At 36.5% G+C, this 484,189-nt stretch overlaps 8 protein-coding genes across 19 annotated transcripts in view; 3 read left to right on the forward strand and 5 right to left on the reverse strand.

Annotated features, from left to right (window-relative positions):
• LOC138706262 (putative fatty acyl-CoA reductase CG5065) overlaps window positions 1-18,526 on the forward strand; it is a 94,224-nt gene extending 75,698 nt beyond the window's left edge. The window contains exons 8-9 of the mRNA XM_069835342.1: window positions 5,604-5,861; window positions 11,771-18,526. Coding sequence (XP_069691443.1) covers window positions 5,604-5,861; window positions 11,771-11,864 — 352 coding nt within the window. The 3' untranslated portion in view covers window positions 11,865-18,526. The remainder of the gene's footprint in view (window positions 1-5,603; window positions 5,862-11,770) is intronic.
• LOC138706260 (fatty acyl-CoA reductase wat-like) overlaps window positions 1-71,915 on the reverse strand; it is a 235,414-nt gene extending 163,499 nt beyond the window's left edge. The window contains exon 1 of the mRNA XM_069835334.1: window positions 65,576-71,915. Within this exon, the coding sequence (XP_069691435.1) occupies window positions 65,576-65,605 (30 nt within the window). The 5' untranslated portion in view covers window positions 65,606-71,915. The remainder of the gene's footprint in view (window positions 1-65,575) is intronic.
• Window positions 34,168-46,049, forward strand: LOC138705682 (putative fatty acyl-CoA reductase CG5065). Its single transcript, XM_069834262.1, has 2 exons — window positions 34,168-35,914; window positions 44,928-46,049. Exons 1-2 carry the CDS (start codon window positions 35,684-35,686, stop codon window positions 45,210-45,212), a joined length of 516 nt encoding a protein of 171 aa, XP_069690363.1. The 5' UTR covers window positions 34,168-35,683; the 3' UTR covers window positions 45,213-46,049.
• A 197-nt stretch (window positions 71,916-72,112) lies between the features above and the next one.
• LOC138706261 (fatty acyl-CoA reductase wat-like) lies at window positions 72,113-174,195 on the reverse strand. Of its 3 annotated transcripts, none has more exons than XM_069835340.1 (8): window positions 173,945-174,195; window positions 115,584-115,821; window positions 107,335-107,480; window positions 94,416-94,525; window positions 90,200-90,395; window positions 83,870-84,115; window positions 78,190-78,447; window positions 72,113-75,327 (listed from the first exon to the last, which is right to left on the reverse strand). In XM_069835340.1, the coding sequence occupies exons 1-8, from the start codon at window positions 173,974-173,976 to the stop codon at window positions 75,237-75,239; spliced, it is 1,317 nt and encodes a 438-aa protein (XP_069691441.1). In that variant the 5' UTR covers window positions 173,977-174,195; the 3' UTR covers window positions 72,113-75,236. The 3 variants fall into 3 exon arrangements, with proteins under 3 accessions (XP_069691441.1, XP_069691439.1, XP_069691440.1); XM_069835338.1 differs by lacking the exon at window positions 173,945-174,195 and adding an exon at window positions 149,211-149,443 and having other exon boundaries at window positions 115,584-115,832; XM_069835339.1 differs by lacking the exon at window positions 173,945-174,195 and adding an exon at window positions 141,091-144,114 and having other exon boundaries at window positions 115,584-115,832.
• Window positions 174,196-179,788: 5,593 nt separating this feature from the next.
• Window positions 179,789-267,459, reverse strand: LOC138706265 (fatty acyl-CoA reductase wat-like). 2 transcript variants are annotated; one of them, XM_069835349.1, is made up of 9 exons: window positions 258,856-267,334; window positions 235,271-235,519; window positions 230,053-230,198; window positions 228,322-228,431; window positions 211,324-211,519; window positions 209,336-209,581; window positions 200,448-200,705; window positions 191,179-191,298; window positions 179,789-183,363 (listed from the first exon to the last, which is right to left on the reverse strand). In XM_069835349.1, exons 1-8 carry the CDS (start codon window positions 259,063-259,065, stop codon window positions 191,208-191,210), a joined length of 1,506 nt encoding a protein of 501 aa, XP_069691450.1. In that variant the 5' UTR covers window positions 259,066-267,334; the 3' UTR covers window positions 179,789-183,363; window positions 191,179-191,207. The 2 variants fall into 2 exon arrangements, 1 of the variants encoding a protein (XP_069691450.1); XR_011333937.1 differs by lacking the exons at window positions 179,789-183,363; window positions 191,179-191,298 and adding an exon at window positions 203,940-204,053 and having other exon boundaries at window positions 200,569-200,705; window positions 258,856-267,459.
• A 9,910-nt stretch (window positions 267,460-277,369) lies between these two features.
• Window positions 277,370-307,597, reverse strand: LOC138706264 (fatty acyl-CoA reductase wat-like). 3 transcript variants are annotated; one of them, XM_069835347.1, is made up of 9 exons: window positions 304,406-307,588; window positions 301,340-301,588; window positions 300,955-301,100; window positions 299,624-299,733; window positions 295,620-295,815; window positions 294,990-295,235; window positions 291,665-291,922; window positions 281,878-281,993; window positions 277,370-279,981 (listed from the first exon to the last, which is right to left on the reverse strand). In XM_069835347.1, exons 1-8 carry the CDS (start codon window positions 304,613-304,615, stop codon window positions 281,918-281,920), a joined length of 1,491 nt encoding a protein of 496 aa, XP_069691448.1. In that variant the 5' UTR covers window positions 304,616-307,588; the 3' UTR covers window positions 277,370-279,981; window positions 281,878-281,917. The 3 variants fall into 3 exon arrangements, with proteins under 3 accessions (XP_069691448.1, XP_069691446.1, XP_069691449.1); XM_069835345.1 differs by lacking the exon at window positions 281,878-281,993 and having other exon boundaries at window positions 304,406-307,579; XM_069835348.1 differs by lacking the exons at window positions 281,878-281,993; window positions 291,665-291,922 and having other exon boundaries at window positions 304,406-307,597.
• Window positions 283,566-433,345, forward strand: LOC138706266 (uncharacterized). 6 transcript variants are annotated; one of them, XR_011333940.1, is made up of 4 exons: window positions 283,566-284,687; window positions 284,765-284,860; window positions 408,047-408,256; window positions 433,142-433,345. XR_011333940.1 is itself a non-coding variant. In XM_069835350.1 (3 exons), the coding sequence occupies exons 1-2, from the start codon at window positions 375,628-375,630 to the stop codon at window positions 408,062-408,064; spliced, it is 1,332 nt and encodes a 443-aa protein (XP_069691451.1). In that variant the 5' UTR covers window positions 375,568-375,627; the 3' UTR covers window positions 408,065-408,256; window positions 433,142-433,345. The 6 variants fall into 6 exon arrangements, 1 of the variants encoding a protein (XP_069691451.1); XR_011333938.1 differs by having other exon boundaries at window positions 283,566-284,860; XR_011333942.1 differs by lacking the exons at window positions 408,047-408,256; window positions 433,142-433,345 and adding an exon at window positions 337,491-341,638.
• LOC138706263 (fatty acyl-CoA reductase wat-like) lies at window positions 389,385-439,469 on the reverse strand. 2 transcript variants are annotated; one of them, XM_069835343.1, is made up of 10 exons: window positions 439,314-439,469; window positions 425,793-425,976; window positions 422,084-422,295; window positions 420,434-420,682; window positions 413,787-413,932; window positions 410,476-410,585; window positions 405,377-405,572; window positions 399,272-399,517; window positions 397,177-397,434; window positions 389,385-389,880 (listed from the first exon to the last, which is right to left on the reverse strand). In XM_069835343.1, the coding sequence occupies exons 2-10, from the start codon at window positions 425,881-425,883 to the stop codon at window positions 389,739-389,741; spliced, it is 1,650 nt and encodes a 549-aa protein (XP_069691444.1). In that variant the 5' UTR covers window positions 425,884-425,976; window positions 439,314-439,469; the 3' UTR covers window positions 389,385-389,738. The 2 variants fall into 2 exon arrangements, with proteins under 2 accessions (XP_069691444.1, XP_069691445.1); XM_069835344.1 differs by having other exon boundaries at window positions 425,793-425,885; window positions 439,314-439,438.
• Between the last annotated feature and the right edge of the window lie 44,720 nt (window positions 439,470-484,189).

The raw sequence follows: 484,189 nt of genomic DNA on the forward strand, positions 1-484,189 counted from the left end.
AGTGTTAGTTTTTTCTTCATATATTATTACATTATGCTATCCTGTAACACAATGAAATGAAAAAGAGTGACGAGGATTTTAACCTGAGACGTAGACATCTAAATTCCGACGTTCTTCCGACTGAGTTATTGGGGCACAAGTAAAGAAGCAATGCCGAAAAATTGATCAAAACCTCCTCCAAGACGTCCTGATAATTTGTGCAAGGTCGTCCAGGATGCCTGGAATGCCTTGGCTGAGAACTGAAAAGACTAGCCGATTCCATGCCCACTCGACTGCAATATGTGATCGAGATGGAAGGAAGATGGGTTAAATATTGAATCTTGGCTTTTTTTAAGTTTTGTTTCTTTTTTGTAAGGCAGATACCAGTAAGTTTGTTTTGTATGCCACGAAAGATATTTTTGTCGAGAATATAATTTTTCTTCCTTTCCATTTGCAGGCATATTAATAATAATGATAAAGTCATGGCATAATACATTCATGAACCTGATGTAATTACTAAAACAATCATAAAAGGGACAGGAGCAATTATAATTATTTCTCTCTCTCTCTTAAAAACAAAAAAGCACTAGGCTGTGTTTGAACGCACGATCTCACGAATACCGGACGGAAACGCTACCATTACGCTGCAAAAATAACACCCAGAACACTTTAATTATAGCTGTAGATATCAGACAACGTGGTCCAACAACATGTAATGTCGCGTCTCCAAGATACCCGAAGGGAATTTAGTTTCGAGAGAGCAACCACTTTTTCTTTGACAGCTGAGCATCGAGTGGGACTGTCGCAGTCCTTGCAAGAGAATGGATCCGAGCCCTTGCACTGTGCAAGTAACACTCGCCCCAAGCACCGAAGCGAATGTTCCTATTTCGAAGGCTTTAATTTGAAAAAATGTAGAAGCTTGTGTGAGGAGGAAGATGTCGGTTAGTGGCTCATTTTTCAGGGCTCGGATTGTTTTCGAGTTTTGGTAATTGTAAGGAGAATATTAAGTAATCACATGAATTCTCGGCCTCATCTGGCCAAATACCATCTTCCCATCGCCAAAACCTTAGACGCTAAATAACCTAGCAGTTGATTCGTATAGACTAAAAAGAAACAAAATACTTGTTTTATTTCTTGATGTGTAACCAGTTATTTTTCGTTGCGATGGAATTTTTTTGTTTTATATTTATCATGTTGTGCTTGAGCAGAGTTGGATGGTCTCACTAAACGTGATGATTCATGAAGTATGACCATGGCTTTAAGAATCAGTTCTGTAGAACATTTTGAGCTAAGAATATCATATGAGCATAGGTCCGCTGATAAATATTTAAGGAGCTTCATCTATTCGAATCGTAAGAGAGTAGAAGTTATTGTGAACAGAATTAAAGGATCGATTAAAATATTCAAAAGGATTACAAAAACACTGTGTTCAGAAAATAATCATATTTCAGTTTCAAAGGAAGTTCAAATATTCCTCCTTTCTCTTCAACACACTTTGCCGTAAGGATGTGAAGTGTACGCGTAGCATTTCGTAGCTCGATACGGCTGACGAGCGCAGTAACTTTCGAAATGCGGGCTAGTAATTTGGTTTCTTCTTTCCACTTTCGTAAGAGAGGAGGAATTAAAACTGTGGGTCTCTTGTAGATCTACGGACAGTAAAAAAACCCTGCTCCTGACGGAAGACTTCGAGCAAACTTTGTCGACCACAATCACAATTTCAAAATTAAATATCAATAACATCAGAATGGCAATCGCACTGATCTATGTCCCAAGAATGCAATGCTCAGAAAGATTAATGGAAACCTTCTATGAAGGACTGGATGACATAATGAATACACACAGATCGAGGATTAATTTTATTATCGGAGACTTTAACAGCAAAATATGACGCAATATCGGCGCTAGAGAATCATAGGTTGGACCATATGGCATAGAAGATAGAAACGAGAGAGGAACACGACTTATTCAATTCGTCCAAGGCCAGAATCTCAAAGTAACAAATCGCTTCTTTAAGATAATCCCAAGGGATAAATGAACCTGTAGAGGACCGAACGGCGAAGTAAAAATTAAGTAGACTTCATTCTAAGCGATAGCATGAACTTAATTAAAAACGTCGAGGAAGTGAAACGTTTACGATTCGACACGGATCACAGGATGGTCCGGGCGACAGTAAGTCTGAAAGAAAAAGAAATTAGGAGCAAGTTACACCATAGTCGCATACCAAAAGATGAAGTTATTAACCCTACTAAGTTCAAAACAGAATTAAGAGAAAGTCTAATGAAACCACTCCAATTCAACTCGAAAAACACCAAAGAAACCTACTCGTCGGTCGAACAAAGTAAAAAGAAAGCTGCCACCAACGCAGCAGAGAAGGACAAAGCAATGAAAAGATTCTCAAAACTTAATGAGGACACACTACAACGAATACAACAAAGAGCGGAGGCCTACAAAACAAGAGATGATAACACAACCTTCCAAACTAACTGTACAGAACCAAATAAAATCACAAAGAGCGTTATCAGAAACGACTTGCGCAAATACAAATCAGACGTCATGGTGCAAGTAATGGGGAAGACAAAATCACACAGAAAAATTTCAAAACAGCTAAACCAAGGAAGGAGGTTGATAAAACAACTACAAACAGATACAGAAAAAAAATGTGTCTGACAAAAAATGCATAACAGAAACAGTTACAACTTTCTATGAAAATCTGTACCACAGCACACTACCCACCGCTAACACTGGACTAGTCCAGTTCACCGAAAAACAAATAGAAGACATTCAGGTAGTTCCTCCGATATTTAAAAGTGAGGTTGGGACAGCTCTTAAAGAAGTGAAGAAGTCACCAGAAGCAGATAAAATCACCAATGATTATCTAAAACTAGAGGAGGAAGAACTAGTGAGCACACTGATAGATTTATTTAACGAAGTATTACAGACGAAAAACATACCCAGCCAATGGAAATCTAACAACATGATTCTAATAAAAAGATCAAAAGAAAACAAATAATTACAGACTTACTACCTTGATGTCAAATGTATTTAAATGTTCTTTGAAATCTTCACAAAGCGCATAAACCGCAACATGGAAGAAAACCAAGCCGAGGAACAAGCTGCTTTACGAGCAGGATACTCCACTGCCGACTACCTACAAGTGATAACGCAGTTCGTAGAAAAAACGCAAGAGTTCAATCAAGTCATATATTTAGATTCATGATTTCACAAAGGCTTTCGACACTGTAAAACATGTCCCACTAATAGCAGCATTATAGAACCAAAAAACAGAAGACAAATACGTCAGGATCTTAGCAAAATTATACTCAAAGGCCACAGTGAGAATACAACTAGTCAAACAGGGGAGGGAATTCAAGAAAGAAAGCTCTATGTCTATTAGAAGATATATTTCGGGAGATGACAGGAGACTACGGAATATGCTTAGACGGCACAAAATTATCTCACTTTATGTTTGCAGACGACATAGTAGGCTACTAGGCTAATTGTCACAACATCAGACACACATTACGGAGCTAAAAAGCTTGAGCTCAAAAATAGGCCTAAAAATGAACCTAACAAAAGTAAGTAAATATTAATTTTTGGTCTTACAGAATATATCTGTATGGTAACAATAGTTATTAGAGTAGAAAAATTCGCTCCGGCGCCGGGGATCGAACCCGGGTTCTTGGTTCTACGTACAAAATGTTCTAACCACTGAACTACGCCGAAGTTCAATCCACAACACCGGATTGAATCCCCCTCCCCTACGGTTTTTCCCTTTGTGGACCGACTCCAAGTTCGACATATACGTTGACATAAATTAAGTCAACTGCCATTATACAAGGAGCGCACTCAATTGAGTGACTTGGTGGCCGCGATTCCACAGTATTATGCACTGTTGGGTGAAGAATCTACGTATAGATTAATTTTGGTCTTACAGAATATATCTGTATGGTAACAATAGTTATTATAGTAGAAAAATTCGCTCCGGCACCGGGGATCGAACGCGGGTTCTTGGTTCTACTTACCAAGTGTTCTAACCACTGAGCTACGCCGAAGTTCAATCCACAACACCGGATCGAATCCCCCTCCTCTATTGTTTTTCCCTTTGTGGCCCGACTCCAAGTTTGACATATATGTTGACATATATTAAGTCAACTGTCATTATACAAGGAGCGCACTCAATTCAGTGACTTGGTGGCCGCGAATCCACAGTATTATGCACTGTTAGGTGAAGAATCTACGCAAAGATTAATTTTTGGTCCTACAGAATATATCTGTTATGGTAACATTAAGTAGAGGAGTTAATAACCATTGCTACCAACAAAACAAGGTTGATGACAAATAGCAGAGAAGTAGACATAACATTACCAAATAACGAACCTCTGAAATATGTCCAAGAAATTGCATACTTGGGTCAAATAATTTCCTTTAAGAACACAATGGACAAAGTAATAACACGAGCCATCTCAACAGCTTGGTCCAAATTCTGTTCTCTAGGTTCATACTCTTGGACAAATCCTACAATATAAAAATTTGAAGAGTCAACTAATGAAAATGTTCATTCTACTGGCCCTATTATATGGCTCTCAAAGGTTGAGTTTAACGAAGAAGCACAGGCAAGCAATAAGAACATATCCAAAAAAATGGAAAGAAAACTTTTCGGGATAACATTGAAAGACAGAAAGCAGAACCACGAAATAGGGAAGAGAACAGGTTTAAAGACGTCGCGACTACACGAACCTTCTTAAAATGGAGGTGGCAGGACACATCATGAGACAACACCCCAGCAGGAGCACACAGAGTGACTGTTTGGGACTCCAGAACAAGACGGTGGAACGCCGGCAGGCAGAGAACCCACTGGACAGAAGAAGTCAGGACCTTCGCAGCAAGTGGACCACGATAGCGAAAGAGAGAAGAAACTTTAACCAGCAAATGCATACATCTATCAGAACAACAAATTAGGCTGATCTTTCCCGGACTGGCTAACCGGGACTGCAGATATTGGCTTCCTTTCAAGAAAATCCCCTTGCCCAATAGGGATGTACATGGGTTAATTGTAATTGTAACTTGTCCAATTTGAATTCCGACGCTGAAAAACAAACAGTAATAAATTAATGTAGTTAAATAAAACACATCTCACCTAAAATAATTTGCTACAATATTTATGTAAGTTTCATCCTATTTCTAATGAAATTTATACAGAGATTTTATTTCACTCAGACTCAAACTGCTCACTGTGTACATTTTATTTTTTATTTTTTTATTTTTTTTGGCGTTATTTTACGACGCTGTATCAACATTTAGGATATTTAGCGTCTGGATGAAATGAAGATGATAATACCGGTGAAATGAGTCCGGGGTCCAGCACCGAAAGTTACCCAGCATTTCCTCGTATTGGGTTGAGGGAAAACCCCAGTAAAAAACTTAACCACGTAACTTGCCCCGACCTGGATTCGAACCCGGGCCACCTGGTTTCGCGGCCAGACGCGCTGACCGTTACTCCACAGGTGTGGACTACATTTTATTTCTGTACTAAATTTATACAGATTTATGTACGGTAATTAATGCCTTCACCTATTTATTCGCATGTGCATTTAACTGCAGCATGTATTTATCTGTATTCTTAGGATGACCAAAACCTACAAGAAGCTAAGTCACTCATCCGCCCTCCTTTCTTGGTTCACTACGAGAGACTGGATATTCACCAACGACAACGTTCAAGGATTGTGGAGTAAGATGGACGGAAATGACAGAAGACTGTTTGACTTCAACATAGCTGGATTGGACTGGGAGGAGTATCTTCACAATTATGTCAGGGGCATCAGGCTATACATCATCAAGGACGATCTCTCTACTATTCCCGAGGGATTAAAGAGATACAAAAGGTATCGCAATAGATAAACATTTTATGCGACAGTCACTGCTGTGCAGTTATTGAATATTAGTAATTTTATCACTGAATCTGAAGAACACATAAAATTAATAATAGGAACTCGATAACTAAGAAAGGAATGACGACGACGGAGGAGATGACTACGGAAAGAATGAGGATGACGACAGAGGCGATGACTATAGCAGAAATGCCAAAGACAATGACGACGGAGGCAATGACTACGGAAGGAATGACGACGACGTAGATGACGACTACGGAAGCAATGACGACGACGACGCCGAAGGTGATGACTACGGACGGAATGATGATGACACTGAAGGCGATGACTACGAAAGGAATGACGACGATGCCGATGGTGATGACTACAGAAGGAACGACGACGACTCTGAAGGCGATAACTACGGAAGGAATGATGACGATGACGGAGGCGGTGACTACGGAAGGAATGACGACAGTCCGAAGGCGATGACTATGGATGGAATGACGACGAGACCGCAGGTGATGACTACGGAGGAAATGACGACCATGCCGAAGGCGATAACTACGAAAGGAATGACGACAATGACGGGGGCGATGACTATGGAAGGAATTACGACGACGCCGAAGGCGAGGACTACGGAAGGAGTGACGACGACACCGAAGGCAATGACTACGGCAGAAATTACGACGATGACGGAGGCGATGACTATGGAAGGAATGACGACGACGGCGGAGGCAATGACTACTGAAGGAATGACGACGACGCCGAAGACGATAACTACGGAGGAAATGACGACGATGACGGAGGCGATGACTACGGAAGGAATGACGACGACGGCGGAGGCAATGACTACTGAAGGAATGACGACGACGCCGAAGACGATAACTACGGAGGGAATGACGACGATGACGGAGGCGATGACTACGGAAGGAATGACGACGACGGCGGAGGCAATGACTACTGAAGGAATGACGACGACGCCGAAGACGATTACTACGGAGGGAATGACGACGATGACGGAGGCGATGACTACGGAAGGAATGACGACGACGCCGAAGGCGATAACTACGGAAGGAATGACGACGATGACTGAGGCCATGACTACGGAAGGAACAACGACGACAGTATAATAATTACGAGGAAGAAGAGGACTATTTGCACAGTATCAACGGCAAAAACAAGGATTATGTGAACAAAAACGACGGAAAAAACGAGTACTGCGTGATCAATAACGGCGGCAAAAGACAGGAGTACATGAACCATTACAACTGTGACGATGACTATATGAACAATAACGACGGCAAAAACGAGGATTACGTGAACAAAAACGACGGCAAAAACAAGGACAACGTGAACAAAAACGGCGGCGAAAATGAGAACTACGTAACAAAAACGACAACGAAGACAAGGACTATGTTAAATGTAACAGCGAAAACAAGGACTATATGAACAATAACGAGGACTAAGACGAAGACTACGTGAACAATAACGACGGGAAATGCGAGTACGTGAACAATAACGATGAAGAAGAGGACTAAGTGAACAATAACGATGACGAAAGCGAGGAGTATGTGAACAAAAACGACGACGAAGACGAGGACTGCGTGGACAATAATGACAACGAAAACGAAGACTACGAAAACGATAACAACGAAGACGAGGACTACAGGAACAAGAAAGACGAAGGCGAGGACTATAGAAACAATAACAACCAAGACGAGAATTACATAAATGTAACTATGTCGAAAAAGACGGATTACTGAAGCAATAGCGACAACGAACACTAGGACAAGAGAAACAATAGTGACAACGAAGACTAGGACAAGGGAAGCAATAATGATTGCGAAGACTAAGACAAGGCAAGCTATAGTGACGGCGAAGACTAGGACAAAGGAAGCAATAGTGACGGCGAAGATTAGGAGAAGGAAAGCAAAAGTGACGGCGAAGACTAGGACAAGGGAAGCAATAGTGACGGCGAAGATTAGGAGAAGGAAAGCAAAAGTGACGGCGAAGACTAGGACAAGGGAAGCAATAGTGACGGCGAAGATTAGGAGAAGGAAAGCAAAAGTAACGGCGAAGACTAGGACAAGGGAAGCAATAGTGACGGCGAAGATTAGGACAAGGGAAGCAATAGTGACAACGACGATTAGAACAAGGGAAGCAATAGAGACAACGAAGACTAGAGCAAGGGAAGCAATAGTGACAACGAAGATTAGAACAAGGAAGCAATAGTTACGGCCGAAGACTAGGACAAGGGAAGCAATAGTTACGGCCGAAGACTAGGACAAGGGAAGCAATAGTGACAACGAAGACTAGGACAAGGGAAGCAATAGTTACAACGAAGATTAGAACAAGGAAGCAATAGTTACGGCCGAAGACTAGGACAAGGGAAGCAATAGTTACGGCCGAAGACTAGGACAAGGGAAGCAATAGTGACAACGAAGACTAGGACAAGGGAAGCAATAGTTACAACGAAGATTAGAACAAGGAAGCAATAGTTACGGCCGAAGACTAGGACAAGGGAAGCAATAGTTACGGCCGAAGACTAGGACAAGGGAAGCAATAGTGACAACGAAGACTAGAGCAAGGGAAGCAATAGTTACAACGAAGATTAGAACAAGGAAGCAATAGTTACGGCCGAAGACTAGGACAAGGGAAGCAATAGTTACGGCCGAAGACTAGGACAAGGGAAGCAATAGTGACAACGAAGACTAGGACAAGGGAAGCAATAGTTACAACGAAGATTAGAACAAGGAAGCAATAGTTACGGCCGAAGACTAGGACAAGGGAAGCAATAGTTACGGCCGAAGACTAGGACAAGGGAAGCAATAGTGACAACGAAGACTAGGAAAAAGGAAGCAATAGTTACAACGAAAATTAGAATAAGGGAAGCAATAGTGACAACGGAGACTAGGACAAAGGGAGCAATAGTGACAACGAAGACTAGGACAAGGAAAGCAATAGTGACGGCGAAGTCTATGATTCTCTGTACAACATGGAATTTGTCCTCCAAATAAAAATAACGAATGTCACTGATTTCGAAGTTTTCGACACAAAACTGACAAAATTCTATCTATTGGTTCTTTTTTCGATGGAGATTAGTCCGCGAACATATATGATTTGGAAACGTATTTCAATATCAACATATTGCATCATGATAAATTAGTCCGTGATTCACACCCCTCTCAGAATTTAGCCATCATTTCCAGATATAGTGCACTTCAATAATGTCATCGGAGCCTCATGGTCTCTGATGTCAGTTTATTTCATCATTAGAATCCTATAGTGTGAAGTCCCGTAGGGTAAGCAAATCACTTGTGTAACTACCTACACATTTATATAATTTTTGAACTTAGGCACTAGATATGCAGTATTATCTATGCAATGGAGTCTAAATATAGAAATAGTAATGCCTCGTTAAAATACAACTTCAATGGGGAGTTCAAATCAAGTAACCTTCCCCTTGAGTACGCCTCTGGTTACACTACACTCACTGGGAGTTCGTGTGGCGAATTGTGTCAAGCCGTTCACTTGTATAGTTCATTGAATGATACAATTCGAATTAAACTCTTTTATTTTTTTTATATTCCGCAATATAAAAATAATTGCCCTAGCATCGCTTTTCAATTATCTGCCAGCAACACTACGTTTACACCTTACACCTTAATTGACATTTAATTACAAATCAGAAAGAACTAAATGTATAACGGAAGATAATATATTTTCAGAATTTATCTTTGGAAAGGAGTTAGAAGGAGATTTTAAACAAATTCAAGAAAATTATCATTACAAAGAATGTTAAGATCTACACGCCCAATGGAAATAGGCAATTGAAACTACTAAACAGATACGTAGGTGGATAAGGGGTAGACTAATAGGAAATGAAAACTCAGCTCAAACCTGCAATTTCTAAACACTCAGACTCACAAAGTACAGTCGGTAATTTTTAAAACGTACTTGATGCGAGGCGATCTGTGTCAGAGAGGGGCTTTAGAATACAACTGACCCCCACCACCACGTCCTGCGCAGTACCAATAAGTGATCTGTGGCGCAGGTTCTTTTCAATCTGTCATACCTACCTTATAAGCAAAGTCGTGACAAACATGCCAGTGCGGTTTTTGCTTCGGTCCGTGCTCATCATTTAGTTCTATTCCCGAGACACACTGTGCACTGTTACCTAGGCCTTTCAGTGTTTACAGACGGAGTAAACAATCCATCGTTATTAGTACAAGCACGATAAAATTCTTCAATACAGGATGATTCAGTTACAGAGTATTTCAATATGCCGAAACAAACAGGCAGTCTCTCCACCAAAGTGGTTAATGATATATCAAGATATTGTAAGCATCTGGAATTTATTACTCAGAATACTGTTATGTGTAAACTTTGCAAAACTCCAATTTCATGCAAACGAATATATAGTTGTACACAACACGTAAACATAGAGAAACATAAAAGCGCTCTTGAAAGAGTGCAACAAGATGAAGAGTCAGAGACCGAACATCACACTAATATTATTATGATGTGCTGAAGTACATATGATAATTCCTTGCAGTAATTCTGCATTATCATAATGATGAAGCATGGATAGAACAGAGAAAAATTCTCTCTGACATCGGGACTCGAACCGGGTTTCCAGCTCTACTTGTTGACGATTTATCCACTAAGTCACACCGGATTCCAATTCTGACGCCCGATCAAATTCCCTGAGTTTTATAATAGTAATAATAATAATAATAATAATAATAATAATAATAATAATAATAATAATAATAATAATAATATGATATGGCTATTTAATGCACCTCTGTACATTGTGTGTTGGACATAATGCCATTGTCACATAATCTGTGACACGTAGGTCACCAAAGGGAAAAGTGAGAGGTAGAACTTAAACTGAGGGGATTCAATCCGGCATCGGAACTGGAATCCGGTGTGGCTTAGTGGATAAAGCGTCAGGACGTAGAGCTGAAAACCCTCGTTCGGGTCCCGGTGCCGGAGAGAATTTTTCTCTGTTCTATCCATCTTTCATCACACTAATACTTTTATTCAGATATGTGTGAGGCATTTGCATCTGTGATATAAATTTTGTGACAGTGACTACAAGACTAACGACGAAGACAATAACTACAAGAGTAACGATGAAGACAATGATTATAAGACTAACGACGAAGACAGAAACTACAAGGCTAATGACGAAGACAATGACTAAAAAGAGTAACGACGAAACCAGCGACTACAAACCTGATGACAAAGGCAATGATTGCTAGCACGACGACGAAGACAGTGAATACAAGGCTAACAACAAAGACAATTACCACAAGGCTAACGACGAAGAAAATGACAAGACTAACGACGAAGACAATGACCACAAGGTTGACGACGAAGGTAATGACCACAAGGCTGACGACGAAGATAATGACCACAAGGCTGACGACGAGGACAGTCACAACAAGACTGGCGACGAAGAATATGACTGTAATGCTGACGATGAAGACAATGACAAGAATGATGACGAAGATAATGACTAAAAAATTGACGACGAAGACAGTGATTACAAGGCTGACGACGAATTCAGTGACTACAAAGCTGACGACGAAAACAATGACTACAAGAATGGCGGCGAAGACAGGACTACAAGCCTGAAAACGACGAAAACAGTGACTGTGAGGCTGACGATGAAGACAATGTTTAAAAGACTGACAACGATGATGTCTACAATAATGACGACGAAGTCTACGACTACTAAGTAGAAGTTTGAAAACATTTACAACGATGACAACTGCAACCATTACGACAGTTATCATTGCTTTACGACAGTTGTTATGATTATTCAAAACATGAAGAGTATAATTTGTGTAATCATGTAAATAATATTGTTAAGGAATGAGAAACCTGTTAATGGGTTTAACTTTTTTCAGATTTTACTGGATGCATCAAGGTCTGAAGATTTTGATAATGCTGTTCATTCTGAAGTTAATCTGGGCGATATTCACCTTCATGTTTCAAAAATAGAGGACTAGGCTATATAGGCTATATTTCTGTCATATTGACATGTTCCCACAACCTTCTCCATACGGTATTCACAGCACGCAGTTCTTTGACAACTTTCTAGATCACTTCTCAGGTTATAGGGTATTTTAACTGGTAGTTTATTTATTCCCGAAACGAGAAGAATGCCTACTGAATGATGCACTGAAAGGAATGGTGAACGGGAGAAACGTTCGGGGCAAGGAAGATATCAGATGCCCTTGGGCAGAAAACTATGAATGAATGAACGAATGCCATGCTAAAATTTAAGGGATAAATGTCAGCATAGGCCTATCAGACTTTGTTTAGTCATATTTAGAACTAGGATAAATCTATATATTTCTTTGTATGCCAACTTTTAGACATTTCTATGCTTTGCGAAACTTACCACTTAATAAAATTTCGTGTCTTTCTTATGTTTCTTTAACTCTATATGGCTTTTGTGGTTTCTATTTTCCTATTTTACATAAAAAATAGTTGTGCATATCGAAAGGAAGACTTGAGTAAAAAAACTGATCTGTAAATTTTGCCTATAATGATGTCTCTAAGGCACAAACTTCTTGAAATTCGGTGTGTCTCAGGCACATACCTAAGTATTATTTCCCTTCCAGAGAAATCTGTGATGATAGTTTTATCGTTAATTTTCCACCGGATTTGAACGCATTGTTAAGTACGAGTAATTTATGCACACTAAATAAATATTTTTAATAATACTATTCTTCGGTACATAGATCTTAACAAGTTTATCGTGTAGTATTTTATATAAATGAATGTACTCAAACTTAGAGAACTGCTACATTCTTTTAAAAGGATTTAACTTTGCATCATGCCTTAACTTGAAATGGAAATAACTGCGGTGTCCCAATTTCGCAGATTTATGGCATATTAATCCTACAAACAGAATGAGAGAGTTCCAGGAAGGAAATTTATGCAAATTTATAAATACGTATATACTCGCTTCTTAGACACCCACGCATACAATACTACCTCTACTTTAAGAGCAAAACGAGTCGATCAGCCCCCTCCAAATTGACCTTGACGTGCGGATCCGTGAACTATAGTACACCCTTCTGATGTGAATACCTACGTCTTTAAAATCAGACCGATACGGGGTACCAGGCAGGAAACGGCCGTGTAACGTTTGCAGGGTGATCCATTCCGATAACACAAATTCGTGTCTAAGAACATGATTGAAATAAATGTGATCTCGTTCCAGCGAATACACGACTACGATGCGAGTATGACCTTCACTTGAAACCGCGCAAGCGCGAGGAGCGTGTGGGTGCCTGCCGCAACTGGGCGCCATTTTGTTCGTGGACGAAAATTTCCGGGTAGTATATCTCGCTACTTCGATGTGTTAGCACGCTGATCTTGATGCCAAACGAAAGATCTCCTCTAGATTCGTCGATTTAAGCTGGACGTATTCCCGTAACATCCATGGCTGTGAGCCAGACACAGACACACCCCGATATTTAGGCGCCGCAGGAAATGTTCAGAATGTTATGTGTATGACAAATACAGTAATCTGCCAATAAAAATACCGTGGCTGTATTTGGAATTTTAAAACTAATTTCTATATTTAGGCCTACTGTTATCAAACTTTAGAAACCATTTCCTTACTATTTTTGTTACATATGCGTAGGCATGTATAGGACATATTTTTTGTATTAAAATAAAGGGAAAAGGGTGTCTAGTACGAGTAAATACGGTAATCGTTTGTAGCATCGTAATGAATTTCCTGACTATATCTTTACAATCTTTAAAACTAAGAAAAGATATTTAGTTAAAAATGAAATAATATTAGACTATGAAATTGTAGGAAAAATTGGCCTCATGGTAATGAGGTACCATGGCTAATCGAAGCAGTCTTGTCTACATTAAGTCACAGTTTTAAATAACTATTACTTTCCATTATTTTTACCACATTTTATTAGTAGTAAGACGAATGTCAGTCCAAAAATTACCACCATTGTTGTATTACCGACTATTCAGCACTTGAATGAAGCTAACTTACTTGTTCGTAGGTCCATAACCAACCGTCTTTTCAAGTCATGTACCAATGAGTAACTGAAAAAAAGAATGTGATAAATCCACAAAACTGCTTAATGACCCCGTGTGCATACTGTACTGAGCACCATTTGTTCACATAGATCTGTAATGTATTACAGCAATAAGCCTGTGGGATAATTCCGAGAAATTGTTTCGCCGGCAAAAAAATTTTTACGAGTTAATAAGAATTGCAGTTAGGATTTATATGGTGTCTCTAAAGCGCCTGTAGCCTTACAAAACAACTTTATACACATTGCATTTATAAAAAGTTACACAATTATGAAAGACTATAGGAATGCATTGTCCATAATTTTACATCAGGAATGGAGATCAACTTGAGTCAGCCAAAGATAAAAGTGAAACCTTTGGAAGAGTGGAAGAATCTAAGGTTTTCGGGTTCCAGTAGGCCTATCCATTTCATTGTAAATATACAGTGCGTTCGTAGCTCCGCCGGACCACTAAGACATTCAAATTTGAAAATTGTACTTTCAATAATTGTTCCTTTTAAAAATTTTCAAGTTTATTTTTTATTTCATTATCCTTATTAAAAGTTTTCTTGTTTATTTCATCATCCCTAATTAAAACTTTTCTAACAGTTGTTTATATTATTTAGGTTATGTTATAACGGTCCGGCCGAGCTACGAACGCACTGTATTAGGCTACATATACAAGTTATAAATTTTCTATGACGCAAGGAAAATATGTGCAGATGTATAGAATGCACAACCGACTTACAGTCATGATACAGTTGTATTTCGTCGTTGTTGCTCTATTAAATAACTGAAATAATTATACAACAAATAACAAAATCTCCTACGTGAAATGATACAGATTTCCGTCTAAAATGTAAGAATCACAATCTCCTATGTGCCACTGTCATACAGTACAATGAATCATCAAGACTATCTATATGTAACATAGAAGATTTTGTTTTCTTCTATTTGTGAAATTATTGTGATCAATTTCGAGGTTCTCTTGCTATTAATCTCTTGATAGTAAACGATGGTATTGTTGATACTATAGATGAAGTTATTGACACATATGAGAAAATTAAAAATGGCATTATGCTCGGGTGTAAGAAAAGGAGAATCCAGTGTCTGCGTTGGTTTCAGAATATGAAGTGAATTTGATACAGAAGCTTATGATCTAGATATTATACAAAGTATGGATAGAAATGTTGGAGAATATAATTTACAGAACTGCACAGGGCTATTAGGAAGATGAAGAGAAGAAGAAGGAAGAGGTGTGGGAAACTGAGAAAGAGGGAGAGAGAAAGGGCAAGAGGAGGAACATGAGGATCAAGAGGAGAAGGAAATGAATTTTTCAGATTTTGCGGAACAAGGTTCAAAAAGGGAAATAGGCCTAAATAAACATAAAAGACTGGTGCGGCAAAAGTATGTTGAATTTCAAAAGGTTGGAAATGAAATGCTTCAAATTATGTCAGAGAATCTAGGAAATGTTACCAAAGATACAAATACACAAAGGCCACAAAAATAACTGAACGAAGTCTTCAATGTGCTGAACTTACAAGAGAGGCAAGAAATAAAGTATGTAATATATTACGGAACTTAAAGTCATGAAGTGAAATAAAACATTTCTACGTGCCTGGTAACTAAGATAAATATTTTAAGGAGGATGAATCAACAAAAGAACATATAAAGAAAAGCAGTGCCATGACATATTTTTAAATAAGCCAGTAAGTGAAAAAGTGAGATTGTGCCGAACTCTATTCATTTCCTATTTAGAAATTGATGAAGACATGCTCAAGCGATGGACAAGGGACGATGACAGTTTCTCTCAATTTGATGAAATGGGGCAAACTGTAGATCTTGTGTATGATAGTGTAAATGAACATGTTAGAAAGAAACAACGTGTTCATGGAGACAGTAATGTGAAAAGTTTGTTCGATTCGATACTGAAATTCCAAGCCGTTACTGCAGAAATATACGTGGAATCATCTTTTCGTTCGGTCCTCCACATGTACGAAATGGATGTGACATGGTGCAGAGATAATGAAGAACAACATTTGGGAGAAAGGTAGTTCACTGAAATTATGAATTAAGAAAATATAGCCATATATTGAAGGTGGTTATATTTGGATTCAGTACTTGGTAACACAATTTGCCAATCTCATTACAACTGGGTAGAAGAAATAGTGTTTCTTTATGTCTATGTACTATTACCAGAGCTAGGAAGTTCGTACCAAAGTAGTAGATTTCAGATAAGTACAGCGAGGAATCTATAGATATCACCCGCGCCTCGCCCTACTCCCGCTCGCTACAGACGATACACAGTATGTTCACATAAACAACGCATAGTGGCATTCTGTGGAGCTGTGTAGATTCGTGAATAGTTTGAAGAATATTGTTAATTTATATTAATATTTTAGGTTCTGAATAAAGTGAACTATTATGTTATTATTGGTATTATTTACGTAATGTGAATACTATGCATGAAAACAAACTCATCTGTTATTAAATAATTATGCAAACAGGGGTGTGTAAAACGATTATTTTCTCCAGGATTATTCTTCGTTAAATGTTGACGTCTCGTCCTGGTATGCATTCGGTTGCGTTACAGTCCAAGTTCAACAGCGGAATTACGATACGAACTTCCTAGCTGCCATAAAATACAAACGAAAAATGTTCTCCAAAACAATTACTGGTTTAATATTATGTCTCACATAAGAGATACACTAATAGATTCACAAATTAGTTGTTCACCTGACGACAGTAAGATATACGGTGTCATATTTCAGATTTATTCCAGTAACGACTTGTGACGTAGAATCAATATTTCAGAGTACAAATATTTCATTTCCTGAACTTAAAAAGAATATTTATTTTGACTATTACACTCTTACTACGTCATACTACTTTTGACCAATAAAACGGTACGAAAGGACGTATTTCAACCAATCATGGCTGCTTATGGCACAATTTTATCGCGTCCCTAGCATTTGTTTAATTTTATCGCGTCCCTAGCATTTGCTTCTTTGTTTTCCAACATTTGAAACTGCGCTGGTCTGGACGTCAAAAAAAATATAAGGGCCTATATATAATTACAAACCACTCCAGTCGATGCACAGCAGTTTCAAATATGACTCGCATGGGCATTCAAGAACAAGAATTAATCAAAATCACTGATCATACCTATGCATCTTCTGAAATCCGATTTACAAATAAATGAAGAGCACCATTCGGAAATCCTGAATAAGTTGAATACACCATGTAGGCCTAAATCAACGAGTTCCACTTCTATTACGCACACGTCCAATATAATATCAACTGAACCACCAACCACATTCAAATTTTAAAATTGTACATTCAATAATTATTCCTTTTAAAATTATTCATTCGGAAATCCTGAATCAGTTGAATACACCATGTAGGCCTAAATCAACGAGTTCCACTTCTATTATGCACACGTCCATTATAACATCAATTGAACCACCAACCACATTCAAATTTGAAAATTGTACATTCAATAATTATTCCTTTTAAAATTATTCATGTTTATTTTTTTATGTCATCGTCGTTAAATAAAACTTTTCTAACACTTGTGTATATTAGTTAGGTTATGTTATAGCTTCTGCTATATGATATTATGGATAGTCACGTATCAGAGATTGTTTAATATTAAGATTTATTGAAAATCATCTATCAAGTGACGTTGATTACTGGGATTCGGATAATTGAAGTGGAATGCAACTGTCTTAATGAAAATGAAACTGAACCAACAAAGCCTTCTTGACTAGTAACAGGCAACAGAGTTCAATGATGATTCCATAGTTGGCACAACTGATACCGGTAACAAGAAAACATCATCATAAAACACTACTGCCATCTAGCGTAATGTTGAGATGGTACAATAATACATTTGAAGACAGTTGTATTTTCGTAAGCCAATTAATATTTTATTGTACAATTTGTTACTTCTAATCTTTATATAGCCTACTTTCTTCTAATCGTGTAATAGTCAATTAAATCCCACTCGAGTTTTGATTTTCTCTAGATAAATCTGATCGCGTTCCACTCGCAGATTTATCGATAAAATCAAAACCTCTAGTGAGATTACTGTTGATAAAATGAAAATGTTCCTTGCTATTTGTTACAATGAGGATAAATCATAATTATATACTTTGTATGTTATTTTTATATATATGGATGAATTAATTTAGATTAGGAATTACTAACTTTATAATTACAAATGATTGTTTTTTATATTATGTTCTTGTTCTAAAGTTGTGGACGATTGGAGCACATGTTTGGTTACCACCCGAATGTACATATATGTGGTTCTACTTCACTGACACTGAGAGACGCTCTATACTTTGCACTCGGTAGAAATATAGTCCAAGCTCACATAACTTAACAGTTTTGTTACCAACTTCCTATCTCCAGTTATTACCGTTTGTTTTGTGGCCTATGTAATGAATTTCCTCCCATGTGACGTAGAGGAGCAAGTAATTAATATAAGCGTATGTTTTTGTAATTGTGACACACTGGCTACGCAGGTGTAGATTATTATTATAAATTATATAATCTGAATTCATGTTATATTCTCTAAATGTGTAGAATAAATAAACAAAATCCAAATGTGTTCTTTCTTCCTACCGAAAAATGTTATATTTTGCACATAGGAGTTAGTGCAGGAACAACGACTATTTACAAATCAAAGTTTACTTGCAACATATCCAGGAACGTCGCTTTCTCTCATATTTGACTTCAGTAGGTTGAAGTCCACCGTTATGGCTGAGGAGTTAGCGAGTCTAACTCCGAACCCAGCGGTCCAGGATTCGATTTTCGGTCAGGACGAGTTGCCTTAGTGAGGTTTTTTTATGGGTTTTTCTCTCACTTCTATGGATGAATATGAGGTAACTTTATCAGACGATTAGAACCCCACTCATCTTCGCCACTTCCTTTCCTCCCCCATCATCCTTTCCTCATCATCCCGTTTCTGGTTTTCTAGATCATTCTACAGGCGGCCTCCCGAAGCTGCTGACTCTCTCGACCGGCCTCCGTGGAACGTAGATAAGCGAGGTTGGATGCAAGGCACCCAAGGCGGACCTATTCGGGGGAGGAGTTTCGCTTCGGATCAACATTTGCTACCGAAAGTATTAGGACCTATGCCATCAGAAAATTATACAGCATTAAGTTTGGAAGCAATAGGCAATAATTCTGCTGAATCATTTAGCATTATAGGTCGAAGACAAGTACAAGGCTTATTTTTCTAGTAAATAAGGAATAGCTAAAAGGTATGTGAGATATATTGTTGTATTTATGTCACTTCAAATAGAGACGTACTGTATATTTAAATTATTTTCCGAATGAGCTATCCGTGTCAAAATTAATTACATCGTTCGTTCTAAATTATAGTGGTTACAGTATTAAAGCTTTTGTCCAAACTAGCCTATTCAATTTAAATTAATTCTAAACCACATTTCATTACAATTTTAAAATGATCTCAATTAATTGGTTACATTAATAGTCGTTATTAAAGTTTGGAATTTCAGGGAAGATAGCCTATTCCTTTAACACTATGTCTATATATACGTTCCTATTCTAACAACACTAAATTCAATTTTTTTATAAACACTGTCTCTAAAAATAGACAATATTTTAATTATCCTTTCTCTAATGTATTTCAATATACATAGAATTAACCTGAGTTGCCTATAATTTCAACTCCTCCTACAACATTTCTTTTTTATGGGTATCTCTGTATTTTTTTTTGGGCTCATATCGTACAGGGCGCGATGATTTGAAACAAAGTTAATTAAAGTTCATAATTAATTTGTAAGAAATTGCTAAATCACGATTCTTGATTCTTTTACAGCCATATTTGTGATATCGTCATTCGTTTGTTTTCTAAATGAACGACGATCATTGTCACTTTGAAGCCAAGTCAATTCAGAGCGATGAACGTCAGTGCAGATCGCTGCAGCCTGCGCAGAACATTGCAAAGAAACCAGCTCCATTTATTTACTTGTAGAGCTAATCGAGTGGCGTTGATGGCTCGGCGTTGATCGCCATAGCGCAGCCGTGGCGAAAACGTGATCTTGCGCCCATCCACTGTGTAACCTGCAACGTGCATAGCACCTATGGATGAAGGCGGACAACCGAAGGGGAAGTGAAGCAACTGTCTTTAGCGGATTTTCATTTTCCTTACGTCAAGCACTGAAATATTTTATACAGTATAAGGTTACAAACTAATATTTAGTACATGTAACGAAGAAAGAAATGAATAAGAAAACATAGGATAAATGATCACAACCTAAAATTAACTGTCTTCAGAATGTCTCTGCGACAGAGTTTCCAGGAATTAAATTACTTACTGCTAGTCGTAGTTGATCACGATGATTTTGTCTGTCAGTCGTGATCTAAATTTGGTTTTTACTATTTTCTTTGTTGAAAATAATTTTTCACAAACTTAAGTTGTAGCGAACATGGCTTCAACAGAGCAAGCGAAAGAACGAAGATTTTTCTGTTAAGGGAATTTGTACATAAAAAACATAAAAGAAAATTATTATAAATTTAGTAGCCTAATACTTGAATCTGTTGATGAATAAGAAGTTTGTGCAATAATTTCATTCAATTTTAGAGCAATATATTGAAGCATTTAGAAATATTTCAAGATGTGAGACAACTTTTAAGTTCATATTTTGTATTTACTCAGCTCTCTGCACTTTATGAAAAAACATTCTTAAACCTTTACACAATGCACATATTTCAAAGACATACTTTAAAAGTGAACTATTATTAGCCTATAATATTGATATAAAGAGAGAGACAGACTGACTGACTGACAAGATGCAAATAGTTAGTTCCAGTGATTTTTTTCTGGCATAAAGCACCGAAACGGCGTTCCGACACCTTTTTATTGTCTTTTTCATCATGGAACCGAGAATGTATAAATAATTACAGTAAGTTTTCAACATAATTTTTCTTTGAACTACGTTTAGACCTTGAAATTCTTAAATTAAACGAAAAGTAGGTTAAAATGACAAAATTCCCCTGCATTGGACAGTAAGAATCTCCCCGTTCGACATAATATATTCTACAGAGATTTCCACACCTATTTCTCCAGAAAAAAACACTGATTATTTCTATAGGTTTATGACAACTAGGGCTAAGACGTGTATGTCGTTACATTGCGCTTCATGTGTCTCTGACTTCAGGTACGTATTTGCGTTGGGGTGGGGGATTTCAGTGTGTTTTGTTCAGCAGTGAACTTTAGTTGATCGGTTACATTACGACCGAATACTGCTATTTCTACCAGGCAACACTCAATGTCCTGTGAAGAAGAATAATAGCAAGATGCCGAGGACGAAATTTGTGACTTAATTTCAAATGAGGAAATTTGTAATAATGATAAGATTTTGAGATAAATAAAGCTTATGTAAAATATTTCAAACATCCCCCATTGTTTCTGCAGAAGAGGAACGAAGTTTCTCTAGATATGAGGCTGTGTTTTCTAGCAACAGGCAATCATTCTCCTTTAAGAAATTGAAAATGTGGTTTGTTATTCACTGCAACATTATATGAAATGAAAAATTATGTAAAACAAAAAGCGTAGTACGCTATCATATTAACATAGTGAAATAATAAGACTGATACGTTTTGTCAATGTTATAGGCCTATTAGGTGTATTTTCTACAGACAGAAAATAACATGTAGTCAAAGATATTGTGACGAAACTGAATAGTTGGAACACGAAATATGAAGAAAATGTAGCAAACAAGATGAAAACAAATAATGGATAAACATTATATATATTTAGTTCTACGTAAGATTTGTTACAAATTCAAATGAGGAAATTTATTAATAATGATACAGATATTGAGATCGATAATGTTTTTGTAAAATATTTCAAATTATGTTCTCATTGTTTCTGCTGAAGTGGAACCAAATTTTTTTAGATGTAAGGCTGTTTTTTCTAGCAACGTGTAGTCATTCTTCTTTGAAAATTTGAAAATATGGTTTGTTATTCACTGCAACAATACATGAAATGAAAAATTATGTAAAAAAAAAGTAATACACCATCATATTAACACAGTGAAATAAAAAGGCTGATACGTTTTGTCAATGTTATATTAGGTGTATTTTCTACAGACAGAAAACAAAATGCCTTTAAAATAGTGCAATTTTTGTTTAACACAGCAAATAATGTCTTTAAACTCTTCTTTAGCAGATAGTTGTGTTTCGAAGTCGAAGGAGTGGCATTCAACGACCCGAATGCTGAGGACTAATTTAATATGATGATAAGCACGAGTTCAAACGAATGAAAGGCACTGCGTTAACTCACCCCAACTCTGAGACGTACTCAAAGTCAGAGGAGCACGAAGCGCACTGATAGTATAACTACATATATTTCCCAAACCTGATTATAACTTATGTCTGATGTGATGAGTGAAGAGCGGTAATAATTAGTGATGTAAAATATCATTCTTGCCAAAAGGACACTTTAACCACGTAGGTATATATAGGACGTACTCTGTACCTATTCTCATCTTGCGTGAAACGGTCTTACTTACTTACTGGCTTTTAAGGAACCCGGAGGTTCATTGCCGCCCTCACGTAAGCCTGCCATTGGTCCATATCCTGAGCAAGATTAATCCAGTTTCTACCATCATATCCCACCCCCCTCAAATCCATTTTAATATTATCTTCCCACCTACGTCTCGGCCTTCCCAAAGGTCTTTTTCCCTCCGGCCTCCCAACTAACACTCTATATGCATTTCTGGATTCGCCCATACGTGCTACATGTCCTACCCATCTCAAACGTCTGGATTTTATGTTCCTAATTATGTCAGGTGAAGAATACAATGCGTGCAGCTCTGCGTTGTGTAACTTTCTCCATTCTCCTGTAACTTCATCCCTCTTAGCCCCAAATATTTTCCTAAGAACCTTATTCTCAAACACCCTTAATCTCTGTTCCGTTCCTCTCTCAAATTGAGAGTCCAAGTGTCACAACCATACTTAACAACCGGTAATATAACTGTTTTATAAATTCTAACTTTCAGATTTTTTGACAGAACACTAGATGACAAAAGCTTCTCAAACGAATAATAACATGCATTTCCCATATTTATTTTTGCGTTGAATTTCCTCCAGAGTGTCATTTATATTTGTTACTGTTGCTCCCAGATATTTGAATTTTTCCATCTCTTCGAAAGATAAATCTCCAATTGTTATAGTTCCGTTTCGTACAATATTCTGGTCACGAGACATAATCATATACTTAGTCTTTTCGGGATTTACTTCCAACCCTATCGCTTTACTTGCTTCAACTAGAATTTCCGCGTTTTCCCTAATCGTTTATGAATTTTCTCCTAGCATATTCACGTCATCCGCATAGACAAGAAGCTGATGTAGCCCATTCAACTCCAAACCCTGTCTATTATCCTGAACTTTCCTAATGGTATATTCTAGAGCGAAGTTAAAAAGTAAAGGTGATAGTGCATCTCCCTGCTTTAGCCCGCAGTGAATTGGAAAAGCAACAGATAGAAACTGGCCTATGCGGACTCTGCTGTAAGTTTCACTAAGACACTTTTTAATTAATCGAACTAGTTTCTTGGGAATACCAAATTCAATAAGAATATTATATAAAACTTCTCTCTTAACCGAGTCATACGCCTTTTTGAAATCTATGAATAACTGATGTACTGTACCCTTATACTCCCATTTTTTCTCCAATATATGTCAAATACAAAAAAATCTGATCAATAGTCGATCTATTACGCCTAAAACCACACTGATGATCCCCAATAATTTCATCTGCATATGGAGTTAATCTTCTCAAAAGGATATTCGAAAAAATATTGTACGACGTCAACAAAAGTTATATTCCTCGAAAGTTACTACAGTTAGTCTTGTCCCCCTTCTTAAAAATAGGTACGATTATGGACTCCTTCCATTGTTCTGGTACAATTTCCATTTCCCAAATTGCAAGTACAAGTTTATAAATTTCGCTAGATAATGCGCTTCCACCCTCTTGTATTAATTCTGCTGGAATTTGATCAATACCTGGAGACTTGTACTTTTTCAGATTTTCTATCGCAATTTCGACTTCAGAAAGTGTGGGTTCCGATATAAATGACTCACCAGTTTGTATTTGCATTTCGTCCCGATCATTTCTATTTGGCCTATGTACATTTAGTAGTTGCCCAAAATAGTTTTTCCATCTGTTCAGGATTGAACGAGAGTCTGCAAGCAAGTCACCATTCTCATCCTTGATTACGTTTACCCTTGCCTGATATCCGTTTTTAAATTCCTTTATACCCTTATATAAATCTCGAATGTTTTTAATCTTACTATTTGTTTCTATCTCTTTCAGTTTTTCCTTCAAGTAATCTCTCTTTTTATTCCTAAGTGTACGACTTTCTTCCCGTCTTTCATTGAAATAATTATCTCTATTCTCCACGATTGGATCCTGTAAGAATTTCAATTTTGCCTGTTTCCTTCTATCTACTACAATGGAACAATCTTCATCAAACCACGGTTTATTTTTCTTAGTTTCATGATACCTATGCTCTGCTCAGCTGCAATTTTGATATTATCTCGGATATTGTCCCACACGCTATTAACATCTAACTCTTCCTCAGCTTCTTCAGCAGTTGCTAAAGCAGCAAACCTATTTGAAATTTCAACCTGATAACGTTGCTTAGTTTCCTCGTCCTTTAATTTCAGAATATTGAATCTATTAATATTAGCTTGTTGCTCTACTCGCTTAGCTACTGATAGTCTTTCTCTTAATTCCCCAATTACCAAATAATGATCAGAATTACAGTCTGCCCCCCTGAAAGTTCCAATGTCTACAATACTAGTGTGCCTTCTTTTATCTATCAAGATGTGGTTTATCTTGTTATGTGTCATTCCGTCTGGAGAAGTCCACGTATATTTATGTATATCCTTATGGGGGAATGTTGTACTCTTGACAATCAAATTTTTTGATGTGGCAAAGTTGACTAACCTTACTCCATTGTCATTACTACTTATGTCTAGGCTCTCTTTTCCTATTGTTGGTTTAAAAATATCCTCCCGTCCTACTTTAGCATTGAAATCTCCCAATAAAACTTTCATATGATATCTAGGTAACTGACCAAAAGTGTTTTCCAATTCCTCATAGAAGCTATCCTTTATATGGTCGTCTTTCTCTTCTGTAGGAGCGTGAGCATTTATTACTACAATATTGCACCATCTACCCTTAAGTACTAAATACGATAGCCTGTCACTGATAAATTCGACCTTTTTTACTGCTGATTTTATTCTTTTGTATGTACAAAGAATCCTGTTCCTAATTGGTGATTATCATTTCCTTCCCCATAATACAATAAGTAATCTCCTATTTATGATATGCCATTCCCATCTAACCTAACCTCTTGTACTCCCACGAAGTATATTCTATATCTAGCGAGTTCTTTTGCTACTAATGTTACCCCTCCTGTTCTATAAAGACTAGTTACGTTCCATGTACCAAATCTTGTAACCTTTTTCCTTTGCTGTGGTCGTGCCGGAGAATCAGTCCCATTCCGAGGCTTACTGTTAGGTTTCGTAACAAGCTGTTTTTTTTTACGGTGATGGGTTGTTAGCCTTTCGCCCATCCCCCAAGCTGGAGGACCACCCCTTATCGGCTGTCCACGACTGCTTATTCCATATATTCGCAGCTACCCTCCATATCTGGAGGCCGTCTCCTCTATCCGCAACCTGAGGACGCGCCATGCCGTGGTGATAGGGACCCACAATACATGGTGCGTGAAACTGTCTACTGTAATGAACTAATGATACATTCATTTAGTTTCGTAATAAGTAGTTTATAAAAAAAAGGCAGGAATTGTAGTTATTAAATGCATGTTAGGTAATTATTTTTACTGTCATTGCTCAATAATATGAGAGTGGTTGAGCTCGCTTCATGAATAAGCCTACTGCTTTTATCTTTTGACGCGAAACGTTTACACCCGAATTATACGAAATATAAACTGAAATTTTTCTTCTATATAGACTCTGACGTCATTTACTAATGCATTCCTACAGCTGACTACAGTGATGGCAATATAGATTTCGTTATTCCATCAGCCGATAGCTGGCAGTGTTCAAATGAAATAGGCTATGTACAACGGGAATGATATCATGTAATAATAAGGTAACAGTCGTACAACCCAAGCGTGAGTTTAATTTCCTCCCTTGTGTCATTTATGTGTGTTACTGTTGCTCCAAGATATTTTAATTTTACCACTCCTTCGAAGGATAGATTTCCAATTTTTATATTTCCATTTCGTACAATATTCTGGTCAAGAGACATACTCAAATCATATACTTTGTATTTTCGGGACTAACAAAGAACTACCGTGAGAAAATGGACATAGCCGTTTTTAAGAATTGGTTCATAAATCAACTTCTTCCAAACATTCCACAAAATAGTAATGTAGTTACCGTCCAACTGAATTAAATGAAAGTCGACTATGATCATGGAAAAAACTTGAAATACAAATTCGTTTAAGAAAGAATAACATTGAATTTGATTATTGAGCACTAAATTGGAATATTCTTCCACATTTGTCTCCTGATTTAAAATTTATACAAATCAAATTTAAATATTCAAAAGCGGTTTCCAAGATCCCTACATTTTAAAGAGCATTAACTATCAGCTTTACGATATAAATTTTCATACAAAATATCTGAAGATTAAAAATCAGAGAAATTATTTTTGGACAACAGTTGCTTCAAAAATTTATCTGCAATTTAGTGGACAACACTGATTTTTTATGCCAAATTACATTTAATGGAAAAAATCTAATTTAAGATCTTTAACTGTTACATTTTATGACTCCAAACGCATTATGTTATCGAAATTCACCTCCGCTGAGATTATGTTTAGTATATATATCCATAGCCCGGACCTTGATGACTAAAAATATTTTTAAAATTACCTATAAGTTGACAGGAAAAAACCAATGAAATGAGCTGAAAATAAGAAAAATACCCAAAAATCTTTAATACATTTACTTATGTTAATAGTAAAAAATGTACGTTGTTCACGTAATCCCTAATATACAGAGACATCGTTCTATTCTTACTGACATTTTTAATATTAACCTGGCTATACTTTTGGGTTAACGGTTCAAAACCGGAAACATAGTTTGCTATTCTCTTCCACTACCGGAGTTCGATGATACTGGCGTAAAATACAAACAAATCACTTTACTAGGTATACGAGGGAAGAAAAGTAGGTATTTCATCCATTTAGGTAAACTAGGAAATATCGCGATTTTCAGTTTGATAATTTTTATTAGGTTTTTGTTTAATCAAAATACAGTACTGTATTAACAGTAAGTATTTTTACTCACGAACTGAGTTATCCATTCGGACGTATTTATTATGCAGTGTATATTATACTGTCTATAACACATTAGCGTACAATTTAGAAACTGAAGTTAAACTGAAAAATAATCATAATATAGATATATTTAGACACATTTTTGAAAATGGAGGCCGTTCATTTTGATACAGGCTTCAGTTCTTTTGTGCATATTATCGCACTATAGACTATTGTACCTAATTCCAATTACCAGTTTCGTCCTTCGTACTAGTAACTCATGTTGGAATAATTCTGTACCTACTCTATAAAAGAATACCTTACGTACTGTACTGTAAATTTAATCTTTACTTCTGCCGTATCCGAAAAGATAAAATTACTCAGACATGCTATCTACTGTCCGTTCAAGTAGTTTTGTCGCACGGTCGTAGAAAGAGGAGAAATGACATGACAGTTAATTACTTAACAAAGCCCTTTCATTTAAGTTATTTTAAACAGTTGTATTATGTTACGGAGACGTCCAATTCCTACCAGAAATTAATGATTTCAGAAAAAAGCTACGACAGCCCAGCCACTAAACTTTACAGAAGGGTGAGCAAAAGCGGGTGGGGTAAACCGAGATGCGACGTAGAAAAACTGACGACAGTACCTGTGCGAAAATATTATTCAATATTGAAAGCTCTTTCGTCACTGGAAAACGCGAACATATTTCTGGAATGTAGTATACTCACTAACTCAGTACTGTTTACTATAACCGTAAGGCAACTTTGACTGCATACGCGGCCTTGGTTCTGTGTGGAGGACGATTGAAAGTTTACTAATAGAGGGGTACAATAAAAATTGAAGTCCCTGTATAGTGATGTGAAAGAATATACATTTGCAATTCATACAAAATAACTGAATATCTGCATGCGATCATTATTAGATTATACAATCCTTACGAGTAAGTTGAAAATATCTGAAAAGAAAAATAAGAATTTAATTATATGGCTTTTTTTTCAGTGTAGACTTGTCCCGAATAAAATGGCCGGTATGCCTTCCAGAAACTGTCTTAATTTAAACCTGCTTTCTAAGGATGTGACTTTACATCTCTTGGATGCGTTTAGTGAGAGTAATAGTTGGGAAGTTGGTTTCCCCCCCCCCCCACTGGTATTCTGGATACCATCTAAATGTTTCTTGCGGCCGAAATATTGTTGAACGGTAATTTTTTTCCTCTGCCACTTTCACTTCTCATAGGTTATTTTTCAGAAAAGAATATCCTCGCCGAATTCAGAAACAATTTGTCTCAAATGAGTACCTTTCTTTGGAATTCTAAGCTCATTCGAAATGAGAGCTAATATTCGAACAGAAGCACCTACAACCAAACTAGAATATGAATTACAATTGTACCATTGTAGCCTACTCTAGTAGGTTCCCCTTGCAACCATGATAAATCTGTTCAGTGACAGTAGCTAGCTACCCCTTCCACACCAAGAAACCCTATCAAATTGAAGAAGTGGATTACAAAATATCGTAAGTCCTTCTCCTAAGATTTCATTTATCCTTTTCAAACATATATAACTGTTCAACTTTATTTAACAGACTCTCCTAAGTCTTGACTTAGTGTCTGCATATGTTTTTTCAAAGGAATCTAAGAGCTCAAATATATATTTTATCAGTTTCGTCATTTTTGTCATAACTTGTCATTTAAACTCAGGCCAGTGTGGAATCCATCTCTTCAATTAGTTATTATAGGAAGGCAGATTTTCCAAGAATACAGGTCAGATATATGGTGTTAGTTTTATTTCTCGATTCGATAATCGAGTGAAATTTCTGATGTTTGAGTATTTATGCTTAGTCATAGTTCCAATAATACTCAAATATTTTAATAAACTCGATGTAAATGCATGAAAGTGACTAAATAATGTGAACTTAAGGTAAAAAACCTAAAAATTAAAAATAGTATAAAATGACAAAAAACGACCTACTAAACAGACATTTTTGTAATCAAAGGGGTATGAATTATGTACAAGAGAGCAGTGTCTAAGTTGCATCAAAATCCAGGCACTGATAATGACATAGGTATGTAAAATTTGAGATTTAAATTCTGCTTTTCCATTACGCACTGTAAGATGATGATATTGAAAGCTTCTAATATGACAGATTTCAAATTATTAACTTAATTCCTTTTGTACATAACTTCGATATGTTGTAATTAAATTTGGAATTTTATTTATATTTTTTTTTTGTTACATATTACATTTCTAGTGGTTCTTCTCTGACTCTTCTTCACCCTCTCTTTCCATCACTCTTCTCCCATTTCTTTATCCTTTTTTTCCTTTCCCTATTTCTTACTATTTTCAAATTTATTTTGTGTATCATATGCTACATTTAAGCACTGTAATTGGAGCTTCTACTCCGTTGTAGCACAGATTTCTAATAAATGAATAATAATGACGACAATAACAGTGATGACAATGGCGATGAAAGTGAGGACAGTGTCAAGAATGACAACAGTAACAGTTACAGTGACAAGAATGACTATAATGACAGTGACAAGAACGACAACGGTGACAATGACTACAGTGACAAGAATGACAACAGTGACAGTGACTAGAATGACTACAGTGACCAGTGACAATAATGACAACAGTGACGATGACTACAGTGACAAGAATGACTACAGTGACAGTGACAAAAATTACAACAAAGTGATAGTGACAACAATGAGAACAGAGTGATAGTGACAGGAATGGCACCAGAGTGACAGTGACAGGAATGGCAACAGAGTGATAGTGACAGGAATGGCAACAGAGTGACAGTGACAGGAATGCCAACAGAGTGACAGTGACAGGAATGGCAACATAGCGACAGTGACAGGAATGGCAACAGAGTGGCAGTGACAGGAATGGCAACAGATTGGCAGTGACAGGAATGGCAACAGATTGACAGTGACAGGAATGGTAACAGATTGACAGTGACAGGAATAGCAAAAGTGATAGTGACAGGAATGGCAACAGTGACAGTGACAGGAATGGCAACAGAGTGACAGTGACAGGAATGGCAACAGAGTGACAGTGACAGGAATGGCAACAGAGTGACAGTGACAGGAATGGCAACAGATTGACAGTGACAGGAATGGCAACAGAGTGACAGTGACAGGAATGGCAACAGAGGGACAGTGACAGGAATGGCAACAGAGTGACAGTGACAGGAATGGCAACAGAGTGATAGTGACAGGAATGGCAACAGAGTGATAGTGACAGGAATGGTAACAGAGTGAATGACAGGAATGGCAACAAAGTGACAGTGACAGGAATGGCAACAGAGTGGCAGTGACAGGAATGGCAACAGAGTGACAGTGACAGGAATGGCAACAGAGTAACAGTGACAGGAATGGCAACAGAGTGGCAGTGACAGGAATGGCAACAGAGTGATAGCGACAGGAATGGCAACAAAGTGATAGCGACAGGAATGACAACAGAGTGATAGTGACAGGAATGGTAACAGAGTGATAGTGACAGGAATGGCAACAGAGTGATAGTGACAGGAATGGCAACAGAGTGATAGTGACAGGAATGGCAACAGAGTGATAGTGACAGGAATGGCAACAGAGTGGCAGTGACAGGAATGGCAACAAAGTGATAGCGACAGGAATGGCAACAGAGTGACAGTGACAGGAATGGTAACAGAGTGATAGTGACAGGAATGGCAACAAAGTGACAGTGACAGGAATGGCAACAGAGTGACAGTGACAGGAATGGCAACAGAGTGACAGTGACAGGAATGGCAACAGAGTGACAGTGACAGGAATAGCAACAGAGTGGCAGTGACAGGAATGGCAACAGATTGACAGTGACAGGAATGGCAAAAGAGTGATAGTGACAGGAATGGCAACAGAGTGACAGTGACAGGAATGGCAACAGAGTGACAGTGACAGGAATGGCAACAGAGTGGCAGTGACAGGAATGGCAACAGATTTACAGTGACAGGAATGGCAACAGAGTGACAGTGACAGGAATGGCAACAGAGTGATAGTGACAGGAATGGCAACATAGTGGCAGTGACAGGAATGGCAACAAAGTGATAGCGACAGGAATGGCAACAGAGTGACAGTGACAGGAATGGTAACAGAGTGATAGTGACAGGAATGGCAACAAAGTGACAGTGACAGGAATGGCAACAAAGTGACAGTGACAGGAATAGCAACAGAGTGACAGTGACAGGAATGGCAACAGTGTGGCAGTGACAGGAATGGCAACAGATTGACAGTGACAGGAATGGCAAAAGAGTGATAGTGACAGGAATGGCAACAGAGTGACAGTGACAGGAATGGCAACAGAGTGACAGTGACAGGAATGGCAACAGAGTGGCAGTGACAGGAATGGCAACAGATTGACAGTGACGGGAATGGCAACAGAGTGACAGTGACAGGAATGGCAACAGAGTGATAGTGACAGGAATGGCAACAGAGTGACAGTGACAGGAATGGCAACAGAGTGATAGTGACAAGAATGGCAACAGAATGACAGTGACAGGAATGGTAACAGAGTGATAGTGACAGGAATGGCAACAAAGTGACAGTGACAGGAATGGCAACAGAGTGACAGTGACAGGAATGGCAAGAGACTGGCAGTGACAGGAATGGCAACAGAGTGACAGTGACAGGAATGGCAACAGACTGGCAGTGACAGGAATGGCAACAGAGTGACAGTGACAGGAATGGCAACAGAGTGACAGTGACAGGAATGGCAACAGAGTGACAGTGACAGGAATGGCAACAGAGTGACAGTGACAGGAATGGTAACAGTGACAGTGATGGGAATGGCAACAGAGTGAGTGACAGGAATGGTAACAGTGATAGTGATAGGAACGGCAACAGAGTGGTAGTAACAGGAATGGCAACAGAGTGACAGTGACAGGAATGGCAACAGAGTAATAGTGACAGGAATAGCAACAAAGTGATAGTATAAGAATGACAACGACAGTGACAAGAATGACCACAACGGAAGTAAAAAGACTGAGACATTGAAAATCATAAATATGACAGTGACAGTGTTACAATAACATGACAATGGTAATGAGAATATCAACCATAATAACAATAGTAATTCCAACAGCAATAGTAGACTAATAGCAGTAGGCGTAGTTGTAATAATAATAATAATAATAATAATAATAATAATAATAATAATAATAATTATTATTATTATTATTATTATTATTATTATTATTATTATTATTATTATTATTATTATTATTATTATTAAAGTCTGAGTTGGACGAAAAGGAACTTAAAAAGGCAAAATTTCCGTGCAGTGAACAGTAATCAGTCCCAGTTCGCTATGAAATATTCTACACAGAGTTCCACTACCTTTTCTTAAGAAGAAAAGCACTGGTTATTATTATTATTATTATTATTATTATTATTATTATTATTATTATTAAAAACAAATAGTTGTGTTCCGATATAGTGGGCGTTCAGTAAAGTGTGCCGTCAGTCAAGTAAGGTTGGGAACCACTGAACCCGGGCCGCCTGTATTAAACACACTTGAGCCACGAACGCAGCTTCCTATACATATCAGTAATATCACTATATTACTGTACTGATTAAAGTAGTGCAGTAGTCTGCCCTATATAATAAATAGACAAGTGCAATGCAATTGGCCGCTAAACTGGAGAAATTGCTACGGTAGCTTTGAACCGTCCCGTAACAGTTACGACCAAATTGAACTAAATACACAATGTCGCCAACATAAGGACCTGACGTTGGTCTGCGGCGTCCTTGGAGGGAGAATATATATCTCCAGAGTGCTCTGTGCTGACGACCGCTGCTGTAGATCATGGTCCTTATGATAATTTTTATTCGTAATATTGATAAACGATAATATGATGAAAGCTATGAATAATTTCATGGCAGCTAAAAGTTTTCTTCATAAAAGACGAGGTATTTTCTCCAGACCACAAATAAAACGGTAACGCAGTCATAATTACGTACTTAACGCTTAGGTGAACATTAACCGGAAATTTACTTTCCTTCATTTGAATTATATTCCCTGAAACACACCTTTCCCCACCCCCTTTATTTTTACTTTAAGATCTTACTACATCTGCATTTTCTTTTAGTTCATTCAAAACACCGCCGTTGTACTGCATAAACCTTGCACTTGACTAATAGAGTGAATTATATAAGAATATACTCGCGAATTTTACTACCACCATTTCGATTTTTTTTACACTGCTCAGTACGGCTAGTCAGTGAATAGAAGTCAGCGAGCAACGTCGACTACCGACGTTGGTCTACCGTGGGTAAATCTAGTTGTCCCCAATTGGCATAGGTACCGTTATTTCAAATGAATAAAATTTACTCTCTTACGAAATCATGTAACCTTGTGTACAAACGCTCTAAATTGGATGAATATACTAACCGTTAATACATAAAATCTATCTACTTTTTTTTCAAACACTTCGATACAAAAATGGGATCAAATGTAACATGTACAATGACAGCTAAAAAACAGCAATAAATTAGAGGAAGAAAATTTGACATTATATGCGCCATCTCATTCCATCGCACTGGCTCTCTGGACTAATATTTAGAGACATTCAATGTCGTTTATCACATTTCTCACTACAGGATGTCTTTCTACTGCAGATATGTTGACAATTTCCATAAGCTAATCGAAAAGTAATAATTCACGAAGAACAGTTTTTACATTACCAGAGGCTTGTCCATTAGCAAAGATAGTGTGACAGCGACGTGAGATTCGAACTCACGACCAGCGTCCCGCAAGAGAGCAGATCGCGCGGGCTCCACGGAGCACTGAGGGACGGCGCGCGGCGGAGAGAAGAGAGGGGAATGGGCCTACGCGGCGAGGGAGATTGCGCGCGCAGCTGCTTGGGGAGTGAAGGGGGGACGGACCTTCCCGAATCTTCTAGAGGAGTCCGTCGAAGCAGCAGCGTGCGAGATGATTCGAGAATGGACACACGCGTGGAACTTTCCAGGCTACGTCGCTGTGGTTATAAAAGCAGAAACGCGAGTGAAATCAGACAGAGTGTGATTCATGATTGGTTCAGTGAGTAAGCCAGTGAACAGAGCAAGCCAGTCTTGTGTACCGGAGTTCGACTCGAGTGTGCGTCCGCAACTGTGTCAGCATCCGAAGGCCTGAGTTCGAGTGCAGTGTACCGCAGTTGGAGGGACCTGAGTTCGAGTGCAGTGGACAGCAGTTGGAAGGACCTGAGTTCGAGTACAGTGGACTGTCTCTGAAGGTCTGTGGTTCGAGATACTGTGAACTCGAGTGACTGAGCTAGAAGAACTGTGAACTGAGAACCGACAGTTCTGATTTGTAAATAGTGCTTTGTAAATATTAGTTCAGATTAACAGTTCATTGTTGTTCGTAATAGTCCAAGTAAATTATCATTGTCGTTTGTGGAGTGCAATAACGAACGCTGTGTTGCTGTGCGGAGAGCAAATCCCATTGTTGACGGGAGTGAAGTTAAATTGTAGAGAGTGAAGAGATATTGTTATGAATAAAACTACATTGTTGTCTAATTTAAAAACGTTACAATAGGTTACATCGTCTCCTGTATTTACCATTTCTTAACCCCTATGAGCCGAATTCTTCGTCAGAAACCAAATCACGACTCTTGTGTACCGTACTTCCATCGTCCATTATGAACAAACTCTTGAATATACTCGTAGTAAAGCTGGATTATAAGAGAAGAACAAGTAGCTACAGTATGTACCCAATTGCTTCTGTAACACATATCGAAAATTGTGTTTCAACCTTAGAAAAAGCAACAGGCACTGTATGTAATCTATTAATTCTAGCCACATTGATGCTTAAATATCTTCCCGAAATACTTATTTTTGGCGTTGCGAGCAATGACTTTGAGAGAGGTCTTCACAAGGTAGTTATGTGTTCTAAAGAGAGACAGACAGAGAGAGAGAGAGAGAGTGACGCTGGACATTCAATGTACCGTATGTCGCTGGTAACATCATCTCCTATCTTATTATGTGTACGAAGTCTGAGACTATTAATTCATGATTATTGTAGGCCAACTATAATATTTTTTTAGTTGGTTATTTAACGACGCTGTATCAACTACGAGGTTATGTAGCGTCGATGAGATTGGTGATAGCGAAATGGTATTTGCCGAGATGAGGCCGAGAATTCGCCATAGATTACCTGGTATTCACCTTACGGTTAGGGAAAACTTCGGAAAAAACTCAACCAGGTAATCAGCCCAAGCGGGGATCGAACCCGCGCCCGAGTGCAACTTCAGACCGGCAGGCAAGCGCCTTAACCGACTGAGCCACGCCGGTGGCTTACTGTAGGCCTAATATTAAAAATCTACACAAAAAGAAATAGGTAAGCTACATGTATATTCGACGACAATTTCGTATATCGCTGAACATTTACAACAGATAATAGCATGCGTTATATAATTTTTCTTGAATGTATGTTGACAGGTCTGACATGGAAGTATTAGAGGAAAGAGGTTCCGTAATCCAGGAGTTCTATAGAGGTGCCAACATATTCATAACCGGGGGCACCGGCTTCATGGGCAAGTTGCTGATAGAGAAGCTACTCCGGTCATGTCCGTATATCAATAACATATACATTCTAATGCGCAGCAAGAAGGGCAAGAACGTCCATACTCGGCTGGAAGAGATATTCAGCGACCCGGTACGTTGCCTCCCAGTAAAATCATCAATGAATCCACCTGACATTTTGACCGACTTTAAATAGTGTCATCATCCAAATCTTTGATGAATTCTCGTAACAGAAAGTTTACATAGAAATCAATGGTGTAGTGATAATGTCTAATAAGTTGTATTCAGTTCTGGGAACAAAATGAATTCAATGTCTGCTCCTATAATAACATCAGAATAAAAATAATAATCACATGTGTTCACAAGTGTACACGCGGGTGTCATGATTTCATTAGCGAAGAAATTCTTCGTGCAACTACGTACAACTGCGGTGGCGGAGTAATCCGACCTTCAGCCTATTACGCAGCCGGTCCGGGTTCTAGTCCCAGTCAAGCCGGTGATTTTTGATTGAAAAATCCTTAGTGACACTTGTGCGGACAAGATCTTTGCAGTTACGCTTCTCTCGAGGTTCTCTCGTTCCCTCACTTTTTTTTTTGGTTATTTTTCGACACTGTATAAACATCTCATATTATTTAGCGTCTGAATGTTCTGAAGAAGATAATTCCGTAGAAATGAGTCCGGGGTCCAGCGCCGAAACTTACCCAGCATTTGCTCGTATTGGGTTGAGGGAAACTCCCGGAAAATCTTTAACCAGATAACTTGCCCCGACCGGAATTCGAATCCAGGCCACCTGGTTTCGTGGTCAGACGCGCTATCCTTTATTCCACATGTGTGGACTCCTCATATTAGCAACTAATATTAGAGGAGAAAAATTCGTGTCGGGGATCGAACCGGGTCCTTGGTTCTACGTACCAAGCGCTCTCACCACTGAGCTACGCCGAAGTTCAATCCACAGCATAGGATCGAACCCCTCTCCTCCAGTGTTTTTCCCTTTGTGGCCTGACTGCAAGTTGGGCATGTACAGCTGTCAAAAAAAAAAGTGGCCGCACTCGTGAACAGCGAATATTTTCAAAGTCCACTACGGGTCGCGGCGATGTTACACGATGCATGTGCTTGTACAAGCAGTTCCAGAACTATGAAAGTGTTCCATATCTGCTCCTCGCAGACCAGCGGTAGAGTGCTTGTTTAATGATTCAAAGGTTCTGGGTTCGCGCCTTCTTCAAGTTTTCATTCTATTTTTTTATCGTTCTTTAGCGATGTAAATGATATTCAAATTATCATTTATATCCAGTTATCGTTCTTGATGGATATCACGTTATTTATATTTTGTTATCGTTCTTTAGAGATATGAATAAAATTCAAGCCATCATTTGTATTCTGTTATCGTTTTATAACGATATGAATAATAATTATTACTATTGTACCTACAGTATCTCCAATGGGGGTTAGCCCTATTTTACATATGTATGTTAGGGCTATAGTTTTATACACGAAAAACATAAGCATAAAGAGAAATGGAAAAGAAAATTAAATTAGCTTACGCGATGTAAACAAAACATAAACAATCCGTAAATTAGGCATTGCGATTGCAAAACAAATATCAGTTATCAATTTGAAACATACAAAAACATTAACAACACACATACGTAACACTTCTATAACACAAATATGCAGCTTTCCGTACCATACAACATAAATTAATACACAATAGTCACACAAACACAATCAAAATATAATTACGACATTGCGACGACATCAAGCATCCCATAACTGACTCACATATATATCAAATCAAGCATCCGTTGCAACACATACACTTCAACATAGTAACCACACTTTTTATTTTAGTAGGTTATTTTACGACGCTTTATCAACAGCTTAGGTTATTTAGCGTCTGAATGAGATGAAGATGATAATGCCGGTGAAATGATTCCGGGGTCCAACACCTAAAGTTACCCAGCATTTGCTCATATTGGGATGAGGGAAAACCCTGGAAAAAACCTCAACCAGGTAACTTGCCCCGACCGAGAATCGAACCCGGGCCACCTGGTTTCGCGGCTAGACGTGCTAGCCGTTACTTCACAGGTGTGGACACCACACTTTTAAAAGTTACAAATATGGCTCCAAGAAGAATAAATAGGGCACTGTTACTAAATACTATTCTTCTACAATTTCTTAAATACATCTGTAATAAATCTGTGAAATTCCGATATGAATAATATTCACGTTTTTTATATTGTTATCGTTCTTTAGCGATATAAATAATATTCAAGTTATCATTTATATTGTTTTCCTTCATTAGCATTATAAAATAATACTCAAGTTATTTATATTGTTATTGTTCTTTCGCAATATAAATAATTTGTATTTTATGAAGGTAATTATTATAACACAAATAAACATCTTTCTTTGTAAAATAGGTTATTTTATTTAGATAATTAAATACGTATTATATAATATCTTATATTAATTAAACAAACCGATATTTATCATTTATATTGTGTTATCGTTCTTTAGTGATACTGTATAAATAATATTCAAGTTATTTATATTGTAATCGTTCTTTAGCGATATAAATAACATAAATTTAATATTAGGTTTGGAAAAATCCAGTTGCATAATACTGGTATTAGTTTTTTAGTTTTTCTTTTTGTATTATTACATTATACTATCTTGAACCACAATAAAATGAAAAGGAGTAACGAGGAATTGAACCTGAGACGTTGACATCTAAGTTCCAACGTTCGTCCGCTGAGCTACGAGGGCAAAAGTGTGGAAAAATTTTCTGAAAAATTGGCCCAATCACACTCTAAGATTTTCTGATGATTCGTAGAAGCTAGTCCAGGATGCGGGGGGCAAAGGCTAATTGAGATTTCCCGATCTCTGATAGGGTCAAACATCCTGATAGAATTAATATTTAACCCTTGCCATGACTTTCGGTGAAGTCCGGAGGACCCAATTAGTCAAATCCACTCTCCTCATCTCCACGCTTGGGCCCTCTGGAATTTAATAAGATGCGAAAGAGATAGTGGTGTGCGGAAAGCAACGGGATGTTACCGCATTTAGGCCTATTCTTCCCAAGAAAAACTGCAAACATGAACAAAGGAAGCTTTAAATAGAAGAAGAAGGATCTTCTGCGGACCTCCGGAAAAAGAACTAAGGAAGAGACTAGTGAAGTGCTTTGTGTGGAGTGTGGCATTGTATGGGGAAGGAACATGGACATTACGACGAAATGAAGAGAAACGAATTGAAGCATTTGAAATGTGGATGTGGAGAAAAACGGTGCGTGTGAAGTGGACAGATAGAATAAGAAATAAAATTATGTTTGAAAAAGTGAGTGAAGAAAGAATGATGCTGAAACTGATTAGAAAGATAAAAAGTAACTGGTTGGGTCTCTGGTTGAAAAGAATAATAGACGACATTAGGATATGTGGATCATATGCGGAGACTAAGAGGAAGGCAGAAAATAGGAAAGATTGGAGATTGCTGGGTTTGCAATGAAAGACCTGCCCATGGACAGAACACTTATGTATGTATGTTCAGAATGCCTGTAATATCGTGTCTAAAAACAGTCGCTATTTGCAAAGACTAGTCAATTCCATTCCCACTCGACTGCAAGATGATCGAGATAAGAGGAAGATAGACTAAATATTGAATTGTGGCTTTTTGTTTTTTTTTTTTTTTTTTTTTTTTGAACGCTTAATTGTTTGAATGTTTTAAGGCCGACGCCAGTAAATTTGTTTTGTTTATGCCACGAAAGATATTTTTATTGAGAATAAAATCTTTTTTCTTCCCATTTGCAACCACAATATCATAATGATAAAGCCATGGCATAATATATTAATGAACCTGATGTTAATTACTAAAATAATCGTAAAAGAGAAAGGAGCCATTATGTATAGTTTGTCTCTCTCAAAAACAGAACAAAAAAGAACATAGAAAGCACATAAAAAGCACGTGGTTGTAGTCGAACGCAGGACCTCATGAATAAGAGGCCTGAACGCTACCATTATGCTATCGATAACACACAGAATACTTCAATTATAACTGTAGATATCAGGCAACGTGGTCCAACAACATGTAACATCGCCTGTCTCCGAATTGTAGCGAAGATACCCGAAGGGAACTTTGTTTCAGGAGAGCGGCCACTTTTTCTTTTGACAGCTGTACGTTGACATTTTATATAGAGTCAACTGCCATTGTACAAGGAGTGCACTCAGTTGAGTGACTTGGTGGCCGGGATTTCACAGTAATATGGAAAGTAATCTGTATAGTAATCTATGCACTGTTGCTCGAAGAATCTACGTAAATATTTTTTTTCTTGGTCCTACAGAATACATCTGTTATGGTAACAATTAATATTAGAGGAGAAAATTTTTTCACCTCTAATATTAATTGCTACCATAACAAATTTATTCAGTAGGACAAAAAATTACAATCTTTACGTAGATCCTCATATTAGGCTTCTACATCATTCTGTCAACATTTCTCCATTCCGTCGTCATTCCGTAGCATTCCGAACGCCGGCTGGAGGAGGCTGGCCTAGGGACGAGCGGGTTGCCTGCTCGAAATCTCGGTACGCAGTGAACCTTAGTGTAGTCAGTCGGTGTGGGTTTGGGAACGGATCTAGCTTGAGGATTAGCGCAACAGATCGCGAAAGCTCGCAGTGCTAAGTTATAGGGTCATAGTGCCCCCTCCAATAAATTGAAGTCAATTCTGTTCAAGACTGTAATATATGAAGTACAGTATAATGTTACTCAGGCAAAAGAGCCTTCCTGGCCTCATGATAGACCTAATAATATGTTGGGTTTGAAATAAAGTATCATATGTACTATATTTGTAGTTGAAATCAACGCATCTGCCAAACAAATTGAGCAATTAAGATTAACTAGGTGGCTATGTAAGGTCCTAAGAATAGATTTAGTTTGTGCACGACTGAGAGAAAAGTGGGTCACATCTTTAATCGGGCACTGTGACCCCACTCCAGTCCGCGGATCATAAAACATAGAAGAGGATGGTCTCCTTAAATGGAAACCTGGAGATTTCTTGTGGTTACACTGAACAACCTAATCATCAAGGCCACATTAATTAAACAGTAACAAAATAGATCTCAAATACCCGTAGCAACAATATTATATAGCCTAGAAAAATAGTTACTTCCTTCTCCCCAATACCCAGGAGACGGATAACAATAAGTCCTAAAAAACAACATACTAAAAATACTTCTGTCCTCCTGAGGGCGGTAGGAACATTAATAACAACATAGAAACTATAGCCTACTGTCCAAGCAAATTATTGTCTTAAACCTAACATTCACATTAAAATCGATGTCACCAAACCCGGTAATAACAATCTTACACACATCAATATGGCGTGGAATTACAAAACTTGTTCACCGCTGTGGAGATTAATTGTTAGCGTGCCTGATCGTGAAACGAGCGGGTCTGGGTTCAAATCCTGCTTGGGATGAGTTACCTGGTTGACGTTTTCTCCAGGGTTTTCCCTCAAACCTCTTAATTAAGATCAAATGCTGGGTAGCTTTCGGCGCTGGACCCTGGACTCATTTCGCTGGCTTTATCACCTTCATCTCATACAGAACCTAGGTAACTGTAGCATTTGATAAAGCGTCGTAAAATAAGCAACTAAAAAATTACAAAACTTAAATCCCTACTGGATGAATTCACAGTTAGGCCTATCGCGACCAAGGAGGTTAACCGAACATAAGATGGATCACGAAAATGGCTTGGCGCGAAATGGCTACTCTCTAGGGAGGGGAAAAAATACAACTCACGATAAATTTAATAACCATAAACACGAAACAAAACATTATAAAACAAAAACATAGACATGATAAACAAAATAAATGGGAGAAAAGGCGGGAAGAAAGAAAAACAGAAAAGGGGTAAAAGGGAACACAAGGTTGCTTGCAGGCTCTAACGCCTTAGTCCTATTCTGTATAGCCACTATCAATCTATCAATCAATCAATTAATCATGTTTATGTGTCAGAATTGCAATTACATAATTATAGACAATAATCAATAGAAACAATCAGATTAAAATTCCAAGTTCAGATGGCTGTCAAAAAATTCATTAATGTGATAAAAAGTATTATCTAAAAGCAATTTTTAAGACAACTTTAAATCTAAATAAGCCAAATGAGCGGGCATTCTTAGGCAATCTGTTAAACATATCTAAATAAATAACATTGAACCATTTCTTGGTCTTTGTCAACCTAACAGTAGGTGTAACAATACTTTATAATGATTATTCCCAGTAAAATATTTGTGAAGCTGGGATTGAGAAGCGAGACTATTTAAGTTAATCTTAGTATGGATTAAACAGTCGTAAATATATTGATTAATATCACAGTAAGAATATTAGCATTACGAAATGAAGTTCGACAATGAGCATTAAAAGATGAATTAGTAATAATATGTAATGCTTTTCCCTGCAAGATCAGAACACTATTAACATTAGCACCGTTACCCCACAAATGAATACCATAATGAAATACGCTATGGAAAAGTGCATAATAGGCTTGTTTCAAATATCTACTATCTATATATAGGAGATTTTAATTTACACAACAGATAAAGTACACGGGATAAGCCAAGAAGTTTAACTTCTGAAATAATTTCATCAGAAACATGATTTAATGAAAATAGTATCTGCTGAATTTTAGATCTATAAAGTTTCAACCATTAGCTTCAAACCTACCAGCAGCATCACATAAATCGGAACCTATTAATAAAGACAGATGATGTATATCATACGCAGTAGACAAAAGAAAGTGTCATCAGCAAGAAGGACTGTATCACAATTTATATTAAAAGATAGACCATTTATCATAATAAGGAACAGTAGAGGTCCCACAACAGATCCTTGAGGAGCTCCAATATTAACATTAACAGCGTTAGAAAACTCCCCATTAATACATGTAATTTGAGTACGAATGGTTTCCTGAGATACACAGTCAAAAGCTTGGATAGGTCACGAAGTGTAGACATGGTACTATCATGCTTTTCAAAACCAGTAACAACAGACTCCACTAAGTAATTAAGTGCATCAAGGGTAGATAATCCTGATAGAAAACCATATTGTGAATTAGAGAATAGACTATTAAATTCAAAATATCAAGTCAACGCCTTTTTATGATAATTTCAATTATCTTAGAAAAACAGGAACTATTGATATAGGTCTAATTTTTAATCACATTTTTTGTCGTATTTAAATATACCAAGAATCTTTCCCGAATACCGAACTAGTTGTCCAACTTCAGTGAAGAAATGAATGCATGTCAAGCATTTGTTTCTAACATTTTATTTATTTTATCCTGCATAGTTCAACATTTTAAAGAAGTGATGTGAATTCATTTTTGAAACATGGTCAACAATGTCTTTGAAATAAGCGTATACTATTTTGTAAATCATAAGATAGGAATATGGTATACCAGAAGCGTCCTTGTCGCGGTATGCGACCCAAGTACGTTGTCATTTCGCCTGTCCAGGAGGTATTACCAGATCCTCTTGTAAGTTTGCCGCTTCAAATTAGGATAGAGCCCGATCGCAAACTCGTGGCACCTGCGCGAAAGACGCGCCTGTCCAAGCCCAGGTTTTTTCACTGCAAATCCAGCATTCTCTAATCTTCCCTATTTTCCGCCTTCCTCTTACGATTCATACATGTTAAATGTTGTCTATTTGATATCTTCTTCTGCCTCGAACTTTCCTGCCATTCACAATTCCTTCCAGTGCATCCTTCTGTAGGCAGTTTCTTCTTAGCCAGTGACTCAGACTTTTCTCTTCCTGGTAAGTTTCAGCATTATTTTTCCTTTACGTACTCTTCCTAGCACAGCTTTATTTCTTATCTATCTGTCCCTTTTTCACGCTTCATTTTTCTTCACGTCCACATTTCGTTTCTCTACACTTCGTCTTAATGTCCACGTTTCTGCCTATAAAATGTCGCATTTCACACAAAGCATCTCATTAGTTTCTTTCTTAGTTATTTTTCTAGAGGTTCACAGAAGATGCTCCGTTTTCTATTACAAACCTCCTGTGTCATTGCTATCCTTTTCTCGTTTTTACTTCCTGGCAGCAGCTCATGTTACTGCTTATATTAAACCTCAAGTATATGAAGCTGTCCACTTGTTCTACTGTCTCATTTCGAATTCGCACATTTACCTTCTTTATTTTTTCTGATAACCATGATCTCCGTCTTATTTGTATTTATCTTCACCCCATATTGCTCACTTTTGTCATTTAGCCGTAGTAGTGTAACCTTTAATGATCTCTTCTTCTGCTAACGGCGCCATATCGTCAGTAAATATTATGCATAGTATTTTTTTTTCTCCTACTATCATCCCTCCGTATGTTCTGTAACAGTTCTTCACTAAACCCTCCAAGTAGACGGCAATAATAAAAAAGGTAAAGGTAAAAGTATCCTCGTAACATGCCATGAAGGAACTTGGGGGGGGGGGGCATAGAGGTAGAGCCCCATGCTTTCCATGACTAGAATGAGGTGGTGTGGTCGGCACCACGCTCTGACCGCCTTTTATCCCCAGTAAGACCCAGTACTCAATTTTATAGGAGGCTGAGTGAACCTTGGGGCAGTTCTGAAAGTTTGGCAACGAGAAAAAATCCTGTCACCACCTGGGATCGAACCCCGGACCTTCCAGTCCGTAGCCAGCTGCTGTACCAACTGAGCTACCCGGCCGCCAGACGATGATAATAATAATAATAATAATAATAATAATAATAATAATAATAATAATAATAATAATAATAATAATAATAATAATAATAAATACAATAATAATATGGTTTATTTAACGACGCTCGCCGAGGTTATATAAGCGTCACCGTTTGCCGGAATTTTGTCCCGCAGGAGTTCTTTTACGTGCCAGTAAATCTACTGACATGAGCCTGTCGCATTTAAGCACATTTAAATGCCATCGATCTAGGCCGGGATCGAACCCGCAACCTCGAGCACAGAAGGCCAGCGCTTAGACCTAATAATAATAATAATAATAATAATAATAATAATAATAATAATAATAATAATAATTATTATTATTATTATTATTATTATTATTATTATTATTATTATTATTATTATTATTCGAAAAAAATGTGTTTCTTCTCTTATTTAGTTGTTCGAGAAGCTGAAAGAAGAGATGCCCAAATTCTGTCAGAAGGTGACTGCCTTGAGCGGAGACTGCATTGAGTCTGGACTGGGGCTCAGTCCCTCGGATCGCCAGCTGCTCGCCGAGGAAGTGGATGTGGTGTTCCACTGCGCCGCCACGGTGCGCTTCGACGAGAAGCTCCGGTTTGCTGTCGGCATCAACGTGCGTGGTACGCAGTCCATGCTCGAACTGGCCCGCGAAATGCGTCGTCTCAAGGTATACCGGCACGAGGCGGTATTGATAAGGTCTTAGCCCAGGCATGCCAGAAATGAGACACTGAAAGTGCAGTGTATGAACAGATTGCGTCATTCACGCGTTGCTCTTACCAGTTCTTAGTTGGAGGGTGTACAAGAATCTATTCTGCGCTTCTAGTGTTGTATTAAATTGACATTTATAATTCAAAAAGCAGTTGTTTCTAAGGCATCATATATTAACATGATTTGTATACAGTATTTCAAGAAAATATGCAGTGAATACTGCAGTAACGAACGAACATAGTGTTACATTTTACGTAGTAGGTATTAATTATTTCTGAGTAATAGGCCTACTCTTTTTGATCGTTCGTCAAGTATTATTGAGACCGTTGGTACACAAATGTTAAAGAAAATATTATACGTACTTCCAAATTACATAGAGTAGAATATTGTGAGGTTTTTTACATTGAAATCAGTTGGACACTCCTCAATCCTGAAAGCTGGACACCTCTTATACTTCTACCTTGAACGATTCTCTTGTTCTATTACGAATTTCTGCTACCTATTTAGAGTTGAGTTTCATTGAACTCTTGTGCTTTACAAGGACCATTACACAATGGACTGAGAGGGGGGTTTTTCTTGTACAATACAGCAAATGTGAACTTCTTTCTACTTTCCTGGAATTATCCACTTCGTCCTTTTTGTGACTGTACTGTGGCTACATTTGAATCTGGAGTAAAGGGGCATTATTTTTCACAACAGTCAACTTCATGGTGCGAAATTATTTCAGTAGGTCCGTAGTGTAGAAAGCAGTCTCTGTTGAGGTTTTTACCCCTGAGAGTCAGTGTGTGCAAATTTATAGTGGCTCAATATGAGTAAGGGTAAGTTCGTGGAATTAACCATAGAAAGAAAGAAAGAAAGAAAGAAAGAAAGAAAGAAAGAAAGAAAGAAAGAAAGAAAGAAAGAAAGAAAGAAAGAAAGAAAAGTTACTGATCGTTTGCGTTATGGTGTTAGTTATAGAAAAATAATTACAAAAGAGTTTGGAATTTTTAAATCAACAGTTTGAAACATGAGCAACAGTACGACCTCAATATTAAATGAATGGGAACAAAATTGCAGTGAGGAAAGAAAGGAGTTTGTAAACCTTTTAATAACGAACTAAATGACAAAGTATTTGGATAATGTAGTTTCTTAACACAATGTACAGTAATTTCCTTTCCGTTGCATGCTAAAAAAATGTCTACTTCCCTCTACCTTGGACACCGCATTAGGTGGGACAATCTTTTTATTGAACCATACGTGTCCAGGTTAGAGAGGTTTCACTGTATGTAACACACACACACACATCATATATATATATATATATATATATATATATATATATATATATATATAACAGGAACACTTACATTCAACGTAGTGGGGCCTATGTTGAAAAATGATGAAGTGTTTGTAGTTTTATTGTACACATTCAATTAGTAAAACAATTATTAAGGTTACTTTTTAACTCTCCTTCGTATGTAGTCTGAATCCACAAATCATAATGATTATAATAATTATTATTATATAATAGATGCTTATAACCATAGGTAGGAAGTTCGTACCAAAAGAGTAGATTTCAATTGAGTACAACGAGTACACATAGATGTTACTCGCAACTCGCTCTGCTCTCGCTCGCTACAGACAATACGCAGTTCACATAAACAACGCATAGTATCATTCTGTGGAGTTGTGCACAGTGGTGAATAGTTTGAAGAATATTGTCACTTTATAGTAATATTATAGGATCTGAACAAAGGCAGTTATTGTGTTATTATTGTATTATTTACGTAATGTTGATAATATGCATGATACCAAAAAAGTAAATTGTCTCGTGCGTTACAGTCCAAGTTCAACATCGGAATTACGATACGAACTTCCTAGCCGTCATTACAATAGAAATGAACAATTTTCTTGAAAAACATGGGCTTAATATTATGTGCCACATAAGAGATATACTATTAAATTCACGAAGTAGTTGTTCACCTGGTGATAGTAAGAAATATTGTATTATATATCATATTTGCTCCAGTAACGTCTTGGGACGCAGAACGAACATTTTCAGAGTAGAAATATTGTTTTTTCTTTTTTCTGAACAAAAAAGGAATATTTTTGTATGAAATGAAAATATTTAGGCCTATTGCTATTTGTTATAATGAGACTAGAATCATAATTTTATACTTAGTATGTTATTTTTATATTTATGGGCAAATTATTTTAGATTGGGAGTTACGAAGTTTATACAGTTATTACAAATTATTGTTTTCTTATATTCATCATCATCATCATCATCATCATCATCATCATCATCATCAGTTAGCGCTACAACCCGGGGTAGGTTTTGGCCTCCTTAACAGCCTTCCATCATACTCTGTCCTTTACCATGTTAGTCCAGCCTCTCACTCTCATAATTGTTTTCTTATATTATTCGTTTATTATTTTCTTGTTCTAATGATGTGGACGATTGGAGCACATGTTTGATTACCAGGGAAAGGATTTATATGTAAATACATATTTACTTATAAAGCTAATATAATTTATATTTTGCATTATCTTTATGTTTCACAATGTGTAGGGTTGAAAAATCCTACTTTTATTTTCCATATTTTTCCATATTTTAGAGTTTAGTACATATTTTCGTTAATTTCCATATATTTTCCATATTTCATATAAAACAGTCCATATTATATTAGGTTTAACAATAAAACAAAACAAAATTCCATTAACTTTTAAAAATACATTTCAACAATAGAGATTTAAACACATGTTCAGTAATCCCTTTAACATCAGAGTTATTTGAAAATTAGCAGTCCTATCAACAATGGGAAAGTAAGTTACAAAACTGTATTAATTTAATTTAAAATTTTTAACAGACTTCAGTTGTGCAGCTCAACAGTTAAATGCCAGTCAGAGTACACATAGGTTCAGTTTTGTAAATCATACTATAAAGACGGTAAATATGCCAAAAGTACGTCATTCAGTCAATTTAAAATCAAAACTAACAAGTTACATTTCAGAATTTAAAGAAGATGGTTTATCAACTGACAATAAAATATTATTTTGTAATTTGTGTCAGTGTGCAGTATCATCTACACAAAAGTTCCTGGTGCAACAACACATTACAACTAGTAAACATCAGGCCAACAAACAACTAAATTCCAAGCAGAGACAATTGTTTTTAACACAACCAACAACATCGAATGTAAGATCTGAGTTTAACATCGACCTGTGCCGTTCTCTCATCTCTGCTGATATTCCTCTCTACAAACTAAAGAATAAGGTCTTCAGGGAATTCCTTGAAAAATATACTCAACATACAATCCCGGATGAGTCAACACTTAGGAAGACGTATGCTCCATCCATCTACGATGAGACAATACAGAAGATAAGAGATGAAATTAAAGATAGTTCAATTTGGGTTTCCATTGATGAGACTCCCGACAAAGAAGGTAGACTTGTTGGTAATGTAGTTATCGGTTTGTTAAGTGAACAATATTCTGAACGAATTCTTTTACATTGTGATGTTCTAGAAAAGTGCAATAACAAAACTATAGTTAAACTGTTCAACGAAGCTATGGGTATCCTGTGGCCAAAGGGTATTATGTACGATAATGTGTTATTCTTTATTAGCGATGCTGCCCCTTATATGGTCAAAGCTGGACAAGCATTATCTGTTGTATATCCTAAATTGACTCATTTTACTTGTGTGGCGCATGCATTTCATCGTGTGGCAGAAGTGGTCAGAGACAATTTCCCTAAAGTAGATTTGTTGATTTCATCAGTGAAAAAAGTATTTCTCAAAGCTCCCAGTAGAGTTAACGTGTTGAAAGAAATGTACCCTGAAATTCCATTGCCACCAAAGCCAATTTTAACTAGATGGGGTACATGGCTAGAAGCAGTTGAATATTATGCCGAACATATAGACTCTATTAACAATGTTCTCCTTGCATTGGACTCTGAAGATGCAGTCTCAATTGATACTGCGAGAACAGTTACCTGTGACATAAGTGTGAAGAATGACTTAGCTCACATTCAGCATACATTTTCATGCATCATAAAAACGCTCAAAAGTCTCCAAAATAGGCACCTTTCACTATCTGAAAGTTTTGAAATTATAAATAGTACTGTGGAACAACTGAATCGTGGTAGAGGTAAAGTTGCAGATGCAGTAAGAGCTAAGGTGGACACTGTACTTTCAAAAAACCCTGGATATGAAGAACTACAAAAGGTTGTTGCTGTGATGAGTGGTGAATCAACAGTGAAGATTAACTTGGACTTATCCCCAGCAGACATTGTGAAATTGAATTATGTACCAGTTACTTCTTGTGACGTCGAACGCTCTTTTAGTCAGTATAAATCTATCCTCAGAGACAATAGAAGAAGATTCACTTTTCAGCACTTGAAAGAAATGTTTGTAACCTATTGTTATGGTAACAGACAATAAAAATTGTGTTTTGTTGAAACTACATTGGAAGATAAGGTACGTCCATTATATTTTTTGTTTAGTTTGATTAAAATGTACCAATATTTAACGTACATAGTCATTTTTTTATAATTTTAAGTCCATATTTAATTCCATATTTTGGTAAAAATCCATATTTAATTCCATATTTTGGTAAAAATAACTACATATATATTTACATATTTCATATATTTTTAGTCCATATAAATCCGTTCCCTGTTGATTACCATCAGGTTGTACATGTTTGTCTTTCTGTTTCACCGACATTGAGAGATGCGCTACTTTCATTAGGTAGAGATATAGTCCAAGCTGACACAACTTAACAGCTTTGATACCAACTTCCTAGCTTTGCTGATAACTATCACATCCGATATAAAAGTGAAGAAACTTTCATCCAGAGAACTGGACTGTGAAAAGGTTCCCAGTAATCATAATATCCATCATGATTGTGGAATTACCTCTGATGTTATGTAGAAATAGCCTAATTTTGATTTTTACACCCGTTGATGCATTCACCATGCAAAATAGTGTTCCATATATTATAGTCTCGGATACTTTTCCCTATCTGATATATATATATATATATATATATATATATATATATATATATATATATATATATATATATATATATATATACGGGACTAATGCTACGTTTACACGGCGACAGTTTAGAGAAGAGAGCTAGAGATTATAGCTGAGTATCACCGTGTAAACGGTTGTGAGAGCAGGTATCTCGTTGACTCTAATATCTAAATAGAGAGTCTAAATAGAGCGGCCTTGAAAACTGCTCTCGCCGTGTAAACACCCTGAACAGAGAACTCGCATATAATGTCAGCTCTCATTATAGCTACTCTAAATTAGTCAGCTAAGTTTAACTTTTTCATTAACTCTCGCGACTGTTGCGTACGAGATTATACAAGCTTGCGCATAACTCTTGAAATACAGGTCTAAAGTAATAATCATGCTACGTTTGCACGGCGACAGTTCAGAGCGAAGTTCTGGAGAATCATGAGAGCTCCCTAACGGAGTGTTTACACGGTGACAGAATATAGCTTCTCTAAACCCATTAGTGAGCTCTCATGAGTAACTCTAAGTTACTCTCCGGACCGTTTACATGGTGCAGATAGTTTAGAGTGAGAGAAAGTGTTGAGAGAGAGCATTTAGAGAAGAATAGGCTGGTCAGTGCGTTTTTATGACAGCATCACCCATCTAACTTCTGAGCAGTGTGTCAGCAGCTGTGTAACCTGACCGCGCATAGCACTAATATTGTTGGGCGAGTCATTTATTCGTATAGAATACTATAATTGGACGAAGGACGGAGTTGATAGTATTGATAAAAAATGTGCAAATTATAGCTCAAGTCGGCACACATGTAATTTACATTCTATGAATCAGAGATGCATGAAAATAGTATCAATGGTAAGAGAAACTCAAAAAGTTTAGTTGTGTTAACATTGTTTCCCTACTTGATAACACGTCTCATAATAGTGCATATAAACAAATTTGTTCATTGTTGAGGCGAAATGGCTGCTATAGACGACAGAAGAGCTTAATTTTCATGTGAACCAGTCGGTTATTAATGTGCAAAAGCATTACCGAACAAAGTTTGGTGCAGATCCACCCAGTGGGCCAAAATCCGTTAATGTTACACAGATTTAAAAGCACGATTCTTCGCAAGCGGTTGCGACTCCATCCATACCTACTACAGTTGCTGCAAGCCCTAATACCAGAGGACAAAGTGCTACGAAGAAATTTTTGCACAAGTATGTAGACTTTAATTGAAAAGATGATGAATTTATTCGTTCCGTGGTGTTTTCTGACGACGTCACTTTTCAACTTTCTGGTCAGACATAACCTCAGAATCTGAAGATCGGAAAATCCGCGTACCTACTTGGAACTTGACTATAGGCTTGATGTGTACCGTGTTACTAAGGGGAGGGGGGACACATTGAACATCTTTAATTCAAGAAACTAAACGTTTGGAGTTTGTCTTTCCATTGGAACTATTTTCATGCACCTCAGATTCACAGTGGTGGCAGCACTGGTTGCGTACTTCAGCAGCAAAAGTAAGCTCCGTACTTGTTAAAGAAATCAGAGGTAAACCAGTAATTTAATTGGAAAATATTAGTATAAACTAAATATTTAACTTTCTTCCTACAGTTACATATATAAATTTCATAAATACGTCAAAACTAAAATAGTTATAATTGAATATTAGTTCCTAGACTCCCAATCAGCTGATCCGGCCGCCATATTGAAATTGAATAGTATCTGGCCAGTGCAAAAACCACTCTGCTCCGACTCATTGTCACAATAGTAATTAATTGTATTTTTGCTGTACATATTTATATTTTATAATCTTGAACTGTTGTGAAACTACTTGTAAAGAACAAAATATATTAGGTAAAAGGTGAAGTTAAATGTAAGAATAATTTCGTGTGTTATTATAGTATAGGCCTAATTTAGTTTAGTATAGTAAAGCTTAGAAGTGTTTGTGCTAGTGTCGTGTGCCGTGTGAATAATACAAGTGAAGTGAAGTGAAGTGATATATTAAGAGGTAAATTTAAATATAAGAATAATACAACTTCGTGTCTTGTTATAGTTTAGGCCTAATTTAGTTTAGTATAGTAAAGTCAAAAAGTGTAGGTGCTAGTGTGAGTAACAGAACATTAGTGAAGTGAAATGAGTGAAGTGAAAATGTGCATTATGTCTGATAAGTGTGGTGCATGTCGAAGGAAAGTGTGTCAAGTTGTAAATTGTATACAATGTAATATATGGTTTCATTGGGACTGTGCAAATACTAATGCTGAAAATGTAAACAGTCAATGGAAATGTAAATATTGTAAACAATTAGATATTGTAAAGGAACAGGCGGAAACCATCACCCATTTACGCAGACAATTAGAGCTTGCTAATGAGGAAATTGCAGCCTTGAAATCAATAAAGCCTAAAGTTAAAATTAAATCACCAGAGTTTAAGGTGGTCCCTAATCAGAAGCGAAAAAGGGAAGAGTTCCAGTGTCCCTAGTGCTGCCACTGCTACCTCTAGTACTGAAGTGGAACTGAGCAACAGATTCTCTGTTCTGGATTCTCTAGAACCTGAATCTGATGCTCCTTCCAACTCAGTATCGGAGCCCAAGCGTAGGAAGAAGATACTTTTGTTAGGTAGCAGCCATGGCAGAGGAATAGGTCAACGGCTCCAGGCTTCATTGGGTGAGAAATATGCTGTTACCAGCTTTTTCAAACCCAACGCTTCTCTGTCCAATGTTATAGGGGATCTATCGGCGCTTGCTAAGGATCTTGATAAGGAAGATCATGTAATTATAGTGAGGGGTGCAGGAAACAGCCTAGACAGGAACCTTAATTATTCAATTGATGGAGATATATACAACATTGCACAGAAGAGTGGCCATACGAATGTGGGTTTTGTGAATTTTTTTCGGAGGCATGACAAGCCGTGGATGAATAGGAAGGTTGAGAGTGTAAATCTGCGGATTGACTTGGCTCAGTTGGAGAGGAACATGGCCCACATTAATATTACAGACACATCCTCCATTTTAAGAGAAGAATACACTAATCATGGACTGCATTTGAATTCTCGAGGCAAGGACTCGCTAACGCGTCTCATTTCTGACAGTCTTCAATGTGACCATGGCAAGTGTGACAATAAAGTTCCTGTTGTAATCCGTCATAGGGCCTGTCCTTTTTTAGGGTAAATAAAAAAATCAAAACAACAACAATAATAATAAACAGAATCAACAAATCATATTACAATCAACATTCAGTGTATTCCATCAGAATATAAGAAGTATAAGAAATAAGACTGATGAACTCCTTGCATCCTTAGATTCCGAACATTTAAATCCGAATGTACTATGTATTACCGAACACCATATGAAACAACAGGAAATATTGTCTCTCTCACCGGAAGGATGTAAATTAGGTGCTAGTTACTGCAGACAGATTCTTGAGGATGGAGCCGTGAGTGTATTTCTCAAATCTGACCTTAATTTCAAAAATATTGATCTTTCACATTTTTGCAAAGACAGGGATTTATAAATTTGTGCTGTTGAATTAGAAAATGAAACATATAATTTCATTATAATATGTCTATATAGAGCACCATCTGGAGACTACGAAAATTTTATTCATTGATTGGAAAAGACACTAGAATACTTACAGAAACTGAAACGTGAATGCATTATTTGCGGAGACATCAATGTCGATTATCTAACAGAATGCAATAGGAAAGATCAACTAAATTCATTGCTAGCATCTTTCAATTTAATTTATACAGTAAACTTTCCGACCAGAATACAAGGGGATTCAGCTACTGCAATAGACAACATATTCATCGGAAAAGAAAAAATTGGTATATCTCAAACAACCCCAATAATTAATGGACTTTCGGATCACGATGCTCAACTTCTAAGTATAAATATTAACATATCATCATCATCATCATCATCATCATCATCATCATCATCATCATCATCTAAAGTGAGATTCAGAAATATAAACAGGGAATCATTAAATAATTTTGAAATAAATCTTAAAAATGAAACATGGCAATCAGTATACATTCAAAATGATATGAACAGTAAATTCAACGAGTTTCATAAAACATTTCTAAATATTTTTGAATACAGTTTTCTTGTAAAGTATAAAAATTAAACAATATGTAACAATAGATGGATTACAGAAGGTATTAAAGTCTCATGCAAAACCAAGAGATCATTATACATACAGAGCAGTAATAGTAATGATACAAACTTAAAACAACAAATATAAAAATTATTCAAAAATATTACACAAAGTAATTAAAAAAGCTAAAGAATTACAGTATAATACAACAATACAAAACTCTGATAATAAAATCAAAACAACTTGGAACATAATTAAAAAGGAAAGTGGACGATCGAAAAGTAAAGTAACAAACTATACCCTTATATCTAACAATACAAAAACGTCAGACCCAAATGAAATTGCAAACATATTTAACAAATATTTTCTTACAATAACTGATAACCTCAACATCCCCCAAGATAATGTTACTAACAGTTTAGATTTTTTAACACAATATTTTCCGACAAAATTCCCAAATATTCAAATATTTCCAACAAACAAACAAGAAATAATAGCAATTATTAAAAATTTAAAATCAAAAAACTCCTCAGGGTATGATGAAATAACAAGCAAAATATTAAAAGCGAGTTCACATATTATAGCTGGGCCATTAAGTTATTTATGTAACTATTCAATGTTTAATGGTATATTTCCCGAGAGATTAAAATATTCAGTGGTTATTCCTATCTTCAAAATGGGAGAAACAACGTCTCCAGAAAATTATAGACCCATATCACTTCTACTAGTCTTCTCCAAAATCTTTGAAAAAGTAATGTATAAAAGATTATATCATCATCTAGAAAGATACAACATTTTAGTCCCAGAACAATTTGGATTTAAAAAAAATAAAGGCACAGAAAATGCAACATTTAGTTTAACTGACAAAATTCTGGAGGCAGTTAATAAAAAATTACAAGTTGGAGGGATTTTCTGTGACTTATCCAAAGCATTTGACTGAATAAATCATAAAATGCTGCTAGATAAATTAGATTATTATGGAATTAAAGGTGTTGCACACCAATGGTTTCACTCATCTCTCATAGATAGGAAACAGAAAGTTGAAATCAATACAACTATGAAATCTGCATCGACATGGGGAACTATTAATAATGGAATTCCTCAAGGATCAATATTATGTCCCCTACTTTTTCTAGTGTTTATAAATGATCTTGCCCCCCTAATAAAAGATGTAGGTCATCCCATATTATTTGCAGATGACACAAGTATAGTAATTACAGCCAATAACTCCAACACAGTCCAATCCTCAACAGAGGAAATTCTCTTCAAAATATGTGACTGGTTCTCAGTCAATAAATTAGTATTAAATTGTAACAAAACTAAAATAATTCAATTTAAATCCTGTCCAAATTCAACGTCGCAAATTTCTAGCACAATAATTAATAATAGATCCCTATTAGAAACAACAACAACCAAATTTCTTGGCTTAAAAATCGATAATGTGTTAAAGTGGAAAAATCATATTAAACTAAATTCAGCTTGTTTTACTATTAGATCTATGCAAAAGATAGTAAATATCAATATCTTAAAAACAATATACTTTGCATACTTCCACTCGGTAATGAGTTTTGGAATAATATTCTGGGGAAATTCCACAGTTAGTAACAATATATTTCTATTACAAAAAAGAGTAATTAGAATAATAGTAAGTGCCAAATCTAGGGAATCTGTAGGGCTATTTTCAAAAAAATACAAATAATGCCCATGGCTTGTCAGTATATATTTTCATTAATAATCTTCCTCGTATGTAATCGTGAAAACTTTGTAACTAATTCAACATTTCATAGCATAAATACACGTCAAAAAATGACTTTCATATTCCATCGGCAAGTCTATCGTGCTATCAAAAAGGAGTGCGTTATATGGCAGTAAAAATTTTTAATAGCCTCCCTATCGATATAAAGAATGAAACTCAAAACATAAAATTATTTAGGGCCAAATTAAAGAAGTACCTAATTTCTCACGCCTTCTATTCTGTAGGTAAATTGATGACATTCAATAACACTTCATGAAATTGATACTAAAACTTTGTGTTGTACTAGTAGACTATATTGTAAATCTCGTCTATATATATTTCATCTAGACTGTGACTATAAATTAAGATTTTATAATAGTATTAAGTTTTTTGACTTATTCCATATTCTAGCTGTAAGCATGTATGAATACCATGGAATGTTAATAAATACAATACAATACAATACAATACAATACAATACAATACAATACATAGCACGTAAATTACATGTGTTCGAAACCGGAAAGGTCTTTTGTAGGAACCCTGTATAGAGACAATTTTCAGGCTTCCTGATGAAAGAAAGGCAACGGATGCAGCTGAAGAAGTGGTTGCTGGAATAAGTTGTCGATGAAGACGGAGAAGGAGTGGACCGGAATGAAGGAGGATGATAAAATTTTGTGACTGGAAGTACAGGTGGAGATAATTGTAATTGCCGAAAGTTCTGTCAGTTTATTCAGTTTCCCATAAAATAATAAGTACGAAAATAATATCTGGGCTATTGTTTGTGATTTCGAGACAGCTGTTGTAATTGCAATCCAAAACCGTACCCAATTATTTCCCAATCCTCTCCCTTGGCAGATAATAAGGACTGTGTTGTCTATCAATTTCTCTTGTTTCCTTTGTAATGTTAGGCGGTGGAGGTGGTGGGTTTTGGAACAATTTGTGACTTTTTAGATACTCTACTTTCCTGAAAATAATAAACAAAATCTCTTTATTTCTGAAGCCTTCAAAGGAAGCCGAGTGCCAAGTTGTAGCAGCAGGTTTTGAAGATAAATGGAATTTCAGTAACTGTACAGCGGCTATAGACCACTGCCACCGAGTATTCACCCATTTGCAATGTGAATAAACACATAGCCTACATACATAGGCTAGACGGCAAGCATGTTGCTATTAAAAAGCCATGTGGGAGAGGATCGCTGTTTTTCAATTACAAACATTTTTTTAATTAGTGTTACTTTGTTTGCGGTGGTGAACGGAAATTATAAATTTATGTATGTTCATGTTGCAACCAATGGATGTGTTTCAGATGCCACCGTCTTTCAAAATACAAAGTTTATATGATAAACTGACAAATAACGAATTGAAATTACCATATCCTTCTCTATTACCAGGTGCGAATACAGTAGAGCGTCTCGTTTAAGCACAGTGAAACATAAACAAAGTGCAGGTAACGTCGGGGGGGGGGGGAGGACGAGTCGTACGATAAACACGAGGGATGCACAAGATTTTAGTTACTACCTGTTCCACTTCACGTTACCTCTCGGAGTGATGTCGCTACCGTCTCTACATCAGAACTACGGTGACTGTAGGCAGCAAGCGGAGTTGCGGGGGTAGGAAACATGGTACAGTACGTGTTGCAATGTTATAGACAGTATGTAGGTTCTCGCATACCATGCAACAGTAGAATGGAAGCGATCATAGTATAACAGGATTCCTTGACGTCTGTAGTACCTGTCAAAGTCATCTAGCTCTACTACATTTATGCGTCTTGGGTTTTTACTGGGAGTTAATATTTGAATTCCTAGTTTTTCTGCTCTTTCACACTCTTTCCCAATTGTTTTTATTCCTTTTTCGCTTACTCCAACGGCTTTTGCTGCTCTTTCTACTGCTTTTGTTAAAGGTAGAATGAGACCCGCCCTTTTTTCCTCTCTACAAAATTTCAATACGTTATAAATTATCTTCCTGCTTTGAGAATTGTACACTTTCGGGAATGGTTTCTTCTTTGGAGGAATTTTCATATTTTGTCACAATTTCAATCCTTCCCTGAAAATTCCACACAGTACATTAGGCTATCTTATGGATTCGGTTATATAAAACCTAAACTGGACTTGATTGAATTCACAGTGTATTCAATGATATTACAACTAAGTAAAACACTAATGCAGTATTAGAATGCGTCAACGGCATATAAACACGAAACGTTTCATTCAATACACAGCATATTAAAAGATATTGCAACAAAATGAATCACTAATGCAGTATTAAAATGCTTCAGTGGAGTATAAATACGTACCGTTCGATTCAATGCACAGTACATTCAATGATAATACAACTAAATAATTCACTAATGCAGTATTAAAATGCTTCAACGGATTGCAGACAAGTCCCTCACGCTGCTCTAGTCTAGACTGATAGACTAATTTTCTCTCGCGACTGTACAGTGTATGACGTAACGGATGGTTCACGAAGACGCGGTAACGTGAGCTGAAACGGGTTGTACAACATTTATAGCAGAGCATTAATTGACATTATATTTTCCGAAAACACACATGCATAATGTTATCATATACACATTTTAGCATACAAGCAATTGTAACGTTGAAATAATTCAATATAACAAATCAAATTTTGCTAGTTATATGACGTTGCTTTCAAGCAGAATTTTTTACAGTGATGAATTTCATTAACTTTAAAAAGGGATAATTATGTTTAGGAAATAGTGTTGTCACTTCAGACCAATAAGTTATAGGCCTACCACAGTTTAGTATATACAGTTGCGAAGCTCAATACTTACTAAATATGCAAACATAGACAGTTGAAATATGCATCCATAGATAGTTGCTAGCCACCAGGATCGCTACTATCGCCTCATCACAGACCTTTCCCTAGCAGACGATAAAATGTATTGTACTTTTGATATCGTGTTCTTTTGAAAAATTAACACCTTCCTTCCACTATTGAAATACGAAATATATAAGGTTTACATATTATTTTCATAAAGTATATATTATATTTTATAAACTCACCTTCCTGGATCTTTCGGAAGGATAACTCTGACCTCTTTTTCTTAGAATTTATAGTGCAACAAACGTCTCCTTGTCCCATATTATTACTCAAATTATTGTATTTTAGCCATTTACATTTATTACAACCGATAACAAACATTTCACAGTTTACACAACTTTTCACAACAATGCGAAATATGGCATAGTCAATGCCTTTTCGACGTAGACCAGGCCGTAATATATGTTCAGGTTTTCTATTTCAGTGTATGGAGCTCAGTGAATTATTATATTATAACTTTATTGCGTATCATAGCTAAGTTTTATTTAGTGTAATGTGTCCATAAGTTGCAGAAATAATTACAAAACTGTGTTATTTTAATGTGAAGAGAATTTTACATGTTAACATAATCTTTTCGCATCAACATTTTAAGTTTAGAATGGAAGCTAGTTTGAGGTTTAATAAAAAAGAATTTATATTGTGATTTTAATATAGCACATCTACCTTCCTTGATAAAGACAGAAAATTTATCATACCACTCTTATGAAATTAGTGTACGTACGATTGTCACTTCGTCTCTTAGGTACCGGTAGTAGATAAATACAATAATTCAATACTCAATTGTAGTATTAAAATACAGACAAATTGAATGTGCGGAGTGTCATACATGATATTATGCTTAATTATAATATATAATTGCGAATTTAGGAATATAAGTTAAATATAGTAAACATAACCTATAATATTTCCATATGAATGGCAGGGCATTGGAGACCACTAAAATTAGACAGAAAGGGGCAACTGGTACAGTAAACATAACCTATAATTTCAACATATCTAAATATTCGTGCGGTGCAACTGAAAATTATTGAATCGTACATAAATGAATGTACAAGAATTTCGCAATATTTAATCGAAAAAAGGCAGGTAGGTCTATTACACATACGAACAACGTAATTTTCACACCAAAAATAATATTAGGCCTATACCTTAACTCGCAAGGAATTAAGTCTGAAGTGTCTCCTAATCATTGTTTTAAATTTTATTAATGCAATTACACTACATTTTAAAGAAATATATGTTACATTTTATGCATTCCAATTAATTTATATGGTTGAAACGCCGCCTTCCTGATCGGGTTAAGCGAGTTACATGGTCTGCCTTGCGGCCTGTATTAGATCACGATGGCTGTGACACAGTCTATTGTTCCTAGTACACACAGCGCTCCAAGCGGCTAGCAACTATCGTGAGAAATGCAAAAAATCACCCCAAGCTTCGCGACTGTATTATACTAGACTGTGGGCCTACTGTATTTTTGTTAATTGCATTATTAAACTACTTTTTTTTTTAATTTACAATATTAGGTGTTTGGCAACGTTGCTGGTTGGGGAGGAGGGAGTTTACAAATACACATTACAGTTCAAGCGGATACAGGCATACCGGTACAATATACAGTAGGCATACCAGTACAAAACAGATGCTCTGTTCTAATATAGGGGCGGACCGTTGTTTACATAAAACGAACAGGAAATACAAACTGTCAATCTCATTAATAGAACTTTATGGTAAATTTCCATTTTATTTTACAATATTGGCAATATTAGTAAATTTTTATTGTACGTCTAAAAAATAAACAATAATGGTTTACAGCACAAAATCACAGGAACTTTTTTTAAATGCAACATTTTAATCTCTCCCGCTTCCATAAAGCAGTAACATTTTTTTTACGAAATTTCTGTTTGTGTGATTTTCGAAACGAGGTAAAAGACTCTTAGTTTCTAAAAAATCGTTGAGAAACCGCCACAAAAGTTCGCCGACTAGGTAACTTTCATTGCGGAAAACAATGATGGTACATACTTCTTGCCTCACTGAATTACGACGACTTTCTCCATAAATTAATAACATATGACATTCCTAAACTGTGGATGAAATTTTAAGTTGTTTATCGAATACCTGGTACCGAACTGTCATCCGTTCTGCAGTATGAACAGGGAGCTTGAACTCAGCTGACATGTACAGTTACCCTGCAAAAGAATGAGACGATTCTTGGTCGTCGGAAGTTAAAGTTCTACAGCGCGGTTCACTCGATATCGACGTAGGGATACATAACATGACAGATAGTACAAGAATTGTTACAAGGACCACAACAAGGACAAGGACCAGAATAAGGATCACGAAGAAGACTGTCATTTAAGGCCAGGATTTCACAACATAGCTCGAGTCCCAAAATATCATTGCTTCACTGTACCGAATGGCAAATGCCTGCTAAGGGATCTACATTCTGGACTGCTGCTATCACTGTCTTGTCTCGGTAGCTCATATAGTAGCGTGCCGGTTCCAATGTATAACCGAAACGTCTCGTGTTCGATCCCAGGTAAAACTTTTTTTTTATTGAGGTGTAATTAATTTGTTCAGAGTTCCTCGACTGTCTAATTTGTCGAAAAATATGGAATAATTTATGCCCAATTTCTGGGTCTTACAAGTGGGCTGAACCTCGTCAAAAAAAATAAATCTTACTTGGAAGTTAAAAGTATTCTTCCTCAAACAAAAATCATAAGAAACAAAAAGAGACCTGTTAACTTAAAATCTTGTCCACATGCCATCAGCTTCTATGACAGCTCTAAGTCGATCCGGCATGGATGTCACGAGATTGTGGAATAAGTTCTGAACCCCGGCGAGATCTTCCCAGGTGTCAACAACTTGATCCCACAATTCGTCTCGATTTCGAGGGCGTCGGTGGGCATAGGGACTATCCTTCTCTTTTTCAATTCCACCCATAAATTTTCGATGACATTCAAATCAGGTGACTTCGGAGGCCAATTAATGATTTCGATCTCGGGTCTCCTTTGAAACCATCTTTGAATGCTTGCAGCATAGTGCACGGGATGGTTATCCTGCTGGAACAGCAATGTTCCTTCGGGAAAACGTTCTCGGGCGGAGAGAAGGAATATATTTTCCAGAATGTGCTCGTAAGTTTCCGCATTAAACCGGCCATCGATGCGTTCTATAACGCCAGGTCCATCGTAAGACATCCACCCCCAACACGATATGCTAAAGCGCCCCGATCTTTCACGTCGGTGCACATAGCGCTGATCATGTCGGAGACCATCCTCACGATAGACACGGACAGGACCTTCGTAATCACTCGAGATGGTTGTTTCGTCGGAGAAAATTACATTTCTCCAATCGAAATCCACTCGACAGCTTGTGCTTCCCCCAATATTTCCATTTGCGCAGCCCTCCGGCTCCTAATACCGCGGTTCCTCAACCTGCTGATCACAGTCCGTGAAGAGCCGGGAAAGTTAGATGCTGCTCTTATTTCGTTAGCAGTCAGAAAGGGGTCCTGTCGAACTGTCTCGGATAAAAGAGCATCCTCTTCCAATGAAGAAATCCGCGGACGCCCAGGAATAGGGCGATTTTCGACCTCCCCAAAATTTTGGTAACGATGAACCCATCTCGCGGCTGTACTTCCAGGAACACCGACCAAACGGCCAGCAGATCTAGCCCCATATCCAGCCTCAACTAGAGCTATAACTCGCTGTCTCATGTCACGTCGGTTCGCCATTACGATGAGAAATGAGAGATGACGATAATACTTCAGTGTAGACAATGACTATTTAACATGATATAGAATTATTGAAATAAGAGGCATCTTGCATAGTAAGAGTTAATAAATCAACCCTAAATTAAATATCTAAATAACAGGATATAACAGGAAGTCCAATTGTTGCGAAACTAATCAAATTAAATCTAATTACATTAAATAAACAAACCCCAAGTTATGACACCACATTGCTACAGCTAAATTGTATGTTATTAACATAAGCATTGAATAGGTCCGTGGTTGTGCGTTGGACGACAAAACCAAACATCGAAAGTTCGAATCTTGCCGAGGAATGTAACTTCTTGCTTTTTATAATGTAAATCAGACTTATAACTACAATCATTCATATTTCTTACATTATTTATTAATATTTATAGCCAACATTGAATTTGTAAAGAAAAGACTTTAGAAATCTCATATGGAATTTGTGATCTGTAGTGACATAAACATAGATTATCTCTCGGAACTTTTCCGTAAAAGTAAATTAAATTCACTCCTTGAAACTGGAAACCTTATTCGTAGGGTCATTTTCCCATAGCATACAAGCTGAAGTAACACAGCCATTGATAAACGTTTTGTACACAGAATTAGACTGAATTCCTATTCGACAGAACCTATAATCAATGGCTTGTCTGACCATGATAAACAAATCCTATGTGTTTCCAATGTCACTGAACAATTTCAAAATATTAATTTAAAAACTAAGAAAGGATCGTAATTGCTGTATCTAGTGATTATTTACATTTATGTCTACAAAATGAATCTTGGAAAAACATATATGATACTGGTACTACTGATATTAAGAGTAAATATATTGAATTTTTCACTTAATTTCATAATCACTTCAGTGGATGTTCTCCACTCAATGTTGTGAAAAAATTCAAAAGTTAAAACATGTAGATAACGCAGGGACTTCAAAATCTCATGTATTAAAAAGAAGAATCTATATTTAATGAGTTGCAATGTAATGATCTTCATGTTCTTAAATACTGCAAGAAGTACAGTGTAATTTATCAAAAATTATGAAAGAGGGAAATAGAATATATTTGAGTAGAAAAGTACAAAATTCAGATAATGCAATTAAACCTATTCGTAATATTATTAAATTTAAACTTGTAGATATCCTAAGAAAGAAAATATTTTTTCATTAAAACCAATGATTATAAAGTAGAGGATCTCAAATCTATTGCAAATTCTTTTAACGTATTACAGTATATAGTACAGAAATATTATTGATAACTTAAACATTCAAGATTTTGCAAAAGATACTGCAATTGGTTACTTAACAGATGTATTTAATAATTATTATTAATATATGTAATTAGTCAATAACTGCAATAGTGCTTATACATTCAATCATAACATGAATAAAATTGAATGTAAACACGTAGATAAAATAGTTAAAATTAACTGCGGGGTGAGAATGAAATAATCCAAAGCCATACTTTTAACAAAAATTGTTTTTTGCGAGTGCATTTCTTACACATATGGGAAAGCTATTAATAAATTATTGTAATAATTACTCAACAAATGACATAGCCTAAGGACTCTAAACCTTTGTAAAAGTTTGTCTATTATTATATATTTTTTTAATTTCATTTTAATTGTTAGTTTTTAATATATATGCATTTACATTGTATATATGTGTGTGTATAAATGCATTCATTAGATTAACGTTTATAATATTATAACTTGTAATTTTGTATTGTTTGCGATCATTAACACTTAATCTCAGGAATTTGTAAAACTATATTTCAACGTGACTTAGCTATTTCAACGTTATTTAGACAAAAAAAATTGTTGTGTAGACTAAGAATCGAACTCGCACTCTTCTACACAACACGCAGAAGTCTTACCGTCTGAGCTATGGAAACGACATGAAAGCTTTCCTTTCTGTGCGGAGTGTCGATCTAGTCATGAAGGTCCATTGTCGATTTAACTACACGATTTATGTATATATTTATCTTTTATTTACGTAATATTATCATATTTTTTTGCAGTTTTTTAATTGAATTTCGGAACGATGCTAGTAACAAACCAAATAGCCTGAATTTAAGTAACTCAATATTCGTTATCTTGTATATCGGTGCTCTGGTCTCCGATCATGCGCAGTGTCTTACATCTGAGACTTAGGAATATTCAATCGTCTCATCCTTTTCCAGGGAAACTGTACGTACGTCTGTGCAGAGTACTGCCTGCTGAACACGTTACCACGTCTCTCACGCCAGAATATTAAATTTAAACATGCAATTTTATTTAATTTCACGAAAACGTAATAGAAAACACAAATATGTTTTTAAACTAATAGGCTATGAACTCTTTCCTAGATATACCTACGGATGTAATTGTTTTAGTAATTTTACTAACGATATAAGCAGTATAACGCGAATAAAATAAGAGAAGATTTTTTTTTTTCTGGGAAAACTATCAAGTTTTGACCCTATGTTGTAGGAACATTTTTTGGTCCTGTAGACCGTCCCCGACGACTGTGAAAAGGATGGCACTTATACCACTTACATCCTGTATATTTAAGGCATACCAAATGCCTCAACAAAACCAAACATAACCTATCATCGATTCTCGGCCTTATGAGAACTTGCTCGCCACATACCAAAAAAAAAAAAAAAAACCGTATATTTTCGTATTGTATTCTCCAATAGACAGAAATTTTCTCAGCACTAAGACTATTTTCAACAAATCTAATGTCCTCATTTTAACAGATCTAGGAAAATAATAGTTTTTCTTCGTATAATTATTAAATTCTCAAATAACCACTTATTTCTAATAGGCCTACATATTTGTTTTATAATAAAATTCTCACCAAAAAATTGTAATCTTGTGAAAATTGTTTACTTGTTCCACATCTTAAATCTTCAAGGCTAATGTAAGATCTATGAAATGCAATAAATTAAATATAAAAAAATTAACTTACCACAATGTGAATTAATCTTGAAAACATCATGTTCACCAACAAATTCACCAAATAATCCACTTCACAATTACTGTAATTCTCATAAGAATGCCGATAACTAACGCACACCCCAAACAAAAGTTTAACATGTTTACTCCACTATACAACAGTTGGTTTGTTTCACTTATTTAGAGACGTCCTATTCATCCAACACGATCCGAATTTTAATGTCTATATTGAGATATTAAAACACTATCAGTACGTAATATATACAGTAAGTGTCAATATAACGAATAATCTTAGAAGTACAACGTTACTGACATGTAAAAAATAACCACCACAAATCAAGCAAGCGCAGTCTCGTCCACCGATCACGTCCGCGTCCTGCGCAACAGTAAATGAACGGTCGCCCGGCCGAAGCTCACATCCCTTCCTTCACAGTAGGGTACGTTCATATAATTTGTTTCATACTATCACAGTCTAGTATATACAGTCGCGAAGCTCAATACGTAGTAAATATGCAAACATTAGATAGTTGCTCACCACTAGGATCGCTAATATCGCCTCATTACAGGCAATGCAAAATAGAACCGTCACAGTCTATTGTTTCTAGCACCCTCAAAACTCAAGCTTCGTGACTGTATATAGTAGACTGTGATACTATATCGAAGCATTATAACAACATTTATCTCGGGCGTGCTTCCGTACAGGGGCAGTGACATTTCTCTAAGGTTAGAGCCCAGTTTAGTTGTGTGTGTATTAATCGAAAAAAAAATGTCATATAAACAAGCGTCCTATTTTCAATATTTTCTAGCCCCTAATTTTCGATTAATATACACATACACACACCTAAATTGGGCTCTAACCTTAGAGGAAATGCCACTGCCCCTGTACGGAAGCGCGCCCTATTTAAATACTTATATATTATAAATGTGTGTGGACCTCAGAGCACAAATGGTGTGACTCCATCTAGGATACTTCTATGAAAAATAAATATTTGTAAAATGTGAAATAAAAAATTAATAATAGTTGTAAAGAGTATTTATTCACGTACTATGATTTAATACGTACTTCATTTTATTTTTAAAAAAATAATTGTTATGTATTATACAAATATGGCTTTCAGGTAGTAGCTCCCTGTAAAGCAGGTTTGAATAATTTCAAGGAAAAAATTGTTCCGGAGCCGGGTATCGATCCCGGGAAAAATTGTGAACTACCTGAAAGCCAGATTTGTATAATACATTCGTTACTGGAGGTACGTTAACAGAAAGCCACAAATTAAGTCACACAGTATTGTGTGCACTCATAGTTGAGTTCTGGCGTCTTGTCAGCTGATTTGAGTTGTGTGGAAATAAAAGGCAAAATTGTGACGGTGTCGTGTATAGTTCCTGGGGGTAGCTCAGTCGGTAGAGCGTTCGCGCGCTAAGCGAAGGGTCCCCGGATCGATACCCGGCTCCGGAACAATTTTTCCTTGAAATTATTCAATTGTAATGTATATTTGTGTACTGTATATTATCAACAAAAAATTAATTCAATATTAAAAATGAACTTGCTGGGTTTATACTGTGAAAGCTCAGTCCAGTAAGAAGGTAATGTCTTAGTTTTATACAATTTAGTTATTTTCACTGTACGAAAATTTGGAATTTCTTGACAGAAGTGTTGAAGAACAGATTGGTAAATTCTGACAGTATGCAAGTTTCTTGTTTATATTCGTTAATTAGTTAGAATATAATTAATTATGATACTTAACCACTCATCTAAAGTTTGTGTGATGCAACCTGTGCATATTTTTATGCCGCTTTACTTTGTTTATAGTGTGATTTTTATTTTATTTCTATTACTGTATTTGTATTTATGGTGGTGTGGGAGAGAAGGTCTGATGGCATAACTGCACCAGAAAAATAATAAATAAATAAATAAATAAATAAATAAATAAATAAATAAATAAATAAATATGTATATCTTCAGTTTTGTTCTCAGGTAAAAAGTCTGTCCGGTCTCAGTAGGCAAATTGAAACAAACTGCGGGTAAATTTAAAGAATCGATGGAAAAGTATGACGTTATTGATGACTTAAGTTTCATGAACTTTATGGAACTCATGATCCCAATTGAAACTCTCTTATACGGTACTTCAAAGGTAAGAGATACTGGCCGACACATCTCATCTTCAATCGACATGCATTGTGTTCATTATTAGCAGTTTATTTTTATGACCTTTTCTTCCAATTGTTTAATAAACAAATATTCAGCTATCTTCAATTCTTGTACTATGAAAAAGGTTTCATGCTTGCATTTTTCGTCATGTCTATCCAAGTATCTCACGTGTATACAAATTCTTTCTTGTGGCCGACTGCCTCTGTCAGACAAAATTCAGCATCAAAAACTTTATTTCAAGTTATATGATTATAATAGCGGTTCAAGTTCAGAGAAAAATATATCGTATTTAACCACTCGATCAAGGACTTACGTATGTTGTGCTCTGAATATGTCTAGGGAACCTTCAGCACACAAATAAAGTGCTGATATTTGTGAACACTGCGATAATTTTAATATTATTTCCTTGTAACATAGAAAAGTATGGATATTCTTGCTACAAGATATATCAATACCTCCATTTCCGTGGAAAGTGGAGTTACACCATTCGGTCTCCGAGCCCCTCAATTCCAGAAGAATAGACAGGTGCTGTATATTTAAGAATAGAACATTACATTCAGACAGCAGTGTTAAATACCGCTTACAAAGTAGTATACCAGAAATACAATCTTATAGACCAAATAAAATAGCAGAAATATTACAAGAAGAATAAAGTGGCTTCATAAAAGGACGCTGAATTACAGACTGCTTTTTACAATGAGGAACAATATAAATTTTATCCACGTACATCGCTTTTGTAGATAACAGAAAAGCATTCAACACTGTAAATAGAAACAAATTATGGGTAATTTTTGAAGAGAGAGGCCTCCCTAAGCGCCAATTTTAGAATTGAAACCAATTTTAGAATTGATTGTGGGAAAAGAATTAGTATAATACAATTTTAACAAATCTGAGAGTCAGGCAAGGATGTTCCCTATCCCAATACTTATAACTAGGCTTAGAGACTTCGGACCCGATAGAGCAGTTCAGTAGGAAATCTGCATAACGGCGTACTGAGTATAGTGGTAAAGCGTACAGTGGGTGGGGGTACTGTAGAATGAATGACAACAAATATGCAAAGGAAAACGCTCTGGATTTGAAGGTTCTGACGAATAATTTGGTTTTCATACAAACCTATTTTCAAACTGTGTCTGAAACTATTACACCGTTATAAAAGTCAGAGCCCTCAAATTAGTTGAGGAAATGACACAGAGAATTAATGAGACACCAAGTACACCGGTTACTGAACGTGTGAAACAGAAGTGGAAATCAATTTTAAGTAAAAATAACGGATATGGAACATTGTGTAATGTAAACATCAAATTAGTGGACATAGAGTCACCCAAGAATAAAAGACTGTCTCTTAGAGACTGCAATGATGTTAGGTTTTTTCGCTTTGCTCCTATAAAAGTCATGCGACGTAGAGCGCATCTTTTCACAGTACAAATTGTGTTTGGTAAACAATTGAAAAAGATTTACTTTGAGACACTGAATATGTATCTTGCAGTACATTGCAATTCGGTACTGTAACTGCACTTCCTATAGACGACCAATAGGATAAATGAAGAAATTAAAATTGCTACATTCTCATTTCCACCATTAACACTGTGTATAATTAAACACAAATGCTTATAAAAGACAGGAGAATAAATGTTTTTCACATTCTTTTGATATTGTCATTGTGTAATGTATATTTACTTTCAGAATATCCATATGTGTGCGTTTCCCCATACTACCGTACTCTGTTCTAAATAGCAACGTTGTTACCTCAACACATCTTTACCTTTCACTACCTGCAGCGAATCAACAACCTATAGTACAAGCACAGTAAACTTATTGTATCGGGTCCACAGTCTCGAAGCCTGCTTATAACATATACCTTGACTATAACTTAATTAAATGGCAGGTACAAATTAATTTCTGTGGAATTTTAATTTCACCACTATTATTATCAGATGATCTAGTCATGGTGACTGCATATCAGAGGATTCTCTATCAGAATTTTTATCCATAAGGTGTCCTCATTATACAAGGTGTATATATATATATATATATATATATATATATATATATATATATATATATATATATATGTCCATAAATGTGGGTGCGTATTCCTGACACAAAACCATAACAAAAGTTCATATGAACATGGGTCCGCAAACCCTTCGTTAGGGAGTTATGAAAGGAATAAAAGTAGGCTTAAATGGCTCCGTACGCAACTTACTACTGCCAAAGCAACAAGCGAAACTTCTGGGTTCACGACTACAGCAGTGGCATTTCTTGGAAAAGGAAATAAAAGTTACCATTTTCTCCAAACAGACATTACCACTGGTCTAAAATAAGTTTTAATGGCTGTATTATTTCACAATGGCAGTAAACGGCCATCTGTTTCTGTGACTAATTCACTTGATGTGAAAGAAACATACGAAAGTATGTCTCAGATTCTAGATGTAATTATATAGAATGAACAAAACTGGCACATTTCTGGCGATTTAAAAATTATTGCATTCCTTCTAGGTTTGCAGAGTGGATTTACAAAATGTTGTTTCCTGCGCGTTTGGGACAGTATTGTTACACAATAACATTTCACAGTTGAAGAGAGAAGACTTAGAACCAGGGAAGCAAAGTATAAAACACGCGCCATTGATAAATTTTCAAATGCATATCTCCTTTCTTTACATACAAAACTGGGGCTGGTGAACAACTTTATGAAGAAAATGGGCAAAACAGGTGAATACTTCAAATGGCTGAAATAAATAGGCTATATAGACCTACCATTTTCAAAGAAGGAATTTTCATGATCCAAAGATAAGACAATTTTTTTGAATTCCATTTTTCACACTATGCTAAATATCGCTGTACTTGAAGCGTGGTTATCATTTAAAGAAAATAGTAGTGAAAGTGTTCTTAAGGAAGAAAACATTAGAAAATTGTGATTCATTAATAAAATCATCTTACAAAGAACTGCCGAAACTTGGGACCTAGGATGTCTTTAAAAATGTTTTTTCTTCATTCTTACTTAAAAATTTTTCCCCCGAGGAAAGCGTAATACAGAAGTCAATTATTTTTTTTAGAACTACTAAAACTTGGAATGTCGGATGTCACTTATAAAAATGCATTTCCTTCATTCGCACTTTGACTTCTTTCCTAGAACTTGGAGGCAGTCAGTGACGAACAAGGTGAAAGTTTCCATCAGAATACATTACAGATGGATCTTATATATGAAGATAGATGGAACCTAGATATCAAGATAGATGGAACCCCTCCGTGCTGAGTGAGTATTGTTGATTTCTTCAGTAAGAGGATCCTACTGTGCATACAAGAAAATCACATAAACAGCTACAAAACTGCTTCAGGAAAGGTAATGGTAATATACTAATAATTGTATAATAGAATAACAGAAATTTGAAGTTCGTCAGGGGCGTCCAACCTAACGTTCCAAGTATTTAAAATTCATTTTGTAGGTTAGAGTGCCAATACATAAAAACTGAGAGTGATGGGAGAAAAAACGAATAACTGATTCAAAATCAGCATATATTGCGAATTTGAGAAGATGAAGTAAATACTTTGGTGTCTTTGAAGTTTTTTTGTTTGTTTTGATTAAATTATTAATAGTCCTATTAAGTCAGCCCTCTTCCTTTCACATTATAATTTCGTAACTGGACTGATTGTCTTTCTTGTCTCTATAATTTCATGATTCGCTAAACATTCACACTGATACAAAAATATCTATTAACTTTTCAACGAGAGAAAGCCTGAGTCATCGGTTATGTTCAGTTCGAATTCTTTCTAATCCTCTTCGTTAGTAATAAAATTTCGCTCTGAATAGGCATTGAAATTACTCAATTTTCGGATCACTAATTTAAAACGGAGACTTAGTAGCACAGTTGGCAAAGCAACGAACAGCCGTCTGCAAGATTCGAAGTTCAGCCAAGGATTGTGGCGGGTTTCTTCTAGTCATCACATCCAGAACGGATCCGGGGTGCAATAAATCTCCTATCAACATAAGTTCCATTCTTCCCGGAGGTGAAAAGGCAGCTGCAATGTGAAGCTGACAATATCACCAACTCCTCGTCCGAAGTAGAAAAAAATAAGTTACTTTTATTTCTATGCCCCCCATACAACGAATGGCGTTCCAGAATTCCTTCACCTTCTAGCTTAAGAGATCTAACTTCCAGGCATGAAATAAGATGCAAGCGCCTCCTCTACCTCTACTACTCTCTCTCTCTCTTACACATTCACACTCTATCTCTTTCTCTCACTCACGTACATGAAGTCATTATGATTATGTCCTTTCTACAAATGCCAAAAATTTCTGCACAAGCGTTGCATCATGTTTAAAAGTGACATTGCCTTTCAACTTGCTCTTTGATTCTGATAAGTGCTAAGTAGAATCGCGCTAATTATGCTGAAGACAAGGAAGCCATTTATGCAACTTTATTATGCCTGTTATATCTACATGATATACAAATAATTCCCTTGAGTCATGCGATGTTATAAAACTGCAATAACTCATAAAAATTGACACTTAAAAACAAATATTAGTCTATATATATTGTGTCTACAAATCACTATACAGTTCACAGAAACTTTAACTGTGGCTCATTTCTGTTGTAGATTCAGTGAAGATAGGTCCAAATGTTAACCATTGCTGAACAAATCACACTGGTGTAAAGCCGTTAAGTGGCAAAACCTATGCCGAGCTCCACATGCAAGCAGTTGGTGAACAAATTCAGGTATACAGGGTCCGTAGTCGATTAGCATCGTCGTAGATGGCCTCCGGTCAGCCCACAATGCGTACAGAGGCTAAGGGATAGCATCACCATTAGTCCAAAGGCGTCCACTCACTGGCTGAGTCGTGAACTGAACATTCTCGAGTGCACAGCATGGAAAGTCTACGCTATGCTCTTAAGAAGAAGGCTTACCATATTCAGGTGCTTCAAAGACTGGAAGATGAGAACTACGCTGCACAACAAGTCATGGGTTATTATCCGTATCGTGCACCACAGGTAATAATGGTTCATGTTCTGTTTAGCGACGAAGTGACATTTCATTGTGCATCGTCGTCAACCGACACAATTGTAGGCTCTGGGGAGATGAATAACACAATGAATTCACTGAGTGGCAACGGGACTACTCTAAGGTGAATGTCTGTCTGACTTGGCCTCAGGAAGGACAGGATTCATGTACCTTTCATGTTTGCCGAAGGGACTATTACTGGGGGAATCTACCTGGATATGCTGTAGCTGCTCCTGAAGATACAGTTGCAGCGGGATGATATCCTTCACTCCGTTACCTTCCAACAAGATGGGGCGCCACTCTCCTATGAACACTTGTGTGAGACTACCTGGTCAGTGGATCGAAAGGTATTGGAATCATAAGTGGGCTCCCCAGTCTCCCGACCTAGCTTCACATAGGGCATTATCAAGAGCACCGTTTATAAAACTACGGTGCCAAATTTGAGAGGCATGTCTGTTGATTGCTACTTCTATGTTACGACGTGTATTTCATGAAACCACAAGACGATGGGAGCAGTGCGCTGATACATGTACAATCGCACTAGCTTGAATTCTTGTAAGGTTCTACTCTATCCAAATATATTGTTTATTGTCTTGCTGTAAGTCAATATCATGAAAATGTCTAGTTATTTTATGTACACTGTGTAGAAAGGCGATTGATAATTTCCTCAGGGATTTACAAGCACAGCAGCGCAAACACAAAGATAGTCACAGCAGAAGCGTTTCTATGAGTAGACAGAGAATCTCTCCAAGTTTTCATTCGTTGTAGATGGCGTGGTTTACTACCAGGGATCACTGTCAGGGAACAGTCGTAACGAAACATGACGTGCATAGTGAAAAAGAAAACTTTTTGGAATTTGCGAAACATGCGTCAATTGTGGCATTAAATAAGACGTATAAAACAGGACCTACGCGGGAAGGAAAACATTTGGTGAATGTTACAACAAATTCCGACATAGTGGCTCCCTGAATGCTGTGAAACGAACAGACAAGTCGAAACCTACAGCAGAAACTTCCGAACGTGTGCAAAAAACATTTTCCGCGTGCCCTCGGAAGTCAATATATCACACGAATCGGAAATTAGAGATAACACAGTCAAATTTCTGATGCGTTACACGCAAAAATTTTTGTTACATGCGCTAAATACTAAGGATCACAAACTTCGTGCCCAGTTGTATTCCAACAGCGGCTACAGTAGCACATCTTTGCTGAGAAGCTAATTCTCAATTTTATTTTATTGGGTTATTTTACGACGCTGTATCAACATCTAGGTTATTTAGCGTCTGAATGATATGAAGGTGATAATGCCGGTGAAATGAGTCCGGGGTCCAGCACCGAAAGTTACCCAGCATTTGCTCGTATTGGGTCGTGGGAAAACCTCGGAAAAAACATCAACCAGGTAACTTGCCCCGACCGGGATTCGAATCCGGGCCACCTGGTTTCACAGACAGACGCGCTGGTGTCCACAGGTGTGGACGCTAATTCTCAATGAATTCTCAGTGATGAGGAGTGATATAAGACGCATGCATTTAAAGGTAAAGCCACTTCATTACAGGTCTCATCTGCATAAGTTGACGGCGGAAGGTTAAGTTACCCACCTTTACAGAAAATCGGCATTAACGACAGTAGGAATGTCCGCAGCCTTCGTCTCCAAAAGCATTAATGTCCTTGCTAATCAATTTCGTTGGAATCTCAGTAAATCCCAGTGCAACAAGAAGGATTATAACAATGCAGAAAATCCATTACTCCATCGAGAATTGAACCCAAGATCTTGCGGCTTTGCATTGCTACCTCTTAACCGCGACGCTACCGCAAACCCCAGTGTGTGTGTGTTTGGGGCAAGAAAAATCCTCGTGTAGTGATGGAACACATTCGTGAATCCATTGAGGAGAATATGTTTTGTGCCGTTTCTTCTTGCAATGTCTCCTCCAGACTAATTTTACGAAGCCAACAGTTAACGGTATTAACTACCTACACATGCTACAACTGCGGTTAATGCCACATTTAGTCTATAGGAAGATGGCAAGTACTTAATTTTCCAACAGGACGGAGCCCCTCTGTGATCATCTGAATACTAATCTTCTCGGTTCATGGATTAGAATAGCTTCCGACGATCACTCCCTTCTTCTTCCCTGGCCACTATGGTCACCCAACATTACTTCCTGTGATTTCTTTTCTTATAGGATTGCGTCAAGACTCGTATGACTGTACGCGCCCTCTATACCAGGTAATTTACCAGAGCTGTGGCAAAGGATCGTGCAAACTGACGCTGCTATCCACTATGAGGTGTTGGAACATGTGTGGCAGGAATTTCAATAGATGATTGACGTCTGTTGCGGTAGCAGAGGAGGACATAACGAGAATCTCTGACGTAGGACAGAAACTTCGAGACTTAGAGAGTTTCTTATCTGTAAGTTATAGATGCGTCACTCTTTCGTGACTATATCGTAAAATGTGAAAATCAAGGAGGGATTAATGCATTTCTCTGTATATTTAGCATATGATCATCCCATAAAAACTGAATACTCTCAAAGAAACAGAGGTGAGACGGCAAACCAGACCAACCACAGAATAAAAGCGAAGATCGAAAACGTTGTGACCTTGTGAATCCTCTCCATCCTGCGAAAACATAAAAACAGATGCAATGACAAAATAAAGTGACCAGAGACAATAGGAAGTAGAATGTGTACATGGATGAAAAAGGAACGAAGAAAAGTAAAAACAAAGAAGTACAATAAGTAAGATACGAGTCAATAAAAACAAAAAGAAACTGAAGACATGAAAAGGAAACGTAATAGATGGGAAGAACCAAAACCAATGCGAGAATGAATAAGAGGAGGAAACGGAAATAAAGCTAAAAAAAAACTCGAGGACAGTGGAGAGTAGAGAAGAAAGTAGGAACGAGGGAAGAGAGAGCAGGAACGATAGAGAGTGAAAGCTGGAACTAAGTAATGATAAAGCTAGATAAAAAAAAAAGAGAGAAGCCAGAGCAAGAAGATGTCAAATAACAAATTCTGAATCCGTTAAAACGCCACAAAACGCTAAATTTTAACTTTATAAATGCTACCATCTCTATTCATAATCTGCCTCGAGTTCGAGCTTTTTTTTCCCGCTAACTGAAAACAAAGTTGTTTCAAGTCTGATGAACTTAATTCAAAATACCTATTCTTCATGACTTCACGACATTCTACCAATTTCTCTTCCAGTTCACTGTCTAAAATAATTTTCTTCCAAATGTTGTATTTGTAAGAATGTGAATAATTGTTGCTTTGTTCTTTACATAACCTTCAAGGCTTTATTTCGGAACATTGTAGTCCGAAGGTTCGTGAGTTCGAATCCCGCCGTGGATGGATGTCCCTTGTTAATGTTATGTTCTGTTCTGTTTGACTCACAAGCAAACATTCTCATGAGGACAGATAAAAAAAAGTTAATTTGTTTCTTTCACCAAGTTAATAATATTAAAACAAGTGCTTATACAAATTTTGACCCTCGAGCGCAATTACGAGGGCTGTCCAGAAAGCAAGTTTTCCTCGGGCCGTTTACAGAAAGAAAAGACAATTTCATTGAAAGATTTATTGGAACAGATATAGCAATTGTTGAGTTTTTTCAACATATTCCACACTAGAATTGAGACATTTGTTATACCATGGGATCAAAAGAGAGGTGAAGACGGCTGTCACACACTGGTTCCGATCCCGGGCGGCAGACTTCTAAGATAGAGGGATCAAAAGTTGATCCCATGGTATGTCAAATGTCTCAATTTCGGTGAGGAATATGTTGAAAAATACTTCAACAATATCTGTATCTATTCCAATAAATCTTCTATGAAATTGTGTTCTCTTTTTGTAAACGACCCGAGGAAACTTACTTTCCCCACGACCTTCGTAATTGCGCTCGAGTGGCCAAAATTTGATTCTCATGACTTAGTAAGTTATCTTCACAGTGCAGTGGTTTTGGTTTTGGTTTTGGTTTTGGTTTTGCGGTGCTATCATAGTAATAATTGGAGTGAGAATGATATAGTAGTCCTATTCCACACAAATAAGATTTTACATGAGAGCGTGTTAAAGGTATAGACTGTAATGCTATTAGGTAAGATATCATAATTTCTTCGGCGTATACTTATAATTTCTATAATATTTTACTAGCAGCTTTTTCATTTGTGTAAGAAATGAACTCTCACAAAAAATATTTATGTTAAAAGTGTGGCTTTGGACTATCTCATTCTCACCCCTTCAATTACTATTATTATTATTATTATTATTATTATTATTATTATTATTATTATTATTATTATTATTATTATTCAGGTAATTTCTTATTATTTTGTCTAAGGCGTATGTATTCCTTGTTGAAAATAATTCGACAATTTATAATATTTGCGGCATAAATTCAAAACATAATTGCTGAAATGGTTTGCAAAACGTAAGTATATACACAGTGGAAGTGAAATAATCCTTTAGATTAAAAGAGACGGTAGGGTACACTTAAATGAATAGAAAATCTGTATTACGTTTTGTGAATAAATGCACGGTTAATTAGAAAACTGAGTTGGAACTTTCAGAAGTCTGACAACATCGTCGATAACGAACTTCTCTTTCTTCTTGTTTTTTTTAAGTAGGTTATTTTACGACACTGTATCAACATCTTAGGTTATTTTGCGTCTGAATGAGATGAGGGTAATAATGCCGGTGAAATAAGTCCGGGGTCCAGCACTGAATGTTACCCAGCATTTGCTCAAATTGGGTTGAGGTAAAACTACGGAAAAAACCTCAACCAGGTAAATTATCCCGACTGAGATTCGAACCCGGGCCAGCTAGTTTAGCGGCCAGACGCGCTAACCGTTACTCCACAGGTGTGGACTCTTTCTTCTCGTAATATTGATGTAAGAGGTCAACGAACTCAGGTTTGTCTGCCTTAATGAACTATCTCCCATATCCCTTTCTGGCGACAATGTTGCAAGCTGGTCGCATAGGTCAGTGGCTTAAAATTAGTGGTTTTAAAATTAAATTTGCAAGAAAACCGTCCACGCCATTGAAATACGCCAGAGGGATATATTACTCTTTATTAGATATTCTATCGATGTGAACAAAAATTACGACTCTACTCGCAATAATTACCGAATAAGAGAATGTTAAATATTTTGGAAAAAACATTTTTGTCTGAGAAAACTATAGGCTTTCCTCGAATATGTTATTACATTTTTTTTGTTACATAGGCTACAACATTAGCTACTCGCTCTGAAAATCTGCAGGGTTATTTCACTTCCGCCCTGTATATTTCTGTAACAAATAATAAACCATTAATAATCTTCTATACATCGTCGGAAACTGAAGAACCGGATTGTTTCAAGTATTATGACGCGCAATTTTTATGCATAATTACCACATTTTCTCTCATTATTTTAGATTTAATCACTTTTATTATTGTTAATGTCTAATAGGTCTAAATATTTAACATGTTTTGATAATGTCATATACTTACCTCTTTGCGCGTTTCATTGCTTTCGGCAGGTTCTTTGGGTCTTGTTTAAGAAGAAATTGGCGGTAACCTTCCACACTTCTGCAGCAATATTCACGCCAATTCACATCTCTAATATCGAAGTGAAATATTTTCTTATCTTCGTCACTGATATTCGTCCACAATTTTCTCATGTTATCATTCTCAAACTTCCATTCTTTTGTACTAAATTTTCCTAGTATTTTATTGTGGTAATCTATTTTATCATATATCTTCATCATTCTGAAAAAAAATTATATTACTGTTTCTTTTTTGTTTGTCCGAAGACAGGTCTGAACCTCACAAGTGATATCATTAAGACACCACTTATGAGGCAACTAGCCAGGAGATAATGGGGTAGTGTGGCCAGTTCCTTTCCCCCTCCAATTCATACAACGCCGAATAATTACATATTACACTAATCAGACTTCAGATGCATACAAATAATAATTGTTGTTCCTCTGACATATATCGTGAAGTGAGATGTACTGCCTGACAATACATAGGGTAGATATACTACATATCAGCCAGAACCTCAATCAGAGGATCATTGTTTCTTGATATGCTATAATTAATTGTTTGAAATAAAGCTTTTAGCCTATTATGAAGGATTAGTGGAGCGGAGAAAAATTCTCTCCCGCACCGGGATTCGGACCCGGGTTTTCAGCTCTCCATTCTGACGCTCTATCCACTAAGCCACACCGGATTTTAATTCCGACGCCGGATTGAATCCTCTCAGTTTATGTTCCACCTCTTAGTTTCCCTTTAGTGGCCAATTCTCATGCACTGTGTCACAGATGTATGACAGTGGCACAATGTCCAACACACTAATGTGCAGAAGTGCACACATTACGAGTGACTAAGTGGCCGGAATCTAATGGAATGAGCGCCGTCTTACATCACTAAGTGATTATATAGCATATCATATTATAGCGATGTACCGAAGTATATATATGATATGATCATTCTTACATCCCTTATCCCAAGTGTAGCCAACATGACTTTAAATTTAGCCCATGGAGACAAGAAGCATTAGAGTCGTGGCAAGGGAGAGTTGGAGAATATAAACACGCCGTAGCGTATTCCCTACAGATGCAAAACTCTAGAAATCACAATGCTGTCATGTTGCAAATGAATAGATGTATATGATTAAGATTGTGTTTGATTAGACTATGCTTTATTTGAAATGATGGCGATTATTACTTTCTCACATGCAGGGTCGGGAGTTGCGGGGCCTAATTTGAAAAAAAAAATCTGCAGTATCTATACCTGTAAGTATAGTTTATTATAGGCTTGTATCTCTATTAAACAACGGAAATCATCAAGATATGAATTTAGGAAGTGCATATGAGTTAATGCTAAGAAAGCGTACAAGTGAACGAACAAAAATGTCTTGATTATCTTTAGATAGTCTAAATAAAATCACCTGTTCTATTCACTGCGAAATGATTAATTGAAAATATTATAAGGAATTTTAATCAAAATATAAGAACTGCATTATTAGGAAGTAATTTGTACCTTTTGTTTGTAATAATTCTAAATATGACAATATGAATACAAATAAAAAGACATATTGATATTATTGCTTGTAATGGGAAAAAATATAGCCTAGCGTTTCTATTCTTCGCAAAACTACAATGTGGTGTTAGATGTACAGTTACCCTTAAAAAGAATGAGACGATTCTTGGTCGTCGGAAGTTAAAGTTCTACAGCGCGGTTCACTCGATATCGACGTAACGATACATAACATGACAAATAGTACAAGAATTGTTACAAGGACCACAACAAAGACAAGGACCAGAATAAGGATCACGAAGAAGACTGCCATTTAAGGCCAGGATTTCACAACATAGCTCGAGTCACAAAATATCATTGCTTCACTGTACCGAATGGCAAATGCCTGCTAAGGGATCTACATTCTGGACTGCTGCTGTCACTGTCTTGTCTCGGTAGCTCATATAGTAGCGTGTCGGTTCCAATGTAGAACCGAAACGTCTCGTGTTCGATCCCGGGTAAAACTTTTTTTTTATTGAGGTGTAATTAATTTGTTCAGAGATCCTCGACTGTCTAATTTGTCGAAAAATATGGAATAATTTATGCCCAATTTCTGGGTCTTATAAGTGGGCTGAACCTCGTCAAAAAAATAAATCTTACTTGGATGTTAAAAGTATTCTTCCTCAAACAAAAATCATAAGAAACAAAAAGAGACCTGTTAACTTAAAATCTTGTCCACATGCCATCAGCTTCTATTACAGCTCTAAGTCGATCCGGCATGGATGTCACGAGATTGTGGAATAAGTTCTGATCCCCGGCGAGATCTTCCCAAGTGTCAACAACTTGATCCCACAATTCGTCTCGATTTCGAGGGCGTCGGTGGGCATAGGTGGCCATTCTTCTCTTTTTCAATTCCGCCCATAAATTTTCGATGACATTCAAATCAGGTGACTTCGGAGGCCAATTAATGATTTCGGTCTCGGGTGTCCTTTGAAACCATCTTTGAATGCTTGCAGCATAGTGCACGAGATGGTTATCCTGCTGGAAGAGCAATGTTCCTTCGGGAAAACGTCCTCGGGCGGAGGGAAGGAATATATTTTCCAGAATGTGCTCGTAAGTTCCCGCATTAAACCGGCCATTGATTCGTTCTATAACGCCAGGTCCATCGTAAGACATCCACCCCCAACACGATATGCTAAAGCGCCCCGATCTTTCACGTCGGTGCACATAGCGCTGGTCATGTCGGAGACCATCCTCACGATAGACACGGACAGGACCTTCGTAATCACTCGAGATGGTTGTTTCGTCGGAGAAAATTACATTTCTCCAATCGAAATCCACTCGATTGGTAGCGAAGGCAAGACGGTCGACAGCTTGTGCTTCCCCCAATATTTCCATTTGCGCGGCCCTCCGGCTCCTAATACCGCGGTTCCTCAACCTGCTGATCACAGTCTGTGAAGAGCCGGGAATGTTAGATGCTGCGCTTATTTCGTTAGCAGTCAGAAAGGGGTCTTGTCGAACTGTCTCGAATAAGAGAGCATCCTCTTCCAATGAAGAAATCCGCGGACGCCCAGGAATAGGGCGATTTTTGACCTCCCTTAAATTTTGGTAACGATGAACCCACCTCGCGGCTGTACTTCCAGGAACACCGACCAAACGGCCAGCAGATCTAGCCCTATATCCAGCCTCAACTAGAGCTATCTCGCTGTCTCATGTCACGTCGGTTCGCCATTACGATGAGAAATGAGGGATGACGACAATACTTTAGTGTAGACAATGACTATTTAGCGTGATATAGAATTATTGAAATAAGAGGCATCTTGCATATTAAGAGTTAATAAATCAACCCTAAATTAAATATCTAAATAACAGGATATAACAGGAAGTCCAATTGTTGCGAAACTAATCAAATTAAATCTAATTACATTAAGTAAACAAACCCCAAGTTATGACACCATATTGCTACAGCTAAATTGTAGGTTATTAACATAAGCATTGAATCGGTCCGTAGTTGTGCGTTGGATGACAAAACCAAACATCGAAATTTCGAATATTGCCGAGGAATGTAACTTCTTGCTTTTTATAATGTAAATCAGACTTGTAACTATAATCATTCGTATTTCTTACATTATTTATTAATATTTATAGCCAAAACTGAATTTGTAAAGAAAAGACTTTAGAACTCTCATATGGAATTTGTGATCTGTAGTGACATAAACATAGATTATCTCTCGGAACTTTTCCGTAAAACTAAATTAAATTCACTCCTTGAAACTGGAAACCTTAGTCGTAGAGTCATTTTCCCACAGCATACAAACTGAAGTAGCACAGCCATTGATAAATGTTTTGTACACAGAATTAGACTGAATTCCTATTCGACAGAACCTATAATCAATGGCTTGTCTGAACATGATAAACAAATCCTAAGTGTTTCCAATGTCACTGAACAATTTCAAAATATTAATTTAAAAACTAAGAAAGGATCGTAAATGCTGTATCTAGTGATTATTTACATTTATGTCTACAAAATGAATCTTGGAAGAACATATATGTTACTGGTACTACTGATATTAAGAGTAAATGTATTGAATTATTCACTTAATTTCATAATTACTTCAGTGGATTTTCTCCACTTAATGTTGTGAAAAAATTCAAAAGTAAAAACATGTAGATAACGCAGGGACTTCAAAATCTCATATATTAAAAAGAAGAATCTATATGTAATGAGTTGCAATGTAATGATCCTCATGTTCTTAAATACTGCAAGAAGTACAGTGTAATTTATCAAAAATCGTGAAAGAGGGAAATAGAATATATTTGAATAGAAAAGTACAGAATTCAGATAATTCAATTAAACCTATTCGGAATATTATTAAATTGAAACTTGTAGATATCCTAAGAAAGAAAATATTTTTTCATTAAGAACAATGATTATAAAGTAGAGGATCATAAATCTATTGCAAATTCTTTTAACGTATTATAGTATATAGTACAGAAATATTATTGACAACTTAAACATTCAAGATTTTGCAAAAGATACTGCAATTGGTTACTTAACAGATGTATTTTATAATTAGTATTAATATATGTAATTAGTCAATAACTGCAACAGTGCTTTTTCATTCAATCATAACATGAATAAAATTGAATGCAAACACGTAGATAAAATAGGTAAAATTAACTGCAGGGGTGAGAATGAAATAATCCAAAGCCATACTTTTAACAAAAATTGTTTTGTGCGAGTGCATTTCTTACACATATGGGAAAGCTATTAATAAATTATTGTAATAATTACTCAACAAATGACATAGCCTAAGGACTCTAAACCTTTGTAAAAGTTTGTCTATTATTATATAAATTTTTTAATTTCATTTTAATTGTTAGTTTTTAATATATATGCATTCACATTATATCTGTGTGCGTGCGTGCGTGTGTGTATATAAATGCATTCATTAGATTAACGTTAATAATATTATAACTTGTAATTTTGTATTGTTTGCAATCATTAACACTTAATCTCGGGACTTTGTAAAACTCTATTTCAACGTTACTTAGCTATTTCAATGTTATTTAGACAAAAAAAAATCGTTGTGTAGACTAAGAATCGAACTCGCACTCTTTTACACAACACGTATTAGTCTTACCGTCTGAGCTATTGAAACGACATGAAAGCTTTCCTTTCTGTGCGGAGTGTCGATCTAGTCATGAAGGTCCATTGTCGATTTAACTGCATGATTTATGTATATATTTATCTTTTATTTACGTAATATTATCATATTTTTTGCAGTTTCTGAAGTGAATTTCGGAACGATGCTAGTAACAAACCAAATAGCCTGAATTTAAGTAACTCAATATTCGTTATCTTGTGTATCAGTGCTCTGGTCTCCGATCATGCGCAGTGTTTTACATCTGAGACTTAAGAACATTCAATCGTCTCATCCTTTTTCAGGGAAACTGTACGTTGCAATATGTTTTGTGTTCTTGACATGAGTAAAGTGGATTAACCTAGTGCGCAGTTTAAATCGGTCCAATTCGCTTAAAGCCGACCCTGCTCACATGCATAATGATAAATTATCATTATCCGCTTAATGCTACTTCATTTTTATATCTAACATTTTCCCTGTATTTTAAAAATGAGACAGCAGCACTTTACTCATATCAAGGAACTTACGTGGGCTTCTGTCCTTTGCAGAACAATAAGCTGTCCATTAGAAGCGCTGGTATAGTGTGCAGAAAGAACCAGAAGAATTTGTAAAATGAAGGTCTTTTACATTGCACGTTGAACGGCATCCACATGATGTCATCGAACGGACACTTCGAGATGTCCTCGTCGAAATAGCCTATAATCTTGCTCCAGGTGATGGGATTCTCACAACTAGACACATTGTTGTACACAGGAATGTCTTCGCTTCCAGGCCTGAAATCATAATCGGAGACTAAAGTTTTTGTAAACATTGATATGAAAACGACTGTCTTAGAAGCCTTTCCACGATGGTTGAAGCATGACTGTGGATGCGCTGTGGACGAAAATGCGTCTACTCCGTAAGATTTTCACATGCTGCAGCCAACGTAACTTGCGTGAGATAACTAGGCTGAGTGATGCTCAGCGAAACGACTACAACAGGAGGAGGAATCGAAGGTTACGAGTAAAGCTCTCTACCGGTGATATCCGGTACTATCGTTGGTGGTAAAGGGAATATACTGTACCAACGAGCTAGAAGTACTTCTAGCTCGTTGGGATATACGGAGGGATGCGGAGGTTCGGAGAGAAACGACAATCGGAGAACGAAGATCTCAAAGACGACCGACCTACCGACTATACTGTTTTCGCTGTAAGAAAAATCCTAATGTAAACACAAGCACGTGGCTGTCATACCCGTGATTGGCTCCCAGTCGAAACACTCACACGACGCAGGAAAATGTAGTTCGTATTTGGAAACTATCATCTGGTATTATTTGAAAATAAAAAATTGAATTCTAGTTGTTAAATACAATGAAACATATAACTTCACTCATATGTAAAACGATATGTAAAAGAAAAGCTACTTTTACTTTTGTTATGTACTATGAACGCGGATGAATACCAACAATAATACCGAGGTAGTCTGTTCTTGTAACAAGCTGGCGTCACTTGAGCTCGTAGTTATTTCCGCAAGCACGTGGTACTGAAGTATGGCTTCTGCATCCTCAGTGTGTGAGGTTATTAAACACAAGAGTGGAAACCCTCTCAAAAGCGGAGACAAACAAATAGTCTTAAATGTATAAAATAAGTTATGTTAGTTTTAATTAGAGTAATTATAAAGTAAATGTTTCCTAAGCAAACGAATGCATGGTAGTGAGGTTAGGCCTACTTGACGAGTAACGGGAAATGTTTAACATGAAGAAGAATGTACAACAGTAGGCGGGAACATGTACTGAGAATCTATGGCGCCAAACATTGGCCAATGAAGCCTCACATCAGTCACGTGCTATTGTTTATATTAGGATTTTTCTTACAGTAAAAAGATTATAGATTGGTGATAGTTGTGAGTGGGAATAAAATTACACTGAAGCGGGTATCCGACACAAGGAAATTCTTTAATTTAGCTGGAACTATTAACAAAGACGCACGCTAGAAACTTTTCGGTAGGTATAATGTGTGCTCTGCACATCCTAGATGGCGAAGATTTAATTTTTTGACGGCAGCAAGCATATTTGAGGCATTGTCTGTGACAAAGACAGAACTTTATTGTTCAGTCTCCATAAACTAATCATGACTTAATGCAACCAGTAATGTTGTCGGCTGTGTGGCTTGCCTTGAAAACAGACAAGTCAAAGCAAGCAAATGTTAATTGCTCACAAGTAAAGACTATTTTCTTAGTCCCACAACAATATACAATACGGCACGCTCCCTTCAGTACAGACTCAGCTCACAATCACAACAAATAACGCGCATAACAGGATCATCCTACAACAAGTACAGTACTTCAGTTTAGCAGTGCTTATGATATTGTGCACTACTAATTGAAAGTGCCAAAAAAAAGTACGGAAGTGGGTAAAGGAATTCGGAAGATAATATACCTTTGTAAGTGGCGACTAAATTGTGTGCAATTTATGTAAGACTGACATAATCTGTTATAAAAGATGGTATTTACAGCAGCACTGTAATTAAAAAAAGCATATAACTATATGAAATTGATTGAAAGAAGTAAGTCTGACGATCTACCTACCTTTAACTAGTAATTCAGTACCTGCGGACGAATTTAGCAGAGATCTGTGTGAACTGATGGTGCGTGCCAACGTTCCATTTTGCAAATCTGAGGACAAGCACTTTAAAATTTTTGTTGGAAAGTATACTTGCACACAAGGGCAGTACATATGTTACAGTAGTACCGGTATTTTAAGTCAAATTTTAAGATAAAGATTATTGTAACATAGGCTTAAACATTTCATTCAGAGCAATAGGCTCTACCTGTGTTACAGTTGTACCAGTTATAAGATAAAATTTTACAATAATTATCGTAATATAGGCTTAAACATGTATTAATAGCGGTATCTATGAAACAGTAACATTTTAGTTAAAATTTTTTCCTACAAGATTCTTGTAATCTAGCCTTGAACATGTCTGTGATTGTGAAACAGTGACATTTTAATTTAAAAGTTTACAGCAAAGACTATGTTCATTCTTTTGTAATACATAACACTGCCTTACTCTTTAAATCATTCTTATATGTGTGTGTTTGTTGTCCTTGATGCAGAAATCGTCTATTTTCATCGTACAACACCACACACCACTACTCTTCGTCAAGTCATTTGGCTCATTGCACAAATTTCGTGTTCACTTAACTTCGAAGAATAGGGACTATCCTGTCTCTAGTCAAAAGTCACGTACTGACCTATGACTGTTAGGCATCCATCTGAGGATCAACAGTCTGTTGTGAAAAAAAAATAGTTTTTACATACTTTAATTCAGTTCGAAATTTATTCTGAATACTGTCGTATAAGTTAAATACTTATTCACGTAAAAATGAAATAGAAAATTGCAAAAAGCAACCAAGAACCCTGGTTAGAAAAATTATAATTATTAACTGTGAGTCAATAAGTTCTGCACACTATCACAATATTTTTAACCCGCAGAAACAATGTTACGTGTCATAACACTGCGAATATTTCGGGTTTAAACCCTTGACGAACTATTATTTAAATCCAGCCTCTTCTACCACATTAAGCGGTTGCATGTCTTTTGATATACATTTAATAAAAGTGTATCCAATTTGACACTATTCGGTGGACATGCTGAATACTCGGGCTAAAGTCAAACATTATCGCCTATCTTGAAGCTCGCGAGGGTACGACCACTTCAAATAGTCTAAAAAATTCGAAGTGCCTCCACCTTTAGAATAAACTCGCCCACAACAACGGGGCGTTCTCTCTTAAAGTGTCGTTTATCCTTATACAGCAGCCATGGCGAAAATGTGACTCACGAGCACATTGTGGCTCGCAATGATAGCTGTACATTTCTCTTGCTTCCTACCTCCCCCAACCCCCACCCTTTCTCTCATTGAAATCAAACTCCGTTCCATTTGTCTCTGACCTGCGAATGGCGTATCGTCGCAATGTCTCTTCCGAAACCATGTACTTCTATAAAATCGAAAGTTTCAAGTAGGATGGGAGGACGCAATTTTTTGCCGCCAATATGATGAGAATATTAAATGTATGATTTGTTCTCAAGTATTACGAGGAAAACGGTTGTATAACATAACACCGCATTATACTACATGTCACTCATGAAACATTAAAAGGTTAAGTATTATTATTATCATTATCATTATCATCATCATCATCATTATCATCATCATCTCTGTACGTCGATCCTTTTTCAGCAGATGTACGAATAATGCTGTTAGATCTTCAATTTAGACTCACAGATTTACAATGTGATGTTAAATAAAAGCTAGACGTAAGAACTTGACAAATATTGAACTTTCAAATCTTTGCCAAAAAATAAATATCCGAAGCTTCGTTCTTTCGCTTGCTCTGTTGAAGCCATGTTCTCTACAACTTACATTGTGAAAATAGTAAAAACCAAATTTAGATCACGACTGACAGACAAATACCTTCGTGATCACCTACGACTGGCAGTAAGTGATATAATTCCTGATTTTGAAACTCTGTCGCAGAGACATTCTGAAGACAGTTAATAGGTTGTGATAAGGTGTCCTATGTTTTCTTATTCGTTTCTTTCTTCGTTACACGTATTAAACATTAGTTTGTAACCTTATACTGTATACAATTATATTCAAGTGCTTGACGCAAGGAAAATGAAAATCCGTTAATAAGTCAGACAGTTGTTTCACTTCCCCTTCGGGTGTCCGCCTCCCTCCATAGGTGCTATGCACGTTGCAGGTTACACAATGGCTCGGCGCACGATCACATTTTCGCCACGGCTGTTATACAGTATTTTCTGAATTGAAATCCTATCGATTTTATTATTCTTAATGTTTCTTTACAAGCTGAAAATCAATTTTTTTAGGGGATTGTAATAATTTATGTGAAGTACGCATTTCTGTGTGAAGAGAATGATAGCATTGAATCATTTCGTGCACTTATTCATGTCTTCTGAATCTATTTAATCTGTTGCTCTCCTATTACCTGAAGTACTCATTTTCTGCATATACATGTCCTTATCCGTTTTATGTAGTTCTGTATACTATCTTTTTATTTACTTTAAGCATAGCCCCTGCACGGTTTCTACACACTCGCGGTATATCTTGAGTAATAGTGACCGTTGTATGTACTGCGCATGCATTACAGATTACACGGATTTCTATCCTTCAGCTACAACACATCGGTTGTATCAGAAGTTTCTAGTTTGCCGTATACTCGCGCCAGTTAGGCTAATACTTTAGTTCTAACGTCCACTGATATCACCCAATTATCGAGATACACCACGAGATGTATAGCTCTGATTAAAGGAATAACTATTGCACCTTTCTCTTTTCCTTATCACAATACTTCATTACATTACAAACAAAGCGTCTAGCAAGACTATGTAAATAAATCATTTAGTCAGTGTTCCGCAACCGGTGTGCCGCGGCAAATTGGTGTGCCTCCACATGGTGAAAGGTGTGACACAAACTTTTACCTATTATTTTAAGAAATTAATAAAATCAATTACAATTGATTAAAATTAAAATAATTTTCTTTCATAAATATATTTTTTTCATATAGGCCATTCGGTATCTCGTGAAACCTACCTGCGCGTGAGGAGAAGAAAAAAGTGAACTGAGAAGTTTCCCTACCTCGCTACGCTTTGACTTGCAAGTTACGTAGCTTGCTTACTCCCACCATAAGGTTCTTACTATGAATTACGCACGCGAATGCATTTGGTTTCACGAGATAATAAATGACCTTCTGTAATTGGAATTTTAAAAACGCTGGAAAGTAATAGTCGATTTTGAGTAAGATGGTACTTTATAAAGTAGCTGAACTTATCGTAAAGGCCAAAAAAACGCATATAACGTTGTTAATGCCTAGGCTACCTGTAAAGAAATGGTGAAAATAATTCTGGGTCACAAGCTGCTTGTGAAATATAAAAAAATCCTCTCTCTGCTGACACAATCAGCCTCCAAGTTAGTGACATTTCCATTGACATCGAAGACATAATGAAGGATAAAATAAATAGTAGTCAGAAGTTCTCACTTCAGATCGACGAGTCCACCGATATTAGCGGTCATGCACAACTTCTTTCCTACATTCGGTACATTGTTGGATATGTAATTCCAAATAATTTCTTTTTTTGCTAAGAACTGCCCGAACGAGCAAACAGATAGATGGATTTATTCAGCAATATTATACATACAGATGCACCACACTATCAGATTTTGCTCTTAAATCCAATCCACGGGTCTTTTGGCCGTACGTGCTTTACAAAACAAGTCCTACTTTGTAGTTTTCACTCCTCTCATCTATGATTAAATCCAAACACACTCCAAAAAAAAACCACACACACAGATTAATATGAAAATGGTACAAACAAAACACATTACAAAAGATACTGTGTTTATCCATTTTTACTCGTGTTGTGCGTGATGCCTAAACGATTGAAGACTTTGATAACCCACATATACAAATTGCATACATTTTAATTTTTACTGCAAACATAACAGGATTACCATATTTTTTCAAGTAGCATAATCCAATCATTTGTTAACATATTTGCATAATTATTTAACCAAATCAGAGATAATATGGCTTATAGGCTGCATAACAACCAGAAAACTGTCAATCTCAACTTTGAGGGTTATCACTATCCTCAAGGTCTTCAATTTCTGAACGGTTTGAGTCAGACACCCTATAAAATATGCGCTTTGATAAATGCTATATAGTACATTAACATGTTTCAGAAAAAATTCAAGATGACTTTGAAGGAGATTGTAAGATTTACTTGTAAATTAATTTGTTGTAACAGAAAGTAAATTTTTCTAATAATTTGACAATACGTAAAATTACTGACACTTACTTTCCTCTCTGATATACATCCCAGGCCGATGCTATGACGCCATTGATTGACATATCGCAAGGAACGATGGATATTATAACCTTGCCGTCGTTCATAGATACACGCTGAAGTCCCATACCAATACGAACTAATGGTCCTATGGGACCGAATGGTCTATCTATCCATCCGGGTACTGGCTCCTGCGCTGTGGAAATAACTGTGAAAACAAACGATTAATAGGCAGCAAGTGAAAGGCGACCTCAATGTTCAGTTAAAAATATTTACAACGAACACGTTTTCAATTAATTCCTTAAACCTCTGCCGTGTAGCAACATAGCCTTACAATTATTTTCTTCTAAACTCATAACGATCACTATTTTTGCCCAGTCGGTACGTTGGAGTGCAATTCGCATGCGCAGTACTTGTCATGCATATTCCGTCAAAATAAGCTGCGAATGAAGAGAAAATTCAGGCAGAATGGTTCTCTTATATAAACCTTCTTCATGAATCAGTCAAGAAGTACGATTTACTTAATTTCGGAAAACTAAAGAAAATCGCTCTACTCTGAGACCAGATTTATGCCCACGTGCATCAACGTCGGTTAGCGTAACTACCGGTTAAAATTGCCACCTAATTCCTGGTTAAGTATTTTTACGGTTCATCGACTCGGTTAGGACTTAAATAGCAGGTTAACCACGGTAATCTCTTACCGGCATATTTGAGTAGTTAAAACAGATAACCAGTGATTAGTAGGCCAAGTAAAACAAAATGACGGCGAGATCAACATGTGATTATTTCGAAGACGATTATAATTGTACAGTGCTTGAATTACTTGGATAGAGACGATGGTTGGCCAATGGCGGCTGATTGAATGAGGCAAGTGAGGCTCAGTCACTTGGCTTAACTGAAATCAAATTTTGTTTTTTTTTTATATAATGTATTAGTTCTTTGAATGAAGCATATATCGCTGTAGAAGCATTTGAAAACTCTGCGATGTATATAGACCTGTTTTGCAGTAAAATTTGTTCCTGAGGCCAGGGTCGCTCGTGCCGGGTCTGGCTTCTGCATGTCGTATGTTTTCGCAGTCTTTGAGGTTGCGCTTGAAACGTTGTAGCTGTAAAATTCGTCTGGCCTTGTGGCCTGGTCAGCTTTCACTCCTCCCACCCATGGACCGGTCTCAAGAGTAGAGTGGGGTGGGAATAGGCCATAAATAACATAAATTTCAGCTCTTTGACAGGCAGAGACCCCACACTATTCTCTCCCCTTATGTCTTAGTTCATGACTTAAGTGAGGGTGTTATACTATTGTACTTCGTAGTACAGTAGTGAATCTGGGCCAATGTTGTTATGTATTTCGGGAAAAAATAAACAGAAACAAATAAGAGAAATAATGCTAGTGTAGTTAATTCATCGATAGAGTGTCCTTTTTCGAGAAGAAATAATATTTAAAGAAAGGAAGTTTTAAATAAAGAAAGAGTGTACCGAGATAACTACCACATTGCTGACAATTTTTCTGACAGATAATCTTAAAATGCGAGTTTGTATTGCATCCTGGTATGGGCAACATAAATGGTTAAGTGGTAATGTGGTGCAAAATAAACTTTTATGTTGGCCTTGTTTTTTTTTTTTTTGCTGTCAAAGGATAAAAATGAAAAGAAAGAAAGGGGAATTTCAACACATAATATGGGTTGCTTCATCACACTGAAACATTCACTGAAACTCACAGCATAACAGCTTATTTGGTGAGTGAAATTATTAACTTATTTTTCATTGATAATAATAATAATAATAATATAACAATAATAATTAATATCATGAATAAACATTTCCTATCGGAGGCACTTAAACTAGTTGCATCTGGCCTCTCCGAGAATTGCGATCACCGGCCGCTAAGTACTGTGGTGAGCGTGAAGTTTCTTCAGTGGAAAGAGAGAATTCTTACGAGGAATTAGATGACAGAAAATTTCAGGACGGATTTAGTTTATCAATATCTATAGTGTCATTTCTGCTGCAATAAATGGGTCACTTAAAATAACACAAAAAACGATCATATTTCTCCTCTGGATCGGCTGCTTTTATTACGATTCTGTGCAACTGATATTTTCTGTAAGAGGGAACACTCGATTGCCTTTTTCTCTACGTCATTGGCTGAACGAAGGAAGATTATGGTTGGATTTTAGGATAATGCACAGTTCCATGGTATAAATAGGGTCCTGGATCGTACACACATTCGTAGTAATCTTCTTCAGCCTCTTCCTTTACAGGTATTCTACCTTTTTTCATACATAGCCTAAAATATTTATATATAGTAATTAAGTCTATCAATACTTCAAACACACTTGGGATATAATCATTTTTGCATTTAATTTTCCATTTTGTATGATTTTTACCTAAGAGCACTGAAAAACAAAGAAATGCAACTCACAAACATAACAGCGCCCAAAGGCAAACAAATGAAACGCGAAAATATAGAATACGTTCCTTTCGTTGTAGAACGGAGTAAGCGCAGTCGTTTTAGGCGTTGAGTATTATCTTTGTAGAGGAATGGATGCTTTCCTTTATTCATTTTGTAGAAACAGTGTACCATCATAGACTTTACTCTAGTTAAATAAAGTGCCAGTTGACCATGTTTAACTAATCAGTGATTATGAATGGTGCACAGAAATTACATTTAACCACGGCTACTGTTTAACCGTCGTTTCGTTACCCATGATTACTGAGTTTTTAAACGAGGTTGATACACTCCGCAATTATAAATATATGAAAAAATGGATGAAGGTTCGCTGTTATGTCATCTACCCTACGATTTAGTAGTTTTGGTTTTGTGGCAATATTGTGACAGCCGCGTCGGGAGTCGAACGCACGTCCGGCAGAAGGGAGGGCGCGTGCGAGAGACAGGCGGCGCGCGGGGAGAGAGGAAAGCTGTGAAACGCTGGGCGCTGTGCGGGGTGCGGAGGAAAAGGAGGAAACTACGAGTGCAAGGGATGGCGCGGTGTGGCGCGAAGCAAAGGGGGAAAGCTGGAAGTTTCGAAAAGTTCGCACCGAATGTTGTAGAAATAGATTTTTCTCGAAAAGAAGAGAACGTGTAATGTAGTAATAAATAGAAGGGCAAGTGAGCCGCACTGCCAGTTTCAGTTTAGAACAGCGAGTCAGTCTTGTGAAACAGCAGAGCACAAACAAGGAAGCCAGCCTTCGAGACCTGCGTTCGACTTGAGTGAGTTTGTGAAGCAGCAGTGAGAGTCCAGGCGGAAGCAACGCGGCCGGAAGTCTTTGGTTCGGCGTGCAGTGCACTTTATCTGAAAGTCTTAAGTTCGAAGTTCAGTGGACTGTCTCCGGAAGTCTTGGGTTCGATATACTGTGAACTTGAGTGAATGAGCTAGAAGAACTAGCCGAGACAAACGAACTGTGAACTGAGAACTAACAGTTTTGTTTTGTAAATAGTGCTTTGTGAACATTAGTTGAGATTAGGAGTACATTGATGTTCTCAATAATCCAAGTGAATTGTCATTGTCATCTGTGGAGTGCAATAACGAATACTGTGTTGCTGTGTGCAGTGAAATACCCATCGTTGACGGGAGTGTTTAAATTCAGTTACAGAAAGTCATTCTGGTTGTAAAAAAAGGTAACATTATTGTTTTGAAATAAAAACCAAAATATATTAAAAAATATATATATATGTTAAATTTAATTCACTTAATTTTTCTTGACTTGAGGACAACAGTTGGCCATTTCTTGACTTGGACCGGAAGAGTTTTAATGTTTGCCTATAATTTATTATTATTAAAGTTTATGTTTTTTTATTTATATATTCACAACTTTCGACTGCTCAGAAGCCAGAGGAACGGTGGAACTATAAAACAATACACTGATGAAGGTAATGTCAGTTTCGAAAATGAACGTCACCATGCAAAAAACATTGTTTTATGTCGGTATCAAGACTAGCAAGTAGATGTGCATGCAAAAGGGTAGCATTTATAACAAGATTCTTAAGTAAGTGTCAATGTAATATCCTATGTTTGCTCCACTTGCCAGTCCACGAGATCGGGGCTCTCGGGAGTTTAGATCGGCATACAGCCCTCACAGAAATTGTTAGAAGAGGATATCAAGCAAATAATCGCGCTTCCCTTAAATTTTTTTCTTTCTGATTATTTACACGGATTCTATATTCAAATATTTCATCACTCTATTGTAACACGATGTGAATAATTTTTCATAAAACTATGAGTGTGACAGCTTACCCACAGATGGTCTGAATAACCCCACAGGGCATTCGAGGTTACTATTCTGCACTGCATGTTCTGCAATTGATTTCGTGAACGTGTACGTATTGCACCACTGACCCAGAAGTCTGTTGAAGAAAAGAAAACAATAAATAGGTAATTAATATTAAGTCTGGCTCTTCTGCTGCTGTTTACTGAAATATTGTTATGAAGAATAAAACAGGCCTAAATGTGACAAGAGGATTCACAGAAACCCGATGAATGTATGAATAAGTTTAAATGTTTGTTATTTACTTTATTGCATTATGTTTGGTAGTCTTAATATAATATTTATACTTAATATTGTTGTGTCAGAGTGTCTGGGGAAATCTCAGGAAGGAAATATCAATCATAGCATGTAAGGTTTTTGGTTTCCCCTAACAATCTCATTAGGAAAAAATCACCTTCATATTAACAATTTAATTAAACTATAAAAAGCAAACAAAAGTAGAGAGTATTACTAAACGAGATTATAAATATTACAATCAGATAACAAATAGTAAAAAAAAAGTGTGCATTGGAAATAGCCAGGAAAATAACAAGAATCTAATGCTGATGGCACAGAAATACGCAGGCTGGTGGCAGAGAATGATATTCAGAGTACCCAGACTGTAATAATAATTAAATATTTTTCTGAAGGAGAAGACATATCATTTAACATAGGATGAATATAATAATGATAACGGTATCCCTTCCGGGAAGGTGAAAGTCATGTAGATTTAACGGAATACATCCACACTGCACAAGCGCTGGTCCGAATGAGAGTAATTAAATACAGAACTCCAACCTTGAAACGACGCAGATCACAATCTGCGTGGAAACGTTGACATAGGTCGTACAACTATTACAACACACCAAATTTTCTGAGTGAAGAATCTTCTTTCTTGTCTAACGATGGTAATGATCAAAGCTCGGAACTTGGGGACTTGTGTCTTTGCACGTGACTAAGCGACCGGACTTCAATGTCAACAAACTCCCGCTTCCAGCACGGAGGTACTGTCAGGTCTGCTACAAAAGTGGTTTCTGGCTGCAACAACATATTGATAATATTATGGTAGGTTGAAACACGTAATTTCATAGTATATATATATATATATATATATAATAAAAATAAACATGAGAGATATATCAAATTTACTGTTCTGCTGTGTACATATTATTACAGTGTATGACTATCTACATTCGAAGATTTTTTGGTAGCAGACTTAAAATACTGAATGTTTTCACTGTTACTGTCTTCTGTTCGATTTTCAGCAGTTGCAAGCTGATCTCGTATCTGAGAAAGATAAGTACATCCTAAATTTTTCTCGAAAATAATTTTCAATTAGTGTGTCACTACTAGGGCAAGCCCCTCTACGTTTCGATCCATGGCTATGGACAGGCTTTTATACAATTTGAGGGACAGCAATGTCTTTCAATGAATTTCGTTTCCAGCCTCTAGTTAGTGTGTGGTACAACTTACAAACTATAAACTCTCCATTCGAAAAAAATAATGTATCTCCTCCGAATTCTCCACGAAATTCTGTACCTTAAATTTAAAACAAAATGTATTTTCAAACTTCTATAATACCCATTCGAAATAACACGTATTTTCTATTTTCTCAAAAAAGACCGTTTACCTTTAATTCTCTGAATGTCATTGGCTTCGACATAACAGTTTCTTCGTCCGTCTTCCTGTCATTAGTTGTGGCCGCTTTCTTAGTACACACGACTGTCCCTGAGCACTTGCAGCGTGAGCATTGTGTACGTTGTACCTGTAACCTTACTCATGCACACGACACAAGTCCCGAAGTTCCGAGCTTTGGTAATGATGCTCCGGAACTCAGGATACAACAAATAATAGAGAACTGGCAAGTGCTCTACTTGCGATCGTATACGTCGTAGCTGGGTCGTGACATCAGAGCAAGCGTCCCGTCCTTTTTTCACGGGACTTACCATAATGGAGACATCTTGGGTACTTTGTTTTGAATTGTTCGACTCCAAAGAACTGTTTAACTGTCCGTGTAACAAAATAGAATTAGTTTTTTCCTGCATCCGAGTACGACTGTTATCCTCACTGCTACTACTACTCCCATGTAGTCAAATACGAATACATTCCTGTACAGCTAGCCGGGCAAACCCGGGCTCGGCAATATACAGACTACAAGCTGCCGACGAGTTCAATGCTGAAAGCTGCCACTACAACTTCATCTGGCTGTCTCCATACGACGACTGGTCTCGGACCCAAGAGGCAGGTCGTTCGCTTCGAGCCGAGCGACATGCACCAACGATAGTCCCAAACTCCAATTGGAGACCAGAACAAAGAAAATATCCCCGCAGCATGTAAATATAGCACAATATGTACAGTATGACCTTTGTTTTGTTTCATACTTCATTACTACCTTCATCTTTGGAGTATGATTTTTATTGTTTAATGTTCATTTTCATCCCGTTACATGCAGATAATGTTAATTGCTTATTAGAAAATCCACGACGGTTCATTCACTTGCAACTAGATTACTAAACACTCAACAGACGGCAGAGCACGTACATTTCGGCATGTGGAGCATCTAGAGGACGCTTCTTGAACTTCGTTTTACGTTAAAATGTTACATTTCCTCGTTAATTGTATCCCGAACAATGGCGTATTGACGTAAAAGCAAATTAGGATTTCTCCTTTATTGTCTGTCCTCGGTAAACGGACAAAGACAGCGGGAAATTATTCCTAATTCGCAATTTTAACAGAAAATTCATGGGATAATATTAGGTTTCTGCAGGTTAATAACCATTTAAGATTCGGAGTAAGTCATCACTTTAAAAACTCTGAACGTTTGTCTCTCAGGCTCTATGCAATCGCTTCTAAAATACTTAAAAGCAAAGTATACACAAGAGATATATCATGCCCCACGCATTAAACTGTTGAAATCGCCATAGCAAATGGCAAGAATGCGTCGTGTTTTACTTCAATGAGAATGATCTTTTTCAAAAATATGTGTAAGTTAATTGTCTCTGAGTATAAGATTAAATATTTAAAAGATCATGCGCGTATTTGTGTGTAGCACCCCTCTGCATATGCCATTCTACAAAAAAAAAAAAAAACATGCGCCCTATAAATGAATCGGTGATTGGAATCCAAAAAAAATGAGAAGATAGCAAAATTGTTCATATATCATTGTCCTACCTATCGAGCAGAAAAAGAGTAATATTCCTATCATCCTAATGCCAATGGCATGACCCATGTTTTGCAGTTGAGTAGAAGAACGGTAACATTCCAGGAAGTAACATTCCAGGAATGTTACTTTTATTCCACTCAATAGTGGAGCATTATTGTGTTAGTTTCATATAGTATGCTTCGAGCGCTGACAAGCACTGTAATAATCGTTTAGTTTCTTAACTGTTTTAGTGCTTTGTTATTACAGGTGTTCCAGATTATGTTTGATCATTCTTTTTTTAGTAGGTTATTTTAGGACGATTTATCAACATCTAGGTTATTTAGCGTCTGAATGAGATGTAGGTGGTAATGCCGGTGAAATGAGTCCGGGATCCAACACCGAAAGTTACCCAGCATTTGCTCATATTGGGTTGAGGGAAAACTCCGGAAAAAACCTCAACCAGGTAACTCGTCACAACCGGGAATGGAACCCGGGCCACCTGGTTTTCCGGCCAGACGCGCTAGCCGTTACTCCACAGGTGTGGACTGTTTGATCATTGGTATTCTGTCTGCAAGATTTGGAAAATAGTTTTTGAAGTTAGTGTCTTTGAGTAAAAAACAACAATGTTAGAAGAGGAAGTTAATGAGCCAAGAAGAAAGAAAGGAAAGGTGAACAAGAATACACATACAAAAGAATTGGAGAAAATATCTAGGAGTAGGGGAGAAAAGTTTGTAACCTACAAAAGTATATTTGTCGAGACCAAAAAAACAACATTGTAACACCGATTTTATGATTGTTTCTTTTTCCACATTTGAAGAAAAGTATTTGTACACTTTTTTTCGATAGTTACGCTATAAAGAAAACTTACTAATTTTTTCAAAATATTTCTGTTCATTTTAACCAATATTCCATTTGACTCGAAAAAGAGTAACATTCCCAAATTTAAACAATCAAATCTAAAAAAAAAAAAAACAAATTATATATTATCAAACAAATATAAAGGTTGAGATACTTGTAACTAGTAGTAAATGTGACCAATTATAAGTTTTTTGATTAAATTAAAAATAAAGTCAGAAAACAGTTTTTTTATTATCTCTAAAGCATGATTTTGGAATGTTACCCCTTTTCCACTCACCGATTCAATTTTTTTTTTTTTTTTGCAGTAACAGCACACTACACGCTAATTCTTTTCATATATTCATATATACCACTGGCAGGTAACTTGTCTGTTTGTCATTCACCTATATAAAGCAAGTTGCGTAGACCAATTTACTGACAGAGTCGTTATCCAGAGTGTGCCATAAAAGGCTGGTCTACTCTACACCCGCGATGAAATGAAATGATTATGGAGATTTGTTGGGATATCGTAGGGCAGTGATGTCAAAGCAAGCGCATTTTTCTGACCTTGCCGTCGTGCGCGGTCATCAAGCACTAGGTATGGAAGGAGCAAGGATTATGTATATGAATAAGGAGCCTGTTGGATTAAGAAAATAGTGGTGTACAAACTTCAAACTTATTTTATATGCCTACTTGTAGTTTGATATTGTCTATATTGTCTGTAAAACAAAGTACTAATACTAGTTTCTTAATACTGCAGTTAATAACATAATAAGAATGAATATTCACATAAATTTCATAGTAGTACAACTATATTATACTAAGTGAATGAAACATCATCACTCATAAAGAAAGTGGTATCCCAAAGATAAAGATTAAGTATGACTTTGTAAGTTGGAATTGATATTGATGGTATCTTTCGCCTTATAAATGTAATCAATAAACTAATCAAAACAATATTAGAGTACAAAGCAAAGTTACCTAGGTACGGCATATGTTTCAACTGTAACTAATATTACATAAGAAAACCCTTATCGCATTATGCTTTTAAGGTGATATTGGTGCGCAACTTCCTATCATCAGAATATTTTTTTTTTCTCGAAATCTGCTCAAGCTATACAGCTGACGTTTTTACAACACATGGCACATATCTTTTGTTTATGATGTAATAGTAATTCCTTTGTTAATTCATTTTCTTACAAACATTTTCCATGCGAATATTTTCAAAATTTGCAATACGTATCTTCAGTGATACACATGTACGATATATTAGATTTATGAAAACATTGTTTCAGTACCTGTAAGGCTACTAAATAAACAAATCTGAAAATTTCGCCTTTCTGTAAAAAGTTGAGAAAATACTGCTTTTGAATAAAAAGGAAACTCATGAAAAATGAGCATTAAAATTGAACTTATATTCTTATAATGCACTTATACTTCTCAGACAAATCTAAAAATTAACATGGATATAATTTTAATAAGTTCTCTTCCCTTTATCTATTGAATCAGTGCTGGCCATCCCTGTATATAGCTCGACCAAGCGGCATATACTACCTCTTTCGTCTGTCTCTTTCCTTTCCACTGTAAAGTGCTCAGGCTCTCCTGAGCTCTAAAGCGCGTGCTTACCCATATGGGCATCAGTTGACAAGAGTGTCGTAGGGGAACCGGAGCTTACGGAGAAAACTTCTGACCACGGGCTTGTCAAATACAAGTTATAAAACGGGAGTACGCCGGGGATCGAACCCGAGTACACAGGATTGCAATACTAGAAGGTTATGGCTAGCACGTTTCCCAAATCTCACCATGAGAGGCAATTATCTGTAGATAAACCTAAAAAAAAATAAAGGAAACAGGAATAACCGGTTCCTGCGATAAGCACAAATTTATTCTTCGGCCGCAGGGCGGCACGGTGCTTGAGCGACCGCCGACAACCGGGCCCTTAAACTCAAGGCGCTTCACCGAATTAAAATTTATGGCTGGTCTAAATAAACCGGGGACGAGAACCAGAACTGTAACGGAAAGCGAAGAACGAGAACGGAAACGGTTATGCATAACGATAAGTCAATAACGATATGTATTACGCATTCTGATGTTATTTGTATATACTTGGCCAATGACATTTTCTCATGAGTAGGCCTACAAGCCAGCCAACATAAACACAAGTTAGCCAACTTCGAAATTTAATTCTCAACTCTTCGTTTCCGTTGCCGGGCTTCGGAAAGCTTCTCGTTAATTGTGAATGGCCATATTTAAATACTTACATACTTACAAATGGCTTTTAAGGAATCCGCAGGTTCATTGTCGCCCTCACATAAGCCCACTATCGATCCCTATCCTGTGCAAGATTAATCCAGTCTCTATCATCATATCCCACATCCCTCAAATACATTTCAATATTATCCTACCATCCATCTACGTCTCGGCCGCCCTAAAGGTCTTTTCCCCTCCGGTCTCCCAACTAACACTCTATATGCATTTCTGGATTCGCCCACATGTGCTACATGCCCATCCTTCTCAAAAGTCTGGATTTAATGTTTCTAATTATGTCAGGTGAAGAATACAATGCATGCAATTCTACGGTACGTTGTGTAACTTTCTCCATTCTCCTGTAACTTCATCCCTCTTAGCCCCAAATATTTTCCTAAGAACTTTATTCTCAAACACCCTTAATCTCTGTTCCTTTCTCAAAATGAGAGTCCAAGTTCCACAACCATACAAGACAACCGGTAATATAACTGTTTTATAAATTCTATCTTTCACATTTCTTGACAGCAGACTAGATGACAAAAGCTTCTCAACCGAATAATAACAGGTATTTCCCAAATTATTCTGCGTTTAATTTCCTCCCGAGTGCCATTTAAATTTGTTACTGTTGCTTCAAGATATTTGAATTTCTCCACCTTTTCGTAGGATAAATCTCTAATTTTTAAATACATCTTTTAAAATTTTCGTTCTTGTTCTCATTATCATTTCCGTTCCCGGTTTATTGTGAACCAGTCTTGACATGCATAGGCCTACTTACTAACCATAATATGTTATATTTAACATTATACGTTACATTCATTACAAAATTTTGCACTCACACTCATGACCAGGCTTCGAGACTTCGGACCCAATAGAGCAGTTCAGTGGGAAATCCGCATAACGGTGAATTGAATATAGTGGTAAAGCGTACAGTGGGTGGGGTTACTGTAGAATGAAAGCCAACAAATACTCAAAGGAAAACGCTCTGGATTTGAAGGTTTTGACGAATAATTTGGTTTTCATATACAAACTGTGTCTGAAAGTATTACACGGTTAGAAAAGTCAGAGTAAGAGATGCCGGAAGCCCTCAAATTAAGTGAGGAAATGACACAGAGAATTAATGAGACATCAGGCACACCGGTTACTGAACGTGTAAAACAGAAGTGGAAATCAATTTTATCTAAAACAAATAACGGATATGGAACATTGTGTAACATAAACAGCAAATTACTGGACATAGAGTCACCCGAGAATAAAGGACTGTCTCTTGAGACTGCAGTGATGTCAGGTTTTTTCGTTTTGCTCCTATCACATCATGCGATGTAGAGCGCAGCTTTCTACAGTACAAACTTTGGCAGATAACCGAAAAAGATTTACGTTTGAGACACTGAGAATGTATTTTGTAGCAGGTACATTGCAGTTCGGTTCTGTAACTGCACTTCCTAAAGACGACCAATAGGATAAATGAAAAAATTAAAATTGCTACATGCTTATTTCCACCATTAACACTGTGTATAATTAAACACAAATGCTTATAAAAGACAGGAGAATAAATGCTTTTCACATTCTTTTGACATTATCATTGTGTAATGTATATTTACTTTCAAAATGTACATATGTGTGATCCCCATACTACCGTACTCTACTCTAAATAGCAACGTTGTTACCTCAACACATTTCTATCTACCTGCAGCGAGTCAACAATCTATAGTGCATGCACAGTAAACTTATTGTATCGGGTCCAAAGTCTCCAAGCCTGCTCATGACAGTAGCGGCAGCTACTAGATTCTCTCTCTCTCTCCTCCCTCCCTCACCCCTCCCCCCCTCTCCCACTTTCTAATCTTTTAAAGTAATCGTAGGCTACACAAAATGTTTTCGTAAAATACCAAAGGTGTTTTATTAGAGAAGCTCCTAGACCAATCGGGAATTGTTTCACAATAATTTCAAAACTGGGAGATTCACAATTTTTGAAATAAACATTGCTTTCCTGCGTATAGTGAAAAATTGTGACTTGTGATCTTGCCCTTGTACCCATCATCATCATCATCATCATCATCATCATCATCATCATCATCATCGTCGTCGTCGTCGCCGTCACCATCATTTTATTGTTATAATCTGTGTCACTGTCGTTGTTTAAGTTAATTTTTTATTGTAATATTTCTTGACATTTTATTTTGCTCGCAACTTCCTCCTCTTGCAGTAGATGTTCTCTGTATGTTTGACGTAAGTAATCCAGTTTTTACTAGTCACGTTAATAAGTTCTTCATTAACTACTTTTTGCATTTCTTGAAGGTTGTATTTCACCTGGGCACAAAAAAGTTACCAATGTCAGTATTATATAACAAGCTATAACACGGGAGTCTTGTAACTGCGCGATCAATTTCTTGGTCATTTGATAAAGTTCGTATATTTTCTCACTACTTTCGGAAGGCAGTAGCTTTTGCGGAACTTCAGATTTTGTTTCCGAGGGAGAGAAATTAACGCTTTTACTTTTCAATCATTCCATTATATCGCGATTTCTGTTGGCTGTACAGGGTTTATCACTACGACGCAATCACCTGCCCACATCTCCCACCAGAGACAGGCAAACTGTCGATCAGGCTTGCCCATGACTGGTTACGTCCGTGAGCGGGCTTGCGCTTCGTATCGTTCGCCTGCCTGCAACCTTCCCTCACAAGCAGGCAGGCAGTGTGGTTGCACGTGACTCCCAAACAGTCCTAAGAGTGACCCGAAAGGACTGTTGGGTTTCGCCGACTTGCGCCAGACTGCTGCTTTCAGATGCATGATAAATATGAACCAAGTCATTCAAACCTGACAAGAAGCCTATAAATATAGACAAACTACTGAAAACTTAATTTGTTGTCTTCTGAAACGTACCGTTAATAAAGATAAAGAAAACTATTTCTCGTCAACATAATATCCATTAAATGCCAAGAGTTATTATAAATTACTTGGACTTTCCTTTTCATCGTAGTAATATAAATTTAATGCAAACAATTCAAACTTTCAGCTTCATAAATAAAAAGAAATCTGTCCCTCAGAATTTAAATAGCAAATCAATATTCTGAAGAACGAAAAACTTTTATACACTTTACAGGTATTCATGAGGCTTTTAATTGTTGATAAGGAGAAAGTTAAAATGAAATATTTTTCTATAATAGCTGTTGATATTCATAATAAGTGTTACCAATATCTTTTCAACATATTTCCTCCTCTCTCCTCTCTCCTCTCTCCTCTCTCCTCATTCCTCGTTCCTCCCTCCTCTCCTCTCCTCTCCTCTCCTCTCCTCTCCTCTCCTCTCCTCTCCTCTCTTCTCTTCTCTTCTCTTCTCTTCTCTTCTAGTCACAAGTTACGAAATGTTACTATTTTGTTGAGTCAGATGCACTTTGCAGGAATATGAAATGTATAATTTTGTCTTATTACTTTATGAATTCTGTAGCGCAATAAATCGTAAAACTGTGTTTCTTTAATCAAGAAATATCTGCCGTGTTGGACCATAAGATAAAGATCTTTTGAAGTGACTAAATAGCCAACGAACTTATGTTTCAAACTAGTACTGTTTCATCTTAACCAGCGCAGACTGGCTTCCGTGAACGCAAGTCACTCTACCTTATAATACGAGCAAACAGGCAGGCTTTCTTGGGTCCCGCCTGGACTGAACCTATAAAACCCGGGCTCAGTGGGTTCAGGCTAAAAGTTAACTTGCTTTGTAGCGTCACCGGAACCCAAGCCTGACGGCAACCGGGTACGGGCGTGAGTCTTGTGTGATTTGCCGGTCTCTATCTCCCACGACACATCTACCGCATACGCCTAGCATAGTTGCCGCGTCACGGCCCGGCTTGTCTCCCCTGAGTTGTGCGTAAACTAAGCAGTAATGTGACTAGATAAAACTTACCTTTATTTACAGAAGGTGCTCAAAATGACGTCCCTCTGCTGTTAGAGAAGCCTGGCACCTTTTGAACACGTTATTTAACACTTGACGAATTTCGACTGCCGAAATTGTTGAAATAATAATCGAGGCAACGATTTTCTCGGGAACTTTTTCTAAGGCCGCTTCTATCTCGTCTAATTTTTCCTCGGTTAGAACGCTTGGTTTTCTAGTTTCCTTTTGCACATGACGGATCCAGTCTATCTAATTTTTGTCTAGTAATCTGCATCTCGACTATGACATACCACACACGACTCTGTTTTTGCATAGTTTAACACAATAAACACTAGTTGCTTCCCAGTATATAACACGCTCCTGCTGCTGTTGCTGTTGGTTTTGCGAAATAGTTACTTTGAACAAAGAATCTACCTTTGTAATAAGGAAATACAATACGTATACATCTGGTAACATCGGTGACAGATATTTTATTTTTATTTTAGTAGGTTATTTTACATCAACATTTCAGATTAGCCTATTTAGCGTCTGAATGATATGAAGGTGATAAATCCGGTGAAATGAGTCCGAGTCCAGCACCGAAAGTTACCCAGCATTTGTTCATATTAGGTTGAGGGAAACCCCCGGAAAAAACCTCAACCAGGTAACTTTCCCCGACCGGGAATCGAACCCGGGCCACCTGGTTTCGCGGCCAGACGAGCTACCGTTACTCCACAGGTGTGGATACGGTGACGGATATCAGTTTCGTATTTTTATATTAAAACTTACTACTTATCCCTTCTTAGTTACAAATATAGCAGGCAAATTTATTCTTTCCGGTCTATTTGGTGACGACAAATGGATTGAATTCGTGTTAAAATGATTGGTTTGTATGTTATTATAATATGGCTTGAATACAGAATTATTTCTCTGCTTACAGAACAGAAGAAAACAGGCTTGCCGAATTTGCTTATCAGGTACTAACCTTATTACGATTATGATATTAACTATATTATCGTAACATTAAACATCGCCTCTTTTTTAATTTGAGTTTCGAAGTCTATAAATAGAAGCAAGTACGTATTTTATAGTAATTAAAAGGTGCATATATGCTGAATATTTTCTCGCCGAAATATACACAAAAATTCCAATGAAATTGTTAACCAAGACATTGCCGTAAATAATATGACTTCTTTTATACCGTAAATTTTACACCCAAAGCAGAACTATAAATGGGAATAATTCAAGATATTCTATACTCTTTTACTTTTGATATTAAGGGAGAAAATTCGCTCCGGCACCGGGGATCGAACCCGGCTCCTTGGTTCTACGTACCAAGCGCTCTAACCATTGAGCTACGCCGAAGTTCAATCCACAGCACCGGGTCGAACTCCTCTCCTCCAGCGTTTTTACCTTTGTGGCCTGACTCCAAGTTCGACATGTATGTTGACATTTTTGTATTAAGTCAACTGCCATTATACAAGGAGCGCACTCAGTTGAGTGACTTGGTGGCCGGGATTCTACAGTAATATGCACTGTTGCATGAAGAACCTACGTAAACATTAATTTTTTTTCTCCTCTAATAGTAATTGTTACCATAACAGACGTATTATGTAGGACCAAAAACAAAATTAATGGTTACTTTTGTTCATAAATTTCATCCACTTTTTCATGTAGGCGTAGGTAATAAAAAATTTAAGAAGTTGGCTTATGACACCCATGGCGATTTTGATCTGGTGTTTATTTCTTGTAGGTCTAAGTTAAGTATGCTGTTAGTGGAAATCCCTCCTCTACCTTTCTCTAAATTAGCTGATCAATCTAACGTCCACTTCACTCGTAAAATCTATGAGCATTGTTATTTCTATTTCGTTAGTCATTTCAGTAAATTCTTATTTCTCGGTATTGACATAATATTATAATATAGTAGGGTTGGTTTTCTTTCGTAAAAACAAAAAAAAAAAAAAAGACGCACAAAACATAACTAATAATATGCACAAGACAATGAATACTGATTTCAGTATATATATATATATATATATATATATATATATATATATATATATATATATATATGCATACATACACACACACACACACACACAGTAGAACCTCTATTATTCGTGGTAATGAAAGGGGTGGGCTGAACGGTTAATCGAAAATCGGATAATCCGTATCATAAAACATTTTCGTAAATTTAGTGAATAATGTTTACACTAACATAATTTTCGCTATGGCCTTGTAGTCAACACGCTAGGTAGTGTACCAGAAGTTCACTGATTTATGTCTGGTTGTTAACAACGGTTTTTAAGGGGCAAGAAAACTCTTTGTTATGACTGTCTGTGGAAAGATAGGAATAATGGAGGTCTCAAGATGTAGATTTACATACTTTATATATTTTATCCTTGATTTTTATTAAATTGCACACAGTTGTGGCGCCAGACCCGTATTCTGGGATGAGCCACAGTTTCTCGTTCCCTAAACCACTCAGTTATTTGTACTTTTCTGTATACTTAGCACAACACGATCTCTTTTGATACCCGTGGAAGACATTTAATATAGAGGCTACACAGTACGACAACTCGAACAGTAGACCATACTCTGTAAGGGTTAAAGTGTTGTAATAACCCTCTCTGTAAAAAAAAAAACGTGATAATATACTGTAATGTACACTACTTCATATATTTCTGTAGCAAAAAATCCGAGAGTAAGACAGTCTGATAATCCGCCAATCGGTTAATAGGGTGCCGGATAATCGGGGTTCTACTGTGTGTGTATGTATGTATGTAATTCAACACGTAAGTGGTAGGAATCCCCATCTCACCCGGAAGTGATGTTGGTGAGCGTGTCATCATTCAGGCACTCCAGTAGCTTCAAGGCGTCCTTTGCTGTCATTGGAGGGTCGTAGAGTACTTCCTCGATGTGTCTCCGGTAATGGTGGCAGTATGCGGTCGACAAGTGTATAAACACCTTGAAAAAACACACAGAAGTTCAGTGCTGTTGAACTATCTATACAGCTGTCAAAAAAAAAGTGGCCGCACTCGTGAACAGCGAATATTTTTTGAGTCCACTTCGGGTCACGGCGATGTTACACGATGCATGTGGTTTTAGAAGCAGTTCTGGAACTATGGAATCATTCCATATCTGCGCCTCGTAGACCAATGGTAGAGAGCTCGCTTAATGATTTGAAGGTTGTGAGTTCGGGCCTTGTTCAAGTTTTCATTTTATTTTTTAATCGTTCTTTAGCGATATAAATACTGCATTATTCAAATTATCTGTAGTAATGTCACGAGAGGTCTGAGATCTGCCGATAAATCCACGAGCGAAGCGAGTGGATTTATCTGGGAAATCTCAGACCTCGAGTGACATTTATTAGGACTATTTCGTGAATAAAATAAAAATTTAAATAATATCTCCCTAAAATTCGATCACAAAATGTTAATAATTGTATATTAACGAATACTTAACCTATTCAGACATTGTGAAGTTGTAATACTCGCAGATGAATATCGATTATTGAAATAAAGAAATTCGATGTTATTATTCAGTGATGCCAATTGTGAAAAGCGAAATACAGGTTTAACAATGTTAATTACATGTACTGCACTTTTCTCTTATTATTATAACAAATACATTTTCATTATCTGCTGAAATCATAATTTAATTTAACAGTAACAGTGGGGACAGCTATATGCCAATGCTTATGTATTCACATCGAGACATGTTGCTACACAGTGAAGCCATCTCTGTATAGATAGGCCTAATTAAAACACGAATTTTATTACTCCATACGAAAGGCAATTTGATCAAAGACATTACTATGCAAGGTCTTTGAGTTTGATATGCGATGATGTTACATAAATTTTAACGTCTATTAATTGTTTAATTTCAATACAAATGTTATAGGCTACAATTTTATAGGTGTTACGTTACCTGTGGAAGCAGGACCAATGTCAGCTGTGTCTTATTTCGTCCGTTATTTACAATCAGTGCTACAAGAAAGCATTTTTATAGCTCGACAAACGCATTCTCGCTGTAGTGTGTAACGGAACTAAAGCTGCATCTACACAGTTCAATATTCCAATCGCGTATGCGAGCAATCTGGGAAGAATATTGAAAGATTCAAGTTTAAAAGGTACAGTTTCCCTGGAAAAGGATGAGACGATTGAATATTCCTAAGTCTCAGATGTAAGACACTGCGCATGATCGGAGACCAGAGCACTGATACACAAGATAACGAATATTGAGTTACTTAAATTCAGGCTATTTGGTTTGTTACTAGCATCGATCCGAAATTCACTTCAAAAACTGCAAAAAAATGTGATAATATTACGTAAATAAAACATAAATACATACATAAATCGTGTAGTTAAATCGACAATGGACCTTCATGACTAGATCGACACTCCGCACAGAAAGGAAAACTTCCAAGTCGTTTCAATAGCGTTAATCTAATGAATGCATTTATACACGCATATACAATGTAAATGTATATATATATATATATATATATATATATATATTAAAAACTAACAATTAAAATGAAATTTAAAATAAATATATATATATATATATATATATATATATATATATATATAAATAATAATAATAATAATAATAATAATAATAATAATAATAATAGACAAACTTGTACAACGGTTAAGAGTCTTAGGCTATGTCATTTGTTGAGTAATTATTACAATATTTTATTAATAGCTTTCCCATATGTGTAAGAAATGCACTCGCACGAAACAATTTTTGTTAAAAGTATGGCTTTGGATTATTTAATTCTCACCCCTTCAGTTAATTTTAACTATTTTATCTACGTGTTTGCAATAGTGTTTAATTTAATGTGCATTCAATTTTATTCATGTTATGATTGAATGAAAAAGCACTGTTGCAGTTATTGACTAATTACATATATCAATACTAATTATTAAATGCATCTGTTAAGTCACCAATTGCAGTATCTTTTGCAAAATCTTGAACGTTTAAGCTGTCAATAATATTTCTGTACTATATACTATAATCCGTTAAAAGAATTTACAATAGATTTGGGATCCTCTACTTTATAATCATTGGTTTTAATGAAAAATATTTTCTTTCTTAGGATATCTACAAGTTTAAATTTAATAATATTCCGAATAGGTTTAATTGCATTATCTGAATTTTATACCTTTCTATTCAAATATATTCTATTTCCCTCTTTCATAATTTTTGATAAATTACACTGTACTTCTTGCAATATTTAAGAACATGAGGATCATTACATTGCAACTCATTACATATAGATTCTTCTTTTTAATATATGAGATTTTGAAGTCAATGTGTTATCTACATGTTTTTACTTTTGAATTTTTTCACAACATTGAGTGGAGAACATCCACTGAAGTGATTATGAAACTAAGTGAAAAATTCAATAAATTTACTCTTAATATCAGTAGTACCAGTATTAGAAGATTTTCCAAGATTCATTTTGTAGACATAAATGTAAATAATCACTAGATACAGCATTTACGAACCTTTTTTAGTTTTTAAATTAATATTTTGAAATTGTTCAGTGACATTGGAAACACTTAGGATTTGTTTATCATGTTCAGACAAGCCATTGATTATAGGTTCTGTCGAATTGGAATTCAGTCTAATTCTGTGTACAAAACATTTATCAATGGCTGTGCTACTTCAGCTTGTATGCTTTGGGAAAATGACTCTGCGAATAAGGTTTCCAGATTCAAGGAGTGAATTTAATTTACTTTTACGGAAAAGTTCCGAGAGATAATCTATGTTTATGTCACTACAGATCACAAATTCCATATGAGATTTGTAAAGTTTTTTCTTTACAAATTCAATATTTGCTATAAATATTAATAAATAAAGTAAGAAATATGAATGATTGTAGTTAGAAGTCTGATTTACATTATCAAAAGCAAGAAGTTACATTCCTCCGCAAGATTCGAACTTTCGATGATGATTTTGTCGTCCAACGCACAACCACGGACCTATTCAATGTTTATGTTAATAACCTTCAATTTAGCTGTAGCAATGTGGTGTCATAACTTGGGGTTTGTTTACTTAATGTAATTAGATTTAATTTGATTAGTTTCGCAACAATTGGACTTCCTGTTATATTTTGTTATTTAGATATTTAATTTAGGGTTGATTGATTAACTCTTACTATGCAAGATGCCTGTTATTTCAATAATTCTACACACTAAAGTATTATCGTCATCCCTCATTTCTCATCGTAATGGCGAACCGACGTGACATGAGACAGCGAGTTATAGCTCTAGTTGAGGCTGGATATGGGGCTAGATCGGCTGGCCGTTTGGTCGGTGTTCCTGGAAGTACAGCCGCGAGGTGGGTTCATCATTACCAAAATTTAGGGGAGGTCGAAAATCGCCCTATTCCTGGGCGTCCGCGGATTTCTTCATTGGAAGAGGATGCTCTCTTATTTGAGACAGTTCGACAGGACCCCTTTCTGACTGCTAACGAAATAAGAGCAGCATCTAACTTTCCCGGCTCTTCACAGACTGTGATCAGCAGGTTGAGGAACCGCGGTATTAGCAGCCGGAGGGCTGCGCAAATGGAAATATTGGGGGAAGCACAAGCTGTCGACCGTCTCGCCTTCGCTACCAATCGAGTGGATTTCGATTGGAGAAATGTAATTTTCTCCGACGAAACAACCATCTCGAGTGATTACGAAGGTCCTGTCCGTGTCTATCGTGAGAATGGTCTCCGACATGACCAGCGCTATGTGCACCGACGTGAAAGATCGGGGCGCTTTGGCATATCATGTTGGAGGTGGATCTCTTACGATGGACCTGGCGTTATAGAACGCATCGATGGCCGGTTTAATGCGGGAACTTACGAGCACATTCTGGAAAATATATTCCTTCCTCCCGCCCGAGAACGTTTTCGCAAAGGAACATTGCTGTTCCAGCAGGATAACCATCCCGTGCACTATGCTGCAAGCATTCAAAGATGGTTTCAAAGGACACCCGAGATCGAAATCATTAATTGGCCTCCGAAGTCACCTGATTTGAATGTCATCGAAAATTTATGGGCGGAATTGAAAAAGAGAAGGATAGTCCCTATGCCCACCGACGCCCTCGAAATCGAGACGAATTGTGGGATCAAGTTGTTGACACTTGGGAAGATCTCGCTGGGGATCAGAACTTATTCCACAATCTCGTGACATCTATGCCGGATCGACTTGGAGCTGTAATAGAAGCTGATGGCATGTGGACAAGGTTTTAAGTTAACAGGTCTCTTTTTGTTTCTTATGATTTTTGTTTGAGGAAGAATACTTTTAACTTCCAAGTAAGATTTATTTTTTTTTATGAGGTTCAGCCCACTTGTAAGACACAGAAATTGGGCATAAATTATTCCATATTTTTCGACAAATTAGACAGTCGAGGAACTCTGAACAAATTAATTACACCTCAATAAAAATAGTTTTACCCAGGATCGAACACGAGACGTTTCGGTTATACAGTGGAACCGACACGCTACTATATGAGCTACCGAGACAAGACAGTGACAGCAGCCGTCCAGAATGTAGATTCCTTAGCAGGCATTTGCCATTCGGTACAGTGAAGCACTGATATTTTGTAACTCGAGCTATGTTGTAAAATCCTGGCCTTAAATGGCAGTCTTCTTCGTGATCCTTATTCTGGTCGTTGTCCTTGTTGTGGTCCTTGTAACAATTATTGTACTATTTGTCACGTTATGTATCGTTACGTCGATATCGAGTGAACCGCGCTGTAGAACTTTAACTTCCGACGACCAAGAATCGTCTCATTCTTTTTCAGGGTAACTGTACGTTCAATTAAGATTCATAAAGATTTTGTGTCTACATGGTGCGCCGTTTTGAACATGGTCTTCACTGCGTAAATATATTAATTAATATCAAATATTAATCTTGCATTCATTGCTTTAAAATTGAAAGAAAAGTTTAACCGTGTAGTTGCATCTTAATGTATTAATGATCATCAATTTACGGGGAAACAGTTGGCGACAACGACTAAACAAAAGAACGACCATGCGATAAATTGATAGCGATAAGTCGCAAAGTCTGACTGTGATTGGTTGGAATTCAAAATTTCATTACACTTCATTGGTCGAAAATGGAATGACGTCATATAAAGGAAATAATCATTTATATTCTGTTATCGTTCTTTATCGATATGAATAATATTCAAGTTATTTATATTTTATCGTTCCTGTAGCGATATATGTTATAATTTGTTATATTCTGTTATCTTTCGTTAGCGACGTGAATAATATTCAAAATATCATTTGTATTCTGTTATCGTTCATTAGCGATATAAATAATATTCAAATTATCATTTGTAATCTGTTATCGTTCATTAGCGATATAAATAATATTCAAATTATCATTTGTATTCTATTATCGTTCTTTATCGATATGAATAATATTCAAGTTATTTATATTTTATCGTTAGCGACGTGAATAATATCCATATTTCATTTGTATTCTGTTATCTTTCATTAGCGATATCAATAATATTCAAATTATTATTTATATTCTGTTATCGTTCTTTATCGATATGAATGATATTCAAGTTGTTTATATTCTATCGTTCCTTTAGCGATATATATGATATTCAAGTTATTATTTGTTATATTCTGTTATCGTTCTTTAGCGACGTGAATAATATTCAAATTATCATTTGTATTCTGTTATCGTTCATTAGCGATATAAATAATATTCATATTATCATTTGTATTCCGTTATCGTTCTTTAGCGATATAAATAATATTCAAATTATCATTTGTATTCTGTTATCGTTCGTTAGCGATATAAGTAATATATATTTAATGTTAGGTTTAGAACAATACAGCTGCCTAATACGAGTGTTAGTTTTTTCTTCTTATACTGTTATATTATTAGATTATACTATCCTGTAACATAATAAATTGGAAAGGTGTCACGAAGATTTGAGCCTAATATGTTGACATTTCAATTCCGAATTTCGCGACGTCCGACGTTGCTACGTTCTTCCGACTGAGCTATGTCATTTACCTGGTATTAACGTAATTCAGCGCATTGTCAGAAACACTAAAACTGAACATTCATTTCAATTATATTCTGAATATTTAATAATGGTATAAAAAGGTTACGTTTATGAAAATAATATTTTTAGTTTTAATACCAACTGCAACAGCAGTAGTGTTAACAGCAGCAATGATTAAGGACGTATTGCGTGGATACAGTTCAATACAAATTTTATAACAAAAAAATTAACACTGAGGTCGAGATTATAAAATAATTATATTGTTCTTAACTCTGTGGACTTTATGTGTGAAAATGATATAGTTATTAATAAGACTCTAACAACTATTTATATTATTATTTCCTAATTGAAGAATATATATTTTTAGTATAATGAATGTTTTGCTGTTATTTTAAGACCTAGGTAGAGGCTAATTCTCTGAGGAAACCACGACGCCATTTCTGCCTGCGACTTTGACTGACATGGCTCCGCAAAGAGGTGCAGGAACGAATGAAAGTATAATACGGGCTGTGGTTCATCTTGATTTATCGGCATCGGAGGCAGGTAGGAGTTTCAACTTTTCAGAAAGGACAGCCCGGAGATGGGTGCAAAATTATCAACGCTCGGTAATTTTTGGCCGAAAAGCTGGGAGTGGTAGAAGGAAAATTTCAACACCACAACAGGACACCAGATTAGTGGCAGAGGTTGAAAGGAATCCCTTTCATACCGCTGCTACTTTGAAGGCAGTTGTTAATTTCCCTGGCCACGACCAGACCGTGAGAAATCGTTTAAGGGCCGCCAATTTGAGATCTCGACGTGCCATTTCTAGGGAAGTTCATGAGGAAGAGCATATAGAGGAGCGTTTAGTCTTTGCAGTGGGAAATGGTGATCGGGATTGGAAAAGAGTAATCTTTTCTGATGAAGTCATCTTTTCTACTACAAAGGAAGGACCCACTCTTGTATATCGACCTCCTGGTACCCGATTAGACCACAGATACGCTGCCATGCGTGCCCGCATTGGTAGAGTATCTGTGTCGTGTTGGAATTCTTCAATTTCAGCAGGATAATCATCCAGTCCACACATCTCAATTGATTCGGGACTGATTTGCGAGGAGACAGGATATTGAATTGATAGACTGGCCTCGTCGCTCTCCGGACTTGAACCCTCCGGCCACAAGTAAAGAAGCATATGCGGAAAAATTGGCCCAATCCCCCTCCTAGACGCCCTGATGATTTGTGGAAGCTCGTCCATGGTCCCTGGGATGCCGTGACTGAGAACAGTCGGTATTTGAAAACACTAGTCGATTCCATACCCACTCGACTGCAAGATGTAATCGAGATGGGAGGAAGACGGACTAAATATTGAATCGTGGCTTTTCGTTTTTTTTTTTTTTAACTTTTAATTGTTATAATTTTGTAAGGCAGACGCCTGTAAGTTTGTTTTGTTTATGCCACGAAAGATATTTTTGTTGAGAATATAATCTTTCTTTCTATTTGCAGCCATAATGTCATAATAAATAATGACACAGTCATAGCATAATACATTCATGAACCTGATGTTAATTACTAAAACAGTCATAAAAGAAACAGAAACGATTACATTTTCTCTCTCTCCTAAAAAAAAATAAAACGTGAAAAGCATTAGGTTGTGTTCGAACGCACGACCTTACGAACACTTGCCCGAAACGCTACCATCACGCTACAGATTAACACGCAAAAACTTTCATTCTGACTGTAGATATCAGGCCATGTGGTCCAACAACATGTAACATCACCTGTCTCCGAATTGTAGCGGAGATACCCGAAGGGAACTTTGTGTCTAGAGAGCGGCCACTTTTTCTTTTGACAACTGTACAGTGCAGCTGAGCTTTGATTGCTCCACATCGAGAGTGGTGATTGATTTTGTCCAGGCGTTTCGAGATTAATATTTGTTCAACCGATTGCTAGGTATTGTCCAGTTATTATTGAAATATCCTATTTCTTTTCAGATAACTTGAAGGAAGGCCACTGGTTTGCTTTAGCTATCTTGAGATTTGCACCATGTTTGAAGCCGTACCTTGAGGTGGACGCACTCCTTGCACAACTGTATCAGGTACAAGGTACCTCGCACGTTGATGTTCACTGCCGTCCTCAGATGTTCGTCGAAGCGCACGGTGGCCGCCAGGTTGAACACCACGTCCACCGTGTCCACAAGCCGCTGTCTATCCTGGGGGCTCAGTCCCAGATCCTTCTCTGCGCAGTCTCCGGCCACAGCGACCAGCTTGTCCCTGAATCCTGGCTGCTCCTTTCTCAATCTATCAAATACCTGCAATAATGCCCAAGATTTATGGTCAATACAATTATTAATGGATACATTTTCGTATTGGTTAGTTCGCGATGTACTACTTCGACTTCAATGTAACTACAAATACTTAGACCTCTGGTTGAACGTACCAGCGCTCTCTCAACTGAGCTACCCGGGAACTCCACCCGACACCGTCTCAACTCTTCCCTTTATATCCACACAACTCGCGTGGGCTGAAAAAACGCCAGGGACCCACATCGAGTGCACACAAACTCTGTGTGACTTGGAATTGTGGTTTTCTGTTAACGTACCCGATACCCGGCCACGGAACAATTTTTCCCTTGAAATTATTCAAATCTGCTTTACAGGGAGCTTCACCTGAAAGACTAGATTTGCATAATATATACGTCACTGTGTACGTTAACAGAAAACCACAATTCCAAGTCACACAGAGTTTGTGTGCACTCGATGTGGGTCTCTGGCGTTTCGTCAGCCCACGCGAGTTGTGTGGATATAAAGGGAAGAGTTGAGACGGTGTCGGGTGGAGTTCCGGGGTAACTCAGTTGGGAGAGCGCTGGTACGTTCAACCAGAGGTCCCGGGATCTTTACCCGGCCCCGGAACAATTTTTCCCTTGAAATTATTCAAATCTGCTTTACAGGGAGCTTCACCTGAAAGACTAGATTTGTACAAATACTTAGTTCAAAAAAGATAAATTAATAATAATTTTAAAAATGGTAGATAGTAGGCCTATTTCGAACTCACAGTACGTGCGAAATTTCACCAAATCTGTGAAAATAAGTAATTTTATTTTTAAAAGCATGTTAAGTACATTAGTGTGGTTTAATCCGTAATAAAAAGCGAAATTGAATACAAAATGCTAACTCTAAGTTATGTGCTTTTGCGAAATAGGAGCGAAATTACATATTATGAGACTTTTCTGACATTTTGTAAAATACATCAGGATCTATCTAAAGGTCCCCTCACATACAAATTCTTACATCCCTCATGTTACTTTTTCCAGTATGAATAGCACAGGAATATGATCCTCCTGACATCCTCTTTGTCAATATTATCCTTATTTTTAATTCAAACAAAAAGAACTATATTACTTTTAATGAAAGTGAATAATAAATTTCAGTTTATTTGCAGGCCCTACCATTATGTCGAGTTTTCAACTAATCTGTTTGGTGCTGGTGGTAGAATACTGCCTGCCTATGTGGTCTCTCTAGACACAGTGTTCACTTAAAAAGAGTATGTGGTAGTGGGTGATGTGGTTGAGTAATAAGGTGGGTCGGAAAAAATCACACCACATCTTTCGGCATAGCTATTTTTTAATGTTCACAATTTCACTGTAATTTTAGCATGTTCCTTTACTTATTTATTATCATCAAGAATTTGAACTTGACCATCTAGAAAATACATCTGTTAACACATTGACAAAATTCAATTTCTACCACCAAACTTTCCATAAAAGAGTTTCATATAAAAACGCTACAAAACGCTAATTCTAACATTAAAACTGCTATAAAATGCTAAATCTGATTTCTAAAGTGCTATTTTTTTAGTTGTTAAAATATATCATCTCTAACAATAATTCTTCTAACTTTGTATTATTGACCTATTTACATTTGACTTTATTTCTATTTATTTTATTGGCTTCTTTTACGACGCTGTATCAACATCTAGGTTATTTAGCGTCTGAAAGATATGAAGGTTATAATGCCGGTGAAATGAGTCCGGGGTCCAGCACTGAAAGTTACCCAGCATTTGCTCGTATTGGGTTGAGGGAAAACCCCGGAAAAAACCTCAACCAGGTAACTTGCCCCGACCGGGATTCGAACCCGGGCCACCTGGTTTCGCGACCAGACGCACTGACCGTTACTCCACATTTGACTAATGAAGACATACATATACGCATTTTGTGTTCCTATGAACACCTGTTCTGTATTTTTATAATCCATAAATGTGACGAACTCTTGCGGTCACAATAACTCAAACAGTAGCCTATTGAATTAATATCCCTAGTACAGGATACAAGATTGTTATTGATTTTCTTTATATGATTAGTCAGTGACTGGATTTTGTGGTCAAGACATTTCAAATAATAATTAATTAACCGAAATTCTTCTAATAATCCAATATTGATATGTCTTTGTTAACTGTATGCACGTAACATTTTTACATGAAAAGAGTGTCCTGTTTACTGATGAATCTAAGTTTTGGCCCGAAAACTTCAATACAGCGAACACAAATTCTTCTTTTATAACTAAAGCGAAAATCTTCGTTAACAAGGGCGGCATATGGGAATTTATTACTCTGGATACACTCGTTTCTCTCACTACCCTTCACAGAGCAATGAAACAGACGCTTCAATATCCGAGTGCAAAACAACACAAAGAAGTAAAGAAGTATCATTACCACCTCATCATTCTAGCATCCCATGTACAAGTCCGCATTTCACGAGAAGATCCGAGCAAGGAATGCAAGTTTTTCCCCCACTCTTGTAACCTAATCCCGACACGGAAACGGCCGACCATTGACCGAGCCTTGTTTGTACCAGCCGGCCAATGACACCACGCCCATCCACCTGTTCCTTCAAGAACGCGGAGTTACTGGGTTACTCTCTCCTCTTAACCCGCAAGGACCATACTCCCCTCGAAGGGTTTGTATCGTGAAATTTCGACACTAGGTTTAATGGTAAAAACGTAATACGGCGAACGCTAAGCTCCGCCCACAACCCCTTTCCACTTTTCCCCTCCTAGCTCATCAGACACTCTACGTGATAGGCTAGTGTTGTGTCGAATGCACATTTCATGTGGGTGGGGATAACTTCCCCTACTGGCGTTCGCCGTATTACGTTTTCGCCGGTTTAATAGGTGATGGTCTGTTGCGGTCTCTTACCAGCGTTCTAGGGGTCTCACTAAACATTCTTTCCTGCTGCTTGGTAACTCAGAATCTTTAGAGACAGACATGATCTGTGAGTACGGACAAATTGTTATTTTATTGCTTTATTTTATGACTATCGCAGTTGATAAACTGCAATAGTTATCTAACGTTTGAGTGAAACGAAAATGATGTCAGTGAAATGAGTCCGTAGTCCAGCGCCGAAAGTTACGCAGCATTTGCTCTTAATGGGTTTAGGGAAACTCCAGGGAAAATCTCCAAACAGATAACCTGATCCAACTAGGGTTTTAAACCGTGCCCGACACGCTAACTGCTACTCTGCAGCGGTGGAATATTTGTTATTGAGTCTGTATTTATCGTCGTAATAATTAGTTTATTTTCATTACGATATATACTAAATTGGTGTTAATAGTAATTATCTTGTCGAAATGGTGTATGTGTTTATTCTTCTAAACTGGAGTATTAGCTAGGATAGCTTCCAACCGTGCCGTTACGGTTACGACCAAATAGAATTAAATACACAATGTCGCCCATCCATCCATCCATCCATCCATCCATCCATCCATCCATCCATCCATCCATCCATCCATCCATCCATCCATCCATCCATCCATCCATCCATCCATCCATCCATCCATCCATCCATCCATCCATCCATCCATCCATCCATCCATCCATCCATCCATCCATCCATCCATCCATCCATCCATCCATCCATCCATCCATCCATCTATCTATCTATCTATCTATCTATCTATCTATCTATCTATCTATCTATCTATCTATCTATCTATCTATCTATCTATCTATCTATCTCCTTCGTTCTGAACATTACTGAGAGATAGCACCACTGTTTGCGACAAGATTACAGATATTAGTCCAAATTATACACAGGGATAGTAATAAGGCTTATTAATATTTTGAAATATACTCTCGTTAGGATTTTGTTGTTCTTTAAAAGTATTTTGAAATATATTCTCACTAGAATTATGTTATACTTTATCAATATTTTCAAATATACTGACATTAGCATTAGATAGTGTTATTTTTCTTATTAACAAAAAACCTTAGCATGGGCTCGCGACAGAAATAGTTTGGGTGTGGCGCATGCGCGGACCTCTTTTGTAGTGCCAGCGCTTACCTGGATTTATTTTTGTGTCAACATTCCAGAAGAAATTAAGAAGTTCCTTTCGTGCTCCGATTACACAGCTTGCATATACGAAGGTTAAGTTTGGTTAGTTTAGGTTTTTATTAATCAAGTCCGCGCATGCTCAGTTATCTCACAGCCAAACTGTTCCTGTCGCGAGCCGAATTAAACAGCAACGTAGTCATAATTACGTAGTGAACGCTTTGACGAGCATTAACAGCAAATTTACTTTCGTACATTTTGATGATATTTCCTGAACCAAATCTTTTCTTCCTCCTTTATTTCTTTGTGATAGCCCAGTATGAAATCTTACTACACTTGCATTTTCTTTCAGTGTATTAAAAAAACCCCGTTATACTGCGTAAAACTTGAACTTAACTAGTGAAGTCAATTATGTAAGAATATAGTCGCGAATTTTACTACCACCATTTCGACTTTCTTGCTACATACGGCTCGGTACGGTCCGGTGACAGTGGCCAGCGTAGTCGGCGTTGCTCTACCGTGCGTATTATCCAGTTGTTACGATCATTCTTGTAAGATTTTTTTTACTTTGCAGGATTGCAATATTTTATTAATGATCCACACTATTTATTCGTACCAAATTCTCCTCACAGCCAATATAGTCTGCAAAACTATACCCAAATTCTTAACGTAGATATTTAAATATAGGACTTCGATTGTTCCTAGCTCTTCTGAGAGTCTCACATTGTCGTGGTAGAAGGACTCAAAACTCATGAACCAGATAATCAATCAGAAAAGTTCAATTTTTTATAGTCCCGCAGCTCTTATTTCCGGCAGCCAATCACGTTGCAGATCAGCTACATTTAAACGTGTGCTCTTCCCATTCGCTGCTGATGACGTTATGCACTTCCTAAGGCTGGATAAATACGTAATATAATCGCCCGTCATTTTTGTCCTTTCATTGGCGTTCGCAGAAAGCACACGAGGACATTATTTGGCGCTTATTTGCCCAAGCATAGTGATTTATTATCACAGGAGCTACGACATGAAAATGTTTAACGGTGCGGCAAATAGATTCCTCCTTTGGTAGCTCGGCAACGAAAGAACAAAGATGGCGAACGATACTACCTACCTAGACTTTGTAGAACCTTCACTTCCTAAGGCGTAACCAAAGAGGAGAAGTCACACCGGAAATAACAGCGACGTGACTATAACTTAGTGATCGGTGAAAGGTAGGAGAAGTTAAGATACATACACGGCCCCGGAACAATTTTTTCCCTTGAAATTATTCAAATCTGCTTTACAGGGAGCTTCACCTGAAAGATTAGATTTGCATACATACACAAGGATGGAGAACCTGCAAGAACCCGTACGAAGAAAACTTCGTAAAGGAAAGAACAATCCAAAAGAGCAGCTTTTTGTTCTCCAGGTAGAGAAGTCTCGCTCGAGGCTAGTAACATCTATGTACTATTTAAAAAAATCTTTGTCATATTTTTAATTATAAATCCAAAAACGTATGGACATATCATATGATAAAAACAAGCGTACAAAAGGTATTTGAAGAGTTTCAAAATACAAGATTAGCTTAAAATGGAACTTGGGGTTCGCAGTCTTGTAAGTGAATAATTTGAATTACTTACTTACAAATGGCGTTTAAGGAACCCGGAGCTTCATTTCCGCCCTCACATAAGCCCGCCATCGATCCCTATCTTGAGCAAGATTGATCCAGTCTCTACCATCATATCCCACACCCATCAAATCCATTTTAATATTATCCTCCCACCTACGTCTCAGCCTTCCCAAAGATATTTTTCCTTCCGGCCTCCCAAATAACACTCTATATCAGGGGTCGTCAGCATAGAGCACCCTGGGGCTAGAGCAGGGATGAGACGATATTAGCTCCCAATCATGGTAGAAGAGCTCGACCTTGATCACGGGCGCATAGCGCATACACTGTAACGTAGACAACAGGGATGTACATGCACATGCAGCGAATAAAGGCGTTACTAAATTTTGGCTATGTAATAGGGCTAATTACTAAACTATTTAATATACATGTACATATATAAACAAATCGCAAAGGGAAGGGTGTTTTAAAAACAAAAAGAGAAATAGGAAAAGTTAATTGTATGTAAACCATTTTCTTGTTAAAAGCAATTATTTATTATGTAAATACTTCACTTCATTGGTTAGGAGAAACTAATAGGGTCTACCTGCTCGACGTGTGTGATCTCTAAGTCCTTTTGAGTATTTGTTGAAAAAATAATAACGACAATATTGATTGAAATAGAGTATATTGATTGTATGATTGTGAAAAATGTAGTCCTTACTCTCTAGTCGTGATTATGTAATGAGTTTTCTTAGAGTGATTTGTGAGATGCACGTAACAAAAAAAAAAGCAATTGATTAAATTAAGATACTGAGAGCCATCGTAATTTTTGGGGTCAATCATTTAAGGGGATATGTATGACTTTTAAAACTTCCACAATTTTCAGCCAAAAATTTGTGAAATTTAAACTATACAGTGTGTTTAAAAAATACGGGGCATAATTTCAGGTATGTATTTCCCACATGTAGACAATCAAAATAGTTCATTACAACATGTGTCCGGAAATGCTTTATTTCCGAGTTATGGCCTTCACAACATTGAAATTCACCGGAACGTTTTTCTTTCCGCAGGTCGTTGCCGTCAAAGGAGACATTAAGAGGGCACTCTGACAGTTCATTCCGAGGCGAAGATTACATTCAGTGTTGTGTAGGCGTTAGACTGTGCGACATGTATTCAAATCAAGAGCTGGCAGAGATACACTTCATGTACGGTAAGGCGGACGGCAATGCTGCGCTGGCTCGTCGTTTGTACCAGGAGAGGTACCCACAGCGACAATGTCCAGATCGGAAGACATTCGTACGTCTCCATTACCGTCTGTGCGAGTATGGAAAATTTAACTCTCCTGGTTTGGGAAGGGGACGACCAAGATCTACAACTCCAGAAGTACAGGAGGAGATTCTGGAGCCTGTGAACATGACTTCTTCTATCAGCACACGAAGGGTAGCGTTGCAAGTCAATGTTCCTCATACGACTGTCTGGAGCCTGTTGAAAGAGTATCAATTGTATCCTTATCATTTGCAACGTGTACAGGTCCTGTCACCAGCAGATTACCCTGCACGAGTTAGGTTCTGTCAGTGGTTCTTGCAGCAGTGTGATATTAAATCCGAACTTTCCTGCCTTAGTATTATTTACAGATGAAGCACAGTTCACACGAGATGGCATAACAAATTTCCACAATCAGCATGTATGGGCGTATGAAAACCCACGTGCAACTGTTCCATCTCATCACCAGGTGCGGTTCTCCCGCAACATGTGGGCCGATATCATTGGTGATCGATTAGTTGGACCCCATGTACTTGTACACAGACTTACAGGGCAGGCGTACACAAACTTCCTGGAAAACACCATACCTCATGTTTTAGAAGACACTCCACTGATCAATCGTCAACACATTCACTTCTTGCATGATGGCGCTCCTGCACACTTCAGTCGTACGGCTCGCTGGTACTTGGATCGAAGGTTTCCTGATCGATGGATAGGTAGAGGTGGCCCAATTGCTTGGCCTCCACGCTCATCTGATCTGAACCCTCTCGATTTCTACTTGTGGGGCCATTTAAAATCATTGGTTTATTCGTCTCCGGTGCCTGATTTGGAATACCTTCGGAATCGAATTGTGGCATGTTCTGAGGACATACGCAATACTCCTGGAGTTTAGGATCGTGTTCGCAGGTCAATGAGACATCGATGTGAGGTCTGTATTCAAGCAGGAGGTGGACATTTTGAACATCTTCTGTAATGACAACGACCTGCGGAAAGAAAAACGTTCCGGTGAATTTCAATGTTGTGAAGGCCATAACTCGGAAATGAAGCCTTTCCGGACACATGTTGTAATGAACTATTTTGATTATCTACATGTGGGAAATACATATCTGAAATTATGGCCCGTATTTTTAAACACCCTGTATAAACAGATCTATAATAATATCTGTACAAAATTTGGTGCAATTAGGTCTAATAGTTTTGAAATTATATTTTTAAGTATATTTTATATTGACGTTACTAAAAAAAAAGCTCCTTGCATCAAAGTTTTCAAAATATTTAGTTCATATTTGCTCAAAATCTTGAAAATAGTTATTGGAATAAAAGTGAATTGGCTTTTTGAGCTTAGTAATAGTATAAGTTAAAGTGCAATCAAAGATAAAATATTATTTCTAAATTAAAGAAACATGTAGTCTAATAAAAGTAAATATCCAGAAACAAGCAACAAATAAAACATCAACAATACATTTAAAATAAAGAAATAAAAGGAATCTAGATACAATCTACTGACCAAATGTAAATTAATTTACCTTCGATGTCAATTCCTAAATGAATTTATTTCTCTCTTCTCCTGAATAATGCCTATTTTTTTTTCATGTTGCGTCTTATAATGCCGTTTTATGTTGCTTTTTTTTGCAAATGATATTTTTTTACACAACAAACACTGGACTTCACCACCATGTTCGAAGCATAAATATTGTATCTTCCACTCTTCCTTGAAAGCTTTAAGCGCTTCCGTTCCGTCATGATGCGCTGTGTTCTAAGATCTGTACATCCTTTAGCAATGTTTACAGGCAAAAGAGCTCCGCGCGCGAGCTGCGGGCATAAAAATAGCTCTCGCCCTTGAAAGTACTACTAACCATCACAAGACTGGGCTAGAGTCTCTTACTCGCTGAGAACACAGTGCACCATGGTGCACTCGTAGCTGCTAGCGGGTATGCTGTCTACGTCTTCCTGCTGCACGACAGGGCACACGGGATAGCTCCGTTTACCCGTTGTACATTTCAGCGAGTGTTGACGACCACTGCTCTATATGTATTTCTGGATTCGCCCATACGTGCTACGTACCCTGCCCATCTCAAACGTCTGGATTTAATATTCCTAATTATGTCAGGTTAAGAATATAAAGCGTGCAGTTCTGTGTTGTGTAACTTTCTCCATTCTTCTGTAATTTCATCGCTCTTACCTCCAAATATTTTCCTAAGCACCTTATTCTCGAAAACGCTTAGTCTCTGTTCCTCTCTCAAAGTGAGAGTCCAAGTTTCACAACCATACAGAACAACCGGTAATATAACTGTTTTATAAATTCTAACATTTAGCTTTTTGACAGCAGACTGGATGACAGAAACTTCTCAACCGAATAATAACAGGCATTTCCCATATTTATTACGCGTTTAATTTTTTCCCGAGTGTCATTTATATTTGTTACTGTTCTCCAAGATATTTAAACATTTCCACCTATTCTCAAGGATAAATTTCCAGTTTTTATTGAATTAATAAATGAAATTTAAAAATAAAATAAAATATACTGGATGCTATGGAAACAAAAATTGAAATAATACAAGAATTTCTGATGAGATGACGATGTCGATGACGATGACGATGATGATGATGTGCAGTGGAGTTCCTCAATATGAAATAGTAAGAGTAGTTGTAGCAATGTTTGTGGATAGAAAATGGGGGTCCAAGTTGGATGGACAGATTATTAAAGTACCTACGGTTTTAATATTAGAGGATAAACAGATATGACGACAGTAGCCTTGTACACTCCAGGAGAAAGAAAGGAAGAAGGGAAGAGAACGTTTGTAATACTGTATATCACATTAAGAAATATGACATTACAAACAAATGATATGGTAAACCTAGTATTAAACAATTCTAAAGCCACAATGGGGAACCAACCAGTAAACAAATATAAATAGCACACGCCTAAATCGAGAACATGTTTTAAACTTATTAATACGGAATTAAACAATTTGCAGTTTTCAATTATGTTTATATTACGAAACATAATTGGGCTTTAAAGTAACTGACGAAGAAATAAATTAATATTTGGATACTATAAAAATTTGCGTTGAGAGAACTGTTTTTAATCCATTAGCAACAAGATTTTTTTAGGAAAGAAGAAATCAAAGAACTTAAGCCTACCATGCATACTTGCATTTAAATATACAGTATAGGCCTACTTGATATTTAAGAATGGAATATAAACGAAAACTTTAATCGATAAAAGGGAAGCAAGAGTGCACGCAACAAACTAATGACCATGACCATTAAAATAATAAAGATACGTACTTGGTAGAAGGCTAGCCTTGCATTCGGGACGTCCGGGTTCGATCCCAGGGGCCAGCAATCCTTACTGAGGCTTTTCATGGTTTCCTCAGTTATTTCCAGGTAAGTGCGTGGATTGTACCTCTTAAAGTCCGGCCATGAACGGCGATCCTTCCCTTAATCTTTTCATATGTGTGAATGAATAGTGTGTAATATCTTAAATGTGTGTGTTGTATCGGAGGTGGCTCTGACATTGAGCTGATCCCTCATCCAGGGAGGCCCTCCATGACCTTGTATGGTCAAAAAGTATGTATGTGATCCAATAAACTAATTAATCTCCCGACAGGTCGAGGCCCTGTATGACCCGCGTGGCGTGGTTCGTATGAAGGAGCCTAAAAGGAGGAGGTTAAAGAAAGAAAGAAAGAAAGAAAGAAAGAAAGAAAGAAAGAAAGAAAGAAAGAAAGAAAAGAAAGAAAGAAAGAAAGAAAGAAAGAAAGAAAGAAAGAAAGAAAAGAAAGAAAGAAATAAAGAAAGAAAGAAAGAAAGAAAGAAAGAAAGAAAGAAAGAAAGAAAGAAAGAAAGAAAGATAGATTCGTACGTGAGATAGTCAATACAAAATACTCATGGACAACAAAAAGTGACAAAGTAATAAAATATTTAAATCAATAAAGAATAGACAAATACCTTACTATAATAATACCGGACAGCTGTATACTAGCAGCATTGACGTGAGTGCGAAATATCGCGGACCTGATATCTAGCGGAGCTGTGTGGAATTAAGTCCACAAATACAAATATTAACATAGCGGGAATCTGACTATTGTTTAAAACGTGAGGTACTGATGTGGAATAATATACGAGACACTAAAGAAATGTTGAATAGTATTTAATGTAACATTATTTTATATCAAAGCTGTATGTTATGAGGAATACTGCATGCTTCATATTATTTTCCGTAATTATTTTTATTGTTGCGTATTTTTTCTTTGCTTTAGTGAGCCAAAATTAATTCTGACATTAAGAATGAATTTACAATAACGCTTCTTGTACCCATTGCTGACAACTGCAAAGATAAAATTGGTAGTAATCTGATGCTTGTAATAATTAGTAAAGCCATGTGGATAACAATAAAACTTAATTTGGTAAAACTTTAAAATTTCAAATATATTTTAACTTCTATTAGTTTATTAGGCCTAAATAGAAAAGCTAATTTTTATTGTTCTATCAACACAGAAACAAAGGCATTACGCCTACTATAGAATTTTGTTGACTCACGTTTTATCATCCCACAGAAATCAAAAGTACAATTTGAAGCAGTTTGTAATGTTGTATTTGTAGCAGTTATAAACAGCACATAGACACCCTGACATTTTAACACAGTACTAATTAATAAAACTGTTTACTAGCCCAGCAACAATCTACATTGCAATGGATTACAGTTTGTTTCGCCGGTTTCACCACACCGGTCGCCTAGGTAGCAGCACTAGCGTTGTTCGCGCTCAGAACTGCTAGTTGTCAAATATTATTATAGTAAGGTATTTGGAATAGATACGTAACAAATAAACGTTACTGAAAAAACACATTACAAATAGCTTTGAAACAAACAACACAACATAATAAAAAAATAGCCTACAAACCTATATTATGCGGAGAGAAAAGTAGGCATGATACAGTAGCGTACAAATTAATCCGAACACGACATATTTTTACATTTTCTGTCATTGTTGGCGTCACAGCTGCTCATACCGCTTTAATTGACATCTGTAGTACGTGTAATTCCATTGTTGAAGGTCTGTCATTATTTTTTTTATAATATGTGGCATTTTGCCTGTCGTTTTGTACTTATAAGCATTTCAGTTGTGTTGAAGACTTAATACTGCAATCCTGTGTACATTCTGTCATCTTCACAAATGGATACAACGCCACGAAAACGGTCTAAATTATAACATTAGCAGAGCATTCTTCTATGACACAGAGGCAAATTGCTCCAGAATGTCACATCGGTTTGGCTACTGTTAATTCGATCATAAAACGATACAGGGAGACTGGATCCATCACACCCCAGAAAAAAGGAAACTGTGGCCGGAAAAGGAAGACTTCACCTGCAGATGATCGTTTAATTGTCAGGAAAAGTAAATTAAATCCTAAACTAACTGCTGTCGACTTAACCCGCGAGTTAATGGCTACCACTGGGGCGAATATTCACGTCACAACAGTGCGGCGTAGGCTTTTGGAAGCTGGACGAAGGGCTCGTAAGCCTATTAAGAAGCAACTGCTAACCCCTGTTATGTGCAAAAAACGCTTAATGTGGGCAAAATTACATCAACACTGGACAGTGAATGACTGGAAGAATGTACTTTTTTTCCGACGAGTCTCATTTCGAGGTCCACGGCCACTGTGTTTCTTACGTACGGAAAGGATCCGAAAAAGTAACAGCAGCTCATCTCCAACAAGCACCCAAATACCCCCCTAAAGTAATGTTTTGGGATTGTTTTACACATGAAGGGCCTGGGGCATTAATACCTATCAAGGGAATGATGAATTCTGACAAATATATTCACTTATTGGAAATCAGAATCGTACCCCAGCTGCAAAAATCATTTCCGGATGGCAGAGGTGTGTTCCAACAAGACCTGGCACCATGCCATACGTCTCGAAAAACTACAGAATTCTTCAACAAGAAGAATATTCAGGTATTCCCCTGACCAGGCAACTCACCCGACATCAACCCCATTGAGAACTTGTGGTTAATTTGCAAAAGAAGAATGCAAAAAATTGATTGTTCTACAAAGGAGAAAATGATTTCTGCCCTCATTCGTGTATGGTTTCGCGATGAAGAAATGAAGAATATTTGTGGGAAATTAGTGGAATCCATGCCAAATCGTCTCAGAGCTGTTATTAGGAACAAGGGAGGCCACATAGATTACTGAGGTATGTCTTAGATCTTTTTTTATCCCGTTTGAGTGTTTTTGCATAAGTAATTATGTTGTTCAGATTAATTTGCACGCTACTGTATCTCCAAAAAGGTTTAAAAAAGTTCAGGAAAAACTAAAAACAGAAACAAGCTAGTATTTCGAAATATAAAGTGTATATATGCTTTCACTTGTTAATTAACTAGGTTACCTTGTTGACCAGTTTCGGCCTGGGGGCATCTTCAGAACTAGTCAACAAGGTAACCTAGTTAATTAACACTTGAAAGCATACTTTACATTCCGAAGTACTCGTAATGTAATGTTAAAAGTTATGTAATCAAGTTGTATAAGCTAGTATTGATGAAATTAAAAATGAACTAATATAATAGACGAAAATATCTTTTTAATTTAAGACTATTATATGGTCTTTTTATGTCTGGAATATGTGAGCAAGGTAAAGTGGTATATTGTTGTGTTCCTAATTAAAATATTAAGAAATATATATCCTTTCATAAATTTTCACGTTATAGGGCACCGAGGAAAAAGTGAATGAACATTTTTCAATCAAAGAAACAATATTACGTTCATTCTGTTGATCATGTTAATTAATGTAATATTTGAAGAATATCCCACACCAAACAACATTCTTGAAGGTCTCTAAGCAACATTAATTACGTTGCCTCCGTAAGTTCAATTAGTTACGCAGGTTGTAATATTTGTTTCTAGAAGAATGTGACAGGTCATGGCAAATACATAGACCTAACAATAGTCTACTTAATTTCATTGCGTGACCGTCACGCAACCAGAACAACTAGCAATTACCAAGGAGACTATTTTTACGAAACCTAAATTTGAACAAATTTACATGTAACATAAAATAGCGGATATTGTAAGAACTAGAGCAAGGTGAAGTTTATAAGCCTGTTTAATATGTAGGCTAGAAACATTTAATGTCGGGAGGTTTAAAAAATGAAGGTCGAAAGAGAAGAAAAAATATATCTGGCAAATTGACAACCTCTCTTCGCTCTACTAAAGGACGTACAGTAAAGGTAAGCGTTCACTACGTCGTAAGGCACTCATCGGACGAATCGCACGGATCGGAAAAAGACAATCTTCGCTGTAATTTTTATGTAACCGCCTTCACTACAACATATCGCACGCATCAGCTCTCAGTAAATCCGTCCACGTTTCTCGGATGAGCAACTTTTCCGATGCGTGTGAGCATGGCCTTCTTTAATAAATCAATTTCAATTGCTCAACTGTTACTACAGTATTATGTTGTGCCATGTTCAGTGTCGCGCCAAAATGGCAGACAGAAAACTTATTTCGCTTATAGAAAACTGCGAAGAAATATAATTTCAGGCATTCCCATTACAGTAATCAAGTCGTTTCTTTTATATTATATACATACATACAGGGTGTTTCCGAGGTGGTGTTACAAACTTTCAAGAATGATGGCGAATGGCACATGTATCAATTTGAGATAAGGAACCATGGTCCGGAAATGACTCAGTCGAAAGTTATAAGCAAAAATAGTTGTGTGGAAATGGAATTGTAATTTGGCAACACGTGCCCTCCTTCTCGTAGCCTTTGAAACAATCGTGGAAAAATGGTATGGGCCGGATGTCTTGTGCCGATACAATTTCTGAGCTTGTCTACTGTTCCCATTGGCTCATCTGTATTCGAAAATCAGGTCTGCTTATTCTGCTCTCGTGTACTCCTTCATTTCACTAGGACTGATCGACTGGACACTGCAACTTGACAACATACAGAACTGTCTACAGACGTGCATATCAGGACCGACCATGTCCGTTACACATTACGCTATCTGCATTGCTTTAGTGTAGTTTCCTGTCCCCACCCCTCAGACAGCGCACTGAATGGAATACTGTAAGTAGACAACGTAAACAACGTCAGATGAATACAGTATGTGTAAGATGTACAGGTAAATACACATAAATAAGGTGTACAGAGGAATAAAATTATTTCATTTCCACACAACTATTTTTGCTTGTAACTTTTGACTTGGTCGTTTCCAGACCAGGGTTCCTTATCTCAAATTGATACATGTGCCCTTCGCCATTATCCCTGAAAGTTTGTAACACAACTTCGGAAACACCATATATGAGGCACTCAGAAGCAAAGTAATATAAGTGGCATTTTTTTTTTAAAGTGAGATAAGTATATATTCTAAATCTTTAACGTCACTTCTGTTCAGAGAAAAAGTAATATAACTGCAGTTCCAGTCAGTGCTGCTCCATGTTGGTCTTACACTTGTATTACAATGCATACAGAGTTTTGACTGAGAAGCAAACTAATACAAGTGCGTTGTTTACATATTGTTGCGTTTCTTCTGTGTATAATAATTCATTTGCCATAATGGAGAGAGGTAATAGATTACATATTCGAAACACCTTCGTGGAAGGCCTGCACACATTGAGCTGGACCAACTATACAGTGATCCAATAAGGATAACTTTTGCTAAGTGGAGCAACTTGCAATAGCTAATGAAATTCATCACACTCTTTCCTTGATGACCTGAAGCATTAGGATGGGCCTATAATAAGGACTGTAGGACGTGGAAAAGTGCGTGGAAGAGGAAGTTGAAGGAATATTCGCGGTAGAAACACTACTTCATGACAGAAACATAGATGTTTCAGCAGAGAGAGATGTAACTTCATTAGATGAGGCTAGTGATGTAATGAACAGCGGCTAAGGCTGAATTTCATTTAAAATTGGAAATCTTCTTAGCCCTCTTCTTTCGGAGTACCAAAAACCACATAAACTGTTGCCCTAGAAATTGAATATAATATTCAACCAATCAGACACTATGTATTAAAAAAGGATCTAAAAATACATTTAAAATTGCAAGCCTCATCCAGAACTCAGATGTTCTTCAAACTGTCAGATAATATCCTATGTAATTTCTACAAAATAAACAAAGAAGAAATACCAATCTATATAACAGACACACTCATTGTTAAAACTCCAGTTGTAAATGAAATTCCTCCATGAAAATGGATAATTCCAGAACATAGCTACAAATTACACGAAATCATTTCAAAAATGATCCTCCATACATTCTTAAGTTGGATGCCATGGAACTACTCTGCAGCACATATAAGGATTACCTTCAAATTTATACAAATGAATATCTAAACCCTGATGATGGAACATCAGGAGCAAGGTATTATATTCCAAAATATCAAGAAAATTACTTCATACCATGTTCAGCCTCCTCCAGTCTTGACACTGAATTGCTAGCTATTGATGCTGCTCTTTAGTGTGTTACTCAAATTGAAAGCCTCATCCAGATCTCAGATGTTCTTCAAACTGTCAGATAATATCCTATGTAATTTCTACAAAATAAACAAAGAAGAAATACCAGTCTATATAACAGACACACTCGTTGTTAAAACTCCAGTTGTAAATGAAATTCCTCCATGAAAATGGATAATTCCAGAACATAGACTACAAATTACACGAAATCATTTCAAAAATGATCCTCCATACATTCTTAAGTTGGATGCCATGGAACTACTCTGCAGCACATATAAGGATTACTTTCAAATTTATACAAATGAATCTTTAAACCCTGATGATGGAACATCAGGAGCAAAGTATTATATTCCAAAATATCAAGAAAATTACTTCATACCATGTTCAGCCTCCTCCAGTCTTGACACTGAATTGCTAGCTATTGATGCTGCTCTTTAGTGTGTTACTCAAATTTCTGAAAAATCTATTTGAATGCTTACTGACTCCAAGGGGGCTATATTTAATATAATCAAATATGTACCACACATATACGCATAAAGAATTATTCCAATTCAGAAACAACTACATGAACTAAAAAACTCCAAAAGAAAATAAAATTTCAATGGAGACCTAGTCATTGTGGTCTACCTAGAAACGAGAAATTCGATAACGTTGCGAAACAGGCAACATATTTGCAACCAAGACCTCTTCAAGTGATATCTCTATCCAATGCCTTTGCTTCAGTAAAGTTTCATTTTATAAACTTATGTATCAACAATTGGCTCTCTTCTGACAAAGGAAAAATTTTACAGTCCGTTAAAAAGAAACCGAATGACCTGGAAATTTACAAAAACTTGCCCAGACATATTCAAACATTTTTAACAAGAGCCAGAACAGATCACATTGTCACATAATTGTACCTACACCGATTTCACCGCTCTGATAATCCTACTTATATGTGGTGTAATAATCATGGTGAAGATCTGGAACACATTCTTCTATACTGTCCATCCATAAACCACAAAAGAAGTAAATTAAAATCATCAGTACCAGTTGCAGAAGACACATCTCTGCAGTATATATTGACTACATCCCAACTCTGGCTACTAGCAACAGGCGTCTATAATGAACACCGATCAAAATACCCCTAATTTACTATGAAAAAGAAGAACTGAACATACTACAGTGGACTATAGTTGACTTTATGTTTTCTCCAAACAACTGCATACATTAAGAAGGTTGATTGATTGATTGATTGATTGATTGATTGATTGATTGATTGATTGATTGATTGATTGATTGATTCTTTCGGTTATAGACACATTTTTTGTTATAATATGATAATAAGAAAGCTGAAGTGCAGTTAAGACAGAAATGTTTCAATGTTGTAAGCAATGTCCTTGTTCTTGTTTTAAATAATATAAAAATACTGAAAACCCTTGCACTTATATTACTTTTCCACAAACATTTTTTCGTGACAAAATAATACAAGTGACTTTAGAGCCCTATTTTACCTAAACTGTTTTAGAATAGATAATTTCTATTTAGAAGTTAAAAAATATAGGTGCCAACATATACAGTACAACTGTAAATTTACAGCAACATAGTCCTGTAACAGATTTTTTTAATTTCCGTTTCAACTTCAAAGTAACTTATCTCAAAACTTACTAAATGTCACTTGTATCACTTTGCTTCTGAGTGCCTCATATATAATGTAACCAATATATCGTTCGTTTATTCCTCTTCAATTAAGAACCATGAAACAATTACAAATTCTTATTCGCCAACAATCACGATTATTAGACCCAACCTCAAAACTCCTCTGTTTTCAGTAATGTCAATATCGTACGTCATAATTGTTTTAAACAACTGAAAGGGAATTCGATGAGACGATGAACGCACTCCACTTAAAATATCCGTAGCGTGCGATTCGTCCGAGGAGTGCGATACGATGTAGTGAACGCTTACCTTTAAGGCTGGTTCACAATAAACCGGGAACGATATTGTTAAAATAAATGTATTTAAATCTGAGCATTCACAATAGTTAATTGTGAACGGTTACATTTAAATACATTTTAACAATATTTCCGTTCTCGTTCTCGTTGCCGTTTCCGTTCCCGGTTTATTGTGAACCAACCTTTAGTCTCCCTACGGTATCTTGGATCAGCCATGGCCACAAGAGGGGAAGCATAGAGGGCTAATGAAGTTCCTCCACCCTCCTCACGAGCCGTGGTGTGTCCCTCACCGAAACGCTATAATGGATTCAGTCTCGCAGTGGCGGAAGAGCTAATCTATTACCTATTTATTAGGCAAATTATGTATTGTAAAGTATTATGCATTAGAGCACCAGGAAGATAAACATGAATATACTCGTATTAGGAATTTTTTTCTGAATTTTCCATGATTGAATGGGCAACAATTTTGGTAATTCTAGGTTGAATATTAGTAAAGTTTACTTAAACAAACTTATTTCCATATGAATGTCATTCAGGATATTGTGAGGAGTTTATATGTTTGTAAAGTTATTCTCCTCTGAGAGATGAACACAGATCATACAGTTGAGAATCACACCTGAGTTCCATTTGAAAGTCTGGGTCAGCAAGTTTAACATTCAAGTTAAATGGATTTCGAAACGTTGTGAAATATGTATTCAATTTTCTTATATCTTTAAGCCGTTCTGAAAATCCACTTGTAAATTTTCAATAACATTCGTATATTTCTGTAATCTTCCTGTTATTTTCTCCAGATCTGAAAGTGAGTAGAAGTGAAATAGTTCATTGTTAGTTGCTGTTTCCACAACCAAAGTTTCAATTCAAGTGCTTGTACTGCATTTCACATGTCAGTTATGAGTAATTCTTTATCTTGTAGCTTGTAGTTTTGCGGTCTAAGTTTTCTATCATATCATTAAAAAGAAAGCTAGATCTTGTATCTAACATTTGTCATTTAATTGCTTCACAGCGATACCTTCTGTTTCCATTAAATTTGCAACTTGTATCCTCAATTTAAAAAACCGCTAAGCCATCGGATGTCAAAGAAATAGGGAATTTCTGAAAAATATGATCCAGTGTTTTGAAGAAAAAGACGAAATTTTCTGTGAAGTACAGCATTTCTTCTCATTTTCTTAACAGTACTAATAGCAATTTTCATTACGTTCTCCATGGAAATCAGAGTCGTGCAGATTTGTCCAAATCCACGGGCTTCCCCTTCGCTGACCGCAACGGGCTGAGCAGTGTCGCACGAAACTAGCCCGTGCCGTCACCCTGCACCACCGCACGGGTCGCGGTGGACTGCTTGTGGAGCGGTTTAGTGCGGTGGACTTGTTTGTATCAAAGCATGAGCCCAAGCTTCCGCTATCAGTTACTTATGAATTGAGTTGGCGCGGGTTTGTGCTTATATGTACGGTTCGATCAACGATCAGCTACTGTTTCAAACATTTGATTCCTGTTTTTCAAGATGAGTTCAAATAATGGTGCATCGCAAAGAAAATACAGTCTCTGTGAGGTTGCTATTACACTATCAAAATTCTTTGACAAAGAATATTATGCTAAAATATTACATCAAAGATCTTTGATAAAAGATAGGATTTGGGGTATATTACACTACATGAAATCTTTTCAGAAGATTTTATCAAACATGACCTAAAATTAGGAACAAATCTCTCCTAACACGTCTTGTTCCACAACAATGAACACGCGTTCCCTGGATTTGTTGATACTAATATTTACGCGTTAAGTTTACGATTTGTTTACACTGTTATTTACGCGTTAAGTTTATAACACCATGAATAAATATCTGGTCAGGGCTTAAACCATGGATTGTAAGACGTGATAAGAGAGGTATACATCTAAACTTATTGAAAGAGCTACAATGAGAGGACTTGAAAAGTTATACAAATTATTATAAAATATTATTTACTTACAAATGACTTTTAACGAACCCGCAGGTTCATTGCCGTCATACATAACCCCTCCATCGGTCCCTATCCTGTGCAAGATTAATCCAGTATCTATCATCATATCCCACTTTCCTCACATCCATTTTAATATTATCCTCCCATCTACGTCTCGGCCTCGCCAAAGATCTTTTTCCCTCCGGCCTCCCAACTAACACTCTATATGCATTTCCGGATTCGTCCTAATAATATTAATATTATATTATAAAAATTATTTATTTTCATTTCATTTGCTTCATACTCCGATATCAGAATTTTTTTGGTAGCAACAATCTAGTGATATTTGTGTTCCGCCATATTTGTTTCAAGGTATAGAAATCTTTTATCAAAGATAACAAGTTGCACTTACATTTAATAAAAGATCTTTTATCAAAGGAACTTTTACAAAAGAAAACTCATTACACTGTCATATATTGTATAATACAGTGGGTGATCAAATTATTAGGGACACTTGGTAAAAGTAGGAATTTCATCTTCACATTCATATAAAACACAAGTAATTCGGATTTTCTCAACTGGAAAAGCTTTATTACTCTAAATAGTGTTTTATAAACAATGTTATTACATATTTAATTGTGTAATAATGAATATGGAATGAAATAAACAAGAAAACTAATATTTTGTCACACATCCCTTTGCAGCAATTACAGCATTAACTCTATTTGGCATACTAGAAATGCATTGGATACAATTGTTTTTAATTCCTTGGCTGTGATGCCACACATTGATCAGTTTTTCTATTGAAGATTGTTTATTTGTAATAATTTCTGAATTAATTTGCCTCTTCATTAGCTCCCAAATATTTTCAATCGGATTAAGGTCCGGAGAGTTACCAGGCCAATCCAGAACCTTAATTTTGTTGTCAGACAGGAATTTGGTCACCTTATTTGCCTTGTGACAGGGCGTAGAATCGTGCGTGAACACAAAATCACCATCTGGAAACCACTCACGGACTTGTGAAAGAAGCCGTTCCTTCAGAACCTCTATGTATTGATATTGTCTCATCATTCCTTGAACAAAATACAGGCGACCATGACCACTAATCACAGACCACACCATGAGGCTTAGAGTATGTTTAAGTCTTCATAATACTGTACAGTTATTATTGTACTTTTCACATTTACGCCTTCTAACGAACACAGATTTGTCAGCAAGTATCAGTATGGTAGATTCATCTGAAAAACACACCTGAAAAAAAGAAATAAACAGCAGGCCTACATAAAACACATTTGACAAAGTAAAATTGTGACTAACAAAGAAATCATGTGAATGACAAACAACTCACTTCTTTCCAATCTTACACAATCCAAGATTGATGCTGCTTTGCCCAAGAGAGACGCTTCTTCACCATGTATGGTTTCAGGAATGGTTTCTTGGTTGGAGTGCGACATGTAAACCCTAACTCTTTGATCCTCCGACGGGTTGTCATAGAAGATATGCTGATTCCAGAATCTCTCATTGGTGCCTTTCTATGTAGAAGACTGTTAAACATCGTCTAAGCATCATGGTGTGGTCTGTGATTAGTGGTCATAGAAATGGTCGCCTGTATTTTCTTCAAGGAATGATGAGACAATATCATTACATAAAGGTTCTAAAGGAACGGCTTCTTTCACAAGTCCGTGAATGGTTTCCAGATGGTGATTTTGTGTTCATGCACGACTCTGCGCCCTGTCACAAGGCAAATAAGGTGACCAAATTCCTGTCTAATAAAAAAATTAGGGTTCTGGATTGGCCTGGTAACTCTCCGGACCTTAATCCGATTGAAAATATTTGGGAGCTAATGAAGAGGCAAATTAATTCAGAAATTATTACAAATAAACAATCTTCAATAGAAAAACTGATCAATATGTGGCATCACAGCCAAGAAATAAAAACAATTGTCCTCAATGCATTTCTAGTATGACAAAGAGAGTTAAAACTGTAATTGCTGCAAAGAGATGTGTGACAAAATATTAGTTTTCTTGTTTATTTCATTCCATATTCATAATTACACAATTAAATATGTAATAATATTGTTTATAAAACACTATTTACATTAATAAAGCTTTTCCAGTTGAGAATATCCAAATTACTTGTTTTTATGTGAATTTGAAGATGAAATTCGTACTTTTACCAAGTGTCCCTAATAATTTGATCACCCACTGTATATATTTTATAAAAAGATCTTTGCAAAAAAACTTTGATAGTGTAATAGCAGCCCGGAAAAACTTCATCACAGACACCGTCCGTGAAAGCATACTTTCTAAAATACAATCTCTCTAGATAAAAAGCAGTGAAGGAGAAAATCGCTGCTAGAAAGTTTAAAAATACAAAGCCGGATGAAAATTTCTAAAAGGACGATAGGGACAGTTTTTAAATCTGTGTTCGACAGCAGTGGAAAATATTTTAATTTTGTACTGTGTCCTGTATGCTTGTGCCACACGCCAAGCGCAAGCAGGAAAGAGTAGAATGCAATCAACTAGTGGGTTGACGTCACCGCACTGCTCAGTGCGGTGGACTAAGCTGGGCTGCGTAACCCAGCGTGATGGGCTACGAAGCGGCCGCGCCAAGCAGTGTTGGTCTTGGGTGGGCTGGGCTGCTTAAGCATTAGGACTGACAGTGCTGCGCTGAGGGCCAGTCTGCAGGACTCTGATGGAAATATACTTGGCACATAAGATCTCTTGATATATAATGCAGTGGAGCATCAATATGTCATTTAACTCTTGAGGGCCATATTCATAGACATTCTTAGCGCGGGCTTCCGATGGATGATCAGCGAACTAACATTTTTCGTTTTCATAAACCACTGTTAGCGATATGATATGATATGATATGATATGATATGATATGATATGATATGATATGATATGATATGATATGATATGATATGATATGATATGATATGATATGATATGATATGATATGAATCCTGCATAAGTAACCAGTCGATAGCCGGGGCTAGTTTAGCACGCTCGTAGCGGAGGCTAGCGAAATGTCTATCAATAGCACCCTTAGACTTTAAGAAAGTTTTAATCGCCCACGTAATCATTTATGTTCGCCGATCATTGATTTTGCACCATCATTTGCCACGGACACTAGATTTTCCCATGGCAGTTCCCATTTATTAATACATTCCACTAAAGCGTTAAAAATATCGCAGTCGTTAGCAGTATTGTAAAGTGGCACTGAATCTAACAATTCTTCTGTAATTATTCAATTTTCTGTCACAACCTTTATAAATATTGCTAATTGGGACCATATCAGTATAGTCATTATTTTCGTTGACCTTAATAGAATAAATCATAAAACTCTACACAGGTCTTTCAATTATTTTTCAATATCACAGGCAAGATCCCTACTCTCCTAGTGACACTGGCCTTGACAGGTAAATGCGTTCAAACTTTTCAACTTTTTCAGAAAACACAATATCTGATGCTTTAATTAAGCATAGTTTAACAAATTCACCATCAGAAAAACATTTGGAAGAATGTGTTATCTCATATGAAAGGTCATAGCTTGCTTCTAATGCAAGATTGAAATTTGATTTTTCTTCCATTTCCATATTACGTCTAAAATCTTTCATCAGATCCATATATTTTGTTTTCCTGTCGTCATGTGAAATATAACATAAGTCTGGGATCTATATTCGAGTTAGGTTTAAGCATAACATAACACAGTAAACAGAGATTGAGTGAGATGCCTATAAAATATAAATATCTTTCAAAAACAATAATTCTGCGTTTTACTCTTTTATACTTTGTAACAGTCTTTTACAGTACACAATGCATTTTATCATCTTTAAATATCATTAATGAAATAAGCATTTTCCAATTCCTTTCGAAACATTCAAGCCTTATTTTACCAGAAACGTCCATTTCGAACCCGTACAGTCGTACCACTGACTGTAATACAGATGTTCAGAAGTAGTAAACAAACTGCATTCTGCGCTCCGTAACCAAGGAGTGGGGGATATCTGTCATGCTCCTCTTGGAGTACCACGAATGCCCTTGGCTGTCTTGGATCATGCAAATAAGCTGCATTATGAATTGGCTGAACACAGATTTCGCAACGATTTTTGTAGAGGTGTGTTGAGAATATCCTATTGCTTTTGGAAATGAGAAAATTGTTCCACAAAAATTTACGTTTTTTCATTTTTCATGCAATTGGGATGTTTTGTATATATTCCAAATCTTTGACTTCCCAAGAGGCATTTTGTTTTCCCGTGATTCATAAAAATACTAATAACTCGAATTGAAATCCCCATGTAGGCTAATAAAATAAATTAAAATAATATCATACAATAAATTCTGTAACTAACGAAATTTATATGTATATGAAAGAAGAGCCACCGGCGTAGCTCGGTCGGTTAAGACGCTTGCCTGCCGATCTGGAGTTGCGCTCGGGCGAGGTTTCGATTCCCGCTAGGGCTGATTACCTGGTTGGGCTTTTTCCGAGGTTTTCCCCAACCGTGAGGCAAATGTCAGGTAATCTATGACGAATCCTCAGCCTCATCTCGCCAAATATAATATCTATATCCCCAACTCCATCGACGCTAAATAACCTCGTAGTTGATACAGCGTCGTTAAATAATCAAGTAAAAAAATCTGAAAGAAACTATATCAAAACTCAAAGTTACAACAATACTGTATTCATGCCTAATATAATTTAATGTTTGCCAATCACAATATAAATTCAAATGAATTCACCGACTCCAAAGAAGAACTGGATATTAATTAATTATTAATGGTTTACAATTGAATGGGCCACCTCAACAACGTTGAACAGCCATGCAGTAAGTTAGAATGTTCAGAATGTTTGAAAAAGTATTTTATTGAAACGTCCATAATCTAGAAGGGGGAGGGGGTGGAGGTGTCTCTCTCTCTCTCTCTCTTTTTCTGTCGTACTTTCTTGAAAAACCATATGCAGAAATAAAATTTCTCACGTTTAATGTCAGAAATCTTCTCACGGCATAGCCATAAGACATTATGCCCATGTGCTTTAATTTAAGAGTGCTAATATCACTTACCAAGATCCTTCTCAACGTCAAAAAGACAAATGAACTGTTTCTTCCATTCCTCACTGTACGTTTGTGTTTTAGCTCGTACAGACTGCCTTGAAATTGCATTGGTATCCAACTAACTTATTTCTTTCTTCTTATGTTTTATCTTCCCTGTTAATCTGCTTACACATTGTGCTTCTTCCTAACCGACGAATCGATACGATGTACATCACAACACAATCGCAATTTAAGAGAAAATCCCATCCAAGGCACCGTTTAACCACGGACTGTTGTGTTGACCACAGAGCAATAGCAGCTGATGGCAAGCACTGACACATCAGAGTTACCAACTCTTCTGAAACGTTGTCTCTAAATCACAGCAAGAAAATCACCGGAAATTCACTAGACTAAAATAATCGTACATTTGATATCTATAATAATGTTCATGATGATACATTAAATTTACTTGCCGTACTTAGCGATAAAATTGAAATAGACTGAAAATTGCTGCATTCTATAGTCTATACAAAATTCCCCCTCCCCGCGATAAGTTGTGAATAAAGTTTCAACAATTTAATTAATAAGTGACGCCGTCATCGTCGTCGTTTTGGACCAATAATAGTAATCCTATGCGGTCTCAAAAACAGTTCGATATTAGACTAAAATTATGTTGAACATTATGTTGATGCATCCTTTATAATTGTTTGTGTTAGCAATTCTCCTCATCGTCGACGTCGTGTCATCCTCAATGACCTCCTCCTATGATGTACTGTACATGCGATGGCCGATCGTCTTTATCCACTCATCCCGAAATTCCTGGTTATATTGAATTTTACCCATTTTTTAAATTACTAACGCAATACATTACACAGATTTAAACAGCACAAACTCTAGTTACTCTACTAGTAGGTACCACGTAACTTCAGAAATTCTTGAAGTAGGAGTAAACAATAATAGTCATTCAGGAAGAAGTATACGGGCACGAGTATTTTCCCCCAACTCCCACTCTTGTTGCAATCTACTCCAAAGTACACCAGTGCTAAATATTATTGTCAGTTGTTTATTTCTTTACGTGCATGTACTTTTATCTTTCATGAAAGTATGGAAGGATCGTGTGACACAAAAGTAACTTGCCAAAGGGAGGAAAACCATAATTTTTTGAAATGACAAAATGAAGGCCCTTGACAAAGCCAGCAAGGACCACAGATACGGATCACGACAAGGACAAAGACAAGGGCCGCGATAAGAATCACGACAAGGTCCTTTCGTGATCCTTATCGTGGTTTATGTTGTGGTCCACATCGTGATCTTTGTCGTGGTTATTCTCTTGTGATCAACATAGTGATCATTGTTGCCTTTGTCGTAGTTCTTATCATGGTGCTTTTCAATGATCTTGTGGTCCTTAAGGTGATCCTTGTTGTCTTAGTCGTCTTTACCGTGGTTCTTGTTGTCTTTGTCATAGTTCTTATCATAGTGCTTGTCAATGACCTTGTGGTCCTAAACGTGCTCCTTGTCGTCTTTGTCGTCGACCTTATTGTCTTTGTCATGATCTTTACCGTGGTTCTTGTTGTCTTTGTCATAGTTGTTATCATAGTGCTTGTCAATGACCTTGTGGTCCTAAACGTGCTCCTTGTCGTCTTAGTCGTCGATCGACCTTATTGTCTTTGTCATGATCCTTACCGTGGTTCTTGTTGTCTTTGTCATAGTTCTTATCACAGTGCTTGTCAATGACCTTGTGGTCCTAAACGTGCTCCTTGTCGTCTTAGTCGTCAACCTTATTGTCTCTGTCATGATCCTTACCGTGGTTCTTGTTGTCTTTGTCATAGTTCTTATCATAGTGCTTGTCAATGACCTTGTGGTCCTAAACGTGCTCCTTGTCGTCTTAGTCGTCGACCTTATTGTCTTTGTCATGATCCTTACCGTGGTTCTTGTTGTCTTTGTCATAGTTCTAATTATGGTGCTTTTCATTAACCTTTTGCCCCTTAATGTGGTCCTTGTCTCTGTCAGAGTTCTTATGATGATCTTTATCATTGACCTTGTGGTCCTTAACGTGTTCCTCGTTAACTCTGTCGTAGTCCTTGTTGCCCTTGTCACTGCCCTTATCTTAGTTATCGTGGTCGTAATCCTTACCGTGGTCCAAGTCATGGTCCTTATAGTGATCCTTATCGTGATGCTTCTCGTGGTCCGTGTCTTTATCCTTATCGTGGTCCTTGTCGTAGTCTGTACCGTGGATGTTGTTGTCTTTGTCGTGATCCTTATTACTTTTGTCATGCTCCTATATTTGTCATTTATCCACTTGGCAAGTGGCTTTTATGACTTTTGTATCACACGGTAATAAATCTAGTCTTCATCGAGAAGGACAAGTCAAGCCTTGATTTTTTCTTAACCGACGCATGCGTCTTGCGAGGCCGACCATATATTTCGTTGTTGGTAACTCTATAGCAACTATTAGTGCTTTACGGTTGTACTAACACCTGGAGTAACTTGTTAACAATGTGACACTGAAACGTGTGTTCAGGTTACTGCCCAGCAACAGCCCTGATATGTTGTATTGTATACAGGGACATCATTTTATTTTTACTTCAATTTTTATTGTACCTGAGTTTTTTAATGTACTTTACTCCCATCCATTCTACTAATGAAGTTCCAACTGTCTTCTACACACAGATCTAAGACCGCATATAGTAAACAGCACTGAGTTAGTGAGTATAGTACGTTCCAGAAATGTGTTCGCGTTTTCCAGTGACGAAAGAGCTTTCAATATTGAATCATATTTTCGCACAGGTACTGTCCGTTTGTCTACGTCGCATTCCTATTTCCCCCACCTGTTTCTGTTCGCTCCTCTGTAAAAGCAGGGCTGTCTTAGCTCTTTTCTGAAAACATTAATTTCTGTTAGGAACTGGACGTTTACGTAATATTATACAAGTGTTTAAAATAACTTAAATAGAAAAGCCTCGTTAAGTAATTAACTGTCACGTGATTTCCCCCCCCCCTTTCTACGATCCTGCGGCATAACCACTTGGACGTACAGTAGATATCATTGTCTGGGTAATTTTATGTTTTCGAATGGGGCAGAAGTGAAGATTGGATTTACAGTACGTAAGGTACTCTTTTATAGACTAGGTACAGAATTATTTCAACATGAGTTACTAGTACGAAGGACGAAACTGGTAATTGGAATTAGGTATAATAGTCTATGTGCGATAATATGCAAAAAAGAACTGAAACCTGTATCGAAATGAACGGTCACCATTTTCAAATATGTGTTTAAATATCCATATTATGATTGTTTTTCAATTTAACTTCTTTCTCTATAATGTACGCTAATGTGCTGTAGACAGTATAATATACACTGCATAATTAATACGTCCGAACGGACAGCTCATTTCGCGAGTAAAAACACTTATTGTTAATACTGTAGTATATTTTGATTAAAGAAAAACCTAATGAAAATTATCAAACTCAAAATCGCGATATTTCCTACTTTACGTAAATGGATGAACTACTTTCCTTCCCTCCTGTATCTAGTAGAGTGATTTGCTTGTGTTCTACGCCAGTATCATCGAACTATAGTCGTGGAAGGGGGTAGCAATCCGTGTTTCCGGTTCTCTAAAGGTATAGCCAGGTTAATATTAAAAATGTTAGTAAAAATAAAATGATGTCCCTGTATTTTTGATGACTGGATAATTAATATTAACCCAGCACACTCACATTCATACAAATTTCCAGAAGCCAGCATGCTAACCAACAGACCACGGAGGCAGTCTTTCACTCTATATGTACTGAATTTTTGGTCCAGTAAAAATACTCATCTTTACGACAAAACTCTTAAAAATACTATTATGTTTTGTGGACAAAAAGAAACTGAAATGCATAAAATTAGAGTATTTTATGTGGACGAAATAAAGTTTAAGTACCGTAATCAAGTTATACAATATTCCGACATAATATCAAGTTTTCTGTGCGTAAAGATCTAGTTTAATCTTACCTCAGTTCTCATATGCAGCATTACATCCACCTAGAGAAACTACAAATTTCAAATAGTGAAGGAATTATTCAAATCGGTTAATTAGCTTCTGAGATTACTTCATACAAACACATAAACATTATCTGTATAAGTTATTAATATTCATAAACATTTATATTATATTCCCATCATAGAATTGAAATCCGTACAAAAATAGTATCAAATGAATAATATTCTCCGTTTGTTGTGTGCAAGGCCGCCTTAAATAGACGGAGTTATTTGTTTTCATTTCATTATGGCCTATTGATCTGAGGAGGGCAGTGATAAACGTATTGTTATTTTAAAACTCTTTTATCTAGTTAAATATCGGTCCTATCAAATAATTTTGCAAAGACTGAAACTTATCGGAAATCATTTTTAAAGAAACTTTTGTTATGTAACATTTTGCATGATAATCGATAATAAGCGAGATATTTCGATTTATTTAATTCAGGCCACCTTATAATCTCCCTTTTAAATAACGCATTTTGAATGCCATATGGCCTAAAATCTAAGTTAGAACGAACTTAATTTATATTCCAAATTTCATAGAAATTCGTTCAGCCATTATCGCGTGAAAAGGTAACAAACATCCAGACAGACAGATATACAAACAAAAATTTCAAAAATGGGATTTTCGGTCTCAGGATGACTAATTATACATGTTAACACCAATTATTTTTGGAAAAGCGAAAATTACCAGAAAAATTTCGGTTAGTCTATAGATTTATTATTAAGTTAGTATATAGATTGTAAGTCTGTATGCCCAGATATGTCTCATAGTACAGACACACGTAGTGTAATTTTGTAGTCAAGAGAAATGGTTTTTATATTTTAAATATACTACAATCTCTGAATTGAACTTACTTTATGATTTTGTTTATTTTGGTACATGCTAGGGATGCATTCTTCAGGCATAATACTAATATACCTATTGAATAAATATTTAGAGCAATTCTTGTACATACACTTAAACTGACAATAAAATTGTTATTTGAGAAGGATTTATTTGAAAATATAAATAAAAACCGCTCCACTGAGTAAAACATGACTTGTGCTTGAATCCGCCACTGCACTCATCCTCTTGGACAGGCCTGTCCTATATAATAGAGTGAATTCTATTTCACCCGAAGATGTATCGAAGATGTGTGTGTGTATGTGTGTGCGTGTATATATATATATATATATATATATATATATATATATATATATATATATATATATATATACAGGGTGTTTCCGAGGTCGTGTTACAAACTTTCAAGGGTGATGGCGAAGGGCAAATGTATCAATTTGAGATAAGGAACCCTGGTCCGGAAATGACTGAGTCGAAAGTTATAAGCAAAAATAGTTGTGTAGAAATGGAATTGTAATTTGGCACCACGTGCCCTCCTTCCCTTAACCTTTGGAACAGTCGTGGAAAAATGGTATGGGCCGGATGTCTTCTACGTGGGTACTTGTACCGATACAATCTCTGAGCTTGTCTACTGTTCCCATTAGCTCATCCGTATTCAAAAATCAGGTCTGCTTATTCCGCTCTCGTGTACTCCTCCATTTCACTAGGACTGATCGACTGGACACTGCAACTTGACCACATACATTACTGCCTACAGACGTGCATATCAGGACCGACCATGTCCGTTACACATTACGCTATCTGAATTGCTTTAGTGTAGTTTCCTGTCCCCATCTCTCAGACATCGCACTGAATGGATTACTGTAAGTAGACAACGTAAACAACGTCAGATGAATACAGTATGTGTAAGATGTACAGATAAATACACATAAATAAGGTGTACAGAGGAATAAAATTATTTCATTCCTACACAAATAATTTTGCTTGTAACTTTCGACTCGGTCATTTCCGGACCAGGGTTCCTTATCTCAAATTGATACATGTGCTCTTCGCCATCATCCCTGAAAGTTTGTAACACTACCTCGGAAACACTCTGTATATAGTTATCTTTCGTCAGATGAAATGAAGGTGATAATGCCAGCGAAATGAGTCCAAGGTCCATCACCGAAAGTTACACAGCATTTGCTCTTATTGGGTTGAAGAAAAAGAAAAAAACCACAACTAGATAACTTGTCCCTACCAGCATTCGAGTCCGGGTCCTCACAGTTCAACATGCAGACTACTACATCATGCGGTGAAACCCGAAGGTACAGTAGTGGCAAAAAAAACCGGACATACCCTTGTAGCTGATTTGAGAGCCTTGTTCATTCCAGAGCACGATATAGACTGGTAACTAAGACTTTCGTGGTTCGAATCCTGCCTGGGAAGAAAACTTTTTTTGTTCCTTATTCAAATTTATTCCCAATACTTTTCGATTTCTGGTAATATTCATGTTCTGGAAATAATAAGTTAATGAAGTGGTAAAATATCGCTGCAATCGAAAAGTATTGGGAATAAATTTGAATAAGGAACAAAACAAGTTTCCTTCCCAGGCAGGATTCGAACCATGAAAGTCTTAGTTACCAGTCTATCGTGCTCTGGAGTGAACAAGGCTCTGAAATCAGCTACAAGGGACAGTCCGGTTTTTTTGGCACTATTGTACATTAGGGTTGTAAATAAAATAATGGGACTTTTCATTTCTATGCTATTACTAATGAACTAAATTAAATCTATGTGAGTATACTAATTTAAGGAAAAAACACATAATCATAACTAAACCTATTACTGAAGATCACTGAATACGTACACTGAAGTGCTACATAGGTCTATAGCCAATTATTCCACTGAAGTTCTATATACTGCACACTGATATGATCAGAGCTAGGAACTTCGTACCGATCTCGTTATTCAGGGTGCGAGCAGCCAGGAAATGGACCTGCGCAACCAACGGCCGCCTTGGAGTTCATCATATTTATGTTAAGAACCCTTATTGCATGCAACAGGGTCACAGCGGCAGTATGGAAGACGGTTGAGGAACAATATATTGTTCTACTGCAAATGTGAACGAGATTCATTCCCTGTATAAACGCAGAAAGTTTGCTAGCACTGTATGTATGTATTTATTTATTTTTTATTTTAGTTGGTTATCAACTACTAGGTTATTTAGCGTCGATGAAATTGGTGATAGCGATGATATTTGGCGAAGAGGCCGAGGATTTGCCATAGATTACCTTGCATTCACATTACGGTTGGGGAAAACCTCGGAAAAAACCCAACCAGGTAATCAGTACAAGCGGGGATCGAACCCGCGCCCGAACGCAACTTCAGACCAGCAGGAAAGCGCCTTAACCGACTGAGCCACGCCGGTGGATGTATGTATGTATGTATGTATGTATGTATGTATGTATGTATGTATGTATGTATGTATGTACGTTTCTCTCGTTGGTTTTTACTTAGTAAAAGTTTCAATATATTTACGAAATGTGTTATTTTATTATTAACCTATTGTTTTACATCATTTCTGTAAATGTTACAACCTGTGTTATATTTTACAGGTGTAAATTGTGTAAATATATATAAAGAGCAATTGTATGTAACAATTTGTATAATTTTACATGAACATAATTATGTAACTAGCTTTTCTTTTCCGGAAACAGGAAGATAACGGGAAACGAGTTTGTTTTCCTTTCCACTGTATGTTCCTATTTCTATGAGTAGCTGTAGCTGTGTTTTGATGACGTCGCACCTGGCTGGATTTATTCTGTATAGGCGATAGCGATCGGTAAGAAGTTCCTAGCTCTGGAAATGATTTTATATTTTCATTTAGGCAAATTCCGCATCCTTTCTACTAACCTATTCTAACCTTGTCTAACCTACTCAGTTATCTCCTCACTTAACATAAGCTAACTTTAACTCGCAATATTTACTGCGTTGGAGGGAAAACACAATGCAAGACAATACTACCAGACGGTACGACAAATATGTGCCGAATACGGTAAACCCAAGATGCCGTTAAATGAAAATACTAAAAGAGTACGGTACACAGTTTTACATAATCTTACGTAGGTCTACGTCACAACACAGAGAGGAAAGTTGTGTTCAGTACACACGTCGTTACATTTACAAACCAATTACGGAAATTAAGTAATTATTAATATTAATTCTGTATATTTATTCCCGTCTGTCAGTGCTCCTCAAGTTAATATTGGAGATTTATTATCGAATACGAAAGTGAAGTTTACATACCGGTTCCTCCAAAAGCTCTTTGAACCTCGTCTCCACGTCCTTGCCCTTCTTGCTTCTGATTAGCACATAAATACTGTTGAGATTTGGACACGACCGAAGCAGCTTCTCCGTCAAAACCTTGCCCATAAATCCGGTGCCCCCTGTTATGAAAATATTTGTACCCCTGTAGAACTCTTGTATCACGGAACCTCTGTTCGCCTCCGTCGCCATCGTTAAAATGCCGACTAAAGTCATTCTCTCGATCAAGTTCAATTAATAGTCGTCTACAGAATAAATTATGCAAAAAGATCTTATAAACTAAGAACAACTTATAGCAGAAAGCTGCGGTTCAAGGTTTTTACTCTTCAAATTAAGTGTGAGTTATAACCAGAGCTGGCGGTTTCGAAACCCAAACAAAAAAACAAGTTATGCGCACAAAGGGTTGTGACTACTGGTCTACGTCATGCAGCGTATTCCGAATCTCACCAGACCGGTGGACAACAATGACGTCACTCTGCAGCGAAATAGGAGCAAAACTGCTGGAAGGTTGATGGCTATCATGGCGGCTGTACAAGTTGTTGTCTGTGCTACGCTAGCAAGATTTTGCGAAATTTCCGTACTATCATCTCCTTCAAAGAAACAGAGCATAAACAATTTATTTCTTGAACCAGTGGTAGTAACTGGTCTGTTGACATGATCGCTCATAAGCCATTAACATATTTTTTTTTACTTTGTGCTCATTACAAACAATACAGCAGAACACACCGTCATGACACAACAGTGCACGATGTCATTCGTCTGCTAATTCCCGCCCTATACAAGAACCAATCAGATCACTGATTGCGGCTGATGAAGATTGCCACCACCTCTGCAAGCTGATGGAACCGGTGCGACAAAGGTGGAGCATCAGTGACGTCATTGTTGAAATTCGGAACACCGTGGCGCCATCAGATTGCTGAGCGCCGAGATTCGGAGTACGCCCACAAGCAAACATTCTGAAGGGAGCAGATAGAAATGTTAATTCTTTCCTTTCACCATGTTAATAATATCAAAAGAAGTGATTATACAAATTTTGGCCACTCGACCGCAAATACGAGGGCCGTAAGAAAATAAGTTCGCCAGGGGGCAGTTAACAGAAAGAAAACACAATCTCATTGGAAAAAATTATTGGGAGAGAGACAGCAATTGTTGAGCTATTTTTTCAACATAGTCCTACCGGTATTGAGACATTTGTCATATCATGAGATCGACAGAGAGGTGCAGACGGCTGTCAAACGTTGGTTCCGTTCACAGGCGGCTGACTTCTACGTCACAAAGATACAAAAATTGATCCCATGGCATGACAAATGTCTCAATTCCAGTGGGAGATATGTTGACAAATAGCGCAACTGATGTATCTGTTTCAATAAATCCTTTCATGCAATTGTGCTCTTTTTCTGTAAACATCCGTAGGGGAAATTACTTTCTGGACGGCCTCATAATTGCGGTCGACATTATTGAATAAGCAATTCTTTTGACATTATTAAATGGTTGAAGTTTTTATCTGCCCCATCAGAATGTTTGCATCTCAGCATAAGACAACCACAAATTACAGTGATCTTAAGGAGGCGGAGTTACATGAAGGTACCAGGAGTTCAGTCGTTCAGTGCATACAGCGGAAATAAGCTTAATATGCTCTAACGAATAAATTAATATTAAGTATAATACGTATTGTGAAGGAAATGGAAAGTAAGCAATTCAGTGCAAAGTTTGTTGTTTAGTTACAAGAGGACGAAAACGCAAATATATAGGCCCATTGTAATACTAATATTATTAATATATATGAGAAAAATAGTGTATTAATGTATACTAAGGATGCTGCAAACATGCATTGCACGTCACAAAGAAAACCGGACGGCAAGGTTGACTTTTCCGGAGAGGTGTGTAAAATTCAAGAAAATCGAAAGTAAGTAAATAAATAAATAAATAAATAAAATCCTACTGTAAGGCTTTTTCACATGTTCAACGTTTGAAATTCTATAAGTACACAAATAAGGCCTATTAGGAGCAATTATTATTTTCGATATAATTTTTACATTTTTTTTTCCAAATTATAATATTAGTTTCTTTTCAAATAACTTTGATTATAAGCATTCTATAACCGATTAAAATATAATTATACCGGCCAGTTTCTCTCGGATGTTTTTTCAATATATTGGTATTCGGCCGGGTTGGCGACTGTCAGACGTCGTGAAACGAGTCGGGCAACCAAGGCTCGGGTGAGTGGTCGACCTTCAACGACATCGCGAAATGCACTTGGCAACATTCCACCACAGTCTAGTATATACAGTCGCGAAGCTTGGGGTGATTTTTTGCATTTCTCGCGATAGTTGCTAGCCGCTTGGAGCGTTGTGTGTACTAGGAACAATAGACTGTGTCACTGCCAACGTGATCTAATACAGGCCGTAAGGCAGACCATGTGACTCGCTTAACGCGATCACGAAGGGCGACGTTTTAACCATATAAATTAATTGGAATGCATAAAAAGTAACATATATTTCTCTAAAATGTAGTGTAATTGCATTAACAAAATGTAAAACAATGGTTAGGAGACACTTCAGACATAATTCCTTGCGAGTTAAGGTGTAATATTATTTTTGGTGTGAAAATTACGTTGTTCATATATGTAATAGACCTACCTGCCTTTATTTCGATTAAATATTGCGAAATTATTGTACATTCATTTATGCACGATTCAATCATTTTCAGTTGCACCGCACGAATATTTAGATATATTGAAATTATAGGTTATTTTCACTGTCCCAGTTGCCCCTTTGTGTCAATTTTAGTGGTCTCCAATGCCCTGCCATTCATATGGAAATATTATAGATTATGTTTACTATATCTTATATTCCTAAATTCGCAATTATACATTATAATTAAGCATAATATCATGTATGATACTCCGCGCATTCAATTTGTCTGTATTTTAATACTACAATTGAGTATTGAATTATTGTATTTATCTACTACCTAAGAGACGAAGTAACAATCGTACGTATACATTAATTTCATAAGAGTGGTATGGTAAATTTTCTGTCTTTATCAAGGAAGGTAGATGTGCTATATTAAAATCACAATATAAATTCTTTTTTATTAAATTTCAAAATAGCTTCCATTCTAAACTTAAAATGTTGATGCGAAAAGATTATGTTAACATGTAAAATTCTCTTCACATTAAAATAACACAGTTTTGTAATAATTTCTGCAACATATTATGCAACAAGAAGTAAAGGGAACTTATGGACACATTACACTAAATAAAACGTAGCTACAGTATGATACGCAATAAAGTTATAATATAATGATTCACAGAGCTCCATACACTGAAATACTGTAGAAAACCCGAACATATATTACGGCCTGGTCTAGATCGAAAAAAGCATTGACTGTGCCGTATGTCGCTTTGTTGTGAAAAGTTGTGTAAACTGTGAAATGTTCGTTATCGGTTGTAATAACTGTAAATGGTTAAAATACAATAATTTGGGTAATAATATGGAACAAGGAGACGTTTGTTGGACTATAAATTCTAAGAAAAAGAGGTCAGAGTTATCCTTCCGAAAGATCCAGGAAGGTGAGTTTATAAAATATAATATATACTTTATGAAAATCGTATATAAACTTTATATATTTCGTATTTCAATAGTGGAAGGAAGGTGTTAATTTTTCAAAATAACACGATATCAAAAGTACAATACATTTTATCGTCTGCTAGGGAAAGAGTCTGTGATGAGGCGATAGTAGCGATCCTGGTGGCTAGCAACTATCTATGGATGCATATTTCAACTGTCTATGTTTGCATATTTAATAAGTATTGAGCTTCGCAACTGTATATACTAAACTGTGATTCCACCGTTCACTAGACGATTCAGTTTCTTCGACTGCATAGTGCAGTTTAGAGTCCTGCAAAACCGGTTATAAAATAAAAAACCTACCTACATAGTTTTACTGAACGCCTGGCGTTATAGGCAGTATGCGAAGTATATCTGTTTGCGTATCTGCCTCAGTATTCGGTTTAACGAGTATTCGAGTTGATTCGATCTCTCTGTGGGTGGACAGCTCTGGCGTATAAACTGAAGATCACAGTGTACCATCCAGATATTATAGTTGCGGATCATCAAGGGGAACAAACAGCATGCAGCGTGAAACTACAGACGTTGTAAAGCGTAAATTGCAGAAAAAAACTTTCGGTATCCGCAAATTACCAAGGTTGTAATTTTTGCCTACACTTGAAAACTGAATTATAATATTACAATAATGACACACTTAAAAAAAAACAGTAAACTCAACCAATAGTAAAACTAAAACAAAAAAAAAACTTTATATCTTCTGAAACATACTACAACCAATGCGTTTAGTTTGTTTACTATGACAAGTGTCTAGCAACTAATTTTCGAGCAATCGAACTCTCAGTGAGTTGTCAATCATCTGGCCACTGTAGAAAAGTCGAACCACAGCTATGACAAATACTACCTATAGCCCACTATGACATGCTTGACCTAGGGAGACAGACCTGAGTTCGTTGAAGTCTTACATCTGTATTACAAGAAGAAAAAGCAGTGTGCAACTAGCGGCGATGTTGCCAGACTGCCGAAACTTCCAACTCAATTTTCTAATAACTGTGCATTTAATCACAAAACGTAATATAGGCTTTCTATTCATTTAAGTGAACCTTATCGTCCCGTTCAATCTACAGGGTTATTTCACTTCTACCCTGTATATGAATAGCTACTGTTTTGAAGGAATGCATTTAGAGTTATAATGAAATGTATATAATTATTTAATTTTATGTTTTGTGATTAATTGTAATTCTATTTTGGATTTATTTATTTATTATATCTCATATTATGCATTATGCTTATTTCATTTTATACGTACTAAATTGGTGGAAAGATCACCAAACAACTCTAGCCTCTCTAGCAACACGTCTCCGCTAACTAGCTTCCTCGGAGCTGACGATCTAACTAAACAGACACACACTCGCTCCTTTTATTTATTAAATCACACGTTCTCGAACCTTCGATCCTCATGGCTTACAAAATCTTCGGTAACAGTCTGTTTTCAGACGTCTACTTTACGTCCGTCCCCTCTACTCTGCGCCGGGCCCGTAGCTTCCCTTGCCGCGCCGTGCTTCAGCATCCGCCGAAGCCCGAACCCCCCGCGTCTCAGTGCCTACCGAAGCTCGCCTTCCTGCGTTCTCCCTTCTGCTGAACGCGCGCTCGACTCCCGGGGTAACGAGAATCTTCCAGCACGGTTGCCACAAAATTTTTGAATTGTTTACATTATGATATTTCACATTATACATTACGTCTATTTCCTTCGATGTCACTGTGTCCATTGTTCATTTATTTGTTACTAGTCAAATTACTGCAAGTTCAAAATACAAAAATAAATATTAAAGTGTCAAGTTATTTGTATTCCTATTTGAAGCAAACATATTTTTGTAATTAAACAAAATAAATATCCTTCAATATCTTTTGTATAGCCTACTGAGAATATGTTAAAGAGTTATTGTATGATGAAATGCACCAGGTGTTATTTGGAGATCGTATTTTCTTCCTCTTTCCCATTTCTTTCTGTGTGAGATTTGTGTTATAAAGAATTCGCGATCTTACATGAACTTATGTAATATCGATTATTGGGTTATATAAATCGAACAAGATTCAGTCAATATGTGACGAGAAAGAGTTACGACGTAATCAAATGATGAAGTTATGACGTATACTGTTTAACACTGGTATAAAAAACGCCAGCTATATAGCGTTGATTGGTAAGAAAAATTTACATGGCTTGTGCACATCTTGTTCTGTGTAAAACTATATCATTGTTTAACATATCTATAAGCAGCTTTTATTAGTAAAACTCTAAAAGGTTTAAAATATAAACGATACTTATAAAGTTACTGCAAGTTCAGAATAATAAATAAAATATATTTGTTATAGTGTCGAATCAACTGTAAGAGTACTTGCAAACACTTTTTTTTCAACAAGACAACGAAAATTTCCTTCAATTGTTACTCCGGTTGTGTACTCGAAAAACGTCAGTTTCATGTAAGTGCGCCTGGTGTTCTGTCTACTTTGCAATACATCAGGCGTAACCGCTCGACAACCGAGTATCCGGTCCGATGTTCATTCTAGCCGGTTGTAGCTCCTACCGGACGAATCTAAACCGGTTGTAAGCGCTGTATTGCAGACCTCTAGTGCAGTTACTAATATGGCTCGTCCGATTCGTGAAGGTACTATCCCAGTTGCTGGCTACTGGGCCACGAACAATTACGACGATGCGGTTAACTTTATCCTACAATATTTGGAAGTGCAAAAATCAATTAAATCAGTAATTCATACCTCCGCTATATTCATTAAGGCGGATGAGGAAATCGAAATTTATATTCCTGTAATGGTGAACACTGTACTGGACATCGATGACCTCCAGGTGCAAGATTTTTCGGCGAGATATTTTGTAAATTAAAAGATCCAGATGAGTTTCTTGCTGTCGCCGGATCGGGTCTCGCATTCATCCGCATACGTCGTTGGTGGTTTACCTTGGCACCGTGTCAACCCAACAACACTCCCCAGCCGTCTGGTCACAATTAGAGATGGGAAAAGTTGTTATTTTCTCGTAACAGTTCCAACTGTTCCAGTTCCATGAAAATACTAGGTTCCAAATACCAGTTCCAAAATAACAGTACCACCATATATTATATAGCCTACGCCGAAGTTCGCTCCACAGTACCGGATCGAATCCCTCCTCCAGTGTTTTTCCCTTTGTGGCCTGACTCCATGTTGTTACCATAGGATCATTCTGTAGGATCAGAAATTAATTTTTATATTATATATTTAATATGGAAACTGTACCAAAATAAAACACACCAGGAATGAACGAAACTCCTCCAGAGTCAAGTCCCTAAATTCAGTTCTGTCATTCTGTGAAGCGTATGACAGAATTTGTTTTTGTTAAAACCCTTTAGTCAAAGTAGTTTATGCAAACATTTGGGTAAAAAAAGGCAAAAGTATAAGTCGAGGGCCATGAGAAAGTCCAGTATTGACACCACGAAACCAGTTACGTTATATTTATGCACGACGCCAGTTCAGGATTAAAAGTTGGTATTGATTTTGTCCCTGAAAATTGTTAAAAGTAGCCAGATCTAGTGACAAAGTCGCTAAATTGATAACACTGCAGCAACGGTTGTCATAATGTAGTTCCATACACGGCCGACTTGATACTAGCTTCGCTTCATCTTTGAAAGCGAAGGGATCAAGTCGGCCGTGTTCCATAACATCGAGTATATTGTAACGTGTAACAGCAAGTATTTATAACAGGTACAGTACTTTATCCATGCTACTAGTATGCACTGTAACAGTGATGGTATGGAACAGACGGTTACGTTATTTTATAGTCATGACTCATAATGTAGTTCCATAACATCGAGTATTTTTTGTAACAGCAAGTTATTTTTTGTAACAGCAAGTATTTTTTGTAACAGGAGTATTTAATGTAACAGTGGAAGAGCCACGTGCTACTAGCACGTAATGTAACAGTGGTATTTAGGAACATGTACGGACGCTAAATGATCACATACTTCCCTGTATGCCATGTGATGCAGTACAATGTCATAATGAGTCGAGATGTGAATTCGTGGAAATGAAATTTTTTCTAATGCTAAATTGAATTCGTAGATCAATTTTAAATTATTTGTAAATTGGTCACGAAATCGAAATGGATCCCAGTGGTAAATAAAATCTAACCTATTCTTCCTCTTCTGCTTAGCTGAAGGTCACAGTAGTGTTCAATTTCTAAAAAAAAAAAAAAAAAAAAAAAAAAAGCGTAAATAAAAGCTATAATCATTTCGGCCGTGCTAAAATTCATATTAATAATGTACCGTCATGAAGAATAATAATCTCATAGTAATGAAATATGAAAATTTACGTTGTACTTTTTTTAACAAAAGAACTTCAATAATAGTCATGTTTCAACAGATTTTAGTTTAATTTAGAGAATTGGTGATGAAACTAAAACTGTAAAATATTTGGAAATAAAACATAACCTATATATTTTCATCTCCCTTGATAAAATTCACAATGTAGTTACTATAATACAGGCATTATGTTATTTGATAGAATCCTATACTTAATTAACATCAGTTCCAAGATAATGTGTACATTATTTAAAGACTATCTTCGTATCTTTACTATTTATCTTTTACTTTAGTTTCCAACATTTTTTTTTTCAGTACGACGAAAGGATTCCCAATTCTGCTTTCAAACAGTGGCGCCAACTTATACGGGCTCGTGGAATCCGAGCCCACCCAATAATTTATCGTGTTGTGAGATTTATTTAACTTAAGGCTCGTCAAATGTTTGAGCCCATCCACTGTTTTTCAAAAGTTGGCGTCACTGCTTTCAATAGTACCAAACATGTTCCGTTCTGTGGAACAGGCGTTGTCATAATGTAGTTCCAAAGTGAAACGAGTAGTTTATTTGTAACCGCAAGTATTTCGTACTAGCTCAGAGCAACACTGTTATTTTGGAACATAGTGTTCCAAGGTGCTGTTACTTTTTGGAACAGTTCCAAACAAGGAACGGTTCCAAAATAACTGTTACGTTATTTTTACCCACCTCTAGTCGCAATATTATATCTACGGACCACGATATAACTACTGCACACACCGACGACGTGGATGGCGCTCATCGGGATGTCGTCGTGACCACGACGTCCGACACCCTCATCGGTTGCATCGCTCTCGGGCGGTCCGGACGTGGTTGAGGAATAGCGCGACAGCGCGGCGATGGAACGCGAGGGGACGCGGGTGCACATATCTGAGCTGGCGGCGTGGCATTCAGCAGCTGCACGATTTAACATCAGGGTATTCAATGAGAGAGGTAATGTTCTATACCAACACCGCATATGTCCTAAAATGTCAGAGTACATAAATTTATTTTATGCTCGACCATGCCGAAATGTAGTAATTATACACCTGGTAGCAGTCCTTTAATGCATGTCATTAAAGTACACCTACTCATTAAAGTACAGGTGTTTTCAGCCAATGACAACTCAGCTTACAGGTGTTCAGCCAATGACAAGTCAGCTTTGTACCGTTATAAAACCGCAAGTATCGATTATTCTCGGATATGCAATCGAAAGAGAATAAGCGAAAAGTCACGGAGGCTGGAAATCCAATACTGTCGCAGAAGGTTATGTTCTGTTACTATAATAATTAGCGTTAATTGTAAATAATATTCAAATAAATTCAATTTGTCTTCTCCTTTTTCAATGTCGAATTCAATAATCAAGGTTATACCAAGTTTAACGGGACTACATCAAGGTCAATGACATTATTGTTCCTCGGAAAAAATCAATATTTTCGCGTCTGCGCACATCTCACAATTCACGACCTAGAACAAGGTCACTTCCGATCTTGTCAGATACAAATAAAATGTATACATCTGAATAATTTCACGTTACAAATATGGTCGAGCATAAAAAGTCGTATGAAACTCGCCTATAATGGTAATTAAGAAGCTCGTATGAAAATTATGAAACTCGCTTGCGCTCGTTTCATAAACTTCCATACTCGCTTCTTAATTACTATCATTATAGGCTCGTTGCATAATGTACAATTACACTTCTACGAGAGAATGTAAAATAATAATTAAGTTGGATGCCTTTTTGAACGACAGATCACGCACCATACGTCACTTCTGTGATACATGTCTTAAATACCACACCCCCCGCAAAATGTGACGTCGAAGTGAATACTCTTGCACCTGACGCGGATAATACTGTACGAGCGAAGGACAAACCGAATTGTAGACATGGACTCGTATGTTACGCGGACTTGGAGGCGTATATCCACAGAACCGAACTACACATTCCCTCCGGTTATTGTTGGGTAGCTATTTTTAAAGACAAAGTAACAAAAAGTGGGAACGTGCGTACAGAACAACCACAGTTTAGTATATACAGTTGCGAAGCTCAATACTTACTAAATATGCAAACATAGACAGTTGAAATGTACATCCAAAGATAGTTACTAGCCACCAGGATCGCTACTATCGCCTTATCACAGACTCTTTCCCTAGCAGACGATAAAATGTATTGTACTTTTGATATCGTGTTCTTTTGAAAAATTAACACCTTCCTTCCACTATTGCAATACTAAATACATAAGGTTTATGTATTCATAAAGTATATATTGTAAATTTTTATACTGAACAACAATCTAAATTTTATTATCTCAATAATAATTATCACTCTCTACAATTTAATTTCACTCCTGTCAACAATGGGATTTGCTCTGCGCACAGCAACACAGCGTTCGTTATTGCACTCCACAAACGACAATGACAATTTACTTGGGCTATTACGAACAACAATGAACTGTTAATCTTAACTAATATTCACAAAGCACTATTTACAACACAGAACTGTCAGTTCTCAGTTCACAGCGCGTTTGTCTTGGTTAGTTCTTCTAGCTCAGTCACTCGCGTTCACAGAATCTCGAACCCCAGACCTTCAGAGACGATTCGCTGAACTTCGAACTCAGGTCCCCCAACTGCGGTCACTGCACTCGAACTCCGGGCTTCAGGCTCCACAGTTACGGACACAACTCAAGTCGCTCTCTGGTCTCGAAGCTGGCTTCACTGCTACACAAGACTAACTCGCTTACTGTCCAAATCTGCCTGTAACAACACTGGCTTACTGACTAACTGACTTTCACTTGCGTCTCTTCTTTTATAACCCAAACCATAGTTTCTGGAGAGTTCGCGATCTCGCGAAGAATCCACAGACGCCCAGACTTCACTGGATTTCTCCGCTCAGTCACCAGCTGCTACTTCCCCTCTCTCCCGCGGCCCAGAATGCCGCCGTTTCTCCTCTCCTCTCCATGCCGCGCGCCGCCCCCCCCCAGTGCTCCGTGGAGCCCGTGTCGACTCCCGCGCGACTCTTGCGGGACGCGTGTTCGAGTCTCGAGGTGGCTGTCACAATATTATATGTTATAAACTCACCTTCTGGGTTTTCTATTTCAGTGTACGGAGCTCAGTGAATTATTATATTATAACTTTATTGCGTATCATAGCTAAGTTTTATTTTAGTATAATGTGTCCAAAAGTTCCCTTTACTTCTTGTAGCATAATAGCCTATGTTGCAGAAATAATTACAAAACTGTGTTATTTTAATGTGAAGAGAATTTTACGTGTTAACATAATCTTTTCGCATCAACATTTTAAGTTTAGAGTGGAAACTATTTTGAGGTTTAATAAAAAAGAATTTATATTGTGATTTTAATATAGCACATCTACCTTCCTTGATAAAGACAGAAAATTTATCATACCACTCTTATGAAATTAACGTACCGTACGTACGATTGTTACTTCGTCTCTTAGGTAGTAGATAAATACAATAATTCAATACTCAATTGTAGTATTAAAATACAGACAAATTGAATGCGCGGAGTATCATACATGGCATTATACTTAATTATAATGTATAATTGCGAATTTAGGAATATGAGATATAGTAAACATAACCTATAATATTTCCATATGAATGGCAGGGCATTGGAGACCATTAAAATTAGACAGAAAAGGGCAACTGGGACAGTAAACATAACCTATAATTTCAACATATCTAAATATCTGTGCGGTGCAACTGAAAATGATTGAATCGTGCATAAATGAATGTACAAGAATTTCGCAATATTTAATCGAAATAAAGGCAGGTATTACACATACGAACAACGTAATTTTCACGCCAAAAATAATATTTCATCTTAACTCGCAAGTGATTTATGTCTGAAGTGTCTCATAATCATTGTTTTCAATTTTATTAATGCAATTACACTACATTTTAGAGAAATATATGTTACTCTTTATGCATTCCAACTACTTTATATGGTTGAAACGCCGCACTTCGTGATGAGGTTAAGCGAGTTACATGGTCTGCTTTACGGCCTGCATTAGATCTATTGTTCCTAGTACTCACAGCGCCCCAAGCGGCTAGCAACTATCGCGAGAAATGCAAAAAATCACCCCAAGCTTCGCAACAGTATATACTAAACTGTGGTACAACGATGTGGCGGAACAATTTGTACAAGAGATAGTAACCTACATCTACGATTGGTCCAGTGCGTTCGATGTTCGAACTCCGGATTGTCGTATATGTGGGGAACACATATCTCCTCACGAGGAGCGTGTTGACGGTCGTAGAAATTATATCCACTGATCACCGGTCTCCTACCACTTATGGTGTTGGATGACTCAGGAAAATACGTGTCCGATACATTTCCAAAATTTTAGGGGTTATGACAGTCATCTAATCTTACGGAGTATAATTAAAAAGATTCGGAACTAACGTAAAAATCACAGCAAAAAATTTCGAATATTTCGACGTAGTAAATATTAAGGACCTGCGGTACCGGGTTCCATTCCTGGACACGTATAACTATTTGTCGGCACCGTTGGCTAAACTGACGTCACCTGTGACCCGTTTTCAATACGCGCGTGCCGACACGACCGTAAGGCTCCCTTCCCGTATGAGGGGTTCGATTGTGTCGACAAATTGAATGCGCCACTTCCACAGGAAGACGAAGCGTGGCGGTCTCGTCTACAAGGATGCGTGCAGAATAAGGAAGTGGCTTTTCGGGTATGGAATGAACGCGAGTTTACTAAATTCGAAGACTATCAAAATTACTATCTCAGGTTGGACGTCCTACTGCTAGCGGACATGTTCGAACAATTCCGTCGCAACGCCTTCTGGGCGTATCGTATGGATCTCGTATATTTTCAGGGCGCATCGTTTTATACATGGCATAACGCCATATTGCGTAGCAGGGGACTGTTAAAAATTGTACGGGATGAATATTTATATAGACTGATACAAAAACAGATTCGTGGCGGCGTTTCGCAATGCTGTAGAAGTGCAGACGACACGGGCTGGTTACCGATCCGCAGCAAACGGAGCATATCTTGTATTTGGACGTCAACGGTCTGTATAGTAAGGTTATGACCAGGCTTCGGTCCTGGGCACAGAAACACATGAAGTTCAGAACGTACGGACGATAGTGTTGTGTTGGTCGAGTGGAGTGGGAGATAAAGAGCGCCGTTACTTCGTGTCTCAATATGTAAACAGTCTGTCACAGTACGGCACAAAATATATTTCACCCTACATACAATACATTCCTAGTGTAGACAATAAATGTCTACCATTAAAGTATTAACGTGAGTTGTAACCTTCAATCAGGTGTCCCTACGCCGAAGCCTGTTACACGTACCGCAACCAAGCAGCAATACACACAACGGTAATGCACATTACGGACCCAACTGTGCTGTTGCAGTCGGGTGACTGCACACGCGTCATGACGTCATTTATACTCCGTGTACTCTAAACTTAATACTGGTTACTCTGTGTCCCTAGGCCGAAACCTGGTTATGACTTATAAACTGCCGGTGGAATTATTTACTGAGCTGCAGTTTCTGCCCGAGAACTGGATTTCATGGTCGCAAGACGGCGAGCGCGCATTTCTTCGTAGACCTGACCTATCCCACGAGATTTTATAAGTGGAACAAGAATTTTCCCCTTGCCCCTCACCACTACGAAACAAGATGTGTGCAACGTTGCTACCAAAGGAAGAATTCCTCCTACATAATCTGGCGTTGAGATATTACATGGAGCTGGGATTGCAAATAGAAACGGTGCACAGAGTGTGGGTATTCCGACACGGCTGGCGTTTTACGGGAATACGTACAGAGCAATATCAACAATCGGAAAGTGCATAGTGACAGCAAACCACTGTCAGAAACTTACAAATTAATGTCGAACAGCCTATTCGGAAAAATCGTTGGGAATCCGTTTCGATATCGTAAGATCACCGTACGCAAGGCGTGCGATATGGGCCCGTTCGGTCGTAGAAACGCATTCTTGACGGAGGTAAAAAATTTCCTGGAAGTGGACGAAACCTCGCACAACAGAGTACACCTAAATAAACCGATCCAGATAGGATTTTCTATGCTAGAACTGGCCAAACTGGAGGTGTATCGTTTTTACTGAGCACTACAAACCAAATTTGGTAAGATTATGCAGCTTCTTTACTACGATACGGATTCCCTCGTACTGTTCTTCGTACGGTCGCCAACTCATCCGTTGCGGGTGATGGTAGAAGACCCTGCGATTCTACCCCTTCTGGACTTTGAAAAGACACCCGAAAATTATGTCATTAAGATGTATGGTACTCACAAAAAACCTGGTTTATGGGCGGACGAGGTCAACTACAGACGTATCGTGGAACTTGTGGGTCAAAGAGCAAAGACGTACGCCGTACGTTTCGGAGAGGGAGACTCTCAAATTAAGAACAAGGGCGTTACGGCCGCTTCTCTCGTAGAGGATACGGAACGACGCATATCCTTTGAAGACTATAAAAAGTGTCTATTTGAAAATGAACCGTTGTATGTACAACAGTATCTCATCCACTCCACAAAACACTCTTTATAGTACCAGGTAAAGGGAATTGGCACTGATTTCAGAGGACATGAAGAGGAAGGTGTGGCGGATAGGACAAGAACATTACCTCACGGTTATCATGAAGAAGAACAAGAACAGTGATATGTACAGTAAATTCTATTTTATTCATGTATACAATAAAAAATATATATATATATATATATATATATATATATATATATTGCAACTTTTATACAACAATGTGACTTTTATTTCTAACTCTAACCACACACCCGTCAACAATGGGTATTCCACTCAACACAACAACACAATAGTCGTTATTGCACTCCACACGACAATGACAATACTAGAGTATAATAATTGAGAACAATAATGTAGGCCTACTCCTAATTTCAACCAATGTTCACTAAGTACTAAGTGCAGAACAAAACTGTCAGTTCTCAGTTCACAGTTCGTTCGCCTTGGCTAGTTCTTCTAGCTCACTCACTCAAGTTCACTGTACGTCGAACCCAAGACCACCCAGATACAGTTCTCTACATATCGAACCCAAGCCTCTGGATACGTCGCACTTGCCTGGATACTGCCACAGTTACAGACTCACTTAAGTTCACTGCACAGCGAACCCGGTCTTCCGGTTACGGTCCACGGCACGTCGAACCCCGGTCTCGAAGGCTGGTTTCCTTGCTCACTCAAAGACTCACGTGTAGACTGACTTCGGAAGACTTACTCAAGATCACTGCACATCGAACTCAAAATATGAAAGCTGGCTGAAGGATAGCTCACTCTCTCGCTACTCACTGACTTCCGTCGGCACTCAAGGTGTTTCTCGTATTTATTTACCACGATCGTCTAGAATGTTCTGCGTCGCAAAGCATCTGGACCTCCACAACAATCTGTCTCCAGACGTTTCCCCTGCTCTCTCCGCCGCGCTGTCCCGTAGCCTTATTTCCCCTCGCTTTGCGCCGCGCCCCAGCGCCCACCGAAGCTCGAGCATCTCCTCCCCGAGCCTTCCCTTCCGCTGGACACTCGCGTACACTCCCGAGGCAACCAGACACGACTAGAATGTTCCAGATGGGTGCTACAATATATATAAAATAAATTACATGATTATGTGAGAAATTGTAGTTTTGACTCTGCATCACTATAACTCTTTACCCCTCCTCTTAACGCAACTATTCCACGCAAATGTGCCATGTTCAGGAGAGCCATAGCAGAAATTTCCTCGTCTCGAAAAATGAACGAGACCTGAAAAGTCTGTTCGACCATGCACGACGCACGTTGTTTCATGAAGGACTCATTCGATTTGTGTATGGGAACCATGGTGGAAAAATGATGCTGCAATGGATTGTATTGCGTCTGTAGCCACTGGGCGCCGAGTGCAGCATTCTTTCGTTACATTTTAGGATTACAAGAAGTGGACCACGGGGTGAAGCCTACCTTCCGCAGTGTTAATTGGATCTCTTTTTCTACAACTTTCACAGTAAAGTAGGGGAAGGGGGTGGGAATCAGTGTATCTATCGAGTCGGGATAAAATACGTCGCCCTCCACATTCGTTTCGACGTCGTGTTCTACTACATCCGACGCCCCCACGATCTCAATCTTATCTAAATTCTTATATTTCGAGATAGCCCGCGATTTTCCACTGTCCACGTATGTCATCCCTTCCTTGTCACCCGTCTCAACCACGTACGCGTAGGTTAGTTCTGTCCCACGCTCTCTCCTCGTCGGTGGAGGCGGCATTGAACAATTCATATTTTTGAGATTCGAGATCGTTTAATATATAGCCCTGATACATTTTGTTCCTATTCATAAGATTGCAGTGAATATTGGAACTTACACCGTAATTACTGACTGTCTCGAAATCCTCGGTGTTCATTATTTGCACCATTTGCTTCTTCTTGTTCATCCCTACCAATTCGCTATATTTTATCCCCTTTATATCACTTTTATTTGAAAAATTATATCCCGTGGTTACAAAGTTCTTTCGCACATAATGAATAGCTTTGCTTTGTTGCACAAAGGACGACATTTCAGTGGGAGTAGTGCCCCTTATCTGTAGTTCAACGGTCAATATTATAAAATTACTGATTTTCACGTGGGCTTATGTATGCGATAACCTAGACAATACGGCATGATTTGCTAGTCACATTCAGCATCTTGTCCAAGACTGGCAAGAGAGTGATCGTTATAGGTAGGGTACTGAGCGAAGAGTCGATTTCCTCCCACGAAAGATGCACAAAATTAAATGTCACATATAATGAAGGATGAGTGGAATGGAGAAAAATTCTCTCCGGCACCGGGATTTGAACCCGGATTTTCAGCTCTACCCAAGAGGCGGAACTTAAACTGAGAGGATTCAATCCGACATCGGGAAGGGAATTCGGTGTGGCTGAGTGGATAGAGCATCAGCACTTAGAGCTGAAAACCCGGGTTCAAATCCCGGTGCCGGAGAGAATTTTTCTCTGTTCCACTCATCCTTCATCATATGATGACGCAGAATTTCTGCACGGAAATATCATATCTACTTTGGTACACCGTAATAATGAATGTCACATGTTCGTATGGCAAGGGTCGTGGCACCGGTGATATACTTTGCCCTGGAGGGATACCATGTTGACCCGAATTGCCGGTCCCTCCACTGCTGTCCGCCCCTCGTGGCAACGTACAGCCTCCTCTCCTGCTACTGTCGGTGACTCAGGAGAAGACGAGAGCGGACTGAGGAGGAAGGTATGTGAACAGATAACGTACGACAACACGTCATTATTTGTATTGCAGTAAGCGGAAACATTAGATCCCCTGTTCAACTTAGCTTTAATTTCCATACGCATTGTTACTCACATTTCCTGTACGAGTAATAACCTGGCTACTGGGATGCTTATCTGAGCGATTTTTATAATAATCAACAGAGATAGTCAAGAAGGTCACATTCTTTCCGCTCGTCTTCTCCCGAGTAACGAACAGTACGTCGGTTTCATCTTGCGTCTCCATGTACGTGGCCGGAGGTGTCTCGTATGGGTTGCTTAGAGTACGAGACCTCTTACGAGAGAATGTACCTCCCGTGCGCAACATTATAGATCCCTGTAGATAAATAAGATCCAATCAGCAACCTGTGCAGATGTAATATACGTACCACATGTAAAGGGTTCTGTAAACTCGTATACTATTAACCTATTACGCAATGCACATTCGTCGACAGGACTTATGTAGATATCCTTTACCTAGTCTCTCGTGATTGCCAGTCATAAGTATTGGGGTACGACAGAGATCCTGTCGGGACATGAACTTTTTGCCTAACTGTACCAAAGCGCCTGCCAAAATATTTTTCATATCATCGCAGGTGCCCTCTGTAAGAAACGGTTCTTCTAATAAAATCAAAGATTTGTTTACAAAATTTTCGTATGTGAATTCTGATTGGCTATTCACACATGTCGCATAACCTGTTATAAAGTGGTGGGCAATGCTCTGGGCTGTAAAACTCTTTCCAGAATTGGAAGGTCCAAGGAGGAACAGACAGTTGATCTTCTTTTCCTCGCAATTATGTACTTTCTCAAGGTCGCGGACATAAGCATTAGGAACAATATGATTTCGAATAAACAATTGACTAATTGCGTCTCTGCTGTGGCTGGTTCCATCTTTGGCACAATCCAATAGGTATCCAAACCTACCCTCTCTTTCTATTGATAATCGTTTCTTTACATAGATAGATATACAGGTATTAATTTGATTACACAACAAATAGTTACTAGGAAATTTATTTACTAACACTTCGCCGTGTACGACGTTGCCCGATATTTAGTTATGAACTGATTTGAAAGCTCGCAACCTCTTATTTGGTGGAGTCCCGAGCCGAAATCCACATTGCTGCTGCTCGTCCTCGATGAAGAAAGTGCTGCTGGCGCTTCCTCCAGGTTGCTGACTCTTGCTGGGCGAGGTGGTGTACACGTTCCCTCTGGCAACAAGCTGAAGGACTCTGGCCGCCTCCTTCTCTGATAGGTGGAGGCTGACCGGTACAATCCGCAGCAGCTCCCTTTATTCGCCAAATCTTTCGGCGAGATTCTCCAACTTGATGGAATACGGTAACTTTAGTACCTTTGAGTTTCCCTCGCGGCGTTCGAATGTCGTGTTGCCAGCTATGAAAATTCCTTTGGGCAGTATGTGTAGATCGTCGACCGGAAGTTCCGAAGAGTCGACTGACTGTATTAGGGTACGTACACGTTGGAGCAACGATAAACGATAAAAGAAATGACCTAGCAACGCTTTGGTATTATGAAAGAATCAAGTGTTCATATCGGAGCAACGAGAACGTGGGGAGCGAAATTTTGATCTATCAGTAGAAGATATTCTATACATCCACTTAATGAAAGAAGATAAATAGGAAACTTCAGCTGCTAGGTTCAAGGTTAATATAACTTAAATTCGTACAAAATTGAACCCGTTTCTCATCCCAAAGCTAGTATAGATTCATTGTGTTCTGATTGGTTCTTGTGATCACGAATAAATACATAACAGATGAATTTGTCAATATCCATGATAATTAATTTAATATGCCGAAATAATAATAAGGCGATTAATATTCGGATATATTGATAATATTACAGATTAATATTATCTTAATCAGAGATCATATGAACGACAGGAGCGAAAGAAATGGAATTTTCTTTTCGTCGCTTTTGTCGTTTATCTTCGCTTTTATCGTTACTCCAATATACACACCTCAATGACAATACATGCTTCAATTCTCTCTGATATAGCATCGCTGCCTCTTTTATCGTTTATCGTCGCTCTATCGTGTACGCACCCTTAGCCAGGCGGATGGTGTTGATAGAGCCGACATCGGCACAAGTGTGACACTCACTACTAGAGGTGGGGAAAAATAACGTAACGGTTATTTTGGAACGGTTCCTCGTTTGGAACCGTTTCAAAAAGTAACAGCGCCTTGGAATACTACGTTCCAAAATAACACTGTTGTTCTGAGCTAGTATGAAATACTTGCGGTTACAAAATAGTCGTTTCATTTTGGAACTATATTATGACAACGCCTGTTCCACAGAACGGAACATGTTAGGTACTATTGAAATCAATGACGCCAACTTCTGGAAAACAGTGGGTGGGCTCAAACATTTGAGGTATAAGTTAAATAAATCTCATAACACGACAAATTATTGGATGGGCTCGGATCCCACGAGCCCATATAAGTTGGCGCCACTGTTTGAAAGCAGAATTGGAAATCCTTTCGTCGTACTGAAATAAATGTTGAAAACTAAAGTAAAAGATAAATAGTAAAGATACGAAGATCATCTTTCAAAAATGTACACATTATCTTGGAACTGATGTTACTGAGTATAGGATTCTATCAGATAACATAATGTCTGTATTATAGTAACTACATTGTGAATTTTATCAAGGGAGATGAAAATATATAGGTTATGTTTTATTTCCAAATATTTTACAATTTTAGTTTCAGTACCAATTCTTGAAATTAAACTAAAATCTGTTGAAGCATGACTATTGTTAAAGTTCTTTTATTTAAAAAAAAAAGTATAACGGTAAATTTTCATATTTCACTACAATGAGATTATTACTCTTCATTACGGTATTAGTATGAATTTTAGCACGGCCGAAATGAAGCCGAAGCCTTTATTTACTAATTTTTGAAGAAATTGACCTTCAGCTAAGGAGAAGAGGAAGAATAGGTTAGGTTTTATTTACCATTGCGATCCACTTCGATTTCGTGACGAATTTACAAATAATTTAAAATTACATTACATTTCCTACTTCGAACAAATCTGATCTACGAATGCAATTTAGCATTAGAAAAGATTTCATTTCCACGAATTCACATCTCGACTCATTATGACATCATACTGCATCACATGGCATACAGGGAGTAAATGATCATTTAGCATCCTAAATACCACTGTTATATTACATACTAGTCGTACGTACGTACATGTTCCTAAATACCACTGTTACATTACATACTACCAGTTATACAAAATACTTGCAGTTCCAAAATACTTGCTGTTACAAAATACTCGATGTTATGGAACTACATTATGAGTTATGACTATAAAATAACGTAACGGCCTGTTCCAAAACACCACTGTTACATTACATTCTAGTAGTATTGTACAGTTCCAAAATACTTGCTGTTACAAAATACTGTACTCGTTCACAAATTGGATTGGACTGTTCAATGCTACTCTACACCTCGCTTGTACGACCTCTTTTAACTTATGCAGCGCCAGTGTGGGGGACTGCAAATAAGACACACATGCATCGCCTACAAGTTCTCCAGAACAAGTTCCTGCGTACTGCAACAAATGCCCCCTGGTTTGTAAGAAATCAACAACTGCATCAAGAATTGGGAATTCTTCCACTAGAACAGTACATCCATTCAATGTCAAAATCTTTCTTCAACAAACTTCCTGATGTTCCTGGAGCTGTGACATATAACATTGGAGCAAGATCTTGTCAGCCATCTCGACTTAAAAGGAAACTCCCTCAAGACATCCTTCTTAGTGATACTGACAACTCTTCATAAATTTAACACAGAAAATCATCATATTTTTATTCACATAATTCATTAATTAGAGGAGCCTTTAGAGCCAACCTCAGCATGATAATCTGCATGTGATATTCCATAATTTAACAGTGGTCTGTATAGCAAGTTTGCTGGTCGACCAATATTAAACATTATAAAAAAAAAATACCGTACTCGATGTTATGGAACTACATTATGACAACCGTTGCTTACGAGACTCGTAACACCTGTTTCACAGAACGGAATATCTTTGGCACTGCAGTATTGTCAATTTAGCGACTTTGCCACTAGAACTGGCTACTTTTAACAATTTTCAGGGACAAAATCAATACCAACTTTTAATCCTGAACTGGCGTCGTGCATAAATATAACGTAACTGGTATCGTGGACTCGTGGTGCCAATACTGTCAGTATGACTTCTGGATTTTCTTATGGCCTTCGACCTATATACTTTTGCCTTTTTTACCCAAATGTTTGCATAAACTACTTTGACTAAGGAGTTTTAACATAAATAAATAAATAAATAAATGGTGTCATACGCTTCGCAGAATGACAGAACTGAATTTAGGGACTTGACTCTGGAGATGTTTCGTGCATTCCTGGTGTGTTTTATTTTGGTGCAGTTTCCAAATTAAATTAAATTATATATATATATATATATATATATATATATAATGTAAAGATTAATTTCTGATCCTACAGAATTTATCTGTTATGGTAACAACATGGAGTCAGGCCACAAAGGGAAAAACACTGGAGGAGAGGGATTCGATCCGGTCGTACTGTTATTTGGAACCTAGTATTTTCATGGAACTGTTACGAGAAAATAAAAACTTTTCCCATCTCTACTCGGTACAGTTGCATCAGCTTTTATACTGCAACGGTGACGTCAAACTGCATGTACGAACATGTATAAACATGTAGAACATGTTGAAACCTGTTTATACAAGGTCAACAAGAAAGTGCATGTTTCCGCGAAACTTGTTTGCAAGGCCAGTTTCACGACGTCTCACAGTCGCCAACCCGGCCGAATACCAATATATTAGGGCTAAAGCAAGGAGATGCAGTATAGCCTTTACTTTTTAATTTTGCTCTATAATATGCCATTAGGAAAGTCCAGGATAACAAAGAGGGTTTGGAATTGAATGGGTTACATCAGCTGCTCCTCTATGCGGATGACGTGAATATGTTAGGAGAAAATTCACTAATTATTAGGGAAAACACGGGAATTTTACTTGAAATAAATAAAGAGAGAGGTTTGCAAGTAAATCCCGAAAAGACAAAGTATATTATTATGTCTCGTGACCAGAATATTGTACGAAATGAAAATTTAAAAATTGGAAATTTACCCTTTGAAGAGTTGGAAAAATTCAAATATCTTGGTGCAACAGTAACAAATATAAATTGCACTCGGGAGGAAATTAAACTCAGAAAAAAATATGGGAAATGCGTGTTATTATTCGGTTGAGAAGCTATTGTCATCCAGTCTGCTCTCAAAATACCTGAAAGCTAGGATTTATAAAACAGTTATGTTACCGGTTGTTCTGTATGGTTGTGAAATCTGGACTCTCACTTTGAGAGAGGAACAGAGGTTAAGGGTGTTTGAGAATAAGGTGCTTCGGAAAATATTTGGAGCTAAGAGGGATGAAGTTACAGGAGAATGGAGAAAGTTATACAACACACAACTGCACGCATTGTACCTGACATGATGAGGAACATTAAATTCAGACGTTTGAGATTGGCAGGGCATGTATAGGCGAATCCAAAAATGCATATAGTGTGTTAGAAGGAAGACCGGAGAGAAAAATACCTTTGGGGAGGCCGAGACGTAGATGGGAGGATAATATTAAAATGGATTTGAGGGAGGTGGGATATGATGGTACAGACTGGATTAATGTTTCTCACGATAGAGACCGATGGCGGGCTTATGTGAGTGCGGCAATCAACCTCCGGATTTCTTAAAAGCCATGAGTAGACTTCGTTGAATTGCCACATGCAGCATGCAAACAAGTTGCCGATGTACAGTAGTATAGAGGAGGTGAGCGTCCGCTCAGTCTCGTAGTATAAGCAGTTCATGTTAAGAGTTGTGACCGGTCCAAACAGATAGCGCAGCTACAGCTAATGTATACCTATGTAAGCACTTGTTTTTGCATTACTGTGGTTGAAATAGTTAAAGCTTAACATTTGTTCAGTGCAGACAATAATTCAATCAAACATACTACAATGAGAGTGTTGCTGTTCCAAATAATTGCCCCTAGAATACCTTTACCTCCGCAGCCAGTCTTGACCCGTTGAGGAACGTGGTTGGATGCTGTTAATTATTACGCAGAACATTACGGCAAAATAATGGAGTTAATTGATGCATTGGATAACACAGATAGTTCGCTGTTGCAGCTGTAAAATCATTGCCTTCTGAGCAGCTATTGGAAGATATTCTGTTCATTGATTCTAATTTCAAAATCGTGTCCAAAAGCATCATCCTGTTAGAATCGTCTAAACTACAACTCTCAGAAGCCCTTAATATAATGGATAAAGTGTCACAAACAGTTGTCCAAAATAACAATTCACTAATCTCAGAAAAATTGAAATGTAAGTTGAGAAACATTATTGCTAAAATTCTGCCTATTCACAACTTCGTATTATAAATGATGTACTATCAGGTCACGACAAGACATCTGAAGTTGGTGTACTAAAAAGTAGTGACTTTCTGTTCTTCAAATATGTACGTATTACTTCGTGTGATGTTTAACGTACATTTTCCCAAAATAAAAACTGTTTAAGTAACCATCGGAGGAGGTTACTTTGCAGTCGCTCAAAATATACGTAACTCTTCACTGCAATGCACATATTCAAGGATGATGTATCTTACATTAAATTTTAAGAGTTAATATATCTCACTATAAAATAATTGTGTATTTACATATTTCGACATTTCCTATTTCAATGATCATTCATTATATTTCTTCAGTGCAGGATACAGGTTTTATTGTAACCGCAGTATACTGCTCAGTGTTTACATTAGAGGCATACACTATGCTTTGCACTTCCCCTTCTCATACAGTCTATACCGCGTGCGCAGTAAACTTTGCGATTCTCGTGGCAATTCCACGAAGTCTAGCTATGAGTAATAAATAATTTGTCTCAGTTTACAATTATACATACCGTTCATTCAAAAATATATCACGATTTAAAAAAATGGATCTCATAATAGGTGCTTTTATCTTAACGTATATGAACATGACTAAATGATGCTTCAAATCAAATAACCTTATAAGCAAGCGAAATATAGTGCAATATACCTACTGAAACTGAAACTGAAACTGAAACTATGAGATAAGTACATTTTGAGTATGTTTCCTACAGCTATCGCAGCAAAGTTGTTTCAACTTATGTCTCTAGTGAAATTCGTGGAGATAGTGTTAGAGCTCTGCGTTGAAACTATAAAACTATTTCCAACTAAAGTCTGAAGTAAACGTAAACAAAACCTAAATGTATTACTCCGCAATCGCAAGCTAGTTACCAAAGCAGCCACCACTCCAGGGCGCATTATTTTCAGCAAGTGAACACTCAGGGCAGCCATCATCTGATATATTTCAGACAACATTTCAACACATTCATTAAACTAACCCGTAAAGTACTCACAGAACGTTAATAACAAGACTTGCATGATTTTAACAAAGTTAAAATGTTATTAATATAATAATTAGATTCTACTTACGTCAGTGTGTGAACTCGTATACCATTAACCATTTCTTGATAGCGGCTCTATCCCCTCCATATCCGACACAACCACAACACTATAACACATGCTTCGTATACTGACTGCTTTAACAATAGGCTAATACAATAAAAAACAAAAATCACTGTCGTCTGCCACGAACAAACTGTTGCGACTGAGACATTGACTTCGACTGCAGATGGTGCGAGAAAGACGAAGTCGGGGATTCACAAAGGCATCTGTCACGTGATCAAGGCATGCATCTCTCATGTAATCGTTCTCGGAACGAACACGCGCTAGAGGCAGAGGGGAGACGCATTTTGTGCTGACAGACACGATGATTCAATAACACAGGGATATCGAAGAATCTTCATTAGATATATGCGCGTTGATATGGAAGAGTTCATTATTTCTCTACTGGAAATAGTTGATTTTCTTTTTCTGTAGATTCATTATTAAATGTTATTCTTTGAAGAGCGTAAAATTTATTATTTAATTCTATAGACATTTATTTGAGGTTGGCAACACTGAATCTCGCACTGTGTTATCAGCTGTGCTGATGTCCTTTGTGAAGCTGCAGGCAACGAGTTAGAAAGAGAGAGAGTCGTCTCTTTCTAACTCGTTGGCTGCAGGCCTAGATCATATATGTAACATATGTTACATATATGATCTAGGCTGCAGGTCACCTTGGGAGGAACTTAATGCCTATTACGCATGCGCGTTGCCATAATATATACGTTACAATTATTTATCATGCAATATCTGAAACTACTCATATAAACATATTGTTTAAATCGTAAGAAAGTGTTCTTATAAGCATATTTAATTTACCCATATTCCATGTATATTGTACATTTTATTATTTTAGAAGGAACTATTTTAATGTGAGGAAGAAGATGACAAGCATGAGCTTGGAGGCGTTGTGCGTTCAATAGCCAATCAGGAACCATTAAGCCACGTGTATTTATTTACATTTACTTCAATCTTTAGCTGAAGCATTCCCCACTTCGCCCCCTGAGGCAGAGAGTGGGCTTGAAACTGACAAGAGCAATAGAAACTGTTTACATTACAATGACAATTGAACGGGTAGAAGAGAGTTCAAAAAGAGACGTTAGAAGTCCGTTCTTTACTTGCAACAGCTTCAATTCTGTAAAATCTTTTCTTGTCATTTATGGATTCATACAGAAGTTGTATTCGCAATAATGGTTTCGCAGTCTATCAGCCAAGTTAAGTCGTTGAAATTTTCCAAGCTTTCGACTACTAACTCTGCAGTCATCTTAGAGTTATTGATGGCTTCAGAGTTAGTAGCTGAAAGCTTGGAAAACTTCAACGACTTAACTCATCTGACAGCCCGCGAAACCATTACTGCGAACCAGCCTCAAATCACACGAAAACTGTATTGTTAATGTTTGTTAACCAGAATCTAGACGGATGGACTGTGACTCTTATTTATTAGTTAATTAATAAGATGTCCCTATTTGATTATTTACGATATCCGCCGTGACTATGTGATTCGATTAGACAGTGAGCACAATCCAACCAAGATGTTCGAGATTCAATTTTCCTGCGTGAACAGTAGAATAAATTTATGTTCCGTCTGCAGGACTGGATCTGTTTGTCCATTGTCTTGTGATTGTCCTGTGATTTGTCAATGGTAGCCCTGCAGCCCATGACTAACTAGAACCGCATATATGACGTCATATCTAGTGTACGATCAAACGTACCTCCCTCCCCTATCCGCAGTGATGTGTCAGTAGGACAAAATGGGAGGTTAAGCGGAAAAAGAAATTTACAATGATGATCGCTGGTGTCGATCACTAACTTCGGCAAACATAGCTGTTGATTTATTCCAAGAAGGCTAAGAAGATGGCCGTGTTTAAACAGTTCGAAATTAACAGTATCTTGTGAATTACAACTGAAAACAGCAAACAAAACCTACTTTGTACTTTTTTAAAAGCGGAAAGGAAAGTTGTTTGAATATGTATCGAAACAGAGTGTTGTATGTTCCGACCACTATGAGAAAAAGCTTTCAGAAATTGTTCAAACTTTTTTATGCAAGACAAATATGAGTAGCCAAAAGTGACGTTTAATATATGGATTTGCTATATAAATTATAAAACGATACTTTGTTTATATGCTCGAAATAGAGACATATTTATCTGAATTCTGTAAAAAAGCTATTAATTGAAATATGGGACTGTGTTTTACAACAACAAATTAACATGATAAAGTTTCTTTTCTTCAGCAGTTTGTTTTGAAAATGCTCCAAAATTACAGTATCTCATTTAATAAGCACCAAAAAAGAAGATAGACTTTTAGCTTCTAATTTGCACAGACAAGGTATTCTTCATAATTCTAAGAATGTGAATATTTTTGGCTTCATATTTTAATCGTAGTAGTTTGTGTGATTGATAGCATTCATACAGATATTTTTTTTGACAATTGCTTATGTGTAAACTCGCCCTTACAGAGGGTATAAAATCAGTGACCAGCGAAGTCAGTCTATGTAGTTGTAGTTAAACTATTAGATTAAATTCGCAAAAGAAAGTAGATACCTATTCTTATTAAAATTAAACTTCTTTAGGCAGAGTACGAGTCCATTGCTGTGAAACAAAATTCTCCGTCGGACGTTATAAGAGTGCTTTGAGTGTTGCTGTTTATTTTGTCATGTTTATCGCATAAATAAGGTTGTTGATTTTTGCGATGTTCTACAAATTTATAAAAATTAATGCATAGGGCTGCTGTCGGGCAGCACGTCTTCCTGTGTCTTACTGTGCGTTTTACAGTCCAAACCAGTTTGTGAAATTACATTGTCGAGAAACATTTTGCTACAAAATATACCGAAATCAGAACTGAATCAACGACAGCGTGGTGCGAAAGAATGCGTGCAAGTGAACAGCCGAAAATTGAGCTAAAAACGGAACAGGGTACACTAGGACGAGTGCGATAATGGGCAAGAAAATGGCAAATTTAACCTACTTTCAGCAGCTGAGTTACAAAGTGTCAACGATTAAAGGAATGATCGTACACCAACAATGAACCCAACGAACAATCAACAGCCTGTCGAATAGTTCGTATTATCCTAGCTAGCAGTAAGAACATGGCCACTTCTAGAGAAATCTGGAGAACAATAATGAACTACTATTCTTTGCTAAAAAAAAATAGAAATCATTGCTGAGTAATTGGTCAAAGAATATAATACAGTCAGATCTCTGCTGAGGAAGACCAATGTAGGTACTGATTTTTATGCTGGTCCATTTAGTAAGTGGTAAAAGGTTTACTACCTCCATCTCAAATTGAAGCAATTAAATAGACTAGGAATACAAGAAGCTGATAAAAATGTCTTGGTCTGAATGTTTGATTTTGTGATAAATTTACTAAATTCATGAAAGAGCGGTTCTTTGCAACATTTATTATGAACCTGTCTTACATAGTCGGACCTCTCTGCAACGGTCTTCGATACAAAAAATGGACATAATTAACTCACGGAATTGTAAGTCTAGATAGATAAGTTGATGCATGTAATAGGTACCTTGATATATGACAGAATATATATTGTTTCATGAATTACTAATAATCTCACAATATTGACTGCATTCCAATTGTAATGCATGTCGGTCTATGCTTAACGGTGAAAATGATATATTAAGTGCATACCGTGGTCTGCAGGGTAAGCAGAAAGTTGATGTATTGACCAAAAAGGAAAGTTAATCCAACAACAGTCGTCCCCAGTCGCCTAGAGGTAGGCTAAAGCTAGGCTGACCAGACGTCGCCGATTTCCGGGGACAGTCCTCGGTTTTGAGTTGCTGTCCCCGTGGAGCAAATGTCTCCGTTTTTGTCTCCGGAAATTAATTTTGTCCCCAGAAGCTTTCATTTTGTTTCAGTAATATTTCACTGGAACTATTGCGATCCAAGCACATTTCTGAACGATTCTCAGTATCAGACAGAAGAACCAACGAGCACAGTGAGATATTCTGCACTCTTTGAGAAGAACATAGCATCTTTGTCTTTGGTCATCTTTGCATTTGCATTGTTCGGAAGCGTTAGAACCAACGAGTTAGAAAGTAATCTCTCTTCTAATTGGTTAGAACTGCCGCAACGTCCATTGTTAAATAGTTCAAAAATGAGGAATTTTGTGACAAACCAACATGTGAAAAGTGGTATGTTGGTTTTCAACGTTGAAAAAAAAATCCATTTAATTTGAAATTGTTCTCAAAGTAGTGTCATTAATAATGCGTCTTCCAGGCAGTAATTCATCAGTTGAAACAATGAATTCAATCTGGACTGATAAAAGGTCAAGAACGAAAATTTAAACAGTTAAAGCTTTGTTACAAGTGAAAACAAACTTTCATTTCTCATGTGAAGAACTAGTGTGAAGCTGTATGGGAACGAATAGATCCTTAAAAAGATACATTCTTCAGACAAGTACTCGTAAAATGTGTGTGTTAAGAGTTCAGTATGTACAATATTATGTGAAAGATTTACGTGCATGCGTCAGTACTGAAATCGAATTCTTAGTGGCTATAACTTATGTACAGGCCTTACGTCTGTTTATGTATTTAATTCAGAAAGTTAAGATACTCTACGAATTTAGTGTGCAAAGTTCTATCATTGTACAGTATCTGCTGTTACATGTATTTCCTGCAACTAGAGTGACTAGATAAGCGTTTGTGGTTTTTCTTGAAACTGCCGATTTCCCTTGCTGGACTATGAAAAATCTGGTCAGCCTAGGTAAAGCGCTCTCCTCTAGACGTAAGGGTTGCGGGTTCAATCCCGGCAGGGCTCAATGAATTTTTCAGGATGCAAGAATCCGGAGTTAAAGTCCTCCGGGACAGACTTCCAAGCCTAAATTAGAGCTTCTGGACTAAATGTCTCCTCTCTCGCGTTCTAGTAATACCTTGGTTGCATAGTAGGTGGCATTTGAGCTGATGAGCTTACCACTTGTATCTCTGCCCCTGCCAGCAAATAGATGTAACAAAATCTTTTACGTACTTAAACCTCCCACAGAGGAAATGTTCCAACTCAGAAACTACAGGTTCGATGAGTGATGAATCCAGCAACATCAAAATAAATAACCTATCTTATAAGTCAAGAAAATTCTTAAACAAAATTTAAAAAAAAAAAACATAGCTATACAATTCACTAAACAATAATGTGAAAATAAAAAAAATTGATAGTGGAGCCCAACATAATACTAACAGTCTTCATGGACATTATGTATGCCTTTTTATCAGAATTAATATTTTTTACTTAATGTGTTTTGCTTGTAAATCAATGAAATAATTAAAGTCATATCCATGTTGGTTTACAAAATACATTACACAAAATTTAATAAGTATACAGTATTTATGGGGGAAAAATGAAATCTTCCCCATATTACGAAAAAAAATACGAGTATAAAGAATTAAGAAGGGCAATCAAAACTATTATTGATAATGCTTGAGTTGCAAATCTAGCTTTCAGATAAAGCTCCCTATGATGCAGACTTGAATGATTTCAAGGTAAAAATTGTTCCGGGGCCGGATATCGATTCCGGGACCTTTGGCTGAACGCACCAACGCTCTTACCAACTGAGCTACTCAGGAATTTCACCCGACTGTCTCAATTTTTCCATTTATGTTCACATAACTCGAGTGAGCTGACAAAACGCCAGAAACTCACATCGAGTGCAAACTAACTCTGTGTGACTTGAAATTGTGGCTTTCTGATAAGAGCGTTGGTGCGTTCAGCCAAAGATCCCGGGATCGATACCTGGCCCCCGAACAATTTTTCCCTTGAAATTATTCAATGCCTAAGTTTATTTAAATTATGTAGAAAACTGTGAAAGAAATATTACTAACACCCTTCAGGAGTGTACATATTTGGAATTTTATTAAAAGCAAACATATAAAATAAAACAATTTCCGTACATCTCATGTTATAATATTATAAAGCAATTCATTAACCAATGATAAATAGAGTCCATTGTTATTGATTCTCGACATATTTTAATTCTATATACACTAACAATGTACCAATTTGCAATGCAGTACCTGATCGCTATTATTATTATTATTATTATTATTATTATTATTATTATTATTATTATTATTATTATTATTATTATTATTATTATTATTGGATATTTCACATTTATTATTCATAAATTAATAATATTGGTTATACAGATATTAAAATAGCTGTCTAAAAGTTAAATACAAAAGCATGTAGTTCTCCTTATGTAATATCACCCGTCATTTTAAAAGGTTCTTACGAATTGTCATCCCATTGTCTGTATTTAATGAACAATATTAGTTTTTTAAATAGGTTATTTTACGACGCTTTATCAATATCTTAGGTTATTTAGCGTCTGAATGATATAAAGATGACAATGCCGGTGAAATGAGTCCGGAGTCCAGCGCGAAAGTTACCCAGCATTTGCTCATATTGGGTTGAGGGAAAACCCCGGAAAAACCTCAACCAGGTAACTTTCCTCGATCGGGAATCGAACCCGGGCCACCTGGTTTTGCGGCCAGACGCGCTAACCGTTACTCCTCAGGTGTGGACAATATTAGTTTCAAAGCTTGAAAATTTCCTAACAAATGGAAAATAACCAGAGTATATCCAGTTTATAAATCAGGCAACAACTCCAAATTGAAAATTACAGACCAATTTTAATAAATTCTGCACCTGCTAAAGTGTTTGAATGAATATTAAACATCAAGAATCTTACATTCTAACAAAGTCAAAAAAGCTACACCAATTATAACAAAAATGACCAATAAAATAAAACCAATAAATAAACTAAAGATCTCCTTAAACATAAATACTATTCATAGAAAATCTATATATGTATATATAAAAATTCTAAGTCAAATCCACTTTTTTAATCATGTCAGATGTTATTTATCTGAATGTCAATAATATGGTTTCATTATAGGTAGATCTACTGTAAAAAAATAACCAATTTTGTACAGTATGTATCACATAGTTAAAATTGTAAACTTCAAGTTGACACTATTTATGTAGATGTGTCTAAAGTATTCGTAATATTAATCACAGTGTACTTTTGCCCAAATTAAGTAATTATGGATTTTCAAGACAAAATATTAATGAGTTAATATTTAAATAAATAGATAGTAATATATTAAATATCATCAGTGTAAGTAATATATTTACATTGCTAATTCCGGAGTACATCAAGGTTCAAATCTTGGCCCACTATATCTTTTATTTTTTTATTTGCGAGTGTATTAACGATTGCCTAAAGTGATTAAATATTCGAAAGTTGCCTTTATACTGATAATTTAAAGATTTTTATATTGATAGAAAACTTTTTAGTTCAGAATTTCTGCAAATTCATGTTAACAATGTTTATCGATAAATATTAAATAATGGATTAAATGTTAATATTAAAATTACAGGTATTACATCTTATTTAAGAGCTAATTATAAAATAAATGATTAACCATTAGAACGAATATATTGCGTGAAAGATCTAGGTGTAACTATTAATCATAATTTCACTTTTCATAATCACATATTTAACATAATAAATAAGCCATAAAAAATCTGGGATTTGTTATTAGGAACTCAAAAAATTTACAAAATATTTCGACTTTGACCCATCTTTTTAATTGTCATGCACGCGAAAATTGGAATATGTCTCAGTAATTTGGTCTGCCACTTGTAAATCACTTAGTAAAAATTGAGACAAAACAAAAAAGATTTTGAAGCTACTTTTATTTTCAAAAATATAATTATTCGACCTTTCATAACAAAATTTCGTAGTCTACCGCAGTCTACTTACTGAAATTAATTTAATGTATATTACTAGTTGTAGATTACTTCCTGAGCAAGTTTTATTGTGTAAAATATTCAACGATCTAATAGATAATAGCAAAACATTGTCCAACTTAACATTCGAACATCGAATTTAAGAAATCGTAAATTAATACAAAAACTCGTCACCTAAAAATTCGCCACTGTTAAGAATGTGTTCTAAATTCAATGAATTATATGAAATGTGGTATCTACATTGCAGCATTTCTTGCATTAAATATGAACTCTTCCTTATTAAATGTTGAGGGTAGTGGATTTAAAATAATATTGCTACCTCATTTGTTACTTTTGAATCATCATTTATTGATTCTACATCCTGCATTTGTATTATTTTATCTATTTATAAATGTATATTTATATCTGTATTTCGTATTTGTATCTGTATTTATATTTTTAATTTTGTTTATTTGTATTGCTTAAGTAGGGAAATATAATATTGTTGTATTGTCTGTTTTAATTGGGGCTTTCTACCTGTTACAAACAAATAAATAAACATCAAAAGATGAATCATACAGTCCAGAAGGAGACCAAAACTACATCTCTTTACATAAGCAGAATTAAATGACTCACATTCAGTGACATATCTGTGAAAGCAACACGCGGAATTTCTGAATTCAAGACTCCAACACCGGAATTATTTGGAAAGGGCACAAAAGTTACCTTCTTTCGAAGGAATGAAGACCTATTACTATATTTTACAAAGGATGATTCGCCTTGTGCTTTTAATGATACCATGATTTAATATCAAAGTTAAATATTGTATACAATGTCCAAGACTGGCTTTCATTATAGACTCGTCTAAAATTAGTTTAAATGCTGTATTATTTCACAATGGTAATGAACAAAACTCTATCCTTGCGACAGTGCAGTTAGTATGAAAGAAACATACTAAATTATGTCTTAGTTTCTAGAATTCGTTAAATATAAGGAACACAACTTGTACATATGTGGTGATTTAAAAGTTAATCCATTTCTTTTAGATTTATTTACATAGTAGATTCTCAAAATTATGTTGTTTGCTGTGCTTATGAAACAGTCGTGCTACATGACGACATTATGTGTTTAAAGAATGGGCCAAGAGAGAAGAATTCGAAACAGGGAAACAGAATATTAAACACACGCAGTTGGTAAACTCTCAAAACAAAACTGAGGTTGATGGAAAAATTTATGAAAGAACTAGACAAAACAGATGAAGACTTCAAGTACCTACTTGGAAGACGTGTTTCTTCACTTTGAAAGGAGGAAATTTCGTTGGACCAAAGATAAGAAAATTGCTTAAAAAAAGTCCCCGTCTTGTCACCAAGGTAACTTCTGATGAACTTGTGACGTGGTTAAAGAAGTGGTGAAAGATTTCTTAGAGAATAAAAAGCTTAGAAAATTATCTTCTGAAGAACTACCAAAACTTGGAATGTAAGCCGTCATTAAAATTAATTTTCTTCATTCACATTTTCATTTCTTTCTTCAACAACTTGAGGGCAGTTAGTGACGAACAAGGTGAACGTTTCCATCAGAATATATTACAGATGGAACTTAGATAACAACGTGGTAGAACTTCTCAGTGATTAGTGGATTATGTTGGTTTCTTCAGCAAAGATATCCTGTTGGGCATAAAAGAAAATCACATAGAAAAAGGTCATAATCCAGAAACTAAATATAATGTACTAATTTATTTTTTTTTTTTTCATATCATTTACAATTTTGTATAATGAGTCAACATAAATTTGAAATTCCGAAACCCAATGCTTGACGTATTAAAATTAATTTAATAGGAAGTAAGCTATTTACCAGAACGCAGATCAGAAACTGGTGGTGATTGGGAAAAAAAACAGATGAATACAGTACGAAATCAGTACACCCAAATTACTATAAATTAGTGAAATTCATATCATTTCCTTAGGTATTAAATTTGTTGGTTATGTGTTATGTGACTAACAATAATTGTGAATTTCAGATCACATAAATACTTTTGCTTGTTTTGAAGTTATTTTTAGTTTAAAATATTAATTATTAGTCCCAAGAAGCCAAACATTCTTCTTTCACATTATAATCTCGTAACCGGAATGATCCTCTTTCACCTCTCTATAATTTCACCATCCGCTAAACAATCAAACCAAGACGTTAATCCCTTCAGGCCTGATGTACATTATAGTGTACATTGTTTTTTTTTTTTCTTTTTTGGAATGTCTTGGATAATTTTAAAAATTTTGAAAAATTCAATGTGATATAAATGAAGAATATTATTTTTTAAATATTTCTATACCTGCATTAAAAACAAAATTTAAAATTTTGGGGCCTCAGGGGTCAAAATTGCGCCCAAATTTTGATTTTCTGTGAAGACTTGATTTGGGAATTTTGGATCCCCAGAATGATTATGTGACCATTTTTTTTCAATTTTTTTATATAAATTCAGGTCTGAAGGGGTTAAAATGCTTATAACTCTCAAACAATAGGAAACCTGAGTGATCGGCTATCTTAGGTTCGAACCCTTTCTGCTTGCCTCTGTCAGCAGTAGAGGTGCACTCTGAATAAAAATTTCAATTACTTAACTTTTAGATCACTAATGTAAGATACAGCGGCTCCGTTTGTAAAACAGCGAACAGCGAATTTGAAGATTTGGGGTTCGCACCCGGGTGCTGGCCGGTTTCTTCTCGTCATCATAACTTCCAGAGCTAATGCGGGATGCAAACAGCCTCCTACTAAATTTATTATCGGTTCTTTCCAAAAGTAAAAAGGTAGCCGGATTGCGGTTCGACTAGTCGTGCATTTCAAGCGCCATGTCCGGTTCAAGTTTGTCGAGCGTGACTAGAACCAAAGCCTGCATTGAAGAAGCGGATCTATCTAGCCCGCTAGAACCTGCTCCTTCAAGCTCGCTGGTCTCACCTACCCTCCTCCTCCTCCAAACCTTCATGCTTTTAACTGTGTAAGGATTTTACAACAAATCTTGTGAACTTTTATTTAGATGTCATTCATTTAGTGTTCTGCCCAAGGGTAGATCTTTCACTGCAAACCCAGCTTTCTCCAATCTTTCCTATTTTCTGTCTTCCTCTTTGTCTCCTCATATGATCCATATATCTTAACATGGTCTATCATCTGATATCTTCTTCTGCCCCGAACTCTTCTCCCGTTCACCATTCCTTCCAGTGCATCCTTCAGTAGGCAGTTTCTTCTCAACCAGTGATCCAGCCAATGCCTTTTCCTCTTCCTGATCGAGCGGGCTAGATAGATCCGCTTCTTCAAAGCAGGCTTCGCTGTTTCTTCTCTTTTCCTCTTACTGATCAGTTTCAGCATCATTCTTTCTTCATCCACTCTTTCCAACACAGCTTCATTTCTTATTCTGTCTGTCCAACTCACACGTTCCATTCTTCTCCAAATCCACATTTCAAATACTTCTATTCGCTTCTCTTCACTTCATCGTAATGTCCACGTTCCTGCCCCAAACAATGCCACACTCCATACAAAGCACTTCGCTAATCTCTTCCTTGGTTCTTTTTCTAGAGGTCCGCAGAAGAAGCTCCTTTAGATGTAAGGGCAGCTAATTTTTATTACAAAAATATCATGAAACATCCATAGAAATATATATATACATATAGGTAAATCATATTTTGTTTTAAATATACACGACAGTTCTTACTATTCCAATTACCGACAGAAAATAGCTATAATTACATCTTTCACATAATACAAAATAAATGACAGTTGCTCGGTAATAATAGATGTGTGGCTATACTGATTATTAAAGTATTATAACATGAATACTCAATACGAAATAAATTATATAAGTCCATAAAAGATAAATGATTTTATTTTCATGCTGCACATCATTATAACTTATAATATTCAACCTGTTAATAAATAAAATATTTGATATCATTTTCATACTACACATAAATTCGTTGTAGCTTGCAATATGCAACCTGAGAATAAATACGATTATTTCATTTTCATATTACACATAATAAACTTACAGTACCCTATCTGTTAATAGACACAAAAAAACTCATTTTCATACTATACGTAATTACAACTTATACTATCCACTATGTTAATAAATGAAATAAACAATATCCAACCTGTTAAATAAATGTTTTCATTTTCATAATATTATACATAATTACAGTATACAGTAATGTAGCTAACCTGTTAAATAAAATAATTTCATTTTCATACTACACATTATCGTTGTGCATGACAGACACTATGTTCGGTTCATTTTGTCGCGTATGGTGAAGTTCGATATTCGCCGGTGTTCGCTTAGCAGAAGGAGGCCTGTCGTGTTTGTTCGCCAATATTATGAAAATATTTGCTGTCCTCTCCCATCCCTTCATGCTTTAAATTAGCGTTGTGCATTACAGGAGCCATTTTCTGTTCAAGTTTGTCGAGTATGGTGAAGTTCGATATTCTCCGATATTCGCCCTGTCGTTTTATAAAAAAAAATTAGCTGTCCTCTACTCCCACCCCTTCATGTTTTAACCGTTGAAGGATTTGAGCAAATATCTTGCGATTAATTTTAACATGAAATAAGAGGACGTTTGTAATGTCTTAGTTTCCTCTTCCATGTTTGAACATAGCACAATACTAGTCGGTATTATGAATTTTTAATACATTTATATTTTGTTTGATTTATTTATACGCCTATGTTTGTGAATGTTTGCCATAATAATAATAATAATAATAATAATAATAATAATAATAATAATAATAATAATAACAATAATAATGATAATAAATATTACCTATACTCATTACTGTGCGTAACTTCGCAAGAGAGCCACCGGCGTAACTCAGTCAGCTAAGGCGCTTGCTTGCCGATCCGGAGTTGCGCTCGGGCACGGGTTCGATCCCCGCTTGGGCTTATTACCTGGTTGGGGTTTTCCGAGGTTTTCCTCAACCGTAAGGCGAATGTTAGGTAATCTATGCGAATTCTCGGCCTCATCTCGCCAAAAACGATATCGTTATCGCCAACACCATCGTTGATACAGCGTCGTTAAATAGTAACCAAGTAAAAAAAACTTCTCAAAATATGTACCTCACATCGTTATGTAGCTAAAGCATAAAGCGCAGAGAGAAGAGGAATAGGGAGAAGTTTGTAGTATCTTGATATCCTCTCTCATGATCGAACATTGCACGACACTAGTTCTGACATACAACCACCTCCTGACGCGAGGTCATGAAACCATGTTAGCTCTACCTTCATTCTCCCATACGCTATATGGCGTTCCAGAATTCATCTACTTTATTATTTTATTAGTTTAAAAGATCTAACTTCCAGACATGAAATAATAAGCTTACTCTGTATGCGTGCATGAAAAAGGAGATCTACCAGGGGCGTATACTGGTTAAAGGGTTTGGGCTACCGCTGACCCTATTATTACACAAAATATATCTAACAATTACTTTAATTTTAATTACTATGGTAAAACTAATAATACAAAATTATTACATTATGTTATATTATAAACTTTTTCTTTTGTAATTTCCTTGGGCTACCGCCAGTAGCCCGCAAAATACGCCCCTGAGATCTACCTATGTACAAAATTGTATGGTATGTTGATTACATATATAGGTTAGGTTAGGTTAGGTTAGGTTATTAATACTCGATCACAACGCGATAACACGCTAGAAATTCCACTTCATACATCATCTCTGTATTCCTCATCTTTCACTGTTACTACCTCTCGTCACTGGAACTCTCTGCTGCCTGAAGTCGAGGGCTGCCGAACATTGAATTCTTTCAAATCCAAGTTAGAAAATTATCTTATGACGAGTTGCCAAACTAACTTACTATTATGACAAGTGTTGTATTGGATGTTTCCACATATTCACATTTTTTTAATGTTCTAGTCATATTTAACTTATTTTATATTTTTGTTTTCATATTTTCCGATAATGGTATATCTATAATGTGATAAGTTGAGCTATACATAATCATAATTTTCCTTACTGTGTGTACCTAAAAATATTTTATTCATTGTATGCTTTGTACTGCACTATTTTACTACTACTACTACTACTACTACTACTACTACTACTACTACTACTACTACTACTACTACTACTACTACTACTACTACTACTACTACTACTACTACTACTATTATTATTATTACTATTCTTATTTTTTATCATTATTATTATTATTATTATCAATAATTGTCTTATTTTTTTATACTTTGTATGTCTCATTTATTTTGACCTGCTATTCACATTTTATTATGCTTTTTCATTTCTTTCTGCATGTCATATATTATGTCTGATTTCTACTTACTTGTTGTTTACATTTTATTATTATTATCTTATTCAGTTTTGTGTGTAAAATTGTAGTGTACTTTGTAAATTTGTAGTGTTTTTTGTAACGCAGTTTTACTCCTAGTTGAGTGTTAGAGAAGGCCGTATGGCCTTAACTCTGCCAGGTTAAATAAATTATTATTATTACTATTATTATTATTAAGTGAATGACCGGGGATTAATGCTGCCATTCAACTTTTTAACGCACAACAACCAAATAAATAAATAAATAAATACATAAAACATACAGACAGTTATGTACATGATATCATTATAGTTCCGTCCTTTCTAGATTCCAAATAGTTCTGCACAAGCATTGCATCAACTACCAAAAATCGCATCTTAAGTTGCTACTTCATTCTGGTAACTAAGTAGGAAGTAGTAAGTACATTTATGCCAAATGTGCTGAAGACAAAGAAGTCACCGATGCAACTTTATTACTTTTATTATATTAAAACTAATCTCTGAGTCATGCGATGCTATAATAGTTGCTTCGGTACTTCATACAGAATTGATACCTAAAAATAAAAAATAAGCCTACATATATGCCTATATAATATACGGAGTAGCTATTTGAAAATATTAAACATTTTGAGGGGTTGCAGTATTCATCAAAACAAGACAAAACCGTCTAAAGAACATGATTCCTAAATTAATATTTCCCGAGATTTGAGTACTTGTTCATTAACGTCATAGGAGATGCTCATTAAAAGAAAAGAGCATTCATTACTTTCAGAGATGATATTCTTCAAAACAAGACAAAAGATCTAATATAACATTGGTCCTAAGATTAATATCTTTGAAGAACAGTAGGCTATTGTTCATCAACATCGTAAGAGATGCTCAATGTGATTTTCATTTAAAAAAAAGAGTATTCAATATTCTGAGAGATGATATTCTTCAAAACAAGACAAAAAATCTAATAAAACATTGGTCCCAAAATTAATATCTTCCGAGAACAGTAGGCTATTGTTCATCAACATCGTAAGAGATGCTAAATGTGATTTTCATTTATAAAAAAGAGCATTCAATATTCTGAGAGATGGTATTCTTCAAAACAAGACAACAAAGCTAATAAAACATTGGTCCCAAAATTAATATCTTCCGAGAACAGTAGGCTACTTGCTCATCTTCATCATAAGAGATGCTCAATGTGACTTGCATTTTAAAAAAAGAGCATTCAATATTCTGAGAGATGATATTCTTCAAAACAAGACAACAAATCTAACAAAACATTGGTCCCAAAATTAATATATTCCGAGAACAGTAGGCTACTTGCTCATCTACATCACAAGAGATGCTCAATGTGATTTTCGTTAAAAAAAAAAAAAGAGCATTCAATATTCTGAGAGATGATATTCTTCAAAACAAGACAAAAAATCTAACAAACCATGGGTCCCAAAATTAATATCTTCCGAGAATAGTAGTCCATTTGTTCATCAACATCATAAGAGATGCTCAATGTGATTTCCACTTATTATGAAGCATCCTTCTGCCCTATATCTTAGGGAATCGCAACTTGTTACTATTTTGTTTACTGAATTTTCGATATGTTACAGTATACCCAATAAGAAACGAGCAAAAAGTTCAGATTAGAAGATATACTGTTCTTAGAACACCAATTTCAAAGTTCTTGTTTGTACTATTTTGTTTACTGAATTTTCGATATGTTATAGTATACCCAATAAAAAACGAGCAAAAAGTTCAGATTAGAAGATATACTGTTCTTAGAATACCAATTTCAAAGTCCTTGTTTAGCACAAAATTCAATTTTAGGGTCCATGTTTAATATACCTTTTTCTTGTTTTGATGAATATTATCACCTCTCCGAACATTGATTATTTTTCCAATGAAAGTCATATTGAGTATCTCGTATGATATTTATGAATAAGTACTCATATGTCGGAAAATATTAATGTTAGAACTCGTGTTTATTAGATTTTTGTCTTGTTTTGATGACTACTACCATCTCTCAGAATATTGAATGCTCTTTTTAAATGTAAATCACGTTCTAAAAACAAGTATGAGAAATCAGCTTGTAAAGTTTGCATGGAATTCTAAATCAAATGAGCCAGTTAAATACTGTACTGTATTGTGTAATTTTTATCCTTCCAAGAGCAGCAGAGCACTGAAACTTGCTCAACATATTTCACAACAAGAAAATACTTTTTTTGACTGAAAATGACCAAAATTTCACCCGACTCTCTTCTTAATTTATTCCAATAACAGATTTAGAAAAGTAAACATGTTGTTTTCAAGAAAAGTGTAACGTTATTTTCTACAAATGTGCAAAAATTTGACTCAGTTTCTCAATTTACTTGTAAAATGTTTGCTATGAGAAATCTGTAAACATTGTTTAATATTGTTATCAACTTATGTTCTTTTATGATGTATTATTTAATATATTAAGGTCCTCCATTAATAGGATTATTCACTTTACTGGCACAGAACGTCACTGACGCACCGAAGCTAAAGCGAGAGCTCTGAGCTGCAGGAAGAGCTCACAAAGGTTAAGCCTGCCAGTCACTAATCTAAACGGAATGTTTAATGTGCTATTTCTTCTGGCATTATCTACGGAGCATTTTTTTGAGGTTAGGAGCTGTCAAATGTATTTTAACCACCGGGACATGCAGTAACTGTAGCTATTGTCACAATTACAGGGAGATAGCGAGGACTTCATTTTTCAACAATTCGAAGTCCCACCGCGTTTTCTTGGAAACGTCCGTTACCATACGAATGCCAATCTTCCCGGTCGATGAATTGGACGGGCTTCTCATGATAAATCCCTTCTTTCCTGGCCACCTGATGTAACCTCACGTAATTTTTTCTTACGGGATTAGTCAAGGATCGTGTGTAAGTGCCCTCAAAGTCGAATAATTTACCAGAGTTGTGACAAAAAATCTTGCAGACAGACGTTGCTATTCACATTGAGATTGTGAACATGTGTAGAAGGAACTTTATTATAGTTTGACATTTGTCGTGTCAGCAGGTGTGGACATATTGAGAATCTGTAAGGTAGAACACCGAATTGGGCAGTTTCTCTATCAGTCGAGATAATCAAATTCGTCGTGACCTTCCGAGCCATTGTATCACAATGTGTGAAGATTCCGGAGGAATTTGTGAGTTACCTTGTATTGATTGCATATCCTGGATATACTCAAAGAAACTGACGCAAGAAGACGGACCAAATCAACCACAGAATAAAAGCGATGATCGAGAACGTGGTGACCATGTGAATCCTCTTCATCCTGCGAAAACACAAAAAACAGATTGTAATGAGAAAATTAAGTGACTAGAGACGAAGAAAGGTAGAATGTGAACACGGATGAAGAAGTATATGAAGGAATTGAGAAAAGAAGAGAAATAGAAATGAAGCAAATGCGATACTGTATTATGATACGAGTCAATGAAAGCATAGTAGAAAAACGAGAGAACACGGAATGCTAATGGAGAAGAAAGAGGGAACCAGAGATTAATGTGGGCAAACACGAGAAAGAGAAGGAAGAGAAAGCGAGAACTAAAACTGGAAAAAGCGAGAATAACTTATCTTTATTGCGTTTAAATACATTGCCTTGGACGTCTGAATCGAAGACTTAAGGGGCATCTTCGATCAAACGCTTAAATCAGTTGTAAAAATTCGGGAGACAAAATAAACACACACATTTAACAGTTTTGCAACAACATAGCAATCTATACTAATAACAAATAGTAGTAGTAGTAGGGTTTAAGAAGGGCGCGTCAGCTACTATGGCTATTTGCGCCCTTATCTAAAATTCTTAATGTAATAAATACATAAATAATATAATAATCAGAGTGCTAAAAGAACTAAAAAGCGTTGTCACGATAAAACGAGGCACACAAATGCAGTATACATAAGGTGATTTCTACAGAATCATAAAAGTGAGCAATTCTACCACACTAGGTGGTATTCAAGACGAACAAATAAAACAATAAAACTAAGGCCACCGAGGATAACTTGTCAATCATATTTTAAAACCATAAAATTTTATAAAATATTCGGATGTATAAAGTCCGAAGTGTCAACAATGTAAAATCAAATATAAAACATCAAATGTAACCTCCGGATGTAAAGGGTCCGGAGGATGAGTAAAAACGGATCAATAAAAAACTAAATCACCTTATCCAAACCTGTATTTGATAAAAATCTCAGATCTGCATTTGCACAATTAAAATCATTTCCAAGAGCGTCACGTAATGTCGGCCGAATTCCATATTGCCTCCGTGCATGGTCAAATTTCCTGCAACGCAATAAAAAGTGTTCCACCGTAAGTGGAACATGGCACATATCGCACTCCGGCTGAGGTTCGCCACGTAGGAGATGGCCGTGTGTCAGATGACAATGGCCAATCCTCAACCGGGTGAGTAAAACTTCCTCGTGTCGCGACGCTCTTGTAGACGAATCCCAAACTCTAACAGTATTCTTTATATTTCGTAATCTGTTTCCCTCTTGTGCAGACCATTCTCCTTCCCATTGCCACCAAATTTTAGATTTCAAGTAGTTTCGAATGTCCTGCCACCTCTCGCGCCAATATACCAGAGAGCCATCCAGTGCGCCAGCCCTGGCTGCAGCATCCGCGGCCTCATTTCCTGCAATCATTACATGGCCAGGAATCCACACTACTCCAATCTCATAATCAGAGCAAAGGAGAGTATGGAACAGCTGTTGAGTTCTTAAAACAAGCGGATCATCACAATTAAAAGACTGCAAGGACTGGATGGCACTTAAAGAGTCGGAACAGATAAGGAATCTGCCCCGAGGTTGCCTAATTAAAAACAATAAAACTCTGTAAAAAGCATAGAGTTCAGCAGTAAAAACACTAGTATATTGGCTTAGTCTCTATTTAAATATCTCTCCATTTGTAACGAAGGAACAACCAACACAATCATTTATCCGGGATCCGTCAGTAAAAATTAATGAATAATTTGGATATCGGGATAAAAGTTCACTAAAACGAAGTCTATAAACAAAAGCTGGTGTAAAATTCTTAAAACAGCGGCTCAGACTTATATCAAACATGGGACGTCGCATAATCCACGGTGGAGTGGTGGTATACTCCAGTGTGCGGACTGATGGTAGATGTATATCCAGCTCAGAGAGCAGTTCACGAAAGCGCACACCTGCTGGACGAGGTCTCCGTGGATTTTCACTGTATCGGCCGTAAAGAGACGAATGATGGAAAGAGTCGTAAGAGTTGTGCTCAGGCTGCGAGCGGAGCTTAACAGCATATGAGCACAACAAAATATGACGTCGCCGATACAGTGATGGTTCTCCTGCTTCACAATACAGGCTCGCTATCCGACTGGTTCGGAAGGCCCCTGTAGTGAGTCGTATCCCATGGTGATGTACAGTATCTAAAAGACGTAATTTAGAGTTATTTGGTGAGCCATAAATAAAACACCCATAATCCAGCTTTGATCGAATAAGAGCTCGGTAAAGGCGTAAAAGCACTGTACGGTCTGCACCCCATCGGGCCCCTGACAAAAGGCGTAAGATGTTTAAGGATTTCTCGCAACGCCTTCTCAAATCACGTATATGCGCCTCCCACGTTAACTTATAATCAAAGATAAGGCCCAAGAATCTCGCAGTGTCTGTATATTGCAATTCCACTCCATTCAGACGCAATTCGGGATGTGGATGTAGTCCACGTTGGTTGTAAAAGTGGACACACTGCGTCTTCTGAGTGGAGAATTTAAAGCCATTGCGAACAGCCCATTCTGATAGTACGTTGATGACCAGCTGCAAATGTCGACCGATGGACGGAAGATATCGGAGGCTGTAATATATACTGAAGTCATCAACGTACAACAGAGAAGATCCTCGGTTACCCACACAGTGGGCAATTCCATTGATCGCAATGCAGAAAAGAAGAACGCTTAATACAGAACCCTGCGGAACGCCGTTTTCTTGGAGGTGTTCGTTAGAAAGTGTGGTGCCTACTCGAACTCGGAAATACCGCTCTGCCATGAACTTCGCAATAAACGTTGGTAGACTACCACGAAGTCCCCAGTCATGCAGAGTTTGCAGAATGCCATACCGCCATGTGGTATCGTAAGCCTTTTCTAGATCAAAGAAGACCGCCACAAGATGTTCCTTCTTGAGGAAAGCATCTCTAATGGCGGTCTCTAGCCGAACAAGATGGTCTACGGCGGATCTGTGCTTACGAAAACCACATTGGATGTTAGATAATCGGTTTTCCGATTCGAGTACCCACATCAGGCGTTTGCTTATCATTCTTTCCATAACCTTGCATAGGCAGCTGGTGAGAGAAATTGGTCTGTAGCTTCCAGACAAAGAAGGATCCTTTCCTGGTTTCTGGACGGGGATTACAATGGCGGAACGCCAAGCAGATGGGAACACTCTCTCAGTCCAGATTCTGTTATACATTGCCAGAAGAAAGGATTTTCCAGCAGGCGGAATATGGCGAAGCATTTGGTTATGGATGTTATCAGGACCAGGGGAGGTGTCAGGGGATGTGCCTAGTGCCGCCTCCAGCTCCTCGGATGTGAACGGTGTATTGTAGTACTCTGTATTATCTGATATAAAATTGAGGTTTCGTTTTTCCGCAGCATCTTTGATTTTCAGAAATTCCGGGTCATAATTATTTGAGCTGCTAATCTGTGCGAACGAGGTAGCGAATATTTCTGCAATTTCTATTGGACTGGTGGTCGTTAATCCATTGCTTATTATTCCCGGAATTACAGAACTACGTTTCCCCATTATTCGACGGACTTTGTCCCATACGATGTTAGATGGGACATTCCTTTTCATTGAATTGACGTAGTTTGTCCAGGACGTCTTCTTAGCATCGCATACAGTGCGACGAGCTTTTGCTCGAAGACGTTTAAACTGGACAAAATTTTCTTGGGTCGGATGGCGCTCAAATTGGCGTAAGGCACATCGGCGGTCTCGGATTGCATCTCTGCAGGCATCCGACCACCAGGGGACAGAGAAGCGTTTTGGCCTGCAGGACGACCGGGGGATAGATAATTCCGCTCACTTGATAACCATATTTGAGAAATGGTCTACTACGGAGTCCACACTTTCATGTCCGTTATCTTCGAATGATATGGACTCCGAAAATCCGACCCAGTCCGCCTTTTAAATAACCCAGTTTGGAGATCGAGATTCCGCAGGACGTAAAGCTGACATACGCATTCGGATGGGGTAGTGGTCACTACCATGTAGGTCGTGAATCACAGACCATTCGAAATGCGTGGACAAAACTGGGCTACAAATGGAGATATCTATCATGGAGTATGTACCATAAGCCAAGGAAAGGTGTGTTGCTTCCCCTGAATTCAGGGTAACAAGATTTAGACGGGTACATACCTCTGCTATTTTATTTCCTCTGTCGTCATCAGAATTTGAGCCCCAAGAGTGGTGGGATGCATTGAAATCCCCCACCAAGAGATATGGTGCAGGTACCTGTGAAAGAATATGTTGAATTTCAAGTACTGTAAAGGGTGTATCTGGGGGCATATAAACGGAGACTATTGAAAACTGTATGGTAGGTAAGGTTACTCTGGCAGCTATGCATTGATGAGGACTGTTAATATTTAGAACAGAGGAAAAGATATTCTGGCGGAGAAGGAGGGCACAACCTCCGTTAGCACGAATACCGGCAAGATGGTCATACCGGTAAACATTGTATCCCGAGATTTTCAAGGAATGTTCAGGTCGCAGGTGTGTCTCCTGTAGACATAAAATAGCAGGGTTCTCACGATAGATCAATTGCTGTAGTTCTGCATATCTGCTGCGTACACCGTTCACATTCCATTGTATGATATCAGTCATTATGTGGATCTAAATTATCATGGTGGCTTGACGGGTGATTTTCTCTTCTTATCTTTTCTAGGATTTCGTGCCGTTGACTGAGACTGCTTGGTCTTCGACCGTGGGGATTCGCTCGCAGATCGCCGCACGCCCGATCGTGATCTTGATCGAGACCGTGATCTCGACCCGTCACCAGAACAGGGAGCGCGACGTCGCGGCGATCTACCAGGCGTAGAGTCTTTCTCTGTCGCCACGGTAATAATCTTTTTTGGAATATAAGGCCTTATGTCAAGGCCACACGAGTCGTCTGACTCAGCAGTCTGAGTGGCAACGTCTATATACGTCTGGGTTGCGCTTTCAATACGCTTCCCAGGTATACTAACAAGAGGTGGCGTTTGCGTAAATACATCTATTGCTTGTGTTGCCTTTTGCAAAACTGCTGCATAGGACTTTTCCGTCGCCTTTTTCTGTTGATCTAAAATACGCTTACGCGCCTCGAAAAACGTAATATTTTCTCGGACTCTCAGTTCTTGGATATCCTTCTCTACCATATACTTCGGGCAATTTTTAGAATTGGAGGCGTGGTCCCCAGCACAATTCACACAGTGCTCGGCGCTGACACACGGGGATTCCCCATGGTCAGAACCGCCGCACCTTGCACATACGATGTTGTTTGTGCAACGTTTTTGCGTATGTCCGAACCGTTGGCACCTAAAGCACCGCATTGGGTTCGGCACATACGCACGAACTGGGACACGCTCGTACCCGACAAGGATGTATTCTGGTAGGACAGGCTTTTCGAAGGTCAAAAAGACAGTGCTCAGCGGAATAGTCTGTCCGTCCCGCTTACGTAATAAACGGTAAGCCTTGGACACAGATTGTTCCGCCAGTTCTAGTTGGATCTCTTCATCAGACATACCGTCCAGAGAATCCGTATGCACTACTCCCCGCGTGGTGTTCAGCGAGGAGTGCCGTTCGACTTTAATAGGGTAAGACCCTAGCAACTTCGCTTTCAACAGCGTCTCACTCTGTTTTGGAGATACCGTCTCGACGAGGAGACTACCGCTGCGTAGGCGAGTTGCATTTTTGACCTTCCCAACGAGTCCGTCGAGTGCGCGTCTCACGTAAAATGGACTAATGTTTTTCATGGTCTTTTCTGTTCCGTCCAAGGTGATACTGATAAACTTCGGAGGCGGCACTTTGACAGTTACTTTCTCAGGGTCCAAGTCCATAGCAATTTTCGTCAAAATTTGACCACCAGTCGTATCAATTCCTGTCTTCTGTTTTTTATTATTTTTTCTGAGGGAGGAGAAGAGGAGCGCGAAGAGGCCATTTTGAACTGGCCCCCCCTACGGAACTGTCGGCGTCAGCCTGCCACCGGGGGGGCGAAAGAAAAAGACACCTAAAAATTCTTCGCGGTCTGTGCCGGCCGTGGGGACCCCCCCACAGCCCGATCCCAAGCAACCCACTTCACGCAAGTTACCCTTCAAACTGGTCATTACACACCTAATGGCAAGTCTTACACCAGAGGCGTGTCGCAGTTTTATGCCCCTACCACGGGAATAACCGCCCGTGGCTCCCCACTCTACACCGAATACAAGTGCCAGACTACTGCGGCTAACTCCGACCGACCCTCCCAAAGCCGGAGCAATCCGAGACCGCACGCAGCTTCAGAGGACTTGTGGTTGATTACACTGCGACACCCATACGTCAGCGGTAACACGTCGGAGCGATATATCCGCCCCGGCGAGCAGAGTCGGTCACCGGGACGTTTAAGTCGCTCCGGACCCCCATTGGGGTTCTACGTGAGTGTACATGACTACTGGTCCGGGCTCCGCACCTAGACTTGCATATAGGGGCAGTATGAAGGGTCCACTATTGCTTCGTTGCTGGGCGCCCTGTCGGGCCACACAAGTTGGAAGTAGCGCTCGAAACCGTGGGACAGGACCACGGAGATAGGAAAGATCCCCGCTGGTGAGACGGGAGTTATAAACCTAAGAAACTTAACCTAATAATAGATATAAGAATTAGAAGGGGAAGAAGAATAAAGCCTCATCAGGCATTGTTAACAAATCCCGTCATGGTGGGACGTGGCAAGAACAAAAACAGCGGGGATGGAGAGGTGAAAATGGCTGTGATGATGTGGTGGGCGTTCCGCATGCAATGGCGGCCGGCGGAGAGAAATAGTGATGAAAAAGAAGAGAGAACGAAGAGTGGTTGGTGATAGGACGAAAAATGGCCGAAAAGAAGAGCACGAGAGCCACCATTGCACCCCCCGGTCACCACTTGGAGTAACCCACCTCGACCGGAATAATAAATCTGTAGCCAAAATTTTTCTGGTAATTTTCGATTTTCCAAAAATAATTGGTCCTAACATATATAATTAACCACCCTGAAACCGAAAATTGCATTTTTGAAATATTTGTTTGTATGTCTGTCTGGATGTTTGTTACCTTTTCACGCGATAATGGCTGAACCGATTTATATGAAAATTGGAATATAAATTAAGTTCGTTGTAACTTAGATTTTAGGCTATATGGCATTCAAAATACTTTATTTTAAAGGGGGGTTATAAGGAGGCCCGAATTAAATAAATCGAAATATCTCGCTTATTATTGATTTTTGTAAAAAATGTTACATAACAAAAGTTCCTTTAAAAATGATTTCCGATAAGTTTTATTCTTCACAAAAGTTTGATAGGACTGATATTTAATGAGATAAATGAGTTTTAAAATTAAAATAACGCCATCTAAGACGGTGCAATGAAATAACAAATGACTTCGTCTATAAGGGGCCTTGGACAACAACAATCGAAAAAGGGGCTTTGGACAGCAACAATCGAAAGCTATTAAACATAGCCTACAGAGAATGTTTCTGTGTTTGTATGAAGTAATATCGGAAGCTAAATTAACCGATTTGTATAATTAATTATTATTTCACCATTGGAAAGTGTAGTTTCTCTAAATGGACATAATCCTATAATATTATTACAGTAACTTCTGAGTAAATCGAGGACAGGTAAGATTAAAATAGCTTCTTATGCACAGAAAATTTTATAGGCTATTTTGTACATTCCTTTTCTGTATTTCTTAAAATAATATTTATGTACACACTCATTTTAATCTCAGGGAATTAACGAACAACGAGAGTGTATTGATTTAGTATGCAGTAATAGTACGTTAGATTAGCAATCCATTATTTATAATTCAAATTTTAACTATGCTCAATTTAATCGTGTTAAAATACATAAAATAGGCTATATATACAATAAATGCAATGCAAAAAAAATGGGTAGTGAGCCAAGCAGATTATGTTGCGCTGTTGTAAAAGTTGTTGCTTCTGAGATTCAAGAGCCCCCACAACAAATTAAAAACTTCCTTATCGGAGTACATCCATTATCAACGCACTTTTTATATAATGTAATATAATATAATATAAATATAATATATACTAATAATAAATATGTAACCGAAAATTTTCTGGTAATTTTCGCTTTTCCAAAAATAATTGGTGTTAACATGTATAATTATTCATCCTGAGACCGAAAATCGCTTTTTTGAAATTTCTGTCTGTCTGTCTCTCTGTCTGTCTGTATGTTTGTTACCTTTTCACGCGATAATGGCTGAACGGATTTCGATGAAAATTGAAATATAAATTCAGTTCGTTGTAATTTAGATTTTAGGGTATATGGCATTCAAAATACTCATTTAACGGGGCCTGAATTAAATCGAAATATCTCGCTTATTATTGCTTTTTTGTGAAAAATGTTACATAACAAAAGTTTCTTTAATATGATTTCCGATGAGTTTTATTCTATCCAAAATTTTCATAGGACTGATAGACTTTTAAAATAACAATACAATACATTTTCACCGCCGCCTCAGATTGTAGCGTTGTTGTTCCTGCAGTAATTCCTATGTGCAAAATATAAAATTTTTGAGTAGGAAGAAAAAACACATTTATTCATTCCATGGCAATGGTACATAGGAGATCGTGAATTCTTACATTTTCGAAAGAAAGAAATATAATTACATATCACTGTTTATGCTGTATCACTATTTAAGTTATTTGAAGGGTTCAGAACCATAGTGGGCCAAGCTCCATTTACTGAAGACGTAGAAAACAATGGTTAAAATTAAGTTATTACCATTATAGCAAGTAATATAAAGTTTACAGATTAAAACTAAATGATATGTCAATCTTCATTAAACTATGGTTGCATGTAATAACAAATAAGAAACATGTTAAAGGAATTGTCATTGCACCAAATGAATGCTCTCTGGACCAAAATGATCGCATTTTAATTATTGAAATACAATTTCAATTAAGTAACATATTAAACGATTTATCCTTCTAACAAACACGAATGTTCCCTGGATCAAACGTCCTATTTTAATTATGTAATTACTTTATATTTATTTCTAACAAGTGCAGGGGAGCGCACGGGTACGGCTAGTCTAATAATAATTCTGTATATGTCAGAATATGAAGAACAAGAATATTTCAAGTGATGTGAAGCGCACTTTTTATGTCTTCTCTTATTCCTGCTAATTTAAATTAAATGCCGATACTTAACATGTTTTTATATTGTCATATACTTGCCTTTTTGCGTGTTCCATTGCTTTCGGCAGATTCTTTGGGTCCTGTTTAAGAAGGAATTGGCGGTAACCTTCAACACTTCTGCAGAAGTATTCATGCCAGTTCAGATCTCCTATATCGAAGTGAAATATGTTCCTGTCTTCGTCACTGATATTAGTCCACATTTTTCTAACATTATCGTTATCAAACTCCCATTCATATTTACTGAAGTTCCCTATTATTTCATTCTGGCAATCCAATTTTTTATACATTTTCATCATCCTGAAACATAAAATAAATTTATATTATTATGTCATGATGCGCTATAATTATTTTCTTGAAATAAATCTTTTTAGCCTTTTTTCCCCTCGTTACCTTTGCATTCCTCTTGTTCTCCTTGCATTTCCTTTCTTTACCTTGAATTCCCTTGTTCTCTTTGCATTCCCCTTATCCTCCTTATATTTCCCTTGTTCTTCTTCCACACTCTTTTGTTCTTCTTGCAATCCCCTTGTCATTCTTGCATTTCCCTTATTTCATTTGTGTTCCCCTTGTCCTCCTTGAATTTTCCTTGTTCTCCTTGTATTTCTCTTTGTCTTCATTGTATTCCCCTTGTCCTCCTTGTATTCTCGTTTTCCTCACCTCGTTCTCTTTGTATTCACATCGTTTCCATTTTACTCCCCTTGTTCATCATCTATTCCCTTTGATCTCCTTGTATATTTTCTCTTCCACGTCAATGAGCTAGATATGACTTGGATTGCACGTAGAAGGATGGAAGGCAGAAAAAGTCGACGTGCACTTAAGGTGCACTTATGACCCCTGATCTTGGTCCATTGTACTTAATTATAATTTGGCAAGAGATGTTCCACCAATTTTTCTGTAGCCATCTCATTCAGAAAGAGATTTATTTTCTTTTTATAAGTGTCGAAAATCTACGACAAGGGACTCTCAGCTTCGCTTTCCTACACAAGAAAGCACCATCGGCCTGGTTTGAATCAGGCAACGTCGGAATTATGCCTAACATGATAACCATTAGAATACCGAAGTTTACCAGCAAGAAGGAATCAACGATAATAATTTATTAGACACTCCATTTAGCTGCAGAAGCAAATCTTTCAATAATAACTCATTAAAAAATGCCGCAGTTTTGTCTCCGATCATATTTTCATATTTCCCTCTCGACTTCAAAGAGACGAAACTGTGGACTAGCAACAAAGTTCCATTCACAACTCTCAAGTATATAGAACTCGTTTCATACTGTTCTGGACGCGGTGTTTAATATGGCATCGTCACCAGAGTTAAGTTGATGGACGTTTTCTATGAAATGAAAACTAAATTTTCCCCCTTTCCTTAAATTTTATCCAATTGCATGAATTTCAAGCTTTTAACTATCCATTTTGGTTCACGTGTTGACAGATAAGACGTCTTTCTTGTGACTGATCTAGAGCTTAGAGTTAGTTTATTAATTTTAGTTCCTAATATTATGAAATGATTAGTTTCTCCTCTATTCTGGCTATGATTAAGCACAGTCAGGTACTTCCATCAGCAATCACTCACAATGTAGAACACAAAGAGCGATGTATAATTAAAACTGAAAGTGATTACCTCCGCGCTCAGAAAGTGCACAGTATGTACAAACATGAACATAAATACATGCGTGGGAGTAAAGATGCATTGAAAAATACAAAATACAAGGTAGAAACTTGGAAAATAAATCAGTAAGTTGAGTCTTACAGCTTCTCTATGCTATAAATAAACATGAAAAGAAACTACTCGTATATTGAAAGAAATTGCTTTAATGCACATTATAATTACACCTCGAATTTTTAGGTTCTAAAATCTTACTTTGGGTTACTACAATAGGCTCTATTCTGATGTAAAAGTAGGTTCTAAAATGACAAATTAAGTTTTTGAAAATTCTAATAATTACATTTATAAATTATCAGCAACTAAAATAAAATAGACCTAATATACAGGGAGATACAAAATCTCTGCGACAAACTCTGAGGGGTGATAAATCTAACAATAAGGAACCCTTTTTGTTAAACAACCTATGTCTTTTGACTCGTCGTTTCGAAGTTACCGTTGGAAATGTTTTTGCGAAGGGATACGCCAATGTATGCGAATGTGTGCACCCCTGTTTGTTTATTTGTTTGTTTGTTTGTTTGTTTGTTTGTTTGTTTGTTTGTTTGTTTGTTTGTTGAGAGGTTTGTAAGAGACGAGAATGTTATTGTTGTTTGTTTACGTTTAATGTTCAATACTTTTTCCTTTCAGTTCAGTCTAATCATCAATTGAGAATGGATATCTACACTTTTCCCGAGTTAGCCGACATGGTAATGTGTTATGAGGAGGCTCATGGAAACGGAAGAAGAGCTCTCCACATGTACCAGCAACAGTTTCTAAACAGATATCATCCTCTTTTGCAGTGTAGGCTTTCACGGCCGGAGTTTACAGGATTCCGTGTTCGTGCGGGAAGGTCTACATTGGTACTACACAGCGGAGCGTCAGGACGAGACTGACAGAACATAATAGGAATTGCCGCCTAGGACAGATCGACAAATCGGCAGTGGCAGCACATGCCTATCAAGAGGGCGATCACAACATTAGATTCAAGGACACGGACATCTTGAGCACGACGACGCACTTCTTCCCCCGTCTACATAGAGAAGCGATCGAAATACATAAACACAACAACAACTTTAATCGCAAGGAAGAAGGCGTAAAGCTAAACAAGTGTTGGTACCCGGTCCTAAACAGAACAGATAAGAAGCCACTACAACAAAAGGACGGAACCCAGAACGGGAGTAGCGAACAAAGCGGCGCGGACCGCAGCGACAACAGGCCTCGGCCCGCGAGCCGCACTATAAATACGCTCGCACAACCAGACACCCTAGTTCAGATAATATTAATAGTCTATTAAACATACGAGGTCACTCAATAAGTCGCAAATTGAAAGGACAGGGACCTCTCAAATTGCAGCTTAGATTTCACGGCGCTTCTTCCGACGGCCTTCACCTGCCTTGTCATCGAACAACAGATGACAGCGTCTTGCCATCCTAACGGCAAACACCAGCCAACTCCTCCTCGCCCCGTTCCGTGATCAATTGATCAATCTCAGCCCCCCTCGCGTATGTGGTACCTAAGAGGTTACGTCCAATTTCGGCTTCCCCTTCAAAATTTTCTAGAGCTCCTTCAGGGGAGCAGCGTAAACCGGAGTGAGACTAGTGGCCAACAGGCTTGGAGCTCACATATTTAGTTTTGTACAGCCCCCAACCCCTTGCAAGGACGCGTTTTGCGTACCTTTTAAATTTTCCTCCCAATTCTCCTTCGATTTTTCGATTTTTCGAGACACAGGATCAGTTGCCTCAGGTACGCCGAGAAGAGTCTTGCGACCTCGGATACCACTCCACTGAAGATGTCTGCCGCAGTTGCAGACGAAACGTCTGGTATAAAACCAACTAATAGACCACGGCCTCTCAGCCCGGAAAATGAATCTACATCTATAGATATCATCCTCACCACACAATGTTTGCTCGACTTCATCAGCGCCTTCGAGACGATGGGTCTCTTCGTTCCCGGCGCATTGGTGGAAGACCGCGTAGACATCCATTCTCAATTGATGATTACACTGAACTGAAAGGAAAAGGTATTGAACTTTAAACGTAAACAAACAACAACAACCCTTCTCTTCTCTTACAAACATCTCAACAAACAGGGGTGCACACATTCGCAAACATTGACGTACGCCCGCGCAAAAACATTTTCAAAGGTAACTTCGCAACGACGCTTCAAAAGACATAGGTTGTTTAATAAAAAGGGTTCATTATTGTTAAATCTATCACCCCTCAGAGTTTGTCGCAGAGATTTGAATCACTCTGTATATTATATTATACAGAGTGAAAGTGAAATAACTCTGCAGCTTTTCAGAACGAATAGCTCATGTTGTATGTAACAAAAACGTGCAATATCATATTGGTAGAAAGTTAATAGTTTTCTCACAAAAAAAAAGTTTTTTTCCCAAATATTTAACACTCCCTTATTCGGTAACTACTGCCAATAGGATCATGATTTTTGTACATATCGATAGAAAATCTAATAAAGAATAATTTATTCGTCTGGTATATTTCTATAGCGTGGATGGTTTGCGTGTAAATTTAATTTAAAACCTAATTTTAAACCACTGAACGTTGAGAAACTGATTGCAACACTGCAGTCATAGAGACAGAGCGCAGTCTTGTCAAGGTCAGTAGTACGAGAGGGCTGTGGCTTGCGTGGCAATATTGTAGTAGCTGTCTCCTATAAAAATAATCTACTACGAACTATAACCACAGTCTAGTATATACAGTCACGAAGCTTAATACTTACTAAATATGCAAACATAGACAGTTGAAATATGCATCCATAGATAGTTGCTCACCACCAGGATCGCTACTATCGCCTCATCACAGACTCTTTCCCTAGCAGACTATAAAATGTATTGTACTTTCGATATAGTGTTCTTTTAAAAAAATTAACACCTTCCTTCCACTATTGAAATATGAAACACATAAGGTTTATATATTATTTTCATAAAATATATATTATATTCTATAAACTCAACTTCCTGGATCTTTCGGAAGAAGGATAACTCTAACCTATTTTTCTTACAGTTTATAGTACTACAAACGTCTCCTTGTCCCATATTATTATTCAAATTATTGTATTTTAGCCATTTACATTTATTACACCGATAACGAACATTTCACACTTTACATAGCTTTTCACAAAAATGCGAAATACGGCACAGTCAATGCTTTTTCGATCTAGACCAGGCCGTAATGTTTGTTCGGGTTTTCTATTTCAGTGTACGGAGCTCAGTGAAATATTATATTACAACTTTATTGCTTATCATTGCTAAGCTTTAATTAGTGTAATGTGTCCATAAGTTCCGTTTACTTCTTGTTGCATAATATGTTGCAGAAATAATTGCAAAACTGTGTTATTTTAATCTGAAGAGAATTTTACATGTTAACATAATCTGTTTGCGTCAACATTTCAAGTTTAGAATGGAAGATATTTTGAGGTTTAATAAAAAAGAATTTATATTGTGATTTCAATTTAGCACATCTACCTTCCTTCATTATAGACAAAACATTTACCATACCACTCCTATAAAATTAGTGTACGTACAATTGTGTTACTTCGTCTCTTAAGTAGTAGATAAATACAATAATTCAATACTCAATTGTAGTATTAAAATACAGACTAATTGAATGTCCGGGTATCATACATGACATTATGCTTAATTACAATGTATGATTGCGAATTTAGGAATATATGTTAAATATAGTAAACATAACCTATAATTTCCATATGAATAGCAAGGCATTGGAGATCACTAAATTTAGACAGAAAGGGACAACTGGTACAGTAAACATAACCTATAATTTCAACATATCTAAATATCCGTGCGGTGCAATTGAAAGTTATTGAATCTAGCATAAATTAATGTACAGTTGTCAAAAAAAAAAGTGGCCGCACTCGTGAACAGCGAATATTTTCAAAGTCCACTTCGGGTCGCGGCGATGTTACACGATGCATGTGCTTGTACAAGCAGTTCCGGAACTATGGAAGTGTTCCATATCTGCGCCTCGTAGACCAGCGGTAGAGTGCTTGTTTAATGATTCAAAGGTCGTGGGTTCGGGCCTTCTTCAAGTTTTCATTTTATTTTTTAATCCTTCTTTAGCGATGTAAATGATATTCAAATTACCATTTATATCCAGTTATCGTTCTTTATGGATATCACGTTATTTATATTTTATTATCGTTCTTTAGAGATATGAATAAAATTCAAGTCATCATTTGTATTCTGTTATCGTTTTATAACGATATGAATAATAATTATTATTGTATCTCCAATGGGGGTTAGCCCTATTTTACATATGTATGTTAGAGCTATAGTTTTATACACAAAAAACATAAGCATAAAGAGAAATGGAAAAGAAAATTAAATTAGCTTACGCGATGTAAACAAAACATAAACAAACCGTAAATTAGGCATTGCGATTGCAAAACAAACATCAGGTATCAATTTGAAACATACAAAAACATTAACAACACACATACGTAACACTTCTATAACACAAATATGCAGCTTTCCGCACCATACATCATAAATTAATACACAATAGTCACACAAACACAATCAAACTATAATTACGACATTGCGACGACATCAAGCATCCCATAACTGACTCACATTACATTACATATCAAGCATCCGTTACAACACATACACTTCAACATAGTAACCACACTTTTAAAAGTTACAAATTTGGCTCCAAGAAGAATAAATAGGACACTGTTACTAATTACTATTCTTCTACAATTTCTTAAATACATCTGTAATAAATCTGTGAAATTCCGATATGAATAATATTCACGTTTTTTTATATTGTTATCGTTCTTTAGCGATTTAAATAATATTCAAGTTATCATTTATATTCTGTTTTCCTTCATTAGCATTATAAAACAATATTCAAGTTATTTATATTGTTATTGTTCTTTCGCAATATAATAATCTGTATTTTATGTAAGTAATTATTATAACACAAATAATCATCTTTCTTTGTAAAATAGGTTATTTTATTTAGATAATTAAATACATATTATATAATATCTTATATTAATTAAACAAACCGATATTTATCATTTATATTCTGTTATCGTTCTTTAGTGAGACTGTATAAATAATATTCAAGATATTTATATTGTAATCGTTCTTTAGCGATATAAATAACATAAATTTAATATTAGGTTTGGAAAAATCCAGTTGCATAATACTGCTATTAGTTTTTCTTTTTGTATTATTACATTATACTATCTTGAACTACAATAAAATGAAAAGGAGTAACGAGGAATTGAACCTGAGACGTTGACATCTAAATTCCAACGTTCGTCCGATGAGCTACGAGGGCAAAAGTGTGGAAACATTTTCGGAAAAATTGGCCCAATTACACTCTAAGATTTTCTGATTATTCGTAGAAGCTAGTCCAGGATGCGGGGGGCAAAGGCTAATTGAGATTTCCCGGTCTCTGATCGGGTCAAACATCCTGATAGAATTAATATTTAACCCTTGCCATGACTTTCGGTGAAGTCCGGTGGGCCCAATTAGTCAAATCCACTTTCCTCATCTCCACGCTAGGGCCCCCTGGAATTTAATAAGATGCAAAAGAGATAGTGGTGTACGGAAAGCAACGGGATGTTACCGCATTTAGGCCTATCCTTCCCAAGAAAAACTGCAAACATGAACAAAGGAAGCTTTTAATAGAAGAAGAAGGATCTTCTGCGGACCTCTGGAAAAAGAACTAAGGAAGAGACTAGTGAAGTGGTTTGTGTGGAGTGTGGCATTGTATGGGGAAAGAACATGGACATTACGACGAAATGAAGAGAAGCGAATTGAAGCATTTGAAATGTGGATGTGGAGAAGAACGGTGCGTGTGAAGTGGACAGACAGAATAAGAAATGAAATTGTGTTTGAAAAAGTGAGTGAAGAAAGAATGATGCTGAAAATGATTAGAAAGAGAAAAAGGAATTGGTTGGGTCTCTGGTTGAAAAGAATAATAGACGACATTAGGATATGTGGATCGTATGCGGAGACTAAGAGGAAGGCAGAAAATAGGAAAGATTGGAGATTGCTGGGTTTGCAATGAAAGACCTGACCATGGACAGAACACTTATGTATGTATGTTCAGAATGCCTGGAATATCGTGTCTAAGAACAGTCGCTATTTGCAAAGACTAGTCATTTCCATGCCCACTCGACTGCAAGATGATCGAGATAAGAGGAAGATAGACTAAATATTGAATTGTGACTTTTTGTTTTGTTTTTTGAACGCTTAATTGTTTGAATGTTTTAAGGCCGACGCCAGTAAATTTGTTTTGTTTATGCCACGAAAGATATTTTTATTGAGAATAAAATCTTTTTTCTTTCCATTTGCAGCCACAATATCATAATGATAAAGTCATGGCATAATATATTAATGAACCTGATGTTAATTACTAAAATAATCGTAAAAGAGAAAGGAGCCATTATGTATAGTTTGTCTCTCTCACAAACAGAACAAAAAAGAACATAAAAAGCACGAGGTTGTAGTCGAACGCAGGACCTCATGAATAAGAGGCCTGAACGTTACCATTATGCTATCGAATAACACACAGTATAGTTCAATTATAACTGTAGATATCAGGCAACGTGGTCCAATAACATGTAACATCGCCTGTCTCCGAATTGTAGCGAAGATACCCGAAGGGAACTTTGTTTCAGGAGAGCGGCCACTTTTTCTTTTGACAGCTGCACAAGAATTTCGCAATATTTAATCGAAATAAAGACAGGTATTACACATACGAACAACGTAATTTTCACGCCAGAAATCATATTACACCTTAACTCGAAAGTGAATTATGTCTGAAGTGTCTCATAATCATTGCTTTAAATTTTATTAATGGAATTACACTACATTTCAGAGAAACATATGTTACTGTTTATGCATTCCAACTAATTTATATGGTTGAAACGCCGCCCTTCGTGATCGGGTTAAGCGAGTTACATGGTCTGCCTTACGGCCTGTATTAGATCACGATGGCTGTGGCACAGTCTATTGTTCCTAGTACTCATAGCGCTCCAAGCGGCTAGCAACTATCACGAGATTTGCAAAAAAAGAATCCCAAGCTTCGTGACTGTATATAGTAGACTGTGCTATAAACTTGGGATATTTACAAGTGTTACAACGTTCTTACGTTAAATGTTAAATTTAATTATTTCGTCATATGTATATTGATCAATTTTTACCCTGTTAATGACACTTTTATATTATATTATTATCCCTGTATTTTAAATAGAGTAAAGCAGCACTTTATTAATATCACGTAACTTACTTGGTTTCCTGTCCTTTGCAGAACAATAAGATATCCATTAGAAGAGCTGGCAGAGTGTGCAGAAAGAATGCAAAGAACTTGTAATAAGAAAGCTTTAAACATTCCACATTGAAAGGCATCCACATGACATCATCGAACGGACACTTCGAGAAGTGCTTGAGGACGTAGCTGCTAGCCTGTTTCCAGATTACTGGATTATCGCAAGTAGACACAGAGTTGTACACAGAAATTTCTTCTCTTCCAGGCCTGAAATCACAATCAGAGGCAAAAATTTTCTGTGAACCCTGATATGAAAACAATAAGTCTTAACGTCGTCGTCCTCCTCCTCCTCCTCATCACCATCACCATCATTATTTATTGCATTAAGCTATCGGATCTGTTTCGACAGAAGCCATCTTCCCATCGAGGTCGAGGCCTTCCAATGTCTCCTATTCCTAAACTTCGACCCATAATGTCTGACAGGAGAAGTAAATACTGTCGGCAGAAGAGGAGAGAAGTATAATTACTTTTCAACTAATGCCAGAGGTCTAAATTCACGTTCGACTTTATAGAAGTTGGGCGGTCTGACGCATTCTACTCCAGCCAAACTTCAAGACAAGCATTGAATGAGACAATATTACTTCTCCCAGCTCTCTTAACTCTCAGATGCATTCTTTGTGCTTCAAGGACCCTTACTTGCTGTGTTCCAGTGTATAACGGCCAGTTTTCATAATGAATAATGTAAATATACTAACTCCTAAATTGATTACTTAACATATTTTCAATTGCAATTATTATAATTCTGTAAGTGTCAAATGACCTTAATATTCTATTCAAATATATTCCTTTCTCTATTTCGATAACAATTACAGTTGGGTTAACTTTGCAAACCAATTCGTATAGATATTCTAAATTTAGGTTAAATAAATTATAAATTAAACTTTAAATTACAAAAATATTAATTAATTTCTCCGAAACTAAGGCATATACGTAATGACACACTGCATACACCGTTTGATTTATCACTAGACAGTGGATGCTGGATGACTTATCGTTGAATGTAAGTGCACATTTACTATATGTTACATTTTTTTCATTCAGACCATTGGCTCAACAGGTTTTAAACGTAAACAGACGACGTCAACATGCTACTGTATCTCCGTACAGTCAGAAGGAAAAGAAAAATAACATACTGTAGTACATATCTTGCAAAGTTCAGTCCTCGTCATCATTGATGCAATTACCAGCGTTGCAGTAAACGACGATATATTCTCGTAAGTTGTCGAAGTTGAATCCGTTTTCGCCTATCGCTTAAACAGTTTTGTATCGAGAGAATTTCTGAAGAAAACCTCTAAAATGGGGATCACTCAATTTCTTTAGAGGAATATTTGTACTGAGCATCATATTGCACGTGTCGTTAGACCCTCACAACTAAATGATGATGATGATGATGATGATGATGATATAGATAGTTCCTCAGATTTCATTTCAACGCATTTCCTGTGCGATGCACTGTTGCAATGTTTCTCTATAGCCTGAGTTGTTCTGGTTTTTATTTCAATTTTACATACATTACACACGATATTGTCTTCGTTAATACATAAAATGTCACTCTCATACTTCTTAATTGCATTTCTTACCTCTGAGCGAATTTAACGTTTTGCTATTATGAATGGATCAGCACAACATATTCAACGCGTACTAAATACTTTAGCAGGATAACACAACTGCACACATTGCGTTGCAATGTTACTATGAACTTCGTTTTGTACGCTGCTGTACTCGCCAGGTACACAAAAGACGGACGGCGCTGCACTTGCCATATACTCTGATACAAAACAACTTCACTTTTCCGTAAGTCATCCCGCATCCACTGTCTATTTATCATTGTCCGTTACGTATAAGGTGGAATTTAAAAAAAAAAAAATCTAAAAAGTTACTTAGAAAAAATCGCCAGTTTTGTAGAATTTTGCTAGGGTTTGTCAGAACATAACATTATTGCCACTTACTTTCCTCTCTGACATACATCCCAGGCCGATGCTATGATTGCGTTAACTGACATATCGCAAGGAACAAAGGATGCTTTAGCAGTGCTGTCGTTTATGGATACACGTTGAAATCCCATACCAATGCGAACAAATGCTATTGTGGGACCAGATGGTTTATCTATCCATCCGGGTAATGGCTCCTGCGCTGTACAATGGACTGTAAAAAGAAGATTAATAGTTAGCAAGTAAAAGACGATCTCAGTGTTCAGTTGAAAATATTTTCCCGTTGACAATTAATTTCTTACAGCTATACCACGTAGCATTGTAGACCTACTACTGTACTCCAACCAGAAGAAAGTCTCTGCGGAATGAGACAAAGCGGGGTAATGCTGTGAATGAATGTTGATGTCATAAGATGTCATAAGGTCACACATGTGGGTACTCGTATCTCTATTGGCTAGCTCTCACAGCACAAACAATAACATTGCTACACACATATTTATACTACCCTAGTTACAAAATTAGATCACTGTTAATCTCTTAAGGTGCTATTCATAGACATTTCGCTAGCCCACGCTACGAGCGTGCTAAACTAGCCCCGGCTATCGACTGGTTACTTGTACAGGATTCATATCATATCGCTAACACTGGTTTATGAATACGAAAAACGTTAGTTCGCTGAGCATCCACCGGAAGTCCTCACAAAGAATGTCTATGAATACGGCCCCTGGTCTTTTAATCCCTCCATACAGGAAATAACATATGCAGGAGAGCGCATGGTTTTTAAACTGACGTTATAACGATAATATTATCTATCTACTTCGCTCCAATAGATGACGCAATAGTAAGCACATTCCTTTCACGGTTGATCTCCTGGTTGGAGAACAGTATGCAGAATGGAACGGAACCTATTACATTAATTGACAGAGATAATAGATGAAGTCAATGCAATCAAGTTTTGTCAAATAAGTTTTTTGATACGTCCAGTAGTTTTGAGAACATAACGTCTCATCAGATACGTTTCGTTCAAATTAATGTACATACATAACACTTAACACATTACCCAACATTTGCTGTAAACTTGATGTTAAATAAGTTTCATGGTATTAAATTTAAAGTTAACGAAGTTATAGCGTAAAAATCGAAAAATTTGCATAATTAATTCTTTGAATACCGGTACTTTATGTTTTGATTTACAGTAATTTGATTAAAATGTATCTGAGGAGACGTTTTTGTTCACTTTCTCTTCTCGCAAGTCTTGCGGAGTGGATGATTGGAGTTATACTCACCCCCACTGCGGAGCAATGACCTCAAGGAGCACTGCTACTCTTTGCAGCGTTGCAACACGTTACATTTCGTATTCTCAAAACTATTGGACGTATCAAAAAACTTATTCGACTAAACTTGTTCGTATTGGCTTTATCTATTAACTCTGTGCATTAATGTAAATACGTTCCTTTCAGTCTGTATATCCTTACAATGATAGGTCTAACCTTTTCAAACTCACAACCGTTGCCAATAATGTAAGAGTGCAATTCGCATGCGCAATGCTCGCCAGGCGCATTATACACAGAAATCCAAGTTCCCCATTTCGTCACAATGAACTGTGGATGAAAAGGATATTCAGGAGGGGTGGTTCTCCTGTAAAAAAACATTCTTCACACTAAAATTGTATTAAACTTGTCTGTTTCAGAGGGGGGAAAATATTCTTCTTCTCTTCTATAATTGTTTGTAACGAGTCATTTAAATACACTAGTGTCCAACAGTTAAGTATAATTAAATATTTTGTTCCCAACTCATCAGAATGGCACCAAACTTGTACAAATGAATCACACAGGATCTGGTATGCAACAGAGTAACACATATCAGCAAATTTTGTTTTAATGTGGCATAGGAACACATTTTACACAATTATGGTACAAAATCTATCACTTCCACAACAATGATGGTGCAGAGCATTAATATTGGGTGTGGTTACCCCTCATGGCTAACAGGCGTCGCAGCGCCGTGGCATGCCCTCTATCAGGTGGTTCAAGAGCTCTGCAGGCAGCTGTTCCCATTCCTGACGAAGAGCATTGCGGATGGTTGAAAGTGTCCTCCATGGAGGCTGGTGGGGTGCAACTCGTCTTCCTAATGCATTCCAGGCATGCACTATAGAGTTCAGATCCGGGGACATCGCTGGCCAGTCCATGCGCTGGATATCTTCCCCCTCAAGATACTCGTCCACCAGGTTGGCTCTATGCGGACATGCATTGTCGTCCATAAAGATGAAGTGTGGACCAACTGCATCTCTGAAAAGTCGCACATGTCGTTCCAATACCTCGTCTCTGTACCTCTGAGCATTTACAGTATCAGCTGCGAAGATGTGCAGATCTGTACGTCCATTGAACATTATACCTGCCCGCACGAGTACGCCACCACCACAAAATGGGCGTTTTTCCACGATTTTTGTGGGACGAAACCTGGTTTCACGTTCACTCCAGATTATTGTGCGACGGGAATCTTTGGCCAAACTGAATCTGGACTCGTCGGTAAACAGCACGTTTCTCCATTCATCCAAGGTCGAATGTTGATGTTGCCGACTCCAGTGTAAACGGTTCCTTATGTGTACTCGAGTGAGCTGGACACACACAGCTGGTCGTCTGGCACAGAGACCGCCTGCCCTGAGCCTCCGGTATACAGTTTGCCTGGAAATCGAACGCCTGAGGTAGCTGCAAGCTCAGAAGACAGTTGTCTTGCAGGCATCGTCCTATTACGTCGTGCTGTTAAGGTCAAATATCGGTCCTCTTGCGGCGTTGCGACCCATGGGTGACCTTGTACAGGCATACGACGAACATCTCCTGTGTCTTCGAACCGTCGCCAAAGCCTGGAAATGACACTTTGTGACACATTCAGGGCTCGAGAGACTTCGGTCTGTCTGACCTGCTTCCAGACGTCCGATTATACTACCCTTCAAAACAGGGTCCAGTTGGCGTCTCTGTGGCATGTTGGTGCTGTCCTGTTTACACTGTGATAAGAAACTACCCTCTGTTCACAATGAGAGAACAAGAACGAATGAGTCGCACTGGGTTTGTTTGCTTACCTTCTAAACACGTGTTTATTCGGAGGGGAGGCGGAGGTTGAGGTACCCCCTCCCTATGCACAGAGCACAAGTACGATGCGACACACACTGTGATAGTTTTTTATAGCGATTGCTCACCGTTTTCCCTTTCATTTCTCTGTTTTACGAATTATGCTTAACTTTTGGACACTAGTGTACATTAAGGCCCTATACTATAAATATCGCTCATTAGATATTATCATCTTTGATCTAAGATCGGAGAATGAACCGACACACTTTCTGTTATTTCATACTAACTTCGTTCAAGTGATCTATGTTCAGAGCTGATCTAAGTTCACAAGAAATGCGTTTAACAACACTACCAATTACCTGAGATTACAGTTTCTTGATCACGGCGGTATTTATTTCATTATAAAGGAATTAATCAAAACAAATATAAAAGAAGCGTACCTCGAATTTTTCAAAACTGGAAAAGGATGCACTTATTGAAATAGGTTTGGGGAAATATAAAAAAAGTAATCGAAAGCAAGAAAACAAATAAGGAGACGTCTTTAAACATAAACGATGCTTGCAAAGATGTCGCCGTTTATTTCAATTCAGGATACATAAGCACTAATCTCGAAGAAGAAAAAAATGCGAAATTGTGTTATGAGAACCTAAAGAAAAGAATAATAAAAGCATTTCTTTAATTTATTTGTTTAAATAGAAATGTAAGCCTGCTTCGATAAACGGTTATACAATAAGAATTTCGAAGTTGAGTTTCAACGGAGACCAATTCACTCCTGATTTAAGATCAAATGGTTTAGACATTCGGGCCAGTGAATCACATTATAGAACGTCATTTCTGAAGCTCCAGTCGCCTTCAAATATGGTGCTGTAACACGAAAACTAGAACACCACCGACATCGTCAAGTCAAAGAATACTTATCTCATATGTACACTGGCATTCAAAGATATCTGACCTACGATTTTATGATCGTGTAAGCGGGCTTTCCAACCACAAGATAAGTCGGAACCAAAGATATAAAAAAATTGACAAACTTTGAAAGAGTTCCGCTAGTTGTCAATAAGTGGTACCATTATTGGGGTGGTTAAAAGTGTGTCAGGGAAAATTATGATGTAGATTAAGCACAAATTATTCTCATAATAGAAAATATCAGCGGTTTCCAGCTACACCCAGTGTTGTTTTACAATCTGTAGAGTGGCATTAAAAATTGAATTCTATAATGCGGGTATATTTATGTACAATTGGCAACACTGACTATTATCTTCGCGTCCACACCTGTGGAGTAACGGTCAGCGCATCTGGCTGCGAAACCAGGTGGCCCGGGTTCGAATCCTGGTCGGGGCAAGTTACCTGGTTGAGGTTTTTCCGGGGTTTTCCCTCAACCCAGTACGAGCAAATGCTGGGTAACTTTCGGTGCTGGACCCCGGACTCATTTCACCGGCATTATCACCTTCATATCATTCAGACGCTAAATAACCTAGATGTTGATACAGCGTCGTAAAATAGCCCAATACAAAAAAATATTATCTTCGCACATCTATTCGTAGAAGTAATGACTAAATAAGTCACAATTACACCAACAAATTATCGATTACTATCGATTATTGGTATCCTACAATCAAAACTCAGCTCAGACTCCTCGCGCCGCGCATGCTATACCCCTCTTACCCCCCTGCAGTAGGCGGGTTCTTTAATAAGCGGCTACTGGTATAGCTATAACGGCTACGGTTGCGGACATGTACACTCAAAGAGCAGCTGTAACAATAACCAATTAAGTGAATATAACATTACAAGATGTCTCTTTCTAAGTCACAATCGGTATCTATCGTCACTGGAACTGCCCTCATATTTAAATTTTAAATATTTAAATTAAATTAAATTAATGTTTAATATAAAACGCTATGTGACTCCCTGACTCTGTAGCAATAACACGTGTTCAGTTCAGCACAAGAAGATAATAGGCCTACGTGCGCATGCGCATAGTGTCGGTGGTGTGATTGAAGACGGGGAGCATGCTAGGAAAGGGAGCATACGTCATCTGCTCGAGACAGTCACGCCCGCTGGTTTCCTGCGCGCTGAGTTTTGTTTGTTGGATGCCTATAGTAGGGTCAGATATCTTTGAAAGTCAGTGTACTATTCGACACAATGAACATCCGTAACAGTGACAATTGGAACGTTATCCAACTACCCCATAGATTCTGGGGCAGTCTATGTTGAATCATTGTAAAGGCACTCCAATGTTGTATCTAACAATCCTAAAGCACTGCAGACCGCTTTGTTAGCAATTGTTACCGCTGAATATTCTATAAATGTCTGCTAGCAAACGACCTGCTAGACGCACATTCGATAAGAGTGATAACGTAAAGTATTGTGATAAAGAATTTTCGAAACCTCTTGGTCCGCTAAACGGTTAACGCTACGTTGACATAAATGATGAAAGAGCCAGTCAGTGTCATTCATATCAAGTTATTTCTATAGTGGACGTGAATTAAGTTTACCGTAGGCCTAATTCTGTGTTAAAATAGCATCTCGTTTGAGTTTACCACTGCGGATGATATACATACACTTAGAACAGCTCAAGATGGGTAAAGGTTGAAGTACAAGAAGGTTCAGGAAAGAATTTTTCGTTGAGATTCTAACAGATGAAAGTTGAGTCGTGAGTACTCCGCGAAGCGAAAACGCTCCTTTGTTTAACTCTCCGTACCTCGGAAAACAGTAAAGATATTGAATAGCGACCATTTTAAAAGTGAGTTAAAGATTTTCATTTAGAATTTTTTTCTATCCTTTCCTTAGACACTGAGCTATAAATTTAAAAAATTACAGCGCGATTGATTGACTATCATAGGAGCTACGACATGATAAATGTTTAACAGAGCGGGAAATATGGTATAACAGAGCCTTACATTAAAGAAATACGTGTACCGATGCCTTACGATTCTTTCCGAAGTTTTACGAACTTGAACATATGTCACCAAATACGTCACTACAGACTATGTAGCGTTAACCGTTTAACGGCGTAAGAGGATGCGAAAACTCTGTATAGAAAAAGGGAAAGATATTATTTCTGTTTAATGCAAACCGTGTAGAGGCCATGCTTCAAGTAAATAAAGACACAGGTTGTAGAATACGAAAATAAGGACAATTATGTGCAGGGAATTATTTCTCTAAAGTCACAAAATACTGTAGGAAAGCAACAAGTAAAATATTTTTAAATGGAATGGATAAGTGCAAGAATCGGCAAATTTTTCAGATCTATTATTTTCTCCACACAGAAATGCGTAATTTACAAAAACTACTGCAATCCCGTAAATAGAATCTTGGTTTACAAATTGTAAGGAAACAGGAAAAACAAGAAAATCAATGTCAATTCGAACAAAATAAGGATGAAGGACACTACTTGAGACAACGTGCCAATATCGTTGTTAGCTGGCAGTTATCTCCTTTTCATGAGCAGAAATAAAAGTGAAGAACAAAAACCGGGGGTTACTTAGATGAAACAGGTTTCATATACGTTGCATCATTCACAAGAGCTGGTAAAGCGTAAACATATTGGAGGTTTACACAAGTAGAAATATAGGTCAGAGACTGTTAATGAGCCATGCAGGTGGAGAAATGGGTTTCATAATAAATGCATGTTGTATGCATGATGGCGCCAAATCAATTAAGTGGATAACTACACAAGTAATTCCATTATTCTCCTCTGGCCTTCACAATCGTGTTTGGAAACTATTCTTACCACAAAAAAGACGAAAATAAAAGTTCCGAAAAACTTATTTTTAAAAGCGACATTCAAGATTTGTTCAGAATAAACAACATTACATAATCTGTTTACGTTATGATGAAACTGAAACTGTTCGAGCTCGTGAAACAAAACAAGCCACCTGCGGAATTCTCTACAAACCATGTATTGCGTCACAAAGGTTTCATTTCTATAAGACTGCATTCTGCATTCTCTTATTCTCTTATTTCAAATTCTGCGCACCGCTACCCCAAGTTACTTGCCTTCTCGTTTTCAAGATTTATCCGCATATCATCAGCTAAGTACCAGGTCTCATCATAACAATTTACTCATTATACCTTACCACAAGACATTTCTATATTCTTCATCCTATACAGTTTCAATTGCTATAAACTGGAACTCGCTTCCGAGTGATGTGAGAGGTTGTTGGACAATAACTTCATTTAGGTCTGCTTAACAGATTAATTGCTGATTAATATTTTGTTACTTATAATGAAATTAACATCTGCCCATTCCTATCATTACCGTTAATTTCTCTAAATAGAGTACAAAACCTCTAATCCCAAAGTCTCACTGCAGTAATATTATTTTGTGCGAGATCGTGCGTATTTGCTTGGTTTCCGCACAAAACCAATCCGCGGTAAGTCTAAAATTCCACATTCAGTATTCCCAACCTAACACACATAACAATTTCCCTCTTCTTACCGCTTAAGTGACATATTGATTTTACTGCTTTAGGCTTTTAAAATTTTATTTTTAGAGACGTTCAATATAGTAATAATTATAAATTGGAAACTTACCACTGCAATTTCACCTAAATTGCACTGTTAATTATTGTTTTTAAATATTTGCAAAAATTAAGTAAACTCTACAACTCCACTAAAGTTACTGCATTCGTGATGCAAGTAACAATTAAGGAAGCCGTTTGTTTTAAGTTCGCATTTATAGACTGGGGGGGGGGGGGAAAGACAGACGTATATCACGGCCTGCTGGAGTATAGTAAACACAGAAAACATTTTAAAGCAACAATGTTGAAGATAGATATTTTTGTTTTGCAAATTTGCCGTCATTGAACAGAAATCAAGATGGAAATTCCATTGCAACTAATTAGAAATTCCTCTTTCAGGTATGTAATAAACGATCTCCGCACAAAATAATGTACGATACACGAGCGGTATGTTTTCTTTCAATTCTCGGAAATTAAAAAAGCTCCACTACGTTTCGCTTTTTCCAACTTTTCCTCGAACATGAAAACTTCAACATACCGCTCTTGTAACGCATATTACTATTCATTATATCAATATATTTTAGTTTTATATTTTGCTCCCTATAAAATAGTTCTAGTAAACTTCTATTAAATTAATTCTCATCATTTAACCAACTAGCATCTCAACTTAATTATAATTCTTTACATATTGCATATAGACTGAATTCAATTACTTTAGCTCAAAAATTAAGTTATTACTTTTTGGTATAGGTTGTATCTTGAATTAAATAAACATGTACTAGTTATTAAAACTTAACTGAAGAGTATTACTGGAGAATCTTTAGTGTATTGTAAATATTCATAATTTAAATATGTATGTTACTAACTGGGTAGTCGTATCGACTTCCGTGGCTACACTTGATGGTCATATTGGCTCCCTGGTCTGAAACGTTCTTACTTGAACGGTCGGTATCGGCTCCAGGGTGTGGAGCGGTATTCTTCCCTGAATGGCTCTTGTGTAGTCTGTTGTGAATCTGACTTCCCTCCTGAAATGTGGGATAATTTTTGGTAATGCAGGAGACCGGACTACAAACTGCTGCGAATCGTTTCATGCAAAATTCAACCAGGAATTTAATGCAGCCCATCCTAATATATGTAATCATTTCATGATAGTATTGAAGGAAATTCAAGAAGACATACATAAAGCTTCAAAGCAATAACGACAGAAGGAAATCAAAGAAACGGAACACAGTTGACACAATTATTGAGGCAGCTGTAAATATCTTCCAACAAGAGATCACTAGGCTGGAGTACATGAAAAAAAAGAGCTACAAATTTTCCAAGTCAATATTTATAACATGGACGAAACGTAGGCTACTTTTTGTTAACATTATATTTATAACTTAGACCAGTAGTGTCAGAGTTGTAAGCTCCAAAACCGGTTGTGGAGCTAGAGAGTGCAGTCGGAGCGTGAACTTGCTTATGTCTGTGGAAACACCGGAGCACGCAACGAGTCTAGTGGAGCGCTCCGCTCCGTTTAATCTCTGTCTGACAACGCTGACTTAGACGAAACATTCTTGCGTTAACAAAATTTTTAACCATGCCAATACTTTAGGCCTAAGCCTGTTGAATGCGAAGTAGGAGCCGATACGACAGACTTCCGTAACGCAGCGGAAGTCGAAACGACCGACCTTAGAGATTACTGCGGGAGCCTAAACGACCAGCCCCAATCAGCAACCAAAAGTCAAAACAGGTTATTGGGAGTCGAAACGATCTCACCCGTTACTAAGGTTGGTTGAGTGGAAGAGAAGGCTTTATGGCCTTAACTCTGCCAGAGAAAATAAAACATTCTAAAAACATTCTATACAATCCAGATTTCAACCCGATTATGTATTTGGAAATAGTGTAAGGATACATTTTAAAAAATATGGGCACGTTATCTGTAATTATTTTAAAAGGAATGTCACACGAAACATTAAAAAAAACAACAGTACAAGATGGGAAACAAAACTATTGTTTAAAATTGCAGACAAATATTCGATAAAAGATTGTTTAATAGAAGACTGGCGAGGGCTAATTATTCTGTTGCCAATGACAGTAACAATGATTTAGTCATCCCCAGTTCACAATCAGATTCGGCACTATGATCATGACTGAGGAAGTTTAATTAGAAGAAATGTGGCCAATATCAAATAATAATAATAATAATAATAATAATAATAATAATAATAATAATAATAATAATAATAATAATAATAATAATAATAATAATCATAATAATAATAACAATAATAATAATAATAATAATAAGTTAATAATTATAAGTTAATAATTATAATAAGTTAATAATAATACTAATTATTATTATTATTATTATTATTATTATTAGAAATGGAGAGATAGAGTAAGAGAAATAAGTAGAGAGATTGACAAAGAGAGAGAAATACTAATTATTACCTATTATTATTATTATGATTATTATTATTATTATGATTATTATTATGATTATTATTATTATTATTATTATTATTACTCTCTTTCTCTATCTCTCCATTTCTTTTTATTTCTCTTTCTCTCTCTTCATCTCTCTCTATAGCTCTCTATTTACTTATTCATTTATTCACTTATTCACTTATTCATTCATTCATTCATTCATTCATTCGTTCATTCATTCATTCATTCATTCATTCATTCATTTATTTACCTATTTAAATGAAAAGTAGGATGATGTTCTGTGTTTAGAAATGGAAAGTGTGATTTGGTGTTGTGAGCGAGAATCTACTTCGTGATATGAGGACAAATGTTGAAAAGAGAAGCTAAGTAGCTAGGGTTATAGTTCTGAAGAATAATGAAGAGTAACGTGAGAGAGTGAATAGTTCTTTGAGACGGATCCAGGGTAGCATATTTAGTGAATGCGAGATACGGTCAGATCTACGGACGTTGCAAATAAATCGAACATTTGCATTATGAACACGCTGTAGTCTGTCTATCAGTCTCATGTTAAGATCAGTGTAGAGAGTGTCACAGTAAACAAAATGAGGCATCAAGAGCGACTGTACTAAATTCTTCTTGAGAACCAACGTAAGGAAATTTCGGATTCTTATTAATGTGTGAATTTTCATAAAAAAATATTTTTCATGTGTCTGCGTGCGTGCGTGCGTGCGTGCGTGCGTGTGTGTGTGATTTGAGTATTCTAACTTAAGTTTTTGTCCATATAAATTCCTAGATTTTTCACTATCACTGTAAGGGATAATAGTTTCATTTATTTTAACAGGAGATAAGTCACCTGTATTTAATTTACTTTACAGTATTTGATGTCTCATTATAATTGCCTGTGATTTCTCCGAGTTCAATTTTAGTCCAAATTTTTTCGTCCATGAAATATTTGATTTTAGGTCATTGTTAATTTCATTCATTGCGTAATTTAGTGCAGGTGTAGGTGCAGAGATATAAATTTGCAGCAAATAGGATATGTCTACAGTTTTTAATAGATCTTAATATGTCATTTATGTAGATTGTAAACAGTAGAGGTCCAAGAATTGAACCCTTACAGTGAATGTAAAATAAATAAATATATTAAATAAGTTACATTGATACAATATAACAAAGAACATATTGTGATTGGTTTCGTAGGCAACTAACTTACAGTAAACTGCTTTTCAAAGTGTCGCTTTGGCCGATCTTGTAACATGGAGCAGGCTATTGATGCGATCTGTGCCACTATTCCGTTCAATTTTCTAAAGAGAGTCCTTCCCATTTCAATTTCTCGTACTTTTAGTACCTCACATGTAGTCTATGTTATTATTTTAATACATCCATGATCATGAAGATACTGTAAGTCTGTAAGTAGATGCGTCTTATAAAATTCATGCTGCAGTCCACTCCACTGTGGTAATATAGTATTATGCCGCGTCTGTAGTTGTATTATTTAAATCTCTAAAAGAGCATTTGTTTAAAATAGATTCTCTAAAATGCTTTGGATTGAAACCACGTTAATTTTTCTAATCACTATACAAGAAAGCAAATGCGCTACTACATACTAGAACTAAGACTAAGCAAAGACACTCTTTGCCCACGCTACGAGATAGGCTACAGAAAAGTACGTCATATAGCGTTGCTAAACAACGAATGTGCAATATATTCTGCTATAGGTATCCTATAAGGAAAACTCAGCTCGGCGCGCACGCTATATCCCTCTTACCCCCCTGCAGTAGATGTGAGAGCATGCTGGGAAAGGCAGCATACGTCATCTGCGGGAGACAGTCACGCCCGCTGGTTTCTGCGCACTGAGTTTTCCTTGTCGGATGCCTATAGCGCGCTGGTCGTTCATCTAGGCGGCCCGGACTGAATCCCTCAATGGTATTTGTGGTGAACAAGGACGACGCTGAGGAAGATTTTTTTCGGGATACTCCCGTTTTCCTCCTCCCTGCCACCAATACTCTCCATTTTCACCTGATTTCATCCATCATCTCTAGTACTGTAGTTAAAATTAGGCTGTTACGAAGTTTTGAGATAGTACCGGTTTAAGACGCCGATATAGGAAGGATTTGGCGCTTCGGGTCCTGGAGCTTACCAAATATTCTACCAGAACTGAGACAAGATAGCCCATTTGTCAGTATAGGATTCACGAATTTCAGACAGACCACCTATCGGAGTTGGACAATCATATAACAATTATAGGGTGCACAATGTGCCAAAGTGGAGGGATCGGTTCTAGGGCCGGTTCTCAAAAAGATGTATCATAATATGTGGGGGGAGGAGCGGATGTTGATGACCTAAAAATCTACTTCAAATGATCATTAAAATGCCCTTAAACTAATGGAAAAATTACGTGAAATTAAAAGGAAATGACATTTAAATATTATTCACCGTACTCGCCCACAACTTCTTAAAAATTAGTCATCTTGTTTCGATGATTGCCCTGCAAATCTCGGAGAGAGGAGGCAACTTCCTGGAATTTGACTAAGATAAAGGAAAAGAACATGCAACAAAATGAAGGTTTTAAGGGAAAACTATAGATTTAATGAGAGTTTACAATGTGTTTCAATCAGGGGTGGACCGTGTTAGTGCCTCCAGTCTGTCTCCTCCTCCTTCCGCACTTCACTTTTGTTACCAGATCTTCCAGATGAGGCAGTGTGTATGACAAAACAAATTGTGGGCGCAGCGTGCATTCTTGCAATCTTTGTGTTAAAATACTGTCTATTACAGTAGACAACCCTTCCAAACCATGTTGAGGACACAACGTCCTGTACAGGACATGTGAAAATTTTCCCCCTTCCAAACATAAATTCTAAAGACACTCTCGTATCGGGGTCATTCCATATCAAATCAACAAGGCGCTCAACCCGACCGACTCAGATTTCTTTCAAATTTTGAGGGTTTGTTTTACCTGCCGCTCTAACTAAAACTGCCGAGTTTCATATGTCCTGTGCTTTTCGTTTTCTGTCAGTGGCGTTTCAAACATGAAGAAAAATCACATTTTTGTAAGCACGCCGCTTCAATTAAAATTATATATCTCAACAACGTCTCCAGATCAATTTACAAAAATTGGTTGATACATTCTTAATATGTGATAGTTTTTATTGCTTATATTGTTTTCTGCATGTATTCAATTACACTAAAAAAAACATGGTGAAACAATTTTCATATATTCATATTTAAAAATTCGGGGGTTCTATTTTAAGGAAAAAAATATATAGTACGGCTCAATTAGTGATATAATGAATTGATAAGTTTCAACTTGGAATCTTCATAGGTTACAAAGATAAAAATTATTATGTCACTGCAAGCGTAAGCTAACCGTATAAGTCGCGATAATTATGTCCACACATTCGTTGTATTTAATTATATTTGATCATATTCTTGAATGTCGCTATGTAATTTAACATGTATTACATAATTCGAATTTTTTAAAATTATTACCTCAAATAAATTATTGTCACATGAATTTTGTTAAACTTGAAGCTCTGTAAGAAATGCTTACATTTCATTGCTGAGATGAAATAGCCTGATCATCTTTCCATACAGGATGCTGCGTTGTTTCAGCTGCATTTTGAAACTGCTTAGCAAGTATAATACCCATTCTAAACAGCAGGACTGTATGAAACTTGTGTTCCAGGCGCTGCGGTGGATTTTGCAAATCGAAGAGCAAGCATTTTTTCCTCTTGAGTATAGCTTTTTTTCAGTCACATAAACGGTATTAATGTTTGGGAGATGATCCGTTGTCCAGTCGTACAATTCCCTAGGTGTAGTTATTTGTTTATCGGATGGTCTCTACAAACTAGCACAAACCGCAAATCTTTTAAGTATCCCACCTACAACGTCGCATGCTCTTTTGCCGTGCGATATGCAAAAATAATGCAATTCTGTTGGAAATCCAAAATCTTCTTCATGCAATGTGAGGTTCAGGAAATTTTTTCCTATTTTTATACTGAGCAGAGAATCCTTCGGAGAAATACATAATTTTTGTGGTGAATTACAGATGTTAGTTTTAATGACTCCATTAGATATTGTTTTAAACAGATATACAGCTGTAGTGTCATATTTCGGGCAGTGTGAAATTATTGCCAGATTTTTAATAGAGACCGTATCAGATGCCGATTCGTTATAATATATTACGAAACTATGAATGGTTGTCTGCATGTCCTGTGATATGACTGAATTTCATCTTCGATTACGAAATAGTTTTCAGCGAAGTCGCATAACACAACAAGCTGGCATGGCTCACGTAGAAACTTACTTTGTTCAAATGATATAAATGAGTGAGTCAGTAAATCACCAAGTTTCTCCAAGAGACAGTCGAAAAATTTGTCTGTGGGTTTCATTATGGTCTCAAACGTTGATCGGTCAGTCGTCGTCCACTGCTTGTAGGTCACTGATTCACTGAAGTTTTATACGAAAAACATTTCTCTAAACCCTCTCTTATTTTGAATGGTTCAGGACATCCTGTACATTTCCTGAACAAGCAATTTATATGAGGAGGATTGAGTAGCCAAGAAATGTTAAGTTGGAAGGTATAAAGAAAAATTTTCTTGAAATCCACGTAGACCTGAAACTTTAATAAACTGCTTCCCGCATAAGTTTTACATTCTGATAAGGACACAAACACAGACAGTATAGTTCCACTAACTCCAGCTAGAATACAATTTCTTGGTCAGGGTTAGAATTTTTAAACACTGCATATAATTAATTTCTGCTCATGTGATTTACTCCCGGATTCTTTAATCACAACAAATATTTCTTACCAGGAATCATTCTGCTTATTTCGTCAGAACAACAGAATTCTTTAATTTACCGGCAACAGCCGAGAGCAAGGGTTTTCCAGGTTTCGGATTTGGTGAACACAAAATTCCCTTTCCCTTTGCCAGGACTTGGCTTTCCGAATTATGTATTCGAAAGCTGAAAGAAACTCTTTTTTATATTATTTACGCTCCAGCTTTTAGGTAGTAATGTTAAAATGGTGATTTTCTCACTTTTACCTGAATTTTGAAAATTTTCCTGCAACTGAGACAAAATTTCAGAATCAGAAAGGTCCTGGTTCCTCGGCGTTTTTAATATCGAAGACTTTATCTTTTACAATATTTTCAAATTTCTATCTCTTATATTTCTCTTGTTGTAGACTTTCTTGTTTAATAAGGAACATACCTTTGTCAAAAAGTCTTGTATTTAATGAACTTAAGGGAGAGTCGGGTAGTATCGGACATCGGGTAATATCGGACAGTGAGTTTCTTTCATCTACCACACGATGATAGTATCTGATTGACATGGTTACGTTTCTGTGATGTCGCATAGAGAAACGTAACCATGTCATTCAGGTACTACCATACGGTGGTAGATGAAAGAAACGCACTGTCCGATACTACCCGATGTCCGATACTACCCGACTCTCCCCTACATTTGCTGTAGAGTTGACGTATTCTTCATTACTACAGTCATTATGAGGATTCTGCTTAATAGCATCATATTACATTTTTATTTCTTTGCGACACATAGCGCACACCTTTTGTTCCTGTTTTAAATCAGGAAATACATTAAGCATCCACGATATAACACTTCTTAAATTTTTCCTGTAATTACAATGCCCTGATTTCTCGAAGGGATTGCAGCAAACATAGGCCTATAACTTAAAACGCGACTCCATTACATCGCACAAAACTACCACATACTACAAAAACTAACTACACTGCACTTGAAACAGATCGCACGTTTTGTATAAATTGAAGACTGTATAAACTGCCACTCATGACGGCCTGACAGATCGATGACGCAGCTTATCAGACAAGTACGAACTCGTGCACATGCAGTGTTGGTGTAAGATGGGTTTAAGTGCTACAAGCCAATACATTGATATATTTTTTTACTGATATTCCTGAAACGTTTCCAAAATGAAACTTACACCAAGGGGAGAATACTCTTACCTCTATAACATACATTTTTCGCGAAATAATTTATGTCCCGCATTTATAGATATTCAATGTTAAAATGTGTTTCACGTGACTATTCAATAAAGAATTCATTACTTTCATGCAAACCTATTTTTATTGAAACGTATGATCCATTAGCTTTAAAATAAGCCCAAGTTTAAGATTCTACCTCAATTAGAAGAGAAGTTATTAATTATTTTTGTTGACGTAGTATGCGACATTTTTACATTTTTTCTCGTATTGACAGAATTTCTGTATGGATATCGTGCATTATTGAGAGCTAAAATTTTACATAATTAATTAACTTAAGGTTCTTTACCATCCCACTAAATTTAATGAAAATCTGAGGTGGTCGGGTTGAAAAGTCCACTTTTTTGTGTTGATTTGACATGGAATGGCCCATAGACAAAAGACCAGTAGCGGTCAGAGTTCTCACTCAAATTATGCTGCTGTAAAACATTTTATATTACTTCCGTTGTGTGAAGTGAAGCCTTCAGTGGAATGAGGGATGGACTTTAGAATCTGTTCCAAACTATAAAACTCAAATTCCACTGTTATTCACTTATTTAATAGGTAATTACTACTGACCTATTTGGTTAGAAAATTATTAGACTTATCAGTAAAGAAGAAAGTAAAATGCATTCCAAATGATCTAACAGTTCTTCAAAGTATTAAAAATGACCAAAAAAAGCCGAAAAAATAAAAATACCTATTAGTTTAATAACGTCAAAAAATGCAATATAATAAATTATTTTTACGTTGATATTAACATAGAAAGGATTTCTATTTTAATAGATATCGTACTAATGTGAAAAATAAGATGACTTTTCATCAACATCCGCCCCCTAATCATATGTTTACTTTAACACCAGCACATGCCATCAGTGCAAGTGATATCGGGCGTGTGGATGACGTACCGTCCTCATGGGAAATGTTGACAGCGGGTCAACAAGGAAATAATCGTGTTTCTCTTATGTACATTTTTGCCTTCTGGTTACTCACACGATTGCTATATCCAAACACTTCATCAATATGATACTATGTTAATACTGATTTCATAAAACTATGAGTCAGAAAACTTACCTATAGATGGTCTGAATAACCCCACAGGACAACTGAGGTTATTATTCCGCACTGCATGTTCTGAAATTGCTTTCGTGAATGTGTATGTATTGCACCACTGACCCAGAAGTCTGTTGGAAAAGAAAACACAACAAATACATATTAGGTCTCATTCTTCATCTTTTATTTCCGCTCAAACATTGGCTATTTGATATTTCAAGCCGGAAGAAACGTACCATAAAAAGACGATATTTCCCGACGAGGGCTTGTCTTTTCCGGCTATTCTACTACTTTTTACTCAAATTTCAGCCACATTGTTTCCCATCTCAAACCAAGCTGCGATTTTTCATTTTGCCTATTCTTGTTATTTGTGAAGGTTCTAAATAACGTATTCAGTATTCACCGTAGATATTAGAGAAATAGTGAATAATTTCAAGGTAAAAATTGTTCCGGGGCCGGGTATCGATCCCGGGACCTCTGGTTGAACGTACCAGCGCTCTTTCCAACTGAACTACCCAGGAACTCCACCCGACACCGTCTCAACTTTTCCCTTTATATCCACACAACTCGCGTGGGCTGACGAAACGCCAGAGACCCACATCGAGTGCACACAAACTCTGTGTGACTTGGAATTGTGGATACCCGGCCCCGGAACAATTTTTCCCTTGAAATTATTCAAATCTGCGTTACAGCGAGCTTTACCTGAAATACTAGATTTGCATAATATATATACGTCACTGTGTACTGTACGTTAACAGAAAACCACAATTCCAAGTCACACAGAGATTGTGTGCACTCGATGTGGGTCTCTGGCGTTTCGTCAGCCCACGCGAGTTGTGTGGATATAAAGGGAAAAGTTGAGACGGTGTCGGGTGGAGTTCCCGGGTAGCTCAGTTGGAAAGAGCGCTGGTACATTCAACCAGAGGTCCCGGAATTGATACCCGGCCCCGGAACAATTTTTCCCTTGAAATTATTCAAATCTGCTTTACAGGGAGCCTTACCTGAAAGACTAGATTTGCATAGAGAAATCGTATTCACATTTCATTGTTATTGGATATCTCACCTGTATATTTATCGGTGTGACAAAATCACCGATAAAAGTCAAACATGTTTATATGTCACAGTCAGAATTGTCACAGATGCCTGAAAATATCGTTTAAGCTCATCTCTACGCTCAGCAACTGATCCATGCGAACTCACAACCTGATAAACCATTTCCTCGCAGCGTCATTGCGCATCACCGGCCTCGCACCTCGCATGCACCAAAGCCTTTACTTCTAACCCGCATCGGATCTTTCTGTCCGTTTGGCGAATAGTACATAGTATATTCCAAAATTTGATTATATTTGGTTAATATACCAAATTTTGAAGTTACTTTAATAACACAGTAATACCCTAGATCATATATACCCAAATAGCTCGGCCTTATAGGCTTTGACAGTAACAACTTTTGTCAGGTTTACTATGTTGCCATAGTTGTTACATAAGGAGTCACGTCATAATTCCCATTTGAATTGCATTAGCGACTGTACTGCCATCTCGTGTTCGTTTACGGCGGACAGATGGCGACCCTATCGGTTGTTCTGTTCAAAGTGCTACCGATTTTAACATAGGGATGAGCTATCTGTTACATATATGGTAATACTTAATTGTAAGATGTAAAATACTCCCACCTTGTACACGTTCTTTCATGCAACTTCGGGCAGGAAATGCTGCAACTAAATATGTAAGTGGCAGGAATGCGCATCTCACCCGGGAGTGACGTTGGTGAGAGTATCATCATTCAGGCACTCCACCAGCTTTATGACGTCCTCTGCTGTCATTGGAGGGTCGTAGATCACTTCCCCGATGTATCGCCGGTAAGAGTGGGAGTATGCGGTAGACAAGTGAATTAACACCTGCAAAGAAAACGCACAAGCAAGTCTTGTTTAACTGTATAAAGCAGGGGTCAGCCTGAGAGCATAATCGGTGTGTGGGTACCCGCTGCTTGCTTCGTGCCTTGACTGTGCAGGCGATCAAACCTCCTCTCAGATATACTGGATCAGTGGCAAATTCATCATAGCAGAACACGTGGAATCTAGCAAAAGAGGGGATAAAGAGATCCGACCTGATAGTCCGTTGCATGATAGATAGTTTACATCTGTAATTAACGACCGTTCAAATGTCTACAAAATTATTATTACAGCAAGAAAATATAGCCTTATACTGAAAGACAGTGCAAAGCTAGACCCGCTGCTACATATGATGAAATAGAAGAGGAGGAACGTTTCGACAAATTTGAATACCTGAAGTCAACAGCGGCTTTCTTTTAGCTGTAGGCAATTACATTATTATTATTATTATTATTATTATTATTATTATTATTATTATTATTATTATTATTATTATTATTATTATTATTATTATTATTACATATCCGCTCAAGAGGACCCTAATTTACAAAGCGATATGCTAGGATTTTACCACAGTCTAATATACACAGTCACGAAGCTTGAGCTGTGAGGGTGCTAGGAACAACAGACTGTGCCGATACCATTTCGTATTGTCTGTAATGAGGCGATATTAGCGATCCTAGTGGTTAGCAACTAGCTATGGATGCATATTGACTACGTATTGAGCTTCGTGACTGTATATACTAGACTGCGGTTTTAGTTTAGTTCTATACTCTCTCTCTCTCTCTCTTTCTCTCTATTATATATATATATATATATATATATATATATATCGGTACTAATTTTATATTATGTACACAAATAATGGTGAAAGATAGCTCTACAGTCTTTTAGAGATAAAATTTAACAAATTTATAAATTCTTTGTAGCAATACAGTTTTTGATCACTTCACATAGTGGAGTGCTGTACTCGGTGTTACAGTCCAGGAGATGTGTCTTCAATTCAAATCTCTTTACTTCAATAATGGGGAAGTCAAACAGAAGGTGTTTCACACTGTGAAGGTCTTCGCGGCAGGAACAAGTACTGTAGAGTCAATGTCTGCTGGTATGTTAAACCTGTCGAAGTAAGTTCCAAATTTCCCATGTTCAGAAATAAACTGCGTTGATATGAAAGTAGGTTTGAAGCGATGGCTTTTGAGTCGATCGTGGATTGTTGGGAAGTAGGTGTCTCTTGTTAGTGATCCGGTTGTGCTTGTCGTCCATCCAGTGTTCCAGTTTTGATGAGTCTGTTGTCTTGTTTGTTTCCTGATAATTATACGATATAGGTTGTAGAGTGTAGGTCGGAGTTTCGCTGCTGGAGGCTGCTGCTTTCGCTAACTCATCAGCTCTTTCGTCTCCTCTTACACCAATGTGTCTACGGACCCAAGTGAGGTATATAAGGTGCGAGTACTTTTGGAGTAATTCCCTTGCCTCTATCGTTAATGGGTGACGTTTGTACTTGCCAGCGATGCAGTGAAGGGCAGCTTGAGAGTCACTAATATGCTTGCTGTGTTTTCGTTGTTAATGCACTATTTCATAGCTTCATTAATTGCTAGAAGTTCTGCCGGAAAAACGGTGCAATAAGGACACAGTTTTAATTTGATGCAAAATATATCATTATTGCTGTGATATACAACAAATGAGCAGCCTACTTGTTCTTCCTGTTGATTACTTTTGTGTCGTAATGTGTCGAGGAGCAGGTGAGAAGGAGTTGTTCTTTTGATGGAATGTTTGTTGTATGTTATATTCTTACGATTTTTTTACATTTTATGTTATTGATACATCATATTTTATCGATTTCGTGAAGTTTTTATTTAAGCTAACACATTTATTTTTATTAGTAGATTTAGTTAACGGTTTACCTTTTCACTTTATTTGTTAACGTTTCAAACAGGAAACGGACTTACAGGCTTGAAATTTGCCAATTTAACATGATAAACCTCTCAGCTCTAACTGTGGCTCGCTGTGTAGAACAACTTACAAGCAAACATTCTGGGGGCAGATAAAAAAATTATTTTTTTTTCTTCCACCAGTTAATAATGTCAAAAGAAGTGCTTATACAAATTTTGCCCACTCCACCGCCGTAAAAATTAGTTCGCCAGGGGCCGTTAACAGAAAGAAAACGGAATTTAATCGGAAAAACTTATTGGAACAGACACATCAATTCTTGAGCTATTTTTCAACATATTCCCCACCGGAATTGAGACATCTGTCATATCATGAGATCGACAGAGGAATACAGAGGGCTGTCAAGCGCTGATTCCGATTCCAGGCGGCTGACTTCTACGACACAAGAATACAAAAAACTGAACCCATGGTATGACAAATGTCTCAATTCCAGTGGAGGATATGTTGACAAATAGCGCAATAATTGCTGTATCTGTTTCAATAAATCGTTCTATGCAGTCGTGCTTTTTTCTGTAAATGGGCAAATCACTTTCTGGACGGCATTGTAATTGCGATCGAGTGGCCAAAATTTGTATAAGCACTTCTTTTGACATTATTAACATGGTGGGAGAAAAAATTGAACTCTTTTTATCTGTCCCCATCAGAATCTTTGTTTGTTAGTTCAGATATCGAACAGAAATTATCATTAAGAACGAAACAGTGATAGGTAGCATTTTTTATCTCCGATGAAAGTACGGATATTCTTGGTATTGCACAATTAGTCACTTTCATTCGAGGCGCGGACCAACATCTTAGTGTGAAGAGGATTTTTTATAAACAATTCCTTTAAAGGACAGAACTACTGGATAAGATATTTCCGCCGTTTTTGATACTTGTACCGTAAATAAAGTGCAGTTGCCATAGAAAGACTCGTGTCTGTTGCTATAGACGTAGCTCCCGCTATGACTGGCAAAACTGGCTTGTTTCCCTTTGCAATCTAAAATTACAAGCATATCGTTCGAGTATTTTGTCAGTCGGAACACAATGTACTTCATCAGGAAAGTTTTTGCGCCAGAGTTCTAATATGAATAAATTATTGGAACTGTAGTGAAGACAGTTTTATTAGATCTGCAGGACTAAATCACAGAAAATTTAGATAATTTTTACAAGCTGTCAAATAGCTACATACTGCTTTTTCTTATTTTTGTGTCTATGATGGTTGAGTTGAGGTATGACTCTTGAACGATTTTTTTTCATTTTAGAGAAAAAAATCAGATTGTTCCTTGAAATGAAACACAAACGCATTTCGGAGCACACGGCCTCTTCGTGGATATCACATATTGCATATTTATATGATGTTGCAGGTCATTTGAATTTTTTGTGCACCTTCTTACAGGGTAAAGACAAACTTATAACGTTCATATGTGAACAGATGAAAACGTTAATTGAAATATATTTGTGGTAATACAGGATTAATTAAATTAAAATTTATTTTGCATTATTAGTGTATTATGATATTTGGGTGGAGACTTTTGCTGTTCAGAAATATGTTAGGTAGGCTATTTAAGTTATGTAATTATAATGTTATTATATGTATTTATGTGTCTTAGTTATCAACAATATTATTAATAATATATTTTCACTATTTTATAATGAAGTACCGGTAGTTTAATTTGTGATTGGAAAGTTGAAATAAAAATTATTGCATATCTGTCACTGTACGTTTCTGCAAAATTTATCGTCTCATCAAAACTTTGTAAAATCACAGGTCCGCCACTGCTAATCTTCAGATGACGTAAAGAGCTCACTTGCTCATCAATGTCCCGCAGCTCCCAGCATCAACCCACTTTCGCTGCACGTGTGCCGGAATTGGATTAAAGAACGGAGCTCAGTTTTGATTGGTTTAGAGTGGTGCTCTGTTTTGTTGAGGTGTTTCAAGATCGATTTTGTCCAACTCTTGTTGGGCAATGCTCGGTTATTGTTGAGCTATCCAAGCCAGTAGCGGCTGGTGGTCAAAATAATGAGTGTGCTACAATCTCCATATCGGCCTACTGTATACACTTAAATGTATTTATCTTAATTTGAGACTTGCCTAGTGACGAAATATGAAGTCCATACGACGTTCCTTCCTACTGCAGAACTTGTCAATTACCCTGGAGTTAAACCCCTCCATCTTGGACATCATACTCTTTTCTATTGACAGTATTGCAAGAGCAGTGAGGCGATCCTGGGACATAGTATTCCTTAAAAACTTTTTTATGCGTTTAAAGAAAGAAAAACATCTTTCTGGCTCAGCAGTGGTCATTGGTGTTGTAACCAAAATATTTAACAACTTCTTTACTTCACAGAATGGATCCTGTGAATTGTTGGAGGCTATGTTATGTATTGTAACAATTGAACAGCTCCATCTATATTTCGGAAATCGGGTCTTCCATATAGAACCCCAAGTTATGTCTTTAACACTCTTTTGTTCAGTACAGTATAGCTGTTGACAGCAACTTCAAGTTCGCGTTCAGGAAAATTATGCGAAAAATTGTCAAAAAATTTGCTGTTTAACAATTTTGTTGCGTCTAGGTAGATTAAAGACTGAAACGATAAGTAGTTTCCTGAATTATACTGTCACATAATTTCTCAGCTTCAATTTTCTAGACTGACTGATTCAGGAGGAACCTCAAAAACCAGGTGGATGGCAGCAGCGGTCGGACACTTGAATTACCAAACAAATTGTACATAGTTCCGAGTTCTTCCACAAACAAGCATTCTTTCGTTACGCTTTACTTTTGTAATCTCCAAGCTGTGTTGTGCTGAAGCTGACTACAGCACTTCCCCGCGTAAAAATAGCCAATCAGAGCAGTGATTTCAGCTTCGCACATGCGCATTACCGGTAGTTGTCTACATTCTCATATAGAGTTTTGAGTAGCACAACATACCGCCTGAGGCAGCGAAGAGCGAAGACTAAACACTCTATAACGCGTCGTGAACATAACCACGGGAAATTGTCAAATGGCAGATCGAATACTATGGTATTGCAAATACATTATTTGAGCAAAAATTATCATTGTGCTGTAGCACTGTAGCCCCTGATCCAAGCCGTGATACACTATTTCTGTTTTGATGATTTGAAGGGAGATCGAACTAACTTGAAGCCATACCTTGAGGTGGACGCACTCCTTGCAGAGCTGAATTAAGTACAAGGCACTTCTGACGTTGGTGTACACGGCCGTCCTCAGATGTTCGTCGAAGCGCACGGTGGCCGCCAGGTTGAACACCACGTCCACCGAGTCCGCAAGCCGCTGTCTATCCTGGGGGCTCAGTCCCAGATCCTTCTCTGCGCAGTCTCCGGCCACAGCGACCACCTTGTCCCTGAATCCTGGCTGCTCTATTTTCAATCTGTCAAATACCTGCAATAATACCCAAGATTTACTGTGAATATTATCAATAGATACTATTTTTATATTAGTTACATGGTGATGTATTTCTCCTTCCTTAATGTGCGAATACTTAATTCATGACTGTGAATAATAATTTATAACTTTGTGTTCCTGAACTGTTTACACTTAAGTCGATGCGCTACTGAAAATAGTCGAAATATGACAAATTGTATCTTTTTTATTTTCGCGCAAAAAAAGTATAGTTTCGTAAAAATTTTATCTCACTTCTTATTTATTTATTTATTTATTTATTTATTTATTTATTTATTTATTTATTTATTTATTTATTTATTCATTTATTTATTTTCCTAATAATTGTAACTTAAAATATAATATAAACATAAAAAATTTAGCTCGCCCCTGAAAGAGTAGAACTCGTGCTCAGGGGCGGATTTCTGAATTGAAATTAATAATAAGTTCACTTTTATATAATTAGTAGAAGTTGTGTTAATAACAATAACGGAAGTGCGCACAATTTGCAGGATAATATATTATTTTAGCTTTCGCTGCTGCAGAACTTGGTCAGTGAAACTAATCGGTTTTTACACTCCATCACATGGTATCTTCCACATACTTCGTCACAAAGTAAACACATGCACTCTTCGTTCGGGTCGTGAAAGCTGGTGTTGCGGCATATTTTGAAGTGGAAGCCGTGGGTCGCAAATCTGATCACCAGGTGCCTCTGTAGGTAGTTGGCCTCCTTCCAGTCCTCTCTGGCCATGGCGTCCGTGACGTAGAACTCCTCCCATATTTCTGCTTTCTTACGTTGGTGTTCGAGGACGGTGATGTTGATGGCAAGTTGGTATAGCGCTGGCCTTCTATGCCCAAGGTTGCGGGTTCGATCCCGGGCCAGGTCGATGGCATTTAAGTGTGCTTAAATGTGACAGGCTCATGTCAGTAGATTTACTGGCATGTAAAAGAACTCCTGCGGGACAAAATTCCGGCACATCCGGCGACGCTGATATAACCTCTGCAGTTGCGAGCGTCGTTAAATAAAACATAACATTTGATGGCAGTAGAAATTGCAGCCGTAGGTCTTCTAGTAACATAGGTTCTCTGGTTAGCTCATAGACGATTCTGGATAGTGCAAATCTGGACAGGCCAAGTACCCGTTTCAGATATGTCGCTTTCACTTTCTCGAGGTCCTAAAGGTTACTTTTAGTGAGCTATTGCCAGACGATTTCGAGGCCATATGTGATGATAGGCACTATTTTAACCGTGAAGATTTTCATCGCCATTTCCAACGAGATCCTGGTTAGGTACTGAATGTCATTCATGGCGATCATTGCCCCTGCCACTCTGTCTTTGATGTGGGCTGTGTATGTCGATCCATTTTGTTGCAGGGTTATCCCCAGGTATTTAAAAGTCTTTACGTTGGTCAGTGGCTCGTCCTCCAGGTATAGCACGTCTGCTGCCGCTTGTTTTCCCCCCCTCTTTTGAACGTCATCGCCACTGTTTTTGTCCTGTTTAAAGTGAGGTCATTTCCTCTGGCCCATTCTACCAATCTGTCGAGTGCTCCTTGCAGCGTACAGTATTTCGTGATGTGGATGCCATGACCATATCATGTGTTAATGCAAGAGTTATGTGTAGCCAAAACGTTAACTCTGCCAGGTTAAACAAACCATTATTATTATTATTATTATTATTATTATTATTATTATTATTATTATTATTATTATTATTAAATTTACTTATCTTAAAAAAGAAATTTTCTACGTTTTCAACGAAAAGTTTTAATTTTATTTCTCAGTCGTTAAAGCTAGAGTGATGAAACGTGACTTATTCATCAGTATCTCTGTTGTGAAATCGAGCATTTGATTGGCTGTATTCAGCATAGTTTTATTGCTAGAGAATTACACGTAAAGCAGTACCGTCATTTCCCATAACTATGGTCCTGGAACACAATTATGGTCCATTCAAATTTTGTACTCCATAACGTAGTACCTCGTTTTATCTACAGTATATTGTTGCTGTACTGTAGTTTGAACTTAAGTCACTGCAGCTATGTACGAACGGTCTATGTTACTTCTACGATGTCCTTTGAATAGTATCGTGGACCATAGTTGTGTTCAAGGACCATAGTTATTTTATTCATGTTTGAACAATGAAGAAATTATATTTTGTTTTACAAAATATACAAATCAGAGTAAGGCAGTAGTCAATTCTGCATTGCGCAATTTGCAGTGTTACCTTTAACGAAAAATTATATTTAATTTTTTTTCAGAAATAGGATTTTCACTAAAAAAAAAGCAAAAGAAGTTTAATTTTTTTTAGTGTTTATGAGAAAGAATTGAAATTTACAATATGTGCTTACGATATTTATAGGCGTATTCAGTAACATTCAAACTCTCTAGCTCCAAAAGCGTGGATCTTAGAAATTTCAGTAGGAATTTAACTAATTATAGATGTAAGTACCGGATGTTTCAGGAGGAATAAAGGGGGTCTAAATCAGTGGCGGCTCGAAACCTCAAAAGTTGGTGAAGCTCTTTTATTAAGGGACATGATGTACGACTTACCTATTTTTTGTAGATTAAGTTGATTCGTCTGTCTCTACGGAAGGAGAATTGTCACTGATGTCGTCATGAAATGGCTACTTCTCAATCAGATCATGTAGCAAATCCTTGTGAATGGAGATGCACGCCAATGATGTTAATCTCCCTTGTGCCATTGAATTGCGAAGATTTGTCTTTATGCGGTTGAGTGCACAAAAAAAAAAAAACTTCGCTCCACTGCAACACTTGTTGACTGTAATGTCACAATAATGGAAAAGAGCTTATAGGTTTCTACAATACGCCTTTGTTTTCTCTTACAAGTTTTAGTGCTTGTATCAGGGGAAATGTTCTGGTACTCATGATCTGCATAGAGAAGCTCTAGTTCTGTTTTCAAACGACTTACTTTGAACAAATTTGGGAAAGTCTTTTGTAGAGCGCAAGAGCATTAGGAGGAAAAATAATAGAATACTGAACAAATTTTAAAGTATTGGCAAAAGAGCAAAACTGAAGCTGTTCAATATCTTGATATCTAGTGTTAACTTGCATAAATATGACGACAAGTAACTTATTTTAAAAATAATTGTTTGTACTTCTGACAAAGTTCACCTTCTGACAGCTTAACATATTTCCGCCCTGAAAATTCAGCCCTTTCTTTAGCCTTTTCAAAAAAAAAACTGACAAAAACTTAATCTGTTTTCACAAAATCCATCCGAGTTCCATGCCGATTTCTTTCATTCCAACTAACAAACAGGGCCAACAAAACAATTTTTCCAAATAAGAACTACCGCACAGCCACTGATCTTCACTGTACCACGCACTTTTAAAATGTTTCGTGTAAGATCTTGCACCTTTCCTTTTCAACTTCTTTGCCGATATATTAGTAACAAGTGTTGGTTTCCCCGAAAACAATTTTTTTTTATTTTAGTCGGTTATTTAACGACGCTGTATCAACTGCGAGGTTATTTAGCGTCGATGAGATTGGTGATAGCGAGATAGTATTTGGCGAGATGAGGTCGAGGCTTCGCCACAGATTACCTGACTTTCACCTTACAGCTGGGGAAAACCTCGAAAAAACCTAACCAGGTAATCAGTTCAAGCGGTGATCGAATCCGCGCCCGAGCGCAACTTCAGACCGACAGGCAAGCGCCTTAATCGACTGAGCCACGCCGGTGGTTTCCCCGCTAACAATACATCTATTTCATCACCTTCAGTCCATCGCGAAAATGGTGCCTGTAACACGCTACACACTATATCGTTCATAGGATACATTCCTCGTCAATAAAAATATTTGAGTTACCACTTTTAAAAATAATTATAAAACTATCACTAAAACTAAATAACTGCTTAGTTAACTTAATCTTATAATATATCGTTTTAGCAACAAGACATAACACAGTCACTCCATGCACACGTCTCACACACTGAAATGAAGAATTGCAAAGAAGTGTGAACACTCATTATATTCGCGTGCCGTTATTTTCCTTTCAAAGGAGCGAAGCCAGGAAACGATAAGGGTGCTTGCAGCTACAAAGGAAATGTTTTGTCAGAGATTCACGTACCTTCGAAGACAGGCTCCATAGAAATCTTGTAAGGGTTCGTTGCCATGGTTACCCGTAAACAAATCCGCAAATTGTGAAGCTCTACCTCGGAAAGAGGGAAATAGCTGCAATCTTTACCCTTCCCCACTCTCCCTACGCCAACAGGCAGAGACAACAATAGGACTAGTGTTCCATAATGCAGAATACCTAAGTGCAGAACATGTCACAACGTAGAACGTAAAAGGCAAAAATTAAGTGAAATTAAATAAAATATTAAAGTATTTGTAAATAAGTGAAGTTGTACTTAGTAAACGGGTGAAGAGCCGCTTCACGAGCTTCACCCGAAAAACCGCCCCCGGTCTAAATATTTTATGGTGTGGTAATATGGACTATTCCAAGTAAAAATGTTCTTACAACCGTCTGTCCAATTTTCAATGGGTGTGACGCATAAAAATCCTTACAAAATGTGTGAAGGAGAGAGAAATGAGTTAAAGATTGCATTTACTGATAGATTTAAAGCCTTAAGATTTTTCAAAATTCCTTCTCTGTAAATGTGTGATGCGGTGTGATCGACAATCATTGTATGGGCCTGTTATGTTACCGAATCGACTTACGGGCACAAATATGTACATACACTTCCTTCAAAACGAGCTTCCATTGTTATTGGAGGAGGTTTCTTTCGCCACAAGGATGGGTATGTTCTTTCAGCTAGGGACGGGAGGTTATTCGAAAAAATAACCTGTTATCGGTTAACCGGTTATTTTAAAATTAATTTAACCTGAAGAATGTTAAGTGATAAAAAAATAACCGGTTATTTTCCGGTTATTATTATTTTAAATTTTAAAGTCAGCAAATTAGTCAGGAAAACAAATTTAGAGGTTATTTACAATAGAAATCAAATAACAATTAGCAATCAACTGTAAATCAACCAGAAGCGGGTTATCGGTTAACCGATTATTTTAAAATTAATTTAACCTGAAGAAGGTTAACCAATCAAAAATAACCGGCTAACCAGTTATTTTCCAGTTATTTTTATTTGGAATTTTAAAGTCAGCAAATTAGTCAGGAAAACAAATTGAGAGGTTATTTACAATAGAAATCAAATAACAATTAGCAATCAACTGTAAACCAACCAGAAGATAGTTAAAAGAACGTCATTAGATGTTGAAGATCATTAATGACGTCCCTGAGTACAAATAATAAGAGGTTATGAAATTGAATTTAGTTAATTACTTTACTCACATTAGAGTCATAGTAAGATACATAAAAAATTGCATCATTTTTACAATAATATTAATAATAATAATAATAATAATAATAATAATAATAATAATAAAAATAATAATAATAATAATCATCATCATCATCATGTTTGACTATGAAACATTTTGATGGGCAATTTATTCTCCTATAACCAATAAATATTGATGTCAAAATTTCGCCGTTTGAAATGTTTCAATACTCGCAGGTATATTATAAGTCAATCAGAGAAAGTCAGCGATTAAGATAAGCATAGATAATCGAATTCTCATTTCAGTTTGCCGTCTATGGACAGATGAAATATGTAAAGCAATAATCCATACCCATCTAGGAATGGCCTACTAGAACATTTGTATACAGAATTGATTGCATAGAGTGCAAAATAATAAAAATAACCGATGTTTGACTGACATTAAATTTGAGATAGACTTAAAATGCATTTTATTCGATGGCTATTTAAAAAAATAACCGGTCGTCGGGTTATTGAGGAAAATAACCAGTTATTAAGTTAAACCGGCAACCAAAAATAACCGGTAATTAACCGATCAACCGTATGAAAATAAGCGGGTATCAAAATAACCGGTTGTTTTTGTCCATCCCTACTGCACACACGTTTCAGGTACGAGTAACCTATATGACCTTAAAGAAGGTAATTTACACACATGTAATTTGCATACACCGATTTTGGTTATGTAATTTGCACACGCAAACAACCCAGGTACCGGTAATAAAAACAGAATGTAAATTGCGCACAGAGCTACAATGGCATATGAAGGGTACACGGGAATAACGATCAAGGTCCATTTTAGAAAGTTTCGAGAAAAACGAATTTTAAAGTTTAAGCACTTAATACTTTCTTATGTGTGTATTTAATAGAAATTGACGTAGTAGAATCTCAAGAACGATTATTTCTTATTACTAGCTAGACCACATGATAGTATTTCCTTTCCACTATAATATGGCATTATTAACTCAATTTCGATTTTTGATGGACCTTGATCGTTTTTCCCGTGTACCCTTCATATATTTACTTTGAACATACTAGCTCACTATTACAATAGTAACGTATTAACCAATAACTTTTTTGGTAGGTGGTATTTTGCTCGCTTAATGAATTCCACTAGGGATATATGCCCCTCATTAAAATATTTTATATTTCTATCCATACTTTCTTTCCTCAAGGAGCACTTATTTTTTATTTCTGCAGCAGTAGATATCTCCTGAATGTTCACGTATCTATTTGAAATTCAATTAACCTACTTGTAAAAGTATAAATATCTGGACGAACAGAGTAAAATGTCTTGTTGAATCTAATATGAAAATACGTACAGACATTAATTAGTTATACGCTACAAGCTTTCTGTTTTAGCTGCCCAGGTTGAAGGAGGAAAGGTAGCGTCATCGTCTACATAGCTATCTACTAAAGAGTCACAAAAGATATCTAGTCTTTCATCTTGTGGCTTAATGACCACTAAATCAGATACAAAACAGTTGGAACCCTCATGTGGGTTTAAAAATAGTAGACTGGATACAAGTTTTAACTATCTGCCTATTTGATAATCACATTTATTGCTTTATGAAAGCATATTTTTTAATCTGACGAAGCCAAAATTGACTTAGATGGAATCTACATCCAATGGCATTGGCCCTACTCCATACAACATTTATTGCAGCATGGATAGCATAAACATCTGCGTTCAAGGTCCAGTGCTTTATGTTGAACTGCTACGTAACTATCCGTCCAAGGCAGTCTTAGGGTACGTACACGTTGGAGCGACGATAAACGATAAAAGAAGCAGCGATGCTATATCAGAGAGAATTGAAGCATGTATTGTCATTGGGGTGTGTATATTGGAGTAACGATAAAAGCGACGAAAATGAAAAGTTTCATTTTCTTCGCTCTTGTCGTTCATGTGATCTCTGATTAAGATAATATTAATCTGTATAATTACCGGTGTTTATCAATATATCCGAATATTAATCGATTTATTATTAATTCGGCGTCTTAAATTAATTATTGTAGATATTGGCAAATTAATCAGTTGTGTATTTATTCGTCATATGTTGTGTGATCACAAGAACCAATCAAAACACAACGAATTTATACTAACTTTGGGATGAGAAAAGAGTTTAATTTTGTACGTATTTAAGTTATATTAACCTTGAACTTAGCAGCTGATATTTCCTATATATCTTATTTCATTAAGTGGATGCATAGAATATCTTCTACTGATAGATCAAAATGTTCGCTTCCCGCGTCCTCGTTGCTTCGATATGAACACTTGATTCTTTGATAATACCAAAGCATCGCTAGCTCATTTCTTTTATCGTTTATCGTTGCTCCAACGTGTACGTACCCTAACTCATACAGTACCTCTCTCCTTCTATTAAAAGCTACGTAAGTCAATTGTGCTTGTCACCCGTAACATTGGTTGACATGGCGTTCGATTTACATGCCATTTATTAAAAAAACAAACCGAGTCATTCTGTGTGTGTAATTCACATACGACCCCTACTATCTAGATTTTGTTGCGTGTGCAGATTTCATACCACAAGTGTATAGCAAAGGTATGGAAAAAAAAAATGCATGAAAGTGTGTGTGTGTAGTTTACCTCAGCCCACCAGAAGATAGTTTAAAGAACGTCATTACATGCTGAAGATCATCAACGATATCCCTGATCAAAATAAGAGTACAAATAAGAGATTATGAAATTGAATTTAGTTAATTACTTCACTTAGCCTACATTAGAGTCATTAGTAAGATAAATAAAAAGAATTGCACAATTTTTAAATTAATAACCTTGGTTAAGAAACATTTTGACTGGCAATTTATTCCCCATATAACCAATAAATATTGACATCAAAATTTTTCACAGTTTGAAATGCTTCAATACCCGCAGATATATTATAAGTCAATCAGAGAAAGTCGGGGATTTAGATATTGATTATTGATATTAAATCGAACCTCATTTCATTTTGCCATCTATGGACAGATGAAGTAAGTAAAGCAATACCCATCTAGGAATGCCCTACTAGACCATTGGTATACAGAATTGATTGCATAGAGTACAAAATAACAAAAATAACCGATGTTCGACTGACATTTTTAGTAGGTTATTTTACGACGCTTTATCAACATCTTTGGTTATTTAGCGTCTGAATGATATGAAGGTGATACTGCCGGCGAAATGAGTCCGAGGTCCAGCACCGAAAGTTACCCAGCATTTGCTCATATTGGGTTGAGGGAAATCCCCGGAAAAAAACCTCAACCAGGTAACTTGCCCCGACCGGGAATCGAACCCGGGCCACCTGGTTTCGCGGCCAGACCCGCTGACCATTACTCCACAGGTGTGGGTGGACTCGACTGACATTAAATTTGAGATAGATTTAAAATACATTTGATTCGATGGCTATTTAAAAAAATAACCGGTCGTCCGGTTATTTCAGCATGCCGGAGTTACAGCACATTGTACCCGTCAGGTGACATCATTTAAATCTAACACTTCTCGAACAATGGATCGGCCGCCGTGATCACGTTCATGGTCACAAATGTCTCCAGACCTTAGTCCTTTAAATTATTGTCTCTGGGATGGAAAAAAAGCGAACCCTACAAGGAAACTGTAAACACGAGAGAATAATAAAATTAGTCGTTCGCATTACTAAGTGCTGCTCTCAAAAAAGAACGCGAAGGCGACCTCAGAACAGCTACAAGAACTATTGTCAAGAGCAGACCTGCAGAACTGTAGCTCTTGAGAGCGACTGCTTTCCTCCCCTTTCTTACCCCACCCACCTTTTCTACCTGTGCGGTCACGGCGTTCTAGTTACGCTCGGCTGCATCAACATTCATTCTCGCGGCGGAAGTCGATCATCCCCAATAGAAGTGGAGTGAGGCTGACGTCATATTTCCCCTACTTGCGAGTTCTGCAGGCCTGGTCAAGAGAATTTTGAAAGTACATTGAAACCGTTTGTGGGATTCTTTAAAAATTACTTTGAACTTGTAAATTATTTATGTAATTGTAATAATAATACGTGTAATCATTAAGCAATTTGTCTTTTTTCGAATCTTTTGTAAGGCTTCCAATCCATAAATGCAATCAATAGGTCTATTTGTCTCTTCTTAAAAATTTAAGGCTTCTTATACGTAACATTTAAACAGCTGTATCGCCACACCCACTGCAATTGGACACATGTTTATTGAACTTTTTAACTTTTACTAGGATAGTTCATACTACCACATCCTAAAATAGGCTATATAATATTCTCCCTGAAACACTCTGTATATACAGTACATTATATGTGTTTCTCTGAACACGTTATTACTGTTGTAACTTTTATATAACAACAATAATGTGACTTTATTTCTAACTTGAATCACACACCCATCAACAATGGGTATTCCACTCAACACAGCAGTCGTTATTGCACTCCACAGAACGACAATGACAATTCACGTGTATTATTGAGAACAACAATGTACTCCTAATTTTAACTAATGTTCACACTATGTACAAAACAAAACTGTCAGTTCTCAGTTCACAGTTCGTTCGCCTTGGCTAGTTCTTCTAGCTCACTCACTCAAGTTCACTGCACTTCGAACCCAAGCCTTCCAGATACAGTCCACTGCACTTCGAACCCAAGCCTTCCAGATACAGTCTACTGCACGTCGAACCCAGCCCTCCAGACGTGGTTTCTTGCACGCCGAACCCAAGACCTCTGGGTACGTTGCACTCGCCTGGATACTGCCGCAGTTACAGACTCACTGCACGTCGAACTCAGGTTCACCTTGCTTCAAGACTAACTCGAACTCAGGTCCACTTCGGTCGCTTGCTGTTGATTCACTGATTGACTGACTGACGCCGAAGGCTGCTCTCGCCCCTTTTTTTATTTACTAAATCACACGTTCTCGAATGTACTGCGTCGCGAAGTTTCTACAACAATCGGTCTCCAGACGTTTCCTTACTTCCGCCGCAGTCGCTTTCCTTCCCTCTCTCTGCGCCGCGGCCCAGCGCCCGCCGAATCTCGCGTCTCCTCTCCCCGCGCTCCTCCTTTCTCCCTGACGCGGGCAGAATATTCCGGCCTGCTGCCACACTCTTTTCACGATCCATAAATGTGACGGAGTCTTGTACTCACAATAATTCAAACAGTAATGAATTAATATTTTATTTGCACAGGATAGAAAATTTTGAGTGTTCTTTAGATATGATCAGACTATGATTGAATTTTGTAGTCAAGATAATTCAAATAGTAATTAACCAAAAATCTTCCACTCAATATTGATATTTCTTTTTTACTGTATGGATCTAATATTTTTACGAAAATATTCTCCTGTTCATTCAATAATCTAAATTTTAGCATGAAAACTTCAATACTAGTGAACACACAAATTATTAGTACTTCATAGTTAAAGTGAAAATCTTATTTAACAATCACGGCATTAGTGATACTTGTTCCTGTTGCTACTTTTTTGTCATTACTTCAGAATAGTGAAACAAGTATCAACATATGCCCCAGTATTCGAGTACGAAACGACACAAGAGACAAAAAAGTATCACCAACTTCATCATAATCGTCCTGTCATAATCATCATCTTTTTTGCAATCCATGTAGTAGATCTGCGGTCCCTTACCAGCGTTCTAGGGGTCTCAGAGGCGGCGCACATGAAGGCGAAATAGACTGCCACCTAGGGCCTTGCGACTACGACTATTTAAAATTTGATTTTCAATCAGATACCTATGTTTCCTTTTATTTACGTTTTATTTATTCTTCCGTTTCCCATTCTTATTATTTTTCTTCCTAAATATAATAAGTTAATAAATTATTGACAGCGTCTAGCTTTCAAAGTGCAGTCAACAATGCATTCATTCATTTCTTCCTTCTCACTCGATCGGCTTTCTTGGAACTCGTATTTCCGTTCTTTCCGCTACACGCGCACATTCGATCAACGATAAGGAAATATAATAATAATGAAACTGAAACAAATTTATTAAATTGAATTTGAAATGTTCAGAACACGTTATACAACGCCAATAAATGTACATTTCCTTGAATTATAAAGTTTACAAATATTCCATTATGTAATAATGAATATAAAATTACCTCACATTGTCACTCATTATAAAATCTAGTGAGCCATATTATGTTACAAGCAGTATCACTGTTAACATCTGATCGACAAGTAAGATTCGTTCTTGTTACGGTAAAATTACGATGTTTTCATTCAGTTATACTTTCCCAAGAAAGTTATCATTTTATTAAGTTTACTGTGTTGTGTATTCATTGTAATGTCCGGTAGAGAACGCGACAGAGATAGAAAATTGGAATCAGGCCAAATAAAAAGGAAAAAACGGGCGGCGACAGAGCAATTGAGGAAGCAATTATGCGGTTTAATGTACTTCAAGATTTAAGTTCAGTGAAAAGTAGAAAAATGAAACGAGTTTTGATTTCGCGTGCAGACATTTTAGTTCACTTCAAAAATATTAAACTAATAGATTACTGTGATTTAGTGTCAGTGTGTAAGAAGATCTTTTGTAAGACTAAAAATGACGACATGACATGGTTAGAATTCTGCTTCATAATATGGTGAGTAGTTCAATCTACTGCTGCTGCTGCTATTATTATTATTATTATTATTATTATTATTATTATTATTATTATTATTATTATTATTATTATTATATGGGTCCTTGATATGGGTCTAGAGCACTAAAGATCTTTTTCTCATGGTTGGTAATTCAGAAGCTGTAGAAACATTAATGGTCTATGAGTACGAACGTTTTTTGTTAACTGAGTCTATATTTCTCGCCGTGATAATTACGTTACTTGATTATGGTGTGGGTTTAACTACATTTAGCTTGTCAAAATGGTGTGGCTCTTACAGAATTGTAATACTTTGTTAATAATTTATTTATAGGGCTACTACTGCATTTATTTATTTATTTATTTATTTATTTATTTATTTATTTATTTATTTATTTATTTATTTATTTATTTATTTATTTATTTATTTATTTATTTATTTATTTATTTATTTATTTATTTATATAAAATTTATTTACATAGCCAATGTAACAGTCTATAAAACTATACAATTTGTATTGTGCGTACTATATCACAGACGGCATTATTTTTGCTAAAGTTGGAAATGTGAAACATAAAATTTAAAAGCTTCTCATCTGCCGTAGTTAATATGCAAGCACTAGTTAATAATATCATACACTTTTACCACATTTTCTTAGATCATAATTCAATTTTTAGTGGTAGGCTTGCAATATTCACTATTACTGTTATTTCATATCAATATTATTATTATTAATTTCTGTCATTATTGCATTACTATTAGTTTATATTAATTTAGTTTCTGTAAGTTGTCTGTATTGACTGCATCGAGGTGAATTACTCGCCGTCTGCAGCCCCTCACACAAACTGTTTTGTATCTGATTTACTGGTCATTAAGCCACAAGATGAAAGACTAGATAACTTTTGTGACTGTTTAGTAGACAGCAATGTAGACGATGACGCTACCTTTCCTCCTTCAATCTGGGCAGCTAAAACAGAAAGCTTGTAGCGTATAATTAATTAATGTCTGTACGTATTTTCATATTGGAAGCCAAAATTGACTTAGATGGAATCTACATCCAATGGCATTGGCCCCAGTCACTCCTAACCAGACATTGACGACAAAATCGAAAAATTTAACGACCTAGTACAGCGGTCTCAAACATGAGCTGATCAGGCAGGCCTTGCTCCTTCCGGAAAAACGCTGCCCTCACGAGGGCACATTCAGGCATGTTCGTGCCAGTGACGTCAAACACCGCGTAACATGAACAGATCGACTCGGTCACCACATTGCTTTCCGTTAGCGTCCGTAGAGGAATGGCTCTGTCTAAAGTGGCTAGGAAATCTGAAAACTATGCGTTACGAGAAAGTTTGGAAAAAGATTATTTGTTTACAGAGAGTAGAATTAATAAGGTTAAAATAAAGGAATTTTTAGACAGTCTTTAAGCACCCAGTACCAGAGCTTATTGATGAGGAATGCATACAAGATTTATGGCCGGTTTGTCCAAGTACTGTTAGAACACTTAACGACTGTTAAACCATCAACAGTTTGTTAAATACAGTTTTTCCATTTGTTCAACACCAGTTTGGCTTAACAGATTCTTAACCGTTTGTTCTTTAAATGTAGGATTTCAGGCCGTTAACTCATTTAACAAATAGTTAAACATGGCGGATAACACCACAGCTGTTCAGACTAAAGTTGTGAAAATAACATGTAATGTTTCTCTTTGAGGGATGTTTAGGGTAAGGGCCGGTTTCACCAAGCTTCGGTAAATCTGTCCAAATGAAACATTAACTAGTACTGAACATTAAAATATTTACATGAGTACGTTTGTATGTGAGTTGTCTCCGTAGACTTCAAGCCGAACAACTATATATGCCTCGTCGCGCTAGTTACGTCATATCTGTCCGTTGGAGCAGTCAGTAGGGAGTTGGCTTGCCATCACAAGGGCCTGTGTTCGATTCTCGGCGATAACTTTTTTTATTAACGTAACTAATTTTTATACATGTTACCTTTCTTCTTTTTTTTTAATTTTGTGTACTGGAATGAATTATTTCGCAACTCTGGCTCCACTAGAAGAATTTAAAAAACTCTTGGGAGATCAATTTTCTTCCCGAAATAAAACAAAGATAAACAAACAAATTAAAGAAAAATAAAAGAAATACACATGTGGATCTAATACATTTTCCATATGCCACCGGCGTCTATCACTGCCTGGCATTTTTGGGGCATTGAGTCCACCAGATAGCGGAAATAGTTCTGGTCCTTAGCGAAATCTTCCCGGGTAATCAGAACTTGATCCCAGAATTGATCTGGATTTTGAGGTGGAATGTCTCGATATTTGTCAATCCTCCTCTTTTTCATGCTTTTCCGTGAACCGTCTTTGAACGTTTATGGGGGTGTGCGCGGGGTGATTATCCTGCTGGAAAATTAAATTTCCATCGGAAAGAAAAAGATTGTAAGTTCCAAGAATCCAGCTCTTTCGCTTCTGTTTTGAAGCCAGTGCAAACATATCTTATCGCTAGCTATAATATAATTCTAATAAGTGAAAGTTAATATACCAATTAAGTTTCGTTGTTTGAATGCACATTATGTATTAATTTACTAATATTTCTTAGGTGCCGGTATGTAGTTATAATAATCACTTTCATGTCTTAAAATAAAACTCAGTTGTATGTTACCTAGTTGAAATAGGCCACTTGTTCCAATTCACCAGCTACTATTAACTCTAGATTCTATGTTACTGGCTCTTCAACTATAGCCGATGTCAGTAGTGCTTCAAAATACGCAGTGAGTAAATAATAAAATGTTTCAGCAGCAATTGCTTCTTTAGGACGAAATTACATATAATTTATACATGGACCTGAATAAGAGAATTTTATATGATACGGAATTCTCCTCGGAGTTTTGTGTACAGTTGACTACACACATATTCCTGTAATTATTGTCACCTGGTGGTCATAATGCTGAGAATTTTGTAAACAGAAATTCATATTTATCATTATAAAATATAACCATACTTATAATTATTATTATTATTCAATAGTAGTCAATGCAACTTTCATTTATCAACTCTCTGCACTGTATGAATCATGGCTACTGTTACAGGTTACGATTTTACACATGTTTCATGACTTACTCTACAGTACAGAATTTAAATAGTAATATCAGCCAATAAGAAGTTGTCTTATATATGCAAAATCATTACCAACTGGTGTTGAGTAGTTAGAATAGTATAAACGACAGTTAAAGTTAAGTGTTGGTTATTTTAAACAAAATTATGTTGGAAAAATGGAAAACATCTTAACAAAACGTTAAAAATAAACTAGCTGTTAATTTAACATTTCTTAAGCCAAATTAAACATTACTTGGAAAAACTGGCCATCAGTCTTTCTTAGTGATATCACCGCGCATCTGAATTGTCTTAGTCAAAAGCCTACAAGGGAAAGATAGCTTAATAACTGACATGTATGATAAAATCAAAGCTTTTATCATGAGGCTCACATTATGGGAAGCCCAACTGAAACTCGGGAACGTTAAAGAGTTATCTGGTTTAACAGAACAGCAACATCTTAGATATAGTGAAATTTTGAAAGATCTTAGAATATCATTTGAGCCTAGATTCAAGGAGTTTCATCTTTTCAAAAAGGATTTTGAATTGTTTACAACTCCATTTTCGGTTCAGACACTCGAAGTTCCTGAAAAGTTACAAGTTGAAGTCATAGATATGCAATGTAATACCCAGTTGGAAAAAGAAAAAGCTTTCACTTCATACAAATCTTAGAGTCTTACAATCTTTTGGATCGCTATTTTCCTCCTTAAAGAAAAGAGGTCATTAAAATCATAACCATGTTTGGTTCCACTTACGTGTGTGAAAGATTCTTCTCTTTAATAAAAGTGATTAAGACATCACAGAGATCCCGCATTACACAGAGGAAATTCGTTTCCACACTGCGTTTTATGTCGTCACAAAAGCTGACACCATGCATAGAGAGCATTCTTGGACGGAAAAAAGTTGAGCATTCCGAAAATGTTGCTCCTAACGTTTAATAAATTTGATCATAGGAAAATTAAGATTTCATTTTATACAAATAGATTGGTGGACATTATTTCTTTTTCATTCTTATAAATAGAATATTATATATAATCTGTAGGCGTCTATGTTATGTACAGTATATATTATATTTGTGTGTGTTCATTTATATAATTTTGTATAGTTGAGTAGCTTTCGTCATTTTTAATATTTTACATTTTTAATTTTAATTTCCAGGCTCTTTAACATGAATATTACAATGTATAACCAAGTTATTTTATAATTCCCAAATATGAATGAATGCACATATATGGAAAACATCCATTCCTTATGCAGAGACCACTCACAGTGTCACACGATTACGGATTATGTACAAGCCTAACGTGAATTATAATACGTTAATATGTTATGACTGAATCAAAGGTGAAGTGGGTGTACGTCTTATCACAGAAGCGTTACAAGTGGCGCTCTCAAGGTTACACCATTCTACGATCGGGTTCCTTCGGTTTCGCAGTGACTAATGACGGTTTGCCCAGTGCAGTTTTCCTTGAGACCCCTACCTAGTAGTTCAGTTGTACGATAAACACGCAACCTTGAAAACCAGACGAGTTGGTAGACACCATGCGCCTTGGATGTGCGATGCCATAAAATTACTCATGACTATGGATGGGAAACTCGTGCTCACAAAGTGCTAAAAAAAAAACCTTGAAAGAGAGAGAGAGACAGACGGAACCAACCGCAGCAGTTACAAGTTGTTTGTAGTTTCGCTGCAAAAGCAGTTCATTGCCACTGTGCGCTCTGGCGGCTCATGCAATTGGTAGTGATATCTACTCCATGATTTGAATTTCAGAATGACGCATGGTATAATAATTATAGTAATTTTAGACAGACTGTACCTAAGCACACATAACAAAATTATATTATTTCCTAGCTTTGTAAATTAGTGTAGTACTGGAAACACAAACAGAATACAACCTTTTCAAGATACAACAAATATAGCTGCAACACTTATTTATTATTATACTGTTTGTTAATATCTCTTATTATGTTTTACTTGAAACATACAACGCTATAATTTACAAGTCTTCATACATTAAAGACTATTCCTCTATTCTCAGAAAGGTAATAGTCTGTATTCGTAAACAATCACAAAATATTCAAGGAAGTAATTTTTACATATCACGGCAAATGAAATAAACTTATTTCTGAACTCTTTCTGTACATTGAGAGCTTTTACACTTCTTTCTTATATTAAACTCTGCCTCAAACACATACAATATATATATGGAAGCAAAGAGTATAATTGGAAATTCTGACTTAGGCAGCATTACGAACAGTTCGATTCCTGATTTCGCTGAGATCCGAGTGGTGTGCTGTTCTGTAGATTTATCAATTCAAGGCATAAACTGTCAGGATCTTCTATCTGCTATAAGCCAAAAGAATTTCAGGAAAATCTCGATTCCTTGTCAATTGTCACTGTTTCTCCAAACTTACCAGTGAATTCTGCTGTAGGTGTTGAAGTAGGGTCTTATATTTGAAAAGAAGATTTTCTTATCACTCTTCAAGATAGTTTATAGTCAAAGAAAGTGAAGTTGTCTTTGTGCTACATGGTACTGCCACATTTCAAATTTATCCATAAATGTTCTTAGCTAGTCGATCATATGTCGTGCAATTCTGTAACTCGCACGCACAACGTGCTAACGATATTTGATATCAGTCTCACCTTGTTGATATCCCATTTTTACCTTTAGCTATTCTAAAGCAGATCTAGATAGTATTTCTTTACTAAAACCTTCACTATGTTTATTTGTAACATAAAATGTCATGCGTAAGAAAATGTAATAGAATATAATACAAGCTTTACCTTCCTCCTTAATAAAAAATCTTTCTCTTTCGACTCATCATTAAAGAGAAATGATCTGGGGGTTATATTGTTTTTCACTTAAAACGAGCCGCCACTTACTGCAGACGCGAGCAAACTTGTATACAGACACTACAGTACAGAGTCCGTTCTACACCTGCACTGAGGTTGTGTTCACACTTCGAGGGCACGAGTTTTCCACTCATGCTCATGACAGACACACTGCTTATCGTAAATACAGACGGAGCAAGGACGAATTAGATTTTAATAGGTAATTGCAAAGTTTTAAGAAATAAACGTAATCAAGCACTAAGAAATGCTAAATTACGCCATGCACATTCCCTTATTCTACCTTCGGTTAGTGCGAAAGAATTGTGGCGTAACCTTAATAACCTAGGTCTAACAAAAGCAAAGCCTCGGGTAGATAACACCAACTTGTCACTCAGTAGTCTAAATCAGTGGTCGTCAGCACTCGCTGAAATGTGCAACGGGTACGAGGTGCCGTCCTGTGTGCACCGTCGTGCAGCAGGGAGAGATAGAGAGCATACCCGCTAGCACCTACGGAGTGCAACCTAGTGCACTGCTAGCCCCAGCGTGCTCTGTGCTGACGACCCCTGGTCTAAATGAACATTTCTTCACTGCTCCACCTGAACCATTACATAAACAAGAGACTCTTGAATTTCTCAGATCTTACCCCCAACCTGTGTGGGATAAATTCTTATTTAAACACATTAACCTGACTGACGTAATGAAGACGCTGCGTCGTATGAAATCTCAAGCCCAAGGTATAGGCAATATAAATAACATTCTCCTGTATAAAATAATAGTGTGATCCCGCCGACCGTCATCCATATATTCAATACATCTATTATGACTGGGTCCTTCCCCTCACTCTGGAAAATGGCATTAGTGAAACCTTTATCTAAATCTAACACACCTTCTACAGTAAACCAATACAGACCGATATAAATTCTTCCCACTCTTCCAAAATCATTAGAACATATTGTACACAGACAACTTACGAATTATCTCGGCGAACACAAACTCGATTACTATCAATCGGGTTTTAGGCCTGGACACAGCACTACTACAGCCCTACTTAAAGTGACTGATGACATCCATGAATCTATGGATAGGGGTGAAGTAACGCCACTAACTCTTCTCGATTTCTGCAATGCCGTTAGTACTGTTGATATCGACCTGCTTCTTGCAAAGTTGAAGACCTTGCACCTGTCAGACAATTCCCTGAGCTGAATTGACTCCTACCTACGTGATCGAAACAGTGTTTTTCACTTGGTAATCCGTTCTCCCAATGGCAATGCACAAAGGCGGGAGTGCCGCAGGCCTCCGTATTAGGACCACTACTCTTCTCTATCTACATTAATGACGTATCAAAGAACTTACAGTAATGACGATATCACCTCTATGCCGACGACCTACAACTTTACATACATTCCAGACCCAATACGATCAATGAATCGATTGACAAGTTGAATTGTGACCTAGCCACTGTCTCCACTTGGGCGGCCAATTTCGAACTCGCACTTAATCCAAGTAAGACTCAAGCTATAATTATTGGCCATAAGCGTTCATTTAACTCTCTTAATAACAGTAATCTTTCAGTTGTTACACTTAACAACACGCTAATCCCTTATTCATCTGTCGTAAAAAAATCTTGGCTTCTTTTTCGATAATAATCTAAATTGGAATTTTCAAGTTAAAGAAACGATAAAAAAATCTGTTCCTCCATTCACTATTTTAGTCGCTTAAGAAACTTCTTGCCCCAGCAACTAAAACTTACCCTAGTACAAACCCTAGTGATGCCGCACTTCGATTATTGTGACGTTCTGTTAAGTGACCTAAGTTCTGAACTGTCAGTCAAGTTACAGCGAGTTCAGAATATGTGCGTCAGATACGTATGCAACATCCGACGATATGATCACATATCACCGTCCTTCGCAAGTCTTTCGTGACTGCGACTTAAAGAACGTAGAACTTTACACTCTTTGTCTTTACTCTTTCGAATTCTGCACACTTCAACACCAAATTACCTTTCGTCTCGTTTCTCTTATCTATACTCTAACCACGACGTAAATACCAGATCACTTCTCTGTGGCGCATTAAGTATACCTCTTCGTAGAACATCTCGTTATTCATCATCTTTTACAATATCCACCTCGCGACAATGGAATTCCCTGTCACAAAGTATTAGGGGCTGCAAGACAATAAACACTTTTAAAAACAGCTTAGAAGATAACCTTCTTAGCATTTCACTCCAATCATGCTGACAAACTATCAGTGACTACATTGTTACTTCTTCCTTTAGACATGCAACCTGATAGTGCTTTATTTTCAAAATTGTCTCATAATAATCTCTTTCTATTATGTTATGTATTATTTAACGACGCTCGCAACTGCAGAGGTTATATGAGCGTCGCCGGATCTGCCGGAATTTTGTCCCGCAGGAGTTCTTTTACATGCCAGTAAATCTACTGACATGAGCCTGTCACAATTAAGCACACTTAAATGCCATCGACCTGGCCCGGGATCGAACCCGCAACCTTGGGCATAGAAGGCCAGCGCTATACCAACTCGCCAACCAGGTCGACTCTTTCTATTATATAACATTATTTGAAATATATTAACATAATATGTGTTTTAGCTTAATTCTGCTGCACAGTTTGTATTTCAGTGTTTAATTAATAGTTCATAGCATTTTGTTGTTTAATTCGTAAATAACTCTTGTATACATGTTCTTATCTAAATCAAATTTTTCAATTCTTTGTAAGTTCATACATAGCCTATGTATGTATACGTTTTGCTGGTTGAGTGGAAGAGAAGGCCTTACGGCCTTAACTCTGTCAGCTAAAATAAACTACTACTACCACTACCACCACCACCACCACCACCACCACCACCACCACCACTATAAATATAGGGCTTCGACTTTTTCAGTCCCTTATGAGGAGCTCACTTTTTCGTGGTAGAAGGGCTCAATACTCATAAATAGGGAACGGATTTCTAGGTGCTAAAAAGAGAGATTTAGAAATTTATAAAACGCAATTTAGGACTTTTAGGAGTTTATATAAAATTAACAATAATTTTAATTTTAGTAAATAAGTCCATTTAGATGGAGTTTAAGCAGGGGACTGGTGCTGACAACTAGTGTTACTGAACTGAAGACTCAAATAATATCAGTGAAAGAAACTGATTGCTGATTGATCAGTTTCATTTTGCATAACAGGAGTGCATTGACGTGAAAAATAATTTGTAAACTTTCTCCTAACATGAACCTACCACCATAAGCCCGCCATCAATCCATATCTTGAGCAAGATTAATCCAGTCTCTGCTATCATATTCCACCTCCCTCAAATCCATTTTAATATTATTCTCCCATCTACGTCTCGACGTCTCCAAAGTTTTTTTCCCTCCTGTCTCCCAACTAACATACTATATGCATTTCTGGATTCGCCCATACGTGCTACATACCCTGGCCATCTCAATCAATCAGACACTCATGTTTATCTGTCAGAATTACATTTACGTAATTATAGACAATAGTCAATAGAAACACTATCAGAATAAAATGTTAAAATTCCAAGTTTATATGGCTGTCAAAATATGCATTAATATTATAAATTGGATTACTTACAAGCCATTTTTAAAACAACTTTGAATCTAAATAAGCCAATTGAGCGTGTATTCTTGGGCAATCTGTTAAACATATCTAAAGAAATAACATTGAACCATTTCTTGGTCTCTTCGCCAATCTGACCGTAGGTGTTGCAATAAATGATTTCCTAGTAAAATACTTGTGAAGATGGAATTGAGAAGCATGACTATCTAAACTAATCAAACGTCTGGATTTAATGTTCCTATAATGTCAGGTGAAAAATACAATGTGTGCAGTTTTCTCTATTTTTAATACCGACATTTTTATTTTAAATTATACGAAAAATACTAAAAAGGCGCTTTTCAGATACAAACATAGGTTTTAGGCATTTATAGGAGACTAGCTAAAAGCACCCGGCGTTGCACGGGTTTTCCTTTCTGCTTCTGTTTTTAATTAAACTCCTTATTACATTTTCGGAAATCTCGGAAACCTAACTATAGACAACCAAAACGAAATGCCTGTACTAAGCTAAGATTTATTCTTTACTTAACGTCACTTACATGAATTGATGAACTCCTTAGCGAAATGCCTCCCAGCGTTAGCTCAATTTAAAAACAGTTGTAAATCAGGCACCGAAAGAAAACATGTCATCATGTGCCTGACGTTCAGGGTTTTTATTTATTTATATATTTGTTTTTATTTATTTATTCTGGTGTAGTTAAGGCCATTAGGCCTTCTCTTCCACACCGCCAGAAATACAAATAAAATAATAGAAAAATCAAACTTTGAACAAAGTAAAACCCAACGATAATATGATTCCTTTTCCTCTTTCAGATCAGTTTCAGTATCGAATCAATATGTACGTATATAATTTAATTTATATTGGAAGACTTTTTACCCCTTGACCGCTGTACACCCACTTATATCATACCCAGTTTTTTTAAAATATGACTTGGAAAACTATATCTCACAAATTCAAAACATATTATATTAATTCTTATTTTATACACAGAATACAGATACAATATAAACTTGCAATAAGTCATTTTTTTTAACATAAAGACTAATATTCTGAGAGACGTATAGGCTTGACGGTATTTTAGAAATTAAGAGATTGTTATTTCCACAACGATAGCATACTACATTTACAATGTGATTATACACATAGAATTTCGCAGTAACATATTTTCGGACATGAACAACAATATTTTGAGAGACGTATATTTTAGAATTAATGCAATGCTATTTTCAGTCGCCTTACACACATTCACATACTCATTGGCAACATGACAGAAATATCATTGAATTGCTTTTTGATATGTGTAAAATCTTTTCTTTTTTTTTTCCACTCCTTTGTACAAAATATAGTCGAGGATTATGGTTCATTTAGCATTTTAGGTCCTATAGAATTTTAATAGAGGGATCCTGTGCACATGAAACGTAGAGATATCCGAATAGCATACGTATCAAATAAAATAGATTCGGAACTAAATCCGTTCCCTAATCATGAAAGTTTAATTTGTATAGCTTACTAGCACGTTAGAGGTGAAGGGAAGCAAAGATAAACACACAACGGATGGAGGAGGTTCAAGATCCCTAGTGAAGGTAACTTCCAGGGGTGTAGTCGTGAATAAAATAGTACCAGGGCGCATCGTCAAACATTATTATTATTATTATTATTATTATTATTATTATTATTATTATTATTATTATTATTATTATTATTATTATTATTTTAGGATAAACCATGACAAGATGCTCTTCAAGGAACAGCGTGATGTACTTGACAGCATATAGATGAAATGTTTGTTCACTATACACGTTATATTCACAAATTAATTACGGAAATAAATAGATAAATTTTGTGCACTTAATCTGCTCGCCTGACACAGTTCCTTCAATAAATATGACGGATTTATTTTTAAAATAATACCAAAGCGAAATTCACTTACCGGTTCCTCAAAGAGGTCGTTCAATCTAGTCCCTACGTCCTTGCCCTTCTTGGTCCTAATCAGCAAATAAATACTGTTGAGATTTGGACACGACCGAAGCAGCTTCTCCGTCAAAACCTTGCCCATTAAACCGGTGCCTCCTGTTATTAAAATGTTTGTACCCCTGTAGAACTCTTGGATCACGGAGCCTCTGTTCGCGTCCGTCGTCATAGTCGAGTATTGGCTATTGAATGAATGTTTCGAAAGTGTGTCGAGACACTGAGATGTTCTGCGATTCAAAACACACTTGAATATTTCGATACAGTAATTGTTTTAGTTTAACACTGAGTATCGACTATGCTCTAATGTATCAAGCCTATGTAAGAGAACTAACGAAACAATGTTCCGAGACACTGAATGAAAGTCCTTCAGAGCTGTGTTCTGCCCGTTGCCTACCGAAAAACAACGGTTCGGTTCTGACCCATGTGTCGAGGGCCACACTTGTTTCGTGAGCCGAAAATTGCCGACGTACTTTCAAATCAAGCCGAGTATATCCGAAGACATAGTACTGATAATGATGATGATATACTTGAATACATTTAAAATCATTGAGATACTGGTTTATCTTATGAACTAGAGCTTTTCCCCGCATACTATGTCTCCAACTCTCACCTCGTTAATAAATTCTCTGTCTCAAATAATTAACTAAACTCTTTCACATTACATTAAACACACACTCTAGGATTTCATAACTGTTTATAAGTATAGCAATGTTGAATGTTGGATAGCTATGATTATTGTATGTTTTTATGTTGAATATAACAGAAATAAATAACAACTCAGTGTAGAAGATACTATTTTAATATTATATATGCATGTTTGATCGTATTTATTTTTTATTCTTGTTTTTAACAATTTAACGTCCATTTGTCCAATGTTAATGTAGCATATATCTTTCTCCTAGTTCTGAAGGCTTAATGTGCAAACTTTGATAAATATCGGTCACAGCGTGTATATTTGTGTAGAGAACATACTATACGTACATACACTTTCATATATTACAATATTTACTTAAAAATGACTTTTATGCTCGACTATGCCGAAATGTAGTAATTATACACCTGGTAGCAGTCCTTTAATGCATGTCATTAAAGTACACCTACTCATTAAAGTACAGGTGTTCAGCCAATGACAACTCAGCTTACAGGTGTTCAGCCAATGAAAAGTCAGCTTTGTACCGTTATAAAACCGCAAGTATCGATTATTCTCGGATATGCAATCGAAAGATAATTAGCGAAAAGTCACGGAGGCTGGAAATCCAATATTGTCGCAGAAGGTTATGTTCTGTTACTATAATAATTAGCGTTAATTGTAAATAATATTCAAATAAATTCAATTTGTCATCTCGTTTTTCAATGTCGAATTCAATAATCAACGTTATATCAAGTTTAACGGGATTACATCAAGGTCAATGACATTATTGTTCCTCGGAAAAAATCAATACTTTCGCGTCTGCGCACATCTCACAATTCACGACCTAGAACAAGGTCACTTCCAATCTTGTCAGATACAAATAAAATGTATACATCTGAATAACTTCAAGTTAGAAATATGGTCGAGCATAAAAAATCGTATGAAACTTGCCTATAATGATAATTAGACGCTCGTATGAATATTATGAAACTCGCTTGCGCTCGTTTCATAAATATTCATACTTGCGTCTTAATTACTATCATTATGGGCTCGTTGCATAATGTACTATTAAGGAACCAGAGGTTCATTGTCGTCCTCATATAAGCCCGCCATCTCTCTCTTATTAACTTGCTGCTCTACTCGCTTGGCTACTGATAGTCTTTCTCTTAATTCTCCAATTACCGAATAATGGTCAGAATTGCAGTCTGCTCCCCTGAACGTTCGAATGTGTACTATATTAGTATGTCTTCATTTATATATCAAGATGTAATCTATTTGGTTGTGTGTCAATCAGAGCCTCCTTCAGTTACAAGCTGGAGCCATACGTCGGCAACACTGTAATTAACTGTCAAGCGGAGGCCTACTATCCATAACACGTATTGGTGCTAATGCCGATTTTCAATGTAAATTAATGTTACAATATAAGTGTGTGTCGATGGAATTATAAACTAAGTGCGTGTTGGCGATAAAAACAAGACAATAAATGAAAATATGGCTGCAGTCTTTAGCAATTTTTACGGTTATTATTAATGACAAAGTGAGTGACAATTCTTCTAAATATTGCATAAACTACATTTTTATAGTCTTACTTGTGGTTTGTGGTGTATCAGAATTCTGGCCAAATTGTTGGGTCTCACCTGCTATATCAATAAAGTTACGCCATTGATTTTCAAGTTCATTGTAAACAACTGTTTTGTGATCCCATAAATGTTGCAATTTTGTTGAAGATTCGGAATGCCTGTAACACGTTACTACTACCTATAATTTGTAGATGCATACACTCACTTTGTTGGTTTTCAAGGTTTGTTTATTAATATTATTTCTTTTGTAATAAATTAGTCATAAACATGATTCTTTTTACTTCGTATTTACAGGATTTAAAGTTCACTGAGTTTACGCTAATTGGCACATACTTAATAAATAATTATGTTTTGTTACGTATCATGTTGAAGGTATGTTTCTTCAGTTTTTCATAGATCTTTATACTTGGCCTTGGCCTATTTAAAATTATATTTTAACAATTACAACAAATAATAAATTTAGGATAACAGTATTGTTATGGTGACTGGCGAGGTTCAAACTAAAAGTGGCTTCCTGGGCATCTGAAATATTTATAGAAAAGCACGACAGATAATCACATGAAATTAAATTGTATATGGTATTCTAGACCTTTCACCTTTCACGTCAGAGGTGAAACAACATAAAGCGGCAAAACATTGTCAATTTACTACCCGCAAAATGGTTAATTGATTGGAATAGGGTATTGCGAAAGTACGTCGTTATTTTATTTATTTTTGTTACAAGTAACATTTCTTTAAGTATTTATTTATTTTCCCTTGTAACATAAATAAAAAACACGTATGCTTTTAATTTTTTAAGTTATAATTGGCTGTATGCAAGTACTTACGCGGTATTCTGAAACTCAAATAAAATACCATTTCGGATTCCGTAATAAATTACGTACATCAATACACTGAATCTTGATCATATGCACTTAGTCTTGTATCAATTAATGTCGAAAATGTACATGTGACAACGAAATCATAGCACTAAAACGTCAAACGTCATGCCTCCGCCCGCTTCCACTCAAAGTTGCCAAACCTGTCCATGCTCCGGCTTTTAACTGAAGATGGCCCTGGTGTCAATCCATCTGGAGAAGTCCAAGTATATTTATGTACTGTATATTCTTATGGGGAAATGTTGTACTTTTGACGATTAAATTTTTCGATGTGGCTAAGTTGGCTACCTAACGTCATTATCATTACTAGTCACGTGCAGCTCTCTTTTCCAATGTCGGTTTAAAAATATCCTCCCGTCCTACTTTAACATTGAAATACCCCAATAAAATTTTTCATGTGATATCTAGATAACTGATCAAAAGTGTGTTCCAATTCATCATGGAAGCTATCCTTTATATGGTTGTCTTTCTCTTCTTTAGAGGTGTGAACATTTCTGCAGTGCCTGGGAAAAGTGACATAAGTCAGTTTCCACAAACCTTTTTTAATAATGTATTGACAACTTACACTGGTTTATGTCGATTTGATTTTTTTCTGTATGAATTATTGTAACGGGAGAAATACTTATGTCTCTTTTTCCAAGCGAGCAGATGTTCCGTAAGTTGTCAATAAATTATCAAAAAAGTTTGTGAAAACTGACTTATGTCACTTTTCCCAGGTACTGCAGATTTGTAACTATGATATCGCACCATTCTTAAGTACTAAATATGGTAACCTGTCACTGATAAATTCTACCTTTTTTTACTACTTATTTTATTCTTTTATGAACAAAGTATCCTGTTCCTGATTGGTGATTATTGTTTCCTTTCCCATAATACAAGTAATTCCCTATTTGTGATATGCCATTCCCATCTAACCAAAACTCCTGTACTCCCGCAAAGTCTGTTCTATATCTAGCTAATTCTTTTGCTACTAGTGTTACCTCTCCTATTCTATATAGACTTGTAACATTCCTAGTACCAAATCTCATAACCTTATTTCTTTGCTGTGGTAGTGCCAGAGACTCAGACCCATTCCGAGGCTTATTTTGAGGTTTCGTTACAAGCTCCTTTTTACGGTGATGGTTTGTTAGCCCTTTGTTCAACCCGGAAGGTGGAGGACCACACCTTATCGGCTGTCCACGACTGCTTTTTCAGTATATTCCCTGCTGCCCTCCATGTCTGGAGGCCGTCTCCTCTACTTGCAATCCGAGGACGCGCCATGCACGCGCCGCAATACACGAGTCATTGCATATTACTGGTGGTAATAACAATTTCTTGCTTCCAATGCTTACTGGTTGGCCTTCCCATGTTATTTCCGCTTACTTATAATACCCATGACCTTGACGTTTGGTAGCCGAGACTGTATTATAAGAGGGATGTAGTTGCGAAATGAATTTTGAAGGAGTTCTTGGGTAAATGATTTAAAGATAACTTTGTGTATACTGAGTGTTATAAATAAAACTATGGCTTATTTCACAGCAGATAGTATTGCCAAAACAAGACAAAAAGTTACTATGAACACATATCCGGAAACAAACGTCTATTGATGTATGGTTCATTCTTTATTATGGTTAATAATCATAAATCGTTTGTTCATAGACTTGTGTGTTTGGTAGGTGGGCACCATCCAATATCATAATTAAGCATAGGACATGGGTCCTAAATTTAAAGCGCTATCTTCCAACATATCTTCTTACTGTGTAAAGTATTCAGTGCTGTAGGCTGTTTTTCAATCTGGGCTCATTGACCTTTTCTTATTAATTGTGTACACCTCTGCAATGCACCAACGGATATGATCCATGCACGATAAAACATCACCTCATTTTCCACACATAGTGCGATAAAATGTAACCTAGACATTTAATGACTGATGGATTGGACGAGGAGGTGCAGCAGCATGTCCTCCCCGATCACCAGAAATTATTTTTTTGGATATTTGTCTATGGGGACACTTAAAGACAGACCTGCAGAACTGTAGCTCCTCAGAGCGACTGCTTACTACCTCTTATTACCCCACCCACCTTTTCTACTAGTGCGGTCATGGCGTTCTAGTTACGCTCGGCTGCATCAACATTCATTCTCGCGGCGGCAGATATACAATACGCTATCAAGAATTACAAATGAACAGGTAATAAAATCCTTAGGAACATACCTTTAGAAAGTAAGAGAAAAATGAATGAAGGAAATAAATAAGTTGAAAGACATGTAAAATAAATTTTTAAATGTATGTGTGCATATAATGTAAGAAGGTCTACCTATGTATATATCGTCCTATTACTAGTAAAGCCGATTAAGTCCACTTTTTTGTATAAAATAAGTTCAGTACAATCCCCGATTTGTTTTTCCGTGCTCTGTATTCTACTAAAATGGAATGTCCGAAATAATGTTGCATGCAGGCTTAACCAATTATTTTATTTGAAGAATTTAGTATGATTTTTTGTACATTAATAAAGTTTTAATTCCTGTTTTTACAAAACTTGCATTACTGGTCTTAACTGGTAAATTGTACGTTGATAAGTGAGTGATAGCTGTATGACCGGATGTCAATGCTGTCATTCAACATTGTCACGCACTCCAGCCAAATAAATACATAAAAATAAATAAATAAATGAATAAATATATAAATAAATACACAATACGCGTACTGCAGTTTAAAAAGAACTGGAACATGACAAAATCTAAACCAGTGAAGAAATACTACTGTGTCATCCAATTTATTTCTACTCGTCATTTCAATATTAAACCACATTTCAAAAAGCCCATATTAAGAATTATGGAATACACAAACTTTCGGGTAAGTTCATTATTACGAACTGTATATTGATTATTTATTTATATAAATTAAGGACGTCACTCGTTGTGTTCATTTTGAATTGAAATTAATAGTGACTTTCAAGGTTCATTGTGTTTCCGTAGGTGATGATAGGAGGAATGTTTTCGAAAATCTAAAACAGGTTAGGTGCAAAGAAATCTCAAAGAAACTACCGACAGGAAATCTAGCATAATTGTAAACCTTGAAATGAGATAACGCATTATGAAAACAATGAATTTATTACAATCCTTTTTGAAAATTACATGCCACCACTGATGGATCTTTTGCACTGGCAGAGAATGTAAATAACTCTACGCGGAAGTCGATCATCCCCAACAGAAGTGGAGTGAGGCTGACGTCATATTTCCCCTACTTACGGGTTCTGCAGGCCTGCTTAAAGACCTTGGTGTGTGACACATTGGCAACGTACAAACATTACAGGAGCGTGTGTACAATGAATGTCAGCAAATCCGAAAGCAACCGATGTGTTTGGAAGAGTACGTAATCCTCTGAGACACAGGGCTGAAGGACGTGTGACAATGCGTGGTAAGCACATAGAGCACCTCCTGTAGTGACTAGACGGATGGAGATAATAAGCCACAATACAACGTGGTTCAAACCTTCATCATGTTTTTTTTCCTAACATGTTCATGAGAATTACTTCTCTAGTTTTGACCAATATTATTTGTTGTGCAAATGCGCTATACTTTTATTTAAACATCCTATATTGAGACTTCATCACTGACATATTATTATTACTAGAGACCGGATTTTTTTATTTCAACACGAAACATGAAATAATTAATTACGATGTTCCAAACTATCTTCCATCGACCAAATTATGTGGTTTTGACTTCCCTTTCCCCCCCCTTTTTAGTCCATATTCTCTTTTTCCCCTCTTTTTAAAAATCTCTTATTTTGGTCCTTTTTTGACAGAATATCGCAAACATTTAGATAAATGTCCTATATTTTTTTCCGATAGGCCTATAATTTCCATAGCAAGCGAAAATAAATATCGTTCTTCTTCTGATTTCAGACATTGAAAAACTAATAAATTGTGCTGATTTAGAGTTCAGGATAAAAAGAAAATTTTCCACCTCTGTTTTCAGTTGAGCGGTCATTTTCTGTTTATAAAGACATTCTACATTCAAAGAGGCAGAATCATATTGCAACATATTGAAATGTTGAATGTGATCAAATACAACACTTTGCTTATGTTGCGAAGCGATAAATATAAGCATGTGTGTGCTATGTGTATCTATGAATGTGCTGAAGTGTGTTTTCATTTAAAATAGCACCCTTTTGAGGGAGTAATATAATCCTTTTTGAAGTCCTTTTTTGACTATATCAAATACAACACTTTCCTTATGTTGTGAAGAGATAAATGTAAGATTGTGTGTGCCATGTATATATGAATGTACTGAAGTGTGTTTTGGGTAGTAATATAGTCCTTTTTCAAGTCCTTTTTTGGCTATAACTTTCCATTTTTTTGTCCTTTTTTGGTGAAAAATGTTCCCTTTAAAATCCGGTCTCTAATTATTACTTAAGAGTGATTCGACCTTGTTATTAAGAAAACTGGTTGGTTGATTTTTTTTTTCTTTTTAACGAATGAAGGGGAATTCTGAGATTGTAAGACCATAGATTTTTCCGCGCATATATTTGATAAAGAATTACAAGGTGTAAAGAACAGAATAACAAAAAAATAGAATCGTATATACTGCTTGCAATAAGGGAGAGATCAACGTTTTTTCGGACTAATCTGTAGGCAAGTTTCATAGGGAGTGAAGTCCAGAGACGGGTCTTATTCACACATAATCATATTAAGAAGGCTTTGGAACTGGAAAGGGGTGGACGGATTTTTATATCCAATGTGCTCATAACGATGTCAGAAGCAGAAAGTTTTCATCACATCAAGATTTTCATTTATCATAGTTTACATATTTTAACTATAACTTATGTACGCGTAAATATTCTCTGAGTTGGAGTTGGAGAGAGTATATCTATACATTTTAAGTAGACTGTCGCATGTGTGTTTATGAAAGTTATCTGAGAGTCTAAGAAAGTTAAAAATCTTAACATTTTTCATAAATTAGTATCTCTGGTGAGTGTGTAATGATCGGTACTGTTTACTAGTTCTATACAAAGTATTTCATCTTCATGTTATTGTGGTGTATCTTACTTAAACAATTAAGAAGGAAACACATGGACTTATAAATTAACCAGATTGTTTTTATTATGTATGTGGAGAGTTCACAATTAGGTCACAAAGGAAACTAATTACAAAACTGCTAAAAACTGCGTATCGTCTGTATTTCTACTGTACGCTTGGCAACCAAGATAAATGGTTCGGTCCACACCTGTGGAGTAACGGTCAGCGCGTCTGGCTGCGAAACCAGGTGGCCCGGGTTCGAATCCCGGTTGGGGCAAGTTACCTGGTTGAGGTTTTTTCCGGGGTTTTCCCTCAACCCAATACGAGCAAATGCTGGGTAACTTTCGGTGCTGGACCCCGGACTCATTTCACCGGCATTATCACCTTCATATCATTCAGACGCTAAATAACCTGAGATGTTGATACAGCGTCGTAAAATAACCCAATAAAAAATAATAAAAATAAATGGTTCGTACTCCATATAACTTGCAACAGATGTTACGTAAATTTAATTAAATGGACTATTAGATAGATTTATTGATATAGTTCACAAAAGTACAAAACTTAATAATTTAACAAAAGATATATATATATATATATATATATATATATATATATATTCATGTATTTCTACATAATAAATATACAATTTCCTAAACTAATTAATCTATCGCAAATCTCAATAATTTATTGGTTCAAACTTGCACTTACGTCTTGTTTTAGTGCATGTTTAAACCAAACGTGATAACCCTTAAGACTTTAAACCTTATTTATTTGCTCCTTTTCAAAATCTAATTGTAATATTTAGGTCTTATTTTACATAATAATTTATTATTCCAATTAGGTGATCAGATGTCGACATACTGTAAGTCATGAACCTGAAATAGCTGAATCGGTACATTCCATATGTAGGTTAATCTTTCTTTCTTGCATATTTTCATGTCAGCAGAAATGTTTGCGTAACTTCTATGAAGACTACCGCATACCTGCTTAAAAACAAACTTGACAAGTTGCTTACATAATCAACCTCAATTTAGTTTCATCATTGTGTCGCATGTACTCATTATCGATTCATTGCTATTATGATGACTAATAAATTTATTATAATTGCATTCTTATTGAAATTAAAATATATTAGTTAACCAATTTATAAAGTCAAATTTTCTTCTGAACTTTTACTAATTAATATAGCTATCGGAATACATTAATAACTACCTTAATTCTCTATTTTCAATTTTTTATTATTATTTTAAAAACTTGACGTAATTCTTTCTTATTTTCAAAACCAGTCTTCTTATCTTATTTAATTAATAATAAGTTTTTCTAATTTTAGGAAAATTTAATCTTTGTTGATGCCTATCTCTTAGTAGGTAGTTTCGTTCAGTATCTATAGTTTTGATTGAATCTACTTTATTTCTATTAGAGTTTCTATTTGTCATTTTACCTCGTATTAACTGTTCGTCACCTGCTTCTACTTCATCGGTCGGTATCGCACAGCTCCTCCAAAGTGTAGCACTTCCTCTAGCGCACCCCGGACTACCAACGGCATGTGGCATTCTTATTAATTCATCTTCACTTGCGCTGACCTTGCCGGTTGATCCACAATCGCTTCTCCTTGTATTTTCACTTGCGCGCCTCAGACTACCCTCACTGGTCATTCTCTCAGTCTGTGCCCCAGCTCCCCAAACAGCATCTTCACTGGTTCTAGCCTCTTCTTCCATACTAGGTTTTCCTTCTTCACTCTTCTTTCTTCTAAAGGGATCTGTGAAAACAGTGCTGTCTAGTTTATTTAGGTATGCTGTAATATCATTCACTCCCGTAAGCTCATCAATTCTTCTATTTGTTATTTCTGATTCCTTCTGCCCACTTGATAAGTTACTTTTCTTATCAGTCCTATCTATGCTTCTAGACTTCCTGTTTCGTGATGCACTTCTGTTTACGTGTGGTGTCGATGATGCTCTATTTCCACCAGTCTCTATTTCGTTATTTCTGTTGTTGCAGCAACTGAATAAATCCTCAGTGAATTGATTATTTAAGGCCTCTACATTAACTATGTTTCCGTTTATCTTCATTTTATCTTTTACTAAAGTTGCCCTCAATCCTTTACCTCGAGCTTCTTTTAATATTGGAATTAGTTTCTTTCTTTTCTCTCTAATTTCTTTTGCAAAGTCATTTTCTATGAATATATTTGTGCCTTTGAGTTGACGCGTATTGGCAATGATGTGCTCTTTGATAAAGTAACTGTTCAGTTTCACAATAATTGGTCCTTTTTTCCGTTACCGACTCTATACGCGTTATTAATCGCACTTATGTCCAAGTTTAGACTGAAATACTTAGTTAATAATTCTAACACTACGAAACCAGTATCAATTCCTTTTTCATGACTGCGCTCTTCAACGCCATAAATTACAATGTTAGTAATTCTACTGTCATTTTCCCATTTTTTAACTATCTATTTTAACACCACCTGCTCTTGGATAACCTCCTTTAACTTCTTTTCTACTTCAGTGTATCTGTTTACTAATGTATCTATATCACTTGCTACTTTGTTTAGTAGAACACTTGCCTTTAGTCTGTCTTCTCTCGTTTCTTTCATATAGTTTATCCATTCTCTTTGAAACACTTCATCACTGTAGACTCTTCCTTCTGTATGTCCAGGACCAGGGTTTAACTCCACATTTCCAATAATCAGCAGAACTGATAAAACAGCCGCGGCCACAAATATGTTGATTCTATCCGACACTATAGCATATTCACCTTTTGAACATCTGCAACACTGCCCTGCATTGAAGCACCCGATTCGCGCCCTGTAAGAATTTAGGTCGTCGCCCATACTTTCTTGACACGCTAACCTACTTGTATACGCTGCTTACTACACAACCGTTCTCTACGACTGCACTTTGTGAACTGAAATGGACTATTACACTTTTACTACGTCACACTACTTTCGACCAATAAAACGGTACGAAAGGACGTCTTTCAATCAATCATGGCTGCTTATCGCACAATTTTATCGCGTCCCTAGCATTTGTTTAATTTTATCGCGTCCCTAGCTTTTGTTTATTTTTATCACTACCCTAGCATTTGTTTCTTTGTTTGCCAACATTTCAAACTGCACTGGTCTGGCCGTCAAAAAACAGAAAATTACAAACCACTTCAGTTGATGTACATAACTTTCAAATATGACTCGCATTTTGGCATTCAAGAACAATAATTAATAAAGATATACCATGTACACCAACGAGTTCACTTCTTTTACGCACACGTCCAATATAACATCAACTGAATCACCAACCACCAAAACATTCAAATTTGAAAATTGTACTTTCAATAATTGTTTCTTTTAAAATTATCCATGTTTATTTTTTATTTCACCATCGTTAATTAAAACGTTTCTTATTTATTTCATCATCCCTAATTAAAACTTTTCTAACACTTGTTTATATTATTTAGGTTATGTTTGTTATAGCTTCTGCTATATGATATTATGGATAGTCACGTATCAGAGATTGTTTAATACTAAGATTTATTGAAAATCATCTGTCAAGTAACGTTGATTACTGGGAGCCGGATGATTGAAGTGGAATGCAAATGTTTTAATAAAAATGAAAGCCTTCTTGACTAGTAACCGTCCACAGAGTTCAATGATGATTCCATAGTTGGCACAACTGATACCGGTAACAAGAAAACATCATCATAAAACACTACTGCCATCTAGCGTAATGTTGAGATGGTACAATAATACATTTGAAGACAGTTGTATTTTCGTAAGCCAATTAATATGTTATTGCATTGGAGTACTTTGTTACTTCTAATCTTTATATAGCCTACTTTCTTCTAATCGTGTAATAGTCAATTAAATCCCACTCGAGTTTTGATTTTCTCTAGATAAATCAAAACCTCTAGTGAGATTACTGTTGATAAAAAGAAAGAAACAGCTCGTGTCATATGCAATTGCAATAACATGGCGTGAACCCACGAATCATTTTGACAACACAATTATTATTTCTGCCTAATTACTGTAACAAAAATCACATAAAATAGTAGGCCTAAACCAACAACTGCATATCTCAACTAGTTGTTGTTTAGTCAACTGTCCGAAGACATGTCCGAACCTCACAAGTGATACCAACAAGGCACCACTTATGAGGCAAGTAGACAGGAGATACAGTGCTTACATCGCCGACTAGTTACATATTATACTAGTCAGACTTCAGACGCATACAAACAATTGTTCTTCCTCTGACACATATCGTCAAGTGAGATGTAGGTACTACCTGATAATTAGATGTACATATCAGCCAGAACCTCAATCAGGGGATGTATCTCAACTTATGCGAAATAATGATTAATACCATCAGCTCCTTCAAATTGGCAAGAGATTTCAGAATCAGAAGATAAAGATTCAAATTTCAGAGAACAGTGTAATGGCATCTACGTATATAAAGAGATGAAACATATGGTCCAAAAACTAAATCTCCAATCAAAATTAAATGGCTTCAGCACTGGAATTTCTTGGAAAAAGGCTCGAAAGTTACCTTCTTCCGAAATAGGACTAAAGAGCTGTTACCTATATTTTAGGAAGCATGGTTCGCCTTGCCCTTGTAATGCTGCGAGTGTTTTTTAAGCCAAAGTTAAATATTGAATACAATATTCAAGATCGGCGTTTATTTATAGACTTGTATAAAATAAGTTTAAAGCCTGTATTACTACATAATGTTAAGGAGCTGCAATCTGTTCCCATGACCCGTGCAGTTAGCATGAAAGAAACATACTGAGTATATCTTAGATCAGTGATCATCAGCACCCGCTGAAATGGGAAACGGGTAAGCAGTGCATCGTAATATGCTCCGTCGTGCAGCAGGAAGAGTGAGAGAGCATACCCGCCAGCAGTCACGGATGCGCCATAGTGCAGTCTCTTATCAGTGGGTAACAGACGCTAGCCCGAGGGTCCACTGTGCTGATGACCGCTGTTTTAGATTCTAGACGTCGTCACGTCATTAATGCCCGATTTCTGGTACATCTCAACTCTTAACTGCTCATATAAATTTAATTGCACTGATGACTATCATGAGTTTCCGGAAAGTTAAATGTAGATTTATCAGCGCTTGTAACTAATAGTTGCGGTAACTCCATTTTTAGTATCTCTTGTCGTCCATAGATGTCTCCAGTAGCATTTTGTTATTTATAGTTACTTTCGTTTGCAGAAGTTTTCAGTAGTAATATAGTTGATAGGCAGAAACTAAGCTCCATATTAGAAGGTACAAGATATTTTAGCCTAACTAAAGAACTTTGTGATAAACAACAGTGTACATATACGCATCCATCTCAATCGTAATATGATTAGAATAGCAATATTTGGCTTCATCATCGATGTAAATAATACTACTGGAGAGAGGGCTAGATGTAACTTCCGCTACGAAACTATAACTGTTGAGTGGAAGAGAAGGCCTTATGGCCTTAACTCTGCCAGCGAAAATAAAACATTATTATTATTATTATTATTATTATTATTATTACTATTATTATTATTATTATTATTATTATTATTATTATAAATACTGAGATAACTGTAGTCGACTGTGTCAGCTATGGCAGTCATACTGACAGATACGTAAAAATACTTTATATTCGTCCATATGAATGCTTCCATTTAAATGTTCAAATGGACTTTTCGGAGCCCGAAATACCATTGTCATTGGTAGAGCACCCAAAATAAAAAAGAACATATATTCTTTGACTGACGACATAGAGTCTGAAGTTGATGAGGAAGACGAAGCTGGAGGTATTCGAAATTGTCTTTACAGACACACGATTATCCTAATATGTTACAGAAAGTAGAACATTATGTGTAAGTTAGTAAATAATACGCTAAAATGTTAAAAACAATATCTTACCGATAATTTAGAAAATTAATTTATTGTAACCTAGAGTGTTATACATTGTGTCCCACTCGAAGGTAGTCTATTGTTTCTAGCACCCTCAAAACTCAAGCTTCGTGACTGTATATAGTAGACAGTGGTACAAGTACAAAAAAGTACAAGAGTAGCACGAGATTGTCACAGTAGATGCTGAAAATGTCCTCCACGAGCGTTAGTACACAACTTACAGAAGACGACGTCGCACGTTTCTGAAGGTTGAAATCCTTGAAATATTTTAAATTAATGTTATCGGGGCTACCTTCGAGTGGGACTCTCGGTATAATACGCCTATCAGTTATTATAGCTTACAAAACAGTAATACAGTAGCGCTGCATTTCGGTTTTTGTTCGTGGCCTGCCCATGTTTATCCAGATACTTGTTCTAGATAATGAGATAATAATTTTAGCAAAAAAAATAGTTCATTATATAAGTACACACTTTATAATTAAGGCCGAGACATTGAAGCAGATTTAATGCGCCGCGCCGTTACGTAAGTCGGTGCGATTCAGACTTCACTGTTATAAACAAGACTTGCATCGCCTCTGGCAGCACTACGAGACGTTGGTGTAGGAGGGACTGCAATGTGCGAACATGAGACAGGATATCCAGGTACTACAAACTTCGCCCTACTCCATAGGCAACCCAACGGTACATGGAAGTGAAGCATGTAAACTAAACAACTGAGTTAGTTGAAAACGGGTAACAGGCCTTATATCCGGTTCATGTTTATCGAGTTTTTGTAGAACCGAAGTTCACTTTTCGTTTTTTCAATCTTTCTCTTTTCTTACATATGTTCGGTGCCTTTTTCCTTAGTTCCTCCCCTCCCTGCGCCTTTATGCTTTACTAGCTGCAAAAAGGATGTCAGGCACATATCTTGCGAAGTTGTGCACAATAATTAGTATAGGTAATTTTTCTTGTTATTAATATGACTAAACATTCACAAAAATATAGTATAAATAAATCAAACAAATATATTTTAAAAAGCATATGCTCAAAGTACCGATTAGTATTGTGCAATGTTCAAACACAAGAGAGGAAACCAAGACATTACAAACTTCATCTTATTCCATATGGAAAACTAATCGTAAAATATATACTCAAATCCGTAAGTGGTTTAAAATAATATCCCGCAATGTACGAACATAAGAGAGGCAACCAAGACATTACAAACTTCATCTTATTTTATATGATGAACTAATCCCCAAGATCTGTGCTAAAATCCTTAAGCGGTTAAAACATGAAAAGATAGGATGACAGGAAATATGTTTATAACAAAATGAAACAAACACGACAGGCTTTCTTCTGCAGAGCGAACATAGACGAATGTCGAACTTCGCTATACTTGACTAACTTGAATCTAACATACGGCTCGTAATGCACGTTGATAATACTTCCAATATCCGTATAGTCACACAAATATTGTTACCGAGAAACTGTGATTTATTTGAATATTATGTGAAGAATAGCCATTTTCTATCGGTAATTGGTATAGTAACCATTATCATGTATTTTTTTTAAATAATGTGATGTACCTCTATGTACGTATATTTCTGTCGATGTTTAATCACATTTTTGTAATTAAAATTATCTGTCCTTACATCTAAATAGATCTACACAAGATTTGTTCTAAAATCCTCACTCAGCTAAAAGCATGAAGGGAGGGGAGGGGAGGAGAGAGGAGGGGAGGGGAGGAGAGAGGAGGGGAGGGTAGGTTAGGAGAGGCCAGGAACTTCAAAGGCACAGATTATGTAAGAGGCAAGTTCTTGCGAGCTTTGACAGAGATTTCAAAGAAGATTTCGGTTCGTGTCACTCTCGACAAACTTGAACCGAACATAGAACTTGAAATGCACGACACTAGTAGGGACATCTCGAGAGGTCGATGCTAACTGCAGGACTTGCAATCTATACATATACACGTAATAATATTACCTGAAGTGTCTGATTGTAGCTCTTTGATTTCTTCGTTTTTTTTAACAGCAATCCACATTTTCAAAACTAACTTAAAGGCGAGTATTGGCTAATAAGTTCTTGTAAGCAGAAAAGCTACGTTACACGTCTGAAACTACAAATGCATATTTTAAGTATTTTATTTATTTGTACATCTATGTCGGCCGGCCGCATTACATTCCCACTAATAACTCCACCAATTACCTCAGCTTGTACACTGTTAAGTTTGCATGAAACATTATTTATTATTGCAATTTGTTCTACTAGTTCTGCTACAGATTTTTTCAAAGGCTTCAAGTGAAATTAATCGCGTTTTCAGCAATATATACTGGAAATCAATCAGCATCTATCTACTGTACTTTATTGTACGTAAGCGTCATCTAAAGAATGTTATACTAAGTATACAGGTGACATCAGACTCATGTTTTTCATTATTGTATTGCTTGTCTTCTGTTTTTGTTGTAAGGAACGTTATTAGTGAATGCTGATTTTGTCATTTCAACATTAAATTTGTTTGCCTGAGCGCAGAATTTTCAAAAGCTATTGAATGATGGTCGCAATTTCCTCTGTGCTTGTGCTAGAGAGATGCAGTAAAATGATGCAGAACAACCAAAGTTGACCTAGAAAGTCTAGATCTGGCCAAAAACTGAAAACTACAGCTCGTGAGGACCGATTTATAGTGCTGCAGATTTTAAGAAATCTGTCATGAAACCTGGGTGGAAGCCCGAAATGAACTTCCAGAATGTTATGGGTGTCTACATAGGCCTAAGCGTGAGGACAGTTCGGAAAAGTCTAGGGAAAGTACCTCTAAAGCCATGACGACCTGCAACAGGTCCAGCATTGACCCCAGACCATCGAGGTTTCGATTTGCCCATTGAACAAACAGCTTACCCCTGAGATAACCAGACGACAGGGACAGAATCTGGAGGCGATCTGGAGAGCGTTATGCAGCATGTGTTTCTCCGACAGCCATTCAGCTGCTATCATTTTTATCTATTTTTAAAGTGAGTAATTTTTCTGCCTGTCAGTGTATATCCACACTGTATATTAGAGAAAAATACTAGCCTATATTATCTTCCTCACTTCACTCCATCCAAACATAAACTGCACGCATGCCTCTGAAGAGAAAATGATCTTATCGGAGAAATGCAACTTTCGCTCTGGTCTTAGGGTCCTGTGCTAACTTATGTAAACTTCTGTCTACACTTGGATATTATATTGTGGAACATTATAAACACAGCTATTCAAGAATTAAGCATCAAAGACTGGGTGTAAAGTATAATTTCTGGCTGGCTAACTGCTTGAAACATCAACTTCTTGTCTATGCGGATGACATGAATATGTTAGGAGAAAATCCACAAACGATTAGGGAAAACACGGAAATTTTACTTGAAGCAAGTAAAGCGATAGGTTTGGAAGTAAACCTCGAAAAGACTAAGTATATGATTATGTCTCGTGACCAGAATATTGTACGAAATGGAAATATAAAAACTGGAGATTTATACTTAGAAGAGGTGGAAAAATTCAAATATCTTGGACTAACAGTAATAGATATAAATGACACTCGGAAGGAAATTAAACGCAGAATAAATATGGGAAATGCTGTTATTATTCGGTTGAGAAGCTTTTGTCATCTAGTCTGCTGTCAAAAAATCTGAATGTTAGAATTTATAAAACAGTTATATTACCGGTTGTTCTGTATGGTTATGAAACTTGGACTCTCACTTTCAGAAAGGAATAGAGATTAAGGGTGTTTGAGAATAAGGTTCTTAGGAGAATATTTGGAGCTAAGAGGGATGAAGTTACAAGAGAATGGAGAAAGTTACACAACGCAGAACTACACGCATTGTATTCTTCACCTGACAATTAGGGACATTAAATTCGTACGTTTGAGATGGGCAGGGCATGTAGCACGTATGGGCGAATCCAGAAATGCATGTAGAGTGTTAGTTGGGAGGCCGGAGGGAAAAAAGATCTTTGGGGAGGCCGAGACGTAGATGGGAAGATAATATTAAAATGGATTTGTGGAGGTGGGATATGATGATAGAGACTGGATTAATCTTGTACAGGATAGGGACCGATGGCGGGCTTATTTGAGGGCGGCAATGAACCTCCGGGTTTCTTAAAAGTCATTTGTAAGTACGTAACTGCTTGAAATTATTACACTCTGTGAGGCGGTGGTTGTATTTTCTTCGTCATCCTAGCTTCCAGGATGACTCAGACATGCAGATAGTCCCGAATCAAATTCGATTCTTCTGAATATGAAATGGCGGCCGATGTGTGGCGCTGACATCACATCCACTTCGTGTCGAAGTCAACAGAGCGAACTTTTGCCCATATCCCCACACGCCATACGACACCCCGTAATGCTTTTACGTTACTTATTTAAAATATCCAACTTCCAGGGCTGAATGACCGTATATTCAGTGAAAACCATCTCCTGCAGGGTCTATTACATCTCACTTCATATTTTTCTGTCATTCTGTTAAATAAATAGCAAGTAGATCCGCGCTGCATGGTAGTCAATACAAAAAACGTAACTGATACACTTTTATTAAATTTAATAATATACATATCATTTAGCCTATAAGTCTTTCCTGAGCCGTTTTATAATGCAATAGATAGTATGGACATTCTGAACATATGAGGGCACCAGGTAGTAATTGTATTGCACTCTGTGGCTAAAAAGTAAGATGTTTAAATGTAATATTTTCTATTTTATTAATTTTATGACTCTGAGATTTTTAACATCTATTTATCACACCTTTTTAATATAAAAATATGCGAAAGAATCCTTTTGGGGGTGTTTGTTTATGATCACCTTATTTTTAAACTATGGACTGCACAGAAACAAAAAACATTTAACATTTATATAGGTATCATTATCTCAAAAACCACTATTTAAATGAGATTCTAAATTTTACATGTTGTTATCCAACCTTATTTGGCAGCCGATGAAGCCTTTTGTTACTTTTTGTAGTAAAATTTAATAAAAAAAATATTATAATTTTAGTACAAATTTTAAGCTATTTTTTCATTCAATATTTCTTTAATTCAATGATTTTACAAAATACTATAATAAGCCATCACCGGCAGTATCAAACTCCATGAAAAATTCATGCAAAAATTCATCACTCTATCTTTAATAGTTTCTGAGATAATATGTTTAAACGGTTTCTGTGCACTTCAAAATTTAAAATTTGATACTCATAAACAAACAAGAGCACGAGCACATGCTCATTTCTGGTAACTATAGTCTGAATAATACTATTTAAATGAAAACTGTGAATCAATTTCAATTTGGATTTTGAATTTGAAAAAAAACGCTGAAGATTATTCATTCCCACATTATTATATTAAAAAGGAGTGTTTAATAGATGCTAAAAGTTGCAGGGGCCTATCTTTAATAGAAGCGAAAATATTTTCAGTTGTTTATTTTACGACGCTTTATCAACCTCTACGGTTATCTAACGTCTGAGATGAAGGTGATAATGCCAGCAAAATGAGTTCAGGGTACAGCGCTGAAAGTTACCCAGCATTTGACCTTAATGGGTTGAGGGAAAACAGCGGAAAAACCTCAACCAGGTAACTTGTCCCAACCAGGATTTTAACCCGAACTCGCTCGTTTCACTGTCAGGCATGGTAACCGTTACTTCACAGCGGTGGACAGTGGGAATATTAAACCAAAACGTCTTTAGCTACAGAATGTAATATAATTACTACCTGGTTACCTTAAACCTTTAAAAAGACGTGTGGAATATATACTCGTATTATACAGGGACATCATTTTATTTTTACTAACATTTTCAATATTAACCTGACTATACCTTTGGAATAACGATTGAGAACCGGAAACACTGTTTGCTACTCCTTCCACGACACTAGTGTAAAATACAAGACAAATAACTTTACTAGGTATAGGAGGGAAGAAAAGTAGTGCATCCATTTACGTAAACTAGGAAATGTTACGATTTTGAGTTTGATCATTTTCGTCGGGTTTTTATTTAATCAAAATACAGTACAGTATTAATAGTAAGTGTTTTAATCGCTAACTGAACTATCCAATCGGACGTATTCATTATGCAATGTATACTATACTGTCTACAGCACATTAGTATACAATATTTACAGTGCATTTAAATTTTAAAAATAATCAAAATGTGGATATTTAAACAAATTATTGAAAATGGTGGTCGTTCATTTCGATACAGGCTTCAAATCGTTTGTACATATTATCAAAAACGTTTTCAAGCATATCTTATGAAATTGAATGTAACTTACGGTTTCTTGAATGTAATTATTTAATTCTTCTATTGTTGCAGGATGTTTAGCAAAGACAACTGTTTCACAGTAACCCCAAAGAAATAATGCAAAGCACTCAAATCAGGCGACATGGGGGAGCCATAATCCTACGCCTGTTGAAATAATTCTGTACCTACTCTATAACAGTGTACGTTACGTACTGTCAATTCAATCTTCACTTCTGCCCGATCCGCATTGATAAATTTACTCAGATATGCTATCCACTGCCCGTCCATGTGGTTATGTAGGAGGATCTTAGAAAGGGGGGAAAATCACGTGACAATTCCTTACTTAACGATGCCCTTTTATTTAAATTATTTTAAATAGTTGTATAATATTAGGTAGAAGTCCAATTCCTAACAGCAAATGTTTTCAGAAAAGAGCTAAGATAGCTCAGACACTAGCCTTTACAGAGGGGCCAGCAGACACGGGTGGGGGATACCGGGATGCGACGTAACTAAACGGACGCAAAGTACCTGTGCGAAAATATGATTCAATAGTGAATGAATGCTCTTTCTTCACTGAAAAATGCGATCATATTTCTGAAACATACTATACTCACTCACTCTATACTGTTTATTATGATCGTAAGACGACTTTGCGGCTTTGGTTGTATGTGGAAGTCTGCTACTAGAAGGAGTGGGAGTGAAGTACATTCGAAAACTCAGGTACAATAAAAATTGAAGTAAAAATAAAATGATGTCCCTGTATATCCCATGAAAATGTTGAGGTCCGTCAAAAGAACTGACGCAAGATGACAAGCCACATTAACCACAGAATGAGAGCGAAGACCAAGATCTTGGTGACCATGTAAATCCTCTCTAACCTGCAAAAACAGAAACAGAAACTTGGATCACAAAAATGTGATCAGAGGAGAAGGGAGAAAGAAAGATAATGTGGATCAAAATATAAAAGTGCTGAGGAAAGCAGAATCAAACAAAATAAAATACGAGTCAAATAAAATAAATTTTAAAACTGAGACTGAAGACAGAGAAGGAACCGAGAACGAAAGAAGGAGAATGTGAGGACAAAAAAAGGAGAAGACTTGTCGAAACGAGGGGGATCGAGAAGAAAGAGAGGAGAAAGTCACAGTGAAAGGAGGAGGATACAAGAACGAAAGGAAAGCAGAAATAAAAACACAGTAGAGGAACTTTTTACTGCATCTCTAACTGGTGTGTACTGTACACCTTCGGCAGCAGCATAATGCAAACTACGACCATCATCTCGTCAATAGGGAACAGAAAACGAGAACGAAAAATTCATATACTCATTTACTGTAGTTCTACTGGCTTACGCCTGGCATGTGTTCTTAACACGATTAAAAGTTTCAGGTTTTTTATCTTTTATTTAATTTAATTTGTACGTTAAATTGGATTACAGTGATTTGAGATTTCAAAAACAGATTCTAAGTAGTTGGCGAAAAGACCTACTAAAAAAAGATACAAAACATTTGGTGCAAATTGCCGTCTATACTCGGAACACTTCGAAAACAGCCAGTTTATGAATTTCAGTAATACTTCATGAAGGTACAGGCTACATCGACTCTTACAATTAAAATCCACATTTTTTTTTCCTTAATGTCTCTCAAACTTTAATGACATGTTTCTTGGGAGTGAACTAAGGAATTTATATAATTTAACCTGAAAATCGAATTTGGGTGCCCAAAGGCAATTTTTTTATTAATAAACTTTTGGACCGACCTAACTCCATTAGAAATTGCAAAACTTTTATCATTTCCTTCTCACGTAAAACTATATCCTTAAAATATAATTATTCTCTTAATAGCGTCATACTAATTATTAGGAAATATTGCATTAGAGATCTTGGTGTTCTACTTGATTCTAATTTTTTTTTATAATCATGCTCAATATACTGTATTTATAACCATTCAATAAGAATGTTTAGTTTAGTTAGGTCTATAACTTATTCTTTTTCTACTTCTATGCCTGTATTAATTTTATACTATAGATTGATTAGATCTAAACAGTTACTTCGAAATGCATTTGTTGTCTGGAATTCCATTACTTCCACCGACTCGGTTAAATTGGAAAATAAAAAAAAAAAATCTTTCCTTATGTCCATTTAGATTTTTATCCAATTCCCGTGTTTTTTTTTATTTTATTGGGTTATTTTACGACGCTGTATCAACATCTAGGTTATTTAGCGTGTGAATGAAATGAAAGTGATAATGCCGGTGAAATGAGTCCGGGGTCCAGCACCGAAAGTTACCCAGGATTTGCTCGTATTGGGTTGAGGGAAAACCCCGGAAAAAACTTCAACCAGATAACTTGCCCCGACCGGGATTCGAACCCGGGCCACCTGGTTTCGCGGCCAGACGCGTGTTTATACATATGAGATTAATTGTAAATATTTAAATTGTGGTAGTCTATATGCCAGACGTCAAGATCTTGATTACGCTGATAGGCAAATTAAAACTTTTTTTTTTTTTTGCTCCTTTGAACGAAAATAGGTGGCTATTTATAATTCGACCCCGCTGAAAGCAAATATGGAATTGGAAATGCTGTATCACCTTTCGTTTTCCAGGAATTTTCCTTTCATTTTTAATAGAAATTTAATTTCTGTTGTAATACTTACGCTTCGAGACTTCGGACCCAATAGAGCAGTTCAGTGGGAAATCCGCGTAACGGCGTACTACAGGCATGTCAAAACCCTGCACATTGTGCAGCAGTCTCTGTGTGATGTGCACTTTCTATTCCCCTACCTGGAGAGAGTGAATCGTCTTGGAGGGGAACGCGACAGAGCTATGCAGACTTGCAACAGCATATCAGTTTTTCTTTCAGTAACGCAGTTTCAGTACTGGTGCCGATTTGGCTGTGTCTGTGAATGAGTTATGATAAATAAAGTGAGGAGTTCACAGATAACGAAGAAGAGAAATTATGAATCATATAACATAACTCTTATAATGTTTTCCTCAGCCAATAATCATTATTTTAAAATGAAAGGCTTTCATCAGCCAATGTCAAGGTAATAGTGTTGTGACAGTTTAGATCAGATTAGTAAAGTTATCAAAATATGATATTGCCAGCGCTTATTTCTTAATCAGTACTCTCACGGCAAAACGAACTTGACAATGGCGTTGTTTTGGAGTCTATACTAACACAGCCATCAAAGATTAGGCGACTTACGACTTTCATTTCATAAGCTGGTAAGTGATGAGAATATGGTGAGAAATATTTGTGAGGACTCTTGAGGTTGTAAGGAGCGAAGAAAGGAACTATTTGCAAGGCGGAAAATTTTTCTGAAAATATATATAATGGCAAATTTCCCATCTCACGTCACTACATTATGCCAATATACTCACATTAATAAATCTTTAAACCTGACATAAATAGAATATCGTCGCACCACAGCTTGTGAACTACACTTTTAATTTCTTTCAGTAACGCTCCCAACTTGTCGAAACTTGCTCTCAACGTTTTCCAAATAAACTATATATGAATTTAAATTCTAAGCTTAATTTATATCATTTATTAATATTAATGTTAATTCATATTGACATACAGCAACGAAATGATTTCAGTGTAAAAACTTCACAATGTGCTACTGCATGTAATTAATTGGGCGTATATTTTCTTCAACATTTGTGTGCCAATGGTCCCAATAAATAATAATGCATGACGAACAATGAAAGAGTAGGGTCTATTACTTTAAAATAATTACTACCTACTACGTAAAATTAAATACTTGTTCGTTTTTTGTTGTTTCGAAATTACTGCAATATTTTTTTCTTCAAATACTATATAAAAATCATATTAATAAATTATTCTTTACAAACCACTACTTTGTCAAGTATAACTGAGTAAACAAAGTTTCCTTTAATTACAGTTGTCCAGTATAATAATAATAATAATAATAATAATAATAATAATAATAATAATAATAATAATAATAATAATAATAATAATAAAAGCCGTAAATCCCCAGTGGGGCAAGGCCTCCTGCTTGGGCAGGGGTGGCTCAAGTCTTGACCATCAGAAGAGCCGACCTGATGGTCTATTTACATTCCTAGTTCTTTGTCCCCAATTTCACTAGCACTGGTTGTTGCTGCCGCACAAAGTTGGTTGACTGCGTCCTTCCACCGTGTTCTTTGGCGTCCTGTCCTGGTCCAGGAGTGGAAGTGGAGTGAGGGTTGGGGGGACCTGTGGGGGGGCTGATCTTGTTTGATTTTGTGAGATTAATTTAAATAGTTTGAATAATGGGTTATTAGTATTGACTATTTGTTCATTTAAAAGAGGGTTTCCTTCATTGTGGCTCCTGGCTATGTAATATTGTTCAGATGTGTCGATTAAAGAGCTGCTAGTGACCTTTATGACTTTTAATGCATCCTTTATATTAGTTAGTTCATGTCCTTCTTCAATGAGGTGTTGGGCAAATTTCGATTTATTTCTATTGTATTTAAAATCTGTTGTGTGCTCTCTGTATCTAATTCTGAAATTTCGGCGGGTTTGGCCGATGTACAATTTAGGGAAATTTTTAAAATATGATTGGTATATACCACTATTTGAAAAAGGTTCAGTGTTGTTAGTTCTGTTGGGAATTATGTTGTGAAGTTTTGGATCTAAATATCACAGTAAGACCTCCTGAAATAATCTTTGACATACACAGAAAACAAACGCCCACCACACATTCCATTGACAATAATTCGACTCACCCTACAACACATAAAATCAGTAAATTTAGATATTTAATTGACCGATTACTCACAACACCATTGAATAGGGACAACTATAGGAAAGAATATAATTACATTCAAAACCTAGCAATAGAAAATGGCTACGATAAACACCTGATCAATAAATTACTCAACAAAAGAAAAGCCAAATTATTCAAGAAAAAACACACCACATTGGAACCAGAAAAAGCAAAACCCAATAAACACTGCCAACCATGACATATTTTGGAAAAATTTCAAATCAATTAAATAGCTTTTTCAAAAAACAGAACATCAATATAGCCTCAGGAACTGACAAACTTCACAACATAATTCCCAACAGAACTAACAACATTGAGCCTATTTCAAATATTGGTATATACCAATTACATTGTAAAATTTGCCCTAAATTGTACATCGGCCAAACCCGCCGAAATTTCAGAATCAGATACAGAGAGCACACAACAGATTTTAAATACAATAGAAATAAATCGAAATTTTCCCAACACCTTATTGAAAAAGGACATGAACTAACTAATATAAAGGATGCATTAAAAGTCATAAAGGTTACTAGCAGCTCTTTAATCGACACAGCTGAACAATATTACATAGCCAGGAGCCACAATGAAGGAAACCCTCTTTTAAATGAACAAATAGTCAATACTAATAACCCATTATTAAATCTATTTAAATTAATCTCACAAAATCAAACAAGATCAGCCCCCTCCACAGGTCCCCCACCCCTCACTCCACTTCCGATTCCGCTAGACGTTCATTAGGTTAAGATCAATGTGAACACCGCCCGACTTTCAATCTGAGCCAAGCCATCGCTGAATACACATCACAACCAGTTGTTGCACGTAAGTTACTTGCTCATTCATTATATCTGACCATCTGTACATCAACACATTTAACAACTCAACTTTTATGTTCGCAGTATGCGAGGCTAGGCTGAAATTCGGACAGTGACAACCCAGCACTCTTAAGAAATTGTAACATCTAAACATCGGCAATTTGAAGAAAACAATATCAGGTATTATAATAACTAATCACCGCAACTCACATCACGTAAACGTGTCACACGCCATGTTTTATCTCTCTAAGTGCTTCATTATGTGAAAGTGATTAACATCAGACAATTAGTGAACTTTACCCATTAAGAAACGATTTTATGGCTTACTTTCTACATATTTTAATATCATAGTGCAACCATGTAACGTTTTAATATAAAACTGGTTTATTCCATTTGACATAGTTACAACATAGTTAGTAACAATATATTTCTATTACAAAAAAGAGTATTTAGAATAATAGTAGGTGCGAAATCTAGGGAGTCGTGTAGGACTATTTTCAAAAAACCACAAATAATGCCCATGGCTTGTCAGTATATCTTTTCATTAATAGTCTTCCTCGTATGTAATCGTGAAAACTTTGTAACTAATTCAACAGTTCATAGCATAAACACACGTCAAAAAATGACTTTCATACTCCATTGGCAAGTCTATCGTGCTATCAAAAAGGAGTGCGTTATATGGCTATTTTTAATAGCCTCCCTATCGATATAAAAAATGAAACTCAAAACATAAAATTGTTTAGGGCCAAATTAAAGAAGTACCTAATTTCTCACGCCTTCTATTCTGTAGGTGAATTCATGACATTCAATAACACTTCATGAAATTGATACTAAAACTATGTGTTGTACTAGTAGACTATATTGTAAATCTCGTCTGTGTATATTTCATCTAGACTGTGACTATAATTTAAGATTTTATAATAGTATTAAGTTTTTTGACTTGTTCCATATTCTAGCTGTAAGCATGTATGAATATCATGGAATGTTAATAAATACAATACAATACAACTACAAACGTCAATTTAACCACAATGTTCACCAGACAACGATGGACATTATATTAGCAAAGGAATGTTTTTAAATTAACTGTTTTTAATTAACTGTTTTAATCAACTGTGTGTAAGTGTTTTGTATTTTCATGCTACAATTTAAAATGATAATGGGTACTTATATATTATAAGTTTTTGTGCACACATAATGATCAAGTCAATATTACGTGTATCTATTTAACAGTGTAAATGGGCAGAATCTTTCCTACATCTGAAGATGGCACACACTAGTGCCGAAAACGTTCATGTTATAAACTAATTTATATAAATTACATAAGCACAGACGGCCTATTCAAACTTTATTATACTGTAACTTGCTTATCGGAAAAACTTATAACAAGATGAAATTGAGAATGTCATTACGCCAACCATGTAAAGTTCGCGAACAATACAACAAATTTTACCCGGTGCCCAGCTCTTTCCCTTGTCTACTTTACTTCCAAAATACAACTCATATGCTTTTTTCACTATAGGAATGATAGTATTTCTCTGTGACTTCAGAGTAAATTCCCCGCAAACGTAACAAAACAATTTCGGGTTATTCACATATTTGTGTGACATGGCGAACTCAATAATTGAGTTACAATATTATAATTTAAAAAAACAATTATGATGAATGCTGTTATCGTTTTGTTAAAATACACCTTACACTTCACTTCACAATACATACTTAGATTCACAATTTCACAAACATACACAAACATAAAATACGGCTACTTGCGAAGCGATCAGAAAGAAAGTTAGCACATTACTAAGCAGGCAATTCACAAAACAACAATTTTAACAGAAAAACAGGACATTAATCTACTGCCATATGTACCCTTCACCGAATATTAAGTGTCATTCATAAACATATAAGATCGGTAAAAGTTTCTCATCCATTTGTTTGAAACCAAACGTTAAGCCGGTTGCAGAGACCGGAAACCATAAAACTATAAAATGAGAGTGTTTTGCTAAAGATTTAGGTGATACAGCAAAACGGATGTCATATTCGTTATCAGCACATCTCAATACATAAAAATCACTTAGTTTTATTTAAAGGAGTATTTCATTGTTTATCAGTGTTATTTATTTTTTTGTAAGGTCATTAATGGTGAAATTGATAGTGAATCTTTCTCAAGTACTGTAATATCAGTCTTCGTATTCCTACAGAAGGATTAAGATTTAAAATAAATTACACTAGAAATTCAAAATGTTTTTCTCCGGTCTCCAGATGCATAAAAAATGCCAGTTTGCATTGAATGAATTTAGATCCATTTAATGTATAGGCCTAGTAGTTACTTCATTGGCTTATGTCATTTTGTTCTCAATATTTTTTAATTTATGTCTTTTGTTTGGTATTGTAGGCCTATTCGATTTATTCTCGTTATCATTTATATACACTGGATTTTATATTCATTTAATATTCTTGTCTTTTTGTATTCTTGTCTTTATGCATTGTCTTATATTGTGCTGAACTATAATTGCCCTCTGGCTGTTGAGCAGCACATAAAAATTATTATTATTATTATTATTATTATTATTATTATTTTTTTTTTATTTTTATTTTTATTTTTATTATTATTTTTATTATTATTTTTATTTTTATTTTTATTATCATTATTATTATTATTATTTTTATTTTTATTTTTATTTTTATTTTTATTTTTATTTTTATTATTATTATTATTTTTTTATTTTCATTATTATTATTATTTTTTTTATTTTTTTATTATTATTATTATTTTTTTTTTATTTTTTTTTTTTATTATTATTATTATTACGTAACAACAAACTAACCTTGTTTGTCCTGCTGTTTTTAATCACTGAAGCGAATCACTGCTTTTGTTTCCAAGAACATGTCCATATTCAGATTTATGGTATCTGTCATAATGCCGACTAATATTACTAACCGTGACACTTGAAAACGATTTGAGGCATAGGAGACAACATAATCGATTATCACTCTCCTCTATAAATAAATTTTGATATTGAAAACCTCTTTTATACACTTTTGCCTGTTCTGTAACCGGTCTGGATTATTGGTGAGTCGGACAATCTGCTATCCACCACTGTGCACAGGTAACTGTCGGGCTCCAACTGGCTTCGTACTCCGAGAGTACAAGTGAGTAGTCTCTTTACTGATACCGGACCGCTTGCCAAAATCTGATCTATGCAGTTAAAAGTTCTTGCAGCTTTATGCATTCAAGCAATGCATGCAAGAGTGAACGAAATGCATTCAATTGTGCATGCCTTTTTCCACTAAAAATAAAAGCCCATGCAGCAATTGAAAGCTGCTCATCGCCGGTGGGTACCGTGCTTTATTTCGTTCAACAGCAGCATGTAACGGGCAACTGATTGTTTTAGATGCCCGTAAATAAACTGAAAATTATTTTATTTGGTGATGGTAGACATTTTAAGCTGAAAATGGGGGCAAGTACGATTAGCTTTATTGAAGGTTATCTCGAATACGAGTGCGTATGGAGTGTTCAACCACAATTCAGAGAATCGAGTAGGCCTAATTATTGGGCTGATATTTAATATTAAGTAATTTATATATATATATATATATATATATATATATATATATATATATATATATATATATATATATATATATAGTGAAGATGGTGTTCAACACGGTGCACCGTGTACACAAAAAATCTGCATGCATCTTAATTGAACGTGCCTTTATACTTGATTCTATCAATATTCTTCCCAGATTGCATGCATACGCGCATGGAAAATTTAACAGTGTAGATGCTGCTTGACTGTTTCAAATTGGGATTCATATGTTCCAGCAGCTATGCCAAATGATTCTAAACTATTGCAAATTCTTCAAATTGATTTTATATGGAAACAGCAACTACCAGTCAGGCACGCTAGAACGCATGCGCAAACGTACGCAAACATCCACGTACATGTCCTTCACAGTCTGGTGTTACTTTCGGCAACCTTAATTATAACTTAAAATCGTATGCGAATATTTTCCACAATTATTGTAAAAAAAAGCTAATGATACTGCAACTGCAGAATCAGAGGTCATAATAGAGTTAGGTAGGCCTACATCATCTTAGGTCCTTTCAGAGAAGTAGCTGATACAGGGACATCGTTTTATTTTTACTTCAATTTTTATTGTACCTTAGTTTTTTAATGTACTTCACTCCCACCCCCTCTACTATCAAACTTCCAATCTTCCTCCATACAGAATCAAGGCCGTGAATGCAGTCAAAGTAAACAGTACTGAGTTAGTGAGTATAGCACGTTCCAGAAATACGTTCGCGTTTTCCAGTGACGAAAGAGCTTCCAATATTGAATCATATTTTCGCACAGGTACTGTCGTCCGTTTGCCTACGTCGCATCCCGGTTTCACCCACCCACTTCTGCTCGCCCCTCTGTACAGGCTAGAGGCTGGGCTGTCTTAGCTCTTTTCTGAAAACATTAATTTGTGTTAGGAATTGGACGTCTACGTAATATTATACAACTGTTTAAAATAACTTAAATAATAGGGCCTCGTTAAGTAATTAACTGTCATGTGATTTCCCCCCTTTTTACGACTCTGCGACAAAACCACTTGGACGGACAGTAGATAGCATGTCTGTGTAATTTTATCTTTTCGGATCGGGCAGAAGTGAAGATTGAATTTACAGTACGTAAGGTATTCTTTTATAGAGTAGGTACAGAATTATTTCAACATGAGTTACTAGTACGAAGGACGAAACTGATAAATAATTGGAATTAGGTACAATAGTATATAGTGCGATAATATGCACTAAAGAACTGAAGCCTGAACTGAAATGAAATGAACGGTTACCATTATCAAAAATGTGTTCAAATATCCATATTATGATTATTTTTCAACGGTTCCGGACAATTCGCCACAGAAAATTGGTAACTGGGACAATTGGCCACAGAAAATAGGTAATAGGGACAATTCGCCACAGATAAACAATTCGCCACAAGTAGACAATTCGCCACAAATAGACAATTTATTTAAATGTGAATTAGTGGCAAATATGATAACTTTCACGTTGTCCTCCGGTTCAAAATACAACAACCACCTTTCTCCTTATATGATCTTAGTGTATCTGTCGGCTATAACTTTCAGTTCGTCAATATTCCTTGGTTCAGGTAGGTGCAGCTTCCTGACACGGCGCACAGTTTTTTTAATAGATTATTTCTTCGGTAGATTCACATTGGCTTAGCTTGCAATACGCTGTAACTCATTTTGAATAATGAAAGACGTTGGTTCTCGGGAAGTCCCCGCCCTTGCCTCATATTCTCTACACATTCCTTTGCCTTAATCCTTCCCCAGTCTGCAGAATGATTCTTATGTTCAGACGGCTCTTTGACGACACTGCTTCCATCTTCTGATAAGAGGACTGTTGAATTACACCCGCCACGCATGTCACAGCGTCAAACAACTCCATTCTTATTTCTTCTAAGTCTCGTGTACATGTAGGTGAGGTATATTAATTTGTCAAAACCTCTTTCTGATTTTGTGAAGCGAATTTCTTCCGCCATAGTTCCGAATTAGTTTACAGCTTCTGGATTTGTCTTGTGTTACCATAGAAATATATTATAAAATTGTTGCGAATTTGAGTACTGCCTTGAATTTTAATGTGTGGCTAATTGTCTTTGATACGAACTTCAATTATGTGGCGAATTGTCTTTGATACGAATTTCAATTATGTGGCGAGTTGCCTCTGTGGCCAATTTTCTGTGGCGAGTTGTCCCCAACTCATTTTTCAATTTAACTTCATTCTCTACATTGTACGCTAATGTGTTGTAGATAGCATAACATACACAGCATAATGAATACTTACGAATGGATAACTCAGTTCGTGAGTAAAAACACTTATTGTTAAAACAGTACTGTATTTTGATTAAACAAAAACCTAATGGAAATTATCAAACTCAAAATCGTAACATTTCCTAGTTTACGTAAATGGATTAACTACTTTTCTTTCCTCCTACACCTAGTAAAGTTATTTGTTTGTTCTTTACGCCAGTATCATCGAATTCCAGTCGTGGAAGGGGGTAGCAAACGGTGTTTCCGGTTCTCAACGGTAATCCAAAGGTATAGCCAGATTAATATTAGAAATGTTAGTAAAAATAAAATGAAGTCCCTGTACTTTTGATATTACAATCTGCAACTTATTTAGGATAATCAAGAAAGTTGCCTGCATTTTAAGGAACTCATCAAAATAAGTAGTTACATGGCCAACTTCTCAAGAAAAAATGAAATTGAAAGAAATTTAGGGAAAATGGAATAGCTGTTTAAACTGTTGCTGTCTTGATTCCTTAATTGTCGAACACTAATATCTAGACTCAGTGGTTCGAACCAGTTTTAAATATTTTAAATGCGTTCCTGCAGTGGAAAGCACAGACTGATTTGAAATTAATTTCAAATATCTCTTACGTAACAATTAGACTCCATTTTAACTAAATCACGAACAATTCCAAACCATTGCAAAGTTGCTGCTGCAACAAACTTAATAATGTAGGATCATAGTGCAAGTTTGTTCACTAAGCTACAATATGATGTAGGCCTACTTTTCTTTTATTTTATGGAAATTTTACATAAATAGAAAAACACAGTTCAAAGCAAGAAAAGGTTAAGTGGTAGAAAATAAAAATTAAAAAGCTTAGAATGGAAGTGGAAGGCAATTTGGTTGCAAGAGGTTCAAAAATGAAAAAGTGACACATGATATGAAAGAGAGGCAAGGAAGCTGGGGCCACAGTATAGTTCTCAAATGTACCAAAATTCGAAAGTAATGTAGCTATAACCTTCTTCTCTGTTCGTCTGACTATCTAATAAGTAATTTCTCTCGGTATTTCACTATATTATAATTTATTTATGTAAACTTGACATTGTATTACTTTCCTCTGCTTCCTATATTTTAATTCCGAAGTAAGTGCTACTCAATAGGTTTTAATAGTATAATATTCTCACCTCTGTCTCTGTTTCATTGCTTTTGGCAGGTCCTTTGGATCTTGTTTAAGAATGTATTTCCGGTAACCTTCCATACTTTTGTAGAAGTATTCATCCCAATTCAGATCTCTAATGTCAAATTTAAAAATGTTTTTGTCTTCGTCACTGATATTTATCCACATTTTTCTCACGTTTTCATTCTCAAACTTCCATTCATTTTTACTGAAATACACCACGATGTCATGGTACCAATGCCATTTTTTATAAAATTTCATCATCCTGAAACAAATATATACCAATTCAATAGCTACGTCTTAATGTGACAAGTAATTGTTTTAAATTAATGGATTCTAACCTATGATTCAGTAATTCTGAAGGAATTCGATAAACCTTTTAGGGGATTTCACAAAACTGATGTCAAAATGGCAGCATTCATAACTGTGTGTTAATCTAGCCAGATTGTGGATAGCAAGACAACTCGTTCTGCATCTAGTTTTCCGTAGTTTCATTGGATATAAAGATACGTGTCTAAGTGAGTTTTAAAATAAATGAGAGAAGGACATATTCAATTCGTTTCAAATTAATTACGAGAAATGATTTCTTAGAATTTATTCCAAATTCGGGAAGACTTGTTTCGTTATCTTCTTCGAATAGTGGCTCCTACATTACAGGCGAAACGACAAACCATCGTCGAATTAATCGCCTGCTACATAGGTTGACTTAAACTAGATAAAAAAAAATTACATTCACTTCTCCTTCTCTTCGAAATCTTGTACACTTATATTCCTTTATACCTGTCGTCTCGCTTCACTTACCTTCCTTCCTATCATAATCTGAACACACGCTCTCACCATGAAACAATACCAACAATAAAATCCCATCGCACCTCTTCATACTCATCATCTTTCACAATAGCTCTGCCAAGAATTTGGAATTCGCTACCTGCTAGCATCAGGGACTGTCGAAATAAAATTTAGTTCAAAAGCAAACTTACTAGGCACTTGGTCAGTAATTGAGACTCGTTCACACACGGTTTCTTGTAAAAAGCTATCTTAATCTAGCACAAAATATTTCAATACCCGATAATTTCAGCACTATTGTATAATTGTAATTATTATTCTAGGTTTAATTTGTACTTAAGTATATATATATATATATATACTACGGACTGGAAGATCCGGGGTTCGATCCCCGGTGGTGGCAGGATTTTTTCTCGTTACCAAACTTCCAGAACGGCCCCGAGGTTCACTCAGCCTCCTATAAAATTGAGTACCGGGTCTTACCCGGGAGTAAAAGGCGATCAGAGCGTGGTGCCGACCACACCACCTCATTCTAGTACCGAGGTCATGGTAAGCATGGGGCTCTACCTCCATGCCCCCCAAGTGCCTTCATGGCATGTTACGGGGATACTTTTACCTTTACCTTTTACCTTTATATATCTATAGGCTTGTATGTATAATAACTTCTTAAATTTTAATTTTACAAAAAAAAAGTTGTAAACAAAAACTGTTGGAGATAAATCATACAACATTATGCCAGTGTTTGAGAACAGTTGGTTATTCAGACATATGACAGTAAATTAATTTTTTAAAATGACACTCTATATTAAAATTTATATATTCTGAATCTGTTACATTTTACATATGAATGCGTAGAAACTTTACACATTCTCCCGTCTGTTGTCTCTAACTATATTATATTAAACTTGTTCCGTGGACTTCAAATTTGAGACAAACAAGTAAGTAAAATCATGTTGAGTAAGCCATAAAACTAAAAAGAACACTGTGACTAACTAAACTTTGTCACAGATGCTCAAAATAAGAACCATTCATAACCAAAAAATAGCTCAGTCTATCAAGAAAATAGTCCATTGTTTTCCTCACAGTTATATGACTGATATGTTCCATCTCAAATGTACAGGTAATCTTTTCGTATTTTTATTTTTATTGTAATTCGAGTTGTAAATTTAATATTAACTGTAATTATAATTTTAATTGTTTTCTTAATATTGTAATTGTAATCCCGTGGTAGAGGGGAAGAGAAGGCCTGACGGACTTATCTCTACCAAGTAAAAAAATACTAATACTATCATATTATATTTCCGATTAGTAAATACCCAGTTTCAAACGCCCAAAAAGGAAGTCGTTATAACTGAAAATGTATGCAACAAACAGAATTAAATCTACAGATAAACATCTGTAGATTTGGAGCTTTTGCAGCTTATATACAAAAGATCTGGTTGCTATGGAATTTTATTGTACCTAGATTTAAACACAAACTATTAATTATTCTATAAAGCTGCAGGCATGAGAACGTTTCAAGAGAAAATCTCGTGTATTCTTTGGGTTATCAGAAACAAAGTTTATTAAGCATGTATGTACAGAACCGGTTTCGCCGGAAGTTCACCCTTCAAAGAAACGACCACATTCCTGACTATAAGAGAATAACTGTCTGAAATACAAAGTTGAAGCGAACATGGAGCCTTTAGCAGACAACCGATAGGCCTATGTATTCCAAGCGATTAGTTTCTACAGAAGGCATTGAACGAATTCGAACCTCATGGGCAATGCCCTGGAAAACCATTTATTCGGCAAGTAAGTTGGAACTCCAAATTCCTCACAGTACGACTCATAATGTTTTGCACAAAAGGCTACGTCTGAGAGCATACAAAATTCATGTGACACAGCGGATCACGGCCGAGGATAAGCTAAAAGGCTGGCTTTCGATGAGAGCGTCTTGACAAAACTTAACGAAGACAACTCGTACTTAGATCTATGTAGTTTCTCTGACGAGGCAACTACGTTTTTGCTAACAAAACATCGATAAAAATGTGGTTAATTCAACGAAAGTGTACCGGTATGTAATATAGCGGCGATTTTAATTTCTGTGTAACATACGTAATTAAACATTGTGTCACTTAATGACATTAATTATTTTAATATTAAAATAGTTTTCTTGTTATGACTAGTAAGAAGATGATGAATTGATATTTCCATTGCTGCTAGAGTAATGAATTAAGAAATTCACGACGTTTCGAAATTTGACTCTATCTTCGTCTTCAGATTTCAAAAAATGTGGTGAAAACAGAGTGCATATATTTTATCTTTCCACGCTCGCATGTGAGTAGCTGCGCTGTAAACTGCTGCGTCCATTCTACACCTGCCAGCGTGGAAAGATAAAATGTATGCACTTCAGTATCCCAAACGTTGCAGTCGTTGTGAATTACGTCATTCATTCTCAATAATGGAAAAATCAAGTCTGCACTTATTTTAAACAATCTATCATTACCCTTACTTATATTAATACTAAAGACGAAGTAAAACTGTATTCATATGGCAGAACTCACTTCGTTTCCCGTCCTGTGCAGAACAATAAGATGTCCATTATGACAGCTGGTACAATGTGCAGAAAGAACATCAAGAATTTGTAGAGTAGATGCCATTTACAAAGTAACATGATTGGCACCCAAATGGCGTTATCGAACGGAACCTTCGAAGAGTACTTGATGACGTAGGCGAAGGTCTGACCCCAGGTGATAGGATTCTCGCATGTAGACACGTAATTGTATACAGAAACGTCTTTATTTTCAGACCTGAAACCATAATCAGAAATTGCTGTCCCTTCTTAACATCGACATAGGAACAGTTCTCTTATCTATACTCTTTTCAAAGTTATGGTAATGATATCAACCTCGGTTAAAAACGTAACTAGTAACCATGGGTTACGAAACCATGATTACTTTCCGGTGTACCATTTATAGGCCTAATCACCGGTTACTTGCTTATGGTTATCTGACACTTCGTGTAATCAGGGTAAAGTATGTGATAGTAAGTCTATACTATTTCTTTGACCCGCTGCAGACGAAAATGCGTCTAGTCCGTAAGATTTCCACGTGCTGCCGCCCACGTAACCTGCGCGACATTACAAGGCCTTGCTTCAAGTGCATGGAATGGCTTCTAATAATATAGCCACTTACCTTCCTCGCTGATGTGCATCCCAGGCCGATGCTATCACGGCGTTGATTGACATATCACAGGGAACTAGGGATGTTACAAAATGTTTGTCTGCTTCGGACACGCGAATTAATCCCATACTAGTATGAATATATGCCAGTATGGGACCGAATGGTTTGTCTATCCACCCCGGTACTGGCTCCTGCGCCGAGGAAAGGACTAAAAAAAAAAAACAACAACAACAATTCTAATAGGCAGAAAGTGCAAGACGATCTCTGCATTCAAGTGGAAACATTTTCGTGAACACTATTAATTCATTGCTCACACCTAAGCCATGTACGGGATGGGCAAAATAAAACTGGCCCGCGGAAAATATATGTGAACTATATGAATTTATGTGTATAAAATTGACGCGGAAATGACTCTGACAATGCAGGAAATCGTGATTTCGATGCAACAATGGGTCCCTGTCACATGTCCGCGCATGCGCATCTGTCGCATGCTCTGTCCCGAGCTTCGCTATGTCATTACGTTTGAGTGAGCGAGAGGAGCAGACGTGTTTAATGACCAATTGAATGCAACACAAAAAGGTGCTCACGATAAAACAACGTGTGTTCATTGTTGAGTGTTATGCAAAGCACAATTCATGGAAAAGATGTGCGGAACTGTTTGCGCAAGAGTTTCAGACTGGACGTGTTTTGGCAAAATCTCCAGCAAAGGCTTCAATGCAAAATTTAGTGGAAGAATGGCGTGAAACCGGCTCTGTAGCGAATAAAAAACGTAACTATCCGAAAAGAGTTCGATCACCAGAAAAGATTGCTCGATTGCAGAAAAGCTTGGAACAAAGTCCGACGAAATCGCAACGCCGTTTATTTGTGCAAATGGGAATTAAGAGAACGACGTGTCGAAACATTATCAAAAAGGACCTGCAGCTGTATCCTTACAAACTTACTGTTGTGCATGCGTTAAAGCGCCCAGGCGAACTTCGCGTGTTGAGTTCTGCCGGTGGTTTCTGAGTGAAATGGAATCAGGACTTTTGGATCCTCAGTTTTTCATTTCTTCAGATGAGGCCTGGTTCAGCCTGTCAGGGTATGTTAACTCACAGAAGGTGCGCCATTATGCATCAGTAAATCCCCATGAGTACTTGGAAGAGCCGTTGCATAATCTCGAGATTGGTGTTTGGTGCGCAATGTCAGATGTAAATATTACAGATTTTCCGGGCTAGTTTTATTTTGCCCACCCTGTATTAGTATGTTACCTGTCCTCTTGCAATGACTATCAACCACAAGCGTCGCTAACATTGACCAGCCAGTAATATGACAGTGCAGTGCCATGTGCATTACTTTTCGTACACATTATGTACAGCAGTGGTCATCAACTGATTTGCACTGTACATCTCCCTAACTCGCTCGCTTGCCCCGAACAACTGACTGCGGTAACGGAGCAGACAGAGGTTCCGGCAGTGGCGGTGTCTCTGTTGTTTAATGAGCAAGACATTGGACATGACTTGAATAAATGAATATTAACTTTATTATTGCATTAGAATATATATGTATTATATATTCTAACATAATGAAACATTAAATAGCGGCAGCACAATCATTACGTATTACTGGCACAATTTCAATTCAATACTTAATATTCGAATTAATAAAAACCTTGTATGTATTTCTAAATTAAACACTGATTGCCACTACATACATAAATATGCGTTAACTAAATCATGAACATAATGAATGGTACTATTTTGGGTTTGAAAGGAGATAAATAATTGAAATGAGAAACTATAAATTGTTTATGAAAGAAACAGAATAAAAATAAATATTACTACTATTTGTGAAACACGAATACTCAACAATGGCAGCGATTTTTCGAGATTTTTGGATCCTCTTTTCACCCACCAACAATACCAGTTCCAGCCAAAGTGTTGTCCTTGGATGTACAGTAGTTCCTTCACATGTGAGTATTTTGTCGTGGTCCTTGCTGTCTTTCACATGTCCCTTATCGTGATTATGTTTTCTTTATTATGGTCATTGTTGGCATTGTAATAGTCCTTATCGTCCTCCTTGCTGCTTTTGTTATGGTGCTTAATGAGTATTTGTTGTCTTTGTCATAGTCCTTATCTTGGTAAATTTCGAAGCCCTTATCGTGGTCCACGTCCTGGTATTTATCGTAATCCTTGTCGTGGTGTTTGTCGTGTTTCTTGTAGTATATTATCATGGTGCTGATTTTGGTCTTTATCGCGGTCCTTGTTGTCTTTCTAATAGTCATTTTCGTGATCCTGGTCCTTTTAATCTTTATGGTGGTCTATGTCGTGGCATAATCATTGTCGTGGTGTTTGTCGTGTTTCTTGTATGTAACTATGGTCCTGATCTTTGTCATTGTCGTGGTCCTTGTTGTCTTTGTCGTGGTCCTTACAATGTTCCTTGCTGTCTTTTCCATATGTCTGCATTTTTCATTTCAAAATTAATATTATTTTTGCACCTTGGCGAATGACTTTCCTGTTACGCGGTATATTTCTATCTTTCATTAAAGTAAACGATCAAGGACGTAAAATGATACCTGCACCAGATAACTGATAACATTTTGCACTGGTGTGCACTTTGGAGTAGGATGAAAATAGGCCTACGCATGCACGACCGGATGTCTTCCTGGCTACGTCATTATCGAGTGAACCGCACTGTAGAACTTTAACTTCCGACGACCAAAAGTCGTCTCATTCTTTTTAAGGGGAACTGTATATATATATTTTTTTTTTCATTGTGAATTGTACAGAAATTTGATTTCCGCGTAGAGGGAAAAACTAAAATATTCCCTACAATCACTTGGAACGCAATTTCGCCGTCGTTTTATGTAACCGTCTATGTGACAGTACAGAGTATAATTTTTCAAAAGGAAGAAAAAATTAATTAATCATCAATAGACCTACACAGATCCTCGATGATATCATATTCACCAAAGTTTTCTACCGAATTGTCTAATATTCTTCTGTAAGCCTATTGATATTTAATTACTTTATTGTTCCATCTAAAAAAATAATTATTATTCTCTGCATTATCACATAGGAGGTTGCATAAAATCAAAGACGATGTTTTCCTATACTATTATCGTTATCGAAACTCGTATAAACGAGTACGTACTGTATTTCTGAAAAGACGCTGGTTAGAAAACGGAAATAGTTTTGTGTTCGGACCTGTTTAGAGACACAGTATCTAATTGTGTTAAAAACCGTGACCTCCTATCAAGGAAGTTTGAAGATTTTATTGAAAGAAGTAAATTCATAAAAAACAAAACAATTGAGAAAGAATATTAAGAAAAACATTAACTTATGCACCGACAGTGAGTTTGAGGGCTGAAGGTGACGAAGCAGCCGCAGAATTATTAACAGATATTACAAACAACCATTACACCTTTACACCTTCGTGGGAAAATTGGTAAAGAAACGCCCCACAAAAAAGTATCCAGAGGAAGCCGTGTCTCTTCCTAACTTGTGAAAATTTGTCAGAGTCAGTACATAAAACAAAACAAAAACATAGTAGGCAATCACCGCCACGATTTATATTCATATTAATATATTGTTTTATATTATTAACAAATCTGCTTGCTGTTAAATCATATTGGTAACCAAATGTTAGTGCCAAATAAAACTCCAAAATTCACTTAATCGTCCTAACTCTAGAATCATGCAGCTTATACCGGAAAAGGAGAGAAATTACGTTAATTGTATTTTCTATTGCAATTGGGGTTTCGGTGGGAGTAGCGGTCATTCTCAGTGTATTCAAATTTGGAGTGAATCAAATGTCACTGATGATAGTTTACCTATTATGCAACCAAGCTCGGAATAAGATCGGTGAGTTTGGGAACTATCTCGTACACTTGAATTCCGGCCATCAGCTCTCCCGCTCGCTATAGTAGCGCCGCCAGCCCACCCTATTTCAAACTTGGTTGAGTAATGTGTCATCTCTGTTGCATTCATCACTATGTAACATAACACTGATTTCATAGAACTATGAATCTGAAAACTCACCAATTGATGGCTTGAATATCACCACAGGACAACTGAGGTTACTAGTTTTCACTGTATGTTCTGCAATTGATTTCGTGAATGTGTATGTATTACACCACTGACCCAAAAGTCTGTTGGAAAAGAACAAACAACAAACAAAAATTATCTTTCAATTTTTTTACTGTTCTTTAATTCAACCATTGAGTATTACATATTTCAAGCCAATATAAATATGCGAGGAAAGATACTAAATTTTAAATACAAGATCGTTTCTTCCTGGTTGTTCTGCTACTGTTTACCTGATTTTTAAATTACGTACAGTAGACTTAATGTAAATTAAGATCTATCGCATAAACAGACGCTTAGAAAAGTCATCTAAACAGTACAAGATGTGATAAAGAACTCAAGACAATCTGTGTAGAAGTTCACTATATCTCCCAATTTTACACAACGTTTACACAGAGACTTAGGTACTCTATTCCTGCAGGTTAATTTAGCCTTAAATGACACTTTACACGCAAAATAGTATCTGAAAATAAGTGAGTACAAACCTAATCCACAGGCAAAGCCTTGTAGTGGTGCTTAGAGTAGTCGCTGTCTTTGCCGTGGTCCTCATCGTAGTCCTTGTTGTCTTCCTCATAGTCCATATCATGGTCCTAGTTCTTGTCTGATCCTTATCGTGGTCTTTGTCTTTCTTCTTTTCGTAGTCCTTGTTACATTTCTCGTGGTCCTTATAATGGTCCTTGTTGTCTTTGTCATGGCCCTTCATTTGTCATTTCATAATAACATTGATTTCCCTCTTTGGTAAGTGACATTTTTCCATACGGTTTCTTCCATACTTTTATAAAAAAAATCACGGACGTAATCAGGGACCTATCAGAAATGAACTGATAACTGGTAACAATTTGGCTTATATATAAGAAATTTATTTCGGATGCATGGCTATGTCGATATCGTGTGAATCGAGCTATAAAACTTGGACTTTCGCATCACCAAGACTCATCTCATTATTTTTTTGGAGGGACTGCACATTGTGGTGTTTAGGAGAAATGCACTTTCAGTTTCTCTTGTGTTTGTTACTGCTTCTGTGCTGCATAACTGTGCAATAGAATACTTTCAGAATATGTTGTAAAGTGTTTTAGTGTTGCTTTTACTTTACACCCATTCTGTATACACAATTAGCCTACAGTACTTATGAATTGCCCTGTGTAATTATCATGTCATCATCTCTTTTTGGAAACCGCAACACATCTAGCAATTTGAAGTAACAGACGCAATATATTAAATATCGAATTCAGGAAATATCCATTCGGTTACAAATATTCAACACGTGACAGGAATACCCAACTCACTTGGGTGTGATGTTTGTGAGTGTGTCATCATTCAGGCACTCCGTTAGCTTTATGGCGTGCTCAGCGGTCATTGGAGGATCGTAGAAAACTTCCTCGATGCATTGCTGATAAGAATGGGAGTATACGGTCGACAAGTGAATCAATACCTTAAAAAAGAAGAAGAAAAGTATATTCTTGTTCAATTATTATCCACAGAATGGCTCTCAGCTTTCAATGCTCGGATTTGTTGAGTTGGCTAGAGTTTTTGTTCATCTCTGTTATTGTTGGGCATTCCCCATTTATTCTTAAGCTATTCTGACTGTGTACACGTAGATCAATTTATTTTGAACCAACTTAAATGAACAACACTGATTTGGTTACGTTTTCTTGAGATTTGGAGCTGTACCTTGAGGTTAACACACTCCTTGCAGAGCTGCATAAGGTGCAAGGTAGCTCTCACGTTGATATATATGCCCCTTCTCAGATGTTCGTCAAAGCGCACAGTGGCCGCCAGATTGAATATCACGTCCAACGAGTCCACAAGCTGCTGCCTGTCGTGGGGGCTAAGTCCCAGATCCTTCTCTGCGCAGTCTCCCCCGATCGCGATGACCTTGTCCTTGAACTCTGGTTGCTCCGATCTCAATCTGCCAAACATCTGTAACAATAATCACAACACAATGAATATAATACAATGGATAAAATTTCGCTTTACTTGAACAATACTAAAATGCAAAACCCTTGCATGTGACGAGAATCAAAAGTAGATCGCTACGACATAGTAATATCGCTGGAGTAGAGAAAGAGAAATCAGTTCCCCGTTGCGTTCCCGCTCGGAGACTGCCCTACAGTGTCCTCTTTGTAATAATTGTAGAGAGGGAACGGATTGAGCTAAAATTATGTTTTCTTTTTTTTCGGGCGTACTTAGAAAGACATTTCGTTTATACCTGACAGAGTAATGAATTTCAGAATTAAATACATGCCCGAGCGCCAATTGTCCTCCTTGACAGCAACACTTCTTGGCTAAGCAACGTTGCACTCCTCTGATTCGCGGGAGCCGTGAAGAGATTCAAGGTCAATGTAGGAGGTTTCCCGAGAAATGAGTTTCCCTTTGTCACAATGTGCGGACAGCGTTATTTTTGACGTCGATTACATCTTACTCTGGACCAAGTATGGGCATCCTTTTCGGGATCCGTGGTGAAACGAAAAATGGCAGAAATTTAAACGCTTACTATAACAATATTATGACGCACAATCGAATGCTAATGTTATTAGTAGTTAGGCCATGAACCAATGTAACTTGTGTGACCACGTCCAATGACACTACATCTCCGTATGAGGGCGACGAAGTTGCGTATAAAATTAGCCGTGCTCGTGATCTCTCTCGGTAATATCTTAGCATCGAGAGTAGCTATAAAACTATGCAACCACTTGTTTGTTCTGCAATATTAAAGTAATAATATAGAAATACAATAAGCTTTAAGCAAACCGTATCTAGTGAAAAGTTTGTTATAAACTGGGGTTAATTTCGGAATGTTGCTAAATATGAAGAGAAAATATATTGCATGACCTTCATTGATTACTTCTCTCATCATAGGTTCATGCTCCCCGTTTGTAAAGAGAAACAAAAATAAAACATCCAGGTTGCAGTTTCATTCCGGTAGAGAGGAGAATTTTGTTTTTATTTGATCTCGTTGCCTCAGATTTCTTATTAACAGTTCAATTTCACGTATTGAGGATGTTTACCTGCAAAATATCTTAGGATAAAGTCACCTAAGTACTGAGAACATATTCGTATTTGAAACACATTCAGCAAATAAATACGTGTTGTTTAAGTGCTAGAGGCAAATATTCACTCGAACAAAAGTGATCGCGCGGGGGGGGGGGGGGGGGCGTGCGTGGGCGAGTGCGTGCGTGCATACCCACTTGCGTGATTCGAGTTTCGCATACAGCACTGTGATCCATTTTCAAGTTTCACACCACTTCGGCGGAGCACGTTATGCATAATGCGTATCTGTGAAGAGTTATGTCGTGTACTAGGGTGAGTGTATGTGTAAGTGTTCTGAGTGTATGTGCAGGTGTAGTGTAGGAAATGGATGAGGATGCTGATGAAGGTGAGGAATGGAGAAGGGGAAACCCGGTGCCGGCACGTAGCCTACTCCTGTCGAATATCACCAAAGGGGCCGCCAGGCTTAACGTCCCCATCCGGCAGAGGAATCACTATCAGCAGTGACATATGCCTTCCCTCATACGCACTGCAGAGAGATTTGGGATTTAACTCAGGCATATTGGTGCTATAGCTCCAGAGCTAGGAAGTTGGTACCAAAAACTGTTAAGTTGTGTGAGTTTGGGCTATATCTCTACAGAATGGATAGTAATAGAGCATCTCTCAATGTCAGTGAACCAGAACGATAAACATGTACAGCCGGGTGGTAACCAAACATGTGCTCCAATCTTCACGGCCTTAGAACAAGAAAACAATAAACGAATAATATTTAAAAAATATAATTTGTTATTATAAAATATCGTAACTTCCAACCTAAATTAATTTACTTATACACACAAATAACATACAAAGTATACAATTATGATTCTAGCCTCATTATAACAAATGACAACGAACGTTTTCATTTTATCAAAACAAATACTCCTTTTATGTTCAGAAAAAAAATAATTGTCTTCGAAAATATTCGTTCTACGTCACAAGATGTTAATTGAGCAAATCTGAAATATGATACAGTATATCTTACTATCATCAAATGAATAACTATTTTGTGAATCTAATAGTGTATCTGGTATCTGGCACAAAATATTAAACCCTATAATTGTTTTCAAGAAAATTTTTCATTTCTATTGTAATGGCAACTAGGTAGTTCGTATCGTAATTCCGCTGCTGAACTTGGACTATAACACAACCGAATGCATAGCGGCACGAGACGTCAACATTTAACGAAGAATAATCCAACAAAAAATAAACGTGTTACACACTCCTCTTTGCGTAATTATCATTTTAATAACAGATGAGTTTACTTTTTTGGAATCATGCATAATATTAACATTACGTAAATAATGCAATAATAACAGAATAGCTCACTTAGTTCAAAACCTAAAATATTAATATAAATTAACAATATTTTTCAAACTATTCACAACTCTAATCTCCACAGAATGATATTATGCATTGTTTATGTGAACATACTGTGTATCATCTGTAGCGAACGGTAGCAGGGCAAGGCGCGGGTGACATCTATACTCCTCTCTGCATTCAATTGAAATCTACTGCTTTGGTACGAACTTCCTACCTTGGTTATTGCTATAGCCTAGACAGCGGTTGAATATACAAGTCATGCAATTTACAAAGCAATTGCGGGCTTAGTTCCTTAATTTTGTACATTTAATGCCTCTTCAGACGGAGCTCCTTAATTTAACAAGACAGTTTCATGGTTAAAAGAATAAGGAAGCGAAATTTACTTACCGGTTCCTCGAAGAGCTCTTTTATTCTGGTCTCCTTATCTTTCCCCTTCTTACTTCTAACAAGCAAGTAAATAGAGTTGATATTTGGACAAGATCGAAGGAGCTTTTCCACGAGTACTTTACCCATAAAGCCAGTGCCCCCTGTTATGAAGATATTTGTACCCCTGTAGAACTTCTGGATCACGGAGCCTCTATTTTCTTCAATCTCCATGATTGAAATGTCGGCCCATGGCCAAGTACAGCTAGTTTTGACAAAAGCAGTCTATGGAAAATGGGCATATAGCTCAAACAGACATTCCTAAAAAAACTACTACTAAACTTCTGCTGTTCAAATTAACTGTGTTTTCATAATTTAGTTGAAGGACACACATAAGACACACGCAATTTGAAGCCAACGCAAATATTTTCTTTATTTAAACATGTAGGGCCTTATTCATAGACATTCTTAGCGCGGGCTTCCGATGGATGATCAACGAACTAACGTTTTTCGTATTCGTAAACCACTGTTAGCGATATGATATGATATGAATCCTGTACAAGTAAACAGTCGATAGCCGGGCTAGTTTAGCACGCTCGTAGCGCGGGCGAGCGAAATGTCTATGAATAGCACCCATAGTAAGACAAAATATATTTTCTCACTGCACCTCCACGTATTTCGCACCATAAGAAACTCTAAAATATATATAGTGATATAAAGCAACATAGGAACAATACTAGGGAAATTGCAATCATTATGGAGTACGTACAATTTTTGTATGTGAATAACAATTTCATCAAACGACGTCGGGAGTGTGTGAATGCAGACGGACACCACTTTGAACTACTATAACACAGGTTAGTACTCTTCATGCAATACAAATATAATTGTAAGCATGCTATTATTAATCAAAGTTATATAATTAAAAACACACAAGATCGATAATGACTCAGTCTACGCTACCTTACACGCGTGTTTCCGGTCCGGAACCCTAGCCAGACTAAATGCTATGTACAGGTACTTCGATTTATACAAATTCGTATAAAATAGCTATTTTTATATTGTAATTGTTATTTTATTATCTGATGCTTATCCAGTTCACTGCGGGCTAAAACAAGGAGATGCACTATCACCTTTACTTTTTAACTTTGCTCTAGAATATGCCATTAGGAAAGTCCAGGATAACAGAGAGAGTTTGGAATTGAACGGGTTACATCAGCTCCTAGTCTATGAGAATGACATGAATAGGCCTATGTTAGGAGAAAATCCACGTACTATAAACACCAGTATCCGTTTTAAAGTTATTAATTTCAAGTTTTCAGAATATGGAGTCATTAAGGGGGTGGCTACCGATTCTCTCACTCTGTTAATTTTTTTTTTTTTCCGATTCCCTCCGAAGCAGTAATTGTAAATATACCGATTCCCTTCGCGCCAAAAAGGAGCTATTGCAATTAAATACTCCGATTCCCTCAAGTAAATTCTGGCTGGCTGGGTCAAGTTTTGTCGTTTCCATCTCGGTCTGGTGGAGACAAATTCAGAGTTTAGTATTGAAACGTACATACAAAGACTGTAACTCGGATATTGCTAAATAACTGACACACTTATTTGGACTAACATATTTAGACCCCACTGACGTCCGAAATTGTTTCGCCGATCATTTCATTTCACAGATCCTAATTGTGAAAAAGTAAGAGCATTCTGTGACTAACACAAAATTACATAGATGACGAAGTTCTTTCCCCACCAATTCTATGGGCTGAAAAAATGCTACTGCAATTCGAAGGATTAACGCTTGTGAAAGTTTCCACACAAAATGTAACAGTTCCTTTAAACGTCACACCGCAACATTTTCGTGTTTTTAGATGTTTTATGCAAAGTACAGACAGATACCAAAATTAAAATAAGTTCTGCCGTTATCCACCCAGGTACAACTACAAAGACTTATAAACAAAAAATGAAATATTTAAAAAATAAAATTGAACAATTACATAATGGCCAGATCAATCTTTCGCAATATTGCAATGCCACATCCTACAAAGCTCTTCTCAATGTTTATATATAGAAGACTAAATACACCAAGTGTATGGATTTGTTATTTCAGTTATGTCCTTGACAATTCGAAATCAATCAATCGACATCATCAATTAACATGATTTTTTAACACACCAAGGGTATGCATTGGTTATTTCAGTTATATCCTTGACAGTCCGAAGTCTGTGTAAAGTGTCACGGAAAATTATGTGTCTGGTTAAGACATGGAGGGAATCAGACAGTCCGCAGTCTATGTAAAGTATGACGGAAAATTGTGTGTCTGGTTAATATGGAGGGAATCGGACTACACTGAATTCAAACAACGAAAAATTGGGAGGGAATTGGGCTGTACCCTTTTTGGGAAGGGAATCGGAACCTCATTTTTGGGAGGGAATCGGCGTTCCCCGCATTAAAGCAATATTGATCTTATGCCCATTTTCCTTAAAGTCGTAAAAGCTTACACATTTTGTTTGTCATGATTTGAATTCCAAGGACTATGGGAATTACCTGCAGTAAAACTGGTTTCATTTCATAATAAACAGCTAAAAAAAACTTGAATATAAGTTATTAAGAGTTAAATATAAGACGGCATGGGATTCGTGGAACGTTTTAAGTGGTTGTGTAATGGTATGGGTTTGGATGTTTGTAGATTGTGATGTGTATGAAATAAAGATAATTATGCATGCTGTGTTGGAGGGTTGCATCGAAGCGATCCCGCTAAGAAGCAAGATGCGCGTAGTGTTTTATAAAAATAGTAACAGACAACATAGCCTAATATTTTTCCAAATGACTGCCCGATTACACGATCTAAGTTAAACATTTTCGTAATTATTTACCTTGCGGTAGCTTGGGTTTACCGTATATGGCACATTAGCCTGCTAGTAGTATCTGCTTGTGGGGATCGTATTACACTGAGTTTTAGCCGCCGCCGGCGTGTATTTTCATAATATTGCCAGTTAACGGTAAGACAAGAAGGAAATCTGATCGACAGAGAAATGGAAGTACAGCACTGTCCTCATCCCGCATACTCTACCGAAATCGTCGAAAGAATAGAAAACAGCAATCATTAGACCTTAGATATTAGGAGAACTGTCTATTTTGTTTCTTAAGCATTAATTTAAAAGTTTTAAAATATGTGCATGTTACATGGAAAATCATGAAAATTTATAAAGGTATAGCCTATAATAATAATAATAATAATAATAATAATAATAATAATAATAATAATAATAATAATAATAATAATAATAATAATAATAATAATAATAATTCGTGGCGCTACAGCCCGTGAAGGGCCTAGACCGACCAGCCGGCTGCTGGCCTCACGCCCACATGTCGAAGCAGAGGTGGACGATCATCCAACCAGAATGGAGGTATCGTGTGGTTAGCACGATGATCCCCCCAGCCGTTATAGTTGGCATTCACAACCGGATTTCGCTACCTATCGTAGCTCCCCAAGTGCATCACGATGCTGGGTGGGCGCCTGTCCCATACACTGGCCGAAATTTCATGAGAAAATTTCTTCCTCCATGAGGACTCGAACCAGCGCGCATTCCGTAACCCAAGTCCTAGGCAGGATGCCTTAGACCGCGACGCCACGGCGCGGGACAAAGGTATAGTCTAGTGCCCTAAAATACTCATTTGGGGCTTTAGTACCTAAAATGCCTATTTCCAAATATATTTGTTTTAATTTTCATTTTAAAAATGTTTACCAGTAATAACAACAGAAGACCCAAACTCAAAAATGCACATTCCTTCATGTTTGTGCTGTCTACACTGTTCACAATATGGTATCACATTAATAACAATCAATAATTTGTACCATAGCTCAGATAAACACAAGGCACTTTACGTCCTTTTTTACCTAGGGAGGCAATTTACCGTCTTCGGTTTACCTAGGGACCTACTATATAAATTAGTCGAATATCATAAAATTCTTTATATTTGACAAACTTAGTGAGGCAAAGATCACCTATCTGAAATAATTATGTTACAGGAACGTTAAACTTGGCAGCTCCCATGGTGCTATTCGACAGGAGTAGGCTACGTGCCAGCACCGAGTTTCCCCTCCTCTCTTCCTCGTCTTTATCATCATTCTCACCCATTCCCTATACTACAGTCACATATATACTTACCCTAGTACATGCCATAACTCTTCACACATACACATCATGCATAGAGTGGCCCGCCGAAGTGGTGTACAGCTTGAAAATGGGTCACAGTCCTGCCATCTATCCGCTATATGTGGATCCCGAATCACGCAAGTGAAGTGGGTAGGCATTGGATAGGCACATATATTTTAAATTATACGCAGTTGTTCCAGAACTTCTCAATTATTTATCAGGTAACCAGTAGTACTGCAATCAACATACAACCGTGAGGACTCAGATTATTCCCCTGAGTGTTTTAATTTCAGATAGAGATGTCTGCAGAAAAATCATCAAAGAATACGCTCATGCGACAGTGGCTACTGGAACTCTCAGGAATTACTTATGAAGGGAAAATATTTTTCTTTTTTTCGAACACTGCAACAAATAGCTATGTACCTCCATTCTAAATTGTATAAATCAATGACTTAAAACACAGTTACTGTATGTCCATTTTTGGTTAAAATTCAGATATGGTGATATGCTGATAGTATGAGGCTAAACCTTAATTTTCCATAAATATTGTATTGTATTGTACGAAACGTTATTAATATAACAATTATAATTTGTTGCATTATTTCTGTAAGATGTATGCGACAGGAACAATTTCTTTCAACGTTTCCCGAAAGTTAGGAAAAGTGGACATAGGCTATAATATCTGTGCCGTAAGCTCGAAATTGTCTCTAGCTAGGTTCTTTAAAGTTTTTTTTTAATTGGGTTATTTTACGACGCTGTATCAACATCCCAGGTTATTTAGCGTCTGAATGAAATGAAATGAGTCCGGGGTCCAGCACAGAAAGTTACCCAACATTTGCTCGTATTGGGTTGAGGGAAAACCCCGGAAAAAACCTCAGCCAGGTAACTTGCCCCGACCGGAAATCGAACCCGGCCACCTGGTTTCGCGGCCAGACGCGCTGACCGTTACTCCAAAGGTGTAGACTTCTTTAAAGTGATGCCGTCTTCTCATAATACACTGTTAATGAATACTACGAGTATTTATGATTTTATGCATTTTGTTTTTATTTATAAATTTGATTACTTTCTACAGTCATTATAAATTTAATACATTTGTGCAAAAAACTGTCTAACCCTAATTTCTTAAAATATTAGATCAGTAGTCGTCAGCACTCGTTGAAATGGGTAAATGGTAAGAAGTATATCGTAATATGCACCGTCGTGTGGAAGGGAGAGGTAGAAAGCATAGAGCATCTCTTATCCGGGGGTAAGTGACGCTATCCCGAGGGTACTCTGCGCTGATGACCGCTGATCTAGGTCTTTATCCTGTCACGCAGGCAGTCTAGGTTCGAGTCCCGGTCAAGCATGGAATTTTTATAGGAAAATTCCTAAGTGACACTACAGTAGTTGCGGTTAAGGTTAGAGTTAGGGCTTTTCTAGGTTTACCCATGTTACATATCAAGATCATTTCGTCCGAGTTTTAATACCGTCTATATAAATGTATAGTATCGTCTGCTTCGAAAACTAGAGATACAGTAGCAACATACATAGAGAACCTTAGCGTAGTCAGCTGATGTGGGTTGGGAATGCGCCTACTTAAGGAACTGCAGTGACCCATCTTCAGTAATATCATCCGTGTCAATAAGAGATAGGAAGCCGCATCTGTGACCCCAGTGCTATCCTGCTGGTCTCTCACTTAGGGGTTCAAATTCGATACCCGGCCAGATAGTGATAGAATTTATGGTGGACAAAGCAGACGTCGCGGAGCGTTTTTCTAGGGTACTTCCGTCTCCCCCTTCTCCTCATTTCATCTGCCATCTGCAACAGTTAAAAATAAGCTGAAGTGAAGTCTTAGAAGTATACTGAGGATCACGTAAGAGTTATTCCTAAAAGACTAATTTGGTCGTCTCTTCAGTGTTGCCAACTAATACTAGATATCACCAAAAGAGGATAAAATCACACAATGCCATGTACTATAATGATAATAATAATAATAATAATAATAATAATAATAATATGGTATTAACAAAAACGATGTCTTGCTTATTTACCACATCTCATCTTTATGTTGGTGAGGTGTTTTCTAAAAGGTTCAATAAATTATGAAAGAATATATTCTTCTTCTGAACCTCTCGCACATTATGTTAGTAGTTAGTAGATTAATGTATGATCTAATATTAAAATGTATTTCGTCTGACAACATGAAATTCATTGCTTTGATTAAACAGTTTACTAATCACAAGACCTAACCTAAAAATGTATTTTGTTTGATCACGTGAAATGATTAGTATGAATTCCGAAAACGAATGCCACTTTGAAATGTATGCTGTAGAATATTTACTCCATTACTGTAATAAAAGTCTAAACACAAAAGAAATTTTAAAATATGAAATGATATTTCTATCGATTACTCAAGGGCATGTATCAGACGAAATATGTTATATTTATTTACACTTAGCCTACATGACTCTAATTTTGAAATTGTAACCACAACACATACAATAACTATTATGTATTAATATTAATACTAATATTAATTTGCCAAACTTTCAGAACGACCCCGAGGTTCACTCAGCCTCCTATAAAATTGAGTACCGGGTCTTTCCCGGGGGGTAAAAGGAGGTCAGAGCGTGGTGCCGACCACACCACCTCATTCTAGTGCCGAGGTCATGGAAAGCATGGGGCTCTACCTCCATGCCCCCCAAGTGCCTCCATGACATGTTACGGGGACACCTTTACATTTTACCTTTTACTGATATTAATTAATTATTAGTATTTACAAATTTCAATAGCTTCCAGTAATGGGCTCAGAAATCTAGAACAATTTGAACTTCCAGAATTTAAACTTCTGACAACGTGTGTCACTGCTGCCAACATAACAGTTATAAAATCACTACCAGTTGTAATACAGTATTTCTCAGTACCGAAATTCGAAACGAAGTTGGCAATAGGAAATTCAACCTGCAACTAGAAAATCACCATAATCCACTAGCTTGTGTAGTAATGAGGTAAAAATGTTTAGGTTTCACCCTTGGGGTATTAAGTAAGCTGACCTGTACTATAGATCGTGTTTCCAAAGTTAGAAAGGACTTGGAACTCCGGGCCCTGCGACTTTTCAAGTACTGTTCTAAGGAAGGGACCCAGCTATGTCAGGGCTGAGGCAGAATTGTCTACTTGTGGACATCAGATTCACGAATTCCAACTCGGTCCACCTGTTGGACTTGGTCAATCATCGCGTATAGAATGCACAAAAAAACCAAAGTGAACCTAAATCAAAGGATCCATCTCGAAAAGCAAAGCAGGGATTTGAAAATTGACCGTGCTGCCATCAAGCGGCTTGAAATGTAGATACACTCCTTTCGGCTTGCTGGGTGACGTGAGGAAGAGCAGAGAGGTGAATTTGATGTCAATAACAACACGCAAAGCAATAGCATAATTTGGACTCTCTTTGTTCACAACATTTTAATTGAATAAGAAGTTATAAAGTTATTAGAATAGAAATGAATTGGCACAATTATCGTATTTTCAAATGTTTATGATTTAGTTGTACATTACTTAACAGCTTTCATACATCGATTATTTCGTTTCCTACCTATCTGGTAATCCATTTTATTTTTGATGTAACAGTTTATTATATTATTTATCAATGAAGATATTGACACAGTCACTGCAAACGGAAATGTGAACAGGTAGCACTACCATTTTAAATACCTCTTTTGTTTACATCAATTCTAGTTTTACAAATAACATTATTAATTTTAAAAATACATCAGAACATAATTTTGTCTTAAGAGACAAATATTTTTAGAGAAAACCATTTTTAAATTTTTACAGTATCTGCCTGCCTGCTTATATTCTCTTCTCCTTCCTTCCTTTCCTCTTTTCCTCATTTTCTTCCTTCGTTCCCTCTTTTCCTCATTTCCTTCCTTCCTTCCCTCCCTCATTCGCTCCCTTCCTTCCCTCCTTTCCCTATTCGTTTTAGTTGATTATTTAACGACGTTGTATGAACTACTAGGTTATTTAGCGTCGATGAGATTGGTGTTACCGAGATGATTTTTCGCGAGGTGAGGCCGAGGATTCGCAGGATTCGCCATAGATTACCTAGCATTCACCTTACGGTTGGGGAAAACGTCGGAAAAACCCAACCAGGTAATCAGCCCAAGCGAGAATCGAACCCGCGCCCGAGCGCAACTTCAGATCGGCAGGCAAGCGTCTTAACCGACTGAGCCACGTCGGTGTCTTCTCATTTCCTTATTTCCTTCCTTCCTTCCTCCCTTCCTTTCCTTATTTACTTCTTTCTTTATTTCTTTTTTTTACTTACTTTACTTACTTATTTATTTATTTATTTATTTATTTATTTATTTATTTATTTATTTATTTATTTATTTATTTATTTATTTATTTATTTGCGCGGTATGTATTGTTACATCATTTGGACTGGCTGCAAAAGAGTATTTGTCGAATACAGGGGGGAGAGCCATTAATCCTTCCCAATGAAGGCTTACCGCGCAATGCCTCACGTCAGCCTCGCTGTCTGCCCGTACAATTCCTGCTGCACTGGTTACGTCATTCGCCACTTAAACTGTGAACTTTCCAGTGTTACTATTACAGAGTACTGACCTCGTATATTTTCCTGTTTGACTGTGCAATGAATTTCTTCATTGTATGGAGTTTTTTTCTAATTGGTAAGCATATTTATCTATGCTGCAAAACCAGTTCCTTCCAACATTGTATGCAGCTGCAATTAGAATGCACACTTTTCGTGTAGGCTGGACTCCAACCACAGACAACTATAAAGGAAGGTTAAAAGAACTAAATGGATCCAGGAATTTAGCACGTGTTAACTCCATGACAAATATAACCAGTAATACCGGTATTAGTGTTCTTTTTTGGTGAAATTTATATTTGCTAATAGAATGGGTGGATTCCAAAGTGTCCTAAGTCCTTGTTAAAAGATTATAACTTGCTTTATTCAAGCTTTAATTTATCCTTTCAAGTCAATACAGAGTGATTCACGAGAATTTACCGCCACTTACGGAGTTTATTTCTGAAGACTGGATGACAAAACATTCTGAACCGAATAATAACTAGCATATCCCATATTTATTCTGTGTTTAATTTCCTCCCAAGTGTCATTTATATTTGTTACTGTTGCTCCAACATATTTTAATTTTTCTATTTCTTCAAAGAATAAATTTCTAATTTTTATATTTTCATTTCGTACAATATTCTGGTCACGAGACATAATCATATACTTTGGCTTTTCGGGATTTACTTCCAAACCTATCTCTTTACTTGCTTCAAGTAGAATTCCCGTGTTTTACCTCATTTTTTGTGGATTTTCTCCTAACATATTCACGTCGTCCGAACAGACAAGCAGCTGATGTAACATGTTCAATTCCAAACCCTATCTGTTATCCTGGACGTTCCTAATGGCATACTCTAGACGTCTAGAGCAGTGGTCCTCAACTCAGAGCACTGTGTCGTCATCAAGCCTTGCCCGCTCGCCCGCGGAAAGTCGTAACAGGGCAGGTAAGACGTTCAGCGGCGGGACCACAATATGAATTTACTGCATAGGTTTATGATTGTTTTCTGATGAAAAAATATACGGGCTGAATAGAAATAACTGAAAAAACTATCTTAAGCAATTTAAAAAAAAAAACATTGTAGCCTATTTTCAACAAAGTTAGAAGTTAATAAATTTATAATTACTTTTATAAATGTAATACACATTTCATGTTAATTATTCGGGTAATGCATGACAATTACTGTAAATGTGTAAACTGCTTCTGTTAAGGAAAATATTGAAAAAAAACACACAAAATCCCTAGAAATAGTAATGCAGAAATTTAACTCCATTCAGTCCACTCAACACTGGCATTAGCACTGATTTTTCGGGATTTGTTTAATTCTCTTTTCCCTCAGCAATTTCTCAACGTTTGGAACTATTGTTTGTATAGTGCATAATGTGAAAGCACATTTTAAGTTGTGATCCGATACTTGGCTTCCATGACATGGCTTGTTTTTCTTCATCATAGGAAAAAAATTACTGTTAGTACAGATATGTGAATCCGAAAATGGATGTCTGTACTATCGGGGAAGTCTAAGACATGGAAAGTTCATATAAAAGTCAGATAACTTGTTTTGTTTTGATATTTGTCCTTCAATTCACTGTCGTAAAGTAAATCAATAAGTTTTAATTACAAATAATAATCGAAAATCAAATTGAAAATTTTCCTAGTCTTTAAATCTCGAATCAAATTCCTGACGCAGATCGTCATGATGTGTGAATATATTCTTCGAAATCCAAAGTCTTAAGAAACTAGTATGCCTATATCGTTGTTAATTTTGAAAAATGTGCTGTAACTTAGTTCTTTTGGTTAAGCTAACGTTCCATAATTAGAGGTGGTTTCATATTAAACGCCTTCACTCTGTCATATAACTGTGTAATAATCTTGTTGTTACCTTGTAGAAAACAATTTAAAGCATTCAGATAATTCCATTAAGAAGGCAAGTTCACAAACCCATTTTTTCATTTTTCACGTATGATACAGACTTTTCTTCTTTCTCCGTGAACGATGATGTTTCCTCCCTCAGTTCAAAGAACCTATCCAATAATTTGCCACGACTTAGTCACCGCACTTTACTATAATATGACGGAACGCCATACTCGCTATTGCATTCATCAAGAAAGCTTAAATTGACAATGAGCGAGAATTTTCCCATATAATTGTGTTGGTGGTTTTCCAACTGGGCTACTTCTATAACACCATTTTTATTTGTTTTGCACATGAATTCTGTTGGCGTATAATGCAGTGAATAGAAATAACTTCATGGTATACATTAACGCTTTTCACTTCGTCCCTTAGATTCCTCATTACTCCCGTTTTACTTCCAACTATGGAAGGAGCACCATTGGTTGCCAAGGATATAAGTTTATTCCAAGGAAGTCCAAAATAATTTCTACAGCCTCTACATGAAAATATCGGAACCAGTAGTAGTATCCTTTATAAGAACAATATATAAGAGCTCTCCTTAATCTGAAGGTTTTCAAAGGTTTTCAATAACGCCTCTTACAAAAATCACCATTTGGGAATTATCGCTTACATAAGTATTTTCATCTACTGCCAAAGAACAACAAATGACAGATCGACAAATAATTACTAGTTGCACCTGAACGTCCTCGGCTAGACCTCGGATGGGATGCATCACGGTGGAAGGAGACAAACTGGTAGATTCAAACTCCTACACTTGAGAAAAGTTCTTCAGTTGTAATTAAACATTCTTCAAATTTTCATTCTTTGAAAGGTTTATAATATCGTACTATTACAAGTGAAATTTTATAACTGAGTCGCACAGCCGATTTACTAACATTGTGATCTTAACAACTTCTAGCTCATTTTCCTTCAATTCTTGAATTAATGCTACACGCTCTTCACCTTGGTATCTGCCATATTCGTTACTATGAGTTGTATAATGCATCTGTAAATTGTATTTCTTCAGTGTGCCCTACGTGTTGAAGTGTTTTCTGCTCCTCACATCTCTTGTTTGAATGGATAGCAAGAACCGCCTCTGTTCACTACAACGCCACAAACCGGTTCTTTGCCCGGTACAGTAAGCACGCATGAGCCAAGCACTGCCCGTGCCCGTTCATACGCGAGTTGATGATCACTACTCTAGAGTCTGTGAGTATCTGCTGACAGTAGATTCATAAATAGGAGGTCGATCTGGATGTTTTTCATTGAAAAGTGCACATGCTTCATCTTGGGTACGTTTCCTGTCACCATATCCAATTATCATTACAATCTCAATTTCCTCACTTTCACTTAATAACATCGTTATTTTCTGTTAATTTCAATGAATGAACTCCTTCCATAACACCAGGAAGTCCAACTATTTATTTTGTTACCATAGCAACGTTTGTTTTATAAAACAATTGATAGCTTATGTAACCATGGAGAATAATAAAAATCTGTCAGATGGTATACAGAAAAATACAGAGTGTCATTTAAAAATGTTCCCGATGACGTCACCACTCACATAATAATGATATCAAGAATGGTTTGTTTTTGTGAAAAAAGTGTCTTTTAAAATATACTGTTTGACGTGTCCGAGCGTTTTTCGAAAAAACATTTCCATTTAGCTGTAGCAGAAAATATGCGTGACTTTTAAAATGCAGGGGAAAACCAGCGACTGTAAAAACATTAAAACTAAATGCGAAAAATTTCATCTTGTATTATTAGCAAGAAACATTACGAACTCATTATAACAAATTTCACTTTGTATTAAAATAGCCAATACTTGTAACAAATAAATTATGATCAATTAAAAATGGTGTGAGCTAAAATAAATTGTGACCAAAAAATTAATTTACCAAAAATAATAAGAACGAAACCTATAGTGAGCATAGTTTCAGTCACAAAAAGTGGCATGGACAAAAAATAAGATGATCATAAATATTGGGTGGCCAAAAAAATGGTTACCCCAATGATTATTACCCAATTTTCTGGGGATCTTTAGTCGACCATAAACGTCGAAGTTCTGAACTGAACTCCTGATTATCAGACTAGCGGGTCTGCCGCCTGAGATACGCCGTTGACTTCATTCTATGCTCAATAGCTCTCACACCTTATATCTTGTAACGCAACCTACGTATATGGAAAATAGAATATACAATCATGAACACAATGTGTTCACAAAATCTACATAATATATTAAACAGTACAGGGTAGCCAAGGAACGAGCCGCATCGTAAGCATAATGCATGCATAGTGCGCGAGTCATTCTCAATTAGCTATGACTTCCACTCTCCCGCATCAACAAGATATTCTGCAGAATTTAGAGTGATCTCATAACGGAAAACCGATGTTATGTTTTCCTGCCATCAAACATATTTCAGTCGATGTACGTAGACATTTTAATGCAACATTTCCTGGCCGATGGATAGGGCAAGGTGGAACAACTGCTTGGCCTCCACGCTCAACCCACTGGGCTTCTACTTGTGGGGGCACTTGAAGTCGCTTGTGTATTCGACTCCTGTGAACGATGTGAAACTTTCCATCTGCGAATTGAGCAATACTGTCGGACAACACATGCTACGCAAGGAATTTGGGAGCAGGTTCGGACGTCAATGCGACGAATTGCGGCCTATATTCAGGCAGGAGGTGGACATTTTGAATGGTTCCTGTAAAAAAATGTACACAGACTGAAACATGTATCATGCAAATCTGGATTTCAGATAAAAGCTCCCTGTGAAGCAGGCTTGAATAATTTCAAGGGAAAATTTGTTCCGGGGCCCGAGTCCCGGGATCAATAACCGGCCCCGAAGAAATTTTACCCTTGAAATTATTTAAACACCAATCAACCAATATCTAAGTTTTGTAGTGCACAATGATCCTCCTTGTAATCCCTATAACGCGGCAACAAAGGATTTCTGGACCCATTTCATATAAACTTTTTTTCTTCTCTACATATGAGGAATCCATACCTAAAACTTTGCCCACTATTTTCGTTACACCTTGTATATATAACAGGAACTCGCTTAATGCTTTAAAAATTTTCCAGCATGGAGTATATTATATCAAATACTTAATACTTAGTGCAATTTTGTCAATGAAATTCACAGGAAAATTTAACAAGCTATAAAATTTACTAAAACGATAAGAGCTACTTCATTTTTCACGAATGAATACATTTGAAAACAAGACAGGAAGAACGCTTCATATCACATGTCTGTGGTGTTGAGTTAATGGCAGGTTAATGTGGATCAGAGCTAGGAAGTTGGTACCGAAATTGTTAAGTTACATGAGCTTGGACTATATCTCTACGGAATGAAAAGTAGTAGTGCAGCTCTCAATGTCAATGAACCAGAGCGACAAACATGTATAGCCGGGTGGTAACCAAACTTGTGCTCTAAACGTCTTTAGAACAAGAAAACAAACGAATAATATTTTAAAAAAATAATTTGTTATTATAAAGCTTCGCAACTTCCAATCTAAAATAATTTACCCATACACACACAAAAATAATATACAAAGTATACAATTATGATTCTAGCCTCATTATAACAAATGACAATAAACATTTTCATTTTATCAAAACAAATACACCGGCATTATCACCTTCATCTCATTCAGACGCTAAATCAGTGGCGTATACTGGTTAAAGGGTTTGGGCTACCACTGACCCTATTATTACACAAAATATATCTAACAATTACTTTAATTTTAATTACTATGGTAAAACTAATAATACAAAATTATTACACTATGTTATATTATAAACTTTATCTTTTGTAATTTCCTTGGGCTACCGCCGGTAGCCCAGGTAGTCCGCAAAATACGCCCCTGCGCTAAATAATCTTAGGTGTTCACAAAGCGTCGTAAAATAACCTACTAAAATAAAAAAAAAACAAATATTCCTTTTATGTACTTTGAAAATATTCGTTCTACGCCACAAGATGTTACTGGAGCAAATCTGAAATAAGATACAGTATATCGTACTATCATCAGGTTAACAACTACTTTGCGAATCTAATAGTGTATCTCGTATGTGGCACATAATATTCAACCCATAATTGTTTTCAAGAACATTTTTCATTTCTATTGTAATGACAACTAGGTAGTTCGAATCGTAATTCCGCTGCTGAACTTGGACTGTAACGCAACCGAATGCATAGCGGCACGAGACGTCAACATTTAACGAAGAATAATCCAAGAAAAAATAAACGTGTTACACACTCCTGTTCGCATAATTATTATTTAATAACAGATGAGTTTACTTTTTTGAAATCATGCATAATATTAACATTACGTAAATAATACAATAACAGAATAGCTCACTTAGTTCAAAACCTAAAATATTAATATAAATTAAAAATATTGTTCAAACTATTCCCGACTCTAATCTCCACAGAATGATATTATGCATTGTCTATGTGAACATACTGTGCATCGTCTGTAGCGAACGGGAGCAGGGCGAGGCGCAGGTGACATCTACACTCCTCTCTGTATTCAACTGAAATCTATTGCTTTGGCACGAATTTCCTACGTTGGTTAATTACTACAGCCTAGGCAGCGGTTGAGTATACAAGTCCTGCAATTTACAAAGTAATTGCGAACTTAGTTCCTTAATTTTGTACATTTAATGCCTCTTCAGACACAGATCCTTAATTTAACAAGACAGTTTCATGGTTAAAAGAATAAGGAAGCGAAATTTACTTACCGGTTCCTCGAAGAGCTCTTTTATTCTGGTCTCCTTATCTTTGCCCTTCTTACTTCTAACAAGCAGGTAAATAGAGTTGATATATGGACAAGATCGAAGCAGCTTTTCCACGAGCACTTTACCCATAAAGCCAGTGCCTCCGGTTATGAAGATATTTGTACCCCTGTAGAACTCCTGGATCACGGAGCCTCTATTTTCTTCCATCTCCATGATTCAAATGTCGTCGCATAGTCAAGTACAACTACTTTTAGTAAAAGCAGTCTATGGAAAAGGGACATATAGCTCAAACAAACATTTCCAAAGACTACTACCATTAAACTGTTGTTAACTAGGTCATGTTTTCATTTTGAAGGACACACATAAGACATACGTAATTTGAAGCCAACGCAAATGTTTTCTTTACTTAAACATGTAGTAAGACAAAATATACTTTCTCACTGCACCTCCACGTATTTCGCACCAAAAGAAACTCTAAAATATAAATAGTAATATAAAGCAACATAGGAACAATACTAGGGAAATTGCAATCATTATGGAAGTACGTACAATTCTGAAATAGCATTGATCTTATGCCCATTTTCCTTAAACGTCGTAAAAGCTTACACATTTGAAGGGTACACGGGAAAAACGAGGGTGAAGTCATTATCTAATTCACTGTATTACTACAAACTTTAGTGTTATTTTTACCAAGAGTGGTGTCCACACCTGTGGAGTAACGGCTAGAGCGTCTGGCCGCGAAACCAGGTGGCCTGGGTTCGATTCCCGGTTAGGGCAAGTTACCTGGTTGAGGTTTTTCCGGGGTTTTCCTCAACCCAATATGAGCAAATGCTGGGTAACTTTAGGTGCTGGACACCGTACTCATTTCACCGGCATTATCACCTTCATCTCATTCAGACGCTAAATAACCTGGGATGTTGATAAAGCGTCGTAAAATAACCTACTAAAATAAAAAAATTACCAAGAGTGGTAAAGGAGAATTAAAACCACGCATACACTCATCATTTCCAGTAGAAACATCAATAAATTTTGCAGTAATATACTGAAAGAGATCATTATCTCACACTTAATGGAAATGTGACATTGTTCGTTTTTCCCGTGTACCCTTTACTTTGCATTCCAGTCTGTGACCCTCCCTAACCAACTAGGATAACGAGAATCAACTGCAGCAAAACTGGTTTCGCTTCGTAATAAGCCGCTATAAAAACTTGAATTGAATTTAAGAGTTGAAAATAAGACGGCATGGGATTCGTGGAAAGTTTTAAGTGGTTGGTGGTTGTGTAATTGTGTTATTTATTTATTTTGCTAATAATTGTAACATAAAATATACAGTAAATAAACAGAAAAACTTTAGCTAGCCCCTGAAAGAGTAGAACTCGTGCTCAGGAGCGGATTCCTGAATTGAAATTAAGAAGTATATAATACAATTTGTCTTATGTCTACTACGCAATAAGAATATATAAATTTAAATTTACAATTTTTCAATTTTTATAAAATCCATATATAACTTTTTAAATTTAATACTAGAACCAGAGCGTTTAGAATAGAATGTGTGGTAACTCGGCAAGGGTCTAATGGGACTTTCAAACCCCCTAGTGTCGCCACGGCAACTGAGCGAAGCACTGGCGTGGCGATCGATCTAAACTGCAGTTTTCCTTTTAATACTGTGGATAGAGAAGGTACAACTCGTTCTGCTATAGAATTAAGGAGATATTTCTTGTGGTGTTCGGGTGATTTTTATTGTGCCGTTTATGTGAGAGAGTAGTAATAAGCCTAATTGTTTTGTTCTTGATGTAAATCCAATTTATAACATGTACGGAAGAAACGTTTCTTTTATCCACCCAAAGACTAGACTATATTTCGGAAGTGGTGTAGAGCAAATCCACGAAGACAGAAAACTGTATGCTCGTTCTTATATCTGTGATAATCATTTTTCTGCGTTTTGATTGTAAGAGTCGATAAATTTATTATTGCCGGTAAAGAGGTAGAACTTCCACGCAAGAACTGGCGACCAAAACCGTATATAATAACACATTATTTTCCCAAACTTGCCTCGATATCTTAAAAAAAAAAGAAGAGAAAATATCCAACCAAAGGATATCAATCCTTTCTCATAATAATGTACCCTTACCAAATACCATCTGGCTATGACTAATTTCATTGACGCTAAATAATCCAGTAGTTGATACAGCATCGTTAAATATCCGAGTAAAAAATAATTGGATGTGACACCCGAAAATCAGAAGAACACTTTAGCTAATCTTGCGCTTGTGTGCATTTATGTGCCATTACTCCACACCTGAATGCCCAAAATTATGTCTAGTTTCATTGACCGTAATTCCTTCCAGCGAATGAATCCCAGACCAGCGTTTAGTGTGTGTTTTTAAAATCGATACATTTTTTAGAGTCGTAAACTGTGATGGTTTCGAGGGAAGTGAAAATACAATAGAATTCACAAGGTGAATGAACGACCTTGCAGTTACGCTGAACTAAAAGACTCCCTCCTCTGTCCTGTACAAAGGATCCTAGCATTACACGATTTTAGAAAATATATTACACGCAATTGTCAATACAAAGAACACGTTTGCCTAAGAAAGAACCCTTGAATTATTTAGAATGGCAATACAGAGTACTCGCGAAATATATTAATTTTTGTGGGATAGCAGATTTAAATATATTCTGACAGAAAAATATTTAACCAGGATCCTCTAGAGCAGAGGTCTCCAAAAAGCATATAGTCATTCGTGCTCTCGATGCTGCCCGCTGAACACAGTGTGCTGTAAGGCAAGAGAAGGGGAAGAGACTCGTACCTCAAAAGATGGGAGCGGTCAGTGGGGGATCGCGGTAACAGTCTGCTTAGGTTTACAAATAATAGCATCAAAAGAATAAGAAATAGCATATGTTTGTATAATATTTTGACATACTATGAAGCTAGAGCCCCGTCTGTTGCTATAGACACAAGCCATTGTAAATTCAACCTCTTCTGCCTTTCAGTGCCTGGAAAAGATCTTCTCCAGTTGTATTTTGTAATTACATCTAGAAGACATTCAGACACAGTAAAATGTTCATTAACTCCTCGGATGAAAATGGCTAGGTGAGCTTTGTCATTTCTATATGTGTTTTCGTCCAATGCAAGTGAGTAAGCTACAAACTGGTTAAATGTGGTTTCGACTTCAGATTCAATTGCATTTACAATCTTGAAATTCCTTCTCTGAACTGTAATTGGAAACAATTTCATTTTCTTAAACTTTGACTTTGTTCTGGACACAGTATTTTAGTAACGTTCTGTATGCACGATTTTATAAATGACGCTTCTGTAAAGGGCTTCATTGATTTTCCAATATTCCAAGCTAGAACATAGGTAGCAAGAAGTTTTTTTGTTCAAGACTTACACGTGTGTGATTTGTGTTTGTATTTTCTTGTTATATATTAGCAAAATATTTGTAGGACTACGCATTTCACCTAAAGTTAAACGAAAAGCTATATGTTTGTCATGCGGAACTGAGTGTAAACGTATTGTAATATACTGATTATTATGTATAACCAACAGTTACACAGATAGCCCCAAAATAAATTATTTTCACATGTCCCACACGCCTGTAATTGTATGATATTCTTTGTGAAGAGTTGAGTATTGTCGTCGCATGTTGAATTTTAAAACATCCTTAAGAATTTTCGAACAAATTAAGCATTTCACATTCTTCCCACTAACACAAAAAATTTCTCTTCCTATTCATCCTTGAATGTACTACGTCCATGATTAGAAGATATTGCGAAACGGTGGAGCACTCCGACCAACACAATGATAATGGCAGTCCGCCACTGCTCTTCGTTTGCGCATAAACATTGAGTACAGTACAGGTGGGGATGGGTGAGGCGGAGCGCGCTCATTACGTACTGGCTTCGGTTCCGTTCAGGGGCTTACTCGCGAGTACGCTTTTGGTGACGTCTGCTCTAGAGCGACATTTTGGAATTAGAAAATGATTATCTTGTGATGATCACCATAGATTTATACAGCTGAACATTTTTCAATCTATGTGCCGGTTAAAAAGTGCTGTATTCAAGTGCTAATTGTGAACTCCTAATTGAATCCAAGCACCTAGCTTCTGCTTCATTAAATATACATGTTTAATTATTAATTGTTTTATTTTTAATAATAGCACTTTAGTCGTAATTAACGTAAAAGTTATTTCGGTAACAAAAGTACAGTATAATTCTACTTTGCATCTTAGCTACAACTTAATCTGGTTTACAATTTTATTACATTTGTTTATTACGTTTCCACATCATAAGAGGTTTATAATCGAGCATATGAGAAAGTAATAGATCTCATGGAAAACACCTTATTTAATATTCTCCAATAAGTAGCATACAATTAGTTAATACAGTGCTACTAAATTTTTTTAATTTTACAAAACACAAGATAATCTAGGTATTTCAAAAGATCAAAACTTACATTAGCACAGATATAATATCGAAGCTTAATTTATGAGTCTAAGTTCCACGTAATATTTCTTGTTCCCCTGAATTACATATAAACCAGATACAACTGCAACTAATGACTAATAGTAGATAAAAACTATTGGTGAAAATAAAGTGTCTCCTTTATTATATTACATTCTTTCTTCTGTATAAAAAACTATAATTTCATGTCGATGCGTACTTTATAATCCCATAAAAATGTTCAGTTTTGCAAAGCTGTACTTTTTTGTGTATTTCTGGCTGAAGCCGGCACAATGTTCCATTTTTCGGTTAATTATTATATTTACTATTCAGGGTTATGTTACATATCTCACAATTAGTTAATATAGTAATATTACATTTTTAAACAAGTAAAATATTGTAACAAAGTACTCTACAATACATTCTTATCTAATGGGTTATGTTTAAAAGCCTTTTGCATTCGCTCAAATAGCTGAAACTGGGGACGGAACATAGAGCTAACGCCACTCGGCGACGAACTACTGAGCTAGAGGAAGTAACGTCACTTTCTCTTCTACCCGCTCTGCTAGGACTATTAGAATTGACGAGATTAGGATATTTAAATATAAATTTGTTATATATTCTTGGGTCTAAATTACTTCTATGATTAAATACTGTAGCAGTGTTGCATTTTGGTTCAAACAATCTTAAATAATTCATACCTTTTGTTTCATAACTATGCGAATACAATTCAAAATTATTTCTATTTTTATGTATAAATTTTATTACTGCAATATAATAAATTTGTCTTATTTTAAGAACATTGAAGTCTAAAAACAATTTTTGAGATGGAAAATCAATAGGTTTATGAAGATATATTTTACTTATTTTCTTCTGCTTTTTGCAGTCGACCTTGGCGGCTAAACGTCGCTCGTGTGTATGGGCCCTAACTGTGTTTTAAGTCATTGATTTATACAATTTAGAATGGAGGTACATAGCTATTTGTTGTAGTGTTGGAAAAAAAGAAAAAAGTTTTTCCCTTCATAAGTAATTCCTGAGAGTTCCAGTAGCCACTGTCGTATGAGCGTATTCTTTGATGATTTTTCTGCAGACATCTCTATCTGAAATTAAAACACTCAGGAGAATGATCTGAGTCCTCACAGTTGTATGTTGATTGCAGTACTACTGGTTACCTGATAAATAATTGAGAAGTTCTTGAACAGCTGCATATAATTTAAAATATATGTGCATATCCAATGCCTACCCACTTCACTTGCGTGAATCGGGATCCACATATAGCGGATAGATGGCAGGACTGTGACCCTTTTTTCAAGTTGTACACCACTTGGGTCACGTTATGCATGATGTGTATGTGTGGAGAGTTATGTCGTGTACTAGGGTGAGTGTATGTGTAAGTGTAGTGTAGGGAATGGGCGAGGATGACGAAGAAGATGAGGAACAGAGAAGGGGAAACTCGGTGCTGGCACGTAGTCTACTCCTGTCGAATAGCAGCATGGGAGCCGCAAAGTTTAACGTCCCTGTAACATAATTATTTCAGACAGGTGGTCTTTGCCGCACTAAGTTTGTGAAATATAAAGAATTTTACGACATTCCACTAATTTATATACAGTAGTAGGCCCCCCAAGTAGACCGGAGACGGTAAATTGCCTCCCTACGTAAAATGATGTAAATTGCCTCCTGTTTATCTGATCTACGCTACAAATTACTGATTGTTACTAATGTGATACCATATGAACAGTGTAGACAGCACAAACATGAAGGAATGTGCATTGTTGAGTTGGTGTCTTCTATTGTTATTAGTTGATAAACATTGATTTTGTGGTAACTTTATTTGAGACAACATAAATAAAATACTGGTATTACAAAAATATGTTACGACGGAATAATATAGAATGATAATAATGTTAAATAATAATAATAATAATAATAATAATAATAATAATAATAATAATAATAATAATAATAATAACAGTAACAATATAACCATAGATTACTAAATAGCTGGTCTAATGCGAATTACGTATATATTATTTCTGTAGTAAAACCCCCTTTATTCCGGGTTGAAATAAAATAACGTAGCTACAATAATGCAAATAAATTATCAAAGAGAGAAAAAAAGGAATTGTTTCTAGGTTCTAAACTAGGTCCATTACACCACGGGCTTTCACTATACCACCACGCTACAGAGCCTTATGTAATTATGTTCGTTGAATTAGGTGCTATGTGCTTCATGTTTGCTCCCTATTACGTTTAATTTTGAATTCTTAAATATTCAACAGAAATATGTTTTATGCCACAAGGAGAAAATATATTCATGTGACCGACATATTCAATCAAAAGCTCGTCCCTCATATTATGTCATTTTAAATTAATATTATTTTATATAACATTATTTCAGTACAAAAACGGCCAAATTCACAACAGAGGAAGGGGCAAAAACAAACGAAACGCGGCACGCGCTTCTTATTCGTAATTTAAGTCCCACTTAAGTATCTTTGCGTCTGTGACAGCTAGACCTTTACAATGCTGAATTAGCTCCGTCTTGCATTCTTTCATTCTAACGTTGACCGTAACCAGATGCATCGACTTCTACAATAACAAGTTATATAACAAGATGAATACTTCGGAAAAAAAGGGAGAAGCAGAGTTTCCAAACGTATTAAGTTCACCGTTGGACGAAATTGAAGTTGATATTTTTTCTTGCTTTATTTTTCATACTGTGAAGACTGATAATTTTAAGTCATCATATTTGTGAACCGTGAAATATATTTCTAAAAGTGCTTGGGTGCAGTGTAATGAAAACGTGTCTCGTTTACAAGTAATTCTGTTTTTCGTAATTCCTGGAAGAAATTTATCCTTGACCATAAAAATTTTGAAATTATACCAATCATATCGACTTAGTACTCGTTAAATTCCTTTTTTGTTACAACATTCCATTTAGCCTTGTGGATAGCAAGCATTTTAACCCGGCGCTTGTTATATGAGCATTTTGCTAAGTATCAGACTCAGACGCTAATCACACCAAAATGGAAGGGTTCGCAAGTTTGTCCCTCTCTCTAGCTGACTTTATATGTAAATGTTGGCTATTACCTGGAAGAATTTTCTTCGAGCAATACTCAGTACTCTGTATAAAAGAGACTAGTAGCTCAATTATGATGCCATAACTACTGTCATGTCTTTGTGAGGTCAATAGACTGTTAATCCTATTCTGATGTATTATTTCCCTTTAAAAGTTCATAAATCTATCCTTGAATACAAATATTTCTCCAGACAGCTTACCCTTTTCTAAAATAAAATGAAAACTTACACTTTGCAGTACGAAAGCCAGTTCACCTTCATAGGACCTGGAAGTGTTAAATCAGATATAGGTATTACTTTCGAAAGAAACCATATATTGTGGCACATTAAAACAAAGCGCCAAGTTTTAAGGAAACACGTTTTGTCACTTCAACTTGGTACTTTACCCCTCTCAAAAGTTATACCAGGAAAAATTCGATCCGACGCTAACCTCAGCTAAATGCTGGGTATTTGACCACCCAAATGACAATGTAAATAGCTATCTCCAATGGGTTGGATATGCTGCAGGAATTGACCCCTTTCTACCAACCTCCTGCACGAAAAATTATTTCAGACAGACTATTTGATTATGTGTACGAAGGAAATACATGAAGAATACAGGGAAAAAATAATGAAAATCGCTATTCTCTTAAGGGTGATGCCATCACCTAATTCAGTATATTACTGCAAAATGTATTGCTGTTTCTAATGAAAAAGTAGGAAAGTATGTCTGTATTCGTCGTCACAATTATTCTTTATCAGCTCTGATAAGAAAAACACATAAATGTTGCAGTAATATACTAATTAGACGATGAAATCACCCTTAAGAGAATTATGACGTTGATTGTTTTTCCCCTATACTCTTCATATACAAACACATATTAATCGTAACTCCGTTTTACTCATTGATGGATGGAAGAATGAATCCAATAATACAAATACGTAATGTTACCACAAGGATAAGTAATGTTAACATAAGTAGTGCAAAACCAAGAAGTGCCATCTTAGAGGATTTCAATCTTTGAGACGAGTCAGAAGAGAAATAAAATTATGAGAAATTGTAAAGGAGGCAACTGAAATAGCAATGACATAGTGTAACACAAATATCTACTGTACCATGTCTATAAAGCCAGCAACATGGTAAAAATGAGGGTTAGCATCTAACCAGTGACATGCAGAGGGTTTGAACCCCCCATTGATCGGTGAACATGACTAGCCGCCCCTGGAGCGGACTACGGTCGAGATGGGACCAGTACCATGAAACGGCGTAGGCTCTGGATTAGGACGGGGATCGTCTGTACAGCCACAGGGAGCATTTTGCAATAATTGCAACTTATTTTTTTCTCTATTACAGTGTTCAATATATGAAACTATTACAGTATACAATATATATGACAAAAAAGGTGTAATATTTTGAATTAAAATAAAAGTTTAATATTTTGAATTATTTGAATGTTTTTCTGTAAGTTTGTTTTTTTTTTTCCTCACAAAATTCAGTTTTTTCAGCTTCTATTACACATAGGACTTTCAAATTTTCATAGCACGTTGCCACAAGCCCTCTCCCTAATTTAACATGAGATTTTCAATAAATCTAAATTATGAAATAATTATGTACTGATATATATTGAAAATTGTAGTTAAAATTTGGACAGGAACAAAAAAAATTATATTTAATGTACTATGCACTTTTCCTTCAATTGGCTGTGTTAAATCAGGTCAGTATATATAACAATAACGTATAAAAAATCAAGTGCCTACTACAAGCAGTTTCTGAGAAAAACTGCATGAAAAATAATGATTTTAACATAGCCGAGATAGGACGTTCCGGAGCCCCTTAAGAGAATTATGACGTTGATTGTTTTTCTCCTAAACTCTTCATATACAAACACATATTAATCCTAACTCAGTTTTACTCATTGATGGATGGAAGAATGAATCCAATAACACAAATACGTAATGTTATCACAAGGATAAGTAATGTTAATGTAAGTAGTGCAAAACCAAGAAGTGCCATCTTAGAGGCTTTCAATCTTTGAGACAAGTCACAAGTAGAAATAAAATTATGAGAAATTGTAAAGGAGGCAACTGAAATAGCAATGACATAGTATAACACAAATATCTACTGTACCATGTCTATAAAGCCAGCAACATGGTAAAAATGAGCAAGAATCATAAATTATGGCATTCTGCCTGTAACTCTCAGACTTTAAATCTGCTACCAACAAACGTATCATCAAAAATAAATCAAGTCCTGGAAGTATTTAAAAATCCGGATCAGTAGCACCAACTTTCGTCTAATGGTCGTTCCACAGCTTGTCTGCTGGTGTTCTCAACGAGATGTCTCTGCAATGTGTAAAGTGTCAGCTAATTATGAATTCGCAAAAATTCCAACATCAGAGAAATGTCTCTTATTTGAAGAAAATTTTCTTTCTGAAGTAAAAGAAGCAAACGCCCTCTAATATCACGTGAGCCAGCTCATCAATACTTGTCAGAGGTCAGAAAGCAGTGTCGCTGAAGCAGTAGAACTATGGATGAAAGTGCAGTTATCAGAGAGTCGTGATGACAAGCTTTATTTCTTGAGAAGAGGAAAAAAAAAAACAATATATATGTATAGCATGCCAGCAAATGTTCTTCATTCTAGAGGCGGGGTGTGACAATGTTTTGCCGTCGGAGCTTCGGAAAAATTGCTGTGATAGATAATAGCGATTTTATCACAGTGTTATTTTAGTATTCAAATGATTCTTGGCGATTGTGAATGTCATTCACAGAGTCATTCATAAAGATGATGGCAGGCAACACATGCCACAATCCAACGGTGATGTCATCATCAGTCGTAATAGGTTTGCTTGCTACTGCAAGTCCCAGCTTGTCTGGGTTCTTCAAGTCTTCAATTCGTGACCATTTTACAAAATTAAGGAATACATATACTGTAAATGTTCTTTGCAAGGGGAATGTAGGTATATCGGAACAAACCCGTAATAGATCCGAACATTACAATCATAAGACATAGTACAACCCATAATGTACAGATCACAAATGTTAGTTTTGAGATTCAAACCAATACTTCTGATGACCAGTGTTGTGCTCAGTCTTCTGTTTCACATATTCCATACAATTCGATTATTTGAAATTTTATAGAAATCTTTTATGAGTGTTAAATTCTTCTAAATTAATCGTCTTTAGCACTATGGACTATATAAATTAGCAATATATTATATAATTAATATCTGCTATATCTCCCAAGAATGTTTACGAAGATGAGTCATTCGTGGAAGAATATAGCCGATACCGAGTGCTTACAGCTTCAGTATCAGAGAGTTGTCTTCTTTAACCTTTAGAGTGGGACAATCCCCAGTACACGACATTGAATTAGCGGAATTCTTGCCTTCCATAGTTTTTGTCATCTTTTTATAGAAAAATTATCCAAATTCTATTTTCTGCCATTAGAATTAGCTGCGAAACAATAATAATTAAGCATCCCGTTCTTAGTAAAGATGATCACAGTTATAGCATCTCTGGATTTGAATATAACGATCTGTGAAAGCGTTCCAACAGCGTCCAGTCCAGTTTCAATCCCATAGCAGATGCTCAACTAGCGCATGCGCATAAGATGGTACAGGAACCGTACATGAATTTATCTATGAACCGCTTGTTGGAACGAATCTAATTTATCATAATTAGATCAAAGATATGTTATCCTACGACCTACAAGTTAATCTTCTTCCGACTTGCAGTTGTCTGGATTCTGCAGCGGTCATACACGTAATCAGTCGCCGTACCTATGAATCACGCATTGATCTGAAGGCGATTTCTCGGAGCTGTGATTTTGGAACTATAACACAGTCGGAACCAGTGACAAACCTATCACAGCGACAAAATCATAGGTTTTCAAATAATGCTCCATCACTATTTCACCCACAATATCAAGGAGGGAATTTTAATACACATCATGACCAAATTATATATTAATATTGGATACTTTGGATCTTACCAGCTGTCAGCAGTAGGTATGTGACAAAGCGGAAATATTTGAAGAGTCCATTGCAAGAATGATGGTTGTCATTTGGAATACATTTTTCAGGAAAATAAATTGAAAGTTTGGAATGTTTAGAGCTCAAAGCTTAACTGTGATTTTCCGATCATTACTGGACAATGACTATCTGTGTTAATGCCATATAACTCTCTATGTACATTCTATATGTCTTAAGCTATGTATTGACAATCTTGGTTCATTTTTGACAAGAAAGTGACATCCATCATTCTTGCAGTGGACTCTTCATTTGGTAAGCTTTCATCTCCAAATACTTTTTTGTCTTCTTTTGTTTTTTTCAATGAGACGCCATAAAAAATCCAGTAGACTGGCTAATAAATTACTGAACAATCAAAATTGCTCTTTTTTCCATACCGGTAACAAAAATTTTCCCTTTTATTTGAAAAATAATAAAAAGGCTAATGCATGTTTATTTATTATTTTCTATATTGTAGGCCCGAAGGCCAGTTCTGGCTCACAGAGAATCTCTCCATCTGGTTCTAGGACGACCAACATCTCTATGACCTTCTGGCTTATAATGTAGAATATTTATACTTGTTCTATTAGGGTCCATTCGCATCATGTGATCATACCAGCTGTTTTTATTTAAAATATTTTTTTTTTCATTTAGGTTAAAATATTTAGCCTATTTCTAATTTCATTATTGTTCACTTGATCAAGCAAAGTAAGACGAGCAACTCTTCTTAAAAACTTAATTTTACTTATTATTACGATGTACCGAAGTACATATGATATTTCCATGCAGAAATTCTCCGTCATCATATCATGACGGATAAGTGGAGTTGAGAAAAATTCTCTCCAGCACCGGGATTTGAACCCGGGTCTTCAGCTCTACGTGCTGACGCTCTATCCACTGAGCCACACCGGATTCCCATTCCGATGCCGGATTGAATCCTCTCAGTTTAAGCTCCACCACCTCTTAGGTTCCCTCTAGTGGCCAACCCTCATGCACTGCGTCACAGATGTGACAGTGGCACAATGTCCAACAGCCGGTGTGGCTGTGGGGAAAACCAGCGACTGTAAGAAACATTAAAACTAATTGCGAAAAATGTCATCTTGTATTATTATTATTAGTAAGAAACATTACGAACTCATTGTAACAAATTTCACTTTGTATTAAAATAGCCAATACTTGTAACAAATAAATAATTATCAATTAAAAACGGTGTGAGCTAAAATAAATTGTGACCAAAAAATTAATTTAGCAAAAATAATGAGAACGAAACGTATAGTGAGCATAGTTTCAGTGACAAAAAGTGGCATGGACAAAAAAAAGATGATCATAAATATTGGGTGGCCAAAAATATTGGTTACCCCAATGATTATTACCCAATTTTCTGGGGATCTTTTGTCCACCATATATGTTGAAGTTCTGAACTGAACTCTTGATTATCAGGCTAGTGTATCTGCCGCCTGAGATAGGCCGTTGACTTCATTCTGTGCTCAATAGCTCTCACATCCCATATCTTGCAACGCAACCTACGTATATGGAAAATACGAGTATACAGTCATGAACACAATGTGTTCACAAAATCTACATAATATATTAAACAGTACAGGGTAGCCAAGGAACGAGCCGCATCGTAAGCATAATGCATGCATAGTGCGCGAGTCATTCTCAATTAGCTATGACTTCCACTCTCCCGCATCAACAAGATATTGTGCGGGATTTAGAGTGATCTCATAACGGAAAAATGATATTATGTTTTCGTCCCATCAAACACATTTCAGTCGATGTACGTAGACATGACTCCTGTGAACAATGTGGAAACTCTCCGTCTGCGAATTGAGCAACACCGTCGGACAATACATGCTACGCAAGAAATTTGGGAGCAGGTCCGGATGTCAATACGCGAACTGCGGCCTGTATTCAGGCAGGAGGTGAACATTTTGAACAGTTCCTGTAAACAAATGTACACAGACTGAAACATTTATCATGCAAATCTGGATTTCAGGTAAAGGCTCCCTGTGAAGCAGGCTTGAATAATTTTTCCCTTGAAATTATTTAAACATTAATCAACCAATACCTAAGTTTTGTAGTGCACAATGATCCTCCTTGCAGAGTCTTGCAGATTGGCCCTCAGCGCAGCACTGTCAATCCTAATGCATAAGCAGCCCAGACCACCCAAGACCAACACTGCTTGGCGCGGCCGCTTCCTAGCCCGTTGCGGTGGGCTTCGCAGCCCAGCTTAGCCCACCGCACTGCTCAGCACTCGTCTCAGCACTGCAGTGACGTCATCCCACCAGTTGATTGCATTCTACTGTTTTCCTGCTTGCGCGCTAGTTGTGCTTTCGCTTGATGTGAGGCATGAGCACACCGGACACAGTACAAAATTAAAATATTTTCTACTCGAACACAGATTTGAAAACTGTCCCTATGTTACTTTTTAAAATTTTCATCCGACTCTGTATTTTTTAACTTTCTAGCAGCGATTTTCTCCTTCACTACTTTTTCTCTAAAGAGATTGTATTTTAGAATGTATGTTTTAACGGTCGGTGTCTGTGATAAAGTTTTTCCGGGCTGCTATTACACTATCAATTTTTTTTTATTTTTTTTTATTTTAGTGGGTTATTTTACGACGCTTTATCAACAGCTTAGGTTATTTAGCGTCTGAATGAGATGAAGGTGATAATGCTGGTGAAATGAGTCAGGGGTCCAACACCAAAAGTTACCCAGCATTTGCTCATATTGGGTTGAGGGAAAACCCCGGAAAAAACCTCAACTAGGTAGAATGCCCCGACCGGGAATCGAACCCGGGCCACCTGGTTTCGCGCCTTGACGCGCTAACCGTTACTCCACAGGTGTGCACACTATCAAAATTTTTTGGCAAAGATCTTTTTATAAAATATATATAATACAATATATGACAATGTAATGGGTTTTATTTTATAAAAGTTCCTTTGATAAAAGATCTTTTATTAAATGTGAGTGCAGCTTGTTATCTTTGATAAAATATTTCTATACCGTGAAACAAATATGGCGGCACGCAAATATAACTGGACTGTTGCTACCACAAGAATTCTGGCATCGGATTATGTAGCAAATGAAATGTAAGTAAATAATTTTTATAACATAATATTAATATTATATGGGTAAATCCAGAAAGCATATAGGGTGTTAGTTGGAGGCCGGAGGGAAAAAGATCTTTGGGGAGGCCGAGACGTAGATGGGAGGATAATATTAAAATGGATTTGAGGAAAGTGGGATATGATGATAGAGATTGGATTAATCTTGCACAGGATAGGGACCGATGGCGGGTTATGTAGGGCGGCAATGAACCTGCGGGTTCGTTAAAAGCCATTTGTAAGTAAATAATATTTTATAATAATTTGTATAACTTTTCAAGTCCTCTCATTGTAGCTCTTTCAATAAATTTTGATGTATACCTCTCTTGTCACGCCTTGCAATCCATGGTTTAACCCCTGACCAGATATTTATTCATGGTGTTATAAACTTAACGCGTAAATAACAGTATAAACAAGTCGTAAACTTAACGCGTAAATATTAGTAGTATCAACAAATCCACGGAACGCGTGTTCATTGTTGTGGAACAAGTGTTAGGAGAGATTTGTTCCTAATTTTAGGTCATGTTTGATAAAATCTTTTGAAAAGATTATATGTAGTGTAATATACCCCAAATCCTATCTTTTATCAAAGATCTTTGATGTAATATTTTATCATAATATTCTTTGTCAAAGAGCTTTGAAAGTGTAATAGCAGCCTCACAGAGACTGTATTTTCTTTGCGATGCACTATTATTTGGACTCATCTTGAAAAACAGAAATCAAATGTTTGAAACAGTAGCTGATCGTTGATTGAACCGTACAGACAAGCACAAACACGCGCCAACTCAATTCGTAAGTAACTGATAGAAGCGGAAGCTTGGGCTCATGCTTTGATACAAACAAGTTCACCGCACTAAACCGCTCCACAAGCAGTCCGCCGCGACCCGTGCGGTGGTGCAGGGTGACGGCACGGGCTAAATCGGTTGGCAAGCCCGTGGACTTGGACCAACCTCCACGACTCTGCCTCCTTGTAATCCCTATAACGCGGCAACCAGGGATTTCCGGACCCATGTTCATATAAACTTTTTTCTGCAAATCTAGCCTTTCAGGTAAAGCTCCCTGTAAAGCAGATTTGAATAATTTCAAAGGGAAAAATTGTTACGGGGCCGGGTACCGATCCCGGGACCTCTGGTTGAACGTACCAGCGTTTTTACCAACTGAGCTATCCGGGAACTCCACCCGACACCGTCTCAACTTTTCCCTTTTATATCCACACAACTCGCGTGGGCTGACGGAACGCCAGAGACCCACGTCGAGTGCACACAATCTCTGTGTGACTTGGAATGGTGGTTTTCTGTTAACGTACACAGTGACGTATATATTATCCAAATCTAGTCTTTCAGGTAAAGCTCCCTGTAGAGCAGATTTGAATAATTTCAAGGGAAAAATTGTTCCGGGGCCGGGTATCGATCCCGGGACCTCTGGTTGAACGTAGCAGCGCTCTTACCAACTGAGCTACCCGGGAACTCCACCCGACACCGACTTAACTTTTCCCTTTATATCCACACAACTCGCGTGGGCTGACGAAACGCCAGAGACCTACATCGAGTGCACACAATCTCTGTGTGACTTGGAATTGTGGTTTTCCTTTAACGTACACAGTGACGTATATATTATGCAAATCTAGTCTTTCAGGTAAAGCTCTCTGTAAAGCAGATTTGAAAAATTTCAAGGGAAAAATTGTTCCGGAGCCGGGTATCGATCCCGGGACCTCTGGTTGAACGTACCAGCACTCTTACCAACTGAGCTGTGTACGTTAACAGAAAACCACAATTCCAAGTCACACAGAGATTGTTTGCACTCGATGTGGGTCTCTGGCGTTTCGTCAGCCCACGCGAGTTGTGTGGATATAAAAGGGAAAAGTTGGGACGGTGTCGGGTGGAGTTCCCGGGTAGCTCAGTTGGTAAGAGCGCTGGTACGTTCAACCAGAGGTCCCGGGATCGATACCCGGCCCCGTAACAATTTTTCCCTTGAAATTATTCAAATCTGCTTTACAGGGAGCTTTACCTGAAAGACTAGATTTGCATACTATATACTCGTATACGTCACTGTGTACGTTAACGGAAAACCACAATTTCAAATCACACAGAGATTGTGTGCACGCGATGTAGGTCTCTGGCGTTTCGTCAGCCCACGCGAGTCGTGTGGATATAAAAGGAAAAAGTTCAGACGGTGTCGGGTGGAATTCCCGGGTAGCTCAGGTGGTAAGAGCGCTAGTCCGTTCAACCAGAGGTCCTGGGTTCGATACCCGGCCCCGGAACAATTTTTCCCTTGAAATTATTCAAATCTGCGTTACAGCGAGCTTTACCTGAAAGACTAGATTTGCATAATATATATACGTCACTGTGTACGTTAACAGAAATCCACAATTCCAAGTCATACAGAGATTGTGTGCACTCGATGTGGGTCTCTGGCGTTTCGTCAGCCCACGCGAGTCGTGTGGATATAAAAGGAAAAAGTTGAGACGGTGTCGGGTGGAGTTCCCGGGTAGCTCAGTTGGTAAGAGCGCTGGTACGTTCAACCAGAGGTCCCGGGATCGATACCCGGCCCCGGAACAATTTTTCCCTTGAAATTATTCAAATCTGCTCTAGAGGGAGCTTTACCTGAAAGACTATATTTGCATAATATATAGCTACGTCACTGTGTACATTAACAGAAAACCATAATTCCAAGTCACACAGGGATTATGTGCACTCGATGTGGATCTCTGGCATTTCGTCAGCCCACGCGAGTTGTGTGGATATAAAAGGGAAAAGTTCAGACGGTGTCGGGTGGAGTCCCCGGGTAGCTCAGTTGGTAAGAGCGCTAGTGTGTTCAACCAGAGGTCTTGGGATCGATACCCGGCCCCGGAACAATTTTTCCCTTGAAATAATTCAAGTTTTTTTCTTCTCTACATATGAGGAATCCGTACCGAAAACTTTGCCCACTATTTTCGTTACACCTTGTATATACGAGGCGCATCCAGAAAGTAAGTTTTCCTTTAAAAAAAAAAAAAAAAAAAAAAAAAAGAACACACTTTCAGGAAAACATTTATTGGCAACAGGTACAGCAATGTTTCAGCTATTTTTCAACATAGCCACCATCAGAATTGGGACACTTGTCGTATCGTGAGATCAACTTTTGTATCCCTCTGTCGTAGAACTCTGCCGCCTGTGAATGGAACCAGCGTGTGACAGACGTCTTCAGCTCTTCGTCGTTGCCAAAACGCTCACCGGAGGACAAGAATTTCTTGAGGTGCAAGAAAACGTGAAACTCGCTGAGAGCAAGATCAGGACTGTAAGGTGGATGATCAAACAACTCCCAGCCAAATTCCGTCAAAACAGCTGCTGTGCGCCGAGCCGTATGTGGACGAGCATTATCATGGAGGAGCACAACACCTGCAGTAAGCATTCCACGCCTCTTGTTTTGAATGGCACGTCGCAATTTTCGCAGTGTTTCACAGTAACGGTCAGCGTTCACTGTTTCACCTCTTGGAAAGAAGTCAATAAACAGAAAGCCCTTCCTGTCCCAGAACACCGTGCACATCACTTTCCGTACCGACAGCGTCTGTTTGAATTTCTTCCTGACCGGAGGGAGATCCACTATGCCGCCAATGCATTGACTGCTGCTTGGTTTCCGGGGTGAAGTGCGAAATCCAAGTCTCGTCGCCCGTGACGATCCTGTTGAGGAACTCGTCGCCGTCATCGTAATACCGTTGCAGAAATGTCAGTGCTGCTCCTAAACGTTGCATTTTGTGTTCGGGTGTCAGGTTTTTCGGCACCCACACTTTTTTGAACAGCAGGTGCTTAGTGACAATCTCATGCAACAAGGATCGCGATATCTGCGGAAAATGGCTGCTCAGCTCCGTAATCGTGAAGCGACGGTTCTCCATGATGCACTGCCGCACTAGCTCAACACGATCATCATTGATGAGGGACGGTCGCTCACTGCGCTCTACATCATGGACACTTTGACGACCTTCGGAAAACTGCCTACACCAGCGACGCACCATCTGCTTACTCATGATGTTCGGCCCATAGACCTGACAGAGCTGCCGATGAATTTCAATTGGCGCAATGCTTTGTGCATTAAACAACTTTATCACCGACCGAACCTCGCAGGCGTCGGGAGAAGGAATAAGAGCTTCCATTTCGGACCACTGCTACCACGCTACTGGCACCAGGCGGGACCTGTCCTGCTGGCATATGATTGATACGTCATAGATCTGTTACGCATGCGCAATTGACACGCCTAATTACATTTACTTTCAAGGGGAAAAATCGGGAACTTACTTTCTGGATGCGCATCGTAATAGAGTTTTCACTTTTCACAGACCATAGAAGTCTGATTCTTTTCTGTAGCAAACTGAACACACAAGCTTAATCTACAAACTCAGTAAAGAAACTGCCTTAACTGCAACAAAACAGCAGACTGGCCCCTATTATAATCACTAGACTTCGTTGAATTGCCACGAGAATCGCAAGGTTTACTGCGCACGCGGTATAGACTGCATGAGAAGGGGACGTGCAAAGGATGAAGTATGCCTCTAATGTAAACACTGAGCCGTATACTGCGGTTACAATACAACCTGTATCCTGCATTCAAGAAATACAATGAATGACCATTGAAGTAGGAAATGTCTAAACATGTAAATACACAATTATTTATAGTGAGATATATTAACTCTTAAATGTAAGATACTCACATCATCCTTGAATATGTGCATTGCAGTGAAGAGTTACGTAGGCCTACATTTTGAGCTACTGCAAAGTGAACCTCCTCCGATGGTCACTCAAGCAGTTTTTATATTGGGAAAATGTACGTTCAACATCACACGATGTAATAGGTGCATATTTGAAGAACGGAAAGTCACTACTTTTTATTACACCAACTTCAGACTTCTTGTCGTGACCTGATAGTACATCATTTATAATACGAAGTTGTGAATAGGCAGAATTTTTAGCAATAACGTTTCTCAACTTACATTTAACTTTTTCTGAAATTAGTGAAATGTTATTTTGGATAACGGTTTCTGATACGTTATCCACTATATTAAGGGCTTCTGAGAGTTGTAGTTTAGACGATTCTAATAGGATTATGCTTTTGGACACGATTTTAAAATTATTATAATCAATGTACAGAATAGTATCTTCGAAAAAAAATGTTATGTTTTGTTTAACGACGCTCGCAACTGCAGAGGTTATATCAGCGTCGCCGGATGTGCCGGAATTTTATCACGCAGGAGTTCTTTTACATGCCAGTAAATCTACTGACATGAGCCGATTCTGAAATATTATATTACGGCATGTTTGATTGAATTCTTATCTGCACTGAACAAATGTTAAGATGTTAAGCCTTGACTATTCCAACTACAGTAATGCAAAAACAAGTGCTTACATAGGTATACATTAGTTGTAGCTGCTTCATCTATTTGGACCGGTCACAACTCGTAACATCAACTGCTTATACTACGAGACCGGGCGGTCGCTCACCTCCTCTATACTACCGTACATCGGCAACTTGATAGCATGCTGCGTGTGGCAATTCAACGAAGTCTAATAATCACTAATCGGGTTACAAAATTTTAGATTAAAGAATAAGATAGTTACCCTCTCACTTGCACACAGTGTAGCCATGGCTAAGGGACGATGAGGGCGAATCCCAGAAAAGTATATATTTCATGTGCTAGGAAGACGAGCTGATAACAAAGTGGAAGTTTTCTTGGAAAACCATAAAACTTAATAAGGGTTTCGCATTGTGTTTCAACTTTCAATAGGGGTACACAGGTCACTGTCCTCATATCTACATCTCTTTCTGAAGTGTTTATGCAAAGATTTGCTGTAACGGTAGGCTACTATTGTGCTTTGAAGTAAGCATTTTCTGAGAGACAAATGTTGTCGGAATTTTTAGTCTGAGTTTGCATTAACAAAATAATAATTAATATCAATTACAACCGATTAATTTTAATCGACTCAATTATTCGATTAAATATTTTTATCGATTAATCTTACAACAGAAAGTGATCGATTAATCGGTTAGATTAATCGATGAAATCCCACAACACTACTATAAATTAGCAATATTGTTCGAACTATTCCCGACTCTACAAATCTCCACAAAATGATATTATGCATTGTTTATGTGAACATACTGTGTATCGTCTGTAGCGAACGGGAGCGGGGCAAGGCGCGCTTGTGACATCTATACTCCTCTCTGTATTCAATTGAAATCTACTGCTTTGGTACGAACTTTCTACCTTGGTTAATACTACAGCCTAGGCAGCTGTTGAGTATACAAGTTCTGCAATTTAGAAAGTAATTGCGAACTTAGTTCCTTAATTTTGTACATTTAATGCCTCTTCAGACGGAGCTCCTTAATTTAACAAGACAGTTTCATGGTTAAAAGAATAAGGAAGCGAAATTTACTTACCGGTTCCTCGAAGAGCTCTTTTATTCTGGTCTCCTTATCTTTGCCCTTCTTACTTCTAACAAGCAAGTAAATAGAGTTGATATTTGGACACGATCGAAGCAGCTTTTCCACGAGTACTTTACCCATAAAGCCAGTGCCCCCTGTTATGAAGATATTTGTACCTCTGTAGAACTCCTGGATCACGGAGCCTCTATTTTCTTCCATCTCCATGATTAAAATGTCGCCTCATGGTCAAGTACAACTAGTTTTGGTAAAATCAATCTATGGAAAAGAGGCAATAGCTCAAATAGACACTACTAAAACTACTACTGAACTTCTGCTGTTCAAATTAACAATGTTCTCATTTTAATTGAACGACACACATAAGACATACGTAATTTCAAGCCAACGCAAATGTTTTCTTTATCGAAACATTTATTAAGACAAAATATACTTTCTCACTGCACCTCAACGTATTTCATACCAAAAGAAACTCTAAAATATAAATAGAATGCAGGAATAACCCTTGTAATATAAAGCAACATAGGAACAATACTTGGCAAAGTGCAATCATTATGGAAGTACGTACAATTTTGAAATAGCATTGATCTTATGCCCATTTTCCTTAAACGTCGTAGAAAGCTTACATATTTTGTTTGTCAAGATTTGCATTCCAGTCTGTGACCCTCGCTAACCAATTAGGAGAATGAGAATCAACTGCAGCAAAACTGGTTTCGCTTCGTAATAAACCGCTAAAAAAAAAACTTGAATTTAAGTTACTAAGAGTTAAAAATAAGACGGCATGGATTCGTTGAACGTTTTAAGTGGTTGGTGGTTGTGTAATTGTATGGGTTTGGATATTTGTAGATTGTAATGTGTATGAAATAAAGATAATTATGAATGCTGAATTATTAAGAGTTATATCATTTGTACCTATTATGCTAAGTTGCGTATTTTTAGTGGGTTATTTTACGACGCTTTATCAACATCAAGTTGCGTATTACATTGGCCCGCTGCCGCTAAGGAGCAATGCTGTGTTGGAAGGTTGCATCGGAGCGCTTCCGCTAAGGAGCAAGATGCGCGTAGTGTTTTATAGAAATGGTAACAGCAATACAATATTTTTCCAAATGACTGCCCAATTATACGATCTAAGTTAAAAATTTTCGTAATTGTTTACCTTGCGGTACCAGGGGTTTACCGTATTTCACACATTACTGGTAGTGTCTCCTCGTGGGGATCGTATTGCATTGAGTGTTACCCTCTGCCGGCGTGTATTTTCATAATATTGCAAGTTAACGGTAAGACAAGAAGGAAATCTGATCGACAGACAAACGAAAGTACAGCGTTATCCTCATCCCGCATACTCTACAGAAATCGTCGAAAGAATAGAAAACAGTAATCATTAGACCTTAGATATTATAGGATAACTGTCTATTTTGTTTCTTAAGCATTAATTAAAAATTTTTTAAATATGTGCATGTTACATGGAAAATCATGAAAATTTATAAAGGTATGGACAGCCTAGTACCCTAAAATAGTCATTTGGAGCTTTAGTACCTAAAATGCTTATTTCCACATAATTTTTCTTTTTTTTTTTTTTAATTTTCAGTTTAAAAATGTTTATCAGTAATAATAATAGAAGTTCACATCTGTGGAGTAACGGTCAGCGCGTCTGACGCGAAACCAGGTGGCCCGAGTTCGAATCCCGGTCGGGGCAAGTTACCTGGTTGAGGTTTTTTCCGGGGTTTTCCCCTCAACCCAATACGAGCAACTACTGTGTAACTTTCGGTGCTGGACCCCGGACACATTTCACCGGCATTATCACCTTCATATCAATCAGACGCTAAATAACCTAGATGTTGATACAGCGTCGTAAAATAACCCAATAAAATAAATAATAATGATAATAATAATAATAATAATAATAATAATAATAATAATAATAATAACAGAAGACACCAACTCAACAATGCACATTTCTTCATGTTTGTGCTGTCTACACTGTTCATATGGTATCAAATTAATAACAATCATTAATTTATACCGTAGATCAGATAAACAGGAGGCAATTTACGTCATTTCACCTAGGGAGGCAATTTACCGTATCCAGTTTACTCAGGGACCTACTATATAAATTAGTCGAATGTCATAAAATTCTTTATATTTCACAAACTTAGTGTGGCAAAGACCACCTATATGAAATAATTATGTTACAGGGACGTTAAGCTTGGCGGTCCCCATGGTGCTATTCGACAGAAGTAGACTACGTGCCAGCACCGGGTTTCCCCTTCTCTCTTTATCGTCATCCTCACCCATTACCTATACTACACTTACACATATACTCACCCTAATACACGACATAACTCTCCACACATACACATCATGCATAGTGTGGCCCGCCGAAGTGGTGTACAATAGGGTGGAGTGAAAATATGAAGTTTATGGAATTAAAATGTCATGTCAGGGAAAAGTTGTGGTTTGATATCATAAAGAACAGTGCAAAATATTTTTTCTCTAGCTTAATATTTAGAGGTGCCCCAAGAGCATCATATTTTGAAATTTTCACAAAATTTGGAGGTTCAGATGTTTTAGTGAGAGAACATTCTCCAGCGGTTTAATCTGAACAGGATACCAGGAAAATACTTAAAAAATACATGTCAAAAGACTCTGTATATTTTTGATCTTCTGTTATTTCATCTTGAAGTGTCACAGAAGCCTCAATTTATAAGAAAATTGGACATAATCACAAAACTCTTAGATATGATACAATTAATATAATTAATGAAAATTCATTTTTCTTATATTGCAGGGTATTTAAATCAGAACAATAGCTTTGCCCTGTATTCGGAATGCCGGAGGGGCTGAATCCATCACAATTACCTACCTATCATTATCATGACGTAATGAAATATTATCTATGGTCAAAAATGAATTAAAACCTGACTTCAAATCAAAATAACCTACTGTTGGAGAGATTTCAGAAAGAGTTGTTATCAAAAGTAAGGAAATCTGGGTAAAGGCATCTATTCCGACAGTCAGTCATACAAGAATAGTACAGCTGGTTCGTGCTTACCATGATGCATGCAGAAAAATATTGTATACTGCGACCCCAATTTAGAGTCTGCCAAATAAAGTTTAAATATGTGATCTTAAAGCCATTGACTAGCTATATAATGAAAAACAAAATAATAAAACAAATATAGAGAAAGGCAAAAAAAATTATTTTAAGAAACTTCAAAGCAACTCAAAAATTAAATATAGAAACTCCATATTTTTCACATTCCTAAGTTAAGTGAAAAGACAGATTTTTGCAAGAAAAAAGATAAAAAAAACAATTTCATGTATATATTCACTCCACCCTAGTGTAAAACTTGAAAATGGGTCACAGTCCTGCCATCTATCCGCAATATACGGAATTCGAATCACGCAAGTGAAGTGGGTAGGCATTGGATATACATATATATTTTAAATTATAAGCAGCTGTTTGAAAACTTCCCAATTTATCAAATAACCAGTAGCACTACAATGAACATAAAACTGTGAGGACTCATACATTCTGTTTTCTTCATTCCCCTCAGTGTTTTAAATTGAGATAGAGATGTTTAGAGAAAAATCATCCAAGAATAAGCTCATACGACAGTCGCTTCTGGAATTCCCAGGAATTACTTATGAAGGGGAAATCTTTCTTCTTCCAGCACTGCAACAAACAGCTATGTACCTCCATACTAAATTGCATAAATAAATGGCTTAAAACACAGTTACTGTATGTCCATTTCTGGTTAAAATTCAGACATGGTGATATGATGATAGTATGAGGCTAAATCTTTATTTTGCATAAATATTGTATTGTATTATACGGAACGTTATTAATATAACTATTATAATTTATTTATGTAAGATGTATGCGACAGGAACCATTTCTTTCAACGTTTCCCGAAAGTTAGGAAAAGTGGACATAGGCTACAATATTTGTACAGTAAGCTCGAAATTATCTCTAGCTAGATTCTTTAAGTTGATGCCGTCTTCTCACAATACACAGTTAATGAATACTATCTATGATTTTATCAGTTGGTAGAGCAGCTGGCTACGGACTGGAAGATCCGGGGTTCGATCTCAAGTGGTGACGGGATTTTTCTCGTTGCCAAATTTCCAGAACGGCCCCGAGGTTCACTCAGCCTCCTATAAAATTGAGTACCGGGTCTTTCCCGGGGGTAAAAGGCGGTCAGAGCCTCATTCTATTGCCGAGGTCATGGAAAGCATGGGGCTCTACTTCCATGCCCCCCAAATGCCTTCATGGCGTGTGACGGGGATACGTTTTTACTTTTATTTATGATTTTATGCGTTTTGTTTTTATTTATAAATTTAATTACTTTTACAATCATTATAAATTTAAGACGTGTGCAAAAACGATCTAACCCAATTTCTTAAATTATCTAAATCAGTGGTCGTCAGCACTCGTTGAAATGGGTAAAGGGTAAGAAGTATATCGGAATATGCACCGGCGTGCAGAAAGGAGAGGTAGAAAGCATACCCGCCAGCAGCTAAGGATGCACGCCAGTGCATCTCTTTTCCGCGGGTATGAGACGCTAGCCCGAGGGTGCACTGATGACGGCTGATTTAGATCTTTATCCTGTCACGCAGGCAGTCCGGGTTCGAATCCCGGTCAAGCATGGGATTTTTCATAGGAAAATTCCGAAGTGACACTAGTTGCGGTTAAGGTTACATTTAGGGCTTTTCTAGGTTTACCCATGTTACGTATCAAGATTATTTCGTCCGAGTTTTAATATAGTATATATAAATGTACAGTAGGTCTATTGTCTGCTTCAAAAGCTAGAGATACAGTAGCTACATACATAGAGAACCTTAGCGTAGTCAGCTTATGTGGGTTGGGAATGCGCATAGTTAAGGAACTGCAGTGACCCATCTTCAGTAATATCATCCGTGTCAATAAGAGATAGGAAGCCGCATCTGTGACTCCAGTGCTAGCCGCTGGTCTCCCACCCAGGCGTCCGTATTCGATACCCGGGCCAGGTGGTGATAGAATTTATGGTGTACAAACCAGACGTTGCAGAGCGTTTTTCTCAGGGTACTTCCGTTTTCCCCTACCATTACAAAAACACTTTCTTCCTTCCCCACATTTCGTCTGTCATCTGCAACAGTTAAAAATAAGCGGAAGTAAAGTCTTGGAAGCAGATCGGGTTTCCAAAGTTAGAAAGGACTTGGAACTCCGGGCCCTACGACTTTTCGAGTACTGGTGTAAGGAAGGGACCCAGCTATGTCAGACTGAGGCAGAATTGTCTACTTGTGGACATCGGATTCATGAATTTCAACTCGGGCCACCTGTTGGACTTGGACAATCATCGCGTATAGAATGCACAATAAGCCAAAGTGAACCTAAATCAAAGGATCCATCTCGAAAAGCAAAGCAGGGATTTGAAAAGTGGCCGTGCTGTCATCTAGCATCTTGAAATGTTGATACACTCCTTGCGGCGTGCTGGGTGACGCACAGTGGTTCATTTTCCCAATTTCTCGGCCAAAACCTCTAGAGACGTTTGAATTAATTTGAACTTAACATAGACGAAAGAAATCGGAAAAATAATATAATTAAGAATGAGAAATCGAGTAAATGCACATAAATAGCTATAGTAAATGCTTTATGGCGTGGATGATCATTTCATTGCTTCTAAGAGTATTCAAAGTTGTAGACAATTTTATCTATAGGCTATATACAGATACCTATATACATATATATATATTATATACATAATATATGTACAGTACAGTACCCCTTTCACTCGCAAGCATCAGAGTCTGCGGAGTCATCTTCATCAGGGGCCTGAGTGGACACATCTAGATGTGTAGATGCGTCTGGAGGTGACAGAAGTGATATGACATCCGCCGACAAATGCTTCAGTTTCTTTCTTGGGAGATTTCTGAGGCTAGTGATGTATGGATCGGATGATACTAGAAGATGGTTGAAAACGTCTTGCATTGTATTTTCCCTAGACGATTTTCGAGAAAACCCTTCTCTATATTTCCTAATGCCTTTATTACGAGCTTCTTGAGCATCCTCGGACAGTTGACTTATGGGCAGCAAAGCTGATGAAATAATAAGTGGGCTATGAATTAGGATTTTATGTACTGTTGTTGGCATATAATACCAAGGATATCTATTTACATATTTTCTAGCTGTTTCAAGAGTGTATACCTGGAAATTATCTACATCAATTGCATAACCGCTTGATAGTGTCTGTAAAATAACCCGAAATCTTGTTATAATTTCTTCATCTACACTTGTAATCTCTGATGATACCGCAGAGTTCTCGAAAAATCTCCTTGCAGTGTTGCCATCATTACTACTTCCATACCCCTGCTTTGGACTATCTACATCGAGGGCCAGTTTTTCCTTGAATCCTTGTCGAATTCTTATTTTATTTCTGTTCATCGTCTCTCTTTCTTCATCTGTTCTTATTTGCCATTTCTTTATATCTAGCTTATAAGAGAGATGGAGAAGACATTCAAATAAACGTATCCAAGCATGCAGTGTCGAAAGGCCAAATTTTATGCGCGAGGCATCTACTTTCCTTGCTAGCATGTCATCAATATTGTTGAAAGTTTTTGATGTCGCACCACACAAATGGCACCTCTGAGCAGAGTCCGTGGCTGTTGCTGCATTGCAGACTTTTCCATCTACCATTGTTGGTACTAATTCATGTGTTATTGTAACAGTATGTCCCCCTTCAGAGATTGAGGAAGGCTGCAGACAATGTATTTTTTGTTCTATGTGTTCCATTTCTGTCACTATAATGTCTTTAGATTCGTGGATGAATTGGAGTCTAATCGGTCTACAAAAACGGGATGATGAAGGTCGGGGATTCTGCCATACAATTTTCTTATTGTGTGTTATCATCTGTAATGGCACAAATGATGTTACAAAAAGGCTGGCGTCTGATGTATCTTTCTCAGCAAAATGTTGTTTATATTCCTTGTGGCAAGAACTTCCGTCACAACCCCACTTAGAAATAAGTTGTAAATTTTGCTTCTCATTTACAGTTAAAGTGCTTATAACGTCTTCTTGGACTTTCAATATTCTTTCTGACGTATGGTCTAACAATGCTTGCAGCTCAGTTTCAGCAGACTTTTCTGTTATTTTAATGGCACTCGTATCGGGATAGCATGTCTTTTTTGCTTCTAACACCGTTCTGTATGGCGGAAAAATGTGGGCGTTAGATTCATTAGCCACGGACCTAATCAGGTTATATTGGAATTTCGTTAATTTAGCTTCAACTAGAATGGACAATGCTTTTGCTCCAGATAAAGGTATACAACTCTCTGAACTTAATTTATAAGCTTTTCTGTATTTTGAGGCCCTGGTTGGTGTTGAAAATTGTACATCTTTTATTACAGCAGCAGCATCAACCTCTCCTGTTTCACGAAGACTCATTTGTGTGGCATATGCGAGTTCTGAAGGACCTACCGTTTGTCTTAATTCCTGTGTTTTTCGTCTTTTAGAACGCTGACTACTTTCACTAAATTCTAATAATGGACGCCCGCCCCTCATTTGCGTTTCAGTAATGTGTATTGGAAAACTTATAGATTTTTCACGCCACTCCTTATTCCGTGATAGGAATCTCTCAACTGTCATATTTGACTGTTGCCATCTGGTTTTAAAATTAGATATTAAATGATTTAACACATTCTTTAGTTCATCGGATATTGTTGCAGGGGAATTGGTTATGATTCTAATGCGTTCTCTTAAATAATCGCACTGTTCTTCAAAATTAGATAATGAACGTTCCTGTAGTATGGTAAATAATTCACGTCTAGTGAGGTTTATGTGATGACTTTCAGATCCTGAAAAGAATTACAAAAATAATTCAATTTTTAATATATTGATTAAGAACTAATGTATTACAATGCAAAAACGCTATGCGCACTTCGAAACTAAATTCGAGCTAGTGGGCCCAGTGGCAGTTTGGGGCAGACTTTTTTTTATTGGTACATGAAAAGCATCCATATAGGTATGATTAGTAATGAGAAACTTGACAGGATCTCGCAGGACCAATAACTTTTAACCTCCGTGAATCCGCCGCTTTCACATTTTCAACCACAATTAACATGATTATATTATTTAATATCTAAATGCCGTTAGTTAATTAGATAATTACTTAGAACTATGTTCAAATATTCTACATACCTCCAGGAATAGAATCCATGCTTCAGCTTTTAGTTTCACACTTATATCACTTATTTGTAACACTTTAAAAACGACCTTTCTTTCACCACGCAAACTCAGCAACTACATTATCGAAGCGAAGCGCATTTTCAGCCATGTGTCTAGAAGCACAGGATTGGAGATGAGAGATAAGACATACGATATTTACAAGCCCTGTCCTTCCTCTTCAAATTAAACAGCAAACAACCCTCATCTGTTATGTTTCAGTTTTGGGGTTTTGGAGTCTCTTTGTTCACAACAATTTAAATTAATAAGAAGTTATAAAGTCATTAGAATAGAAATGAATTGGCACAATTTTCAAATGTGTTTGATCTGGTTGTACATTACTTAGCAGCTTTCATACATCGCTTATTTCGTTTCCTACCTATCTGGTAGTCCATTTTATTTTTGATCAAACAGTTTATTATATTATTTATCAATGAAGATATTGACACAGTCACTGCAAACGGAAATGTTAACAGGTAGCACTACCATTTTAAATAGCTCTTTTGTTTGCATCAATTCTAGTTTTACAAATAACATTATTAATTTTAAAAATACATCAGAACACAATTTTGTCTTAAGAGACAAATATTTTTAGAGGAAATCATTTTTTAATTTTTACAGTATCTGCCTGCCTGCTTATTTTCTCTTTTCCTTCCTTCCCTCCCTCTTTTCCTCACTCCCTCCCTTCCTTCCTTCCCACCTTTCCTTTTTTTTAGTTGGTTATTTAACGACGTTGTATGAACTATTAAGTCGATGAGATTGGTGATAGCGAGATGATTTTTGGCGAGATAAGGCCGAGGATTCGCCATAGACTACCTGGCATTCACCTTACGATTGGGGAAAACCTCGGAAAGAACCCTTTGCCTGCCTGCTTGCTTATTTGCGCGGTATGTATTGTTACATCATTTGGACTGGCTGCAAAAGAGTATTTGTCGAATACAGGAGGAGAGCCATTAATCCTTCCCAATGAAGGCTTACCGCGCAATGCCTCACGTCAGCCTCGCTGTCTGACCGTACAATTCCTGCTGCACTGGTTACGTCATTCGCCACTTCAACTGTGAACTTTCCAGTATTACTATTATAGAGTAGGCCTACTGAACACATACATTTTCCTGTCTGACTATGCAATGAATTTCTTCATTGTATGGAGATTTTTTCTAATTGGTAAGCATATTTATCCATGTTGCAAAACCAGTTCCTTCCAACATTGTATCCACCTGCAATTAGAATGCACACTTTTCGTGTAGGCTGGAACTCCGGCCACAGACAACTATAAAGGTAGGTTAAAAGAACTAAATGGATACAGGAATTTAGCACGTGTTAACTCCATGACAAATATAACCAGTAATACCGGTATTAGTATTCTTTTTGGTGAAAATTATTTTTAATAATATTGGATTGCAAAGTGTCCTAAGTCCTTGTTTAAAGACTATAACTTGCTTTATTCAAGTTTTAATTTATCCTTTTCAAGTCAATACAGGGTGATTCACGAGAATTTACCGCCACTTATGGAGCTTATTTCTGAAGAAATTTTAAGCACAAAAGTCATATAAACAAATGTCCTGTTCTCAATATTTATATAGTTATCGTACACTAATTTGAAGTTGCTTGTAAAATACGTTTTTTCTTAAGTTTGAAGGTGTAAGAATATTACAATTAGAGAATGAACCATTGAGAAGTATAATTTCTTTAATTGGCAAGTATTTTGAAGCTAAATATGTGCTGTGAAGTCTTTAGTTGCTTCGTACAACCATCTTTTTCAATGTTTAACTAGAAAATTACATTATTCTAATGCACTTATGACAACAATATTATAACAGATCATACCATTTCCACTTTGTTGATTCTATGCAGTTCAATTTTGAGTCCTAATTTACAGTCTTAGAGAGTTTACAACACATTTTAAAAAATGTCGCCGTCCGCTTCGATACACTTGGTCGCACGCTTGTGAACCGCACTCGTCGCTCTACATAACTGTTTACGGCTATTTTTAATTTCCGTAGCGGCATGCATGATGCACGCAAGTAGTTCCTTACGTGTCTGTGACTTCGTTTGGTAGACAAGATCCTTCATCCATCCTACGCATACGCTCAGCAACGTCTCCTGGATACTGAAGAAAGACATGATCGACTGTTCCCATCAATGATGTTAAAATGTAAAGTGACAGTGCAGACGAATAACAGAACTAGAGATTTAATTTAAATTTTCGTATAAAAGAAGAGAATGAATAGTATTTAGGCAATGAAATAGTTAATTACATTTTCAACATGGAACTTTGATTTAAAAAATAATAAATAAAGTGCATAAAATGTACAATTAAAAAAAAACTATTGTTTCTTTTTAGATGAAGGAGTCCCTCAGCACACTACATCGAATTAGTGGAATTCTTACCTTCCAAATTTTTTGTTATGTTTTTGTAGAAAATTATCGAAATTCTTTTTTCTGCAATTTGAATTACCTGCGAAACGATAATAATTAAGCAGTCCGTTCTCAGGAAAAGATGATCACAATATTATAGCATCTCTGGATTTAGTACACGATAATTCGAAAAAGCCTTCCAACATCATGCAGTTCTGTTTCAATCTCTTAGCAAATACCCAAACAGCGCATGCATATATTATGATGATGCATGGTTCGTACATGATCTAATACATGAACCGCTTGTTGGAATGAACCACACAACATTCGCAACCAAAGGCAACAATGTGACTCATTGAGCACGAACCCAGTCAGTGAAACAGCTGCTGACACAACATTGTCACATTCACGCATTGGCTGCTCGCTGGCCAAGGTCACGCGTTGTTCACAGCAATGCGTTCCAATAATGAAATGTAACTCTGTGAATATTGAGAATAGGACATTTGTTTATATGATTTTTTGCTCAAAATATCTTCAGAAATAAGCTCCGAAAGTGGCGGTAAATCCTCGTGAATCACCCTGTATAACTGTGGAAGTATATTTAACAGACTCTCCTAAGCCTTGCCTTAGTGTCTGCATATGATTTTTTTCAAATTTACAAATTTATTTTATCAGTTTTTGTCAATTTTCTCATAACTTGTCATTTGGATTAGGCCAGTTTGAAATCCACCTCTTCAATTGTGAATCTCGGCAGCAGACCATTTCTCAACGTATACGGACAACTTAATTTTGTTCAAGTGAGAATTGAAAATAAAAATACTGTGTAAATGTTATTCTGTGAAGTGAGTGTCAAAAAACACTGCAAAGGAGCTCTTAAAGTTCAAAGAAGTAGCCTATCACAGGTCTGCAGCGGACGTTTTGGCTCGAGCGCCAAGTAATTCATAGCATAATCCGATAGGTAGCGCACATGCATGATGGGTAAAATTGTCACGAGCGATAAATCCTCGAACGGTATAAGCTGAACGTTAGACATTCGTTCTTGTTACAGTGATGAACTGTGTAGTAACATCATAGATATTAATCATTTCAAAACTTTGCAGTATTTAACTAACCTCTCCATAGTACAACTACAAAACTTGCTTTAAAATGTAATATAAATGTTGTAGGTAAATGTTTTTTTTTTTTTTTTTTTTTTTTTTTCCCCACACAGGAGTGATTTTGTTTTTGCCACATCTGATAGATGTTATTGGATGTAAATGTAATTATTATAAACGGAGAACACTATCACGATAATGCAAGAACTGTATCAAGTTTTCTATTAATAATAATAATAATAATAATAATCTCTAATAATTAGTGTATTAATCTTTGCGTCTGTAACAGTTGTGCAGCATGATTATTCGTTTTATTATATTTTCTGTGACGTTATCTCTGTACTAATATTGTTATTAATCTACTGCTATATCAATCATATTTTGTAATACGTTTCTACATTGTCGTATTATATAGGCGGAACACTATGTATGGACCTATCATATCATATATGAGGTAAATCAAATATTGAATAATTATTAATTAGAAATAATAACTGTATATCAAAGATTTTCATACTATTTTATTTATAACTTCATGTTCCTGTTTTGGTACGTTCCATTGACTGTTCCATTAAACGTTTGTCATAAACGCAGAAAATAAAGCCTTATTTTTACCGTGTAAGCAAAACATATGTGTACCTTATCTGTCGCCTTCCATACAAGATAAGACATATCGGTGAGATGACCTTGTACTGTGCTTCTATTTATACGATCGTATCTCACTCGAGGGTGCGACACTCGACCGAGTTCAAGCGAGCGATTTAACTCCAATGCAGCACTCTGTAGCCTATCTATAGTACAAGAAACCAACAAAAACCAGCATTTCCAGAATGTCTGTACGCGGTCTGTATCTTTTAAGCTAGGATTACGATCAACATTCATTTGCGTTACATTTCGTAGTTTCCATCCGTACTTTGAACTTCTACCGAACGTTCAGAGGTTGTGAATTATGATGATCGACGTTCGTGACAACTATGACATTCTGCCGACCTTAACTAATGAGTACTGAAATGCACATGCCGAACAATGAGCTGAGAGACTACAACGTGTTCATAATATGTGCGTCCGTTTCGTCTGCAATATTCGCCGGGCTGATCACGTAACACCATCCCTCGAAATGTTGTCCTGGCTCCGTCTAGAAGATCTTAGGAAAATCCACTGTCTTTCCCTTCTCTTTCACATATTACATTTCTCCACTCCTGTCTATCTTGCGTCTCGTTTTCAAAATTTATCCACCCATCATAACCTAGACACACGATCACAACACTCCTCAATATTATCCATTCCCTCCCACCGAACATCCTCATATTCATCTTCTTTCACTGTGGCTGTTCCTCGACTTTGGAATTCCCTACCGAGTAATGTCAGGGACTGTCAGACATCAAATCAATTTAAGAATAGGTTAACGAGATATTTTTCTAACAATTATTGTCAACAATAATAGCTGTTTCAGGTTTCTCAGTGTTTAATGGTTATATATATCACAGATAAATATATAAATTATCTCATTATTATTATTATTATTACTATTATAATTACCATTATTATTATTGTTATTATTATTATTATCATTATTATTATAACTATTTCTTACCAGTGTTTATTATTGTCACACTAACATTAGTTATCCAATTTTCATCATTTACTTTTATGTTGTTTTATGATCTAGATATTAATGTAATAACTATGTAAGCAAATGTATTTAATTAGAATTAGAGTCTGGCTGGGCGGAAGAGAAGGCCTACTGGCCTTAGCTCTGCCAGATTAAATAAATAAATTATTATTATATGATAAACATTGATTCTGTGGTAACTTTATTTGAGACAACATAAATAAAATATGTTACGATGGAATAATATAGTTTGATGATAATGCTAAAGTAATAACAATAACAGTAATAATATAACCACAGATTATTAAATAGCTGGTCTATTGCGAATTAAGTATATATTATTTCTGCAGTAAAACCCCCTTTATTTCGGATTTAAATAAAATAATGTAGCTACAATAATGTAAATAAATTATCAAAGAGATTTAAAAAAAAAAAAGAAGTTGATTCCAGGTTCGAAACTAGGTCCAATTACACCACGGCCTTTCACTATACCACCACGCTACAGAGACTTATTTAATATGTTGGTTGAATTAGGTTCTATGAATGCTTTATGTTTGTTGCATGTAATGTTTAATTTTAAATTCTTAAATATTCAACAGAAATATATGCCATAAGGAGAAAATATTATATTCATGCGACCTGACATATTCAATCAAAAGATCGTCCCTCATATTATGTCATTTTAAATTAATATTATTTTATTTAATATTATTTCAGTACAAAAATGGCCACATTCACAATAAAGGAAGAGGCAAAAACAACGAAATGCGGCACGCGCTTCTTATTGTAATTTAAGTCCAACTTAAATATATTTTCTTTTGTGAAAGCTAGACCTTGATAATGTTGAATTAGCGCCGTCTTGTATTCTTTCATTCTAACGTTGACCTTAACCAGATGCATCGAGCTCTACAATAACAAGTTATATAACAAGATGAATACTTGGGGGGAAAAAAAGGGAGAAGCAGAGTTTCAAAACGTATTAAGTCCACCGTTGGACGAAACTGAATTTGATATTTTTCTTACTTCATTTTCATACTGTGAAGTCTGATCGTTTTAAGTCGTCATATTTGTGAACCTTGAAATATATTCCTAAAAGTGATTGGGTGCAGTATAACGAAAACGTGTCTCGTTTACAAGCAATTCTGTTTTTCGTAATTCCTGGAAGAAATTGTTCCTTGGCCATAATAAAATTTGAAATGATGCCAGTCAAATCGACTTAGTACTCGCTAAATTACTTTTTTTTTTTTCTTTTTTTTTACAACATTCCATTTAGCCTTGTGGATAGCAAGCATGTTAAACCGGCGCTTATTATTTGAGCATTTTACTGAGTATCAGATTCGAACTACAATCACACCAAAATGAAAGGGCTCGCAAGTTTGTTGGTCTATCTAGCTGACCTCATATGAAGAGTCCACTGCAAGAATGATGGATGTCATTTGGAATACATTTTGCAGGAGAAGCAATTGAAAGTTTGAAATGCTTAGCGCTCAAAGCTTGACTGTGATTTTCCGAGCATTACTGGACAATGACTATCAGTGTTAATGCCATATAACTCTGTATGTACATTCTACAGGGACATCATTTTATTTTTACTAACATTTTTAATATTAATCTGGCTATACCTTTCTATTACCGATTGAAACAGGAAACACCGTTTGCTACCCCTTCCACGACTGGAGTAGGTATAGGAGGGAAGACAAGTAGTTCATCCATTTATATAAACTAGGAAATATCGCGATTTTGAGTTTGATAATTTTCATTAGGTTTTTGTTTAATGAAAATACAATACTGTATTAACACTTAGTGTTTTTACTCACGAATTGAGCTATCCAGTCGGACGTATTAATTATGCATTGTATATTGTACTATTGCAGCGCATTAGCGTACAATATAGAGAATGAAGTTAAATTGAAAATTATTATAATATGGATATTTAAACACATTTTTGAAAATGGTGGCCATTTATTTCGATACAGGCTTCAGTTCTTTAGTGCATATTATCACACTATAGACTATTGTGCTTAATTCCAATTACCAGTTTCGTCCTTCGTACGAATAACTCATGTTGAAATAATTCTGTATCTACTCTATAAAAGAGTACCTTACGTATTGTAAATTCAATCTTCACTTCTGCCCGATCAGAAAAGATAAAATTACTCAGAAATGCTATCTACTGCCCGTTCAAATGGTTTTGTCGCAGGGTCTTAGAAAGGGGGGGGGGGAATCGAGTGACAGTTAATTACTTAACGAGGCCCTTTTATTTAAGTTATTTTAAACACTTGTGTAATATTACGTAGACGTTCAATTCCTAACAGAAATTAATGTTTTCAGAATAGAGCTAAGATAGCCCAGCTACGAGACTTTACCCTCTGTAACAGAAGCAGGTGGGGAAAATCGGGATGCGACGTAGGCAAACGGACGACAGTACCTGTGCGAAAATATGATTCAATATTGAAAGCTCTTTCGTCACTGGAAAACGCGAACATATTTCTGGAACGTACTGTACTCACTCAGTACTGCTTACGCGCCCTCGGCTCTGTGTCGTGAACGGTTGGAAGTTTACTAGTAGAAGGGGTGGGAGTGAAGTACATTCAAAAACTCAGGTACAATCAAAATTGAAGTAAAAATAAAATGATGTCCCTGTATATATCTTAAGCTATGCATTGACAGTCTTGGTTCATTTTCGACAATAAAGTGACATCCATCATTCTTGCATTGGACTCTTCATATGTAAATGTTGGCAGAATTTTCTGCGAGCAATACAGTACTCAGTACTCTGTAGAAAAGATATTAGTAGCCCAATTATGATGTCATAACTACTTTCATGTCTTTGTAAGGTCAATAGACTGGTAATCCTATTCGGACGTATTATTTCCCTTTAAAAGTTCTAATATTTCTCCTGACAACTTACCCTTTTCCAAAATAAAATAAAAACTTGTACTTTGCAGTACGAAAGCCAGTTCAACTTCATAGGACAGGACCGGGAAGTATTAAAGCAGATATAGGCATTATTTTCAAAAGAAATCATTTATTGTAGTACATTAAAACAAAGCGCCAAGTTTTAAGGACACACGTTTTGTCACTTCAACTTGGTACTTTACCCCTCTCAAAAGTTATACGAGGAAAAATTCGATCCGACGCTAACCACAGCAAAATGCTGGATATTAGACCACCCAAACGACAGTGTAAATTGCTATCTCCACCGGGTTGGATATGCTGCAGGAATTGACCCCTTCCTACCAACCTCCTGCACGAAAAATTATTTCAAACAGACTATTTGATTATGTGTACGAAAAAAAAATGTATGAAGAATACAGGGGAAAAACAATGAAAGTCATTGATATAATCAAGTGATATCATCTAATTCAGTATATTACTGCAAATTTTATTGCTGTTTCTAATGAAAAAGTAGGAAAGTATGACTCTATCCGTTGTGACGATTCTCCTTTACCAGCTCTGATAAGAAAAACACATAAATTTTGCAGTTATTTATTTATTACAAACCCCCCCCCCATTGAGGGTGGCCCTTACGGACTCGGTATATCCTCAAAAAAATTAATATACTTATGTAAACATAGATATTAAAATTTAAAAAAAAGGAACAAAGAAAAGGGCATGAAAAATTACAATTGCTGTTAATGTGACACCATGTATTTAATTAGGATTTTTTAACACAATTATCACATCCCTCGAAATTCTTCGAAAAAAAAGCTGGTATAGCCCCTTGAGCACCTAGGAGCAAGCCGAATACCTCAACGTGAATTAAGCATATTTCAGCTTGAAATAGTTGAATGTAGGCTCATAGAACGACTTCTTCTCAAAGTGGACCTCTGCTGACGACATCCTACATCAAAACGTATCGTGAGGTCCACAATGTTGCCCTGTTTAGCGTCAGCATTGTACGCTAAAATATCTTTAAGTTCAGAGAAGTAGCCTATCTATAGTACAAGAAACTAACAAAAACCAACATTTCCATACGCGTTCTATATCTTTTAAATGATGAAATCACCCTTAAGAGGATTATGACGTTGATTGTCCCTACACTCTACATATACAAACATATTGATCGTAACTCGGTTTTACTCATTGATGGATGGAAGAATGAATCCAATAATACGAATACGTAATGTTATCACAACGATAAATAATGTTAATGTAAGTAGTGCAAAACCAAGAAATGCCTTCTTACAGGCTTTCAATTTTTCAGGCAAGTTAGAAGTAGAAAATAAATTATGTGAAATTGTAAAGGAGGCAACTGAAATAGCAATCACATAGTATAACACAAACATCTACTTTACCATGTCTGATAATGCCAGCAACATGGTAAAAATGAGCAAGAATCATAAATTATGGCATTCTGCCTATAACTCACAGACTGCAAATCTGCTGGCTAAGGACCTATTACCTACAAACGTATCAACAAAAATAAATCAAGTCCTGGAAGTATTTATCAGTAGCATCAATTTTCGTCTAATGGTGGTTCTACAGTTTGAAGAATGGTTGGAGGAAAGAAAAATTCTTTCCAGCACCGGGACTCGAACCCGGGTTTTCAGCTCTACGTGCTGACGCTTTATCCACTAAGCCACACCGGATTCCAGTTCCGATGTCGGATTGAATTCTTTCAGTTTAAATTCCACCTCTTAGTTTCCCTTTAGTAGCCAACCCTCATGAACTGTGTCACAGATGTGTGATAGTGGCACAATGTCCAACACACTATGAGCAGAGGCTGAGGTCTGACAGAATGAGCTCCGTCTTAAATTACTAACAAGGAGAGAACACGCTCTGTATATCACCGAATTAAATCAGATTTTGTGATATTAAAGTACAAGACACACTGTTTAAAGTCATACCTGGTATGGGTGGCCAATGACTCCTCGTTTTGGAAATATTGGCTATTTTGTGTGACATACTTCCGTTAGGTGCCTAATAGGGAAGCATTAGACTGTGTAACGGCGTAGCTCATGTGGTTGGATGGTGAGTTGTCATCCAGGCAATCCGAGTTCGAATCCTAATGTCTTCTCGTTTTTTAAAGCTTGATATTATTATTATTATTATTATTATTATTATTATTATTATTATTATTATTATTATTATTATTATTATTATTATTATTATTATTATTATTATTATTATTCACTTTCAGTTGTCAGTTCCTATATTCAAAGCCATGTTGAAATACACGTGGTATGCATCAAAATTAATAAACGAATGAGAAGTGTTTGTGAATGTGAAGGATATGTGTGTGACTGTGGACAACCTTCTTTCATTTGCTGTGCATGATGCAGGAAATATGTATGTTTCGTGTCTTTTTATGACATTATAATGAATCGGGTACAAAATGAAATGGAATAGCTGCTACAGAAATAGAACAGACACCAGTGACACATCTTACCTTCCTATATGAGCAGTACTTCATTGTTTATCCTTTACAATACAATGTTAGTTAATTAGTAATTTGTTTAAAACATGATGAAGCATTCAATACATTGAGAAATATGATATAGGTATGTAAATAGATAACTGTGATCACAATATTAATCACTATTAAAAAAATATAGCACCAGTTAAGATTCGAACTCAAGTTGCCTGGATAACAACTCAGCATCCAATAATATGGGCTACGCTGTTACACAGTCTAATGCTTCCCTATTGAGCACCTAACGGAAGTATGTCACAAACAACAGAAAATATTTTCAAAACGAGAGGTCATTGGCCACCCATATCAGGTATGACTTTAAACAGTGCGTCTTGTACTTTCATATCACACAATCTTATTCGGTGATATACAGAGCATGTCCTCTCCTTGTAAGTGATTATTTACGCATATCATGAGGGCTGGCCACTAAAGGGAAACTAAGAGATGGAACTTAAACTGAGAGGATTCAATCCGGCATGGCAACTGGAATCCGGTGTGGCTTAGCGGATAAAGCATCAGCACGTAGAACTGAAAGCCCGAGTTCGATTCCCGGTGGCGGAGAGAATTTTTCTCTGCTCTACTCATACTTCATCATGTGATAACGCAGAATTTCTGCACTAAAATACCGTATGTACTTCGGTACATCATAATAATATGTTCTACAGTTTGTCTGCTGGTGTTATCAACGAGATGCCTCTGCAATGCGCAAAATGTCAGCTAATTATATTATGAATTCGCAAAAATTCCATCAGAGAAATGTCTTTTATTTGAAAAATAATGTCTTTCTTAAGTGAAAGAAGCAATTGCCCTCTAACAACATGTCAGAGGTCAGAAAGCAGTGTCGCTGAAGCAGTATAATTATGGATTAAACTGCAGTTATCAGATAGTCGTGATGACAAGCTTTTTTCCCTTGAGAAGAGGAAAATGCAATATATATGTATGTATAGCATGCCAGTAAATGTACTTCACTCTAAAGGCAGGGTGTGACAACGATTTGCCGTCACAGCTCCGGAAAAATTGTTGTGTTATATTCCCCGTTACTCTTATTTCCGGCAGCCATTAACGATGCAGGTCGGCTACATTTAAACTTGTGTGTCTTGTGATTCGATGATAATGACGTTATGCATTTCCTAAGGCTCGATAAATACATAATATACTCGCTCGCCATTTTGGCTCTTTCGTTGGCGTTCGCAGAAAGCACACGAGGACGTTATTTGCCGCTCAATTATTTGCTGAATTACAGTGCGTTTGATTTATTATCATAGGAGCTACGACATGATAATGTTTAACGGTGTGGCAAATAGATTCCTCGCCTGGTAGGTCGCCAACGAAATAACAACAAGACGAACGATACTACCTACCTAGACTTTATAGAGCCTTCTCTTCCTAAGACGTAAGCAAAGAGGAGGAGTCACGCCGGGAATAACAGCGTCGCGACTATAGATAAAAGCGATTTTGTCACAGTGTGATTTTAGTGTTCAGATGATTCTTGGCGATTGTGAATGTCATTCACAGAGTCATTCATAAAGATGATGGCAGACAACACATGCTACAATCCAACGGTGATGTCATCATCAGTTGTAATGTAGAAGTTGCTTGTTGCTGCAAGTCCCAGCTTGTCTGGGTTCTTCAAGTCTTCAATTCGTGACCATTTTATAAAATTAAGGAATACACATACTGTAAGTGTTCTTTGCAAGAGTAATGAAGGTATATCGGAACAAAACTGGAATGTATCCGAACATTACAATCATAAGACATAATACAGCCCCTACAAATCTTCGTTTTGAGACCCAAACTATTACTTCTAACTGATGACCAGTGTTGTGCTCAGTCTTTTCTTTCACATGTTCCATAAAATCAGATTATTTGAGACTTTGTAGAATTCAGTAATGAGTGTTGAATTGTTAAATTCTTCTAAATTAATCGTCTTTATTAATATGGACTATATAAATTAGCAATATATTTAATCAATATATGAGTCCCAAGAATGTTTACGAAGGTGAGTCCTTCCTGGAAGAATATAGCCGATACCGAGTGCTTGTAACTTCAATATCAGAGAGTTTCCCTCTCTAAACTCTAGAGTGGTACAATAATTTCTCATAATTAGATCAAAGATATGTTGTTCTAAAAATTAATCTTCTTCCGACTTGCAGTTGTATGGACTCTGCAGCTATCATATACGTAATCAGTTGCTGTACCTATGAATCACGCATTGATCTGAAGGCGATTTCTCGGAGCTGTGATTTTGGAACTATAACGCAGTCGGAGCCAGTGACAAACCTATCACCGCGACAAAATCACAGGTTTTCAAATCACGCCTCATCGCTATTTTAACCACAATATCAAGGACGGAATTTTAATGGACATCATGACCAAATTATATATTAATATTGGACATTTTGGACGCAGAAGATCTTACCAGCTGTCAGCAATAGGTATGTGACAAAGCGGTAATATTTATTTGGTAAACTTTCAGCCAAGGGGGTCGCATCTCCAAATACATTTTTTTTTGTCTTCTTTTGTTTTTTCAAAGGGACGCCATAAAAAAATCCAGCAGAACTTTACTAATAAATTACTAAACATTCCATATTTCTCTGCATAACTGGTCTTTTTTCCATACCGCTAACAACAATTGCCTTTCATTTGGAAAAAAAAATGATAATAATATTCTATATGGTAGGCCCGAAGACCTGTTCAGGCTCAGAAAGACTCTTTCCATTTGGTTCTAGAATGATCTACATCTCTATGACCTTCTGGTTTATAATGTAAAATATTATTACCAGGGAACGGATTTATATGGACTAAAAATATATGAAATATGTAAATATATATGTAGTTATTTTTACCAAAATATGGAATTAAATATGGATTTTTACCAAAATATGGAATTAAATATGGACTTAAAATTATAAAAAAATGACTATGTACGTTAAATATTGGTACATTTTAATCAAACTAAACAAAAAATATAATGGACGTACCTTATCTTCCAATGTAGTTTCAACAAAACACAATTTTTATTGTCTGTTACCATAACAATAGGTTACAAACATTTCTTTCAAGTGCTGAAAAGTGAATCTTCTTCTATTGTCTCTGAGGATAGATTTATACTGACTAAAAGAGCGTTCGACGTCACAAGAAGTAACTGGTACATAATTCAATTTCACAATGTCTGCTGGGGATAAGTCCAAGTTAATCTTCACTGTTGATTCACCACTCATCACAGCAACAACCTTTTGTAGTTCTTCATATCCAGGGTTTTTTGAAAGTACAGTGTCCACCTTAGCTCTTACTGCATCTGCAACTTTACCTCTACCACGATTCAGTTGTTCCACAGTACTATTTATAATTTCAAAACTTTCAGATAGTGAAAGGTGCCTATTTTGGAGACTTTTGAGCGTTTTTATGATGCATGAAAATGTATGCTGAATGTGAGCTAAGTCATTCTTCACACTTATGTCACAGGTAACTGTTTTCGCAGTATCAATTGAGACTGCATCTTCAGAGTCCAATGCAAGGAGAACATTGTTAATAGAGTCTATATGTTCGGCATAATATTCAACTGCTTCTAGCCATGTACCCCATCTAGTTAAAATTGGCTTTGGTGGCAATGGAATTTCAGGGTACATTTCTTTCAACACGTTAACTCTACTGGGAGCTTTGAGAAATACTTTTTTCACTGATGAAATCAACAAATCTACTTTAGGGAAATTGTCTCTGACCACTTCTGCCACACGATGAAATGCATGCGCCACACAAGTAAAATGAGTCAATTTAGGATATACAACAGATAATGCTTGTCCAGCTTTGACCATATAAGGGGCAGCATCGCTAATAAAGAATAACACATTATCGTACATAATACCCTTTGGCCACAGGATACCCATAGCTTCGTTGAACAGTTTAACTATAGTTTTGTTATTGCACTTTTCTAGAACATCACAATGTAAAAGAATTCGTTCAGAATATTGTTCACTTAACAAACCGATAACTACATTACCAACAAGTCTACCTTCTTTGTCGGGAGTCTCATCAATGGAAACCCAAATTGAACTATCTTTAATTTCATCTCTTATCTTCTGTATTGTCTCATCGTAGATGGATGGAGCATACGTCTTCCTAAGTGTTGACTCATCCGGGATTGTATGTTGAGTATATTTTTCAAGGAATTCCCTGAAGACCTTATTCTTTAGTTTGTAGAGAGGAATATCAGCAGAGATGAGAGAACGGCACAGGTCGATGTTAAACTCAGATCTTACATTCGATGTTGTTGGTTGTGTTAAAAACAATTGTCTCTGCTTGGAATTTAGTTGTTTGTTGGCCTGATGTTTACTAGTTGTAATGTGTTGTTGCACCAGGAACTTTTGTGTAGATGATACTGCACACTGACACAAATTACAAAATAATATTTTATTGTCAGTTGATAAACCATCTTCTTTAAATTCTGAAATGTAACTTGTTAGTTTTGATTTTAAATTGACTGAATGACGTACTTTTGGCATATTTACCGTCTTTATAGTATGATTTACAAAACTGAACCTATGTGTACTCTGACTGGCATTTAACTGTTGAGCTGCACAACTGAAGTCTGTTAAAAATTTTAAATTAAATTAATACAGTTTTGTAACTTACTTTCCCATTGTTGATAGGACTGCTAATTTTCAAATAACTCTGATGTTAAAGGGATTACTGAACATGTGTTTAAATCTCTATTGTTGAAATGTATTTTTAAAAGTTAATGGAATTTTGTTTTGTTTTATTGTTAAACCTAATATAATATGGACTGTTTTATATGAAATATGGAAAATATATGGAAATTAACGAAAATATGTACTAAACTCTAAAATATGGAAAAATATGGAAAATAAAAGTAGGATTTTTCAACCCTACACATTGTGAAACATAAAGATAATGCAAAATATAAATTATATTAGCTTTATAAGTAAATATGTATTTACATATAAATCCTTTCCCTGATTATTACTTATTCTATTAGAGTCCATTCGCTTCATGTGACCATACCAGCTATTTTTATTTAAAATATATCTGTTTTTCATTTAGGTTAAAATATGTAGCCTATTTCTATTTTCATTATTGTTCACTTGATCAAGCAAAGTAAGACCAGCAACTCTTCTTAAAAACTTAATTTCACTTGTTTCAATTTTCCTCCTGTCAGATATATTTAATTTTCTGCACCATACATTAGCATCGGGCCAGCCATCACTTCATAAAACTTGAGCTGTGTGTCGATTCGGTTTTGTTTCCCAGTGTTCAGTGTTTTGTACCGCACATCAGTTCAAATTTATACGGTTTATTAATAAGATCATTCTTCCTGACATATGCATGTTTATTAGACTCTTAAAACGAAAGATCAAGTTTGTGATTATTACTGACAACATTTTGTTAGTAATGTAAAATGTTAGTTAAGGTTTTAAATGCAAAATAATGCAATAACTAAGATTTTAGGATATATTGTTTCCATAATGGCAGAAGCTATTTTTGAAATCAAGTACCGATTAATGTTTTGTACTATTTATGAGAATTTTTGTCAACTGTGTTATGTTTACAAATTAAAATCGTTGGATTATCATTAAAACTAATCTTAAAACAACCGTTATTTATTGAAAAGAGTTATGCGACTTGAGAAAGTGTGTATTTTACAATATTCGCTATTGGGTAAAACCTATATGACAATTCAGGGTAAAGAAACACAGTTTTTATATAATAAGTAATAACATATTAAAAATAATTAAATGTTACATCATATCTACGCGGTATATTAATGATGAAGAGCTGTGAAACTTCTGAATTCCATTGCACTATATATTTTGTATGTAAAAACATTAATAGAATCTAAAACAAAAACAACAAAGTAATTAATTAGTATTAAATTCGACAAAAATCAGTTCCATGTTACTTTATTACATCATGGTGTATAAAACTCACATTACATGTAAATTATGTGCAAAATACTTACATTGTATAAATTAATCTTAGACCATACTGATGTGGATTTTAATGAAATTCTAAGGAAAAGCACTTAATATGGATCTTGTGTAAAGTACAGAGACAATTTTTAGCAGTATATTATTAAGAAAGTGGTTTGACCTTGCTGTTACGGAAATTGCTTTTCTATTCTTTTTTGAAATCACTGAGGCAGTGAAATACTGACACTGATCTTACTTACAATTGGCTATTGTGAATCTGAGAAGGTGCATAAGTACTAAATACTGTCTTAGAAAAAAAAAAAAAAAAAAAATGGCCAGCTGTCATACGTTAAGTCCCCTTGGGAAGACTTGGTTGATTCCGTGAGAGCTTAGGTTTACACTGAAGGAATTTCTTATACACGACTCCGCTCTGTTTTTTCTTTGTTTTGGTTGTTGCTTTTTCTGTCTGTCTATAGGTCAAGTGTTATGAATAATGTATAACGAAGATATATTCAAGGAGTAAATTATGTACAAAATAAACATTCTTTCCCTAGTCGTGTGAACCAGGCGCTGCCCGAAGTGAACTTAAGACAAATTCACGCTATAAGAGAGCTGTCATTTTTGTTTGTTTTCTCACATAGTTATTTTTAGTTTCAAACATTAACAGTCCCTTTTCCTTCCTTCGCTTTCACATTATAATTAAAGATTTGAAGTAAATAAAGACCTAAGTATCATTTTCATACTTTCCAGGAAATTAGTCGTAATATACGTTGAAGCCCTGACCACATATAACAAACTGATCAGTCTGAGAAACTTTCAAGACAACCACTTATCAATTTCACTATGCTGTCATCTAGCGACTGCAAAAGAAGTCACGTTATAATCCTTACGGAATTGCACGAAACAACTGTACTTTCATCTAGCGATCGTTACAAAAAATACCTTTTCGTCAGTGGATGCTCTGGTGGTTGTTCTCTATGTTGCCATTTCGTAACACGAGAAAGCCAATCTGGTGTGAGTGAGTGAGTGAGTGAGTGAGTGAGTGAGTGAGTGAGTGAGTGAGTGAGTGAGTGAGTGAGTGAGTGAGTGAGTGAGTGAGTGAGTGAGTGAGTGAGTGAGTGAGTGAGTGAGTGAGTGAGTGAGTGAGTGAGTGAGTGATCAGAGGTTGAAGCTATTGGCACATACACATCCGCCATAAAACGATAAAGAAACGAGACTGGACCTTGAGTTTTAGATACAGTAGTGGCAAAAAAAACCGAACCGACTCTTGTAGCTGATTTTAGAGCCTTGTTCACTCCAGAGCACGATAGACTGGTAACTAAAACTTTTGTGGTTCGAATCCTGCCTGAGAAGGAAACTTTTTTTTGTTCCTTATTCAAATTTATTCCCAATACTATTAGATTGCTGGTAAAATTCATGTTCTGGGAATAATAAGTTAATTAAGTAGTAAAATGTCGCTGCAATCGAAAAGTATTGGGAGTATATTTGAATAAGGAACAAAAAAAAAAGTTTCCTACCCAGGCAGGATTCGAACCACGAAAGTCTTAATTACCAGTCTATCGTGCTCTGGAGTGAACAAGGCTCTGAAATCAGCTACAAGGGTCGGTCCGGTTTTTTTTTGCCACTACTGTACATAAATTCTTCTTTCAGTGAAAACACAATATTCACGATAATAGCACTTAGACCCTAAACTAGGCTACTTCAAGTCTTTAATTTTGCAATTACTTTTACCCTGCAAATATTTTCTTCACCAGCTGAACATTGAAAATATGACATACAAATGCTACAGTCAACGAGGCTAGATTCCTCTCCCCTCCGTCAGTACTTATAGTAAAAGTATATTATAATATGTGCATACATTGCAATACAACCATGAGACCAATTCTCTAAACGGTTCCGGGTTACAAAGTCCCCTATCAATTTTTTTCCGTGATAAAAAGGTGACCGGAGCGTGATGTGTAAAATGCCACCTCCTCCTCTTTCAAAGGTCGAGTGAACATGTAAGTTGTACCTTAATGCCCTCAGAATTCCTTTATCTCAGTATTTTAAGATTTGGTAATTCCAACAATGAAATTGAAGAGTGTGATCCCAAATCCAGCTCAGTCCATTTGGTCATTTTTATGATTTATAGGCCTACATAGACTACATATGATTTTTGAGACCTCTATCATTATAAATTAAGCTTCTTTTCTTCAGAAACTCGTCTAAAAGTTTGTGTCATTGTCCACATTGCTTGAAAACTCATTCAGTTCGTATACAGGTGGATAAAAATACTAGCTCAGTCCTTTCATAAAAATGGTCTGAACGCGATTTGGGATCACACTCTAATTATCTAGACTGACAATCTACGTAAGTTACATTAAGTTTTCTGGTTTCCTATATGGCCTCTAACATCTCGTTTGATATTTTGCTATCACTTTTGTAAGTAAACTTACTAGTAAATGGCCCGCTGAATATAACGAACTCTCTGACATAAATGTATACATATGTATAACTGACTATAAAGAGACGACGAATTCATAAGGGTTTTATCCCTTCTATAAATTGTCTCTTATTTCTGGTCAATTTGGATTGGACCTATATTTTAATAGTTAAATGAATATCTGGTTTCTCATATTTACTAGCAATTGCCATGACATCATGATATCGCTTTCTCATATCACGTGGTGAGTCTGTGAACATAGAAGGTAAAATATTATTGCACATCCAATTTTAGTGCCAGATTTATTTTCAATATCCGCTAAATCTGTCAAGTCTTTATACATCTCAATTTGTAATTTTTTTGTTATTTTTTAATAAAATAAAATTTATTAGTTTCAACTTGCACGTACAACACTGCCACCACTGTCGAAATAGCTTCCCACCAAACAGTATTGGATTGAACTCACCTTTGTGCAAGTTTTGTATTGAAATGTTTTTGAGCTTTGTATTTTCATATCTTTCTATCTGCATATTAGGTTGCCTCCGGTTAACAATAAGGAAAAACATTAATTGCATAGGCTAAGTCTTTGGATAGAAATTAATGCTTAGACAAAGTGTTTATATTAATGAAGGGAAATTGCTTAATCCTTGGAAAAATTTTTAAATCCCTATCAAATGGTGACATTTTGAATATCACTATTTCATTACTGTAATTGTGAAAGGATTGTAACGTCATCTATTTGCATTTTTGTCTCGTAAATACCACTTACATTAGAAGAGATCGACCCTCAGCTAGGTCTATTTAAAAAAAAAAATGACAAGCGTAAAGCATCAAAGTTACAAACGGAAGAACAAAAAATTGTAACTAAATCTCGAAAATATAGAATTAAATTTGGTACACATGAAAGATCACATACTCTGTTCAAAAAGTTTCCGGAATATATATTTTTTTTTCGCCGAAATAATAATGTTATGCGATATATTTCTGTTTCTGTTGTTGGCATCATTCATGTCGTAGAGTAGTTGTCGCTGCTGCTGCTGCTGCTACTGCTGCTGTTGTGTGGCAACTGGCTGTTGTTTGTGTATTATTTGAGGGGCTTAGAACAAAAAGCAGGTAAGTGACGGAAACCTAGTTTTGAGGAAATTACAGTTAAAGTTCTACATGCAATGGAATATTATACACTAGTTTGGTGAAATGATGCCCATATAGCAGCACTGCACAGTGTGATCACTTACCTGATTTTATCCCAAAGAAACATCCTTTTGGGCTATCACAACACGCACTTACCTCATTTTTTTAATAATGTCACTTACCTGCTTTTTGTTCTAAGCCCCTCATTTGTTCGTTGCATTTTAGAATGTGGGATACAGAGCAACACGCAAACAATATCAAATTTTGTATTCTATTCAACAAATCTCCAGACGCATTAAGAATGCTTACGGTGAAACAGCAATGAGAAAAAAAACGTTTTTCTGAAGGTCGTCCAGTGCCCTGGTAATTTCTGATACTCATACGACCTTCATTATGAAATGCGACGAACGAATGTCACACAAACAACAGCCAGTTGCCACACAGCAACAAAACTATTATTATGAAAATTCTACGGAAGTGACGTCATGAATGATGTCAACACCAGAAACAGAACTACATCACATACTGTATTACCCATCCAGGGCGAGCAGTGTTCCAAATTTAGTTTTTTTTAGCTAAATCCTGCTTTTTTATGTTTAGCTTAGCGGCAAAAAGAATTCCATCCCGCTTAGCGGGGAATCTAGCTTATTTCCTTTGCTTAGCAGGCGGGAAGCTTCGTTGGTTTAATCCAGTTTTAGATAAATTTATTTAATATTCTATAAATTACAATCGTAAACTATTCATTGTAATCAGGTAATAATATGTTGTAATGCAGAGACGAGTTCAAACATGTTTCATCATCCTTCCCTTCCAACTCTTTCCCTTTCTTGCCGAGTTGACGTGACCAATGGGCTCTATAGTAAGGATGTACAGTAGTGGCAAGAAAAACCGGACCAACCCTATGCAAATCAAGATTTTCAGGTATAACTCCCTGTAAAGTTGATTTGAATAATTTCGAGGGAACAATTTTTCCCTCGAAATTATTCGGACCAACCCTTGTAGCTGATTTCAGAGCCTTGTTCACTCCAGAGCACGATGGACTGGTAACTAAGACTTTCGAGGTTCGAATCCTGCCTGGGAAGGAAACTTTTTTTTGTTCCTTATTCAAATTTATTCCCAATACTTTTCGATTGCAACGATATTTTACTACTTAATTAATTATTATTCCTGGAACATAAATTTTACCAGCGTAGCAGATACTCAGGGTGTTAAAATCACTCCATGTTATTTATAGAAAAAATTATGTGTAATTACAAGTAGCAGTAACACTGGATTTGCACGGTCTGAAATGTCAATTTCGATACGCCAAATCTGGAAGAAACTTTGAGACAACATCAATTCGTGTCACTGGTTAATTCGTAGCATGACTATTTTTATGTTCATGTTTTTCGTTGTGCTCAGCGGAAAATAAACTAAATATTCTCGATATTTCCTCTAACTATAAAACAGCTGAATTGATATTTAAATACATTCAATTACTAAATCACTGTTCATTACATGATACTTTGAGTATAACAAGATGGTGGTGGGCTTAGGACAGAGAAAATTTAAATAACAGCAGAATTCTGCCCCGTCAGCATCTTTGTCTATCACAAAGTCCTTCATCGTTTGCCAAGTAGTTAAAATGCGTTATGTTCTGCTTATAACATACACACATTACGAACATTTCCATTCCCCCATTGTTCTTAGCTACATACGAACTAGTTTACATTACTTTTGTCTCTGAATAAATTGCGTGAAAGAAATATGACACTTTCATGCACTGTTTAAGACTATGCATGATGCAACCGTATACAATTGAAGTGGAAAAATTTCAAGTCCATTTCTTTAACAAAAGTCCTGACTTATAACTTATAAGCACCAACCATGAACTTCAATTGTTTTATTCCGTCGTACAAAGTTCACAGAATGAAAGAAAAACATGGATGACTCACTGCCACAATAGAACATTCTCACCTCTGTAGAAATAATAATTAAGTTATTACACACGAATAGAACATCCACGTGACCATTAGCCTGTACAGAACTTTCGGAAATCACTGTGCACTTGCAATGGCCCAGCTAGAAAGACACTTTTTTTTCCAGTGGCTACAATTCCAAAGTCAGTCGTTTTCCGAATATGCCTATATTATTTTATTCTTTTTCAAAATTGTCACTTAGACTCTCACTTTGAGAAAGGAACAGAGGTTAAGAGTGTTTGAGAATAAGGTGCTTAGGAAAATATTTGGGGCTAAGAGGGATGAAGTTACAGGAGAATGGAGAAAGTTACATAACGCAGAACTGCATGCATTGCATTCTTCACCTGACATAATTAGGAACATTAAATTCAGACTTTTGAGATGGGCAGGGCATGTGGTACGTATGGACAAATCCAAAAATACATATAGAGTGTTAGTTGGAAGGCCAGAGGGGAAAAGACCTTTGGGGATGCTGACACGTAGATAGGAGGATAATATTAAAATGGATTTGAGAGCGGTGGGATATGATGATAGGGACTGGATTAATCTTGGTCAGGATAGGGACCGATGGTAGGCTTATGTGAGGGCGATAATGAACCTCCGGTTTCTAAATGTCATAAGTAGTCAGCCAGTTGACAACAGACGTTTCGACAATAAAATTGTCGGAGTTCCTTAGCTCTATCGATTAGACGCCACGATTTCTCTCGAGAATGACTTGTTTTTCTTGTTAAATACGTAGGCTATTTCGAGAGGGCGATAGGTAGGCCTATATAGAATTAGTAAAGCAGAAATTTTCTAACAAATTTCCAAAGACCAGTTCCATATAAAGAGTACATGAGAAAGAAGGTGAATTTCACAATGCTCTTAAGGGTGATGTCAGTATCTAATTCAATAGATCAGGCCTACTACAAACTTTAGTGTTGTTCTTATCAAATCTGGTAAAAAAAGAAACTATCACAAGGGATAGTTATCCTTTCCTTAATTTTTAATAGGAACAGCAATAAATATTGCAGTAATATACTGAATTAGACCATTATCTCACCCTTAACAACAAAGTGACATTCATCCTTCCCTTGTACTCTTTACAGCGCTCAGTGAAGGACGCCGAAAGGAGTGGGAAACCTCCTAAACTGACCGAGAAGAAGCTACTGGACATTTCTGACTATGAAACAGTCCATCAAAATCATTACGTGAATTAGCATAACAGCAGATAACGGTCTTACAATAGTGCATAAAGTCGTCGAAAAGAATTAAAACTCTCCCTATATAAAGTAATGTAGTGCAAGCACTGAAAGTGCTTCACGGAAATACTGAGAAAACATTTAACGTCTAAGTCTAAACTACAACCTTTATTCAAGTGCTGAAAAAAATATTTTGTTTTAAAATATGAGTTAAAATTTAAAATCGGCAATTTGAAATTTCATTGCGAAGGGCGTCACAAAAAAATATCGCGGGCGCCGCGTTGAACAGGGCTGCAATCTGCTTATAAGTTTAACCGCCAACATGTCGAAAAAAAAGTAGTTGAAAATATTAAGGGGAGAGGATGGTATTTTTTTTAACTTTTTTCCTATTTGGTGTAAATTATTAATTTTTTGTATGTAGAGAGCTCATAGCTGTGGCAGCTCAACCAAATAATAATATTTTGAAAAAAAAATATCTGAGGGCCCAAATTTGAAAAAAAAATACCCAATGCAGATTGTACTAAAATCGACATATCTAAACCGTTTTTAAAGATAGATTCAAACAGTTTTTGCAATATATTTGCAAAAGTATGTTCTACAAACTGTCTGTAACATAATTTTGATATTAGTCCCTACGTTTGTAAAATAAACAATTAAAATTTAGTAACAATTTACTGATTTCCTTTCTTGCAAACAAACGGACGTATTTTTAAAATGAAATCAATTAACAAAATTCTGTTACAGAGAAAAGTTTCCTAATAGTCTAAAGAATGTGTGTTCTAAATTTCATGCATGTATCTTTAATAATTCAGGAATTATATTAATTTTGTCTAGCAATGTAGCAAAAAAAAAAATGAAGTTACTGGAAACCGATATAAGCGGGCGTATGATTCAAAAATCCATAGCGCAGGAAGTTTAAAAATGACGTCTCAACATCCGATAAGGGCACAAATACCCACAAAATGTTATGCAATGTATTCCACGCATATCAAAGGGTATTTTAAAGAAAAAAAAAAACAATTTTTTGAAAATTTAATTTACCGGAAACAACAATAAAAGTTGGCGAGTGATTTAAAAATCCATAATGCAGGAAGTTTAAAAATGGCGATCCACATATATTACAGAGTATTTTAAACAATTTTTTTTTAATTTAGTTATTTTTCATCAAAAATACCATCCTCTCTCCTTAATGAGCAGATGGGTTTCTCAAGACAAACGTTTTTCTACTGATGGGAAAATCGTCTTCTGTGCATTATGGTTTCTTGACAATATTATTAATTTCAATTATTTTAATTTATGTCGTATTATTAAACCTCTATAGTGTATTTTTATTGCATATATTTCAGTTTTAAGTGCATATTTGAACAATTTTTACTGCATATTTGCATGTATATTTTCAGGTTTTTTTAATGCATGAAGTTCCGGGGTCTACTCATTTCTGTGAGAGGCTAAGTAAACCTGAAGGCCATGTGCGGCCGGAAGAATTAGATCAACGGAGGAAATCTATAACCCCATCGGGAATCTAACCCGCGACTTTCTGGCTTGTAGCGTTACACCTTAACGGCGACGCTACCGCGCTCCTCTTACGTTAATAACAAAAATAACAGCATTGCTACATTCTGAGATCCTGTTATTGCGAATGATTGCGCGGGAAACATTCAGTCTGTGAGATTAGGATTAGTTGTCGGATTTTGTTTCGTCGCTCGCAAGATTGGTCTAGTGTAAAAGAGTCCTTTGGCTACTTTTCCTTTATATCGGTGGTCCTTCAACTACTCAGTCTCGAAAATACTGCCATATTTGCTTTAAATTATGCTTGTCCTGCTATTTTCTGTCAGTAGTCATAAGACGTTGTCCTAGAGATATACATGTAATAGTCCTAGTGGAATGATTCGTATAGACATTTGTCAGTAAAGCAAGAAATTGGCAGGACAAGGAACAATTAGCCGCTAATTCTGTATGAAATATTATCAGTCAATAATGATGTACGTTTACAAGCCATAATACAGGGACATCATTTTATTTTTACTTCAATTTTTATTGTACCTGAGTTTTTGAATGTACTTCACCCCCTCTACTAGTAAACTTCCAACCGTACTCAATACAAAACCAAGCATATACAGTCAAAGTCGCCTTACGGTCATAGTAAACACAAACAGTGTTGAGTTAGTGGGTATAGTACGTTCCAAAAATATGTTCGCTTTCAATATTGAATCATATTCTCGCACAGGTAGCCTACTGTCGTCCGATTGCCTATGTCGCAGCCCGGTTTCCCCTACTCACTTCTGCCCGTCCCTTTGTGGCTGGGCTGTCTTAGCTCTTTTCTGAAAACATTAATTTCTGTTAGGAATTAGACGTCTACGTAATATTATACAACTGTTTAAAATAACTTCAATAAAAAGGCCTCGTTAATTAATTAACTGTCACGTGATTTCCCCCCTTTCTACGACCCTGCGACAAAACCACTTGGATGGACAGTAGATAGCATGTCTGAATAATTTTATCTTTTTGGATCGGGCAGAAGTGAAGATTGAATTTACAGTACGTAAGGTAATCTTTTATAGAGTAGGTACAGAACTATTTCAACATGAGTTACTAGTACGAAGGACGAAACTGGTAATTGGAATTAGATATAATAGTCTATGTGCGATAATATGCAAAAAAGAACTGAAACCTGTATCGAAATGAACGGTCACCATTTTCAAATATGTGTTTAAATATCCATATTATGATTGTTTTTCAATTTAATTTCTTTCTCTATATTGTACGCTAATGTGCTGTAGACAGTAGGCTATAATATACACTGCATAATTAATACGTCCGAATGGACAGCTCATTTCGCGAGTAAAAACACTTATTGTTAATACTGTAGTATATTTTGATTAAAGAAAAACCTAATGAAAATTATCAAACTCAAAATCGCGATATTTCCTACTTTACGTAAATGGATGAACTACTTTTCATCCCTCCTATACCTGGTAAAGTGATTTGTTTGTATCTTACGCCAGTATCATCGAACTCCAGTCGTGGAAGGGGGTAGCGAACGGTGTTTCCGGTTCACATCCTTTAAGGCAAAGGTATAGCCAGGTTAATATTAGAAATGTTAGTAAAAATAAAATGATGTCCCTGTACATGGCATTCAAATAGTGTATTTCGAATCCAATAGCAAACATGATAACTCCTAGACGACGCAAGACGGTACTGACTCGTTAACTCCACCTTTAACAGTGCGAAGTACATTATCCGGTTCTTGCTAGTTCTTACATAATAAACAGTAACTGAAAACTCTCATAAATAAATTTCTCTTATCGTACACCACAGAAAGATATTGCACTGCTATTTGAATGGAACATATAAATTCCTAATTATGATTCTCGCAATGATTATCAATTTATGATAACAATGACAAGTCTTAGGCTCTGGTGATATATACCACCTGATAAGGACACACACGTGTTAATAAATCATCTCTGTATCTTATTAATATAAAATAAGTTCAGTGTTGCATTTGGTTCGTCTACAAACTTAAACGTGTTCACTAATTTAAGACAAATCTTGCCGTACTCTTCAAGATGGCAATAAACGAAGCATGTGACAAATACAAAAAAGTGCTTTCCGAGGATGAATGGAGACAAATCGTAACGAAAAAACTTCAGACAACTAATTTCAAGATTGTACAAACCAGTATAAGTCCTCTCAGTGAAGATCAAGTCGGTTTCATGGGTGATCATTTAAAACTTGAGGCATCTGTTGAAATTACGGATCAGAAAGACGGATCTATCAGAAAAGAGGACCTTCACTTCTTTGGCAAGACTGTTCCTGTTGGAAACCAGGCATTCAAAGATTATGTAGACGGCACGAGATCTTTCTGTAAGGAATTCTATTTCTTTTCTTCGCTTATCAGCGATTTAAAAAACTACTACGTTAATAATGGACAGCAATCTTCTTGGACTTGCGAGTGTTATCTAGCCAGACTTGATATGGTAGTTTTGGAGAACCTTGTTGTTCAAGGCTACCAACAACACGATACTAGAAGTGCTATGGATTACGATCATTGTGTCATTGTGTTGAAGACTTTGGCTAGTTTCCATGCAGCTTCTGTAATATTTGAAGAAAATCAGTCCAAAACTTTTTCTGGGAGCACAAGAAAACTCACTGATATCTATCCCGACATATTCTTTGAAACGGAATGGGTAACAACTGAAGGTCACCCTGGCAACGGACTTCTCGTTTCTACAATAAGAGCCGCACTCAATTTTCTTAAATATCTACCAGGCTATGAGAACAATTCGGAAAAGTTTAAGATTGTTCGAGAGAAATTACCAGAAATGCTTATGAACCTCTGCGAATATGTGAAGCCATCAAGGATATACAGAAATGTCTTAACCCACGGGGATCCTTGGACAAGTAACATGTTTTTCCGCTATGAAACAGATAACGTACCAGTAGAGGCACGATTCGTGGACTTCCAGCTCTACCGCTACAACCCGCCAGCCGCTGACGTGATGTGCTTTCTGTGTTTGGTGACTACTAGAGAATTTCGAGAGACTAACCTGGAAAGACTGCTAACTACGTACTACGAGAACTTCTCTGCAGAACTCCGGAGACACGGACTGGATCCTGATCAGCTGGAACTCTCTTGGTCAGAGTTCAAGGCCAGTTGTGACTTCTACATTAAGGTGGGGCGAGTGACCGCAGCGGTCTATAAGCAGCAGACTGCCATGAAGGGAGATGTCCTCAAGACTGTGTTCTCCAATCCACAAGACATGCACATGTTTATGAGAGTTGACAAAACCAAATACGTCATAGATAATATTCTCAGCGATCCGTATTACAGGGATGAAAATGTTAATGCGATGGAAGAATTGATAGAGCGGTGCATCCTGGTAAAATGATACTGGACTTATTATCGATGGCTAAGATGTGATACTTCGTATCTGTAAATTTGCAGGTGAGTCAAAAAATTGTTTTAAAAATTAATTTTTCTCAAAATAGTCCAACTTTTTATATATCATCCTGTTTGCAAGATGATTTACTCGAGGAAAAATTATTAGATAACTATTCAATTTTTTTAACATAATAATAATGTAAGTTAATCTAAATAATGATGTAGTTAAACTAAATGACTATTTTTGTAGATATGAGGTATCGCTTCTTAGCCATCGATATACTTTTAGTCGCGACGCTGTTATTCCCGGCGTGGCTCCTTCTCTTTGCTTGTGTCTTAGGAAGTGAAGGCTCTATAAAGTCTAGGTAGGTAGTATCGTTCACCATTTTTGTTATTTCGTTGCCGAGCTACCAGACAAGGAATCTATTTGCCACACCGTTAAACATTATCATGTCGTAGCTCCTATAATAATAAATCAAACGCACTGTAATTCAGCAAATAATTGAGCGGCAAATAACGTCCTCGTGTGCTTTCTGCGAACGCCAACGAAAGAGCTAAAATGGCGGGCGATTATATTAAGTATTTATCGAGCCTTAGGAAATGCATAACGTCATCATCAGCGAATCACAAGACGCACACGTTTAAATGTAGCCGACCTGCAACGTGATTGGCTGCCGGAAATAAGAGCGACGAGACTATAATATTGTCAATTTCATGGACTCACTATCGTCTGACGTTTCTACGCACTATAGCCTATCACAGAAAGCAGTGTTCGAGTGGATATAGTAATTTCTTCTATATCGTGATTATGTGAACAATGATTTAGGCCTATGTTAAGGACATTACAGTGATCAAAGATTTAAGCATTTGAACAGCATAACATGTTTTTTTTTTTTTAATTAGGCAAGACGAAAACCGAAATGCTGAACAATACTCCGCAGTGTACCTACACATTCGACGCAGTGCCGATTTAATATTTCGTGATTTTTTCGTATTTCCGCGTGTGAAAGCGAGTTCTTTCCGTCACAGGAAGTTGATACTGATTCATTAAATCCCTTTGTTCGATTCTCGGAAAGTGCTTTTTCATAAAGGTCTACAACAACTGCATTGATGCTGACAAACGTGCATCATAGCCAGGAGAAATAATGAACTTTGAAGGAGGATTGTGCAATGTGCTACTAACTGTCACGGTGTTCGCAGTGGCCGTATTTCACGAAATCATTCCCTCTAATCAATTTTTGGAGTGGTTTCTAAAATTATTAACTTTGTTATTCAGTTAAATGGCAGAAATGGGGTTCATTTGCAATAATTGCAATTATATCGGGTGTAACTGGATTCTGGTAGACCCCAAATTTATTTTACAGTCATGCTATTTACGTGAAACATGAGGCAGTGTTTATGTAATATAAAATACACAAACATTTGAAAGTGTTATAAGTAACATTTTCGATTTACATTCTGAGTTCAATGATGTATCATAAATGAGATTTTGGTTATCAACTTTTTTGCAAATGTCATTAAAATAAAAGTAACATAGGCTTTGAATAATTGATTTAAATTTGGGTTATTCACACAGAACGTAGAAATTTCAACACACTAATTCTGAATAATAATTGTTCAAAATGCCCACCATCTACCATCAGCATCTTGACATAACCTGGCTCTTTGGTTACTTCCAGCATAATGCTATGTAAATTTCTGACATTCGTTTCAAACAGCGACCTTCCAGAGAAGATATTGTCGCCTCTTTATTAAACAAAATACTATCAATTTAAACCTGGATATGTTACAATTTGAAGACGAGTAAAAAAAAATGTATAAATATATCAAATGCTTCGTTTGAAGTAAGAAAGTTAATACCATTTCCGGTTTAACTGAAAATGGAGTTTTAATAATACTTGCAAATATTTGTGTATTTTATATCACATAGGCCTATATACTTTCCAAGGTTTCATGTAAATCGTAGCATAACTTTAAAATATAGTTGAGGTCAACCAGAACCCAATTATACCTGATATACTATATAGACCAACTATGTTGTGAAAAACATTGATCTGACAGCCAAGTTACATTTCTTCGTTGTTCCTGTAAGGATTGCCAGGTGTTTCTGCAAGGTACTGTTCGGAAATAAATTCAGTTGCATATAAAGAAAATAGGAGAGCAATACTGGAATTGATTCACTCGTCTGTAGCGGAATAAAAATTAACTAATTTGTCCCATTGAAAAAATGTTCTACCTCCTAACATAGCTTCACATTTTGGGCTTGAAAATAGCATTGATAAGTGTTCCAGTTTTAAACCAGTTTCGATCAAAGACTGCATCCTTTGCTTACTGTACTTTTACTCCTCCAAATTATCTTTAAGTCGTTTTATCAAAGTTTGTGCCCTAATAAAGGTAAATTTCCAGGTAAGTAATATATGTTACTTCAAAACGTATTTCTTCACATGTTACAACAATATATGCATGTCCTTACTATCGACATATAAGTAGATTATATTACGGGACAGTTTATTTCTATATTCAAACCTTTCTGTTCGGAATTGATTTAAAATTAAGAGGCAGGATTCCATATCATTAATATAGTATTAAAATATGAAAGTACCATCTTCTCCTTCATGCAGAGTGTTTCAGTGACATTTTTAGGGACAGCAGAGGGAATAATAATAATAATAATAATAATAATAATAATAATAATAATAATAATATTAATAATAATAATATTAATAATAATAATAATAATAATAATAATAGTAACTATTTTCATATAGGAACTCATGTCATGTTTGTAGTCAGTTTTTTTATCATATTGGTAAACCACAGCTAAAAGGCCACAGCTAAAATATTTTTTCTCTAATAAGCTTTATACTGCTATCGTAATGCCTACAAACATTACAAGTTCATGCGAATTGTATACTGTACAGAACTTCGTTTACAGCCTAAGCTAGCTTAGCCAACTATCATCGATCTTATGACGAATGCACAGGAATCTGACATCAGTTTAAATGTAGCTGTCCTTCTTGTATGACGTGGCTTATCTGAGTTAAGGATTACGTGCAGACAATTTTGGTTTATTTACTTCGTCATTATCATGAAAAGATCCACATTAAGAGAACTTACTGGTCTGCATTTCATTTATGAAAGAACAAATGAAATCCAGAAACAGCTGCAAAGCTTTATTAGTAAAAATATAATAATTCACGACGCATAAAAATTCACCAACATTTGCAGGAAACAGGAAGACTGCAAGCAAACTTCAGAGATATTGCCCAGAGATATAGCTGGTTACAGTCACTACGCACATATTAAGGATTCTTATATGAAAATTGCTCATATTGATCACCTTTACCACCTCAAAATGTTTTCATATTTTAATGGTGCAAAAATAAACACAATCGTACCCTGATAGTCTCAGTGTATTCTAGCATGAACGGCATATCCATTAAATGTATCCAATATTGTATCTTTAGTATGGTATTATTGTTAATTTTATGTTGTATAAGACAATATTTGTTGAAAATGACCGACCGAGCATACTAAATTCATATAATGTGCTTTATCTGGTGTGAATGACGAAGAGTGGAGTGTACAGTAGTGGCAAAAAAAAACCGGACCGACCCTTGTAGCTGATTTCAGAGCCTTGTTCACTCCAGAGCACGATAGACTGGTAACTAAGACTTTCGTGGTTCGATTCCTGCCTGGGAAGGAAACTTTTTTTGTTCCTTCTTCAAATTTATTCCCAGTACTTTTGGATTAAAGCGATATTTTATTACTTAATTAACTTATTATTCCCAGAAAATGAATTTTACCAGCAATCGAAAAGTGTTGGGAATAAATTTGAATAAGGAACAAAAACAAAACTTTCCTTCCCAGGCAGGATTCGAATCACGAAAGTCTTAGTTACCAGTCTATCGTGCTCTGGAGTGAACAAGGCTCTGAAATCAGCCACAAGGGTCGGTCCGGTTTTTTTTTTTTGCCACCACTGTACATAAATATATCGAGTTAAACTCAGTTTTAGAAACATATATTACATATTTACTTTTCACTTTGGTAATGTAATCCCTATATTGAATTAATTTCTGAGTTGTGTCCTAAATAATATTTTAATCATAATGTATGAAAGAAATTGCATGCCAATCTTTTCCTTCATTCTGTGGAGAAAATTAGCAGAAAAATAAAACATAAAAGCTTAATTTCAATTTAAATACATATCCTACCAAAATCTTACATCTAACATGAAATACTTAATACAGTTAGAATAATTCTCTACTTTATTGTATTACTTTGTACACAGGGTGGAAGTAATATAAATCTGCAGATTTTAACAGCTTATTCCTTGGATATAGTGCAACAAAAAAAATTGTAATGCCGTATTAGTCACAAATGAATACTTTTCTATGGAAATATTATTTTCCCCTAAATGTTTAACACTGTTTTACTCGATAAGTACTATCCGTACGATTCTGATTTTTACTCATTGTTAGAGAAACTGACAAGTAATTCCTCATCTTTTTGCAGTTTTTAAATAAAATTGACGGATTTTTTTGCAAATTAAATAAAAAAAATTAACACGTATCGTTATTTTCTGCCATTAGGAAATCTGGCAACCCTGCTGCAGTGTAAGGGACGGAACGCTGCTATTCAAACCGAGTGCGTGTGTCTATTGGTAGATAAGCCGATGTTGCGCTGTTGCCAAACTACGCAGACTTTCAGCTTAAATTTCTAATTAACAATGCACTTAATTACAAAACACATAATAATATTTTAATTTATTGCATTGCCCCCTTCAATCTGCAGAATTACATCACTTGAACTCTGAGTGTAGACTTATAGGCCTACATCATTTTACAATCTCATATCGCACTTTATATCGCCGCCACGGTGGTGGTCCACTGGTTAGAGCGTTTAACATAAACTCCTGTGGACTGGGGTTCGTTCCTCGGTGTACCACTGATTTATAACTTGAGCAAGACCGGCCCAGGTAAGACAGGGGTTTTCTCCAGGAGCTCCGGTTCCTCTGTGGCGTTTCAACAATCTCCATCATAATTTTATCTCATCGCGTGTGTAGCGCAGACCAGCCTCCTATGGCGCACCCTGAACAACGACTCTTTCGGTAAATTGGCCTACACAACTGGCTTCATATGGACGAAAGTTAAGTACTCGCCATTAATAAAAAAAATCGCTGATTAGTATGGTGAATTTTGAGTTTTACAATTGTTACATAACACTTCTAAAACACATCCTTACCGTACAGAAGATAACATATTAAGTTATAAGCAACTGTCCCGCTAATATTAAGTACAATTTTTATCTAGAATTCAAGAGCAGAGGGTAAAAAAAATTCGAATATTCTGTAAATGCCTGATCTTTGTCCTGAGAACAGTCCAACTCTCGACGCCTTGGAGAGTAAACCAAAGAACCATATATGGATTCGCGATACGTTATTGCATTATAATATACGAATGTCATTATTTGTATGGTTTGCAATAGATATGGTTGATGTTCTATGACGTATAATAGAAAACTATATTTTATTCATATCATAGAACTTTACATTTATGGCCTGCAATTAAAGTCGTGAAAAATTGGGCATAAGTGAAGTTACTCCAGAACACTGGAAAATTACATTGCCCATGTCATCAGAACAGATGAATATTATTGGAATGTGAACTGTCTGATTGATGATCAGCTTGGGTGGCGATTCGACTGATGAAAATAGAAAGGATAAAGGCTGGTTCACAATAAACCGGAAACGAGAATCGGAACGAAAACGAAAACGGTAAAATTGTTAAAATTTGTACATTTAAATGTGAGCATTCACAATTAACGAAAAGCTTGCCGGAGCCCAGGATCGGGAACGGAGAGTTGGCCAAGTTTCAACTTTGGCGTTCACGTTTCCGATCATAGCCCACTAGATTCATTCTATTGCCATCTAAAAGCTATTTTGTCGTCATATATTTTGTAGCAAGAAGACCGTGACATAACATATGCATTATTTTGTTCTGTGCTGTGCATCATGGAGCAAGTTTTATTTGATGAGATTCTAATATTGAGGAAAATCCTCACGTTTACGATAAGCAGCGCGCCTCGTATAAAGATGAGAAAATGAAGGAGAATAGGTGGCTCTCAATAGCTGCATCTTTGAACACCGATCGTAAGTGAATCATATTTTATTACTGCATTGGTTGTATTACACACTACATATTCATGCTTCAATTCTATAATTACTGTTGTGTTCATTTTTGTTCTATTACAAGTGTTTCTTCTCTAATTATTTTACGTTATGGTAGACTTAAAATAGGTTGTGATAATAAAGATGCATGGGCATATTTATAGTACCGTACCTAATGAAATGTTTCAGTTGAAATTTCGAAGTTGGTTAACCTGTGTTTATGTTGGCTGCCTTGTACTCATGAGAGAACGCCATTGGTCAATTATACACAAATAACACCAGAATGCGTAATATCGACTTTACATATCGTTATTGACATGCATATCGATATGCATAGTCGTCTACGTTCTCGGTTTATTGTGAATTTAAAAATTTCATATTCACGTCCTCTGTTTCTCGTTTTCATTCTGGTTCTCGTTCCCGGTTTATTGTGAACGACAACAATCTCAGAGCAGCATCTCTTCCGAATAGACTCAACTAGTAAATAGCGCTTATTTAGGAGAGTGAAAAACATCAGGATTATCGCGTTAATATTTTAGGTTTTAAAACGGTTTTACGATGTTTCATTAATAACCAAACTTCGCATCTCCATTATATATTAATTTTTTGGGCTCAAGCTTGTATAAATCGGATAGTAATTCTTATTTCATGTATTAATTGTTTCTTCTAGTCACTAATATGAAATTTTAATAACAAGTGCGAATTTAGTTATTGTTAGAGTAAAAAATGTAACCCGAAAATTTCACTAATTTCATTTATTGGTTGTACTGAATGTGGTTCTGTGATGAATGCGTCTCCAATTTCTTCCGGTGGTAAATATTTGAGTCCAAAATAACAACTATTCACTCTCCAACTTCAGTTCGATCTGTGTATTCGTTGATTAATTCTGACGAATGGATCTTCCGTCACCATGCTTCAGAAAGTTGTAAATTGCATCCCATAATTTTGATGTATTAGGCCTATAATAACAAATTCAACGGTACACTACTGTTTCTTTCGGGGAAAAACCCAACGTTAGCTTTTCACACTCACGAACAAAGTTATTGTAAAACAATTTATGCGAGTCTAACTGATTTATCTGGCAACATCAATCGATCGATAACGAAGGATCACAAAGTAGCGTACTACACGACCAAGGCGGGACCCGTCGTGGCAGAATGAGGAACTCCGTGCTTGCTGCGTATGTTTACTGCTGGAGTGTCGTCACATCCAATGCCTAGCGTTTCAATCTGATCGCAATGCCGCATGTAGGAAGATGTGTGTTTCGTAGCCAAGCGCGAAGCATTATTAATAGTGCCATAAAGTTTTGTGATAAAGAAAAGACATATTCCTACTTCTACCGCAGACAACAGAGCGTCCTGCAGCTATTGTGAAGTTAAATAAGGAAACAATTAGTAGGATTAGAAAGGAAGGTAAAGAATGTGAGGACAAGGGTGTAGAAATATCGACACCAAACAAAGTTAGACGACCTCCTGGAAATAAGGTTGAATTAAACGACATGGACAAATCTATCATAAGAAGAGATGTTCATAAATATTATAGTCTCTACAAAGAGCTTTCAACATTAGGAGAGTTGCGTAAATTTTGTAAGAGAGAGATAGGTTTTAAATTTTAAAGGGTGCAAGGAAACTCCACGAAATCTCAAACTATCCATAGGGTTTGCAATCAAAACATGTGAAGATAAAAGGAAATATCTAATAGAACGCTCTGATATAGTACCCGTTATTTACCTGAACGAAACATGGTTACATACCCATTAAACTGTACACAAATGTTGGCAAGACGTAAACGTGTCAGGAGTTTACACAAATAGCAGTGCAGGTCAACGATTTACAGTTGCCCATGCTGGTGGTAGTGATGGTTTTATACCGGGTGATTTCCTCATATATGATGTCCGAAGTCCGGCCACTTTAAACTGCTAAGGTAAGAAATGCATATCAAATGCAATATTGTATAAAATAACAATAGCTATTTTTAGTTTCCGTTACTTTCGATTCATGTTCCCTCCTTTACGAACACCGATGTTGTGGTATGTTTTCTGAATAGATTCCTATGTGTGTAAGCATATGATAAAATAAAACTGAACAATAAATTTAACTATGTATATACGAGCATATAACATATAAAGCGTGTTAATAATAATAATAATAATAATAATAATAATAATAGTAATAATAATAGAAATAATAATAATAATGAAACAAGAGCGCAGTTCAGCATGTGCTTCATTTTGCATCTGATGAGGACTTCACAGAACGGCCTGTGTTGTGAAGCGAATCGCAGCGCCACCAAACAAAACGTTTCCCGCCTTGGTCGCGTAGTATGTACACGTGCTGTATGAAACTCTAGGTAATCGCGTGCAATAACGACTCAACTTTCCGTCACGACACACGTAGGCCTATTCTAGACTTGAGCTTGGTATTGGTTTCTTTGGCAGTCGAAGCACTGCGTAAAAGTTTTCCGGGCCCGCAGTACACATTTTACACTGTTTTGCGTTTTAACCCAACCGATACAGTACCCCTCTTTTGTTCCATAACATTACAAGAATTGAGATAATGAACCACGGTGCTTTTAGATAAGCTTATTAATTTCTTTTTTCTAGGTTATGAAATGATACACAACATGTTCTACATTTCCATTTGAGTTCACAATTTTTAAATGTTGAATTGAAAGCGAATTTATAAGTATCTATTAAGAACTTACCTCTGTCCTTCTGGGTGCCAGACATGTTCACTTGCGATTTGCACATTCACTAGGCCTACATAGTACACAGATTTTATCGAGAATGTCCTATGCGGCTTACATGAGGAACACTGGTCATGTTCTGAAAATTGTGGTTACGTAATATTGAGTTGTATTTAAGAGGGCAGCACATACGAAGAGCGTTCCTAATAACCATATCATTAACCTCTGATCACGGGTCTTTTTCGTAACATTGAAGAAGGCACAATATACAAACAACACCAATGAATAAATTCTTGATAATGTTGTAGCATTTGAGAAATATAATTTTGGAAAAATTTACATTGCATAATAGTCGTTAAAATGGTTTCGGACGAGTTTTGTAATTGTGATTACCTACCTGACTTTAGAAATGATCTTCACATATCTGAAATGGGACAAATTTACATTCACCGGAATGTATAATGTTGTCTCTACACTGTAAAGTACTGTAAGCGACACCTGTGAGTGTCGCTTCAAGGAAAAATGATCTTATTATTCTTCATACATTTTCGGAGTTTCTTTTTTAACTTAAGCTGTTCTATGTAAGAATTCTTTAATGATAAACTTATTTTTTGATATCATATATAGAATTAATTTCGTTTTTCAAAGTACATTTATCAAAATCGTCTATAGAAATGTTCTATGCTGAAATCTTTCCTTTTTATGTGTTGGGTCATTCCACAGTGACACACGTAACATTTTTGAAGTAACTAACTATGATCTTCACAGGATATTTAATTAAATACTTAGTAGTTCATGAAAAAGACATTACTGTCTTTTAACATAAGCATTCTTAAATATAAACACAAATTCTTAATGAAAAGGAATAATTAATAATGTACACGAACATTTTCTTGCCATTTCATTTATTACCAAAATGGAAAGTGTTCATATTATTGTGCCAAATGACATAAATGCATTCAGTTGTTTTCCAAACAATTAAGACACTTGTGTAGTAACTGCTACATCACAAACTTTAAAAAAAAAAAATTAGAAGTGCCAATAAGAAGTAAAATATTGCAAATATGTTGTGACACACGAACGTTTCTGTCATGTTAGTTACTAATTGTTTTAAATGCCCTATAATACATCACTTCTTGTGAAAGACATACTCTATGCCTACAGTTCTTATTACACAAAACAACACTAGCTTACACTAAAATAATACACTTATAAATTTAAAATACCCACGGTTGTTTACAACCATATATGGTAATATTTCTTGTGTAATGTCATGTGACGAATATACCAATATGTCAGTCATTTGTATTACTTCCCTTCCTTGGACAGCACAGATACTTTAAATTCTTCGCCACCACATGCTTTTGTAACTTAATCTGTACATTTGATTTTTTTTTTACTTGGTCATTTAACGACACTGTATCAACGACTTGGTTATTTAATGTCAATGTGATTGGTGATAGCGAAATGGTATTTGGCGAGATGAGGCCGAGGATTCGCCATAGATTACCTGACATTCGCCATACGGTTGGAGAAAACCTCGTAAAAACCAACCAATTAATCAGCCCAAATTACATTCTTGAAAATACTATAAAAAATGTTCGAAATGTATAAATATTTATATCAATGGAACAACTAATACAGATTTAAAAAGTCTATCTTTTAGATAGCTAAATGATACCTAGAATAAAAGTTAATCAATGTTATTAAATAAAACGATTTTAAATTAATATCAGGAATTTAGTACCATTTACCTAATGTGCAAATAATTGCACAAATGTATTCATACATTAGGCCTAGTATGGTGGCTACCTACTTACCATAAAAATGTACTGTATAAGCTTGTGTTTTATATGAAATAAATTAACATAAACCAATTTTGTACGTTTTTAATTGAAGGAATTAAAAAATAATAAATATTTTATACGAACTTTAGGCATAAATTAAATGTTTTATGCTAATTTAAGGCCTACACATAATATTTTTACAACAATTATTGTTGTTCTTTAGTCAACTGTACAAAGATAGGTGTGAACCTCACAAGTGAAACCAAGAAGGCACCACTTATGAGGCAACTAGGTCAGGAGATGATGAGGTAGCGTGGCTAATTCCTTTCCCCCTTACAACAGTTAAGAAACACACATTTTCACGAATGTTTAACCTACAGTATATGTACATTGAAATTGCATACACACACACAATTATCTAAATCAACAACAAGTATTTGAAATTCCACTACTAATGATGTTTAGGCGTAAAGACTTCCAATAACAAAAAAAATTATAACTGGATTTGAGGATAAACTTTATATACGAATATAACATTTTTGTTCGTGTGTCACAGTCATTGTGTTACGTGTGTCATGTGTTTTTCTTGTAGAATTTGTACATAAATCAAAATGTTGTCCATATAAGAAGTTAATTGTTATGTGATGTGTCTCACTTTTACATTTATGAAACATTAAAAAATTAAATGGCTTTGAAGAAATATAAACAAAAGTCTATTTGAGCGTGACACACGAACTCTAAATCTTTCTTTATAATAATTGTAATCAAGCACGAAATAATCATTGTATTATGGTTTCTATGCATTATAATTATTAACAAAGGTCAGCACTTCATTATTAATTGAATTTAACATAAAGAAGTAATTATTTATTTGCCTTAAATGTGAATTCAAATATGTGATTTCTAATAGATAATTTCACGCTCTTCAACTACAGGCTTCTCTGTGCTTTCTCTCCCACATACCTACGTGTTGTTACACAATCAGTGTTGTCAGATTCAAAAAATTGGAATCATAACGAAAAAAATGACATATAACAAGCAGAGATTCGTGAGATTTTTATTTTTCGTGAAAATGTCGCATTTTCATGGAATGACCCTGTTGTTAATTTTTTATAATTTGACTGATAGGCCTCATTATTTAAAATTACTTACGTTAAAGAGAATATAGGCCTTTGTTTACTATTTGTTGTAGGATTATTATTTCATTGTACCATAATATGCAGAATATCCTATTGTTTCTTTTCCTTTTGTATTAATTTAAAACAGAAAAACAGCCTTTATGTACTAATTGCATTACTATATAACAATTAATTGGGTCCTAGTTATTATCTAAAACTGTGGAAATTAAGGAGAGTCTGTTTATTATTAAGCTGTCCTTCTTTATAATTAATTGCATTTATTAGAGAGGAATATGCTGCAAAACATGCTTTGATTTCTTGTTGTCTTGTATGAATGTAACACATTTTCTATTGCTTGAAAGCAGTTTAATTCACCTCGCAGTGGGAGGGCAATAATTTTGCTCACCCTTCTTGCTCACTGCTACTGCCTGCAGAATAGATTCATTGCAACCACTCACTCAGTACTTAAATAGTACGTGGAGTCCAGTACGTGCTTCTGACCTTGACATCCCTGAATTAGTTTCACGGAAGTGGAAAGATCCTATTTAAGATTATGTTTGTTCATTCAGTGTATTTTGCAAAACTGGAGGATCAAAAGATGGAAATCTAGGTGTCAAAAATGCCAATAATTGAATACCGGTACTGAAAAGTACGCTACGATTCTTAGGAATCACAGAAAATGTTACAATCACTTATTTTATTGAAACAAATATACAGTACAGTGGCCTTACATCAGGATGTCAATACTGTAATAACATAGATTTCGTAAAAATTAATTATTAACAATATGACGCTAATAAAATGAGTATTAAATTAAAAATAATTTCACACTGTTCTTCAAATACCGCTCAAAATATCTTGGTATAAAATTATTTATTATAAATTAAGTTGAGTTGCGAAAAATTTCTTTTATTTCATGTTTTCAATTTTATACGACAAATATTATTGCTAACGTACGTATCATAAACTGTGTTCGTCAGCACTTAATTCCACATTATTCCAGAGTCAATAGAAAAACACTTCAACATAAAACAGGTCAGCCCACCTTATCCACAATAGTTTGACAGGTCGAGATTGTGAACGCCGTCCACCGCAGGATGGTAATGACAATGAACCAACACAGCCACAGAAATAAACATAGAAGTGAAAGTTTGAAAATTTGATGAAGCCAGTACAACCTGCAACATAACCATCGTCAATCAAATCAGATAGTTACCTCCATAATTCTATCGGTCAGTAATATTGTAGTTTCCTGATAAATAGGTTACTTTTACGATTTTTAATGCCGAGTGCTTGGAAAGTAAGTCACTCGCTCACCTTAGTTGACATAAAAATTATAATTAAATTCATTTTCATAAACAAATTTCATAATTCAAATAATGAATACTCATATTACAAGTGTAGACCTAATAATAGTAAAGTAAACTTAATTCAACAGCTAAAAGATTACGCTATAACAACAACAACAACAATAATAATAATAATAATAATAATAATAATAATAATAATAATAATAATAATAATTCTTACTTACAAATAGCTTTTAGACAACTGGGAGGTTCATTGCCACTCTCACATAAGTCCGCCATCGGTCCCTATCCTGAGCAAGATTTATCCGTTCCTAGCGCCATATCCCACAATATTCCTCAAATTCATTCTAATATTATCCTCCCATCTACGGCTCGGCCTTCGAAAGGTCTTTTTCCCCTCAGGTCTTTCAGCTAACACTCTATATGCATTTCTGGATTCACCCATACGTGCTACATGCCCTGCCCATCTCAAGCGTCTGGATTTAATATTTCTAATTATGTTAGGTGAAGAATACAATGCGTGCAGTTCTGCGTTGTGTAACTTTCTCCATTCTCCTGTAACTTCATCCCTCTAAGTTCCAAATATTTTCCTAAGTACCTTATTCTCGAACACCTTTAACCTCTGTTCTTCTCTCGAAGTGAGAGTCCAAGTTTCACAAGTATATATAATAACCGGTAATATAACTGTTTTAAAAATAATTAAAACTTTCAGTTTTTTAAGCAGACTAGATGACAAAAGATTATTATTATTATTATTATTATTATTATTATTATTATTATTATTATTATTTATTTTTTATTATTAACATGCGCATCAAACATATAATTAGTTGTCTGTTTCTGCACCTAAAATGACTCTATAACTAATACAACAATTCACGTGATGAAGTATTTTTCTCTGAAGTGGCTTTTGCAGTACACAGCCTACTACAGTTTAAATTTGTATGGATAAATGTTTCAAGATGATATGAATGGGATATTTTTAAATGCTACCATCTTCCTGGACAATGGCTGTGTTCACAAAAAAGGTCTTTAGACTATGGTTGTTTTAAGAAACCCACTGAAAATTCCCGCTCCTATAACATAGGACTATGGTGTCTTTTTCTATTAACAACTAATTCAGTAGATGGCCGCTACAATACATTAATATTTTATGATATTGATGATTGAGAGCATGAGCCCTAGACCTCCCGAATTCGAGTCTCAAACACTACTGCCTGAGCCAACTCACTCGGTGATACTCCCAATTAAAATACTGAAAATATCAGTAGCACAGAATCGTAATGTAAACAGCCGATTCATGAGTGAAATAGGACTGTTTGTGGATTATTCAAGTGATCCGTAATATTAAGTACATTTATGACCGATTTTATATTATTTTTTTAATCGTCTTAATTTGACTTGGAAAAATGCCAAAAAAAAAACAACATAATTTCTGTTGGGAGGAGTTAGATCACTATTGCACTGACCCTTTTAATTTTAAAATGTTCCTGAATTTATTAAAGTGTAAATGTTTTAACAATGTTATACATTTCTTCAATTTTCTGCTAAACGATATTAATTTTTTGTCCATGTTCAAAAATAAAGTTAAATAACACACGTATCTCTTATTTGGAATTCTTTTCCTTAACATCATTATTTCCCAGTTTTACTTACTTTTAGAATTTCAAATAATAATAATAATAATAATAATAATAATAATAATAATAATAATAATAATAATAATAATAATAATAATAAAACTGACTAAAATTTGTATAGTGAATTCTAAAATAGACAAAATGCTGTATGTATTCCACTCATTCAGATTAAAAATATCTATTCTCATCCTCATTTATAAGCAGTTAAAAAAATGTATCTTATTTGGTACTTAAGACTTAGGCCTACATAATGTCCATATTTGGTTATGTATGAATATTTTGTTTACTTAGTTCTGAATTTGCAAAAAAAATCGTTTTGAATTGGTTGTAATTGCAAACAATTTTACAACGGCTATGTTGTATAGCTTTAAATTCTATAATGTTGTTTTTGCCCCTCTTTAACTAAGTTGTTAATGTTTCCATAACCTTCGGAATTGTGTGCGCGCGCGTGAATGTGTGTGTGTGTGTGTGTGTGTATGTATGTATGTATGTATGTATGTATGCATGCATGTATGTATGCATGTATGTATGCATGTATGTATGTGTGTAAGAACGGACGGACGTACGCATGCATGTATGCATGCATATGTATCAAATACTCTAAATTTAACAACAAAGTTATCTCTTTGTTGCTTCCCAGTATTTTGACATTACACTGGTCAAAAAAAGTTAAGCATATTTCCAGTTTACCCTATAATACCTGATATTTATGTTTCTTTTGGTTTTATGTGGCACGTATTATGTTTACTAATTCAAATTCTTTCATTTGTTTTATTCTGCATCACTAGGTAACGTCCAAATTACGGCTAGTAAACAAAGCCTGTAATTCGAGCAAAGTTCAATCAGTGTCGTTTTGCTTCATAGTGCAGTAAACAAAGTCTCTAATTCGAGCGAAGTTCAATCAGTGTCGTTTTACTTCATAGTGCTTCATAGTGCAGTACAATGGCTCGGAACACCCTTACAATGGCAGACCGCATCAAAATGATCACTTTGATGGAACAAAACATGAGACAAGTTGATGTTGCTAACATCCTTCATGTGAATCTGAGTATTGTCTCCAGACTGTGGAGAAAGTTCCAGGAAACCTAGTCAATAGCAGATCGACCTCGCGAGGGCCGTCCACGCAAAACAACACCAGGTCAGGACCGGTATGTAAGGTTATCTGCACGTAGGAACCCTATAGCCTCAGCTACAACTCTGCGCCATGACCTGCGCGAAGCCACTGTGTTGTTGTAAGTAGCCAAACTGTGCGCAATAGACCTCATGACATAGGGTTGTATGCTCGAAGACCACTCAAGACTCCAGCACTCCGTCCACATCAGAGGGGTGCTCGTGCATGATGGGCTAGAGCACATGAGAATTGGACTCGAGACCAATGGACCAGAAATTTATTCTCAGACGAAGTGAGAATGGGCCTACACCCTGACAACAACTCTATTCGCGTATGGAGACGAACAGGGGAACGAAATCATCCCTCAATGACCGTGGAACGTCACCAACAGTTTGGTGGTTCAATCTTGTTTTGGGCAGGTGTCATGTTTGGCCGCCGCACACCACTGGTTTCAATAGAGGAAAACATGACTGCTGCCGTGTATGAGAACAACATCCTCCAACCCATAGTAAGTGGTTTTGCAGAGACTTTAGGAGAAGGGTTCACTCTACAGGACGATAATGCTCGGCCTCATCGTTCTCATAGTGTGCAGCGGTATCTGGTAGAGCATGGGATCCGAAGAATGGATTGGCCAGCATGCTCACTGGATATGAACTGCACAGAGCATGCATGGAGCTTTCTCAGGAGAGCCATTTCCAATCGTCCACATCACCCATTAACGATTCAAGAACTCAGGAATGCTGCCTTGGAAGAATGGGTCAATTTGCCTCAGGAGAGCTTAGATGCGTTGGTACTGAGTATGCCCCGTCACATACAAGAGTGCCTCAGGGTTCGTGGAGGATCAACACGTTATTAAACAGGGCACTGAAAGCACCATTTCCTTTTCTTTGATGATGTACGAATTTCAACTTCCCTTATCTTTTCCGTTGTTTCCAAACAATGCAACTTTTTCATTTCATATTGAGTCCATTGTTAACAAACAGTGTATTTCTACTTTTAAGTTTATTCTGTGGAACCAAGAAACCCAATTATAATTTATCTATTTTATTTTAATTAATAAAAACCGTTATATACCTAATTATGCTTAACTTTTTTTGACCAGTGTAGATCATGATATGTCTTAAGAACTTCACAGATTTTTATGTGATGCATGTCCATCTCTAATTCTGATTGCATAGGAGACAGTTTGTTGTGGTTGTTATCCTAATCCTGCAGAAATGTTTGTTTAAAAGTTTAAACAATCATGTCCAGTAATCAACTTAAACATGGCTACAGCTGAGGTGCTTCAGTTATCAATCCAGGATCCTTGAGAATTTTCCTTGAATTACAATTATCATTTTGACGGATTAAAATTATAATTAGGCTACAGGCGATTTTCTTTTTTATGGTTAGTTTTATAGACCTACATGAAAACTCATTATGGGGTATTTAATGGCAATTTTTTTTGCTAACATGTCAGCTCCCTCATTTCCAATCTTCGGAATAGCAGATACTGCACGAGTTAAACCCCGCATTTCTTGTCTCCATGATAGATGTGACTGTGCAATCCGCAACGCCTATCTTCCTCAACGGTAATGCATTTTTCGTTGTCTATCTTAGTTCTGTCACGCTTCGTCTCCACCTAATGTGGTACCTATTAGATTACGTCCATTTTCGGCTTTCACCTTCAAAATTCTCCATGTTCCTTCATATGGACGGACAAAAATCGGAGTGAGGGAAGTGGCTAACAAACTTGGATCTCACACGGGCACTTCTTCCCAGCCCTAATTTCTCTTTCAAGACGCATTTTGCGTATCTTTTAAATGTTTCTCATCCCATTTCCTCCCATTCATTCATTATTTACCCTTTGGTTATCTCATAAGATTCTTTAACATAAAATTGTTTATTTACTTAGGCCTACAATTATTTTAAAATATGCTCGAAATGTCCTGCACCTATTTCAATGCACGCATAGGCACTTCGGATCACGGCTGCCTACTGTAGGCCTACATCGGCAGGTAGAGTTCTCTTAATACTTACTTACAGGCTTTTAAGGAACCCGGACGTTCATTGCCGCCCTCACATAAGCCCGCCATTGGTCCCTATCCTGAGCAAGATTAATCCAGTCTCTATCATCATATCCTACCTCCCTCAAATCCATTTTAATATTATCTTCCCACCTACGTCTCGGCCTCCCTAAAGGTCTTTTTCCCTCCGGCCTCCCAACTAACACTCTATATGCATTTCTGGATTCGCCCATACGTGCTACATGTCCTGCCCATCTCAAACGTCTGGATTTTATGTTCCTAATTATGTCAGGTGATGAATACAATGCGTGCAGCTCTGCGTTGTGTAACTTTCTCCATTCTCCTGTAACTTCATCCCGCTTAGCCCCAAATATTTTCCTAAGCACCTTATTCTCAAACACCCTTAACCTATGTTCCTCTCTCAAAGTGAGAGTCCAAGTTTCACAACCATACAGAACAACCGGTAATATAACTGTTTTATAAATTCTAACTTTCAGATTTTTTGACAGAAGACTAGATGACAAAAGCTTCTCAACCGAATAATAACAGGCATTTCCCATATTTATTCTGCGTTTAATTTCCTCCCGACTGTCATTTATATTTGTTACTGTTCCTCCAAGATATTTGAATTTTTCCATCTCTTCGAAAGATAAATCTCCAATTTTTATAGTTCCATTTCGTACAATATTCTGGTCACGAGACATAATCATATACTTAGTCTTTTCGGGATTTACTTCCAACCCTATCGCTTTACTTGCTTCAACTAGAATTTCCGCGTTTCCCCTAATCGTTTGTGGATTTTCCCCTAGCATATTCACGTTATCCGCATAGACAAGAAGCTGATGTAACCCATTCAACTCCAAACCCTGTCTATTATCCTGAACTTTCCTAATGGTATATTCTAGAGCGAAGTTAAAAAGTAAAGGTGATAGTGCATCTCCCTGCTTTAGCCCGCAGTGAATTGGAAAAGCATCAGATAGAAACTGGCCTATACGGACTCTGCTGTAAGTTTCACTAAGACACATTTTAATTAATCGAACTAGTTTCTTGGGAATACCAAATTCAATAAGAATATTATATAAAACTTCTCTCTTAACCGAGTCATACGCCTTTTTGAAAGCTATGAATAACTGATGTACTGTACCCTTATACTCCCATTTTTTCTCCAATATCTGTCAAATACAAAAAATCTGATCAATAGTCGATCTATTACACCTAAAACCACACTGATGATCCCCAATAATTTCATCTACATATGGAGTTAATCTTCTCAAAAGGATATTCGACAAAATTTTGTACGACGTCAACAAAAGTGATATTCCTCGAAAGTTACTACCTACAGTTAGTCTTGTCCCCCTTCTTAAAAATAGGTACGATTATGGACTCCTTCCATTGTTCTGGTACAATTTCCTTTTGCCAAATTGCAAGTACAAGTTTATAGATTTCGCTAGATAATGCCCTTCCACCCTCTTGTATTAATTCTGCTGGAATTTGATCAATACCTGGAGACTTGTACTTTTTCAGATTTTCTATCGCAATTTCGACTTCAGAAAGTGTGGGTTCCGGTATGAATGGCTCAGCAGTTTGTATTTGAATTTCGTCCCGATCATTTCTATTTGGCCTATGTATATTTAGTAGTTGCCCAAAATAGTTTTTCCATCTGTTCAGGATTGAATAAGAGTCTGCAAGTAAGTCACCATTCTCATCCTTGATCACGTTTACCCTTGCCTGATATCCGTTTTTAAATTCCTTTATACCCTTATATAAATCTCGAATGTTTTTATTCTTACTATTTGTTTCTACCTCATTCAGTTTTTCCTTCAAGTAATCTCTCTTTTTATTCCTAAGTGTACGACTTGCTTCCCGTCTTTCATTGAAATAATTATCTCTATTCTCCACAATTGGATCCTGCAAGAATTTCAATTTTGCCTGTTTCCTTCTATCTACTACAATAGAACAATCTTCATCAAACCACGGTTTCTTTTTCTTAGTTTCATGATAACCTATGCTCTGCTCAGCTGCAATTTTGATATTATCTCGGATATTGTCCCACACGCTATTAGCATCTAACTCTTCCTCAGCTTCGTCAGCAGTTGCTAAAGCAGCAAACCTATTTGAAATTTCAACTGATAACGTTGCTTAGTTTCCTCGTCCTTTAATAGAGTTCTCTTATTAATGATATCAATTAAATGGGGCAATTGATTTGGTCAACAAGTTGTTGGATTGTGCCTCAACCCTTAAACCAGACATTTCTCATTTTATCCCAGTACTTCGATTCACCTTGCCACAGTTATTGGCATCATCACTCATCTCAGCTGAGCTTCTGCAAGTAATAAGGTGTATTAATATATAGTAACAGTTTCAATAATTGCAGATATGAGTAACGAGTGGTTTTGTAATGGCGCACCTGTATCTTTTCTTGATGGCCTGTGGTAGATTTTTGGGGTCTTCCTTCAACAGGAAAGTCCGGACTCCCATGAGAGCCTCTCTGAAGTAGGAGCTCCAGTCCAGGTTCCTTATGTTGAAATCAAAAATCGCACGATCGTCTTCACCAATCTTGTCCCACATTTGCTGCACATTTTTATTCGAGAATTTCCACTGACGAGTACAGAAGTAAGATATTACGTCAGTGAACTTGTGCAACTTTCTGTACGTCTTTATCATCCTGAAACACGATCACACAACCATTAAAGAGGTGTTACACGCTCTAGTCTTGCAGGCACGAACACAATGTTAAACAAGGTTTTCTTTTAGTAGTCACCTTCTTTCATTCTTGGATGCAAGTAGCAAGGAATCATAAAGCTTACCGAAACATATGTAACAAAGTGGAATCCATGCCAACAGATGTCTATGTCGAGAATGCTGAAAAAGCTTGAAAAATGAGGAGAAGAAGACAAAGAGGACAATATGGAATATAATATATGGTGATTACTTTCACGTGTTAATACAGTATTACGTTTATAAATACTGTATCTAGTTTACTAGTTTCAGCTTGGGAGCCATCTTCAGAACTTGTGAGATCCTTGCGTCTTCCAGTGTTTTCATTTAGTTTGCTGGAGGTGCGTTTATATTGTGTAGTGTGGAGTCAAATAGTGTGTGTATTATGAAATTCAGTTGTGTGTTGAGGATTTGTTGGGAGTATGTTTCTGTGTATCTGTATATTTCATATTGTTCTAGTGTGTTTAGTTTCTGGTTTTTCGGTTGGATATGTAGAATTTCCATATTTGTATCTATGTTTCTGTAAGTGTGGTTAGCGTTTGTGATATATATTTGCGTATGTGGAAGTGTTGTGTGATTTGGTTATGGCTGTAATGTGTTCTTTGTAACGTGTTTGAAATGATCTGCCTGTCTGTCCGATGAAAAAGTTGTTGCAGCTATTGCATGTGAGTTTGTATACACCTGTTATTTTGTATTTGTTTGTTTGTTTGTTTTTTTTTTTGAGATGCTTTTGTAGAGTGTTTTGTGTTCTGTATGCGATGTTTTAGTTCAATTTCTTGAATGATAATGCGATCTTGTGTGTGTTTTTGTTTTCGTATGTTAGTGTGATGTATTTTTTGTGTTCTTGTGTTTGTGTTCTGTTTCTATGTTTCTTGTAATTATGTTTTGTCTTTTTTATTATGTTATATATTATGTTGAGGTTGTATCCATTTTCTTGTGCTATGTATTTGATGTTATTTATTTATTCTTTGTAGTCTTTCTGGTTCATTGGTATGTTGAGTAGTCCATATATCATAGCACGAAATGCAGCATATTTGTGTTGTGTTGGGTGATTGGATATGTTATGTATATATGTGTGTGGTTGTTGTTGTGGGTTTTCTGTAGATTTTGAAACTGAGTTTGTTATCTACTTTTGCTGTGATATAGAATAAGTGATATGTAGTATAAACAGTAACATGAGCTGCGGTCAGGAAGTCAAAAGAAGAATAGCACTTGTAAAGGAAGCCTTTAATAGAAAAGAGAGCATCTGCGAACCTCTGTAAAAAGAACTAAGGAAGAGACTAGTGAAGTGCTTTGTATGGGATGTGGTAATGTATGGGGCAGAAACATGGACATTACGAAGAAGTGAAGAGAAACGAATAGAAGCATTTGAAATTTCAATATGGAGAAGAATGAAGCGTGTGAAGTGGACAGACAGAAAAAGAAATGAAGCTGTGTTGGAAAGAGTGGGCGAAGAAAGAATGATGCTGAAACTGATCAGAAAGAGAAAAAGGAATTGGTTAAGTCACTGGCTGAAAAGAAACTGCCTACTGAAGGATGCACTGGAAGGAATGGTGAATGGGAGAAGAGTTCGGGGCAGAAGAAATCAGATGATAGACGACATTAAGATATGTGGATCATATGCGGAGACTAAGAGGAAGGCAGAAAATAGGAAAGACTGAAGAATGCTGGGTTTGCAGTGAAAGACCTGCCCATGAGCAGAATACGTATGTATTTATGTATGTGTGTATGTATGTATGTATGTATGTATGTATGTATGTATGTATGTATGTATATCATCTTACGAGGGTTTGTGTCCCACGCTGAAGAACACGACGTCAACGAGCAGCGCCGGCAGCAGGTGTAAGAACAGGGCGTATATCTTGTACAGAAACAGCACGTTGGTCTGCGTGAAGGTCACCATCCAAATCGCATTATCGAACGGTGCTTGCCAGCTATGCTTGATATTGAGGTTGATGTAATCACCCCAGCTAATCGGGTTTTCGCAAGACGACACGAAATTGTATACCGGAATGTCCTCCTCACCGCATCTGCAACAAAGAGCAAGTAACCAAATGTCTGCGAAGCCAAGATATCGAGCCAACTCAAAGAGCTAGTCCAAGGTTTCAAGGTTATGGAACTTAGTATGTTTTAGTGGATTATTGTACGACGCTTTATCAACTGCTATGGTTACATAGCGTCTGAGTGAGATGACTGTGATAACGCTAGCGAATGAGCAGGGTTACCAGAAGTCCTGGATTTCCCAGGATTGTTCTGTATTTTAATGGTGTGTCCTGGGTTAAGTTATATTTGTCCCGAAATGTGAAAATAAAGGAATGGAAAAACTGTAATTTTTTTTCTTATTTCTACACAAATATTTTTAAAATTCCTTACTCATTTTTAAGACTACTATCCAATCTATGTTCAATGTCGTCATCGCCTCCTATAGGGCTCTATTGCAATAAAAACGGTGTTTAGTACTGCAGTATATATTAGATATTATACAGTATATTTATTCTTTACTCTCTCTGGATGTTGATTTATTATTGATAGGATTTAAACTCTGTATTATCGCGCATTTTTATGTATAGATCACGCTGTAATATGGCACATTATTTTTCCAGACTTTACCAATAATTCAAACAAAATTTCATAATCTAGCAAAACTGTAAAAAAAATTTAAAGCTTAGGCCCTAATATAATTAGCTGAAATATATAAAATCAGTTGTATTGTAAATTTAATTATTAATTAAAATGTCTAGTGATGTTAAGGTACGCAGTAATATCATCTGTCCTGGATTCCTGATGAGAGAAAGTGACAACCCTGGAGATGAGTCCAGGGTCCAGTGCCAAAAGTTACCCAACATTTGCTCTTAATAGGTTGAGGGAAAACCACGGAAATATCCTTGTATGTTTATTACATTCAACATTTGAACCTTCCCCTCTAATTTTGTAATTTTTAATTAGTTATTTAACGACGCTGCATCAAGTCCAAGTTATGAAGTTTCCTGTTTCGCTCTTGTACTAATTCATACATCCAATTGTTTATTTTATTGGGTTATTTTACGACGCTGTATCAACATCTAGGTTATTTAGCGTCTGAATGATATGAAGGTGATAATGCCGGTGAAATGAGTCCAGGGTCCAGCACCGAAAGTTACCCAGCATTTGCTCGTATTGGGTTGAGGGAAAACCCCGGAAAAAACCTCAACCAGGTAACTTGCCCCGACCAGGATTCGAACCCGGGCCACCTGGTTTCGCAGCCAGACGCGCTGACCGTTACTCCACAGGTGTGGGTTTCCAATTGTTCTTCTAATAATGTAACAGCCTTATTCTAAATGAATATCCTCAAGTTAAATATCTCGATATAATAATCGACCAACACTTACGTTGAGATAAATGTGTTCCTTTTCTTTGCTTTAGATTAAGAAAAATTATTCATTATTTTGTTATCCTGCGGAATTATTTGACTATCCATATTTTACGACTGATTTATCTCGCATTAGTACAAGCTATGACTATTACAATACGGTATTAGAGGATGGGGTAGTGATTTAGTACCTCCCGCATGCCAATAACACTGCTGCTGAAACTAATGATAAAAATATGTCTTAAAAAGCCTCTTGATTATCCCTCAGAACTATTGTATTCTGAATTTAAAGTATTTGATCAAATTTATAGCAATGTCTTATTGAATTTCGTACACAAAAACCGAATTTGTATTCACATACATATAAAACTAAAAGATCAGACAACATATGTTTGACAGAACATAAATGTACAACAAATGTAGCTTATAATCACAGTAGCAACTTCGGTCCAAGGCTCTATAACAAGATAACAGCTAAATTTCCAAGCATACAATTTGCTAATGCTCCTTATTTTAAAAAATCAATACAAAATTATTGTTTAGAGAGAAAATATAAAGTTCCAATTATTGTGATATCTAGGCCTATACTTTTTTATTCTGCTGATTAATAATATATTTATGTTTGTTTTGTGGAATGCCCCCAGAGCACGAGTAAGTTATGTACTCTTTCTGTAGGTGATAGATTTTACACTGACCTTTGTTCTAGCAATAAATTTATTATTATTATTATTATTATTATTATTATTATTATTATTATTATCATCATCATCATCATCATCATTATCTAGCGTCGATGTAATTGTGGGTAGCGCAAAGTTATTTTAGTGAGATTAGACGCAGTATTCGCACGAGAGTACCTGACATTCTCCTTAGAGTTAGGGAAAGTCTCAGGAAAAAATCTAACGAGGCAATCAACTCAAGCAGGTTTCCAATCGAAATCTTAGCAAAACCCATATAACGAGTCGCTATCCTTCAACTACGCCGGTGGCTATTTTTGTCTCGTCTGACATAACCTTCATATTTCTTACTGCACTACATAAAGTAACAATTTTTTATAAGACTCTTTAGTGGCTACCAGCATAGCTTAGACACCTAGGGCCGTATTCATAGACATTCTTAGCGCGGGCTTTCGGTGGATGATCAGCGAACTAACGTTTTTCGTATTCATAAACCAGTGTCAGCGATATGATATGATATGATATGATATGATATGATATGATATGATATGATATGAATCCTGTTTAGCACGCTCGTAGCCCGGGCTAGCGAAATGTCTATGAATAGCACCCTAAGGGCCGTATTCATAGACATTCTTAGCGCGGGCTTTCGGTGGATGATCAGCGAACTAACGCTTTTCGTATTCATAAACCAGTGTCAGCGATATGATATGATATGAATCGTAGCCCGAGTTAGAGAAATGTCTATAAATAGCACCCTAAGCGCGTTTTTCTGCTAATTCGAAGTCGTCTGGATTTCATTCTCGCTTGGACTAATTACCGGATTTAGTTTTTCCCGAGGTTCTCCTAACTATTAAGATGAATCTCAGGTAAAGACATGGCGAATACCATCTCGCTACCACAAATTCTATAGACGCTAAATAACCTAGTAGTTGATATAGCGTCGTTCAATGACCATCTTAAAAGAGACCATTATAATTTCCTCTTTACAAGGTTTCTTGCTTTCTTATACTTAAAAATATTGTTTCATTTCTTTGGGTCTTCTTCAGTTAATTGCTCATTGACTTTTTTACATGGCGGTCATTCTTAAAGAGAAGACAATAGAGAAAGAGAGAGAGTGACCATTAATCGTGCTCATACTACCCATACTATTAGGGAATCACTATGATCCAGCATTGCGACCTAGTATCTACTCTCCAACTAAGCGCATTCCAAACTCTCATCAGCTGACTATACTAAGATTCACCGAGTGTCTAGGCAACCCCACTCGTACAGTACGATTATTTAGTCCTTACAGTCGCCGGCAATGTGCGCCTGGGTCAGGCGAGTATATTTAGTTACGCCAAGGGGTGTTTGGGTTAGTCACTCGCTTGCCTTCGGAGCGATCGGATGTCATGCGTGCGGTAGAGCCGTATGTGTCTAGTACAATTAAGCTGTACTGCATTCCTTTACCGACCGCTCGCCCTTATCTCTACTTCGGAGCTCTCCCCACTACTCCTATTACTTCCCCTCTTTCGCGTCGCTGAGCAGTCAGGACTAAACAATCGGTCTGTACATAGACTAGCCCCCCTCCGTGCTAAGTCAGCCGGCGATCGAGTAATACTATGAAATGATATTGAAATGGAGATTGGACGGAATGGTGATGATGCCTAACGTCGAGAAACAGGAGAATTCCGACAAAAGTTCCACCTGTGATCCTGTCCACCACAAGTGTCAATGTGGTTTTTTCGGCCTGACTGGGACTCGAATATGGATCGCCTACGTGACATACCGAATGTCTAGACAACTCAACCACTGCAGGAACAATCGTACTCATGCCCAAGACTAAAGAGCCATATCGTTGAGTCAACAACAACGAAAACAATCAGCCGAAGGTAAGGCGTCTCTCAAACTGAGTATAACACAAACCAGCTTCGTATAATGAACTGCAGTAGCACAAAAGCGTAATGCAATTCAATAGAAAATAATAAATATTTCATATTAAGATTTTATATGCACCTTGTCCCTCTTAGAGGGACAGAGAAAGAAGTGATAATTTCAAGTGTAAATAATGGTTTATTAACATAACTTTATGTAAAAACTTTCCGAGTTTCGGAGAATGCTCAATGCAACTCGATGTGTGCGCCTTGAGTTGCTCTGCAGGTATTCAACCTCCCGCCAAGTGTTCTGTAGCATTTGTGGAGTCACTAGCGCAGCTGCATTTGTGATGCGCTGCCTCAGTTCCTCCAGCTCTGCCTCTATGGTACACAGTATCCTTCACAAAGCCCCAGAAAAAAAGTCCAAGGGGTAAGATCAGGTGACCTGGGTGGCCAAGCAAGAGGTCCTCGTCTTCGATCCACCTATCGGGGAATTTTTCATCCAAGAACTCACACATCCGTTGATGATAATGATATGGGGCCCCATTCTGCTGAAAAACCGATCCTGGGGGAAGTTGGTCAACAACAATGTTCTGTAACATGTCTAGATACACATTTCCTGTGACTGTAGTCTCTACGAAGAAGAATGGTCCAAAGACTCGCGTAACAGATTTTACTTCTGCTAGTCATAGCACGAACTGAACTTTCTATTGTGGTGTCCACATGGTGGCGCTAGGCTTGTTTTAGTGTCCTAGCAACAAACAAACGAAAGTTACGCATAAACAAACGAAAGTTACGCATGCAGCTGTTTTCAAACTTTGTTGCATAACTTGGACAGTTTCTCTATCTTGTCAGACGTAAATCACAACGATATCTTTATCTGATTTTAAATGGTGAGTACTTATTACTCAACCCCTCTAAGCGGGACACGGTCTACAAAGTTTTAAATCACAAGCAAATTATCGTTTATGTCGTAAGGTAGCTGAGTCGTCTCTAGAGTCTAGATCTTCGACTTATCATGCAGACGATCCGAGTTCGAGTCCCGATAAAGCCTGAAAAATTTACAGTGACTTAGTTAACATAATCATACGAGGATGCAATATTCATCAGGATGTGGTAACATTCTTTATATTACATTCCCTTCGTCTACAAATTATTTCCATTGGAAAGATGTATTAATATCAGGCTTTAAGCAAGGAATAGATTGCAAAACTACCTCTGAATAAAATTCGAGAATTTAAACTCTTCGTCATCTAGACTCGTTTTCCTGATTGTGGAGTCGAATACGAGAATTTAAAGTATGGTTAACAAATTATCGTAAAAGAGTTACAACATTGCAAGCTATTTACATAAAACGTTATGTCATAAAACCAGTTTTATAACTGTAACAGGTTTCTTCATTGTCAGAGATAGTTCTTAACCTCTCAGCTGAATGACTATCTTTTTTGCGTGAATGGCTATTACAATAAAATATGTTATACAAGGTAAAAGCCGTTTCACTGTAGTTGAAGCATGGCGCAGTCGTCTCGCGCAGGTTACATGAGGGGCAGCACGTGGAAGTCACGGAGTAGACGTATTTTCGACAACAGTGTATCCAAGATCAGGCTTCAACTATCGTGGAACGGCTTCTATAAAAAAAAAATAGGAATAAGTACTGTCCGTTACTCAGGAGAATACGAGGGGCAAGAATGTGACCTTCTTGACTATCGCTGTTGATTATTATTATAAACATCGCTCAAATAAGCATCCCAGTATCGTGCAAGAAACATGAGTAACAATGCGTATGGAAATTAAAGCTAAGTTGAACAGAAGGAGACCTAATGTTTCCGCTTACTACATTACAAATATTGACGTGTTGTCGTACGTTATCTGTTCACATCCCTTCCTCTTCAGCCCGCTCTCGTCTTCTCCTGAGTCACCGACAGTACGTACACATTTCCGAACTGATGTAGATATTCTGCCTTTCCATCACAAGATTCAATGATCTATAAAAATTAGTGATTTTACCTGCGCCTCTCGTAAGTGTCCCAGGCGGAAGAAATGAGGCCGTTGATGGCCATATCGCAGGGCACGATGTCGGCCATGTACTTGCCGTTGATGTGCATGGTCCTTATCATCCCAACGCCGACCCCCACAACCGCACCCGTAGGTCCGTACAGATTGTCGATCCATCCAGAAACTGGGTCGTTCTTGGTGCATACAACTGAAACAACCCGTAACATGTTACCCCACTTAAGACCGGATTCACTTTTCTTCACTTATTTTACTAAACGCAAGCTTTTCGATATATAATAATTCTCTGCACCTTTTGGAATATTCAGATCTCCACTCCGGCCATTCGCTTCTCATTAAGAATTACGTAGTAATACAGGGTGATCCGTTTGGGTATGGATAAAATTAAAAAACACCCTGAAACATTTACTACTGATCTTTATTTGTTGAAACTTGGTGCATACAACACTGAAAGATGCAAGCTTCCTCAGAGCTAACATGACCCCCCATTGCGCACCCTGCACAACTCATAACGGTGATGCAATTCAGCCCATGTCCGTTGTAACATAAGAGGGGTGATTTGTTGAAAAGCTTCAGTAATTTTTACTCTCAGATCATCAATGTTCCTGGGTTTCTGTGACTAGGCAATGCCTTTAACAAAACCCTACACGAAGAAGTCAGGAGAGGTTAGATCTGGAGAGTTCGAGGACCAAGCCAAGAGATAGCTGCTTCTCGTACTGAGTTTCGCCTGCGACCTCCTGCACGTTTTTTAATACAGAACCTGTTTCTACAAATGTTCGATACCACAACATTATGGAATCGTCGTATTTAGGTACATTACGCATACCATACTCACCATCGAAATTCCCTTTGAACTCTTTTAACACTCTCAAACCGAGCATACCAAAGAACACATCGTGCCCGCTGTTGATTTATAGTAGCCATTTTAATATTCTACGATTTTCATTTGTCCTTTCATATTATGGAAACTCCCATCTTTTAATCATAATATAACCAGCAAGAAATTTTTCCTACTATCATAATAGCTTTATAGTAATAAATTAATATTATCCATACCCAAACGGATCAGACTGTAGTATGGCCGGAAATAAAGTATACAGAAATTCATACAGTCTTGGCTTGGCTTTTCGAGTGTGGAATCGGAATTCGTCCCTGTTTGGCCTGTGCGCCCTATATATATATATATATATATATATATGATAGTTCAAGTTCAAGAAGTGACCCAGGTGACATTCTTGAATACGACAATGGCAAGTGGACCATTCTGTCTCAGCCCTGATTGAGCAAGGTCCCATCCGCAGATGAGTAATCCGACAAGCCGATTCGGAGCTCTAAGACCCTTCTTGCAGGCAAATAAGCTCAGAAACCCGTACAAACCCGAAGACTTTACCCCTGCCTATTTCTAACTATTGCGGATCATTAGAGATGGTAGATTTTTCCAATCAAGATAAATGCTAAATGTGACCAAATGCTGTCAGAATAAGTAATTTTATGTTTAAAACATATTATATACTTACTTACTTACTTACTTACTTACTTACTTACTTACTTACTTACTTACTTACTTACTTACTTACTTACTTACTTACTTACTTACTTACTTACTGGCTTTTAAGGAACCCGGAGGTTCATTGCCGCCTTCACATAAGCCCGCCATTGGTCCCTATCCTGAGCAAGATTAATCCAGTCTCTATCATCATATCCCACCTCCCTCAAATCCATTTTAATATTATCTTCCCATCTACGTCTCGGCCTCCCCAAAGGTCTTTTCCCCTGTAGTCTCCCAACTAACACTCTATATGCATTTCTGGATTCGCCCATTCGTGCTACATATCCTGCCCATCTCAAACGTCTGGATTTTATGTTCCTAATTATGTGAGGTGAAGGATATAATGCGTGCAGCTCTGCGTTGTGTAACTTTCTCCATTCTCCTGTAACTTCATCCCTTTTAGCCCCAAATATTTTCCTAAGAACCTTATTCTCAAAAACCTTCAATCTCTGTTCCTCTCTCAAAGTGAGAGTCCAAGTTTCACAGCCATACAGAACAACCGGTAATATAACTGTTTTATAAATTCTAACTTTCAGATTTTTTGACAGCAGACTAGATGATAAAAGCTTCTCAACCGAATAATAACAGGCATTTCCCATATTTATTCTGCGTTTAATTTCCTCCTGAGTGTCATTTATATTTGTTACTGTTGCTCCAAGATATTTGAATTTTTCCACCTCTTCGAAGGATAAATCTCCAACTTTTATAGTTCCACATAATATATATATATATATATATATATATATACAGAGTCGCACAAAAGACACTACCCATTTTTCCATCTGCAACTTACTTTATTCATGATTATTTATTTATACTAGAAAGTTATTTCAATTTATTTTCTCTATGCGTCGACACATCTCTGAAGACGATCTTGGACACTTAAGCATATTTTTTTGCAATGTCGTGAAAAGCAGTATCAATGGCTGATGTCAAGTCCTCTATTGTGGTTGGTTTTGACGCGTAGACCATATCATTAACCAAACCTCAAAATAAAAATGCATTGGAGTGAGGTCTGGTGATCTGGATGGCATTTCTAGTCCCTCGTCTTCCAATAACTCTTCCACCAAATACAATAGCTTGTAACACGTTAAGTTTTGTCTCCTCACTTACAGATGGCCTACTTGACCTAGGGCGGTCCATCACTGTTCCGTTTGCTCCAGAAGTTTCCGTAAATTGAAGATCGCCTTCCATGTTGATGGAACAGTGTCAGTGTTCATGCCAGTCTTGAATTACTAACTGATAACCATCTTTGTACCACGTTTTAACAGGAAAAACCCCGTCTTCTGTCGACAACATATCAACAACATCCATGCAGACTGAACGTAAGTAATGCAAACCTCTTAAAATAAACATCTGACAGCAGAATGAGCATTTAGCAATGTACTCTAGTGGTAAAATTAGTGACTAATTGTCAGATGAACGTCATAGCACAGTCTACTATATACAGTCACGAAGCTTGAGTTTTGAGGGTGCTAGAAACAATAAACTGTGACGGTACTATTTTGCATTGCCTGTAATGAGGCGATATTAGCGATCCTAATGGTGAGCAACTATCTAATGTTTGCATATTTACTACATATTGAGCTTCGCGACTGTATATACTAGACTGTGGTCATAGGCTGTAAGTTGAAATCCACGGGGAGATTAAAACTAGGGTAAGGTTGTGTATATCGCACCACTTTAGCATTTATAATTTTTATTGAACAATACTATTTTTATTTTCTGCATTCCTTTACAGAAATATATTCCCAGAACATTTACCTTCCATGTAAAAAATAATACTTGAATTTGATTTAATATTTTAGAATTAGAATGACATTTTCGAAACACCTTTCAGTGGTACCATTTAGGCAACTAGTTTCCTAAATAGCACCTGCGGTTTCTTAAATCGCACCTCTTTAACTGCAGGGAACAGGATGAAGGAAAGCTTTTAATATTGAACATATTGAACAGTATTTAATATGAATAATGTGATAAATTCAAATTACAAGTTTATTGAAATTAATGAAAGAGTAACGCATCTTCAAATGAAATTGAAAAAAATAGAGCATAAATTACCTAACATTTAAACTTCCTGAATGCGGTTTTTATTGTTACATATTTGCCATGTTCTTCACCAGGCAGTTCAAACTGTAAACTGCGTCACCTTTTCTCCACGATTATCTCGAAGCCACCTAAGACCTGCTTCATGATTTAGCTGTCTGAAATGGTTTGAAGATAGAAACATCTAAAGGCTGGGCCTCTGAGTATTATGACGAGGAAGCTGAAATAGGAGCACATCATTTTCCCGAGATAATCTAGCTTCTAAATTTTTGGAATGGGTCGTATAGGTGGACATACAGAAGCAGCACTTTTTTATATGGCAGGTTTGAGTGGCAAATAAAATGTTTGAGCTATTCGACAAATAGTTCACTGTTGATATAACCTGAATCAGAGCAAACAAATAATGATCCTGGAAGAACATCAGCTGATAATGTAGGATGCACTGTTTGACGTTTAAAAATTATCATAGGTGGCACAAAATACCTGGTGCGCTTGTACAGCACACACTTGTTGTATTAACGCCCTTTTCACCACTTGATATTGCACCCACCTGATGCACTCCTCGTTCAGTTAAAATTTTTGGGGCTTCTTTTGTACGGCTAGAATTGTTACAGTTGCTCATATCGCACCGGTGCGAATTAGGCACCTACAAAGTAGTGCGAATTGAGAAACTACGTCATAAGTTATTATTTCCTTCTTTCTAGCCTATAATCACCACATGTTCGAAAATCCTACTAAGTTAAATGTTCTTTAATATTTCATTAAACCAATAACATCTTAAGATTATGAATTCCTTTGCATACAGATCCGTTATTTAGTTACAAAATGTTAGCTAAATATACATCCACCTGAGCGATTATATTAGATACACTATCACCACGTTGCTGACACAAAGAAGTGGCAGAAATCAAGTGACATGGTGGAAGTTCATATGGTAGATTGTAACAGTGCCACTAGATCCCACACTACTACAGTAACTTGTTTCAAACTAGCGGTGGTGCCATTTAGGAAGCGGTGCGATTTATACTTCTCTACCCTATATAGCAGTAACGGGTAGTGGCTTTTGGGGCACTATGTATATTATTGTAGTTTTTAAATACGCGATAAAATGCAAAATTGAGTACAAAGTGCAAACTGTATGTTTTTCTGCGAAATAACAGCCAAATTACATTTTATGAGACATTTGTATGTACCATAAACCTAAAAAAAATTGTTGGCTACTAAAGCATAAATTTCATATTTCATTCCTGTAAACTCAGTTTTTATATGGTTATGATTATTTCCATAAACATTTTTAAATACCAAAGTAATTACTGCGTTGTGGACGGATCAGAGAACTGTTTCGTGACAAAATGCAATGCACTGCATGCATAATTTACCTTCGTGTAAATTTTACAGTCACAAAGGAATATAGCGAAGGAAAGTGGTTTTGGATAAATTGAGTGTTAGTTTGTCATCATGCTTCACTGTATATGAGAACGTTTTGATTAATACTCACTGATGGACGGTCTGAAGATGCCGACGGTCAGTCCTTTGCTGTATGTCTTCACAGTGTCTTCAGCTATGGCTTTCGTGAAGGCGTACGTGTTGGGCCAGTTACCGAGGAGCCTGCATCAAATACGTACATTTGTTCAAAATACTTATTTGATTATCTCACAGCATCCATTTAACTCTACAGGATAATTCAAAATAATTTTCACACACTGCTACTAATGGTTGTGAATACTAAAGAGAGATACAGTGGAAACAATAAAGTGGTGTTTTGCTCATAATCAATAAACAGTGGGGAAATACGTTGCCTTCCTTATTCGCATCCTTCTTTTAGAAGAAAAATGGCCATATAATGATAGCTACAGTGTATGGCATGTTGTGAAGTTCGCTATCATTCGCAATAATAATACATAAGTAGGTGCATCATCTTACGCGCGCATATATCTATAGGCCTATATATAATTTGAACTGGTAATGAAAATTACGGGAAAACGGCTGAATGGATTTTAATAAATGACCCCTCATTTTGAAGCTTGGAACTCAAAGTTTTTCAGAAAAATAGTAGTTTTCAGTGAAATGTCAATTTTTCAACATAATTTTCCTATTTTCCAAAATCCATCTGTCGTCAGTTTTGAGAACTAGCTAAACTAGCTAATTGCATTTCAGAATAAAACAAAATACACATTACAGTAAACAATATTACACGAAGGCTATGATCTGCAAGAATGCTGACATATTTAGAGCTCAAATTAAATTGGTTATTAAAAACATAACTTACTAAAAATAATTTACAGGTTCGATTCTGTGGTGTGTAATTTTCTGAGTACAGCTGTGTATTGGATATTAAAAACTACAAAACTTGAAGTGGTTTGATGACATTATTACCATTTGCATTTAAATATTATTGTAGTTAATGCCATGATGTCACTATTTTTCATTAATTATACATATTAATGCTATATTGATGATATGAAAGTGAAATGTTTTGGGGTTATATAAGATTTAGAGAATATCTTAAATTAGATCTTCATTTCTATAATTCACTGAGTGGCAGCTATATATTATATATAGTATATGTTACTGAAAACTTTAAAACTTACGTAAGATAATAATATTATTAAAAATCAAATATTTGTATAGTTATTAATCAAGTGGGGTTGGGTCTTTTTCATATATTTAATGGCGGTATGGTGTAGATATTTATATGCGTGGTTCTCTTCAGAATTGGCTCGAGAGAGAGTATCTTTCATTATTGTGGAAGCAAATAACTTTCAGAATGTCTGGTATTCTTCACTGAAAATAAATCTGAAAAATATTTATTTGAACGTCTAATGAACTTAGATTGCAGCATTTGCTGTACAAGCCACTAGTTTTATATTTAAAGTCCAAGAAGCATTTCCAACAATGTGTTTTCTACCTCAAAATCCAAACCTGACTCAAATATGTACCTACCTATATTAGCTGTGGAACTTGATCTAATATCATCCTATATAAATATGACTGTAAAAAGACATATGAACAGGCTATTAAAATTCTGAATAAAAGTATAATTGTAAGACTTTCACGGTGTTTTGGGTCTTCAGAACACGTAATAAGTGTAGAAAAGTCCAACGTTCAAATCTACATGACGATTTCATCGTCAGAGAAGGAAAAACAGAAATGATCTATCTCTTAAGTTCATTTTCAATCCCGAGGATTAGAGCTTTGGCGCTGACCCAACAGATAAGTCCTTTCCTCGTCTTCCCTGGTGATCGGATCAAACACCTCGAGGCTATCTACAGCACGGTGCAGAACAACATTCTGAACAGTCTAGCCAAAATCGTTTTTATTATGATGAGTGAATAGGTTGTTTAGAGCAATCACAATGCGGTAATCTGGCTCTTGAACGAGTCGCCCTCAGGCTCCGGATAGGCAGAGAATGTGTAATCGGTAATAAACAGCGCAGTACCGCTAATCCGAAAAACCACAAATTATTAGTGTGAACCCAGTACTGCTCGCTATATCAGTATTTTACTAAGTATCAAATTCAAATGAGAAACACCCCAAAATGGAAAAAAAGGTTGCAAGTTTCTCCCTCTCTGTTGACTTTGTAAGTATTAATTATTATTTGCTAGAATAATTTTCTTCCGACAATACACTGCAGGCCTACTTGTCAGACCAGTAGCTCAGTTATGATAGAATATTACTGCCATAGCTTACTAAAGTCAATTAACTTCGGGTTTATTATTTCCCTTTAAAAGTTTCTTTACCTTTTCTTGAACGTAGACCATAGAAATTACTTCTAAAATGAAATAAAAACATATACTTTGCAGTGCAAATGCCAATTGAATTTAATAGGATCGAAAATTATTAAAGCTGATACAGTAGAGCATCGATTATCCGAATACCGATCAACCGGAACATCGGTTAACCGAAGTGTTCCAGTCGGCAAATTTGAATTTGCGCGCGCGCCATGTAGAAGTTTCGCTAGCGCTGTTTGCGAGATTTAGCGGCAAAAAAAAACAGTCTCAGCTCTGAAGCAAAAAAAAAAAAAGTTTGGACCTCTTTCCTAAACTGTAGGCCTACTTTAATGGCCGTTTTGAACTTGTTAAACTAGGCTAGTCAGTTTTCTGTGTTATTTATAAGACGTTTTGTGTTTAATGTCAGTGTTTCTTTGTTTCATACTGCTCCTATGACACCGGTACAATTTGTTTTCGTAAATGATCGGTTATCCGAAAAATCAATTGTCCGAACATCCGAACACCCCCTGTCCCGAATTGTTTCGGATAATCGATGCTCTACTGTATAGACATTCATTTCAAAGAAACTATATATTTACTGTGTTACATCAAAAGAAGTGTCCAAGTCTTAGGAAAACATGTGTTGTTGCTTCAACTTGGTATTTCATCCCTTTCAAGAGTTATAATAAGAAATACTCATGGAGGTCCTAGCCTCAGCAAAATGCAGAGTACGCGACCACTCCAAAGACACTATACTGCGACCGCTCCCAGGTTAAATTTTACTAAACATAAACAGTTAACAGACAGGTAATTTACTCGCCAAAATTAAGAAAGGAGAAGCTGAAATTCTTGCCTCCTTATGTTCACACACATTTCAACGTTTAAAAAGTGACGAATCACTCGGTGCAGTAGTTCTCGTTGAGAAATGAAGGCGATGTTTTCCCGGATGCTATTTTTCAGCTTTTCCGGTGTATGCGGTTTACTTTCGTGCACTTCGTCGATCCCCCGGCCTAAGCCCTTGTGACTTTTGTCTCTGAGGAACTCTAAAAATAAAAATCTTGGTTCATGTATAAAATGTAGAGAAACTCTTTCTACTCACTTAGGAGTGAACTGGGTGAGCGCCTCGTCTGAGAGACAGTCCACCAGCTGGATAGCCTTGTCCCCTGGCATTGGCGGGTCGTACAACTCCTCCCCGATGTCATGGCGGTTGCAATTGGCGTACGCTGTTGACACGTGCATCACTACCTATGAATCATACAGAGTCGTTCATTACATTGGTGTTATTCTGTAACCTTTTATTTTGTTTTTAATATGGTTAATTTTACAAAGCTTTATCAACTGCGATGGTTATCTACCGTCTGAGTAGATGAAGCATACGGGCGAAATGAGTCCGAGGTCCAGCGCCGAAAGTCACCCAGCATTTACTATTAATAGATTGAGGGAAAACCCTGGAAAAACTTTAATCGGGTGTCTTATCCCAACCAGGATTTGAGTCCGGACTCGCTCATTTCACAGTCTGATATACCAACCGTTACTTCACCAGTAGTTCATCTTTTGTCAGAGACAATATTAATGATGGTCGGTCGGTCGGTTTACTATGCTAAGCGTTTAACAGCTAAAGGCTAGTTCACAATAAACTGGGAACGGAAACGACAAGAGAACGAGAAAGGAAATATTGTTAAAATAAATGTATTTAAATATGAGCATTCACAATAGTTAATTGTGAATGCTCGTGAATGCTCACATTTAAATACATATATTTTAACATTATTTCCGTTTTCGTTCTCGTTTCCGTTCCCGGTTTATTGTGAACTAGCCTTAATTTATTGACACTTCTCGATTACACCTTTTCCAGATGTATTTCAGAATGCATCATTTGTACTGTAACTTATCTCAGATAAATCAAATGTATTTCAGAAAACATCATTTGTAGGTATATCAAATAAGTCAAATGTATTTCAGAAAGCATCAATTACATATCAGTTGAGTTAATTGTATTTCAGTTCATTCAATTATATTTCAGAAGGGGTCAATGGTATTTCAGATAATGGCATAATGAAATAACATTTTAATACAGGCACTGATTTCTTAACACATTGATGTTTAAAATTTGTCCAGCTGGCACTTGCAAACACCTTTTTAAGAATAACATCCCATCCGAGAAGAAAACTTCAGACTTTATAAAATTACTGCATTGAAATATCTGGTATTTTGTGACTCAGGGAATCACTACAGTGACATTTTTACATTGAACAGATCTTGAGCTATCGGCATAGCTCAGTCGGCTGAGGCGCTTGCCTCTAGGTTTGAAGTTGCGCTCGGGCGTGGGTTCGATTCCCGCTTGGACTGATTACCTGGTGAGCAGGGCATAGTTGCGCCCCACGGTCAGGTAAGATGCAGCAGATAAAAAAAGAGTCCCTGTTTTGTGGGCATAGTTGCGCCCCGTTCCCATCAGGTAGAGAAAAGGGGCATGGCATAGTTGTGCCCCAATGAAAAAGGTAGAGAAAAGGACATTACGGGAACTCGAGCCTCGTAATTAACCAACCTTATTGATTTCTTATTCGATTTAATATTCATTATCAATACCGTTAAAATGAACACCATGAAGCTGACAGTACTTTATTAACTGGCATATTCAAATGAGTGAGCCGTTGGAATATGGGGCCTTAGCAGTCCTGAGATTTTATTAGTGATTTTCACACCGTCAGTGGCGTATAGTGAGGTTAATTTAAAAGGAATGTTAAGTTTAGTGAAAAGGGTAAAGAGTTAATCAGTCACAATGGTTCTAAGTTTCAATGTTCAAAACCCTGTACCGCAGGGTTAAGATATCGGTGTACAAACAAAAAATGCAGTTCATTTATTGTGTGTGATTGATAAAAAAAACTGTTATTTAAACAGCAAAATTGATCATATGCTAGGCCTACCGGTACCTGATTTCAATGCAGTTACCATTATAATATTTTAAGTAATTTATTTATTTTATGACAATCACTTGCGTCTGTAAGGCCCATCGGGGCGCAACTATGCCATGTTCATTTTTCTACCTAATTTCTTCGGGGCGCAACTATGCCGTGTTCATTCTGCTACCTGATTTCTTCGGGGCGCAACTATGCCATGTTCATTTTGCTACCTGATTTCTTCGGGGCGCAACTATGCCATGCCTAGGCCTCCTAATTGACCGCGGGGTGCAACTATGCCATACCGTACCTGGTTGGGTTTTTTCCGAGGTTACCCCAACCGTAAGGCGAACGTCAGGTAATTTGTGGCGAATCCTCGGCCTCATCTCACCAAATACCATCTCACTATCACCAATCCCATCGATGCTAAATAAGCTAGTAGTTGATAGGCCTACAGCGTCGTTAAATATCTAACTAAAAAAAAAAACAGATCTTGAAAATATCAAATTGTGGGTTCATACTTTCGAAATGAAATTTTCTTTTTCTGAGGTACAAATGACGCTTTCTGAAATTAAATTGATTAATCTGAAATACAAGTGTCACTTTCTGAAATTATTAAATTGATTAATCTGAAATACACTGACGCTTTCTGAAATTAAATTTATTAATCTGAAATACTAATCACGCTTTCTTAAATTAAATTTGGCCAGTTCTGAAATACGTGAGGAAAAGGTGTAATCTCTGCTTAATTAGGACTAATATTTATTTTCAATTTATATTCTCAGTATTCAGGGGTGTATTTCAGGCCTGGCGGCGCCATAGTACTATTTTTCGAGGCTGGGCAGAGCTAGAGCACGTTTGTGATTTTCATATATAGCCAATTTAATTGCTGGAGATTTTTATTAACATTATTAGTTAGGCCTACTACAGAGCCATCTTTAAAATTATTAAAACTTACTCAAATTACATTACTAGCCTACAGTCAAATTGTGCATTTATGAAAAGTCATTTTATTTACATTTCAACAATTTCGTAGTGAGATCTACTCCGCAGACCTAACAATTTCTATATCTAAATTAGAACCCATGTATGTATTTTCGTCTGATATCCCATAAGGTATTCCTGCGGAACTGGTGATGATGATGATGATGATGATGATGATGATGATGATGATGATGATGATGATGATGATGATGATGATGATGATGATGATGATGATGGTTTAGAAATATACCATCGTTCGTACTAGTATGTCGGCGGGCATATTTTCATACGGAACCCTGCTGTCATTATTTTCCATCATTATCATGGTGACAATGAACTCAGTTTTTAAATCATCGCCAAATTAGTCTTTCTTCAGTGATGAGTCCTCATGACGTCATGAATTCAATGAGCTAATATTGATGACTTCATCATTAACATGTGTTTTGCCATTCAGTAGTATTGTACACAGAAAACTTCATGACCGCGCGAGGCATTGTCTGAACTATTGAATAAAGACATTTCAACAACCCTGAAGAAATTAATGCTCCTTCAAGTCTTACAAACATAGCTTCAATTATTATTTAGTTTGGTGAGGTAAATTGCATACATTACTAAATACAGAGCCGTCTATGACATTCTCTACGGCACTCGGCGGCAAGCGGGCCCGGGGTCAACGCTTGTCATTCCCGGTGAACGGGGTCCGCTACAGTCGTTCTTTCTCTGTCCCTGTCTTCAAGGACACAGCACATGGTCACATTGCAATTGATAGCTGCTGTTTAGTTGCCTATGAGCTCTGTTGACGTTTGTATTGATGTACGTACGTCTTAGTTGAAGATTGAAGATTGTGGCTTGTTGAAGATTGAAGATTGTGGCTTAATATGGCACAACAAAAATTAACATTACAACAAAGAATTTATCTTGTCGAGTGTTACTTGATAACGAAGAATGTGGTACAGTGCAACGACGTTTTGCAACGCAATTTCCGTTCCACATGGGACGACTATATTAAACCTCGTAAAACAGTTTAGAGAAATCGGGTCAGTTTTAAATAAACGTGGAAAGGGAAACCCAAGTGTATTTACTCAGGAGAAACTTAATGAGATAGGAGAAAAGTTAGAACATTCTCCTCAAAAATCTCTACGCAGTCTCTCACAAGAAATGTTTCGAAAACCACAGCATTTAAAGCCATCAAAATTCTTAAATTTGAGCCCTACAGAGTGACAACAGGGCATGAATTACAGTCTAGAGATAGTGTGAGTCGTGTGAATGTTTGTAACTGGGTTTTACAAAGTGTTGCCGATAGAATTGTGGATCCTACAGTAATTATTTTCACAGATGAAGCATGGTTTCACTTACACGGTCATATTATACGCAAAACAATGATATTGGACTACAGAAAAACATCTCATTCATGAATCTCCATTACATGATGAGAAGTTTGACGTATGGTGAGCTGTAACCCCACATACGATATAGGCCCTATATTTTTTGACGACACAATCAATGCTGACATACAGAACACAAATACTCAACTCATTTTTTGAACAGTTAACCGTTAGACTATCGAGTGTCAGAATTCTTATTTCCATAAGGATTCAGCAACTGCCTATACAGCAGCCGAAAAATTGAATTTTTATAAGCGAAATATTCGAGGGCAGTGTTATTAATAGAGGATTATGGCCCTCTAGGTTCCCCGATTTGTCAGCCTGCGATTTTTATTTTGTTTGATTATATTAAACTTTTATTTCATATCCACATGTCTTTTTCAGTTTCTCCAGACTTAAGTGTTTGTGGATTTTGTTAACATAAAATAAAATGTGTTTTGTTGATTTCTTAATGACTCACTCTATCACTGCATTTTTATTCCAATATCAGCGACATAACTTTTTCTCATCCTATACTTTCATCAGACGCACGGTCGCATGCTCTATCTGTACAGTAGCTCCCACGAATCGTGTGTAGCGCATGCAGGTGGACAGTATTCGCTATGCTAAGGAGTGACACTGCATACGTACAATGAGGACATACCGGAAGTTAAAAATGAAAGGAAAAAGTTTCTGATGTCACTGTACAACTATACAAATTGTTACATACATATTATAGATTGACATTGATACAATTGCTCTTTACATATTTAAATCATTTACACCTAAAAATATAAGACAGGGTGTAACATTTACGGAAATGATGCAAAACAACAGGTTAATAATAAAGTAATACATTTCGTAAATATCTTGAAGAGTTTACTAAGTACAAACCAAAGAGGGGAACAAACAACATACATACACTCACGCACACACACACACACACACACACATACATACATACATACATACATACATACATACATACATACGTATGTACGTACACACATACATACATACATACATACATACATACATACATACATACATACATACATACATACATACATACATACATACATACATACATACATACATGTTGTTGTTTTCTAATGCCAGGCATTGACAATGAAGCCATTTGACCTCTTGCACTCCAATATTTTTCAAAGATATTATCATGACCAGCCACTGAAGCACAGATTTTGAGATGTTCCGAATCCATTTCTTGGTTTGAATTGCACAATGGGCAGTTAGGGGACTGATATATTCCAATTCTATGCAGGTGTTTGGCCAAACAATCATGGCCTGTTGCCAATCTAAATGCAGCTACAGGCGATTTTCGTGGTAAATCGGGAATTAACTGTGGATTTTGATGCAGAGAGTTCCATTTTTTTCCCTTGGGATTGTGTTATCAAATTTTTTTTGTTGAAGTCTAAGTATGTAGATTTAATAAATCTTTTCACAGAGTAATACGTAGATTTAGTAACAGATCTGTAAGTAGCAGTGCTGCCCTTCTTTGCTGAAGCATCCGCATTCTCATTTCTCAGGATTCCACAATGGGATGGTATCCATTGGAATACAATTCTTTTATTGAGTGATATTAATTGAGAGAGCATTTTAGTTATTTCTGCTGTTTGAGATGAAGGTGTGTGTTTAGAGACTATTGATAGAATAGCTGCTTTGGAGTCTGACAATATAACTGCATTTCTACATACATACATACATACATACATACATAAAGTGCTAGGAAACTTACTGTTTTTATACAGGTAATGAATCTCGCTCACATTTGCAGTAGAACAAATGTTGTTGCTCAAACATCTTTCATACTGCCTATGTGACCCTGTTGCATGGAGTAAGGGTTCTTAACATGAATTGATGCACTCCAAGGCGGCCGTTGGTTGCGCAGGTCGCCCGTTTTGTATGTCCATTTCCTGGCTGCTCGCACCCCGAATAACGAGATCGGTACGAAGTTCCTAGCTTTGGTAATAACTTAGGAGGGCTCCAATACCTTAATACAGCTCTATGAGCTGTCTAGAAACCACTACAATTAACACCACCACCAACTAATCTTTGGACAAACCACAAGGAACATTCACCATGACGGGCAATCGATTCGGTGCCATGTAAACACAAGTAGTGCCATATTTTTCGAGACGAAGATAATAATTAAATGATAAATGTGGAAGGAGATTGTACAATTTTGCGGAAAAAACGGGGTAACCACAACAAAAATCCTCAGAACCTTAGTTTTGTACACTATAAATACTATTAGCTTTCGTTGAGATATGAACTTGCGTCCACGGTCGTCGTAATTTAGGCTTCTGCCAACTCAACAGGAGCCTATGCATGTTGTATAGCATGACTAAATTTTAAGCAAAGTTAAACCCATACGAGTGTAAATGGTTTTGTGTTGCACTGTTGCAGTATACGACTATTTCTCAAGCTTGTCAAAATTGTTTATACCGATCAAGAACCATGTACACTTGGATACATCTTACCTTGATATTGAGACAGTCCTTGCAGAGCAACAGTAAGTCCCTCGTGCCCTGCACGTTAATGTTGACTGCGATCTTGAGCTTCTCATCGAATCTGACAGTGGCGGCGCCGTGGAACACAATGTTCACGTTCCTTTGCAGGAGCTGTCTGTCGTCGGAACTCAAACCCAGCCCCGGCTGCGAACAGTCTCCTTGGATTGCCTTGACCTTGCTTCTGAAGTCAGGCTGTTCCAGGTTCAGTCTTTCGAACAGCTGAAAATACAAGGCTTTAATTATTTATCTTTGGTTATGTATTTTTATGTAACGTTCTATTTGAAACTATATAGTACACAGAAATCACAAGAAAATAGTAATGGCGGCACTGGAGACAAATGTGTATAATGAGAATGATATGAGAATGATACGAGAAGTAGAATTACTCGAAAAATAAAACTTTTCCAAAAATTTCACAAATGTCCAAGGCTCGAATTGTAATCTTTAGTTGAGAAACCTTAGCTGATCGAGCGATGGCTGAGTTCACAAGAACAACAACACGATCACAATAATTACGGCGTTTTGTTATTCTTTATCTATCCTCTCTATTCTAGTTGGAAAAAATGAGACTGATCAATACGTACGTACATACATACATACATACATACATACATACATACATACATACATACATACATACATACATACATACATACATACATACATATACAGTCGGTAAGGGTAGCGTAGTCGGTATAGCGCTGGCCTTCTGTGCTCGAGGTTGCGATTTGATCCCGGTCCAGGTCGATTGTGTGCTAAAATACGACAGGCTCATGTCAGTAGATTTAGTGGCATGTAAAAGAACTTCTGCGGGACAAAATTCCGGCACACCGGCGACGCCAAATTAGTCTCACTTCTTCAGACATGAGTCCTCATGACGTCATGAATCCAATGAGCTAATGATGTTGTTGGCAATATGTTGATGTAACGATGATGCTGTGGTGGTGTAGTGATGTAATGATGATGACAACGTGATGGCGTAAGGATGTTAATGACTCTGTGTTGGTGTAATAAGTTTAATGTCGACGCGATGCTGTAATGATGATAGTACGATGATATGATCGTCATGAGATAATTATGATGGCAATGTGATGATGTAAAAATGGTAGTATGATGATTTTTATTGTTTATTTTATTACCCTTTATCAACTACGATGGTCATCTAGCTTCTGAGTGAAATGAAGGTGATATGCCAGCGAAATAAGTCTTGGAACCAGCTCCGAAAATTACCAGCATTTGCTCTTAATGGGTTGATGGAAAACCACGGAAAAAACCTCAACCAGGTAATTTGTCCCATCTAGAATTTGAGCCCGGTCCGCTCATTTCACCGTCAGACATGCATTACTTCACAGCAGTGGACTGTAATGATGTGAAAATGTGATCATGTTATAATGACAATGTGATAAATTATCTCCTCTATGGTCTTACGAATGTATGTCAGCAATGACTACTACAACGCCATGCACAAGGGTGTAAACATATCTTACTGATTCACATAATTCTGTATCTAACTATTCCTACCACCCTTAAACCAGAATGAAATATACTATGAACTGAAAACGAATTTCAATAATGATGTCATGTATTAATAATGTAACCATGACCAGTATGATCACGCACTGGGTCGTTGAAGAGTTCTTGCATTCTGGTTTGCACGCTCTTTCCTTTCTTTCCCCGGACGAGCAGATAGATCGTACAGATGTGAGGGCAGGAACGCAGCAACTTCTGAATTAATACTTTGCCCATGAAGCCGGTGCCTCCCGTAACGAGGATGTGGGTGTCCCTGTAGAACTCCTGTAGCACGGAGCTCTTATGTTCGATGAGCTGCTCATCTGTAAATGCAAATCAGAGCTGTCACTTGCAAATTGGGGAGTAGCTTCAAAAGTGTAAAAATGTTTATTAATTACGACACTTAATTTATTGAACAGACATAGTGCTCCATAAGATTTTACACTAAGCGTTTATTCTGGAAATCTGGGTTTCAATTACTGAAGCAGAGTACTTTGAAGGAGGTTTTTTTTTTTTTTTCGCTAAAGTCTTAAAGTAATTTCCTTTTTAGAATCTTGTAACACACTAACACCTTCTTGCCATCGATAAAAATAATTTCACCGTCATATTCATCGTAATCTTTATCATCGATGCAGCCGCATCGGAAACTACAGCAACATACCATCATCCCAACAAGACCAACTACGTACATATGGGATAGCGAACGTACCATAAAGCAAGAAACCACAGACATTTCGGAAGTTAACGCCCATGCCAGAATCTAAGAGCAAGCAATGACTAACAAATAAGTACTATAGGCCTACCTACTAACTTACAAATGGCTTTTAGAGAACCCGGAGGTTCATTGCCACTCTCATATCATAAGCCCGCCATCGGTCCCTTTCCTAAGCAAGATTAACCCAGTTCCTACCATCACATCCCACCTCCCTCAAATCCATTTTAATATTATCCTTCCATCTACGTCTCGGCCTCCCCAACTAACACTCTATATGCATTTCTGGATTCGCCTATAAATTCTACATGTCCTGCTCATCTCAAACGTCTGGATTTAACATTATTGATTATGTCAAGAGTATAATCTAATGCGTGCAGTTCTGCGTTGTGTAACTTTCTCCATTCTCCTGTAACTTGATTCCTCTTAGCTCCAAATATGTTTCTAAGAACCTTATTCTCGAACACCCACACCCTCTGTTCCTCTCTAAAAGTGAGAGTCCAAGTTTCACAAACACACAGAACAACCGGTACCGGTAATATAACTGTTTTATGAATTCTAACTTTCAGCTTTTTTAGAGCAGACGGATGACAAAAGCTTCTCAACCGAATAATATCAGGCATTTCACATATGTATTCTGCGTTTAATTTCCTCCCGAGTGTCATTTATATGTGTTCCTGTTGCTCCAAGATATTTGAACTTTTCCACCTTTTCAAAAAATAAATTTCCAATTTTTATATTTCCATTTCGTACTATGTTCTGGTCACGAGACATAATCATACACTTTGTCTTTTCGGAATTTACTTTCAAACCTATCTCTTTACTTGCTTCAGGTAAAATTTCCGTGTTTTCCCTAAGAATCTGTGGATTTTATACTAACATATTCGTCATCTGCATAAACAAGCAGCTGATGTAAACCATTCAATTCTAAATCCTCTCTAATGGCATATTCTAGAGCGAAATTAAAAAGTAAAGTGATAGTATATCTCCTTGCTTTAGCCCGAAGTGAATTGGAAAAGCATCAGACAGAAACTGGCCTATACGGACTCTGCTGTACGTTTCACTGAGTCACATTTTAATTAATCGAACTGGTTTTTTGGGAATACGAAATTCAATAAGTATATTATATAAACTTCTCTATTAACCGAGTCATATGCCTTTTTAAAATCTGTGAATAACTGATGTTCTGTGCCCTTAATTATATTCCCATTTTTTCTTCAATATCTGTCGCATATAAAAAATCTGATCAATAGTTGATCTATTACGTCTAGAACCACATTGATAATCCCAAATCATTTCAATCTACATAATATAGAGTTAATCTTCTCATAAGAATATTGAACAAAGTACTATACCTACACTTAATTTCAGTGGCGGCTCGTGGGTATTGAATTAAGGGGAGCTGCATACAAAAATAAACCAAACAACTTACTTTATTTAAAGATTAGTTCCATGCGCCTTATCTTGTAAGTTGTGTTTAAATGAGACAGGCTCATGTTAGTAGATTTACTGGCATTTAAAAGAATCCTGCGGACAAAATTCCGGGCGACGCTGATATAACCCCTGCTGTTGCGAGTGTCGTTAAATAAACCATAATTTAATTTTTGATATGCAGATTTGAACCTTAGAAATGTCTAACTGGCGATATTGTAGTTGGTTGTATAATATATATATACATGATACATCAATGAATGAAAAAAATAACTGACCCAGAAATTGCATTCAGGATATTCAAGAATACGCACCAGGGCGCTTGCCTTATTTATTGTGATGTTAGATGTCTTAGATTCCATTATGGTTTGAAAACATTCTAGCAATGGCTCCTTCTTCTCATGAACAACATTTACTGTTCTAATTTTAAATCCATCTTGTTGCCCCAGCTGATGGAATTGTCTTTGAAACACATTAATCTAATACAGACTGTATGGATATCGAGAGAAGAAAGCAGGGATACTGGAAAAATGATCAAAAAATATGCGAGCCTTTGTATTTTGTTTAGCGGCTCTTTCCATTATGAGATTCAACTGATGGGCACTTAATTTCACATTTCTCCTGAATTGTTAAGGTACTGAACTGAATAGACTGTAAATATTGTACAGAATTAAACATTGTCGCACTTGTTATACTCACAACATTAAAGAAAATGTATTTAAAACTGCGCGCTACTGACAAACTGCTGTAAATTTTGCAGCGCCTGGAAACTCTCGATTCATGGCAAGGGGCAGCAGGAGGAGGGGTAAAACTAACGCGCAAAGCATCCGAGACGAGACTGGCAGCTCCAGGGGAGGAAGTGACTTCACCCTATAGTCCTTGTCTCTGGTTTCGCTCTGGCAACACCAGGGGAGGAAGTGACTTCACTAACGATTGCGTACATGTCATTGAGAGCGAAATGTTTTTAAAAATTCGAGCTGATAAATAGAGACTGTATAATAAATGTTTTTCACAACATAAAACGAGACAAGAGCCACAAATGTCTGGGGGTGCTGCAGCTCCGCAGCCCCTCTTCGAAAGCCGCCCCTGCTTAATTTAATTTTAAATTAAAATATTTCATTACATTTGAGTTGAAGTTGCTTCTTGCATCACAACTTGAATTCAGGCACGAAAATTAGTTCTTAACAATACAAAAGAAAAAAATGAAGAAAGTAAGTTCCTTGGACAATAATCTAGTCATATTAACTTTCTATACCACAAACCTGTTTTCAAATCTCGATAAGTCTAACTAAAATTTGTAATCGTTAAATGTACGTTGGATTATGATTTCTCGGAATAATCCTGCTGTCCTGCCATTCTTACATAAATCGCTCATTATTCTTTGTCCACTACACAATGTTACGTCGATAAAATTGTTTTGCCCACGCGACAGTAGACGCAATAATTTTCTATATTTGAGAGCATATAGATTTAGTGAGATGGATATAGTTACAAACAAAAAGACTAAACCACAAATTGTATTCAGGTTTTCAAAAAGTGAAATTTTAAAGAAATAAGTAGCATTAGGCCTACTTCAAGTGTTCTAAAAAATTCAATATTTCGAAAGGTGTCCCCCTTAATCATACAACATATTTAAACCAACAATGTTCTAAATTTGAAGACTTGGCTCTGGCTTACCTTTGAGGTTCACGATGCTGGACTGCCTCGGGTCCTCAGTTCGCACATCGTGCATGCCTCTCATTGCTGCGTTCTCGATGATGCTGGTCATATCTGATGCAGGGTAAAAAAAGAACCTTCGGCTAATTCATTCCACTTAGGTCAACTGACTCGAAGGTACGCACTCGTATTCCAGCAGCGTCCTCTGGAACAACCACTCATGCATTTTACAACAATTTTATAACCGAATCATTACAAATCACACTACGATTCTTCTATTTTTAACTGCGAATACGGAATCACCATGTATTAATAATGGCATCTAACAGTAAGCACAATGTTAATTTCATAATTTTACAATGATACCTACAACAAACCTTTTTGTCGAAAAACATAAAATAATATAATATAACATAGACCAGGCATATTCAGCGCGTGTCCCGCGCCGTGGCGTCGTGGTCTAAGGCATTCTGCCTAGGACTCGCGTTACGGAATGCGCGCTGGTTCAAGTCCTCATGGGGGAAGAAATTTTCTCATGAAATTTCGGTCAGTATATGGGACCAGTGCCCACCCAGCATCGTGATGCACTTGGGGAGCTGCAATAGGTAGCGAAAATCCGGTTTCGCAAACCAGCTATAACGGCTGGGGGGGGGGGGGATCATCGTGCTAACGACACGATACCTCCATTCTGGTTGGATGATCATCCACCTCTGCTTCGGCATGTGGACGTGAGGCCAGCAGTCGGCTGATCGGTCTTGGCCCTTCAAAGGGCTGTAGCGCCGTGGATTTTTTTATGTTCAGCGCGGGCATTTCTAGCTTTCAACGAGGTGTAACAGTGACATAGAATCTCAGAGTCGCATGCAGGCACATCCTTGAAAGATTTTCTACGTCACTCTTACACCTAGTTGAACAAGCCTGATATAGACATAGGCATATAGGATGCACTTGTTTTCAGTCTGTTGGCTGTACGGGTTGAGTTCATGTTGCATATTGATCATTCATTATTCCTAAAATACTCGCTAATGAAACGACACTGAAATGAATACAAGTTCTATCTTCTACTTACATACTACAGAAACTGAAAAAGCGGATTGTCAAATTTACATAATCATAGTTACAGGTACCACTGCCACCGGGTATTTACCCATTTGCAGTATGAATAAATACATACACATAAAAAATTTAGTTTTGCGAGATTTTTAAGTATAACATGAAAAAAATGAAATTACAAAATATTAAAATAATTAACATTTTTCACTAATTATTTTGAAAATAAAATACACTAAGGGAAAGGTTGTTGAATATGAGTGGAGATCGTGCAGTTAGAGTTGGTGCTGGAAAAATATTGGATAGAATTGGATTCGGAAACAACTTTGGATGGTGTTGGATTCGGACATGATTTTGGATTCAGTGGAAATTGTAATAACATTTGGAGTCAGAAGCAATTTTGGACTAAGTCGGAATCAGAAGCAATTTTCGATGGAGTTCGAGTCGGAAGTGATTTTGGATTGACTCTAAATCTTAAAAAAAAATTAAGTTGGAAGCAATTTTAGATTCAAAGTCTGAAACAATTTTGGATGTACAGTAGTTTAATTCGGAAACAATTCTGGATACAGTCGGAACCGAAAATTATCTTGAATTGAGTCGAAATCGCAGGCAATTTTAGACAAAATTATTAAAGTATGAAGAAATTTTAGACTGCGTTGAGGTCTGAAGTAATTTTAAGCTGAATCAGAATCGGTAAAAATGAATGTTGTATGGTGCTATACCATAATGGACTTAAAAACTGAATTAATAATTCCTATGTGATTTTTACAAAATATATTGTTTTGAATTGTGTATCTTTTTCTTGTTCAAATGATATACGAGTATTATAGTCTACTAAATATTAATTAATGTGTTAATTCGTTCTATCTCTGATTGAGGTTCTGGCTCATATGTACATATGTATGTGTTTTGATCCTGGTTGAGAAGGCCTAATGGCCTTAATTCTGCTGGGGAAAATAAAACTATTGTTACTATTATTACTATTACATCTATTATCCGACAGTACATCTCACTTGACGTTATGTGTCAGAGGAAAAACAATTGTTTATATACATCTGAAGTCTGATTACTAATCGGCGATGTATGCAATAGAGGAGGAGGAATGGAACTGGCCATCCTACCCCATTATCTCCTGGCCTAGTTGGCTCATAAGTAGTTCCATTTTGGTATAACTTGTGAGGTTCAGACCTGTCTTGGGACAGCTAACTAAACAACAACTTGTTCTAAAATTTTAGCACAATGCAAATTTTGCTTCATACAGGGTTTTTGTCATGAAATGCCATTACTTTGGACTTTTACACAAAAATGTCCACGTTAATATCGTTTGCAGTAGCTATACTATTTGAAAATGTATTTATATCCGAGGATCATACTCTGTGGTGGCTAATGCGTAAGACTTGATCATCTGCAAATAATATTGTAACTATTTTAATGTGTCTGTTAATGGGGATGTATCCTCTATTTGCACATTGGTTTCGCCATTTATCACGGAATTCATACATTATTGTAACGGCACGGGTGATATTAAGGTTTCAATACTTGGGTCACAAAGAAATAATTGAACCGCATCTATAAAAGCTGCATCATTCTTTTCTTATTGAACATCTCTACCACCTTCTTTACGCTGGAAAAATGTTAATGCAAGTATCTACATGCTTGCAGGCAGGATCCCCACGTGTCAAAACAGGAACAGACGGAAGAGGCACTCCAGGGACACTCATTCCTGAAAGTAGTGACACGAGCTGGAGCTTTTATAAATACTTTTTTTCACATTTGCAACTAGCCTATCGACTTCTGGAAACTGGCGTCTTACCTCCTCTGCTGTTCTGTGGCAGGCATGGGCGAGACAATCTTTCTGTATGTTGTTTACAACATAGATACTGCCTTTAACATATAGGATGCTGCATCGATAACAATCAAAAGTACGTTTTCTTGCTTTATACCTGATAGCCATAATAATTGCAATGCCTGTTGAAAAACCTCATATAATGTAGAATTGTTCACATCACACGACAGTATGTATGGCCCATCAGGGCTTTCCGGATCTAGAGCCCCAACAATCACATTAACTACGTGCCGTTCAACAGCATCCGTCGAATCATCAATTGACAGACATAGCCTATGTGTTGGTTTGTTAGTTTACCTCTGATCTCAGTAATGCATGTGTTGTAAATTTTCTCGACATAGTATTTCCGTAACATAGTCTGTTGTGGAATTTATTTTTCAGTGTATTTCTGTAAAAACTCGCGAAACACTGTATTTGCGAGTTTGTTAAATAATGTCGGCAGATGTAAATAACTTATTTTACACATGTCTTCATAAAATGTTGAATTTGGTACAGGGTCCTTATGAACATTCCCTTGTTCCAGCCGTTTATGTTTAATTGTACTTAAATGTCTTGGAAAATAATAATAATAATAATAATAATAATAATAATAATAATAATAATAATAATAATAATAATAGTAATAATAGTAATAATATATTCCTTGTTTCTAGCAGACGTAATGTTGACATTATAAAGTTTACAATAGAGATTGTTATTTAGAATGCATCGGCACCCAGGACGTGTTTCTTTCCTTTTGAGCCATACTGCGGAGCAACTACACTTCACCACAGTCTGTACTTGAATGAATTGTACCGCTGTCGTTGTGTCGTCTCCGTACACACTAGGCTACACTTGCATACTCTGTGTAGATTGTGTCCTGTGATGAGTTGGCTTCCTTTCACTATAAACATGCTCCAATGTCACTGGCCTGGTCCTCACTTAGTACAGTGAGTAAATTCATCCTTTCGTTACTAACGGTGTCTTTATATTTTTCAACATGGAACACATCGTAATGCCGCTGTAAATTATATTTTCTGCACCTGACATGTTTTTACAAATAAGATATTGTCCATCTCCCTACTTTGATTCTTTAAAAAAAGAATAAAATTTCCAGTCATTGTTAAACTCAGTTCCAGGTTTCTATTTTGCGACATCCATAGAGATACACGTATATAGTTTACCCCTGACCTGTACGAAACGAACTGCCTAGTTTCCCCTTCACCTCTACCTTACAGTGGGGTAGCAGTCCTGCCCGCGAGGGAACAAACATGATTTCAATTGCCCGTACGGGTAAAACGCTCATACGGGATTCCAATTTCCAGCCCTGTACTAGGTTGTTCGTCCGCGATTCATTTCATTTACTGTCGTTGTATCGTACTGATTCCGTAATTTGACGCAATAGCGAGGAGGAACACTTGCAGGTGTCCCACAGACGTATATATTGTCGAAATACCGTACAATCGGATATCATTGTTGCAGGTTCATTAATGGCAATCGGTTGAATGTGATTAATAATAACAGGGGTTAAAAAGTGGGAGTCATAACGTTAGGGGGTGAAACGTTCTGTAGGTCACAATTGAGACGGGGTAAATGCCGGGGGTGAAATGACCTGCAATGATGCAGAACTCGTCTTGTCTAAAATTAAATTTAAAAAAAACTAATTAGGTACGGTATCGCATACTTGATGTTCAGTACTTATAGAATTTGTTTTACATCAAAACTTGTCTATTTACAGTTTCATGAGGTCTAAAAAATCGTTATTAAATGTATAACTAGCCTAATCCATTACGAAATTTGATGCAAAAATTGCATGAACCTTTCTTATCCCTGAGTTTATACAACTTTAATGGAACGCCTCAAGCAAAACTTGTCTCGTACTGAATTGAAAGATTTTTTTTTCAAACTTTTGCACTTTTGCATATTTCATCTGTTTTAATTCAATACAAATTTTCAAATGTTCTCTGTAATGAATTTGTAGGGCAATGTTTCATTCTGTACTTCAATTACTGTCAAATAATAATAATAATAATAATAATAATAATAATAATAATTATTATTATTATTATTATTATTATTATTATTATTACTATTATTATTATTATTATTATTATTATTATTATTATTATTATTATATTCAGATATACTATCATAATTTAGTTTACTTTCTACAAAACTTGCCTTATCCATATCATTAAATAGCATAACTTGTCTTATCCAAAAACAAAATTCTGTTTATGCCCATATTTTAGAGTTTTTATTTTACAAAAATATAAGGGCTTAATAGTATCATACAATGTAACATAATATCATATTTTACCTGTTTCCTTGACCAATAGTTTATGTTTCAGAAGTTTTTTTTTTTTTTTTTTTTTTTTTTTTTTTGCGAATTGTGAAAAACCATTTAATATGGACAAGGCGAGTTTTTGTATCTAATAGCCTCAAATATTTTATACAACAACATAGGCACTCCTGTATATACCGAATTTCATTTCCATGAAAACATATTTTCCCATTTTTTATATTTAAATACATATTTGAAAATATTTTATCATAAACATACAATTCACAATTTTTCCGTAGTGTAGATACAGTAGGCCTATGTTATTTCTATTACCACGCCACAAAATTAATAATTTTTATATGTTTTGCAAAATATCATGTAAATTTGAAATAAAAAGATTGTCCCTTGCATGTTTCCTTCAATGTAAAAGATTTTAATTAACAACGCTACTAAATAATTTAATACCTAACGGAGTATGAGTGTATATACATATTATATGAGAGAATATAATATGTGCGCATAAATGAAGCCGAAGGTCTTTCAGTAAGTTTTCAAAAAATGATAATGTCATATGTGTGATTCATGCTTTACATAGGATATGCTAAAATATCCGAATCCTATTTCCCATCGTGTATAGAATGGAGTCAAGGTCCGTTGATTGTTCGACAGCGCCATCTAGAGACCTTGGATTGGAGTCAAATAGAAGTGTTCGTTAAAGCGCCTTCAAGAATTTCTCTTTAAACAGGAAAATCCCGAAGTTCCCCTTTCTCACCTGTATGTAGCAACACGCTGGGGGACATGGCTAATTTCAGTAACATAATATTCCAAGCAGTTTTAAAGTTTGCGTCTGTTGTAAATAAATTGGACAGAAAGGATTCATCGTCTATTGAGATACTTCAGGATTTACGGAAAATTGAATGTTTAAAAAAATGTTTTGGCGTTGATGTGCTCAATTCCAGGCTTTTGGCTAGTTGTATGAGAAAATAAAAGACCTAGAAACATCTCCAAATCATTGGAATGGCTCATGATTGACATGAGTGTCATTTAGTCTGCTGTGTAGGTATCGTGAATGTCTATCACAACACACATTATGTGTAGTACCCAATTCTTGTCTTGGTCTCCGACCTTACATTCAAAGTATAGTTCATACGCCTATTTGACAGCAGGAGATAAGGATATCCACTGAGATTTTGTTGCAAATTCACCACAGATGTAAGTTCGAAGAATTTAAACATTTACGGAACATATTAACACTGTAACTAAGTAAGTCGATAATAACTATCTCGTCCGTACATACACACATTAGGGCCCGTTCACACGGTACGGAAATTTCTCGAAACGGGGATTTATTCGAAACGATTTCTTGCAGACCGCAGTGTACACACGGTTCGATTTTTTCTCGTATGTAACTTAAATTTCATTATGCACAACAAAAAATCGAACCGTATGTACACTGCAGTGAGCACGAAATCGATTCGAATAAATATCCATTTAGATAAATTCTCGTACCATGTGAACGGGCCCTTACAGCAGTGATGATATTCAAAAACTTTACAAACCAGTTCCCTCATGTGTACCTACGGGCTCGTATGTTAAACATACTGTATGCGGTATATCTCCATGGTAATTGCAAATATTACCTATAAATAATTTAACAACCGGTTCATCCGAACCACTTACTTACTTACTTACTTACTTACTTACTTACTTACTTACTTACTGCTTTTAAGAAACCCGGAGGTTCACTGCGGCCCTCACATAAGCCCGCCATCGGTCCCTACCCTGAGCAAGATTAATCCAGTCCCTACCATCATATCCCACCTCCCTCAAATCCGTTTTAATAGTATCCTTCCATCTACGTCTCGGCCTCCCAACTAACACTCTAAATGCATTTTTGGATTCGTCCATACGTGTTATATGCCCTGCCCGACTATCACCTCTGCCTTACAGTAATTGTAAGCAGTTCGCTGAAGATTTTTCTCTACTGTTCATGCACTACTTTAACAACTCTCATTTGAACACAGTAAATTATACATAATTTAAAATAAATTCTGTAAGTGATGTACAAAATATAGAGTGCAGAACTGTACAATATTTTACAAAGGCGAAAATACTACTGAAAATACACGTTACTGAAACTAATTATTATTATTATTATTATTATTATTATTATTATTATTATTATTATTATTATTATTATTATTATTATTGCAGCATATCTCTGCAAAATAATGATCTTCACTTCTGAGGAGTGTACACTCTAGGGACAACAATGAATGCCGACCACCTTCTTTGCTGCAGGAAACTTGATGCTAAACAACAGTAGACAGCTGACTTAGCCAAATTGTACTGGACAGCAAGATTCCAAATGAACTAGATGATTTCGGTTGGAAGCCCATTGGAAGAAGAAGAAGATAACAATAATGATAATAATAATAATAATAATAATAATAATAATCTTTATTAAACACGAAGGTCACACCAACATTCAGCCATTTTTTATTTGTTCTGGAAGCCTGACTCGGGACCTCGAAGAAAGGAGATAATTGTGGAGTATTGGTAGAATGATTACGATAATGGCGAGAGGATATCGGAGAATCCCGAGAAGAACCCCTCTCGCCCGCTTTGTCCGCCACAAATTCCTTCATGATTCACATGGAGATCGAATCCGGATCGCCATGGTGAAAATCAGAAAGGCTAACCACTCGGCAACGGGCGAGACAAAACTGTTACGTAATGCGTTAGTACCAACCCCTAAACCTGGGATGCAGAACTTACAGAGATAGAGGTGGAAGAATGGTGAAAGAAAGGTTCCCTTTTCACAGTCCACCGCCGTTGATTGACGTCTTCGTGACTCGTCTACAACCATGTGGCGGATTACAACAAACTCGTGCTCACGGGAAAAATGACGGAAGTATTTCCGACTACAATAATTATAACAATAAACTGTTCACAAATGAGACAACGTGCTTTGTGATTATCTTGAATACAGAAGTATTCATTTTCCCCGTTGCTCTTTAAACTAGTACTTTCCGACCGATTTTGCTTCTTATTCCATTCTAGACATTGAATACAAATCTTCTGTACCTTGTCATGTGGATGACGTGTGGCCTTGGGGGAAGGTATGAATGACGTAGTCCGGCTCGTGACGTATGCTACAATTGGAGCGGAGTTCTGCATCGCTACTCTAAACCCCAAGCCATAAAAGTGCGGTACGTAAATATGAAATTTGGTTGGAACCCAGGTACTTTGAGTAGTATTCTGTTCTATTATATTCTTATCTTACACCGGTAATATTGAATCGATTATCTTTGCAGATGACATCATCTTATTCTCCTCCAATAGCAATATTTATGAATTAAATGTCAATATTCTCAATTATTTTAAGGATGCCTCCCATTCGCTTTGGGCAAACGGGCTCAAACACAATAGCCTACCAATAAAACTCAACAGATATTGTTTTCATTAAAAAAGACTTCAATAGATAATTCTTTATAATTGTTTAAGCTACTTGGAATTATTCTTCATAAGAAATTCACTTAGGGTGAACATAAACTATTAATTTTATATGTATTCGCTTATCAAGAGTAATTTCTTTACAGAGACAACTAAAAAACTTGACTCAAGACTATTTCAGAAATGCATATTTTGCCTTCTTTAATACTGTAGTATATTAGGCTATGGAATTCTCATTTGAGGTAATAGTGCCGATATTGATATTATGTTACAAAAGAAAGCTCTTCGTATCCTTAACAGCTCTTATTTCAATACCTATTATAGACCTCTGTTCGCTCAAGAAGAAAGATATACTGTATATTTTATATTTAAACTATTAAATAGAATATTCAATTCAATTTATTAAGTCGTAAGCATAGTTGTAACAGCTATAGACATCGTAAAATATACAGTAGGCCCTACACATATTATAACAAAATTAGTCTAGAATGATAAAATATGTTAAGAGTTAATTAAAAGACAAAAATTGACAAAATTAAGTCACATTACAATGTTAGCATAAAATTACCTTAAATTATAAAAATAGTTACTGGTTAACAAATTATAAAAAACATTTCTAAATATAGACATATTTACAGTTTGGGCCTCAACAGGAAGTTTCTTAACCATATTCATATTTATGGAGTCATACCACTTTTTAGTTTTTACCCAACATGTACACTTAACGGCAAAAAGAATGGGCCGACTCTTGGTCGATAGAAATGCTAAGTTCTATCGCGCGGTTCACTCGTGTAAACGTAACCCACTGCAAGGCATTGGTGTGGTGTCTCTTCATTGAAAGTCATCCGTCTATAATGTAGTAAACCTTACGAGCAGTGTGTGGCCCAATGGTATGATGTTTGACATCCATACCAGAGGTTGTGAGTTCGCCTCCCGGTACGGTAAAATCATTATTTTTTTATTTTAATTTTTAATTAATTTATTAGTTTAAATGTGAAATGACATTTGTTCATAAACTTCGTTATGTCTGCCTTGTAAAAAACATTATTGCCCATCACCTCTGGGCTATAAATAGGCGAGACCTGGCCTGTATAACAAAACTACTTTTCACATCCTAAAAAAACCGGACGCATATCAAACATAAATAAATAATTAAATAAACAATTTGTTAATATATTAACAAAATAAGGCCTGTGGTGAGGATTAGTATCTCGTCCACAAACCACCTGCGTCAACAAATGCCCTCATTCTGCGCGGCATGGAGTCCACAAGATTATGGAACAGGTCTACATTCATGGCCACCTCCTCCCACACATCTAGAACTCTGTCCCACAATTTGTCATCTGTCCGAACGGGTAGTTGTTCTGTCCAATTAGAGTGTAGGATCCGTTTGACTGTAGACCACAAATTTTCAATCGTATTCATATCTGGTGGTTTTGGAGGTCAGTCGACCAGGTGATTATCCTGCTAGAAGAAAAGTGTTCCTTCTGGATATCGTTCTCGGGCGGAAGGGATCATTACATTTGCCAAAATGTGTTCATAGACTTCTGCCATAAACCGACCGTAAATGTGTTCCAGAAGTCCTGTCCCATCGTATGACATCCACCCCCAACACTCGACGCAATAGCTTGTTGATGGATTTTTTGTCTCTCTGCCATCTTCAAGCGTAATGACGAGACAGAGCGTTTTATTAACAGACAGGAGTATTTCTTGGAAGAGAGAGAGAAGTTTATTATTTATTAGAGTTTGGGCATATTCTAAAAGATGTGGCCACATAAATATTGCTTTGCCAGACATATGTGATGGCAAATTTGTAATTAAAAAAAGAAAGAATATGATAGATTCGAACCTTGCTACTAATATTAACTCGTTCAACAGATCAATGCCGTAACGACTTACGCTATTAAGAATGTTAGTATCGCTTCGGCATAATACGTGGTTTTCCTGTTCATATTCGCTTCGGTTGATTTTGTATTTATCAATTTCATTATTATTTATTTTCGCTCTTCAGAGGCCTTGGTGTATCCAGAATCAACCCTCCATTCGATTTTATAACATATTTCAGAATCTTAAACAAAATACAGCAAATTTAGATGGTTTAATTATGTGTTACCTGGTGAACTACGGCTTTGACGAGACGAGCATGCGCAATGTTATGTCTCTGGAACTTATAAATAAGTCGGCGGCCCATTCTTTTGCCGTTAAGTGTACGTTCTAATGTCCTGTTGGGGTCCAAACTGTAGATAGAGTGTATTATATTTAGAAATGGTTTATATAATTGCTTAATCAGTAACTCTTTTTGTAAGTTAAGTTAATTTGTATGCCAATGTTGTAATGCTGCCTTCAGTCTGTCAATTTTTGTCTTCTAATTAACTCCTATCGATTCTCACTTGGAATCATTACCTGGTCGGGTTTTTACCGAGGTTTCCCCCAACCATAAGACGAATGTTAGATAATCTATGGCGAATCCTCGGCCCCATCTCCAAATACCACCTCGCTATCCTGGTCCTGGTTGAGTGTTAGAGAAGGCCGTATGGCCATAACTTTGCCAAGTTAAATAAATCATTATTATTATTATCATCAACAATCCCATCGACGCTAAATAACCTAGCAGTTGATACAGCGTCGTTAAATAACCAAATGAAAAAGTAAGTAATTAACTCTTATCAGTTACCTTCTGAACTGATTTTATTATAATATGTGTACTGTATATTTGACAATGTCTATAGCAGTTACAATATGCTTATGGCTTAATAAATTGAATTGAATATTATATTTTTAATATCGTGGTTGAAACTACAGTATTTGCAACGTATGCGAAAAATGTGGTCCGCCGTACCGAGAGCAATCAATTTTCTCCAAATTTTGGGTGATGTCACAAAACGGTTTTCACGTTGAAATTAGGGCATAAAACACATTATAATAATAATTAGAATAATGATGTTCTGACAGGTGCAAATTTCAGTGTTGTCCAGTATAATCAATCCACGCGGGATTCGAACCCACGCCTCAGATCGTGAATCCAATTTGTTATCCCTGAGCTACACCGATGGCAATGATGATAATTATGTTTATGATTATGAATAACATCTGCAGATTAAACAGTTGTTTAATCAACTGTACTAAGATCTGTCTCAAAGCTCAAGTCCATACTACACACTAATGACTAGCAACTAGGTGACTTGTGAACTACACACTAGGGAGCTTTGGAAATGTATCCTTGAAACATGGCCTTCTTCATAGACTATTTCTCTAAAACCCACTACATCACGGTGCAGCACTGAATTAAGAAGGCAGTGTCCTAATGCAGTTTCATTACGAATTATGTGAAAAAGATTAGGGCTTAATATATTACAATAATGTTTAAAACATTGTACAGAAGGTACTAACAATGTCAGTGTTCGAAGTTAACGTGTTATTCTAAGTTAACGTGTTATTCTACATTATATTTACATTATTTCACTTCCAAAGCATCTTCAGATTTCATAACCCCAATTGCTGATGAGGTATCCATGTTTGTTTAGTGAACAAGTCATCAATCAAGCAAGCATTTTCGTTTGTTAGCTACTACGGACTTGACTGCTATGCACTATTTAGCTTTGGATAATAACTTCTGACGTCACATCCGGCTATTTAGTCAACAATCTAGTTCACTTCAGCTGAAATTGTAGCTTTGAGACACGGCCTGAAATTTCACCACTTATGAGGCAACTAGGCCAGGAGATAATGGGTAGGGTGGCAAGTTCCTTTCCCCCTCCATTGCATACATCACTGATTAGCTGCATAATACACTAATCAGACTCCATTTTCGTACTATTACAGTAAAATTCAATTAATATAATTTAATATACAAAAGGACATGTGCAATATTTTTACATTTATAATGGTGTTCAATTAAGTCGGCTACAACTTGGCATTTAACCACTTCAATATGAAATGAGTACCATTAAGGTAAAATTATCCGGAGATAAAATAGTCCCCCAATCGGATCTCCGGGCGGGGACTACTTTAATGGTTCAGAATCAACTAAACATCTTACAATGGAATGCTGGTGGTATAACAACAGCTAAGAAGACTGAACTAGCCAATATACTTTCGGATAATAATGTAGATATCTTCATTATTCAAGAAGCAAACCTTAATGTTGACCAATTAAAATATTTTGGTAACTCAAACCAAGAAATGGATTCGGGACATCTCAAAATCTGTACTTCAGTGGCTGACCATGAAAATATTTTTGAAAAATATTGGAGTGCAAGAGGTCAAATGACTTTATTGTCAAACGCATATACTATTGTCATTACAGAACAACAACAACATTTATAACTTCAAAACTGACAAATTTATTCATTTTCTAACAATTTAAAACTCTTCGATATATGATTATAAATATCATAAATATAAATATAAAATATAAATATATTTAAGTGGTTTTTCACTGAAAATATCCAAGTAAGCTAGCAAATTAACTAATTTATAATAAGCGGCATTGCAAAGCCAAGGTAATATTCAAAATTCCAACCACCGTAAGCATTTCATATATAGAAAGAAAATAAATTTTATTGCGTTCAAAATTCACATGAAATATTTAAATAATGCAATTTAACTACAAACTTGAGAGGCTGAAGACCATAACATTCCCGAACTAATATGAATTATATTCGAAGTTTCAAAGTACGAGTATATATCACTTGTTGGGATCTAAATAGTATTTTTCCTATTATTATTATTAGGCCTACTATCGCTACCATTAATACTATCACTCGTACAATAGCAATACGAATGTAATTTACGATTGCAGTACAGTATTCATAATATTTCATTGGAATCTTTATTCTAATTATGGATGGCAAGATTCGTACTTCTGAATAATACTAGTTGGGTCAGTTTACTGAACTTTCAGCTCATGTATGCTATTAAAATTACTTACCGATTCTTGTGTAACTAAGCCACGTTCACTCAGTTGCAGACAAACCACCACGTGTGACCGATCGGAATACAACTCGTCCTGCACTTTCCCGCACCCACTTATACTTGCAGCTCTTCCCCCTCTCTCTCTTCGTTTTGGTAAACATAGACCTGTACAAACCCAACACTTTTTATACGTTAACATCTTCGAGCTGCATTGAACACAGACTGGATCTCTGGGATGATAATGTACAGTACGTACAGTACTTCACGGAAGAGGGATTTTTTCAATAATCGCCCGCAGTGTATCATTGGTAGAGGTCCTCGATAATAATACTGAACAACAAGAAGTTTGCTCCGACTTGTTTTTTTTTTTTAGTTGGTTATTTAACGACGCTGTATCAATTATGAGGTTATTTAGCTTCGATGAATCGGTGATAGCGAGATGGTATTTGGCGAGATGAGGCCGAGGATTCGCCATAGATTACCTGGAATTTACCTTACGGATGGGGAAAACCTCGGAAAAACCCAACCAGGTAATCAGCCCAAGCGGCGATTGAACCCGCGCCCGAACGTAACTTCAGACCGGCAGGCAAGTGCCTTAACCGACTGAGCAACCCCGGTGGCTGTGCTCCGACTTAAAACAATGTGTCCCTTATGGTTTGGTGTGCGCTGAACCCGAAAATGCATCTCTTTACTTCGTATCATGTAAGGTTTTTAAGATATACTGATGTCACTTTTCGATAAGCGCTCCCCCAGGGTTGGCGCGAGTTGGGGGTTGTTTCTTAGTTGGTTATTTAATAACGCTGTATCAACTACTAGGTTATTTAGTGTTGATGAGATTGGTGATAGCGAGATGAGGCCGAGGATTCGCCATAGATTACCTGGCATTTACCTTACGGATGGGGAAAACCTTGGAAAAACCCAACCAGGTAATCAGCCCAAGTGGCGATTGAACCCGCGCCCGAACGTAACTTCAGACCGGCAGGCAACCGCCTTAACCGACTGAGCAACCCCGGTGGCTGTGCTCCGACTTAAAACAATGTGTCCCTTACGGTTTGGTGTGCGCTGAACCCGAAAATGCATCTCTTTACTTCGTATCATGTAAGGTTTTTAAGATATACTGATGTCACTTTTCGATAAGCGCTCCCCCAGGGTTGGCGCGAGTTGGGGGTTGTTTCTTAGTTGGTTATTTAATAACGCTGTATCAACTACTAGGTTATTTAGTGTTGATGAGATTGGTGATAGCGAGATGAGGCCGAGGATTCGCCATAGATTACCTGGCATTCACCTTAAGGTTGGGGAAAATCTCGGAAAAAGACCCAACCAAGTAATCACCCCAAGCGGGGATCGAACCCGTGCCCGAGCGCAACTTCAGACCGGCATGCAAGCGTCATAACCAACTGAGCCACGCCGGTGGATTCAGGGGGTTGTAAACCAAAATAATAGCCAATGTATTTTATAAGTTTATGACCTGTTTCTGGTGCTTTATAGTTGTTGGCATGTTCTTTTGTACTTCTAATAAACAAACAGATATTGATCCCTTCTATTCAGTAAATTTCATAACAGTTCAAAGTGAGATCTACGCTCGAGTTTCGCGGTAGTAGCAGAAATATATGTTATAAAGAGTGGTAGTGTATAAAGAGGAATTAATTACTGACATGGTTAATATATAAAGAGTATTAGTGTATAAGTGATTAATTAATAACACAGTTTTCAATTTAAAGCATCAATATTTGTGCCAACATAGCCATAATGTCACTCCGGCCGTGTATAAATTCTCAGAACGTGTTTTGTTACGTGTATGGTGAATATACGACTAAATCTCAAAGGAAAGTTATTTCATCTGTGATTAAGAAAGCATATGAACTGTATTTTAAATGCAAATTAGGTGATCAGGACAAAAATTTTGCACTACAATCAAAATTTGATAACACAACTTCAAGGGAAAAATGGAACTCTCTACATCATATCCACAGTTAATTCCCGATTTACCACGTAAATCGTCTGTATCTGCATTTAGATTGGAAATAAGCCATGACTGTTAGGCCAAACACCTCCATAGAATTGGAATATACAGTATCAGTCCCCTAACTGCCCATTGTACGACTCAAACCAAGAAATGGATTCGGAACACCTCGAAATCTGTGCTTCATTGACTCAACATGACAATATCTTTGAAAAATATTGGAGTGCAAGAGGTCAAATAACTTTACTGCCAAACGCCTAGCATTAGAAAACAACAACATATTTAATTAATTGTAGATTTTATTACGTAAATGCTTTGCGGTTTTAAAAAAATTATGCAAATTTGATATTATTTTACAGGTAATTATTAGCTGTTATAATATTCTGATTTTTTTTATAAAATGTAACATATGCATATTAAGCATGAAAAGATTTGTTCATTTAGCTTTCATAGGAGCTGAGATACAAAAAAATAAATTTTACTAAATTTTTGCAGGCCAATGGTGTACCTCTCCCCAACCTTAAAGGACCTATGATCGTAAAGTTACCAAAACCCCTTTCACTGGTGAAACTGGGTTATTTTTATTACTAGGAAACCTAAGCTCTCTTTCATTTGAACCAACAACCACTACACTGTTTTCTTATTTAGTCGAAATCCCACTTGAAATTTTCTATCTCCAAAATCTTAAAAAGAATCTCCTCTTTCGACAACACCAATCCTGTTAATTCAGTCGTGATTTCAGTGTTCAAGGTATGAATTTCGTCTTCGATTCCATCAAGTTCATACAATCATGCTGGCATTTTGTTTTTCTACGGACTTGAACATGTTTATTTCCCACACCCAACTCTCTTGTTTAAATACTCCGCTAATAAGTATCTAAGTAATGACTACATAAAGTCATTGACTTTCAATAGAGGGCGGCGGGGTCCTCTAATAAGAATATAATATAGGTGTATGTGTCTCTTGTTTAAATTTAATGAGGATGATGAATCACAAATTGGTGTTGAAGGCGATTAAATTCCGGCTTTACTGTGGTCAACGTATAATCGAGAATGGTGCATAGGTCATTATATTCAAATTATTATCGAAACTCTAATCAACGATGCATGTTCATTCTGTGTTAGGTCAGAAGTAAATTAAAACAAGAGGAAAGATTAAGAAAAAGGAGAGGAGATAATAAATTTAAGCAACAGTTTATGCGAATTTATCAATGGAGACACAGCGTAAAAGAAAGCTTCTTTTAACCTTCAATTGAGTTTTTTATCTGCAGTATAAAGTTTATTTATTTACAGTATGTTACCATGCATGAGTAACATTTAATCCCCGACCAGTTATTCAACCATGAGCGTAATAAAGATTTATATCAGTTGCGCGCGAAAAGATTAAAATTAATCAGTTGCACGCTAACTTCTTCGAGCATTCTCCATGTAGACACATCAGTTGCGCATGGGAACTTTCGTATTAATGAATCAGTTATAGTTGGGTGGTGACGTCGAACATTTTGAAAATTTTCATTGATAGGCCTATGTTGGCATCACTAATGTGATCAATACTGGAGCTGTAATATCGATTAGTTTGAGAAGGTTTTGTTGAATACTCGTATGTTCGTGACACTAATGTTATTGGAACTTTTATGTGCAATGTGTGGCAGTACTTTAAACGCTTCGACGTTTGTCATTATTTTGTCCTGGAAAATAAAGCTAGATAATTGTTTTAACGGTTAACCACTCTTCGAGTATTATTTACTCACGACCACGACATAATTTGGTAGTAAAAGGTAAAGGTATCCCCGTCACACGCCATGAAGGCACTTGGGGGGCATGGAGGTAGAGCCCCATGCTTTCCATGACCTCGGCACTAGAATGAGGTGGTATGGTCGACACCACGCTCCGACCGCCTTTTACCCCCGGGAAAGATCCGATACTCAATTTTATAGGAGACTGAGTGAACCTCGGGGCCGTTCTGGAAGATTGGCAACGAGAAAAATCCCTTCACCACTTGGGACCTTCCAGTCCGTAGCCTGCTGCTTTACCAACTGAGCTACCAGCCTAATTTGGTAGTACTAAATGAAAATAAGTTTAAGAAAGATCATGAAACACAAAGAGAAGTGGCCTGGAGATGCACAGTTAACTTGCAAAGTAAGAATATACTTTAATGAAACAACTTCAGAATTTGAACCTTTCTTCAGAGTACAAAGGTAACAACAGTGAAATAGGTAAATGATTTCACTGAATATTCAACCAAACTGTGAAAATGTGACAAAGTTTGCTGATTATTTAGTAAATAATTTCATTGTATCTGATTCATTATTTCCTCCCGAGATTTGGGCTTCGAACACAATTATTTCTAACAGACCCACAGATGCATGCGAAGCGTTTCATAACGCATTTTCTCTTAATTTTATCTCTACACATCCACATATTTATACATTCGTTGACGCTATCATTCAGACACAAACTAGTAGGCCTATGTATATTAAAATGAATGACAGAGATAATGTTTCCAGGATGAATCATAGATATATAGAAAACGGAAACAGTATGTTGAAGAACTCCTTAATAAATCCAAACATGTGAACGTTAGTAGAATTGACTTTTTAAAGAGCGTTTCGTAATATTATAAGAGAATATGAATACAAAATTATTGATAAGACTTTTATTCCTTTTGACGAGTGCCAACTTCACGGTACGATCATCTTCATTCCTTTGACGAGTACCAAATTCATGGTACGACTGAAACAAACATTTTTAACCATACGTGCAGAGCCCTAAGTCTCTATAAAATGAAAAGGAAAATGTTGCGAAAATATGACCGCACGCAACCACCGCGCGCAACATGCACAAAATTCAGGTAAGAACTTTCCGTGCGCGCAACTGATAAGCTCCCAACCAAGAGACCTATTTCACTTCAATAACAAATTTAGTTCTTTAGGTACATTTCAGTACCGGTACATATTAATTTTATTCTTTGGTTAAAAAAGAACGAATAATTTTTAGCAAAAATTATTTATTATATTTTATGTGCATCATTCCCTGGTGAATTGACTTGTAGATATGGAAATTCAACAATAGTTCGAGAAATATTTAAAACGGACTTACAGATATCAAATGACAGACAGATCCTACTGATTACATAGTATGTTATAAAATAAGTTTGTGTTCGTAAACAGGATTAGAGAAAATATGTATTTTAATGAAAATTTGAATAACAATTGTTGGAATTTTCCATCTTTTCATGTCACATAATTTTAGGTTTTACATAACCACGTTGGATTATTATACTCTAATTCAATTATTCGTGAATGAATTCAGACTTGTATTGGATTAATTGCTAGTTACTAAAGAAATAATCAATAGGAATGTAATTTTCTTTGGTATATTCTGCAAAAACATACATAAACAACCTTCTTAAATTCGTTGACTTTACTATCAAAATCAATACCAGTATCATTGACTACTCTAAATTGATGCTACTATAATTATTAATAAATTATTGCATGTACTTTAAGAACGTTCATATTTCAGAGAAAGAAAAATAAATCGTCCGGCCTAAATTAAGGATGACCACGTAGATCCAGAAATTAATAACAATAATATAATGAATTCTCCACATACCTGAAATTAATCTGTACAATAAAATTTTCACACATAAAAATAAAAATTAATCTCCAAAATTTTAAGATCTTATTTACTGAAATTAGTGATAATCAAACAATTGTGTAACAATTACAAGTGCTTCATTTGTCGGTAGAATCTTCTTTTGTTCTACCTCGTAAAAATCGCATGATAGACAAAAACGAAATGAAACATTCACTAGATTATGTAGTGTTCATTAATTTTACTGTATGATATAATATTTGCTTTGAGTATAGCAAAAGATCGAAGCAAAAAACATTTACCTCACTTCCTATATAGTACGCTTTTGCTAAAAAGTAAATAAATACTACGCAGCTGTATTTTTATTAACCATATGTTGTGTTCTGTGTCTCTCTTCGCACTCAATTCTTTTCGGCTTAGATTGTTCAAAGAATTTATAGGAACGTAAGTAGAGAAGAATTAAAATGTGTATTTGAAATTCTGAGTGATTGAGTTTAAGCTAGTTTAAAAGCTCGCAAAAAGTGACAGACCCAACGTAGAGTCCTTGAGAATTTGGGAAGAACAAAGGGCTTCCTAAAAGTAGCATCCCGTTCTGGTCATTAAATCAGAAACTACTGTAATTGGGCAAGGCAAAATAAAATATCCTATAAAAACAGAAACTATTATGATTAGATAAAAAAAATAACCTTTGTGCGAGATCGTGCGTATTTGCTTGGTTTCCGCACAAAACCAATCCGCGGAAAGTCTAAAATTTCACATTCAGTGTTCCCAACCTAACACATATAACAATTTCCCTCTTCTTACCGCTTAAGTGACATTGATTTTACTGCTTTAGGCTTTTAACATATTATTTTTAGAGACGTTCAATATAGTAACAATTATAAATTGGAAACTTACCACTGCAATTTCACCTAAATTGCACTGTTAATTATTGTTTTTAAATATTTTCAAAAATTAAGTAAACTCTACAACTCCACTAAAGTTACTGCATTCGTGATGCAAGTAACATTAAAGAAGCCGTGAAAAAATCAACAAGATTCCAGACTCATCATAGACTGGGGGAAAAAAAGACAGACGTATATCACGACCTGTTGGAGTATAGTAAACACAGAAAACATTTTAAAGCAACAATGTTGAAGATAGATATTTTTGTTTTGTAAATTTGCCGTCATTGAACAGAAACCAAGATGGAGATTTCATTGCAACTAATTAGAAATTCCTCTTTCAGGTATGTAATAAACGATCTTCGCACAAAATAATGTACGATACACGAGCGGTATGTTTTCTTCCAACTACGTTTCGCTTTTTAAAACTTTTCCTCGAACATGAAAACGTAAACATACCGCTCTTGTAACGCATATTACTATTTCAGCCAGTGAACGAACATCTACGGAAGAATTTAAATCAAATCACGAAATCTAAATCTATAATCTAGCTGGTAAAAGAAATAGTATTAGACGTGATTTAGGAAGACGAAAATTCGACTAAGCCTATACTATGAGTACCTGGTATCTAAGTATCTTCTGTGTAAATACCATTCTATACAGAGCCATTACATTTTTATTCATTAAAAGGTGATTTCTGTTCTTAATATTCATATACATATGATTTGGGTATTTCTTGCAGGTACTCTAGACGCCGCGCCGGAGTTCCTGTATCAGACGTTTTGACGATAACACTTCAGCAGCATCTTCCTGTCACAGAGGATATTTTTCCAAAGTCAGCCAAGCAACTCCATACTTATTTTGAGTGTGAAAAACTAAAGGCTTAAGCAAAGGAGATCTCCTACCCTCCCTCCCATATCCCTTTTTGCTTTTAGCTGAATAAGGATTTTAGAACAAATCTTGTACAATTTTATTTAGATGTAAGGACAGGTAAGTTTTGTTACAAAAATATGATTAAACATCCATAGAAATATACGTACAGTCTTAAAAAAAAATGTTTTGTCGCATAGATATTTTGTAAGTCCCAGAAAGGAGACAATGCGCATGATCAGACTTACAACGAAACAAAAGTAATTTTTCTATGATGTAGGGTACCGAAGTACATATTTCCATGCAGTAATTCTGCATTACCATATGGTGAAGAGTGGGTAGATCGGAGAAAATTTTTCTCCGGTACCGGGACTCGTACCCGGATTTTCAACTCTACGTACTGACGCTTTATCCACTAAGCCAACCGGATTCGAGTTCCGATGTCAGATTTAATCTTCTCAGTTTAAGTTCTACCTCTCTGTTCCCCTTTGGTGGCTTACCCTCATGTACTGTGTCACAGAATATGTGACAGTGCCACAATGTCCAACACTATGTACAGACGTGCACTCATTACGAGTGACTAAGTGGCCGGGGTCCGACGGAACAAGCGCTGCACAGTGGTCCAAAATCCATATTTAGGAGGACGAAAGTAGAAAAATGACATGTAAAAACATTAAATAAAACCCTTAAATTATTTTTTCCTATATAACTGAGTAACACTGAATTGATAATCTTAATCAGCGGAGGTGGCTGCAGAGCGAGATAAGAAGCCGGTAAAATGCCACATTTCACCACCCAGCGTTCTTACTCAGCAAGTGCCGCGAGTCTGCCGTTTTCTTTGTGCTGTATCTCTGTTGAAAGTGGTCGATTCCATTCATATTTAGTATCAATATGTCAAGTACTTCTTTAGGTATGTAACACTGTTTTGGTTACATTTAATGTCATTATAGTAGTCAAATTAGCATGAATGGACACGGGACAAAATATAAATATAACATTGAGTGCAGACTTGGCTAAGGTAGAGAAAAAAACACCCTTTGTTCCGTCCCAAATTTTTTTTTTCACTTCCTCCAGTATTTACCTCTATTTTAAATCAAGTCTTAAGGTGCGCAGATTTGCGAAAGTAATAAATTATGCGCACTATTCTTTCCAGGTGCAGTAGCGCAATTTTTCTCGATTAAGCTTACAATTATTTAACTATCTGTGAACCGAATCTACTTCCGAAGTACAATTCAGGGAATTCAAGATGGCAGCTTGTTAATTATGTATCAAATAAGCTTCCCGACCGCCCGAAAGGTGCAATAGTACCTAAAATATTATTTTTTCCCATAATTTATCGTTGGAGAGCATGATGATAAAGAGTATGAGTTTTCTTTTTAACGAAATGAACATTGTCTTAGTGAGCTACTTATTAAATTGGTTCTCATCGTGATAGTAATGAAAATTTAGAGAAAACTTACCTCTGAAAAAGTCGTGGCTGCCCAAGAAAGCTTTTATATTACAGCAAGTATGAGGTCGAAACAAAGACAATCCAGAGAATTAGAGCTTGTATACAAAACAAGTTTACTACCTGCAACTACTATATAAAGTTTCATGAAAATTTGTTAGACAGAAGAAAAGTTACTAATTTTGTCTAAATGCATCCCCCTATATACCAACCTAATCAGAGTTTGTACACAAAACAAATGTACTGCGTGTAACTATTGTATAAAATTTCATAAAAATCTGTTAGATAGGAGAAAAGTTACTAATTTTGTCTAAATGAGCCCCCCTATAAGGGGTAGTTCCACTTAGACCAACGTAATGAGAGCTTATATATAAAACATATATGCTACCTGTAACTACTGTGTAAAATTTAATAAAAACATGTTAGATAGGAGAAGAGTTACTAATTTTGTCTAATTTCGCCCCCATATAAGGGGTGATTCCCCTTATGCCAACGTAATCAGAGCTTGTATAGGCCTACAAAACATATATGCTACCAGTAACTACTGTGTAAAATTTCATAAAAATCTGTCAGATAGGAGAAAAGTTACTAATTTTGTTTAATTGCGCCCCATATAAGGGATAGTTCCCCTTATACCAACGTAACGAGAGCTGATATACAAAACATATATGCTACCTGTAACTACTGTGTAAAATTTCATAAAAATCTGTCAGATAGGAGAAAAGTTACTAATTTTGTTTAATCGCGCCCCATATAAGGGGTAGTTCCCCTTATATCAACGTAACGAGAGCTGGTATACAAAACATATATGCTACCTGTAACTACTGTGTAAAATTTCATAAAAATCTATCAGGTAGCTGAAAAGTTATTAGTTTGCATTCTGGACCACTGTGCGCTGTCTTGAATCACGAAGTGATTGCTTACACTTACCATTACTTACGCGTATTCTGTGAGACTGAGGATTCGCCATAGATTACCTGACATTTTCCTTACGGTTGGGGAAAACTTCGGAAAAAAACCAACCAGATAATCAGCCCAAGTGGGAATCGAACCCGCGCCCGAACGCAACTCCGGATCAGTAGGCAAGCGCCTTAGCCGACTGAGCTATGCCGGTGGCTATTATTATTATTATTATTATTATTATTATTATTATTATTATTATTATTATTATTATTATTATTATTCAAAAGTCAGAACAAATAGACGAAATAGTTTTTTACTTATATATGAAAAAGATATCCAATTTCATAAACAAAAGACACATGTTACGTCACGATACTTCTTTTCCAGGTTTATTTCAGTTGCTTTCGAAGCATTTACCTCTACAAATATATGTAAGAAATCAAAGCTATTCGAACTGTTGTTCTGTGGGAAACTACGTTCTTTTTATTTATTCCTCGAAATAAGAGTATTGTCCCTGAAGGCGCGAATTCGTCTTATTCAACGTAAAACTAGTCAGAACTCCAAACTGCGTACACACCGAAGTGAAGAGTCCGAAAAAATAGAAATCACATGATGAAAAAATCGAAGCTGTAAGTTGGATGGACCAGAGCCCTCTGTCGTTAAGAATTTAATCACGCTCGTGGTTAACTTTGGGAGGACCTGGAATACCACTAGCCACGTTAACAGGCTCCTGACATATCTACACACTTAGTTCACTTGCACAGAACCAAATTGTTCTCGATTGATCAACGCAAAGCGAGTATCATGCCAAGATATCGTACTTCAAGGAGAGTAGACTATGTGAGAGGAAGCAATTACGGGCAATTTTAAATTACAGATACCTTCTCCTCCTACTTGTCTTTTAAATCGAAGGTCTGCTATTAGTTTTGTACGAATTGCAGCGCATGTGAATTGAAATCTACAATTTTATTCTATTTCCAAATTATAATTGAATATTATTGCAAGGTTGATTCATGAAAACTGTGTTCTGTAGAAATTGCTAACGTTCTTTTCGAAGATTATTTGATTGGGAATTACGAAATGTCTTCAAAATTCTTTAACCAACCATTATGAAAATATTAATGGATATCGTGTATACTGAGAAAAATAGTATACATATTTTCCAGTTTCATTCCATGTTGTAGGCCTACCGAACGAAGTAAGCCAAGGCCTGAACTTTGTGTTCTTTGAATCAGATGTTTACTCAGTGTACTCCAAGCTTGTGTGTCTAACTAATTCTCAAGATCGCGTAAAGTAAATCGAACTCTCATCGCGTCAACACAACTCTGACGTGTAAGAGTACGTAATTTACAAATTATGTTCTGTGTTAGTGGAGAAAGTTATTTTAAAGTGTTGAGTCGTTCATCTTTTATCTTTTGAGCTATAAAATTAATACTGTTCGGTTTCATTACACACAGAGTGATTTATTTTTTAGATACTTACATGATACACCGGATGATTCTGTGACTTCATTACAAATTGTCAAGTATCAGAGAGGTGATCAATATGAACTTTCCGTTTAGTAGTTAAAGCGGCACCATACTGCATCGGTCATTCTGTCTCGGACGGGACAATTTCCTTTTGGACCGTCCTATACCTGAGAAGATTGTTTTGGTCTGTCTAAGACTGTCTCGAACGGTCTCGAACAGAATTTCATTTTCTCATGCACTGCCACTCTCAATTGTAACGTGACTGCAACCGATGACGAAATCGTAGCGATGATCTGTTATTTTATGTGCTTAGTAGAAGAAAATCACATGAATAGAAATTGTTCTATTTATCCTCTGAATAAACAAATTAATGTATTTGAATTTATAAATTCATTAATATCTTTCGCAACTTCTTCCAGCAGTTGATCTACTAGGTCAGACCTGCAGAACTGTAGCTCCTCAGAGCGACTGCCTTACCATCCCTTCTACCCCACCCACCTTTTCTACCAGTGCGGTCATTGCGTTCCAGTTACGCTCGGCTGCATCAACATTTATTCTCGCGGCGGCAGGTATACAATACGCTATCAAGAATTACAAATGAACAGATAATAAAATCCTTAGGAACATACCTTTAGAAAGTAAGAGAAAAATAAATGAGGGGAAATAAATAAGTTAAAAGACACGTAAAATAAATTTTTAAATGTATGTGTGCATATAATGTAGAAAGGTCTACCTATGTATATATCGTCCTATTACTAGTAAAGCCGATTAAGTCCACTTTTTGTGTAAAATAAGTTAAGTACAGTCCCCGACTTGTCTTTCCGTGCTCTGTATTCTACTGAAATGAAATAGGTAAGTCTGAAAAGTTGCATGCAGGCAACAAACCAATTACTTTATTTGAAGAATTTATTATGATTTTTCGTGCATTAATAAAGTTTTAATTCCTGTTTTTATAAAACTTGCATTACTAGTCTTAACTGGTTTTACTAGTAATAAGACGATAATAAATTGTACGTTCATAGGTGAGTGATAGCTACAGTATATGGCCGGATGTCAATGCTGTCATTCAACATTGTAACGCACTCTAGACAAATATATATATATATATATATATATATATATATATATATATATATATATATACAGGGACATCATTCTATTTTTACTTCAATTTTTATTGTACCTGAGTTTTTGAATGTACTTCACTCCCACCCCTTCTACTAATGAAGTTCAACCGTCCTGCACACAGATCCAAGACCGCATATACAGTCATAGTAGCCTTACGGTCATAGTAAACAGTACGTTCCAAAAATATGTTCCCGTTTTCCAGTGACAAAAGAGCTTTCAATATTGCATCATTTTCGCACAGGTCGTCCATTTGCCTACGTCGTATCCCGGTTTTCCCCACCTGCTTTTATTCGCCAGCTAGTGGATGGGTTGTCGTCTTAGCTCTTTTGTGTGAACATTAATTTCTGTTAGGAATTGGACGTCTACGTAATATTATACAACTGTTTAAAACAACTTAAATAAAAGGGCCTCGTTAAGTAATTAATTGTCACGTGATTTCCTCCCTTTCTACGACCCTACGACATAACCACTTGGACGGACAATAGATAGTATGTCTGAGTAATTTTATCTTTTCGGATCGGGCAGAAGTGAAGATTGAATTTACAGTACGTAAATTTGTAGAGTATGTACAGAATTATTTCAACATGAGTTACTAGTTACGAAGGACGAAACTGGTAATTGGGATTAGGTACAATAGTCTATAGTGCGATAATATGCACAAAAGAACTGAAGCCTGTATCGAAATGAACGGCCACCATTTTCAAAAATGTGTTTAAATATCCATATTATGATTATTTTTCAATTTAACTTCATTCTCTATAGTGTACGCTAATGTGCTGTAGACAGTATAATATACACTGCACAATGAATACGTCCACATGGACAGCTTAGTTCATGAGTAAAAACACTCATTGTTAATACTGTACTGCATTTTGATTAAACAAAAACCTAATGAAAATTATCAAACTCAAAATTGCGATATTTTCTAGATTACGTAAATGGATGAACTACTCTTCTTCCCTCCTATACCTAGTAAAGTGATTTGTTTGTATATTACGCCAGTATCATCGAACTCCAGTCGTGGAAAGGGTTAGCAAACGGCGCTGATACAAAGGTATAGCCAGGTTAATATTAAAAATGTTAGTAAAAATAAAATGATGTCCTTGTGTATATATATATATATATATATATATATATATATATATATATATATATATATAATACACAATACGCGTACTGCAGTTTAAAGAGACTGGAACGTGGCAAAATCTAAACTCGTGAAGAAATACTACTTCCAAAGGAAATGGAAATATGATTATTTTGTTGTTGAAAACGAAAGAATTGCTTGTTTACTGTGTCCCATCCAATTTATTTCTACTCGTCATTTCAATATTAAACTACATTTCAACAAAGCCCATATTAAGAATTATGGAATGCACAAACTTTCGGGTGAGTTCATTATTACGAATTGTATATTTATTTATTTATTTATTTATTTATTTATTTATTTATTTATTTATTTATTTATTTATTTATTTACTTATTTATTTATATATTGTTAAATTAAGGACGTCACTCGTTGTGTTCATTTTGAATTGAAATTAGTAGTGACTTTCAAGGTTCATTACTTAAGTGCTATAAATTTATGTTTCCGTAGGTGATGATAAGAGGAAAGTTTTCGAAAATCTAAAGCAGGCTAGGTGCAAAGAAATCTCAAAGAAACTACCGACAGGAAATGTAGCATAATTGTAAACCTTGAAACGAGATAACGCATTATAAATACAATGAATTTATTACAATCCTTTTTGAAAATTACAGTGCCGCTACTGATGGACCTTGCATGGGAAAAGAATGTAAACAACTCTACGCGGAAGTCAATCATCCCCAATAGAAGTGGAGTGAGGCTGACGTCATATTTCCCCTACTTACAGGTTCTGCAGGCCTGTACTAGGTCCTTCTTACATTGTTTTTATGTGTAATTAAAAAAAAGAGGGGATCTTGCATGCACACAAACAACAACTCTATCTACGTCTACATTCATTTTAAATTAAATTGGAAAATAATAATAATAATAATAATAATAATAATAATAATAATAATAATAATAATAATAATCCTTTATTTATTCTGGCAGAGTTAAGGCCGTGAGGCCTTCTCCTCCACTCAACCAGAGGATAAAAGAAATACATGATAATATAATGTTAATACAAAAGAAACATCACTTTCAGGACGATTCTCAAATTATGACGTGATTATTTTTTTCTCTCTTTTTGTGATACTAATAAGCAGGACGCGGATTTTGATTACCTAAAAAAAACTAAAAAAAATACCTATAAAATTACCAAAAAATGTTAGAAAATTATCAAAAATGCTGAAAAAAATTACCTAAAATCAAACAATCCTCGTCTCCACTATTAAACATTTAACAACAGCATGTTAAATGTTAAATTGTTTTCCGTTAACATCCCAACATGTTGATTGAACATGTTAATGCTAATTTCATTTAACACTTTGTCCACACTGTTAAACATGTTAAACTTGACTTTCTTTGCACTATAAACAGTCCACGAGATTTTAATGTAGATAGTGTATTATTTTCAAACCTTGGACAATGGACTCAGATGATGATTTGACTTTTGTAATTGCCTCTGTTGCTTGTTAACAAGGCCTTGGAAAGGAAGAAAATGAAACTGTGAGTGCGGCAATATCTTAGTAAAGAATACTATGCAGAAGACATTCTAAACGAGCTTAAATTTGAAGCTCGATTTGGATTCAAAAACTTGCTGAGAATGTCAGAACATGATTTTAATATAGTGCTACAAAAATACTTCCTGTTACATCAAAGAAAGACACAATATAAGAGCAGCCACTTCATCTCAATTTAAAAAAATTACAGCACGAGTGATTGACTGTCATAGGACCTACGACATGGTAGATGTTAAAGGAGGGGGTAATATCGTATAATTATTCTTTCCGAAGTTTTACGAACGTTAACGTATATCACCAAATACGACCATTACTGACGTCAACATAGCATTAACGTTTAGCGTACTACGAGAGTGTGAAAACTCTCTATTGTATTCTCGAGAACAATTGCATAATAATTGAGGGGTTTGTCGGAAAAAGGGCGTATACGTCAATATGGCGAATTGAGATACATGCAATCTAAGATTTTAAAACGCACCTGAATAAAATGTTATACACGCACGCAGCCCTGTCCTGAAGGTATGTACAGTACAATCAAAAAAAAATTTCGCTACTATAATTATTCACTACATTTTAAACAGTTTTCCCGAAGAAGGGCGTATAGGTCTATCCGCCTTTCTTCCGGCAAAACCCTCAATTCCAGTGCTCTAAAACAGTCGGCCTTCTTTTTGTTTTGTCTCTGTATTCTATTGCAGACACATCCCACAAACAAGGCCTTTCCATCAATTAATCTTATTCTAACGTATTTTCTTTCGTCCACTCCATTCCTTCGAACAACTTACAGCCAACACCAAAGGACCAATCTTATATATATAAAAGTCAATGTGGCTATGTATGTATGTATGTATGTATGTATGTATGTATGTATGTATGTATGTATGTATGTATGTATGTATGTATGTATGTATGTACTCTATACAAACCTACACGCTTTGACTGATATTTGCCAAAGTTTGCACATTTAACCTTCATAACCAGGAGAAGAACATAGGCTACATTAAAATCGGACAAACTGACGTTAAATGAATTTAAAAGACAAAAAATAAAATTATATACGATCAAACATTCATATATAATTAAATGCAATCTTCTACAGTCAATTGTTCTTTATTATTGTCTGTTGTATTCAACATAGACTTTCACGAGGCAAATGCCGGGTAATATTTTGGCGAATCCTTGGACCTCACCTCATCTCACTACATCTCGCCAAAAAAAAAATTGTAGAAAATTACTAAATTGTAAAACTATAAAAATTTGTAAAAATTGTAATTGTAATATTGTAAAATGTTGACATGTTCCACATCTTAAAGCTTCATTGCTCATGTAAGATCTATGGAATAAAATAAATGAATGAATGAATGAATGAATGAATGAATGAATGAATGAATGAATGAATGAATGAATGAATGAATGAATGAATGAATGAATGAATGAATGAATGAATGAATGAATGAAAGAGCAAGAAAGCATTGTTGATACATCACGAAGGCCAAAATTTAGACAATTCATGCAATAAGTATCTTTCCGCAGTCCAGGACCGTAGTATGAGTTTCTCGACACAGTTGTAGATAGTGAGCAGGCTGTATTGTATCCAACTGAACTCTTGAATTCTTTGAAACCACATAATTTATTATTTAATTTTAAATCACTAATAGTACCGGAACTATTGCGAAATATTGACACACCAAAATTATGCAATGGAACAAGAATTGGTGTGAGAAAAAAAGGTAATATAAGTGACAATATTGACTGGTAAAACAAAAGGAGATGTTTTTATCTCACGTATTCCTATGATGCTTACTAACTTGCCTTTCGATTTTAAGCAACTGCAATTTTATTTCAGTGAGACTAGCATTTGTAATGGACTTATTAAAATGAAGCTTAGGAATAGTCGCTCAAAGTTGAAATATTAACTTAGAAACTCCGTGTTTTTCACATTCCCAACTATGCACCTTGCTCTCGAGTGGGCACATCTAAACATATTTGATATACATATATTTATGCAAAGGAGGGGAAAACAAAGCATTTTACACATATCAAAAAACAGTTCAATGATATTTTTGTTATGTTGCTAATGTTAGTATGTGCATGTACGTAAGCCCAGTGAAAATAACATTCTATTAATTCTAAATTATACGTCTCTCAAAATATTGTTGTTCATGTCCGAAAATGTGTTACTGCGAGATTCTATCTGTATAATCACGTTGCCAATCAGTTAAGCATTGTGGGAAGAACAATGTCTTAATTTCTAAAATATTCGTATCCCACAATATTATTATTTATGTTAAAAAGTGACTTTTTGCGAATTTATATATTGTATCTTTATTTTGCATACAAAATAAGATATAATTAATATGTTCTTAATTTCTGAGAGACAATTTCTCAAGTCATATTTAAAAAAACTGGGTATGATATAAACTAGCGTACAGTGGTCAAGGGGTAAAAAATATTCGAATATAAATTAAATTACATGATGTACATATTGATTCTTTGGTATGACAGATAGAGAGGTACCTACATTTTTGCTGACGATGACACCCTAAAGGGTTAAGACTGTTAACAAGGGAATTCCCTATTTATCGTCAGCTCTCTCTGAAATTCAAATAAAAGCACACGTAATCATGAAATTACTTGAAATATGTGTCAGGACAGCTTCACATCAATGTACACATCTTATATCATTTTATCTCTGCCTCTGTGTAACGTCACATTTGTGGTGGGGAGGAAAAGAGATGTCAGAAAGATTGTAATGCTTTTTAATACTCTAACGCTCACGAATAATATAAGACACTTGAAATTTACCAGTCATTGACCACTAGAGATAAAATGTAAGTTCTGTAGAATATTGGGTCAACGCTATGTGGGTGTATAGGGACCAAGGGGTGTGTTTTTGTTTTGCTGATCTTCAAGACAATGCTAACTCATTTAAAGTTCGTGTAACTGTAGTGTAGCCTGTATATATTTTCGTTGGTTTTACTTTGTTTATAGTACGATGTTTTTTCTATTTTATTTTATTTCTGGTGATGTAGAAGAGATGATCTAGTGGCCTTAACTACACCAGATTAAATAAATAAACAAAATAAAAACTAAAATTAAAAAACAGTTAAACACAAGGCTCATGATGCAATGTTTTGTTCTCGGTGCCTGATCTACCGCTGTTTTAAATTGAGTTAACCCGGGTAGGTATTAATTATTTCATGTAAGTGACGCTATGTAAAGATTCATCTTTATGATCGAGGTTGTCTATAGTTCGGTTTCCGAGATTTCCGAAAAGTCTAACAACCATAATAATTAAACATAGAAGTAAAAATGAAAACCCGGGCAATACCGGGTGTTTCCAGCTCGTGATAGTATAAAAATGATCAAGATACGCGCTACAAAATCGGAAGTTAGTTGTTGCTATGGAAACTGTACGAACTTTGCCGAACTGTACCGACGCTGCACGAGCAAATAAATTGACTTGACATCTTTTCCATTGCTGCTGGAAAACACGTCAACATGTTAAAGTGTTAACTTTAACATACTCAGTCAACATGTTATGTCAATTGAGACTTGAAATGTCCATATACATGTTAAATTCAACATGTTATATTTAACATGTTGTTGTTAAATGTTTAATAGTGGAGACGAGCCTTTAAGTTAACACCTCTTCTTCCCATTGCAATAGATGACAGTGTACATTCGAAGATTCTGGAATGTGAAGATAGATTATTGTCGGCGAGGACATTGTTATACATTCAGAAGCTTCTTTTCATATCCTCGCTGATCGCAGAAGCATACTTGAAGAATGACAAATCACTGGGTCTTAATACTTCTTGCATCTGTGCTGTTTTAAAGCTTTCTTCTGAGAGCACTTTAACGATTGTGCACAAAGCTTTGTATCCTGGATTTTTGTCTAACACAATTCTTTGTTTGGAAGTCAGAGCGTATAACAACTCAGCCGAGAGCTTCATCTATTTCTCTTCTTCCTTTTGACATCACTTACTACCGAGAAAATCATTTCAGATTCCGCATTTGAATAGGGTAGTGTCAGTACAAATTTTGCGAGTTTTTCTATATTGGGAAATTTTAGTTCGTCATTGAAGTCTTTATCTTAAGTAACTAAAAAATCACCTTAAAATTTAAAAAAATGACGAAAAAGTGCCTTGAAAATTTAAAAAATGACCTAAAAGATTAAAACAGCGAAAATGACCAAAAATGACGTAAAAACCTTACATTTTTGCAGCCAACATCTCGTATCCAGGATTTATATATTTACGGGCGTTGTGTAAAGAATGTAAAGAAAAAAAGACGATATGTCAACAAAATCCGCGTCCTGCTGATAAGAAATAGACTACCTTTTGTACTGAATGTTATTTAATAACTTAAAATTTGCTTCAGTAATAAAGAGTACATTCTAATAGCCTATTTCTATTCTTCTACTTACTTTCTCAAACTTCGGGTCATTCGTTAATTTATTATCAAAAATTCAATTCCCGACACAAGAAAAATTAAGTTCATCTTATTTAATATTACAATTATTTCTATATTGCGCAAAACATAACATTATAGTTTAAAGTAGTGCAAATATTTTAAAATACAATCCAGTTGATAAAAGTACTGAGTTCTTATTTAGCTCCCAACACAAATATATTTTGTGACAAGGTATTCTATGCCTGGAGATACAAATACAGCAAAGCATACTTGAACATTTTAGAGAATGTAGGTATTTGTTTAAAATCTACTCGTCTGTACATTTCCGACCTCTAAGAACTTTGCTTGCGTAAGAAAAAATACATATTGATGGGAAGTAAACGTAATATACAAATATTTGATCACTAATGTTATTCCACCCTTTTCAGGGAAATACAATAAATGATGTTCTATGAAGTTGTTGTTTCAAGAAACAGTGAAAAAGCGGTTAAGTGGAATTACAGCTAACCTAAGAAAGTACACAGAATTAATTGAAAACATTCTGGTCACACGTTATAAAGCGGTGACGTTGTCGACATACACGAAGACAAAGTAAATAAGAACCACGATTCTCGGATCGTTTATGTAATTAAATTAACGTCCAGTCTCAAATGTTAAGAAAATTCTCAAGAGAAGGGCAATGACTGCGTTTAATGTACAATGAGGGACATACTATACAGCAGTTGAGCGACTCGAGCTATTTCTGATTGCGAGCCAAAGAATGACACACTGCGCATGCTCCTAGCCGAAAGTTTTCGGTTATATGCATAGACTTACTAAATAACCGCTAGACCGCTCACTGGCGCTAGTGTTATGTTCCCAAATTGAACAGTCGACGAGCGCAGGGTTGCCAGATTGGGCTACAAGTAGCCAATTGGGCTACTTGAAATTTGAATTGGCTATTGATTTTTACCATTGGGCTACTTGCGACTTTTTGGGCTACTCAAAAATTTTCGGGGCTATTTTTGGGCTATTTTTTCTGATTTGAAATTGTGGAAAATTAATAGTAATAGGTGTAGTAATAGTATTCCTCTCCATGAAAAAATCTGTTACAGTGTACGTCTCGCCTTATTCCACCACCACTTTAACCACGAGAAACGAATAGGCCTACCTATGCGAAATATATATATATATTGCACAATGTCACATGACCAAACCCGTGTAAGGGAATTTTCTCGTTTCACCATGACCAATGTCAGCAGAAATGCAATGGCGAAGTGCAGCCTGCAGATAATAATCAGTTACTGTTTTTCTTCACTTCAAGCATTGGTATTTTTATGAATACCGATGTAGTTCATTACAAGAATCTTAAATTACGAACTAGGATCTGTTCTAAAAGTGATATACAATTTTTAAGTTATATCAGAGAATTAATTTTTTGACATTTTTTGTACCCTAATTATAATGGAAGTTAAATATTCAATTCTGAGTCCTACAGTGAAATAATTTTAAGAGAACTGTGTTTGTTATAGATGTGATATACAGTAACTTTTTTAAATTGTGATAGTGAATAACTTTTTATACATTTGTTTTGTTTTGTGATTATACTGAAAATGGAAATATTTATTATTTCGTTCTGTAATTGCTGAAAATGGGAAAGTGGGAGCAGTATACCAAAACGTTTAATAGGCAGTGGTTAAATGATACTTCATTCTCAAACTGGCTTCAGGATGTGAAAGACTACAGCAATAAAGCAGGTTGTAAAGTTTATAAAATTCAAATTAGTGCTCATAAAGGAGATTTGAAAAAAAAACATTCCGATTCAGTTAAACATATATAATCCGCTAAATATAAATCTGCCATTTATATTGGGATACTTTTTCTGAATGTTGGCTACTTTTTCAGCGAGCTTTCGCTACTTTTAGTTATACCAATCTGGCAACCCTGGACGAGCGGCCATTTGTTTGGTGGAGCTGAATAAGTATGGTTCTTTCGTGTGCTGCTTTTTATTGCAGCAATGCACACGGATGTAACGATAAAGAAGGAAGGAATGTTATATTTCACTGATTAGTTAATCCTTAATTTCTACGACGATTTTTTCTCCATATTATGTTACAGAAGACAAATTATTGTACTTGCCATGTGACTCTTTATGCTTCAAGTTTCCTCTGAGTAAAGATTCCCTTAACAGAAAGTGGATAGGTGCAATCCGCAGAGAGAATTTATACCCTACATTGAATCATTCAGTGTGTTCAATTCATTTCGAAGATAGTAATTACTAATTACCTTTCAGACTACGTTATTATACACTGTTATTGTCCATCACTCACTCTATATCATTCATTTTCATACATACATACATACATGCATACATGAATAATAAAATTATTCACCGAACTTAAACATACAGAAACTGCATAAATTATAAAAATATATATTTTTTAATAAACTGATTGAAAGTAATTCTTGTCTTAGTTACGGATTAATGAAACATTTTCTTATGCTACTCCTACTGCTATTATTACTACTACTATTCCTGCTACTGCTGCTACTACTTTTTTGAATTCATACAGCATTTAACCTACAGATTTAATTAAAAAGTTGACATATTAATTCTTTTATTAACCGTGGTTATGAATGTTCACATTCAGAGTTCCTATGAAAATGATGCAAGTCTGAACACAGTACCTATGTCTGACAGCCAGGGTTGTCGGGTATCCCAATTTAGGCAGGATTCTCCCAATGTCCTGGTTCAGTCCCGATTAAAGGGAGTCGGGATTGACAAAAATCCCGATTTTACAGATATTAGCCTTGAACACATTTAAACAAATTAGTCTGTATTTCCTATTATTCGATATTTTTATTTATATATTGACTCAAATGGTAACATTGTAAGCACAGAGATAACCTGCAGATATTTAGTAAGTCTATGAGGTAGCCCTGCTGATTGCTGTAAGGCAACTAAACTCGCAAAATAATACTTCTTCTAGTTCTACCGCATTGTTGATTATTATTCCTTTCCGGTCCCTAGTCGCTGTTCTCGCAATTAGTAAACATTGTGTATTTCAAGTGCGTTGACTAGCAAGAAAGATAGCGTTTTGATATCGTACTTTACACTAATAACAGAGACATACAATTGCTGCGTTTTATAGTTTAGTGAATTACGTTTAAACATGGATTCATCGTCAGTTAGTGAAACTGTTGCAGTACCGGTTCCAAAATTAATTTATTAATAAATTGTTAAAACATAGGCTATTCGCAGTCAGTAAAAGAAAAAATTATTGTAGTGTTCACTGTACTGTGTTTCCTTCGTATTTTAGTGTTTCTCACGGAGGCGAATAGGCGTATTACATTAAAAAGAAAGTGAACACTGTGCAGAAAACTGTTATAAATCTTATGATAGGCCAAATTGTTGACAAGTCTAATCTCTTAGGTTAGCTTCTGATATCCCGACTTCCCTCGCAGAAAACCTAGCAACTCTGCTGAAAGTAGAGACACAGTATTAAAGGTATCGCAAAAGAAGTATTGTTCCTTTAAACAAAAACATTTAGCTTTCGGATACGCAATACAACACGTATTCAGATAGCGGTTTCGAAATCCCGCGCGTTTTCTACCTAACAAATGGCGGCTTTCTGCTGCTTCAATTTGGGAACATATTTCTCACTTCTCCGCTACGGCGTGGTAGGGGCTCGGTTATATGTTGACGAGATATTCGCTTCGCTTTCCTGTTTAAATATTAGTCTACATATCTATCCTGAAAAGGAATTAAAACTGTAGCATCTTATGAAGCGCGCTACAGATCTTTAAACAATTTCGCCCGCTCAACAACTTGGAAGTCCCATCCCCTCCCCCCAAATGTCAAAGTGCTATCGTACTGCAGTCAAATATAGAGTCCATCAGAAATAATGAACACATTTTAAATGGAAAATATTTTAATCCCTAGAACATAATCAAGATATATTCACATAACCTGAAACTAAACTTCTTGGAGATTCAGAAGAATTATTCATTTTTTGAAGACGACATCTCTTAGATGAGCACCATTACTGTCAATGTACTGCTGTGTGCGGTGGCGTAAGTTGTCCATTACTTACTTACTTACTGGCTTTTAAGGAACTCGGAGGTTCATTGCCGCCCTCATATAAGCCCGCCATTGCTTCCTATCCTGGGCAAGATTAATCCAGTCTCTATCATCATATCCCACCTCCCTCAAATCCATTTTAATATTATCTTCCCATCTACGTCACGGCCTCCCTAAAGGTCTTTTTCCCTCCGGCCGCCCAACTAACACTCTATATGCATTTCTGGATTCGCCCATACGTGCTATATGCCCTGCCCATCTCAAACGTCTGGATTTAATGTTCCTAATTATGTCAGGTGAAGAATACAATGCGTGCAGTTCTGTGTTGTGTAACTTTCTCCGTTCTTCTGTAATTTCATCCCTCTTAGCCCCAAATATTTTCCTAAGCACCTTATTCTCAAACACCTTTAACCTATGTTCCCCTCTCAAAGTTAGAGTCCAAGTTTCACAACCATAAAGAAGAAGGTAATATAACTGTTTTATAAATTCTAACTTTCAGATTTTTTGACAGCAGACTGGATGATAAAAGCTTCTCAACCGAATAATAACAGGCATTTCCCATATTTATTCTGTGTTTAATTTCCTCCCGAGTATCATCAGGTATTTGAATTTTTCCACCTCTTCAAAAGACAAATTTCCAATTTTTATATTTCCATTTCGTACAATATTCTCGTCACGAGACATAATCATATACTTTGTCTTTTCGGGATTTACTTCCAAACCTATCTCTTTACTTGCTTCAAGTAAAATTCCCGTGTTTTCCCTAATCATTTGTGGAATTTCTCCTAACATATTCACGTCATCCTCATAGATCAGAAGCTCATTTAAACTGTTCAATTCCAAACCCTGTCTGTTATCCTGAACTTTCCTCATGTCTCTGGCTGTAAATTGTTGACTACACTTCCTTTCTCACGCCCTTGTCGCACCCGCCTATGAATAACAACATGCGAAAGAGCGTCACGTCGATTCAATTGTCTTCGAAGCAATCTCTTGGTTTCGGTGATTGAACCAGTTCTAATGAAATTTTCAACGGTACAATGCGCTCCCTCACAGTTCAACTCTCCATGGCTAGCTAACACATTGAAACTAAATAAACTAATTTCCAAGGACAACTGTACAGGATAGGTTGTCGTAGCAAAAATTGGAAAAGTAAAAGTGAAAATAATAGTAAAAAAGTGACTCCACAAGAGTCGGCTTATAGCGAACACGGCACAAGCTAACATTCAGTAAACACAGTGTAATGTGCGAGAGCAGAGAAGAGAATGACAGACGTGCAGTCTAAGGGTTTCCAGGTCAGTGAAGTTAGAATATTGTACCAACCCTAAATTGAATTGAACTGAATTAGAATCAGAATTTAAGGGAGAGGGCATTACGACCCATCACTGCGACCTTATTAGATCTATTGTGTTAACCCTCAAGCTAGACACATTTCCAACCCACACCGGCTGACTATATAAGACGGGGGCGGTAAACTGCACACACGTTTCAGGTATATGACCTAAAAGAAGGTAATTTGCACACACCGATTTTGTATATGTAATCTGCACACTCAAACAACCCAGGTAATAAGAACAGGATGTAAATTGAACACAGAGCTATAATGGCATGTATTTCCTTTGGACATACTCCTACTACAATAATTTATATTGGTAGGTGGTATTTTGTTCGCTTAATGAATTCCAATCGGGATACATGCTTCTCAGTAAAATCTTTTATATTTCTCTCCATAGATTCTTTCTTCTTTAAGGAGCCTTATTTTTAATTTTTGCTGCAGTAGATATCCCCTGAATTTTCACGTATATTTGAAATTTAATTAACCTGTTTGTAAAAGTATAAAATCAGGATGAGCAGAGGAAAATGTCTTGTTGAATCTAATATGAAAACACTCACAGACATTAATTAGTTATACGCTACAAGCTTTCTATTTTAGCTGCCTAGATTGAAGGAGGAAAGGTAGCGTCATCGTCTACATAGGTGTCTACTAAAATAAATAGTCACAAAAGTTATCTAGCTTTTCATCTTGTGGCTTAATGGCCACTAAATCAGATACAAAACAGTCGCCATCCTCATGTAGGTCTAAAAAATGGTAGAGCGAGTACAAATTTTAACCACCTGCCGATTTCAGAATCACTTGTATATTTGTTTATTAAACCATATTTTTTTAGTCTGACGAAGCCAAGATTGACTTAGGTGGAATGTACATCCAATGACATTGGCTTCACTCCATACAACACTTATTGCAGCATAGATAGCACTTATAAACAACTGTGTTCAAGGACCAATACTTTATGTTGAACTGCTGTGTAACTATCCATCTGAGTCAGTCTAATTCATACGGTACCTCTCTCCTTTCATTACAATTGTCAATTGTGTTTATCGCTTGTAACACTGGTTGACATTGCGTTCGATTTATATGTCATTTATTAAAAAAATAATCCGAGTCATGCTGTGTGTGCATTTTACATACGACCCTTACTACCTAGGTTTTGTTGTGTGTGCAGATTACATGCCACAAATGTACAGCAAAGGTATGGGAAAAAATATACCTGAAAAGTGTGTGTAGTTTACCTCCGCCCATATAAGATTCTCTGCGTACCCAGGTTCGGAGCAGGAAACCCACTCGTCCTTGGTCGAGCCCCCTCTATGCGTTGCCAGTCTGCGTTCGGGAAATGCTATGGAATAATGATGAAACGGAGAAATGTTGACGTAATAATGTAGATTCCTAACATGGGAAACGGGAGACCCCGAGAAAAACCCCAATTGCGATCTTGTCTGTCACTGTGGACCAACTTTAAAAAATCGCATTTTACATGTTTATATGAAAAAAAAAAAAATCCCCTCGTTAGGAACCATTGGTTCAGATTATATGAGTATACCATGTGATTTTAAATTACAACTTTAATGCCCCACGTGTTGAAAAAAGTTGAAAACCGCTTGCATACAGGTTACCATGCTAATAGCAAGAGCAGAGATTCACGGTATAAAACCCGGCCCAGAATGATGGACTTTAAAGGGCGATAAAATCTCCTGCATGCTTCTTAGATTTACGTCATGTAAAAAACCCTTACCCTATGAGAGATCTCCGTTAAAATTTGTCAGCCATATCACGTTGAATAATCTCTGCACTTCGAAGCGTCATTAAGTTAACCACTAACACCACCACTACTACTACTACTACTATTACTACTACTACTACCACTACTATTAACACTACCACCACCGCTATAACTATAACTACAACTACCACACCACCACTACAACTATAACTACTACCATCTTTATCACTATCACTATAACTATAACTAATACTACTACACTACCACACCACCACTACAACTATAACTACTACTACCACACCACCACTACAACTATAACTACTACCATCTTTATCACTATCACTATAACTATAACTAATACTACTACACTACCACACCACCACTACAACTATAACTACTACTACCACACCACCACTACAACTATAACTATAACTACCACACCAGCACTATTAAAACTATAACTACTACAACCATCATTATCACTACCACTACCATCATCACTACAACTATAACTAATACTACTACACTACCACTACCACCACTATTATAACTATAACTACCACTACTAAAACTATAACTATTACAACTACCACACTAGCACTATTAAAACTATAACTACTACCATCATTATCACTACCATTACCACCTTCACTACAACTATAACTAATACTACTACACTACTACTACCACTATAACTAGGGCCTACTAATAATACCACCACCACCATTACTACTCAGGGACGCCCATTGTTCAATCGATCCGTGGACCGAATAACCGGTAAAGTGCCAAGGCCTGCCAGACGAATGCTGGCCTCAACGTCCAAATGCCTCAGCAAAGATAAACTATCATCCAATCAGTATCGTGCGGATGATCCCCCAGCCGTCGTAGCTGGCTCGTTGAACCCCATTTCGCTACGTATTGTATGTCCACAAATTCAACACCTTGCTGTGTGGGCACCGGGCCTATACACTGATCGAAATTTTATGAGAAAATTCCTTTCTCGTGAGCAACTGAGTTACGCATGTGTTGTACAGTTGTGCATGAATAAAATTATATTTTATTTTTTTAATATATGGCAAACCTCTACGTATTATAATAAACTCTTCCAAGTATATTATATACAGTACGGTGTATCGTATATTTTTTTTTAGTTGGTTATTTAACGACGCTGTATCAACTACTAGGTTATTTAGCGTCGATGAGATTGGTGATAGCGAGGTGATATTTGGCGAGATGAGGCCGAGGATTCGCCATAGATTACCTTGTATTCACATTACGGCTGGGGAAAACCTCGGAAAAAACCCAACCAGGTAATCAGCTCGAGCGGGAATCGAACCCGCGCCCGAACGCAACTTCAGACCGGCAGGCAAGCGCCTTAACCGACTGAGCCACGCCGGTGGCTGTATCGTATATGCGGAATTCCCCTGTGTACAGGAATGGACTCGTTAACTTTATCGGACATAACGTAAGAATTTCCATGGCAATCGAAGTTGAATTTCCATTCCTCAAAATCTGTTATTGTTTCTATTACTGTAGGTATAATAAAAACGTTACACGTCAAAAAGGGCACCAGTATGTCTAGAACAGGCCTGCACAAGGTTTGCGCTCTCCGAGCCTGCTCACAGCTCATGAGCGGAATGCAGGTATTAGCTCTGCTCTGTATAAGGGTGGACTGGAAGGAGTGATCTCGTACAAAATGTACATAAAAGGAAGTACTATTACGAGTGTTCAAGAAATGAATTCCCGTTCAGTCTGCATAACTATCTTGGACTATTATTAATTAATAAAGAAATATATATTTTACATAAATAATAGAAATTCTACAGCTACTTAAATGTACAATATCATTTTGTTATATTTTTATTTATCAGTACATGAAAACGAGGTTTTATCCTGTTGGCAGCTGAAAGGAACAGTAGCCTACTGATCATAATGAAACATCAGTTACAGATGTTCGATGCCTGCCTTTATTAAAGTTGATTGTAGAAAGCAGTTGCTCACAAATATAAATGTTGAGCCAAACATAGCAATCATTTTCACAGCCAGCCTGTGTAGTCGTGGATATTATTGCTAATGTTTAGTCTTGTAAAACTCAACCAGGCTAGTAATATTATTCAAACGATCTTTAGCCCTCAGGTCACAATGAAGATCTATTAGTTCCAGCTGTAAATCGTTAAATGTTAAATGTTATGTTTTAGGCCTATTTAACGACGCTCGCAACTGCCGAAGTTATATCAGCGTTACCCGTGTGCCGGAATTTTGTTCCCCAGGAGTTCTTTTACATGCCAGTAAATCTACTGACGTGAGCCTGTCGCATTTCAGCACACTTAAATGCATTCGACCTGGCCCGGAATCGAACCCGCAACTTCGGGCATAGAAGTAATTAAGAAAGTAACTCTGATAAGACAATGTACTTCAAATTAATAACAAATAAATACCGACTGTATCTACCTCGGGTAATAATGCAGCTTTCAAGTCCTGAACCTTTTCACTGCGATCTTCAGCAACAAAACAATCGTAAGTATCTTTATGTCTGGACTCGTAATGAAGCATTATGTTATGTTTCGTTCTACCTTTCAAAATGTTGTGGCAGATAAGGCACTGAGTATTACTCCAGCAGCTATGAAAAAATAAGCATTTTCCCATGCAACATTGAAAGAATTTGCCTGATGATCACTTTTCCGTCTTTTAGATTCCTCCATACTGTACTGTAGCAGTAGGTAAGCAACGTGAAACAGTTACTGAGAATACACACTGAACTCCACTAGATAGCTGAATGGTCGTTTCCCTCTCCTCTACCTATAGCAAGTCTATGTCATTCTGACGTATCTTCCTTTCCGTTTCGGCGAGCGGTAAACATGGCTCTCCCGCTCCGAAAGAGCGCGCGCGCTCGTTGAGCGCTGTTTGTGCAGGTATGATATAGAAGTACAGCCGTGAATATTATACAGAGAAACAGGAACTGACTCCGCATCACTGAGCTCATACACCATAATCTGAAACCTTATTTGTATTGAAATTAAATGAGTGTGAAATGAAGGTAATAGCAAGATGAAACGGGGGGAATGTCGGAGAAATTAAATATGTACTGTCATGAAAAACAGGAGATCCTGAAATCATCATCCTTCAAGTTTGTCCATCACAAGAATCACTCCAGTCAACGCCGGGAATCGAACACGAGTTCATGAAGCGATAAGCTCGTGATCTATCACTGCCTACCGGCGATCTGCAGATTGTTTAGTTAAGGCATTTGTAGTTGTATCGGTTAATATAATGAATGAGTAATATGTGTGAAGAAGTCATATAACACTTGCGTGATACTACTTATATTAAAGGCTGATGTAAGAGGCTAGTTCGTAATGCATGTAATGGGTTTCATAATATAATGTTCGTAAGTTGTTATTATGTTGTGTAAATAGTTTTTCTTGAGTGTCGTAAGTGTTAAAGCTAAGCCAATGTAAAGCGGAATTTACAGGTTGACTGCAAAATAACGTGTTTATAAACAGAGTAAACTTTCCATTAAACATAATATCCGGAAACAACAGAATTAAAACCACATGAAAAAGTGACAGGGGGTTCAGCAAAATCGTTTGGGTAATGGAATTAGGATAAATAACACAATTTGTTGTAAGATTTAAATGCATCTATTTATACATAGGCCTATGCTATGAATAAGCCAATCTTCCAATAATAATAATAATAATAATAATAATAATAATAATAATAATAATAATAATAATAATAATAATAATAATAATAAGAAGAAGAAGAAGAAGAAGAAGAAGAAGGAGAAGAAAAAGAAGAAGAAAAAGATTATGATGATGATGATGATGATGATGATGATGATGATGAATGAAATAGAACAATGTACGAGGTTATTCATAAGTCCGTGAAACATTTTAAAGTTTAACCCTTAAATTCGCAAAGTATCCTATAGGACATAGGCTATGATATAACTTTTGTACGAGATCGTGCGTATTTGCTTGTTTTCCGCACAGAACCAATACGCGGTAAGTGTGAAATACCACATTCAGTATTCCCAACGTAACACACATAACAATTTCCCTCTTCTTACCGCTTAAGCGCGACATTCATTTTACTGCTTTAGGCTTTTAACATATTATTTTTAGAGACGTTTAACATAGTAATAATTATAAATTGGAAACTTACCACTGCAATTTCACCTAAATTGTAATGTTAATTATTGTTGTTTAAATATTTGCAAAAATTAAGTAAAGTCTACTACTCCACGAAACTTATTGCATTCCTGATACAAGTAACATTAAGGAAGCCGTGAAAAAAATCAACAAGATTCCAGATGCCGATGTTATTACTGCAATATGTTATATAAATAATATTGTTAAAATATTAAAATGAAAAATAAATCATTACATAACCTTACATTTGTTTTAAGTTCGCATTTATAGACTGGGGGAAAAAAAGACAGACGTATATCACGGCCTGCTGGAGTATAGTAAACACAGAAAACATTTTATAGCAACAATGTTGAATAAAGATATTTTGGTTTTCCGAAGTTGCCGTCATTAAACAGAAACCAACATGGAGATTTCATTGCAACTAATTAGAAATTCGTCTTTCAGGTATGTAATAAACGATCTTCGCACAAAATAATGTACGATACACGAGCGGTATGTTTGTTTTCATGTTCTCGGAAATTAAAAAAGCTCAACTACGTTTCGCTTTTTCAATCTTTTCCTCGACCATGAAAACGTCAACATACCGCTCTTGTAACGTACCTATATTACTATATTAGAACAATATAAAAAAATTGGTAGAAAAATTAAAATTTCACAATACTATAATATTGTACAACATATAAAATATGGACATTGCGATAGTTGTTTTCTTTACAGTCCGACACGGTTTAATAAACTAATGAAGTTTTGCCAATTTAAGGGCTAATAAAAAATTAAGTACGCGACAGATCATAATGACTGCTGTGCCAATAGAGAGAGAAACTCTCCAAGTTTTTTATAACGAAAGCCCACGCTTAGTTTCCATGATTTATCGCAGGTGGCAGTAGTTATCAATAATGGCAAAATGGCGTTTACTAAAAGTAAGCAATCTTTTTGTGTCTTGGAATATGCATGAAACCTCATCAGTTGTGACTGTGCTGAGACGTATGGGTCATTTTTCTTTGTGGAACCCAGTGTTAAAAGAATGGTTTACTCGGACACGCTGGAAAACTGACTGATGCCTCAGCTGAATGAAGACAGCAATGATTACATCTTTCAGCAAGATGGATGTCACTGTCACTATCACAACGACGTCCGAGACTACCTCAATGAACATTTACCACAGAGATGGATCGGACGCACTGCACAAGAAGATAACGCGTTAATAAAGTGGCCGCCACTATCACCGGATTTAACTCCGTGTGACTTTTCCTGTGGGGCTTTGTGAAGGACAATGTCTATGTGCCCCCGCTCCCCGCTAATCTTCAGGAACTTCGCTACCGGATTACAGATGCCATGTCCACACCTGTGGAGTAACGGTTAGCGCGTCTGGCCGCGAAACCAGGTGGCCCGGGTTCGATTCCCGGTCGGGGCAAGTTACCTGGTTGAGGTTTTTTCCGGGGTTTTCCCTCAACCCAATATGAGCACATGCTGGGTAATTTTCGGTGCTGGATCCCGGAATCATTTCACCGGCATTATTACCTTCATCTCATTCAGACGCTAAATAACCTAGTAAAATAAAAATACAGCTGCCGTGGCTATGGTCAACCGTGACATGTTGGAGCGTGTATGGGAAGAGATGGATTACCTCTTCGATATTTTCCGTATCAGCAAGGGTAGAAACATTGAGCATTTGTAAGGTATGTAACAAAACTTGGAGAGTTCCTTTTTATTTTAATGTAAAAATTTTCGTTAACTGTTGCGTAGTTTAGTAGTTTGAACTTTTTTAATGTTTCACGGACTTATTAATAGCCCTGTATTATTAGGAGGACAAATAAAGAACTGTTTCTGAGCCACAGATAATTTAAAATTTACTGGCATTCAGTATATAACACATGAGAATACCCCGTAAATATTGTTATTTTTCTTTATCCATCTGTATGCGAGTAATGTCAATCTTGTATTAACTTTGTATATATAGACCTAGTTACTCATTTATTGTGTGCGCGTCTGTTTCGCGTCTACGTCAGAACACAATTGAATAAAATTATTTTTTAAATATATTGCAAGTCCCCCAGTGGATTATAATAAACTCTTCCAAGCATATTATATGTATGTGCGGACTCCCTTTATGTGTACGAATGGACTCGTTTACATTTTTTTTAAGTAGCATATGACGTGTAAGCGTTTCCAAGGTGTAACTAAAATAGAATTACATCAGTGTAAAAAATCATTCCTCCAAATCACTTCATTTTTTGTATTATTACTGGTCGAATATAGACGTTACATACCAAAAATTTCATTTCATATCGGTGGGCACCTTTCTATTCTTTTTCGGTCTTAACCAGTTTCAGAAAGTTATTACCGATTTGAGTAGTAGCATCCCTCCCTTTGTTGTGTTTGTTTGCTATTCAACAGAGTGTTTCAAAAATACGAGGCATAGTTTCAGATATGTATTTCCCACATGTAGACAATCAAAATAGTTCATTACAACATGTGTCCGGAAATGCTTCATTTCCGAGTTATGGCCTTCACAACATAGAAATTCACCGGAAAGTTTTTCTTTCCGCAGGTAGTTGTCATTACAGAAGATGTTCAAAATGTCCACCTCCTGCTTGAATACAGACCTCACATCGATGTCTCATTGACCTGCGAACACGATCCCAAACTCCAGGAGTATTGCGTATGTCCTCAGAACATGCTACAATTCGATTCCGAAGGGGTTCCAAATCAGGCACCGGACACGAATAAACCAATGATTTTAAATGGCCCCACAAGTAGAAATCGAGAGGATTCAGATCAGGTGAGCCTGGAGGCCAAGCAATTGGGCCACCTCTACCTATCCATCGATCAGGAAACCTTCGATCCAAGTACCGGCGAGCCGTACGACTGAAGTGTGCAGGAGCGCCATCATGCAAGAAGTGAATGTGTTGACGATTGATCAGTGGAGTGTCTTCTAAAACATAAGGTATGGTGTTTTCCAGGAAGTTTGTGTACGCCTGTCCCGTAAGTCTGTTTACAAGTACATGGGGTCCAACTAATCGATCACCAATGATACCGGCCTACATGTTGAGGGAGAACCGCACCTGGTGATGAGATGGAACAATTGCACGTGAGTTTTCATACGCCCATACATGCTGATTGTGGAAATTTGTTATGCCATCTCGTGTGAATTGTGCTTCATCTGTAAATAATACTAAGGCAGGAAAGTTCGGATTTACACCACACTGCTGCAAGAACCACTGACAGAACCTAACTCGTGCAGGGTAATCTGCTGGTGACAGGGCCTGTACACGTTGCAAATGATAAGGATACAATTGATACTCTTTCAACAGTCTCCAGACAGTCGTATGAGGAACATTGACTTGCAACGCTACCCTTCGTGTGCTGATAGAAGGAGTCATGTTCACAGCCTCCAGAATCTCCTCCTGTACTTCTGGAGTTGTAGATCTTGGTCGTCCCCTTCCCAAACCAGGAGAGTTAAATTTTCCATACTCGCACAGACGGTAATGGAGACGTACAAATGTCTTCCGATCTGGACATTGTCGCTGTGGGTACCTCTCCTGGTACAAACGACGAGCCAGCGCAGCATTGCCGTCCGCCTTACCGTACATGAAGTGTATCTCTGCCAGCTCTTGATTTGAATACATGTCGCACAGTCTAACGCCTACACAACACTGAATGTAACCTTCGCCTAGGAATGAACTGTCAGAGTGCCCTCTTTATGTCTCCTTTGACGGCAACGACCTGCGGAAAGAAAAACGTTCCGGTGAATTTCAATGTTGTGAAGGCCATAAGTCGGAAATAAAGCATTTCCGGACACATGTTGTAATGAACTATTTTGATTGTCTACATGTGGGAAATACATATCTGAAATTATGCCCCGTATTTTTTAAACATCCTGTATACTGCACAAATGGTAGCTAAGTTGACAGAGCACTGACTTACAATGCCTTCCGATCCGAGTTCGAGAGTCGTATTTGCAGTGGACTAAGAAACAAAGGTTCCTAAGAGATTTTTCTCGGGTTTCCTTCGCTTCCCTCCATCATTCCACCGTTACTGTCGATTTCAATATGAAGAGTCCACTGCAAGAATGATGGATGTCATTTGGAATACATTTTGCAGGAGAAGCAATTGAAAGTTTGAAATGCTTAGCGCTCAAAGCTTAACTGTGATTTTCCGATCATTACTGGACAATGACTATCAGTGTTAATGCCATATAACTCTGTACATTCTATATGTCTTAAGCTATGCATTGACAGTCTTGGTTCATTTTCGACAAGAAAGTGACATCCATCATTCTTGCAGTGGATCCTTCATAGGCAATATCATCACTACAATAGCATTAACCAAAACGGTCCCGATGTGATGCGGTATTGTGACTGTCTTGTAGATGACATCAGCCTGATGGAGGACAATATAGTGGGACTCTGTCGGCACTATAGAAACATACAAGTTGATTCAATAAATGACATCACAGAGCAGAGTCACTTCATCTACGTACAAGAGTTCGACCGTTCGGACTTCAAACACCATTCCTACAATAGAAGGGTAATGCACAATAAACTCACAGGAGGCTGCAGTGCTAACTTTAGTGTCATTCCTCCGTAAGAAACAAAAAAAAAAAAAAAAAAAAAAAAGGAATACTGTCAATAAAGTAACAGACAAAATCTAGTATCGATGGTGTTGAATAATAACCTCGTATGTGCAAAGAAAATGAGCAAAATAAGATTTCACTTATTTCCCATTAAAGAAATTTTATCGAATCTCTTACAAACACATCTTGTATCAAGACATGCAACAAAGTTTGAAAACAGCTGCATGCGTAACTTTAGTTTGTTTGTTGATAGGGCACTAAAACAAGTCTGGCGCCATTTTGTTGGAGAACACGCTATGGTAAACATTTGGACACCACAACAGAAAGTTCAGTGCGTGTTATGGCTAGCAGTGAATGTTTGGTGTGGATTAACGAGGAACTCCGTCATTGGACCATTCTTCTTCGTAGAGACTAGCCACAGGAAATGTGTATCTGGACATGTTGCAGTACTTTTTTGTTGACCAACTTCCTTCAGGATCGGTTTTTCAGAAGGATGGAGCTTCACCCCATTATCATCAAAGGGTGCGTGAGTTTTTGGATGAAAAATTCCCCGATAGGTGGATCGGAAGACGAAGACTCCTTGCCTGGCCATCCAGGGCACCCGATCTGACTCTTTGGACATTTTTTCTGAGGCTTTGTTGAAGGATGCTGTGTACCAAAGAGGCAAAGCTAACACTTTGGAGGAACTGAGGCAACGCATCACAAATGCAGCTGCGCTAGTGACTCCACAAATGCTACAGAACACTTGGAGGGAGGTTGAACACCGTTTAGATGTCTGCAGGGCAACTCAAGGCGCACACATCGAGTTGCATTGAGTATTCTCTATTGTGTAAAAAGATATGTTAATAAACCTTTATTTACACTTGAAATTATCACTTATTTCTCGATCCCTCTAAGCGGGACACGGGGTACATACATACATACATACATACATACATACATACATACATACATACATACATACATACATACATACATACATACATACATACATACATACATACATACATACATACGTGGTTCCTGTTCAACACCATCGATATAATATATGTCATAACAACAGGGCGGATCAGAGTGACCAGGTTCCGTGACTTCATGTTACTGATGCAGAGAGCAGAATGTCTCGGCACGTGTTCCCTAGGTACAGACAGTGGGTAAAGAATTATACAGTATGCAGTAGGAACAACACGTTCCGTTTCGCAAACAGGTGGCGTATGCTACTACTAGTAAAAGCAAATGCGAAGTTATTATGTGGGAATACGACTATCAGATGAACTACTCATAGTAGTGGTCTACAGTGGCGTAGCGTCAATGTAAGCTAAAAAGCTTAGCTTCCCCAGTTAATAATAATTTCATAATAAGCCTGCAGTTTATGGAGAAAATTACTTATTAATTTTAATAGAATTTATATTTACGCGTTAAATATTGTGATGCGGCAGCTCAGGATTATTTGTGATGCAGCAGTAAACTAGAAGCCTGCACACACCAGCTTCCAAGAAGACCGGTTTCTTCTGTGTAATCCACCCCGCAGATTTTCCATCCCTTTTAAACTACCCTAGTCGCAAGGCTCGAAAAGAAGCTAGCTTTAACATTTAAAATAAGTAGTTTCCGAGTTATCCCTTTTCGTCAGTTGTGTTCAGTTGAAGTGTTAGTGTGCATTGTGGCTGATATAATAAATAATGAGCGAAATAACAGTTCCTGACACTAATTTACTTGAATTTTTTAGGACAATTGTATTATCAAGACTGACTTACGAACAAAAGTGTGATTTAAAAAAGAAATGACCGACTCCCTTGCTGTCAATGAAGGACACAACCAAAAGACAGACGCATACTTACGTAATGATACTAATATTGTGATTCCTCTAAGTATGACAGGGAGTGAGCTAATGTTATACGTATACGTGTCTATTTGTTAAGAGATATGTGTAAACCGTGAAATCGTATTTTATTACGTCTCATTTGAGGTCATGCCTTATTGGTGTTACTTACGATGTTCCAACCAATATTCGACTGCTGACTTGAAATTGACTACTATTTATTTTAAGACTGTATTTTTGTAATACGTTTTCTCATATTGCATGAAAGACAACTTGAGTTAGCTTCCCCTGCTCAAAATTTCATGCTACGCCAGTGGTGGTCTACTGGAAAGAAATATTTACCAACGTGTGAGACGATAGGAAAGGTGAACCACACAACAATGGCAACTGTATTTTCTAATGCCATGGATATTTTGTGGCCTAATGGTATCAGGTATAATAATGTATTTCTTTTAGCCTATATGATAAGACGGCCAAGGACACAAAAATAATGTATCCTAAGTTGGTTCACCTAGCTTGATTAGCACATGGACTCCATAGGGTGGCGGAAGTAATTCACTATTCTTATAGTGACGTCGATAGCTTTATAGGTAACTAGTGGCTTGTGCAGCAAATACTACTGCAAACTAAGTTCGTTAGACGTTCAAATAAAAATTTTTCAGATTTATTTTCAATGAAGAATACTTGTCGTTTTGATAGTTATTTGCTTCCATAATAATGAAACATACTCCCTCTGAATGGTTTTTTTAGGCCAAATACTTTTTCTTGAACCTATCCAACTTCAGTTATTGAGTTTCAACGCGAAAATGCAAGTATCAATGTCAGGACGATAGCAGTAGCTATTTCAGATCATTGTGAAAAAAAAATGTCAGGTTTGCTAAGCTTTCGAACAATAACATTTTCATATGGCTGCTGCATGTAGAACTTAAATGTAGAGCGTAAAATCATTTTATCCTACTAAGAGATCCTGCTGAAATGATATGGAGACTGCAAAATTTTCTAGGCCTCTTATTTTATCAGTAAGTAATACCTTTTGATCTTTCCTTAGGAACTGTAATTTTTGCGCTCTCTCGAGCCAATACTGAAGACAATGACACATAATCAATATCTACAGTACACTACACCGCCATTAAGTATATGAAAAAGACTCAACCCCATTGGGTTAATAAGTATGAAATATTTGATTTTTAATAACAATATTATTATCTTACTTAAGTTTTGTAGTTATATAATATAGCAGCCACTCAGTAAATTATAGAAATGAAGATCTAAATTAAAATATTCTCTACATTTACTTACATAACCACAAAACGTTTCACTTTCATGTCATCAATATAGCATCAATATTATGTACAATTAATGAAAAAATAGATGCATCATGATATTAACTATAATAATATTTAATTTATAATGGTAATAATGTCATCAAACCACCGTAGATTTGAATATCCAATACACAGCTGTACTCAGAAAATTATACACTGCAGAATCAGTTTTTAATAACAAATTGAATTGAGCTCTAAATATGTCGGCAATCCTGCAGGTCATGGCCTTCGTGTAATAGCCTATTGTTTATTGTAGTGTGTGTTTTGTTCTGAAATTCAATCAAGTTGGCCGTGATTGGATAAAATTAGTTCTCAAAACTGACAACAGATGGATTTTGGAAAATAGGAAAATTATGTAGGAAAATTGACATTTCACTGAAAACTACTACTTTTCCGAAAAACTTTGGATGCCAGGCATGAAAATGAGGGGTCACTCATTAAAGTCCGTTCAGCCGTTTTCCCGTAATTTCCATTACCAGTTCAAATTATATATATATATATATATATATATATATATATATATATATATATATATATATATATATATATATATATAGATGTTAAGAAAATTTTTCTGAAAGCACCTTCCCGAATACAAAAATTCAAGGAAATCGCTCCCGGGGTTCCCCTTGCACCAAATCCCATAATAACAAGATTGGGTAGTTGGCTGAACGCTGTCTTATATTATGCCACGTATTATGTTCAAATTGTGAAAGTGATCAATAGTTTAGATTCTATAGAGGCACATGCAATTGAAATAGCAAAATCCCTAATTTCAGTTGATCTTTCGAGCAGTTTAGATTTCATACAGAAGAAATTTTGTCACTTACCGAAAGCAATAACGTTGTTACAAACATCTGATTTACACATGCCAAACACTATAAACATAGTGGAAGAAGTATCTGTAAAACTTAAGGAAACCAAAGCCGGAGAAGTTACGAAAAAAGTGAACGAGAAACTTCAGAATGTGTTTGCAAAAAATAATGATTTTTCAATCATGTGTGGTGTGCGAGATGTGTTGCTGCAAAAAGAAATAGAGCCCTCCAGATCGAACAGTGAAAGAAATATAACAGATATTGATATAAGTTAGTATATTATTCGTATGCACTTATTACGTCTTGCGATGTCGAAAGGAGTTTATCACGATATAATTTTTGTTTAAGTAAGAGACGCAGAAACGTTCACTTTCAACAATTTCCGCATGTACATTATTGTCCACTGCAATGCACAGACTACGTAGTATTCACTTTACACGTAAGTACAATCTACTGTTTATAACGGAGTACAAATTCACAGCCGTCATCTACAGCACAGTGTACGCATTCTTTTGACACAACTGTACGGACATTGCAGGTATGCGCCCGTTGTGTACTTCTGGAACAAGAGGAGTGCTACTCCTCTTGTTCTGGAATCACCGTCTCTGCTTCAACATAAACAGACTATAGTAAATGGTGAGTAAACTTGTAAGATCAGTCACTCTGATCCGTCCTTTGGTCATAACCATTGATGCATCGATACTTTCATCATATTCACGTTCACTATTAAGCTCAAAGTTCTTTCATTCAGTGAGAACAAACTCTAAATGAGTTCGAAGGAACGAATACTTCTTCTATCTCAGATCATATTTGACTGCCTCTATGCGATCATCTCTGGGACATTCAAGATAACTAAACCAATGTTACATTCAGTTATCCATGACGCGACAGCCCATTGAGTGCAAAGGCAGATCAGTCTACTGTTAGCGTCACGTCCATATGCCTCAGAAAAGGTGAACGACCATCCAAACAGTATGGGTTAAAGTGTGGTCCGCACGATGATCCCCTCAGCCGTTAGCTGGCTTTCGAAACCGGATTTCGCTGCCTCCCAAATTCATCAAGATGCTGGTTAGGCACCGGTCCCATACACTGGTCGAAATCTCATAAGAAACTTTTTTTTTCCTTAATAATTCACCGCTTAACTGTGGAGTAACAGCATGTCTGAAAAGAGTGGGTTCGGGTTCAAATCTTGGTTGGGACAAGTTCCTAGTTGGGATTTTTCGTTGTTTTCCCGCAGTCAGTTGAAGCAGAATTTCTAGATATCCTTGGAGCTCATTCCGTCATAATTTATTCCTGATTTGAACTGTATCTTTTCATTCGATAAAGTATTTCATTTCCCAGTAGAAAGGTTAAAAATAGATGTACAGTTACTTGAGAAATCATAATTCATTAAAAAGAAAAAAAAAATGTTAAATGTACTGTCACTCACATTACAAAACAAGGACATGCATACACATAATGGCAAACTTTTCTCTTCTAAAAACTGGAAAGATAAGGTTTTTTTGTTGGACATCACAATATAATAATGATAACCGAGTGAGAATAAAATTCCTGTAGAATATGTTTAAATTATGAAAAATCTGCTGTATTTACGTATGTCACATTACAGTTCTCTGTCTCTCACATTACTTGGTCAGAATTACTTACAAGGGAACATTCTGTACCTATGAACTGTGATTTCAATAAAAAAATTTCTCACAATTGCTAAGTTTGACTCAGAAATAATCTGGTAATAGTCACTCATCTAGCTTTTCCCTCATTAAAGAAATATAACGTGTTTAATTACACGTCTTATACGCCGCTCTTACACGCAACTAACACTGCCACTGTACTGACTGCTCAGCTGTCTAGCAACGCAGCGCCACTCGAAAACCTATTACTTGCTAGAAACAGTATCGGAATAATCACTACAATTTTAAGAAACGTTTTTTGTTATATACACACACACATCAACCCCGTATACAATAGCATAATTTTCTTATCTACACATATCTGAATCATTATCCTCTTTGATAATGTGGCTCTGTTACGAAATGGTCAGGGCAGAGGGTCGTTTTGCAGTACAAACATGTCACAACAGCTGGTTCCTCACATCCAGGTGTTTCACAAATACTATTTCCAGTACGCAGAATTATTTGGAGAACATTACTGAAATCCTTTATGTCCTTTTCTGTCACATACCGACATTTCTGCCAAGCATATACTAGCACATCTCGGAGTTCGGGTGAACAGAACTGATATACACAACAGAATGCATTTTAGTATAAAGATTCTATCATGTAAATTTTCTGCCGATTCCTGAGTAATTATTTTGGACCTGAAATAATCTTCTACTCTACGAATCACAAGCTTATACTATCTAAAAGAATATACATCTGACTGTATAAACCGCGCTGTCTTGGGTGGGATAATTTCCATGTTTATAGTTTTTCCATCCAGCAAGCGAATTATTTCCTCATTTGTAAATATATTTATATCTGTTTGTCCACTCCAGGTATCTAAAATAGTAACGTATCTTACTGTACATCAGGAATGAAAACTTCCTTCAGCCTGTTTAGAGAGTTTACCTAATGAGCTAGCACTTACTACAGTATTAAAAAGGGTTTCCCTCTCTATCAATTGTTTTATTCTAGGATCAAATTCGCCCTTCGGTTCTAACACACTAGCAAAGGACATATGAATTTGGATAGTATAAGAATGTGTCGTGGATACTATGCAAACGTGTTTTCTTTTTCACCTTATTGAGAGAGTGTCCTGCCAGAAGTCATTTCATATTCAGAACACTGTCGGAACTGTAATGCTTTTCATCAATGATTTTATTAACATCTTTTACGAATTCACTGTTTGTCAATGAGTTTGGATTCATTTTCAATTTCTTTACGAGAAATAAATTTAGCAATTTTACGTGTGGTGAATATGATGAGTTTCTTAAATCGATAAATAAGTGTTTGTGAGGCACCAAGAGAATAGGCCTAATTGTGTTTTTGCGAACATCAGTGCCCACTGTTTTAGATTATAGTCATACACCGGAAGACCTCGTTGGCGCGAAGTTTTAAATGCATCCAACGTTTCTTTTTTTATTGCTCACAACATAGGATGTTTAGGAGGCTTTTTAAAATAATCTACTACCTTATATACAAAACAAGTGGTGCATCTGAATTTTTTTGCAGTTGATAATATTATATGCTTGTTAGTTCCTTTTGTGATCAGTGTCTCCACGCGATCATTAATTCGATATTTATTGATTATATCATCGGTTAAAGTAGTTGTCTGTGCCGTAACTGGAGATAACATTTCATACTCACTTGTTGATGGAGGTGTGTCTGTGTCATCGGGATTCACAAGTTCATCACTGTGTTCACTATCAGATGCACTATCTCCATCTAATCAGTCATACATCACAACTGCACCTCTATACTGATATTTATCCTGAATCAGGTCAAACAGTTCATAAAGACTGATCATCAATACCGTCTGTATGTAGTTCACTGTATTTTGAATCGACTAGATTCTTTAGAATGTATATGACATTAATGGGATATCAGATCTAATTTTAGAAACTAAAATAGTGAAAATAAAAGCAAATACTCTCAAATACCCGAATTAGGACTGCGCATAAACATAATAATAATTCTTATAGACGCTTCCAAATTATGTTGTATGTCTTATCACTTTTGTTATTCTTCAAAATTTCTATACTATACAACACTTCTTTTCGTAACACCACTTCCACAGAAGACACTAACATACAACTCACAGTACCGCAACTGCAACCCCCTCCCAAATACACAGGGTTACAGACATGATTTGAAGGTCAAGAGCGTGGTCGCAAACCGGTACGTATAGTACGAACGAATTCATAGCATGTTGCGTTGCATGTTCTGGTTGCGTGTAAGAACGGCGTATGACATGTAATTAAACACATATTTCTTTAATGAGAGAAAAGCTAGATGAGTGACTATTACCATATTATTTACGGACTCAAACTTAGCAATTGTGAAAATTTTTATTGAAATCGCAGTTCACAGGTAGAGAATGTTCCCTTGTTAGTAGAAAATTATTTTGAAGTACAATTTGTGCTTTACGATGAAGTAAAATTAGGGAGTAGCTATATACGCGGCAAAAAAATATGGGTTTCGATCGATAAAACCATTGGTGTTGATGGCAGATACGTAGGTAATGTTATTGTGGGTGTTCTGGCACCATATAGTGCAGGACAAAACTTTCTATTGACATCAGAAAATGTGCAAAAAGATGCTCTTTGTTACTGATGCAGCTCCTTACATCGTTAAAGCAGCCAAAACACTAAAAATGCGGTATACAAACATGGTCCAAGTAACTTGGCTAGCTCATGCATTGCATAGAGTGGCGGGCGTTATTCACATGTCATACCCAGAGGTTGACAATTTCATATATATATATTTCCCCCCCCCCCCGAAAAGCCCCTTCCAGGACATTCACTCTTAGAGAAATAGTACCTACAATTCCCCTTCCCTCAAGTCCAGTACTGACAAGATAGGGTTCTTGGTTAAATGCTGTGGTATGCTATGCCACATATTACGATACACAAATTTTATCACTTTAGGTAAAACCGAGGCTTCTTGTATAACGTTAGCTCAGTCTCTAATGTTTAAATAGTTATTTGAAAGCAAGCAAATCCACTCCACCCCACCACAGCCGCACCACCCGAAATGATAAAAATTAATTAATGAAACCAGTGACATTCAAGCAGTCAGTAAAGTAGCCAGTTGTTATTAGACAGAGCTAACTCAACATTTACAATACAAAACATAGTTGGTTCCCACCTAAAGAAAGAAAGGTGACTGTAATATCTTGAAAATTATTTCACGTACAATCAGATGTCCCCTTCAGTGTAATTTAACTTGTAATTGTCGGTAATTGTCAATTTGTGTATATCTGAAATATTTCATACGCTTTCAGAGGTGAGTTAAGTGGGCCACCCTGTGTATATATAATCATCATCATCATCATCATCGTCGTCATCGTCGTCGTCGTCGTCGTCCTCATCATCATCATCATCATCATCATCATCAACACAGTATATATATTTTCTTCCTTAGTGTTAAACTGATCTGCCTTTGTTTAGTAATGGTTTACATGGCACTTTTGTTAGTTGGTGACCATATAGTACTATTGGAACTCCTATCCTCATGCGAAACTCTCCCTCTCCATGGCATGCATGCTTTCTAACACAGTTCTAACTTATAAAGAATCATCACTACTTATTTCTGAGATAATCTATACTAATAATAAATCTGTAGCCGAAATTTTTCTGGTAATTTTCGATTTTCCGAAAGTAATTGGTCCTAACATATATAATTAACCGCCCTGAAACCGAAAATCGCTTTTTTGAAATTTTTGTCTGTCTGTCTGGATGTTTGTTACCTTTTCACGCGATAATGGCTGAACCGATTTATATGAAAATTGGAATATAAATTAAGTTCGTTGTAACTTAGAATTTAGGCTACATGGGATACAAAATATTTTATTTAAAAGGGGGGTTATAAGAGGGCTTGAATTAAATAAATCGAAATATCTCCCTTATTATTAATTATCATGAAAAATATTACATAACAAAAGTTTCTTTAAAAATAATTTCCGATAAGTTTTATTCTATGCAAAATTTTGATAGGACTGATATTTAATGAGATAAATGAGTTTCAAAATTACAATAACAATGCCATCTAAGGCGGTGTAATGAAATAAAAAATAAATGACTTCGTCTATAAGGGGCCTTGGACAACAAC

This window comes from Periplaneta americana, chromosome 9, assembly GCF_040183065.1.
Source record: "Periplaneta americana isolate PAMFEO1 chromosome 9, P.americana_PAMFEO1_priV1, whole genome shotgun sequence".
Classification (NCBI taxonomy): domain Eukaryota; kingdom Metazoa; phylum Arthropoda; class Insecta; order Blattodea; family Blattidae; genus Periplaneta; species Periplaneta americana.

Coding starts and splice junctions, on each gene's coding strand:
- LOC138705682 (XM_069834262.1), top strand. CDS start 35,684: ATGTATGTTGACAGGTCTGACATGGAAGTATTAGAGGAAAGAGGTTCC. Junction 35,915..44,927: donor AAGAGATATTCAGCGACCCG/GTACGTTGCCTC, acceptor TCTCTTATTTAG/TTGTTCGAGAAGCTGAAAGA.
- LOC138706261 (XM_069835338.1), bottom strand. CDS start 149,420: ATGGCGACGGAGGCGAACAGAGGTTCCGTGATACAAGAGTTCTACAGG. Junction 115,833..149,210: donor AAGAGCTTTTGGAGGAACCG/GTATGTAAACTT, acceptor GCATTATTGCAG/GTATTTGATAGATTGAGAAA. Junction 75,328..78,189: donor GCAATGAAACGCGCAAAGAG/GTAAGTATATGA, acceptor ATGTTTTCGCAG/GATGGAGAGGATTCACAAGG.
- LOC138706265 (XM_069835349.1), bottom strand. CDS start 259,065: ATGACGACGGACGCGAACAGAGGCTCCGTGATCCAAGAGTTCTACAGG. Junction 211,520..228,321: donor GTTATTCAGACCATCTATAG/GTAAGTTTTCTG, acceptor TTCTTTTTACAG/TCCATTGTACAGCGCAGGAG. Junction 191,299..200,447: donor GCAATGGAACACGCAAAAAG/GCAAGTATATGA, acceptor GTGTTTTCGCAG/GATGAAGAGGATTCACATGG.
- LOC138706264 (XM_069835345.1), bottom strand. CDS start 304,615: ATGGAGATTGAAGAAAATAGAGGCTCCGTGATCCAGAAGTTCTACAGG. Junction 301,589..304,405: donor AAGAGCTCTTCGAGGAACCG/GTAAGTAAATTT, acceptor TTATTGTTACAG/ATGTTTGGCAGATTGAGATC. Junction 295,816..299,623: donor GATATTCAAGCCATCAATTG/GTGAGTTTTCAG, acceptor TTTTTTTTTTAG/TCCTTTCCTCGGCGCAGGAG.
- LOC138706266 (XM_069835350.1), top strand. CDS start 375,628: ATGGCAATAAACGAAGCATGTGACAAATACAAAAAAGTGCTTTCCGAG.
- LOC138706263 (XM_069835343.1), bottom strand. CDS start 425,883: ATGACCAGCATCATCGAGAACGCAGCAATGAGAGGCATGCACGATGTG. Junction 410,586..413,786: donor CTCACCCAGTTCACTCCTAA/GTGAGTAGAAAG, acceptor TATTTGATGCAG/GCTCCTCGGTAACTGGCCCA. Junction 399,518..405,376: donor GACACTTACGAGAGGCGCAG/GTAAAATCACTA, acceptor TCTTTGTTGCAG/ATGCGGTGAGGAGGACATTC.